This window comes from Dendrobates tinctorius, unplaced genomic scaffold (assembly GCF_039654945.1).
Source record: "Dendrobates tinctorius isolate UK_male_01 unplaced genomic scaffold, ASM3965494v1 ptg000030l, whole genome shotgun sequence".
Lineage (NCBI taxonomy): Eukaryota > Metazoa > Chordata > Amphibia > Anura > Dendrobatidae > Dendrobates > Dendrobates tinctorius.
In genome coordinates, this window is record NW_027361698.1 from 61,178,640 (window position 1) to 61,755,355 (window position 576,716).

The following is a 576,716-nucleotide window of genomic DNA, read 5'->3' on the forward strand; positions in this document are numbered from 1 at the left end:
TAGGGTTCTGGGATAGGGAAGATACAAGGGATGTAAAGAAGGCCTGTTTAGCAGAGGTGAGAGCTGATTTGAATGCAAGTTTTGCTTGTTTGAGTGCAGTGAAGTCGTCTTGTGAGTGCGTCTTCTTCCAGCACCGTTCAGCAATTCTGGATGCTTGCTGAAGCTTTTTAGTCGTGTTATTGGGCCAGGGTTGTCTATTGATTCGTCGCACTCTATTATGCACGACAGTGGCGACTAAGTCGATGGCTGATGCATGAGTGGCATTGTAGAAACTAGTGGCAGTGTCTGTGCCGTGGAGTGAAGATATGGAGGACAGTGGTAGAATAGAGTCAGAGAGAGTGCGAATGTCTAGGTGTGCGAGGTTTCTGTAGGGGTGCGCGACTGCGCGTGTTGCTGAACATGGGTGACAGTTGAGGAGGACAAGGATGAGAAAGAGAGTAGATGGTGGTCAGATAGAGGGAGCGGGGAGGTTGTGAAGTTAGATAGGGAGCAGAGACAGATGAAGACCAGGTCTAATGTGTGTCCCTCTGTGTGGGTAGGTTGAGGAGGACCACTGAGTAAGTCCATAGGATGATGTAAGGGACAGGAGTTTGGAAGCTGCCGACTGGTGGGTGTCAATGGGGATGTTGAAGTCACTCATGATGATGATAGGAAAGTCAGCAGAGAGAAAGTGAAGGAGCCAGGTAGAGAACTGGTCAAAGAAGGTGGTCGGGCCTGGAGGTCGGTATATGATGGCCACTTGGAGGCTGGCGGGAGAGTAGATGCGGACAGAGTGGACTTCAATAGAGGGGAGGATTAGGGAGGGAAGAGGTGGGATTGGGTTACAGGTGCAGTTGGAAGAAAGGAGTAGACCCACTCTTCCACCATGTCTATTGCCAGGGTGAGAAGTGTGGGTGAAGTGGAGGCCGCCATAGCATAGCGCAGCAGGGGAGGCGGTGTTGGAGGGTGTCAGCCATGTTTCAGTGAGGCCAAGGAAGGAAAAATTGCGAGAGGTAAAGAGGTCGTGAATCACATGGAGTTTATTGCAGACGGAGCGGGCATTCCAGAGTGATCCAGAGAGAGGGAGCAGGGTGCTGGGTGTGAAGGGCACAGATTTGAGGCTGGAAAGATTTTGAGTGTTTATATTGGGTTGGGAGCGATAGAAGAGAGAAATAATGAAAGGTATGAAGTGTGGAGTCTAGGATTGGGAGATATGTCACCAGCAGTGAGGAGAGGCAGAGCAGGTGGGAGAAGGAGACTGGATGACTTGTTTTGTGGTTTATTAGGAGAGATCTGAGGTTGAGGAGCAGGTCAACGGAGGAGGTCAGGTGGGGAGACAAGATGGAAGGAGAGATTATTACTTGGTTAGAGGGTGCTGGGGTTTGTGGCTAGTGAAGGAGAGTGAGGATTAATGGAGCCCAAACTGTTAGAGCGTATCTCAGCATGATGAGAGTAAGTGTGGAGGAAAGAAAGAAATTTAGTATATTTAAACACAGTGGGTAGTCATACCTTCTGTTCACTTCTGGCTCATTTCTGGCATATTTCTGTTGTTATCCTAAAAGAGACATCCTTACAGAGACAAACCGAGAGTATGTCAACGTCCCTGCTCAGAGGAGGAAGAGGGACCATGCAGGGCGCCGACATTGGCCTTACAGTAATCAGAATGTGATTTGCATAATTGACTCAATTCTCTCTGATTAGAGAATATAAGATCATGTGACCCTTGCCTTAGGCTATTATTCCTAGCACTGTTAACCAAAAATAGAAAAAAGCCAGCTCACCACTGTCACGAGAAGTCCAGTGTGCAGCGATCAACGTCAGGCCTAACGTGAAATAATGAACAAAGAAAAAAAATACTTGTTCTAGCTCATGAATATGAAGTAAAAATGTTGGTACCTTATGAAATTTTAAATATAGTATTAAAAACGCTATAGTGGGAGAAAAAGAAAGCGACAGATTTCGATCACTATCCAGCGTTGTAACAGCTAATGTGAACGGTTTCCCAGCAGCCTTAAGTATTCCAACTGACCAATGAAAGCTTCATAAAAACATGTGATGAAATAAGAATTAATTCAAACAAATCATCAACATATGAGAAAACCCCCCCGAAATGAATGCTAAAAACAATTAAACATAATTAAAAAAAAAAGAAATAGAAAAGCACACTTCGCCAAATAGAAAAATGTTTATATAAATATACATTAATACTAGTAATGGTACATAATCTCTCTGCCTAATTTCAGACCATCAAGGAATCTGGAACCCAAATTTTAAAATCCAAGAAGCCTCTCTAGTTAGTTGACATCTGATATTGCCATCTCATGCCATCCTGTTAACCTTCTCAATGCCAAATGCTTGAACGAGAAGGACTGTCTTTGATGGTTTTAAATAAAATGTTTGGCAGTGGCAGAAGCATTGCTATTTTAATTGCCAGTATTGGATATATCATTAAGGTGTTCATTAATAGAGATGAGCGAGCTTCTTCAGAAAGCGTTCGCCATTCTGATTCGTGTTCGGTTTCACAAGCATTTTTACTCAAAGTCAGCAACATTTTTTCACATTTTGGTAAATCACATTCCGTTTCCACTAATGCTTTTGTTATCACTTTGGCTAGGATAGTGGTGCTGTGTGATGAGTGTAGGGGATGGGGGGACTTGTTTGATGAGGGAAGGGGATGTGGAGAAGTTAGCTAGATAGGATCCTGTCATGTGTGAAATTGATCCTCCCCATCTAACTAGATTTTTCAAAAAGTGTGTTGCAGTCTCAAGAGGCCTAATTAGCTAATCCAAATTGTGTGTGATAAAACTGTGTTTCAGTGAGAAATCAGAAGGCAAGTTTTCCACTTAAAAATCTTTAGGCCTAGTATTGGGGTACAGCCAGGAGGCTCAATTAGCTAATCCGAATCGTCTGTGATAAAACTGTGCTTCAGGGACAATTTAGAATACCAGATTTAAACTTAAAAATCATTAGTAGAGTTGAGCGATACCAGCCGATACTTGAAAATATCGGATCGGAATGGATCGGCCGATCTTAAAAAAAAGTATCGGTATCGCCGATTCCGATACCGGGAACCAATGCAAGTCAATGGGGCCAAAATATCGGAATTAAAAAAAAACCTTTCTTTCCTTGTAGGTTAATTCTACATGAAGAAAAACAACTAAGAATAATGTAGAATGTATTGTGGGAGGTGGAGGAGACATTAAAGCCATAGAGGTTTAGCCCAATCAAATGGAATAGCAGGAATTAAACTTTTTTTTTTAAAGATGTTAGGAGTTACAAAGATATTGACTATGTTAGCCTCATTTATATTTTGCCAGACATGTATGTCTTCTTCTTCTACTTCCTTTTTTTACATTCTTCTTCTTCTTCTTCTACTTCCTTTTTTTACATTCTTCTTCTTCTTCTTCTACTTCCTTTTTTTACATTCTTCTTCTTATTCCTTTTTTTACATTCTTCTTCTTCTTCTTCTACTTCCTTTTTTTACATTCTTCTTCTTCTTCTTCTTCTTCTTCTTCTTCTTCTTCTTCTTCTTCTTCTTCTTCTTCCTTTTCTTACATTCTTCATATTCTTCTTATTCAACAATTATTATTCTACATATTCAGCTTCTTCATCTTCTTCCTATTCTTCTTCATCATATTCTTGTTTGTGTCAGGCATTCCTGTAGTTGTTATCTAGAAAAGTTAGAAGTTTACACCTTCCGTTCTGCCTGTCACAAAAGATTTACAACAGGATTTGTCCGCGTTCAGTTTGGCCTGCAGAAGCAGGCCTTTTCCAGGGGCACCACGAGGAGGAACGGACTCACCCCCATACACTGCTTAGTCTTCTTCTGCTTATAAATAAGATAATATCATTTGCTCAGAGTATTAGTCTTATGCTTAATGTTCTTCTGCTTTGTTTTTTTTATGCTTCTTTGTCTTCTCTCTCTTGTTGTTCTGCATCTTGGTGGTTGTCTTCCTGTTCTTTGTCCTCTTGAACCAGCTGACGGTACTGGCACCCGGAGGGGCAGCAGAAGGAACAAGAGCCAATGGCACTACCGAGGACCAGCTGACGGTGCTGGAACCCGGTTACTAAGCAGGAGGTACCTGTGCTACAAAGCACTACCAAGGACCAGCAGACGTTGCCGGAACTCGGATACCGAGATGGAGGCACCTAGGCCAAACGCTCTGACGAGAACCAGCTGACGGTGCTGGAACCCGGAGGGGTAGCATAAGCTGCAAGAGCAAATGGAAATAGCGAGGACCAGCTGACAGTGCTGGCACCCGGAGGGGCAGCAGAAGGAATAAGAGCCAATGGCACAACCGAGGACCAGCTGACGGTGCTGGAACCCGGTTACTAAGCAGGAGGTACCTGTGCTACAAAGCACTACCAAGGACCAGCAGACGTTGCCGGAACTCGGATACCGAGATGGAGGCACCTAGGCCAAAGGCTCTGACGAGAACCAGCTGACGGTGCTGGAACCCGGAGGGGTAGCATAAGCTGCAAGAGCAAATGGAAATAGCGAGGACCAGCTGACAGTGCTGGCACCCGGAGGGGCAGCAGAAGGAATAAGAGCCAATGGCACAACCGAGGACCAGCTGACGGTGCTGGAACCCGGTTACTAAGCAGGAGGTACCTGTGCTACAAAGCACTACCAAGGACCAGCAGACGTTGCTGGAACTCGGATACCGAGATGGAGGCACCTAGGCCAAAGGCTCTGATGAGAACCAGCTGACGGTGCTGGAACCCGGAGGGGTATCAGAAGTTACCCCTGAAAAGCAAAGTTGGCATGCCGCAAGCTGGCCGCAGTTACCGAATCACACAGTCCTACAGGGGGTGCTTGTCCTACTGGCACTATGGAACAAACCTTTCTTACCAGAACCCGCAGTCCACATAGGAAGCACCTAAACTGCTGGCACCCTAGCCTCGGCTAACCCAACCGCAACACGACATGGCAACTTGGGGTGGCAAACTGACATTGACACTTCCCGGAAACAGCAGGCAGGGCTGGAACCAAGCTGGGCAGGAGGGAGTACCCGTGCCAAAGTCAGTTATGAGCAGCAACTGGCGATGTTGGAGCCCAGGACAAGCACTTAGCAGGCTGAGGCCTGATGTGCTGTCAATTGGGAGGCAGCAGGACAGATTGCCATCAAAACAGCAGGGGAACAGCTGACGTTACTGAACCCCACAAACACAGGAGCTAGTGTTTTACTCTGTGAAGACGGCACTTCCGAGCAACAACTGGCTGTGTTGAAGCCCAGGGACAAGCACGGAGCAGGCTTAGGCTGCATTGAAGAAATTTTAAGATCGGTTGTAGACTACTAATTTGAACCAAGCTCCACTTAGGCCTGTGGATTCACTGATTTTCGTATTTCCCCTGTCCTTCAACCCCGCCAGTTACAGCTCCGAAGTGGCGTCTGCACAATCCACACTTGTTCCTGTGTTACAGGTGTTCAGTCCGGTCAGTTAATCCCCTGATGTGTGTCCGGCAATGTCGCCTGCTCTGTCCACATTCCGATAATGGGAATGTGGACAGAGCAGGCGACATTGCCGGACACACATCAGGGGATTAACTGATCGGACTGAACACCTGTAACACAGGAACAAGTGTGGATTGTGCAGACGCCACTTCGGAGCTGTAACTGGCAGGGTTGGAGGACAGGGGAAATACGAGAGACAGTGGAGCCACAGGCCTAATTGGAGCACGGTTAAAAATCAGTAGTGGTACGACTGTGTAGGCAGCAGGAGACTTTGCCATCCACACAGCAGGGGATCAGCTGACATTACTGAACCCCACTGAGACACGGGAGCAAGTATCTCTTTCCGTGTGGACGGCACTTCCGAACTACAACTGGCTGTGTTGAAGCCCAGGAAATAGGAGGGTGTAGGCAGAGGTCTACTGTATTTTGAATGAGTTTACAGCAGGAGAGACTGCCATCCACAAAGCAGGGGATCAGCTGACGTTACTGAACCCCACTGAGACACGGGAGCAAGTATCTCTTTCCGTGTGGACGGCACTTCCGAACTACAACTGGCTGTGTTGAAGCCCAGGAAATAGGAGGGTGTAGGCAGAGGCCTACTGTATTTTGAATGAGTTTACAGCAGGAGAGACTGCCATCCACACAGCAGGGGATCAGCTGACGTTACTGAACCCCACTGAGACACGGGAGCAAGTATCTCTTTCCGTGTGGACGGCACTTCCGAACTACAACTGGCTGTGTTGAAGCCCAGGAAATAGGAGGGTGTAGGCAGAGGCCTACTGAATTTTGAATGAGGTGACAGCAGGAGAGACTGCCATCCACACAGCAGGGGATCAGCTGACGTTACTGAACCCCACTGAGACACGGGAGCAAGTGTCTCTTTCCGTGTGGACGGCACTTCCGAACTACAACTGGCTGTGTTGAAGCCCAGGAAATAGGAGGGTGTAGGCAGAGGCCTACTGAATTTTGAATGAGGTGACAGCAGGAGAGACTGCCATCCACACAGCAGGGGATCAGCTGACGTTACTGAACCCCACTGAGACACGGGAGCAAGTATCTCTTTCCGTGTGGACGGCACTTCCGAACTACAACTGGCTGTGTTGAAGCCCAGGAAATAGGAGGGTGTAGGCAGAGGCCTACTGAATTTTGAATGAGGTGACAGCAGGAGAGACTGCCATCCACACAGCAGGGGATCAGCTGACGTTACTGAACCCCACTGAGACACGGGAGCAAGTATCTCTTTCCGTGTGGACGGCACTTCCGAACTACAACTGGCTGTGTTGAAGCCCAGGAAATAGGAGGGTGTAGGCAGAGGCCTACTGTATTTTGAATGAGTTTACAGCAGGAGAGACTGCCATCCACACAGCAGGGGATCAGCTGACGTTACTGAACCCCACTGAGACACGGGAGCAAGTGTCTCTTTCCGTGTGGACGGCACTTCCGAACTACAACTGGCTGTGTTGAAGCCCAGGAAATAGGAGGGTGTAGGCAGAGGCCTACTGTATTTTGAATGAGTTTACAGCAGGAGAGACTGCCATCCACACAGCAGGGGATCAGCTGACGTTACTGAACCCCACTGAGACACGGGAGCAAGTATCTCTTTCCGTGTGGACGGCACTTCCGAACTACAACTGGCTGTGTTGAAGCCCAGGAAATAGGAGGGTGTAGGCAGAGGCCTACTGAATTTTGAATGAGGTGACAGCAGGAGAGACTGCCATCCACACAGCAGGGGATCAGCTGACGTTACTGAACCCCACTGAGACACGGGAGCAAGTATCTCTTTCCGTGTGGACGGCACTTCCGAACTACAACTGGCTGTGTTGAAGCCCAGGAAATAGGAGGGTGTAGGCAGAGGCCTACTGTATTTTGAATGAGTTTACAGCAGGAGAGACTGCCATCCACACAGCAGGGGATCAGCTGACGTTACTGAACCCCACTGAGACACGGGAGCAAGTATCTCTTTCCGTGTGGACGGCACTTCCGAACTACAACTGGCTGTGTTGAAGCCCAGGAAATAGGAGGGTGTAGGCAGAGGCCTACTGAATTTTGAATGAGGTGACAGCAGGAGAGACTGCCATCCACACAGCAGGGGATCAGCTGACGTTACTGAACCCCACTGAGACACGGGAGCAAGTGTCTCTTTCCGTGTGGACGGCACTTCCGAACTACAACTGGCTGTGTTGAAGCCCAGGAAATAGGAGGGTGTAGGCAGAGGCCTACTGAATTTTGAATGAGGTGACAGCAGGAGAGACTGCCATCCACACAGCAGGGGATCAGCTGACGTTACTGAACCCCACTGAGACACGGGAGCAAGTATCTCTTTCCGTGTGGACGGCACTTCCGAACTACAACTGGCTGTGTTGAAGCCCAGGAAATAGGAGGGTGTAGGCAGAGGCCTACTGAATTTTGAATGAGGTGACAGCAGGAGAGACTGCCATCCACACAGCAGGGGATCAGCTGACGTTACTGAACCCCACTGAGACACGGGAGCAAGTGTCTCTTTCCGTGTGGACGGCACTTCCGAACTACAACTGGCTGTGTTGAAGCCCAGGAAATAGGAGGGTGTAGGCAGAGGCCTACTGTATTTTGAATGAGTTTACAGCAGGAGAGACTGCCATCCACACAGCAGGGGATCAGCTGACGTTACTGAACCCCACTGAGACACGGGAGCAAGTATCTCTTTCCGTGTGGACGGCACTTCCGAACTACAACTGGCTGTGTTGAAGCCCAGGAAATAGGAGGGTGTAGGCAGAGGCCTACTGAATTTTGAATGAGGTGACAGCAGGAGAGACTGCCATCCACACAGCAGGGGATCAGCTGACGTTACTGAACCCCACTGAGACACGGGAGCAAGTGTCTCTTTCCGTGTGGACGGCACTTCCGAACTACAACTGGCTGTGTTGAAGCCCAGGAAATAGGAGGGTGTAGGCAGAGGCCTACTGTATTTTGAATGAGTTTACAGCAGGAGAGACTGCCATCCACACAGCAGGGGATCAGCTGACGTTACTGAACCCCACTGAGACACGGGAGCAAGTGTCTCTTTCCGTGTGGACGGCACTTCCGAACTACAACTGGCTGTGTTGAAGCCCAGGAAATAGGAGGGTGTAGGCAGAGGCCTACTGTATTTTGAATGAGTTTACAGCAGGAGAGACTGCCATCCACACAGCAGGGGATCAGCTGACGTTACTGAACCCCACTGAGACACGGGAGCAAGTGTCTCTTTCCGTGTGGACGGCACTTCCGAACTACAACTGGCTGTGTTGAAGCCCAGGAAATAGGAGGGTGTAGGCAGAGGCCTACTGTATTTTGAATGAGTTTACAGCAGGAGAGACTGCCATCCACACAGCAGGGGATCAGCTGACGTTACTGAACCCCACTGAGACACGGGAGCAAGTATCTCTTTCCGTGTGGACGGCACTTCCGAACTACAACTGGCTGTGTTGAAGCCCAGGAAATAGGAGGGTGTAGGCAGAGGCCTACTGTCTTTGTAATGCGGAGACAGCAGGAGAGACTGCCATCTCCACAGCAGGGGAACAGCTGGCAGTGCTGAACCCCACTAACACTTGAACGAATGTGTTTGGCTCTGTGGAGACGACACTTCTGAACACCAACTGACGCTGTTGGAGCCCAGGATTAGGCGAGGAGCAGGCTGGGGCCTACTGGATTTTGGCAGGTGAAGGCAGCAGGAGACTTGCCATCTCCACAGCAGGGGAACAGCTGGCAGTGCTGAACCCCACTAACACTTGAACGAATGTGTTTGGTTCTGTGGAGACGACACTTCTGAACACCAACTGACGCTGTTGGAGCCCAGGATTAGGCGAGGAGCAGGCTGGGGCCTACTGGATTTTGGCAGGTGAATGCAGCAGGAGACTTGCCATCTCCACAGCAGGGGAACAGCTGGCAGTGCTGAACCCCACTAACACTTGAACGAACGTGTTTGGCTCTGTGGAGACGACACTTCTGAACACCAACTGACGCTGTTGGAGCCCAGGATTAGGCGAGGAGCAGGCTGGGGCCTACTGGATTTTGGCAGGTGAAGGCAGCAGGAGACTTGCCATCTCCACAGCAGGGGAACAGCTGGCAGTGCTGAACCCCACTAACACTTGAACGAATGTGTTTGGCTCTGTGGAGACGACACTTCTGAACACCAACTGACGCTGTTGGAGCCCAGGATTAGGCGAGGAGCAGGCTGGGGCCTACTGGATTTTGGCAGGTGAAGGCAGCAGGAGACTTGCCATCTCCACAGCAGGGGAACAGCTGGCAGTGCTGAACCCCACTAACACTTGAACGAATGTGTTTGGTTCTGTGGAGACGACACTTCTGAACACCAACTGACGCTGTTGGAGCCCAGGATTAGGCGAGGAGCAGGCTGGGGCCTACTGGATTTTGGCAGGTGAAGGCAGCAGGAGACTTGCCATCTCCACAGCAGGGGAACAGCTGGCAGTGCTGAACCCCACTAACACTTGAACGAATGTGTTTGTCTCTGTGGAGACGACACTTCTGAACACCAACTGACGCTGTTGGAGCCCAGGATTAGGCGAGGAGCAGGCTGGGGCCTACTGGATTTTGGCAGGTGAAGGCAGCAGGAGACTTGCCATCTCCACAGCAGGGGAACAGCTGGCAGTGCTGAACCCCACTAACACTTGAACGAATGTGTTTGGCTCTGTGGAGACGACACTTCTGAACACCAACTGACGCTGTTGGAGCCCAGGATTAGGCGAGGAGCAGGCTGGGGCCTACTGGATTTTGGCAGGTGAAGGCAGCAGGAGACTTGCCATCTCCACAGCAGGGGAACAGCTGGCAGTGCTGAACCCCACTAACACTTGAACGAATGTGTTTGGTTCTGTGGAGACGACACTTCTGAACACCAACTGACGCTGTTGGAGCCCAGGATTAGGCGAGGAGCAGGCTGGGGCCTACTGGATTTTGGCAGGTGAAGGCAGCAGGAGACTTGCCATCTCCACAGCAGGGGAACAGCTGGCAGTGCTGAACCCCACTAACACTTGAACGAATGTGTTTGGTTCTGTGGAGACGACACTTCTGAACACCAACTGACGCTGTTGGAGCCCAGGATTAGGCGAGGAGCAGGCTGGGGCCTACTGGATTTTGGCAGGTGAAGGCAGCAGGAGACTTGCCATCTCCACAGCAGGGGAACAGCTGGCAGTGCTGAACCCCACTAACACTTGAACGAATGTGTTTGGCTCTGTGGAGACGACACTTCTGAACACCAACTGACGCTGTTGGAGCCCAGGATTAGGCGAGGAGCAGGCTGGGGCCTACTGGATTTTGGCAGGTGAATGCAGCAGGAGACTTGCCATCTCCACAGCAGGGGAACAGCTGGCAGTGCTGAACCCCACTAACACTTGAACGAATGTGTTTGGCTCTGTGGAGACGACACTTCTGAACACCAACTGACGCTGTTGGAGCCCAGGATTAGGCGAGGAGCAGGCTGGGGCCTACTGGATTTGGGCAGGTGAAGGCAGCAGGAGACTTGCCATCTCCACAGCAGGGGAACAGCTGGCAGTGCTGAACCCCACTAACACTTGAACGAATGTGTTTGGCTCTGTGGAGACGACACTTCTGAACACCAACTGACGCTGTTGGTGCCCAGGATTACGCATGCCGCATGCAGAGGCCAATGGGCAGCGGTTTTTATGGAGGTTGTGGACTACTACTGATTCTAACCATGCTCCACTTAGGCCTCTGGCTCCACTGTCTCTACTATTTACCCTGGCCTCCAACCCCGCCAGCTACATCTCTGAAGTGGCGTCAGCACAATCTACACTTGTTCCTGTGTTACTGGTGCTCAGTCCCATCAGTTGATCCCCTGATGTTTGTCCGGCAAGTTCGCCAGCTCTGTCCTCATTCCCACTACTGGTTATGGGAATGTGGACAGAGCAGGAGACCTTGCCGGACACACATCAGGGGATAAACTGATGGGACTGAGCCACAGGAACACAGGAACAAGTGTAGATTGTGCTGACGCCACTTCAGAGATGTAGATGGCGGGGTTGGAGGTCAGGGGAAATAGTAGAGACAGTGGAGCCAGAGACCTAAGTTGGGCACGGTTAAAAATCAGTAGTGGTTTGAATGTTGATGGAGCTGGTGACTCTGCCGTCCACACAGCAGGGGATCAGCTGGCATTACTGAACCCCAGTAACACAGGAGCTAGTGTGTTTCTCTGTGCAGACGACACATCTGAGCGACAACTGGCTGTGTTGAAGCACAGGGATTATAGTTCAGGTGGTAGAAAAATGAACACACCAGCAGACCTGGATACAGTTGCCAACCACTAATTTAGTCTGTAAGAGGAATGGCAAAGTCTTTGGAGATCCAGGCCTTGTTCATTTTCAGAAAAGTCAGCCGGTCAACATTATCGGAAGATAGTCGCGTGCGACGGTCTGTTAGTACACCACCTGCGGCACTAAAGACACGTTCCGATAATACACTGGCAGCAGGGCAAGCCAGCACCTCCAATGCATACTGGCTAAGCTCTGGCCATGTATCCAGCTTAGAGACCCAAAACTTGAAGGGGGAAGAGCCATCTGGGAGTACAGCGACAGGGCAAGACATGTAGTCTGACACCATCTGACGGAAGCGTTGCCTCCTGCTGACTCGAGGCGTCGCTGATGGTGTAGACAATTGTGGTGGACACACAAAACTTTGCCACATTTGGGCCATAGTGGTCTTGCCTTGTGCTGCGGCACTGCCTCTGCTCCCTCTTTGTGCAGAGTTTCCTCCACTGCCTCGACGCACAGAGCTGCTTTGTAAAGCACTTGCAACAATGCTGTCGGGTGGAATGGAAAACATTATGGACTGCACCAGTGACTCTTCGTACTCCCGCATTTTACGCTCCCGGTTCAACGTTGGTATGAGCCTTTGTACGCTGTCCCGGTAGCGAGGATCTAGGAGGGTGTACACCCAATAATCAGCCGAGACGAGAATGTGGGCGATGCGGCGGTCGTTTCTCAGGCACTGCAGCATGAAATCAACCATGTGCTGCAGACTCCCAACTGCCAAAGAACCGCTGTCCCCTGTTTGAGGCGTGACCTCGACCTGCTCTGCATCACCCCACCCTCGCTGTACATACTGAGTAGAGGTTTGTGTACCTCCCTCCTCTGGAGAGATGTCTTCCTCCTCCATCGACTCCTCCTCATCCTCCTCACAAAGTGTCCCCTGCCTAGGCCTTTGTGAGGAAACACGTAGCGCAGACTGTCCAGAAGCAGATGGCATTTGGGACTCCTCATCCTCCACCTCTTCTGAAACCTCATCCCTTAGTGCTTGCAGTGTTTGTTGAAGCAGGCAGATAAGGGGGACAGTCATGCTGACTAGTGCATCATCTGCACTCGCCATCCGCGTGGATTCATCGAAGGCACGCAAAACGAGGCAGATGTCCTTCATAGAGGCCCACTCAATGGTGCTGAAGTGTGAACGGCGCACAGTGCGACTTGTTTGCGCCTGATGCAGCTGGTACTCCATGACTGCTGCCTGCTGCTCACACAACCGCTCCAACATATGTAACGTTGAATTCCACCGGGTGGGTAGGTCACATATGATGCGATGTTCTGGAAGGCCAAATCGTCGCTGCAGAGCAGCGAGGCGCGATCTTGCCGTGCTGGAACGTCGCAAGTGAGCGCACTCTATGCGGACCTTGTGCAACAGTGCATCAAGATCCGGATAGTCCCTCAGAAAGCTCTGCACGACCAAGTTAAGAACATGTGCCAGACATGGGATGTGTGTGAGGTTGCCTAGGCCAAGAGCTGCCACCAGATTTCGGCCATTGTCACACACTACCAAGCCCGGCTGGAGATTCGCTGGCCCAAACCACACATCGCTCTCCAGCTTGATAGCATTCCAGAGCTCCTGCGCTGTGTGGCTTCGATTCCCCAAAGAAATTAATTTGAGTACAGCCTGTTGACGTTTGGCCACGGCTGTGCTCATATCGGTCGTAACAGGCTCCTGCTCTGCTGTTTCTGAGGAACTTGAGTAGGAGGAGGAGTCTATGTGTACAGACTGGAGTCCTGCAATCCGTGGCGTTGGAAGAACACGTACAGCGCCACTCTCCAGATCCGTACCCGGCTCCACAACATTGACCCAGTGGGCAGTGAGGGAAAGGTATCGTCCCTGTCCATGGTTACTGGTCCACGCATCGGTGGTCAGGTGGACCTTGCTACTAACGGCGTTTAGTAGCGCATGTTTTATTTTGCCCTCAACATGTTTCTGCAGGGCAGGGACGGCTCGCCTGCTGAAATAAAAGCGGCTGGGCACGTTGTATTGGGGGACTGCCAATGCCATTAAGTCCCGGAAGGTGTCAGTGTCCACCAGCCTGAATGACAGCATTTCAACTGCCAGAAGTTTGGCAATGCCAGCATTCAGAGACTGTGCTCGGGGATGGTTTGCCGAGTAAGGGCGCCTTTTATCCCATGCCTGTGCTACCGATGGCTGTGATGGATGGGAACGTGCTGTTATGGGTGGAATCTGACAGGGTCTCCGGACAACAGTGGCAGAGGTTCTTCCTTGGCGATCCTGTGAGGAAGCCGAACCAGCAGTGTGTGAGCTGGAGGAAGAGGGCCCAACACGAACTGAAGAGGTGGTAGGTGGTGCTGTACGTTGGCCTACGTCTTGAGGGTGTCTATGCAACTCCAACTCGTGCTTGGTGCGCACATGTTTCCACATATTTGTGGTATTGAGGTTGCTGACATTTCTCCCTCTTTTGACTCTCTGATGACACAGCTTGCATTTGACAAAGCAAATGTCATCTGCAACTGTGTCAAAAAAGGACCACGCACTGCAACTCTTGTGAGCGCCCGGTTTGCCTTTGGAAGGAGGAATGCTCCTAACGGGTGCCGAAGTGGAGGGTACAGGCAACCAAGTCTTCCCCCTCCCTCTGCCTCCTGTTTTGGCCGGTAGGGGAATCTCTTCCTCCGAGCTGCTCCCACCACCTTCCTGTTGCTCACGCCATGATGGGTCAAGGACCTCATCATCTTCCCTCCCCTCTTCAAACAGCTGCTTCTCCGGGGTTGTCTCGCCAGCACCGTACGCACCAGAAAGTGGCAACTGAGTCTCGTCATCATCTGATGCGTACTGAGGTGTGCTGACCATAGGCACTGGCCCACTCGCCTCTTCAGATTCAGAGGGACAAAGAAGTTGCGCATCACTGCATACTCCCTCTTCTTCACATTCAGGAATGCTGCTTGGCTGGCCCCCTCTTTCCAAGCCAACAGATTCCGAGAACAGAAGTAGAGATTGTGATGGCTCCTGTCCATGTCTCTCTGACTGCCTGGGCACTTTGGCAGGTGGTGAAGAGACAGATGGTTGCTCTTCGGTGCTCTGACCCTGAGAGGATGCGGAAGTAATTGAAGTCGATGCGTTAGCTGCCATCCATCCGACAACGGCTTCAATTTGTTCCTCCCGCAGCAGTGGGGTACGTTGAGGTCCTACAAAGCTGCGCATAAAGGACTGTTGCCTGCTAAAACTGGGGGATGCTGATCCACTGGTGCCCGCAGCAGGCCCAGAATCCCCACGTCCTCTACCTGTAGAATCCCCACGTCCTCTCCCTGCAGAATCCCCACGTCCTCTCCCTGCTGAAACTCCACGCCCACGCCCCCGCGCCTTACTCCCTGCCTTCTTCATCTTGCAAGACTGCTTAAGATAGGCAAAAAAGGACAAAGGGGGGCCTTAGTGTGCTTATTCCTGAACAGCTGGTTACAGGTACAAGAAACACTAATTTTATGAAGTGTGTGTGTGTGGACTAGACTTTAATAGGAGCTGATGTGGCCTACACAAGTTCAAAATGTAGTGTTTGGTGAACTTTTTATGTGGTTTCTTTGTTTGAAACAAACTCAAAGTATGAGAACAAAGAATTGAAACTGATAGTATCACCAACTTTTTGGAGCTATTACAATGCAGGCAGGTAACCTACAATGCAAAAGATGAGGCTCCAAAAAAATTGGGTAATACTAATCTGGCTGCGCCGGCAGGGCACAAGCCAGAAAAAAAGGCTCCTCTATCTACTCCTATATAGTGTTTGCAACCAACCAATGTTGATGGATACGGATGGATGCACACTAATAGGAGAAGAAAAAATGAGCTGCACTCAGAGACAAATATGTGTGAGGCAGTGACGCACGTTGAGCGTCCTACAACCAGACGTAGCTGCAGGACACTCTACTCAGCGTGAGCTGCACTCACACACAGTCAGAGACCTCTCAGACAGCCGTCAACAGTGCAGCTAAGTGGGCACTGGCACTGACAGGCTGCAGAAAGGCTCCGCTGTGTACTCCTATATAGTGTTTGCAACCACCGTAGATGGAGACGGATGGATGCACACTAATAGAAGAAAAAATGAGCTGCACTCAAATAAAAATATGTGTGAGGCAGTGACGCACGCTGAGCGTCCTACAGCCAGACGTAGCTGCAGGACACACTACTCAGCATGAGCTGCACTCACACACAGTCAGAGACCTCTCAGACAGCCGTGAACAGTGCAGCAAAGTGGACACTAGCACTGAAAGGCTGCAGAAAGGCTCCGCTGTCTACTACTAGTGTTTGCAACCAACGTATATGGATACGGATGGAAGCACACTAGATTGAAATTATTTAAAAAATGCAGCTCAAAAAATAAAAGATGTATGAGGCAGCAGTGATCACACTGGGTGGCCTACAGCCTGACGTGGCTGCAGGACCCACTCCACAGCGTGAGCTGCACTCACACAGCCCTTGCAGACAGCTGTGAAAACAGCGCTGCTAGGGAAAAGCAAGCTACAGTGGTGGTTTATGTAGCCTGGATAAAGCACAATATTGTTTTTAGAATCGCTATTTCTAACTGTCCCTCACAGTCTTCTACAGCAGCCTGTCCCTAACTGAATTCACAGCAGAGTGACCAGAAATGGCAGCTGCGGTGGCTTTTATAGTGCATCATGACATCATTTCGGCAGCCAATCACAGCCATGCCAATAGTTAACATGCCTACATGCCTAACAGGATGTGCCCACACTTCGGAGGATTCCCATTGGCTTAATCAAAGCAAGCAGGCTCATAGCATGATGGGAACTTCCTATTCCGATTCCGATCCCGGAATCCGATATGAAAAAAGTATCGGAATTAAGTATCGGAATTCCGATACCGCTGATATCGGCCGATACCCGATACTTGCGGTATCGGAATGCTCAACACTAATCATTAGGCCTAATATTGGTATGCAGTGAGGAGGCCCAATTAGCTACTCCAAATCATTTGTGATAAAACTGCTTCAGTGACAAATCAGAAGGCCACTTTTCCTCTTAAAAATTGTTAGATATAACAGTGTTGTTCAGGCACAACATCTAAGAAAATAAATAGTGATACCGTATTTTTCGGACCATAAGACGCACTTTTTCCCCAAAAAATTTTGGGGGAAAGTGGGGGGTGCGTCTTATGGTCGCAATATACTTACATCCGTCCATGGCTGGTGGCTGGTGCGGGTCCCCCGAGATCTCTGGGGACGAAATCTCATTGCCGAGATTTGAATCTCGTCTCCCGAGATCTCGGGACGAGATCTGAACCTACGCATGCGCCGTCCCCGGACCGCGGCCATCTTCCCAGCGTCCATGTTCCCGGAGGCCACTGCAACATGGCAGCAGCCAGCAACGGATGTGCGGGGGCCTCCGGGCTTCGAGGAAATGCCGGCGGAGCCGCTGCCCCTGCGCCGGAGCACAGCCCGCCACCACCCTCACCCCACAGAGCCCACCTGCCCCAGCACAGCTGCCCCAACACAACCCACCTGCCCCAGCCCAGCCCACCTGCCCAGCCCAGCACAGCCCACCTGCCCCAGCACAGCCCACCTGCCCCAGCCCAGCACACCTGCCCCAGTCCAGCCCACCTGCCCCAGCACAGCCCACCTGCCCCAGCACAGCCCAGCTGCCTCCAGCAAAGCCCAGCTGCCCCAGCACAGCCCAGCTCAGCTGCCCCAGCACAGAGCCACCACCACCGCACCAGCCTGGACCACTGAATGACCCCTGTGACCACTCCTCCACCTGTGCCGGATCCCTTCCCAGGTAAACTGAATTCGGTCTGTAAGACGGACCCCCATTTGACACATTATTATTTTTTCCTTATTTTCCTTCTGAAAATTGGGGAGTATCTTATGGTCCGGTGCATCTTATAGTCCGAAAAATACGGTAATTTATTTAGTGACAGGTGACTGACAGGTGTGGTCCTAAGGTTGTGAAACAGCAGGTGAAAAGAGAGGATGGGTACATACATCAGTGAGAAAAAGTGAGTATAGGGTGGAAAGGGGAATAGGCTTGGTGTTCAACGTGTACGTGGGTTAGGTTCTAATGTTAATGAAAGTTCAACTTATCAAACACTGTCTTGTCCTATCCAACATCTTTTAGTGGATGGGCCATTCCAGTCCCTTTCTTTGGCAGCCATACAGTGGTATGCCTTGTAGATGAGTCTCAAAGAGCATGTGGCAAGCACTGCAACTGGCCTCTCCTCTTCTTCCTCCACCTTAACATCACACAGTACAATCCTCAAAGGTGGCACCTCAATCACCCTTGTTTTCCCCCTCATCACAAATTTCCAAACAGCAAACTGACTGTGGGGAACCTTCTACAGAACTGTTCACACATCCTCTTCCATGGGCATCAGAGGTCTGCTCTGAAAATTCTTAGAATCCAGAGGAAGTCAGCATCTGCACCGATGCCCAAAACATTTTAATTTAGGATCTGGGCAGGATAAAGAAGGGTCCAAGCAGAATCCAGACCCTCGTCACCAGATGTTAACCACCAGGGGTAGAGGTGATCCTGATGAGATTCAGATACCAGAAGTGCATGAGGACTCTTCTGTGGTGTCAGTGCATGAACAGGAGGAGGGTAACTCTCAAGGTGAGGAGTCTGAGAAAAGAGAGGATGATGATGAGGTTGTAGATCCCACTTGATGTGAACTCAGAGGTACACAGCTGAATAGCTCAGCATAGGTGGTGGAGTAGGAGGAAGACGGGGAGGTTACATTGCACTTCCCACTCAGACACAAAGTGATGCAACCACAACGTGTACTTCATCCTCAACCCCAACTCAAACTGTGGTCAGCAATGATCTTGAGTGTGCAGTTCACAGGGGTAGCAAGATTGCAAGGGTTGCATAGCCTGGGCCTTTTTTGAGACCGCAAAGGTTGATAAAACTCACGTTATCTGCCAAATTTGCAAAAAAATCTCAGAAGTGTCAAAAATTGTAATAAATTAACAACTACATGTATGTATGAACCTGCACAAGCGCAATCAACTTACCTTAGTGTGAGAATCTCACTGCGCTAAAATGGAGACTAGCGGGCCTAACCAACCACCGGCCATCCTATCAACCACATCTGCTGCTTCGTCCTCCTCTGTCACCGGGCCAATTCTTCTCACACAGGTCTCCAGCCACAGAAACTCCACTTGTTTACCCCATACAATCAGGGTGAGTGAGAGCCCATCAGCAGTTACAGAAGTGGATATGACTAATGTTTTTGTGTCACTTAGAGAAACACACCTTTCGCAATCAACCATAACATCTCCGCCTGCACCTCACTCACAGTCCAGCAGTTTGTCCTGTTCTCCATACTCCACCCTCTCACAGCACAACAGCCAGCCCTCGGTCCCACAGGTGTGATCACATAAAAGAATGTTTCCTCCTACACATGCCAAAGCTAAGAGTTTGAACTCCACCACCTCCAATCTGTTGGCCACGGAAATGTTGCCTTTGTGCTTGTGGATACAGACGGTTTCAGAAAGTTGATGGCCGCTGCAGTCCCCCAGTACCAGTTGCCCAGTCACCATTACGTCTCTAAGAAATCTGTGCCTGGGCTACACCAGCTTGCTGCAGACAACATCACCTGTTCCCTGAAAAAATCTATGTCGCCTAGGTGCATTTCACCACTGACACCTGGACGTGCAAACATGGGCAGGGGCGCTACATCTTGCTGACTGGGCACTGGGTGATTCTGGTGGCTATGAGGGCAGGTGTTCAAGGTGCTGCTCCACAACTCTCAGAATCCCCAAGGCTTGCAGGACAAACCTCTGCATCTAACACTTCTTCCACTGCTTTTGGCGCCTCCAGCTCCTCTAGGTCCTCGACGCATGCCCTCACCCTCTCCCTTAATCAGACACGTGTTCCAACAGTGCAGATAGACTTCCCCCACCTCCGTACAGCTCAGTCATGGCTCACCGCAATCAGTTTGTGTTCAAATTAATATGCTTTGGACATCGCAGTCACACAGCTGAAGAGTTGTGGACAAGTATCCAGGCCTAGTCAGAGCAATGGCTGTCTCCACTAAACCTGGAGCAAGGGAAGACCATGTGTGATAACGGTGCAAACCTGGTGGTGGCCCTATGCTGTGGCAACCTCACACACGTGCCTTGCATGGATCACATCCTCAACCTAGTGGGACAGCAATTTCTTCATCACTATCCCGATCTGGATGCACTGCTGCAGAAAGCATGGTCACTGTGTGCTCACTTTCGAAGATCAGGTCATCGACTTGCATCATTACAGAGGTATTTTGGCCTACGGGCTAACCATTTGATTTGCAATGTTTTGACATGATGGAATTCTACTCTGCACAAGGTACAGCAACTATAGCACCAGCGACGAGCCCTGGAGAATTATGTTCTTTTTGCATAGCCTAGGCTAATGCAATATGGACGTGGTGCAAATCACGCTTGCGAAGTAGGTACAGATACCTTCTGCACAGTTTTAAAGTGGCTACTAAAAAGGTTATCACTGACAATGTCCTCATCAGCATCTCTATTTCGGTCATCTACATTCTGGAGAACACTTTGAATAGTCTGCATGAGGAGTTGGCGGTCCCAGGAGAAGAGGTGAAAGCAGAGGAGGATGCAGAAGGCTAATATCTCTAATTTCTGGACTTTCGTTGCACAGGTGGGTGTCTTGGGAGGGTGGATTACAGCGATCGAGGGGGGCTAATGGCGCCAGACAAACTGTTAGTGAAGGTGCAGGAGCCGAGGAACATATGGAGGAGGGCAAGGTAATGGATGTGCAACAGTTAGGAGATGAAGAGGATAATTATCCACTGTCTGTTGTCCGTGGTTGGCAAGAAGGGACAGAGGACGCAACCTTGTGTGTTATCCCACCACCAACACACTGTGGACTTGGACCTCATGGAAGCAACGAACACATGAGCGCCTTCTCTCTGCACTATCTTTAACATGATGCCCATATTCTTGGGGCTAGAAATAGTGCTGACTTCTGGGTTGCCATTCTGTTAGATTCACTGTACTGAATGCTTCACTCAGAAAGGGATGCGCATATACTTGAGTATCGAAACATACTTTTAGACAATCTTAGGAGTGGTTTCCCCAAAACAGCAGTGTTGCAAACAGTGTGCATCTTAGTTCTAGACAACAAACCCCAGGAAAGTCAAAGCGTCATTGAAAAAACAGCAGTAACAGCAGTGTAAGTGGCATAAGCAATTTCTGTAAGTCATTTCACACATGTTCTAAAACAGCCTGTGCACCAGCAGAACAGAGTACAAGTCTGACACGTTGTGAACGACTGGAGAGATGGTACAGGAGTATCTGGGGCTCAATATCAATACCATCAGGGTGAATTTGGATCCTTTTGTATTTTGGACTTTAAAAATGAAAGAGTGACCTTAGTTTGCCTGTTACGCCTTTGAGGTTTTGTCATGCCTAGCAACCAGCATTCCCTCAGAATGTGTCTTCAGCCCTGCTGGTGGTGTTCTGATGGATAAATCTGTCTGTCTCCTAAAAGTGTAGACCACCTAACTTTCATCAAAATGAGCAAGTTATGGATCTCCAATGACTTAGCACCCCTGTCGCAGACTGGGCAGACTAGGCAATGATGTAGTTTTAAGTGTCATGCATTGATGTCACATTATTGCAGTCTGTGCCACCTTTGTGGTGACTTCTGTGCCTGCTGCTACTGCTGCTGACATTACAAAAAATTTTTGAATTGTGGAGACTCCAATTTGGGTCTCTACCTCGTGGGTTGCTTGTAGTGGAAAGTGTATCAGAGGCCTATTATACTGTTTCTACTCTGTGGAAATTGATGCCATTTTAGTGGTGTGTGACAATAATGTTTTGAAATGTGGAGACTCTAAGTTTGGTCTCCATCTGTTAAGTTGCTTGGGTTAGTAGGGCTCCCAAACAGGCAGGTCTAACTACCTGTGTTACTTTCTTTTCATTTTTCTACAAATAGAACTTTATGAAACTAATGTTTGTGCCATCTGAGTATGGCTGCAAAAAAAATGAGATGTTGAGTGAGGTATCAGGGCTCCCAGCTAAGAAGGCTTTACACCACTTCCTTAACCAGTACACCGCTCTCTTAACCACCGGGTGCTCATTGAAACTTAAATTCAAAGCTGTAAATGCTGGCCCTGAACCTGATACCTTGTGCATAGCTTATAGCTGACTGCTGCTGGGCCATTTGCAAATTTTTACTGTGGGTCAATTGATGCTTCTTTTCATGCTGTTTGCCCCTAATTTTAGCTGTTTGGAAAGCTTTTTGTGACCCCATAAGGTGTTATGTATACGTTTGGCTTGGCCTCACATTGAATTTAATGAGTTTTGGGTATGTTCAGCAAACTACTTGGCGAACGTCTAAAGGTTCGGCGAATCAAACCGGAACGAAACTTGGAAGATTTGCTCAACTCTATTTATTTACGCGAACCTTCAATATGCGTATCATGCAACCTACATTATGTTTCTGACAAAGGGAACATTTGATTATGTAAACTACATTTTGAGAGTTGAATTTTATATATTGCTTGATATTAAAAGATTGCAGGTTTGCGGTGTCAGTGAATTGAGTGATTTGAAATGCATACCTACAAGTTTTTCATTTAATTGGACCACATTGTAGAATACTTTAGATTTTAACCAGCAATCGCTATTAGTGCGGGCACCAGGGAAAAAACTGTGTAAAATTATATTTCCCAATGAGGAAGCTTTTGTGGCTACAATGTAGCAAACAACCTTCATGCAATATGCAATAATGAACATAGACCTTGGTCTTCAAATAATGCTGGAAGATATTTGTTAATAATATTTTTTCTGGAAGTAAATTGAGAGCTACTGTATATTGGAGAGACAGAATAGGTTTAGATAATTGGAAGTTGTTACTATAAGTTTGGAATCTACTATTTTGGATCAAACCTGATCTTATTTTTGCTTTCACAATAGCTTTACCTCTATACATCATCACTTGGGGTAACCTCGATCACGTAATCTGTGATAAGATTTATTAATTTCTGCATTGCATTTGAAGCGTCATTACAATTCCTGACAATCCTTGCAAATTCACAAACTGGAATAGCTTTAGTTACATGTCTAGGATGACAGCTTGCTGCATGCAAGGTGATATTTCCAGAGGGGGGCTTGCAGTACAATGAAGTACAATTGGTTCATAAGGACTCCTGTTAATTGTAAATCCAAGAAAGTAATACCAGATAAATGATAAGAAAACATGAACTGCTGGTTGTTACCTACACCTCTACGTCTTCAGTGTTTTTCCAATTTTCTCCTAACTGACTTTATCTCCCTGGTTCTCTTCTCCATGTTGCTGCTAAATCCACACAAATCTTTCCCAATAATACATGGTAACTTTAAAAATCTCTCCACCCCTGCCACGTGCTGAAATATTTCACTGCCATCCCTGCTGAAAATTTTTATCAGAAATTTCTGCCACCTTACATCTCTTTTCCAGTGCTAGTGATAACCTTCTGTTCTTAGGGTGAGTGCACACAGTGCGGATTGAGCTGTAGATTTTTCCGTGCGGATTTGCATGTAAAACCGAGGGTAAAGTGACCTGCGTTTTACCTGCGGTTTTGCCAGTGGTTTTCACCTGGACAATGGAACAGGTGTCAAACCGCTGCGGAATCCACCGAAAGAATTGTCATGCTGCGGATTTAAAACTGCAACAAATCCGCACCGAAAAATCCACAGCATCGGCACTGCGGTTTTGAAATCCCATTGGCTAACATGGTACTATACATTGCTTGCGGATCTGCCACGGATCCGCAGGGCAAAATCCACTGCGGATCCGCAGCAGAATCTGTAACGTGTGCAAGTACCCTCATGGTTTGACTTTCTGCCCCTTTACACCCTCCATCTGAGAATAGCAATAAGCAAGTCCACATAGTTTTGTGAGTTAATGGTGCCTTGAAGTCAAAGATATAGCGTTACATTGATTTTAGTATACGCCCCTATTACAAAGCTGATCATTACCCTCTATTCCTTATGGAGCAGGTTTTTCAGTATACTAACATAAACCAGCCATAGGACTCTCTTATCCTTAGGGTACCGTTACACATAGCGATGCACCAGCGATCCCAACAACGATATGGATTGCTGGTGCATCGCTAAGTGGTCGCTAGTGAGCTGCCACACAGGCAGATCCCACCAGCGTCATCGCTGGGGTCGGGGGGTCGCTACTTACCTGTCAGACGCGGCGATCCTGACGTCCTCCCGCCCGCGTCCACGCGTCGCTCGTCGGCACAGCAGGAAGCGCCGCAGGAAGCTGACGACAAGAAATGATCTAGGACCTTCTCGCGCGACCAGCGATAATCAGTGGGGGAGCCGGTCAGAGGTAAGTATCACATGTAGCGATATCGCTAGCAATATCACTGCTATGTCACAAAATCGGTGACTTTACAGCGATATTGCTAGCGATATCGCAGTGTGTAACGGGGGCTTTAGTTTCTCAATGAAAGCCAGTTGACGGTGTTTCTCATGTATGCAGGAGTTTTCCCAGTGTATATGCTTGACGAAGAAGAAAAGCATGTTGTGAACAGAGTCTAAGATAGTTTCTAAACATCATTTATTAGAATACTTCATAACCATCAAGTGATTGTTATCCGAAATGTATTGCAATCTTATTTAGAACCTAGGACAGCACCAACCATAAATGGCAAACTGTAGCTTTAATCTCAACATCAAAACACCTTTTTCATAAAAATTGTCACAAATTTGATAATTATAGCATCAGTGAGCATTATACACATTACATGTAATAACCTTAATGTAGCAAGTACACTTCAAAAATATTTGCTCTCACACAGTCTTCTAATGTATTTTAAATGGTTATATTCGCACTGGGAAATAACATGCCCAATTTGAAGTGCTCTAAAATATAATAATTAAAACAGTAATTTTCTGGTCCCTGTACACTTGCTATCCTTCTCCTTCAGACATTAGAATTCTTCATGTATTTTTCTGTTACTAGAATTCTGTTTCATAGGAAACACAAAATAAATCTGTCAAGTTACAGATCTCATTCGGAAGCGCACAGAGTTTTATAGGCAGGGTCAGTGCAATCGATATGAGGCTGGATGGCAATAATGAGGCATCTACCAGCCGCCTATTCCATGCAGTATTACCCTTGTTGCAGGCCTCCTCTTACCAATTTAGCAAAACAATTGCTTCTTAATCCTAGACTCCTCTGCTGTAGAAAATATGTCCCTGCAGCTTAGGTATTTACATTTGTATAGGTTGGATATGATGACAGATACTGCGAATTTCTTACTGTGAAACAAGAAATCTGACTGCCAGGCAGGTTTTTCATGACCTTGGGCCAGTCACCTCATCTCCCTGCGCTACAGGTGGCAAATTAAATTCTAAAATCTCAGCAGCCATGGTTTATGCTACCGGTGGGATCCTATTTTGCAAAAACCTATGTGCATTAACAACACAATTTACAAAATCACATTATGAAATGAATCTGTGTTTTATGCTATTACAAGAAAAGCTCTGTGCAAGTTATATCCTGCTCTCCAGCACTGGAATGATTTCTGTCCGTTTTTCATTATACGTACTGATTATGGGATAAAAAATGCTGTTTTACAATTTCTAAATCAATTTCTCAATGCGTTTAGATGTGTTGTTATAATGAAGGGTAATGCGCAATGCGACTGTGATTCTAGTTTTATGTTTAAATGGAATTCATATAAAAGTCACTCAGCATTTCACACCTATGTCATGTCTCGCACTATACTCTATATAATTAACATGGTAAGGTGTTAATGACCCTTTTAATAGTGACAGGGCTTCTCATGGAAATATCAATAATCTAATCACATGCACTGAGGTTATATATATATTTATGCAGATGGTGAAGCAAAGAAAGACATAAACCTGACAACTTTTGTATTAATAGATCTTCAACAAGTGGAGATAAAATTGAGTTTGATAGGTTGTACTGATGATAAAACATGCATGCATGGGTATGGAGATTGTATGGACAATATGTTAATGGTATTGGCGCTCTCCAGAATATACTTTAAGCAGAAGGAAGATATTGTTTGAGAAATCACTAGAGATGAGATAATCAATCCACTGCAAATAAACTTTAAGTTGATTTACATTAAAGAGTTTGTCCACTACTTTAGCATTGATGACCTATCTTTAGGATAGGTCATTAATGTCTGATCGGTCAGGGTCTGACACCCGATATCCTTGCCGATCAACTGTTATCGGTGTCGGCGGTTGGTGTCCCTAGATACTCATTTTCAGAATTAGCCATCATCTGAAAGTGGCCGAGGTAGGGTACTGCACATCCGCCATTAGGGTAATTAGCAAGGTGGAAGGACATGGAGCACTGGACTTTTTCCACATAGAGTCAACTGTCAGCCGAGTCAGGGGTGAAGTGCAGATGATGATGGTGATTCTTTGGTGGAAAAGACCTATGGATTAGATAGGTGTGCAGAGGAAATGATGCTATTAAATGATGAAAGTGTAGGTAGGCGCTGGAGGTTCACAGCAAAAGCGATATGTAGCCAATAGATCCTCTGGGGCAAATCCCACTTTTTCTGTGGTCAGGGTGGAGGGGGTAATGCCACTGTTGGTGGAAGAGGCTCAATATTACCTTAAACCTCTGGTCGTGGTGGTGGCAAGTTGCATGTGCGAACATCTCGGTGAGGGTGTTTTTTTTAAATACTGCTAACAGACAAATTCTTGGCAGACTGTACACATAACATGGGGAAAATAAACCATGGACATTCAGACTCAAACAGATGAGAAACTGTGACTCTTCATCAATAAATTTGGGAAAAGCAAGCTTCCCAGCAAGAAGAGCAATCCTCAAATTGTACTCTCACATCTTTTCCTAAAGCTCATTTTTCTGTCACCCTGGTTATATTTGGTCAGTTTCATCATTGCCATCATCAACGTCCACCACTACTGTTTGTCATACTCCAAATTGTCCTCTTCCATTGAAGTTGCACTGCTAGATATCCATCCCTGTTTGTGTGTTGAGGAGTCAGGCATATGCTGCAAATCAATTGCTTGTGTACCAACTGAACGCACACCTGATCATGTTGCTGGTGATGCAGTTGCTGTCTCAACAAGTAATAGAGTCGCCACCTATAGAGATGTGATAGTGTGTGCTCAGCCACCCCACAAGAATCCCAGCTGCCATTATTTCTTTCAGAACGAGTATAATGCTTTGTGCTACTATGTACAGGAGAACATGAGCCATTCTCTTGACTTGCTCCAAAGTGCACTGCACCATAGACACATGTAGCAGCAACTATGAGTAGGGAAAACACATGAGTTTCACAGCCCCCTGGGTTAATGTTGTGAGTAGCAGCGATGCACTACACCAGAATATGTGGTGAGGAGCTACTTCTGTCTCATCCTACACCTTGTACATATTGTTTCATCCTCCTCAACAAATCTCACCACAGCAACAAAAAACACAGCAATGATTTAACCCCTTCATTAATTTTTTTCATTCAAGATAAGGCACTGCCAAATGTTTGTACAGATAGAGTATGGGTGAAAAAAGCCATACAGTGGACAATTTGCTCACGTGCATTGTGCAGCAAATTTCATGACTCACCTTCAGCTGCAACTGGGCATAGTTGTGAGCATCTACGCCCAAAACACTATGAATGCCTTACATTTGGGCAAAGTAACACACAATCCCTGAATGGCACACATGCTGAATTTATTCTGACAAAATTTATCAAATAAATATACCTACTTGAGGAAAGTGGCAGCTGTGGGCAGGCAAGTCATTTCAGTCGTTCTTATATGTCAAAGTGAGCTCTCCAGACTTTCCAAAAACATAATGGTCTGCAACTTAATTTGCCACACTGCAACCCATTGGAATTCAATGCTGCATATGGTGTTTAATCTGTATGAGAAGTGTAATGCGTTGATGGACTACATCACGCAGCAGTGAAGCTGGAGTATAGGTCATGTAAGATCTGCTATTGCCAGTTGGTTAAATTGCCATGACTAAAATTTTAAACAATCTATTGTTTGCGAAAGCCAACAGATGATAATCTGTACTCCTTCCCCTAGACCTGTTATCTGCATTTGTTACAGTTGACCACTACCTCCTACTATATACCTGAGGAAGGCTCAATCAGAGCAGAAACATCCGTTTTTTAAAAAGTTTTTTAAAAGTTTTTGATGTTGTTAGTGCATGAGCACTTGAAAAATATTTTTAGAATAAATTTAATTGTAAATACGCAAGTGTAATATTGTTACTCTGGAACACCACCTGGAGCTTGCTCCAGAATCAAGATCTTTTTGGGATTGCAGCTACTAGAGGGAAGCGCCTCCAAAAAAGCTTTTTCCACTATATTTCCATTTGGAGCAGTGAATGGAACAGGACTAACACTTCTCCACCCTATTCGGATGGGCAGCAAGCCGCAAAGTTGGAATCCAATGCCTAACAAAATCATTCATAGATTTGTGCTTAGTCTGCACAACCCCTACAGGTGAGCATATACAAATGCACCACCATTATTATTTTAGTTTTTTACTGTGCTTAGGTAGCGCTCTCTTGTTTTCTCTCTCTACCTCTTCAGCTTCCTGCTTTCATACATTTTAAGCATGTCAGAGAATGAGTTAATACTCTCCACAGACCTATTCACATATTGGAACATGATTATTGCCACGCTAAGGCCTTTACCTGATCTCTGTAGCACTTCATGTCACCTGAATAATACATTCCACAGACCTCTTCACTCTCTGGGACATATCCTGTAATTACTTCATTGTTGCTCAAAACCTTGCAAAAGATACATTCTGCCTGGTTGGGTAGATTCCAGAAGATATGCGCAGACTTGTGCAGATTGGTCAATGGCACTCCTGTCTCTTTCCCTTGAGGAGGCTGCTTCCAAGTAAAATGAGGCTTGTTCATGTTCCGGACATGGGTTTCAGGCATGACAGACTGACCACGATACAGGCCCTCGCTTGCATACTCTCTATTCAGAATTTAACTCCAATACTTTCAGTGTCTGGTAGAATTCAATTTCCTGACATTGAACATGTAGCTCCCCCAACTCCTGTATTATATTCTCCCACTATGACAGTTGTTCCATTGGGATCCGGTGGCCAAAATGAACTGTGGAGCTCACAAAACTCAGGTTTCACTGCACCTGCTGGCCTTCTGAAAATGTGAAGCCGGGGCCACATAATGGCATGGAGGTGGACATGGTGGTGGTGGCGAGCAAAGCCCAAAATTCAAATGGGCATGTTTTAGCTGGCAATGTAAAGGTATGGGGAATATGTATTACACTATCTAGAATTTTGAATGAGGGAGGGACCTCATGAATGTATGATACAGGGCCACATGAGGGTCCTTTCCAAACTCAGGTTTCACCGCACCTGATGGCCCTGTGAAAATGTCAAGCAGGGGCCGCATAATGACATGGCAGTGCACGTGGTGGTGGTGGTGGCGGGCGAAGCCCAGAATTCAAATGAGCATGTTTTAGCTGGCATTGTAAAATGATGGGGAATATGTAACCGCTATCTAGCTAACAATTTTGAATGAGGGAGGGACCTCCCAAATGTAGGAGTGAGAGCCCTCACAAATGAAAAAGGAAAAACTAGGATTTCTGTGGTCTCAGCAATGGTAAAATTCCCAATGATTTGGTATTCTGTTGATCACCATTTTATTGCCATTTCTAACTGTCTGCAAAAAATTAAAGTACTGCAACTATATTTTTAGATATAATAACATTATAATAAAACAATAAGTATTATAAATATTAGTAAAATTTGCAGTATAATAACTGCAACATGCAGTATATGTTTCACCAGCCAGTCATCATACAATTAGTTTGAGTATTAACCTGAATCAGTTATCATACCCATAATGCACAATGTAAGGACAATGCATATACAGTAGATTATGGGAAAAATTACAATACTCTTGTGATCTGTCACAAGGATGTAAGCCATATATCATTGTCATTAATACAGATGGATACGTCTCAGAAATCTACAATCAACAGCTGTGACTTCTTGCAGTGGCAAATTCCTTCGTTTTACTCCTATATTCTTCTGCGTGCATCTCAATGTAATTTTTGTGTAACTTTCTTTCTATGCTATTTAAAAGTGTACGAGGTGTCTTCTTCTCCCCATTGTGATGCTGATAAAATAATTTGCAATTTAATGTACAATAGTCTGTGCAGTAAGGCTTTTCCGAGTTGCAAGGCTGCGCTTATGGTGCTTTTTTATATATATATTTAGAACAATTTATTTTGTATCCTGCCATATTTTTGCTGCTTGCTGCACATTTAATATGTACAAGATTACTTCCCCAGCAACATAAGAAAAGACATTATGGTCAGGGCTACACAGATGAAGAGTCAGAGCCACTCTGTCCTCAGATTTATTATATGTAGTTATTTGCTGTGTTAGCTTATCAGAAGGGCTATGTGACAGAACAGTAAAATTGTTGGATAGAGTCAAGCTCTCGCAAGCCCAAAAATGGCCAGACCACAGTTTTTGGTTGAGAAATGAATAAAGTCAAATGATTGTTTGAATCCAGCACATGGTGGTTTAAAATCCAATAATCTTTGCTGTAAATCCATTTTAAGTATAGAAGGTACAGAAGGGTTTTTCTAATGCATTTTGAGTCCAGAAAAATGTTTTTGTACCTTTGACATTTTAAAGGATTTAGAAAAAATTATTGGATTTTGAAACACTGTGTGCTGGACTTTAAGTCATCATTGGACTTTATGAAGTATGTCTGGAGCCTCAACAGCTTTGTCTGTGCACCGGCACTTTTCACCTATAGGCTGGATCAACAAATGCACATCAAGCAAGTGTGAGCTCTATCTAATATTAATATTCATCCAAACGCTATGTCTGAGAAATGGATACATGTGCGTTCAAGGACAGAGCAGCTGCAGAGCGCCATCGAAAAATGCGGCTCTTCTATACTAACCATTTAGTGAGCAGAACCTGACTAAAACCATTTTAGTTCCAAGGTCTTAAAGAGTAAAGTCTACAGTTATTTTTTGTTTTTCAGCATAAGTAAGGCATTGAGCTTTATGTAACAAATGGTGACCAAATTGCTTAATCAGGACCTGCTCACTATTCTAAAGGCCCCCAAACACATTAGATGCTAGCCAGCCAAACCAAACAATTTTAGTTGAATTGGCCAACACAACCATCTGATGTGTATGGGGTACTGACTTTCTCCTATAGATGATGAGGAGAGAATAAAATGGCTGTAATAATTAAAGCTGCGTAACTTTTTGCTTTATGGGGACATAAGCCACTGTCTAAGGTGACTTGCTAAGGTTTTCTCCTCAATCCCTATTGAAAACACATTAACATTTGGTCAAACTGAGTCCTCATGCATGATAAGTAGGGAGAGATATCTGTTGGATGTGTATGGCTAGCTTCACTGTCAGGGCTAGAAATAGTCACCTTTCCACCTCTAGAACTCAATTTAAATAAAAAGGGGAGTTACCAGTGTGAGACATGAACTAACACAGAACAGGGGAAATTAACATTGTCTTCTTGCAAAGTAAAGTTTTGAAATTTTGGGTTTTTTTTGCAGCTCTTGAGCTCTGCTGCATTGCAGCAGTATTGCAACCATGTCTGCCTGTGAGATGGAAGCTGAGAGGAACCTGCAGATGTGTCAAGTATATTGAGAAACAGCCGCGCAGTGACATAAGGAGAGAAGAGAGTGGCCATTACATATCGCATTGGCAACACTTGTAACCATTACACATCACATTGGGAACGCCTCCTTTCATTTAAATTAAACTCTAGAGGCAGACTTATCTTCCCGCCAACATTATCCCCATAACCTGAAATAGGTCATTTATATAAAGTGATAAAAGAAGATTTCTCAACAAGGAATGATATGAAATGAGGCATGCAGGTCTTTTTTTCAACAGTCTATAACCTGTAGGCCCATATTGATAAGTTAGATAAGTCAAATGTGGTGACAGATTCTCTTTAAGCGATAGCTTTCTTATAAAACATCCATGAGCTAGGTCTGGTATTGGAACTCAGTCCTACTCAATGGAATAGATTGACTTTGACAATGGGCAGAGAGTGCCACAGTTTATACAAAAAAAACATTCATAGTTTTCATATTTCCTATGATCCCTTTTTGACCATTTTAAGTCCATGAAATGTTATAATAACATGATTCCAAAACAACATTGTGTGTATGGGGTTCAGTTAATGAACACAGTGTGCATTTTTAGAATATAGAGCTCTACCAGAGAACTGTTTGCAAGGTAGAGTCATGTCAAGTAGAAAATGCATTTGCTGGTGACGTGAATTAAGCTTCGGCCATGAAACTCGTATGAAATAAAGTAGAAGACCATTATTAGAATGATGCGTTTAAAAAGCCCTTTGTAATAAATCAGTCCTTTAAAAATGAAAGGAGCAGAAATTAACTTTGTAAGATGTATGAATTATTGCCTCCGGAACGCTGAGCAATTCTCGTCAGGGTCATCCAGCAACAAAGAAGTTAACCTAATGTCATAATGTCACTTCCACCATTTGGTTCTAAAACATACCCTGTCAGGAAGGATTCCTAATGCCATATTACTGCTGATAAGTTACGCTGGAATCACCTGCATGACCTTGAGCAGACAATAATTCTCTACACGCTCCTGACATCTTTGATTCAACTCTTACTTGCGATGTTTTTCTTTTTGTTATTTTCATTTTGCTTTCTTTCCTTTATATATATATTTTTTTAGAATTCCCTTGTTAGCGAAAAACAACGTTTGGCATCATTACAGATATTAACATGTGGGTCAGCACAAATCAAGTAGCAGCAAATTAAATGTTGTGTATTACAAAATCAGAAAACATGGTGATAATTAAACCATAGCACTGAGCTGAAAACACTTTTGCCAAAAAAATAAATGCTAAAATGTCGATAGGTATGGGGAAAAACAGTCATTCCAAAACACACTAGTAGCTGGCTCCATAGCGGCTTCGGAAATGTATCACAGCACATAATAAGCATGCCATTCGTCTTGATTATTTCAATCTTCCTATTTAAAGCTTCATCATGGTGGCAGCTGGTTTAAACAGAGCTGCTCATTTAACAAGTCACTGCAGGAGCCAGACAAGTTAAATAAGTGCCCTTCCATATTACAACAAGCATTTCTCTTGCAGCTCTTCTTGGATCACAGGGCTGGCGGACAATCTGTGGAAATCTGCTCATGAGATATAAAGGCCCAAAATCGCAAAATGGGAAAGTGTTTCAGGTTCCAGGATATATATATATATATATATATATATATATATAAATCCAACAATGTAGACCAGCTCACTCCTGTGAACCACCTGGTACCTCAGCTGACCTGGTTAACTCCGTTGTGCCCGGATCTGGATGTAGGAGTCCATCCATACAAATGTGAACAACGACAAAGCAAAGTCCAGCAATAACGTGAGCAATCCAGGATGTCACAGGACTCTGGGGACTAAGGCCTGTTTCACACTACCGTTTTCAGGCATCAGTCACAATCTGTCAAAGTGTTAAAAAAACGGATCCATTGCAGATTGCAAACAACTGATGCACCGGATCCATTTTTTGACGAATCCGTTGAAGCAGTAGTTGGTGGAATTTTAAAGGGACAGATTCTGGAGAGAGAGAGAGTTTTTGTGCCAGAACGGGTTTTGGGGTTAAATTTTATGATAGAAAATTCTTCCAGGCATGCTCAGTTGAAAGAAGCAGAATCCGTCAACTGATTCCATCATGTGATGGATGGGGACGGATCTGTCGCCCATAGGCGTCCATTCTACCAGACAACGGACGCCGATAGATGCGTCACTGTCCACCTTTTTGCCGCAGACAATAAACGTTCCTATGGACGTTTTTTTTCCAGATGGACTCCAAATTTATGATGAATCCGCCGCACAACGGACTCAACAAAAGGCAATCCGTCACAATCCGCCGCCAATACAAGTCTATGGGGAAAAAAACGGATCCGCCAGGCAAATCCATCAGATCCGTTTTTTCCCCAAACGGCGGATTGTGACTGACTCCTGCAAACGGAAGTGTGAAACAGGCCTAAGAAAGATATTTCGTACCTACAACTCCTTCTTATTGATACTGTATATTGGAGGAGTTTAACAGTCAGCATTTGTACTCAGATGACATGTGGCTGGAGAAGGTTATCATTCAAACACGTACCTGTGTTGCTGGCTTTGTCAGCCAGGTTGGTATGGACACTGCCAGTGGTTGCGGCAGTTCTAGTCAGTGCAGATCTAAAGGTGAGAATCAGGTGTGGTGTCTAGGAGCTCAGGACATTTCATAGTGGTGGTGGCATGTCCTATGTGTGGGCATCTCTGGTGTGGTAATTGTATTCTATGTTGCAGGAGGACCAATCTATTGCAGTGTGCAGGCTCTGAAGCAGGAAATCCCAGCACAAATCAACTAGAAAGTATGGTTCTTTGTCATCACATTTTGTGGCATGACTGCCTCTTATGGGATATCAAAACCAGCACTGTAAGCATAGCTCAAGTTGCCTTCTTGCTTCTTCTCTTCATCTTTCTCAAAACTAGGCCACATCCTCAATGCCATTTTTTTGTTATAATCACCATAATCATCCCCATCTACTGTTTTTTGTTATTTTCCCGCATTGCATTGTCAGTTAGACACATGTGCTTGTGAGTAACCTCAACTCCCATATGTCTAAGTTCTCCCCAGTGGATACCATGCCACCTGGATTATAATGACTTCTGCAAAATGACAATGTGAACTCAGCCTCAATGGAAGATACTTAGCCTTCATTATTTCTTGAATAAATTTTCTCCATTTTTTGTGAAAATTCACATTTTTGGGCATCAAGTGAGGTGAATTTCACTAGACATATTCTGCGCAGGCTTGGACCACAGTGCAGGGATGGACACAAAGGGCAAACTTTCTCATTAAAAAAATTGATGGACTTCTATGACTCCAATTTATTTTACATCTAACCTTGTTCCCTATTTTTTGCAAAATTAAGATTTTGGATTATCAACTGGGGAGAATTTCCACAGGTAAGACCATGCATAGGATTGTGTCTAGAGATGAGCGACTTTGCCTTTTTTCGGGTCGAGTCGGGTTTCATGAAACCCGACTTTCTTAAAAGTCGTGTCGAACGAAATCGGCCGACTATAGGGAAAAGTCGGGGTCCGACTGAAACACGAAACCCAATGCAAGTCAATGAGGAAGCAAAGTCGGCAGGGAGTGGAGGACAGTAAACACACCTACAGTGCCTATTTCAATGCCAACGACATCAATTCTTATTATTTAAGCTTGTCAACCTTAATTTACTTTATAATAATAGTTACACATTGAAAACTGGGGCTTATTTGGCTAAAGTTGTGGGGGGTAGGGCTGGCGCCAGGTTTTCGTGTGCCCTGGGCCAAAGAGTGTCAGTGCGCCCTTTTAACACATACCACAATTCATAATGCTCTGATATGGCACAGAAATATAGGTATAGTACAGTGAAAAATACTTCACTGCTTACATGACATGACTGATATCTATTTTAAATTCTACAATAGCTCAAAAAATGGACAATATATTACTGCATACAGTATTATGGCCACCACCTAGTGCGCCATACAGAATAATGAGCCCCAAATATTTTTCCATATAGAATAATTGGTCCCATATAATGTTCCATACAGTATATGATGAGCTCCACATAATGCTACAGTATATGTTGGTCCCCATGGATGATGCTCCACTGTCTTATGGGCCCAAATAATGCTCCATAGAGTCCATATATAATGGGCCCAATTTCTAATGCTCCAGTGTATAATGTGCCCCGTAAATGCTGCTCCAGTGTCTGATGTCCCCCATTTAGAATGCTCCAGTATATGATGGGCCAAATGGATGATGCTCCAGTGTATGATGGGCCAAATGGATGATGCTCCAGTGTATGATGGGCCCCATATATCATTCTCCAGTGTATATTGCTCCCAAAAAAATCCTCCCAACATTTAAAAAAATTAAATAGCTTTCCTCGCTGGGCACTGCTCTACTCTGGACTCCTCAGCATTGCCATCTTCAAGCTCTCTGCACTTGTACTGTTTAGGCAGTCTCTGTGCTCTCTAACCTGAATGTCACTGTCAGGAAAGGCAGAAGACGTCACGGCGGTGGAGCAGGGAAAGGTAAGTATTGCAAGTGCTTTAGCCCTGAGCAAGCATGGGGGGCCCACTCGTGGGCGACGGCACTGGCACAGGGCCCCTCATAGTATGATGGTATGTCTGACGGCGAGTGGGCCCTCCCACCAGCAGAGACACTTTATTGTACTATGAGGGGCCCTGTGCCACTGCCGTCGCCCACGAGTTGGACCCCCGCACCTGCTCCAGGAACCGGCACTTCCATCTGCACCTTCCTCTGTGTCACTGTGTAAGGTGGTATAGTTTGCGGGAAGGGGCACCTGAGTTTCATCAGTGTCACATTCTGGCTCTGTAGAGTGCAAGGGGAATGTAGTGCTGTGGGTCAATGTACCAGCAGAGTCATCTAGCAGTGGCTGTGCATCAGTGCACTCCATCTCCAATTCATGTTGGGCTGGGGAATTCAGAATTTCATTTGATAACACAGGCATGGCATGTGAAAAGAGCTCCATGGAGTAATCTGAAGTGTGGGCTGCTGCATCCTTCACTTTTAGTGGGGGTGAAGGAGACAAGGAAAGGGGTGGTTCCTGACCAGAAGCCTGCACTGACGACTCAGTGCTTGCATTTTTTTAAACTTCAGATGAGCAGGAGGCTGTTTCGGCAATGTAAGTCAAAACCAGTTCCTGATGCTCCAGCTTTAAAAGCAGTTTACCTACTCCCAGAAAAGGGAGCCATAAAGGCCTTCTTGTGCCAGACGATGACGCAGGCTCAACACCTGCAGCCTTAGCTGCTATTGTGCTTTTGGCAGTACCAGCAGATGCACCACCATCACCATCATTACCAGCTGGCCCCCCCACACCCACATCCACGGCCTCTTCCACCATACTTAATAATTTTTGTGAAAGTGGACTCAAAATGCCAACAGATAAATGGTACTGTTTCAGAAGTGGACAGCTCTATACAGTCTAGGGATAATTGTAAATCTCCGTATATATTTCATGAGTCAGACACAGATGGTGACATGCTCAGTATGAATTAGACAATAATATAAAAATTTGCAAAAGGGTACAGTATCTCTAGATACAAGGTATACATAGCATAGTTTAAACATACTGAATCTCCATATACATTTCAGGAGGCAAACACAGACGCTCTCAGGCCCAGTATGGATCCGACAACAATATAGTTGAGAAAGGGTGCTATGGTGCCCCTGAGGGTACGGTCGCCACAGAGGTACTGCACCTCATCCAAAGTTGTGGTATCCCACCCTCAGGTAAGGAGGGATCACCACTCAGGACTCCTGACCCTGCACTCAACACACACACTAGTTAGTCAGTGCTTTCTGGGTGTACCAGGTGGGGGGATGGACTCATCCCAGACTGACTAGGAAAGGGTGTTGGGGGTTAGTGTGGAAGGTAGGTACAGTGGGAGGAGCTAAGGTAGTGGAGTGATTGTGGGCATCCAATCAGAGAGAGCAAGGTGACAGTTGGTGGGTAGAGCTAGTCTGAGGTAAATGGATCTTTCTAGAGCGTTGTCAGTCAGTGACAGGACAGAGTAAGAGCAGGATTGCTGTGAGAGGGCTGAGGGTCAGAGAATAGAGAAAAATCTTGTCCAAGCTCCTAGACTGGAAGGAATGGGTCCTTGGGGCACGGCAAGTGCAGTAAGCCACCTGTGATGCCCGGTTCTGGAGAATGAAGGACCAGGCCTCATTGGGGAAGGTGGCTCCTGAAGGTAGTGGAGAAATACAGGGTTCAGCTAGAAAGAGGGAGGCTGAGGTAACTTTAAGTGCCTAGGTCACAGCCGCATTCAATACTCAAAAAGGAAGCAGTTGGAATAAAGGACCCAGGAGCCTGACCCACGTTGCCTGGTGTGATCCGTGGCTGCTGGCATGGGACACTGTTTGCGATGGTGCACAGCAGGAAGGAAGGGAGAGATCAGCGCAGAAACATGGCTGTTATGAATGGGTCACCAAGGAGAAAAAAGCAAAACAAGCTAAGTCACAGAAAACCAGAGAGGTTGGTAACTATGTAGATTGCAGATCCCTGAGCAGCCGTGGAGCATACCTACGATGTTCCTAGATGCTTCGTCACAGCCGGAGGACTAAATAAGCCTGAAGCATGAAAAGGTGAAAACTAACTGCCCCAGAGCAGACCCCAAAGGAATAGCTAGCCCCCACACATGTATTGATGGTGAAACAAGATGAAGGCACAAACACAGACAGGAAAATAGGCTGAGCAAACGATGGGGCCCAAACTAACTAGAAAGGAAAGGAAAGACACTGTCTGCAACCTGCAAAAAACCCTACAAAAATAATGTCCAACACTTCTGATAGCAAAATTAACCTTGAAGTCACTAGACTTCTCCCACTATATCAGCACTCTGAAATTTTCTGAGACAGAGCAAAAAGCGACCAAACTAGTAAGGGACAAAAAGCAAATTGGCAAAATACTGATAAATAAGAGTGGAAATTCAGCACAGCCCCCAGCCGGGGCTGGCTGACCACACAAAAAACTGAATAGACCAACAAAATCAAGTGTGAACATTAGCAGAAAAACTTAGCTTTAGATGACTGGAACAGAGCTGAAAACCAAGAGCTGACAAGCCAGAAGGAATCACCAGCAACTGAATAGGGCGTCGGCTGTCTTAAATCCAATCTAAGAATCCTGAGATCCAATCGTCATCCTCATTCTCAGGTGGCAGATCTCCACTGATCAAATCAGCCTCACTCCTTCCTTTTACCACCAGAGGGAGTCTGGAAGGAGAACTCACAACTGGTGAACCAGAGAATGAACTCACAACACATTGCCTAGAAAGGAATAAAAAACAACAAAAAACAAAAAACTGTCCCACAAGGGTTGCCGTGACGTGGCGGGATGGCTTGTACATTATTTTGATCAAAATTATGTTTACTAAATACCCTTATTATTATTATTACCTTTATGCATTATTTGCAGAATATTTTTTACTTTTAGTTCAGGATATTTGTGTTTTTTGCTTTTTATTGCCTAGAAAGGATACAAAAGGAGGAGTCTTGAACAGGTGTTTCTGATCTACCTTGCAGTTTGCCGGACCCCTCCCTTGGATGACACAGTACCAAGCGGGTCATCTTGTGCACAAAACTTTTGAGGAAAACCTCAGAAACTGCACCCAACTGTGTCCTTGGTGTCTTTTACAACTCGCCTGCTACAGACGCTACACTCACCATTCCTGTCAACAGCTCACAAACACCATCTCAACTGCCCTGGGATATAGCTCTGCCCGTGGAGAGCTTCATCATCTTCTCTGCTTTAACACCGGCCCAGAGGATCTGCATTGCAGCGTCAGCTACCCTAGCCGAGTACCACAGGTGGCGGCACGAGCCCCCTTTTCCAAATTAATTATCATACCATCTTCCCCCTCATCTGAACTGTTATCTTCTTTATTGGACACCCAGGGCCACGGACCGGGACCCAATCACCACCATGACATATTTCCCCCTTAAAAGAGCCTGAAAGGCCCGCTACTGAGTAACACCCGGCCCTACGTGGTGTTTCATTTTAACACCAGATAACAGGGATATATTGTATAGTTTCAACATTATAAATCTATGTATATATTTGAGAAGGCAGACACAGATGCTGTCATGGCCAGTATGGATTCGACAACAATCTAAAAAGTAGAAAAAGGGTACAGAATCTCCAGATGCAAGGTATATATAGTATCATTTCAACATTAAAAATCTCTGTATTTTTTTCATGAGGCAGACACAGATGCTCTGAGGCCCAGTATGGATTGCACAACAATATAAAAAGCAGTAAAAGGGGAATGATCCCAAGCGTACAGCTGTATACAGTGTTGGGGTGATTTGCCGATCTACATATATATTTCTAGAGTAACACACAGCCTCTCACTGGCTCAGTATGGATCACACCATAATATAAAAAGAAGATCCGCAAGAAATAATCACACATGTGGGCCAATGTTCCAGGTGTCAATGATGCTCTTTGAGTGGTGAGTGGTGGATGAATTTTGGACACAAAGGGTACTGGATCAACAGATACAAGGTATATATAGTATACTTAAAATACAAAAAATCTATGTATGGCAGACACATATGCTCACAGGCTCAGTATGGATTAGACAATAATCTGAAAAGTTGAAAAAGGGTACAGTATCACCAGATACAAGGTATTTATAGTATAGTTTAAACATTCTAAATCTCCATAGACATTTCAGGAGGCAGACACAGACGCTCTCAGTCCCAGTATGCATTAGCCAAGAATATAAAAAGTATAAAAAGGTTACTGTATCACCAGATACAAGGTACATATAGTATTGTTTCAACATTATAAATCTTATTTTTTTCAGGAGGCAGACACAGACGCTCTCAGGGTCAGTATGGATTACACAATATAAAAAGCAGTAAAAGGGTAATGGATCAGAAGTGTACAGCTGTATACAGTGTAGGAGTCAGAAACAGACTCTCACTGGCTCAGTATGGATTAGACCACTATATAAAAAACTGTAAATGAGTAAGGTATCACAAGTGTACAGCTGTATACGGTGTGGGAAATAATGAATGTTCGTTCACTGTGCAGAAAAAAAGAATAAAAGTGTTAGTGCTGTGTAAAAAGCTGTCTGCACAGCACTGTACACACAGCAATACTGCTATAAGGCAGGCTAATAATCAGCGCTGCTGCACACAAGAAAATCCTCCCCTGTGACTGCAACCTAAATGTACCCAACAATTGCATTCAGCACAAGCACATCAGAACTTCTGTTTACAGGCCTAAGTGTCTCCCGAAAGACAGGGGCCAGAGCGAGCCAAACCCCCCCTCCCCAGAGGCGTAAGTGGAGGCCCACATGACAGTGGGTTGGAGGGAGGGGTTAACTGTCCCTGGGGGTGGAGTAAGGAAATAAGGATGGGTATTTGAAGTCGGCTTATGGGGTGGTTACCTCAGTTCCCGCTACGGATCCGCAGAGACTGCCCCACGCCGAGACGGCATGAAGTCCATATCAGCTGGATTGGAGAGGCTGCGTGCTGCAGCGGAGTTGCAGCCTGCCGGCGTGGATCGAGGAGCATTTTGCAGGGATCATCGGTCGAAGCAGCGGGTCGTCCGGCAATTCGGTGGGAAAAGAAAGACATATGTCTGTGGTTGAAGGTTATGACGCCGACTAAGTTCGGCCATTCCTTTCCCAGGGGTGCCGGTTCGTCAAATGCACAAAGCTGTGGACAAGGGGCAAGGGGGTCAGTCGGGGCAATCAGTCAGTCAGAAGCAGGTTCTCTGCTGGCAAATGAATGATGGCCACTATAAATTTGGGGCTACATTGCTGCAATTTCAAACACCTTTGATCCCATTGCAAAGGAACCTCGCATGGTGCTTCCAGATGCTTTAGGAAGCAGAAAGGAGAAGCAGAGGGAAAATGCTAATTCAAAAGGGGTAGACGCCATTGAAACTGGCCGCAATGGTCCCTTATGTAAGTAGATTTCTTGAGGGGGTTAAGTAGGAATTGTTGTTCGTTTTTAGTGACGGGTTTAAAATTCCTGCTCCTGCTTTTCAGATACCACAGGTGATTAACAATCTGAGGTCAGCTGACCAATATGTTGAGGTGGTGTCATAACAGTTGGGGAAGGAGGTTAAGTTGTGAAGGATGTCTGTGTCAATTAGGGATTCTCATTTGAGGATTTGGTAGTCTCACCCCCGGATGTAGTGGCTAAGAAACAGCAGCATAAGTTCCGGCTCATTCATCATCTGTCTTTCTCTCGTGGTAGGTCGGTGACTGATGGAATTGACCCGGAGCTGTGCTTTTTTTTATAAGTAATTTGAGGAGGCGGCAAAGTTTGTCCAGAAATGTTGGAAGGGGGCACTTTTGCCTAAAACGGATATTGAGTCGGCGTTTATGTTGATCCATGTTCATCCGGCTAGTGTTAAGTTGTTGGTGAGATACTGGGGTTGCGCTTTTTGGGTTGATAGGAGTTTGACAATGGGTTGATCGGTGTCTTGTGCGTTTTTTGAGGCATTCAGTTTTTTTGTCTAATGGGTTATCCGTGAAGTATCGGCTTTTGATTCCTTGCTTCATTACCTGCATGATTGTTTGTGTATCGGTCAGGCTAATTCTGGTTGTTGGGAGTTACTTAAAGCGGTGGAATGGTTGGTGTAGCGTTTCGTTGTACTGCTTGGTCCCGGTAAAACATAGGGGCCTTGTACGTGCCTATCGTTTTTGTGAATCGTGATTGATTCGTTAAAATGTGAGTTCTGTTTGACGGAGGATAAGGTAAAGGTGTTGCGGGATGAGGTGTCTTGGGCAAGACGGTTGAAGAAATTGTTGTTGACATAGGTGCAGTCACTACTTGTGAATATGATTTTTGCTTGTCTCATTATTACAATGGGTCAGGTCTTTTCTCGACGGTTGTCGGGTGGTACGGCGGGAGTGCGGGCCCCGCATCATTTTGTTCAGCTTTACAGTGAACGTAAGGCTGATTTTTAATTGTGGGACTATTTTTTGGAGCAATACAATGGACGTTTTTGGCTCATGGAGGAGGCAGTTGTAAATGATGACTTGGAGCTGTTCACAGATGCATGTGATGGAGTGTGTTTTGGGTCATATTGTAAAAGCCTGTGGTGCGCAGCTGCGTGGCCTGAGGAGTGGTTTCAGCTGGGCCTTGTTAGGAATATTGCTTGGTTGGATATTTTGCCTATACTGGTGGCTGTGAACCTATGGAAGGAGGAGTTACGGGACCAAAGGATCCGTTTTAATTGTGACAACCTGGGAGTTATGTGTTCCATTAACAGCTTGACGGCGTCCTCTCCTCCAGTGATTCGAGCCCTGCGGCACTTAATTTTGACTTGTTTAACGCTTAATGCTCATGTGATGGCTTCTCAGGTGGCAGGTATTTGGAATTCCATTGCTGATTCTTGATCTTGTTCACAGAGGTAGCGTTTTCGGTAATTGTCCCCGGATGCGGAAGAAGCGGGTTTCTTTGAGTCCAGCCGGGCTTTGGAAGGTGGTCTCAGGCCTGCAGAATCTTTCATATGGGCATCTCTGTCTTCTTTTACTTGGTTGATCTATCAGTCAGTATGGATTTAACCGTAATACAAAATGTTGGAAAAGGTACTGTATCAGCAGATCTCTGGTGTTTCCAGTCTAGAGGTAATTGTAAATCTCCATCTATACTTCAGGCTTCAGACAAAGACAATCACAGGCGCAGTATGGATTACACAAGAATATAAAAACTTGAAAAAGGGTAATGTTTTACAAGCGTTCAGCTGCATACAGTGTTGGTGTCATTTTAAATCTCCTTAAATTTAACCAGAGTAAGACACAAACTCTCACAGGCTCAGCATGGATCACACCAGAATATAAAAATGAGAAAAAGGGAAATATATTCGAAACGTACATGAGTATACAGTGTTGGAGTACTTTGAAATCTTCATTTATATTTCAGTGTCAGTCAGCCAGTCCAGACTCTCCGCTAGAGGAAGCTAGATGGATAAAAGTACAGATGTAAAGTCGAGTGATTTCAGAAGTGTTGGAATTACTATTCACTGGAAAACCTCCTGGGAGAATTTGCAGAGGCGATGCTGACCCTCAATAACTTTTACTGTGGATACAGCTAAAACGCAAATTAGTGAAGAAAGGGTTGCTGTATCGCAGTGGCATCGATACCATCACTGTTACTCGTCTCCATCAAATTGTGATCACAGGGAGAGCTGTAGAAATGGTCCTCACTGCCTATCATGATCTGTCTGGTCACTTTGGAGTGCAAAACACAGAAGCCACAGGCCCTAGGGGATTCTATTGGATTGCCATGAGAGGAGACATTGAAAAATGGTGGCAGGAATGTCACACGTCCGTGACTATGAAAAATGTGAAAGGTGATCATAAAGCACCACGGCATCCGATTGGGAGTTGACGTCCATTACAAATGTTAGCCATTGGTAATCTGAAAGTAGAGGCCAGCAGGACAGGGCATAGCTACATCTTAACCATCATCGATCAGTACACCAAATTTGTAGTGGCCGTCCCTGTGAAGGATTTAACTGGCCAGACTACACAGCGGAGGAGCAGGGAGAGGTAAGTATTGCAAGTGCTGTGTCCCTGAGCAAGCAGGGGGGACCCACTCGTGAGCGTCGGTACTGGCACAGGGCCCCTCATAGTACGCCAGTGTGTCTGACGGCGAGTGGGCCCCCCACCATCAGAGACACTTTATTGTACTATGAGAGGCCCTGTGCCAGTGCCATCGCAAAAGGGTGGGGCCACACACCTGTTCAGGGCAACAGCACTTGCCCGGGAGCGGCAAGTGGTGACCACGGTCCTCGGGTGGGGGGGCAGCCCATTTAGGGATGTTTAAAAAATGGCATATGTTGATGTGTAGGCTGGACTTTCAGCTGCTGCAAATGGAGGAATTGGAGAAGTCAGAGGAAGAGGAGGACAAAAGCGAGCCTTTTTTCTGGCAAACTATGTGTTATCAGGGGAGGGTGGGGCAAAATCTTTTGCAACCCATGCATGGTTCATTTTAATGAAGGTCAGATCATCAACATTTTGGGTCAACAGGATTGATCCAGCAGCACTGAAGACTCTTTCAGATAGCACACTACCAGCAGGGCAAGCGAGCTCCTGTAAGACATATTGTGCCAATTCAGGCCATGTGTCCAGTTTTGAGGCCCAATAATCAAAGGGGAATGACCTGTGAGGGAGAACCTCGATATGGGAGGAGAAGTAGTTTGTAACCATAGTTGACAACTGCTGTCTCCTGTCACTTGCAATCGATTCTGTATTAGCTGTCGTGTGCGTGGGACTTGAGAAATCAGACCAGAACATGGTCAGGAAACCCCTGTCTCCAACGCCAGTTCGACTGTGTGCACCACGAACACCTCATCCATTTTGACCACTACGGCTCGTGGGAGAACCAGCTCCACTGCTGTGTGATGGGAATGCCTCAAACAACCGGTTTACCAGAGTTGCTTGTTTGTTAGCCAATATTAGCTCTAGGTTCTCCTGTGGCATGATGTTGTGTAATTTTCCTTTATAGCGTGGATCGAGGATGCTGGCCAACCAATAATCATCATCCCTCATCATTTTGGCAATGTGGGGGTCCCTTTTTAGGATCCGCAAGGCAGAGTCACACATGTGGACCAATGTTCCAGGTGTCAATGCTGCACTGCCAGTGGTGGGTGGAGGAGCACTTTCTGGCAAATCCACATCCCTCCAGTCACGCACAAACCCTGTACCTGACCTTGCCACACCCACATTTTCTCTTGCCCCCTGAGAAGCATCCTCCTCCCCAAAATAATCATCCCCCTCATCCTCCTCCTCATCTTCCTCTTCTTCCTACACCTCGTCCACGCCAGTTCCCTGACCAGACAATGGCTGACTGTCATCAAGGTTTCCCTCCTCCTCCTCCTGTTGCTCCTCAGCTGCAGATGCCTGACCCTTAATGTGTGTCAAAGTTTGCATGAGCAGACGCATAAGTGGTAGGCTCATGCTTATGATGGCATTGTCTGCGCTTACCAGCCGTGTGCATTCCTCAAAACACTGAAGGACTTAACAGAGGTCTTTCAGTGTTGACCAAAGCACACCCGACAATTTCATGTCTGCCCTCAAACTGCCTGCCCATGTATCCTCCCACAAATGCATTACAGCCTGCCTCTGTTCACACAGCCTCTCAACCATGTGCATGGTGGAGTTCCATCTTGTAGCAACGTCTATGATTAGGCGGTGCTTGGGGAGGTTGAGTGATCGCTGCAGCTTCTGCATATGCCTGGAGTGGACGGTTGAGCGATGGATGTGCGAGCACAGTCTTCGCACCTTATGGAGTAGGGCTGTTAACTCCAGATAATTATTTAGGAAGCACTGCATTTCCAGGTTCAAGGTGTGAGCCAGGCAAGGTATGTGTGTGAGTTTTGAAAGGGCTATGGCTGCCACAAAATTCCACCCATTATCACTGACTACCTTGCCAGGCTCAAGATGTAGACTGTCCAGCCATGACTCAGTTTGTCGATGCAAGTAGTCGGCCAGTACCTCCGCGGTGTGTCTGCTGTCACCCAAAGGCATCATTTTTAAAAAAACCTGCTGCCGCTTACCACTAGCTGTTCGATAGTGGGACACGTTGTGTGCAACACTGACAGATGTGGATGGAGCGCTCGTGCGACTGCGCTCGGTCGACGAGCTTTCGCTTCTGGAAGATAAGGAGGAGGAGGGTCGAATGCCTACAGCCAACTGTTTCCTATACCATGGGCTAGGCAGCACTGTTCCACCAACGCTATCCCCTGTGGACCCTGCATCCACCACATTAACCCAGTGCGCAGTGATGGACACTTAACAGCCCTGGCCATGCCTACTGGCCCATGCATCTGTTGTGAGGTGCATCTTTCCACTCACTGATTGTTTTAGTGCATGGACAATGCAGTCTTTCACATGCCGGTGGAGGTCAGGGATGGATTTTCGAGAAAAGAAGTGCCAACTGGGTAGGTCATAGCGTGGGACAGCGTAGGCCATGAGCTCTCAGAGGGCATCATCTCTAATGAGATCAGTTTGGCAACGTAGGCGTTCAAAGCCAGTGTACGCGGATGAGAGGATGAGTACTTTCTTGTCCTACTCAGAGTGTCTGGTAGGGTGAGCTGGACTTGAGAGCTGCATATGGGGGAACTAGCATTGGACATGACAGACTGAGAAGGGGTTGGTGATGGTGAGGGTGTTGATGGCCTAGATTCATTGTTTCCTCGCAAAAATATTGTGATTCCCTGACTGCTTTGGCCTAGCGACGACACCTCAACATTTCTTGATGGTGGTGTGCTTAGCGGTGGCCATACAGTGGGGGAAGCAATGGAGCGTTGCCGGCTAACTTCCTTCGGAGCCGATGCACATGTGCTACCTGAGGTTTTGTAGTCCATCCACGCTTGCAAGTTCATGTTGGTTAAATGTCTAAGCATGCAACTGGTATTCAAATTTCGTAGGTTTTTCCCTCTGATAAAGGTCCTTCGGCACTTCTTACAGATAACCTTTACATCATCAGTAGGATTTTGTTCAAAAAAGTGACACACTGCACTCTTGCTACTATGGTACAAATTTTCAGGGCTTGCACGCTGTGCTAATTTGACTGTCTAGCCAAGCTGTCCTGCAACTCTTTTAGTTTTCTTAACAAGTTTTTTGACAGCTACGGGCCTGCTGGATAACCGCTGCTGCGATGACGATGCCTCCTGTGGATCCTTCTCCTGTTCTGACCTATTGTCACTAGCACCCTCTTCCCCCAATGGATGCCAATCCGTGTCAACAACTGGGTCATCCATGACTTCGTCTTCAATGTCATCTGCACCTTCCACTGTACCTTCCTCTGTGTCACCGTGTAAGGTGGTATAGTATGCGGGAAGGGAAGCCTGAGTTTCATCAGGGTCTGATTCGGGCTCAGTAGACTGCGAGGGCAATGTAGTGCTGTGGGTGAATGTACCAGCAGAATCATCTAACAGTGGCTGTGCATCAGTGCATGTTAGGGCTGGCGGAACGCACAAAATTATAAAACAATAGTAGGTGAATTCGCAGCCCGGGGTCCACCGTGCAGAGGTGGCACAATGCTGCTAGGTAATGGCAGAAGAATAGAGCGGCGTAAAAACAGTCACACGTGGGTTACGTCACCCAATGTGAACAGGAGCGGACTTTGTTAATTCACAGAGCCGCACAGCCACTGAATGTGGATGCCAGAGCCTGTTTAACTCACAGAGCCCGGCCAAAGAGTGCACAGCAAGCGGCCACAGAATGCTACCCCAAGGACACGGGGTTAGAGTACTTCTAGGCCCACTGAGCGCGTGGCGTCGCTGCCACGAGTGCCGCTATAGACGCTGGCTATGGAGTGTGGTGCACGGGGCACGGAGGCATGCCGAGTCACTGATGATGGCTAATGCCTGACTCAAACTCTGATCTACCTACGCCTAAGCCTACATGCGTACCAAGGGTAAGGTTTTCATAATGAGTCAGTCACCAGAGACATTCATACGTGCATACACCACTCACTCCTCATAGTCTGAAAATACAGTCTATCCTAGTGCATGGCCGAGCGGCCATGCGAACCTTTTATAGCCGCGAGCGTCCGGGACCTTCCTGGCTTCTCGGATTGGCCAATCCGAACAGGAGGAGGACCTGAGCACGTGACCTTCGATCTCCAATGGGAGATCACGCCACAGGCATGCTCAGTGACCGGACATGAGGACTTAGTCCCTGGAGAATCTCGCTGCTGAGCAGCTTGCATTGCCAAAGCTGTGCCAGAGGTGGCAGCAGCAAGCAAACCCACAGAGCTGGTCTGGGCACAGTGCCGGGCCCGACGAGTTTGCTGAGCAACCTCCTCTGCAACTGGAGAGGAATGGGAGACCGCTGGAAGCAAGGCTCGGGATTCCCGCTGTGCAGCGACAGGAACCCGACGCCTAACATTACCCCCTCTCCTAGGGCCCCCTCCTCTCTGAGCCTCGCTGCGCTCAAATTCCGCAATGAGAAGAGAAGCATGGATGTTCTCCACCGGCTCCAAGGTCCGAGCCTCAGGACCATGACCCTTCCAATCCACCAAGAAAAACTTTTTGCCCCGCATCACCTTGCATCCCACGATGGCATTGACCTTAAACTCGTCCGACGACAGGTCCGATGTCCCGGCAGATGGCTCAGAAAACTGGGACATGTGAAACGGCTTAAGGAGAGACACATGAAAAGTGTCCGAGATAGCCAAGTGTGGTGGAAGGGGCGGACGGTAGACCACAGGGTTGATCTGCTCGAGGACCTTGAAAGGGCGAACTTAGCGGATTCAACCCGCAGCCTGATGTTTCGGGCAGAAAGCCACACTAAGTCGCCAGAGGCGAAGGTCGGAGCAGGACGCCTGTGTACGTCAGCGGAGACCCTCATTCTCTCCTTGGAGGCTCGGATAGCATCCTGCGTGCGATCCTAAATGTCATTTGCCTCCACCGCCCAGTCTGCCACCCTAGAGTCGGTGGACGACATGGGCATGGGCACGGGGACACGGGAATGCTGGCCGTAATTTAAGAGGAATGGGGTCTGATTGGTGGAATCAGCCACAGCGTTGTTCAAAGCGAACTCCATTCATGGTAGCAAGGATGCCCAATCATCCTGCCTGGCCGAGACAAAATGTTGCAGATATGTCACCAGGGTCTGGTTGGCTTTCTCAACCAACCCGTTCGTCTCGGGATGATAGGCCGAGGAAAGATTTAGCTCAATGCTGAGCAGAGAACAGAGCTCTCTCCAAAACCGAGATGCAAACTGAGGACCCCGGTCGCTGACAATCTTATCCGGCATGCTGTGCAGGTGAAAAACATGTTTAATAAACAACGCTGCCAGGCCCTGTGCAGAGGGTAGCCGCGAGAGTGGTACCAGATGCACCATCTTGGAGAAATGATCGGTGACCACCCAAATGACGGTGCTGCCACTGGACTTGGGCAGACCCACCACAAAGTCCATACCAACCATCTCCCAGGGCCTGTCCGCTACCGGCAGGGGATAGAGTAACCCAGCGGGCCGCTGCCGAGAGGACCGATTCTGGGCACAAGAGACGCACGCCTGAATATAGTCCCTGACGTCACAAGCCATATGCGGCCACCAGTATGTCCTCGCCAGGAGATCAGAGGTTCGTTTGGTCCCAAAATGTCCCCCCACCCTGGACGAATGAGCCCAAGAGAGGACCTCCGGTCGCAGATGGGCAGGGACAAAAGTCTTGCCTGGAGGTACCGACTCGAGAGCAACCGGAGCCAAGGTCCTCAGACTCTCCGATGGAACTATCAGCCGAGTCTCCTCCTTCTCCGATGACACCACGGAGCGAGAAAGAGTGTCGGCCTGGATGTTCTTCTACCCGGAGAGAAAATGCAGGGTGAAGTGGAATCGGGAGAAGAACAATGACCATCTGGCCTGGTGAGAATTCAGCCGCTGGCAGTCTGTAGATTCACCAAATTTTTGTGGTCGGTGAACACCTGGAAAGGATGGTAAGCCCCCTCCAGGAGGTGTCTCCACTCTGAGAAGGCCAGCTTCATTGCTAGCAACTCCCTGTCCCCGATGGAATAATTTCTCTCCGCCGGGGTGAAGGTCTTAGAGAAGAAGAAACATGGGTGCTTCCGACCTTGCAAGTCCTTCTGGAACATGACCGCTCCAGCACCGACGTAAGAGGCATCCACCTCCAGAATGAAGGGCTTATCTAAATTGGGGAGATGTAGAATGGGAGTGCTAGCGAAGTGGGATATAATAGCGGCAAGACCTTGGAGACAGTTTCTGACCTCAGTTTGGGGTTTGCACCCTTCATGGTGAGGGCTACCAAGGACGCTACCAAAGTTGAGAAATGGGGGATGAATTGGCGATAGTAATTTATGAACCCCATAAAGCGCTGCACCGCTTTGAGAGAATGCGGCTCCTGCCAATCCATCACTGTAGCTTGGCAGGATCCATGGCCAACCCCTGTGCCGAGATGATATAGCCCAGGAAAGGCAAGGACTCCTGCTCAAACACACATTTCTTGCTGCTGAGCAGCCTGCATTGCCAAAGCTGTGCCAGAGGTGGCAGCAGCAAGCAAACCCACGGAGCTGGTCTGGGCAGAGCGCCGGGACCGATGAGTTTGCTGAGCAACCTCCTCTGCGGCTGGAGTGGAAAGGGAGACCGCTGGAAGCAAGGCTTGGGATTCCCGCTGTGCAGCGACAGGAACCCGACACCTAACAGTGCACTCCATGTCAGATTCATCTTGGACTGGGGAATTCAGGATATGACTTGATAACCCAGGAATGGTATGTGAAAAGAGCTCCATGGAGTAATCTGAAGTGTGTGCTGCAGCATCCTTCACTTTTGGTGTGGGTGAAGGACACAAGGAAAGGTGTTGTTACTGACCAGAAGCCTGCACTGACGACTCTGTGCTTGCAGTTTTTGTAACTTCAGAAGAGGAGGCAATAGAGCTGGAGGCTGTTTCGGCAATGTAAGCCAAAACCCTGTTCCTGATGCTTTGGCTTTAAAAGCGGTTTGCCTACTCCCAGAAAAGGGAACCCTAAAGGCCTTCTTGTGCCAGATGATGACGCAGGCTCAACACCTCCTCCCTTAGCTGCCATTGAGCTTTTGTCAGAACCAGCCGATGCACCACCACCACCACCATCAGTACCAGCTGCGCCCCCCCCGCCCATGTATGTGGCCTCTTCCACCATACTTCCTCATGTTTGGGAAAATGTACCAAAAATACCAGCAGAGAAATTGTACTGTATGAGTAGCGTACAGCTGTGTAAGGTGTATGTAAAAAGTGAAATCTCCGTATATATTTTTGTGAGTCACAGACGCTCACCAAGTATGTATTTCACCGTAATCCAACAAGCAGATATACGGTACTGTATCAGAAGTGTACAGCAGTATACGTTGTTGGTGAAACTGTCAATCTCTGTATATGTATTTACGGAGTGTCTCACACACACACGCTGATTCTGTATAGAGGTGACCGTAATAAGAACAGCAGATATACAATACTGTTTGAGAATCAGACAGCTCAATACGGTGTATGGAGAAAGGGAAATGTTTGTATATGTATTTACAGAATGTCACACACACGCTGACTCTGTGTAGATGTGACCGTAATAAGAACAGCAGATATCCGATACTGTTTGAGAATCGGACAGCTCAATACGGTGTATGGAGAAATTGGAAATGTCTGTATATGGGTCAGGGTCCTGACAGCGCCGGCGTACAGCCTCCGCTAAGCAGGGACTCACCCGCACTTTAGGGACCCCTGGGGACAAGAACAGCCAGACAATAAAGATGCACGGGACCTGAATGTAGAAGTTTAGGATGCCGGCACATGACCTACGGTCATGTGAACGGTCATGTGACTGCAAGGGGGCGGGGCTTAGCGTCCTTCTTTCAGAGGAGGAAGAAAACTCAGAGTCGGGCAAAGCAGAGGTCAGGCACAATACAGGCAAGCGAGGTACAGGAGGGATAAACAGACGGGCGGTCAGACAAAGCCAAAGGTCATACACAAGATATCAATACAGTACCAGGGATGAGACAGAACGGACAGTCAGGGCCAAGCAGAGATCAAAAACCAAATGGACATAGAAGGTACCAAGCAGAATCCAAAGCGATATCCAGAGAACAGACCGAGTCATACACAGGGAATCAAGCAACCAGAACACAGCACTAACACACTCAGGGGTCACCACACAATGCCAAGGGCGAAAGTATAACTGACGGGGGATGGGAGCTTCCTGAGGATATAAGAAGCCTCCCCAGAACCAATGAGAGGCCACCCTAATAGGTCCCAGGTGTGCAGGTGAGAGTCTGCACTGCAATCAGAACATTAACCCCAGAAGTGCCGGTCACCCAGCACTGATATCATGACAGTACCCCCTCTCAACGGGGGGCCTCTGGACCCCCAGGCTTGCCCGGGTACCTAGCATGGAAAGCCCGAACCAGACGATCCACATGCATCAACCGGGCCGGCAGCCAGGACCTGTCCTCCGGCCCATACCCCTTCCAATGAACTAGGTACTGTACTGACCGCCGTACCAACCTAGAATCTACAATGTGACCAATCTCATATTCCACATGTCCCTCAACCGAAACCAGAGGAGCAGCGGACTCGGATTCTCCCCGGACTGCTTCAAACGGCTTCAGTAGAGATCTATGGAAGACGTTAGGGATCTTGAAAGAGGGTGGAAGGCACAGCCTGTACGCTACCGGGTCGATTTTTTTCCACAATCTTGTACGGGCTAATGAATTTGGGGCCCAACTTGGCTGATGGAACCTTTAACTTAATGTTTCGCGTGGAGAGCCAAACTTTCTCTCCCACCTGAAACATGGGACAAGGTGTTCGTTTCCTGTCCGCAAAAAACTTATACCTGCCTTGAGACCTAGATATACGCCGCTGGACTTCTGCCCATGTATCTTTTAACTGCTGAACAGAGTCCTCAGCCCCGGGGGAACCCTGAATCCAGACGAGAAAACTCACCAAAATGAGGACTGAACCCATAGTTGATGAAGAAAGGGGACATACCAGTGGATTGACTCACCCGACTATTGAAGGCGAATTCAGCCAACGGCAGTATATCACACCAGTCATTCTGTCTAGCAGAAGTCAGACATCTGAGGATCTGTTCCAGAGACTGATTAGTACGTTCCGTCTGACCATTACTCTCAGGATGGTATGCAGACGAAAAGGACAGAGATATCCCTAATTTTTTGCAGAAAGCACGCCAAAACTTAGCCACAAACTGCACACCACGATCAGACACCACATTCAGGGGTGCCCCATGCAAGTGGACCACATGCTGCACAAACAATCTGGATAAGAACTCAGCAGAAGGTAATGCGGACAGGGGTACAAAATGAGCCTGCTTAGAAAATCTGTCCACCACTACCCATACCACCGTATTACCCCTGGAAGAGGGAAGATTGGTAATAAAATCCAAGGACAGATGGGTCCACGGTCTTTCGGGAACTTCCAAGGACGTCAGCTCCCCCGCCGGCCGGCTATGGGAGCTTTTAGAACGAGCGCAGACCCCACAACCAGAAATGAATTTCTTTATATCAGAACCCAGAGTAGGCCACCAGAAGATCCTAGCCACAGCCAGTCGCATGGCTGATATACCAGGGTGAGCACACAACTTGGATTCGTGGAACTCTTGCAAGAGTTTAAGGCGAAGTTGTTCTGGGACAAACAACTTGCCCCCTGGCTTGGCCGCAGGAGCCAGCGACTGGGCCCCCTCAATTTCCCGTTCCAATTCAGATGAGATCCCTGTTAACACCACCCCAGGGTGCAGAATGGAGGACGGTGGCTCAGGGACAGACACAGGGTGAAAACTACGAGATAAGGCGTTAGCCTTGACATTCTTTGACCCTGGAGGGAATGTAATAATAAACTGGAGACGAGAAAAAAAAAGTGACCAACGGGCCTGTCTGGGTGTTAATCTTTTGTCAGTAGATAAACAGTTGCACTCAAGTGTGGATTAATCTTGCCAAAAAATCTTGAAGATTTTGTGAAATTTTTGGATTTACAACACCGCAGGTCCAGGCTGCTCCCATGCCATCAGCCCCTGTTTGGGACTTCTGAAAATGCTCTAATTAATCTTTTCCTTGACACTACTTGAGTATGGTTTGAGAAAGGCCCCTTAGTAGGTCGAAACGTAACCATAGTATACTCATATCCTAGATTACGAAATTATACCCACATTTTGGATACTTCTTTTGTCTGCGGTGTTACACTATTTGATGTATTTGAAATAAAATAAAAATCCAAAAATTTCACAAAATCTTCAAGATTTTTTGGCAAGATTAATCCACACTTGAGTGCGACTGTTTATCTACTGACTATTGTTTGTGGACCCTCCACGTACAGTCAGCACCTATCTCCACAGCAAGAGTGCGTGTCTTTCTTCTTCTGGGAGTTAATCTTTTAGCAGACTCGATGTAAGACAAATTTTTGTGATCAGTGATCACAGTAACCGGGTGACTTGCCCCCTCCAAAAAGTGCCTCCATTCCTCAAACGCCAACTTAACCGCAAGAAGCTCTCTATTGCCTACATCATAATTTCTTTCAGCAGCAGAGAACTTCCTGGAAATGCAGGCACATGGCCTGAGTTTGGTTAGAGTGGCAGGCCCTTGAGACAACACCGCCCCCACCCCCACCTCGGAGGCGTCCACCTCCACCACAAATGGCTTGGAAGGATCTGGCTGTATCAAGACAGGAGCAGACATAAAACATTTTTTCAGCGTCGCAAAGGCCTCTTTTGCGAGTGAGGACCAATTTCTCACATCCGCACCTTTGCATGTTAGATCCGTGAGAGGTTTGACCACTTGCGAAAACCCCCGGATAAATTTGCGGTAATAATTGGCGAACCCCAAGAAGCGCTCAAGACCCTTAAGATCTCAGGGTTGCACCCAATTCGCAATGGCCTGTACCTTCTTGGGGTCCATGCGAAAACCCTCCCCGGATACAATTAACCCCAAAAAAGACAATTCTAACACACAGAATACATATTTCTACAATTTGGCATACAGATGATTTTCTCTCAGTCTTTGGAGAACAGTTCGTACATGTTCCAAATGAGAATGCTTGTCGGTGGAGTATATCAAAATATCATCTAAATAGATAACGACAAAACGACCAATGAGATCTGAGAATACCACGTTGATGAAATTCTGAAATATGGCGGGGGCGTTGGTAAGACCAAACGGCATGAATAAATTTTCAAATAGTCCCTCGGTCGTGAGGAACGCTGTTTTCCATTCATCCCACTCTTGGACCCTTATCAAATTATATGCCCCCCGAAGATCCAGTTTAGAAAACCACTTTGCCCCTGATAGTTGGTTACATAAATCGGGAATCAATGGAAGGGGATACGTATTCCTTACAGTAATCTGATTAAGCTCCTGGAAGTCGAGACAGGGACGTAACCCGCCATCTTTTTTCTTTATAAAAAAGAAACTTGCCGCCACAGGTGAGACTGAAGGACGTACGTGTCCTTTGCGCAGACTTTCAGCAATGTACTCCTTCATAGCCAAGCGCTCAGGACCGGACAAATTAAACAGACGGGCTTTAGGTAATTTAGCCCCCGGGACCAGCTCAATAGCGCAGTCAAAGGGTCTATGTGGCGGTAACGTCTCGGCCTCGCTTTGGGAGAATACATCTTCAAAGTCCTTCAGGCATTCCAGAATACCTTCCAGCTCGACAGATGATACAGACACAGATTTAACAGGTTCAACCAGCAGTGCGGATTTATCACATAACTCAAAATCATTAAACCCCCATTGAACAATCTCCCCCGTTTTCCAGTTAATAACTGGGTTATGGCTTTGTAACCAGGGCATGCCCAACACCAACCCTGCAGGTAGATTGTCCAGCACAAAACAACTTAGGTTTTCCACATGAGTAGCGCCCACTCTGAGCGAAAACAAGTCTGACATAAAGCGAATTCCCTCCTTAGTGAGGGGAGAGGAGTCAATGGCCATCACCTTGATCGGAACCTTGAGCCTAACTGTCCCTATCTTGCAGTGTGTGACCAATTGGGAGTCAATGAGATTAATCGATGACCCGCAGTCCACGAAGGCTGTAGAGGAAAAAGAACTACCGTCCACAAACAGTTCCACAGGCAGTAACACTTTAGAAAACGAGGAAAAGGCTACCTGAGGGTCTGAGTAGTCTCCCCGTTGACTTCCCAGACCTAGTCGTTTCCCGCCGACCGGGTTTGAAGACAGGCAATCAGGACACTCCCTTTTCCAATGTCCCGTTTTACCGCAGTAAAAGCATAACTGCCTGTCCTTCCGGCGTTTCCTCTCCGTATCCTTCAGGGAGCGGGTGCCTACATCTATGAGCTCAGGGGCAGTCTCTTTTCCACTGGGGAACAATAGAGTTTCCACCTGCATAACCCCTCTGGCCCGCAGCCTGCGGTCCATCCGGGCGGCCTGGGTCATGGCGTCCTCGAGAGATTTAGGTGGGGGATGTGACGCCAAGGCATCCTGCAGCCACTCGGACAAGCCTCTGAGAAAGAATCCTCGGAGTGCGGCGTCGTTCCAAGATACCTCTGCGGCCCAGTGGCGGAACTCAGTACAAAACCACTCAGCTGATTGTTTCCCCTGACAGACACTCATCACCATGTCCTCTGCCAATCGCACACGGTCAGGATCATCATAAATGTGCCCAAGGGCCTCAAAAAATGCATTCATGGACACTCTCTCATGGGCAGTGGGAGAAAGGGAGAAAGCCCAAGCTTGTGGGGACCCTCTTAATAGAGACATAACAACCCCGACCTTCTGACTTTCGTCCCCAGAGGAACGTGGTCTCAAACTAAAAAAAAGTTTGCACCCCTCCATTAAGACCCTGAACTCCTTTTGGTTTCCAGAAAAAACGTCAGGCAGTTTAACAGGTGGTTCTGGGGACACCAAAACAACATCACTCGACCCAGCCCCCAGAGACCCAGCAGCTAAAGCCCCCCGCACTGTCTCAGAAACCTGCTGCTGAGAACGAACCAGAGGTTGCTGCTCCAGAGAGAAACCCTGAAACATCTGACTCAGACTTTTCCTCCGGTCAGCCAGAGACTGTATGGAATGCATAACTCTCTGCATAAAAAAAACCAAAAAAACTTAATGGTCAGTTATAATGTCAGGTTCCTGACAGCGCCGGCGTACAGCCTCCGCTAAGCAGGGACTCACCTGCACCGTAGGGACCCCTGGGGACAAAAACAGCCGGACAATAAAGATGCACGGGACCTGAATGTAGAAGTTTAGAAAGCCGGCACAGGACCTACGGTCATGTGAACGGTCATGTGACTGCAAGGGGGCGGGGCTTAGCATCCTGCTTTCAGAGGAGGAAGAAAACTCAGAGTCGGGCAAAGCAGAGATCAGGCACAATACAGGCAAGCGAGGTACAGGAGGGATAAACAGACGGGAGGTCAGACAAAGCCAAAGGTCATACACAAGATATCAACACAGGGGATGAGACAGAACGGACAGTCAGGGCCAAGCAGAGATCAAAAACCAAACGGACATAGAAGGTACCAAGCAGAATCCAAAGCGATATCCAGAGAACAGACCGAGTCATACACAGAGAATCAAGCAACCAGAACACAGCACTAACACACTCAGGGGTCACCACACAATGCCAAGGGCGAAAGTATAACTGACGGGGGATGGGAGCTTCCTGAGGCTATAAGAAGCCTCCCCAGAACCAACGAGAGGCCACCCTAATAGGTCCCAGGTGTGCAGGTGAGAGTCTGCACTGCGATCAGAACGTTAACCCCAGAAGTGCCGGTCACCCAGCACTGATATCATGACAATATGTATTTACAGAATGTCACACACACATGCTGACTCTGTGTAGATGTGACCGTAATAAGAGCAGCAGTTGTCCGTGATACCATCTGGTACACGGTAGTGTGCAAAAATTTACGCTCAGCAACTGCTGTGCAGAGAAAAGGAATAAAAGCTTTTTTGCTTTTAAAAAAGCAGTCTGCACAGCAGTGTGCAAACAGCAATGCAGCTATCAGGGAGCCTTATAAGGCAGCCTTATCACCAACAGACCTGCTGCACACAAATATAGCCTCCCCTGTCACTGCACACTATACAGTTGTGTTGTACAGTGAAAATCACTATCAGCAGAAGCAATTGTTTTTCTTTCCTGCCTGAACACTCTCCCTATTGAGAACGAGCAGCAGCAACCTCTCCCTATGCTTAGATCGGCAGAATTAAGATGGCGGTCGGCGCTCACAGCCTTTTTATAGCCACTGTGACACCACACAAAGCCAGCCAATCACTTGGATGCCCTTCTCTAAGATGGTGGGGGCCGCTGCCTATGTAATCGCGTTGCCCACAGTGTGAGTCCTTGATGATTGGCTGAGAAAAGGTGCAGGAAGCATTAGGGGAAACGCGACTTTGGTGCTCAAGTCGGCGACCTCATGGCCTACCTCACGCTATGGTCGGGTTTCGACCGGCGAAACCCGATTTTAGCAAAAGTCAGCGAATTCTGAATTTGGCCGACCCGTTTAATTCAACTCTAATTGTGTCACTTCCCAGAACTATGAACGCAGAGAAATATGTTTTTTTCTTAAATGCTTCAGTGTTTCAGAGAAATTATAATTTGAAGATCCAGTTGGGGACCTTAGCCGAAGACAAGACTAGTCTTATGCCGACCCCAAACGACTTTTCTCAACACTGCTACAGGTAATTGACAGGTCTTTCGCATAGAAAGAGAGACCAGTCATTCATCTGGAGTGACTCTTTCCATTAGTGCTGTGAAATGCTGGCCCGGGGTGGTCTGGTCTCTGGCTATGGTCGTTGCTGAGACGTCAAGCTATATTTTTTCTAAAGCATTGGAGCATGTGAAAAAAATATACACATGACTGCAATCATGCAGCCAGGTTCTGATTATTGCTGTCCATGATTAAGCAGCATGAATTAAGATACCGAACAGCTTCCCTTTAATAATATTCTGCAGACTCCTTTGTGATGTGCATACACAGATACTGGGCCATTGTTAAAAACAAATACTTATGACACATTTATTTCATCCATTTCCTCATAGGTTGTAGTCTTTTACAAGCAGGGTCCTCAATCCTTTCTTTGAATTATTGATTAGTTTGCTACTATGTAACAACTAATTTTCTTGTACAAGAGCCATCTGAATCATAAAGTGCGTTGGAATAAGCTGACTAGAAAAAAAGATTATTGTTCTTCTTATTACTATTAACAGGTTACGATGCTATTAACAATAATTTTATGGTTTCAAGACTCATCAAAATCAATGTCAAACATTTTATTCTTTATGGCTGATCTTTCCCTGTGCAAATAAAGTTAAAATCCCAGCTCAATTTTAATAAGACTCATCCTATGGATTTACAGTCTTTGTTTTCTGAACAGGAGTAGTAAAACAGTGATGCAAAGCTTACAGTTTGTACGCATTTAGCGGCACTTGATTTCCATGTTATCTGTTACGATGAAGCCATAAAGAGACGTGAATATAATGGGCAATTCATCAACACTTTTACACCACAAAATTCACTTAAAATGCTTTGAAAAGTCACAAAATTGTGTGCAACATGGAGTAATTTAACAGGTTGTTCCATACTTAAGAAAGCTCAAGATGGAAGAGGCCAGGAGCCATTTGGTGAGCTGCATTTCTTGCTACATGTTCACAGATTTACCAGTGGAAAAGCCAAACTTCACATGCCACAAATGCAAGCTTGTGTCCCTGTTGGAGGAAAAGTTGCAAAATCTCGAAGAGAGGTTAGCTACGTTGAAGATCATTAAGGAAGGTGAAGAGTTCTTGGACAGAGCAGAATTATCTCTTCATGCTACAGAAAGAGAAGAAATTCGAAGTGCACCTGAAGAAACAGAGGAATGGAGACATGTGACCCAGAGAAGCAGGAGGATCGGGAGGCAGTCAGCACCCATACTGCTCAGGAACCAGTACCAGGCTCTCACGCAGGAAAACGATGAAGAGATACATCAGGATAAGACTTTGCCAACAAACAGCAACCTTGTACGCCTTCAGAGTCCTCCTGGATGGAGAAAGAAAAATGTTGTGAAGAAGAAACAGAGAGTGGTGGTCATGGGGGATTCCCTGTTGAGAGGAACAGAGGCCGCTATCTGCAGACCGGATATAACTTCAAGAGAAATGTGCTGTCTTCCAGGTGCAAAAATTAAAGATGTGTCTGACAGGATATCAGGACTCTTCAGACCTACAGATGACTACCCATTCCAGCTACTACATGTGGGGACAAATGACACCGCAAGAAACGACCTGGAAACCATCTGCAGAGACTTTGAAGACTTAGGCAAGAAAGTGAAAGAACTGGGAGCGCAGGTGGTCTTCTCTTCCATCCTCCCAGTGGATGGCCATGGAACAAGGAGGTGGAATAAGATTCTGCAGGTGAACAACTGGCTACGTCGATGGTGCCGTCAGCAATGATTTGGATTTCTGGATCACGGAGTGAACTACTTATACGATGGACTACTTGCTAGAGATGGGGTGCACCTTACGAAGACTGGAAAGCATGTATTTGGAAGCCGCCTTGCTACACTTGTAAGGAGAGCTTTAAACTAGAACAACATGGGAAGGGAAGCAAAAGACCAGAAAAAGCCATACACCTGACAAATGCTATTGAGAACTCTGCTATTAGAAGTGGAAAGGAAGAACAAAGACGAAAGAATCTAATTAATAAAAATATTGGAGAAAGAGAAACCAATCACAAACTAAAATGTTTCTATACTAATGCACAAAGCATGGGCAACAAACAAGGAGAATTGGAACTACTAACACAGGAAAAGAAATATGATGTCATTGGAATCACTGAAACTTGGTGGGACAATACACATGATTGGAATACAAGACTAGAAGGATACAACTTATTTACAAGAAACAGACTTGATAAACGAGGAGGGGGTGTCGCATTGTATGTTAGAAACACGTATATCTGCACAGAGATTGACGCTTCAGAGACTGGGAGTTCTGTGGAAACTGTTTGGGTAAGAATACAAGGACAGAACAATGGAAAGGACACCATTGTAGGCATTTACTACAGGCCGCCTGTGCAAGCTGAAGATATGGATGAACTCTTCATGCATCAAATGGCCAAGTTCTCCAAAAAATATGACATAGTTGTCATGGGAGATTTCAACTATCCAGACATTTGTTGGGAATCTCTCTCAGGCAAAACTAACAGGTCAAGGAAATTCTTATCCTCTCTTGCTGACAACTTTATCTTCCAAAAGGTAAGGGAGAAAACAAGGGGAACTGCTACCTTGGATCTAATCCTTATAAACAGGGAGGAAATGGTTGAAGAGGTAAAAGTGGCTGGGACCCTAGGAGGTAGCGACCATGCTATTTTAGAATTTTGGATAACTAGAGGCGGAAGACCTGTGAAGACTCAGACGTCAAGGTTAGATTTCAGAAAGGCAGATTTTAAGGGATTCAGAAAGAGAATTGGAGGGATCCAATGGCTGGATATCCTTAAAGACAAAAATGTCCAGGAAGGATGGGAAATCTTGAAAAATGAAATTCTCAAAGCACAGTTGTTAACAATTCCGAAAAGAGGGAAGAATAGGAAGCATTTAAGGAAACCAGGATGGATGAACACAGAACTTAAGCACATGCTAAAAAGGAAGAAAAAAATGTTTATAAAATGGAAAGAGGGAGGCATATCTAAAGAAGAATATAATGCTGGCTGCAGAACCTGCAGGGCACAAATCAGATTATCTAAAGCTGAAAATGAATTGAGGCTTGCAAGAGATGTCAAAAGCAATAATAAAGGATTTTGGGGATATGTCAAAAGTAAAAGAAAAGTCAAAGATGCTATAGGATTTTTACAGGATGAAAATGATGAAATGGTAAGACAGGATGTTGAGAAGGCTGAACTTTTAAATTCCTATTTTGCATCTGTTTTCTCTCAGAAAGGAAATGTAACATCAACTGTTATTCACTGTCCTATTAAGGGAATAGAAGAATCCAGGATATCTATAAACAGAAAGATAGTGAGGAAACACTTAGCTAACCTAAATGAATTCAAATCTCCAGGTCCAGATGAATTACACCCCAGAGTACTGAAGGAGATAGTAGAAGAAATTTTTGAACCCCTCTCCATAATCTTTGAAAATTCTTGGAGAACAGGAGAAGTGCCAGAAGACTGGAGAAGAGCAAATGTTGTTCCTATCTTCAAAAAGGGGAAGAAGGTGGACCCAGGCAACTATAGGCTGGTGAGTCTGACTTCTATACCAGGAAAGATCTTTGAACAAATTATTAAACAACATGTATGTCAATACCTGGATAAGAATGAAGTGATTAAACAGAGTCAGCATGGGTTTGTAACTAATAAGTCATGTCAGACTAACTTAATTTCCTTCTATGACGGTATCACTGATTGGGTGGATCAAGGAAATGCTGATATAGTATATCTAGACTTCAGCAAAGCATTTGACAAAGTCTCTCATACAATCCTTATTGAAAAAATGACTAAGTATGGAATGGACAAGGCAACTGTTAGGTGGATTCATAACTGGCTTAGTGATCGGACCCAAAGAGTGGTCGTAAATGGCTGCACATCCAGCTGGAAGAATGTCTCAAGTGGGGTACCACAGGGCTCTGTCCTGGGCCCTGTATTGTTCAACATCTTTATCAACGATTTAGATGAAGGAATTGAGGGTAAACTGATTAAATTTGCTGATGACACAAAGCTAGGAGGGATAGCTAATACTAGAGAAGAGAGAGAGAGGATTCAAAAAGATTTAAATAAACTGGAGAAGTGGGCAGCAACTAACAGAATGGTTTTTAACAGGGAGAAATGCAAAGTACTACATCTGGGCAATAAAAATGAAAAAGCATATATGGAATGGGAGGAATAGGGCTAAGTGACAGCACATGTGAAAAAGACTTGGGTATACTAATAGATCACAGACTGAATATGAGTCAACAGTGTGATGCAGCAGCAAAAAAGGCAAATGCAATTCTAGGATGTATTAACAGAAGCATACAGTCTAGATCACGTGAAGTCATTATTTCCCTCTACTCCTCTTTGGTCAGACCTCATCTGGAATATTGTGTCCAGTTTTGGGCACCACATTTTAAAAAAGACATCAACAAACTGGAGCAAGTTCAGAAAAGAGCGACCAAAATTGTGACCGGTCTGCAAACCCTGTCTTATGAGGAAAGGTTGCATGATTTGGGAATGTTTAGTTTGCAAAAGAGAAGACTGAGAGGAGACTTAATAGCTGTCTACAAATATCTAAAGGGCTGTCACATTGTAGAAGGATCAACTTTATTCTCATTTGCACAAGGAAAGACTAGAAGCAATGGGATGAAACTGAATGGGAGGAGACACAGATTAGATATTAGAAAAAACTTCTTGACAGTTGGAGTGATCAATGAGTGGAACAAGCTGCCACGAGAAGTGGTGAGTTCTCCTTCAATGGAAGTATTCAAACAGAGGCTGGACAGACATCTGACTGGGATGATTTAGCGAATCCTGCTTTGAGCAGGGGGTTGTACCAGATGGCCCAGGAGGTCCCTTCCAACTCTACGATTCTATGATTCTATGATTCTATACTTTACAGCTTATACTGACCCAGGATTGTTTCAGAAAAAAAATCTACAATCAGCTTTGTGACCATCTCAAAACCTCAGCATAACACCATGAAGATGCAGTAAGTTGGCCGTACAACACTATCAACCCTCAAATTGCAGCACATGAGCTGGCCGATGGCCATCCTGACCCGAGCATGACAGATGCATAGAAATACATGCTGTCATGCTTGGGTCACGAGAGCCACTAGCCAGTCCGAGCATGTGATCTTCCTCCATGTTGTAAGTGTGAGCGGAGCCAGGGCCATAGTCGTGGCTGACAAAGACTGCTCAATCACGCCCTGGTCTCCCAAAACATGCATACAATGTCCCCTTTGCAGCATACCTTCAGCACCGTCAGGGTCCCATCTGGTCTGCTGAAGTTTTGCTGCTGGTGTTGTTATACAAAAAGAGTCCAGTTACAACTCAACAATAAAGAATTTACTTGCTTCAGTGCGCAGTATGTCCATTTCAAGTTACAGCCATATCATCAGATTCCACACAGTATGCATCCTTCGCTTTCCCTGTGTCTTCCCACATTCCTCCCAGGGTGTCCCCGGGATTAACCGACCTGTTTGGTACTGCAGCCTCACTCTTGTACAGCTTCACTAAATTTAGGAGTTCCCCTGTCCATTTCACCCCAGACATAAGGGCATCTGCCCATGTAGTAAGCTGCGACATCCTGGTGCTGCCCTGCATCGTCTTCCTGCTGTAACCTTTGACCACTATCAGGCCCTGGACAAACTTGGCTCTGAACTTGAATGTTGCAAGGTCACTGTGCTGTCCCATGCTCTAAAGCCCTACAGGATTCTTTGGGCTCCCTAGCCCTACTGACTATTTTCAGGAAGTGCTCCTGGTTTATCCACAGTTGACTCCTCCTAAGTAAACTATGTACACTAATGTACCGCCATCTAGTGTCCACACTGAGGTACTGTACTTACCCTAAACTACAGCATAATATTACAACAATAAGTACAAAACACTATATACAGAGTAAGACATGAACCAACGGTCTACTGGGACGAGTATGGGGAGCCACACCGTCTTTGCAAACCCTTACATAAGGTCTTAGACTGGTGGGGGTGAAGTAGCCATTGTGGAGAAGCAGTACCAGTACAACAGTTAAGTATAGTGGTTGAATTGAGTATACATTGTAAAGTAGGGCAAAACTCATTTAAAAGAGCACAAAGTACGTTTCTCAATATTTAAACTTACCATGGAAAGCTAGATCCAACTGGGGCTGAATGTAACAACCAACATGCATTTTATTAATTGAGAAAAGTGTTTTGTCAATTTTAACATTGTGAGTATATTATATACAAATGTTACTAATGGTGGGTTGTTGCACTATGTCTGCGTCTCTTTGGTCTCAAGATTATAGACATTTCATAGCTGGAGACCATTATCTGCATTATTGGAGAAAAGAGTTGACTATGCAAATAGTTGACATAGCAGGTAGACTATTATTCCTTGCGAATAGTAACAGATCAACAGTGAGTGATCTTCAGATGGACTATAAATAGTTAGAGATGAACAGATAGATAGATAGATAGATAGATAGATAGATAGATAGATAGATAGATAGATAGATAGATAGAGTGAGGAAGCAGCACACCATTGTTTTAGTTAAAAAAGCTCTTTTCATGGCCTGTTTGTGCAATGTTTTGGCTGTATCTGTGAGCCTTCTTCAAGCAGAGTGTAAATGCACATATGGAGTATTTAAGATATACAATAAAGTAGACATAATTTACAACAATTACTCACCTAAGGAAACCATTCCATATTTGATAATTCATATTTATACATAAAGTGCAAAATTATATTGTTTTAAACATTGTAAAGTGAAATTCAAAAGTGCATATATTGCAATCTGATATAAAAATCAATAAAGAAGTCAATTGATTATAATGTAATCAGCCACATGACTCACCCCATTACTAATAGCTCCATTTTCGGCATCCCATAAGTTCAAATAAGACGCACCGGACCATAAGACGCACCCTAAATTTTCAGAATGAAAATAGGGAAAAAAATTAATTTGCCAAATGGGAGTCCGTTTTACAGTCCGAATTCAGTTCCCCGGGGGGATCGGCAGCGCTGGGGAGCATGGTCACAGGGGTGTTTGGTGGTCCGGCGATATGACTCCCATCCCAGACTGGTGCGGCAGTTTCGGAGGAGATAAAAGTTCAGGGGCTCTGCAAACATTTTCTGAAAGCCCGGAGCCCCCACACATCCATTGCTGTGATGCGGTGGTCTTCCAGAAATCCCATCCCAGGTTGATGTTGCAGGTTCGGCGGTGCTCTGCAGTGTGGGGCTGCACCGGCATTTTGTGAAAGCTCGGAGGTTCTGCACATCCATTGCTGCGATGTGGTGGCCTCCGGGAAAATAGTCGCTGGGGGTGGTGCATGCTCAGATTGAGATCTCGGCAACAACCCCTGCACCACAGAGCACAGCCGAACCTGCCACAACAGGCTGGGAAGGGAGTGTGATCATCACCCTGCAGCGTCGGACAGCCGCAGAATCGCTCGACTCTTGCTGCCGCCACATTACTTTTAATTATATTCCAACTGTAAGACACCCCCCCATTTTCCCCAAAAAGTTTTGGGGGAAAAAGTGCGTCTTATAGTCCAAAAAATACAGTCGCATGTCAGGAAGTGAGTAAATACACAAACCTCAGTGACATAATCTAAATGTCAGCAAAAAGGTAGGCTGTACAAACAGCCCCCCTAAGGCGAGAAGCCACAAAGCACCCACTCCAAGAGTAATATGTTCATGCAAGGAGAAAAATGGAGCAAACAGGTGTATATAGTAAAAAAGTAGTCATCTTTATTAAGTAAGTACAAACAAGTATAATGACAAGTGGTAATAGATAAAATAGTGAGAACAACAACACCACAGGATAAAAGGCCAGAAACCCCCTGGCACAGCGACAGCCACCATGCATGTCGTGGCGTACAAATATGTGTAACTCAATAGTAAGTATCACCACGCAGCATACACCTGAACAGTGCTGCACCGCAGAACGTAAGTGTGGAGGTATCCAAAAGGCGCTGAATGCGCCAAGTGTAGAGAGCGGTATCTTACCACTGGTGGAGGCAGAGGCTGAAGGAGTCCGGGGCCAGGTTGGGGGCAAGCCCGACGTGCGTTTCGCGTGTTTAAACACACGCTTTCTCAAGGGAAGTGTCACGGGGAAGGGTGAAGGACCTTCTTATGCACCATGTGGTCAGATCACATGACCGCCGGTAAGCCAATGGGAATGGTATAGAGCGGCGCATGCGCGGTGGGCACAGCAAACGCCGGCAATGCAGGGACAAAGTGTCACACATCGCCGAAGGCCAGGGGGAGGGGGGAATTCCCGGAGGCCTTTTATCCTGCGGTGTTGTTGTTCTCACTATTTTATCTATTACCACTTGTCATTATACTTGTTTGTACTTACTTAATAAAGATGACTACTTTTTTACTATATACACCTGTTTGCTCCATTTTTCTCCTTGCATGAACATGTCAGGAAGTGAATACATTGAAGACAGTAAAACGAAAGTTCACAAAATACACAGTTGCGCTCCGGCGAGTCCAGTGCCATAATAATATTGTTAGGAGAGTAAGGAAATCACTAATATAATTAAACGGCATTGGCCAATGCTAGGAAAATGTCTCCCTGAAATAGAGGAATATGGAAGTCCACTATTGATTTAATACAAACAAGCCAAAAATATAAGGGATAAGATTTTCTGTTCTGATATACAGTAGGTCCTCGTAATTCTAGCATCCAAACATCACTGGTAAAATTAGGACTGGATGTTACTCTTACCTTAGCTGTGTTAGCTGCCTCAATATCATGAAATGTGATTCATTTCATCATCATGTAGCAAAAGAGATTTTTCATATTAACCACTTTCTAACATGTTCATTGAATTTGTCATTTATCTCCTTCAATATCCCTGTGATTTGAGATATGTGCGAGAGACCACCTGAGATTTTAAGACCAGGAAAAATCATCACCGACATACAATATAAAAAAAGAGGTTAGATCCAAGGCTGCCATCAGGGCAGTGTCCTGACTGGTGTATGGGGCCCGATGAGCAGAGGGGGCCCGCATTGGGCCCCGTCTCTTCTGTTTCTGCCTGTGCAGCAACTGAACCCGAGTCCGAGATGCGGGTTTAGTTAAACTCTATTGCCATGCGAGCCCTCATGGCAATTGTTAAAAGCTGCCAGCCAATCGGAGGCTGGCAGCTGACATCAGCGTGCTCGTCATGGGTGTATGATGTCATTGGCATTCGCCAGTCAGTCTGCGCTTGAAATGCCTGAAGGGACATCACCGCAGGAATGCGGCCAGGTAAGAAGAAAGTTTTTGCTTTTATTTTTATTGAAAGCAAAAAACTGCAATATGTTTCGACGGCAGGATGGAGACACATGGACCATGTGTCTCTATCCTGCCCAGGGCAGAATGGAGACATGGGGCAGAATGGAGACACGGGGCAGAATGGAGACACGGGGCAGAATGGAGACATGGGGCAGCATGGAGACACAGGGGCAGAATGAAGACGTGGGACAGGATGGAGACACGGGGGCAGGATGGTGATACGATGGCAGGATCGAAATACAGGACAGGATGGAGACACGGGACAGGATGGAGACATGGGACAGGATGGAGACAGATGGGGCAGGAATATGGGGCAGGATGGAGAGAGATGGGGCAGGGTCATGGGGTAGGATGGAGACAGATGGGGCAGGATCATGGTGCAGGATGGAGACACATAGTGCAGGATCATGGGGCAGGATGGATACGATGGAGACAGATGGGGCAGGATAATGAGACAGATGGGCAGGAACATGGGACAGATGGGGCAGGAAGGAGACAGATGGGGCAGGATGGGGAGATCATATGGGGCAGAATGGGACATAACATGGGGCAGAATGGATTTTTTGAAGATACTGTATTAAATGGGGTGGTGGTCCTGTTACTGTGCAGAGCGACACTATGTCACCTTTTTTTCTTCATCTGGTGTATCGTAGAAGTTGGGAAAAAATTAAGTAATGTGTTCTGCAAGTAGAGCTCCAGAAAACTGCTATTTTCTGCAGAGACGAGACCTGGCTGAAAGAAGTGCTGGCAGACTGTGCTGGATGAAGATGAAAAGCGAAGATAAAGGACTTCACCTAGAGATGTCACTGTTGAGTCAATGTGTTACCTGTACACTGACACTACACACTACATACTATATACAGAGGCCCTTGTGTAGAATGTTACCAGTGATCACTGTATTACCTGTACACTGACACTATATGCAGAGCTCCTGTGTATATTGTCACTGGTGATCACTGTATTACCTTTACGCCATACATTAAATACAGAGCTCCTGTGTATAATGACACTGGTGATCCCTGTATTACCTGTACACTGACAGTCTATACAGAGCTCCTGTGTATCATGTCACTGGTGATCCCTGATATTAGTATTGTGTTTTTTATTAATGATCAGTATTGTAGTATTCAGTCACTATGTGGTGGTAATATGTGGTTTGCTCATGGTGTGCTGGTATTTGTCCCTTGCATGTGCTATTATTTGGTCACTGAGTAGTGGTAAAGTGTGGTCTGGTCATGTTATGTTGGTATTTGTTCCTTGTATGTGGTATTATTGGTCACCATATGGTGGTAATATGTGGTCTGGACATGGTGTGGTGTTATTTGTTCCTTGTATGTAGTATTATATGTCACTATGTGGTGGTAATATATGGTCAGGTAATGGTGCGGTCATATTTGTCCCTTGAATATGATATTATTGTGATTTTAAAAATTGAAAAATAAATAAAAATATACCTAAATTGTATTGCATATTTTAACAAATGTTTAATAGGTTAGAGTAGAGTATGGCCCCGCCAAAAGTGTCTACCTTGTCATGGTGACAGATTAAAAAAATCTTTTGGCCAAAACAAAAGCTGCTGACTATATATATGATCTAGTGATGGGAACTGTTAAAGGGGATCTGTCATCCCATTTTTGGCCTATAAGCTGTGGCCACAGCCATCAGGGGCTTATCTACAGCATTCTGTAATGCTGTAGATAAGCCCCCGATGTAACCACTGACTCCTCCCCTCCTGTGACCTCAGCATATGTCCTGTGCGCACAGAAGAGAGCAGACTAGTGGTGATTGCTGGCTGTGAGGGGCTGCGGTGGGTCGTTCAGGGAGGGTGAGGAGGGGTTGGTGCATGGGGGGCGTGGCGGCGATGGTTGGGAGCTATGTACGGTATCCCAGACAGCATGAGTGGGCCCCCCATCTCTCCAGGGCCCCGGCACTTGCTCAGGTGCGCCGGGTGCTGACGCCGGCCCTGCTTACAGGCATATTTGACCTTCTAGGACGCCGATAACGTCACTATTAGCAATGAGGTGGGTGAGTCATGTGGCATTATAATTCCCTACAGCTGATTACTTTATAATCAATTGACTTCTTTATTGATTTTTATAGCAGATTGCATTATACGCACTTTTGAATTTCACTTTACAATGTTTGAAACAATATTTTTGCACTTTCTGTATAAATATGAATTATCAAATATAGAATGGTGTCCTTATGAGATTAATTGTTGTAAATTAGTCCACTTTATTGTATACCTTAAATACTCCGTAAGTGCATTTACACACTGCTTGAAGAAGGCTCACACATAGAGCCGAAACGTTGCACAAATGGGCCATTAAAACAGCCTTTTTTGCAGTAAAATAATGGTGTTTTGCTTCCTCACTCTCTCTATTATAAGGACTGGTATGTACCTATGAAGCTTTGCACCCAACTGTTACTATAATTTCATGTGCTTTTCTTTCTTTTATTTTTCATAGATAGATAGATAGATAAATAGAGAGATAGAGAGATGTTAATATTTCTATAAATCTGATTACTCCTTAATGCTCTAAATTAGACCCTCGGTATTGTCGACATGTCTCTCATTTCCTGTTCTTAGACTTGTAGAGTCAATGTTGGAATAGATGGCTGCTGCTCCGCTATCACAGATGGCTATTTAGTACAGTTGCAAAAAACGGTGTTAAAACAGATCCGCTATGATCAGATATGACAATATACTTTACTAGAGAGGTTATTTTGCAAGCAATGTCACTTTTTGCTCTGAAGCCATGATTTATGAAATTGCACAGATGTGGCATTACAATGCTACACAATAGGAACTCCTTATCTTTAGGCCTGACGCCCATTCATGTCATGTTGTGTTTATTACTGTCAAGAAGCTTTTTGTACAAGGCTGGTGAGGTGAAATAGAGGCAAATTTACATCTAGATATCTAAAACAAGTCATTATGATGACCTACAGCGCTTTAGTACTGATAGAACTATCGTAGAGGACAATCAGTTCTATAGTTTGACCCGAGGGCTTACAATCTTAAAATAAAGAAAAGAAACACAGAGAAGAACAAAAGTATTCATGTGTATGTAGATATTTGTGCTGTATGTTAGTTATTGACTTGGATATGCATATTTATTACTATGTGATGACTGAACATACTATAAATTATTGTTATCATTCCTATTATTCTCAATATTATCCATATTTTACTATATTTGTCTATCCAATTATTTTGCCTAGAAAGAGCGAAAGCTCTTATTTTCTATCGCTCAGGGGGGCAGTAATTTGTGACTAATAGTCATTCCAAGCATATTGTATAAGGGCATTGTAATGCAAATCACACAAAACAGGTGATGAGAATCCCATATACTGGAATGGAAATCATTATAGTTTTATGATCTAACAAAATGTGCAGACAGCTAACAAAAGAATATCATCAAATTCCACACACGAAGATTTCATTCATAAGAAAAAACACAGCAATCAGCCATTTTCTAAGAAAGAATACACCACATGCTAAAGATTGTTGACTCAGTTTGTTCGTTTTTTCAGAACCTGTACCTATTTTAGTCTAAGAATCAGAAAAAACTTCTTCTGATCTGAATAAGGAGTTGGATTAACTCTGAAACTCGTAAAACAATGAAAACTCTCCTTCTACCTGACTTTGGAGTCCTTCATCCACTGTCAGCACTTGGAATTTCCCTCAAATTTTTTCTGATTCTCAAATTTTCTTTACAGTTCCAGTTGTAGGAATCAGCGGTAGGAGCTGCTGCCGTCTCTATTGGACTCATGCACCCTATTCGCGCCTTCTCTGTTGTTGTACCTGCTATGCACAACCTTCCCAGGTGAGCAGAGCACTGTATGGTTTTGAAGCTAGATTTACACAGGTAGCACGTTTCCTATTTTTGTATCAAATATTTTTGTCTAGGAGCCTTTCGCACACCAGTGGTTAAAAAAATTGGAGACTTGTCCGATTCTGGTCCAATTTGCAGTTAAAACTAGCCCACTCAAGTGAATGGATCTGCTAAAAAGATGGATGGTACACAGTTGCAACATGAATAACGTCAGTCTTTTGTCCAGTTGTCGCTTACTAGTGCCAGGAGAAGTTTGGGAAACCACCATTTTTTCTCATCCAAAAAAAATAAGATGATACACATATGGTAAAAATGGGCACATGGACCAAAATTAGATAATAATCCCATCTACCATCCTGATACTGATCAGTCTGTTTATTAGTGCATAAGAAGAAAAACTGATGACTGAACAAGAAATAAAGGTATGTGCGCAGGATATCTTTTACACGTGGCCAGCCCACCGGGTTTCCCAAGTGGAAGATGCTAATCAGGACATATCATCGCTTTTTGCCCTTAAATGTCTTTTTTGCATCTTTTTGGTGATTTTCTCAGTACTTTTCCATTATCATCCATACCTGCATTTTCCAGTCATTTTTACTTCATCAATGAAGAAACCACTAGCATCTTTTGAGCAGTTTCACTGACTCTTATTGGAATGTATAAAATGTCTTCAGAGAGGAAGCTGCATGAAAAATGGTAAGCTTATTTCATTTAGCCACTTGGCATCTTATATATTATTATTTATTTATCGCCATTACTTCCACAACACTTTACAGACATTGTTGGCACTGTACCGATTGGAGCTCGCAATCTAAATTCCTTATCAGTATGTCTTTGCAGTGTGGATGGAAACCAGCGTACCTGATAGAAACCTACCTAAACATGGAAAGAACATACAAACTCCTTGCAGATTTTGTCCATGGTGGGATTTGAACCCTATGGTGCCCAAAACTCATTTTCACATAAAATTGCATATGTTCATTCTTTTGCATGTTTTCCGAGTACTTCTTTAGATGATTTTTGAAGTGGATGTAAGGTTCGCAGGGCGGTAGTCATGGTCAAGGGGCTGCGTTCCCATGATCTTACACCCACACAAATAACAGTGTCCCAGTCCCTCAGTGTCACACTGTGTATACTGCTGTGTACTCACATTCAGGCTGGAGGCCTCAGCTGTATCCATGTCCCTTGGACCATGAACAGCCGCACACAAATCAGGGGATAATCGCTTCTAATAAAACAGTCCAACTTTACTTAACAGTCTGAGGTCAACTGATGATACAGCACAGTACATTTTCATGCTCTTCATAAGTCCAGATTGAGCTATCTCTTCACTTACAGGCTCATTCAGCTCCTGGGATACTCTGTCCAGCTCCACAGTATTAACAAGACACATCCCGTCTCTCTCATGCTTTCACTTGTTGGAAGGGAATAAGGCACGCTTACCAGTGCCTAGTTCGGGCCTTAGGCCTCAGATGTTACAGGGATGTTCGCTGAAGATCGTTGCTGACGTTCTCATACTGCCAGAACAGTGCATCCTTGAACTCTTAGCAAACAATATCTATCTCCAACTGATCTAAACAGGAAGTGCTCCCCTTTTTATACGACACTGTCACATCCCATGCTGGGCTGGTCCCAAACATATTAATTGTATCTATCCTTGTGCTTCAGTTCCTATAATTAATATGCCTGCCGCTGCATATTTCCCTTTTCTTACTCTAAACTATCAGCCCTATACTGTAACTTATGTCTTCATGTACCTAAAGTCCCTTGCTTTCTGTATTCTATACTTTCCTTATATCTTATACACAAATAACATTGTTCATTAATCACAATACATTAAGGCAATCTCATACGTTAGTACCTATAACACTCTATGCAGTTTCACATATCGCAATAGTCACAACAATGCAATGAATCACATACCGGGAAAAAAAGCACTCTCCATTGCCAATGCTGTTTTAAGGGGTTCCTGTCACACCCTTACATAGACCTGCCTGAAAAAGATGTCATGTGCCCATTCTCTAAGTGTTCCAGGTATTCCAAGGTGGCCAAGCATGCACAGTAAATCTTTATTCTTCGCTCAGCTGTAAAATGATAAAGCAGGAGATAATATATACAGATCCGGCCGGAATGGAGCAATCTAATTTTACTGCTGTGTGAGGCTGTAGTAGAAGAACAAAGATTTGCTGCACATGTTCGTCCACCTAGTGACAGTTATATATAAAGAGCCAGAAGATATGCAGTTTTATTAACTCTATAGAGCCCAATCCTCGTATTAAAACATCTTTTACACCTGCCGTGTTTTTGCGGCATGTCTTTGCGTCCCCAATAGATTTCTATGGGGCCGCAAAAACGGACCGTAAAAAACATAGGAGCACCATACGCCATATGGCCATGAGGGCTGTATTTACAGCCGTGAAAAAATATCAAGCTTGCTCGATATTTTTCACGGCTTACGGACACAGCCCCCATTGAAAACAACGGAAGCTTGCCCAGTGTGTTGTTTTTGTGGTACACAGTGAAGGCCGTATTTGCAGAATGCCGTATTTTTTTTTTTTACTTTTCAAAATCTATTCCAGACCAAAAAAATGGCGATCCGAGAAGATTTTTGCGGCCCGTTTTTGTGGAAATTATGGCAATACGGCCCACAAAAAAGACACGCAAAAACACGGCAATTGTAAAAGAAGCCTTACCATACAACAATTTTAATAGGAGTAAATTGAAAAAAGTAAAAAATGCAATTTTCTTCACAAATAAATATAAATATGATGGTGGCACAACCCCTTTAAAATCAATATGTTTACAAGTCCTGCATGTGAATCTGCGCAGGCTGGTGGTAATTTCCAACTCGATATGTCTTTTCCTAATATTTTCTCAGTATCTTTTTTATTTTCATTATTTTTTTTACCTATCTGATCATTAAACTTTTTTAAGTTCATGTAATAGAATACCATACATTAGAGATGAGCGACTTTGCCTTTTTTCGGGTCGAGTCGGGTTTCATGAAACCCGACTTTCGCAAAAGTCAGGTCGAACGCAATCGGCCGATTATCGTGAAAAGTCGAAGGCCGACTGAAACACGAAACCCAATGCAAGTCAATGAGGAAGAAAAGTCGGCAGTGAGTGGAGGACAGGAAACACACCTACGGCGCCCATTTTAATGCCAAAAACATCAATTCTTATTACTTAAGCTTGCCAACCTTAATTTACTTTATAATAATAGTTAGGCATTGAAAACTGGGGGTTATTTGGGGGGGTAGGGCTGGCTCCAGATTTTCGTGGGCCCAGGGCCAAAGAGTGTCACTGGGCTCCTTTAACACATGCCACAATTCATGATCCTCTGATACAGCAGAGAAATAGCGGTATAGTACAATGAAAAATACGTCACTTCTTACATCACATGACTGATATCCATTTTAAATTCTCCAATAGCTCCAAAAACTGACAGTATATTACTCCATACAGTATTATGGCCACCGCATAGTGCATACAGAGTAATGAGGCCCATATATTTCTCCATACAGAATCATTAGTCCCATATAATGTCCGATACAGTATATGATGAGCTCCACATAATGCTACAGTATATGTTGGTCAGCATGGATGAAGCTCCATTGTCTTATGGGCCCAAATAATGCTCCATATATAATGGGCCCCATTTCTAATGCTCCAGTGTATAATGGGCCCTGTAAATGCTTCTCCTGTATCTGATGTCACCGTTTGGAATGCTCCAGTGTATGGTGGGCCCCATATATCATTCTCCAGAGTATAGCGATCCCCAAAAATTTCTCCCAACCTTTAAAACAATTAAATAAGTCTCCTCGACAGGGAATCCCTGTACTAGTCTGGACTCCTCGTCATCCCCATCTTCCATCTCTCTGCATTTGGACTGTTTAGGCAGAGGGCGTACAGACGTGATGTCATCGTGCTCTCTGACCAGAATGTCACTGTCAGGAAACGCGGAAGACATCAAGTCGGTGGAGCAGGGAGAGGTAAGTATTTCAACTTTGCAAGTGCTGTGATTCTGAGCAAGCAGGGGGGGCCCACTCATTGGCGACGGCACTGGCACAGGGCCCCTCATAGTACGGTGGTGTGTCTGACGGCCCTCCCCCCTCCCACCGGCAGAGACACTTTTGCGTACTATAAGGGGCCCTGTGCCAGTGCCGTCACCAATGAGTATGCCCCCCCCACCTGCTCAAGGAACCTGCACTTTCATCTGCACCTTCCTCTTTGTCACCGTGTAAGGTGGTATAGTATGCGGGAAGGGGAACCTGAGTTTCATCAGGGTCAGATTCTGGCTGTGTAGAGTGCGAGGGGAATGTAGTGGTCTGGGTCAATGTATCAGCAGAATCATCTAGCTGTGGCTGGGCATCAGTGCACTTGTGGCGCCCCCAGGAGTACGATCGCCACAGTGGCATTACCTTCCTCCTAGGGAGTGTGATGTCATGCTTGGGAGCAACGAAGGATCTCTGTAGCAGTTAAACAAACACAAAACACAGTTCCCACTCCAGGCCAGCAGGGAGAGCTCTGAACCTGACTGCTGAGGAGCTGCTCTCTGTGGTCAGGAGGAGGGAAGTTAGGGCAGTCTGTGAAGGGAAGGGGAAGTGTGTGGACGTGAGAAGGGGAGCTGGAGGATGAGCAGATTTAAGGCTCACTTCTAGCTGGAGCGCATGGTCCGGATTCCAGTCTCCGAGTTTGTAGGGACACTGACAGTCCTGCAGCAGAAACTGGAGGAAGTAGCAGCTGTAAATGCTCTGTTCCCAACTAAAGCTCAGAGGCCCCAGCAGCCTCGTGTGTGAGCCAGAAGGAAAAGGTTACGGATGCCTGCCATACAAGAAAGTTCCAAAAAAGAGTCAACAGGGGGAACTTCAGTGAACTCAGTACTGCGAGTACCTCAGATAAGCGCTAGAACGGAGGCCACACTACCTATCTGCAGAGAGAGAATTCCTAATTTGCTTCCAGGCTAACCAACTCCTTCTCCATCTTTACTCTGGGTCCTGGACGGCACTTACCAAGTACAGGCAAAGGAACTGCACGATTGTTTCTGTCATCTTTCTCCTGCGCCTGGCACACGGCTCTGCTACATCCTACACTGCACACCATCTACCAACTCTTTCATCTGCCATGCAACTACGGCCCTACCTGTGCAGGGCTTCTACATCTTAGCTGCACCACAACATCTGTCCCAGAGAAGCGACACTGCAGCGCTGGTCAATCTGATCAGAAACCACAGATGGCATCACGTATCATTCACCTATAAACGTTATTCACCCCTTTGCATGGACGCCCAGGCCCAAGGACCGGGTCACCACCACCATGACACATCCCTCTGAGCCACCGGCCTGGTACCGATTAACCCCACTGCCCTGGCTGGCGACCCACACTCCATGTCAGATTCATCTTGGACTGGGAAATTCACAATTTGACTTGATAACCCAGGCATGGTATGTGAGAAAGAGCTACATGGACTAATGTGAAGTGTGGCCTGCTGCATCATTCACTTTTGGTGGGGGTGAAGGACACAAGGAAAGGGGTTCTTCATGACCAAAATCCAGCACTTGACGTCTCAGTGCTTGCATTTTTTGAAACTTCAGAAGAGGAGGGCATATTAGCTGTAGTCTGTTTCGGCAATGTAAGCCAAAACCAGTTCCTGATACTCCGGCTTTAAAAGCGGTTAACCTACTCCCAGAAAAGGTAGCCTTCCAGGCCTTCGGGAGCCAGACCATGACACAGGCTCAACACCTCCTGCCTTAGCTGCTATTGTGCTTTTGCCACTACCAGCAGATGCACCACCACCATCAGTACCAGCTGGCCCCCCCACGTCCACGTCCGTGGCCTCTTCCACCATACTTCCAAATTTTGGAGAAAATGTACCCAAAATAACATCAGATATATGGTACTGTATCAGAAGTGTACAGCTGTATACAGTCAAAGGATAATTGTAAATCTCCATATATATTTCAGGAGGCAGACACAGACGCTCTCAGGCTCAGTATGGATTACAAAACAATATAAAAAGCCGTAAAACGGTAATGGATCTGAAGCGTACAGCTGTATACAGTGTAGGGGTCTTTGTCAATCTCAGTATTTATTTCCAGAGTCAGAAACAGACTCTCATTTGGTCAGTTTGGATTAGACCTGAATATAAAAACCAGTAAATGGGTAATTGTTATGAATGAGTCACCGAGGAGGAAAAACAAAAACAAGCTAAGCCACAGAGAGGTTGGTAACTAAGCGGATTGCAGACCCCTGATCCTATCCACACAACTAGCAGTAGCCATGGAGCGTACCTACGATGATCCAAGTCGCCTCGTCACAGCCTGAGAACTAAATAAACCTAAAGCAAAAAAAGGGGATATCTAAACTGCCCCAGAGCAGACCCCAAAGCAATAGACAGCCCCCAAACATGTATTGTCGGTGAGACAAGATGAAAACACAAACACAGATAGAAAAATAGGCTGAGCAAATGATGGGGCCCACACTAACTAGAAAGGACAGGAAAGGAAAGATGCTGTCTGCAATCACGCACAAAACCCTGCCAAAAAATGTCCAGCACTTTCTGATAACAAAAACCCTGAAGTCACTAGACTTCAATTCCCTATATCAGCACTCTGGTATATTCTGAAGACAGAGCAAAAAGAGACCAATCTGATCAGGGACAAAAAACAAACTGGCATAAACAGAGACATAAGAATGGAAATTCAGCACAGCCCCAGTAGGGGCTGGCTGACCACAAAAACTGAGTAAACAAGACCAAATCTCATGTGAAAAAATAGCAGAGCGCACTTAGCTTGAGAAGACAGGAACAGAACTGGAAACCAGAACCTCAGGGCAGGAAAAAAATCACCAGCACAAAATTAGGGAGTCGGCTGTCTTAAATCCAGTCAGAGACTCCTGATGTCCACTACAGTCCTCCTCCTCAGGTGGCATGTCTCTGCCATTTAGATCAGCTTCATTACCTATTGTTACCACTAAAGGGAGCCCAGATGGAGAACTCACGACTCCTCTGTCAACACATCCAGCACCACCACCCTCACCAGCAGCCAAAGGTAAACCAGAAAATGAGTTCACAAGAGTACCCCCCCCTTGAGGAGGGGTCACCGAACCCTCATTCACGCTACCGGGCCGATCAGGATGGGCCCGGTGAAAAGCACGAACCAATCTGTCGGCATGAATGTCAGAGGCAGGGACCCAAGAATTGTCCTCCTGGCCATAACCCTTCCACTTGACCAAATACTGGAGTCTCCTTCTAGCCAGACGAGAATCAAGTATTTTCTCTACCTCATATTCCACATTACCTTCAACCAACACAGGGTCAGGAGGTGCCGCCATAGGAACCACTGGCTCAACAAACCTCTTCAACAGAGACTTATGAAACACGTTATGGATCTTAAACGTAACTGGAAGAGCCAATCGAAAAGAAACCGGGTTAAAAATCTCCAAAATCCTATAAGGTCCAATAAATCTTGGCTTGAACTTTGGAGACGAAACCTTCATAGAGATATTTTTTGACGACAACCAAACCATATCACCCACTTTAAACCGGGGACCAATGGTCCTCTGCCGGTTGGAAAACCGCTGGGCCTTTTTCTGAGAGAGGGACAACTTATCCTCCACTTGATCCCAAATCTGCTGCATTCTCTCTACCACAGTGTCAACACCTGGGCAGGCAGAAGATTCCACTTGCCCTGAAGAAAATCGAGGATGAAACCCAAAGTTACAGAAAAAGGCAACATCAATGTGGCAGAATTAGCTCTATTGTTTAGGGCGAATTTGGCCAAGGGCAAAAATGAGACCCAATCATCCTGATCAGCAGATATAAAACATCTCAAATAGGACTCCAAAGTCTGGTTTGTTTTCTCAGTCTGCCCATTGGTCTGTGGGTGAAACGCAGAGGAGAAGGATAATTGAATTCCCAGCTTGGAACAAAAAGCTTTCCAAAATCTGGAGACAAACTGGACTCCTCTGTCCGACACAATGTTCTCAGGAATCCCATGCAACCGAACCACCTGTTGTAAAAACAAGGGCACCAACTCTGAGGAAGATGGCAGCTTTGGGAGTGGTACAAGATGGACCATCTTCAAAAATCTATCACAAATCACCCAGATAACAGTCATTCTCTGAGAGACAGGAAGATCAGAAATAAAATCCATTGTGTTATGGGTTCATGGCCTCTTGGGCACCGGCAAGGGCATCAACAACCCACTAGAACGAGAACAGGGTTTAGACCGGGAACAAGTCCCACAAGACTGCACAAAATTCCTGACATCACGAGATAAGGCGGGCCACCAAAAAGACCAACTCAACAAATCTCTGGTACCAAAAATATCTGGATGACCAGCCAACGCGGAGCAATGAACTTCAGACATCACTCTCTTCCTCCACTTGTCAGGAACATGCAATTTTCCCATAGGACAAAGCTCAGGTTTGTCCTCCTGAAATTCTTCCAGGGCATGTCTCAAATCGGGCGAGATGGCAGAAAGAACCACCCCCTCACCTAGGATGGTAGTAGGTTTGGTCACAATAGGAGAATCAGCAAGGAAACTCCTAGAAAGGACGTCTGCCTTAACATTCTTAGTGCGCGGAAGAAAGGAGACCACAAAATCAAAACGCGTGAAAAACAAGGCCCACCTGGCCTGTCTAGGATTCAAGCATTTGGCCGACTCCAGGTAAATCAAATTCTTGTGTGTCAGGGTCCTGACAGCACCGGCGTACAGCTTGTGCTAAGCAGGGACTCACCTGTACCATAGGGACCCCTGGGGACAAGAACAGCCAGACAATAAAGATGCACGGGACCTGAATGTAGAAGTTTAGAAAGCAGGCACAGGACCTACGGTCAAGTGAACGGTCATGTGACTGCAAGGGGGCGGGGCTTAGCATCCTGCTTTCAGAGGAGGAAGACTACTCAGTCGGGCAAAGCAGAAGTCAGGCACAATACAGGCAAGCGAGGTACAGGAGGGATAAACAGACGGGAGGTCAGACAAAGCCAAAGGTCATACACAAGATATCAATACAGTACCAGGGATGAGACAGAACGGATAGTCAGGGCCAAGCAGAGATCAAAAACCAAATGGACATAGAAGGTACCAGGCAGAATCCAAAGTGATATCCAGAGAACAGACCCAGTCATACACAGAGAATCAAGCAATCAGAACACAGCACTAACACACTCAGGGGTCACCACACAATGCCAAGGGCGAAAGTTTAACTGACGGGGGATGGGAGCTTCCTGAGGCTATAAGAAGCCTCCCCAGAACCAATGAGAGCCCACCATAATAGGTCCCAGGCGTGCAGGTGAGAGTCTGCACTGCGATCAGAACATTAACCCCAGAAGTGCCGGTCACCCAGCACTGGTATCATGACATTACCCCCCTCTCAACGGGCCTCTGTACCCCCAGGCTTGCCCGGGTACCTAGCATGGAAAGTCCGAACCAGACGATCCGCATGCATCAACCGGGCCGGCACCCAGGACCTGTCCTCCGGCCCATACCCCTTCCAATGAACTAGGTACTGTACTGACCGCCGTACCAACCTAGAATCTACAATGTGACCAATCTCATATTCCACATGTCCCTCAACCGAAACCGGGGGAGCAGCGGACTCGGATTCTCCCCGGACTGCTTCAAGCGGCTTCAGTAGAGATCTATGGAAGACGTTAGGGATCTTGAAAGAGGGTGGAAGGCACAGCCTGTACGCTACCGGGTTGATTTTTTCCACAATCTTGTACGGGACAATGAATTTGGGGACCAACTTGGCTGACGGAACCTTTAACTTAATGTTTCGCGTGGAGAGCCAAACTTTCTCTCCCACCTGAAACATGGGACCAGGTGTTCGTTTCCTGTCCGCAAAAAACTTATACCTGCCTTGAGACCTAGATATACACCGCTGGACTTCTGCCCATGTATCTTTTAACCACTGAGCAGAGTCCTCAGTCCCGGGGCACCCCGAATTCAGACGAGAAAACTCTCCAAAATGAGGACTGAACCCATAGTTGATCAAGAAAGGGGACATACCAGTGGATTGACTCACCCGACTATTGAAGGCAAATTCAGCCAACTGCAGTATATCACACCAGTCATTCTGTGTAGCAGAAGTCAGACATCTGAGGATCCGTTCCAGAAACTGATTAGTGCGTTCCGTCTGACCATTACTCTCAGGATGGTATGCAGATGAAAAGGACAGAGATATCCCTAATTTTTTGCAGAAAGCACGCCAAAACTTAGCCACAAACTGCACACCATGATCAGACACCACATTCAGGGGTACCCCATGCAAGCGGACCACATGCTGCACAAACAATCTGGATAAGATCTCAGCAGAAGGTAATGCGGACAGGGGTACAAAATGAGCCTGCTTAGAAAATCTGTCCACCACTACCCATACCACCATATTACCCCTGGAAGAGGGAAGATTGGTAATAAAATCCATGGACAGATAGGTCCACGGTCTTTCGGGAACTTCCAAGGGCATCAGCTCCCCCGCTGGCCGGCTATGGGAGCTTTTAGAACGAGCGCAGACCCCACAACCAGAAATGAATTTCTTAATATCAGAACACAGAGAAGGCCACCAGAAGATCCTAGCCAACGCCAGTTGCGTGGCTGATATACCAGGGTGAGCACACAACTTGGATTCGTGGAACTCTTGCAAGAGTTTAAGGTGTAGCTGCTCTGGGACAAACAACTTGCCCCCTGGCTTGGCCGCAGGAGCCAGCGATTGGGCCCTCTCAATTTCCCATTCCAATTCAGACGAGATCCCTGCTAACACCACCCCAGGGTGCAGAATGGATGACGGTGGCTCAGGGACAGACACAGGGTGAAAACTACGAGATAAGGCGTCAGCCTTGACATTCTTTGACCCTGGACGGAATGTAATCGTAAACTGGAAACGAGAAAAAAAAGTGACCGATGGGCCTGTCTGGGCGTTAATCTTTTAGCAGACTCGATGTAAGACAAATTTTTGTGATCAGTGATCACAGTGACCGGGTGACTGGCCCCCTCCAAAAAGTGCCTCCATTCCTCAAGCGCCAACTTAACCGCAAGAAGCTCTCTATTGCCTACATCATAATTTCTTTCAGCAGCAGAGAACTTCCTGGAAAAGAAGGCACATGGCCTGAGTTTGGTTAGAGTGGCAGGCCCTTGAGACAACACCGCCCCCACCCCCACCTCGGAGGTGTCCACCTCCACCTCAAATGGCTTGGAAGGAACTGGCTGTATCAAGACAGGAGCAGACATAAAACATTTTTTCAGCGTCGCAAAGGCCTCTTTAGCGAGTGAGGACCAATTTCTCACATCCGCACCTTTGCATGTTAGATCCGTGAGAGGTTTGACCACTTGCGAAAACCCCCAGATAAATTTGCGGTAATAATTGGCGAACCCCAAGAAGCGCTGAAGACCCTTAAGATCTCAGGGTTGCACCCAATCCGCAATGGCCTGCACCTTCTTGGGGTCCATGCAAAAACCCTCCCCGGATACAATTAATCCCAAAAAAGACAATTCTTGCACACAGAATACACATTTCTCCAATTTGGCATACAGATGATTTTATCTCAGTATTTGGAGAACAGTTCATACATGTTCCAAATGAGAATGCTTGTCGGTGGAGTATATCAAAATATCATCTAAATAGATAACGACAAAACGACCAATGAGATCTGAGAATACCACGTTGATGAAATTCTGAAATATGGCGGGGGCGTTGGTAAGACCAAACGGCATGACTAAATTTTCAAATAGTCCCTCGGTCGTGAGGAACGCGGTTTTCCATTCATCCCCCTCTCAGACCCTTATCAAATTATATGTCCCCCGAAGATCCAGTTTAGAAAACCACTTTGCCCCTGATAGTTGGTTACATAAATCGGGAATCAACGGAAGGGGGTACGTATTCCGTACAGTAATCTGATTAACCCCTTCATGACCCAGCCTATTTTGACCTTAATGACCTGGCCATTTTTTGCAATTCTGACCAGTGTCCCTTTATGAGGTAATAACTCTGGAACGCTTCAACGCATCCTAGCGATTCTGAGATTGTTTTTTCGTGACATATTGGGCTTCATGTTAGTGGTAAATGTAGATCGATAATTTTTGCGTTTATTTGTGAAAAAATCAGAAATTTGGTGAAAATTGTGAAAATTTCGCAATTTTCAAATTTTGAATTTTTATTCTGTTAAACTAGAGAGTTATGTGACACAAAATAGTTACTAAATAACATTTCCCACATGTCTACTTTACATCAGCACAATTTTGGAAGCAAAATATTTTTTTGTTAAGAAGTTATAAGGATTAAAAGTTGACCAGCGATTTCTCATTTTTACAACAAAATTTACAAAACCATTTTTTTTAGGGACCACCTCACATTTGAAGTTACTTTGAGGGGTCTATATGGTAGAAAATACCCAAAAATGACACCATTCTAAAAACTGCACCCCTCAAGCTACTCAAAACTACATTCAAGAAGATTATTAACCCTTTAGGTGTTTCACAGGAACTAAAGCAACATGGAAGGAAAAAAAGGACATTTTAATTTTTCCAACAAAAATTTTATTTCAGCATCAATTTTTTCATTTTTCACATGGGCAACAGGATAAAATGGATCCTAAAATTTGTTGGGCAATTTCCCCTGAGTACACCGATACCTCATATGTGGTCAAAAACCACTGTTTGGGCGCACGGCAGGGCTCAGAAGGGAAGGAGCGCCATTTGACTTTTTGAATGGAAAATATGCTGGAATATTTAGCGCTTGCCATGTCGCGTTTGGAGAGTCGCTGTGTGCCTAAACACTGGAGCTCCCCCACAAGTGACCCCATTTTGAAAACTAGACCCCCCAAGGAACTTATCTAGATGCATAGTGATCACTTTGAACCCCCAGGTGCTTCTCAAATTGATCCGTAAAAAAAAAAAGTACTTTTTTTCACAAAAATTATCTTTTAGCCTCAGTTTTTTCATTTTCACATGGGCAACAGGATAAAATGGATCTTAAAATTTGTTGGGCAATTTCTCCTGAGTACACCGATACCTCATATGTGGTCATAAACCACTGTTTGGGTGCACGGCAGGGCCCGGAAGGGAAGGAGCGCCATTTGACTTTTTGAATGGAAAATTAGCTCCAATCGTTATCGGACACCATGTCGCGTTTGGAGAGCCCCTGTGTACCTAAACATTGGAGCTCCCCCACAAGTGACACAATTTTGGAACCTAGACCCCTTAAGGAACTTATCTAGATGTGTAGTGAGCACTTTGAACCCCCAAGTGCTTCACAAAAGTTTATAACATAGAGCAGTGAAAATAAAAAATCATTTTTTTTCCTCAAAAATGATTTTTTAGCACGCTATTTTTTATTTTCACAAGGGTAACAGGAGAAATTGAACCAAAAAAGTTGTTGTCCAGATTGTCCTGAGTACGCTGGTACCCCATATGTGGGGGGGTGCCACTGTTTGGGTGCACGGCAGGGCGCAGAAGGGAATGAGCGCCATTTGACTTTTTGAAATGAAAATTAGCTCCAATCGTTAGCGGACACCATGTCGTGTTTGGAGAGCCCCTGTGTGCCTAAACTTTGGAGCTCCCCCACAAATGACCCCATTTTGGAAACTAGACCCCCTAAGGAACTTATCTAGATGCATAGTGAGCACTTTGAACCCCAGATGATTCACAGAAGTTTATAATGCAGAGCAGTGAAAATAAAAAATCTTTTTTTTTCCTAAAAAAAATTTTTTTAGTTGGCAATTTTTTATTTTCACAAGGGTACTAGGATAAATTGGACCCCAAAAGTTGTTGTCCAGTTTGTCCTGAGTACGCTGGTACCCCATATGTGGGGGGAACCACTGTTTGAGCACACGTTGGGGCTCAGCAGGGAAGTAGTGACATTTTGAAATGCTGACTTTGATGGAATGGTCTGCGGGCGTCATGTTACATTTGCTGAGCCCCTGTGTGCCTAAACAGTAGAAAAACCCCACAAGTGACCCCATTTTGGAAACTAGACCCCCCAAGGAACTTATATAGATGTGTGGTGAGCACCTTGAACCCCCAAGTGCTTCACAGAAGTTTATAATGCAGAGCCGTGAAAATAAAAAATCATTTTTTTTCCCTCAAAAAAAATGAATTTTAGCACGCAATTTTTTTTTCACAAGGGTAACAGGAGAAATTGGACCCCAAAAGTTGTTGTCCAGTTTGTCCTGAGTACGCTGATACCCCATATGTTGGGGATGACCACTGTATGGGCACACGTCAGGGCTCGGAAGGGAAGTAGTGACGTTTTGGTATGCAGACTTTGATGGAATGGTCTGCGGGCATCATGTTACATTTGCAGAGCCCTTGATGTACCTAAACTGTGGAAACCCCCCACAAGTGACCCCATTTTGGAAACTAGACCCCCCAAGGAACTTATCTAGATGTGTGGTGAACACCTTGAACCCCGAAGAGCTTCACAGAAGATTGTAACGCAGAGCCATGAAAATAAAAAATCTTTTTTTTTCCTCAAAAAATGAATTTTTAGCTCGCAATTTTTTATTTTCACAAGGGTAACAGGAGAAATTGGACCCCAAAAGTTGTTGTCCAGTTTGCCCTGAGTATGATGATACCCCATATGTGGGGAGGGACCATTGTTTGGGCACACGTCGGGGCTCGGAAGGGAAGTAGTGACGTTTTGAAATACCGACTTGATCGAATGGTCTGCGGGCATCATGTTACGTTTGCAGAGCCTCTGATGTGCCTAAACAGTGGAAACCCCCCACAAGTGACCCCATTTTGGAAACTAGACCACCAAGGAACTTATCTAGATGTGTGGTGAGCAGCACTTTGAACCCCCAAGTGCTTCACAGAAGTTTATAATGCAGAACCGTGAAAATAAAAAATCTTTTTTTTACTCAAAAAATGATTTTTTAGCCCGCAATTTTTTATTTTCACAAGGGTAACAGGAGAAATTGGACCCCAAAAGCTGTTGTCCAGTTTGTCCTGAGTACGCTGGTACCCCATATGTGGGGGGCAACCATTGTTTGGGCACACGTCAAGGCTCGGAATGGAAGTAGTGACGTTTTGAAATGCAGACTTTGATGGAATAGTCTGCGGTCGTCATTATGTTTGCAGAGCCCCTGATGTGCCTAAACAGTGGAAACCCCCCACAAGTGACCCCATTTTGGAAACTAGACCTTCCAAGGAATGTATGTAAGATGTGTTGTGAGCACTTTGAACCCCCAAGTGCTTCACAGAAGTTTATAATGCAGAGACGTGAAAATGAAAAAATCATTTTTTTCCACAAAAATAATTTTTTAGCCCCCAATTTTTTATTTTCCCAAGGGTAACACGAGAAATTAGTCACCAAAAGTTGTTGTGCAATTTTTCCTGAGTACGCTGATACCTCATATGTTGGGGTAAACCACTGTTTGGGCACACGTCAGGGCTTGGAAGGGAGGGAGCACCGTTTGACTTTTTGAACGCAAAATTGGCTGGAATCAATGGTTGCACCATGTCGCGTTTGGCGACCCCCTGATGTGCCTAAACAGTGGAAACCCCTCAATTCTAACTCCAACCCTAACCCCAACACACCCCTAACCACAGCCCTAACCCTAACACATCCCTAACCACAAGCCTAACCCTAATTCCAACGCTAACCCTAATTCCAACCCTAACCCTCTTTCCAACCCTAACCCTCTTTCCAATCCTAACCCTAACCCTCTTTCCAACCCTAACCCTCTTTCCAACCCTAACCCTCTTTCCAACCCTAACCCTCTTTCCAACCCTAACCCTAACCCTCTTTCCAACCCTAACCCTCTTTCCAACCCTAACCCTAACCCTCTTTCCAACCCTAACCCTAACCCTCTTTCCAACCCTAACCCTAACCCTCTTTTCAACCCTAACCCTAACCCTCTTTTCAACCCTAACCCTAACCCTCTTTTCAACCCTAACCCTAACCCTAATGGAAAAATAAAAATAAAAATATTTTCTTTATTTTATTAGTTGTGCCTACCTATGGGGGTGATAATCGGGGGGTTTATTTACTTTTTCTTTCATTTTGATCACTGTGAGAGTGATCAAAATGAAAGAATTGAATCTGCAGCCGGCAGATTCGGGCGGGCGCACTGCGCATGCGCCCGCCATTTTCTAAGATGGCGGCGCCCATGAACCGGACCCGCCGGACACCGGGAGCGACACGGGGACTTAGAAGGTGCCGGGGGAGGTGAGATGGGGTGAGGGGGTTATCGGAAGCTGGCGGGGAGCAGAGGGAATGGGAGGGGGGGAGATCATGACAGCGGCGGCAGATCGCCGCTGTCATTCAGTTGCGGGGGGGGCGATCGCCGGTGGGGGGGTGGAATCGGTGTCTCCAGCCATGTCCGATGCTACAGCAGCATCGGCCATGGCTGGATTGTAATATTTCATCAATTCTCATTGATGAAATATTACTATCGCTCTGATTGGCTGTTTCACTTTTAACAGCCAATCAGAGCGATCGTAGCCACGTGGGGGCGAAGCCACGCCCCCTGTGGCGAAGAACAAAGCCCCCTGTATCTGCGGGTCGGGTGACCTTTCAGTGACCTAGGTCACCCGACCCACAGGGGGGCTTTAAAGTCATGATGCCACATAGGCGTCATGGGTCGTTCTGGCACGACTTTTCATGACGCCTACGTGGCGTCAAAGGTCGTGAAGGGGTTAAGCTCCCGGAAGTTGAGACAGGGACGTAACCCACCATCTTTTTTCTTTACAGAAAAGAAACCTGCCGCCACAGGTGAGACTGAAGGAAGTATGTGTCCTTTGCGCAGACTTTCAGCAATGTACTCCTTCATAGCCAAGCGCTCAGGACCGGACAAATTAAACAGACGGGCTTTAGGTAATTTAGCCCCCGGGATCAGCTCAATAGCGCAGTCAAAGGGTCTATGTGGTGGTAACGTCTCGGCCTCGCTTTCGGAGAATACATCTTCGAAGTCCTTCAAGCATTCCGGAATACCTTCCAGCTCGACAGATGATACAGACACAGATTTAACAGGTTCAACCAGCAGTGCGGATTTATCACATAACTCAAAATCATTAAACCCCCATTGAACAATCTCCCCCGTTTTCCAGTTAATAACTGGGTTATGGCGTGGTAACCAGGGCATGGCCAACACCAACCCTGCAGGTAGATTGTCCAGCACAAAACAACTTAGGTTTTCCACATGAGTAGCACCCACTCTGAGCGAAAACAAGTAAGACATAAAGCGAATTCCCTCCTTAGTGAGGGGAGAGGAGTCAATGGCCATCACCTTGATCGGAACCTTGAGCCTAACTGTCCCTATCTTGCAGTGTGTGACCAATTGGGAGTCAATGAGATTAATCGATGACCCGCAGTCCACGAATGCTGTAGAGGAAAAAAAACTACCATCCACAAACAGTTCCACAGGCAGTAACACTTTAGAAAACGAGGAAAAGGGTACCTGAGGGTCTGAGTAGTCTCCCCGCTGACTACCCAGACCTAGTCAATTCCCACCGACCGGGTTTGAAGATGGGTAATCAGTACACTCCCTTTTCCAATGTCCCGTTTTACCGCAGTAAAAGCATAACTGCTTGTCCTTCCGGCGTTTCCTCTCCGTATCCTTCAGGGAGAGGGCGCCTACGTCCATGAGCTCAGGGGCAGTCTCTTTTCCACTGGGGAACAATGGAGTTTCCACCTGCATCACCCCTCTGGCCCGCAGCCTGCGGTCCATCCGGACGGCCTGGGTCATGGCGTCCTCGAGAGAGTTAGGTGGGGGATGTAACGCCAAGGCATCCTGCAGCCGCTCGGACAAGCCTCTGCGAAAGAGTCCTCGGAGTGCGGCGTCATTCCAAGAGACCTCTGCGGCCCAGCGGCGGAACTCAGTACAAAACCACTCGGCTGAGTGTTTCCCCTGACAGACACTCATCACCATGTCCTCTGCCACTCGCACTCGGTCAGGCTCATCATAAATGTGCCCGAGGGCCTCAAAAAATGCATTCACCGACACTCTCTCAGGGGCAGCGGGAGGAAGGGAGAAAGCCCAAGCTTGAGGGGACCCTCTTAATAGAGACATAACGACCCCAACCTTCTCACTTTCCTTCCCAGAGGAACGTGGTCTCAATCTAAAAAAAAGTTTGCACCCCTCCATGAAGACTCTGAACTCTTTTTTGTTTCCAGAAAAAAAGTCAGGCAGTTTAACAGGTGGTTCTGGGGACACCAAAGCAACATCACTCGCCCCTGCCCCCAGAGACCCAGCAGCTAAAGCCCCCCGCACTGTCTCAGAAGCCTGCTGCTGAGAACAAGCCAGAGCTTGCTGCTCCAGAGATAAACCCTGAAACATCTGACTCAGACTTTTCATCCGGTCAGCCAAAGACTGTATGGGATCCATAACTCTCTGCATAAAAAACCCCCAAAAAACTTAATGGTCAGTTATAATGTCAGGGTCCTGACAGTGCTGGCGTACAGCCTGTGCTAAGCAGGGACTCACCCACACCGTAGGGACCCTTGGGGACAAAAACAGCCGGACAATAACGATGCACGGGACCTGAATGTAGAAGTTTAGAAAGCAGGCACAGGTCCTACGGTCATGTGAACGATCATGTGACTGCAAGGGGGCGGGGCTTAGCATCCTGCTTTCAGAGGAGGAAGACTACTCAGAGTCGGGCAAAGCAGAAGTCAGGCACAATACAGGCAAGCGAGGTACAGGAGGGATAAACAGACGGGAGATCAGACAAAGCCAAAGGTCATACACAAGATATCAATACAGTACCAGGGATGAGACAGAATGGAAAGCCAGGGCCAAGCAGAGATCAAAAACCAAACGGACATAGAAGGTATCAGGCAGAATCCAAAGCGATATCCAGAGAACAGACCGAGTCATACACAGAGAATCAAGCAACCAGAACACAGCACTAACACACTCAGGGGTCACCACACAATGCCAAGGGCGAAAGTATAACTGATGGGGGATGGGAGCTTCCTGAGGCTATAAGAAGCCTCCCCAGAACCAATGAGAGCCCACCATAATAGGTCCCAGGTGTGCAGGTGAGAGTCTGCACTGCGATCAGAACATTAACCCCAGAAGTGCCGGTCACCCAGCACTGGTATCATGACATTGTGGTCAGTAAGGACCACAACTTGATGTCTAGCTCCCTCCAACCAATGTCTCCACTCCTCGAATGCCCACTTCATGGCCAACAATTCCCCACATCATAGTTGCGTTCAGATGGGGAGAACTTTCGGGAAAAGAAGGCACAGGGATTCATTTTAGAAGTCACTGGATCTTTTTGGGACAAAACAACTCCTGCCCCAATCTCCGAAGCATCTACCTCTACCTGAAATGGAAGTGAGACATCAGGTTGCCGTAAAACCGGAGCAGAAGTGAACCTCCGCTTCAGCTCCTGAAATGCCAAAACAGCCTCTGGAGACCAATTCAGCACATCAGCGCCCTTCTTGGTCAGATCAGTCAGAGGTTTCGCAATACCAGAAAAATTAGCTAAAAATTTATGATAAAAATTAGCAAAACCCAAAAACTTCTGGAGAGCCTTCAAAGAAGTGGGCTGAATCCAATCATAAATGGCCTGTACCTTGGCCGGGTCCATTTCAATAGTTGACGGAGACAAAATAAATCCTAAAAATGAAATCCTCTGTACACCAAAAAGGCATTTCGATCCCTTAACATACAGGGAATTCTCCCTCAAAATCCGGAACACAGTCCGAACATGTTCCACATGAGAATCCCAATCACTAGAAAAGATCAAAATATCATCCAAATAGATGATCAAAAACGTATCCACAAAGTCTCGGAAAATATCATTCATGAAGGATTGGAAGACAGAAGGGGCATTAGTGAGCCCAAAAGGCATCACCAGGTACTCAAAATGTCTCTCCGGAGTATTAAACGCCGTCTTCCATTCATCCCCATGCTTGATGCGAATAAGATTATACGCCCCCTTGAGGTCAAGCTTAGTAAACCAGCAGGCACCTTTAACTCTGGAGAATAATTCAGAAATCAGGGGTAACGGATACTGATATTTAACCGTAATCTTGTTAAGGGAACGATAGTCAATACAAGGCCTTAAAGAACCATCTTTCTTCGCCACAAAAAAAACCCAGCACCTAAGGGTGAAGAGTATGGTCTAATATGACCCTTCTCCGACGACTCCTTAATATAAGATCGCATAGCCTCATATTCAGGTACAGATAAGTTGAAAAGCCGACCCTTGGGAAATTTACACCCAGGCCTCAACTCAATTGCACATGAGGAGGCAGGGACGCAGAATTACTCTCACTAAATACATCTTAAAAATCAGCCAAATAGTCAGGAACATCATGAGACTGGGGAGAGGTTGAGAAAACAGGAGTGTCACCAAGAGCACACCGACAGCCCCAACTCACCACAGACACAGATTTCCAATCCAAAACTGGATTATGGATTTTCAACCAGGGAAAACCCAGAACAATAGTATCATGCAAATCATGCAGTACCAAAAATCTACAATTTTCTTGGTGGTCTGGGGCGACCCGCATTATCACCTGGGTCCAAAACTGAGGTTTATTCTCCGCCAAAGGAGTAGCATCAATACCCCTCAAAGGAATAGGCGTCCACAGAGGTATCATGGGAAAACCACAACGTTTAGCAAAATCAAAATCCATCAGATTCAAAGCCGCTCCTGAATCCACAAAAGCCTTGGCGTAAAATGTGGATAAGGAGCAGATCAGAGTAACTGCCAAAAGAAACTTAGGTTGTATGCCACCCACAGCAAATGTGTGTGCAAAACGTTTCTCTCGTTTAGGGCAGACAGAAATAATTTGAGAGGCATCTCCACAGAAAAAACACAGCTTATTACGCCTTCTAAACTCCCGACATTGCTCCCTAGACAAAACCCCATCACATTGCATAGGTTCAGACATTTGTTCAAAAGGTGGCAGCGCCTCCCGTGTAGTTTTACGTTCACGTAAACGCTGATCAACTTGAGTGGCTAATGACATAGAGTCATCCAGACCAGAGGGAACAGGAAATCCCACCATAACATCTTTTACGGTTTCTGCCAAACCCTTCCGAAAGAGAGCTGCTAAAGCACCGTCATTCCATGTAGTAAGGACCACCCACTTTCGGAATTTTTGACATTATAACGCTGCAGAATCCTGACCCTGGTTCAATGCCAATAGGGCTTTCTCAGCTTGATCAATAGCATTAGGTTCATCATACAACAACCCCAAGGCCTGAAAAAATGCATCCACATTAGTCAGAATAGGATTTTCAGGTGTCAAAGAAAACGCCCAATCCTGGGGATTGCCGCGCAGCAAGGAGATGACAATTTTAACCTGCTGCGCAAAGCTCCCCGATGAGTTAGGCTTCAATGCAAGAAATCATTTACAATTATTCTTAAAATTCAAAAATTTAGACCGATCCCCAGAAGACACATCAGGAGTAGGGATTTTGGGTTCAACAGCATGTGATTGAGTGAGATAGGCAGAAATTCCCCGCACTTTAGCAGCGAGCTGCTCCACATGATCAGACAATTGCTTAATCTCCATTAAGGAAAAAATCCCCCTACGGCCCCAGAGAAAAAGAGGAAAAAATGCATATAAAGAAAAAAAAAATTTTGACACTCTTTCCTTTTCTTTTTTTTTTTTTTCCTGCTTTTGAGTACCCTAGAATCTGCGGTATGGCTGGTGATTCTGTTATGAATGAGTCACCAAGGAGGAAAAATAAAAACAAGCCAAGCCACAGAAAACCAGAGAGGTTGGTAACTAAGCGGATTGCAGACCCCTGATCCTATCCACACAACTAGCAGTAGCCGTGGAGCGTATCTACGATGATCCTAGATGCCTCGTCACAGCCGGAGAACTAAATAAACCTAAAGCAAGAAAAGGGGAAATCTAAACTGCCCCAGAGCAGACCCCAAAGCTATAGACAGCCCCAAACATGTATTGTCGGTGAGACAAGATGAAAACACAAACACAGATAGAAAAATAGGCTGAGCAAACGATGGGGCCCACACTAACTTGAAAGGACAGGAAAGGAAAGATGCTGTCTGCAATAACGCACAAAACCCTGCCCAAAAATGTCCAACACTTTCTGATAGCAAAAACCCTGAAGTCACTAGACTTCAATTCCCTATATCAGCACTCTGGTATATTCTGAAGACAGAGCAAAAAGAGACCAATCTGATCAGGGACAAAAAGCAAACTGGCATAAACAGAGACATAAGAATGGAAATTCAGCACAGCCCCAGCAGGGGCTGGCTGACCACAAAAACTGAGTAAACAAGACCAAATCTCATGTGAAAAAATAGCAGAGCACACTTAGCTTGAGAAGGCAGGAACAGAACTGAAAACTAGAACCTCAGGGCAGGAAAAAATCACCAGCACAAAATTAGGGAGTCGGCTGTCTTAAATCCAGTCAGAGACTCCTGATGTCCACTCACAGTCCTCCTCCTCAGGTGGCAGGTCTCTGCCATTTAGATCAGCTTCATTACCACTAGAGGGAGCCTGGATGGAGAACTCACAACTCCTCTGTCAACACATACAGCTCCACCACCCTCACCAGAAGCCAGAGGTAAACCAGAAAATGAGTTCACAACAGGTAATGTATCACAAGCGTAGAGCTGTATACAGTGTTGGGGTAATTTTTAAATCTACATCTAAAATGCATGAGTAACCCACAGACTCTCACACGCTCAGGATGGATCACACCACAATATAAAAAGAAGATCCATAAGAAATAATCACACATATGGGCCAATGTTCCAGGTGTCAATGATACACTTAGAGTGGTGGGTGGAGGAGGACTTTCTGGCAGAAAGGGTACATTATCACCAGATACCAGGTATATATAGCATAGTTTAAACATTAAAAATGTACGTCTATATATCAGGAGTAGTGTTCAGCCACCCTGCTACTGTACGAGTTCGATTCGGTTCATCGAACAGGAGGCAAGTTCGTCGAATGTTCGTCGAACCCCATTGAAAACAATGGCAGGCAAACACAAAAACATACAAACACATACAAAACACCTTAAATGGTGTCCCAAAGCAGACAAAATGCTCAGAAGACACAAATAACATATGGAAAAGGTCAAATACATATAGAAAAAAGGTGGAGGAGTAAATGGAGGAGGAGGAGACACAGATATAGGCATGTCATGCCCTTATAAAGTCAAGAAAGACTGGAATAAATATCTAAAATACAAAAAAAATCCTAAAATTCTAAAATCGAAGACGATCATATACCGTTGGACTTCCCACCATAAATTATGCCAACTGCCGATCGGGCGGCGTTATTCCCATGACCTTCCGAACAGCGTCCATGAAGGCAAAATGTTTGGTTTAAAGGGGGCAGTATGGTTGCAAAGCTGAACCTTAAAGGAATGTCCAGAAAGGCACCACCACAAGGAGTGGAGCCTGCGGCTTAATTGGACTCCACACGAGCAACCTCAACCATGCCAGCCACGGAAAGGATGGACAGATTGCAAGCTTTCTCGATTCTGTGGGTGGTGGTGCATGGTCGTTTTTAGTTGTGCTAGCAATTTGTCAGCTTAATTCCGATAACGAACGAGACTCTGGCATGCCCCCGTGGTCCGCGTCCAGCTTACTAGAGGGACACGCGAGGCTCTGGCATGCGAGATCGAGCAATAACAGGTCTGTCATGCCCTTACATGTCCGGGGCTGCACGCGCGCTACACTGAAAGGACCAGCGTGTGTCGCTTACAGGTGCAGATAACCCGCTGCTCCCCGTTAATGATGGGGATCTGGGATTCCAATTCTTCCCCGCGAACGAGGATTTCCCATCAAGTGCAGGTCAACCGGAATTCCGGAATTAGGCCTAACTGGCATTCCAGAAAGAATGTGCAATATTAAGTGTCCAAAATACAGGTGCTGTAGCTTGCTTAACAGCTGGGCTCCTCTGCTGAGTAGCACACAGTTCTTACATAAACAGGCGGCATAGCTTGGTTCACGGGTGGGCAACTCTGCTGAGTAGCAGACAGTGCTTACATAAACAGGCGGCATAGCTAGGTTCCCAGGTGGGCTCCTCTGCTGAGCAGTAGACACAGGTACTAGGCCCAAAGTATTGACTGGGCTAAATGGAGTTAAAAAATGGTTCTAACATAAACAGGCGACACAGCTTGGTTCATGGGTGGGCTCCTCTGCGGAGTAGCAGACACAGTTACTAGGCCCAAAGTATTAACTGGGCTAAATGCAGTCAAAAACTGGTTCTTTCATAGACAGGTGGCACAGCTAGGTTCACGGGTGGGCTCCTCTGCTGAGTAGCAGAAAGTGCTACAAGGCCCAAAAGGATTTTCTGGGCAAGATGCGGTAAAAAATAATTAGAAACACACACGGTGTAGCTCCTTGACAGGTGTACTACACCGCTTGCTACCAGACACCACTACTATGCCATGAAACTGTCTATTAACATTGAAAACCAATATTAATGTGAAAATAAAGTTACTCTTTTGGTGAAGAAACCGTTCTCGAATGGAACCTCGAACAGCCTAATTTTAAGCAAAGTGTTCGAGTTCGACAAACGGCTCGAACACCGCCCAAAACAGCTCGAATTTGAACTTGGCAAACAGTTCGACTCCAACACCGCTCATCTCTAATCAGGGGGCATACTCAGACGGTCTCAGGCCCAGTATGGATTCGACAAGATTGTAGAAAGTAGAGAAAGGGTACAGTATCACCGGATAACAGGTAGTTTATCATACATCTCTAATCAGGGGGCATACTCAGACGGTCTCAGGCCCAGTATGGATTCGACAAGATTGTAGAAAGTAGAGAAAGGGTACAGTATCACCGGATAACAGGTAGTTTATCATATCATAGTTTACATAGTTTAAACATTAAAAATCTCTGTGTATATTTCCGGAGTCCGACAAAGACACTCACAGCCTCAGTATGGATTAGACAAGAATCTAAAAAGTAGAAAAAGGGTAATGTATTCGAAGCGTACACCAATATACACTGGGTAAGAAAGTCCAGACTCTCCGCAAGAGGAAGCGAGATGGATACAAGTACAGACGGAAAGTCGAGTGATTGCAGAAATTTTGGAATTACTAATCATCATGGGAAAAACTCCCCGGAGAATTCTCAGAGGCGATGCTGACCCTCAATTACTTTTTCTGTGGAGACAGCGAAAACAGTTCTTTGTGAAGAAAGGGTTGCTGTATCGCAGTACCATGGATCCCAGCACCGTTACTCATCTCCATCAAATTGTGATCACAGGGAGAGATGTAGACATTGTCCTCATTGCCTATCATGATCTGTCAGGTAACTTTGGAGTGCAAAAGACAGAAGCCACAGGCCATAGGCGATTCTATTGGATTGGCATGAGAGGACTAGTGTTGAGCATTCCGATACCGCAAGTATCGGGTATCGGCCGATACTTGCTGTATCGGAATTCCGATACCGACTTCCGATATTTTTTCAATATCGGAATTCGGCATCGGAATCGGAAGTTCAGTTGATTGACGGCCTGACGTCATCATGATGCGCGGTGTGTGCGCATCATGATGCGCCGTCATTTCGGGCCTTCCGGGGGTCTCTGCCGGCCTGCCGGGGGGCTGTGCCGGCCTGCCGGGGGGCTGTGTGGACTGCCCGGGGTCTCTGCCGGCCTGCCGGGGGGCTGTGCCGGCCTGCCGGGGGGCTGTGCACCCTGTGGGGGTCTGTACCGGCCTGCCGGGGGGCTGTGCCGGCCTGCCGGGGGGCTGTGCTGATGTCCGGAGGTCTGTGCAAGCATCGTCCGATGGGACTACAAGTCCCATCGGGCGATGCCTGCTACCATGACAGTGATTGACACATTAGCCAATGATGGGACAGTAGTAGTCCCATCATCCGGCTAATGTGTTAAATGTTAAAAAAAAAAAAAAAAAAAATACTACATACATACTACATGCTACATACATACTACATATATACTACATACATACTACATACATACTACATACATACTACATGCATGCTACATACATACTACATATATACTACATACATACTACATACATACTGCATGCTACATACATACTACATACATACTACATACATACTACATGCATGCTACATATATACTACATATATACTACATGCATGCTACATACATACTACATGCTACATGCATGCTACATACATACTACATACATGCTACATATATACTACATACATACTACATATATACTACATGCATGCTACATATATACTACATACATACTACATATATACTACATGCATGCTACATATATACTACATACATACTACATATATACTACATACATGCTACATATATACTACATACATACTACATATATACTACATACATGCTACATACATACTACATACATACTACATATATACTACATGCATGCTACATATATACTACATGCTACATACATACCACATACATGCTACATATATACTACATGCATGCTACATACATACTACATATATACTACATGCATGCTACATACATACTACATGCTACATGCATGCTACATACATACTACATGCTACATACATACCACATATATACTACATACATACAATACATTCATACAATACATACATAGACATACAGTACATATAACATAGAGTAACATACTTACCAATACTTGTCACATTGTTCCCCGAAGCCATTGTCTTTCCGGAATAAATATTAACATAACAAACCACAAAAATACTCACCCACGATCCGAAGCAGTCCACGAGTGTGTCCCACGACGATCTTGGGTAGAGAACTGCAGCATCAGATGATGCTGCCGTTCTCTACGGGCTGCAGGAATCCAATGACGGAAGGTAGGTATCCTTCCGCACTGTATTCCTCCGCCACTTAAAAAAAAAAAAGTCCCTAGTCTCACTTTATGCCATTGCTGTGTGGGAAATTCCCACACAGCAATGGCATAAAGTGAGACTAGGGACTTTTTTTTTTTTTAAGTGGCGGAGGAATACAGTGCGGAAGGATACCTACCTTCCGTCATTGGATTCCTGCAGCCCGTAGAGAACGGCAGCATCAGCTGATGCTGCAGTTCTCTACCCAAGATCGTCGTGGGACACACTCGTGGACTGCTTCGGATCGTGGGTGAGTATTTTTGTGGTTTGTTATGTTAATATTTATTCCGTAGACGACAATGGCTTCGGGGAACAATGTGACAAGTATTGGTAAGTATGTTACTCTATGTTATATGTACTGTATGTCTATGTATGTATTGTATGAATGTATTGTATGTATGTAGTATATATGTGGTATGTATGTAGCATGTAGTATGTATGTAGCATGCATGTAGCATGTAGTATGTATGTAGCATGCATGTAGTATATATGTAGTATGTATGTAGCATGCATGTAGTATATATGTAGCATGCATGTAGTATGTATGTGGTATGTATGTAGTATATATGTAGTATGTATGTAGTATATATGTAGCATGTATGTAGTATGTATGTAGCATGCATGTAGCATGTAGTATGTATGTAGCATGCATGTAGTATATATGTAGTATGTATGTAGCATGCATGTAGTATATATGTAGTATGTATGTAGTATATATGTAGCATGTATGTAGTATATATGTAGCATGCATGTAGCATGTAGTATGTATGTAGCATGCATGTAGTATATATGTAGTATGTATGTAGCATGCATGTAGTATATATGTAGTATGTATGTAGTATATATGTAGCATGTATGTAGTATGTATGTAGCATGCATGTAGCATGTAGTATGTATGTAGCATGCATGTAGCATGTAGTATGTATGTAGCATGCATGTAGTATATATGTAGTATGTATGTAGCATGCATGTAGTATATATGTAGTATGTATCATGTAGTATGTATGTAGCATGCATGTAGTATATATGTAGCATGGATGTAGTATATATGTAGTATGTATGTTGCATGTAGTATGAATGTAGCATGTATGTAGTATGTAGTATGAATGTAGCATGTAATTTTTTTTTTTTTTTTTTTTTACATTTAACACATTAGCCGGATGATGGGACTACTACTGTCCCATCATTGGCTAATGTGTCAATCACTGTCATGGTAGCAGGCATCGCCAGATGGGACTTGTAGTCCCATCGGACGATGCCTGCACAGACCCCCGGAGCCTGCACAGACCACCGGCAGGCCGGCACAGCCCCCCGGCAGGCCGGCACAGCCCCCCGGCAGGCCGGCACAGCCCCCCGGAGCCTGCACAGACCACCGGCAGGCCGGCACAGACCACCGGAGCCTGCACAGACCCCCTGGCAGGCCGGCACAGCCCCCCGGCAGGCCGGCACAGCCCCCCGGCAGGCCGGCACAGCCCCCCTGAGCCTGCACAGACCACCGGCAGGCCGGCACAGACCACCGGAGCCTGCACAGACCCCCTGGCAGGCCGGCACAGCCCCCCGAAAGGCCCGTACAGACCCCAGAGAGGCTGTACAAGGGCAGGAAAGGGTTTTTCTTATTCCGATACCGGAAGTCCCATAGACTTGAATGGGACTTCCGGTATCGGAATCGGCGATACCGATACTTTTTTTAAAGATCGGCCGATACCATCCGATACGATACTTTGAAGTATCGGATGGTATCGCTCAACTCTAGAGAGGACACATTTAAAAATGTGGGCAGGAATGTCACACGTCTGTGAGTAGGAAAACTGTGAAAGCTGATGATAAACCACCACTGCATCTCATTGTGAGTTGACGTCCATAACAAATGGAAGCCATTGATCATCTGAAGATAGAGCCCAGCAGGACAGGGCATAGCTACGCCTTAACCATCATCTATCATTTCACCAAATTTGTAGTGGCAGTCCCAGTGAATGATTTAACAGCCCAGACTACACAGCGGTGGAGCAGGGAGAGGTAAGTATTGCAAGTGCTGGTGTCCTGAGCAAGCAGGGGGGCCCACTCATGGGCGGCGGTATGGGCACAGGGCCCCTCATAGCACACCGCTGTGTCTGAGTGTCAGAGACACTTGATTGTACTATGAGGGACCCTGTGCCAGTGCCGTCGCCCAAGAGTGGGCCCACCCACCTGTCCAGGGCAACGGCACTCGCACGGGTGCGTGCGCCAGGTGGTGACCCCGGCCCTGGGGGAGGAGGCAGCCCAGTTAGGGAGGTTGAAAAAATGGCATATGCTGATGTTGGACATTCCGCAGCTGCAAATGGAGGAATTGGAGAAGTCCGAGGAAGAGGAGGACAAAAGCGAGCCATTTTTCTGGCAACCTATGTGTCAGCAGGGGAGGGTGGGACAAAATCCTTTGAAACCCATGCATGGTTCATTTTAATGAAAGTTAGATCATTAACATTTTGGGTCGACAGACAGGTCCTTTTTTCTGTCAGGATTGATCCAGCAGCACTGAAGACTCTTTCTGATAGCACGCTAGCAGCAGGGCAAGCGAGCTCCTGTAAGGCATATTGTGCCAATTCAGGCCAGGTGTCCAGTTTACTGGCCCAATTGTCAAAGGGGAATGACCTGTGAGGGAGAACATCGATACGGGAGAAGTAGTTTGTAACCATAGTTGACAACTGCTGTCTCCTGTCACTTTCAATCGATGCAGTATTACCAGTCGTGTGAGCGGTACCTGAAAAATCAGTCCACAACATGGTCATGAAACCCCTGTCTCCAATGCGACTTCGGATGTGTGCAACATGAACACCTCTTCTATGTTGCTCCCTACGGCTCGTGTGAGAGCCATCACCGCTGCTGTGTGCTGGGAATGCCTCAAACAAACGGTTTACCAGAGTTGCTTGTTTGTTAGCCAATGTTAACTCTAGGTTCTCCTGTGGTATGATGTTTTGGAATTTGCCTTTATAGCGTGGATCGAGGATGCTGGCCAACCAGTAGTCGTCATTTTGGCAACGCGGGAGTCCCTTTTTAGGATCTGCAAGGCATAATCTGACATGTGGGCCAATGTTCCAGGTGTCAATGATGCACTGCAAGTGCTGGGTGGAGGAGCACTTTCTGGCAAATCCACATCCCTCCAGTCACGCACAAACCCTGTACCTGACCTTGCCATACCAAGATTTTCTCTTGCCCCATGAGAAGCATCCTCCTCCCGTAAATAATCATCCCCATCATCTTCCTCCTCCTCCTCTTCCTCTTCTTCCTCCACCTCATGCAGGAGAGTTCCCTGAGCAGACAATGGCTGACTGTCATCAAGGCTTCCCTCCTCCTCTTCCACTTCCTTCTCGGCTGCAGACGCCTGCTCCTTAATGTGCGTCAAAGTTTGCATGAGCAGACGCATAAGTGGGATGCTCATGCTTATGATGGCGTCATCTGCGCTTACCAGCCGTGTGCATTCCTCAAAACACTGAAGGACTTTACAGAGGTCTTTCAGCTTCGACCACTGCACACAAGACAACTCCATGTCTGCCCTCAAACTGCCTGCCTGTGTATCCTCCCACAAATGCATTACAGCCTGCCTCTGTTCGCACAGCCTCTCAACCATGTGCAGGGTGGAGTTCCACCTTGTTGCAACGTCGATAATTAGGCGGTGCTTGGGAAGGTGTAGCAAGAGCTGCAGCTTCAGCATACGACTGGAGTGTACGGGCGACTGGCGGATGTGCGAGCACAGTCTTCCCACCTTATGGAGACGGGCTGTTAACTCCGGATAATTATTGAGGAAGCACTGCACCACCAGGTTCAAGGTGTGAGCCAGGCAAGGTATGTGTCTGAGTTTTGAAAGGGCTATGGCTGCCACAAAATTCCGGTCGTTATCACTAACTACCTTGCCTGCCTCAAGATGTAGACTGCCCAGCCATGACTCAGTTTATCGCTGCAAGTAGTCAGCCAGTACCTCTGCGGTGTGTCTGTTGTCGCCCAAACACATCATCTTCAACACAGCCTGCTTACGCTTACCACTAGCTGTTCGATAGTGGGACACCTCGTGTGCAACACAGGCAGCTGCGGATGGAGTGGTCGTGCGACTGCGCTCTGTGGAAGAGCTTTCGCTTCTGGAGGAGGAGGAGGGTCGAACGCCTACAGCCAACTGTTTCCTATACCGTGGGCTAGGCAGCACTGTCCCACCGCCGTTGTCCCCTGTGGACCCTGCATCCACTACATTAACCCAGTGCTAAGTGATGGACACATAACGGCCCTGTCCATGCCTACTGGACCATGCATCTGTTGTGAGGTGCACCTTTCCACTCACTGATTGCTTGAGTGCATGGACAATGCGGTCTTTCACATGCAGGTGGAGGGCTGGGATGACTTTTTGAGAAAAGAAGTGCCGACTGGGTAGGTCATAGCGTAGTTCTGCGTAGGCTATGAGCTCTCGGAAAGCTTCGCTTTCAACCAACCGGTAGGGCATCATCTCTAACGAGATTAGTTTGGCAATGTGGGCGTTCAAACACAGTGTACTAGGATGAGAGGATGAGTACTTTCTTGTCCTACTCAGAGTCTCTGGTAGGGTGAGCTGGACTTGAGAGCTGCATATGGTGGAACTAGCGGTGGACATGGCGGACTGAGAGAGGGTTGGTGATGGTGATGGTGTTGGTGGTCTTGCTGATGGCCTAGATTCAGTCTTTTGTAGCAATAACATTGTGATTCCCTGACTGCTTTGGCCTTACGACGACACCTCAACATTTGCTGCTGGTGGTGTGCTAACCGGTGGGCTTACAGTGGGGGAAGCGATGTAGCGTTGCTGACTACCTTCATTCGGAGCAGGTGCACATGTGGTACGTGAGGTTTGGTAGTCCATCCATGCTTGCAAGTGCATGGTGGTTAAATGTCTAAGCATGCAACTGGTATTCAAATTTCTCAGATTTTTCCCTCGGCTAAAGGTCTTTGCGCACTTCTTACAGATAACCTTTGCCTGATCATTAGGATTTTGTTCAAAAAAGTGCCACACTGCACTCTTCCTACTATGGAAGACATTTTGAGGTCTTGCACGCTGTGCTAATTTGACCATCTGGCCAAGCTGTCCTGCAACTCTTTTGGTTTTTGTAACCCGTTTTTGGACTGCTACGGGTCTGCCAGCTAACAGCTGTTGCGATGTAGATGCCTGCTGCGGATCCTCCTCCTCCTCTTCTGAGCTATTGGCAGCGGCACCCTCTTCCCCCAATGGATGCCAGTCTGGGTCAACAACTGGGTCATCCATTACCTCCTCTTCAATTTCATGTGCACCTTCCTCTGTGTCACCGTGTAAGGTGGTATAATATGCGGGAAGGGGCACCTGAGTTTCATCAGGATCAGATTCTGGCTCAGTACACTGCGAGGACAATGTAGTGCTCTGAGTGAATGTACCAGCAGAAAAATCTAGCAGTGGCTGTGCATCAGTGCACTCCATGTCAGATTCATCATGGACTGGGGAATTCAGGATTTGACTGGACAACCCAGGCATGGTATGTGAAAAGAGCTCCATGGAGTAATCTGTAGTGTGGCCTGCCGCATCCTTCACTTTTGGTAGGGGTGAAGGACACAAGCAAAGGTGTTGCTCCTGACCAGGAGCCTCCACTGACGACTCAGTGCTTTCATTTTTTGAAACTTCAGAAGAGGAGGCGATAGAACTGGAGGCTGTGTCAGCAATGTAAGCCAAAACTTGTTCCTGAAGCTCCGACATTAAAAGCGGTTTACCTACTCCCAGAAAAGGGAGCCTTCGAGGCCTTGTGGAGCAGACGATAAGGCAGGCTCAACACCTCCTGCCTTAGGTGCTATTGTGCTTTTGCCACTACCAGGAGATTCACCACCACCACCATCAGTACCAGCTGGCAACCCCCACCCACGTTCACGGCCTCTTCCACCATACTTCCTCATTTTTGGGAAAATGTACCCAAAATACCACCAGCTATATGGAAATGTAAAACAAGGTACAAGGTGTATACAGTATTAGGGAGAATTTGAATCGCCCTAGACATTTTAGGAGGCTGAACAATTATCTCAGGCCCACTATAGGTTACACCTCAATTTAACAGGCTAAAATTGGCTGGTGTATGACAAAGTACAAGGTGTATATAGTATTGGGGAGAATTTTAATCTACCTAGAGATTTTAGGAGGTTGAACTATTACCTCAGGCCCACTATAGATTGCACCTCAATTTAACAGGCTGAAATTGGCTGGTGTATGACAAAGTACAAGGTGTATATAGTATTGGGGAGAATTTGAATCTCCCTAGAGATTTTAGGAGGCTGAACTATTATCTCCGGACCACTATAGATTACACCTCAATTTAACAGGCTGAAATTGGCTGGTGTATGACAAAGTGCAAGGTGTATATAGTATTGGGGAGAATTTGAATCTCCCTAGAGAACTATTATCTCAGGCCCACTATAGATTACACCTCAATTTAACAGGCTGAAATTGGCTGGTGTATGACAAAGTGCAAGGTGTATATAGTATTGGGGAGAATTTGAATCTCCCTAGAGAACTATTATCTCATGCCCACTATAGATTACACCTCAATTTAACAGGCTGAAATTGGCTGGTGTATGACAAAGTACAAGGTGTGTATAGTATTGGGGAGAATTTGAATATCCCTAGAGATTTTAGGAGGCTGACAATGATGCTCTTAGTCCAAGTATGGCAGCAGGCAACCTAATAAGCAGGACTGCTGCACACAAAAGTGTGGAAAAATGAACACTTAGTAACTGCAGAAAAGAGGAAGAAAAGTATTTTTGATTTTAAAAAAGCAGTTTGCATAGCAGTGTGCAAACAGTAATGCAGCTATCAGGGAGCCTTATAAGGCAGCCTAATAACCAACAGAGCTGATGCACAAAAATAGAGCTTCCCCTGTCACTGCACACAAAGTGTTGTGTTGTACAGTGAAAATCGCTACCAGCAGAAGCAGTTTTTTTGTTCTTCTTCCCTGCCTAACGCTCTACCTTATTCAGAATCAGCAGCAGCAACCTCTCCCTATGCTAAGATCGGCAGAAGTAAGATGACGGTCGGCATGCACGCCCTTTTATAGCCCCTGTGACGTCACACAAAGCAAGCCAATCACTTACATGCCCTTCTCAAAGATGGTGGTGACCGCTGCCCATGTCATCGCGTTGCCCACAGTGGGCGTCCTCCATCATTGGCTGAAAAAAGGCGCTGGAAGCATCATTTGAAACGCAACTTTGCCGCTCTGGTCGCCGACCTCATGGCCGACCTCACGCTATGGTCGGGTTTCGTTTCATGAAACCCGACTTTAGCGAAAGTCGGTGACTTATGAATTTGACCGACCCGTTTCGCTCAACTCTACCATGCACCACTGCATTGGGTACGTGATGTCTTGGGGCAACTCTACATGATTTTGCTAACTAATCCAAAACTTAAATATACAAAGCACCAGACATCCTTCTCAACTGATTTCATTATTGGTTACAGCATACAAAATTATGACACGAATTTTCGATAACAAACGGTCTTTATCATGCCATGTGATAGCTAGAAAACAAACATATGGTAATGCTCAATTGATATTAGAGATGAGCAAATGGATCTGTAGTGGATTGAGTTTGAGTCAACATTCCTGAAAAAAAATTCATGCAAATTCAAACTCTCTGAAATTATAATTCAAGTTCCCCCCAAAAAAAACTTGCTCAGCACCATTTCCCACACTGCTTAAGCATCAGAGATCGGGCTGATGTATTCTTGCGCTGTAGCACAGGCTTGCCATATTGCCCTGCCGCTATGACATTTAGCACATTGCCATACCTTGTACAGTAGCAGTCAGTATCTGGTCATGACAGATCAGTGGCTCCCAGTGGATCACAGTTTGTACAATGGAGTTGCTTTCATTCCCTTGAGTCACTGGGTAAGTCTACAGTGGGTACGGAAAGTATTCATACCCCTTTAAATTTTTCACTCTTTATTTCATTGCAGCCATTTGGTAAATTCAAAGAAGTTCATTTTTTTCTCATTAATATACACTCTGCAATTTATTAAAAAAGAAAAACTGAAGTACCACATGGTCATAAGTATTCAGACTCTTTGCTCATACACTCATATTTAAGTCACATGCCGTCCATTTCCTTGTGATCCTCCTTGAGATGGTTCCACTCTTTCATTGGAGTCCAGCTGTGTTTAATTAAACTGTTAGGACTTGATTTGTAAAGGCACACACACCTGTCTATATAAGACCTCACAGTTCACAGTGCATGTCAGACCAAATGAGAATCATAAGGTTAAAGGAACTGGCCAAGGAGCTCAGAGACAGAAATGTGGCAAGGCACAGATCTGGCTAAGGTTACAAAAGAATTTCTTCAGTACTCAAGGTTCCTAAGAGCACAGTGGCCTCCATGATCCTTAAATGGAAGAAGTTTGAGACCACCATAAGTCTTCCTAGACCTGGCCGTCCATCCAAACTGAGCAATCGTGGGAGAAGAGCCTTGGTGAGAGAGGTAAAGAAGAACCCCAAGATCACTGTGGCTGATCTCCACAGATGCAGTAGGGAGATGGTAGAAAGTTCCACAAAGTCAACTAACACTGCAGCCCTCCACCAGTCGGGTCTTTATGGCAGAGTGGCCCAATGGAAGCTTCTCCTCAGTGTAAGACATATGAAACATATGAAAGCCAGCATAAAGTTTGCTAAAAAACACATGAAGGACTCTTAGACTATGAGAAATAAGATTCTGTAGTCTGATGAGGAGAAGATAGAACTTTTTGGTGATAATTCTAAGCGGTATGTGTGGAGAAAATAAGGCACTGCTCATCACCTGCCCAATACAATCCCAACAGTGAAAAATGATGGTGGCAGCATCATGCTTTGGAGGTGTTTTGCAGGGACAGGAAGACTTGTTGCAATAAGAAGGAAACATGAATGTGGCCAAGTACAGAGATGCTCTGGAACCTCTGACTTGGCCGAAGGTTCACCTTCAAACAAGACAATGACTCTAAGCACACAGCTAAAATAAAAATGTGGCTTCAGAACAACTCTGTGACCATTCTGTACTGGCCCAGCCAGAGCCCTGACCTAAATCCAATTGAGCATCTCTGGAGAGACTTGAAAATGGCTGTCCACCAGCGTTCACCATCCAACCTGATGGAACTGGAGAGGATCTGCAAGGAAGAATGGCAGAGGATCTCCAAATCCAGGTGTGGAAAACTTGCTCCATCATTCCAAAGAAGACTCATGGCTTTATTAGCTCAAAAGGGTTCTTCTACTCAATACTGAGCAAAGGGTCTGAATACTTATGACAATGTGATATTTCAGTTTTTCTTTTTTAATAAATTTGAAAAAAAATCTAAATTTCTGTTTTTTTCAGTCAAGATGGGGTGCAGAGTGTACATAATGAGAAAAAAATGGCTGCAATGAAACAAAGAGTGAAAAATTAAAAGGGGTCTGAATACTTTCCGTGTCCACTGTATATCTCCTGTAGAATGTAAGCTCCTTTGGTCAGCAGAGTCCTCTCTCTATCTAGCTTTCTCCTGTAGAGTGTAAGCTTTTATAGTCAGTGGGATCCTCTTTCTAATCCTCTTTCTCCTGTAGAGTGTAAGCTCTTATGGTCAGGAATGTAGGTCTGTATTGTCCAGTTTTCAGTCTCTCTTTTCTTTTGAATGCAAGGATATCCGATGATTGGTTAGGAGACCAAGTGGACAGCACCATGAACAGGCCTTCATGAGTGACCATCCTACTGGTCCTATTCCCTGAATTATGGTGTTGAAATGTACCCATCAAGCCATCATTTCAGGTACGCTCCTATCTTGGCATTACTTTTATTTCGCTATGGAGCCAGTGGTATGGACATTTTTTTCTATGTGTTCAAGAAGCCAGGTTTCAACACATCCACACCAGGCTACAAGTTTCTTGTGCTACTGTGAGCAACCTGCTTGACCTAAATGTGCTGCCATGCCCTACAGTTTCTCTCTACCATCAAGCACATCTGGGACGTCATTGGTCAGCAATTTCAATAGGAGATTCCAGCAGCAGATCTTGATGGTTTGTGCCCAAATGTATTCAGCATGGCAGAACGTGCCTCAGACAACCATTAATAACCTCATTGATAGCATGCCAAGGTATGAAAAGAAATGTATTTTTCATACTTAATAATGAATAAATTAAGATGTTTCAGTTTTCTCTTCATTTGCACGTTGTCAATTCTTCTACTGACCCTGTAATATTCATAATGCCATGACTTTTCTTACTTGGTGTTGCAATCGCAATGTTTAGGATTTTATAAATGATTTCTCATTCCAACATGCTTGTGCTACACGAGAATACAATACACATGTCTGGAGAATACTGCATTAATTGTGACATGGATGAAAAAAATACATTATTTTTATGCCTTGGGCAAGTCCTGTTATCTCCTGGACCCATAGGTTTCAATTAATTGCTAAGCTTTTCAACGCAATGAATCATCGTTTCTGCATGGCTGTGCTATAAGGGAATGGGAAAACTGGAGCATTATAGTAATATGAAAAGACAGAAGTCAAGTAATAGCACTGGATACTTCTTGAACACAAACAGAAAATTGAAGAAAGAAACTTAAATATACAAACAGGAAGACCAGCAGCAAGAAATAAATTACAGAAGATTTGTCATTATAGAACTAATACAAAAGTTAATTCAAAAACTCCTAAAGCTATATTTGTGGCATACATTTCTATCATGATTATTGTACCCTCTGTGTCCTCCAAAATAGGTTTATAACCAGAAAAGCCCTCCTCGTGATTTCATGATAGTATTGCATAGAAACTACTGCATATTTGCGATAATGAGTGAGTGTGAGCCTAATGGAGAAAGCACAAGCCGAATCAGCAGATACAACTAATTCTGGATCATCTGATTATTTAGACAAGATATACTGTGTAAGAAGATATGTTTAGTGATATGCAGGCAATTTTCTATTCTTTTAATGGAACGGGTTCACAGTCTTGCCTGGTACTAATAAAAATCTTAAGATCTCTCTGATCAAAGCTTATTGGGAGATGATAAGAGCATGGGCTGGAGATGAGAAACTCTCCCACTAATCTTATGCTGCTGACATTACTCTTACTGTATATAACTATTTGTTTGCTTTGCTTTGAGTTAACTGATACCACTATTTAACCTGTATTTTAGCATGCTTTACATTTTTGTTTTATTTATTTTTTTCTGAAACAACCTGCAGTGATAACACTGGAGATAGAGCGAGGGGTCCCAATTATTGCGCAGTATAAGCAGTTCAGCCATTGCACGATCACTGAGAATTGGCTCATTTGTCACTGAACAAATCTTTTATAATGATCCAAAAATATGGTTAGTTGGTCTCATAATCCCTTGCACTAACAAGTCTTTTCTAGGCATTAGCAGCATAGAAAGAAAAAAGAGAAGGAAAGAAACGTGACTACTGACTAGAGAGGAGCAAATCTATTTAATGCGAAAAGGGCATGAAAATAGATTACAAATATTGATATCTCTCTGCTCACCTGTTCCTCCGCTGTCGCAGCTCCACACCTTGTCTCCTACAAAGTAATGTGTAGGTTTTTCTATCCTTTGGCAAATAATGTCCTTTTTGTGCATCTTGACTCTGGCGAGAACTTCTGGCAGTGAAGAAGCCTTTGTCGTCACAACGCTCATAGTGACACCATGATGTACAGCGTCTAAGACACTGACTACATCTAGGGCAATGTACAGTTTCAAAGGTCTACTTAAGTGTCGGAAACCTAGAAAGTGCTCAAAGAGAACATTGAGTGCCAAAAAAAAGAGGAGGCTAGATTTACAGTTGGTACGGAAAGTATTCAGACCCATTTAAAATTTTTATTTCATTGCAACCATTTGGTAAATTCAAAAAAGTTCATTTTTTCTCATTAATGTACACGCTGCACCCCATGTTGACAGAAAAAAAACAGAAATGTAGACATTTTTACAAATTTATTATAAGAGAAAAATTGAAATATCACATGGTGATAAGTATTCAGACCCTTTGCTCAGACACTCATATTTAAGTTACATGCTGTTCATTTCCTTGAGATGGTTCTACTCCTTCATTAGTCCAGCTATGTTTAATTAAACTGTTAGGACCTGATTTGTAAAGGCACACAACTGTCTATGTAAGACCTCACAGCTCACAGTGCATGTCAGACCAAATGAGAATCATGAGGTCAAAGGAACTGGCCAAGGAGCTCAGAGACAGAATTGTAGCAAGGCACAGATCTGGCCAAGGTTACAAAAGAATTTCTGCAGTACTCAAGGTTCCTAAGAGCACAGTGGCCTCCATAATTCTTAAATGGAAGAGGTTTGGGACCACCAGAAGTCTTCTAGGAGCTGGAAGTCCAGCCAAACTGAGAAATCGTGGGAGAAGGGTCTTTGTGAGAGAGATAAAGAAGAACCCCAAGATCACTGTGGCTGAGCTCCGCAGATGCAGTAGGGAGATGGGTGAAAGTTCCACAAAGTCAACTATCACTGCATCCCTCCACCAGTCAGACCTTTATGGCAGAGTGGCCAGACAGAAGCCTCTCCTTAGTGCAAGACATATGAAAGCCCACATATAGTTTGCTAAAAAACACATGAAGGACTCGCAGACTATGAGAAATAAGATTCTCTGGTCTGATGAGACTAAGATAGAACTTTTTGGTGATAATTCTAAGTGGTATGTGTGGAGAAAACCAGGCACTGCTCATCACCTGTCCAATACAATCCCAACAGTGAAACATAGTGGTGACAGCATCATGCAATGGGGGTGTTTTTCAGCTACAGGGACAGGATGACTGGTTGCAATTGAAGGAAACATGAATGCGGCCAAGTACAGATATATCCTGGATGAAAACTCTGCTCTGAACCTCAAACTTTGGCAAAGGTTCACCTTCCAACAAGACAATGACCCTAAGCACACAGCTAAAATAACAAAGGAGTGATTTCAGAACAACTCTGTGACCAATCTTGACTGGTCCAGCCAGAGCCCTGATCTAAACCCAATTGAGCATCTCTGGAGAGACCTGAAAATGGCTGTCCACCAACGTTCACCATCCCACCTGACAGAACTGGAGAGGATCTGCAAGGAACAATGGCAGAGGATCTCCAAATCCAGCGGTGAAAAACTTTTTGCATCCTTCCCAATAAGACTAATGGCTGTACTAGCTCAAAATGGGTGCTTCTACTCAATACTGAGCAAAGAGATTGAATACTTATGAGTAGAGTTGAGCGAAATGGGTCGAAAAATTTCAAAAGTCCCCGACTTTTGGCAAAGTCGGGTTTCATGAAATGAAACCCGACCCTAGGATGAGGTCGGCCACGAGGTCGGCGACTTACGCGCCAAAGTCGCGTTTCAAAAGTTTGTTTTGCGCTCTTTTTCAGCCAATCAGGATCCATGGACACTGTGGGCAACGTGATGACATAGGCACGGGTCACCACCATTTTTCAGAAGGGCATGCAAGTGATTGGCTTGCTTTGGTGGGCGTCACAGGGGGTATAAAAGGGCGTGCACGCCGACCGCCATCTTACTTCTGCCGATCTTAGCATAGGGAGAGGTTGCTGCTGATTCTGTAGGGAGAGTGTTAGGCAGGGAAGAAGAAAAAAAAACTGCTTCTGCTGCTAGTGATTGTGCCTGTACAACACACCAGTCACTGTGTGTGCAGTGCAAGGGGAGGCTATATTGTGGTGTATCAGTGGTGTTGGTTGTTGGGCTGCCTTCTAAGGCTTCCTGACAGCTGAATTGCTGTTTACCCACTGCTCTGCAAACTGCTTTTTTAAAAGCAATCCTAATTTTTTTTTTGTCCTGCTGAGGTACTGAGCTGCAAACTGCTTTTTTAAAAGCAATCCCAATTTTTTTTTTTGTCCTGCTGAGGTACTGAGCGTGCATTTTTTCACACCATACAGCGGTGTACGCTCCTCACACAGTACCGTGTAATGGCTGTTATCACAGCCACAGTGAAGCTATCTGTGTCACTCTGTGAGAATAAGTCGAGGACATGTTCCGTTCTTACAGACCTGCACTCTAGGGAGATTCCTACTCTGCCCAATTCTACATACACCTTGTAGTTTGTGATACAGTAGCCAATTTCTGCCTGTGACATAGCGCTGTGATATTCAGTGGGCCTCACACAATCCAAAAGTGTCCAGTGTCCACAAGTGTCTGCAGAAATTCAAAATCTCCCTTATCCTCTAGTCACTTTGGTCACAGCTGTGCCATCGAGCCTGTGACATAGCGCTCAGATATTCAGTGGGCCTCACACAATCCAAAAGTGTCCAGTGTCTGCAGAAATTCAAAATTTCACTTATCCTCTAGTCACTTTGGTCACAGCTGTGCCATCGAGCCTGTGACATAGCGCTCAGATATTCAGTGGGCCTCACACAGTCCAAAAGTGTCCAGTGTCCACAAGTGTCTGCAGAAATTCAAAATCTCACTTATCTTCTAGTCACTTTGGTCACAGCTGTGCCATCGAGCCTGTGACATAGCGCTCAGATATTCAGTGGGCCTCACACAATCCAAAAGTGTCCAGTGTCCACTAGTGTGAGCAGAAATTCAAAGTCTCACTTATCCTCTAGTCACTTTGGTCACACCTGTGCCATCGAGCCTGTGACATAGCGCTCAGATATTCAGTGGGCCTCACACAATCCAAAAGTGTCCAGTGTCCACAAGTGTCTGCAGAAATTCAAAATCTCACTTATCCTCTAGTCACTTTGGTCACAGCTGTGCCATCGAGCCTGTGACATAGCGCTCAAATATTCAGTGGGCCTCACACAATCCAAAAGTGTCCAGTGTCCACAAGTGTCTGCAGAAATTCAAAATCTCACTTATCCTCTAGTCACTTTGGTCACAGCTGTGCCATCGAGCATGTGACATAGCGCTCAGATATTCAGTGGGCCTCACACAATCCAAAAGTGTCCAGTGTCCACAAGTGTCTGCAGAAATTCAAAATCTCACTTATCCTCTAGTCACTTTGTTCACAGCTGTGCCATCGAGCCTGTGACATAGCGCTCAGATATTCAGTGGGCCTCACACAGTCCAAAAGTGTCCAGTGTCCACAAGTGTCTGCAGAAATTCAAAATCTCACTTATCCTCTAGTCACTTTGGTCACAGCTGTGCCATCGAGCCTGTGACATAGCGCTCAGATATTCAGTGGGCCTCACACAATCCAAAAGTGTCCAGTGTCCACTAGTGTGAGCAGAAATTCAAAGTCTCACTTATCCTCTAGTCACTTTGGTCACACCTGTGCCATCGAGCCTGTGACATAGCGCTCAGATATTCAGTGGGCCTCACACAATCCAAAAGTGTCCAGTGTCCACAAGTGTCTGCAGAAATTCAAAATCTCACTTATCCTCTAGTCACTTTGGTCACAGCTGTGCCATCGAGCCTGTGACATAGCGCTCAGATATTCAGTGGGCCTCACACAATCCAAAAGTGTCCAGTGTCCACAAGTGTCTGCAGAAATTCAAAATCTCACTTATCCTCTAGTCACTTTTGTCACAGCTGTGCCATCGAGCCTGTGACATAGCGCTCAGATATTAAGTGGACCTCACACAATCCAAAAGTGTCCAGTGTCCACTAGTGTGAGCAGAAATTCAAAGTCTCACTTATCCTCTAGTCACTTTGGTCACAGCTGTGCCATCGAGCCTGTGACATAGCGCTCAGATATTCAGTGAGCCTCACACAATCCAAAAGTGTCCAGTGTCCACTAGTGTGAGCAGAAATTCAAAATCTCACTTATCCTCTAGTCACTTTGGTCACAGCTGTGCCATCGAGCCTGTGACATAGCGCTCAGATATTCAGTGGGCCTCACACAATCCAAAAGTGTCCAGTGTCCACAAGTGTCTGCAGAAATTCAAAATCTCACTTATCCTCTAGTCACTTTGGTCACAGCTGTGCCATCGAGCCTGTGACATAGCGCTCAGATATTCAGTGGGCCTCACACAATCCAAAAGTGTCCAGTGTCCACAAGTGTCTGCAGAAATTCAAAATCTCACTTATCCTCTAGTCACTTTGGTCACAGCTGTGCCATCGAGCCTGTGACATAGCGCTCAGATATTCAGTGGGCCTCACACAATCCAACAGTGTCCAGTGTCCACAAGTGTCTGCAGAAATTCAAAATCTCCCTTATCCTCTAGTCACTTTGGTCACAGCTGTGCCATTGAGCCTGTGACATAGCGCTCAGATATTCAGTGGGCCTCACACAATCCAAAAGTGTCCAGTGTCTGCAGAAATTCAAAATCTCACTTATCCTCTAGTCACTTTGGTCACAGCTGTGCCATCGAGCCTGTGACATAGCGTTCAGATATTCAGTGGGCCTCACACAATTCAAAAGTGTCCAGTGTCCACTAGTGTGAGCAGAAATTCAAAATCTCACTTATCCTCTAGTCACTTTGGTCACAGCTGTGCCATCGAGCCTGTGACATAGCGCTCAGATATTCAGTGGGCCTCACACAATCCAAAATTGTCCAGTGTCCACAAGTGTCTGCAGAAATTCAAAATCTCACTTATCCTCTAGTCACTTTGGTCACAGCTGTGCCATCGAGCCTGTGACAGAGTGCTCAGATATTCAGTGGGCCTCACACAATCCAAAAGTGTCCAGTGTCCACAAGTGTCTGCAGAAATTCAAAATCTCCCTTATCCTCTAGTCACTTTGGTCACAGCTGTGCCATCGAGCCTGTGACATAGTGCTCAGATATTCAGTGGGCCTCACACAATCCAAAAGTGTCCAGTGTCCACTAGTGTGAGCAGAAATTCAAAATCTCACTTATCCTCTAGTCACTTTGGTCACAGCTGTGCCATCGAGCCTGTGACATAGCGCTCAGATATTCAGTGGGCCTCACACAATCCAAAAGTGTCCAGTGTCCACAAGTGTCTGCAGAAATTCAAAATCTCACTTATCCACTAGTCACTTTGGTCACAGATGTGCCATCGAGCCTGTGACATAGCGCTCAGATATTCAGTGGGCCTCACACAATCCAAAAGTGTCCAGTGTCCACTAGTGTGAGCAGAAATTCAAAGTCTCACTTATCCTCTAGTCACTTTGGTCACAGCTGTGCCATCGAGCCTGTGACATAGCGCTCAGATATTCAGTGGGCCTCACACAATTCAAAAGTGTCCAGTGTCCACTAGTGTGAGCAGAAATTCAAAATCTCACTTATCCTCTAGTCACTTTGGTCACAGCTGTGCCATCGAGCCTGTGACATAGCGCTCAGATATTCAGTGGGCCTCACACAATCCAAAATTGTCCAGTGTCCACAAGTGTCTGCAGAAATTCAAAATCTCACTTATCCTCTAGTCACTTTGGTCACAGCTGTGCCATCGAGCCTGTGACAGAGTGCTCAGATATTCAGTGGGCCTCACACAATCCAAAAGTGTCCAGTGTCCACAAGTGTCTGCAGAAATTCAAAATCTCCCTTATCCTCTAGTCACTTTGGTCACAGCTGTGCCATCGAGCCTGTGACATAGTGCTCAGATATTCAGTGGGCCTCACACAATCCAAAAGTGTCCAGTGTCCACTAGTGTGAGCAGAAATTCAAAATCTCACTTATCCTCTAGTCACTTTGGTCACAGCTGTGCCATCGAGCCTGTGACATAGCGCTCAGATATTCAGTGGGCCTCACACAATCCAAAAGTGTCCAGTGTCCACAAGTGTCTGCAGAAATTCAAAATCTCACTTATCCTCTAGTCACTTTGGTCACAGCTGTGCCATCGAGCCTGTGACATAGCGCTCAGATATTCAGTGGGCCTCACACAATCCAAAAGTGTCCAGTGTCCACTAGTGTGAGCAGAAATTCAAAGTCTCACTTATCCTCTAGTCACTTTGGTCACAGCTGTGCCATCGAGCCTGTGACATAGCGCTCAGATATTCAGTGGGCCTCACACAATCCAAAAGTGTCCAGTGTCCACAAGTGTCTGCAGAAATTCAAAATCTCACTTATCCTCTAGTCAATTTGGTCACAGCTGTGCCATCGAGCCAGTGACATAGCGCTCAGATATTCAGTGGGCCTCACACAATCCAAAAGTGTCCAGTGTCCACAAGTGTCTGCAGAAATTCAAAATCTCACTTATCCTCTAGTCACTTTGGTCACAGCTGTGCCATCGAGCCTGTGACATAGCGCTCAGATATTCAGTGGGCCTCACACAATCCAAAAGTGTCCAGTGTCCACTAGTGTGAGCAGAAATTCAAAATCTCCCCTGTCCTATAGACACCTTGTACCTTGTTTTACATTACTATATAGTTTGTTGGATTTTGTCTACATTTCTACCAAAAATGAGGAAGGCTGGTGGAAGAGGCCGTGGAATTGGGCGGGGGTTGGCAGCTGGTAATGATGGTGTTGGTGGTGGATCTGATGGTAGTGGCAAGAGCAAAATAGGACCGAATGCAGGAGGTGTTGAGCCTGCGTCATCGTCTGGCTCCATAAGGCTTCGAAGGCTTAGTTTTCTAGGAGTTGGCAAACCGCTTCTAAAGCCAGAGAATCAGGAAAAAGTTTTGTCTTACATTGCTGACTCAGCCTCCAGCTCTATCGCCTCCTCTTCTTCAGTTGTAAAAAGTAAAAGCACTGAGTCATCATTGGAGGCTCATGTTCATGAACCACACCTTTCCTTGTGTCCTTCACCCCAACCAAGATTGAAGGATGACGCAGGCCATACTACTGATTACTCCATGGAGCTGTTTTCACATACCATGCCTGGATTATCAAGTCAAATGGTGAATTACCCAGGCCAAGATGAATCTGACATGGAGTGCACTGATGCACAGCCGCTGATGGATGATTCTGCTGGTACATTCACTCAGAGCACTACATTATCCTCGCAGTGTACAGAGCCAGATTCTGACCCTGATGAGACTCAGGTGCCCCTTACCGCACACTATACCACCATACACGGTGACACAGAGGAAGGTGCACATGACATTGAAGAGGAGGTGATGGATGACCCAGTTGTTGACCCAGATTGGCATCCATTGGGGGAAGAGGGTGCTGCTTCCAATAGCTCAGATGAGGAGCATCCACAGCAGACATCGACATCGCAACAGCTGTTATCTGGCAGGCCCGGAGCACTCCAAAGACAGGTTCCAAACATCAAAAGAGTTGCTGGACAGCTTGTCCAGAGGGTCAAAACATCACAGCGTGCTAGGCCGCAAAATGTCTGCCAAAGTAGGAAGAGTGCAGTGTGGCACTTTTTTGAACAAAATCCTCATGATCAGGCCAAGGTTATCTGTAAGAAGTGCGCAAAGACCTTTAGCCGAGGGAAAAATCTGAAAAATTTGAATACCAGTTGCATGCTTAGACATTTAACCAGCATGCACTTGCAAGCGTGGACACAACACCAAACCTCAAGTGCCACATGTGCAACTGATCACAACGAAGGTAGTCAGCAACGCTGCATTGTTTCCCCCACTGTAAGCCCACCGGTTAGCACAGCAGCAAATGTTGAGGTGTCATTGCAAGGCCACAGCAGTCAGGGAATCCCACTGTTATATCAACGAAAGACTGATTCTAGGCCATCAGAAAGAACACCAACTTCATCACCATCATCAACCCTCTCTCAGTCCGCCCTGTCCACCGCTACTTCCACCATATGCAGCTCTCAAGTCCAGCTCACCCTCCCAGACACTATGAGTAGGTCAAGAAAGTACTCAGTCTCTCATCCGCGTACACTGGGTTTGAACGCCCACATTGCCAAACTAATCTCGTTTGAGATGATGCCCTTTCGGTTGGTGGAAAGCGCAGCTTTCCGCGAACTCATGGCCTATGTAGTACCACGCTATGACCTACCCAGTCACCACTTCTTCTCTCGCAAAGCCATCCCAGCCCTCCACCATCATGTGAAAGACCGCATTGTCCATGCACTCAAGCAGTCAGTGAGCGGAAAGGTGCACCTCACAACTGATGCATGGTCCAGTCGGCATGGCCAGGGCCGTTACGTGTCCATCACTGCGCACTGGGTTAATGTGGTGGATGCAGGGTCCACAGGGGACAGCGGTGGTGGGACAGTGCTGCCTAGCCCACGGTATAGGAAACAGTTGGCTGTAGCCGTTCGACCCTCCTCCTCCTCCTCCAGAAGCGAAAGCTCATCCACAGAGCGCAGTCGTACGAGCACTCCATCTGCAGCTGCCACTGTTGCACACGAGGTGTCCCCCTATCGAGCAGCTAGTGGAAAGCGTCAGCAGGCTGTGTTGCAGATGATGTGTTTGGGCGACAGACACACCGCCGAGGTGCTGGCCGAGTACTTGAAGCGACAAACTGAGTCATGGCTGGGCAGTGTACATCTTGAGGCAGGCAAGGTAGTTAGTGATAATGGCCGTAATTTTGTGGCAGCCATAGCCCTTTCAAAACTCAGCCACATACCTTGCTTGGCTCACACCTTGAACCTGGTGGTGCAGTGCTTCCTCAAAAATTATCCGGAGTTAACAGCCCTGCTCCAGAAGGTGCGAAGACTGTGCGCGCACATCCGCCGGTCGCCTGTACACTCCGTTCGTATGCAGAAGCTGCAGCGATTGCTCCACCTTCCCAACCACCGCCTCATTATCGACATTGCAACAAGGTGGAACTCCACCCTGCACATGGTGGAGCGGCTGTGCGAGCAGAGGCAGGCCATAATGCATTTGTGGGAGGATACACGGCCAGGCACTTTGAGAGCAGACATGGAGTTGACAGGTGTGCAGTGGTCGAAGCTGAAAGACCTCTGTAAAGTCCTTCAGTGTTTTGAGGAATACACACGGCTGGTAAGTGCAGACGATGCCATCCTAAGCATGAGCATCCCACTTATGCGTCTGCTCATGCAAACTTTGACGCACCTTAAGGAGCAGGCTTCTGCAGCCAATGTTGATGAGGAGGAAGAGGAGGAGGGAATCCTTGATGACATTCAGCCATTGTCTGCTCAGGGACCTCTCCTGGACGAGGTGGAGGAAGAAGAGGAGGAGGAGGAGGATGATGGGGATGATTACTTAGGGGAGGAGGATGCATCTCGTGGGGCAAGTGAAAATGTTGGCGTGGCAAGGTCTGGTACAGGGTTTGTGCGTGACTGGAGGGATGTGGATTTGCCAGAAAGTGCTCCTCCAACCAGCACTCGCAGTGCATCATTGACACCGGGAACATTGGCCCACATGTCAGATTATGCCTTGCAGATCCTAAAAAGGGACCCCCGCATTGCCAAAATGATGAACGATGACGACTACTGGTTGGCCAGCATCCTGGATCCACTCTATAAAGGCAAATTACAAAACATCATGCCACAGGAGAACCTTGACCTAATATTGGCTAATAAACAAGCAACTCTAGTAAATCGGTTGCTTGAGGCATTCCCAGCACACAGCAGCGGTGATGGTTCTCACACGAGCCGTACGGGCCGGGGTCAGCTTGGCAGAGGTGTTCGTGGTGCACACAGCAGAAGTGGCGTTGGATACAGGGGTTTCATGACAATGTTGTGGACTGATTTTTCAAGTACCGCTCACACAACTGGTAATACTGCATCGATGGAAAGTGACAGGAGACAGCAGTTGTCAACTATGGTTACAAACTACTTTTCCTCCCATATCAATGTTCTCCCACACAGGTCATTCCCCTTTGACTATTGGGCCGCTAAACTGGCCTGAATTGGCACAATATGCCTTACAGGAGCTCGCTTGTCCAGCTGCAAGTGTGCTATCGGAAAGAGTCTTCAGTGCAGCTGGATCAATCCTGACAGAAAAAAGGACCCGTCTGTCAACCCAAAATGTGGATGATCTAACCTTCATTAAAATGAACCACGCATGGGTTTCCAAGGATTTTGTCCCACCTTCCCCTGATGACACATAGGGTGACAGAAAAATGGCTTGCTTTGGTCCACCTCTTCCTGGGACTTGACCTATTTCACCTTTTGCATCAGCTGAATGTCCAACATCAACATATGCCACTTTCTAAAACTCCCTAACTGTGCTGTCTCCCCCCCATGGCCGGGGTCACCACCTAGCGCACGACACCGTGCGAGTGTGTTGCCCTGGACAGGTGGGTAGGCCGACTCTTGGGCGCGGGCACTGGAACAGGGTCCCTCATAGTGCAATCAAGTGTCTCTGACGGTGGTGGTGCACACCCGCCGTCAGACACACCGCCGTACTATGAGGGGCCCAGTGCCAGTACCGACACCCACGAGTGGGCCCCCTTGCTTGGGAAGGGCCCCAGCATTTGCAATCTTTACCTCTCCCTGCTCCTCCGCTGTGTAGTCTGGGCCGTCAAATCCGTACTGTGCCTGACACCGTTTCAGCCTGCCTCCTGATGTATAGACATATATTTTGAATGTGTACGCTATCCATACATGTTATCTGGGGATACGGTACCCTTTCTAACCTTTGTGCAGTCACGTGCAATCCATACTGGGCCTAACACCGTCTGAGCCTGCCTCCTGATGTATAGACATATATTTTGAATGTGTACACTATCCATACATGTTATCTGGGGATACGGTACCCTTTCTAACCTTTGTGCAATCACGTGCAATCCATACTGGGCCTAACACCGTCTGAGCCTGCCTCCTGATGTATAGACATATATTTTGTATGTGTACGCTATCCATACATGTTATCTGGGGATACGGTACCCTTTCTAACCTTTGTGCAATCACGTGCAATCCATACTGGGCCTAACACCGTCTGAGCCTGCCTCCTGATGTATAGACATATATTTTGAATGTGTACGCTATCCATACATGTTATCTGGAGATACGGTACCCTTTCTAACCTTTGTGCAATCACGTGCAATCCATACTGGGCCTAACACCGTCTGAGCCTGCCTCCTGATGTATAGACATATATTTTGAATGTGTACGCTATCCATACATGTTATCTGGGGATACGGTACCCTTTCTAACCTTTGTGCAATCACGTGCAATCCATACTGGGCCTAACACCGTCTGAGCCTGCCTCCTGATGTATAGACATATATTTTGAATGTGTACGCTATCCATGCATGTTATCTGGGGATACGGTACCCTTTCTCACCTTTGTGCAATCACGTGTAATCCATACTGGGCGTGAGAACGGCTGGCGAGCTGTTAAGCAAGCTACAGCACCTGTGGTTTGCACACGTAAGTTTCTCATTTTTTTCAGGAATGACGGTTAGGCCTAATTCCGGAACTGCGGTTGACCTGCACTTACTGGGAAATCATTGTTCGCGGGTAATAATTGTAATCAGTGATCCCCATCACTAACGTTGTTCAGCGGGTTATCTGCACCTGTAAGCGACAAACGCTGGCCTTTTCAGTGTAGCGCACATGCAGCCACGGACATGTAAGGGCATGACACACCAGTTATTGGCCAATCTCATGTGCCAGAGCCTCACGTGTCCCTCTAGTAAGCCGGACTCGGACCGCGGGGCATGACGGAGTCTCGTTCGTTAACGGAATTAAGCTTGCAATGTGTGCATCTGTTCTGTAGCTGGCATGGTTGAGGTTTCCCAGGTGGAGTCGAATTTAACCGTAGGCTCCACTCCTGGTGGTGCCCTTCTGGACATTCCTTTAAGGTTCAGCTTTGCAACCATACTGCCCACGTAAAACAAACACTTTGCCTTCATGAACGCTGTTTGGAGGGTCATGACTCGTGGGAATAACGCCGCCCAATCAGTTAACCTGCTAGAGAGATCCTTCGTTGCTCCCAAGCATGACATCACACTCCCTAGGAAGAAGGTAATGCCACTGTGGCGACCGTACTCCTGGGGGCGACACAAGTGCACTGATACCCAGCCACTGCTCGATGAATCTGCTGGTACATTGACCCAGACCACTACATTCCCCTCGCACACTACACGGCCTGAATCTGACCCTGATGAACCTCAGGTTACCCTTCCCATATACAGTTCCATCTTACACGGTGACAAAGAGGAAGCTGCAGATGAAAGTGCAGGTTCGGCCCACCCGCCATCAGACACACCACCGTACTATCAGGGGCCCTGTGCCAGTGCCGTCGCCAACGAGTGGGCCCCCCCTGCTTGCTCAGGATCACAGCACTTGCAAAGTTGAAATACTGTGCAGTGAGATGGAAGATGGGGATGACGAGGAGTCCAGACAAGTACAGGGATTCCCTAGCGAGGAGACTTATTTGATTGTTTTCAATGTTGGGACAGCAATTTTTGGGGAGCACTATACTCTGGAGAATGATAGATGGGGCCCACCATACACTGGAACATTCCAAAGGTGGACATCAGACACTGGAGCAGCATTTACAGGGCCCATTATACACTAGAGCATTAGAAATGGGGCCCATTATGTTTGGAGCATTATTTGGGCCCATAAGACAGTGGAGCTTCATCCATGGGGACCAACATATACTGTAGCATTATGTGGAGCTCATCATATACTGTTTCAAACATTATATGGGACCAATGATTCTATATGGAGAAATAGATGGGCCTCGTCATGAGATGTAAAAAGTGAAGTATTTTTCATTGTACTATACCGCTATTTCTCTGCCGTATCGGAGCATGATGAGTTGTGGTATGTGTTAAAGGGGCGCTCTTTCGCCCAGGGCACATGAAAACCTGGAGCCAGCCCTCCCCCCCCACAGTCTGTAGCCAAATAACCCCCATTTTTCAGTGCGTAACTTGTATTATGAAGTTAATTAAGGTTGACAAGCTTAAGTAAGAAGAATTGATGCTTTTGGCATTCAAATGGGCACTGTTGGTGTGTTTCCTGTCCTCCTCTCACTGCCAACTTTTATTCCCCATTGACTTACATTGGGTTTCGTGTTTCGGGACGACCCCGACTTTTCCCTATAATCGGACGATCTTGCTCGACCCGACTTTTGGAAAAGTCGGGTTTCACGAAACGAAACGCGACCCTAAAAAACCAAAAGTCGCTCAACTCTACTAATGAGCATGTGATTTTTCAGTTTTTCTTTTTTAATAAATTTGCAAAAATATCTACATTTCTGTTTTTTTCTATCAAGATGGGGTGCAGAGTGTACATTAATGAGAAAAAAAATTAACTTTTTTGAATTTACCAAATGGCTGCAATGAAACAAAGAGTGAAAAATGTAAAGGAGTCTGAATACTTTCCGTACCCACTGTAGCTTCACAGAAGACTAGATGTGGAGCAGATGAGCGGTGAGGTGACTATTATTATTACAATTTTTTTATTGTGCTCTGGGATAAGGAAAGACCTAACAGCATAATAGGGAACATTCAAATTCCCTGCCCAAATTCGAATGAACTGTTAAATTCAAATTTTGGCAAGTCCAGTCGTCACTAAAAGTGACAGTTAGATTGCACACAGGTGGACTTCCTTTCACTAAGCATGTAACTTATGAAGGTAATAGCTTGCCCCAGAAATTTTTAGGTGATTTATAGCAAAGGGGTAAATACATATGCACGTGCCAATTTGTAGTTACCGTATATGATCCCATAAATTTAATTTATGCCTATATTTTTTTCACTTCACTTCAAAAACTTAGACTATTTAGTGCTGATGTGTCATACAAATTGGATTACAAAAAATTTTAACACAAGTTGCAATGTAACAAAATAGATAAAAAGCCAAAAGGGTGAATACTTTTGCAATCCATAGGAAATATTGTCAACCTTTGGGCAGAAAGAGCTTTCTTAATGCTCTGGCATCAATCATATCTATTTCTAATTAGAATGTATTATTACACATTAAGTCATGTAGCAACCAATATACAACTCTGGCAAAAATTAAGCGACCACGCCACAGTTGTATAAAATCAGCTTCTCTACATGTCTGAAAGCCATTCCATTCCAGTGTCAGTTGAATCCAACCAGAGTACACCACATTCTACTTAATGTGCTACTGATTAGGTGATCACCTAAACCAAATCTTATTTAACAAAGTATAAAAAACCCTGCTGTTGTGTTCACAATCCTGTTGCAATAGGACAAGGTGGATGGCAAAACAAGTGCCAGTAATATCCCAAAAGTAATAGGAATGAAAAAATTACTTTTAACCATGCACAAGGAGTTGAAAAGAAAAGTCTTGAGTAAGAAAAAGAAGGGCTCAATTCTGGCTTTAGTAGCAGAGTGATACAGTGAGCGTCATGTTGTCTTCATTCTTAAAATTTCTAGGACGGCTGTCCATTACAACAAGGTCAAGCTGCATACACTGGGGACAACAAAGCTACAGACCAGCAGAGGGCGAAAACGGCTGTCCACTGACCGGGATGACCGTCATCTTATTCGAATGTCACTCAGTATCAGCAGGATGAGATCAAGTGACCTACAAAAGGAATGGCAAATGGCAGCTGGGGTGAAGTGTACGTAAAGTACGTAACAGGCTCCTTGAGGCAGGGCTCAACTCAAGTTAAGCTAGAAAAAAGCCTTTCATCAATGAGAAGCAAATGATAGTCAGGCTGAAGTTTGCCAAAGACCATAAGGATTGGACCATAGAGGACTGGAGTAAGGTAATCTTCTCTGATGAGTCTAATTTTCAGCTTTACCCAACACCTGGTTGTCTAGTGGTTAGACAGAGACCTGGAGAGGTGTACAAACCACAGTGTCTTGCACCCACTGTGGAATTTGGCAGAGGATTGGTGATGATTTGGAGATGCTTCAGCATAGCTGGAATTGGGCAGGTTAATCTTTGCGAAGGACGTATGAATGAAGCCGCTGTAAGGGGAGGCCAGGACTGTAGCCGTGACCAGAAACACTGAAGCATCTGTGTCCCAACCTTCCCTCACAGAAAACTGTGTTACTCTTCTTAGCGTACCTGCAACTCCAAGTTCAGGTTCCCCGGGGCACTTCCCAGGCATCGACGGTCCCTCTTCCAGGTGACCCCCAGTAATAGATACACAGTCCAGGATAACATAAAAAAACATTCTCTTTACTTAATATTTCACACGTTACGTCCACAGTTGGCACATCATGGAATTCACTTGTTTCCTCATCTTTTTGCTTTGCTGTCGCTTCTGTGCAGCACACACCCAGACTGGACCCTCCTAGACTGCTCCTCAGTTCCTTCCTGGCCTAACCTCGCCATGATGGCAATTTCTTCTGACTGTTTCACCGCATACTCGAAATCATCAGTCACCTCGTTTGGTTGCCTGTGGTAAAGCATCCAGCCCATCTGTACCATTCTCGTCGAAGCTCCAACTTCCTTCATCTCCTCAGTCCAACCGAATCCTGCCCTAAAGGCTTCCCCCAGGTGATGAGTCGCCATATCTTTCCTTTCCTGTTCTGGCCCACTGCTATGATGCACCGTGGCCGTGAATAATATAGGCTGCAGTGATTTAACAGTACATGGCTGCCAAGCTGTCCGGACCCAAAGCCCATGTGGACACTTCAGGCACCCTGGCCCGGTCTGAACTATCTTCCTAAAAACTCCTGTCTTACCACCTGGCAGCCCATCCTACACTTAACCATCTATAACCATACTATGAAATATACCTACAGTGCACACTAGTATGCCCCCATCTAGTGGCCCACACAGAAACTACACCTACCCTTATCTAACCTTATCTATAAGAACTATAATACTAAGGTGCCCTCCTCTAATGTCCCAAAAAGATGCACTTTACCTTCCTTAAACTGTACATGAGCATCAGTAACCCTTATCACATTAAATTTTATACAGTATTACACTAAAGGAACACAACATAATACAGTATAGTTTTACAAAGAATGGTAACATACGTATGAATGTGGCAGAACCATAAATGTGAGTGGTAATACATATTACTATCTAGCAGTACCACAAATATTAACATAAACATTACAAACATTAGTTTATGTAAACATCAACACATGGAAAACAATTAGAGGAAGGGAAGCAAGGAAGTAGTTCTATCTAATCCCCTTTCACTGCATACAAGGTTATCCTGGAAAAACAGTTGATTCCTTCTGCTCAGGCAACGTTCCCCAACTTTGAGGACTGGTTTTTCCAGCAGGACAATGCACCATGCCACACAGCTAATTCAGTCAATGTGTGGATGAAGGACCACCACACCAAATCCCTGTCATGGCCAGCCCAATCCCCAGACCTGAAGACCATTGAAAACCTCTGGAATGTAATCAAGAGGAAGATGGATTGTCACAAGCCATCAAACAAAGAAGAACTGCTTAAAGTTTTGTACCAGGAGTGGCATAAGGTCACCCAAAAGCAGTGTGAAAGACTGTGTGAAGCATGCCAAGACGCATGAAAGCTGTGATTAACCCCTTCACCCCCAAGGGTGATTTGCACGTTCATGACCGGGCCAATTTTTACAATTCTGACCACTGTACCTTTATGAGGTCATAACTCTGGAACGCTTCCATGGATCCCGGTGATTCTGACATTGTTTTCTCTTGACATATTGTACTTCATGTTCGTGGTAAAATTTCATTCAAATAACTTGCGTTTATTTGTGAGAAAAACGGAAATTTGGCGAAAATTTTGAACTTTTTCCAACTTTGAATTTTTATGCCCTTAAATCACAGAGATACGGCACACAAAAAACTTGATATCTAACACTTCCCACATGTTTACTTTACATCAGCACAATTTTGGAACCAAAATTTTTTTTTGTTAGGAAGTTATAAGGGTTAAAAGTTGACCAGCAATTTCTCATTTTTACAACACCATTTTATTTTTAGGACCACATCACATTTGAAGCCACTTTGAGGGGTCTATATGATAGAAAATACCCAAAAGTGATACCATTCTAAAAACTGCACCCTTTAAAGTGCTCAAAACCACATTCAAGAAGTTTATTAACCCTTTAGGTGCGTAACAGGAATTTTTTTGAATATTTAAAAAAAAATGAACATCTAACTTTTTTTCATAAAAAAAATACTTCAGGTTCAATTTTTTTTATTTTACCAAGGGTAACAGGAGAAATTGGACTGCAAAAGTTATTGTGCAATTTGTCCTGAGTACGCAGATACCTGATATGTGGGGGGGAACCACTGTTTCGGTTCATGGCAGAGCTCAGAATGGAAGGAGCGCCGTTTGACTTTTTCAATGCAAAATTGGCTGGAATTCAGATTGGACGCCATGTCACATTTGGAGAGTCCCTGATGTACCTAAACAGTGGAAACCCCCTACAAGTGACCCCATTTTGGAAACTAGACCCCCCAAGGAACTTATCTAGATATGTGGTGAGAACTTTGAACCCACAAGGGCTTTACAGAAGTTTATAACGTACAGCGGTACAATTAAAAAATCATATTTTTTCCACAAAAATGATCTTTTCACCCCAATTTTTATTTTCCCAAGGGTAACAGGACCCTAAAAGTTATTGTGCAATTTGTCCTGAGTACGCTGATACCCCACATGTGGGGGTAAACCACTATTTGGGCGCATGGCAGAGCTCGGAAGGGAAGCAGCGCCATTTGACGTTTTTGGCTGGAATTGAGATCGGACACCATGTCGCGTTTGGAAAACCCCTGATGTACCAAAACAGTGGAAACCCCCCACAAATGACACCATTTTGGAAACTAGACCCCTAAGGAACTTATCTAGATGTGTGGTGAGAACTTTGAACCCCCATGGGCTTCACAGAAGTTTATAACATAAAGCCATATAATTAAAAAATCATATTTTTTCCACAAAAATGATCTTTTCACCCTCAATTCTTATTTTTCCAAGGGTAACAGGACCGTAAAAGTTATTGTGCAATTTGTCCTGAGTACGCTGATACCCCACATGTGGGGGTAAACCACTATTTGGGCGCATGGCAGAGCTCGGAAGGGAAGCAGCGCCATTTGACGTTTTTGGCTGGAATTGAGATCGGACACCATGTCGCGTTTGGAAAACTCCTGATGTACCAAAACAGTGGAAACCCCCCCACAAATGACACCATTTTGGAAACTAGACCCCCTAAGGAACTTATCTAGATGTGTGGTGAGCACTTTGACCCCCCCAGTGCTTCACAGAAGTTTATAATGCCCGGGCATGAAAATAAAAAATTCGTATTTTTTCCACAAACATGATCTTTTAGTCACCATTTTTTTATTTTCCCAAGGGTACCGGGAGAAATTGGACCCCAAAAGTTGTTGTCCAATTTGTCCTGAGTATGCTGATACCCCATATGTGGGAGAAAACTACTGTATGGGCACACGTCAGGACTCGGAAGGGAAGTAGTGACGTTTTGGAATGCAGACTTTGATGGAATGGTCTGCGGGTGTCATGTTGCCTTTGGAGAGCCCCTAATGTACCTAAACAGTGGAAACCCCCCACAAGTGACACCATTTTGTAAACTAGACCCCCCAAGGAACTTATCTAGATGTGTGGTGAGCACTTTGAACCCCCCAGTGCTTCACAGAAGTTTATAACACTCGGACGTGAAAATAAAAAAATCATTTTTTTCCACAAAAATGATATTTTTGCCCCCAATTTTTTATTTTCCTAAGGGTAACAGGAGAAATTGGACCCCAAAAATTGTTTTGCAATTTGTCCTGAGTAGGCTGATACCCTACATGTGGGGGTAAAACACTGTTTGGGCGCATGGCAGAGCTTGGAAGGGAAGGAGCACCATTTGACTTTTTCAACTCAGAACTGGCTGGAATTGAGATCAGACGCCATGTTGCATTTGGAGAGCCCCTGATGTGCCCAAACAGTGGAAACCCCAAATTCTAACTCCAACCCTAACCCCAACACACCCCTAACCCTAATCTGAGCCCTAACCCTAGCCCTAACCCTAGCCCTAACCCTAGCCCTAACCCTAACCCTAGCCCTAACCCTAGCCCTAACCCTAAGGCTGTGTGCACACGCTGCGGATTTTGCTGCGGTTCTGCAGCGGTTTTGGCCGCTGCGGACCCGCAGCAGTTTCTGCTGTGGTGTACAGTACCATGATTCCCTATGGGAATCAAAAACCGCAGTGCAGACGGTGCGGAATTTTCCGCGCGGATTATCTGCGGTTTTCAATCCGCAGAAAGAATTGACATGTCAATTCTTTCTGCGGATTCTCCTGCGGTTTGCCATCTCCTCTATTGAGGAGATGAAAAACCGCAGGACAAAACCGCAGAGCAATCCGCAGGTAAAACCGCAGGTCTTTTGACCTGCGGTTTCACCTGCGGATTTTACAAAATCCGCGCGGATGAATCCGCACCTAATCCGCAGCGTGTGCACACAGCCTTACCCTAACCCTAATGGGAAAATGGAGATAAATACTTTTTTTTAAATTTTATTATTTTTCCCTAACTAAGGGGGTGATATCGGGGGGTTTAATTTACTATTTATGGCGGTTTTTATGTTTGGCAGCTGTCGCACGCTAAAAGATGCTTTTTATTGTAAAAATAGTTTTTGCATCACCACATATTGAGAGCTATAATTTTTCCGTATTTTGACCCACCGAGTCATGTGAGGTCTTATTTTTTGCGGGACGAGTTGACGTTTTTATTGGTACCATTTTCGGGCATGTGACATTTTTTGATCGCTTTTTATTCCTATTTTTGGGACGCAGAATGAACAAAAACCAGCGTTTCATGAATTTCTTTTGGGGGGGTGCGTTTACACCGTTCCGCGTGCGGTAAAATTGATAAAGCAGTTTTATTCTTCAGGTCAGTACGGTTACAGCGATACCTCATTTAGGTCTTTTTTTATGTTTTTGTCGGTTTTATGCAATGAAAACTATTTTATATAAAAAATAATTATTTTTGCATTGCTTTATTCTGTGAGCTATAACTTTTTTATTTTTTCGCTGATGATGCTGTGTGGTGGCTCGTTTTTTGCGGGACAAGATGACGTTTTCAGCGGTACCATGGATATTTATATGCGTCTTTTTGATCGCGCGTTATTACACTTTTTGTTTGGCGGTATGATAATAAATCATTATTTTTTGCTTCGTTTTTTATTTTTATTTTTTAAGGGGTTCGCTAAAGGGGTTAACTAATGGGACAGTTTTATAGGGCGGGTCATTACGGATGCGGCGATACCTAATATGTGTACTTTTATTGTTTTGTTTTTTTATTATTTCCAAAAAATGGATTTATTGGGGGAATATTTTTTTTTTTTTCTAATTTATTTGGCGATTTTTTTTAAATTATTTTAACACTTTTTTTTATTTTTTTTTTTACTTTATTAAATAGTCCCAGGTGGGACATCACTGTCCTGTGACAGATCGCTGATCTGTCACATCACAGATCACTGTGACAGATCAGCGATCTGACACAGGCACTGCAGAAGGCTTCCTCATGCCTGCGCTTTGCAGGCACTGAGGAAGTCAGCTTCCTCAGGCCCCCGAAGGCCCCCATCGCCATCTTGGATTCGGGGGCCTGGAGGAAAGGAGCCCCCCGAAAGGAAAGGAAAGGAAAGGAGCTGCCGTGGGGGGCTCAGGGAAGCACGGAGGGAGCCCCCCCTGTGATAATCAGCTGACACCCGGCCGCGATCAGCGGCGCTCACCACGTGGGCGCCGCTGATCGCGCCGACGTACTATCCCGTCCATGGGCATAGGGGCCCAGGTCCCATGGACGGGATAGTACGTCGGATGGCAGAAAGGGGTTAAAAATCATGATTACTCCACAAAATATTGATTTCTGAACTCTTCCTGAGTTAAAACATTAGTATTGTTTTTTCTAAATGACTATGAACTTGATTTCTTAGCATTATTTGAGGTCTGAAAGCACTGTATTTTTTTGTTATTTTGACTATTTCTCATTTTTTGAAAATAAATACAAAATTTAGTGCCTGAAAATTCGAAGACATGCTGTCAGTAGTTTATAGAATAAAAGAGCAATATACATTTTACTAAAAAATATATCTATAAAGAGAAAAATCAAACAAACTGAAAATTTTGCAGTGGTCTTTTTACCAGAGCTTCATGTATAAAACTCAAGCACTGCATTTACTTAGAGTGCTTGCATTTTTACATGCAGGTCAAGCAGCAGATAATTATTTCTCCAGTTAAAAGCCAGTAGGCTTTATACCAATGTGTGACAGCCATTAGTAATTATTACTAGGGAGTTTTGTCACATCAATCCCTATCACTAAGATCTAGTGACAATGAAAAACCCACTGGGATTATAGAATGTAATGAACGCAAGGAAACACTGAATGCCAGCACAAGAGGGAAAAATATCGCAAATTACATAGGATTATTCTAACCCTCGCGTCATGGAAGCAATGGCTTTTCTTGTAAAGTGTTTTTGGAAATTTGTGCTGCGCATTACAGACTTTACTATGTTTTGTAACAGAACCTATACAGTTCTAAGAGATGACTCTAACAATACACCTGCAAATGTATAGTATGAAAGGCACAGAAATGTGCACTATAAAATGTTTTCATATATGGAAGAATCCAGCATAATAGGGTTTTATTATTTTTCTTAAATGTCTTCCATACATTTACCCCTGTACACTAATACAATGTGTTTTAGCTATGTTTGGGAGAATATTCTTTCAACTGCTTTAGAAAAAAAATGTTTTATTGTCTTCCCAGTTCTTCTGCAACCCACATATATCTGCACAGTTAGAAGGAATGGGGAGAAAGAAGAAAGAGACAGCTAAGGAATGCTAACTGGAAGTAGCTGTCAACCAATTTCCAGTCTCAGTAACAAGGTAGAAGAAGTTTGTCTAAAAAAATTGAGTTATATATTGTACAGTCTATACCGGGGCAAAAATCAGGCACCACTTTGGAATGTAAAATAGACACACATGCTCCTTCTTAGAGAAGAAAATTGCTGTTAGGAATTGAAGGTGGACTGATCAATTCAAAGGTCAATCTGCCAACACAAAAAGACTGTTCTAACCAGCATAGCACATTGTCAGGCATGGTAGGCATGTCATGTATACAGATCCCCATGGACAGGTGGCTGAACAGTTGGGCCCTGTCCTTGTCTGCCCTTATTCACATTGAGGCTGACTGACACAAGCTAAGGTTTAAATACTAGAGTACATGGAAAATAAAGCCAGCTCACCAACAGAGGCAGCAGGTGCACAGACCTCCATCCAGTCTTGACATGAATAGCAATGAAAAACTTTGAATGTTCCAACGCCTTCAATAAAATCCAAGATTTATTCAGTTCATGTTAAAACACTTTTGATAATCCTGAACTTAACTCATACTGATGAAGTACAGTGATGCATTTCGATCGCTAGTTCATCTTTATGAATTTGGTTCAGGAACATCGAATATGTTTTAACATGAATTGAATAAATCTTGGATTTTATTGAAGGAGCTGGAACATTCAAAGTTTTTCATTTTAAATACTAGAGAGAGGATACGACCGTCCCATCTGGGTACATCTTGTTGCCGTGGTATGGCTTTTATGTTTTTTGATCAAAAAAGTATTAACCAACTATCCTATGTTATTTACATGTACTACTACTATCTACTTATTTACTTAAGGGCCTGTCACACTAAGCGATATCGCTAGCAATATCGCTATAACTTGTGATGTTATAGCAATATTGCTAGCGATATCGCTGTGTCTGATACTCACCTACGACCTGCTCCCCGCTGGTTATCGCTGATCGCACAAGAATGTCCTGGACCGCTTCTCGTCATCAGCTTCCTGCGGCGCTTCCTGTGGAGAGACGAGCGACGAGTGTGGAGCCGGGCGGAAGGACGCCAGGATCGCCTAGTGTGACAGGTAAGTAGCGACCTCCGCCCCAACGATGTCGCTGGTGAGATCTGCCTGTGTGGCAGCTCACTAGCGACCACTTAGCGATGCACCAGCGATCCTGACCGCTTCATATCGCTGGTCGGGATCGTTGGTGCATTGCTAAGTGTGACAGTACCTTTACTATAGGGTATATGCTCATTTTGTTTTTCTATTGGGTTTTGTTTAGGAATTGTAGGCGAGCTGATCAAATTAAAGGTCAATCTATCAACACAAAAAGACTGTTCTAATCAGCGCATCACATTGTAAGAGCATAAAGGCCCCATCACACACGCTAGCGAGATCGCTGATTTTGTGACGCCACAGCGATCTCGCCAGCGAGATCGCTGTGTGTGACAGGGATCAGCGACCGGCCCCCCTGCCGGGTATCGCTGATCGTGCTCGATCAGCCTGGGCCATTTTTTGATAACTGGTCTCCCGCTGGCCAGCACGCATCGCTGCGTGTGGCAGCGAGAGACCAGCGATCAGCGATGCTGGACGCTGGTTTCTAATGTGAACATCGGGTATCCAGGAGCCACGGCTCCTGGATACTCGCTGTTTACCTTGGAAACTGGCATACAGGCTGGTTTCCAAGGTAAACAGCGGGTATCCAGGAGCCACGTGGCTCTTAGATACCCGTTGTTTACCTTGGAAACCAGCGTGTACGCTGGTTTCCAAGGTAAACATCGGGTATCCAAGAGCCGCGGCTCCTGGATACCCGCTGTTTACATTAGAAACCAGCTTGCTCGCTGGTCCTGATCGCTGGAGGGGTTGTCTGTGTGACAGCTCACCAGCGATCAGCCTAACGATGTCCCAGTGATCCCATCCATGTCGGATCGCTGGTGGGATTGCTGGGACATCGTTATGTGTAACTGGGGCTTTAGCCCTCATAAAAACTGTTTGCAAAAATCATTCTTTAATCTCTCAACACTCGTGAGGCCCAGCAGTTCAATGCACCATCCCACCATGTTTTCCATTTATATCGTCCCTTATTTTCAATTTTTGACAGCTCTGGCTTTATATGAGGTAAACAAGGCCGGACAGGAGATAGATGGAAAACAAGTAGGTGGGGGGGTGCGCCAAACTGATCGGCCACTCCAAGGATCCTCCAAGATCCTCCTATTTGAACAAAAAATATCATCTTTGACAAATGCAGCACTAGATTTGGACTCTAAAGATGTCATTTTTATTAGGCCTATGTCCCATACATAACAAACTCAATTAAAAAAAAAATTGCTGTTATTAGAGGAACACATTTACAGAAACACCTCAGGAGATTTTAGAAGCTAAATTTTTGGTCATAGGAAGAATTGTTTTTCTGGACATCCTGCCAGTAATCATTCAGGAGTCCACCGAGTCTTAAGTGAGAGATACAAGGGAACATTAAACTAATGTATTTTCAGTTAGCACATCAGTTGGAGTTAAGACAGATAAAGTTTAGCATTTATTTTCTTACTTTGCCTAAGCAACATAAAGAAAAGTTAGATGAAATAGTCTATAAGGCAAAAACAATAAATATAGAATGATGCCTTTGTCGACCCATGTTCTCTGTTGCTCTAGGCATTTGCCTCTGTTGCCTATATGGTAAAGACAGGCTACATAACAAGAACATTCAGTTTTCGAGGGCGTTTTCTAATTCAAGACTTTAAAATTCTCCAGACCAATGAGTCAGACGAAGAAGATAGGTTAGACAATAATCCTAGAAGGTCACATTTTGACTAACACAGCTCACTGCTGTTAATTATTGCTGGCCTATAGCAATTTAACAAAGCTGCTTCTGGCTGAAAATGATTTATATTCGTCTAGTATATTAACTTTTGCTCTGAAAGTTGAAAGTATTGGATTCTCGGCTGCTATGTCCTAAGGGTACATCAATATGGCTCAGCTGTCCAAGGTGAGCCATTTACCTCATTGTAATGCTGGGGAGAAAGTGAGCTACATTACATTCATTTTCTGTAACACCTATTCATTTTCTCAAAATCTAGTGAAGCTCATGTAATAAAGCACAATTCCAGCTTCAGACATGTTTCTTAGGCAAAAAGCCCCTCCTCAGCTATTCTGCGCTATTAATGTCTTTCAGGCCAGAAAATGCCAAGACGGGGGGAAATGTTTTGAAATGTTATCATTGAGATTGTCCCATCCCCATACTCCAAATATAAGATAATAAAAATAAAGCATGAAATGTAGAACAGAAAAGCCACATATTTCTTGAGGGAAATAACAGCACAGGTTAAAATCATAAATTGCCATGGCAGCTTGTGGATATTAAAGGTGTGTACAGAACATGACAGTTATAAATGTACATTCTCTAGAAAAACACTTCATTTACAAACTGGATTTGACAGCAGAAGTTTGTTTATGGCGCGGTGGTGGACCGCTTGCGCCCTATACAACGCACAGAAGCTAGATTAATACTTTGATGCTAGATAATCTATAGAGACCACTGAAAGAGAAGATGGATGAAGTCATGCCAGACCTCATTCCCAGAGAGGCCTTGAGTCTATCTACTTATCTGTCACCCAGGCGGTGCTGTCAGGGGGAGGACAATGAGCACAGCTGTAGATAACCTTATTCAAATCATCGACTGAGATGAGAGTGCACCCTATACAGGTTAATTGGAAGCCCTCGGTTATATTTTCTCTGCTTACATGACAATTCATGTCATCGCTAACCAGCTTTATCTACATACACTATGACTTGTAGAAGAAACTCCTTCACCCTAATCTAGAGCTCCGATAATAACACAAAAAGCAATGCATCTCTTTAAGGCTTGAAGGCTCGGAATAATACACAATAGTCATTTTAAAGTATATACTTAATGCATAAGTTGTTTCTCCCTTGCCGGCACATCATGCAATTCATTGAGAGCATTTATTCCTTGCTATAAATACTACTTGGGAAATATGTGATGTATCATTCAAGAGATACATTCACTTTGGGAAAAGAGTAAACAAAATATTTTAGAAACAATTCTAGTGAGATGCATTGCTTGATCCAAAGAAGATTAAGGTTACATCATATGAGAGATATGCGATTGCCCGTGCGTGGGCCTGTATATACATAAATGAGTACACTTCCTTTGATAAGTGAGATTTTAATCAATATCCCACTGAATACAAAAACCTTCCAAAGAAAAAACACAAATATTGAGCTTGGTTTGAGTTGGTACACATGCAGCATATAAATGCATGTTCACATGGCCAAAAAGCATACAAAACCTACAAAATGTTGACAAGACTCGGTCTCATAAAACATTTTTTTAAACAATAACATGAAAGTAAGGTTAATAATATAACTTTCATTACAAAATCTTCAGTTTTACTCAAATTAGTTGATGCAAAAAATGAATACAACCCACATCCAAAAAGTTACTACATCTAGTATTTTGTATGACCTCCATGACTTGTAAGCACAGCGCCAAGACTTTCAAGTAGGGAATTAACAAGTTGGTGACATACAGTCATGGACAAAAGTTTCGGCACCCTTGAAATTGTTCCAGAAGATGAAGTATTTCTCATAGAACATTTTTGCAATTGCAATTGTTTTGTTATTATATTTATTTTCTTTGTGTTTATTAGAACAACACAAAAAAAACAGAGAAAAAAGGTATATTGGACATAATTTCAAGCAAGAACCCCAAAATCCGAGGGACAAAATGTTTGGCACCCTCAAATTAATATTTGGTTGCACACCCTTTGGAATAAATAGCTGCAAACAATTGCTTGTTATAAACATTAACAATTTTGGACCACTCTTCTTTTGCAAACTTCTCCAGATCTCTCATATTTGAAGGGTGCTTTCTTGCAACAGCAATTTTAAGATCTCTCCACCGGTGTTCCATAGGATTTAGATCCAAATTCAGCGCTGGCCACTTTGGAACTCTCCAGCACTTTGTTTCATTCCATTTCTGGGTGCATCTTGAAGTAAATTTGGGTTCATTGTCCTGCTGGAAAACAGATGACCTAGGACACAAACCCATCTTTCTCACACTGGGCACTACATTGCAGCCTAAAATCCTTTTGTAATCTTTAGATTTTATGATGCCTTTCGTACAGTCAAGGCACCCAGTGCCAGAGGCATCAAAACAACCCCAAATAATCTTTGAACTTCCACCAGATTTGATTTAAGGTACTGTGTTCTTTTCTTTGTAGGCCTCATTCCACTTTAGGTTAGTAGCAGAATGATGTGCTTTACCATAAAGCTCTTAGTCTCATATGTTGACAAGATGCTTTCCCCCAAAAATTATGAATTTATCATGTACATTTTGGCAAACTGCAGTCTAGCTTTATTATGCTTCTGCTTCACTTTGTTTCTATTTCATTATTTATTAATTTATCCTGGTGTTGATCAGCCCTGGTTCGGTGATTTGCCAAGGATTTTAAAACAGGGCAGTATTAAACATCTATATACAGTCATATGTAAAAGTTTGGGCACCCCTATTAATGTTAACCTTTTTTCTTTATAGCAATTTTGGTTTTTGCAACAGCTATTTCAGTCTCATATATCTAATAACTGATGGACTCAGTTATATTTCTGGATTCAAATGAGGTTTATTGTACTAACAGAAAATGTGCAATCTGCATTTAAACAAAATTTGACCGGTGCAAAATTATGGGCACCCTTATCATTTTCTTGATTTGAACACTCCTAACTACTTTTTACTGACTTCCTGAAGCACTAAATTGGTTTTGTAACCTCATTGAGCTTTGAACTTCATAGCCAGGTGTATCAAATCATGAGAAAAGGTATTTAAGGTGGCCACTTGCAAGAAGTTCTCCTATTTGATTCTCCTATGAAGAGTGGCATCATGGGCTCCTCAAAACAACTCTCAAATGATCTGAAAACAAAGATTATTCAACATAGCTTTTCAGGGGAAGGATACAAAAAGTTGTCTCAGAGATTTAACCTGTCAGTTTCCACTGTGAGGAACATAGTAAGGAAATGGAAGAACACAGGTACAGTTCTTGTTAAGCCCAGAAGTGGCAGGCAAAGAAAAATATCAGAAAGGCAGAGAAGAATGGTGAGAACAGTCAAGGACAATCCACAGACCACCTCCAAAGACCTGCAGCATCATCTTGCTGCAGATGGTGTCACTGTGCATCGGTTAACAATACAGCGCACTTTGCACAAGGAGAAGCTGTATGGGAGAGTGATGCGAAAGAAGCAGTTTCTGCAAGAACGCCACAAATAGAGTCGCCTGAGGTATGCAAAAGCACATATGGACAAGCCAGTTACATTTTTGAAGAAGGTACTGTGGACTGATGAAACAAAGATTAAGTTGTTTGGTCATACAAAAAGGCGTTATGCATGGAAGCTAAAAAACAAAGCATTCCAAGAAAAACACTTGCTACCCACAGTAAAATTTGGTGGAGGTTCCTTCATGCTTTGAGGCTGTGTGGCCAATGCCGGCACCGGGAATCTTGTTAAAGTTGAGGGTCGCATGGATTCAACTCAGTATCAGCAAATTCTTGACAATAATGTGCAAGAATCAGTGACGACGTTGAAGTTACGCAGGGGATGGATAATTCAGGAAGACAATGATCCAAAACACCGCTCCAAATCTACTCAGGCATTCATGCAGAGGAACAATTACAATGTTCTGGAATGGCCATCCCAGTCCCCAGACCTGAATATCATTGAACATCTGTGGGATGATTTGAAGCGGGCTGTCCATGTTCGGCAACCATCAAACTTGTCTGAACTGGAATTGTTTTGTAAACAGGAATGGTCACAAATACCTTCATCCAGGATCCAGGAACTCATTAATAGCTACAGGAAGTGACTAGAGGCTGTTATTTTTACAAAACGAGGATCTACGAAATATTAATGTCACTTTTATATTGAGGTGCCCATACTTTTGCACCGGTCAAATTTTGTTAAAATGCAGATTGCACATTTATCTGTTAGTACAATATACCTCATTTGAATCCAGAAATATAACTGAGTCCATCAGTTATTAGATATATGAAACTGAAATAGCTGTTTCAAAAACCCAAATTGTTATAAAGAAAAAAGGTTAACATTAATAGGGGTGCCCAAACTTTTACATATGACTGTATATAAAGCTGAGTGTATGTATGAAATTCTCAAAGCACAGTTGTTAACAATTCTGAAAAGAGGGAAGAATAGGAAGCATTTAAGGAAACCAGGATGGATGAACACAGAACTTAAGCACATGCTAAAAAGGAAGAAAAAAATGTTTATAAAATGGAAAGAGGGAGGCATATCTAAAGAAGAATATAATGCTGTCTGCAGAACCTGCAGGGCACAAATCAGATTTTCTAAAGCTGAAAATGAACTGAGGCTTGCAAGAGATGTCAAAAGCAATAATAAAGGATTTTGGGGATATGTCAAAAGTAAAAGAAAAGTCAAAGATGCTATAGGATTTTTACAGGATGAAAATGATGAAATGGTAAGACAGGATGTTGAGAAGGCTGAACTTTTAAATTCCTATTTTGCATCTGTTTTCTCTCAGAAAGGAAATGCAACATCAACTGTTATTCACTGTCCTTTTAAGGGAATAGAAGAATCCAGGATATCTATAAACAGAAAGATAGTGAGGAAACACTTAGCTAACCTAAATGAATTCAAGTCTCCAGGTCCAGATGAATTACACCCCAGAGTACTGAAGGAGATAGCAGAAGAAATTTTTGAACCCCTCTCCATAATCTTTGAAAATTCTTGGAGAACAGGAGAAGTGCCAGAAGACTGGAGAAGAGCAAATGTTGTTCCTATCTTCAAAAAGGGGAAGAAGGTGGACCCAGGCAACTATAGGCCAGTGAGTCTGACTTCTATACCAGGAAAGATCTTTGAACAAATTATTAAACAACATGTATGTCAATACCTGGATAAGAATGAAGTGATTAAACAGAGTCAGCATGGGTTTGTAACTAATAAGTCATGTCAGACTAACTTAATTTCCTTCTATGACGGTATCACTGATTGGGTGGATCAAGGAAATGCTGTAGATATAGTATATCTTGACTTCAGCAAAGCATTTGACAAAGTCTCTCATACAATCCTTATTGAAAAAATGACTAAGTATGGAATGGACAAGGCAACTGTTAGGTGGATTCATAACTGGCTTAGTGATCGGACCCAAAGAGTGGTCGTAAATGGCTGCACATCCAGTTGGAAGAATGTCTCAAGTGGGGTACCACAGGGCTCTGTCCTGGGCCCTGTATTGTTCAACATCTTTATCAACGATTTAGATGAAGGAATTGAGGGTAAACTGATTAAATTTGCTGATGACACAAAGCTAGGAGGAATAGCTAATACTAGAGAAGAGAGAGAGAGGATTCAAAAAGATTTAAATAAACTGGAGAAGTGGGCAGCAACTAACAGAATGGTTTTTAACAGGGAGAAATGCAAAGTACTACATCTGGGCAATAAAAATGAAAAAAGCATATATAGAATGGGAGGAATAGGGCTAAGTGACAGCACATGTGAAAAAGACTTGGGTATACTAATAGATCACAGACTGAATATGAGTCAACAGTGTGATGCAGCAGCAAAAAAGGCAAATGCAATTCTAGGATGTATTAACAGAAGCATACAGTCTAGATCACGTGAAGTCATTATTTCCCTCTACTCCTCTTTGGTCAGACCTCATCTGGAATATTGTGTCCAGTTTTGGGCACCACATTTTAAAAAAGACATCAACAAACTGGAGCAAGTTCAGAAAAGAGCGACCAGAATGGTGACCGGTCTGCAAACCCTGTCTTATGAGGAAAGGTTGCAGGATTTGGGAATGTTTAGTTTGCAAAAGAGAAGACTGAGAGGAGACTTAATAGCTGTCTACAAATATCTAAAGGGCTGTCACATTGTAGAAGGATCAACTTTATTCTCATTTGCACAAGGAAAGACTAGAAGCAATGGGATGAAACTGAATGGGAAGAGACACAGATTAGATATTAGAAAAAACTTTTTGACAGTTAGAGTGATCAATGAGTGGAACAGGCTGCCACGAGAAGTGGTGAGTTCTCCTTCAATGGAAGTCTTCAAACAGAGGCTGGACAGACATCTGACTGGGATGATTTAGTGAATCCTGCTTTGAGCAAGGGGTTGGACCAGATGGCCCAGGAGGTCCCTTCCAACTCTACGATTCTATGATTCTATGTGTATGTATCAAGCCATGCCCACTCCACATAGCCCCGCCCACTGGCAGGTGGAGAGCCGGGTTGCAGAGGGAAAGTGCGGGACTCAGATGGAAAGTGGGACTGCGGAGGAATAGAGCGGGACGGCGCGTAGAGAGCGGGGCTGTGGAGGGAGAGATCGGGGCTGCGGAAGGATAGAATGGGACAGCGCATGGAGAGCAGGGCTGCAAGGGGAGAGAGCAGGAGGGAGAGGTGGAGAACGGGGCTGTGAAAGGAGAGAGGTGATGGTGGGTGGAGAGCGGGGCTTTTAAGGGATAGAGCAGGACCCACAGTTAATTACTATGCCCGGGCAACGCCAGGCTCTTCAGCTAGTTTTAAATAAAGTGAAATTTTAGATCATGGGAATTTTTTTGCTGGACTATACTGTATCTGTTTATTTACCTAGATTACTCGAGGCTCTGAACAGTCCTTGCAATGCCTTCAACAATAGGAAAGCATATACACTAAGCATGGTGAGTTCACCCTCCCTTTTCTGCAATGTATTGGTTTTGATTTCTAAATGGTGATGTTGTGTCAGTTATAGTACATAAGGTGGTACAGTATGGCGATTATAATTGATAAAGGGGAACAGTGTTGCAGATATAGTTCCTAAGGGTGGATGGTGTGACAGCTACAGTTTATAAGGAGACAATGTGGATGCAATGTTTTATAGAAGACAGTTATAAGGCTTTAATCTTTAGGAGAGAATAATCAGAAGGCCATGATCCAAAAGAACAGTATGGGGATCGTATTTTATGCAGAGAACACAAAGAGGGGAAATTACTTATTATTAAAACAGCATAGGCAGACATTTTTATTCATGAGTCAGTATAGTAACACTTTTATTTTTAAAGGGCACTGTCTCAATGTGCTGCAAAAGGCCAGCGAACAAGAAAGTCTGCTGATATGAAATGTGGATGTGAAGAGCCATCATGCCATCTGAATTAGATGGAGAAGAAAGAGAAAAGACAACTCAAAACAGAGAAGATGTTAACTATAAGTTAAGTATATGAATAAGGTCATAATGGGAGTTAAAGGTTCATGCCGTTATTATTATTATTATTATTACTATTATTATGCATTTATATAGTGCCATTTATTCCATGGCGCTTTACATGTGAAAAGGGGAAATATAGACAAGTATAATAAACATGTGTAAGACAAGGGACACACAAGTACATACGGAGAGGGGACCCTGCCCGCAAGGGCTTACAGTCTACAGGGATGGGTGAGGATACAGTAGGAGAGGGTATGCCATAAAGATATTACTGTATATCTACTGTGATATAGGTACTGATGGAGTTTCTGGTGTATTATTCATGTATAATTGGTGGTTCTCACGCTGTATTGCTCCACTAATGGTTGTTCACTGCTTTGTTCATGTACTTATAGTGGTTCTGATGACTCAAGTACTAATGATTGTTCTGGTGCTGAATTCATTCAATGATGAATTGAATTACACCCAGAGGGTCCAGATGAATTACACCCCAGAGTACTGAAGGAGATAGCAGAAGAAATTTTTGAACCCCTCTCCATAATCTTTGAAAATTCTTGGAGAACAGGAGAAGTGCCAGAAGACTGGAGAAGAGCAAATGTTGTTCCTATCTTCAAAAAGGGGAAGAAGGTGGACCCAGGCAACTATAGGCCGGTGAGTCTGACTTCTATACCAGGAAAGATCTTTGAACAAATTATTAAACAACATGTATGTCAATACCTGGATAAGAATGCAGTGATTAAACAGAGTCAGCATGGGTTTGTAACTAATAAGTCATGTCAGACTAATTTAATTTCCTTCTATGATGGTATTACTGATTGGGTGGATCAAGGAAATGCTGTAGATATAGTATATCTTGACTTCAGCAAAGCATTTGACAAAGTCTCTCATACAATCCTTATTGAAAAAATGACTAAGTATGGAATGGACAAGGCAACTGTTAGGTGGATTCATAACTGGCTTAGTGATCGGACCCAAAGAGTGGTCGTAAATGGCTGCACATCCAGTTGGAAGAATGTCTCAAGTGGGGTACCACAGGGCTCTGTCCTGGGCCCTGTATTGTTCAACATCTTTATCAACGATTTAGATGAAGGAATTGAGGGTAAACTGATTAAATTTGCTGATGACACAAAGCTAGGAGGGATAGCTAATACTAGAGAAGAGAGAGAGAGGATTCAAAAAGATTTAAATAAACTGGAGAAGTGGGCAGCAACTAACAGAATGGTTTTTAACAGGGAGAAATGCAAAGTACTACATCTGGGCAATAAAAATGAAAAAAGCATATATAGAATGGGAGGAATAGGGCTAAGTGACAGCACATGTGAAAAAGACTTGGGTATACTAATAGATCAGAGACTGAATATGAGTCAACAGTGTGATGCAGCAGCAAAAAAGGCAAATGCAATTCTAGGATGTATTAACAGAAGCATACAGTCTAGATCACGTGAAGTAATTATTTCCCTCTACTCCTCTTTGGTCAGACCTCATCTGGAATATTGTGTCCAATTTTGGGCACCACATTTTAAAAAAGACATCAACAAACTGGAGCAAGTTCAGAAAAGAGCGACCAGAATGGTGACCGGTCTGCAAACCCTGTCTTATGAGGAAAGGTTGCAGGATTTGGGAATGTTTAGTTTGCAAAAGAGAAGACTGAGAGGAGACTTAATAGCTGTCTACAAATATCTAAAGGGCTGTCACATTGTAGAAGGATCAACTTTATTCTCATTTGCACAAGGAAAGACTAGAAGCAATGGGATGAAGCTGAATGGGAGGAGACACAGATTAGATATTAGAAAAAACTTTTTGACAGTTAGAGTGATCAATGAGTGGAACAGGCTGCCACGAGAAGTGGTGAGTTCTCCTTCAATGGAAGTCTTCAAACAGAGGCTGGACAGACATCTAACTGGGATGATTTAGCGAATCCTGCTTTGAGCAGGGGGTTGGACCAGATGGCCCAGGAGGTCCCTTCCAACTCTACGATTCTATGATTCTATGATTACTTTGGTGCTGTATTCCTCTCCTCTTGGAGATTCTACTGCTATATTCATGTATTGTTGTTGGTTTATTTGATGTATTCATGCACTGATGTTTGGTATGTTACTGAATTCATTTGCTTATGATGGTTTAATGCTATATGTATGTGCTGATCTGATGGTAGTTCTAGTGCTGTTTTCCTGTGTTGATGGCATTAGTGCTGTATTAATGAACTTATAATGGATATGGTGCTGTAATCATATACTGATCATAGTCCGTTTTGTTCTTGCACTAGTGGTGGTTCTCGTGCTGTGTTCATGTACTCATGATGTTCTGGTACTGTATTCTTGGATTGATGACAGTTCTAATTCTTTATTACTGTATGCATGGTGCTTTATTTGGTGTTTCTATTACTATACTCATGTAATATTAGAAGGTCTGGTGCAGTATTCATGCATTGATGGTGCTTTTGGTACTGTATTTATGCACTCATGTTGTTTCTGGCACATACTTTATTTCTTTACTGTTGGTGGTTCTTGAGTAATACTTCTTTAATTTTGGAGATTTTGGTGCTGTATTCCATTACCAAAGATGGTTATGTTATTATATTCCTGTTATGATGGTATTTATGTTGCTGTATTCATTTTCATGTACTGATGATGGTTCTGGAATTATATTCCTTTACTGATTTTGGTTCTGGTGCTATACTATTTGTTGGTGGTTCTGGTGCTGTATTATTTTACTGATAGTGGTTCTGTTGTCCTAATCATTTATTGATTGTGGCTCCAATGCTGTATTCCTGTTAAGGGACCTACGGTGACCTCATGTTCACGAGCCCAAGATGTCATTAGAGGTTTTTCAGCAGGCTTAACCTTGGAATAGAAACAAAGGGGACCCTGAGAAATTGCTCTTTTTGAAATCCCCTAACGCCTGCCCTGCTTACCACCCGGTCTCCAGTTCAGTACCTCTAGACTCCTGCACTTAAAAGACCTTTGATGACATCACGCTCATATGAGTGTGGAGTCATCAAAGGTCTTTAAGCAGTCTTAACTTCAGAATAATAATGTTGGGGGTCCCAAAGAAAGTGGGGCGATTTAATTTGGAGCCTTTCAAACTGCCCATTTTGACTGCCTCTAACGCTGACCCTGATTGTAACTAGGACTTAATTTTACAATAGGGCTTATAATTCAAGCATAGTCTGAAAATCCTGTAAAATCATGCTAGTGCTTATTTTTGGGGTAGATCTTTTTTGGGGGGAAGCATGGTATTGTGACAAAAGTTAACCTGTCCAGTGACACTGTTTTGGCAGCATAAATCGACTGACAGGTCCTCTTTAAAAATACTATACGTCTATCAGTCATCTCAGAAAACGTCTCTTAGGTCTTCACATGATGCTCTAGGAAAGATTACTGATGGCAATTCCAATTTTTATAACCTGTCCTCCAGTAAGAGGATCTTAGTGCTTTTGTTGATTTAGAAAAAAAAGTGAAGCTCTAAAGCATAAGATATAAATTTTATTAATCATATCTTCTTTAAGTTATGGAACCTGATATTACATTCATTTAATCATGTTCTAGCTGGGTTTGCTGCTAATTCCAGTCATTAAATGTTTCAGTCACTGTCACAAACCTTCAAAATCATAATCAGTGCTTCCCTATGCTGTCTTCGCCTCTGATTTATTCACAGGTCACTATGGTAGGAAAGGCCAAGCCTGTTGTACATTTTATATATCAGATGTCTAACTGCATGTCCACAGAATCTGATATGTTTACCTTACGCTTATTTCTGGTTATATACAGCATGTCCAATCCCACAAGTGTATTGGTTATTTACAATGATTTTCAATAGATTATACATGTCTAAAATCACAAAAAATGAGCTTGGTTTGAGTTGGTACACATGCAGCAGATAAACACAGGTTCACATTGGCCATAAAACATAAAAAACCTACAAGAGACAGAAAGTGCAAAAACCCTGCTGTAACTAAATAAGTAAAAAGCAAAAGTGCATTTACATAACACAGGGTTCTTAGTAATATTGTTTTTGATCAAAAATAGCATAAATGCATGTTCACATGGCCTTAAAACATACAAAACGATATTACTAAGAACTCTGTGTTATTTCTTTTTTATTTATTTAGTTATAGCAGGGTTTTGCTCATTTTGTCTCTTGTAGGTTTTGTAGATTATACATGTGTATTTTTTTAGATAGATAACGAAATAGTTTCACTATATTTATCCATTACATACATTTTAAGTCACGCAATATTCAATAATTTCATATTCATCTCTTGAAAAATTAGATAGCATCGCATTAACAAAAATGAATCTGCTACAAGCTCATCAGAAGGGAAACATATCTCCTTGTAGCTTCTATTTTCTAATTTATAAAATGTAGCATTAGCACTTTTGCTACAGAAAGTATATTGGAGAATTGTGCACATTACAAAGATATCAATATTACAATATTAATAGTATATTAATTAACATGACAAAAAACAGAATAATACACACAAGGTTAGAAAGTCAAAAACCATATAAAATATTGTACATAATTGTGGAAGCTGTATTCATGCTGTGTTTGCAGATTATGTTCCATAGTTGCATCTCAACCATTGATTCGATGTCATGGTAAAATGACATATTTTGCACGGTATGCAGCTCATATTTCCTGTAAGAAAGAATGCTTTCTATACAGTGCCAATGATATACTGGCACAGGCAAGCCAGACATACAGCTTACCAAAAGGACAATTTTTGGAATATATAGGTTTTGAGGAAGTTAATGCTTATGTTAAGTATATACAGCTTAGTTTGGCTGAAAAGAAATATGTGACTAAAATATGCACCTAAATTTAAAGGGGTTCTCCGGTCTAAAATGAAAAGTCTGCAGTCACTCTGTGTAACTGCAGACTTGTGAATCCTGCCAGTGCACGCGATTCGCAGTTGTCTCCCCCGGAAACAGTGGTTAAGTATGCGATGTGTATACTATCGCGCAGAACCCGTCTAGTGGGCAAGTGTATTGAGTGAGACCAGATGGATTCTGCCCTGGAGTATGCATATGTGGGAAGAAGGACCGGAACAATAAAGGCCACTGTGTCTCTGGGCCGGAACCAATGGGACTGCCACTAGTGTTGCAGGGGGACAGAGAACCTGACTGGGGCAGACCTGTGACCCCTGCTGCCAAGGGTGGGTCTGTTGGCGGGAAGACAGGAGGTGCGGCAGGTGAAGGTTTGCTCCCTCCCTGCGGGTAACCCAACAGACAGCAGACTATGCTTGAGTGTGTACTTCCCAGCATCCAGCAACAGCACCAGTGACCGCTTACTGCTGCCGGATGCCGATCCTACGTGACTGCAGGCAGGATACGCTGACCGTACTGCCCAACGCTTGACCACTGACAGAGTAGGGTGCACTGCCCTCGTCAGAGACTTCATCTCTACAGCCGCGCCTGCGGCCTTGATACCGGATCCCTCTGCCTCATTTGCTGGAACAACTGCCACTGGTACAGCGGCCCACCAAGAGTTCACGGACTCTTCGCCGCCGCTAAGAGACAGTGCTTCCGGTATATCCAGGACCGCTTCCTCAATTTGATGCGCCATCTGCGGCGCCATCGTAGGATCTTCCAAACACCTCCCTCTGGACTACAGAATCTGATAAGTTGAACCCTACGTTTTTCCTTTCCCGCCGTTAGCCACTCTGTTTTTCTTTTACCGTGGCTAACAGCTGAAGTCAGGCTGTCACCGCATTATTCTGTACTTTCCCATATCTGCTCGCGCAATACTTTTGTGCCTCTTGTATATATCAACTCCCTGCATGGAGAAGCATTGTCATTTTTTTCTTGTTATATAAAAACACCTGTTAACACTTGCTCTGCCTCCTGCTTGTCACTGCATCCTACACACCTGCTAGTAAAGTATACAAATCAAATATTTCACCGCCATTCCTGGGCAGACAATGGTGAATCTTCTCAGCACACAGTACGTGCGCAGGATTCACAAGTCTGCAGTCAGACAACAGAGAATAGGAAAAAATATTCCAGGAAATGGAGAAGTTACTAGGATGTCTACCGTATCCTCCCACGCAGTGTGACTGCACCCTACTATCTTCAACTTATTGTGTTCTTTATTTGACATTCTTGAAAATTCTTGGAGAACAGGAGAAGTCCCAGAAGACTGGAGAAGAGCAAATATTGTTCCTATCTTCAAAAAGGGGAAGAAGGTGGACCCAGGCAACTATAGGCCGGTAAGTCTGACTTCTATACCATGAAAGATCTTTGAACAAATTATTAAACAACATGTATGTCAGTACCTGGATAAGAATGAAGTGATTAAACAGAGTCAGCATGGGTTTGTAACTAATAAGTCATGTCAGACTAACTTAATTTCCTTCTATGACGGAATCACTGATTGGGTGGATCAAGGAAATGCTGTAGATATAGTATATCTTGACTTCAGCAAAGCATTTGACAAAGTATCTCATACAATCCTTATTGAAAAAATGACTAAGTATGGAATGGACAAGGCAACTGTTAGGAGGATTCATAACTGGCTTAGTGATCGGACCCAAAGAGTGGTCGTAAATGGCTGCACATCCAGTTGGAAGAATGTCTCAAGTGGGGTACCACAGGGCTCTGTCCTGGGCCCTGTATTGTTCAATATCTTTATCAACGATTTAGATGAAGGAATTGAGGGTAAACTGATTAAATTTGCTGATGACACAAAGCTAGGAGGAATAGCTAATACTAGAGAAGAGAGAGAGAGGATTCAAAAAGATATAAATAAACTGGAGAAGTGGGCAGCAACTAACAGAATGGTTTTTAATAGGGAAAAATGCAAAGTACTACATCTGGGCAATAAAAATGAAAAAAGCATATACAGAATGGGAGGAATAGGGCTAAGCAACAGCACATGTGAAAAAGACTTGGGTATTCTAATAGATCACAGACTGAATATGAGTCAACAGTGTGATGCAGCAGCAAAAAAGGCAAATGCAATTCTAGGATGTATTATCAGAAGCATACAGTCTAGATCACGTGAAGTCATTATTTCCCTCTACTCCTCTTTGGTCAGACCTCATCTGGAATATTGTGTCCAGTTTTGGGCACCACATTTTAAAAAAGACATCAACAAACTGGAGCAAGTTCAGAAAAGAGCGACCAGAATGGTGACCGGTCTGCAAACCCTGTCTTATGAGGAAAGGTTGCAGGATTTGGGAATGTTTAGTTTGCAAAAGAGAAGACTGAGAGGAGACTTAATAGCTGTCTACAAATATCTCAAGGGCTGTCACATTGTAGAAGGATCAACTTTATTCTCATTTGCACAAGGAAAGACTAGAAGCAATGGGATGAAACTGAATGGGAGGAGACACAGATTAGATATTAGAAAAAACTTTTTGACAGTTAGAGTGATCAATGAGTGGAACAGGCTGCCACGAGAAGTGGTGAGTTCTCCTTCAATGGAAGTCTTCAAACAGAGGCTGGACAGACATCTGACTGGGATGATTTAGCGAATCCTGCTTTGAGCAGGTGGTTGGACCAGATGGCCCAGGAGGTCCCTTCCAACTCTACGATTCTAAGAGTTGTTATTCTAAGAGTTTTTGACCTTAAAGGGTTCCCATCTTGGAGGTTTGTGGGATAATGGTAGGACTGTTACAGATGTCAGCTTGCAGCAGTATCATCAGCAATTATACAATGTGGGAGAATGAACTGTTTTACTGTTACTGTCTAGATTCAGCAAACACATTACTTGCATCATCATGACATGGAGGATTACAGAACGGAAACAATGACAAAGCAAATTTGATTGAGAGGTCATACAATTTAGCTCTGAAGCACAACACCATCTGTTTAGTGATGGGCGAGCACTAAAATGCTCGGGTGCTCGTTGCTCGGGTCGAGCAAATTGGAATGCTCAGGTGCTTGACCCGAGCAATGAGCTCAATGTAAGTCTATGGGAAACTCGAACATTTTTCCGGTGGCACCCCCCCGGTCGTCTGCAGAGGGACTAGAGATGGCAGAAATCGATGGGAACAGTGCTCAAATGACATAGAAAAACGTTGGGAAGACTCCTGGAAGCAACTCACTGCTGTGAACAATGTTGTCAGAGTCTTACACCACTTTTACAGACTCACATTAAAACATGCAAAAACACAATCAAAATGGATTTTCCTATGAAATATGTTAAGGAATATCCTTTCCAGGGTAGTGTCTTGTGTATAAGGCAAAAAAAATAACCAAAAACAAAAAACCAAACTTCTCTGCACCTTGGGCTATGTTCACACGTAGCGTTTTTGATGCGTCTTTGAACTTTAGCATTGCTTTCAACCAAGAAAAATGCATACACTGGGAAATGTCATTTTAACATTTTACAATCTTATCTGGCCATGTGGTGTGTGACAAATCAATGTATATAAACTATAGGAACACAGAAAAGCGCAATAGGGTCTTATCTGGGTAAAACTGAGAGAGAATAAAAGAAATACACTCACCCTTTCCAGGAGAGATTAAAGCATGTAGGATCCGTAGTCAGCTTGCTGCAAGTCCAAAGGTCAACTTCGTGACCGCCAAGGCTATCAGACTTTTCATGGAACTAATTGATGGACTTTTAGTGCGCTGCTTGACAAAACATCGAATCTAGGTTAAGCTGAAAGATTAACCCTTTATTTCCCAACGCGTTTCGAAGTGTACAGCACTTCTTCCTCAGGGGATGACATACATCAAATGTATGTCATCCCCTGAGGAAGAAGTGCTGTACACTTCGAAACGCGTTGGGAAATAAAGGGTTAATCTTTCAACATAACCTAGATTCGATGTTTTGTCAAGCAGCGCACTAAAAGTCCATCAATTAGTTCCATGAAAAGTGTGTGACAAATCGTCAGACACATCCTGTTTCATTTATGAAGGAGGGATTCTGAAAGTCACAAAGCCTATTTTTATAGGGCCATCAGGCGTCCTTTACTGTTCTTAAAGGGCCAGTAGTCGGCCCTCACTATTCTTTGAGAGCCATCACCTGGCGATGTTTTGTTGTTCCCATTATTAAACAGTGGGTCTCTTATACTCTTATTGCATTTGCAGTGAGTGGCAGGGCTTCCCAGAATTTGGACGCACCCAAATACCCCTTTGAACAGATATAAAGGAGGGCCTCCTGAAAACAATGTTCCCATTATTAGGTAGTGGGTCTCTCATAGGGCGAAAGGCCCGAATCAATAAATTTAAAAGTGAACAGCTCTTTAGAGTGTCCAAGTGTGGGTTCAGTTGTCTCTAGGCACTCAGGTGTTATGAATGGGTCACCGAGGAGAAAAAAAGCAAAACAAGCTAAGTCACAGAAAACCAGAGAGGTTGGTAACTATGCAGATTCCAGATCCCTGATCCTACCACACAACTAGCAGCAGCCGTGGAGGGTACCTACGATGTTCCTAGACGCTTTGTCACAGCCGGAGGACTAAATAAGCCTGAGGCATGAAAAGGGGAAAACTAACTGCCCCAGAGCAGACCCCAAAGGAATAGATAGCCCCCACACAAGTATTGGTGGTGAAACAAGATGAAGGCACAAACACAGGCAGAAAAATAGGCTGAGCAAACGATGGGGCCCAAACTAACTAGAAAGGAAAGGAAAGACACTGTCTGCAACCTGCAAAAAACCCTACAAAAAATGTCCAACACTTCTGATAGCAAAATTAACCCTGAAGTCACTAGACTTCTCCCACTATATCAGCACTCTGAAATATTCTGAAACAGAGCAAAAAGAGACCAAACTAGTAAGGGACAAAAAGCAAATTGGCAAAATACTGATAAATAAGAGTGGAAATTCAGCACAGCCCCCAGCCGGGGTTGGCTGACCACACAAAAAACTGAATAGACCAACAAAATCAAGTGTGAACATTAGCAGAAAAACTTAGCTTTAGATGACTGGAACAGAGCTGAAAACCAAGAGCTGACAAGCCAGAAGGAATCACCAGCAACTGAATAGGGCATCGGCTGTCTTAAATCCAATCTGAGACTCCTGAGGTCCAATCGTCATCCTCATTCTCAGGTGGCAGATCTCCACCGATCAAATCAGCCTCACTACCTCCTGTTACCACCAGAGGAAGTCTGGAAGGAGAACTCACAACTGGTGAACCAGAGAATGAACTCACAACAGTACCCCCCCTTGAGGAGGGGTCACCGAACCTTCATCCACACCACCAGGCCGATCAGGATGGGCCCGGTGAAAAGCACGAAACAATCTATTGCCATGAATATCGAAGGCAGAAACTCAAGAATTATCCTCCTGACCATAACCCTTCCATTTGACCAAATACTGGAGTCTCCGTCTAACCTAACGAGAATCCAATATTTTCTCTACCTCATATTCCACATTGCCTTCAACCAACACAGGGTCAGGAGGTGCTGCCTTAGGAACCACTGGCTCAACACACCTCTTCAACAGAGATTTGTGAAATACGTTATGGATCTTGAACGTAACTGGAAGAGCCAATCGAAACGAAACAGGATTAAGAATTTCCAAAATCTTATAAGGACCAATAAATCTTGGCTTAAATTTAGGAGATGCAACCTTCATAGGAATATTCTTAGACGACAATCAAACCATATCACCCACTTTAAACCGGGGACCAATGGTCCTATGCCGGTTGGAAAATCGCTGGGCCTTTTCCTGAGAGAGTGACAACTTATCCACCACTTGGTCCCATATCTGCTGCATTCTCTTATCCACAGTGTCCACACCTGGGCAGGATGAAGATTCCACTTGCCCTGAAGAGAATCGAGGATGAAACCCAAAATTACAGAAAAAGGGTGACATCAAAGTGGCAGAACTAGCTCTATTGTTCAGTGCGAATTCGGCCAAGGGCAAAAATGAGACCCAATCATCCTGATCAGCAGATATAAAACATCTCAAATAAGACTCCAAGGTCTGGTTTGTTCTCTCAGTCTGTCCATTGGTCTGGGGATGAAATGCGGAGGAGAAGGATAAATGAATTCCCAGATTGGACCAAAAGGCTTTCCAGAATCTGGAAACAAACTGGACTCCTCTGTCGGACACAATGTTCTCAGGAATCCCATGTAACCGAGCCACCTGTTGTAAAAACAAGGGCACCAACTCAGCGGAAGATGGCAACTTTGGGAGTGGTACAAGATGGACCATCTTCGAAAATCTATCACAAATCACCCAGATAACAGTCATTCTCTGAGAGACAGGAAGATCAGAAATAAAATCCATTGAGATATGGGTCCATGGCCTCTTGGGCACCGGCAAGGGCATCAGCAACCCACTAGAACGAGAACAGGGTTTAGACCGAGAACAAGTCCCACAGGACTGTACAAAATTCCTGACGTCACGAGATAAGGCAGGCCACCAAAAGGACTGACTCACCAAATCTCTGGTACCAAAAATACCTGGATGACCAGCCAATGCGGAGCAATGAATTTCAGACATCACTCTCTTTCTCCACTGGTCAGGAACATACAATTTTCCCATAGGGCAACGCTCAGGTTTATCCTCCTGAAATTCCTCCAGGGCGCATCTCAAATCGGGCAAAATGGCAGAAAGAACTACCCCCTCACCTAGTATGGTAGTAGGCTCGGTCACACTAAGAGAATCGGCAAAGAAACTCCTAGAAAGGGCGTCTGCCTTAACATTCTTAGTGCCCGGAAGAAAAGAGACCACAAAATTAAAACGTGTAAAAAACAAGGCCCATCTAGCCTGTCTAGGATTCAAGTGTTTGGCCGACTCCAGATAAATCAAATTCTTGTGATCGGTGAGGACCACAACTTGATGTCTAGCTCCCTCCAACCAATGTCTCCACTCCTCAAATGCCCACTTCATGGCCAACAATTCCCGATTCCCCACGTCATAGTTGCGTTCAGATGGGGAGAACTTTCGAGAAAAGAAGGCACAGGGATTCATCTTAGAAGTCACAGGGTCTTTTTGGGACAATACAGCTCCTGCACCAATCTCAGAAGCATCTACCTCCACCTGAAATGGAAGTGAGACATCAGGTTGCCGTAAAACTGGAGCTGAAGTAAATCTCTGCTTAAGCTCCTGAAATGCTGAGATAGCCTCAGGAGTCCAATTCAGCACATCAGCGCCCTTCTTGGTCAGATCAGTCAGTGGTTTGACAATACCAGAAAAATTACCTATAAATTTATGATAGAAATTAGCAAAACCCAAAAACTTCTGGAGGGCCTTCAAAGAAGTAGGCTGAACCCAATCATAAATGGCCTGTACCTTGGCCTGGTCCATTTCAATAGTCGATGGAGTTAAGATAAATCCCAAAAATGAAATCCTCTGTACACCAAAGAGGCATTTTGATCCCTTAACAAACAGGGAATTCTCCCTCAAAATCCGGAACGCAGTCCGGACGTGTTCCACATGAGAATCCCAATCACTAGAAAAGATCAAAATATCATCCAGATAGATGATCAAAAACTTATCCACAAAGTCACGGAAAATATCATTCATAAAGGACTGGAAGACAGAAGGGGCATTAGTGAGCCCAAAAGGCATCACCAGGTACTCAAAATGTCCCTCCGGAGTATTAAACGCCGTCTTCCATTCATCCCCGTGCTTGATGCGAATAAGATTATACGCCCCCTTGAGGTCAAGCAGTAAACCAGCAGGCACTCTTAACTCTGGAGAATAAATCAGACATCAGAGGTAACGGGTACTGATATTTAGCCGTCATCTTGTTAAGGGAACGATAATCAATACACGGTCTTAATGAGCCATCTTTCTTGGCCACAAAAAAAGCCCAGCACCTAAAGGTGACGAGGATTGGTCTAATATGACCCTTCTCCAATGACTCCTTAATATAGGATCGCATAGCATCATGTTCGGGTACTGATAAGTTGAAAAGCCGACTCAATTGCACAGTCATAACTCCTATGAGGAGGCAAAGACGCAGACTTGCTCTCACTAAATACATCAGAAAAATCGGCTAGATAATCAGGAATATCATGAGACTGAGGAGAGGTGGCGAAAACAGGAGCATCCCTAAGAACACACTGACAACCCCAACTCACCACAGACCCAGACTTCCAATCCAAAACTGGATTATGAGTTTGCAACCAAGGAAAACCCAGAACAAAAGTATCATGCAAATTATGCAGCACCAAAATTTTACAATTTTCTTGGTGGTCTGGGGCAACTCGCATTGTCACCTGGATCCAAAACTGAGGTTTATTCTCCACCAAAGGAGTAGCATCAATACCCCTCAAAGGAATAGGCGTCCGCAGAGGCGTCATAGAAAAACCACAAGGTTTAGCAAAGTCCAAATCCATCAGATTCAACGCTGCTCCTGAATACACAAAAGCCTTCGTGGAAAACGTGGATAAGGAGCAGATCAGAGTAATTGCCAAAAGAAACTTGTGTGTGCAAAACGTTTCTCTCATTTTGGGCAGACAGAAATAGTATGAGAGACGTCTCCACAGAAAAAACACAGCTTATTATGCCTTCTAAACTCCTGACGTTGCGTCCTAGACAAAGCCCCATCACATTGCATAGGTTCAGACGTTTGTTCAAAAGGTGGCAGCGTCTCCCGTGTAGTTTTACGTTCACATAAACGCCAATTAACTTGAATGGCTAATGACATAGAATCATCCAGACCAGAGGGAACAGGAAATCCCACCATAACATCTTTTACGGTCTCTGTTAAACCCTTCCGAAAGAGAGCTGCCAATGCACTATCATTCCATGTAGTAAGGACCACCCATTTTCAGAATTTTTGACAGTATAATTCTGCAGAATCCTGTCCCTGGTTTAATGCCAACAGGGTTCTCTCAGCTTGATCAACAGCATTAGGTTCATCATACAACAACCCCAAGGCTTGAAAAAATGCATCCACATTAGTCAGAATAGGATTTTCAGGTGTTAGAGAAAAAGCACAATCCTGGAGATCGCCGCGCAGGAAGGAGATGACAATTTTAACCTGCTGCACAGAGCTCCCCGATGAGCTAGGCTTCAAGGCCAGAAATAATTTACAATTATTCTTAAAATTCAGAAATTTAGACCGATCCCCAGAAAACACATCAGGAGTAGGGATCTTAGGTTCAGCAGCATATGACTGAATGAGGTAGGTGGAAATTCCCTGCACTTCAGCAGGCAGCTGCTCCACACGATCAGACAATTGCTTAATCTCCATTAGGAAAAAGAAAAAAAAATCCTCCTACGGCCCCAGAGAAAAAAGAGGAAAATATATAAATAAAAAAATAAATTCTGACACTTTTCTTTTCTTTTTTTTTTTTAACAACTTTTTCCTGCTTTTGAGTACCCTAGAATCTGCGGTATGGCTGGTGATTCTGTTATGAATGGGTCACTGAGGAGAAAGAAAGCAAAACAAGCTAAGTCACAGAAAACCAGAGGGGTTGGTAACTATGCAGATTGCAGATCCCTGATCCTACCACACAACTAGCAGCAGCTGTGGAGCGTACCTACGATGTTCCTAGACGCTTCGTCACAGCCGGAGGGCTAAATAAGCCTGAAGCATGAAAAGGGGAAAAGTAACTGCCCCAGAGCAGACCCCAAAGGAATACATAGCCCCCACACATATATTGATGGTGAAACAAGATGAAGGCACAAACACAGGCAGGAAAATAGGCTGAGCAAACGATGGGGCCCAAACTAATTAGAAAGGAAAGGAAAGACAATGTCTGCAACCTGCAAAAAACCCTACAAAAAAAATGTCCAACACTTCTGATAGCAAAATTAACCTTGAAGTCACTAGACTTCTCCCACTATATCAGCACTCTGAAATATTCTGAGACAGAGCAAAAAGAGACCAAACTAGTAAGGGACAAAAAGCAAATTGGCAAAATACTGATAAGTAAGAGTGGAAATTCAGCACAGCCCCCAGCCGGGGCTGGCTGACCACACAAAAAACTGAATAGACCAACAAAATCAAGTGTGAACATTAGCAGAAAAACTTAGCTTTAGATGACTGGAACAGAGCTGAAAAATAGGAGCTGACAAGCCAGAAGGAATCACCAGCAACTGAATAGGGCATCGGCTGTCTTAAATCCAATCTGAGACTCCTGAGGTCCAATCGTCATCCTCATTCTCAGGTGGCAGATCTCCACCGATCAAATCAGCCTCACTACCTCCTGTTACCACCAGAGGGAGTCTGGAAGGAGAAATCACAACTGGTGAACCAGAGAATGAACTCACAACACTCAGGCATGGTGGGAGGAAGGAAGATCAGGGTGAGGAATATGTGGTCCAGACTCACAGCTACTCAAGCTTAACCGTGTGGAAGATAGGGTGGTGGTGATGGTGGCAAAGTGACTGGAATCATTTTCCGCTATCCAACCAACAAACTTTTGATACTGCTCTGGGTTCAATAGTGGTGTGCTGAGGTCCCCTAGGAATTGGGACAGGAAGGTCGGGCGAGAAGATGTGGGTGTTTGTTGTGGCACAATTTCAGCTTTCCCAAGGCCTCGGCCTCTGCATGCACCATTACCATCACGTCCAGTTCCCCGTACCGTGCCACGCACTTTGCCCATTTTAAATGGAGGACAATATTTTTCACGTTCACAACAAATGGCTGACTTTGGAGCGAACTTATATGTGATCCGTGTGATGGACAAACCACAGTTTTAAATATCTGTCCTGTAGGTAACTATTTTTACCAGCAAACTGGTGTCAATAACTTTACTAACACACTGCAACAAAATTTAAATGGAGGCCAGAAATGGCAGAATTTTGAGCGAACTTTTTATCTGTGATCCATGTGACAGACAAACCACAGTTTTAAATAGATGGATTTTTAGCGCTGTAATATGGAAAGGATCTGGCTGTATTCTGCAGTGCAACAAGCAAATGGAGCAGAAAAACGGTGTTCTCTGGATTGCTTTTTAAGCAAATAATCAGGATTAAGTTCCAAACAGGATTATTCCTGGCCCCTGATACCTGGGGATATGTCTAGAAATATCTGTAAAAACAGCAGTAGCAGACAGAACTGGAATGGAGCCTCTTGCTATATGCACTGCAGTCTGCCACATACAATATATATGTGTGTCTCACTGACATCTATATATCTATGTATTCTATACAGTATGTATATATTCTATCTATTCTATTCTAACCTGTCAGTGTGATTTTATTGTATGTGGCACATGAATTGCTGGCTTTTCAAAGGACCCTGGGGCATAATAATAGGTCTGAGTGCTGTGCGATTTTTTTTCTCGCACCCATAGGCTTGCATTGGCGATTCTCGGATGAGTCTCAGTGACAATCGCAGCATGCTGTGATTTTACACACATGTTGAATACGCCCGAGAAAATAAATGGTGATGTGAGCTGCCCCATATATTAACACGGGTCCGAATGCTATGCTGTTACTTAGAAGCCATCCTGACCCCTGTCCTGCTCCTCCTCCTTCCTGGAGGGAAGAAACAGGGTCCTGTGTCCTGACGTCTCTTCAGCAAACACCACACAGCATGCAATGTGAGCATGTCTGCTGTATGCCGGAGGCAGCAAACAGGTACAGCATCCTAGAGGGTACAAGCCCCTCTACAGAAAAGACAGCAGTAGTGCAGGGAGATTGTCTCCCTGCTCTACCCGAGAGCTTAACTATATTGGCGTGCACAGCAGGCCAATATAGTTAAGGGTAGCTTAGCTCCGGGTAGGCCCCTCAGAGCACGGGGCCCAGGGCAACTGCACCCTCTGCCACACTGGTAGCTACACTATTGTTGAGTGTGATTGATTGAGTGTGTGGACAGGTGTCTTTCATACAGGCAACATGTTCAAACAGATACAATTAATGCAGGTAATGAGTGCAGTGTAAAACTAAAGAGAAGATAAACTAACATATCTGTGAAAGACAGAATTCTTGCTGGTTGGTAGGTGATCAAATACTTATTTAATTCAATAAAATGCAATTTCATTATGTAAAAATCATACAGTGTGATTTTCTGGTTTTTATTTTTTGATTCTGTCTCTCTTGAAATGTACCTATAATAAAAATTACAGACCTCTCCATTCTTTTTAGGTGGGAGAACTTGAAAATCAGCAGTATATCAAATAGTTATTTTCCCCACTGTACTAGTAGGGAATTTAGATTGTGAGAACCTATGCGGACAGTGATGATGATGTCTGTAAAGCGCTGTGGAATTAGCGGTGCTATATCAGCAAACAAATAATAAATGTCCATCTTTATGACACATGCTCTAGTTTTCTCTTAATCAACTAGCCCAGTCTTTTCTAATTCCAGTGTGAGGTCTGTCTTCAGCCTTGTTTCTAATGCTTTAATCACTGGACTGTACAGTTGTGGCCAAAAGTATTGACACCCCTGCAATTCTGTAAGATAATACTCCGTTTCTTCCTGAAAATGATTGCAATCACAAATTCTTTGGTATTATTATCTTCATTTAATTTGTCTTAAATGAAAAAACACAAAAGAGAATGAAGCAAAAAGCAAAACATTGATCATTTCACACAAAACTCCAAAAATGGGCCAGACAAAAGTATTGGCACCCTCAGCCTAATACTTGGTTGCACAACCTTTAGCCAAAATAACTGTGACCAACCGCTTCCGGTAACCATCAATGAGTTTCTTACAATGCTCTGCTGGAATTTTAGACCATTCTTCTTTGGCAAACTGCTCCAGGTCCCTGATATTTGAAAGGTGCCTTCTCCAAACTGCCATTTTTAGATCTCTCCACAGGTGTTCTATGGGATTCAAGTCTGGACTCATTGCTGGCCACCTTAGAAGTCTCCAGTGCTTTCTTTCAAACCATTTTCTAGTGCTTTTTGAAGAGTTTTTTGGGTCATTGTCCTGCTGGAAGACCCATGACCTCTGAGGGAGACCCAGCTTTCTCACACTGGGCCCTACATTATGCTGCAAAATTTGTTGGTAGTCTTCAGACTTCATAATGCCATGCACACGGTCAAGCTGTCCAGTGCCAGAGGCAGCAAAACAACCCCAAAACATCAGGGAACCTCCGCCATGTTTGACTGTAGGGACCGTGTTCTTTTCTTTGAACGCCTCTTTTTTTCTCCTGTAAACTCTATGTTGATGCCTTTGCCCAAAAAGTTCTACTTTTGTCTCTTCTGACCAGAGAACATTCTTCCAAAACGTTTTAGTCTTTTTCAGGTAAGTTTTGGCAAACTCCAGCCTGGCTTTTTTATGTCTCGGGGTATGAAGTGGGGTCTTCCTGGGTCTCCTACCATACAGTCCCTTTTCATTCAGATGCTGACGGATAGTATAGGTTGACACTGTTGTACCCTCGGACTGCAGGGCAGCTTGAACTTGTTTGGATGTTAGTCGAGGTTCTTTATCCAACATTCGCACAATCTTGTGTTGAAATCTCTTGTCAATTTTTCTTTTCCGTCCACATCTAGGGAGGTTAGCCACAGTGCCCTGGGCTTTAAACTTCTTGATGACACTGCGCACGGTAGACAGAGGAACATTCTGGTCTTTGGAGATGGACTTGTAGCCTTGAGATTGCTCAGGCTTCCTCACAATTTGGTTTCTCAAGTCCTCAGACAGTTCTTTGGTCTTCTTTCTTTTCTCCATGCTCAATGTGGTACACACAAGGACACAGGACAGTGGTTGAGTCACTTGAGTCCATATCAACTGGCTGCAAGTGTGATTTAGTTATTGCCAACACCTGTTAGGTGCCACAGGTAAGTTACAGGTGCTGTTAATTACACAAATTAGAGAAACATCACATGATTTTTCGAACAGTGCCAATACTTTTGTCCACCCTCTTTTTTATGTTTGGTGTGGAATTATATCCAATTTGGCTTTAGGACAATTCTTTTTGTGTTTTTTCATTTAAGACAAATTAAATGAAGATAATAATACCAAAGAATTTGTGTTTGCAATCATTTTCAGGAAGAAACTGAGTATTATCTGACAGAATTGCAGGGGTGTCAATACTTTTGGCCACAACTGTATGTGTCAGGTAAACTGCAGTGCAATATGATTGTATTTTATATCCTCGTCCAATGATCTCAGTGGTGCAGATCGTTCCAGCATTGCACTTCTGTGCTCCTGTATAAGGGTATGTGCACATGCAACAAGGTGGCACGGGGTGGTAGTTATGGGCGAGTCCACTAAGCATCAATCAGTGAGCACCCCGGCACCTTGCACATGAAAAGACAAGTGAAGTCCCAGTCCTTCAGTGCAGTCAATTACCTTTATCACAAGTTCACTTCGGTTGAAGGGGACGAAATTTCAGGAAACACTACAAGCCACAGTTCTGTTCCAATGGTAAAACTTTACTGAACATGGTGCAAACGAGACAATGTTTCCTGTAGTCTCCCTGCAGCCTCTGTATGTTGCATGCCACCAGCTTCCATCCTGGTCCCGAACCCCGTATTTCTTCTGTGGCTGTCTCGCGGAGCCAGTGTCTGTCCACACTGCCCGTCAAGCTAGGGCAGCTTTTATCACCAATGACCAGGGAATCCTCTGTTCTTGCAATGACGCAGGTCTCGCCCTGGGTAAGCCTGCCCTCCTCTGTTCTAAGAGCAGGAAGTCCCTTCCCTAAGTCCATGAGGTTTTGCGCCATCCCCCTTTTAACTCCTCCCAACTGCTTAACCCTTAGTACTCTGTCCCTAAGCTAAAGAATACATTTTATATTTCAATATTAAGCATCACATGCAAGAACATTGGAAAACCGCACATTACTTCAATAAAACTTTAGGAAGCCGCACGTAACACATGTGCTCATTATTCAGGAGAGAGAAGGCAATTGAGGGTCCCAGCCACCTCTTTACACTCCTTCCTCCTAAAACATGGTCATCCCCCACCATGATGGCTCCTATGATTAAAGAAAATGCTCAACACTTATAAAACATTAAGAAAGTTAATAGTTTTTTTTTAAAAAAAACACTTTTTGTGGGTCAACCGTGACCCAGAACCAAAAAGTTCAAGTTCCTTTTAAAGTAAGTCTAACTGACTCCGGTCCTGTGGCTTCTAGGACCTGTCCTCATAAGGTACCAAATATCAACAGTTCAGAGGTACCACATAACATCAGTATGGGCCCATAATCCAATCCTTTCCTGCACCGGGTATTCGAACATGGGAGACCGATAAGAACACACACCCTGGCTCGGTGGACAACTTAGTAGCAGTCCATATATTCCTGACCCGGCTCACTCCTCGTTCCTCATATGGCCTCTGAGGTACCTGCTTCTAGATAAATGACACCTGGTCCCATTCCTGTATGGGGCCGTCACAGCGAATAGACCCGGCGTAGACATAGATCTTTTCTCGGGTTTCAGGCTCATAAATGAAGCCATATCCTTGGGTGGGATGGAAATACTTAATGTAGCCATGGTTTATCCGGTCTGACATGGCTCCCCCGCAGGGGCATTGTAACTCCCTCACAATTCAGCGTTCTTGTCACTTCTGCTCGCTAGTCAACCCCTGAATCCACTGGTCCTCCTTTGGAGAACGCACTCTGGACTCCTCCAGGTATGCGCCGGGAGAGGCAGCAGGAGTTGGTGAAGATGGCAGGGCTGTGGGAGATGAGGAGGTAGGAGTCGATGTGGCAGTCTGGTCAGATGCGGGTTCTCTACTCACCGCCACTGTGCTCAGTGATGATCTTTTCATGTGACCGCGTGAACCGGGAGCTACGGTCATGAAGATTTCTCTCAGAAACAGCCTCCAAGGTCTTTCAGGCAGTTTTTGGCTCTGATCCTGCCAGTCCCGCGATGTCCTTGACAGCCTGCTTATCTGACCTTCGAAAAGGGCGCCACTCCTCCCACTCTCTCATCCACCAGGTCCCGAAGTGCAGGCCTGTCTTCGCCCACGCCGCAGATTGCTTTCAGTCCTGGCATCCAATGCCACTGCGGAAGGACATGCTTCGCCTCTGCATGTTGTCAGGCAATGTCGTCTCCTCTCCCAACACGCTGGCTCATTCATTTGGGCTCTTCCCATTCATGGGCGGAGTCTATTCTGGCTGCTCCACCCATTTCCTCACACTCTGTTGTAAAAGCTGAAGCTTCTTCTTTGCTCGCACCCATTTTGGGCGGGCACTAGTCACAGTGGGCCGTGGCCTCGACTCAGGCCATGGCCTCCTTCCTTTTGGAGTCAGGTTCTTTCTAGGATGCCCATGAAGGATGGCACCACCCTCCATTTTTGCACCTCTATCTGTCTTCGTCTCGACAGTATTTGGCGCTATCTTGGACCACAACTCAGTTATCAGTTCACAAGTCCCGGGAATCTTTTCCACCAGTCCTGTAGCTCCAGTGACTCTCGATTTGATCCTGCCAACTATGCCAAATGTAACAAGGTAGCATGTGGTGGTAATCGTGTGCGAGTCCACTAAGCATCAGTCAGTGAGGACCCTGGCACTTTGCACCTGAAAAGACAAGTGAATTTCCAGTCCTGCAGTGCAGTCAGTTACCTTTATCACATGTTCACTTCTGTTGCAGGGGACGAGATCGCAGGAAATACCACAAGCCACAGATCTGTTCCAACTGTAAAACTTTAGTTAACATAGTGCAAACAAGACAATGTTTCCTGTACTTTCCCTGCAGCCTCTATATGTTGCATGCGCCTATCCTGGCCTCGAACCTTGTATTTCATCTGGGGCTGATCCTGCGGAGCCAGTGTCCGTCCACACTGCCCGTCAAGCTAGGACACCTTTTATCCCCCATGACCAGGGAAGCCTCTGTCCTCGCTATGGTGCAGGTCTTGCCCTGGGCAAGCCTGCCCATGCTCTGCTCTAAGAGCAAGAAGTCCCTTCCCTAAGTCCCTGAAGCTTTGCACAGTCCCTCTTTTAACTCCTCCCAACTGTTTAACCATTAGCACTCTATCCCTAAGTTAAAGAATACATTTTAGATTGCAGTATTAAATATCACATACATGAACATTGGAAAACCGCACATTACTCCAATAAAATGTTAGGAAGCCACATGTAACACATGTGCATGTTATTCAGGAGAGAGAAGGAAATTGAGGGTCTCTGCCACCTCCTTACACACACATTAAATATTTGGTGCGGAAAGTTCTGCCACATTCCCTCATCTCTTGGCAGGAAAAGCAGGAATATGTCATGCAGCTTTTGCAAATCATGCCAATGTCTTTAGCAGGGCTCTCGTATGTTATGTGGATTATTTGTTCAACCTTTACTAACATAACATTTAGTCAAAATTTCTAGCAAAAGCTAGAATGAGCTTTGCATTAATTGGACATAGTATAGTGAAAATTTCTACATTAAAAGGGTTATATAGAGGGATGAATGGACCTGTGGAAGTTCTGGTTCTGGTACCCGACCCAAACTTTATTCTAAGCTTCAGTTTGACTACCAGAACTGTACCCGAACTTGAACCACATTGAAAACAATGACATGGGCATTTGAGCTGGAAAGTTCTCTTTTTTTATTTCGTTGTCTTTTGAATAGAAAATCATACAATTTTCTGACACATGTATTTAACATTTTGTTCAGTTGACCCCTGTCTGCTCTTCAATCATTCTTGTGTAACACAATATGGGATAACTTTTAGGATATCTAGCATTTACTTAGCAGTGGGATTAACTGACATACTGTAAATGTGCTTGGTCAGCATATGTGACACATGTATGAGAGGGCTAAACAGGACTAATAATGGAAGAAAAACTACTTTATTGGCTATGTAGTATACCAGTGTAGCTCACGGAAACCTGCGTAATCATCTGATATTATAGTTCGGAAAACTTGTGTCTTAACATGTATTCATACATGGCAACCATTCACATTGTACAGTGGGAAAAATAAGGATTTGATGCAGTTTTTGCACGTTTTCCCACTTGTCAAGAATGGAGAGGTATGTAATTTTAATTATAGGTATACTTCACGTGTGAGAGACAGAATCTAAAAAAAAAAAAAACAGAAAATCACATTGTATGATTTTTGCATAATTAATTAGCATTTTATTGCATGAAAAGGGTATTTCATACAATAGAAAAATATGTACCAAATATTAAGTTCTAATCTTTTGTTTGCAATTACAGAGGTCAGATGTTTCCTGTAGTTCTTGACCAAGTTTGCACACACTGCAGCAGAGATATTGTCCTACTCCTCCATACAGATCTTCTCCAGATCTTTCAGGTTTCGGGGCTGTTGCTGGGCAACATTGAGTTTCAGCTCTCTCCAAAGATTTTCTATTGGATTCAGGTCTTGAGACTGACTACACCACTCCAGGAGCTTAAAATGCTTCTTATGGAGCCACTCCTTAGTTGCCCTGGCTGTGTTTTTTGGGTCATTGTCATACTGGAAGACCAAGCCACAACCCATCTTCAATGTTCTTACTGAAGGAAGAAGGTTGTTTGCCAAAATCTTGTGATACATTACCCATCCATCCTCCCTTCAATACGGTGCGGTTGTCCTGTCCCCTTTGCAGAAAAGCACCCCCAAAGTATGATGTTTCCCCACCATACTTCAAGGTTGAGATGGTGTACTTGGGGTTGTACTCATCCTTCTTCTTCCTCCAAACACATTGACATGATTTTTTCCCATGCTTCCTCTGGATCAACTAGATGGTCATTGGAAAACTTCAAATGGGCCTGGACATGTGCTGGCATGAGCATGGGGACCTTGCAAGCCCTGAAGGATTTTAATCCATGATGGCGTAGTGTGTTACTATTGGTAATATTTGAAACTGTGGTCCCAGTTCTCTTCAGGTCATTGACCAGGTCATCACATGTAGTTTTGGGCTGATTCCTGACCTGTCTCAGAATCAACCTTAAACCTCAAGGTGAAATTTTGCATATAGCCTTAGACAGAGGAATATTGACAGTCATCTTTGTTTCTTCCATTTTCTATTAATCAGTTGTTGTTTCATTCTCACCAAGTTGCTTGCCTATTGTCCTGTAGCCTATCCCAGCCTTGTGCAGCTCTACAATTTTATCCCTTGTGTCCTTAGACAGATCTTTGATCTTGGCCATGGTGAAGAGGTTGGAGTGTGATTGATTGAGTGTGTGTACAGGTATCTTTTATACAGGTATGTTCAAACAGGTACAATAAATACAGGTGTGTCATAAGATTAGGCCATTGCAGTAATAAGACATTTTACAAAAGTATAAATAAATTCACTACTACTGATTTAGTCAAAATAAATATAAAGTTAGGTGCACTTTAAGTGAGAAATATTAGTGAGAGTAGGAGGACTTCTTAAAGAAAAACTAGCAGATCTGTGAGAGCTAGCGCTGTTGCTGGTTGGTAGGTGATTGATCAAATACTGTACGTAGTTCACGGAATAAAATACAATTTAAGTATTTAAAAATTATGCAATGTGATTATCTGCTTTTTATTTTTAGATTCTGTCTCTCACAGTTGAAGTGTACCTATAATAAAAATTACCGTCCTCTACATTACTTGTATGTGGGAAAACTTGCAAAATCGGCAGTGTATCAAATACTTATTTCCCCACTGTAGAGCATCTATGTAATAAATGCACAACTCTTCCCTCATAGAGTGGAAGTTCAGTCACATCTTGCTGTGGCTTCTGAATAATCAGATGTCTACAGTACTTTCTGCCCCTCAACTAACAGAACATGATATACATTTCAGACACTCACTGAGGGACAGATACTGCAGCTTCACCTCCTCTTCCCTTCTCATTCGCTATTTTCAAGCTTCTTTCTTTTATGCTACATTGGAATGGACTTTGGAGGTTTTTGAACCACAGTTTGTCGCAAGATTAGGCTATTGCTGTAATAAGATATTTTATAAAATTATAAACAAATTCACTGCTACTGATTTAGTTAAACTAAATATAAAGTTACGGTAAGTGCACTAAAACTGAAATTTTGTAATTCATACTATTTAAAAAGTGAATGTGGTAGAAGTTTTCTGAGCTTGGGCAGTGAAAATCCAGATTTAGCATTCCACCGACTCTGCACATAGGGGTTTTATTTATTTATTTTGTAGATGAAAAATTAATTTCAGATCTCTATGTAGTGAGTATGATCAATCTGTTCTATAAGTACTAACATATTACATGCATTTTTTATGGAGAACTTTGTTTTTAACTGTTAGAAGAGAAGAATTTATGCATGCATCAACTTTTATCATCATCAATTAAAAGCATCACTACAGCGTGTTTTTTTATTTCACCGCCAATATTGGAGTGACCAGGCAGATAGCAACCTGCAAAAGACCAATTGGAGTGGCGTAGGGAATAAATGAAGATGGTGGCTGGAGAGTATAATATTAGGGGCAGGCAACTTACAATAATAACACGACTCCAGCAGTAAAATTTAAAAAAAACACTGGAGTGGTTCCAAAGCCAGTAAAAAAATATAAGCAGGCTCAGCCTTAGACTCTTGCAGGTAACAACTGAAAGGAATCATTAAAATATTAAGAAAGTGTAGTTGATGTGCTCTTACACTCATAAATAGAGATGAGCGACTTTGACTTTTTTAGGGTCGAGTCGGGTTTCATGAACCCGACTTTCGCAAAAGTCGTGTCAGTGCGCCCCTTTAACACATACCACAACTCATGATGCTCCGATACGGCACAGAAATATATGTATAGTACAATGACAAATACTTCACTGCTTACATAACATGACTGATCTATTTTAAATTGTACAATAGCTCAAAAAAAGGACAGTATATTACTCCATACAGTATTATGGCCACCACATTGTGCGTCATACAGAATAATGAACCCCATATATTTCTCCATACAGAATAATTGGTCCCATATAATGTTCGATACAGTATATGATGAGCTCCACATAATGCTCCAGTATATGATGGGCCTCAAGGATGATGCTCCAGTGTATGATGGGTCCAAATAATGCTCCATATATAATGGGCCCCATTTCTAATGCTCCAGTGTATAATGGGCCCCGTAAATGCTGCTCCAGTGTCTGATGTCCCCCATTTGGAATGCTCCAGTATATCATGGGCCTCATGGATGATGCTCCAGTGTATGATGGGTCCAAATAACGCTCCATATTTAATGGGCCCCATTTCTAACGCTCCAGTGTATAATGTGCCACATAGATGCTGCTCCTGTGTCTGATCTGCCCCATTTATAATGCTCCAGTACATGATGGGCCTCATGGATGATGCTCCAGTGTATGATGGGCCCTAATAATGCTCCATATATAATGGGCTCCATTTCTAATGCTCCACTGTATAATGGGCCCCGTTAATGCTGCTCCAGTGTCTGAAGTCCCCAATCTGGAATGCTCCAGTTTATGATGGGCCTCATGGATGATGCTCCAGTGTATGATGGGCCCAAATAATGCTCCATATATAATGGGCCCCATTTCTAATGCTCCAGTGTATAATGGGCCCCATAAATGCTGCTCCAGTGTCTGATGTCCCCCATTTGGAATGCTCCAGTATATGATGGGACCCATTTTTAATTAATCCAGGCATGGTATGTGAAAAGAGCTCCATGGAGTAATCTGAAGTGTGTGCTGCCGCATCCTTAACTTTTGGTGTGGGTGGAGGACACAAGGAAAGGGCTTGCTCCTGACCAGAAGCCTGCACTGATGACTCAGTGCTTGCATTTTTTAAACTTCAGAAGAGGAGGCAATAGAGCTGGAGGCTGTTTCAGCAATGTAAGCCAAAAACAGTTCCTGATGCTCTGGCTTTAAAAGCAGTCTACCTACTCCCAGAAAAGGGAGCCTTACAGGCCTTCCAGAGCTACACCATGACGCAGGCTCAACACCTCCTGCCTTAGCTGCTTTTGTGCTTTTGGCACTACCAGCAGATGCACCACCACCACCACCATCAGTACCAGGTGGCCCCCCCATGCCCACGTCCGCATCCTCTTCCACCATACTTCCTCATGTTTTGGAAAATGGACCCAAAATACCAGCAGATGTATGGTACTGTATCAGAAGCGTACAGCTCTATACAGTCTAGGGATAACAGTAAATCTCCATATATATTTCATGAGTCATACATAGACGCTCACAGGCTCAGTATGGATTAAACAATAAAATAAAAAGTTGAAAAAGGGTACAGTATCACCAGATACAAGGTATATATAGTATAATGTAAACATTATGAATCTCCGTATATATTTCAGGAGGCAGACACAAATGCTCTCAGGCCCAGTATGGATTACACAAGAATATGAAAAGCTGTAAATGGGTAATGTAACACAAGCATACAGCTGTATACAGTGTTGGGGTAATCTTAAAGCTCCAAATATATTTCTGGAGTAACAGACGTTCACAGGCTCATTATGGATTACACCAGAATCTAAATAGCAGAAAAGGTTACTGTATCAGAAGCATACAGCTGTATACAGTGTTGGCCAAATTGGAAATCTCGGTATATATTTCCCCAGTCACCCTCAGGCGCTCACTCAGTCTGGATTTGACCATAATAAAAAATGTTGTAAAAAAGGTACTGTATAACAAGATAGCAAGTATATACATTATAGGGCACAATTGAAATCTCCATATACATAGTCCCGTAGTCACTCTCAGATGCTTACTCAGTATGGATTTGACCATAATACTAAATGTCGAACAAAGGTACTGTATAACAAGATACAAGCTGTATCGAGTATAGGGTAAAAATTGGTATCTCCGATTCACCGTATATATAGAAGGCGTAAACCACACACGCTCACTCACTATGGATGATACCGTAATAAAAAATTTTGAACAAAGGCACTGCATCAGCACATACCAGGTGTATCCAGTCTAGGGGTAATTGTAAATTTCTGTCTATAGACACAGACTCTCACAGGCTCACTATGTATTACACAAGAATTTAAAAAGTAAAAAAAAGGGAAAGGTATTCGAAGCGTACAACAGTATACAGTGTTGTGGTATTTTTAAATCTTCATATATATTTCAATCTCATTAAGCCAGTCCAGACACTTCAGTTCTGTAAACTACATGGATACAAGTACAGACTGAAAGTCGAGTGTTAGCCGAAATTTGGAAATTACTCATCGCGGGAAACCCTCCCGGTAGATGTTGCAGAGGCGATGCAGACTCTAAATTACTGTGTCTGTGGAGACAGCGAAAATGGTTCTTTGTGAAGAAAGGATTGCTTTATCGCAATAGCGTGGATCACATCACAGTTATTTGTCTCCATCAAATTGTGATCACAGGGAGAGATGTAGACATGGTCCTCACTGCCTATCATGATGTGTCTGGCCATTTTGGAGTGCAAAAGACAGAAGCCACAGGCCGTTGGTGTTTCTATTGGATTGGCATGAGAGGAGACATTGAAAAATGGTGGCAGGAATATCACACGTCTGTAACTATCACAACTGTGAAAGGTGATCATAAAGCACCACTGCATCCGCTTGTAAGTTGACATCCATTACAAATGGTAGCCATTGATCATCTGAAGGTAGAGGCCAGCAGGACAGGCCATAGCTACATCTTAACCATCATTGATCAATACACCAAATTTCTAGTGGCCGGATTTCCAGTGAAGGATTTAACTGGCCAGACTACACAGCGGTGGAGCAGGGAGAGGTAAGTATTGCAACTTGCAAGTGCTGTGGCCATGACCAAGCAGGGGCGGCACACTCATGGGCAATGGTACTGGCACAGGGCTCCTCATAGTACGCTGGTGTGTCTGATGGCGAGTGGTTCCCCCACCGTCAGAGACTGTATTGTACTATGAGGGGCCCTGTGCCAGTGCCGTCGGCCATCAGTGGGCCCATCCACCTGTTCAGAGCAACGGCACTTGCCCAGATGCGCCAGGTGTTGACCCCATCCCTTTGGCAGGGGTGGCAGCCCAGTTAGGGAGGTTTAAAAAATGGCATATGTTGTTGTGTAGGCTGGACATTCAGCTGCTGCAAATGGCGGAATTGGGCAAGTCCGAGGAAGAGGAGGACAAAAGCAAGGCATTTTTCTGGCATCCTATGTGTCATCAGGGGAAGGTGGGACAAAATCTTTTAAAACCCATGCATGATTCATTTTAATGAAGGTTAGATCATCAACATTTTGATTCGACAGACGGGTCCTTTTTTCTGTCAGGATTGATCCAGCAGCACTGAAGACTCTTTCAGATAACAAACTAGCAGCAGGGCAAGTGAGCTCCTGTAAGGCATAGTGTGCCAATTCAGGCCAGGTGTCCAGTTTAGAGGTCCAATAGTCAAAGGGGAATGAACTGTGAGGGAGAACATTGATATGGGAGAAGTCGTTTGTAACCATAGTTGACAACTGCGGTCTCCTGTCACTTTTAATCACTGCAGTATTCACTGTCGTGTGAGCGGTACTTGAAAAATCATTCCACAACATAGTCATTAAACCCCTGTCTCCAATGCCACTTTGGCTGTGTGCACCACGAACACCTCTTCCATTGTGCCCAATACGGCTCGTGGGAGAACCAACACCGCTGCTGTGTGCTGGGAAAGCCTCAAACAAATGGTTTACCAGAGTTGCTTGTTTGTTAGCCAATATTATCTCTAGGTTCTCCTGTGGCATGATGTTGTGTAATTTGCCTTTGTAGCGTGGATCGAGGATGCTGGCCAGCCAGTAGTCGTCATCCTTCATCATTTTGGCAATGCGGGGGTCCCTTTTTAGGATCTGCAAGGAATAATCACACATGTGGGCCAATGTTCCAGGTGCCAATGATGCACTGCCAGTGGTGGGTGGAGGAGCACTTTCTGGCAAATCCACATCCCTACAGTCACGCACAAACACTGTACCTGACCTTGGAACGCCAACATTTTCTCTTGCCCCTGAGAAGCATCCTCCTTCCCAAAATAATCATCCCCCTCCTCCTCCTCTTCCTCTTCTTCCTCCACCTTGTCCAGGACAGTTCCCTGACTAATCAATGGCTGACTGTCAGCAAGGCTTCCCTCTTCCTCCTCCTGTTCCTCCTGTTCCTCCTCCGCTGCAGACGCCAGATCCTTAATGTGCGTCAAACTTTGCATGAGCAGACGCATAAGTGGGATGCTCATCCTTTTGATGCCGTCGTCTGTGCTTACCAGCCATGTGCATTCCTCAAAACACTGAAGGACTTTACAGAGGTCTTCCAGCTTTGACCACTGCACACCCGACAACTCCATGTCTGCCCTCAAACTGCCTGCCCTTGTATCCTCCCACAAATGCATTACAGCCTGCCTCTGTTCACACAGCCTCTCGACCTTGTTGCAACGTCTATGATTAGGCGGTGCTTGGGGAGGAGGAGCTATCGCTGCAGCTTCTGCATACGACTTGAGTGGACGTTTGAGCGACGGATGTGTGAGCACAGTCTTCGCACCTTATGGAGCAGGGATTTTAACTCTGGATAATTATTAAGGAAGCACTGCACCACCAAGTTCAAAGTGTGAACCAGACAAGGTATGTGTGTGAGTTTTGCACTGGCTATGGCTGTGACAAAATTACGGCCGTTATCACTGACTACCTTGCCTGGTTCAAGATGTAGACTGCCCAGCCATTACTCAGTTTGTCGCTGCAAGTAGTCGGCCAGTACCTCCGCGGTGTGTCTGTTGTCACCAAAAGACATCATCTTTAGCACAGGCTGCTGACGCTTACCACTAGCTGTTCGATAGTGGGACACCTCATGTGCAACACTGACAGCTGCGGATGGAGCGCTCGTGCGACTGCGCTCTGTGGACGAGCTTTCATTTATGGAAGAAGAGGAGGAGGAGGGTCGAAAGCCTACAGCCAACTGTTTCCTATACCGTGGGTTAGGCAGCACTGTTCCACCGACGCTGAACCCTGTGGAGCCTGCATCCACCACATTAACCCAGTGCGCAGTGATGGACACGTAACAGCCCTGGCCATGCCTACTGGACCATGCATCTGTTGTGAGGTGCACCTTTCCACTCACGGATTGCTTGAGTGCATGGACAATGCGGTCTTTCACATGCAGGTGGAGGGCTGGGATGGCTTTTTGAGAAAAGACGTGCCGACTGGGTAGGTCATAGCGTGGGACTGCGTAGGCCGTGACCTCGCGGAAAGCTTCGCTTTCAACCAAATCTCTGAGATTAGTTTGGCAATGTAGGCGTTCAAACACAGTGTACATGGATGTGAGGATGATTACTTTCTTGTCCTACTCAGAGTGTCTGGTAGGGTGAGCTGGACTGGAGAGCTGCATATGGGGGAAGTAGCAGTGGACCGGATGGAGTGAGAGGGGGTTGTTGATGGTATTGATGGTGATGGCCTAGATTCAGTGTTGTGTTGCAAAACCATTGTGATTCCCTGAGTGCTTTGGCCTTGCGATGACACCTCAACATTTAGTGCTGGTGGTGTGCTTAACGGTGACGGTGGTCTTACAGTGGGGGAGGTGATGGAGCGTTGCTGGCTACCTTCAGTCGGAGGAGGTGCACATGTGCTACCTGAGGTTTTGTAGTCCGTCCATGCTTGCAAGTGAATGTTGATTAAATGTCTAAGCATGCAACTGGTATTCAAATTCCTGAGTTGTTTACCTCGGCTAAAGGTCCTTCTGTATTTCTTACAGGTAACCTTTGCCTCATCAGTAGGATTTTGGACAAAGAAGTGCCACACTGCACTCTTCCTACTATGGTATACATTTTCTGGCCTTGCACGCTGTGCTAAGTTGACCGTCTGGCCAAGCTGTCCTGCAACTCTTTCAGTTTTTGGTCCACGTTTTTGGACAGCTACGGGCCTGCCAGATAACCGCTGCTGCGATGTCAATGCCTGCTGAGGATCCTTCTCCTTATCTGAGCTATTGCCAGCGCCACCCTCCTCCCCCAATGGATGCCAATTTGGGTCAAGAACTGGGTCATCCATCACCCCCTCTTCAAAGTCATCTGCACCTTCCTCTTTACCTTCCTCTGTGTCACTGTGTAAGGTGGTATAGTATGCGGAAAGGGGCACCTGCGTTTCATCAGGGTCAGATTCTGGCTCAGTAGACTGCGAGGGCAATGTACCAGCAGAATCATCTAGCAGTGGCTGTGCATCAATGCACTCCATGTCAGATTCATCTTGGACTGGGGAATTCAGGATTTGACTGGATAACCCAGGCATGGTATGTGAAAAGAGCTCCATAGAGTAATCTGAAATGTGGGCTGCTGCATCCTTAACTTTTGGTGGGGGTGAAGAACACAAGGAAAGGAAAGGTGTTTTTCCTGACCAGAACCCTGCACTGACGACTCCATGCTTGCAGCTTTCGAACGTTCAGAAGAGGAGGCAATAGAGCTGGTGGCTGTTTCGGCAATGTACACCAAAACCTGTTCCTGATGCTCCAGCTATAAAAGCGGTTTTCCTACTCCAAGAAAAGGGAACCTTACTGGCCTTCTTGGGCCAGACGATGACGCAGGCTCCACACCTCCTGCCTCTGCTGCTATTGTGCTTTTGCCAGAACTAGCCGATGTACCACCACTATCAGTACCAGCTGCGCCCCCCTGCCCACATCCGTGGCCTCTTCCACCATACTTCCTCATGTTTGGGAAAATGTACCAAAAATACCAGCAGAGAGATGGTACTGTATGAGGAGCGTCCAGCTGTGTAAGGTGTATTAAAAAAATTAAATCTACGTATATATTTTGCTAGTCACTGACACTCTCCCAGTATGTATTTGACCGTAATCCAACAAGCAGATATACGGAACTGTATCAGAAGTGTACAGCTGTATACATTTTTTGTGCAACTAACAATCTCCGAATATGTATTTATGGAGTGTCACACACAGACACTGACTCTGTATAGATGTGACTGTAATGCGAACGGCAGATATACAATACTGTTTGAGAATCGGACATCTCTATATGGCGTCTGTATGGAAAATTGTCAGTCTCCATCTATTTTTATACGGAGTGACACACGCTGTCTCTGTATAGTTTTGAGCGTAATCAAACAGCAGATATACGAAACTGTTTGAAAAGCGGACAGCTCTATAAGGTGTAGGTCTGGAAAAATGGAAAATCTCCTTGGTTTGTTTTTCCAGAGTCACACACAGATAGCTTGTGTTTGTCCATGATACCAGCCGATACACGGTAGTGTGTGAGGAGCGTACACCGCTATACGGTGTCTTTATGGAAAATTGTCAATCACCGTCTATTTTTATACGGAGTGACACACGCTGTCTCATAGAATCATAGAATCATAGAATCGTAGAGTTGGAAGGGACCTCCTGGGCCATCTGGTCCAACCCCCTGCTCAAAGCAGGATTCGCTAAATCATCCCAGTCAGATGTCTGTCCAGCCTCTGTTTGAAGACTTCCATTGAAGGAGAACTCACCACTTCTCGTGGCAGCGTGTTCCACTCATTGATCACTCTAACTGTCAAAAAGTTTTTTCTAATATCTAATCTGTGTCTCCTCCCATTCAGTTTCATCCCATTGCTTCTAGTCTTTCCTTGTGCAAATGAGAATAAAGTTCATCCTTCTACAATGTGACAGCTCTTTAGATATTTGTAGACAGCTATTAAGTCTCCTCTCAGTCTTCGCTTTTGCAAACTAAACAATCCCAAATCCTGCAACCTTTCCTCATAAGACAGGGTTTGCAGATCGGTCACCATTCTGGTTGCTCTTTTCTGAACTTGCTCCAGTTTGTTGATGTCTTTTTTAAAATGTGGTGCCCAAAACTGGACACAATATTCCAGATGAGGTCTGACCAAAGAGGAGTAGAGGGAAATAATGACTTCACGTAATCTAGACTGTATGCTTCTGTTAAAACATCCTAGAATTGCATTTGCCTTTTTTGCTGCTGTATCACACTGTTGACTCATATTCAGTCTGTGATCTATTAGTATACCCAATTTTTTTCACATGTGCTGTTGCTTAGGCCTATTCCTCCCATTCTGTATATGTTTTTTTCATTTTTATTGCCCAGACCACTCTTTGGGTCCGATCACTAAGCCAGTTTTGAATCCACCTAACAGTTGCCTTATCCATTCCATACTTAGTCATTTTTTCAATAAGGATAGTATGAGATACTTTGTCAAATGCTTTGCTGAATTCAAGATATACTATATCTACAGCATTTCCTTGATCCACCCAATCAGTGAATCCGTCATAGATGGAAATTAAGTTAGTCTGACATGACTTATTAGTTACAAACCCATGCTGACTCTGTTTAATCACTTCATTCTTATCCAGGTACTGACATACATGTTGTTTAATAATTTGTTCAAAGATCTTTCCTGGTATAGAAGTCAGACTCACCGGCCTATAGTTGCCTGGGTCCACCTTCTTCCCCTTTTTGAAGGTAGGAACAACATTTGCTCTTCTCCAGTCTTCTGGGACTTCTCCTGTTCTCCAAGAATTTTCAAAGATTATGGAGAGGGGTTCAAAAATTTCTTCTGCTATCTCCTTCAGTACTCAGGGGTGTAATTCATCTGGACCTGGAGACTTGAATTCATTTAGGTCAGCTAAGTGTTTCCTCACTATCTTTCTGTTTATAGATATCCTGGATTCTTCTATTCCCTTAATATGACAGTGAAGAACAGTTGATGTTACATTTACTTTCTGAGAGAAAACAGATGCAAAATAGGAATTTAAAAGTTCAGCCTTCTCAACATCCTGTCTTAACATTTCATCATTTTCATCCTGCAAAAATCCTATAGCATCGTTGACTTTTCTTTTACTTTTGACATATCCCCAAAATCCTTTATTATTGCTTTTGACATCTCTTGCAAGCCTCAATTCATTGTCAGCTTTAGATAATCTGATTTGTGCCCTGCAGGTTCTGCAGACAGCATTATATTCTTCTTTAGATATGCCTCCCTCTTTCCATTTTATAAACATTTTTTCTTCCTTTTTAGCTTGTGCTTAAGTTCTGTGTTCATCCATCCTGGCTTCCTTAAATGTTTCCTATTCTTCCCTTTTTTCAGAATTGTTAACAATTGTGCTTTGAGAATTTCATTTTTCAATATTTTCCATCCTTCCTGGAAATTTTTGTCTTTAAGGATATCCAGCCATTGGATCCCTCCAATTCTCTTTCTGAATCCCTTAAAATCTGCCTTTCTGAAATATAACCTTGACGTCTGAGTCTTCACAGGTCTTCCTCCTCTAGTTATCCAAAATTCTAAAATAGCATGGTCGCTACCTCCTAGGGTCCCAGCCACTTTTACCTCCTCAACCATTTCCTCCTTGTTTATAAGGATTAGATCCAAGGTAGCAGTTCCCCTTGTTTTCTCCCCTACCTTTTGGAAGATAAAGTTGTCAGCAAGAGAGGATAAGAATTTCCTTGACCTGTTAGTTTTGCCTGAGAGAGATTCCCAACAAATGTCTGGATAGTTGAAATCTCCCATGACAACTATGTCATATTTTTTGGAGAACTTGGCCATTTGATGCATAAAGAGTTCATCCATATCTTCAGCTTGCACAGGCAGCCTGTAGTAAATGCCTCCAATGGTTTCCTTTCCATTGTTCTGTCCTTGTATTATTACGCAAACAGTTTCCACAGAACTCCCAGTCTCTGAAGCTTCAATCTCTGCGCAGATATACGCGTTTCTAACATACAATGCGACACCTCCTCCTCGTTTATCAAGTCTGTTTCTTGCAAATAAGTTGTATCCTTCTAGTCTTGTATTCCAATCATGTGTATCGTCCCACCAAGTTTCAGTGATTCCAATGACATCATATTTCTTTTCCTGTGTTAGTAGTTCCAATTCTCCTTGTTTGTTGCCCATGCTTTGTGCATTAGTATAGAAACATTTTAGTTTTTGATTGGTTTCTCTTTCTCCAATATTTTTATTAATTAGATTCTTTTATCTTTGTTCCTCCTTTCCACTTCTAATAGCAGAGTTCTCAATAGCATTTGTCAGGTGTATGGCTTTTTCTGGTCTTTTGCTTCCCTTCCCATGTTGTTCTAGTTTAAAGCTCTCCTTACAAGTGTAGCAAGGCGACTTCCAAATACATGTTTTCCAGTCTTCGTAAGGTGCACCCCGTCTCTGTATAGTTTTGAGTGTAATAAAACAGCAGATATGCGAAACTGTTTGGAAAGCGGACAGCTCGAGAAGGTGTAGGTCTGGAAAAATGGAAAATCTCCTCTGCTTGTTTTTCCAGAGTCACACACAGATAGCTTCTATTTGTCCGTGATACCAGCCGGTACACGATAGTGTGTGAGGAGCGTACACCGCTATATGGTGTCTGTATGGAAAACTGTCAATCTCCGTCTATTTTTATACAGAGTGACACACGCTGTCTCTGTATAGTTTTGAGCGTAATCAAACAGCGGATATACGAAACTGTTTGAAAAGCGGACAGCTCTATAAGGTGTAGGTCTGGAAAAATGGAAAATCTCCTCGGCTTGCTTTTCCAGAGTCACACACAGATAGCTTCTTTTCGTCCGTGATACCAGCCAGTACACAGTAGTGTGTAAGGAGCGTACACCGCTATACGGTGTCTGTATGGAAAATTGTCAATCTCCGTCTATTTTTATACAGAGTGATACACACTGTCTCTGTATAGTTTTGAGCATAATCAAACAGCAGATATACGAAACTGTTTGAAAAGCGGACAGCTCGAGAAGGTGTATGTCTGGAAAAATGTAAAATCTCCTCAGCTTGTTTTTCCAGAGTCACACACAGATAGCTTGTATTTGTCTGTGATACCAGTCGGTACACGGTAGTGTGTGAGGAGCGTACACCGCTATACGGTGGGTGAAAAAATGAACGCTCGGTAACTCACCAGAACAAAATAATTAAAGTTGGAGTGCTTTGAAAAAAGCAGTTTGAACAGCAGTGGGCACACAGCAATGCTATCAGGTAGCAAAGGCAGCCTAATCACCACCAGCGCTGCTGCATACAAAATAAATCCTCCCCTTTCACTGCACACTAACTGTACAGTGAAAAGCGCTATCAGCAGAAGCAATTTTTTTTTCTTCTTCCCTGCCTAACGTTCTCCCTTATTCAGAATCAGCAGCAGCACCTCTCCCTATTCTAAGATCGGCAAAGTAAGTTGGCGGTAGGCGGTCATGGCCTTTTATAGCCACTGTGATGCCACACAAAGCCAGCCAACCACTTCAGTGCCCTTCTCTAAGATGATGGTGGCCGCTGCCCATGTCATCGCATTGCCCACAGAGTGCGTCCTCCATCATTGGCTGAGAAAAGGCACTGGAAGCATTATTTAATTTAATTGATGTAATCCTTCACTCATAAAGGCAAAGCCTGATAAAAAAAATAAGTAGGCTCATTCCGTCATCCATAGACACTTGAAAGCAATAACTGGTGGGCCTCATCCCACCAGTTGAAGATTAAAAACGAACCAAATTTGTACACCTGTAGCAGGCCAATTTAGTTTTTTATTTCCAACTAATGAAATTTCACACAAAGCAGGTTCTACAGTATATGTGACAATAGTCAATTTTTTTAACAAAAATATTTTGTGAACTGTACCAGGCCAAAAATTTGAACACACCATAATTTTATACAAAGCACCTTAAACTGTGTGGATGACTAATTGAATCAATAAACAATTTTTGAAGGTTTTTTTTATGTTACACCGTAATGTAACAAGAACCAATGTTAAACTGTATGGATGACTGACTAACCATGAAAAATTTTGGAACGTTTTTGTGGAGTATTGTATATCACTGAAATTTAACACAAAGCACACAGTACTGTATGAATGAGTAATTAAATCCATAAAAAAATTTTGCAAGGTTTTATGGGAGTTTCATATACTACTGTAATGCAGCAATAACCGCGTAAAACTGTATGGATGAATAATTGAAAGCATAAAAAATTTTTGAAGTGTTTTTGAGAGTTTTATATACTATCATAATGTAACAAGAATCATGTTAAACTGCATAGATGAATCCATAAAAAATTTTGGAACCTTTTTTGGAGTGGTATATACAACCACAATTTAGCCCAAAGTACGTAATACTGTATGGATGACTAATTGAATCCAGATAAATTTTTCAAAGCTTTTTTGGAGTGTTATATAACACCACAATGTACCACAGAGCATGCAATACTTTATAGGTGAGTAATTGAATTCAGAAAAAAATGTCAATGCTTTTTTGGAGTGTTATATACCACCAAAATAAATGTACCACAAAGAATGTAATACACCTTGGATGAGTAACAGAATCCAGAGAAACTCATTGCAAATTTCCCCAAGTCAGCTACTGCTCTCACCACTCTGGCAGTGCTGCAGCAGCGCATTCAAGTGCCACCTCACCAACTGTGTGGCATCACCATGCACTGGAACTTCACATTACACATGCTGTCAAGGTATTGTGAGCAGCAGAGGCCAGTTGTTGTATATCAGCTCCAACAAGCATGTTGGTATTCTAGTCAGCCTCTGCACATAACAACTGAAGAGTGAGCATAGAGGTCTGACATTTGTGTGGTTCTCCAAGACTTTGAGGACTCCACAAAGATGGTGAACAGGGTTGATGCCATCATCAGTGCAACAATACCACTTCTGTGCCTACTTAAACAGTCACTGCTGACAATAAAACATCAAAGTTTGCATGCGAACCAGGTGGAGATGGAGGAAGACATTAGACAGGGAGATACTACCCAGCTTCATCTCATCTGCTCAGCATGGATTAGGTAACAATGAGGAGGTGGAGGCTATGGAAGAAGAGGAGGAACATTTTATACGGAGTGACACACGCTGTCTCTGTATAGTTTTGACCGTGATCAAACAGCAGATATACGAAACTGTTTGAAAAGCGAACAGCTCTATAAGGTGTAGGTCAGGAAAAATGGAAAATCTCCTCAGCTTGTTTTTCCAGAGTCACACACAGATAGCTTGTATTTGTCCGTGATACCAGCCAGTATGCGGTAGTGTGTGAGGAGTGTACACCGCTATACGGTGGGTGAAAAAATGAATGCTCGGTAACTCACCAGAACAAAATAATAAAAGTTGGAGTGCTTTGAAAAAAGCAGTTTGAACAGCAGTGTGAACACAGCAATGCAGCTATCAGGTAGCCTTAAAAGGCAGCCTAATCACCACCAGCGCTGCTGCACACAACAAAAATCCTCCCCTTTCACTGCACCCTAACTATACAGTGAAAAGCACTATCAGCAGAAGCAATTTTTTTTTTCTTCTTCCCTGCCGAACGCTCTCCCTTATTCAGAATCAGCAGCAGCACCTCTCCCTATTCTAAGATCGGCAGAAGTAAGATGGCGGTCACAGCCTTTTATAGCCACTGTGACGCCACACAAAGCCAGCCAACCACTTCAATTACTCTTTCAAAATATTGTAATGATGCCTTCCAGCTGTTGCCTTCAAGGGTCTATGGATTTTTTCATTGCTTAGCACTTTGTTAAGGGCCTTTATGAGTAGAGTTGAGCGAAATGAGTCGGTCAAATTTAAAAATCGCCGACTTTAGCTAAAGTCGGGTTTCGCCGATCGAAACCCGACCATAGCTTGAGGTCAGCCATGAGGTCGCTGAGCTGAGCGCCAAAGCCGCTTCATTAATCTTCATAATTTGAATTAGGCCTGTCAGTTTTTGCTTTCAAGGGTCTATGGATAACTGGATGACCCTCTTTATAATTTTTTTCTTTATGAGTGTAGAAGTGCCACAACTATACTTTCTTACTATTGTACGAGGTACTACAGTTGCTGCTTTGAAAGCTGTATGGATGATCTTGCTTGTAATTTTTGGCAGACTTTGCACTGTGTGCAGAGCACTTATGAGAGTAGAAGTACAGCTAACTACACTTTGTTCACAATATTTGAATGAGGCACTACATTTCGTGCCTTCAAGGGTGTATGGATGACAGTATTTGTAATCTTTGACAGGCTTTGCACTTAGTGCATAGCCTTTATGAGTCTAAGAGTACCACTACATCACAATTTGAACAGAATGTATGAGGCCCCCTTTTCTAAAAATAAAAATAATAATAATTTTATTCTATAGCACCAACATATTCCACAACACTACATTTTAGAGGGGACTTGTACAGATAACAAAACACATTACAGAATAACAATACATAAATCAACAGATACCAAGAGGAGTGAGGGCCCTGCTCACAAGCTTACAATCTATGAGGAAATAGGAGAGTCACGAAAGGTGGATAGTAACAATGCTTACATTGTACGGTCCAGACATCAATATAATAAAGAGAGTGTACACATAATGCTGCATGAACCGGTCATAAACCAGTATGTGTACTGACACAGAGGGCTATTAAGTGCAAACAGGGTGTGTGAACAGATGATATGAGGGTTTTGGTTTTGAAGAAAATTTTGTATGGGCAAAACAGGCACTGTTAGGCCTCTTTCACACATCAGGTTTTCGCAGTCAGGCGCGATCCGGCACTTTTGACAAAAACCGGATCCGGCGAAATGCAATGCCGGATCCGGTTTCCCCCCATTGACTTGCATTAGAGCCAGATCGAGCCGGATGGCCATGCGTTTCATCCGGTTTTCGCCGGATCCGGCAATGTGTCGCGATCCGGCGTCTGGAAAAAACGGCTACTGTAACGTTTTTGTCTCTGGCGAAAAAGCCGGACACGCCGGATCCGGCATGTCCGGCTTTTTCACACAATGAAAGCCTATGAGCGCCGCAATGCGCCGGATCCGGCGACAGCCAGATCCGGTGGCCGGATCCGTTTTTTTTGGTCTGAGCATGCTCAGTAGCTCTACCCAAAAGACACATATATATAAAAGCATGACAGTGGGACCCTCAGCCACACCCAACATGCCACCCAAGACAGCAACCAGGCGCAGGAGAAGGCAGGAGACCACTGCAGCAGCACCATCAGCACCACCACCACCCCAAATGGAGCAGCATGCTGAACAACGGGAGGGGAGTCCAGCAGCAGATGAGAGACGGTAATTATCAAATCCCCCATTCCTCCAAACTAGGGCCATGGAATATCAAGATATTCATTGGCCCTTTGTTTCTCTTTATTCAACAGCCGCTCAAGAGATGCAGCAGCAGCAGCAACAGTGGCAGCACTGGCAGCACTGGCAGCAGCAGTAACACCTCCCACAGGCATGGAGTCTGGCCAGCAGGAAGACAGCACATCTTCTTCTGGGAGCCCTCCCTCGCATCGTCAGCGTTTGACGGTAAGTTTTTATTTCCAAAATCCATCATCTCTGTAATATACAGTATGTCTATTCATTGCCTTTTATTTCAAAACAGGAATCACAAGCTGAAGAGGAGCTCCCAGAAGAAGAAGGAAGGGGTGGACAGACACCTGGAGTGGGCTCACAATTGGCAAGTTTTTTGCATCAAACGCAGAAACACAACATCACACTACACACCACACATAGAAAACAATGTTCTGCAGACCACACAAAGCAAACAAATGCCTACATCCAAACATAAATTTTTTTCTTTTCTTCTCTAGTCTTCCCAATCTGGTGCTCGGCCAAGAGGTCCTCGCAGTGCCTCCCAGGGTCGTCGGCGACAGCAACGCGGCGGTCACCAGCGTGTAAGTATAATATTTAAGTGAAATTTTGGTACACTTTTTATTTCATGTCTTAAGTGTGGTGACTAATTTTGCTATTTTTCTCTTTTACTTTAACAGCCTTCACAGCGTGCTCCCGACTCAGACGGTGAGGATGGAGGAATTGATGTGGACCACCTCATCGATCTCGTCAGAGAAAGGGAGCCGCTATGGGATATGGCTGACCGCCGCCATGCTGACCTGATCGTTACCCGACGACTCTGGGAGGAAATCTGTTCGCTCCTTGTGGACCACTGGGAGGACCTCGATGCTCGGACCCAGATTAAAGAGCGTAAGTATATACAGTACCGGTTGCTTGATGTAAACCAGTGTTTCCCGAACTCCAGTCCTCGTGGTCCCTACGGATCATGTGTTCAGGATTTCTATTAACTATGGAAATCCTGAAAACATGACCCTTGGGGACCATGAGGACTGAAGTTTGGGAAACACTGATGTTGTATACTAACCACTTTGTCCTTTCTCATTTCAGGGGACAGAATTGTGAAGCGGTGGCGGTCTGTGAGGGATCGTTTCAAGAAGGAGTTCAATAAAGAGATGCGGGCCCCGAGTGGATCTGGAGGTCGCAGGAGCAAGTACAAGTACGCATGAGCCCTGTCGTTCCTCCAAGATACAATGGTCACCAGAAGATAAATATTACACACCACATGTGAAAAAAAATGTTTAGATGTAACAATTTTTTTTCAGCCAGGGCCATGCCATGTCACTATTTTAATTGTTTTTTTTTCTCTTTATTCCACAGCACGGTGAGCAGCACTCGGGAGCCTGCATGATTGGACCCTTCTGAGGCGATCCCTGAGGAGACCGGCACCGAGGGACACTTCGACCGTCCCGGTACATCTGCACCTTCCCAGCCTTCCCACACATTCGACCCATCTGTCCCATCCACCAGCACAGGAGCATCGTGGCCGCCTACATTACATGAAGCTGCTGGTGAGGAGATCGCTTTCCCTTTACCCCACCCTTCTGCCCCTGCCACCTCTAGTACACCTGCGGGTACTGGGCGGCAGCGGCAGAGGGGTCAGGAAAAGACTTATGCGCCAGAGTTCTTGCATCTGAATGCATCTTTCCAGCACTGTCTAAAAGTCTTGTCAGAGCAAATCTCCGCAGGCTTTCAGCAGATCAACTCCAGCATTCTGGAGGTGAAGACACTTCTGCAAACCATGCATTCAGAAGCAAGATCTTCGCCAAACCACACCTTTTTCAGGTCTGTTGTGGAGCGCATGGAAACGCTCTCTCCTACCCAGCAGATGCATGTAATGCATTCATGCCATGGTGCTCTCCAGCACGTTACCTCCCAACCTCCTCCTCCCACCCCAGTAGTTCCTCCACCTGCACCCCCTCCAGCCACTTTCCATCCTCCCCCTTCTACTACATACCATCCACCTCCCCAGCACCAGCCACCTCCCCAGTACCAGCAACCTCCCCAGTACCAGCAACCTCCCCAGTACCAGCAACCTCCCCAGTACCAGACATCTCCCCACTTCCAGCTACCTGCCCCTTACCAAACTCCTTCCCCGTACCAATCTCCTTCCCCATACAACTTGCCATCAACATCATCTGCTCCTACAGTCCCTGCCCAACCCTCCACTCCACCGCCCACCACCTCTTCTGCCTCCCATATGTCCACCCATTCTGTTGCTTTTTCCACACCTTCACCTCTAACTGTTCCTTCCCCACCACGATCCCAGTCCTCTCTCCACACTCCCAGTGTCGAAGTGTCCCGCAGCCCCTCCAGCAGTATTTCCACCCCACACTACACAGATTTATAATGTGTTTTTTAATAAAAATGCCCATTGGGTTTAAAACCTTTATTAAAAAAGTTTTTTGCACTTTAAAAACATTTTACAAAAAAAAAAATATTTTAAATAAAAGTTAAATTATCGTTTCACAATGGTTGTCTGTCATTTATTTCTGCGGCGAACTATGTTTAAAAAAAAGGTTAAATACAGGGTATTTCAAAGTTAAAAAGGTATTCAAAACCAGGTATATAACTGTGGGTAAATGTTAGCTTTTTTCCACAGTTGTGTTCCTGGTTGTGTTTGAAGCAAAGTATTTCACCTAAAAAGTTGTGTTTATTGTTGGTGATTTCCTAACAATGTACACAACTTTTGTTAAAAGGTGAAATACTTTGCATAAAACACAACCAGGTACACACCTGTGGCCTAAAGGTAAAAATAGTAAGACCATGACAAGATAGCCAACTTTGGTTGGCAAAGGTATATACTGTTGGTACAGAAGGTACACAAGTTTGGTTAAGGGCACAAATCTTTCACACTCTGTCATCCTGCCAGTGTACTCTGCCTTGAGGTGACATAAAGTATAGTGCAAAATTGCCCCTCATTACTGAAACCGTCACAGAACTTCTAGTGGTAATGTCATGGTAATCTTGCAAGGTGGTTTCTTCAGAGGTGTCCTCAATGGAAATGGGTTCCTTGCAGATAACAAAATTGTCGAGTACCACGCAAGCTTTGATCACCTCGTCAACAGTTTCTGTCTTGAGGTTGATCGCAGTCAATAGGACCCGCCATTTGGCTGTCAGAATACCAAAGGTACATTCAACCATTCTTCTTGCTCTTGTGAGGCGGTAATTAAAAATGTGTTTTGTTCTTGACAAACGTCTGCTACCATACGGTTTCAAAAGGTGTTCTGACAGCTGGAAGGCTTCATCCCCTATACAGACAAATGGCATAGGTGGACCAGATGTTTGTGGCAGCGGTCTAGGGGGTGGGAACTGGAAGGTGTTTCCATACAGTTTATGCCCCATGGCAGACAGTTTGAAAACTTGAGAGTCATTGGAGCGGCCATAGGCCCCAATATCAACAGCAATAAATTTGTATTCTGCGTCAGCGATGGCCATGAGGACAATTGAAAAATATTTCTTGTAATTGAAATATTCCTCTCTGTTGTGGGCTCTGGTAAAAACTCTTCAGCTAAGGAGTCCCACAGTGCACGGCATGTGTACTTCACTATTCCAGATATGGTGGAAATCCCGAGTCTTTACTGGAAATGCAGTGACGAAAGGGATTCTCCAGTTGCAAGAAATCTGTGGGGAATTAAAAAACAATGAATTAGTTTAAAATCACAGCATTACATACCAAAACTCAGCTATAACACTTGGAGATACAAACTACCACCAACAAGATTGCAGTGAAAGTGTGCTCTGATGCGAGCATATCCAATAAATGTGGCTTACCTTAAAGTCACCATCAGACGCTCTGCGGGTGAAACAGAGAAGCGGCAATAGGTGTCCGCTTTTCTTATGAGGTGTGCAATACGCTCCACCAAGTAATCAAAATTCTCCATTTTCATCCGAACATATCCAAAAAATGTATCCGGGTTTCGTCTAAGGTCCATGCAGAGTATAGAATAGACCCCACGCGTCATTCTCTTGGCTGTGATGGGGTGGATCCACAAACGTCGTCTACGATGCCTGATGCGCTGCTGTCTCGCTCTCTCCTTCTCCAGAACAATCACCCTCAAACGATTCGCCTCCGCTGTAAAATCCACCAAATTCTTCAAAATATTTCCAATCACAACATCCATCTTCACCAGTAACTTGCTCTTCTCTCCAACCTGCACTTTCTCCTCTACAACCTGTCAAAGAAGGGCTGTAGGAACACGCTATATATAGTTTTTCAGTAGCCAATCCCGTTCGGAAGGCCACAAGGGGCGATTTTAAAAACTGGATCCGGCGTAATCCGTCGAAAAACGGAACAAAAACCGGATGAACCAGATGAGACGGATCCGGTTTTGTCTGTCAAGAACAAGACGGATCCGGCAGAAAAACGGATCCGTCACATCCGATTTTACGAAATATTTGCCGGATCCGGCGCTCCGGCACGATGCCGGATCACGCCTGACGCCGAAAACCTGATGTGTGAAAGTAGCCTTAGATACATATGTTGAAGCGATAGGCCAGTCTTTAAATACAGGGTGTATCTGAGTCCATAATTTTTGGTACGTTTTGCTTCCTTAAAAAAATAGAAATTTCAGTGTAATTTATGAATAGAAAATTCAATTTTGGTTTATTTAAATTTTTTTTAATCATTTTTAAAAGTTGTCTTATATACCAGTCATTATACAGGAAAAAAAAGTTTTTTTTTCTGTAAACTCCAAGTTCTCTTTGATTTTGAATGTTTAATTGTCTTCCCCATGCTGTTCTCCTTCCATTCTGCACTTTTTCCATGCAATTCAACATTTTCACTGTTTCCTAGACCTCCTTGTAGGGTCTGAAAGAAAAATGCTCCATTTTCCTATTGACTCACATTATACTCGTTACTCGAAATGAGCTTCCGAGCATTAGTAACTGCTCTGTTCGTTTAATGAGCATCAGAGCATTTTAGTGTTTGCTCATCCCTAGAGAATCATAAACCGAGAGATAACAAGGACCAGACAATGGGCCTATGGGTATATCAGAACAGGTCAGTAAGGTGAGGACTAATTTTTTTTATTTTTTTTCTGTTTGTCTGGCCAAAATGTCAGTTGCAATATGGCAGCTGTATCTGCTTGCCATTTTGCTGAATTTAAAGATGCAATTTTCAAAAAATGTATTCAGTGAAATAAAGATTTTTGTAAAGTTCTAAAAGACCTTAATTCAACTTGAAAATATTTGATAATTTCTAAAATCTACATACCTTTTCTAAAAAAAAAAAAGTTTTCTTTAAAGGCTATTTATCCCTGGCATGTCAATTCACTAAAAAAAGTAAAACAACTCTAGGATTGTCACTGCATTATACAAGTCAGAGAAACATATTAATGCCGTATTCTTGAAGACTATTCCTGTTCAAGAACGTCTCTAACATTTTTTTTTTTTAAACTTCAATATTGATCAGGCGTTTAGAATTCAGTTCATAAAGACTTGCATCACTCACTCATAAATTAAGCTTTAACAGGAGGTACAGTATTACTGCCACTGCTATTTTGAGCCACTTAAGTCACCAGATTTATAGCAGGTGAGGTGACCATTTGGTGCGGACATCTGCTAAGTTATTCAGAAATCACCTAGAAAGATGAATAGAATTTTCAGGGTGAAAAAGTTTCTCAGCCGAGAGATGGCTTAGCCAAGCACAGAACCTAGAAATATTGCTTTTGCTCTTAGCCCTTTATTCTTACCACCAAAATATAAATTTCTTTAGCTGTTGTGGGACTAGCTCATCAATTCATGTCATCCTCCAATGATTGCAGTCATCACGGGGGATTTTCAAGGAGTGAACACTTACATCCATTCATGCACAGCAATGATTTAAAACAAAATGCCTTTAACAGGTATTTTCCCATGGGCACCAAAGTAGAAAAATGTAATTCTGTCAAGATCTTTTGTATTATTGTTATTTACGTCTATTACTTGCGGAGCAAATAGTAAAAGGTCATATAAACTGGAAGTAACGGTATTGATATTATCTCACACATAATCATGTGGTGACGTGGAATTTAGTATGTTGTATTACAGCAAAGCCTTCTTTTGCAAAAGTACCATTTTAGGATGTAATTGATCAAACTGCACTAATATTGTCTAATTTGATAAAGTATCTAAGAAATGCATCACGCTGTAAATATAGATATATTGATGGCTGAATTTCCCTCATCCGTCAAGCTATTTTCTATCCATCTATCCATGTCTTGTAAAGCACCTGAACAATAAATATAAAAGACATTAAAAATTGAAATTGTCACTCAACTTTCCTAGAATCTTAAACAGCACATGTGCCTGATTCTGCATAGATTGGCAGCTGGCTATGACCATATGGAGCACATGATGATTTTTTAGGAGCCTGAGAAAATTGAGCAGCAACTCCTGTAAACGTTATTGTATTGGCCACATTGGTTCACACAAATTTTTCAGAAACTAATGTATAAGGGGCACTGCAATAAATTTTATTTGGGGGGAAAGTCCAGTGCCATGAATGAGGATTGTGACCAGCAATGTGTGTAATGCAAAGCATCAGGTTGGTTTAGCATGCAAATAAAAAAACAAGCACAAATCAAACACCTAGACATCAGTCACTGTATATAATAAGGGAGCACACCACATATAGTGAGGCACAATACTATGCATAATAATGGAAAACAATGTATGTAATAATGGACAGCTCTATACTTAAAAAACAGGAGGGAACCAAAACACATTTGAGTGGCCCACCAACCTAGGTTTGAAAAGACCTGTATGTATACAGTATCTGCCATCTAAGTTTGTATCCTGTGAAACTTTCCATCCCAGTATAGCCTAAACAAAGGTAAGAGTATGCCGTGTTTCACAAACAAGACCACCCTTTTCTATGCATTACCACCCACCATAATCCTGCAGACCTAATAACGACTGCAGTACTGATTAGTTGTAGTTGGAAGAAGAATAAAAATCAATGTGTTTCTATAGATGCATTTTTACTGTTGATACTCCATATTGGAGTCATCTCACCAAACTTTGTTTCAACTTTGATATCCGGAAACGTATTATGTTAGTCAATTTTGTTCGTAAATATCAGACAGTTCACCAATGCTTGCTTCATTCTTAATCTCATCTGATGTGATTCATGGTCTACACTGTCTGCTTTTGTGTTTTGACTATTGTCAATTGTTATATCCTTCTTTTAAAAATCAATAAAATAATTTAAAAAGAAAAGAATATACATTCACATCTAGTGACTTCTACTCTGATTGGAGTCAATCTTTTTCTTTTCTTCTCCACCAGCTGCAGGCTTTATTCATTACTTCTCCCGGCCATGACTTCTCTCTGCAGTTTGCTGCACAAATGTCTTCCACTTTTTACTATTGAAGTAGAACCACACATCACCCCCTGAAAATAATAATTTGATATACGTTATATTCCCCTTTAATTAAATACCCCATTTAGTATACTTGGAATAAAAAACAAGCCTCTCTCTTGGACCTCATGAATAAAGGGTGTCCCACAATGTGCCACCTCAATACTTATTAGCCATTGTGCTCCCAAACCTGTACTTAAACATCGTGCCCCTCCATAACCTATAATAAGCCACTGCATCCACTCTAAGTTAATCAATAGTCACTCACTACACTATTACCCACTAAATTGGGTACAAGTCTCCCTGGATCTATAATTAGCCCCTGTACTCCCTTGAACCTATAATTTTTGGCCACCAATGTCCCCCCCAAGGTAAAATGATCATTTTCCCTTCAATTTTAATTGTACTTCCCTGCATCTTTTAGATCAACAGTTTTCCACAAAAAATACATCAACTACGTCTGTGCCGCCTGAATATACTATTGGCCATTATTTTTTATTTTGGCCATTGTGTCTATTATTCATAATTTGATATACTTACATTTATTGTACCTGTCTTATCTTGCTAGATCCACTGATTGGTTGACAATGTTCTGGATAATGTTGTATTTAATGTTTCTTTGATTATTAATTAACTTTCTACATATACAATTTTAGTAAAAAAATATTTTTTAGCTAAAAACTTCTTTCTTTGTTATTGTATAAAATTTATCTGGAGTAGCTAACAGTTACTATTGTAACGGTTATGCGTCTTTCATTGGATTAAATGGCCAAACTTCTAAATTAAGTATGCACCCAGTGGATTTATTGTTTCTAAATATACACTACCGTTCAAAAAGTTTGAAGTCATCCAGACAATTTTGTGTTTTCCATGAAAACTCATACTTTTATTAATCAAATGAGTTGCCAAATGAATTGATAATCTAGTCCAGACGTTGACAAGGTTCGAAAAAAAGATTTTTATTTGAAATAATAATTTTCTTTTTCAAACTTTGCTTTCGTCAAAGAGTGATCCCTTTGCAGCAATTACAGCATTGCAGACCTTTGGCATTCTAGCAGTTAATTTGCTGAGGTAATCTGTAGAAATTTCACCCCATGCTTCCAGAAGCCCCTCCCACAAGTTGGTTTGGCTTGATGGGCACTTTTTGCGTACCATACGGTCAAGCTGCTCCCACAACAGCTCAATGGGGTTGAGATCTGGTGACTGCGCTGGCCATTCCATTACAGATAGAATACCAGCTGCCTGCTTCTTCCCTAAATAGTTGTTGCATAATTTGGAGGTATGCTTTGGGTCATTGTCCTGTTGTAGGATGAAATTGGCTCCAATCAAGCGCTGTCCACAGGGTATATGGCATGGCGTTGCAATATGGAGTGATAGCCTTCCTTATTCAAAATCCCTTTTACCTTGTACAAATCTCCCACTTTACCAGCACCAAAGCAACCCCAGACCATCACATTACCTCCACCATGCTTGACAGATGGCGTCAGACACGCTTCCAGCATCTTTTCAATTGTTGTTGTGTCTCACAAATGTTCTTCTGTGTCATCCAAACACCTCAAACTTGGATTCATCTATCCATAACACTTTTTACCAATCTTTCTCTGTCTAATGTCTGTGTTCTTTTGCCCATAATAATCTTTTTCTTTTATTATCCAGTCTCAGATATGGCTTTTTTTGCCACTCTGCCCTGAAGGCCAGCATCCCGGAGTCGCCTCTTCACTGTAGATGTTGACACTGGCGTTTTGCGAGTACTATTTAATGAAACTGTCACGCCGTCACTCTCCTCACTCGCTCCTGCTGTGCCACCGCCTCCTGTACCCCGTCTGACTCACCGGCCTGCAGCGTCCCGGCGCGTCCCCGTCTCTGCTCCTGCTCCCATGACTGCGCATGCCACCTTCCGGGCGCGCGCTCCCCGCGCCCGGGCACTTCCTCCTCTTTGAGCCGGTCCCTCCTCCTGGCCCTCTCTATGGTCAGGAGGACCCTGACCCGAAGGCTCCTCCCCACTCTCCTATATCAGGCCGTCGCTCCCTAGTGACGTTGCCTGATTGCCACTTGCATTCCCTAGTGATTCTGGCCCCACTCCTGCTGGCGGTCGCCGCTGCGTCCTCCGCTACGCTCTTCGTGTCGGGTCCTTCCATTCTTGTTACCTGTGCCCTCCTGTCTTCCAGTGTTCCTGACGTTCTACCCTGGTCCAGCCACCTGTGTTCCTGACGTTCTACCCTGGTCCAGCATCCTGTGTTCCTGACGTTCTACCCCGGTCCAGCCACCTGTGTTCCTGACGTTCTACCCTGGTCCAGCCTCCTGTGTTCCTGATGTTCTACCCTGGTCCAGCCTCCTGTGATCCTGACGTTCTACCCCGGTCCAGCCACCCGAGTTCCTGACGTTCTACCCTGGTCCAGCCACCTGTGTTCCTGACGTTCTACCCCGGTCCAGTCTCCTGTGTTCCAGCCGTTCTCCCCGGGTCCAGTCCTCCGGCTTCTCTGGCTTCCACCTGTTTGATCTCCCCCGTCTGGCCTGGGTACCAGCTGCCGCGGTAATAGTCTTCCCTGGGCCTGCCCCTAACGCTCCCTGTATAGGGGGTGGTTCCACCTGGCCCGCTCGCCCAGGGAGGGTTCGTTGCCGTGGTCCAGTGGGTTCACCCTCAGGGATCCTAGCAGAAACTGCCGGTTAAGGACCTGTGATGCATCGATTTCTCAAACTACAGACTCTAATGTACTTGTCTTGTTGCTCAGTTGTGCAGAGGGGCCTCCCACTTCTCTTTCTACTTTGGTTAGAGCCTGTTTGTGCTCTCCTCTAAAGGGAGCAAACCCTAGAAATGCAGGAGTTCAGAATAAAAATACAAAATCTTTATTACCATGTATAAATAGTTAAAATTATTCACATATTAGACAATACATTACAATAAACACCAAAAAACCAAGAACCGTCATGCCAAGCATTTAGTAATTCATCAAAAACTGTTATTATCATAATAGGTTTTCCCTAGATAGTAACCCTCCATACAGTCATGAATTCCCCCACAAATCTCCAGGGAATGGCTCATTGCAATTTAATTGGACCTGTATAACCATTTATAATCCATAGTGTCTCACATCTTATGCTGTGCAGTAAATATCATAGGACCAATCCTGAGGATAAGGGAAGGGAAATACTTACACCTAAACACTTGGCAGCCACGTCCTGGGACACCTCGACGCACGTTTCACTACTCTCCTTTCACTTTATCGAGGGCAAGTGTGTGGTGACTGGCAGCATAGGACCTTATGTATCCATAGTAATTGGTCAAGTGACCACCAGCTGACCTGCTCAACAAGCGCTGTGTATAAGCAGCACATGCGCCTATCGCCGACACACACGAGCCCTGAACACCCGGCGGTGCCCAGCCAGTGAGCGAGCGGGGACCAATGAGGACCCCGATCACACACCGCCACAAGCTGTGCCGGATGCCCAGGGCCACGAGATATCAGGCAAGCCGTGCAGGCGCACTGCAGTGGCACTAGGTCCTGAACAATCACAACATGGGATGAAAGACAACGATCTAAAGGCAATAATGCCGGTTGAACCCATCCAAATCAGAGTCGTCTGGTTATGTTGTAATATTATTTCCATAAATCTCCAATCATCTTCCTTAGTTCCATGGGGATTCAATCACAAATTCATTATTAATTTCCTTTCATTTACGGATATGATGTAACACTATTGGTAAATGACTGAATGAAGAACACATATAATTAAAAACAAATAAAACACACCACAATAAAAAATACACAGTGGGCGACATATATCAATGTACTAGGTGGCATTGTAAGAAAGGGCCAAAATTTAGGGAATCATTCAGGCCAGCAGGCTTCATAGTGCCTAGCGTCACTATCCATTTTAATTCTCGCTGGGCGAGCAATTTTTTCACATTGCCCCACCTTATCCCTGTGTGTACAATTTCAATCCCTCTGAAATTGGCTGGTGTATGACAAGGTACAAGGTGTATATAGTATTGGGGAGAATTTGAATCTCCCTAGAGATTTTAGGAGGCTGAACAATTATCTCAGGCCCACTATAGATTACACCTCAATTTAACAGGCTGAAATAGGCTGGTGTATGACAAGGTGCAAGGTGTATATAGTATTGGGGAGAATTTGAATCTCCCTAGAGATTTTAGGAGGCTGAACTATTATCTCAAGCCCACTATAGATTACACCTCAATTGAACAGGCTGAAATAGGCTGGTATATGACAAGGTGCAAGGTGTATATAGTATTGGGGAGAATTTGAATCTCCCTAGAGATTTTAGGAGGCTGACAATGATGCTCTCAGTCCAAGTATGGCAGCAGGCAGCCTAATAAGCACACAAAAGTGTGGAAAAATGAACGCTTGGTAACTGTGCAGAAAAGAGGAAGAAAAGTATTTTTGCTTTTATAAAAGCAGTTTGCACAGCAGTGTGCAAACAGCAATGCAGCTATCAGGGAGCCTTATAAGGCAGCCTAATAACCAACAGAGCTAATGCACAAAAATATATCCTCCCCTGTCACTGCACACAAACTGTTGTGTTGTACAGTGAAAATTGCTACCAGCAGAAGCACTTTTTTTCCATCTTCCCTGCCTAACGCTCTCCTTATTCAGAATCAGCAGCAGCAACCTCTCCCTATGCTAAGATCGGCAGAAGTAAGATGATGATCGGCGTGCACACCCTTTTATAGCCCCTGTGATGCCACACAAAGCAAGCCAATCACTTGCATGCCCTTCTCAAAGATGGTGGTGACCACAGCCCATGTCATCACGTTGCCCACAGTGTGCGTCCTCCATCATTGGCTGAAAAAGGGCGCTGGAAGCATCATTTGAAACGCGACTTTGGCACTCTGGTCGCCGACCTCATGGCCGACCTCATGCTATGGTCGGGTTTCGTTTCATGAAACCCGACTTTAGCAAAAGTCGGCGATTTATGAATTTGACCGACCCGTTTCGCTCAACTCTAATAATAAGAGTTTTTGATGAATTACTAAATGCTTGGTGTGACGGTTCTCGTTTTTTGGTGTCTATTGTAATGCATTGTCTAATATGTGAATAATTTTAACTATTTGTACATGGTAATAAAGATTTTGTATTTTTATTCTAAACTCCTGCGTTTCTCTGGTTTGCTATCATTTAGGCAGTTGAGTACTTTGGTGCAGTTACAGGGTGTTTTTACACCCGGGGCAATTGATTATGAGTCTGGTGTTTGATATTGTAAGCACTACGCTGGACAAGGTGGAATCCCGGAGTGGACCCTCTGGACCGTGGCACCGAGGGACCCTGGACGAGCAACCCGATGGACCCGACCCCTATACAGGGACCGTTAGGAGCAAGTCCAGGGGTTCGAATGCCACGGCAGCCAGAACCAAGAGGGGCGGCTCAGAATGGAGTACTGAAATGAACACAGGAAGGCAGGACTGGAGTCAGATAGCAGGTGCGGACACAGGAGGACTGAACCGGAGTCAGACAGCTGGTACGGACACAGGTAGGCAGGGCTGGAGTCGGGTAGCAGGTACGGACACAGGCAGGCAGGGCTGGAGTCGGGTAGCAGGTACGGACACAGGCAGGCAGGGCTGGAGTCGGGTAGCAGGTACGGACACAGGCAGGCAGGACTGGAGTCAGGTAGCAGGTGCGGACACAGGAGGCTAGGCTGGAGTCAGACAACAGGTCTGCAAGGGAACACAGAGCAGTCAGTGTAAGGCAGCCTAATGCAAGGCAAGAACACAGGACCTAGAATTGCTGTACTACAACAACTATCAGGCTCCTCCATTATGGGAGGGCGGTCTGATATACACGTAGCTGTGCCCCCATTGGTCTGGCGGTGCTTCCGGGTCAGAGCACCGCCGGATATGAGATCAGAGACGGAGGGCCGGGCACGACCTACTGCGCAGGCGCAGGGCCCGTAATGACGTCACCGGCCGTGAGCCGGTCAGAGGAGGACGCCGGTGCCGGAGCAGAAGGGAGTGAGGCTGCAGTGCGAGGTCAGTGTGAGCGCATGCGACAGAAGGCCTGGGAAGGTGAGCGTCTGGAGGCACGGGAACCATGACAGATATACTCCTCTAAAGGGAGTAGTACACACTGTTGTAGGAAATCTTCAGCTTCTTGGCAATTTCTCACATGGAATAGCCTTCATTTCTAAGAACAAGAATAGACTGTCGAGTTTCATATGAAAGTACTTTTTTTCTGGCCATTTGACAGTTTAATGGAACCAACAAATGTAAAACTCCAGATTCTCAACTAGCTCAAAGAAAAGTTAGGATTATAGCTTTTCTAATCAGCCAAACTGTTTTCAGCTGTGCTAACATACTTGCACAAAGGTTTTCAAGGTTATTCTAACCATCCGCTAGCCTTCTTATACAATTAGCAAACACAAAGTACCATAAGAACACTGGAGTGATGGTTGTTCGAAATGGGCCTCTATACACCTATGAATATATTGCATTACAAACCAGATGTTTGCAGCTAGAATAGTCATTTACCGCATTAACAATGTATAGAGTGTATATCTGAATCATTTAATGTTAGCTTCATTGGAAAAAAACTGTGCTTTTATTTCAAAAATAAGGAAATTTCTAAGTGACCCTAGACTTTAGAATGGTAGTGTATAATTGGCTGCTGTGCCTTCATGCTTTACTATAGCATTAGCAACTGTGCCTCCACATGTAAATATACAATTGGCCTTTGTGCCTTAAATTGCCTGGCTGCATTTCCACTTTGCAATGAAACATGATCACCCCAAGACTGATGTTCCCATGTTGTGTAAATGAAGCTGACAACCAAAGACAACTTCTCATCACCTGTATCACACATCAGAAGGTGCAAGATGAAAAGTCCGAGATCCATTATATTCAGTATAAACTTATTACCCTCACTCACAAAGCCCTCCATGGCTCAGCACCACCCTACATCTCCTCCCTTGTTTCAGTATACCACCCTACCCGCGCCCTCCGTTCTGCTGATGACCTGAGATTAGCATCCTCAATAGTCAGAACCTCCCACTCCCGTCTCCAAGACTTTACACGTGCCGCGCCAATTCTTTGGAATGCACTTCCCAGGTCAATACGATTAGTCCCCAATACCCACAATTTTAAGCGTGTCCTGAAAACGCATTTATTCAGACTGGCCTACCACCCCAACACATTAACCTAATCTATCCCTGTGTGGCAGAGCCAAAAGTTTTACCATAACCAGGTTCCCCGCATCATGTTCCCACATGCTTTATGCCTCCATTAGCCCTCTGTGTCTGTACTGTTACACACTTAACATTATGACTGGTCCATACAATCAGGGTAACTGTTACCACCCACCTTTCGTGTCTCCCTCTTTCCTCATAGACTGTAAGCTTGCGAGCAGGGCCCTCACTCCTCTTGGTATTTGTTATAATCTACTGTATGTGATTATTGTTATGCTGTAATGTCTATTGTCTGTACAAATCCCCTCTGAAATGTAAAGTGCTGCGGAATATGTCGGCGCTATAAAAATAAAATTTATTATTATTATTATTATCCATGTATGGATTACTACAATTCTTTTGAAAAAAAAAATAAAGATATTTGGAAAAGGTAGGGGAGTAGAAGCATCAAGCCCTCCATGTGGGTGCCCGTTGCAGCTATATGGTTACAGAAGTAGCAGTCCCACCCAGACCTGAGTGCCTGAGTAGCTTAAAGGTCCCAAAGCCACATAATAAAACACCAGAATTATAGACTGCATATGGGACAGTTGGTCGGAGGCCTGCATCAGATTTTCATTTGGTATGTTACATATAATATCAAATTGTCACATGACAAGTAATATCTCTAAATACTGGACTGTGTTAATAATTAACTTCTACTTAACCACGAACACTGTTTTCACCTTTCTGTCCAGGCCAAATTTTCCAATTTTGACCAGTGTTAATTTATGGGGTAATAACTTGGAGCGCCTCAATGTATCCCAGTGATTTTTGCAATGTTTTTTCATGACATATTGTACTTTATAGCACTGGTAAATTTTGGTCGATATATTTTGCGTTCATTTGTGAAAATGTCAGAAATTTGGTGAAAATTTAGCAATTTTCAAACTTTTAATTTTCATGCTCTTAAATCAGAGAGTTATATCTCACACTTTTTTTTAGGAAATTAGAAGTGTTGAAAGTTTATGATCAGTTTCTCATTTTTCCAACACAATTTACAAAACCATTTTTATTTGGGACCACATAACGTTTGAAGTGACTTTTAGGGACCTATGTAACAGAAAATACAAAAAGTTACACCATTTTTAAAAACTGCACCCCTCAAAGTGCTCAAAGCCACATTCAAGAAGTTTATTAACCTTTTAGGTGCTTCACAAGAATTAATGCAATGTAGCCTCAAAATGTTCAATTTTGCAAGGGTAACAGGTAGAAATTGGACATAAAAATTTGTTGTACAATTTCTCCTGAGTATGTCGATATCCCATATGTGGTAGAAAACTACTGTTTGGGCACATGGCAGGACTCAGAAACGAAGGTGCACCATTTGACTTTTGGGACTCAAAATTGGCTGGAACAGATAGCTGATACCATATCGTGTCTGCAGAGCCCCTGCTGTGCTTTACCAGTGAAAACCCGCCACAAGAGACCTCATTTTGGAAGATACAACCTTCAAGGAATTTATCCAGAGGTGTGGTGATCACCTTAAACCCACATGTGCATCACAGAATTTTATAATATTGAGCTGTGAAAATAGAATAAATACATTTTCCCACAAAGGTGTTGCTTTAGCCCCAAATTTTGCATTTTACAAGGGTAACAGGAGAAAATGGACTCCAAAATTTGTGGTGTAATTTTTCCTGAGTATGCGGATCACCCATATGTGGAGGAAAACTACTGTTTGGGTACACGGCAGGGCTTTGAAGAGCATGAACACCATTTGACTTTTGGAATGCAAAATTGGCAGGATAGAGAGCAGATGCCATGTCTCATTTGCATAGCCACTGAGGTGCCTTAAAAGTGGAAAACACCCACAAGTGATGCCATTTTGGAAACTACTCACCTCAATGAATTCATCTAGGGGTGTGGTGAGCCGTGTAAATGAAAATTTTGCCCCAAAAATGTTGCTTTAGCTCCAAATTTTGTATTTTCAAGGGTAATAGGATAAAATGGTCCATCAATTTTGTTGTGCAATTTCTTCTGAGTATGTTGATGTCCCACATGTGATGAAAAGCTACTGTTTGGGTACGCGACAGGGCTCAGAAGGGAAGAAGTAGCATTTGACGTTTGGAGCTCTAAATTTGATGCAAAAGATAGTGGACGCCATGTCGTGTTTGTAGAGCTCCAGATGTGTCTAACTATTGGAAACCTCCATTTTGGAAACTACACCCTTCAAGGAATTTATTTAGAGATGTGGTTAATATTTTGAACCTACAGGTGCTTCACAGAATTTCATAATGTTGAGCAGTGAAAATGAAATTTAAGATTTTTCCACCAAAAATGTTGCTTATATCCCCAAATTTTCATTTTCACAAGAAGAAAATGGACCCTTTAAATTTTTTGTACAATTTCTCCTGAGTACACTGATGCCATAAGTATGGTTTGAAACTACTGTTTGAGAACACTGCCAAGCTCTGAAAAGCAGGAGCAATGTTTTTGAGCACAGACTTAGATGGATTGGTCTATTTGTGCCATGCTGCCTTTTGGAAAGCCCTTGATGAGCCTAAACACTGGAAACATTTCACAATGAACCCCATTTTGGAAACTACACCCCTTAAAGAACTTATCTAGAGGTGTGGTGAGCACCTTGAACCCGCAATGTTCAACCTTAAAAATAAAAACAAAAATCCCCCAAAATGTTGCTTTAGACCCAAATTTCTCATTTTCGCAAGGGTAAACAGGAGAAAACAAATTATACAATTTATTGTGCAATTTTTCCCGAGTATGCCAATACCCCACATATAGTCAAAAACTTATTTTGAAGCACAGTACAAAGCTCAGAAGGGAAGGAATGCCATATTATGATGCAGATTTTGCTGATATAGTTTGTGAATGCCATGTCACATTGACAGAGCACCTGAGATGTCATAACAGCAGAAGCCTCCCATAAGTGACTCCATTTTACAAAGTATACCCCTCAATGAATTCATCTAAGGGTGCAGTGATTGTATTGACACTACAAATGTGCCATAGAACCTTATACCATTGGGCAGTGAAGAAAAAAATAATTATTACGGCAAAAAATGTGTTTTAGCACCATATTTTACATTTATACATGGGAAAATAGGTAAAATCTCACCAAAATTTGTCACATATTTTCTGTTCAATGTGGTAATGCCCCATATTTGTCTGTATAGTCCTGCTTACTGACATGGCGAGACTCTGAATGCAAGGTCCGCTATTTGACTCTTGGAGCACAGATTTTTCAAGAATAATTTGCGAACTCTAAAACCAGAGCCTCTAAGTGCCAGAAAAGCAGAATTCCCCCTGAAATGACCCCATTTTGGAAATTACACCCCTTTGTCAATTTATCCACAGATGCATTGATGATTTTGACTCTATGGGTGTTTTCCAGAAACAAACAATAGATGTTGCTTAGTGAAAATGGCAAATCTGCCATTGTAGTGCCCAGTATATTGTAGTGCCCAGTACATTGTAATGCATGTAAATTGTTGTACCAGTACATTGTGTAGGGTAGTCGCGTTATAATGATCAGAGCAGAGAGAGGGAGCTCCCTTCTTCTGCTATGCCAATCGATGTTGTGATCATTGCGCTGTACATGTACGGAGATTTGCGGGAATGTACCTCCTGCAGCACCGTACATGCACCGCAGATGTTGTGAAGCAGTTAATAATAACTAATGAGCTAAATTCACTCCTATATACAGGTCACTGCAAATATTAAAAACCTTATACTGGGGTTGCCCTTTCACGATATGTTAAAACTCTGCTTCATCCGTTTCATAACAGATCATCCTGAAATCTGAATTCTCTTATTAGCTAATACTCTAACAGATGCACTTTTGCATAAAGGGGTGCAAAGCTACCATTCTCTTTTGGGGCCCAGGAGCTTCAACCACCACTATTCACGTGTGATTTATTATGATTATTTACCGTAATTGGTAATGTAATTTACAGGTTAAATTGGTTTCCCCCTACTTTTGATTTATTTTTTAGTTTAATTTTTTTAACACTTATTTCATAGGACACTACAGTATTGCCTAGGGCAGCAGCAAGTGTGAGTCTCAGAGGTGTGTTGTAATGAGTTCGACTAAGGCAGCTGTTTCAGACAACAGTTTTAAATAGAGGGCAGCCACCACGGGGAATAGGTTTAACAATGCTAATGTTGATGCTGCTGCTACAGTTTAGCGTACGGTTGGTATGATTCCTCATAATTGAAATTGCAACATTATTATTTTTTACATAACTTTTGTTATATTTAAACATTTATGATACCAAGATGTCTGTATCCGCATGTGTAAATTGTCTGCTGGCAGTGCTGATCTTGTGATTATTACAATGTATAATCTATGATAATAAAGCATAGGTCACGTAATGGTAAAAACGGCACAGATCTATAAAACAGAATGCTATTGTCAAATAGTTAAAACACTGTTAACACTTATTTTTTTATTTTCTGTCAAAGATATACATCTAGTTCTGACTGAAGGCTGTACTGCATAGCTATAGAGTCTCAGATTCAGCTTTAAGCTATTTCATAACCAGGAACCCAACCGTTTTTCTTATAAATTTTTCCGTTGATGATTTTTGCTCTGTTTTGCTCTATTCTCAGGGGAATGTCTGGCAAGGTAGAAGAAAACAAGAACTTGGTCATCGACTTCCATAAACAGAGAAGGCATAGCCCGAGTCCATGGTTAGTTTGTCTACATTCTCACTTGGTGGGTAGGTGTATCAGCAGTGCATTATCATCCCCATCAGTGTTACAAAAGTGAATTGTTTCATATAAACAACTTAATCTAGATTGCAAGTACAGTTGTAATGGAACTGGTATTGACACACATATGAATGTTTGAAAGCAAATATGTAAAATATTATTTCAATTGTACTAGTCAAAAAATGCATGTCCAGATTGAGATACGGTGAAATGATATTATCAACAGGAAAAATAAATCTCCCCTCTCCGATACATCAATCTGATTATCATTCTAAAGAGTTAGAATAAAAGGCCAAACCAGAACTATTGCTACCCCAATATCCCAATAGGTAATATTAGAGTTCAAGTCTTCTTCCTCTCTGAGGGGAGACTATTTTCATATTTAAATTCCCAGAGGAGCATTGCACACACGTCCTATTAGTCCCCTTACACTGGCATGACACTCTCTGCAAGAAGAAATATTCCTTCTTATGACCATTGTTAGAGGCTTCTCACCTCACCAAAGCAAACCTCCTGAATTGCACTGGTGAAGAGCAAACAACCTGAAACATGTGTCTGCAAATGTAGACTCTGCTTCGGCTTTGAATCCTAAGTTTTATGGTAAGGCTCATTAAAGAATGTTGCGCATGCAGGATACGCATATGGTTAGTAGACCCACTGTGCTGTGGACCGTGGAGAGACTGGATGAACATGGCTAAGGCCTGTTTCACATTTCCATTTGTTTCCATCAGTCAAAATCCGTCGTTTTGCAAAAAAAACGGATCCACCATTTTTTTTGGCGGATCCGTTTTTTTTCCCATTGATTTGCATTAGCAGCGGATTTTGACGGATGATCATCCATTGGATCTGTTTTTTGACAGATCCGTCAAAATTTTGGCGTCCACTGACTTGAGTGGATGGGCAATGAAACTTTTTTTGTCTGCACGGATACACTTTTTACACTGAGCATGCCCGGAAGAATTTGCTTGCCAGAAATTTAACCCCAAATCCCGTTCTGGCGGCAGAAAAAAATTCTCTCTCTCTCCTTTTCCAGGCTGAGCTTCCTTTAAATGTGGCATACGTTGGTGTCACAACGGAAATTGATCCGTCTTTTGCATTTTTTCACGGATTGCAACTGACCAAAAAAACGGAAGTGTGAAAGAGGCCTAAGCAAACACCCAATTCTTCACTAGAGCCCCTGATGGTGGAGTTAGATATGGGTCCGGATGGATGTCAGGTGCTACGCCACGACAGACCTCGGATGCATGGCAGCTGACCCCCAAAGGGACAGGACACTGTAATGGCAGGTACTGTAGGTATATTGTCTGTGTCAGCCAGTTCACAGTCTAGAAGGTATTGGCAGCAAAGGCTGGTATACTGATTGGCGCTGGCAGGTGCGGGTGATTTAAAGACAGGCGGGTACAGGCCAGCATGACTGGTATACAGGCAAGTCGATGCAGGCGGGCATGACAGATATACTGGAATGTGCAGGTGTACACAGGTAATGTACTGGCAAGCATAGGCGGGCACGGCTGATATACTGGCAGGCAGACGGGCACGGCTTATATACAGGCAAGTGCTGGCGGGCACATCTGATATACTGGCAAGCGTGTGCTGGTGGGCATGGCTAAAATGCAGGCAGAGGTAGAACTTAGTTCAGACTGGATGGATAGGAACAGCTTCTGGAATAAATGGGTCACAGACTGGAAGCTGGGAACCGCTGGTGCAAGCAGCCATGGAACTGTAGATGCGGACAGGTACAAAACCACAGGTGCGGACAGGGACTGCATCGCAGGTGCGGACAAACATTGAACCGAAGGTGAGGACAGGGTCGGAAGCACAGATGAGGACAGAGACAGAACCGCAGGTGTGGACAGGGACCTCAGGTGCAGACAGACAGAGAACTGCTGATGTGGACAGGCAGGGAACCGTGGATGCTGACAAGCAGAGAACCTCAGATTCCCACAGGACAGAAAAGAGCAGGGTCACATAGAACACACAGGGCCAGGTTCACACAGGACACATACAAGGATAGGTACAGATAGATCCAGGTTCACACAGGATGGACATAAGAAAAAGTACACACAGCACAAACAGCATCAGATTCACGCAAGACAAATACAAGGACAAGCACACACAGGTCAGAGAAAGCTAGATTCACACAGGGTATTTACAATGAAGTAGCAAGTCTACACACTAATTACTGATGTTACAAAGCAACAACAGATTAGAGATAGGTACTGGTTCAGACAATGCAGGTTTTATTGATAGGTTAGTATTTCAGACACTGCAGGTTTAGAGATAGGTATTGGTTCAGAAACTGCGGAGTAAGAGATAGGTACTGGTTCAGAAACTGCAGTTTTAAAGATAGGTATTGGTTCAGACATTGCAGGTTTTTGAGAAAGGCACTGGTTCAGACACTGCAGTTTTAAAGTTAGGTATTGGTTCAGACACTGCAGGTTTTTGAGAAAGGTACTGGTTCAGATACTGCAAATTTAGAGATAGATCCAGACTTAGACACAGACAGGTTCAGGGATATATTCTAGTTCAGACAAGAACAGACACAGTGACAGGTTCAGGCCTGGGCATACAGACTCAGGGATAAAGAAACAGACAAAATCAGATACAGGTACAGGTTCAGGATTCAGGCCTGGGCATACAAAACCCAGGGAAACACATTCAGAATTCAGAGACAAGAACAGGACAGGACCTGGCAACTCAGTGGTTGCACACACTGTAAGAGAATGTTGCTCAAAGCATTTCCGAACAGGAGGAGGTACCTTAAGTACTAAGTGCTTCCCCGAAATTGGCTGAGGGCACATTAGGAGTGCAGGCACTATGTCTTTAAGAACCAGGAATTTCCCACTCGTGCACCCTAAGCATGCTAATAGGAAACATGCACAGCAAGCAGAGGACAAAGAGCTTACAGCACAACCAGGATTGGGGAGAAAGTTGATGTTCCTGCATGGTGGAGGATGGCAAGCCATGCAGGGACTCAGGCAGTGGTTTTACAAAGGGGTGATATTGATTTTATGGTTTCCTCACCCTCATTAACCACTTAAGGGGAGTTTGTCTGTAGGATCAACCCTTCTAAGATGCCTATATGGGCATGTAGGTCATAGGAAGCTGAATAAAGTGATACCCTGATATCTGTGATCCGATGTCTTATTACAGAGAAATCTATTGTTTTTCTTAAATGTAAATGAGTTGTTCAGGGCCAGATACTGATTTATATGAGAATCTGCCTCCACATCTTATTTTAAATGAAAGGCATTGTTACTAATGTAAGACAAGTAACTAACACAGGACAGTACAACAGAACTTTGTCTCCTTACAAACATATTTGCTGCAGCTCTCACAGCTCTGCTATATTATAACACTGGCTGCCTGTGAGATGGAAGCTAAAGGAACCTGCTGATGTGTCAGTTAGGCCAGACTCACACTCGCAGCTGCAATGCGAGAAACTCTTGCAAGTCTCTCACCTCGATACCGGCACTGCCACCGGCACTCGGGACCTGAGTGTGCAGCTGTATGTATTTCTATGCAGCTGAACGCTCTGGTCTCAAATGTCAGCGGCAGTGCCGGGTATTGTGTTTCTCGCATTGCAGTTGCAAGTGTGACCCTGACCTTTTAGTCATACACAGCTCTGCAGTGAGATCAAGAGAGTAGAGGGCAACCATTACGTATCACACTGGTAACTCACCTTTTTATACACAGTGCCTACAATGCTCTGCTTATGTGGTCCTGCACGAGTGCTCCTGGTGTCGGGGAGCTATATTTCACTGATGGTATCATGAATTCACAGATGTCCTGCTCTATATTGAAAGAGAAGATGTTATCATCACTCTGTGTCCTTGTTTACATTTCTGAAGAACTGGGTGAAAGTAATTCAGTGGCTAAATTTACTGATCTGAACACAATCAAACACCTATGGGAAATTCTGAAAAGACTAGTTGGGCATCACTTTCCATCCAGCTTCCAAGCTCTAAAAGAGGTCATTCTGGAAAAATGTAAAAAAGATAAATGTAGCAATATATTGTCAACTTGTTCATTCCAAGCCAGAAGGCTTGGCATTGTCTTAGAAATCATTGAGGTGATACAAAATACTAAATATAGTAGTTTTTCATGTTTTTATCAACTAATTTGAGTAAAACTGAGGATTTTGTATTGAAAGTTATGTTATTAACCTTACTTTCATGATATGGATTGCTAAAATGTTCTTAAAACTCATTCTTGTAAAAATTTTGGAATCTGTTCTTTTGCGTAGTGTGCTATTGATTTAAATCTTACTTTTCAAAGATAGTATATTTATTTACACAGACCACAGTTTTTAGGGTAAAAATTATGCTCTATGGAACCATTCGACATACAGTATGTGCAAAGAGTTCCACAGACTTCACAAAATGTAGAGTAAAAACTAAATGGAAATAAAGATTAACATTTTTCACACTTTTGTGGTATAGGTTTTGCAATCTTTACATAGATGTGGACAGAAATTGTTTTAAACAAAATGTGGCCCTTGGTAAAATTTAAAATGAAATATTGTATCAACAGTACAGTCACATTGAGTTAATTCAATAAATTTTCCATAGTTTCTGTGTTCTATTTGTTCTCATGATTTCCTCCCACGCTCGAAAAATATATACATAGGTTAATTGGCATCCTATTAAAGTAATGACCCTGGTACTTGTGTGTCTGAAATACAGAATTAGAATGCAAGCCCTGCTCGCTAGGTATAGCGGCTGATGTGAGTGATTTACTTCTCTGTACAATGCTGCAGCACTATAAAATAATTTTCAAAATGTTATATATTTTAATACTTCCATATATATGGTTCACAGTCGAACTAAGACTCTTAATACCAAGACACAAGTATCAGCAAAAGCAGCAGTACAGGGGCAGCGATGGACCTGTGGGAGGGTGAGAATAGCTGGAAAAACTCTTTGGAAAATTAATTTAAAGCAATGTAGAAGCAACAAAAACATATTTATTCACTAATTATTCACACACACCTACCCACTAATAGATAGCCATAGCATACACTAGCGACTAGAGACACACTAGAGATTTTAAAATCGGTCCTTATGAGATTCATGCAAGTGCCATGTGTTTTTCATGCGAGTACAATCCAATTTTTAACACCTAGCATCCAATTTACATCCAAATACGGTGCAATTATTATCCGATTGCAATGGGATTTTAACTTGAGTTTTTACATAAAGCAATTCTCTGTCATTTGCACAGGGTTTTCAAAGGAAATATTCTTCAAAACATATAAATAGATAGATGAAAAGCCGACAATTCATCTGTCGCGTACAGTAAGATCACAGCGGGCCCCGACAAGACGGAATAGGTTATGTACAGTATATACACATAGAAGAGATACATATAAAGATATCAGTGAAATATACAATTACTACAGTGCGTGTAGATTATTGTTCTGAAAAAAATGCCATGGGCTCCCCCGTAATTTTCTTAACTAGCAGAGGGAAAGCCAACGGCTGGAGGCATATGTTTATAGCCTCGGAAGAGGGTAATATCCATGGAGGGTCCAAGGCTATTAATATCAGGTCATAGCTATATACTTGAACTTTACTTTCTATTAGAATGGCGGACACCCCCAAAAAAATGACGAGGCAGATATACAGTGTCATGCCGGTAACTCTCATGCTTTAACAACGCTGCTCTACTCACTGCACATACTGCTCTGCTCTTCTTAGTCTCATGCCTTCACACTGAACCATTTCTTTTGGAAATTCCAGTACTGCTGCATCCTCTTCTTGCTGAGAATGTCCACTTGGCTATAGGGAGATGTGGCCTGTCTCTGCAGGAATATAACCCCTGTGTGTCCTGCAGAGTTTAACTTCCCTGACCTATACACAGTTGCCTATACACTGGCGTGCTAAACAGGGTAGTTTGTCTCCTAGTACCCTTTTTAACACGTTTGTATTGATTCTCCTGTTACTTCCCCGGCTTGTATACCTATTCTGTCCTGACTTCAGTTTTGTATTTTGATCCTGTGCTGCACACCCCAACCTCGAACTGTCTGACGATGTCTCTGCATGTGCCCTCTGTACCACATATCCCTACCTTGACCCATTGGTCAGCTGCTGCAGGTCTAGGCAATACCCTAGAGTGGCAACTGGTTGCTACCCTATAGCCCAAGCCTATTCTCACCATCAGAGGCTCTAGGGAAGACCAGGTAGCCACAGAATCATGCCCTTTCAGGGTAAGCTCTGTAAGTGGCGCAGTGGGTCCACGCCCACCACCATCACTGTACAATTTTGCTGAAAAGTTTACATACTTCAGCAGAATTTTTGCTTTCTAGGCCTTTTTCAGGGAATATGAATGATAATAACACTAAAACTTTTTCTCCACTCATGGTCAGTGGTTGGATGAAGCCATTTACAGTCAAACTACTGTGTTTTCGCTTTTTAAATCATAATGACAACCCAAAACATTCAAATGACCCTGATCTAAAGTTCACATACCCTAGTGATTTTGGCCTGATTACATGCACAGAAATTGATACAAATGGGTTTGAATGGCTACTAAAGGTAACATTCTAACTTGTGACCTGTTTGCTTATAATTAGTGTGTGCATGCATAAAAGAGTGAGTTTTTGGGATCCAGACAGACTCTTGCATCTATCATCCAGCCACTGACGTTTCCCAATTATGAGTCATGGGGAAAGCAAAAGAATTGTCAATGGATCTACGGAAAAAGGAAGTTGAACTGTATAAAACAGGAAAGGGATTTAAAAAGATATCCATGGAATTGATAATGCCAGTCAGCAGCATTCAAACTGTAATTAACAAATGGAAAATCAGGGCCTCTGTAAAAACAAAACCACGGTCAGGTAGAAAATTTTGTCCACAACTGCCAGGAAAATTGTTTGGAATGCAAAGAAAAACCCACAAATAACATCCGCTGAAATACTGGACTCTCTGAAAACTAGCGGTGTGGCTGTTTCAAGATGCACAAGTCATTTTTCTTTGTACTCCCCACCATTGCGGCTCTATACAGTTTTGAAGCTGTCAGTTCCAAAAACATTAACCTTGGTCTCATCACTCATCATATTTTTCAGCATTGTCCCTTGCATATTATAGCCTGGGCTTTTTGTGCATGGGCTTTAGGAAATATTTCCTTAGTAAACCCATGCATGCTCTTCCTCTGCAGTGTACGCTGTATTTTGTCATGGGAAAGACTAAGCCAAGTGGGCTTTCTACTCCTTTAAGCTAACTGCAGTGAACTTGCATGTCAATTTTCTTCATGCCTTCTCCTCAGAAAACGCTCCTGTTTAGCTGATAACTTCCGTAGTTGACCTGGACATCTGTGTGAGATGGGTGCAGTTCCATATCAGTTAAATGTTTGTATCATTTTTGCTACAGTATTCTATGTAATAAGTAAGTAATGTTTTGATGATCTTATGGTAGCCTTCACCTTTCTTGTGTAAAGAAATTATTTTCTTTTTTGGGCCTTGTGACATTTCGCTTTCATTTGTTGCCATTACTGACTGCATGACATAAGAAGGTGTTTTCTTTAAGTTATTATCTATTAAAGTCACCTGTATGATGGACAGACACTTGTTTGGTGAATAATTAGACTTACCTGTGGTAGAATTCCTGTTAATTAGAATTTTGCAGTCTAAACTCTACTTTGGCTCCTAGGATTTTCACTGGGGTGGTGTCACGACACAGCTGTCGAGTGACCTGGGACCAGGGGCTCCTTCCCTGTCCTTAACACTAGGGGGAACCCTTGCTTGTCCTACTTTCTGGGATATTTCTGAAGGTGAAAATTCCGGAGCCTCCACCCTTGCCTTAACTCCTGAGTTAGCCCTCCGTTAGTTCTCATCCCCTACCAAACAACAGTCACAGATAACTCCTCCAACTCTCCTTCTCATATGAACTCCTCTCCCTCCGTTAACCATGCAGCAAATGCTAGCTCTGACAAGGATTTGTAAAAGAGACCAGATTACAAAGAGGAAAGCAATGGCTAACCGAGCTCAGCTGTGAGCACAGGGATTTCCAACATGATCGAGTAACCCCTGTTTTGCCAGAAGAAATAAACACATTTAAAATGAAGGAGAACTGCTTGTTCTCAGCTCCGGAGTAGGAGCAATCAGATGCTGCGGTTTTCTGGATCCATACTGTCGCTGCAAACCCGTGACAGGTGTACTTATTTTTGCAACATGGTCTTCAATGAATCTGTTATGAAAATTTATTTTTTAAGTGTACAAAATATCAACTCTTGTTTGCAATGAATGGTAAACATTTCTAAGATAATTATTTGTAAAGTATAGCAAAGAAAAGGTTGAATCTGTTGGAGTGTACTCATTTATGCTGAGCAATGTACATGTATGCGATTAAAGTGCTGTTTGTCTTTCCTTTCTTTAATGTACAGTATTTACATGTCAGTGTGTCATGTTGGTAATAATTAATCATGTTATGGTACTGTTATTTCTATTAGTAGGACCACGTTCACACATTCAGTATTTGGTCAGTATTTTTACCTCAGTATTTGTAAGCTAAAACCAGGAGAGGAACAGTCTGAGGAAAAGTATAATAGAAACACGTCACCACTTCTGTATTTATCACTCACTCCTTGTTTTGGTTTACAAATACTGAGGTAAAAAAAAGACCAAATACTGAACATGTGAACGTGGCGTTATAGTTAGAGGTATACTATATGTATTCAAAATGGGGAAATTTATTTAGAGTATGCTAAACCAGTTGACATGTTTTTGGTAAAACATGCTACAGGGTGGGAAACTGAAATATATATGAACTTGCAAATATTTTTACACATAGCATTCCAAATTGTATTATTATCAGTTGCCTTTGTACACAGTATTACATTTGATATGATGTTATTCATCATTATATTAACTTGGATTGCACATAATATAATAGAAATCTCGTTGCTCATAACCAATGAATAAAGGTAACAGTGTTGAAACAGTGGTCCTCACTGCATCTGATTTTGTTATCTTGGATTATTTCAGATAATTTAAATGAATTGTGCCAGGGAGGAAATGAATCATAGCTCTACACGCTACTGTCCTTAATATTTGGTAAATTGAAATGAGTATATCCATGACACTAGCAGAATAAAACAAAACCAGGGTGACACACAACTTTTGCTTGTTATGTTTGAACATATGATAATCAATATGCAAAAACTTTTTTCTTTGGATTTTTAAAGACATATTCAAAAGTACAAATAAAAATACTTAGAATTTGCCCTGCAGACAAAGTAATAAAAACTGAAAGGCATAAAAGAGAAAACAAATAAATTGCACTAAATTGTAGTGTTTAACTTTTGTATACCCTGACAGTGCACCACAAATGGTGGTTTCGCTTTACCCTTAGTCTGTCAACAAGTCATGATTTCTTGTGGATGGATCTGAGTAATCATATTCCTACATCTATAATGATTACATAGAAGATGTCTATGGTATGCTATAGATATAACTTTATCTACAGATTCTTGCAATATTGGTTAGACCTGACAACAAATATGTCTATTTCTTCATTTAGTGCAATTAAACTCCCTATGTATATACTGTATATCAACTGGTTGACATCTATGTTTCTCTGTGGATGCCATCATACCATGTAAGGTACTGTGGAGGTCATGATGCTATGCGAGGGCTTTGGGGGCCATCTTACTGTGCTGGTTGATCAAACCGTATTGGGGGCAGTCATACTGTTTGATGGGGACTGCATTGCGTATATGAGAGCCATCTTACTTTGTAGGAATGCTGTGGGGAGCCATCATACTGTGTGGGGGCCATGAAAATGTGAGAATAGCCATAGGGCCTAACATGCTTGTGGAGACACGAGGGTCAGTGGGTGTTCTTGTCTGCTGGCCCAGCTGTCTTTAGAAAGACTGCATGGGCCAGAGCTCATCCCACTGGACATCTGCGCTTCTTCCCTGTGGGCAGAATACTACTCTGACAACACAGGGTAAGGGTAAAACAGTGTGGAAATACTTTACTGAACCACCAACAGACAAAAACATACAGAACAATCCCAGCAAAATACAAAAGATGGTGAAAATTCTTTTGCTGGCTCGCTGGGATTAGAGCAGCTGGTCTTTGAGGCTTTCAGGGCCGACTACGCTAACCCACTTTAAGTGGCCTCCCACAGAGAGGAGCTAACGGCAAGCTTAGGAAGCTGACAGTCCATTGATGTACATGGCTAGGTGATCTGATTGTTCCAACCTGGCTTCTCTGAATGTCTTCATAGGGCCAGGGGAACTGATTGTGCCAACCTGGCTTCTCTGAACATCTTCATAGGGCCAGGTGACCCAATTGTCCCAACTTGGAATCTCCACACATCTTTGAGGATTCAGTAATGGTTAATGGAGCAGATCTGTATTCTTCCAGCTAGGGCCATAGTCCCTTAAGCTGGCATCCTGTAGAATATCTCTGGGAAAAGAGGCAGACCCCTTTTATAGTTCACCAATGTCCTTCAGGCCATCATCCACAGGTCAGGGGGAAGGTAGAACGAGGCTAACTCTCATTGTTTGAGTATTCAATCAATTTTCATAGCTTATCCTTCAATATTTGCAGGGGTCAACAAGCTGCATGGACTGGTATAAGAGGTAATCAACATATTAGCAAATATAAATTGTTCAATGACCTTGTATCCCTGTCCTCCAAGGATAGCAACACAGTAAGAGCAAATGTTCAGGCACATATGAACAATGGCCTATGTGTCCTGACCTACTGAGAAATATGTCGGGCCTAAATAAGAATAAATGCTGTGTTGTCACAATACTGTGTGAGTGCTATGGGGGCCATTATACTGGGGTACTGAGGTACTGGGGATCATATTGTGTGGAAGTTGTGGAGCCATCATACTGTATTGGCCATCTGAGGGCCATCATATTATGTGGGAACAATGCTATGTTGAGGCCATCATTTTGTGGGGATTGTGGGTGCAGTTATCTTGTATGAGGCTATCATATTGATTGAGTTGATCATACTGTGTTGGTCATCATACTGTGTAAGGGAGTCATACATCACACTGCATGGAAGGCTACAAGTCCATTATAATACTTGGAGCCATCATGTTGAGTGTGTGGTTCATAATATATGAGAAGCTGTCGAATCCATCATACTGTGTGAGAGATCATAAATCACACTGTGTGGGGGGCTGCTAGTCCATTATACTGTGCAGGGGCCATAATACTGTTATGGTGGGCTGTGAGGGCCATCATAGTGTGTGATGGGCTCATACTATAAGGGCCATCATACTCTATATGGGCAGGACTGTGATAGCATCAAACTGTGGGGATTGCGTGGCCATTCTACTGTGTGGGAAGCTGTGGGAGCCATCAAAATGTGTTGGGGCCATGGGTGTCATCATAATTTTGCAATTGAGAGGTACTATGGGGAAAATCACTGTGGAGGAATTATTTTGCTTGTGGGGCATATTTTGGGGGCATCATACAATATTGGAGCAATGAAAGTGTGAGAAAACTAAGGGGCATCAATAGGGGCAAAATTAATTTGTAAGTGCTGCAATGAATGCTATTTTCTCTGTAATTAAAGGTCTGCAGGTGTGCCATTCTGTGACTGTGCTTATCCTGCACAATATATTTTTTGGAAAGGGAGTGGTGGGGAATGTGCAAACTTGGAATTTTGCTATGGAGCCCCATTATATCTGCATATGTTTTTGTGTGGAAGGATGGGCTTAATAATCTAGTAGAGGAAAACCATTATAGGAAAAGTTGAGGGAAAGAGCATAAAATGGTATTTTATTTGTTTGCAAATATAACCCATACTTATATAGTTTTATTATGAATGCTGATTTTTTTTACATTTGTGAAGATTGTGAGGACCTAAATAGAATATAACACGGCCCACTAGCAACACAGCCCACTAATGCTATCACAGGCAAGTAGCAAAAAGAAAAATACTCACTGGTTTGTCAACCTCAACATGTTTACTATAGGGAGAGACTTTTTCGGTGTTGCAGTTTCCAAAAACAGACTACATCAATTAATGTTTCAACTACTTACAGTGACAGTCAAATGCTTTTTCTCCCAGGATGCTACATGGTTCTCATCATGAAACATTTGGCTCTCCCTGGTGTTCTAGAATAATGTCCTTATGGTTACCCACTTTTACATGGCATAGTATCATAATTCCTTAATTTCCAGGATGGTATCCAATGTCACCACTTCTGGCTTAACCCCTGGCAGTGTTCCCCTAACTAGGACTCTCTAGAACAACACTTCTTTGGTAGGAAGTTACCAAGTGCCTGTTGAGTCAGCATAACACAAGAAAACCATCCGGAAGCCATTGTAAACCAAAATATTAGTAATCTGTTTCATTCAGGAAAAAAAAAGTTTTTAATATTTTGATGGTTTTTTTTAAGATGAAATTGTTATACTTCAACTGCATCATTAAAAGTCCAGTATGGTTTTAACTGGAGGCTTGTAGAGCCACAACTGTCATTAAACCACAAAGAACAGGATGAATCAGCACTATGACATACACATAGCATATACAGTACACAACAGCAATATTAAACATGCTAAATAATAAAGAACCTGCTGGAGTGAACGAGGAAGTCCTCCTCCACATCTTACATGATGTCATGATTTCTGCACCCACGCTGGGGTTCAGGAAGCTTCATTTCATGTGTTATTCCCCCTTCTATGGCAATCCATTGCTTTCTGATGAAGGTCTGGAATCTAGGACCAAAACATCAAATATATTGTGCATTTGAATTGTCTAATTAATAGATTTTCACTATTCTACTGCTCAACCCATGGATGCCGAGTTTTTCTCTATTTATTACCAGGAAACTGTTAACAGCATAGCAATGTGGTCTGCAGTCAGGCTGGCCATTCTGGCTTTTGCCAGAATTGCCAGATGACCAGTCAGGCCCTGAGGAGCCAGATGCTACTGACAACCCCCTTTCATGCTCATCACTGTCCAAGAGCAGGGAACTCAGTCCAATATGGAATCTTCATGCACCATTGATAAGAATGCGCTACTCAGCAGGACCTCCCACAAGGTCCAGAAGCAATAGAAAATCCAAAGATATCCAGAACACCAAAAAAGGATTGTTACAAAAATCAAATCTTTATTCCAAAATATCAAAAACATCAGAACAGCGAGGAGTCAAAATAAGACGTTTTGGCTATGTGGCCTTTCTCAAGCCTAAAATACAGTTGTAGGTGTGACTGCATTCTAGGCTTGAAAAAGACCACATGGCCAAAAGGTTGCCTCATTCTGTCTCCTCACTGTTGTGATGTTTAAACTATTTTGGAGTGAAGACTGGATTTTTATAAGGATATGTTAAGGTGCCTTGGATATCTTTAGATTTTCAAGAGCAGGAAACTCATATTAATAAAAGCAAAAGTGATGCTTTCTAGACCCTAAATCAGCGCATAAATTATTCATGACCTCGGAAAGTACGCCTTTAAACTAAATTAGTATATATGTTGTACAGGTATTGAATTGACAATAGCAGCTTGGCGACTTGGATCTAATCTAATATTTCCTTTTTCCACAAAAAAAGAAAGTGAACACTGCCTATACTAATATTGCATTACTTAACTTAGTCTCAGTGAAGAGAAAAAAAATCCAGATAAGAAGCAGTTAAACATAATAAGAGCTGGTTTTCAGATTCCTGAAAACATTGTTGAATTATAATACTTTATCACAGAGGAAATATTCACTATCTGAAGTCCCGATTCTTTCTAATTGGTCAGGATTTCCTTCATGTAGATCTCTGGAGATCTCCTTACCAGCAGAAGTGTTCAATGAGGGAAAATAATGTTTCTGCTTTACCTCCACTACATCAGTCAATAAAATCATTTTAACTCTCCAGACCACTTTAGGGATTCTGACTATAACATATCAATATTATGGACTGTTATGGTTTGACTTGACTTTTATACTCGCTGTGAAGCTATATTGATACATTTTTTACTTTGGGAATTTCTTATGTTCTTGTTAGATTTACAACACTATAGTGCTAGCAGTTACAGGTAATAGAGTTTTGCATGGAAGGAAAATGGTTTCTAAGCAAAGTGAAATGATTGTCTTACTTTTGATACTTTTATTCATTATTGTGTATAACTGTGGTTAATTTTGATGTGACATTACTCTTTTATGCTGCTGTAAGCAGGTTGTGGGATGCGGTGACAGACAGGAGACAGAGCAAGGGTTAACAATTTTAACAGTTTTAATTAAACAGGGGGTTAACTCCTCGCAGGGATATGAATGTTAAACAAGGGTTCAGGTGTAAATAATATTGAGATTTAATGGTAACAGCAGTTCTTTTGTTCACTTATTGTGTCAGGAGTTTCTCCAACTGTAGATGCTGCTTGAAAGTCAGTAGCGCCGATAACAGCTGGCGCGGTGCTTGTCCAAGAATGTCCTGCAGGTAACGGTGGTCTGTCTTCTGGCGGTAGTTGTCGGTGTCCGGTACCTTCCACTAGGCCCCTAGTCCATATACTGATGTGGCTAGAGAAACGTGGGCCACTGCACTGTCTGAGCCCGATGTGGCCCGGCAGATATACCCTGGAGAATTGGGGTGCAGATGGCAGTCCTGCACCCGATCTCTCTTTGGAAGCAAGCATGCAATACTCACTAGCCCAGAACGTTCAGCACCTCGCTCCGTGGTGACCAACGGGCACACTGTACGTCTCCCCTCACCATCTCTGTCAGCGGTGATAGGGAAGGTCAAGTGCAGGTCTGCGCTATATTGATGCTCGAGGGCCGGAGCACTCATGTCCTCCTGCTGCGTGCTGTCTCTTCCCATCGAGTCTCTCTCTCTAGGCCACCGGGTCTGTCTGCTGCAGTCAGTCGCAGTGTCAGCGAGTCGGGTGCGGAGCGCGCTGCCTGCCCTACTGTTCGCATGCTGACGGCGGAGGCCTCTCTACAGCTTTGCACGCTTTCTCCCTCAGCTTCCAGCCGGGTTCTCTCTTTAAACACGCCCCCTCTTCTTGGCTCATGGGGGCCTGTCCGGTCTCCTATTCCTTCCCCCAGGAAACAGGGGATGCAGCCTCAATCATTCCGGACCCGGCTCAATACAGTTACTTGCAGCAAACAGGCTTACAATATAAGGCAAATATACATTAAATATCATGCAAAACTATTGTTTTTTTATGTAATACACATAGTTTTCTCAATTTTAAAATTTTTACGACTACATCTGGATCTTGAATTTCCAGACCCAAAGGAATATGTTCCATAAAGGCAGACATTTAGCTGTTATAGGGCCTTGGAAAGAGTGCATACAGGCATATCTAGGAGCTCTCCAGCACTCCCCTATCCACAAGCCAAGGGTCTAGGATTCATAAAATTGCCAAGTAGAAAAAAACGCACAATTGGTCCTTCTGTCCTGAGAGTACATAGTCTTATAATGAGAGTCCATTTTTGCTATGGAACACCTTGTTTTTCTATGACAGTAGATCTTGCTTGATGATGAATTTGACTCACCTTTAGACATATTTTGTAATGCAACTGTACTGGGTATCGCGGGCTCTGCTTCCTTCTCCTTGGTCCGCTGCTCTCTGTTGTGCTTTACGTTGGGTTTTGCAGGTTGCTTGGCGTGGCTCAGTGACGTAATTTCCCTAATATTATTTAAGGCCCACTAAGACACACACCTGAGTTTTAGGATTAAACCCCAAAATCCTATGTTAGTGTGCTCTACAAACTTTGTTTGCTGTCTGTACAAGTCTTCATGGTTCCATGTGTTCTTGAAGAAGCTGCACCAATGCCCAGTGTTTGTATGCCCAAAGGCTTAGCAAAACCACCTCACCATGGGGGCCTTACACATTTGTCTAGTTTTGGAACACCTTTTGATTTGCTTACTCTTAGGCTATGTGCACACGTAGCGTTTTAAAACGCTCACTAAAAACCGGACTCCTTCCCAGAAATCGCGCGTTTTTTTCCCGCGCGATTTCACCGCGATTTTACCGCGATTATGATCGCGATTTTGCCGCGGTTTTCGCGTGCGTTATTCAAGCACTTTCCAAGCGATTTGAAGCATCACTTGGAAAGTGATTGACAGGTTGGTCACACTCGTCAAACATAGTGTTTGACAAGTGTGACCAGGTTTTTACTATTGAGGCCGCCTATGCGGTATCAATAGTAAAAGATAGGATGTTAAAATGCTAAAAAAAAAAAAAAAAAAATCGGGGTATATTTACCTTCCGGCATCCCGCGCTGCATTCCCGGGCCACAGCGTTCCCAGTAATGCCTTGCGAGACCTGTGATGATGTAGTCTCGCGTTGCTATAGTGATCTTGCGAGACCGCTAGAGTCACGTGAAACTACGTCATCACAGGGCCTTGCCGCAAGGCATTACTGGGAACGCTAGGCCGGGAATGCAGCGCGGGACACCGGAAGGTAAATATACCCCGATTTTTTATTTTTTAGTCTTTTTTTTACAGGGGTATGGTACCCAGGGCCTGGAGGACAGTCTCCTCTCCTCCACACCGTGGGTACCAACCGCACATGAGACGCTAACTTCCCGCATGGTGGGCATAGCCACATGTGGGAAGTAAGCGATTCTCATGCATTCCTATGGGTGCGGAATCGCGGCAATTCTTTGCGATTCCGCACAAAAAAATGAGCATGCTGCGCTTTTTTCTGCGATGCGATTCCGCCGCGGAAAAAAGCGCAGCATTAGCACAGCATGTGCGGAATACCATAGGAATGCATGGGAGGCGTTCTGTACACGATTTTTAAGCGTTTTCGCGCCGAAAATTGCGGCAAAAACGATTAAAAATCGCTACATGTGCACACAGCCTTAGACCAATTTTTGGCACTCATGGCCACATCTGAAGCCATAGAATCATAGAATTGTAGAGTTGGAAGGGACCTCCTGGGCCATCTGGTCCAACCCCCTGCTCAAAGCAGGATTCCCTAAATCATCCCAGACAGATATCTGTCCAGCCTCTGTTTGAAGACTTCTATTGAAGGAGAACTCACCACCTCTTGTGGCAGCCTGTTCCACTCATTGATCACTCTGTCAAAAAGTTTTTTCTAATATCTAATCTGTGTCTCCTCCCATTCAGTTTCATCTCATTGCTTCTAGTCTTTCCTTGTGCAAATGAGAATAAAGATGAGCCAGTCCTCTGTCCATCCAAGATATGCTCTGCCTCTTTTTTGAGTGCGTGTCATCAGTGTTTTAGATGTATAATAAATAGGTCTAAAAAGTAGAGGTTACAATTTATATGAAGATATATCAAAATATTCCCCCCCACACATGGCGCACTCGCAATAGTAAATGTTACCCATTAATTTTTCCTTATGTGTTTTCATTTTCCAGCTGTACATTTATTCTACTGCATTTTCTAAACACAATTATGTAAGTAGCCATATTCTCTGAGCTGCTGCTAACATTTAGATGTATGCTGTACACCAGTCACATCTACCATAAACAGTAATTGTCTGGAGGTGTTCGGTGACTTTTATGTTCAAGTTTTGTAGGTGTGCTCTGTGATTTGTGCAAAGGTTATTGTGCAGGGGGGAGAAAAAGTGAGCTGTGACCATTACCTAGTGTGAATGTTGGATCTTGTGTTATCCACAGTACATTGGAGAAAGGGCTCATACCCATCTGCGAGAAAAAAAATGGTCCGATTTACGGACTGAAAAATACAGATGAGTGCCATGCGATTGTCATGCGATTGTCATGCGAGTGCTGTGTGATTTTTTTTCTCACACCCATTTACTTGTATTGGTGAGTTTTGTCCGAGATACGCAGCAATGCGCAGCATTCTGTGATTTTTTTCTCAGTCCGATTTCAGCTGAGAAAAAATTGCAGATGAGATGTAAACCATTGAATAACATTGGTCCAAGTGCAATCCGATTTTTTATTGGATTGCACTCGTCCGTATTTCTCGCAAGTGAGTATGAGCCCAAATACTGATGCTGTAAAATGATCTCTATAGAACAAGAAGCATTAGTCTAATATTAGGCTTAGTGATCATATTGAAAAAGTCACTCATTTTCTGTTTACTGTGTTCTCCATTGTGTTTCATTTCTTCTTAAGGCTGGAATACATAGAAGATAATTAAAAATGTATAGATGTAATTAAGTCATTACACGCCGATCCCCATACACTTTCTAAAGACAGATTTGTGGCTAGGCTTTCGCTGTGCGTTGGTGTTCGAGAATATGATAGAAATCATACCTAATTGGTTTACTGGGAAATGTACATGAGAAATGTACACAGCAGATTAAAAAGGGAAATAGCACATCCAACAGTATCTGTTGCTTAAATATTTCAGCATTTTTACTTTCTTCTAATATCTAGTGACCTTAGCACACTGCATTGATATAGTGATAATCACGTTCTAGCTTAATGATCCCTAGGCTTCTTGTTACAATTTGCTACTTCCCATGACCTCTAAATATGCCGTGTTTTATATTTGTAATGCAATTGCTTCACTTTATAATACATATTGGATACTGCTGTTGAACTGAGGCCCTGGCATCTTTTTCCTTGTCACCTTTGGGGTTTTGGGATTTTTCAGAATAACATTAAGTTTTAGCACACTTTGCATTATGCATTAATTACAGAAGCTTTCATATCTCACCCTTTGTCCTAATAACCAATAATATAGCTATGAGGTCATAATGCTATGGGCCAAGCGTAAAGCTAAATGAAACTTCTGATAAAAAAAAACTGCAGAAAGTTTGCAAGTATCAGTTTAACCCTTTGGAGAAGCAGCCATTATTTTGTTTTTTCACAACTTTTATTTCCGGGCTCACCTTTTTTCTTCCATCAACATAGCCATAATAGAGCTTGCTTAGGCTAGTTTCACATTAGCGCTTTTGAGCGCAGCGACGGCCGCCGCTAAGCCCCGCCCCCTGCCGTGCCTCCAATGGTAGCTCCGCCTACCGGAGCATGACGCTGTATGCGTCCTGAGTCCCCTATCTTTATCACTGGGGGCGCAGGCCGTGCGCAGTATGCGTTTGGCGGCGCATGCGTCCTTTTGACGGTGCGCCGACCTGCGCCAAACGCAATCTGCTGCAGTTTGGTTGCGCTCGGCGCACCATCAAATAGGCGCATGCGCTGCCAAACGCATACTGCGCACGGCTTGCGCCCCCAGTGATAAAGATAGGGGACGCAGGACGCATGCAGCATCATGCGCCGGCAGGCCGTCGCTGCGCTCAAAAGCGCTAATGTGAAACTAGCCTTAGTGTAATGAGTTGTAGTTTTAATTTGCACCATTTAATTTACTTTATTTACTTTAGTGAAAAAGTTCCAAGTTGATATTTCTATTTTACTAAGTACACGTAAAATTTTACCTGTCAACTTAGCTCTTTGGTCAAAACAGTTATAGTGGTCTCAGATTTATATACGCTTTATGATTTACTACTTAAAAAAGAATAAGAACTTACAGTTTACAACAAAATGGTTTGTACTGTTATACTCTGAAAACCATATATATATATATATATATATATATATATATATATTAAACATTTTGGTCACGTTGTGTGTGGTTTCTATACGTCTTTCTGATCTATTTTTATTCCACTTTGGGGGGAAGCAAAGAAGCCAAAACATCAATTCTGCCATTTTTCTTTTTGGCATTCACCATACAAAAAATATTGTGATTCAATATGATTTTGGGGGGTTGGTTATATTTGTTTTCCAAACAAATATTATTAACATTTTCAAAGACGTAAATGAGATATACATGACATTTATATGTATAGAGAAATACATAACCATACATACTGTATATAGGAAACACAAAACAGAAAAAATAAATTATTACAGTAAATAAACTAAAACAATAAAGTAAAGTAACACATACCCTTATGTAAACAGTTCCAGCCAGCGATACCATTTTTTAGCATATTTTGGAAAACAATTGTTCATTAGTGCCAACTTACTTTCATAGAAGTTATGTAATGACTTATTTTGTATAATATCTTGAATGGAAGGGATCTTTGAAGATTTCCAAAACAACGCAATGTTTATCTTAGATACCAAAAGAATATGTAGGGTAAGTAGTCTCAAGGATGGCCCTATTTAGTCCGAATTTAACGATAGAAGGGCTAACTGGGGAGACAGGGAAAAACATGCCTTGGGGTGAAGTTTTGCAATCAAGAAAGAAACCTCTGCCCAAAATGGACTGACTTTCGGACAAAACCAAAAAATGTGTGAAAGATTGCCATACTGCCCACAATCTCTCCAACGTAGAGGTGAATTACTGGAATTAATTAATGCCAGTCTGGAAGGGGTATAATACCATCGAGAGATCGTTTTATAATTAGTCTCCTGAAGAGCCATGGAAATAGTGGAAGAATATGAAAGAGAGTTGGCATGTTCCTAATCCTCTGAGCTGACCGAAAGCCGACGATCAATCTCCTATCTATGCATATATGGAGACCTAACAAAGTCAGCATCATGAATGAACCACTTGTAAGATTATTGAATGGACCAGAATATACTATTACCTGAATTACACAATATAATCAGTGCAGGTTCCAAGAGGGGCGGATTTTTTTGACATAAGCATCTATGTGATTTTTTAACATCATAAATTTCATGAAAGCAGATGAAGGGAGACCAAATTTATTTTTTAGGTAAGAAAACGGGAATATTTTAGTACCATCATGAATATGCTGGATCTTAGAAATGCCCCAAACAGCCCATAGAGGATCCAAATCAAAGTTATCAAAAAACCCCACACAAGAAAGAGGGAGGTTCTTAAGAAGATCTAACCTGGATCTTTTACTTTTAAGTTTCATGAGTTTTTTCCATGAAGTAATAATAGCTAAGAAAATAGGGTGATCATAATGAGTTTCTTTTTTGCCCACTCTAAGAGAAAATACCATGCCATTCAATGGAGTTTCCTTGTTAAAGAAACGTTGGGGAGTCCTATGCCACCATGCAATTTAGATTTATATAGTTGGTTAGTAGCAATCCTGTCTTTTTTATTTTTCCAAACAAAAAGATTGATGTGGGTTTGAATACTGGTGAGATAAGAGGTAGAGATAATCAAAGGGAGGGATCTAAATACATACAATAATTTTGGTAGAATAATGGATTTAATAATTAAATTTCTCCCCCACCAAGACAATTCCTTATCTTCATAAAATTTGAGATCTTTGGTGATAGTGGGAATAAAGGAGTCCACATTAGTGGGAATCAGGGAATCCAAGTTTCTGGGAAACCTCAAACCCAAATTAGAAATATCTCTCTCTGCCGAACCCCAAGGAGAGACCTCCTTTATTTAATTAACCTGAGATGTAGTGAGATGAAAATGAAGGATTTTGGATTTTATATACAGTACAGACCAAAAGTTTGGACACACCTTCTCATTCAAAGAGTTTTCTTTATTTTCATGACTATGAAAATTGTAGATTCACTCTGAAGGCATCAAAACTATGAATTTACACATGGGGAATTATATAATTAACAAAAAAGTGTGAAACAACTGAAAATATGTCTTATATTCTAGGTTCTTCAAAGTAGCCACCTTTTGCTTTGATTACTGCTTTGCACACTCTTGGCATTCTCTTGATGAGCTTCAAGAGGTAGTCACCGGAAATGGTTTTCACTTCACAGGTGTACCCTGTCAGGTTTAATAAGTGGGATTTCTTGCCTTATAAATGGGGTTGGGACCATCAGTTGTGTTGTGCAGAAGTCTGGTGGATACACAGCTGATAGTCCTACTGAATAGACTGTTAGAATTTGTATTATGGCAAGAAAAAAGCAGCTAAGAAAAACGAGTGGCCATCATTACTTTAAGAAATGAAGGTCAGTCAGTCTAAAAAATTGGGAAAACTTGGAAAGTGTTGTGGCAAAAATCATCAAGTGCTACAAAGAAACTGGCTCACATGAGGACCGCTGTTGTGAATTTTCTCTCTGGCTTCCCTCTGGTGATTACTGAAGGTAGTGGAGCTGGTCAGATTGACAGAGGGGTTGTGAGTTCTCTTTCTGTGCTCCCTCTGGTGGTTACTGGAGGTAGTGGAGCTGATCTGATGGACAGAGGCTTGCCACCTGATAGTGAGGAAGACGATTGTAGATCTGGGGTTTCTGATAGGGATTTAAGACAGTGGACTCCTTCTATCCCTGCTTGTGATTTTCTTCCTGTGCCTCCTGAGGTCTGATGTCTCCTGCTCTTTCCCTGCATGGTTCAGCTAAGTGGTTCATTTGCTATTCTGTTTGCACTTGATCTGGTTTTGTATATCTCTGCTTTGTGTGGGTCAGCTAGCTCTGGCTGGGGCTGTGCTGAATCACCGCCCATATGTTTCTGCTTGTGACAGCTTGTTTTGTCCCCTGTTATATTGATCTCTTTTTGCTTTGCTTTCAGAATATACTAGAGTGCTGATATAGTGGGGGCGAAGTCATGCGACTTCAGTGTTTTTTGAGCAAAAAAGGAAGCACACTGTAGCACCAAACCATGCAAACATGAAAAATGAATAATGAATTGCATTACTGCATTAGAAGTATGAAAAATTGAGCCTAGAAGGCTCCCATTCAGATGGAGACTACAGTCTTAGTGAGGATTGGCATAGAATAGGGACCTGGAAAACGAGAAATGCCTTAACGTGGCTTCCAGGTACACATAACTTGGCCATTTTATGCGCTAAACTTTCTCAACTTTTCATACTTCTAATGCAGTAATGCAATTCATTATTCATTTTTCATGTTTGCATGGTTTGGCGCTACAGTGTGCTTCCTTTTTTGCTTGAATGTATATGAGTTGGTGACTCTAGGTTAAGCACCTGTTCACACTATGCTTATGCTTGGATGTGACAGTTTTTGAAATTTGTATTCAGTGTTTTTTGTGCATCAGACGTGTTGGACTTTTAGCAGGGTTTTTGCGTGATTGCAGACAGTGTCTTTCCTTTCCTGTCCTTTCTAGTTAGTGAGGGCCCCATCCTTTGCTCAGCCTATCTTTCTATCTGTGTCTGTGTTTTCATCTTGTTTCACCGACAATACATGTTGGGGGCTGTCAGTGTGGGCCCCATCGTTTGCTCAGTCTATTTTTCTGCCTGCATTTGTGTTTTCATCTTGTCTCACCGACAATATATGTTTGGGGGCTATCTATTCCTTTGGGGTCTGCTCCGGGGCAGTTTAGATTTCCCCTTTCTTGCTTTAGGCTTAGTTAGCTCTCTGGCTGTGCCGAGGCGTCTAGGATCATCGTAGGCACACTCCACAGCTACTGCTAGTTGTGTGGACAGGATCAGGGGTCTGCAATCCGCTTAGTTACCAACCTCTCTGGTTTTCTGTGGCTTAGCCTGGGCCTGCTATCCTCCTCGGTGACCCATTCATAACAGACCGTCCCAGGAAAGGAAAACCAAGAGTCACCTCTGCTGCGGAGAATAAGTTCATCCGAGCCACCAGCCTCAGAAATCGCAGGTTAACAGCAGCTCAGATTAGAGACCAGGTCAATGCCACACAGAGTTCTAGCAGCAGACACATCTCTACAACAACTGTTAAGAGGAGACTTTGTGCAGCAGGCCTTCATGGTGAAATAGCTGCTAGGAAACCACTGCTAAGGACAGGCAACAAGCAGAAGAGATTTGTTTGGGCTAAATAACACAAGGAATGAACATTAGACCAGTGGAAATCTTTGTTTTGGTCTGATGAGTCAAAATGTGAGATCTTTAGTTCCAACCACCGTGTCTTTGTGCGACACAGAAAAGGTGGACGGATGGACTCTACATGCCTGGTTCCCACTTGAAGCATGGAGGAGGTGTGATGGTGTGGTGGTGCTTTGCTGGTGACACTGTTGGGGATTTATTCAAAATTGAAGGCATACTGAACCAGCATGGCTACCACAGCATCTTGCAGCAGCATGCTATTCCATCCAGTTTGCGTTTAGGTGGACCATCATTTATTTTTCAACAGGACAATGACCCCAAACACACCTCCAAGCTGTGTAAGGGCTATTTGACCAAAAAGGAGAGTGATGGGGTGCTACGCAAGATGACCTAGCCTCCACAGTCACCAGACCTGAACCCAATCAAGATGGTTTGGGGTGAGCTGAACCGCAGAGTGAAGGCAAAAGGGCCAACAAGTGCTACGCATCTCTGGGAACTCCTTCAAGACTGTTGGAAGACAATTTCCGGTGACTACCTCTTGAAGCTCATCAAGAGAATGCCAAGAGTGTGCAAAGCTGTAATCAAACCAAAAGGTGGCTACTTTGAAGAACCTAGAATATAAGACATATTTTCAGTTGTTTCACACTTTTTTATATTATATAATTCCACATGTGTTAATTCATAGTTTTGATGCCTTCAGAGTGAATCTAAAATTTTCACAGTCATGAAAATAAAGAAAACTCTTTTAATGAGAAGGTGTGTCCAAACTTTTTGTTTGTACTGTAATTTATTTTGAAATATGAGAAAAATTATAATTTGGGAAGAAGGGATTGAATACGCATAATAGAATTAAGTGGGTCTGTGAATCAATAGGGTCAATAGAATGTAGTCCGCATATAAACCAATTTTAAATTCTTTATATTTAGTTTTAAAACCCTTAATGTCGGGTTCATCTCTAATTAATTGGACCAATGGTTCAATGGCAAGGGCAAAGAGTAATGGGGAAAGGGGGCATCCCTGTCTAGTACCATTTTAAATTTCATAAGGGGAAGATAAATGGTTGTTTGCATAAACTTTAGCCTAAGGGATAGAATATTGGGCCATAATTTTAGTTATATTAGTAATACCAAAACCAAATTTTTGAAGAGTACATTTTAGAAAAGTCCAATTTAATCAATGGAAAGATTTTTCTGCATCTAAGCAGATCAGGGTGGAATTAATTTTTTGTGAATTAATTAATTTAATTATATTTAATTAACCTTCTGGTGCCTTCAATAGATTGCCTGTTTTTAATTAAGCCAATATGGTCATTAGAAATTAATTTGGGTAAAATAAAATGGTCTGTTGGCTATGGCTTTAGAATATATTTTGAGATCTGTATTAATTAGGGAAATGGGTCTGTAATTTATTAATTGGTCTGGGTTCAAATTAGGCTTGGGAATGAGAGTGATTGTGGCTTCCAAATTTTCTTGAGGGAATCAGCCAATAGATGCAGCAGCATTAAAAATTTGAGTAAACGTGGGACCAGGATTTCAGTAAATGATTTATAATAATTATTACTATAGCCATCTGGGCCAGGGGCTTTTTATGACTGCAATTGTTTTATTGTTTTAGTAATTTCATCTTCAGTAAACGGAGCAGCCAGAAGGTCTGATTCTATGGGATCAATTTTTGGGAGATTAATAGAGGATAGGAAATTGTTGATTGATTGATCATTGGGAATGGGAAGAGAGGGATCCGAGTTTAAATTATATAATTTTTTTAAATAATGTGCAAATTCATTAGCAATATCTTGTGGATGGGTCAGAGAGATTCCCCTTGTGGTAGTAATTTTATCAATTTTATTGCACGTTCTGAGTTTTTTAATTCTACTAAACATAAATTTGGTTGGCTTGCTAAGAGACATATAATGTTTGAATTTAGAATTCTTAACTGCAGAATCATAAAATGAGAAAATAGTTGCTCTTAGTTCATTTTTCAGTTTTTATAATTCAGAAAGAGTCTGCGGGCAAGGGGTTGGATTATAGGGTGAAATCAAATCCTTTTCTTTTCCTTTAATTAAAGACTGTAGGTTTCTGATTTTGTTTCTTTTGAAGTTCTTAATTTTTGAAGAAATTTGTATGAGTGTGCCTCTAAGAACCGCTATATGTGCATTCCATTGAAGGAATGGCTTTAACGGATCACATTGATTTTCATTAAAATAATTCTTCAGGGCCCGGGAAATTTCTTCATGATGCTTTGGGTTTTGAAAAATTGAGGAGTTGCACTTCCACAAGAATTGATTATTCACAGAATGACCTTCTTCTAATTTGGCTATTATTGGGGCGTGAGATGGATTTATTACCTAGAGAAATAGAGGAGAATCGGGGAGAGAAAAAACATTCAATAAAATCAAATCTATTCTAGAAGCTGAAAGGTGGGATTCTGAATAAAAGGAATATTCACGTGAAGTGGAATGAAAACACCTCATTGCCAGAGAAAGTAAAAACAATCGCAAAATATTCTTTAACTACATAAATAGTAAGAAGCTAAAAAATGATAGTGTTGGCCCCCTTAAAAATAGTCTGGGTGAAATGGTGGCTGAGGATGAGGAAAAAAGCCAATATGCTAAATGACTTTTTTCAACAGTATTTGCACAAGAAAATCCCATGACGGATAACATGATCAGGGATAAAAATTCTCCATTAAATGTCACCTGCTTAACCCAGCAGGAAGTACGGTGGCGTCTAAAAATCACTAAAATTGACAAATCCCCGGGCCCGGATGGGATACACCCCCGAGTACTGCAGGAATTAAGCACAGTCATAGATAGACCATTATTTTTAATCTTTAAAGATTCCATAATAACAGGGTCTGTACCACAGGATTGGCGTATAGCAAATGTGGTGCCAATATTCAAAAAGGGGACAAAAACTGAACTTGGAAATTATAGGCCAGTAAGTTTAACCTCAACTGTGGGTAAAATCCTGGAGGGTTTTCTAAGAGATACTATACTGAAGTATCTGGAGAAGAAAAACCTCATGACCCAATATCAACATGGGTTTACAAGGGACCTTTCCTGTCAGACTGATCTGATAAGATTTTATGAAGAGGTAAGTTCAGGACTGGACCAAGGGAACACAGTGGACGTGGTGTACATGGACTTTTCAAAAGCTTTTGATACGAGCCACACAAAAGGTTGATACATAAAATGAGAACAATGGGGATAGGGGAAAATATGTGTAGGTGAGTTAAGAGCTGGCTCAGGGATAGGAAACAAAGGGTGGTTATTAATGGAGCACACTCGGACTGGGTCACGGTTTGCAGTGGGGTACCACAGGGGTCAGTTTTGGGCCAGCTTCTTTTTAACATATTTATTAATGACCTTGTAGGGGGCATAGAGAGTAGAATTTCAATATTTGCAGATGACACTAAACTCTGCAGGGTAATCAATACAGTGGAGGACAATTTTATATTACAGGAGAATTTATGTAAACTAGAAGCTTGGGCTGATAAATGGCAAATGAGCTTTAATGAGAATAAATGTAAGGTCATGCACTTAGGTAGAACGAACAAGATGTATAATTATGTGTTGTAAAGCACTGGGCAAAACTGTCACTGAAAAAGACCTGGGTGTATGGGTGGACGACAAACTCACATTTAGTGGCCAGTGTCCTGCAGCTGCTGCAAAGGCAAATAAAATAATGGGATGCATTAAAAGAGGCATAGATGCTCATGAGGAGAACATAATTTTAACTCTATATAAGTCACTAGTGCAACCACACTTACAATACTGTGTACTGTTCTGGTCTCCAGTGTATAAGAAAGCATAGTTGAACTGGAGCAGGTGCAGAGAAGAGCGACCAAGGTTATTAGGGAACTAGGGGGTCTGCAATACCAAGACAGGTTATTACATTTGGGCTAATTTAGTTTGGAAAATCGAAGGCTTAGGGGTGATCTTATTACAATGTATAAATATATGCGGGGACAGTGCAAAGACCTTTCTAATGATCTTTTTACTCTTAGACCTGTGACGGGGACAAGGGGGCATCCTCTACGTCTGGAGGAAAGAAGGTTTAAGCATACTCACAGACGCAGATTCTTTACTGTAGGAGCAGTGAGACTATGGAACTCTCTGCCATATGATGTTGTAATGAGTGATTCCCTAATGAAATTTAAGAAGGGACTGGATGCCTTTCTTGAAAAGTATAATATTACAGGGTATATACACTAGTTTCCATAATATTGTGTTGATCCAGGGAGCTAGTCTGATTGCCGTATGTGGAGTCGGGAAGGAATTTTTTTCCCCAATGTGAAGCTTACTGTTTGCCACATTGGTTTTTTTTGCCTTCCTCTGGATCAACATGTTAGGGCAAGTTAGGATAGGATATGGGTTGAACTAGATGGACTTAAAGTCTTCCTTCAACCTTAATAACTATGTTACTATGTTACTATATCCAAGAAGTATCATTTCTCCTTGCGGAGAATGACATGCTAAGCATGTCGAGGTGAGGAGACTTAAAGCCGCAATGCTCCTCTGGGAAATATGCTAATTATGCAAATTGTCTCTTCAGAGAGGAAGACGACTAGAACTCTAGTGCCACCTATTGGAGGTAGCAATCCTAAAAGTCAATGTTGACCCTTTAACGAGCCTAGTTACATGACTTAGGATAAAAGCCAAGCCAGAATCTCCATTTGCAGACACTGTGTTTCGGGGTACTGCCCCTCATCAGTGCAAAGTGGGAGATCTGGTTTGGCTGTGAGAGAGGCGTCTGACCGATATCCAAGAAGTATCATTTCTAAAAACATCATACAATTTGTTTTGAAAGATCCAATTGTTAAGTGAGGGGGATTTAAGCCTAGATATGGAAGAGGAATCCATAAAGTTATCAGGGACCATGTTATAATCCCACCAAATCACCAAAATCCCATTTTTAACTAAATCAGTTTTGTTAATTAACTTACCTAAAAAGTGAAGTTGACCCTTATTGGGAACATATACATTTACTATAGTATAGATTTGGGAATTTAGTTTACAAAGTAAAATGTGGAAATGGCCATTTTTATTCTGGGTTCCTGGGAGAGATTCATTTTTGGCATTGGGGGCATCGGCCGCCTCCCATGTGCTGTGCTGGCACCGCTATTTCTGATGTTCTATTCTTTTGGGATGGGATGGTGCAGCAGCTTGGGGATTTTATGGCGTGGCTCAATGTAAATACTTATAACATCAGACTTACTTTTAAGTATGACTTTAGAAGTATCGATTTTCTGGACGTCACTCTGGAGATAGATGAACATCGTCGTATCCAGACTGACGTATGCAGAAAACCCACCTCTGTAAATTCTCGACTCCACGCCGGCTCTTCGCACAACATTTCTACCATCCAGGCCGTCCCAGTCGGCCAATTTCTCAGGATGAGGCGGATCTGCTCCACTGATGACAGATTTGAAAGATGTGCCGGGGATTTGAATGCACGCTTCCATTATTGAGGATATAGCAACAGGTGTATAGGGAGGGGTTACGACAGAGCCAGAGCTACTGCTTGTAAGGATCTGCTGTACCCAAGGATTGGTGCCGCAAGCAGAGGTAGAGGGAGGGATGGGTCTAATCCCATCCGTTTTATCTCGACCTTCAATCATGAGTGGGACCATATGAGGAGGATACTTTCCAAACATTGGGCGGTTTTGAGCGCCGAACCTTCCTTGAGCACTGCTATTGGCGATCATCCAAAGATGACTTCAAGGAGATCTAAGAATCTCAGGGACCTCCTAGTGAAGAGCCATTACGCCCCTGTAGTTGCCAACCCTTTTGGATCGAGAGGTCCATTATTGGGATCTTTCCCGTGTGGCCACTGTGTTGCCTGCTCGAATGTCCTGCGTTGCTCTACGTTTCATTCCTCTGACGGACTAAAAAACTTCCAGATCAAGCAGCATATATCGTGTGGTAGTACCAATGTTATTTACTATGCGACATGTGGATGTCCCATGATATATGTTGGCTTGACATCTTAAGAACTGCGTATGAGGGTGCATGAGCACGTGAGGGACATTCGAGCGGCCAAGACAGTGGCTGATCTTTCTACTCTTAAAACCATCCCCCGCCATTTTAGGGTTTTTCACAATTGTGATCCACAAACCTTTATGGTAAGGGGCATTGATTGTATCCATTTGGGTATTCGAGCTGGCAACTACAAAAAAACATTGGCCCAAAGAGAGGCCAAATGGATTGTTACCTTGGACACAGTGGCCCCCAAGGGTCTTAACGAGTCCCTGAGCTTCGCTTCTTTCATGTAGCCCATGCTCTCTCTGTTGCATTCATCAGTGTATATATTCCAGTTCTTGTCGGCAATTTTTTATGGTTTTTAACCTTTTTTGTTTGTTTTTTCTATTTTTAGCTATTTTTCTATTATTAGTGTTGGTTGTTTGTGGACAGTATGGACCTTCTTTGGATCTATGATGCTCATACATCCCGTATCTGCCTCCGACTGAGAGATGAGGAACTCCTGTCATCTACATGGTGGGAGATTGTTTACCTGCTGTGGCTACATAGGAGGATTTTCGTTATCTCCATTCTGGGACTCGTTATTTCTTATGGAGAATTACGGATAATTTTTTCGACATGGTGCACATATATAGGCTCTATGATCTTGATATTGTGCCATCGATATTTTTGGTATTGTGTGCTGGCTTTTTGTGTATTGTTTCCGTATATGACTTAATTATATTTATTGTATATTTGCCATATACGTACCCTTACCTAGTAGTTAACCATACAGTTAATTTGGTATATTTATCTGCACTGTATATGCGGTTCATGTATTAAGCTGCACTATATATGTGGTCTATGTTGTTTTGATACTATTGTGCCCATATACAGTACATTAGTTTACACATATTCCCATTTCTGAGATAACAACATTGGTAAATAGCAGTAAATACCGCAGTGCGCATGCAGTCTATGTCTCCCTGGTAACCCCTTCATGAGGGTGGGTGACATTTGTGCCTCGGGCGCAGGCACGGGTACTTTTCCCCGGCGTGTACGCTCTGACGCCTGACTCCCGTCTCACTGTCAGAGGACCCGGCTGTTACATGGCGCATGCGCCGCTATCACGGCTCTGATTCATCCCCCCACACCATGTGATCACACATGTGATCACGTTGCTATGATACAAAAAGGTCCTTTTTCCCATTCAGCCTTCATCCCCTTGAGAAAGCGCCCTTGGTGGGCGCGAAACGTGCGTCGGGGGTCGTCGTCCAGACCTACCCACCTGTGCACCTCTTGATAAGCAACCCACCTTCATCCCAATGCATTCATTATGGGCTTAGGGACTACTTCAGCAGGCACTACTTACCACTATCGCTGTTAGCACTTCACTACACTGAGGCAGGATAATCCTCTCTTTTTTTGGTTATGGGCATATTTTTGGCCGCAATATTTACTAGTTTTGGATAATCCTGCATGATATCTCCCAGACTCATTGTATTATTTGTGCTGCTGTGATTTTTTGGAGCGCAGGTTGTCATTCTGTTTCCCCTGTCCGGGCCTGTCTGTCTGCGTCATATGATTTTTGTAATTTTGGTGTCTGAATTATCACCTGTCTGTGCATGCGTCAATTAATAAATTTTGTACTTTTATATTTACTTCTGAATCCATTACTCCTTATTTCTCCTTTGTTGGTGTTAATGGTTTAAGCAGTATTAGTTAGGAGTGTGCTTGCTGCGATTAAAAGGGGAAGTATCATCTCAATGTTTCAGGGTAACTGCAAAGCCTTATATTGCTTGTGTGTACTTGTAGATTGTGTAATACTTTTTGTTTATTGTTGCTTGCTATTCTTCTTACCATATTTACCGTTTACCCACTTAATAAATAAACCTGATAATTGTTCCAACCTCATCTCTTGTGAGTGGGTACGGAGCATGGACAAGAGTTTCCCAAGTTGACCCATGACAGAAGAGGAAGACCCGCCTGCATCACACTACAAGATTTGGGTGGAGGCACTTTGCTATATTGGGGTGTCAACTACCAAACACTCTGCCCACAGGAGCGGCCTAAAGTGGTGTTACACATTTAAAAAAATATTTTTTTTACTACTAGGGAACTTAAGCCAATGATCGCTTAATAAAAATATACAGCATGTCTATCCGGCTCAGCTGAGTTGGTGCTCCTGCAAACCTGAAGTATGCCAATTCTTGAGTTGGTTTGTGCGGCTAATAGCATTGTACACATCCTATGCAACTACACTGGACAGGACTGTTGTGCTGAATTCATCTCTCTCTTGTAAACTGGGAGAAGCACAAATTCATATCCCAATGAATTTCCTTGTATTTAAATTTGGAACCTTTATTCAGGAATATAGAACAGTATAGAAATTGTAGCAGATACAGGCTACACTATGCTGTGAAGAAAATTTTCTCTGCCTAAAGTGCTAAATGGTATTCTTTCTCTATACAGTAATGATGCTACATCTCTGTATATCAGTACATTAGGAGTAAAAAAAAAAAAAGAAAACTGAAAAGTTAAAAGTCTGAGATTTTTGTTTTATAAAGCCACTGAACAATAATGATGTAAAAAGCAATTATAATGATCACATTTTTATACAATTTAAAAAAAATCATAAACAAACAAGCAAATAACATAAGCACATTTGATATTCTTGTAACTATAACAACCTGCACAATACAGAAAATATATTGTTTCTAGTGATTATAAAAATGGAACATTTGTTTTCTGTGTTATTTAGTCAAATTAATTAATAATAAAAGTTAATATATCTGTAAAGATTATATTTCCGCATATTAAAAAAACCCTTTTTTTTTGCTAAGTGAACCTGTCCACTGGTTACTACAGCCAAGCCACTGTTGTATCCCAGTCAGAGGCGTAGCTAGGGTTTCGGTTCACGGGGGGCGAAACTTCTGAGTGGGCCCCTAACTAGGTAACTTTGATTACAACTCGGTGACGCACAATAATAGTGGATGTAGGAGATGACTGCTCTGTTACTGAAAATAATCCCTATATAAAGACCAACATGGATAATACCGCAGTATGGTCAGTGGTAAATACCAGTCCTACAAAACATATGTGATTACTGCACAGGTATAGTTGGTGTCTTACCGCTGACGTTCTTTCTGATGGAATCGGTCACTTTTCACGTCTTTTTCATCTGGCCCAGACCGATATGACAACTCCTCCAGCCAGGACTCGGCTACAGAGAATACAACAGCGACACGTTTCACTTCTCATATTCCAGCCCCATCACCATGTATCCCCAACCTGCACAAACCACTCATCCTGCTGATACCCCAATGCTGAGCCGCTGCTGCCGTATGTGTACAGCACCTGATACCCCAATGCTGAGCCGCTGCAGCCGTATGTGTCCCATTACTGCACCTGATACCCCAATACTGAGACGCTGCTGCCGTATGTGTCCCTATTGCTGCACCTGATACCCCAATACTGAGCCACTGCTGCCGTATGTGTCCCTATTACTGCACCTGATACCCCCTATACACACACGGCTCTGCTCCACACCCCCTATACACACATGGCTCTGCTCCGTACATGCTGTACACATGCGGCTCTGCTCCGTACACCTTGTACACAGCTGGCTCTGCTCTGTACACCTTGTACACACACAGCTCTGCTCCGCACACCCCGTACACACACGGCTCCGCACCATACACCTCGTACACATACGGCTCAAATCCGTACACCTTGCACACATAGCTCCACTCTGTACACACCGCACACACACGGCTCTGCTCTGTACACCCTGTACACACTTGGCTCCACTCCATACACAAACAGCTCTGCTCACCCCATACACACACGGCTCCGCTCCTCTGTACACCCCATACATGCATATCTCTGCTCCGTACACCTTCTACACACACGGCTCCACTCTGTACACCTCATACACACACAGCTCTGCTACATCCACCCTGTAAACCAACCCTGACCCCACACAGAAACTTACTTCATCTCATCCAGCACCATGACAACCAGCACAGCAGAGCCCTGTGCTGAAGCCCTGATCTTGTGACCCCCTGACTCCGCCTCTCCTGTGACCTCTTCACAGGTCCTGTGCGCACAGAAAAGCTTATAAGACGACGTTGCTGGCTGTAAGGTGGGGGGCCCACTGCTGGCATTGGGGCCATCCACCGCCTTCTCAGGGGCCCATAGCAGCTGGGCGACAGAGTAGGGAAATCGATTCTCCATGCTCTGCCGCAGAATGTAACTGTATGAGCGTGCTGTGCACGCCGATACAGTTACAGTAGCATAGCTCAGTGGGCCCCTCAGAGCTCGGGGCCCGGGGCGACCGCCTCCTCTGCCCCCCCGGTAGCTACGTTACTGATCCCAGTCATATGTGTTAGTCACTAAAACACTGAGCAGCATGTCCCACCAGGTATGAACATACCCTAAAAAGGAGACAGGATGCTGTATGCTGCAATGTTTATTAATAGAAATGTAAGATTTTGTTCAGAAGACCAAAAAATATGATATTCCTTCTCTTCTACATCTATAGCTATAACAGGGCTTAATTGTTTTCTAGTTTCCATAATCTTTGGCATATGAGATCCTGTTTTTTCAAAAAAAACTATAATTGGTAGTATTTTAAAGGAAACTTGTCAGCTTATATATGCTGCTCAAACCATATGATGTATCATCCACTGCCTGTTTTATCTCAGCCATGTATTGAATGTTTGTCTGTGAAATGTTGCAACGTTTCAGAGGAAAACATGGTTTTAATAGCTGCCGCGGTTTATTGGTGTCATCATACTGCTTATGATGATATGCTGCTCATGACATATAACCATTGCAGTCAATCACAGGCTGCAGTGATCCAGCTGGTGGAACAGTGACCTCAATGTTTCCTGTCTCTCTGCAGATCATGGAGTTGCTTGCACTAGATTCCGGTGGGTGCCGGTAGGAGAGTATGGCTAAGTCTATTATTTTTTAAATGTCTAGTCCCCTAAGCAAAGTTAAAATTTGCCTGGATAATCCCTTTAAAAATGTTATATGAAAGCCAAACTGGGTTTCTTACATGCACAAACATGGCAGACAAGGAGTGCTTTAGTAGACTTATCCAACAGCATCCAACAATTGAAAACTCAGCACATGGGAAGAATAATAGCAGCACTCTGTAAACTTGTGCACAAATAGGATCCCAAACCATATAGTATAATGAAGGACCTGGCACTCAGCTAAGTAGAAATATAAAGGTTTATTTACAGTATAGTAGTACAGTGTGATGTTTCAGTCGACAAGGACCTTCATCAGAGTACTAAAAAAAATAATATATACCAAAAAAATCAGAGAATCACATGCATGATATTCATATAAGGTTACAAATAGTGATGAGCGAGCATGCTCAGTAATGCTCTGTGCTCGCCCGAGCATCGCAGTGGTCGTCGTGCTCGGTGAGCGAGTAGCATTTCCGGGGTTGCTCGAAGGAAGCTTAGGTCCCCGCCCTGCATGTTTGGCACTTTTTAGAGTACCAATCAACATGCAGCGATTGTCTGCCACACGCTGTAATGCCACAGCCATTTTGGTTGTGGCATTAAAGTGATTGGCTGGGTGCAGAGCGTCATCTCAACTGGTCTATATCATAGCTGGCGTCACCCTGCTCAACACAGTCTGCTCTGGAATCACCAATGTATGGAGAGTTTCTGCAGAGATAGGGACAGAATAGGTGGTTTGTAAGTCAGTGTGGGTATACTATTACTGAATACACAAATCCAGCTAAACCAAAAGTCCTTCTAAGGACTAATTACGGGGTATATAGATATCAGCACTAGGTAGGCAGAGGCAGTGTATGTGGCTATATAGGTACATCAGTGCTAGGCACCAGGCAGTGTATTTGGGTTTATAGATATCAGTGTTAGGCATGCAGGCAGTCTATGTGGGTATATAGATATCAGTGCTAGGCAGGCAGTGTTCGTGGCATACTTCATTGCACACAGCAAGAGGGTCAATTTCATTACTGTCTGCTGTTGCTGCCTCTTACAGATATTGACAGTATATACAGGATGGGCTATTTATATGAATACACCTAAATAAAGTTGGAAAGGTTTGTGATATCAACTTCCTGTTTGTTGCACATTAATATATGGGATGGACGAAACTTTTCAAGATGGGTGGTGACCATGGTGGCCATTTTTAAGTTGGCCATTTTGGATCCCACTTTTTTTTTCCAATGGAAAGGGGGTCATGTGTAGCAATTTCAGATATCCAGTGGCATTGAGGTTTCCACTGATGAAGACTGGCTCCACTATCTTTGTACCCCATAAACCACACCATACCATCAATTATGGATGTCAGGTCCGAGCATTCCTACATGAACAGTTTCCTGGAAAATGGATTGGTCGTCGTGGGCCAGTTGAATGGCCACCGACGTCTCCCAATCTGACTTTTATCTTTGGGGTCATCTGAAGGCAATTGTCTATGCTGTGAAGATACAAGATGTGAAGCATCTGAAACAACGGACACTGGAAGCCTGTGCTAGCATTTCTTCTGCAGTGTTGCAATCAGTGTGTCAAGAGTGCACTTGAACACATTTTATAAGTGGCCATAAACTTGTAAATAACTCATGAAAGAATAAAGTTAAGTTAAAACCAAGTACGCCATTGTTTTTCTTCTGAAATTCCCAATAAGTTTTATGTGTCACATGACCCTATTCCCATTGAAAAAAATAACATTGAATCCAAAATGGCCGACTTCAAAATGGCCGCCGTGGTCACCACCCATCTTAAAAAGTTTGCCCCTCCCATATACTAATGTGCCACAAACAGGAAGTTGATGTTACCAGCCATTCCCATTTTATTTAAGTGTATCCATATAAATGGCCTACCCTGTATATAGCCCCAGGTATCAGTGGCCAGGAAAACATTTTTTGCATCTTAATCCAGATTATTTTATTCAAAAGCAATCAAGAGAACACTTTTTTTCTCCATTTGCTTGTTGGCACTGCAGAATACAGCTAAATCCTTTCCATAGTACAGCGTGAAAATTCAGCCATTTTAAACAGGGGTTTGGCCGTCACTCCGATCACAACGGAGTGCGCAGAAAGTTTTGCCATTTTTGTTGTATTATAAAATTTTGTTGGAGTGTCTTATACAAGTTCTTGACACCAGTTTGCTGAAAAAAAAACATTACCTACAGGGCAGATATTTTACACTGGGTTTTGTCCGCCACATGGATCACATATCATTGTGGTCAAAATTGTGGCATTTCAGGCCTCCATTGAATGTTTTGTTGTTGTGTGTTATCCTAGTTATTGAGACCATTTTGCCACAAAAAAAACACAGGCTAGATATTTTAAGGAGGCGTATATGCATCACAGGCATCACATATCATTGCGTTCAAAATAATGCCATTTCAGCCCTCCGTTGAAATTTTATTTGCTGTGTCATAGCCTAGTTATTGACACTATTTTGCTTTGAAAGAAAATACAGGTCAGATATTAAAAAGTGGGGGATCTCCGTCACACGCCTCACCTATCTGTGGGCTAAAAATTGTGGCATTTTTTGGGCTCCAATTGAACTGTTTTTGCTGTGTCTTAGGGTACAGTTATACATAGCGATGCACCAGCGATCACGACAACGATATGGATCGCTGGTGCATCGCTAAGTGGTCGCGAGTGAGCTGCCAAACAGGCAGATCTCACCAGCAACATCGCAGGGGTCGGACGCGGCGATCCTGACGTCCTCCCGCCCGCGTCCACGCGTCGGTCGTCGTCACAGCAGGAAGCCCAGCAGGAAGCTGATGACGAGAAATGGTCCTGGACCTTCTCGCGCGACCAGCGATAACCAGCGGGGGAGCCGGTCGGAGGTAAGTATCACATGTAGCGATATCGCTAGCGATATCGCTGCTACGTCACAAAATCAGTGACTTTACAGCGATATTGCTAGCGATATCGCTATGTGTAACGGGGGCTTTAGCCTAGTTATTTACACTATTTTGCCGTGAAAAAAAAATACAGGCCAGATGTTAAAAAGAGGGGATCTCTGTCACAAGTCTCACCTATCTGTGGGCTAAAATTTGAGGATTTTTTTGGCTCCATTGAACTGTTTTTGCTGTTTCTTAGACTACCTGTTGACACCAGTTTGCTTCCAAAAAACAATTGTTAGTTATAGGTCAGGTATTTTAAACTGTGGTTTTCCCATGCATGGATCACCTATAAGTTTGCTCCAAATTCAGTCATTTATGCTGAATGTGTAAAATATTGTTCTCCATTTAAAATGGGCAAGGTGCGTGGCAAGGGACGGGAAAGTGGCCGTGATGGTGATGGTGAATCCAGAGGATGAGGCTGTGGGCTAGCTGAACCTGGGCCACAACAAACACCCACATCTTCTCACCTGACCACCCAGTCCCAATTACTAGGGGACCGCAGAAGCACAGCACTATTGAACCTAAAGCAGTTTCAAAAGGTTGTTGGTTGGATAGCGGATAATGCTTACAGTCACGTTGCCGCCACCAGCACCTCGTCTTCCAGACGGTCAAGTCTCAGTAGCCGTGAGACTGGACCGCATGTTCCTCACCCTGTTCCTCCTTCCTACCACCATGGGGAGAGCCCAGAGACAACAGATCCCACACTTTTTACACTCTGAAGAGCTGTTCACTTTTTCATTTATAGATTCTGGCCTCACGCCTGGTCTACTTGAAGCTGGGCAAGAGGAGATTGCATGCAGCCATGCCCAAATATTTGAGCAGCCACGGTCACATGAAGGCGACGGTGGGAATGTGTCACAAGAGGTGAACGATGATGAGACATAATTGCCAGAAATTCAGGAAGAGGACCAGGGTGTGGAAGTGGAGGACGAGGTTGTGGATGATGTGGATGATATAGTAACTGACCCAAGCTGGCAAGAGGACATGCAGAGCGAAGACAGCAGCACACAGGGTGAGGGAGGCATAGCACCCCAACAGGCAGGAAGAAGCAGTGTGGTGGCTGCAGACAGAAGGCGGCAAACCGTTAACCGTAACACCAACACGACAGAAGTTGCCAGCCCAACTGTTAGGTGTTCCCAAGTCAGGATGCTTTTTAAAGATTCTGCCAATAACCCCAAAAAGACCATTTTCACAACCTGCCATGCCATCTTCAGCAGGGGTAGAAAAACTACCAACCTCACCACCACCAGCATGACCAGGCACATGGCAGCAAAGCCCAAGACTTTGTGGGCCGAACCCCAGGGTCCATGAACAGTGTCTGCGAGTGACATCTTCTTCTTCAATCATCAAGCACGTCCACATCCTTGTCCTAGCACAGCCTTCAGTTGTCCATACCCCAGTCCTTGGAACACAAGCGCAAATATGCAGCCAACGCCCCACAGGCCAAACAACTAAATTCACACATTTCTCAGCTGCTTGCGCTTGAAATGTTGCCTTTTAGGCTCGTGGAGATGGAAGCTTTCCGCTACCTGATGGTGGCGGCCGTCCCTCGGTACTTGGTCTCTAGCTGCCACTATTTCTCTCAGTGTGCCCTCCCCACATTACACAAGCACGTGTCCCACAACATTAGCCATGCCCGCAACAATGCAGTTACTGGGAAAGTCCACCTAGCCATGAACACGTGGACAGGTGCTTGAGGGCAGGGACAGTACATCTCGCTGATGGCACACTGGGTTAACATAGTGGAAGTCGGGACCCAGTCAGACCTTGGGATGGAACACGTCCTCTCAACGCCGAGGATTGCGGGTCCTACGTCAATCAGGGTTGTCCCCCACAGTCTACAGCTCCTGCACCTCCTCATTCTCCCTCTCCTCTTCAGTCTCCATCTCCAAAATGACCACATTGGTCACAAACTGGAAGAACTGCAGCACTGCCTCAACCATGTGGCAACAGGCTGTGCTGAAGCTAATATGCTTGGTGACAAATGTACAATGCTGAAGAGTTGAGGACAGCTCTGAAAGAGCAGACAGATCTGTGGCTGACACGACTGAACCTACAGCCTGGCATGGTCGTGTGTGACAATGGCCAGAACCTGGTGGTGGCTTTGAGGCGAGCTCACACACGTACCATGCCTGGCCCATGTGCTTATCCTCATTATTCAACGGTTTCTCAAAAGCTACCCAGAACTGCCGGACATGCTTGTGAAAGTAAGCCACCTCTGTGCCTATCTTAGAAAGTCAGCTACAGCTTCAGCCGCCCTTGCTGTGCTTCAGCAGCGTATGCAGCTTCTGGCTCACCAACTGTTGTGTGATGTCACCTTGCGTTGGAATTCTACACTGCAGATGTTGGAAAAGATTTGTGAGCAGAAGAGGGCAGTTGTTGACTACCAACATCAAAAAGGCTATCGGTATTCAGTTCAGACTCCACACATAAGACCTCAGGAGTGGACATAGATGTCAGACATATGTACCACCCTCCAAAACTTTGAGGACTCCACCAAAATGGTGAGCAGCGATGATGCCATAATTAGCATCACCATCCCGCTTCTCTGTGTTCTGAAATGCTGTCTACTCACAATCAAAGAGGATGCATTGCAGGCAGAGCACGATGAGAAGAACCATTCAGGGTGATTACACACAGCCCAGCCTCATCTCATCCCAACATGGATTGAATGACAATGAGGAAGAGGAGAAAGACGAGGAAGAACAGTAGCTAATTTCATGCACTATAGACAGTACTACAAGCACAACTGTCATACCGTCAGCATGGATGGCCTGAGAACAGGGAGGAGGAAGAGGAGGAGAAAGAGGAGGAGGAGAGCATGGTCAGTCATCCTCTTGATGAGGACACGGAAGTCTTTCCTGTTAGCAGTCTGGCACGCATGGCTGAGTGTATGTTACGCTGCCTTGACCGTGACCCTCGCTTTCGGAAAATTTTGGGTGACAGTCATTACTGGTTGGTGACACTTCTAGTCCCACACTACAAGGAATACTTTCAATCTCAGGTGTACTAAAATGGTGCAGTACCAGAAGGCCCTTGCTGTGGATTATTAAAAAAATTCCCATCTGAAAACACTGGCGGCAGAGGTCAAAGTTCATTGCAAAACCAAGGAGTACAGGCAAGAGAGACACAACTCCAATCCAGCAGAGGCAGGGGAACACTGGCAAAGTTCTGGGAGAGTTTTCTCAGACCCTCTCATCGTACAGGCCCTGAGGCATGGGGTACTCTCACAAGGAGTACAAAGTTTTGGAAAATGCTGAGGGAGTACCTTGCTGACCGTACCAACATCCTCCGTGATTCCTCTGTGCCTTATAATTATTGGGTATCCAAGCTGGACACGTGGCATGAACTGGCTCTCTATGCCTTGGAGGTCCTGGCCTGCCCTGCCACTAGCGTTTTGTCAGAGCGGGTATTTAGTGCCGCTGGTGGAATTATAACTGTTAAGCACATCCGCCTGTCAGCTGAAAATGCTGAAAGGCTGACTCTTCTAAAAATGAACTTTGGATGGATGGGCCAGACTTCTCTACACCACCAAATGATCGCTGCATAACAAACTCAAATCCAGTGACTTTTTTTGGGAGGTCTATTCCCATGCACGTCTTCACACCCACACAGGGGTATACACTTCCTGATTTGGCCTATTTGCTGCTGTCCTCCTCCTTCTTCATATCCTCATCATCCACCACCACTATACCATCAAGGTGACTGTGATCCGTGATACAACACCAACATTATTGTTGTAAAGGGTGCTTATGATGCCCGTAAACAAAATTTTTAGACGGTATCTTCTTGCATACCCCCCAGGGGGAAATGTTTGTCAGTCCATACACTTACTGCAAGAGCATTACAAGTAAAGGAGACCTGCTCCTTTGTAATGGGAACAGATTTTTAAGAGGCCCTCCTCCACGTCAGTTCAAAGGGTTTTTTGGGTGCGTCCAAATTTGGAGTAGGCCTTGCATTCACTTCATGGGCAAACATTATGGGAATACCAAATGAATAATGGGAACTTTGGTTTCATGTGGCCATCCAGGACATTGGTTCAAAGGGTTATTGGGGGCGTGTAACTTTGGAGCAGGGCAGGACTTGCATTCAATGCATAGGCAAACAGTATGGGAGTACCAACGAATAATGGGAACTTTGTTTTCATGTGGCCATCCAGTATGTCAGTTCAAAGGGTTATTGGTATGCGCCCAAATTTGGAGCAGGCCTTGCATTTACTTCATGGGCAAACATTATGGGAGTACCAAATGAATAATGGGAACGTTGGTTTCATGCGGCGATCCAGGACGTCAGTTCAAAGGGTTATTGGGGTGCGTCCAAATTTTGGGCAGCTTTGCCACTCACTGCATACGCAATAACAGTATAAGAGACCCACTGTTTAATAATGGGAACAACAAAGCATAGCCGGTTGATGGCTCTCTAAGAATAGTGAGGGCCGACTGCTGTCCCTTTAAGATTAGTAAAGGCCGCCTGATGGCCCTATAAAAATAGGCTTTGTGATTTTCATAGTCCCTCCTTCATAAATGAAACAGGATGTGTCTGATGATGTTTCACACACCACATGGCCAGCTAAGGTTGTAAAATGTTAAAAATTACATTTCCCAGTGAATGCATTTGTCTTGGTTGAAAGCAATGCTAAAGTTGAAAAACGCATCAACGCTACGTGTGAACAAAGCCCAAGTGGTGCAGGAACATTTTTGCTTTGGGTTATTTATTTTGCCTTGCATACAAATCATTACCCTGGAAAGGATGTTCCTTAACATATTTCCCAGGAAAATCCAATTTTTTTTTGTTTCTGTATGTTTTTTGCGCTCCTGTAAAAGTGGTGTAAGACTCTGACAGCATCGTTCACAGCTATGACCTTTGAGTCCGAAATGCTTCCAGGGGTCTTCCCCATGAAGTTCCCATGTAATTTGAGCACTGTTCCCATCAATTTCAGATGATTTTAGACCCTTAACCCCTTTCTGCCATATGACATACTATCCCGTCCATGCGCCCTGGGACTTAATTCCCAGGGACGGGATAGTACGTCATAGCGATCAGCGGCGCCCACGTGGTGAGCGCAGCTGATCGAGGCCGGGTGTCAGCTGATTATCACAGCTGACACCCGGCACAATGTGTCAGGGGCGGTCACGGACCGCCCCCGACACGTTAACCCCTTGTACACCGCGATCAAACAAGATCGCGGTGTACCGGGGATTAAAGGGAAGCATCGGCAAGGAGGGGGCTCCCTCCGTGCTTCCCTGAGCCCCCCACGGCAGCGCAATGTGCAGCGCTGCTGCAGGGGGCTCTTTTCCTACAGGCCCCCGGATCCAAGATGGCAACGGGGACCTTCGGGGGCCTGTAGGGAGCTGGCTTCCTCAGTGCCTGCAAAGCGCAGGCATGAGGAAGCCTGCGTCTATGCCTGTGACAGATCGCTGATCTGTCACAGTGATCTGTGATGTGACAGATCAGCGATCTGTCACAGGACAGTGATGTCCCAACTGGGACAATGTAATAAAGTTAAAAAAAAAAGTGTAAAAATAATTTTAAAAAAATCGCCAAATAAATTAGTAAAAAAAAAAAATATTCTCCAATAAATTCATTTTTTAAAAATAAAAAAAACAATAAAAGTACACATATTTGGTATCGCCGAGTCCGTAACGACCCGCCCTATAAAACTGTCCCATTAGTTAACCCTTTTAGCGAACCCCTTAAAAAATAAAAAACGAAGCAAAAAATAATGATTTATTATCATACCACCAAACAAAAAGTGCAATAACGCGCGATCAAGCAGACGCATATAAATATCCATGGTATCGCTGAAAACGTCAGCTTGTCCCACAAAAAACAAGCTGCCACACAGCGTCATCTGCAAAAAAATAAAAAAGTCATAGCTCGTAGAATAAAGCGATGCAAAAATAATTATTTTTTATATAAAATAGTTTTCATTGCATAAAACCGCCAAAACATAAAAAAGACATAAATGAGGTATCGCTGTAACTGTACTGACTTGAAGAATAAAACCGCTTTATCAATTTTACCGCACGCGGAACGGTGTAAACGCACCCCCCCAAAAGAAATTCATGAAACGCTGGTTTTTGTTCATTCTGCGTCCCAAAAATCGGAATAAAAAGCGATCAAAAAAGTCACATGCCCAAAAATGGTACCAATAAAAACGCCAACTCGCCCCGCAAAGAATAAGACCTCACATGACTCGGTGGGTCAAAATACGGAAAAATTATAGCTCTCAATATGTGGTGATGCAAAAACTATTTTTACAATAAAAAGCGTCTTTTAGCGTGTGACAGCTGTCAAACATAAAAACCGCCATAAATAGTAAATCAAACCCCCTGTTATCATCCCCTTAGTTAGGGAAAAATAAAAAAATAAAAAAAATGTAATTATTTCCATTTTCCCATTAGGGTTAGGGTTAGGGCTAGGGTTAGGGCCAAGGCTAGGGATAGAGCTAGGGTTAGGGCTAGGGTTAGAGCTAGGGTTAGGGCTAGGGTTAGGGTTAGGGCTAGGGTTAGGGCTGAGATTAGGGTTAGGGGTGTGTTGGGGTTAGGGTTGGAGTTATAATTGGGGGGTTTCCACTGTTTGGGCACATCAGGGGCTCTCCAAATGCAACATGGCGTCTGATCTCAATACCAGCCAATTCTGCGTTGAAAAAGTCAAATGGTGCTCCTTCCCTTCCAAGCTCTGCCATGCGCCCAAACAGTGTTTTACCCCCACATATAGGGTATCAGCATACTCAGGACAAATTGTAAAACAACTTTTAGGGTCCAATTTCTCCTGTTACCCTTAGGAAAATAAAAAATTGGGGGCAAAAATATCATTTTTGTGGAAAAAAATGATTTTTTTATTTTCACGCCCAGGCGTTATAAACTTCTGTGAAGCACTTGGGGGTTCAAAGTGCTCACCACACATCGAGATAAGTTCCGTGGGGGTCTAGTTTCCAAAATGGGATCACTTGTGGGGAGTTTCAATAGTTTAGGTACATCAGGGGGATCACCGGGATTCATGAAAGCGCTTCAGAGTTATAACCTCATAAAGGGACAGTGGTCAGAATTGTAAAAATTGGCCCGGTCATGAAAGTGCAAACCAACCTTCGGGCTTAAGGGGTTAAAGACCCCTGGTGGGGTGGCAGCAGAAATGCCCGGGTTTCCTATAGACTTACATTGGGCTTGTTGCTCGAGTCAAGAACGTGAGCATTTAAATATGCTCGACCCGAGCAATGAGCACCCGAGCATTTTAGTGCTCGCCCATCACTAGTTACAAAGCATTTAATAAAAGGGAACATGAAACCATGGATCAAAATTACATATTCACCAAAGAAAATAAAAGGAAAGGGAGAGGGGGTATCATACGACACTGGAAAATTGTAAGTAGAAAAGACACAATGTCTGGTGGTATGGTCTCTGAAAAGGAGATCATATAGGACATAGATTGAAAAGACCGAATTTACATGCTAAAAAGAAGGCAAGTTTTTTGGATCCACAAGTTAAATTCTCTGGCTCCAAAGGGATTGAATAGAGATTATGATCTCCATGCTTTCATATGATGACATACATGATGAACTATACATATCCAGCATAATTACATATGCACTTTATAAGGTTTGTTTGACCTCCAGGCTTTCATAAGACTAAATGTATTATAACTTAGCTACAAACATTATAATTTCATTCATTCTTTTGATAATGTCAGTGTAAAATTCCCTTCTTCTCAGGTGTCCAATTGTTATGTTAGATGTCTCTAATGGTATTCTTATTCCCTATTTCAGAGCCACACTTAGCTCTTCACTCTTAGATTAATAGATTTCCATCTAAAGTGCCAGCAGTTATATTTTTTATATTGTACCACTTCACTTGGCCATATTGTCCACCTCTTATCTACTATCAACCCTGCTGTGGAACGCTACTTCCTGCTGCTGGCACGCAGTGGACGCTGCATTCATGCCGCCACAACGATGCTGAATTCACTAAGGACCCTTGGTTTGCTTTAGCTATTACCAGTTTTGCTTGCACTTTCACTATTAGGTATATTTAGAGTGTCCTTTATAAACTCTCCAAAATTCATAAGAACCTTGAACACCCGCCAGGCCGTTCAATCGTTGCATCAACCGATTCCTTGCTCTCACCCCTCTCCATTTTTCTTGAGAAAATCCTGAATCCTTGGATTTAAAATAGCTATTCCTTTATATTGGACAGGGAGTTTCTTAAAAGAAATTAGGGATTTGAATCAAATACATCCTGATGCAATCCTGACACTTTTGATGTAAATAATCTATATACATCCATCCAACATGAACAGGGTATCAAGTCTGTCCAAGATCTCATGTTACAATCAAATTTTCATTCCAAATTCTCTGGGTTTTGTATTGAACTTCTTACAATTGTTCTTAAGAAAAATTATTTTCTTTTTTGGGATGCATTTTACCTTCAAGTCAAAGGTACTGGTATGGGCTCCAATGTGGCCCCCACATATGCCATTTGTTACATGTCTGCTTTTGAAGACTCTATTGTATATACTAACGTTCTATACCAAAACCATTCTTTACAGAGGAGATGAAATAGTGATGATATTTTTTGAATATGGGGAGGCCCACTGGAGTCCCTGAAAACTTTCTTTGAATTCCTCTTGGATCAGTTTAACCTTTACCATGACTAGCAACCCTCATCAAATCAATTTTCTAGATACAATGATTCTTAAGGATACACATGGTAATTTGACATCTAACTATTACACCAAACCTACTGACCGTAACGGTCTATTACATATCCAAAGAATCCTCCTTCCATGATTCGGTCAATCCCAAAATCACAATTTCACAGTGTAAGACGAATTGTTAGCGACCTCCCATGACGTAATTAAAGGTTGGAAGAAATGAGTAAAAAATTCTCAGAGAGAGGCTATCCCTCCAGTCTCCTTAATGAAACTTCCATGGTCGCCAGATACTCTGCACACACACATCTGTCCATTGACAACCTCATTCCATTTGTCCATATGCACCATCCTTTTGCCAAAATTCTACACAAAACTATCCGTAAACAGTAGCACATCCTACAAATGGCTTATCCAACTGTTAAAGCATGGTAAGAAAGATGTTTGAAATTCTTTTTTGTGAGCACCAAATATTAGGGATACATTAGTTCATGACAACCTAGGCACAACTCACGGCCTCACTACACAGAGACTTTTACAAACATCTAATACTGGGACGTTCCCTTATTTACAGTGCAACCAATGCAACAATGTATTACACGGAAATTCACTATATCACCCCCACACAGGCAAGGAGTACACCATCAAGGATTATACTACATGTGACACACCATATGTCATTTATCTCATAAAATGCCCATGTGGAAAGATACATATTGGTGAAACAACACAAGCCTTAAAAGATAGGCTATCAAAGCAGAAATTTACAATCCGATGCAAAAATCTCCTATTAACCCTACCATTCCACTTCATCTTGGCAAGACATAAACTCGCACAATTAAAGGTCCAAATTATCGAGCACATACCTCCCCTGCGACGAGGGGGTGACCGAATTTGCATGCTGAAAAGAAGGGAAGCCTTTTGGATCCACGAGTTAAATTCTCTGTCTCCAAAGGGACTGAATAGAGATTATGATTTCCAGGCTTTCATATGATGACATACATTATGAGCTATACATATCCAGCATAATTACATATGCACTTTATAAGGTCTATTTGACCTCCAGGCTTTCGTATGACTAAATGTATTATAAGCTGCAAACATTATAATTGCATTGGTTCTTTTGATAATGTCATTGTAAATTTTCCTTCTTCTCAGGTGTCCATTTGTTACGTTTGATGTCTCTAATGGTGTTCTTATTCCCTATTTCAGAGAAACACTTAGATCTTCACTCACAGATTAATAGATTTCCATCTAAAGTGCTAGCAATTATATTCCTTTATTGTACCACTTCACTTGGCCATATTGTCCACCACTTATCTCCTTTCAAACCTGCTATGGAACTCTATTTCCTGCTGCTTGCACGCAAGCTATACAGGTTTTCACTGCATGACCAAATAGGACCATCACGTGATGTCATTTCTGGTCACGTGCCTGTCCTCCATTTGGTCAGAATCACGGTTAATCCCGCCCCTGGTCCTTTTAGTCTGATGCATCACATTCGCTACTAGCATGCACATGAACAAGCAGTGGTCACATCAATGCTGAATTCATTAAGGACCCTTAGTATGCTTTATCTATTACCTGTTTTGCTTTCACTTTCACTATTGGGCATATTTTCAATTCATGTCCTATGTGAAATCCTTTTCAGAGGCCATACCACCAGACATTGTGTCTTTTCTAATCATAATTTACCAGTGTGGTATGATACCCATTCTCACGTTTCTCTTATTTTCTTTGGTGAGCATGTCACTTTGATCCGTGGTTTCAAGTTTCCTTTTATTATATGCTTTGTAACCTGATATGACTATCATGCATGGGATTCTCTAATTTTTTTTGCTGTATATTATGTTATTTCACTACTCTGATGATGGTCCTTGCCAACCGAAACGTTACACTGTACTACTTTATATTTCTACTATTTTGAGTGCCAAGTCCTTCATAGTTCAATGATAAGAGGCTTATGAGAAGTTCTGGTTATATGCTCCTTTCACAAGCAGCCATCATAAGAAAACTAGAATGGTAATTCTATTGGGGAGGCTGATTGGGAAGGCTGTTTAAATAAGGAGAAGAGGAGAATCTGTAACTTTTAAATTACTAGATGCCGAAAAAAATCATGCCCACTACACATTTAAATAAAATAAAGAAAAAGCGGCCAACCCCTTTAAGGAACATTTTTATTATTATTATTAATATTAATAATAATAATAATAATAATATATATTATATATATATATAATTATATATTTATAATTACTATGATAATTATACCAATTTTTTTAAAAAAATTGTGAATAAATTAAGAAGTAATATTCCAGAGGCTCACTCTCATACACACTGCAATGTCTAGCTTCAGAACTTACAGCCCATTGATTGTATTACACCATTTGTCTTATACATTTAATTAATAGCCCTATATGAGAATACACATATACCATCCTCATGAGGAATGGTTTAGCTTATACTCTGTATACAATTTCATTGGGAATTCACATCCCACTTTCATTTATTTGTGGCATTGGATGCAACAGATAATGCTGGAAGGCAATGTAATAGTTTTATTCCTTGTTTAGTTAATGCATTTTAAGCATTTCCTAAGGAAATTGATGAATATTTGTGCCGGTCTTTTAATGATTTTCCTTTATGACTTAGTACCATTACTTAAAGTAATATGACTTTTACATGCATTTTCAAGCCTAACATTTAAGATTGGCTTGCCGGCAAATCCAATCCAATCCTATTTGTAATCTCGACTGATACTTTCATGTGTTCAATAAAATGCACAGGGATCAGAGGTCAAATTATATTGCAGCGACATTATACAGCAATGTCAGGAGGCACAGCTCAGCCAGCAAGTGAAAAAAGAGGACTCTTGGAATTAAGTTCTGTACATGGGCTTTAAATTGAACAAGGACGTCGTGTGTTGAGGCAAAGAGCATTCAAATCTTCCTCGATTCTTGAAGAAAAGCTCATAATTTAAATCTAAGTGGACAAAGAGAAGGACATTTTGCTTAGGGCAAAGGGGTGAGAGTCATGCTAATTGTCAATCAACATTCATACTTTTCTGGTAATGAGGTTGTTGCACACCAGGATTCTGTCTAGCAAATAGTATTGTTGCTTAAGTAATGGGCTAGTTAAAAATAATTCTCTCCTTTGAACTTTAATAGGCTGTGAAAAACAGATTTACATCGGGATGTCTGGACCAAGCCGATATTGCTGAAGCTTCCTGGGATAAATAATTTTAAATTGCCTATTACCAGATAGGAGCATTAGAAACTGAATTCATAAGGATTTTTACATTGAGTGATGGTCGAAAAGGAAAAAAAAAAAAGTAAAATCTTCAGCTTTCAATTTCTATGATAAACCAAAAAGATATAGTTGAGTGAAATTTTCCGTACAAAGAAAAAGCCATTTCCTCTATTCCTCTACATAGAATATGACAGATCAGCCTGAGCCGCTTCTCAAAGGTTTTGTGAGGAAAAAAAAATTGTGTTTGATTTGTAGAAAATGTATTGCCTGGTCAATTGGATATTGTGACAGCTCCGTGTTAAAAGTATCTGGTGTAATCTACAAATGGCACAAGTGTTCCAATATTTTTTAGTGTTTTATATAAAGAGCAGCAACAAACTAATTTCTGGCGATAAACTCCATTCAGCAGCTGTACACAGCCATCCTACACAACAGAAGGTGCAGACTCCATGCTGACTGCAAATTCACACGAGAAATGGCAGGAAACTGGAAATAACAAAGACTCGGAGCGGACATCTAGCACTCAGCGTACAACGACTTTATTGGTGACAGCTACAGAAATGGGCATAAAGAGAAAATATAGCATTTGTCATATCAAGATTATAGCCTTCTCCAAACTTAGGAACAGTAATTTGGCCTATTGGTCTGTAGATAAAGAAAATAGCAACATTTAGTGTAGTTGCAAAAAAATTGCAAGAATCCAATTTAGATATCTATTGGGTATAGATCCATTTGGTTAAGTAAAAGAATAAGCAAAAATGTAAAAATTGTTATTCACATGGACAATTATACTTAAGGGGTAACTTTTAAAAACGTATATGTTGTTAGAACGCACCAGGGGCACTGTTTTTTGGAGAGAATGAAAGGTAACTGCTCAAGAAAATTTAATTTCTTTAGCCCCCGCAAACAACTCTCAGTCAATTCCAACAGCAAAAGTAATACATGCAATATCAAATAGGGCCCTGTTCACACGTTCAGTATTTGGTGAGTTTTTACCTCAGTATTTGTAAGTTAAAACCAGGAGAGGAACAATCAGAGGAAAGTATAATAGAAACTCATCACTAATTCTGTATTTTTCACCCACCACTGGTTTTGGCTTACAAATACTGAGGTAAAAAAAAGTCCCCAAATACGTGGCCATACTCACCAAAAACTCATCGTTTGAAAATAAGCTAAAGCTATGTTCCTATAATGATCTTATGTTGAAGTTTTGATGTTGCATATTTTCTGCACTCATTAAGAAAATAGGTTACGTGAATTTTTTCAAAAAATACGCAAAGTAAAAAACTCATCGTAGTAATGTAGCCTTAACAGGGATTTCCCCGTTAAAACTGTAGTTTGTTTAAAAATGTGTGCCCATGATGAGTTTTTGGTGAGAATTTGATGCAACATATTTTTTGAAAAAATACAAGTAGCTGTATAGTTCTATCAAAGTAGACAGGATTTACAGAAATCTCACGCCCACTGTGCTTTTTTTTTATTCGTCGTACATTGACCTGCAGAGGGTATTTCAAATCCACAACATGAAAATTTCTCTTGCGGGTACGCTGTGTATTTTTTGAAGATTTTTGCGAATGGGCATGAGAAAATAATCGCAGCTCTGTAGTATGTCATACGCTCGTGTGAGTGAGCCCATATATGAATGATGGCCCCTCACACCACTGTCACACCTACAGACTTTGGTGGAATTTGAGAAGGGGTCCCTTAGGCTACATTCACAAGTTGCAATGTGTAAATGAAGCCTTATGCAGTTATGGCCTTATTGATAATCTAAAAAGAAAGCTTTTGCTTCAGGGCGAATTCAGATGTCTGTGAAACACAAACCAAGTATATGACCACAGGCTTACTGATCTGAACTTTACAGCCTTAGGGCAGAGTCACACTGCCGTATTTTTCATCCGAGAATCACATTGTAAAACTCGCACTGGCTGTCTGCTCTCCTGACCTGAGCTTGACAGCTGCATAGTAATTCATCATGCTGTCATGCTCAGGTCAGGAGAGGTGCCGGTCAGTCCGTTCAGTGCGATGCGATTATCGCACAAGAAATATGCCAGTGTATCTCTGCCCTTATGGTCATAAATGAGGCTGTTGAACTAAGGTCAGGAGACCCACGGCCAGTTCGAGCATCATGGTCTGTTTGAATTTTTCTTAAAAGTATATGAGGAGGGTGGCATGGGTAGCAAAACTTTTTATATAACCAGTAAAGCTGTAATTGATTGAGGGCACCCCTCTTAACCCCCACTTCTGTCCGTAAAAATAAAATCATGCTCACATATCAGATATACTGCAGATTTTTTTGCAGAATATCTGCAGCAAAATCGGAAATGAATTCTGCACAAGTTACTGAAGTTTTTTCTCGAGTCACTTAAATAGGTAAGAACTACAATACCAAATGCATTTTATCGAGTAAAGCAGTATTGTTTCTAGAAATAATAAAGCAGACTATTTTATTTAATCCTGGAAATTTGCTTCAGCAACTTTGGCTGTGAATCTTCAGAAGCCAAAAATTGCTTTATGCTGCTGACCATCTGTCAGAGCTGAATGTTGCTCTCTAGGTCAGAAAGGTTGGGGACCACTGAAATAATATATAATAAAAACAGGATCTACAATGAAATCCAGCCTGTGGGCTTCACAGGAGCACCAAGATGGCGGCAAAGGGTCCTTCATCATGACAAAACATCGGCAACCTGGAATCAAGTTGGGTCCTCTGCAAGGATTTCATCATTTAAATACGTTGTGGAGCAGCAAGCGGTTAAAGGGTAATCCCTAGCTTATAAATTGATGACTTAGCACTATGATACTGTGTGCCCACAATACTATTGCTGGGCAAAGGGAAAACAACAAATGTTTTGCCCAACCATGATACAGCCAGTGATAGGGTGGAAAAAAACATCAGAGGAGACACCAGAAGCTAAATGCCATAAAAGAAATGAATTATATTGTAACACATATGTAATAAAAATCTTTAAAAGAAGATACACATCCAAAGACTGCCTACCAGGTCTATATGTCAAAATTAGCACCTAATGTGCAAAAATAATGAGACAATGAAGTAAAGTGTTATGGAGTGGACTACAATGCCTTCTACTCTTAGTCAAGTAACATAAAGAACCAGTATGCCATATAGTGATATCTGACCATATTCCCAAATGTAAGATCTGTGGCCTAAATCCACATGCTGCCATGGAACAATTGCTTAAGAGTATATGCCCATATGTAAGTGGAGCGTAAGTAGTGGTACCGCAAAGTCCAAAGGTGCATTAAATAAGCTATTCACACAGAGGTCTGAGATGCAGACAAGTAGATACTAGATGGATGCCTGTTAAGGTGCAATAATGCTGACTGCAAGGATATTTGGTGCAAAAGTGCATATATCAATTAAATAATGCCAATCTCCATAAAATCACCGCTGGAGCACCAAGTTCAACCTATTTCTACCTATTGTTTTTGAGCAATAACAATAGGTAGAAATAGAAAAAGGCATATGACCTGATAAGGGCAGTTCAGATCCCGGATGCACGTTTCGCATGAGCTTCTTCCAAGGTGGGTTGTGTTGGTGCTCCAGCAGTGATTCTATGGAAATTGGGATTATTTAATTAACCCCTTCACCCCCAAGGGTGGTTTGCACGTTCATGACCGGGCCAATTTTTACAATTCTGACCACTGTACCTTTATGAGGTCATAACTCTGGAACGCTTCCATTGATCCCGGTGATTGTTTTCTCGTGACATATTGTACTTCATGTTAGTGGTAAAATTTCATTCAAATAACTTGCATTTATTTGTGAAAAAAATGGAAATTTGGCAAAAATTTTGAAAATTTTGCAATTTTCCAACTTTGAATTTTTATGCCCTTAAATCACAGAGATACGGCACACAAAAAACTTGATAAGTAACATTTCCCACATGTTTACTTTACATCAGCGCAATTTTGGAACCAAAATTTTTTTTTGTTAGGAAGTTATAAGGGTTAAAAGTTGACCAGCGATTTCTCATTTTTACAACACCATTTTATTTTTAGGACCACATCACATTTGAAGCCACTTTGAGGGGTCTATATGATAGAAAATACCCAAAAGTGACACCATTCTAAAAACTGAACCCCTTAAGGTGCTCAAAACCACATTCAAGAAGTTTATTAACCCATTAGGTGCGTCACAGGAATTTTTTTGAATATTTAAAAAGAAATGAACATCTAACTTTTTTTCACAAAAAAATACTTCAGGTTCAATTTTTTTTATTTTACCAAGGGTAACAGGAGAAATTGGACTGCAAAAGTTATTGTGCAATTTGTCCTGAGTACGCTGATACCTGATTTGTGGGGGGGAACGACTGTTTCGGCACATGGCAGAGCTCAGAATGGAAGGAGCGCCGTTTGACTTTTTCAATGCAAAATTGGCTGGAATTCAGATCGGATGCCATGTCACGTTTGGAGAGTCCCTGATGTACCTAAACAGTGGAAACCCCCTACAAGTGACCCCATTTTGGAAACTAGACCCCCCAAGGAACTTATCTAGATATGTGGTGAGAACTTTGAACCCACAAGGGCTTTACAGAAGTTTATAACGTACAGCGGTACAATTAAAAAATCATATTTTTTCCACAAAAATGATCTTTTCACCCCAATTTTTATTTTCCCAAGGGTAACAGGACCCTAAAAGTTATTGTGCAATTTGTCCTGAGTACGCTGATACCCCACATGTGGAGGTAAACCACTATTTGGGCGCATGGCAGAGCTCGGAAGGGAAGCAGTGCCATTTGACGTTTTTGGCTGGAATTGAGATCGGACACCATGTCGCGTTTGGAAAACCCCTGATGTACCAAAACAGTGGAAACCCCCCACAAATGACACCATTTTGGAAACTAGACCCCCTAAGGAACTTATCTAGATGTGTGGTGAGAACTTTGAACCCCCATGGGCTTCACAGAAGTTTATAACATAAAGCCATACAATTAAAAAATCATATTTTTTCCACAAAAATGATCTTTTCACCCTCAATTCTTATTTTTCCAAGGGTAACAGGACCCTAAAAGTTATTGTGCAATTTTTCCTGAGTACGCTGATACCCCACATGTGGGGGTAAACCACTATTTGGGCGCATGGCAGAGCTCGGAAGGGAAGCAGCACCATTTGACGTTTTTGGCTGGAATTGAGATCAGACACCATGTCGCGTTTGGAAAACCCCTGATGTACCAAAACAGTGGAAACCCCCCACAAATGACACCATTTTGGAAACTAGACCCCCTAAGGAACTTATCTAGATGTGTGGTGAGAACTTTGAACCCCCATGGGCTTCACAGAAGTTTATAACATAAAGCCATACAATTAAAAAATCATATTTTTTCCATAAAAATGATCTTTTCACCCTCAATTCTTATTTTTCCAAGGGTAACAGGACCCTAAAAGTTATTGTGCAATTTGTCCTGAGTATGCTGATACCCCACATGTGGGGGTAAACCACTATTTGGGCGCATGGCAGAGCTCGGAAGGGAAGCAGCGCCATTTGACGTTTTTGGCTGGAATTGAGATCGGACACCATGTCGCGTTTGGAAAACCCCTGATGTACCAAAACAGTGGAAATCCCCCACAAATGACACCATTTTGGAAACTAGACCCCCTAAGGAACTTATCTAGATGTGTGGTGAGAACTTTGAACCCCCATGGGCTTCACAGAAGTTTATAACATAAAGCCATACAATTAAAAAATCATATTTTTTCCACAAAAATGATCTTTTCACCCTCAATTCTTATTTTTCCAAGGGTAACAGGACCATAAAAGTTATTGTGCAATTTGTTCTGAGTACGCTGATACCCCACATGTGGGGGTAAACCACTATTTGGGTGCATGGCAGAGCTCGGAAGGGAAGCAGCGCCATTTGACGTTTTTGGCTGGAATTGAGATCGGACACCATGTCGCGTTTGGAAAACTCCTGATGTACCAAAACAGTGGAAACCCCCACAAATGACACCATTTTGGAAACTAGACCCCCTAAGGAACTAATCTAGATGTGTGGTAAGCACTTTGACCCCCCCAGTGCTTCACAGAAGTTTATAATGCCCGGGCGTGAAAATAAATAATCCGTATTTTTTCCACAAACATGATCTTTTAGTCACCATTTTTTTATTTTCCCAAGGGTACCAGGAGAAATTGGACCCCAAAAGTTGTTGTCCAATTTGTCCTGAGTATGCTGATACCCCATATGTGGGAGAAAACTACTGTATGGGCACACGTAGGGGCTCGGAAGGGAAGTAGTGATGTTTTGGAATGCAGACTTTGATGGAATGGTCTGCGGGTGTCATGTTGCCTTTGGAGAGCCCCTAATGTACCTAAACAGTGGAAACCCCCCACAAATGACACCATTTTGTAAACTAGACCCCCCAAGGAACTTATCTAGATGTGTGGTTAGCACTTTGAACCCCCCAGTGCTTCACAGAAGTTTATAACGCCCGGGCGTGAAAATAAAAAATTCGTATTTTTTCCACAAACATGATCTTTTAGTCACCATTTTTTTATTTTCCCAAGGGTACCAGGAGAAGCTGGACCCCAAAAGTTGTTGTCCAATTTGTCCTGAGTATGCTGATACCCCATATGTGGGAGAAAACTACTGTATGGGCACACGTCGGGGCTCGGAAGGGAAGTAGTGACGTTTTGGAATGCAGACTTTGATGGAATGGTCTGCGGGTGTCATGTTGCCTTTGGAGAGCCCCTAATGTACCTAAACAGTGGAAACCCCCCACAAATGACCCCATTTTGAAAACTAGACCCACTAAGGAACTTATCTAGATGTGAGGTGAGCACTTTGAACCCCCAAGGGCTTCACTGAAGTTTATAATGCCAGGGCATGAAAATAAAAAAATCGTATTTTTTCCAGAAACATGATCAATTAGTCCCCAATTTTTTCATTTTCCCAAGGGTAACAGGAGAAATTGGACCCCCAAAAGTTGTTGTCCAATTTGGCCTGAGTACGCTGACACCCCATATGTGGGAGAAAACTACTGTATGGACACACGTCGGGGCTCGGAAGGGAAGCAGTGACGTTTTGGAATGCAGACTTTGATGGAATGGTCTGTGGGTGTCATGTGCGTTTGGAGAGCCCCTGATGTACCTAAACTATTGAAACTCCCCACAAGTGACCCCATTTTGGACACTAGACCCCCCACGGAACTTATCTAGATGTGTGGTGAGCACTTTGAACCCCCAAGTGCTTCACAGAAGTTTATAACACTCGGACGTGAAAATAAAAAAATCATTTTTTTCCACAAAAATGATATTTTTGCCCCCAATTTTTTATTTTCCTAAGGGTAACAGAAGAAATTGGACCCCAAAAATTGTTTTGCAATTTGTCCTGAGTAGGCTGATACCCTACATGTGGGGGTAAAACACTGTTTGGGCGCATGGCAGAGCTTGGAAGGGAAGGAGCACCATTTGACTTTTTCAACTCAGAATTGGCTGGAATTGAGATCAGACGCCATGTTGCATTTGGAGAGCCCCTGATGTGCCCAAACAGTGGAAACCCCCAATTATAACTCCAACCCTAACCCCAACACACCCCTTACCCTAATCTGAGCCCTAACCCTAGCCCTAACCCTAGCCCTAACCCTAGCCCTAGCCCTAACCCTAGCCCTAACCCTAGCCCTAACCCTAAGGCTGTGTGCACACCCTGCGGATTTTGCTGCGGTTCCGCAGCGGTTTTGGCTGCTGCGGACCCGCAGCAGTTTCTGCTGCGGTGTACAGTACCATGATTCCCTATGGGAATCAAAAACCGCAGTGCAGACGGTGCAGAATTTTCCGCGCAGATTATCTGCGGTTTTCAATCCGCAGAAAGAATTGACATGTCAATTCTTTCTGCGGATTCTCCTGCGGTTTGCCATCTCCTCTATTGAGGAGATGAAAAACCGCAGGACAAAACCGCAGAGCAATCCGCAGGTAAAACCGCAGGTCTTTTGACCTGCGGTTTCACCTGCGGATTTTACAAAATCCGCGCGGATGAATCCGCACCTAATCCGCAGCGTGTGCACACAGCCTTACCCTAACGGGAAAATGGAGATAAATACTTTTTTTTTAGTTTTATTATTTTTCCCTAACTAAGGGGGTGATAACGGGGGGTTTGACTTACTATTTATGGCGGTTTTTATGTTTGGCGGCTGTCACACGCTAAAAGACGCTTTTTATTGTAAAATAGTTTTTGCATCACCACATTTTGAGAGCTATAATTTTTCCGTATTTTGACCCACTGAGTCATGTGAGGTCTTATTTTTTGCGGGACGAGTTGACATTTTTATTGGTACCATTTTCGGGCACGTGACATTTTTTGATCGCTTTTTATTCCTATTTTTGGGACGCAGAATGAACAAAAACCAGCGTTTCATGAATTTCTTTTGGGGGGGTGCGTTTACACCGTTCCGCGTGCGGTAAAATTGATAAAGCAGTTTTATTCTTCGGGTCAGTACGGTTACAGCGATACCTCATTTAGGTCGTTTTTTTATGTTTTTGTCGGTTTTATGCAATGAAAACTATTTTATATAAAAAATAATTATTTTTGCATCGCTTTATTCTGTGAGCTATAACTTTTTTATTTTTTCTCTGATGATGCTGTGTGGCAGCTCGTTTTTTGTGGGACAAGATGACGTTTTCAGCGGTACCATGTATATTTATATGTGTCTTTTTGATCGCGCGTTATTACACTTTTTGTTTGGCGGTATGATAATAAATCATTATTTTTTGCTTCGTTTTTTATTTTTATTTTTTAAGGGGTTCGCTAAAAGGGTTAACTAATGGGACAGTTTTATAGGGCGGGTCATTACGGACGCAGCGATACCTAATATGTGTACTTTTATTGTTTTTTTTTTATTATTTCCAAAAAATGGATTTATTGGGGGAATATTTTTATTTTTTTTTCTAATTTATTTGGCGATTTTTTTTAATTATTTTAACACTTTTTTTATTTTTTTTTTACTTTATTAAATAGTCCCAGGTGGGACATCACTGTCCTGTGACAGATCGCTGATCTGTCACATCACAGATCACTGTGACAGATCAGCAATCTGTCACAGGCATTGAAGAAGACTTCCTCTTGCCTGCGCTTTGCAGGCACTGAGGAAGCCAGCTTCCTCAGGTCCCCGAAGGCCCCCGTCGCCATCTTGGATTCGGGGGCCTGGAGGATAGGAGACCCCCGCAGCAGCGCTGCACATTGCGCTGCCGTGGGGGGCTCAGGGAAGCACGGAGGGAGCCCCCTCCCTGCCAATGCTTCCCTTTAACTCCCGGTACACCGCGATCATGTTTGATCGCGGTGTGCAAGGGGTTAACGTGTCGGGGGCGGTCCGTGACCGCCCCTGACACATAGTGCCGGGTGTCAGCTGTGATAATCAGCTGACACCCGGCCGCGATCAGCGGCGCTCACCACGTGGGCGCCGCTGATCGCGGTAGACGTACTATCTCGTCCACGGTCATACGGTCCCGGGTACCGTGGACGGGATAGTACGTCGGATGTCAGGAAGGGGTTAATACATGCACTTTTTCTCTTTGCAGTCAGCATTATTGCACTGTAACAGGCACACATCTATTATCTACTAGTCTGCATCTCAGACCTCTGTGTGAATAGCATGCTTTAATGCACCTTTGGACTGTGCATTAAGATGACCCACGGCAACCATCGGGAGATCAGCGGCTAGCGCCGCTGATCTCCCGACGATAGTGGTGGCATGCGTCCTTCGAATTCCGGACTGCGCCTGCGCACTGCGCCTGTCGCTGATTAGTCAAGGCCTGGCAGCCGCGACCAATCAGCGACGCAGGATTTCGTTTACAGACAGACAGACAGAATAAGACGATTATATATATAGATTTGTTACAATAATTTACTTCTTTTATGGCATATAGCTTCTGGTGTCTCCTCTGATGTTGTTATAGCTAAGAAGTTGCCCCTTTTTTTCTAGGCTGAATATAATTTGATTAGTCAGTGATAGGGTGGAGCAGGGACGTAACTACAATTGGTGCAAGGGTGGCAGTTGCCCTGCTATTAAAAACTTGCAATAATTGGGGGTCCTGTTGGAGCTTTTCCATTGGGGTACATGAGTATCAAGTTACACTAATGGGGTGGAGTATGTGTGGTGAGACACCCACTGATTACTGGAACACAAGGTTGCACTGCCCACAGTGAAAGCAATCATATGCTGATAGGGATTATCACTGTTTTGGGTTATTATGCTAATATTCCAAAAGCTTTCAACACCAAGGCCTCATTAAGATGTCAATGATTTTTTTTCATTTGTAAAAAAAGTTTACCAGTGTTTTGGATCGGATTTTCATCAGTATTTGGTCCCTGTGTCAGTTTTTTCTTTGAGATATTTATCTTCCTTTTGCTTTGTGTATGAGATGATTTCTCAAACTTCTACTATTAAATAAAAATATGCATCAGACAGTGCACAGATGGCATACGAATGCTGTAAGATTTTTTTCAATGCTCCGTGACTAGGATCAAAATTGAAAATGTCCTTAAGTTTTAGGTTGGACCACTTGATCTGCAAAATTGCAGCTCCATAGATTATCATCGTTACATCCATGGAAAACACAAGGCTAGGCCTCCTTCATATGTCACTGTCTCCAATACATGTGGTGACAGTTTTCACACGTGCCGGAAACACTTACACACATAGACACATTCAAATGAAGGGGTCTGCGCACATGTCAGTGTGTTTCTATGGACCATGTCAGTGGGCAAAACATGGTGACATGTCTGCTTTTAACAGCAGCACGGGCTGAAAAATGTACCACACATGTGCATACTGATGACACACGGAAAAGCAGTACAGTTTGTGCTTTTACCTGAGATCAGCGGGACCAGGTTACAATGATGGGAGTTGTATTCAGCACCGACTATGTACACCGTATAATAAATAAAAATGTATTTTTTAAAAATGGCGTGGGCTCCCACATAGTTTTCATGACCAGTAGAGGGAAAGCCGACCTCTGGGGGCTGATGTTAATAATCTGGGAAAGGGGCCAATATCCCAAAAGGTTCTCAGGCTATTAATATCAGCTCACAGCTGTTTGCTAAGCCTTTACTGGTTAGTCTACAGGGGCCCCCAGAAAAAAAATTACGTAGTGTGCCCTTATAATTTCTGGCCAGCAAATTCTAAACAGACAGCTGTAGGCTGATATTATTAGCCTGGGAAGGGACCATGGATATTGGCCTCCCTCCCAGGCTAAGAACTTCAGCGCTCAGTCGACCCAGAAATGGCGCATCCATAAAATGAGCCAAATATGGGGCTTAGCTTCTGCTCTTCCCACTTCCCTGGTGTGGTGGCACATGGGTTAATAGAGTTGGGGTTGATGTCAGCTGTTTCATGGTTGCTGACATCAAGGGTTTACTATTGGAGAGTCATCTATAAGACAACCCCATTATTACCCTCTTAGTCAAATATAAAAAAAGACACAGACAGAGTAAAGTTCTTTAATTGAGGCATGGTGGCTCAGTGTTTAGCACTGCAGCCTTGCAGTCCTGGGTTCAAATCTCGCCAAGGACAAATTCTGCAAGGAGTTTGTATGTTCTCTCTGTGTTTGCGTGGGTTTCCTCCGGGTACTTCGGTTTCCTCCCACATTCCAAAGACATACTGACAGGGAATTTAGATTGTGAGCCCCATTGGGGACAGTGCCAATAATGTCTGTAAAGGGCTGTGGAATTAATGGCGCTATATAAATGAGTAAAATAAATAAATACATAAAGACACAGACTCCTCTATTTTAAATTAACACTTCCCACCCTTATTTACACATTTATTACTGTAAAATAAAAAGTAATAAAACACCATATTTCTCACCTGTCCGACGACAATGTGTTTGTCTTACAAAGAGCCCAACTGTGCTTCATCTGGATTGTATAACTGAGTGGTGGCATGATGTGATCATTCAGCAGTAAATCCAGGAGATGCCGAGCTGAGCTTGGATCACAGCAACAGTGACAAGCGGTAATGGAATTGATGTTACCGCAGGTCATAGACAGCTATTTTTATGGTCAGTTTAGTGTGAGCCGATCAATGAACTGTGGTAACCTTCATGACATCATCGATAGCACCTCGAGAAACAAATGGACACATGGACATGGATAGAACTGATACTGTTTTTTATGTTTTTTCCTGTAAAAGTAAAATCAGGACATGCGAAGGGTATGTGCACACGTTGCGGATTAGCCTGCGGAATTTTCCGCACAGAATCCGCACCTCTTGGCAGAAAATGCAGGTAAAAATCAGCGCGTTTTTCTTGTGTTTTTCATGCATTTTTGATAGCTAAATAAAGATATGTTATTTAACAAAAAAATTTGTGATGTCATTTCTTTGCCCAACCTCCTCTTTTACATTTGTCCAACCCACACTCCATTTCACACACAGATAGATAGATCGATAGATAGACAGATCTACAGATAGATAGATAGATATATCAATAGATAAATAGATATATCTATAGATAGATAGATAATAGATACAGTGCGTTGAAAAAGTATTTGGCTCCCTGGAACTTTTCAACCTTTTCCCACATATCATTATTCAAGCATAACGATACCAAATGTAAATTTTTGGTGAAGAATCAACAAGTGGAACACAATTGGGAAGTTGAGCGAAATTTATTGGTTATTTTAAATGTTTGTGGAAATTCAAAAACTGAAAAGTGGGGCGTGCAATATTATTCAGCCCATTTAAATTAATACTTTGTTGCGCCACCTTTTGCTGAGATTACAGCTGCAAGTCGCTTGGGGTATGTCTTTATCAGTTTTGTACATCGAGATACTGACATTTTTGCCCACTCTTCCTTGGCAAAAGGCTTGCGCTTAGTGAGGTTTGATGGAGATTGCGAACAGCAGTTTTCAGCTCTTTCCGCAGATTTTCGATTGGATTCAGGTCTGGACTTTGACTTGGCCATCCTAACACCTGAATACGTTTATTTGTGAACCATTCCATTGTAGATTTTTCTTCATGTTTGGGATCATTGTCTTGTTGGAAGACAAATCTTCGTCCCAGTCTCAGGTCTTCTGCAGACACTGTTAGGGACAGCGGAACGCACTAAATATTAAATAATAGAAAGTGCGTTCACCGCCCGGGGTCCACCGTGCAGTAGGTGTTTAAACCGCTGCTAGACAATGGCAGACGCGCTATATGGTGGTATAGCACATGCGGGTTATAACGTCACCCGATGTGCACTGGGCGTACTCTGTTGATTCACAGAGTCGCTAAAGGCATGAACATAAATGCTGAGCCTGATGACCTCACAGGACTCACAGGAGTGCACGCAAGGTATGTGGTCACAGGACTAAACCCAAGACTCAGGGCGATGTCCGTCTAGAACTACCGTGCGTGCGGCGTCGGTACCGCGGATGCCAACTAGTGCTGCTACAACAGCGCAGCGACTGAGCCAGCTGCAATGTGACAGTGCCCAAGAGGGGCGCACTGTCAGACGCTAGTACTGTGGAGGATGTGCCGTGTGTCCAGTAACTTGCCACTGACTGGCGCTGACTCTATAACTAGATTCCTATACGCACTCATAATATCAGAGGGAGGGGAATCTTAATGATTCATTTGCAGTCCATACATCCATCACCATTCACACAGTAGCAATTAGAGCCTATACTAGCGCATGGCCGAGCGGCCATGCGGACCTTTTATAGCCGTACGCTTCTGGGACCTTCCTGATCTCTGAGATGGACCAATCAGATCAGGAGAAGGACCTGAGCACGTGACTCCCGATCTCCAATGGGAGATCGTCTCGTGAGCATGCCCAGTAGTGTGATGAGAGGACTTAGCCTCTGGGGTGTCTTGCTGCAGGACAGCCTGCACTGCTATTGCTGACCCAGAGGTAGCAGCAACAACCAGTCCTACAGAGCTGGTCTGAGCAGAGCGTCTGGGATGCTGATATTGCTGTGCAGGCTCCTGAGCGGTCGGTGGAGAATGGGAGACCGCTGGATGCAAGGCTCTGGATTCCTGCTGTGCAGCTGCAGGAACCCAACGCCTAACAGACACCACCAAGTTTTCTTCAATAATGGTCCAGTATTTGGCTCCATCCATCTTCCCATCAATTTTAACCATCTTCCCTGTCCCTGCTGAAGAAAAGCAACCCCAAACCATGATGCTGCCATCACCATGTTTGACAGTGGGGATGGTGTGTTCAGGATGATGAGCTGTGTTGCCTTTACGCCAAACATTTTTTATGCCAAAAAGTTCGATTTTGGTTTCTTCTGACCAGAGCATCTTCTTCCACATGTTTGGTGTGTCTCCCAAGTGGCTTGTTGCAAACTTTAAACAACACTTTTTATGGATATCTTTGAGAAATGGCTTTCTTCTTGCCTCTCTTCCATAAAGGCCAGTTTTGTGCAGTGTATGACTGATTGTTGTCCTATGGACAGACTGTCCCACCTCAGCTGTAGATCTCTACAGTTCATCCAGAGTGATCATAGGCCTCTGGGCTGCATCTCTGATCAGTCTTCTCCTTGCTTGAGATGAAAGTTTAGAGGGACGGCCGGGTCTTGGTAGATTTGCAGTGGTATGATACTCCTTCCATTTCAATATGATCGCTTGCACAGTGCTCCTTAGGATGTTTAAAGTTTTGGAAATCATTTTGTATCCAAATTTGGCTTTAAACTTCTCCAAAACAGTATCACGGACCTGCCTGTTGTGTTCCTTGGGCTTCATGATGCTCTCTGTGCTTCAAACAGAACCCTGAGACTATCACAGACCAGATGCATTTATAAAGAGACTTGATTACACACAGGTGGATTATACTTATCATCATTAGTCATTTAGGACAACATTGGATCATTCAGAGATCCACAATGAACTTCTGGAGTGAGTTTGCTGCACTGAAAGTAAAGGGGCTGAATAATATTGCACACGCCACTTTTCGGTTTTTGAATTTCCACAAACATTTAAAATAACCAATAAATTTCGTTCAACTTCACAATTGTGTTCCACTTGTTGATTCTTCACCAAAAATTTACATTTAGTATCTTTATGTTTGAAGCATGATATGTGGGAAAAGGTTGAAAAGTTCCAGGGAGCCAAATACTTTTGCAAGGCACTGTAGATAGAAGGAATGAGATAAGTAGATATATCTATAGATAGATAGATAGATCTATCTATAGATAGAAAAAATCTGTGTTAGGCCGGGGTCACACTTGCACAAGTTTAGCACCTTAATACCTGGCACTGCCGCCGGCACACGGACCAGAGTGTTCAGCTGTATAGAAATACATGCAGCCACACACTCCAGTCTCGAGTGCCAGCAGCAGTGCCGGGTATTGATGTGTTAAACTCATGCGAGTTTCTCGCAAGTGTGACCTGGCCTTAAACGCAATATCTGTTTAATTTTAAAAAATTGGAAAAAAACTTGAGTGTGCTCCCACGCAATTTTCTAGTCCAGAGTGGGAAAGCCGGCGACTTGGGGCTGGTGTTTATAGCCTGGGAAGCGGGTAATACCTATGGATCTTCCCAGACTATGAATATTAGCCCGCAGCTGTCTGCGTAGCCTTTACTGGCTATTAAAATAAGGGGGCCCCCCAAAAAAAATGATCTGGGGTCTCCCTATAATTAATAGCCAGAAAGGCTATGCAGACAGCTGCGGGCTGATATTTATAGCCTAGGAAGGGGCCTTGGATATTGGCCCCCCGGCTACAAACACCAGCCCACAGCTGCCCCAGAAATGGCGCATCTCTAACAAGCGTCATTTCCGGCACTTGGCCTCTCTCTTCCCACTGCCGTGCAGCAGTGGCATATGGGGTAATAAGGGGTTAATGTCACCTTTGTATTGTAAGGTGACATTAAGCCTGGGTAATAATGGAGAGGCATCAATAAGACACCTATCCATTATTAATCTTATAGTATCAAAGGGTTAATAAAACACACACACACATAAGAATAAAGTATTTCCATGACATAAAACACAACACGGTTTTCAATCTTTATTGCACGCCAAAAATCCATGCCACACCCTCGATCTCCTGCAAAAAATTTAAAATAATAAACCAATCGTATACTCCCTGTCCGATGCAGTCCAATTAATAACGAGTGTCCCACGACGATCTCCCCTATAGAACAGTGACATCAGGTGATGTCACTGCTCTATAGGGCCTCCAGTGACACACTGACAGGAGGCAATGGCTCCTGCAGTGCATCACTGAAGAGGTCAAGTGAGTTCATTCTCTCACTTTACAGCAATGCTGTTGGGATTTTTTTCACCCAGCATTGTTGGTGAGAGAATGAACTGAAGTCATCTCTCTCCTGGCAGCGGCAGAGGGATATACACAGCGGAGGGTTACCTCCTCTGTCAGTGCATGCCGGAGGCCGTGTAGAGCACTGACATGACCCGATGTCAGTGTTCTACAATGGAGATTATCGTGGGACACTTGTTAATAACTGGACTGTGGCGGAAAGGTAAGTATGGGTTGGCTTTTTATTTTATTTTTATTAAAGGAGACAAGGGTTTCAGGGACTATGTGGTTGGTAAGTATGTAATCTATGTATGTATCTGTATGTTATATGTATGTCATGTATGTTCTGTATGTTTTTTTTTCTACTACAGATCACAGCCTTTGTCTGATGGGACTACTTTCCCATCATCGGCAATGCTGTCACTGTGAGCATTCATTGCCGGATGGGAGCAGTAGTCCTATCAGACAATGGATGCCTACACAGACCCACACACAGGGACACACACACACATGCACACACACATAGACACACACATAGACACACACAGACCCGCACACACACAGCCCCGCAGATCAGGCCCGCACACAGTCACCGCCCACACTCCGCCCACATACTTCCCTCCTCCCGGTCCGCAGCATTTCTTTCACACACAGCTGCAGCAAAACCGCAGATCTTTTTTACATCTGCGGTTTTGCTGCGGATGTACCTGACTCAATGCAAGTCACTGGGTGCAGAAACGCTGCAGTTCTGCATAAGGAATTGGCATGCTACAGAGAATAAAATGCTGCAAATCTGCGCATTTTTTTCTGCAGCATGTGCACAGCGCTTTTGGATTTCCCATTGATTAACATTGTGTGCACTCTACACTAAGGATTTGATGCAATTCCGCACATCCAAAAATGCTACGGAAACGCATCAAAATCCACAACGTGTGCACAAACCCTAACTCTGATTTTTAACAAAATGTTATTCAAAATTTGAATTATTTAAGCCCTTAACCACCGAAGCTTTTTTTGGTTTTGCATTTTCGTTTTTTGCTCCCCTTCTTCCCAGAGCCATAACTTTTTTTATTTTTCCGTAAATATGGCCATATGAGGGCTTGTTTTTTGTGTGATGAGTAGTGTTGAGCATTCCGATACCGCAAGTATCGTGTATCGGCCGATACTTGCTGTATCGGAATTCCGATACCGACTTCCGATATTTTTTCAATATCGGAATTCGGCATCGGAATCGGAAGTTCAGTTGATTGACGGCCTGACGTCATCATGATGCGCGGTGTGTGCGCATCATGATGCGCCGTCATTTCGGGCCTTCCGGGGGTCTCTGCCGGCCTGCCGGGGGGCTGTGCCGGCCTGCCGGGGGGCTGTGTGGACTGCCCGGGGTCTGTACCGGCCTGCCGGGGGGCTGTGCCGGCCTGCCGGTGGTCTGTGCACCCTGTGGGGGTCTGTACCGGCCTGCCGGGGGGCTGTGCCGGCCTGCCGGGGGGCTGTGCTGATGTCCGGGGGTCTGTGCAAGCATCGTCCGATGGGACTACAAGTCCCATCGGGCGATGCCTGCTACCATGACAGTGATTGACACATTAGCCAATGATGGGACAGTAGTAGTCCCATCATCCGGCTAATGTGTTAAATGTTAAAAAAAAAAAAAAAAAAAAAATACTACATACATACTACATGCATGCTACATACATACTACATGCATGCTACATACATACTACATATATACTACATACATACTACATACATGCTACATACATACTGCATGCTACATACATACTACATACATACTACATGCATGCTACATACATACTACATATATACTACATGCATGCTACATACATACTGCATGCTACATACATACCACATATATACTACATATATACTACATGCATGCTACATGCATGCTACATGCTACATACATAACACATATATACTACATACATACTACATGCTACATACATACTACATACATACTACATACATACTGCATGCTACATACATACTACATACATACTACATGCATGCTACATACATACTACATATATACTACATGCATGCTACATACATACTGCATGCTACATACATACCACATATATACTACATATATACTACATGCATGCTACATGCATGCTACATGCTACATACATAACACATATATACTACATACATGCTACATGCTACATACATACTACATACATACTACATACATACTGCATGCTACATACATACTACATACATACTACATACATACTACATGCATGCTACATACATACTACATATATACTACATGCATGCTACATACATACTACATGCTACATACATACTACATATATACTACATACATACTACATACATGCTACATACATACTACATGCATGCTACATACATACTACATGCATGCTACATACATACTACATATATACTACATGCATGCTACATACATACTACATGCTACATACATACTACATATATACTACATACATACTACATACATGCTACATACATACTGCATGCTACATACATACTACATATATACTACATACATACTACATACATGCTACATACATACTGCATGCTACATACATACTACATACATACTACATACATACTACATGCATGCTACATGCATGCTACATGCATGCTACATACATACTACATGCATGCTACATGCATGCTACATGCATGCTACATGCATGCTACATACATACTACATGCTACATACATACCACATATATACTACATACATACAATACATTCATACAATACATACATAGACATACAGTACATATAACATAGAGTAACATACTTACCAATACTTGTCACATTGTTCCCCGAAGCCATTGTCTTTTCCGGGATAAATATTAACATAACAAACCACAAAAATACTCACCCACGATCCGAAGCAGTCCACGAGTGTGTCCCACGACGATCTTGGGTAGAGAACGGCAGCATCAGATGATGCTGCCGTTCTCTACGGGCTGCAGGAATCCAATGACGGAAGGTAGGTATCCTTCCGCACTGTATTCCTCCGCCACTTAAAAAAAAAAAAGTCCCTAGTCTCACTTTATGCCATTGCTGTGTGGGAATTTCCCACACAGCAATGGCATAAAGTGAGACTAGGGACTTTTTTTTTTTTAAGTGGCGGAGGAATACAGTGCGGAAGGATACCTACCTTCCGTCATTGGATTCCTGCAGCCCGTAGAGAAAGGCAGCATCATCTGATGCTGCAGTTCTCTACCCAAGATCGTCGTGGGACACACTCGTGGACTGCTTCGGATCGTGGGTGAGTATTTTTGTGGTTTGTTATGTTAATATTTATCCCGGAAAAGACAATGGCTTCGGGGAACAATGTGACAAGTATTGGTAAGTATGTTACTCTATGTTATATGTACTGTATGTCTATGTATGTATTGTATGAATGTATTGTATGTATGTAGTATATATGTGGTATGTATGTAGCATGTAGTATGTATGTAGCATGCATGTAGCATGCATGTAGTATGTATGTAGCATGCATGTAGCATGCATGTAGCATGCATGTAGTATGTATGTAGTATGTATGTAGTATGTATGTAGCATGCAGTATGTATGTAGCATGTATGTAGTATGTATGTAGTATATATGTAGTATGTATGTAGCATGCAGTATGTATGTAGCATGTATGTAGTATGTATGTAGTATATATGTAGTATGTATGTAGCATGTAGTATGTATGTAGCATGCATGTAGTATATATGTAGTATGTATGTAGCATGCATGTAGTATGTATGTAGCATGCATGTAGTATGTATGTAGCATGTATGTAGTATGTATGTAGTATATATGTAGTATGTATGTAGCATGTAGTATGTATGTAGCATGCATGTAGTATATATGTAGTATGTATGTAGCATGCATGTAGTATGTATGTAGTATGTATGTAGCATGCAGTATGTATGTAGTATGTATGTAGTATGTATGTAGCATGCATGTAGTATGTATGTAGTATATATGTGTTATGTATGTAGCATGTAGCATGCATGTAGCATGCATGTAGTATATATGTAGTATATATGTGGTATGTATGTAGCATGCAGTATGTATGTAGCATGCATGTAGTATATATGTAGTATGTATGTTGCATGTAGTATATATGTAGTATGAATGTAGCATGTATGTAGTATGTAGTATGAATGTAGCATGTATGTAGTATGCATGTTGTATGTATGTAGCATGTAATTTTTTTTTTTTTTTTTTTACATTTAACACATTAGCCGGATGATGGGACTACTACTGTCCCATCATTGGCTAATGTGTCAATCACTGTCATGGTAGCAGGCATCGCCCGATGGGACTTGTAGTCCCATCGGACGATGCCTGCACAGACCCCCGGAGCCTGCACAGTCCCCCGGCAGGCCGGCACAGCCCCCCGGCAGGCCGGCACAGCCCCCCGGCAGGCCGGCACAGCCCCCCGGAGCCTGCACAGCCCCCCGGCAGGCCGGCACAGCCCCCCGGCAGGCCGGCACAGCCCCCCGGCAGGCCGGCACAGCCCCCCGGAGCCTGCACAGACCACCGGCAGGCCGGCACAGACCACCGGAGCCTGCACAGACCCCCTGGCAGGCCGGCACAGCCCCCCGAAAGGCCCGTACAGACCCCAGAGAGGCTGTACAAGGGCAGGAAAGGGTTTTTCTTATTCCGATACCGGAAGTCCCATAGACTTGAATGGGACTTCCGGTATCGGAATCGGCGATACCGATACTTTTTTTAAAGATCGGCCGATACCATCCGATACGATACTTTGAAGTATCGGACGGTATCGCTCAACTCTAGTGATGAGATGTACTTTTGAATGAAAAAGTAAAGGGGTACTCACTTCTAGAAATACTGAGAATATTGGTGCTCTGAAAAAAAGTATCTCAAAAATTATCAGAAAAACTTTGGCACTCAAAAAATGTTTTTTATTTTATACATCAGGCAGAGGCTTGTACAAAAACAACACAGAAAAAAGAAGACACAACCCTTCTTGAAAAAAATGCTCAAAGACCCTTGATGACTCAGATACAACGTTTCGGCTAAATTAAGCCTTTATCAAGCATAGATCTGCGTAAAAACATAAAATAGTCAATTCAAACTGCTTACATAATATCTCATTACACACACTAGCTGAAGAGCCCGGCGCTGCCCGGGCATAGTAACTAACTGTGGTTAGTTATAGCAAATTATAATTATCCTCCATCCCATAGTCCCGTGCCCATATACCCATCATACATATCCAAGATCCCATAGGCCTGTGCCCATATACCCATCATACATATCCTCCATCCCATAGTCGAGTGCCCATATACCCATCACACATCCTCCATCCCATTGTCCTGTGCCCATATACCCATCACACATCCTTCATCCCATAGTCCCATGCCCATATACCCATCATACATATTCGTCATCCCATAGTCAAGTGCCCATATACCCATCACACATCCTTCATCTCATAATCCCATGCCCATATATCCATCATACATATTCGCCATCCCATAGTCGAGTGCCCATATACCCATCATACATATCTGCCATCCCATAGTCCCATGCCCATATACCCATCATACATATCCGCCATCCCATAGTCCGTGCCCATATACCTGTCATACATATCCTACATCCCATAGTCCAGTGCCCATATACCCATCACACATCCTCCATTCCATAGTTCCATGCCCATATACCCATCATACATATCCGCCATCCCATAGTCCCGTGCCCATATACCCGTCATACATATCCTCCATCCCATAGTCCAGTGCCCATATACCCATCACACATCCTCCATTCCATAGTCAACCATTATGACATCATAATGAGCGGCGGGGCTTGCAACCTATGATGACATCAGCGTCGCCATGGCAACCATTGTGACATCATAATGAGGGGCGGGGCTTGATACGCACACATTGTTTCCCCATTATGTAGATAGGGGCATTATGACATCTTAATGAGGGGCGGGGCTTGACACGCACACACTTTTTCCCCATTATGTAGATAGGAGCAAAATTGTTTGGTGAATTGGAATGTGCGGGGGTTAAAATTTCGCCTCTCAACAAAGCTTAGGACGCTCTCGGGGTCCAGATGTGTGACTGTGCCAAATTTTGTGGATGTAGCTGCGACGGTGCGGATGCCAATCCCGGACATACACACACACACACACATACATACATACATATGGGTCGCCCTCGCACACCCAGGGCAGCGGGGGTACTCGGTACCGGGCCGGTGTCAAGGCGGGAATGTGTCAAAGCAGCGGTGACCCGGTCCGTGGCCCTGGGCACCCAATATCAATGGCGGTGATGTTAATGGTGTTAAAGTTTATTAGAATAGTTCGCGACGCCACCCGTGGTGTTTGACAAGTAAGAAGGTAAGCCAACGCTGCATACAGATCCGCTGGGACTGATGGTGTGGTGCAGCAGAGATGGTATAGCTCCCCACAGGTGGAGCTGGAGTCCCAGGGCAGTGTAGGTGCAATGGACGAGGAGAGGCGCAGACTGGTATGGAGGCTGGTACCCAGGTGTAATGGTGCGGGAATAACTGGAGGACACCAGAGTGTGCGGTTCCAAAGCTTTACTCACTGTTTGCAGTTCACACAACTGCCTGCCTCCGTGCCATGTTCTCCAGGTCAGGGCTCCAGCCAACCTCCAGGCAGGATAGGATTCTCCCTTCCACACTCCGCCAACATGTACCTTACTGAACGACTCCTCCAATGCGCCTTTAGGTGCGAAGCACTCCAGTACTTAGTTACCCTGGAATGCCTCTCTCTAGATGTTCCTAGTCTTTACTTGTATGACAGACAGCTGTAGCCTGCTTCGGGGACTCCTCACTGCATCCCGGCTCTCTATTCAGTTGCTGTTGTGTCCCAAGTCTATGATAGGAGCAAGGCGTTAGCAGCTCACTACTCCTCCGATGTCTGTTGCCGGACATAAAGATCCAATCAACCTCGGGGACCGGGCCTGGCCTTTTCGCTCTCTGGACTGGAAGGGTTCTCGCTCTTTCTCAACATGCTTCCCACCATCCTTCTATTCTCCTTCGTTCCGATCTGTTCTCTCTCTCTCTTATGGAAGGTTAGGTTATCAATCTTATCAGTCTCTTTCTCTGGTCTTTCTCGTGCCAGAAGCCCAGATCACTGGGACCTGCTGCAGCACATCCCTCAGACACCCATCTTCTCTCTTCTCTCTCCTCTAACCAACTAACCACCAACTTTCACTCTTCCCACTCTTTTGTATCATCTCTCTCCACCCACCTCCCAGCACATCTCGTGTTACGAAGTAGGGTTCCACGAGGGGTGCTCTGCTGACCCCCAGCATGAAGCTGTTAGGTGGCCCCACTGAACTGTCCTGTGTGTGGAATGCAGGTGTGGAGCGTGGTCAGGAGTTCCCACCTTACCTGGATGGTGGGGCACTACACCTTAGGAGAAGGTGCAGTACCTCTGTAGCGACTGAAGCCTCAGGGGCGCCACACATACATACATACATACACACACTTTGAGCTTTATACATTAGATATCCAGTAAATAATTACCAGAAAGGCGCCTGTGCAATCCAATGTACAGTACTTAAGTGTGATAACTAGTTTACCCATCCTCGTTCTGGCCGACGTTTTCCTATTAGAGGAGTTTTTAGTTGTGAGTCCTCATTTGTGGTGTATTTGATAAAATGTTGATGCGGTCTCGGATATGTTGGAGAGACAACCCAACATACCCGGGACCGAATCTCACAACATAAGTCCACTATTACGGGCCTACTTTATTGCCTATACCATCTCATTTTATTTCCATGAGACATCAAATATCACAACTGAGCATTTTTTTTCAAGAAGGGTTGTGGCTTTTTTCTATGTTGTTTTTGTACAAGCCTCTGTCTGATATATAAAATAAAAACCATTTTTTGAGTGCTGAAGTTTTTCTGATAATTTTTGTACTTTTGAATGTCATCATTAGTTTTACCATGTCATGTACTAGAAAACGGGAAAAAAATTACAAGTGTGGAGCATTTGCAAAAAAAGTGCCATCCCACACTTGTTTTTTGTTTGGCTTTTTTATTAGGTTCACTAAATGCTACAACTGACCTGTCATTATGATTCTACAGGTCAACATGTTTAGGTTCTTTTTCTAAGTGGTGAAAAAAATTCCAAACTTTCTTACAAAAAAATATAAAAAATTGTAAAAAATTGTGCCATTTTCCGAAACCCGTAGCATCTCCATTTTTCATGATCTCGGGTTCGGTGAGGGCTTATTTTTTGTGCGCCGAGCTGATGTTTTTCATAATACCATTTTAGTGCAGATACGATCTTTTGATTGTCAGTTATTGCATTTTAATGCAATGTTGCGGCGACCAAAAAAATGTAATTCTGGCATTTTGACTTTTTTTCTCTCTATGCCGTTTAGCGATCAGGTAAATCCTTGTTTTATTGATAGATTGGGTGATTCTGAGTGCGGCAAAACCAAATACAGTATGTGTATGTTTGATATTTTTTATTGTTTTATTTTGAATGGGGCGAAAGGGGGGTGATTTGAACCATTATATTTTTTATATATATATTTTTAAAAACATTTTTTTTACATTCGGCATGCTTCAATAGTCTCCATGGGAGACTAGAAGCTGCCACATCCCGATTGACTCTGCTACATAGAGGAGATGATCAGTTCGCCTCTATGTAGTAGAATTACTCATTTGCTATGAGCGCCGACCACTGGGTGGCATTCACAGCAAGCCGGCATTGCCAACCATAGAGGTCTCCAGGAGACCTCCGGATGTCATGTCAACACACTGGTGACCTGCAATCACGTGACGCGGGTAACCGGTGAGTGGATTTTCAGCACAATTACCGGAAGCGCTTGTTAAATGCCGCTGTCAGCAGCATTTAACGGGTTAATAGCCTCGGGTGGATCATGATTCCACACACGGCTATTGTGTGCACATGTCAGCTGTTCAGAACAATTAAAGAACTTTTTTCTGGGTGTCTGTGTTTTCTGTCAATGTGACTATGGGGTAAGTAATGGGGACAACAACCCCCCAACAATTACCCCAGTTGCCACAGCTACACGGCAAGTGGGAAAAGTGAGGCTAAGTGCGAGAATTGGCGCATCTTAGAGATGCGCCTTTTCTGAAATGGCTGAGCGCTGATGTTTTTAGCTGGGGGGCAGTATCCATGGCCCCTTCCTAGGCCATTAACCCCTTCACTACCAAAGGTGGCTTGCACATGAACTCCCGGGCCAATTTTTACAATTCTGACCACTGTCAATTTATGAGGTAATAACTCTGAAACGCTTCCATGGATCCCGGTGATTCTGACATTGTTTTCTCGTGACATATTGTACTTCATGTAAGTGGTAAAATTTCATTCAAATAGCTTGTGTTTATTTGTGAAAAAAACAGAAATTTGGCAAAAATTTTGAAAATTTTGCAATTTTGCAACTTTGAATTTTTATGCCCTTAAATCACAGAGATATGGCACACAAAAAAAACTTAATAATGCACATTTCCCACATATTTACTTTACATCAGCACAATTTTGGAACCAAAATTTTTTTGTTAGGAAGTTATAAGGGTTAAAAGTTGACCAGCGATTTCTCATTTTTGCAACACCATTTTATTTTTACGGACCACATCACATTTGAAGCCACTTTGATGGGTCTATATGATAGAAAATACCCAAAACTGACACCATTCTAAAAACCACACCCCTTAAGGTGCTCAAAACCACATTCAAGAAGTTTATTAACCCTTCAGGTGCTTCACAGGAATTTTTTGAATATTTAAAAAAAAGGAACATTTAACTTTTTTTCATAAAAAAAATACTTCAGGTTAAAACATTTTTATTTTACCAAGGGTAACAGGAAATTGAACTGCAAAAGTTATTGTGCAATTTGTCCTGAGTACGCTGATACCTGATATGTGGTGGGAACCACTGTTTCGGTGCATGGCAGAGCTCAGAAGGGAAGGAGCGCCGTTTGACTTTTTCAATGCAAAATTGGCTCGAATTCAGATCGGACGCCATGTCACGTTTGGAGAGCCCCTGATGTACCTATACAGTGGAAACCCCCCACAAGTGACCCCATTTTGAAAACTAGACCCCCCAAGGAACTTATCTAGATATGTGGTGAGAACTTTGAACCAACAAGGGCTTCACAGAAGTTTATAACGTACAGCAGTACAATTAAAAAATCATATTTTTTCCACAAAAATGTTCTTTTCACCCCCAATTTTTATTTTCCCCAAGGTAACAGGACCCTAAAAGTTATTGTGCAATTTGTCCTGAGTACGCTGATACCCCATATATGGGTGTAAACTACTATTTGGGCACACGGCAGAGCTCTGAAGGACAGCAGCGCCATTTGATGTTTTTGGCTGGCATTGAGATCGGACACCATGTCGCGTTTGGAAAGCCCCTGATGTACCAAAACAGTGGAAACCCCCCACAATTGATACCATTTTGGAAACTAGACCCCCCAAGGAACTTATCTAGATGTGTGGTGAGCACTTTGAACCCCCTAGTTCTTCACAGATGTTTATAATGCCCGAGCGTGAAAATAAAAAAATCGTATTTTTTCCACAAACATGATAATTTAGTCCCCAATTTTTTATTTTCCCAAGGGTACAAGGAGAAATTGGACCCCAAAGGTTGTTGTCCAATTTGTCCTGAGTATGCTGATACCTCATATGTGGGAGAAAACTACTGTATGGGCACACGTCAGGGCTCGGAAGGGAAGTAGTGATGTTTTGGAATGCAGACTTTGATGGAATGGTCTGCGGGTGTCATGTTGCCTTTGGAGAGCCCCTGATGTACCTAAACAGTGGAAACCCCCCACAAATGACACCATTTTGGAAACTAGACCCCCTAAGGAACTTATCTAGATGTGTGGTGAGCACTTTGAACCCCCAAGGGCTTCACAGAAGTTTATAATGCCCGGGCGTGAAAATAAAAAAAATCGTATTTTTTCCACAAACATGATCATTTAGTCCCGAATATTTTATTTTCCCAAGGGTACAGGAGAAATTGGACCCCAAAAGTTGTTGTCCAATTTGTCCTGAGTACGCTGATACATCATATGTGGGAGAAAACTACTGTATGGGCACACGTCGGGGCTCGGAAGGGAAGTAGTGACGTTTTGGAATGCAGACTTTGATGGAAAGGTCTGCGGGTGTCATCTGCATTTGGAGAGCCTCTGATGTGCCTAATCTATTCAAACTTCCCACAAGTGACCCCATTTGGGAAACTAGACCCCCCAAGGAACTTATCTTGATGTGTGGTGAGAACTTTGAACTCTTAAGGGCTTCACAGAAGTTTATAACGTACAGCCGTATAATTAAAAAATCATATTTATTCCACAAAAATGATCTTTTCACCCTCAATTCTTAATTTTGCAAGGGTAGCATGACCCTAAAAGTTATTGTGCAATTTGTCCTGAGTACGTTGATACCCCATATGTGGGTGTAAACGACTATTTGGGCGCATGGCAGAGCTCGGAAGGGAAGCAGCGCCATTTGACGATTTTGGCTGGAATTGAGATCGGACACCATGTCGCGTTTGGAAAGTCCCTGATGTACTAAAACAGTGGAAACCCCCTACAAATGACACCATTTTGGAAACTATACCCCAAGGAACTTATCTAGATGTGTGGTGAGAACTTTGAACCCCCAAGGGCTTCACAGTTTATAACATACAGCAGTACAATTAAAAAATCATATTTTTTCCACAAAAATGATCTTTTCACCCTCAATTATTATTTTTCCAAGGGTAACAGGACCCTAAAAGTTATTGTGCAATTTGTCCTGAGTATGCTCATACCCCATATGTGGGTGTAAACGACTATTTGGGCGCATGGCAGAGCTCGGAAGGGAAGCAGCGCCATTTGACGGTTTTGGCTGGAATTGAGATCGGACACCATGTCACGTTTGGAAAGCCCCTGATGTACCAAAACAGAGGAAACCCCCCACAAATTACACCATCTTGGAAACTAGACCCCCCCAAGGAACTTATCGAGATGTGTGGTGAGCACTTTGAACCCCCTAGTTCTTCACAGAAGTTTATAATGCCCGGGTGTGAAAATAAAAAAATCGTATTTTTTCAACAAACATGATCATTTAGTCCCCAATTTTTTTATTTTCCCAAGGGCACCAGGAGAATTTGGACCCCAAAAGTTGTTGTCCAATTTGTCCTGAGTACGCTGATACCTCATATGTGGGAGAAAACTACTGTATGGGCACACGTCGGGGCTCGGAAGGGAAGTAGTGACATTCTGGAATGCAGCCTTTGATGGAATGGTCTGCGGGTGTCATGTGCGTTTGGAGAGCCTCTGATGTGCCTAAACTATTCAAACTCCCCACAAGTGACCCCATTTTGGAAACTAGACCCCCCACGGAACTTATCTAGATATGTGGTGAGCACTTTGAACCCCCAAGTGCTTCACAGAAGTTTATAACGCCCGGGCGTGAAAATAAAAAATAATATTTTTTTCCACAAAAATAATATTTTTGCCCCCAATTTTTTACTTTCCTAAGGGTATCAGGAGAAATTGGACCCCAAAAGTTGTTTTGCAATTTGTCCTGAGTAGACTGATACCCCATATGTGGGGGTAAAACACTGTTTGGGCGCATGGCAGAGCTTGGAAGGGAAGGAGCACCATTTGACTTTTTCAATGCAGAATTGACTGGAATTGAGCTCAGATGCCATGTTGCGTTTGGAGAGCACCTGATGTGCCCAAACAGTGGAAACCCCCCAATTCTAACTCCAACCCTAACCCCAACACACCCCTAACCCTAATCTCAGCCCTAACCCTAGCCCTAGCCCTAACCCTGACTCTAACCCTAACCCTAGCCCTATCCCTAACCCTAATGGGAAAATGGAAATAAATACATTTTTTTAATTTTATTATTTTTCCCTAACTAAGGCTAGTTTCACACTTGCTTTTTTTTGCAGCGCGTTTTTCCCGCAAAAAAACGCATTGAAAAAACGCATACATAAGCATACAACTGCTGCGTTTTTTTCAAGCATTTTTATGAGCATGCATGAAAAAAACGCAGCGTTTTTATGCTTTTGTATGCGTTTTTAGTGCGTTTTTACCGCGTTTGCGTTTTTTTCCAACATTTTTAGGTGGCCCCTCACACTACCCAAACCATGACTTTACTAACCCTAACCCTGACCCTAACCCTAACCCTAACCCTGACCCTAACCCTAACCCAAACCCTGACCCTAACCCTTAACCAAATCATACTTAACCCTAACCCAAACCCTAAACCCTAACTAACCCTAACCCTAACCCTAACCCTGACCCTAAACCTAACCCTAACCCTGACCCTAACCCTAACCCTAACCCTAACCCTGACCCTAACCCTAACCCTAACCCTGACCCTAACCCTTAACAAAACCATACTTAACCCTAACCCTGACCCTAACCCTAACCCTAACCCTAACCCTAACCCTGACCCTAACCCTAACCCTAACCCTAACCCTAACCCTAACCCTAACCCTGACCCTAACCCTAACCCTAACCCTAACCCTGACCCTAACCCTTAACAAAACCATACTTAACCCTAATTCTGACCCTAACCCTGACCCTAATCCTTAACAAAACCATACTTAACCCTAACCCTGACCCTAACCCTAACCCTGACCCTAACCCTAACCCTAACCCTGACCCTAACCCTAACCCTAACCCTAACCCTGACCCTAACCCTTAACAAAACCATACTTAACCCTAACCCTGACCCTAACCCTAACCCTGACCCCAACCCTAACCCTAACCCTGACCCTAACCCTAACCCTAACCCTGACCCTAACCCTTAACAAAACCATACTTAACCCTAATCCTGACCCTAACCCTGACCCTAACCCTTAACCAAACCATACTTAACCCTAACCCTGACCCAAACCCCAACCCTAACCCTGACCCTGACCCTAACCCTAACCCTAAACCCCCTTAACTAACCCTAACTCTAACCCAAACCCCTAAATTCCATGGTTAAAAAAAAAAAAACGCATATGCAAAAAAACGCATACATGAGCATGCCAGTGCGCACATATGCGCATCCATAGGCTATAATGGCCATTTTTAGCGCAAAACGTGCGCATATGTGCGCATGCACTTTTTTGCAGGGCCAAAAAATGCAACATGCTGCATCTGGAAAATACCAACGCACACCCCAAAAAAACGCAGCGCATGAAAATCGCATACATGCGCTTACAAGCGCGCAGGTATGCGCACCCATGTTAAATATAGGGGAAAAAACGCATGCGCAGGTATGCGTTTTTTTCCAGCGCTAAAAAATGCAAATGTGAAACCAGCCTAAGGGGGTGATAACGGGGGGTTTGATTTACTATTTATGGTGGTTTTTACATTTGGCAGCTGTCACATGCTAAAAGACGCTTTTTAGTGTAAAAATAGTTTTTGCATCACCACATATTGAGAGCTATAATTTTTACATATTTTGACCCACTGAGTCATGTGAGGTCTTATTTTTTGCGGGACGAGTTGACGTTTTTATTGGTATCATTTTCGGGCATGTGACATCTTTTGATCGGTTTTTATTCCGATTTTTGGGACGCAGAATGAACAAAAACCAGCGTTTCATGAATTTCTTTTGGGGGGTGCGTTTACACCGTTCCGCGTGTGGTAAAATTGATAAAGCGGTTTTATTCTTCGGGTCAGTATGGTTACAGAGATTCCTCATTTATGTCTTTTTTTATGTTTTAGTGCTTTTATGCAATGAAAACAATTTTATATAAAGAATAATTATTTTTGCATCACTTTATTCTGCGAGCTATAACTTTTTTATTTTTTCGCGGATGACGCTGTGTGGTGGTTTGTTTTTTGCGGGACAAGATGACGTATTCAGCGGTACCATGGATATTTATTTATAAATCATTATTTTTTGCTTCATTTTTTATTTTTATTTTTTAAGGGGTTTGCTAAAGGGGTTAACTAATGGGACAGTTTCATAGGTGGGTCGTTACGGACGCGGCGATACCAAATATGTGTACTTTTATTGTTTTGTTTTTTTTATTTCCAAAAAATGAATTTATTAGGGAATTTTTTTTTTTTTTTAATTAATTTAGCGATTTTTTTAAAATTATTTTTACACTTTTTTTTTACTTTATTACATTGTCCCAGGTGGGACATCGCTGTCCTTTGACAGATCACTGATCTGTCACATCACAGATCACTGTGACAGATCAGCAATCTGTCACAGGCACTACACAGGCTTCCTCCTTGCCTGCTCTTTGCAGGCACTGAGGAAGCCAGCTCCCTGCAGGCCCCCGAAGGTCCCCGTCACCATATTGGATCCGGTGACCTGCAGGGAAGGAGCCCCCCACAGCAGCGCTGCACATTGCGCTGCCATTGGGGGCTCAGGGAAGCACGGAGGGAGCCCCCTCCCTGCCGATGCTTCCCTTTAACCCCTGGTACACCGCGATCGTGTTTGATCGCGGTGTGCCAGGGGTTAACGTGTCAGGGCAGTACGTGACCACCCCTGACACATTGTGCCAGGTGTCAGCTGATCGCTATGACGTAATATTCCGTCCATGGGAATTAGGTCACAGGTCACATGGACGGAATATTATGTCCATTGTAGGAAAGAGGTTAATATCAGCCCACAGCTGTCTGCATAGTCTTTGCTGTTTATTAATTATAGGGGGACCCCATGTCAGTTTTGAGGGTCCCCCATTTTAATAGCCAGTAAAGGCTAAGTATACAGTTGTGAGCTGATATTAATAGCCTGGGAAGCTCCATGGATATTACCATGGATATTACCCCCTTCCCAGGCTATAAACATTTGCCCCCAGTCATCGGCTTTCCCTCTGCTGATTACAAAAATTGCGCGGGAGCCCACGCTTTTTTTTCTGAAAAATAATCTTTCGTTAATTAAATACACGTACAGTAATTTGCAATTTGCACACGCACTGTACTAATTGTGTTTGTCACAGACATCTACTGTATATATCTAACTATTCTATTTGTATTTACTGTATGTAGTCCATCTCTTCTATCCTGTTGGCTCCTGCAGTGATTTTACATAACACGGCAGATGAATGGCCGGTCTTAATTCTCTCTTTTATTCTACATTCTATGCAATATAAATACAGTACATATATATATATGTGTGTGTGTGTGTCACTGCCATATATATATATATATACACATATATTCTATTTGTATATATCTACGCTATCTGTTCTATTTTAACTTGTCACTCTGTGTTTATATTGTACGCGGCAGATAATTTGATCGGCTTTTAATCTATCTATTGTATATATATATGTATGTGTGTGTTTTGAAGAATGTTTCGTTCGAAAACGATGTGTAAATGACTGAGAATTGCTCTATGTAAAAACTCATGTTAAATTGCAATCGGACAGCAATCACACTGCATTCGGATGTAAATCGGATGCTAGGTGTGAGAAATCAGATTGTTCTCGCATGACACTCGCATTACACTCCTGCGACTCTGGGCAGGGAGACTCGGACCGATTTTTCATACGTTAAGTGTGACTCCAGCCTTAGAATGAGACAGAAAACAAAGTTTCTCTCACACTTAATGAGTATACGTTTAAACAAATGATCAACAAGACAGTTGCCCCAAATCTAAGTGCCATTTTAAAGGAAAATCGTCACCTAGTTTTTGTCATCTAACTTGAGAGAAGAACAATGAAGAGGCAGAGACCTTGTTTCCAGCTAAATCACTTTTTTATAAGCAGGAGATTATCACTTGAGGACTAGTAAACCTGCTGCCATGTAGTCCTCCATATTCCTGAACTCTGTATATCCCTGTCACCCACACTGATGGGCATTTTTCTGCCAGTGCACATTTTACACAAAAAGCTATCAATTCACTGTTGTGGGCAGGGTTAAACAGGGCTCAGCATCCAGAGAATTGCTAGATCTGTAGCAAATAAAAGTGATTTTATCAAAATTTCGGCGCACAGCCCACTAACTAATACATGGAAACACGTTTTCTGCCCCTACGTCATGCTTTAGTCAGATGGGATAGCAAAAACCTGATGCTATACTCCATTTTAGGTCTCATTTAGACATCAGGGTATTGGTATATGTGAAAACTGTCACAAGTGACTGGGTCTGTGCACATGTCAGTGTGTTTCCACAGACCATTTGTCTGTGGGCAAAATACGCTGCCATGACTGTTTTTTAATAGCGGCATGGGCCGCAAAACATGTCGCACACGTGCACACTGATGATACACAGATGACATCCGTGTGTCATCAGTGTGACACGTATCGGTGGCTGGGAAGCAGTGGTACAGTTAGCGCTGTTCCCCAGTGCCGGGTGCTGAAGACCACTCTCATCATTCTCCCTTGCTTGTGATGTGATCAGCACAAGCAGAGGAGAATGTTGAGATTTATAATGAACGGATAAAAGTGAGAGTAGGAAGCCACAGGTAGGAAGCCACTACTACTCCCATCAGCCTACACCTGCTGCCACTAATAATAGTGAGAGCAGGCGGCGGCTGATGGGCGTATAGCCTGTTTGCTATAAATAAATAAGTTAAAAAAATGGAGTGTGTTCCCCTGTATTTTTTATAACAAGCCAGGCAAAACTGTCAACTGTGGGCTGCAAACCTCAGCTGTCAGCTTCAGCAAGGCTGGATATCAAGAATAGAGAGGTCTCCACCTTGTTTTTTCATTGGGCTGACCTGCTTGAATTTTTTGATTGCATTTTCTGTTGTTTTTTCCTTCCCTAGACATTTTTAGTTATTCATTTAGGAGGAAGCGATATAGGTAAAATTCCTTCATGGGTTTTTATTGTCTCTATTGAAAAGAGACATTGCTTGGATCCAGTGTCAATTTCCGTCTTGCTGCTTGGTCTTTTCCAAAATGGTCCTAAGGTTGCTTTGGCATGCTTCCGGATTATGTTTTTTGGAGGGGACCGGAAGCGTTTTAATAAATATATGTGCAAGTTTATGTTAGTTATTAAGGGGAATTACATAGGTACGTTGTCTTGGAGGGCTTCATGTTGGGTCTTTATCGGACAGATTTGATTTGTCTGTCCGATGTGGATCTCTATATATTTAATGTCGGACTCCAGGTCATTTGGGAAAATTGACTGGGGTGTTTGTTGGGGGGGAGTTATTCAATTCTTGAATCCCCCCCTTGTGGCGGATTGGTTATGGTATTTTATTAAATTGATTATTTAATTATTATTTATTCTCTTTATGCATTTATGAATTCAAACTCATACTAATATTTTCAGGTAGTCTCTTAATAAAGGCACCTCAGCCAATTTTTGACACCACAGCAGTTGTCGCGTGTCTTATTTCCCAGTAGAGTTAAATGGGGTTGGTGCAATGGGTCTTGTGTCATCATGGAGACATTCAGTTTCCGCAAGATAAATTTCACCTGTACAATGTATTCCACTCCGTGAATCCACACGGTTCAATGAACACATGCTGAATCACCTGCGTTTAATAGTCTTCATCGCTTTGGACACAGCAGACATGTGTAGCGTCCAAAGCGCTGCCAATTACTGACCTTGTGCACATACCCAAAAGCTGCGGCGTGTAAGAGAAAAACATACTAATAACTGCTGGGGAGTGAGCGGCACTGTGCACTAGTCCTACAGACAGGACCCCGGTAGCTTCTCCCCACCCACTGACAGTGCGGTGCTGTGCACTAGTCCTACAGACAAGTCCCCGTCAGCTTCTCCCACCCACTGACAGTGACTGACAAGTCTCTGCTATACGCACACGTAGGATGATACTTGTCAGTCACTGCTAGTAGGCAGGAGAAGCTGCCGGGGTCCTGTCTGTAGGACTAGTGCACAGCGCTACTTGCTCCCCAGCAGCTATTAGGTATTAGCCAAAGCTTTACAGAGACAAACATACCTGGTGAGACACTACAGCGGGTGCTGAAACATGCTGCACATAGTTTTAGCAGCCTGTATCACCTGTCAGGCTCCCTGTAAAGGTGTAGTCCAGACTTGGGATAAAAGTCTGCAGTCAATCTATGTGACTGCAGACTGCCATATCATGACAAGGTGCAGTGTGCCTGCTGCCATGAGTCCGATCAGGTGCAATTGGGCTGTCATACAAGCTCATGTTTGCTATTTTCACGTGCCGCCTAGATAAGTTTGGCATCTTTCAATAAAAAAAGGATTAAGAGAAGCAAAAAGAGTGTAGTCGACACATGACTGCAAGTTGTATACCTGCGGTCACATGACCAACTGCTCACATCACCGATACTGGGGTCATTATTACTGTACATGGGGGTACTCAGCGGACATTAATACTGTACATGGGGGGACTTATGGACCATTGTTACTGTAAATGGTGGGGACTCATAGACCATTATTAAATGTTAATATAAGTAGAACTCAGCACTCAAGAGAGGAATGCAACAAGAATTACATTATATTCACAATCCAATTATTCCAATGTGAATAAAATTTCAGGGAGCCCTCATATAGTGTGGGAGCCAAGTGTGAGGACTACTGTGGGGCCATTATACGGTGTGAGAGCTACAGTTTAGGGGCCATCATATAGTGTAAAGACTACTGTAGAGGCTAATATAAAATGTGAGGGCCAATTTATAGTATTGGGGCTAATGTGGGAGCAATTAGACAGTGTGGAGGCCATTATATAGCGTGGGTGTTACTGTGGGGGTCATTATGTTGTGTTTGAGGGAGCAGTGGGCCCATCATACTGTGTATAGGGCAGCTGTGGATCCACTCTGCTATGTATAGAGCAGCTGTAGGCCCATCATTCTGTGCATAGAGGAGCTGTGGACCCATCATACTGTGTATAGGGAACATGTAGGCCCATAATCATAGAATCGTAGAGTTGGAAGGGACCTCCTGGGCCATCTGGTCCAACCCCCTGCTCAAAGCAGGATTCATTAAATCATCCCAGACAGATGTCTGTCCAGCCTCTGTTTGAAGACTTCTATTGAAGGAGAACTCACCACCTCTGGTGGTAATACTGTATATATGGATGCTGTGGGCCACTCATACTGTATTTAGGGGAATTGTAGGGGAAATATACTGTGTATAGTGGAGCTGTGGGTCCCTCATACTATGTATAGGGGAGTTGTACATTTTGGGGACTCGGGTCCTTATTAAATGTTAAGCGGGCACCAAAGAAGCACTATTGTTATAGGGGCAGTCAGAGTTTTGTGACTGTCAAAGGTGGGCATGGAATAGATGGGAACAGTGCTGGAAAAGTGAGAAATCATATGTGTCTTTGTTGTAATCTCTGCCACTGAGTCCTGGCTGGAAGAAGTTGTGTTGGTCTGGGCCAGATGGAAAAGACAGGAAAAGTGAACGACTCCATCAGAAAGAATGTTGGCGGTAAGTCACTATTTATAACTGTAGAGTAATCTCCTGTATGTCCTGCAGTAGTGGGATCTAGCACCATATGGCGGTAATAACAGTGTTTTTTAACCCCTTCCTGACATCCGACGTACTATCCCGTCCATGAGACCCGGGCCCCTATGCCCATGGACGGGATAGTACGTCTACCGCGATCAGCGGCGCCCACGTGGTGAGCGCCGCTGATCGCGGCCGGGTGTCAGCTGATTATCACAGCTGACACCCGGCACTATGTGTCAGGGGTGGTCACAGACCGCCCCCGACACATTAACCCCTTGCACACCGCGATCAAACATGATTGCGGTGTATCGGGAGTTAAAGGGAAGCATCGGCAGGGAGGGGGTTCCCTCCGTGCTTCCCTGAGCCCCCCACGGCAGCGCAATGTGCAGCGCTGCTGCGCGGGACTCCTTTCCTCCAGGCCCCCGAATCCAAGATGGCGACGGGGGCCTTCGGGGGCCTGAAGGAAGCTGGCTTCCTCAGTGCCTGCAAAGCGCAGGCAAGAGGAAGTCTTCCTCAATGCCTGTGACAGATTGCTGATCTGTCACAGTGATCTGTGATGTGACAGATCAGCGATCTGTCACAGGACAGTGATGTCCCACCTGGGACTATGTAATAAAGTAAAAAAAAAATAAAAAAAAAGTGTAAAAATAATTTTAAAAAAATCGCCAAATAAATTAGTAAGAAAAAAAAAAAAATATTCCCCAATAAATTCATTTTTTGAAAATAAAAAAAAACTAAAACAATAAAAGTACACATATTAGGTATCGCCGCGTCCGTAACGACCCGCCCTATAAAACTGTCCCATTAGTTAACCCCTTTAGCGAACCCCTTAAAAAATAAAAATAAAAAACGTAGCAAAAAATAATGATTTATTATCATACCGCCAAACAAAAAGTGTAATAACGCGCGATCAAAAAGACGCATATAAATATCCATGGTACCGCTGAAAACGGCATCTTGTCCCGCAAAAAATGAGCCACCACACAGCATCATCAGTGAAAAAATTAAAAAGTTATAGCTCGCAGAATAAAGCAATGCAAAAATAATTATTTTTTATATAAAATAGTTTTCATTGCATAAAACCGACAAAACATAAAAAAACGACCTAAATGAGGTATCGCTGTAACCGTACTGACCCGAAGAATAAAACCGCTTTATCAATTTTACCGCACGCGGAACGGTGTAAACGCACTCCCCCAAAAGAAATTCATGAAACGCTGGTTTTTGTTCATTCTGCGTCCCAAAAATTGGAATAAAAAGCGATCAAAAAATGTCACGCGCCCGAAAATGGTACCAATAAAAACGACAACTCGTCCCGCAAAAAATAAGACCTCACATGACTCGGTGGGTCAAAATACGGAAAAATTATAGCTCTCAATATGTGGTGATGCAAAAACTATTTTTACAATAAAAAGCGTCTTTTAGCGTGCGACAGCTGCCAAAAATAAAAACTGCCATAAATAGTAAATCAAACCCCCCATTATCACCCCCTTAGTTAGGGAAAAATAATAAAATAAAAAAAAAATGTATTTATTTCCATTTTTCCATTAGGGCTAGGGTTAGGGCTAGGGTTAGGGTTAGGGCTAGGGTTAGGGTTAGGGTTAGGGCTAGGGCTAGGGTTAGGGCTAGGGTTAGGGCTGAGATTAGGGTTAGGGGTGTGTTGGGGTTCGGGTTGGAGTTAGAATTGGGGGTTTCCACTGTTTGGGCACATCAGGGGCTCTCCAAATGCAACATTGCGTCTGATCTCAATTCCAGCCAATTCTGAGTTGAAAAAGTCATATGGTGCTCCTTCCCTTCCAAGCTCTGCCATGCGCCCAAACAGTGTTTTACCCCCACATGTAGGGTATCAGCCTACTCAGGACAAATTGCAAAACAATTTTTGGGGTCCAATTTCTCCTGTTACCCTTAGGAAAATAAAAAATTGGGGGCAAAAATATCATTTTTGTGGAAAAAAATGATTTTTTTATTTTCACGTCCGAGCGTTATAAACTTCTGTGAAGCACTTGGGGGTTCAAAGTGCTCACCACACATCTAGATAAGTTCCGTGGGGGGGTCTAGTGTCCAAAATGGGGTCACTTGTAGGGAGTTTCAATAGTTTAGGTACATCAGGGGCTCTCCAAACGCACATGACACCCGCAGACCATTCCATCAAAGTCTGCATTCCAAAATGGCACTGCTTCCCTTCCGAGCCCCGACGTGTGTCCATACAGTAGTTTTCTCCCACATATGGGGTGTCAGCGTACTCATGACAAATTGGACAACAACTTTTGTGGTCCAATTTCTCCTGTTACCCTTGGGAAAATGAAAAAATTGGGGACTAATTGATCATGTTTGTGGAAAAAATACGATTTTTTTATTTTCATGCCCTGGCATTATAAACTTCTGTGAAGCCCTTGGGGGTTCAAAGTGCTCACCTCACATCTAGATAAGTTCCTTAGGGGGTCTAGTTTTCAAAATGGGGTCATTTGTGGGGGGTTTCCACTGTTTAGGTACATTAGGGGCTCTCCAAAGGCAACATGACACCCGCAGACCATTCCATCAATGTCTGCATTCCAAAACGTCACTACTTCCCTTCCGAGCCCTGACGTGTATCCATACAGTAGTTTTCTCCCACATATGGGGTGTCAGCTTACTCAGGACAAATTGGACAACAACTTTTGGGGTTCAATTTCTCCTGTTACCCTTGGGAAAATAAAAAAATTGGGGAATAATTAATCATGTTTGTGGAAAAAATACGATTTTTTTTATTTTCATGCCCTGGCATTATAAACTTCTGTGAAGCCCTTGGGGGTTCAAAGTGCTCACCTCACATCTAGATAAGTTCCTTAGGGGGTCTAGTTTTCAAAATGGGGTCATTTGTGGGGGGTTTCCACTGTTTAGGTACATTAGGGGCTCTCCAAAGGCAACATGACACCCGCAGACCATTCCATCAATGTCTGCATTCCAAAACGTCACTACTTCCCTTCCGATCCCCGACGTGTGCCCATACAGTAGTTTTCTCCCACATATGGGGTATCAGCATACTCAGGACAAATTGGACAACAACTTTTGGGGTCCAATTTCTCCTGTTACCCTTGGGAAAATAAAAAAATGGTGACTAAAAGATCATGTTTATGGAAAAAATACGAATTTTTTATTTTCACGCCCGGGCGTTATAAACTTCTGTGAAGCACTAGGGGGTTCAAAGTGCTCACCACACATCTAGATAAGTTCCTTGGGGGGTCTAGTTTACAAAATGGTGTCATTTGTGGGGGGTTTCCACTGTTTAGGTACATCAGGGGTTTTCCAATCGCGACATGGTGTCCGATCTCAATTCCAGCCAAAAACGTCAAATGGCGCTGCTTCCCTTCCGAGCTCTGCCATGCGCCCAAATAGTGGTTTATCCCCACATGTGGGGTATCAGCGTACTCATGACAAATTGCACAATAACTTTTAGGGTGCTGTTACCCTTGGAAAAATAAGAATTGAGGGTGAAAAGATCATTTTTGTGGAAAAAATATGATTTTTTAATTGTACGGCTTTATGTTATAAACTTCTGTGAAGCCCTTGGGGGTTCAAAGTTCTCACCACACATCTAGATAAGTTCCTTAGGGGGTCTAGTTTCCAAAATGGTGTCATTTGTGGGGGGTTTCCACTGTTTAGGTACATCAGCGGTTTTCCAATCGCGACATGGTGTCCGATCTCAATTCCAGCCAAAAACGTCAAATGGCGCTGCTTCCCTTCCGAGCTCTGCCATGCGCCCAAATAGTGGTTTACCCCCACATGTGGGGTATCAGCATACTCAGGACAAATTGCACAATAACTTTTAGGGTGCTGTTACCCTTGGAAAAATAAGAATTGAGGGTGAAAAGATCATTTTTGTGGAAAAAATATGATTTTTTAATTGTACGGCTTTATGTTATAAACTTCTGTGAAGCCCTTGGGGATTCAAAGTTCTCACCACACATCTAGATAAGTTCCTTAGTGGGTCTTGTTTCCAAAATGGTGTCATTTGTTGGGGGTCTCCACTGTTTTGGTACATCAGGGGTTTTCCAATTGCGACATGATGTCCGATCTCAATTCCAGCCAAAAACGTCAAATGGCGCTGCTTCCCTTCCGAGCTCTGCCATGCGCCCAAATAGTGGTTTACCCCCACATGTGAGGTATCAGCATACTCAGGACAAATTGCACAATAACTTTTAGGGTCCTCTTACCCTTGAGAAAATAAAAATTGGGGTGAAAAGATCATTTTTGTGGAAAAAATATGATTTTTTAATTGTACCGCTGTACGTTATAAACTTCTGTAAAGCCCTTGTGGGTTCAAAGTTCTCACCACATATCTAGATAAGTTCCTTGGGGGGTTTAGTTTCCAAAATGGGGTCACTTGTAGGGGGTTTCCACTGTTTAGGTACATCAGGGACTCTCCAAACGTGACATGGCGTCCGATCTGAATTCCAGCCAATTTTGCATTGAAAAAGTCAAACGGCGCTGCTTCCATTCTGCGCTCTGCCATGCGCTGAAACAGTCGTTCCCCCCCACAAATCAGGTATCAGCGTACTCAGGACAAATTGCACAATAACTTTTGCAGTCCAATTTCTCCTGTTATCCTTGGTAAAATAAAAAAAATTGAACCTGAAGTATTTTTTTTGTGAAAAAAAGTTAGATGTTCATTTTTTTTTAAATATTCAAAAAAATTCCTGTGATGCACCTAAAGGGTTAATAAACTTCTTGAATGTGGTTTTGAGCACCTTAAGGGGTGCAGTTTTTAGAATGGTGTCACTTTTGGGTATTTTCTATCATATAGACCCCTCAAAGTGGCTTCAAATGTGATGTGGTCCTAAAAATAAAATGGTGTTGTAAAAATGAGAAATCGCTGGTCAACTTTTAACCCTTATAACTTCCTAACAAAAAAAAATTTTGGTTCCAAAATTGTGCTGATGTAAAGTAAACATGTGGGAAATGTTAGTTATCAAGTTTTTTGTGTGTCGTATCTCTGTGATTTAAGGGCATAAAAATTCAAAGTTGGAAAATTGCGAAATTTTCAAAATTTTTGCCAAATTTCCGTTTTTTTCACAAATAAACGCAAGTTATTTGAATGAAATTTTACCACTAACATGAAGTACAATATGTCACGAGAAAACAATGTCAGAATCACCGGGATTCATAGAAGCGTTCCAGAGTTATGACCTCATAAAGGTACAGTGGTCAGAATTGTAAAAATTGGCCCGGTCATGAACGTGCAAACCACCCTTGGGGGTGAAGGGGTTAATAGAGATTTATTTTCAATAATACCATGGTCATCAGCAGAGGTTCCCTTATGCCAACAATTAGGTGTGCACTATTATAGTTGTAATCAGGGTTACCTGATTAGGGGCACACTCAGATGTTTTGCCCCCCCCTGAGCTAAACCGCCTATGCCTCTGCCTGGAATGATATCACTCAGCAGGAAGATTAACACAGTGTACCAATGGTGTAATCAGTGTACTACAGGTATGACAAACTCTTCTGTTCTGAGCCCCTATTAGGGTTTTTTCCAGGCTTTAAAGCAACCAGGCCTTCATGCTTTGCTAAACTTATTTTGGGGACTGTACAATGCTCAAGGAACAATGCATAGTAATTGGCTCTCCTGCAGCAGACTTCTCAGCCTCTGTGGCTCTCTTTCTTTTGTAAGTGACCCCTGTGGTCGCTTCCAGTTTCAGACCATCTTACCACCTCTTTCTTTCACTATCCTCACACTCAGACTTTGGCTACTCTGTTTCTCACATCCACCTGACATCCCCCATGCTTTTGTTCAGTTGCACAGCAATTCTACTTCACAGCAGCTCTTTCTGCAGCCTCCTTTTCCTGCAAGATGACATCTAGGAATACAAATTTTTGTGTCATCAACACAAGTGACACCATTTCTACTGTCATCAACACAAGGGTGACACCAGTGAGACAGCACTTCACAAACTACATTGTATGCATTACAGGTGTCACGTGGTGACAAGAGACTATGGAGACCTACCCGATCCTTTGAACTAGGGGCACCCTAGGCTATCCCTGTCCCCCCAGAATACCTCGGATGGTGGAGACGCCAAGGTCTTGTATCTTGCTATGCTCCTATGCTAGCTCTTATCTATTCTTTCCCCCACCCAGGGAGGTGTGAGGCTGAAGTGTATTGGAAAACACTTGCAAGAAAGATAGGGGTAAACAGACAGTGATAAAAGAAAACTACAATCATACAAATACACAACAAAACAACAGAGTGGGAAACAGGGGAGGAATAGGAGGCACAGACCAAATGGTAGCGAGTGATGAGCGCGCATGCTCGGATAACGTGTTTTCCGAGCATGCTCGAGTGCTAAAAGAGTATCTTTGGGGTGCTCGAATGCTGTATTTGAATCGCCATGGCTGCATGTCTCGCGGTTGTTCAACAGTCACAACACATGCAGGGATTACCTACAGTTGTGGCCAAAAGTATTGACACCCCTGCAATTCTGTCAGATAATACTCAGTTTCTTCCTGAAAATGATTGCAAACACAAATTCTTTGGTATTATTATCTTCATTTAATTTGTCTTAAATGAAAAAACACGAAAGAGAATGAAGCAAAAAGCAAAACATTGATCATTTCACACAAAACTCCAAAAATGGGCCAGACAAAATTATAGGCACCCTCGGCCTAATACTTGGTTGCACAACCTTTAGCCAAAATAACTGCGACCAACCGCTTCCGGTAACCATCAATGAGTCTCTTACAATGCTCTGCTGGAATTTTAGACCATTCTTCTTTGGCAAACTGCTCCAGGTCCCTGATATTAGAAGGGTGCCTTCTCCAAACTGCCATTTTTAGATCTCTCCACAGGTGTTCTATGGGATTCAGGTCTGGACTCATTGCTGGCCACCTTAGAAGTCTACAGTGCTTTCTCTCAAACCATTTTCTAGTGCTTTTTGAAGTGTTTTGGGTCATTGTCCTGCTGGAAGACCCATGACCTCTGAGGGAGACCCAGCTTTCTCTCACATGGCCCTACATTATGCTGCAAAATTTGTTGGTAGTCTTCAGACTTCATAATGCCATGCACACGGTCAAGCAGTCCAGTGCCAGAGGCAGCAAAGCAACCCCAAAACATCAGGGAACCTACACCATGTTTGACTGTAGGGACCGTGTTTTTTTCTTTCAATGCCTCTTTTTTTCTCCTGTAAACTCTATGTTGATGCCTTTGCCCAAAAAGCTCTACTTTTGTCTCATCTGACCAGAGAACATTCTTCCAAAACGTTTTAGGCTTTTTCAGGTAAGTTTTGGCAAACTCCAGCCTGGTTTTTTTTATGTCTCGGGGTAAGAAGTGGGGTCTTCCTGGGTCTCCTACCATACAGTCCCTTTTCATTCAGACGCAGACGGATAGTATGGGTTGACACTGTTGTACCCTCGGACTGCAGGGCAGCTTGAACTTGTTTGGATGTTAGTCGAGGTTCTTTATCCAACATCCGCACAATCTTGCGTTGAAATCTCTTGTCAATTTTTCTTTTCCGTCCACATCTAGGGAGGGTAGCCACAGTTTCATGGGCTTTAAACTTCTTGATGACACTGCGCACGGTAGACACAGGAACATTCAGATCTTTGGAGATGGACTTGTAGCCTTGAGATTGCTCATGCTTCCTCATAATTTAGTTTCTCAAGTCCTCAGAGAGTTCTTTGGTCTTCTTTCTTTTCTCCATGCTCAATGTGGTACACACAAGGACACAGGACAGAGGTTGAGTCAACTTTAATCCATGTCAACTGGCTGCAAGTGTGATTTAGTTATTGCCAACACCTGTTAGGTGCCACAGGTAAGTTACAGGTGCTGTTAATTACACAAATTAGAGAAGCATCACATGATTTTTCGAACAGTGCCAATACTTTTGTCCACCCTCTTTTTTATGTTTGGTGTGGAATTATATCCAATTTGGCTTTAGGACAATTCTTTTTGTGTTTTTTCATTTAAGACAAATTAAATGAAGATAATAATACCAAAGAATTTGTGTTTGCAATCATTTTCAGGAAGAAACTGAGTATTATCTGACAAAATTGCAGGGGTGTCAATACTTTTGGCCACAACTGTACCAAACAGGCAATCCCCACATGTGTTGCTGCTGTCGAACAGCCTCGAGTCATGTAGCCACGGTGACTCGAACATAGTATTCGAACACGACAAAGATACTCTATTAGCACTCGAGATCGCTAGGAAAACACCTTATCCAAGCATGATGGCTCACCACTAGAGAGGATAAGCACAATTTTTCAAATCTTCAATCATTCTTCAGTGGTTAAAAATATATCACTGTTTAGATTAACTTTTTGGGCGTACTTACAGCAGAAATAACTTCAGTTCTAAAAAGCTTCTGAAATTCACATATGGTGTTGTGCATTTTATTATGAGCTCTTTTATCTGATCCTATCATGATGTTTTGTTTTATTATACTTTAACATTATAATCTTTCTTTTTAGTTCAGCATACCAGTTTAGATCATACATATTTATGAGCATAAATACTTAAACTAATGAAATTAAGACATATAAATAAAACAAGCACAGCTCTCTTGAATATGGATATCGTACGACCAGCATATGGCAAAACAACAGGCATCAATCTAGCAGGTGTATATACTATCAGCTTGATTGAAGGAGGGTATGTTGGGTCAAAGTCATTGTCAAACATGGGCATATTTTTCCAGTGGGAAGAATTATTTCTTGCCCACTAATCTGGAGCCATACTATACCGTGCTGCTAAATCCAATTTTTCTAGTGCCAGAACCCACATCCCTAACAGATGGAAATCTAATGGAAATTTGAAATGTCATCCATAGTGAATAGAACTAACAAGATCTGCTTGATTGAATATTTAGTGACTCTTGCACATCTAGTTAAAGAAAATCTGGGATGCAGAACTTGAAATCTGTTTCCTTAGTTTCACAGGTTGCATAAATCATTATCATACATTAAGATTACGACAAAATATCTGAACTGTATACTTACAAGAAATATAGATAAAAACTTAATATTATAACATCTGACTGCTGTGCATTGTATCTAGCTCACACATTCTGTTCTGGAAATTATACTATATAAAGTACATTTTCTCATTAATAAGTTCTATACTATGCAAGTGGATTTATTTTTCTCAAAATATATACTTTGTCACAGTCATACATGTGTGGCACCCTGCGTCTTTATCGCCACAAAACGGTTAAATATGCACTGTTTTGTATGTGTTTTGTGAGCAATGGGAGTTATGCTTTCTCTGCTAGAGACCACAACACACACACAATTTACCTCACTCCCTTACTTGTCTGAAGCTTAGCAGACATACCCTAACTGGTAGGGGAGGAGTTGAGTTGTTGTTTCAGGAAGAAGAAGGTGGAGGAAGATGGAGAACACTCCTGGAAGCCATGACATGTGCTCCCCCCAGGAGTAAAGCTAAGAAGAATCAGGGAGTAAGCCCCTAGGCCATCCATGCTTTTAGAGCAGGGTGGTAAGCTGAGAGACTGTGTAGGTTTATACAACCAGAAGCAGAGTGTTTTCCCCCAGGAAGACTGCAGAAAACTAGGATCAGTGAAGGATTGTGCAAGAAGGAACTTGATCTTCATACAGGATCCAAGCTGCAAGTTGCCAGAGGAGGAAAACACAGTGAGTTGTGGCTATACTGTAAGTTCCAAGCTCCAGGAAGCCTTGGTCCCAGAAGGAATTAGAATAGCAGGAAGCTTACACCGAGTCACAGCAGAGAGAAGGATAACTCCCATTTTGCAAAGCAGACTGTAAACCTGGTGAGAGTTGTAATATCTCCTCTGAACTGCACCTGAACTACAGTAAATGATAAAGTGACTTTCCTTGTCTCCTGCCTTATTACTCTGTGCCATCTACTTCCATCACAATCTCTGGGGGTCAGCCCTGGTTGGAGGGGGTTAAACATCTGCACTGCCATCACCATCTACTCCCCTAGGGATCATCTGCAGTGCCGTCTATACTACAGTCGAGCACTCCAACTGGTGTCACGTATTCTTTTTCAAACTTCTTTTATTTTTACTTTATTTTTCAACCCCCATTTCACTGTCCCTGGAGCACAGGCACCGGGCACAGTCGCCACCCCCATGACCTCCTGAATCCAATGCTGCCCGGTGACTTGAGTACCCCATTCTGGGCGAGACACATGTAAAACTAGTACTTTAAGCAAACAGCAAAATATTAAGCGTGCGTTATATTGTGAAAAGAGTTAGTACCGTATGTGCAAACTGTTAGGGTATGTGCACACGTTCAGGAATGGCTCAGTATTTGCACAGGATATGACACAGGTGAAATCTGCACCAAATTAGCACATGAGGTCACTGACAGCTCACCTGCATTTTTGATGCGTTTTTTACATGCGCTTTTTCCGCATGCAGTTTTGTATTGTCACTTTAAATAAAGCTAATTGAAAGATGGCTTCTGGGAAAAAAAAAAGTGATTTCCTGTTTGCAGATATATTGGGGTATGTCACCACGGTCAGTAAACACTGCGGGTCGGATGCTGCGTACATCAGCAATGTCCAAACTGCAACATCCAGCTATTACAGCATAGTGGATGGAATTTCAAGAAATCCCATGCCCACTATGTGTGCAACGATGTCCGCGGCTCACCCGCAGAGACGAACATGCGGTGCGTCTTTCCAGACTGCAGCATGTCAATTTAAGTAGCTGCATAAACTACCCATTCACTATAATTAGATGCTGTAAAACCGCATTATATTCCTAGTCACATGTATATTAAGTGCGGGAACGCAGCTTACTACACATGTATACTAATTTAAAAAATGATGAATATTGTGACACAGCCGGAAGTACACGACACAGGAAGTGGAGGAAAGCACAGAGAGAGGTCCCTTCCTTTTTAATAAATAAATAATAATTTTTAAAAAATGGTGTAGGGTCCCCCTATATTTTTAAACCAGCCAGAGTAAAGCAGGCTACTGGGACTGGTATTTCAGGCTGGTAAGGATCCAATATCCATGAACCTTACCAGCCTTATAATACCAGGCCACAGCAGTCTGCTTACCTTGGATGGTTACCAAAAATAGTGGGACCCCTCCAAAAAAAATAGTGTGGGGTCCCCCTATTTTTGTTAACCAGCCAAGGAAAAAGCATGCAGCTGTGGCCCAGTATTCTCAGGCTGACAAGGTCTATGGATTTTGGCCATTGTATTGTCCAGTGACATCATGCCTACGGCTTAGTAAAGAAGAAGCATATATAAGACACCTAATCATTACTAATCCTATACTTACATGGTAAATAATGACACAGCCAGAATAAAGTCCTTTATTTGAAATAGCGACACAGACTCCTTTAATAGATCTTAATTAAACCATACTTACTGCATCGCCTAATTCTGAGGCCCTCATTCTCCTGTAAGAGAAATAAAATAGAAAAGCAATAGTATACCATACCTGTCCACCAAGAAGATATACATACTGTCCCTTGACTAGTCCAGCTCTGCTACATCTGGATGTTTTTGGCTGAACGGAGGCATTATGCCACCATTCAGCATGATATCCAGACACAGCGGAGCTTGAAGCTGAAGCTGATGACTACTGATGACCGGAGATAAATCGGTCACCAGTGGTCACAGACACTTCAGTTCTTATGGTCAGCTGACTGTGAGAACTTGGCTAGTGACCGGAGATAACCCCGTCCCCGTCGGTCACGTGCACGGCGTTCTCGCGGTCAGCTCAGCTCATTGCGAAAACTGCAGTGTACACGAACTTCTGGCTGAAACAAGGTATGACATTATTTAAATAAGTACACATGCATAGTAAGCTGCGTTCCCTCACTTAATACGTATGTGACTAAGAAAATAATGTGGTGCATGTAATGATAGTCTCCACTACATAAATTGACTTGCTGCAGTTTGGAAAGACGCGCCACATGTGCGTCTCCGTACGGGAGCCAGAGGCGTCTCAGGACGTATAGTGGAGATGAGATTTCATGAAATCCTATCCACTATACTGTAACATCTTGCCACTGGGTGTTTGACGCTGCGGATGTTCGCAGCGTTCAACCCGCAGCATTTATTGACCGTGGGAATATACCCTTAAAGGTATAATTGATACCAGATTCATTGTAAAATTCACAGTGTTAGTATCTGAATGGAGGGACAGATTTAAAGAGGTTGTACACTACTTTGGATAATGCCCCCACTGATTTAAATCCTTGTAAAGAAGTATTTTTAGAAATACCTCTCGTCATTTGCGCCCGTGGGCAACGCTATCACTGACCGCTCACTTTGCATAACGCAACCCCTGATAGAGCTACTGTTGACATCCGCTGATGTCATGTCCAGTTCCAGATCTCCTGCAACTAGCTTGCGCTTGCAGCTAATGAAAGCAGATTGAGGGAAAGTGGATACTGAGCTGTGATGCGAGGTGAAAGTCCGCTCCGAGCCCAGTCAATCAGGAAGGGTGGGTGTGACTGGGTCACTCCTGGGGAATGCAGGAGATCTATAGTGTGACCCTGGCTGTAGCTGGGGTCACGTGATGCCAAGTAGAGTGGTCAGCGATAGCGCCACTCACAGGCACAGATGGCAACGAGAGGTTTTTACAAAAATACTTCTTTACAAGGTTTAAATCGGTGGGGACATTATCCAATGTAGTGGACATCACAATAAATCTGCATATGTTGCATTTCTACTTTACGTAAGAACATTTTTTGGATTAATTATCCTGAGGTAGGGTCAGAGGTACTTCTAGGCTTTTTTGACTTGCTGATCAAGAATAAAAATGGCACAAACACTCCCTCCTATCTAAGTTAAATTGGGACGTAAACATCAGATTTATGCCATCTGATCTTCCAACTTTGATGGGGCCAGCTCATCATCTAAAGTGTATAGTGAGTTCCTGAGTCCTTCCTAAGAGCAAATGTCTTTCAACTATTTCCTGGTGAAATAAGCACCAGAGGTGTCTGGCATTGGCTGATTTCCCCCTCTTCTCTTTGACAAAATGTGTACGTGTTGTAAACCTCCTAGCTTGTAGCCAGTGCAGGCCTCAAATGGGTGCAACCACAGGTATGAGGAGCTTCAGGTGATTGAAAAGCAATATTATTGAGGACCGATGTGAGCTTGGTGAGAAATATCTGACTGGATTTGAGAACTTGATCTGAAAGTCAACAGAGACAATCCAACAGTTCAGAGAGGAACAGTATAGTAGAGGAAAGTAAGGAAGTTTGTGACCAGGTTTTTTCTACACGATCTGAGAGTGGGATGACTTGGGGGCAGAGACACTGATTCCAACGATATGTCAATTACTTTGCTGCTTGCTGCAGTTTAGATAAAAAAAATGCTGAGCCCTGTATAACTCCAACCACTTCACTAATTGACATCATTCTGTGTACACTATGCATAGGTAGAAAGCTGCTAAACAGTGGCTGAGACAGCATTATAAAAAGCTTATGAATATGGAGCAGGTTTCCTAGCCCTTAAGTGATAATATCCTGATGATAAAACAAAGATCTTATTGAAACTGCGATAAGCAGCCCAGTATGTGCCTGTAACGCTGGTGGGTGTGGACCCACTGCGCCACTGCCTTGGCTTACCCAGGAGGGGCTTGAATAAGTGGCTATCTGGTCTTCACCAGTACCTCTGATAGGCTTGGGCCACAACATAGCCACCAGGTGCCACTCAAGGGCATTATCCAGAGCTGCAGCAGCTGGCCCACGGGTCAGAGCAGGTAAACAAGGTACAATAGGGTGAAACAGAAGTATAGTAAGATGGTCTGAGATTGGGGCCGACAGCACAGGTTCAGGATATGCAGCCAAGGTCAAGAGCGGAGGAATCAGACAGGACGAGAAGACAAGTCAGGTCAGTAATAGGAGGGATAAACAACAAAACACCTTGACTTTGAATTAGATGTTAGCAGCAAACTGAAGCCTAAGCTCAGACAAAGGTGTAGAAGGCTGTGCTGCCTAAAATAACACCTGCTGGTTGGTGATTGACTGGGAAATTCAAATCCTGCAGGACACAGCAGGGTTAAGTTCATGTAGGATCTGGTCACACCCCCAATAGCCATATGGACACAGCAGGCTTCTTTCTGGAGGACTTATTTATGCCCAGTGGCCAACCAGCTTGGATTTGTGTCCCTAGGACACACTTCTCCTCCTAGCTGAAGGCACAAGGGTTTTACTGGGAGGAATGTCCTTTGAAGGACAGGAGCAGCTTTCTCACCCTAGCCTGGGTAAGAGATGTGCTGTGGTTCCTCCTCTGGATCAATCATATCAAAGGGTCAAGACAAGACACAAATTCCAGACAGAGGAAACACTCTACCACAGGGTGGAGAGGAGAGATCCGAAGGCACAGAAGACAGAATCTAGGGCATGATGTTAGCAAGGCAGTTAATAGCACAATATGATCCCCGTTGAAGCACCTGGTCGATGGACCAGTCAAGAAATGGCGAATGTTGACGCAACCATGGGAGACTTAGAAAAAACAAGTTTACAGGGTTAGCATGTAAAACGGAATTGTTTTGGAATGCTGAGTTCCAGTCTGCAGAGTGACTGGCAGTGTGAAATAATGAATAGTTGTTCTTCAATGAAAGCAATAGACCGGGGTTGTGTATGGAGCTAAAGTTGATGGATCAGATCCAGATGGATGAAGCTGCCTGTGGAGCTGAAATCCAGATGAGCAGCCGTGGAGAGAGACCTCTCTTGCCAGGACAGAGTAACTTTAGTCACCAGTTTTGGAGAGCAATCTCTCTTACCTAGAATCACCTCTCTAGCTAACTGTAGAAGCGGGGGTTCTCCGGACTTTACTGGACACTGACGAACATAATGGACATTGACACCAAAATAAATGCAAGGGTTGTCGCTCTTGCACAGAGAGTTTAACTCGGCTCTATAGCAGGATGTGGAGCTGCAGCAGCAAGGGGTATTGAAAAGCTGGAAACTACTTAGGAGGTTACCCAAAAAGAGAAGATACTTAAGTAGGGATGAGAGTATCTGTAGATGTTCAGGTACATTGGGTCCAACCAATCTGTAGTCCAAAGTTTTGCTTGGATACCAGAATTCTACTCGAACTTGAATCCGAACCCCATAGACGTCAAAGGGGACCCAAACTTTTGTGCTGTAAAATGGTCGTAGTAAGGGCTATGGGGTTGCAAAAGGAATCAAAATGGAGGTAACAGCAGGACAATTGCCCTGCAAACAAAGGTGAAAAGGTAAATTACTTAAAATAACATAATAAAAAAAATTAGAATCTTGAACAAGGAGGCGTAGGTCAAAGTGGAGGAGGAGGCTGATGAAAAGCTGGATGTGGTGGTGTAAGTGGAAGAGGAAGAAGAGAAAGAAGCCAACAATGGTTATGTGTTTTTTTCTGGGGGGGGAGGTACGCTGCAAAACAGCCTTGTTGGAGGTAATCTGCAAAACAGCTTCTGTGGGGGTGCTCTAAAAACAGACTCTGTGGGGATATTCGGAAAACATCATCCAATGGGGGAACTCTGCAAAACTGTCTCTGTGGGTGTAAACTGCAAAAGAGCCTCTGTGGGGGGACTCTGCAACACAGAATCTGTGTGTCTACACTACAAAACAACCTTTGCGGGGGTACTGTGCAAAACAGCTTCTGTTGGTATACTCTTGAAAACAGCCCTAGTTTAGGCTAGGTAGAGTTAACTGTAATAGCAAGGCCAGTAGAGACAGAGAGAGAAAGGGTGTCAGGGGCAAGTCCAGGAAGTGACAACAAATGAGTTGTAAGCAGTGACAAGCAGTAAGCTCAGGTCGGGGGTTGCTAGGGACAGAGAGAGCCTAGAACCTCAGGGCAGTGGATTGCCAGAGAACCCCTCCACCTGAGTCCCCATTTTTGCCAGCCAGAGAACCTCAAGATAGATGTCAGGGTACATTCTGCCCAGGGGCAGAGACTGACAGCTTGGGGCCCCTGTGCAAGAAATGTGTCTAGGCCCCCTTCCTTTTATGGCGACAAAGCTACATATATATATATATATATATATATATATATATATATATATATACATATAGCCACACACACATACATGTATATATATTACATAGTCTCCTTTATTATGTATATTGCTGTCCCTTACACAGTGCCCTCTCTTGTAACATAGTAACATACAGTCATGGCCAAAAGTATTGACACCCCTGCAATTCTGTCAGATAATATTCAGTTTCTTCCTGAAAATGATTGCAAACACAAATTCTTTGGTATTATTATCTTCATTTAATTTGTCTTAAATGAAAAAACATAAAAGAGAATGAAGCAAAAAGCAAAACATTGATCATTTCACACAAAACTTCAAAAATGGGCCGGACAAAAGTATTGGCACCCTCAGCCTAATACTTGGTTGCACAACCTTTAGCCAAAATAACTGCAACCAACTGCTTCCGGTAACCATCAATGAGTTTCTTACAATGCTCTGCTGGAATTTTAGACCATTCTTCTTTGGCAAACTACTCCAGGTCCCTGATATTAGAAGGGTGCCTTCTCCAAACTGCTATTTTTAGATCTCTCCACAGGTGTTCTATGGGATTCAGGTCTGGACTCATTGCTGGCTACCTTAGAAGTCTCCAGTGCTTTCTCTCAAACCATTTTCTAGTGCTTTTTGAAGTGTGTTTTGGGTCATTGTCCTGCTGGAAGACCCATGACCTCTGAGGTAGACCCAGCTTTCTCAAACTGGGCCCTATATTATGCTGCAAAATTTGTTGGTAGTCTTCTGACTTCATAATGCCAAGCACACGGTCAAGCAGTCCAGTGCCAGAGGCAGCAAAGCAACCCCAAAACATCAGGGAACCTCCGCCATGTTTGACTGTAGGGACCGTGTACTTTTCTTTGAATGCCTCTTTTTTCTCCTGTAAACTCTATGTTGATGCTTTTGCCCTAAAAGCTCTACTTTTGTCTCATCTGACCAGAGAACATTCTTCCAAAATGTTTTAGGCTTTTTCAGGTAAGTTTTGGCAAACTCCAGCTTGGCTTTTTTATGTCTCGGGGTAAGAAGTGGAGTCTTCCTGGGTCTCCTACCATACAGTCCCTTTTCATTCAGATGCCGACGGATAGTACGGGTTGACACCGTTGTACCCTCGGACTGCAGGGCAGCTTGAACTTGTTTGGATGTTAGTGGAGGTTCTTTATCCAACATCCGCACAATCTTGCATTGAAATCTCTTGTCAATTTTTCTTTTCCGGCCACATCTAGAGAGGTTAGCCACAGTGCCATGGGCTTTAACCTTCTTGATGACACTGCGCACGGTAGACACAGGAACATTCTGGTCTTTGGAGATGGACTTGTAGCCTTGAGATTGCTCATGCTTCCTCACAATTTGGTTTCTCAAGTCCTCAGACAGTTCTTTGGTCTTCTTTCTTTTCTCCATGCTCAATGTGGTACACACAAGGACACAGGACAGAGGTTGAGTCAACTTTAATCCATGTCAACTGGCTGCAAGTGTGATTTAGTTATTGCCAACACCTGTTAGGTGCCACAGGTAAGTTATAGGTGCTGTTAATTACACAAATTAGAGAAGCATCACATGATTTTTCGAACAGTGCCAATACTTTTGTCCACCCTCTTTGTTATGTTTGGTGTGGAATTATATCCAATTTGGCTTTAGGACAATTCTTTTTGTGTTTTTTCATTTAAGACAAATTAAATGAAGATAATAATACCAAAGAATTTGTGTTTGCAATCATTTTCAGGAAGAAACTGAGTATTATCTGACAGAATTGCAGGGGTGTCAATACTTTTGGCCATGACTGTACATAGTAACATAGTTTTGAAGGCTGAAGGAAGACCTTATGTCCATCTAGTTCAGCCTATTTTTAGTGCAGCTGTTCTGCATTGTTGATCCTGGGGAAGGCAAAAAACCCACAGAGTAGAAGCCAATTTTCTCCATAGGGAAAAAAATTCCTTCCCCTAAGCTGGGTCAACCATCTACCTATAATATTCTGTTATTCGTAACCTTCTATACTGTTACTCGCAAGAAAAGCATCCATTCCTTTCTTAAACTCATTCAGTGAGTTGGCCATCACCACTTCCTCAGGAAGAGAATTCCAGAGCCTCACTGCTCTTACCGTGAAGAACCCTCTTCTATGCTGGTGCAGAAATTGTCTTTCCTCCAAATGAAGGGAATGCCCCCTTGTTCTTGTCACAGTCCTTGGTACAAACAGTTCATTGGAGAGATCTCTGTATTGCCCTCTGATATACTTGTACATACATATTAAGTCTCCCCTAAGTCTTCTCTTTTCTAGAGTAAATAGACCTAATTTTGATAACCTTTCTGGGTATTGTAGTGAACCAACTCCATTTATCATTTTAGTAGCCCACCTTTGAACCCTTTCAAGTTCAGTAATGTCTTTCTTTAGCACCGGCGTCCAAAATTGCACACAATACTCCAAGTGTGGTCTGACGAGTGATTTGTACAGAGGGAGAATTATGTTTTCATCTCATGTCCCCAGACCTCTTCTAATGCATCCCATGACCCTATTTGCTTTGGTGGCAGCTGCCTGACACTGGGCACTCCAATTTAGCTTCTTATTGACTAAAATGCCTAAGTCTTTTTCCATGTCTGATTTCCCCAGCAGTTTCCCATTTAGTAAGTAATTGTAGCATCTGTTTTTCCTTCCAATGTGCATAACCTTACACTTATCTGTGTTAAACCTCATTTGCCATTTTTCAGCCCAATTCTCCAATTTACTCAAATCTGTCTGTAGTTGCAAACTGTCCTCCTTTGTGTTAACTACCTTACATAGTTTTGTATCATCTGCAAATACTGATATTTTACTGTGTAAGCCATCCACTAGATCATTAATAAATATATTAAATAGTAGGGGGCCCAATACAGAACCCTGTGGTACCCCACTAGTAACCCTGGCCCAATCTGAGTATGCACCATTAATAACCACTCTTTGTTTTCTATCACTAAGCCAGCTACCTACCCATCTACACACATTTTCCCCTAGTCCAAGCTTTCTCATCTTACTTACCAATCTTGTATGTGGGACAGTGTCAAATGCTTTAGAGAAGTCAAGATAAATGACATCCAATGATTCTCCTTGGTCCATTTGAGAGCTTACATCCTCATAGAAGCTGATCAGGTTAGTTTGACAGGATTGATCCTTCATAAATCCATGTTGATATGGAATTAAACATTTATTAACATTGAGATATTCCATAATGGTATCCCTTAGAAACCCTTCAAAAATTTTACCCACAACAGATGTTAAGCTTACCGGCCTATAGTTTCCAGGTTACCTTTTACACCCCTTTTTGAATATTGGTACCACATTTGCATGCCGCCAATCAAAAGGAACAGACCCTGTTTCTATAGAGTCTTTAAATATAAGGAATAGAGGCCTGTCTATCACATTACTTAACTCCCTTAATACCCGAGGGTGAATGCCATCAGGGTCTGGTGATTTGTCAATTTTAATCTTACTAAGGTGGTTCTGCACTTCTTCCTGGGTTAGGCAGGTAATACTTAATGGGGAGTTTACATTATCACTCTGCATTTCCCCTGGCAAATCCTTTTCCTGTGTGAACACTGTTGAGAAAAAAGTATTTAAAACATTTGCTTTTCCCACATCGCTCTCTATGATTTCACCCTCATTGTTCTTTAATGGGCCGACACCATCAATTTTAATCATTTTACTGTTTATATAATTAAAGAATAGTTTGGGGTTTGTTTTACTTTCCTTAGCAATGAGTCTCTCACTTTCCACTTTTGCTAATTGTATTTGTTTCTTACACATTTTATTTTTTTCTCTATAACTTTTTAATGCTTCTTCATTGCCTTCTTGTTTTAGCTTCTTAAATGCCTTGTTCTTGTTATTTATTGCCCTTTTTACATCCTTATTTAGCCACATTGGTGTTCTCCTGTTCCTAGCCCTCTTATTTCTGTACAGTATGGTTTGCTCGCAGTGGGTGTGTAAAACTGATTTAAATATTTCCCATTTATTTTCTGTGCTCCTATTTTTGAGGACATTGTCCCAAACAATTCGGCGAAGGTCCTCTCTAAGCTGATCAAACTTTGCTTTCTGGAAATTTAGCATTTTCGTAACCCCCTTCCAGGGCACCTTACTGAAGGACAAGTGGAATTGTATTATATTGTGGTCACTGTTCCCTAGGTGCCCATCGACTCGTACTTCTGTTATTCTATCTGGCCTGTTGCTTAAAATTAAGCCAAGAAGGGCTGTCCCTCTAGTTGGGCCCTGCACAAGTTGTGACAGATAATTATCCTTGGTTACTGACAAAAATTGGTTTCCTTCCTGAGATACGCAGGTTTCAGTTTCCCAGTCTATGTCGGGGTAGTTGAAGTCCCCCATAATAATCACCTCATTGTGATTTGCTGCTTTGTTTATTTGTTTCAATAATACATTCTCAGTAGTTTCTGTTATATTTGGTGGCTTATAACAAACCCCTATGAGGATTTTATTACTTTTCTCTCCTTGTATCTCCACCCATAGAGACTCCACCTCTTCATTTCCCTCTTGTATATCTTCTCTTAGTGTGGGCTTTAAAGTGGACTTTATATATAGACAGACTCCACCCCCTTTCCTTTTTTTACGATCCCTCCTAAACAAATCATATCCTTGCAAGCTAGCCGCCCAGTCATAGCTGTCGTCTAAACATGTCTCAGTTATTCCTACTATGTCGTATTTTTCCTCATACATTACCAACTCCAGATCTTCAATCTTATTGGTCAGGCTTCTTGCGTTGGTCAGCATGCAGGAAAGAAGTTTTGCTTCATTTTTCTTAGCTCCCTTCTGAGTACCCTGTCTTGGGTCCTCTTTACCACATCTAGTATCCTTGATTAGTTTGTCCTTCTGCTGCATGTTCTTGTCTGCTGTTTTTCCTCCCATCCCCTCTTCTTCTAGCTTACAGTACCGTCCCTTACATATTGGATTATATGGAGCCCTGTTTTTTATTACATACCGTCCTGTCTTGTTATCTGTATAATGCAATGATGGCTTATGGAGCATGGGAAAGCTACCTTTCTAATGGAGGAGCTGATGGACTGGTAGTCTGGTCACCGGCTCCTCAATCAGCAGTCATTTTATATCTAAAAAGAGAAGGGACTATGAAATAAAATAGGGTGCTGTGAATAACAAACTTATCAAGAATACACTATGTAAGAGACAGCACTATACATAACAGCAGAGGAAGCTATATAATAAGGGACAGCACCATATATAACTAGAGAGGATGGTACATAATATGAGACGGTGTTATACATAATAAAAGAGGAAACTATGTAACTAAGGATGGTGTTATACAGAATTAGTGAGTACACTATATGCTAAGAGACTGTGCTATACATAATAAGCACGTATACTATATGCTAAGGGACTATGTTATACATAATAAGTACGTACACTATATGCTAAGGGACTGTACTATACATAATAAGTGTTAGGAATGGTGGAAGGCACTAAATAAAAATATAATTAAAGTGCCTTCACCACTCGGGGTCCACCGTGTGGCAGCTGGAAAAACCGCAGCTAAGTGAAGGCAGAGCAATCTGGCGGCAGTGTGCAAAGGGTTAAACTGCACCCAATTACAATAAGCAAGCTCTGTTACAATCACAGAGGCTGCAAGCAAAAAACAAACACCAAAACGCTGAGTCTGTTTAAGGTCACAGACCCTCAGCGATGCACATGCGGTATTTATGGTCACAGGAGTAGCCTTAGACAGCAGGACTACTCCGTCTAGACCTATGGTAGAGACACGTGTGCGTGGCGTTGCAACTGCGAACGCCCGGCAGGACTGCAAACGCAGTGCGGCGATAATTGCGCCGCTGGCAAAACGCCGCTATCACGCTGGCGCAATGCAGACGCTAAGCTGCTGAGATAGATGGAGCAAATGCGCGCTGGCGCTAGCGCTGCTACTGGCAGAACTCAAACACTCACACAGACGTAGTATAAGAGGGATGGGGGTTTCAAATGAGTCATTCACCAGTCCAAGCATCCATCAACAAGCATACAGCAGCAAGAGCCAATGGGATTCGACACAGGACCTGAGCACCTGACTCCCGAACTCCAATGGGAGTTCGTCCCATGAGCATGCTCAGATGAGGGAACAAAGGACTTAGCCTCTGGTGAGAGTTGCCGCAGGGCAATCTCCTCTGCAATCTCCTCTGCAGCAGGAAAAGTGCAGTAGACTGCAGAATGTGAGGATCTAGATTTCAGCAAAGGAGAGGCAGAAATCTGACTCCTAACATTACCCCCCCTCCTAGGGCCCCCTCCTCCCTGAGCCCTCCGGACCATCAACCTGTGCCCTGTGGTGACATAGGGTACAAACTCGTCCGAAAGCGAGCTTGGTGTCCTGGTAGGTGAGATGGTAAACCGGGACACCTGTACGGCATCAGTGGAGGCAAGGTCACCAGGTTTCAGAAGAGACACCTGGGAAATGGCGGGAGCGGCCGATGCAACAGAGCGTCGCCGTGAGTCGGCGGCTGTCGCCACCCTGCCTAGGAATGCTATTCTGAGCACATGAGGTGCATGCCTGAATAAATCTTTTGATGTCCCGAGCCCTGTGTGGCTACCAATACGCACCGGCCAATAGCTTTGTGGTTTGCATATAGCCCCGATGGTTGTGCATATTGGATGCGTGTGCCCAGGCGAGAACCTGAGTCCTAAGAAGAGGAGGGACAAAGGTCTTGACGACCGGTTCAGATTCCGAGCATTGCGGGGAGCTGGCTTCTTGAGAAGCAGCACACACATGGTAACAACCGCAAAAGGACTCTTGGGTCGGACCTGTATCAAAACCAGTGCGAGACACCTCCATGGGCTCTGGGGGTAGAACCTCTGGCTCAGGCAGCTCAAAAGGTTCAAAAAATTTGGGAGCCGCGCTAGCTCTCCGCTTGGAGTGAGCGCGCTCCAGACCGCGCTCCGAAAAACGGAGGTCTATACGCGAGGAGACAAATTAGCTCCTCCAGGCTGGTGGGGATCACTCTAGTTGAGAGAGCATCCTTGACATGCTCCGCTAGCCCACGCCAAAAAATGGGGATAAGGGCCTTGTCGGACCACTCCAGCTCGGACGCCAGTGTCCGAAAATGGACGGCATACTGGTTAACTGAGAGCGACCCCTGAGTCAGTGCGAGTAACTGCAGAGACGTGTCATGCGTGACCCGTGGGCCGAGGAAAACCTGCTTGATGGCCATTAACAGGTGCCCTGCGGTCCGTATCTCAGGATCACCGCGCTCCCACAAAGGCGTAGCCCATTCCTGAGCCTTGCCCGACAGTAGGGATATAACAAATGCCACGTTGGCCCATTCTGTGGGGAATTGAGCAGCAAGCAGCTCCAGGTGGATTGAGCACTGGCTGATGAAACCCTTACAGGAGGCGCCATCCCCGAAGAACTTATCGGGTAACGGGAGGTGGGTGACTGTCGGTGCAAGGGTGGACACGGACATATGGCCTACCGCATCAGTTAGAACCTGTACAGCAGCATCCGTAGCCTGTGCAGCGGCGAGAGCCTTCTCGAGGGTGAGTAACCGGTTCTCAAACTGCCATATGCACTGCATAAGTTGCTGCTGATCTGCCATCACTAGCCAGACCCTGGCGCTAGTATAATGTTAGGAGTGGCAGAAGGCACTAAATAAAAATATAATTAAAGTGCCTTCGCCACTCGGGGTCCACCGTGTGGCAGCTGGAAAAACCGCAGCTAAGTGAAGGCAGAGCCATCTGGCGGCAGTGTGCAAAGGGTTAAACTGCACCTAATTGCACTAAGCAAGCTCTGTTACAATCACAGAGGCTGCAAGCAAAAAGCAAACACAGAAACGCTGAGTCTGTTTAAGGTCACAGACCCTCAGCGATGCACACGCGGTATTTATGGTCACAGGAGTAGCCTTAGACAGCAGGACTACTCCGTCTAGACCTACGGTAGAGACACGTGTGCGTGGCGTTGCAACTGTGAATGCCCGGCAGGACTGCAAACGCAGTGCGGCGATAATTGCGCCGCTGGCAAAACGCCGCTATCACGCTGGCACAATGCAGACGCTAAGCTGCTGAGATAGATGGAGCAAATGCGCGCTGGCGCTAGCGCTGCTACTGGCAGAACTCAAACACTCACACAGACATAGTATCAGAGGGATGGGGGTATCAAATGAGTCATTCACCAGTCCAAGCATCCACCAACAAGCATACAGCAGCAAGTAAGAATATACTAGCGCATGGCGGAACAGCCATGCGCGCTTTTTATACCAAACGGGACCTTCCGGAAATCTCCAAGGCTCCAGGAAGAGCCAAGGGGATTCGACACAGGACCTGAGCACCTGACTCCCGAACTCCAATGAGAGTTCATCCCATGAGCATGCTCAGATGAGGGAACAAAGGACTTAGCCTCTGGAGAGAGTTGCCGCAGGGCAATCTCCTCTGCAATCTCCTCTGCAGCAGGAAAAGCGCAGTAGACTGCAGAATGTGAGGATCTAGATTTCAGCAAAGGAGAGGCAGAAATCTGACTCCTAACAATAAGTATGTACACTATATACTAAGGGACTGTGTTAAACATAGTAAGTGAGTACACTATATACTAAGGGACTATGTTAGACATAGTGAGTCCACTATATACTAAGGGACTGTGTTAGACATAATAACTTGTGAGTACACTATATACTAAGGGACTGTGTTAGACATAATAAACAATAATGTCTTCCTCCACCTTCCCCTGTTCCTAAGGCCATTATAAGTCCCCCTTCCTCCCATCCCAATCACCCACACCCCTCATTGTCCTTCTCCCCCTGCATCCCATTATTGTCCTCTCCCCCACTTCATCATTGCCCTCTTCACCATCTCCATCATTTTCTTCTCCCCCACCACTCTTTGCTTTTTCCCCCACCACTCCCATCACTGCCCATTCCACCACCTCCATCATTTCCTCCTCCTCCACCACCGTTATTGCCCTTTCCACCACCACCATTATTGCTTTCTCCCCCACTACCCACATCAATATTTCTTTTTCCCCCACCATCCCATCATTGCCCTTTCCACCACCCCCATCATTGCCTTCTCCCCTACCACCCCATCATTGCCCTCTCCATCACCCCATCATTGCCTTCTTCCCATCACCCTCATCATTGCCTTCTCCATCACCCCATCATTGCCTTCTCCCCATCACCACCAATATTGTCTCCTCCCCCATCACCCATATCATTGCCTTCTCCCCATCACCCCATCATTACATTCTCCCCATCACTCTCATCATTGCCTTCTCCCCATCCCTCCCATCATTGCCTTCTGCATCACTCCCATCATTGCCTTCTCCCCATCACTGCCTTCTCCCCATCACTCCCATCATTGCCTTCTCCATCACCCCATTATTGCCTTATCCCCATCACCTCATTATTGCCTTATCCCCATCACCCCATCATGGCCTTCTCCCCATCACCCCATCATTGCCTTCTTCCCATCACCCCCATCATTGCCTTCTCCCCATCACCCCATCATTGCCTTCTCCCCATCACCCCATCATTGCATTCTCCCCATCACCCCCATAATGGCCTTCTCCCCATCACTTCATCATGGCCTTCTCGCCATCACCCCATCATGGCCTTCTCCTCCACCTAAACACACACACACACTTACATACATACACACATATACACACACTCATACACAAATACATACATACACACACATAGATATACACACGTACATATATACACTCACCCACACAGCACCTCTCACCTGTCAGCAGCACCACTGGTGCTCGTGCTTCCTTGCTCTGGCACAGCAGCTCCTGAATGATGATGTCATCCAGCGGCGCTGCTCTCTGTGTCAGATACAGGAAACGTTGGTGTCGGGCAGGACGGATCCTTTTAGCTCAGCTCCTGCTATTTTTTGCTGGGATCACTCCCTACCTGCCGCACATGAGGGCAATCTGGCCAGGGGCCCCCCGGAGCCTCGAGCATGGAGAAACCGGCCAGATTGTCCTCATCATTAGCAGCCCTGCAGGACTCCCCTGGAGCCTCTGGGCCCCGGTGAACCAACACCGGTTGAATCGGTGGTATGTCCACCTGTTATGAATGGGAGCGAGGAGGAAAACTAAACAAGCTAAGTCACAGAAAACCAGAGAGGTTGGTAACTATGCAGATTGCAGACCCCTGATCCTATCCACACAACTAGCAGTAGCCGTGGAGCGTTCCTACGATGAATCTAGACGCCTCGTCACAGCCGGAGGACTAAATAAGCCTAAAGAAAGAAAAGGGGAAAACTAACTGCCCCAGAGCAGACCCCAAAGGAATAGACAGCCCCCACACATGTATTGATGGTGAAACAAGATGAAAACACAAACACAGGCAGGAAAATAGGCTGAGCAAACGATGGGGCACAAACTAACTAGAAAGGACAGGAAAGGATAGACACTGTCTGCAATCTGCCCCAAAAACCCTACAAAAATAATGTCCAACACGTCTGATAACAAAATAAACCCTGAAGTCACTAGACTTCTCCCACTATATCAGCACTCTGAAATATTATGAGACAGAGCAAAAAAGAGGCCAATCTAATAAGGGACAAAAATCAAATTGGCAAATACAGATAAATAAGGCTGGTTTCACATTAGCGCTTTTTAAGCGCACGCACAGCCGGGGGTAGCTCCGCCCCCGAGCCGGCTCTCTGCCCGGCGTGCCCGCCCCTTGCTTGTAGCGCCGCCTCCTCGCGCACAGCGGCGCCTGCGATCGGCGCACCCTATCTTTAGCATAGGGTGCGCAGATCGTGCGCAGGCCGTGCGCTAGTTGTGCTTTGACCTGCGCTGCGCACTTTTGACGGTGCGCCGTGCGCGCCAAAATCAAACTTTTCGGATTTTGGTGTGCACGGCGCACCATCAAAAGTGTGCAGCGCAGGTCAAAGCGCAACTAGCGCATGGCCTGCGCACGATCTGAGCACCCTATGCTAAAGATAGGGTGCGCCGATCGCAGGCGCCGCTGTGTGCTAGGAGGCGGCGCTACAAGCAAGGGGCGGGCACGCCGGGCAGAGAGCCGGCTCAGGGGCGGAGCTACCCCCGGCCGTGCGTGCGCTTAAAAAGCGCTAATGTGAAACCACCCTAAGAGTGGAAATTCAGCACAGCCCCAGCCTGGGCTGGCTGACCACACAAAAAACTGAATAGACCAACAAAATCAAGTGTGAACATTAGCAGAAACACATAGCTTGAGATGACTGGCACAGAGCTGAAAACTAAGACCTGAAAAGCCAGAAGGAATCACCAGCACCAGAATAGGGCGTTGGCTGTCTTAAATCCAGTCTGCGATTCCAGAGATCCAATCGTTATCCTTATCATCAGGTGGCAGATCTCTACTAATTAAATCAACCTCACTACCTCCTGTTACCACCAGAGGGAGCCCGGAAGGAGAACTCACAACTGGTAGACAAGAAAATGAGTTCACAACATCCACCCATGATTCTGCCTGTGAAGCTGCAGGAGAAATTTGACTCAAGCTCTAAGAGGCTGAGTTAGAGGGCATCCAGATATACTGCTAGAAAGGGAGAAGATTCAATATAGCTAAAGAAGAAAGTAACAGCGATGTCCTACCTATACCAAGAACCAGGGCTGAAGTTGTGTATGGTACCTGTGGAGAAGATGACAACCTGTTGGGCCTTATCCTCTACACCTGCCTGTAAATACTGCAAATACTGCCAGTCACCAAGTAAAGGTTTAGTTGTTTTTATGAAGCCGTGTCTTTGGGATTGATTGCTGCCTGCCCAGGTGCCAGAAGAGGGATTAATAGAGGCAGAAGTGGCCTGTGGCTCTGAAGTAAGTGTGATGCACCCCACACACAACAGTACTGGGACACATGTTGTCCGTAGGATGCCAAAGTGAGTGGGATCAGAAGCTTCCCCATGACTACCATACTTGGGCATCTCACAGATGTGCCTGTCTGTGATCACACCACCGGTTGTGCTAAACACATATTTTGACAGTACACTTGCAGCAAAGTGGGCCAGGACCTCCAAGGCGTAATGGTCAAGCTCAAGTGATGTGTCCAGTTTGGAGATCCAGGAGCTAAATGGGGCAGACCCTTCACTCAGTACATGGAGATGTGTGGACACATATTCTTCCACCGTGTTGTTGAAACACTGCCCTTTACTAATATGGACCGTATCCGATAGTGGTGCTGGTGCCCCAGCCGTGCTAACCCTCCCTTCCGAGGTGGTGATGATGCCCCAGCTGCATTTCTCCTCCTCTGTCTTGTGCTTCCACTCAGCCCTGCTGTCAGGCAGTGAGGCTGTCAGCAGTGGATCCATCAGTGTGCACTTGTATTCCCGCATTTTCCAATCATGCTCCAGTGATGAAAATACATAGTCCTTGTAGCGGGATCCAGCTGGGTGGCTACCCAGTAATCAGCTCTTGTAACAATCTGGGCAACTCGGCCCAGAGGCATTGACAAGCTGTTCTCAGTGGGAGGTGTATCGTCTGTGTCTTCTGTATCCTCAAAGCCATGCTCCCGTGATGCCTATGAGCTGTTTTGAGTGCCACCCTGCTGTGAATGCGGTTCCCCCTCCTACAAAAGTGCCCCATGGCTGGACAGTTCTGTACCTGGCTGCTGTTGGTACAGGAACCCACCCTCCAAGACATGTGAGGATGACTGGCCTAATAATGGTGTGAATGGTCCCTATTCCCCCTCCTCCTCATCCTCCTGTGCCACCACCTCATCCATCATCGTCTGAAGTATTTTTTCAAGGGGACATAGAAGTGGGATAGTAATGCTGATGATTGCGTCATCACCACTGGCCATACTCATAGAGTACTCGAAGCAGCACAACATGGCATACATGTCCCGCATGGAGGTCCATTCGTAAGTGGTGAAGTGGTGTTGTTCCATGGAGCGACTCACCTGTTTGTGCTGCAGCTGAAACTCCATTACCGCCTGCTGCTCACACAGTCTCTCCATATGCAAGGTGGAGTTCCACCTTGTGGGTACATCGCATATGAGGTGATGAGCTGGAAGGCAGAAGTGATGCTGCAGTTCAGACAGGCGAACCGCCATAGAGTGAGAATGCTGAGAGCGCGCACAGACGGCCTGCAATTTCTGCAGCAACTCTGACATCTCGGGGTAATTTTTCAGGAAGCGCTGCACCACCGAATTGAGCACATGCACCAGGCAAAGGATGTGCGCAAAACTGGTTAGGCCCAGAGATGCTATGAGATTTCACCCATTATCACGCACCACCAGGCTGGGCTTGAGGTTTCGCACCACCAACCATTCATTGGTCTGTTGTTTGTTCCTCGTTCACAGTTCCTGCATGGTATGGGAATTTCCCCCCAAACAGATGAATTTCAGAACAGCCTGCTTTTGTTTGCTCCTGGCTGTACTGAAGTTTGTCATGCAGGTGTTACGCTGACCAGATGAGGATTCGTTGGAGGAAGCAGAGGAGGAGGATGCAACATCTACAGTTAAACATCCTGAAATCCTCAGTGGTGGTAGGACATGTGCCAAAACACTTTTAATTCATGCCCAACCACCACGACATGTACCCAGTGGACAGTTGGGGGTGATACTGTATAATATCCTTGGCTGTGCTTACTGTTCTATATAATGGTGATTATGTGGACCTTGCCACTGATGGCGTTGCACAGTGCACACTTGATTTTGTCAGCAGCATGTTCATGCAGGGCAGTGATGGCCCACCTGGAAAAGTAATGGTGGCTGGAAACCACTTACCATGAGACAGCCACCGCCATCAGCTTTTCAGAAGTGTCGGTCTCCAACAGGCATGGCTGCATTTCAAAGGCCAGGAATTTTAAAATGCTGGCATTCAGGACCAGGTCTCATGGGTGGGTAGGGTTTACTTCCTCTTACTTTCCAGTGTTTGAGGGATGGACAGCGGAACGCTTCCATGGGACATTGTGGACAGGGGCGCGACTACCACGGTCGCAGGGGTCGCAGCTGCGACGGGGCCTGGAGTGTTAGGGGCCTGATCGTGGAGCTGCAGCCGCTAATTGGCTGTGCAGCTCCTTGCTTTGAGTAGCGATGGCTGCACACAGGACCTGTGATGAGGTCACAGGAAGGGAGGAGTCAGGGGTCACATGATCAGGAACTTCATGCATGCAGGACTCTGCCGACCTGGTTGTCATGGTGCTGGCTGGATGAGGGTAAGTTTATGTGTGGGGTAAGGAGGAGTTTACAGGGTGGATGTAGCAGAGCGGTGTGTGTATGAGGTGTGCGGAGCAGAGCTGTTTGTGTACAAGGTGTACGGATCGGAGTTGTGTGTGTACGAGGTGTACGGAACAGAGCCATGTGTGTACGAGGTGTACGGAGCGGAGCCGCATGTGTATGAGGTGTACGGAGCAGAGCCGTGTGTGTATGAGGTGTACGAAGTGGAGCCATGTGTGTGTGAGGTGTACGGAGCGGAGCCATGTGTATGAAGTGTACGGAGCGGAGCTGCGTGTGTACGAGGTGAGCGGAGCCATGCATGTACGAGGAGTATGGAGCGGAGCCGTGTGTGTACAAGGTATACAGAGAGGAGCCGTGTGTGTATGAGGTGTACGGAGTGGAGCCGTGTGTGTACAAGGTGTACGGAGAGGAGCCATGTGTGTATGAGATGTACGGAGCGGAGCCGTGTGTGTACGAGGTGTACGGAGCAGAGATGTGCGTGTATTTTGGCATTGAGGGGCCCCATTTGAAAGTTCGCACCGGGGCCTATTACTTTGTAGTTACGCCACTGATTGTGGATATGCTTGGTGACACTGCTTTGGCTGTGCTGTCACCTCCTCACTTTGTCGGGAGCCAAGTGGCCCTGTTGCTTGAAAGCGAGAGGAAGAGGCCGAGACCGCAACAGTAGAAGGAGCAGTAAGAGCCTCAGATCTTTCCTGATTTTTCAGGTGTGTACTCCACTGCTCCGGTTAATAACATTTATGCCTCTCCTCAGCATCTAATGGCACTGTGTGCAAACCACATTTTATCACACTTTTTATTTATTTGTTGCCAGCACATTTCCTGAAGAAATGCCATGCCAGGGAGCTCCTTTGAGTTGGCTTTGGCGTACTCAGTTCATTGGTGTGGTGGGCAGTAGTAGGACGGAAACTGTGCTTTTGCACCCTACTCCATCTTTTGCTGTTCACCTGGGGCAGCATGACCACCACCTCTTCCACCAAACTGCCCACTTCACTCGGATGGCCTTGACTCCTACTGGGGCCTACTGGGGCTAGGATCTCCTCATCCACCACATCATCTTCCACCCAGTCCTAAGCTCTGCCTTCCCTGCTGGTCTGGACACTGCAGAAAAACACACCAGATAGCACCAGTGTTTAATAATCATCATCATTATCATCAGAGATGTGCTGCAGTGGTCCCCTGACCGTTTGTGCTACCCCTCCCATGCACTCATCCTCAAACAAAACAAGTGGTTGGGCATCAGTGCACGCAAATTCTTCCAATTGTGGGACAGGGCCAGGTCGCTGGTCCATGGAACCACAGACAGCGGAGTCATCAAAAAGCAGAAGTGACTCTTCATTTTCAGCAGGGGACCGGGTGGAAGAAAAAGAAAAGGAACTAGAGGTACTCTCAGCCATCCAGTTTAAAACCACTTCTATTTGTTCTGGCCTCACCATTAATCCAGCGTTACTCAGGTGAAATAACACATAACGCATACCTCCCAACTTTTGAAGAAGGGAAAGAGGGACAAAGGCTGCATGCGGCAAATTTTAGGCCACGCCCCCAACCACACTCATTTCACAACTAGTCACACCAATGTCCAAGCCCCAAACACACCCATTTAGCACTGCTGATCACACTGACTGGTACTGAGAGCACAGTCGCTGGTACTGTGGCCACGCTGACTGGTACTGAGGAAAAGAAAGAACAGAGAGAGAAAAAAGAAAACAGAGAGAGAAAGAAAGGAGAGAGAGACGGGAAAGAGAGAAAGAAAGAGAACAGAGAGAGAGAAAGAGAGGAAATAACAGAGAGAGAGAAATGAAGAACAGAGAGAGAGAAAGAAAACATAGAGAGAGAAATGAAGTACAGAGAGAGAGAGAAAGAAAGAACAGAGAGAGAGAAAGAATGAACAGAGAGAGAGAAAGAATGAACAGAGAGAGAGAAAGAACAGAGAGAGAGAAAGAACGAACAGAGAGAGAAAGAAAGAACAGAGGGAGAAAGAAAGAACAGAGGGAGAAAGAAAGAGGGGAAAGAAAGAACAGAGAAAGAAAGCAGGGAAAGAAAGAACATAGCAAAAGAAAGAACAGAGAGAGAGAGAAAGGAAGAGGGGAAAGAAAGAACAGAGAGAAAGAAAGATTAGAGAGAGAAAGAAAGATGGGAAAGAAAGAACAGAGCGAGAAAGAAAGGAAGAGGGGAAAGAAAGAAAGAACGGAGAGAAAGAAAGAGAGGAAAGAAAGAAAGATTAGAGAGAGAAAGAAAGAAACAGAGAGAGAAAGATTCTATAAAGATACTATAGCAGCCCGGCTCCCATTGTAATGCCCACCTGAGCCTCCCAGTGCAGGACATATCATGATGCACTCACATAGCCGGCATCCCCGAGTCCAAAGCAATCCCTCTGTCCGCACTATCAGAGGAGGACACAGTGATGGATCTGAAGCATTCCCTTATGTGCCTTCATGGGTCCATTACAATCTCCTCCCAAAATTACCTAATTTCCGGTCAGCTTCTAGCACGTCTCTTCCGGTGGAACGTCACGTGTGAATTTTAAAGTGCTCTTTGGGGCTCCACCATGTACTCCTGTATCCACGGGAAAAGTAAGCTCCCGACCGGGGCAGACTATCAAAATCGGGACTGTCCTGCTGGATCCGGGATACCTCATACACACACGGTTCCAGTTTGTATGCCTCGTACACACGTTTCTGCTGTGTACACCTAGCACACACAGGGTTCCACTCCGCAAACCTCGTACACATGTGGCTCTGCTCCGTACACCTTAGACACACGCGACCACGCTCTGTAAACCTTGCACACGCATTTGTTGTGAGTTCATTTTCCCCTTCACCGTCGATGTCTGATGAACTCCCTCTTCTGGTGAAGGAAGGTAGTGAGGCTGATTACCAAACACCTGATCTGGTAGATGATGACTGGGTAACAGGAAATTCTGACTGGATATAAGGCAGCCGACGCCCTTCTGAGTCGCTGGTGATTTCTCTGCTGGATTCTTGGAGACCAGTCTGATTCCTGCTTCCCAAAGATAAGTTTTTGCTCTGCTATTGAACTTATTAGTTTTGTTTTGTTTAGGCTAGTTTCACACTAGCGTTTATGAGCGCAGCGACGGCCTGCGCACGGCCACTGCTAAGCCCCGCCCCCTGCCGCGCCTCCGCCGGTAGCTCCGCCCACCGGCGCATGACCCTGCATGCGCCCTGTGCCCCCTATCTTTATCACTGGGGGCGCAGGCCGTGCGCAGTATGCGTTTGGCGGCGCATGCGTCCTTTTGACGGTGCGCCGACCTGCGGTTGGGACATTTTTTGGTAGGGTTTTTTACAGATTGCAGACAGCAGCTTTTCTATCCTGTCCTTTTTAGTTAGCTTGGGCCCCATCGTTTGCTCAACCTATCTTTCTATCTGTGTTAGTGTTTTCATCTTACTTCACCGTCATTATATGTTGGGGGCTGCCTATTGCTTTGGGGTCTGCTCTGGGGCAGTTTAGATTTCCCTTCTTTCTTTAGGCCTATTTAGTTCTCCGGCTGTGATCGAGGGGTCTAGGGCATCGTAGGAACCCCCCACGGCTACTGTTAGTTGTTGTGGATAGGATCAGGGGTCTGCAATCCGATAGCTACCAACCTCTCCGGTTTTCTGGACTTAGCTTGTATTTTTGTTTTTTCCTCCTTCGGTGACTCATTCATAACAGAATCACCAGCCATACCGCATATCCTAGGGTACTTAATATCAGGAAAGAATTGTAAAAAAAAAAAAGAGTTTGTCAGAATTTTTTTTTGTGTATATTTTTTCCTCTATGTCTCTGAGGCCGTAGGGGGAATTTTTTTTTTTTCTTTCTCAATGGAGATGAAGCAATTGTCTGATCGTGTGGAGCAGCTCACTGCTGAAGTGCGGGGAATTTCCGCCTATCTTGCTCATTCACATGCTGCTAAACCAAAGATCCCTACTCCTGATGTGTTTTTTGGGGATCGGTCTAAATTTTTGAATTTTAAGAATAATTGTAAATTATTTTTTGCCTTGAAGCCTAACTCGTCGGGGAGCTCCGTGCAGCAGGTTAAAATTGTCATCTCTTTGCTGCACGGCGATCCCCAGGATTGGGCGTTTTCTTTGAAACCTGATGATCCTATTCTTACTAATGTGAATGCATTTTTTCAAGCCTTGGGGTTGTTGTATGATGAACCTAATGCTATTGATCAGGCTGAAAAGGCCCTGTTGGCATTGAGCCAGGGTCAGGATTCTGCAGAGTTGTACTGTCAAAAATTCTGAAGGTGGGCGGTCCTTACTACCTGGAATGATGGTGCCTTGGCAGCTTTCTTTCGGAAGGGTTTGTCAGAAACCGTAAAAGATACTATGGTGGGATTTCCTGTTCCCTCTGGTCTTGACGATTCTATGTCAATAGCCATTCAGGTTGATCGGCATTTGCGTGAACGCAAAACTGCACGAGAGGTGTTGCCACCTGTTGAACAAATGTCTGAACCTATGCAATGCAATAGTTTTGCCTAGGGCGCAACGTCAGGAGTTCAGAAGGTGTAATAAGCTGTGTTTCTTCTGTGGTGATGCCTCGCATATTATTTCTGTCTGCCCTAAAAGAGAGAAACGTTTTGCACACTCATTTGCTGTGGGTGGTGTTCAACCTAAGTTTCTTCTGGCAATTACTCTGATCTGCTCCCTGTCCACATTTTCCGCTAAAGCTTTTGTGGATTCGGGAGCAGCTCTGAACCTGATGGACTTGGATTTTGCTAAACGTTGTGGATTTCTTATGACACCTCTGCGGACGCCTATCCCTTTGAGGGGTATTGATGCTACTCCTTTGGCGAAGAATAAACCTCAGTTTTGGACCCAGGTGATAATGTGGGTCGCCCCAGACCATCAAGAGAACTGCAGATTTTTGGTGTTGCATAATTTGCATGATACCATTGTTCTGGGGTTTCCCTGGTTGCAAATCCATAATCCAGTTTTGGATTGGAAATCTGTGTCTGTGGTGAGTTGGGGTTGTCAGTGTGCCCTTAGTGATGCTCCTGTTTTCTCCACCTCTCCCCAGTTGCATGATGTTCCTGACTATTTGGCTGATTATTATGATGTATTTAGTGAGAATGAGTCTGCGTCTTTGCCTCCTCATAGGAGTTATGACTGTGCAATTGAGCTGAGCCCTGGGTGTAAATTTCCCAAGGGTCGACTTTTCAATTTATCTGTACCCGAGCACGAGGCTATGCGATCCTATATTAAGGAGTCGTTGGAGAAGGGTCATATTAGACCATCCTCTTCACCCTTAGGTGCTGGGTTTTTTTTCGTGGCTAAGAAAGATGGGTCATTAAGGCCTTGTATTGACTATCGTTCCCTCAACAAAATTACTGTTAAATATCAGTATCCATTACCCCTGATTTCTGATCTATTCTCCAGAGTTAAAGGTGCTTGCTGGTTTACAAAGCTTGACCTCAGGGGGGCGTATAATCTTATTCGCATTAAGCATGGGGATGAATGGAAGACGGCGTTTAATACTCTGGAGGGACATTTTGAGTACCTGGTGATGCCTTTTGGGCTCACTAATGCCCCTTCTGACTTCCAGTGCTTCATGAATGATATTTTCCGAGACTTGGTGGATAAATTTTTGATCATCTATCTGGATGATATTTTGATCTTTTCCAAGGATTGGGACTCTCATGTGGAACATGTTCGGACTGTGTTCCGGATTTTGAGGGAGAATTCCCTGTATGTCAAGGGATCGAAATGCCTCCTTTTTGGTGTACAGAGGATTTCATTTTTGGGATTTATTTTGTCTCTGTCAACTATTGAAATGGACCCGGCCAAGGTACAGGCCATTTATGATTGGGTTCAGCCCACTTCTTTGAAGGCCCTCCAGAAATTTTTGGGTTTTGCTAATTTTTATCGTAAATTTATAGCTAATTTTTCTGGTATTGCCAAACCATTGACTGATTTGACTAAGAAGGGTGCTGATGTGCTGAATTGGTCTCCGGAGGCTGTTTTTTCCTTTCAGGAGCTGAAGTGAAGGTTCACTTCTGCTCCGGTTTTGCGGCAACCTGATGTCTCACTCCCGTTTCAGGTAGAGGTGGACGCTTCTGAGATTGGTGCAGGAGCTGTTTTGTCCCAAAAAGATCCTGTAACATCTAAAATGAATCCCTGTGCTTTCTTTTCCCGAAAGTTCTCCCCATCCGAGCGTAACTATGATGTGGGGAATCGGGAACTGTTAGCCATGAAATGGGCATTTGAGGAGTGGAGACATTGGTTGGAGGGAGCTAAACATCAAGTCGTCGTCCTTACTGACCACAAGAATTTGATTTACCTGGAGTCGGCCAAACGCTTGAATCCTAGACAGGCTAGGTGGGCCTTGTTTTTCACACGTTTTTATTTTGTGGTCTCTTTTCTTCCGGGCACTAAGAATGTCAAGGCAGATGCCCTCTCTAGGAGTTTCTTTGCTGATTCTCCTGTTGTGACCAAGCCTGCTACCATCTTAGGTGAGGGGGTAGTTCTTTCTGCCATCTCGCCCGATTTGAGACGTGCTCTGGAAGAGTTTCAGGAGGACGAACCTGAGTGTTGTCCCATTGGAAAATTGTATGTTCCTGACCAGTGGAGGAAGAGAGTGATGTCTGAAGTTCATTTCTCTGCATTGGCTGGTCATCCAGGTATTTTTGGTACTAGAGATGGCCCGCCTTGTCTCGTGATGTCAGGAATTTTGTGCAGTCCTGTGGAACTTGCTCTCGGTCTAAACCTTGTTCTCGCTCTAGTGGGTTGTTGATGCCTTTGCCGGTGCCCAGGAGGCCATGGACCCATATTTCAATGGATTTTTTCTCTGATATGCCTGTCTCTCAGAGAATGACTGTTATTTGGTTGATTTGTGATAGATTCTCTAAGATGGTCCATCTTGTACCACTCCCTAATTTGCCATCTTCCTCAGAGTTGGTGCCCTTGTTTTTGCAACAGGTGGTTCGCTTGCACGGGATTCCTTAGAACATTGTATCTGACAGAGGAGTTCAGTTTGTGTCTAGATTTTGGAGGACTTTCTGTTCCAAGCTGGGAATTCAGTTGTCCTTCTCCTCTGCGTTTCACCCTCAGACCAATGGGCAGACGGAGAGAACAAACCAGACTTTGGAGTCGTATTTGAGATATTTTATTTCTGCTGATCAGGATGATTGGGCTTCATTTTTGCCCTTGGCTGAATTTGCTTTAAATAATAGAGCTAGTTCTGTCACTTTGATGTCACCTTTTTTTTGTAACTTTGGGTTTCATCCTCGATTCTCTTCAGGGCAGGTGGAGCCTTCTGCCTGCCCAGGTGTTGACTCTGTGGTGGAGAGAATGCACCAGATCTGGGATCAAGTGGTGGATAAGTTGTCTCTCTCCCAGGAAAAGGCCCAGTGGTTTTCCAACCGGCATAGGACCATTGGTCCCCAGTTTAAGGTGGGTGATATGGTTTGGTTGTCATCAAAGAATATCGCTATGAAGGTGGCTTCTCCAAAGTTTAAGCCTAGATTTATTGGACCTTACAAGATTTTGGAGATTCTTAATCCAGTCTCTTTTCGATTGGCTCTTCCTGTTACATTTAAAATCCATAACGTGTTTCATAAGTCTCTGTTAAAGAGGTTTGTTGAGCCAGTAGTTCCTGTGGTGGCACCTCCTGACCCGGTATCGGTTGAAGGTAATGTGGAATATGAGGTTGAGAAGATACTGGATTCTCACCTGGCTAGACGGACACTCCAGTATTTGGTTAAATGGAATGGTTATGGCCAGGAGGATAATTCTTGGGTCCCTGCATCCGATATTCATGCCGAAAGATTGGTTTGTGCCTTTCATCGGGCCCATCCTGATCGCCCTGGTGGCGTGGATGAGGGTTCAGTGACCCCTCCTCAAGGGGGAGGTACTGTTGTGAGTTCATTTTCCCCTTCACCGTCGATGTCTGATTAACTCCCTCTTCTGGTGAAGGAAGGTAGTGAGGCTGATTACCAAACACCTGATCTGGTAGATGATGACTGGGTAACAGGAAATTCTGACTGGATATAAGGCAGCCGACGCCCTTCTGAGTCGCTGGTGATTTCTCTGCTGGATTCTTGGAGACCAGTCTGATTCCTGCTTCCCAAAGATAAGTTTTTGCTCTGCTATTGAACTTATTAGTTTTGTTTTCTTTACCTTGTTTTTTGGAGTTCAGCCATCCCCGGTCGGGGGTGTGCTGAGTTCCATTTTTGTCTCTTATCAGTTTGTCTCTTTGCTCTGTCTTCAGAATTTACCTGAGTGCTGATATAGTCTTTTTGAAGTCCTAGCGACTTCAGGGCCTGTTTTTCCTATCAGACGGTTGGGACATTTTTTGGTAGGGTTTTTTACAGATTGCAGACAGCAGCTTTTCTATCCTGTCCTTTTTAGTTAGCTTGGGCCCCATCGTTTGCTCAACCTATCTTTCTATCTGTGTTAGTGTTTTCATCTTGCTTCACCGTCATTATATGTTGGGGGCTGCTAATTGCTTTGGGGTCTGCTCTGGGGCAGTTTAGATTTCCCCTTTCTTTCTTTAGGCCTATTTAGTTCTCCGGCTGTGATCGAGGGGTCTAGGGCACCGTAGGAACCCCCCACGGCTACTGTTAGTTGTTGTGGATAGGATCAGGGGTCTGCAATTCGATAGCTACCAACCTCTCCGGTTTTCTGGACTTAGCTTGCATTTTTGTTTTTTCCTCCTTCGGTGACTCATTCATAACATGCATGGCTTCACTCCGCAAACCTTGTAAACATGCGGCTTTGCGCCGTATACTTCGTACACATGCGGTTCTGCTCCATACACCTCGTACACACACGGCTCTGCTCCATAAACACACGACTTAGCTCCGTACACTTTGTACACACAGGGCTCCATTCCGTACACCTCGTACAAACATAGCTCCGCTCCGTACACCTCCTACACACGCGGCTCTGCTCCGTACACCTCGAATACATGCTGCTCTGCTCTGTACACACGCGAATCTGCTCCGTACACCTTGTACACATGTGGCTCCGCTCTGCAGACTTCGTACATGTGCGGCTATGCTCCGTACACCTCATACACGTGAGGCTCTGCTCCGTACACCTCGTACACACGTGGCTCCGCTTTGCACACCTCGTACACATGCGGCTCTGCTCCGTACACCTCATACACACGTGACTCCTCTCCGCACACATCGCACACGTGCGGCTCTGCTCCGTGCACCTCGTACACGTGCGGCTATGCTCCATACACGTTCGGCTCTGCTCCGTACACCTCGTACACACGTGGCTCTGCTCTGCACACCTCGTACACATGCAGCTCTGCTCCGTACACCTTGTACACATGTGACTCCACTCCTTACACCTCGTACACATGCGGCTCTGCTCCTTACACCTCGTACACGTGCGGCTCTGCTCCATACGCCTCGTACACATTCAGCTCTGCTCCGTACACCTCGTACACACGTGGCTCCACTCCGTACACCTTGTACACTTGCGGCTCTGCTTCGTACACCTTGTACACATGCGGTTACGCTCCGCACACCTCGTACACGTGCGGCTCCGCTCCGTACACCTCGTACACGTGCGGCTCCGCTCCGTACACCTCGTACACACGTGGCTCCGCTCCGTACACCTCGTACACATGCAGCACCGCTACGTACACCTTGTACACATGCGGCTCTGCTCCGTACACCTCGTACACACGTGGCTCCACTCCGTACATCTTGTACACTTGTGGCTCTGCTTCGTACACCTTGTACACGTGCGGTTACGCTCCGCACACCTCGTACACGTGCGGCTCCGCTCCGTACACCTCGTACACGTGCGGCTCCGCTCCGTACACCTCGTACACATGTGGCTCCGCTCCGTACACCTCGTACACATGCAGCACCGCTACGTACACCTCGTACACACGTGGCTCCGCTCCGTACACCTTGTACACATGCAGCACCGCTACGTACACCTTGTAGACGTGCGGCTCCACTCCGTACACCTCGTACACGTGCGGCTCCGCTCCGCACACCTCGTACAGGTGCGGCTCCGCTCCGCAAACCTCGTACACGTGCGGCTCTGCTCCGTACACCTCATACATGTGTGACTCCACTCCGTACACCTCGTACACATGCGGCTCTATCCGTACATCTTGTACACGTGCAGCTCTGTCCGTACACTTCGCACACGTGTGGCTCCACTCCGCACACCTCGTACACACGTGGCTCTGCTCCATACACCTCGTACACACGGCTCCGCTCCGTACATGTGCGACTCTGCTCCATACACCTCGTACATGTGCGACTCTGCTCTGTACACCTCGTATACGTGTGGCTCTGCTTCGCACACCACATACATGTGCGGCTCCACTCTGTTCACCTCGTACACATGTGACTCTGCTCCGTACACCTCTTACATGTGCGGCTCCGCTCCGTACACCTCGTACACAAGTGGCTCTGCTCCGTACACCTTGTACTTGCGCTGCTCTGCTCTGTACACCTTGTACACACATGGCTCTGCTACATCCACACTGAAAACCCCTCCTGACCCCACACATAAACTTCCCCTCATTCAGCACCATGACAACCAGCACAGCAGAGTCCTTCAGACACTGAGGGCTGTGCGCACAGGACCTGTGATGAGGTCACATGAGGGGAGGAGTCAGGGGTCACATGATCAGGGGCTTCGAACTCCCCTGATCATGTGACTCCTGACTCCTTCCCTCCTGTGAACTCATCACAGGTCCTGTGCGCACTCAACAGCCCAGCGATCGGCGATGTCATTGCTGGGGATCATCACTGTGGGGCTGCGGTGGCCGATGGGTCTGTTTGGGAGGGCGTGCGGCTCTGTGAAATGCGGGAAAAATAACGTCCCACCTGGGACAGCGGGACAAGCAATCGTAAACGGGAATGTCCAACCACATCCGGGACGGTTGGGAGCTTTGCATAGCGTCCTGTGGCCTGTGTGCACCAGAAGACGTTTCATTTGAGCGCGCAGCAGGCAAAGGTCAACCACATCCTCTGCCTGAAGCAGCTACACCACCACCAGTGGCACCGCGGCCACATCCCCTATTTGCTGCTCTGCTAATTCCTTGCACCCCAAAAAAGGAGTATTTCAAGGCATATATACAAAGAGACACTGGCCAGCAGATTATCACACTGCCTGTATAAAAAGTGTCCCCAGAGAACCTGTTTTCAGAATACCGTCAAAGAAGCTGCTTTGGAGTACCCCCACAGAGACTGTTTTTAGAGTACTCCCACAAAGGCTGTTTTGCAGAGTAACCCCACAGAGACTGTTTTGCAGTGTACACCTACAGAGGCTGATTTGCAGAATCCCCCCACAGAGGCTGTTTTGCAGAGCTGTGTCCTGTCCCTTGTGAGGCAGCAACACCTCTTACAGCTAGGGGGCGCTGTGTGTTCTCTCCAGGGTATGCACGGAGGCCTATTGAGGCTATGGGAATGCATTGCAGTCACAGGCGTATGGTGAAGCAGTGACCGATGTCACAGATAGGGGTCGCTGTGTAGTCTCTTCAGGATATGCACGGAGGTGTATGAAGGCCATAGGTGTGCATGGCAGTCACGGACGTAGCTGTGACTGCAATGCAGACTGATAACAAAAGTAAGTGTTAGTGTCCAAGACAGGTTATGGAAAATCTGCTCTGGATGTTGTGTTTGAAGCAGACTGCAGGATAGTAGTTTGTGCAGTCTGTTCCTTTCTGGACCCAGGTTTTCCATGCGGCTGCAAGCCACAGGTTTCTGTGATAAAAGCCCTGAAGGAAAGGGTTAGTCAGACCTGAGGAGTACTGAGTGAGTCTCAGGGCCAGAGTGAGTTGGTGCTTGTTGCTGTGCAAAGCAGTTGGTGTGCAGAGCACAGGACAGAGCGGAGCCAATAGGCCTGGCACTGACAGCGTACACAGTGATGCAAGTCGTCCACGGTAACTGGTCTCGGATGTGGACAGTCATGTGCCCGGAGGTGGATGTCCTGTGCCCGAAAGAGGACTGGCGTGTAACGATTGCAAAACAGGTGAATATGGTGCCCGACTACGATCCGGAGGATATCCTGGACTGTGTATGGCTGTGTGAGTAAAGAGACTGTGATGCAGCGGTGCAAGACACCCACAGGAACTAGTCAGAGGAGGCCTAGCATGTGTAGTGCCTGTAACATGTAATGCTATGTGAATAGAGTCTTGGATACGGCGCATAGACACCCACAGGAACTAGTCAGAGGAAAACTGGTGTGTTTTGTGTCTGTAAAATGAAGTTTGCCATATAATGTATATTCTGCAAATGGTTAAATGGATACTAATTACAGTATATGCACTGAAGTTATATGCACTATGCACTGAAGTTATATGCACTTGTGTGAATTGGAATTTAATTTTGTGAGGAAATACATTAAAGGGGATCTATCACCCCATTTTAGCCCTATCAGCTGCTGGCACCGCCATCAGGGGCTTATCTACAGCATTCTGTAATGCTGTAGATAAGCCCCCGATGTAACCTGAAAGATAAGAAAAAAGAGTTAGATTATACTCACCCCGGCGTTCGGTCCGGTCCGATGGGTGTCGCCATCCCGTCCGGCGCCCCCCATCTTCATACGATGATGTCCTCCTCCTTGCTTCTCCCTCGGCTCCTGCGCATGCATACTTTATCTGCCCTGTTGAGGGCAGAGTAGAGTACTGCAATGCGCAGGCGCTGGACCTCTCTGACCTTTCCCCGCACCTGCGCACTGCAGTTCTTTAATCTGCCCTCAATAACGCGTAGATAAGCTCCCGATGAAACCTGAAAGATAAGAAAAACACGTTAGATTATACTCACCGGGGGGCTGAGTCGGGTGCGGTGGGTGTCGTGGTCCAGTCCGGCGCCTCCCATCTTCATACGATGATGTCCTCCTCCTTGCTTCTCCCTTGGCTCCTGCCCAGGGGTACTTTCTCTGCCCTATACTGCAATGCGCAGGCGCTGGACCTCTCTGACCTTTCCCTGCACTTGCGCACTGCAGTACTTTACTCTGCCCTCAATAGGGCAGAGAAAGTACCCCTGGGCAGGAGCCAAGGGAGAAGCAAGGAGGAGGACATCATCGTATGAAGATGGGAGGCGCCGGACTGGACCGCGACACCCACCGCACCCGACTCTGGCCCCCGGTGAGTATAATCTAACGTGTTTTTCTTATCTTTCAGGTTTCATCGGGGGCTTATCTACGCGTTATTGAGGGCAGAGTAAAGAACTACATTGCGCAGGTGCGGGGAAAGGTCAGAGAGGTCCAGCGCCTGCGCATTGCAGTACTCTACTCCTCCCTCAACAGGGCAGATAAAGTATGTGTGCGCAGGAGCCGAGGGAGAAGCAAGGAGGAGGACATCATCGTATGAAGATGGGGGGCGCCGGACGGGACGGCGACACCCATCGGACCGGACCGAATGCCGGGGTGAGTATAATCTAACTCTTTTTTCTTATCTTTCAGGTTTCATCGGAGTCTTATCTACAGCATTACAGAATTGCTCTAGATAAGCCCCTGATGGCGGTGGCCACAGCTTATAGCGCTAAAACTGGGGTGACAGATTCCCTTTAAAGGGACTTTTGTGTTTGAACTTTGTGGGTCACTGCCTCTTCTCTACGTAAGGTGCTACCTCTGCCTTACACCCTACACTAGTCAGAGCAGAATGATGGCACCACCCGTTATCCGGCCATTATACAGGCTGGATCACATGGTGCGCCGGCCAATCATAGCCATGGCAATATTCACAGGTGAAATGCTTGTTGATTGTCTGTGCTGCAATCTTTTAACAAGCTTTATTGGGCATCTTATCTTTGAACATTAAAAGCGACTTCCGTGAAAAGTCCATGTTCAGAGTTTAGCACCAGACATTAGGTTTCTGGTACAAACCCCAAACTTTAAAGTTTAAGTTCGCTCATCTCTACCCTTGAGCTTGTTCCAGAGATACCTCATAAACATGGAGATCATTCCTAGTAGTGAGATGTATAAAGGCATCCAGAGAGGATGGTAGATCTCTACCTGCCTACTCATCCTTAATTTGACTGGACAGATGCTGACAGAAGGCCAGCTCCACCCCCAAGATGCGGAAGTATAATGTATACTGAGCCATGTTATCTGTGCCCTGTCTTAAAGTCATCAAGGACAGTGCAGAAGACAAGGTTCGGCCAGGTTCTTCAAATATGCGCAGCCTCACTGACGTCACTGGCTGACCTGAGGTGAACTGATGAGCGTGGGAAAAAATTAAGAAACTTTCCCACGCTCAATAGTTCATCTCCGGGCAGCTGTGGAGGCTGCACAGAGAGGAACTAATTCATTCTGGCAGTGGTTTAGAGTGGGCTGGTCACATTAGCACCGGTCCCATTCTAAACCACTCAACCCCTTCTGATGGATTGCAGTGGGGGACCTGACTGAGCAGCGGAGAGGTAAGGATATTTTTGCTTTTTGTTTTATTTTTGTTACAGGTCAATGGTTTATTTTTGGATTAGCAGAGGAATAAATCTTGTAAAAAACTTGGTGTCTTTATTTCATTAAAAGAATTTTTAATTAATGTCTGTGTTTTTTTTTAACCATTTAATAGTCTAGGGTTAATAATGGATTGGTGTCGTATTGACACCTCTCCATTATTAATCGGCTTAATGTCACCTTCCAATTGCAAGGTGACATTAACCCATTAATATTACCCCATATCCCACCGCTACATGGGAGTGTGATGAGAGAGGATAAGTGCCGGAAAAGGCGCATCTTATAGATGCGCCTTTTCTGGGGTGTCTGGGGCAGATTTTTATAGCCGGGGAGGCCAAAAACAATGGTCCCTCTCAAGGCTATTAAAATATGCCCCACTCACTGGTTGGTTTTACCTCTCTTGGTGAAAAATTGCCACGGGAGCTGACGCAATTTTTTTCAACGAATTAACCCCTTAATTTAACACCTACATGTCCCAAATTTTGCGCACATAACCTAATCCAATGATTAGTCAGGGACATATAAAAAATACATGCTGCGATTGTCTCTGCCCGATTAAAACGGCCAAGGAAAAATCGGATGATGGGAGCTGCCCCATAGGTTAACATTGGGACGATTGCAATGCAATTTTTGTTATCATATTGCAATTGTCTGTCGCCAGTGTGACTCCGGCCTAAGGGTTTGGTTGGCAGCTTTTCGAATACAAAGAATTTGGGAAAGGCTGCAAGCTTAGGTAAGTCAGAGATTGGTCTAATCTGAGATCAATGAGGAGATACAAAGCAAATTCTTCACAGATTACCCTTCTGTTTAATATATAGCACTGTGGTCAGTATATCATGCTCAGAGTTGGTCTATGGAATTATTGTTTCTCCTTGTGGTGACCACCAGAGAGTGAAGTGAGGGTACCTTTAGGGTACCGTTACACTTAGCAATGCACCAGCGATCCCAACAACGATATGGATCGCTGGTGCATCGCTAAGTGGTCGCTAGTGAGCTGCCAAACAGGCAGATCTCACCAGCGACATAGCAGCGGTCGGGGGTCACTACTTACCTGTCAGATGCGGCGATCCTGACGTCCTCCTGCCCACGTCCACGCATCGCTCGTCGGCGCCACAGGAAGCCCAGCAGGAAGCGCCCGACGAGAAATGGTCCAGGACGTTCTCACGCGATCAGCGATAACCAGCGGGGGAGCCGGTCAGAGATAAGTATCACATGTAGCGATATCACTAGCAATATCGCTGCTACGTCACAAAATCGGTGACTTTACAGCGATATTGCTAGCGATATCGCTATGTGTAATGGGCGCTTTACACTTAGCGATGCACCAGCGATCCCGACAACGATATGGATCACTGGTGCATCGCTAAGTGGTCGCTAGTGACCTGCCACACAGGCAGATCTCACCAGCGACATAGCAGCGGTTGTGGGTCGCTACTTACCTGTCAGACGCAGCGATCCCGATGTCCTCCCGCCCGCGTCCACGCGTCGCTCGTCGGTGCCACAGGAAGCAAACGACGAGAAACAGTCCAGGACGTTCTCGCGCGATCAGCGATAATCAGCTGGGGGAGCCGGTTGGAGGTAAGTATCACATGTAGCGATATCGCTAGTGATATCGCTGCTGCGTCACAAAACCAGTGACGTTACAGCGATATTGCTAGCGATATCGCTATGTGTAACGGTCCCTTGAGTCTTCAAGCACTTCTGCTTGGGGAAAAAAGAATGCTAATTATTTCTCTTATGAAGAGTTGTAAATACTTTTCAGCTGCAAATGAGAATACTCTTTCATTAACACCTTTACCCCCAAGGGTTGTTTGCACGTTAATGACCAGGCCAATTTTTACAATTGTGACCACTGTCCCTTTATGAGGTAATAACTCTGGAAGGCTTCCATGGATCCTGGTGATTCTGACATTGTTTTCTTGTGACATATTATACTTCATGACAGGGGTAAAATTTCTTTGGTATGACTTGCGTTTATTTGTGAAAAAAATGGAAATTTGGCAAAAAAAAATTTAAGTTTTGCAATTTTCCAAACTTTGAATTTTCATGCCCTTAAATTACAGAGATATGTCACATAAAATACTTAATAAGTAACATTTCCCACATGTTTATTTTACATCAGCACAATTTTGGAACCAACATTTTTTTTGTTAGGAAGTTATAAGGGTTAAAATTTGACCAGCGATTTCTCATTTTTACAACACCATTCTTTTTTAGGAATCAAGTCACATTTGAAGTCACTTTGAGGGGTCTATATGATAGAAAATACCCAAAAGTGACACCATTGCAAAAACTGCACCCCTCAAGGTGCTCAAAACCACATTCAGGTACTTCACAGAAATTTTTGGACAGTTTAAAAATAAATGAACATTTAACTTTTTCATGAAAAAATTACTTCAGGTCCAATTTTTTTTATTTTCCCAAGGGAAAACAGGAGAAATTGGACCACAAAAGTTATTGTGCAATTTGTCCTGACTCTGAGTACACTGATACCCCATATGTGGGGGGAACCACTGTTTGGGCGCATGGCAGAGCTCGGAAGGGAAGGAGCGCCGTTTGACTTTTTCAATGCAAAATTGGCTGGAATTGAGATTGGACGCCATGTTGCCTTTGGAGAGCTCCTGATGTGCCTAAACAGTGGAATCCACCCACAAATTACCCCATTTTGGAAAATAGACCCCCCAAGAAACTTATCTAGATGTGTGGTGAGAACTTTGAACCCCCAAGTGCTTCACAGAAGCTTATAACGTAGAGCCATAAAAATAAAAAATATTTTTTCCCACAAAAATGATATATTCGCCCCCAATTTTTTATTTTCCCCACTGTAACAGAAGAAATTGGATCCCAGGAGTTATTGTGTAATTTGTATTGAGTATGCTGATACCCCATATGTGAGGGTAAACCACTGTTTTGGTGCATGGCAGAGCTTGGAAGGGAAGGAGCACCGTTTGACTTTTTCTACGCAGAATTGTCTGGAATTGAGATCAGACGCCATTTCCCATTTGGAGAGCCCCTGATGTGCCTGAACAGTGGAAATCACCCTATTCTAACTCCAACTCTAACCCAACACACCCCTAACCCTAATCCCCACCCTAACTATAGCCCTAAGAACAAACCTAACCCTAACACACCCCTAACCCCAACCCTAACCCTAGCCCTAACCCTAATGGGAAAATGGAAATAAATACATTTTTTTATTTTATTATTTTTCCCTAACAAAGGGGGTGATAAAAGGGAGTTTGATTTGCTAGTTATAGCGGGTTTTTATGTTTGGCTGCTGTCACACTCTAAAGCTATGTGCACACGTAGTTTTTGGTGCTGCAGATTTATCCACACGGATTTGGAAAAATTTGCAAGCAAATTCTCAGGTCAAAAGACCTGCGATTTACCTGCGAATTAGCCTGCGGTATAGCCCTGCGGTTTCACACCTCTACAATGGAGAAGGTGTGAAACCGCTGCAGATTCCGCACAAAGAATTGACATGCTGCGGATTTGAACCCGCAGCAAATCCGCACGGAAAAATCCGCAGCATGTGCACAGCGTTTTTCAGTTTACCATTGAAAACAATGGTACTGTACAACGCAGCTAAATCCGCTGCGGATCCGCAGCAGAATCCGCAACGTGTGCACATGGCTTAAAAGATGTTTTCTATTGCAAAAAATAGTTTTTGCATCACCACATTTTGAGAGCTGTAATTTTTTCATATTTTGCCCACAGAGTCATGTGAGGTCTTATTTTTTGAGGGACGAGTTGACGTTTTTATTGGTACTATTTTCAGGCACATGACATTTTTAATTGCTTTTTATTACGAATTTTGGGAGGCAGAATGAGCAAAAAACACCAATTCATGAATTTCTTTTTGGCGGGGGAGTTTATACTGTTCCGCATGTGGTAAAATTGATAAAGCAGTTTTATTCTTCTGGTCAGTACGATTACAGCGATACCTCATTTATATATTTTTTATGTCTGGGGCTTTCATACAATAAAAACTATTTTATATAAAAAATAATTATTTTTGCATCGCTTTATTCTGCGAGCTATAATTGTATCGCAGCTCGTTTTTTGCGGGACAAGATGACGTTTTCAGCGGTATCATGTTTATTTATGTCAGTCTTTTTGATTGCGTGCTATTCTACTTTTTGTTCGGCGGTATGATGATAAATCATTTTTTTTTGCCTTTTTTTTAAGGAGTTCACTAAAGAGGTTAACTAGTGGGACAGTTTTATAGAGCGGGTTGTTACGGATGTGGCAATACTAAATATGTGTACTTTAATTGTTTTATTTTTACATAAAGAAATGTATTTATTGGTGCATTTTTTTTCTTTATTTAGGAATTTTTTAAAATATTTTTACACATTTTTTTCCAATTTTTTTTTTACTTTGTCCCAAGGTGGGACATCAATGTATTATATCAGATTGCTGATCTGACACTTTGCAAAGCACTGTGTCAGATCAGCGATCTGACAGGCAGTGCAGGAGGCTTCTCAGCACCTGCTCTCAGCAGGCACTGACAAGCTGCAGGACCCGGAAGAACCCAACGGCCATCTTGGATCTGAGGTCCTGCAGGAAGGAGGCCCTCGGAACAATGCAATCACATTGCGTTGTTCTGAGGGTCTCAGGGAAGCACGCAGGGAGCCCCCTCCCTACCCGATGTTTCCCTATGCCACCAGAACACTGCGATCATGTTTTATTGCAGTGTGCCAGGGGTTAAAGTGCTAGGAGTGGTCCCTGACCACTCCTGGCACATGGTGCCAGGTGTCTGCTGTGATAATCAGCTGACACCCGGCCGCGATCAGCTGCGCTCCCTCAGTGAGTGAAGCTGATCGCGATGACGTACTATCCCATCCACAGTCATATGGGCCCGGGTCACCTGGATGGAATAGTATGTCATATGTCATAAAGGGGTTAAAAGAGTGAATGCACTGTAATACACAATCTAAAGCTACCACTATTTGCTTTCATGGTGCTCTTTTGAATACTCCTTCATGTAAACACTTTAAGGTATAATACTGAATAGTAACATCATATGTGACAAAAAATAATGTCTTTCTCTCTTAGAATCGCAGACACTTACAGACACTTATTCTCTGTACTCGGCTATTAGTACAAGGATCACTCATAGTACTCATTGTGCCTCTAGCCAACATTTTTCAATTACAAGATAATTTGTGCCTCATAACTTAAAAATTGTTGAAGTGACCTTTGAATTGTATTTTTTTTATCCATCAGTTACTGGGGAAGTGTTTTATAAAAAATCATGACAAAAAAATATGAAGCGGCATTACTGATAAATTAGAACAATTTTCTTACCTATTATGTTATAAATTATTTATGCTGCATAATTAATCACAAGCTGCAGTCTGCAGAGCTGTACTTTTGTTTTCACAGCACACGTCTGGAATACATGAAAGGAATGTCTAATCAGCATCTGGGTTACATGTATTAAATATTAGAAGTTTGAAGGAACTTTTTAGAAAGCTCTTTTCTTTGCACCTGTAGAATAAATATAGGAATCCCAAATGTAATCAGGCATTTACTGGATGTATTATATTTAGCAGAGTGTATCTTCTGATAATGATCACTGGTACACAGGAGAACTTTAAGCCCCCGTTACACACTGTGATATCGCTAGCAATATCGCTGTAAAGTCACCGATTTTGTGACGTTGCAGCGATATTGCTAGCGATATCGCTGCATGTGATACTTACCTCCGACTGGCTCCCCCGCTGATTATCGCTGATTGCGCGAGAAGCTCCTGGACCATTCCTCGTCGGTCACTTCCTGCGGCTCTTCCTGCTGTGACGACGAGCGACGAGTGGAGCCGGGCGGGAGGACGCAGGATCGCCGCGTCTGACAGGTAAGTAGCGATCCCTGTCCCCAGCGATGTCGCTGGTGAGATCTGCCTGTGTGGCAGCTCTCTAGCGACTACCTAGCGATGCACCAGCGATCATGACCGCATCATATCGCTAGTCGGGATCGCTGGTGCATCGCTAGGTGTAACTGTACCCTCACTGAGCAAGTTATCTTCAGTAAACAGTATTTACTTCATATGGATAAACATGAGATAAGAGAATTCAGAAGCACACACCCCATGCTGCTGGCATAATACACTCAAAAGCGAAAGTAAAAGTAACAACAACAAGAGAGATTCCCTCCCCACAATGCAGCAAACATATAACTTCACACCATCACCATCTGCTGTCAGGCTAGTGTAAAGTCCTCCTTTACATAAACAATAAGTCCATTTCTGTTGCATATGCCAACATTATATACTGAATGTCTTAAGATGAGCATTTGAGAAGTTTCACTGCTTAAGGCTAAGGTCATACTACTGCATTTTCTCTCATCCAAGAGAATTGCGCAGATGAGTGTGAGCATAGTGAGATACGATTTTCTCAGAAGTGGAGAAGATGGAAACAAAAAAAATCTCCATAGCCTCCATTTTGTCAGTCCGTGATGTTTTCCACAACTGACTAACTTGCATCATTTGAATATCAGATGCAAATTGTGCATGCTGCAATTTTTTTCCTTCGATAGACTTGGTGCAAGGAAAAAATAACACATGTTCATGGCCCCATTGAGCAACATTTGTCCGAGTGCGATTCAATGTTTTGTCAGACACACTAGGACCGAAAATACGGTGGTCTGTACGAGCCCTAAAGGGAATCTGTCAGCACAATCCACTCACTCAAACTGCTAAGTTGTTGACAAAATTAACTAATATAGACAAAAACCCTTAAAAAGATATCGTTATTGTATATGCATTAAAAAATATGTCACATAAAAGTACACATAAATGGCCCAGAGCAGGGGCGTACCGTCAATAGTAGCAGACCATGCAGCTGCTATGGGGCCCAGAGAGGTGAGGGGGCCTGGATGGGTGAGGGGGCCCGCGACGGCCGCTGCGATTTGGCAGCTGTGCTGTGCTGACACAGTACTATCTCCTTTAATTAAATGTAAGCGATGGCCGCTGCCGGCTGTATACCCCCTGGCTGGGCCCCTTGAAGCTTTCCTTGTTTCCTGTTCAGCAGTTGGCTGAAGTCTCTGGCTGGATTTGCATAAGAACGCCATGCCTCCTAGCAGCCAGAGAGGTAGCAGCACACCTGCATTGCAGGAAGCAGAAGGCAAAATCGCGCGGTTAAAACCGCCGCGGAAACGAGAAAAAAACGCCACTTGTGAACTCAGCCTAAATGTTAACGGGGACTAGCAGCAAATCGCTTAAACTCTGACCCTTGAGTTAAGTGTCATCACTTATGTTGGAGACTCAGTGAGGCCACTTCCAGTTTAAGTGAAACTGTATCTTATAATCTACCATAAGGTGCAGATATTAGTTAGGGTGTGTGCACAAACTGCGGATTCTGCTGCGGATCCGCAGCGGATTTGGCCCTGCGGATCCACAGCAGTTTTTGCTGCGGTGTACAGTACCATTATAACCTATGGAAATCAAAAACCACTGTGCAGATGGTGCGGATTTTTCCGCGCGGATTTGCTGCGGTTTCTAAACCGCAGAAAGAATTGACATGTCAATTCTTTCTGCGGATTCCGCAGCGGTTTACCATCTCCTCCATTGTAGAGGTGATAAACCGCAGGGCAAAACCGCAGCCTAATCCGCAGATAAACCGCAGGTCTTTTGACCAGCAGATTTTGCAAAATCCACGCGGATCAATCCGCAGCAGAATCCCCAGCGTGTGCACACACCCTAAGGTTATTTAAGCTGCATTTAAAATGCATTGATGACCTGTTTCTGCTGTTGGACAAGCTCCTTAGGCATATCACAGGGTTTGGACAAGTGTTGGCAGATCATGCATCCACATTTTCTAGGTTTAAAAATTAGGCTTTCTTTTCTGGATGGGGTGCTGACTTTTTGAGCATAAGCTGAGGCACCTAATTTTGCTACAAAAACTGTGAAAACGTATTGACTCGAGTATAAGCCGGGTATGCATTGTCCCCACATCACTGTTCTGGTATGCATGGCTCCTCATCCCTATCCTTGTATCCATGGTTCTTCATTCCTACCCTTGTATGCATGGCCCCCCATGAGAAAGCATTAAAAAATCCTACTTACCTTCCCTGCACGCCCTCACAGCATGTTGTTCTGGCTTCCAGCAGCTCCAGCGGCCGAGCGATCACATGTCCCCGCTCATTAAGGTAATGAATATTCACCTCTCTACACTCAGCAGGACACGTGATTGCTTGGTCGCAGGAGCTGCTGGAAGCCAGAACAACATGTTGAGAGGGCGTGCAGAGAAGGTAAGTAGGAGGGTTTTTTTTATACAGCTGCTGGAAGCCGGCTGCTCCAGTTGTAACTGTGAGTGCTATAAGAGAAATGGATATTCATTGCAAGTGCAGTGAATATTAATTTCTCTTTAGCAGTGGGCACAGTTACAGCCGCAACCGCCGGCTCTGCCTCCTGTGACCCGCTGCTCTGTCACTCCCCCTCCCCCGCCGCCTTCTGGGGCAATGACTCATGTATAAGCTGAGGAGGGTGTTTTCTGCACAAAAAAATGTGCTGAAAACTCGGCTTATACACAAGTATATACAGTAGGTAATTTTCTTTGATTTTTAAAAAAAATTAGAATTTAGACGTGCTCACTTGGAGATTGGGCAGATGCCTACTTGCCAAATTTCTCCTTTAAAGGGAATCTGTCACCCTTTTTTGAGATATCATATAATGATATAATTCATTTGTGTGTCACATAAGGATTCTCTTAGTGCTTTTGCTTCCCCCTGACAACGCACCTTTCATGCATAAATACCTTTTTTATATCGAGTCAGATGTATGTAAACTGCCATGGTCCGGTCCAATGGGCGGGGCTTATTCAACTGCTCCCCCCTCCCTGTCTTGCTCTATACAAGAAGAAATGCGTAGAGCAAGACAGGGAGGTGAAGAGCAGGTGAATAAGCCCCGCCCATGGACCGGACCGTGACAGTTTACATACATCTGAATCGATATAAAAAAGGTATTTATGCATGAAAGGTGCGGGGTCAGGGGGAAGCAAAAATACTAAGAGAATCCTTATGTGACACACAATTGAATGATATCATTATATGATATCTCAAAAAAGGGGTGACAGATTCCCTTTAAGGCCTAAAATACTTGATTACATGTAGAACAGCTGAAATTTGTGATTTTACTTTTAGAAGTCTATCAGCCACTTAAAAAGTCAATTGTTTTGCAATTTAGGATGAAATCAAGTCTTTCAGGTCCATTGTCAAATAAAGGTAAGTAAAATTGTGCTACCTTCAAGAAAAAGCCTGGATAGTGCTGAACTTTCAAAGTGATGTTGAATAAATGAATGATTTAATCTGCATATAAGTGTAGTCATAAATATTGATGACTTGAGAATGGAAAATTGTTGGAGGTATTTGCTCAAGAGTCATTTTTAAAGCATAAATTCAAAACAGAATAGTACATATCATATATTATATATAGAACTATTTCTTCTCAGTGCTGCAAGACATTCTCTAGTTTGATCCAGGTATTCTTGTTTGTACATGCTTCAGCATTTTAATGTGTTCATTACCACAAACCAGCTCATAATCATAGGCAAGCTGTATTATCAAACAGCGGAAGTAGCCAGCATTATTATCGCAATCTCCTCTTTCATATACATTTCATATACATTCAGTGTCTTTCTTCGTTTTTCTTTTATTGGGTGTAAATTGGCACTTGATCTGTCCCAATTGTTCCAGCTTGGCCGTTGAAGGCTAGATATTGAAAAAAAAAAATTATTATGCAGTATTATTGGGAAAGAAAATATAACATACATGAAGAGCAAGATATAAAGGTTGGAAAGTAATGGATAGTGTGGTATGGCATGGGAGGTATGGCAATCAGATGAGATGTGCAGAATATTGATGTTATTTAATGTTTTTCTTAAGAAGGTGACATCAATGGCCGTCTCTTGCAAGTACCTTTGGGGGTTCTTAGTTCTGGAAGCATTGATAGAATTTTAAATCTAATGAATATTAGTGGATTGCTCCTTGTGAGGATCAGCAGCTCATTTGTATTCATGAATGGGAGAGTGTAAATAAGCAAGCAAATACCAAAAGATTACTGTTGATGACATTTCTGCTAGAGAAACATAATAATCATCCAGAAAAATAGACACTAGTCTTCAATATCTTAGTAGACCTATTTTACATCAAAGCAGATATTCACAATTTACTTTTTACTTTTTTAACTTTTGCAAGTGCAATAGCAATTCTCTTCTTTCTTATGAAATATTAGCCATGTCTCCTTTTAACATAAAGCTATGTCTGGTTAGGAATCAAATACATACTATAAAGGTAGATCATGTGACCGCAATGGTGCCCCTGGAGAATGAGCCCAGCCCCACAATAATAAATATTTCTGTATAGTGCATACATCGCAGAATGTTTCCTATGGTTCCTTATATCCTACAGATGCTCTTCCTGCTTTCTCATGATACAGTCTGCTCACTATAGTACCTGATACGGGAAAGATGTATATCTTTGTACCGTGTTAGCCAGTAGATAGAGAAAAATATTCAGAATTGAGAGTCCTCAGTGGTTGATACCTTTTAATGGCTAACTGAAAAGATGGTAACACATTGCAAGCTTTCGAGACTACTCAGGTCTCTTCATCAGGCATAGACTAATACAAAATCTGAAGGGTCACATATTTATGCACAATACAGCACAGAAAAAATGCAATAGATGAGACAAGTGACATGAAGCAGAATTATGATTATGGGAGAGGGAGAAGCATAAATATTGCTCCAGTTCACAGATAAGGAGTCCGGATGTTTTATTGTCCTCTGATTGGGGTCTCCTAATGTGTTGTGATACCCCCACAAGGTCTTAGGAGCAAATTCCTTAATTGATGTAAAAAGACATAAATCCATGCGACACATTCATTCCAGCATTGAGAGTGTTAAAGGTCGTCATAAATTTATACTCAGACTCTTCTCTCTCTCTGAGATTTTAAAATCTCTGTGCAAAGTTTTGATTCCCGAGATCTTTGTGCTATTCCTGATTAGTTGGGCCAGAGGTTCAATAGCTAATGCAAAAAGCAATGGTGACAATGGGCAACCCTGTCTGGTCCCATTAGCTACAGTTGTGGCCAAAAGTATTGGCACCCCTGCAATTTTGTCTGATAATACTCAGTTTCTTCCTGAAAATGATTGCAACCACAGATTCTTTGGTATTATTATCTTCATTTAATTTGTCTTAAATGAAAAAACACAAAAGAGAATGAAGCAAAAAGCAAAACATTGATCATTTCACACAAAACTCCAAAAATGGGCCAGACAAAAGTATTGGCACCCTCAGCCTAAAACTTGGTTGCACAACCTTTAGCCAAAATAACTGCGACCAACCGCTTCTGGTAACCATCTATGAGTTTCTTAAAATGCTCTGCTGGAATTTTAGACCATTCTTCTTTGGCAAACTGCTCCAGGTCCCTGATATTTGAAGGGGGCCTTCTCCAAACTGCCATTTTTAGATCTCTCCACAGGTGTTCTATGGGATTCAGGTCTGGACTCATTGCTGGCCACCTTAGAAGTCTCCAGTGCTTTCTCTCAAACCATTTTCTAGTGCTTTTTGAAGTGTGTTTTGGGTCATTGTCCTGCTGGAAGACCCATGACCTCTGAGGGAGACCCAGCTTTCTCACACTGGGCCCTACATTATGCTGCAAAATTTGTTGGTAGTCTTCAGACTTCATAAAGCCATGCACACGGTCAAGCAGTCCAGTGCCAGAGGCAGCAAAGCAACCCCAAAACATCAGGGAACCTCCGCCATGTTTGACTGTAGGGACCATGTTTTTTTCTTTGAATGCCTCTTTTTTTTCTCCTGTAAACTCTATGTTGATGCCTTTGCCCAAAAAGCTCTACTTTTGTCTCATCTGACCAGAGAACATTCTTCCAAAACGTTTTAGGCTTTTTCAGGTAAGTTTTGGCAAACTCCAGCCTGGCTTTTTTATGTCTCGAGGTAAGAAGTGGGGTCTTCCTGGGTCTCCTACCATACAGTCCCTTTTCATTCAGACGCTGACGGATAGTACGGGTTGACACTGTTGTACCCTCGGACTGCAGGGCAGCTTGAACGTGTTTGGATGTTAGTCGAGGTTCTTTATCCAATATCCGCACAATCTTGCATTGAAATCTCTTGTCAATTTTTCTTTTGCGTCCACATCTAGGGAGGTTAGCCACAGTGCCATGGGCTTTAAACTTCTTGATGACACTGCGCACGGTAGACACAGGAACATTCAGGTCTTTGGAGATGGACTTGTAGCCTTGAGATTGCTCATGCTTCCTCACAATTTGGTTTCTCAAGTCGTCAGACAGTTCTTTGGTCTTCTTTCTTTTCTCCATGCTCAATGTGGTACCCACAAGGACACAGGACAGAGGTTGAGTCATCTTTAATCCATGTCAACTGGCTGCAAGTGTGATTTAGTTATTGCCAACACCTGTTAGGTGCCACAGGTAAGTTACAGGTGCTGTTAATTACACAAATTAGAGAATCATCACATGATTTTTCGAACAGTGCCAATACTTTTGTCCACCCTCTTTTTTATGTTTGGTGTGTAATTATATCCAATTTGGCTTTAGGACAATTCTTTTTGTGTTTTTTCATTTAAGACAAATTAAATGAAGATAATAATAATATCAAAGAATTTGTGTTTGCAATCATTTTCAGGAAGAAACTGAGTATTTTCTGACCAAATTGCAGGGGTGTCAATACTTTTGGCCACAACTGTATATTAAACATAGAGGAAAGATGATTGTTGGAATAAACCCTCACACCAGGGCCGGAGTACAAAGCCATAATACCTCTCGTGATCTGAGAAGCCATTCCAAATTTTTTGAGAGTTGCTTCGAGATATGACCAATTAAGGCGGTCTAACGCTTTCTCAGCATCAAGAGATATAACAATGGCATGGCCCTGAGTTTGTTCGAGGAAATAAGCTTAATTATGTTAATGAGTCTTCTCGTACTATCTATGGATTGTCTTCCTTTGATGAAGCCTATCTGATCATTGGAAATTAAACTCGGGAGGAAATGATTTAGTCTATTGGCCAGGATCTTTGCATAAATTGTTGCGTCTGTATTGATGAGTGATATAGGTCTATAATTAAAAATTTGGCTAGTGTCAGAATTTGGATTTGGGATTACGATAATTGTCGCTTCCAGCATTTCTTTAGGAAATCGACCTGTTTGGAAAGCTGAGTTAAATACTTTGACAAGGTGGGGGGTTAATATATTACTGAAAGACTTGAAATAATCATTACTAAACCCGTCTGGGCCGGGTGATTTGAATGTTTTAAGTTTGTTTATAGTATCTAGGACTTCTTGTTCATTGAAGGGAGAAGACAAAAATGATAAGTCTTCAGGGTTAAGCTTTGGAAGGTTCATGCTGGAAATAAATAAACCAGTCTCTGAGGTAGATGGCTGCATATTGTGGTTGTCCTGGTTGATATTGTACAGATTTTTGTAATAATCGGCAAAAGCTCCAACAATATCTTTAGGGTGGACCAGGGATGTACCAATAGAAGAAGTTATACTGTCAATTCTATTCTGTTTCTGTATATTCTTAATTCTGTTTGACATGTATTTTGAAGGGCGATTTATAGATAAGTAATGTTTGCATTTTGCTGATCTAATAGCTGACTCGTAAAAATTGAATATGATTTTCCTTAACTGCAACCTGAGATCAGTAAGTTCTGATAATACAGCTTGTTTGTTAGAGAAAACAGAGGATTAACTTAGTTCCTCTTCTTTAGATTTAATAGACTGTTGTAGGGTAAGGATTTTATCACTATTAATTTTTTTTTGTCTGGAGGAAATTTGAATCAAGACTCCCCTCAACACCACCTTGTGAGCATTCCAATAGGTAAACGGATTGAGGAGGTTTGATTTGTTTTCACTAAAATAATTTTGTAAGGCTGAGCTGATTTCAGATTTGATGGTGGGGTTATGAAGCAGAGAGGAATTGAATTTCCACATGAATTGGGGATGAATTGGGGACCCTATTATCAGTTCTGCAGTTACGGGGAATGATCTGAAATAGATTTATTAAGTATGGAGCTGGAGGAGAACCTTGGCAAGGAGAAGACATCTGTGAGTATCAGATCTATTCTAGATGCCGACTGATGGCCATCAGAAAAATGAGTAAATTCTCTAGATGTGGTGTTCAAACAGCGGAATGAGTCGAATAGCTCATGATTATAAATCCAGCTGTTCAAGGATTGCGTTTTTTGTCTGCTGGGAGAGGTGGAGTCTAGTGCACCATATTAAAGACCCGTAACAAAAGTAGGGTTCCTGATCGTAAGGTGTCTAATTTTTTCATTAACTTATTCAGGAAGCTAATTTGTCTGTTGGTGGGAACATAAGTATTAACTATTGTGAAGGTTTGGCCGTTCAATTTGCACAGGAGAATATGATAATGTCCTTTTTCGTCTTTTACTTCAGAAAGCAATTCAAAGGAAATTGAGTTACTAGTCAGGGTTAAAACCCCAGCTTTCTTTCGTGGGCCGCAAGATTCAAATACAAATGGGACATTTTTGAGATTTATAGAAGGGTGGTTGTCTTTTTTGAACTTGGTTTCTTGAAGGCATACAACCTCAGGATGCATCCCGTTAATCTCCCTACCAATGGAAAATCTCTTCCAAGGGCTATTTAGCCCCATGACCTTGTATGATACAAATTTTATTTTCATGTTACAAGAATGGCTGGGTTCGTATGACGTGGGGTAGAGGAAATGCAGAAACCAGAGTGCACCTACCTTTTTGTCCAAAAACCTCAAACTATATACCTATTTGAAACCAAAAACAAAAGAGACACAAAAACAATAAGAACAAAATTGTCCTTCAGGAAGAGGCGATCCAGAAGGCTCTAGTTCCTTAGTGGGGAAAGTTTATGTATGGATCCCATTGGAGGCATCCCTTGGCATAACAACACTATTTCCAGAAGGAAAATAATCTCATGTGATATATGAGTCCATAAATTAGTAGAGAAGTGAGAAAACCTGTGGAAAGAAGAATAATAAGCAGTACAGTACAATACATTGACCAAATAATCAAGAAGTGTAGAGAGGCCTTATAACAAGGTGAGTGAATATATTGGCCAGGTCTCTCTGTTGGATCATTCCTTCTCTGACGAGCACCCAGGGTCTTGAGAGTTGGAGATTCTATGGCGGTCAGGTATCCTGTAGTAGGACAGGAAATCTCTTCCTTCTTTAGGTGAGAATAGGACGGTCGTCTTTCCTTTTTAGATTATCAAAAGTTTAAGTGGGAAGCCCCATTTATGGGGGATATTATTTTCCCTCAAGGTGGAAGTGACTGGCTTAAAAGACTTTCTTCCTTCAATCGTTTCCTTTGAAAGATCCGTAAATAGCTGAAGGTGAGCATAGGGTTCTGGAAAACCTCCTAGATCTTTAACCGATTGTTGAATTTTTTCCTTAATCTTGAAGAAGTGTACCCTTAAGATGGTATCTCTAGGTAGATCTTTATCGATATTCCATGGTTTGGGAAGTCTGTGGATCCTATTTATGATGAGATCTTGGTCTGTAAGTGTTGGTAGTAATTTTTTGAAAATTGTCTTGACGAAGTCTTCTAGTTTATCTGGGGAGATAGATTCTTGTATTCCTCTTATTTTCAAGTTGTTTCGTGTGTTCCTGTCTTCTATATCCGCAACTTTAATTTTAAGTCTGTGAAATTCAGATTTGAGGTCATGGGTGTCTTTTGATAAATCATCAGTGTGTTCTTCCACTACAGTTAGCCGTTTTTCGTGGTTGTCTAACCTGCTGCTAAATTTATCCAAATTGGACTGTAAAATTTTATTTTGGTTTTCAAATGATTGAGACATACTGGACGTGATTTTCTGGGCGAGAGTATCCATGTAAGAGTGTATGGCTATAACATCCAGATTTTGGGAAGGAGAAGGATTTGTGTTATCCATCTTAAATTTTGACCTTTCCGGTGAAAAGTTTGGAGAATTATCTCCAGACTCAGGACTTGAAGCGTTGGCTGGCGATGTCAATTTTTCAGAAGTTTTACCATGATTTTTCCCTTTTGATGAGAGAAATGTATCCATGACCTCTTTATGAGGAGATCTGGCCTTAAATGGGTTAACGATATCCACTTGATCTTTAAAGTGAGGATTGTAAGAATCCTGAAATTTTTGTGCTTTTTGAGGAGTCGTATTAGACACTTTCGTTGATTTGGACACTGGAGTAGCCTTGTGACTCATCTTGTGCCCTTTTTTGAATCCTGCCTTGCAGGGATTATATTAGAGAGAATTGATATTATTGGTGATGTTTATACTGAATAAACGTTAAAAATATAGAAAATTCTTGTGTCTTCCTATGCCTTTTTATAAAAGGGACCATGAGGAATGAGATACACCACAGAATCAGATGGCACTTTTAACATTGTATGATGCATACAGTAAAATCCTTTATTAACTGCGTGCCGATATAGACGCTCTCCCTGTGACCTTAAATTCAGTCGTGACAGGTGGCTAGTCTTCACACAGGGCTCAGTGACGTCAGTCTCCGCTCATAAAATATGCAACAGGGAAGCCAGCAGCTAATACACAGCACCACTGAAGAAAGATAGATCACCCCAGTGGAGCCGCACAGGAGCGGTGGGGAGCGGAGGTAACATAGAAATAGGCACAAATCACGGACTATTTTGTGTCCTTCCGCCTCACAGATCTGTTATGACAGGAAAATGGCGTACTTGAGATAGGACATTGAGATGAAAGCGATCCCTCCGCAGCCGTTATAGCTAAATTAGGACACCCTGGGACTTCCAAAGGGTCTAAAACAGACAGGAGATTCCCCCAAAAAAAGGTCAATGTCTTTTAATTATGCAACGAGAGAAATCCTGTCAGATTAGGCACAGGGTGGGGACTATTTTGTATCCTTCCGCCAATCAGCTGGTATATGACAGGATTTTTGTAAAAAAATATCTCCAAAAGACAATAAAAATCTTTAAAATGTGGTAGACAAGCGTGGAGATACTTTTTCTGAGGACAAGGACAGCCGGTGGGTAATGGAGGGAGCAGGGAAAGGATTTTTTCACTCACGGTTTAAAATGGTGTCACCTTGCAGTAAAATTGCAGGAAAAGGCCTCAGAATTCAAAAATGTCTTTTTTAATGTCCAAAGTTCAGACAAGGGTTATCAGATGTACCTCTGAGTAACGAGAAAACAATCCTTCCGTGGGTTATCGAAGAGAGCGATTTTGTTTTGCTTTATTTGTCGCTTTAGGAGATACCTCCTCAGAGATCCTGAGCCGTGTGTGTTACACTATCGCCAGCTCAGGCCACGCCCCCGATAAATATATATATATACAGTGCCTACAAGTAGTATTCAACCCCCTGCAGATTTAGCAGGTTTGATAAGATGCAAATAGGTTAGAGCCTTCAAACTTCACACAAGAGCAGGATTTATTAACAGATGCATAAATCTTACAAACCAAAAAGTTATGTTGCTCAGTTAAATTTTAATAAATTTTAAACATAAAAGTGTGGGTCAATTATTATTCAACCCCTAGGTTTAATATTTTGTGGAATAACCCTTGTTTGCAATTACAGCTAATAATCGTCTTTTATAAGACCTTATCAGGCCGGCACAGGTCTCTGGAGTTATCTTGGCCCACTCCTCCATGCAGATCTTCTCCAAGTTATCTAGGTTCTTTGGGTGTCTCATGTGGACTTTAATCTTGAGCTCCTTCCACAAGTTTTCAATTGGGTTAAGGTCAGGAGACTGACTAGGCCACTCCAACACCTTGATTTTTTCCCTCCTGAACTAGGCCTTGGTTTTCTTGGCTGTGTGCTTTGGGTCGTTGTCTTGTTGGAAGATGAAATGACGACCCATCTTAAGATCCTTGATGGAGGAGCGGAGGTTCTTGGCCAAAATCTCCAGGTAGGCCGTGCTATCCATCTTCCCATGGATGCGGACCAGTAGTTCCATAAGCCTTCCACTTCCGGATGATGCTCCCAACAGTGGAGACAGGTAGGCCCAACTCCTTGGAAAGGGTTTTGTACCCCTTGCCAGCCTTGTGACCCTCCACGATCTTGTCTCTGATGGCCTTGGAATGCTCCTTTGTCTTTCCCATGTTGACCATGTATGAGTGCTGTTCACAAGTTTGGGGAGGGTCTTAAATAGTCAGAAAAGGCTGGAAAAAGAGATAATTAATCCAAACATGTGAAGCTCATTGTTCTTTGTGCCTGAAATACTTCTTAATACTTTAGGGGAACCAAACAGAATTCTGGTGGTTTGAGGGGTTGAATAATAAATGACCCTCTGAATAAACTTTTCACAATTTAAAAAAAAATTAAACAAAGAAATAACATTCTTTTTTGCTGCAGTGCATTTCACACTTCCAGGCTGATCTACAGTCCAAATGTCACAATGCCAAGTTAATTCCGAATGTGTAAACCTGCTAAATCTGCAGGGGGTTGAATACTACTTGTAGGCACTGTATATATATATATATATATATATATATATATATATATATGTGGACAATACAAATATCTCTCCGAGGATCTGTTTATACCAAGGAAGGAGATGGTCACAAGGGGGCATTCTCTGAATCTGGAGGAGAGAAGGTTTTTCCACCAACATAGAAGAGGATTCTTTACTGTTAGGGCAGTGAGAATCTGGATTAAATGGTGACAGAGAGGACTATACATCTACTGAAACTTTACATAGTTCTTCCAATAGTTGGATAGAACTTCATGAGTGATGTGCCCACTTAGTCAGAGAGGAATTGTGTGTGCAGATTTTAACTTGAGCAGGAGGAGGATTTAAGTTGTGTGGGACACACTGACATGCAGCTAAAAGAACGCAGTGGTCAGAAGGACTGTTAGCAGTAACTGTCACTACTGTCCACTATTTATGAAATTCTCTTCAAAGATTGTCATTGTTTACATAGAGAGCTTTGCAAAAGTATTCACCTCATTTGCTTTTTACCTGTGTTTAAATATTTTTGCAATCGAATTTCTGTGTGATACATCAGCACTAAATAGTCTAAGATGTTGAAGTGAGAAAACATAGGCATAAATTAAATTTATGGGATCAGATAACTAAAAATTGGCAGGTGCATATGTATTCACCCCTTTTGCTATGAAGTCCTTAAAAATTTCTGGTGCAAGCAATTATATTCATAAGTCACATTCTTAGTGAAAGAAAGTCCCACTGTGTGCAATCCAAGTGTACGTACAACACCATGAAGACCAAGGATATATCCAAACAAATCAGGGACAAAGTTGTTAAGAAGTACAAGTCAGGGTTGGGTTATAAAAAATATCCCAATCTCTGATGATCGCCCGGAGCACCATCAAATCCATTATCATCAAATGGTACCCCAACAAAGCTGCAAAGAGAGAGCCGCCCACTAAATGTCTGAGCCCAGGCAAGGAGGGTATCAGAGGGGCAGCACAGAGACTAAGTTAATACTGAAGGAGCTGCAGAGTTCCCAATCAGAGACTTGAGTGTATGTCCATACTACCAAAATAAGCCGTACACTAAATAAACATGGTCTTTATGTAAGAGTGGGCAAAAAAAATTTTGCTTACACACAAAAAAATGTAAGGCTCATTTTGAGTTTGCCAAAAGTAATGTGGAAGACTCCCCAAAAACATGGAGGAAGATGTTGTGGTCAGATGAGACCAAAATTGAAGTTTTTGGCTATCAAGGTAAACACTATGTCTCCCCAAACCAACACAGCTCATAACCCCAAGAGCACATCCCCAAAGTGAAACATAGTGGTGGCAACTAGGGATGGGCGAATCCTGAAATACTCGGAATCGCTAGACTGTAACGAGTCCGACTCGGAAACTCGCTATTCGTTGCAAGTCTAGCGAGTCCAATGTTAATGAATGGGGATGCGAGTATTGTAGCGATTCCTGGGGAGAGAGAGAGAGAGAGAGAGACCGGAGGAGGAACAGTAGGCCTAAGACTCCTATTTTTTTTATGAGTTTAATAAAAGGAATCCTAGTTTCTTAGTGATTTTGTGTCAGCAGGGGGACACAAAATCGCTAAGAAACTAGGATTGCTTGTATTAAACTCTGAAAAACCTAGGATTGCCAATGATTTGCATTGGACTCGTTACTGTGCGAGTAATCGCTTGGAAACTCGCAGAGTACCGACTCCTGCGAGTCCCCTACTACTCACAGAGTAACGAGTCCTAACGAGTAGATTCGCCCATCCCTAGTGGCAACATCATGCTGTGAGGATGTTTTTTTGCCAGCGGGGACAGGGAAAAAATTCTGCTGTTCACCAGAGGAAACAATCTAACTTGAAGGAACTGGAGCAGTTTTGCATTGAGAAATTGACAAAAATCCCAGTGGAAAGCTCATAGAGACTTATCCAAACAAATTTGCAGCTGTAATTGTCATAAAAGGAGGCTCTATAAAGTACTGACTTTAGGGGGGTTAAGTGGCCATGCATACTGAAGTTTTCAGTTATTTTGTCCTATTTGTTGTTTGTTCCACAATAAAAGGAAAACCAAATGTTCACATTCAGAGGCATGTTCTTTACATGAACTGATGCAAACTCTCTCTCAAAAAAAATACAGAAATTTTAAATTGTAAGGCAGAAAACACGGAAAATGCCAGGGAGTGAACACTTTCGCAAACCACTGTAAATACCTGTCCTCACTAGGGATCTAATCTCCTAATTTGAGTCCCACACACTGGGGACATTTTCTTTGGAATCATATTAACCACAGAAAAATTCTGAAGTATGGAAAGAATTCAGATAACCATAAGAACTCATAAAAGCATCAAGAATCTATGAAGATGCTCTCTGTATCAAATTTGAACTCAATACCCCAGTGCTGCAACAACACAGTGCTAACCACTGAGATACTCGTACTGTTCCACCCATAACCTTGTTTGTTCTAAGCAGATAGAGTAACTAAACTTTTTATTATTTAATTATTCTCCAAAACTGCAAAGTAATTAATTTTTGAAGTATACATCATTACTTACTTTGCTTTCTTCTCTTTCAAACACTATGAAGGTGGGTTATTTCAAATCATAGTTTTCAATTACTGAACAGCAATTTTTGAAACACTGTAATCAAACAGCCTAGAGTGGCATGTAAAAGTTTGAGCACCCCTTGTCAAAATTATTGTTATTGTGAACAGTTAAGCAATTTGAAGATGAAATGATATCCAAAAGGTCTAAAGTTAAAGATGACACATTTACTTTGCAAATACATATTTACATTTGTAAAATACAATTTTCTTAGAACCTTCTCCTGCTTTGGGGTCTCCACCATTTTCATTTTCAGAGTGCTAGGCAGCTGCTTAGAAGAACCCATGACTGCTGTTTTTTGGCTCAAGGTTAGGTTGAGGAGGCTGGGTTTTTATAATGCTGGGAAATTTGCATCACCCAGCCTTTACTAACGATGATAGTGAACAAGCCACAACCCTAGCAGGTTAATTAAGGTCTTAAACCTTGGTCAAAGTTATCTGAGCACACAAATCTGCTAGGTATCCCAAACTTTTAGATCAGCCCATTTTCTTTTTTCCAATTTTTAAAATGTAAAAAATGACTATTTTTTTTGCCTAAAAAACAAAATTTGCCGTTCCCCACCGTCATCTTCTTGTGACCATGGCTTCTCTAAGTTTTGTGTATCACAAAACAGCATGTCCTCCAGTCCCTTTTGGAATTTGCAAAGTGAAAGGCCTCAATCAAGAAATGATGATGTAAAGAGCTCCTCAGAGTGTTAGAGTGTGGGATCATAGGTCTTCCGAGACTTGACATGGTGGGAGGAAAGAGGATCAGGGTGAGGATTAAGGGATCCAGACTCTTGGGAGCTGAGACTTTACCATGTGGAAGACTGGGTGGTGCTAGCAATCAAGCTGGAAGCATTTTCTGCTAACCATCTGAAAACCTGTTTGCACTGATGTGACTTCAAAAGCGGTGTCCCGTGCCTCCCTGCAAAATGGGACAGGAAGCTACATATCGTGGATGGCCATGTTACTTGTGCTTCAGCAATAGGAGCAGTGAGATCTGCCCCAATGCCTTGCTGTATGCATTCACCATAATCAGCACTTTGCGTTCCCCATCTCTTACTGCAAGCCTTATGCATTTTCTAATTGCTAGGTCTCTTGAAACCAAGTTCCTTGATAAACTGAAACAAATTTTTTTTTAATAAAAAAAAATGTTGTCACCTATAGCAGGTCAAGTGTTTTTTTTTTTTCAATTACAAACCACCGTAATTTCAAACCAAGCATGTTTAAATGTATGGATGATAATAGTCAATTTTTGAAACAAAAAATGTTGTGAACTGTAGCAGGACAAGCGGTTTTACATATTTTGTACCACTGTAATTTTACACAAAGCACGTTAAACTATATGGTGACAATAGTCAATTTTTGTAACAAAATAATTGTGAACTGTAGGAGGTCCAGCGGGTTTTACAAATTTTAAACCACCAGAATTTTACACAAAGCACATTAAACTGTATGGAAGACAATAGTCAATATTTTCACCCAAAAAATAAAAAGGTGGTCATGCAGCAGCTATATATTTAGCACTGCAAAGCCCTGATCCCTGCCTAGAGGCTGTATTCCGCTACTCCCTTTTCTCCATTAGTTGTCCTAGACTAAATGCAGAATATACTGCATAGAAAGAGAAAAAGAAGATTAGCCCTTAGAAGGACTTTTAGTATGATGCTTCAGCATCAGCACCAGTAACACCACTAGAGGATTAATGAAACTGTGCACACACAGGCCTGGACAACTACTCCAATAAGAATCATCCCCAAGCTGTGACATGGCATCAGTGAGCCGAGCATTTTTATTAGCTATGTAACAGGAGCCAAACATACGGGGCAAGGATGTAAGCATTTAAGCCGAGCAGCAGCAAATGTTCGACAAGTGCCAAACACAACTGAGCACGCAGAGACTCGAGTGATATCCGAGTATCACTGAGCATGTTCTCTCATCACTAGTTTTAAAGCTACTGTACTGTGTTGAAATAAATGCTTAGGGTAATTGTATATTTTGTGTATCCTGGTATAGGATAAGAAGCTCCTATATGCAATGTTTTTAATTATTTGAATGTCTGCCAAACTGTAGTCATGTGTCAACAAATATAAACCAATATGTATCTTTCAACATTAATGATAATGATAACCTTCTTTGGTGCTTTTAAATACTGTATGTTCATTTCTGAATGCAAACATGAAAAACTGAAAATTTATGTGTGCTTATTATTGCAAATTAAAATCTTTCAGTAGCTTTACATGTCTACTGGATATACTGTACACATAATGCTTTGTTTTTTTCAATTCTCTTCCATACCTGTCAGTCTTGGGTTCTTTTGACACAATACTGGAGAGTATATTCACAGCGGTACCACCTTTCATCGCTATAGAGAAAGAGCATGTTCACTTTTATATGGTACTATCTAACCTTGGATGATCACCTTTGCTTTGTGAGCCCCAGGAGTAGTAAGGTCTAACAACTTATGGAAAAAAAAAGGTTAAAAGTTGAACCAAAGCAGAAAATTGCTCACTGCAGCTAAAGTTGCTAAAGAAATATGCTCAATCAAACATGGCAAAAATAAAAATGTGATATCAGAATATAGGATCGGCAACATTGTGTTCCAAGGAGCTAATTTTTGAAGCCTGGAAAAATCTATCCAGTCTACCCTGCACTCCGCCTCTCAGAAGTCTTGAGAAATTTTCAGTATAGAGTCTAAACTTTGAGCATATGTGGCGGTGAACAAACCAGTTAAAGATTTCTTGAAATTCTGGTGTTGTTACTTTGCTTGTTTTTATCTGTTTGTACATTCTTAATACATTATAGAAAATAAAAGTGGAAATACTGTAAAATATGAATGAAATCTTTAAAATTAATAAATTGAAAAAATGAAAAGATTTATATCTTAATTTGAACAGCATGTATTCTTGGTTTGCCTGTCTTATGATGACTACACAATCAGCTTGTAGCCTAGAACATTGCATGGTGTGTTTTATGAAAAGAAATGGAAAGGCTTTATCCTATCAGAGACATTTATTTCATAATGACAGGATATTACATAAATGTATTATAGATCCCTCCATGCATTGCCAGGAATGGAGAAAGTTTCTGCATGAACAGTTCTCTATTTGAACTCCGAAAATACCTTAACCAGAAAGGGGACAAGCCCTCTACAAATTTTTTGTTAATACTACAGAAATTCATGTAACAAAAATCTTCAAATCTATTAAATCCACTGGAATTATCTTATTCAGTAAGAAATAGAACTTTATACTCCATAAACTAACTTTAAGAACCAATTGCCACAAAATGGGCCGATTCTGGCGTATCACTGCTTGAAACGTCTCAAATATTTTTTTTGTGCAGGTCAATAGTTTGTGAGTTTTGGTATTTTTATGCCTGTCTCAGTCAGCTCCATCAATATTTTGAAACATGGGTTGTTCTTGGGCAGATTGGGCATTGGCCAAATGCACTTGATATATTTATCATAACTTCTGCCACAGGAATGGCATAAATTACCCCCTGACTGATGAAAATTTCTGGCAGCGTCATATGGCAGTTGTAAGTTGTGCCAAATTTATTAAGTGGTGCATCTTATTCCAGCGCTCTTTCTTTGGTGCATCCTACTCCAGTGCTCTCTTCATATCAAATACCAGTCTTAATGAATCGGTGTCTAAATTAGTGTCTATGTATATTTTACCCTCACAGCAGAGAAAGGAATAAGAGTGCCTGTATTTTGAGGACTATTAGTTGAATGACTTTGTATTGACCTTGCTTTTTTCTGTAACGCTTAACGCCTATGATGAAAAAGTATGGCTTATCTGTAATGCAAATTTAACTCCCTTTACATCTACTTCTCATCATTCCCTTTAATTTTAATTACATCTCATGGTTTATACATGCTGTTATTGTGTAACTTTAAATGAATTGTTTCTGGCCATCAATAAACAGAAGCAGCAAATTAGATACTGAGTGTACATGGGACTGGACATCCTCTAGGCCAGGTAATATCAATACTGGAAGCTGTATCAATAAGTCACCAAGCGTGGACGTGTTGGGGAACTTTGCTATCTAAAGGTCATGTAACACAAATCTTGTGAACCAAGGTAATGTTTTTTAACTATTGCTATTTCTTGCTGCCTAAAATATGACTTGTTGTACTACAAAAATGCTATGTTGTGCATTAAATGGGCCAGAGAAAAAATATGAGATTAGCATTGCTAATTAAAAGGTATGTCGTAGTCCACTACTGGACAACACTATAGAAATGCCTCCAATGTGCTGAATAAAATAACAAAAAAATAAGCCAAAAGTATGCATACCTTCTGGCCCCACACTCCTGCTCTGCTCCGAGCATTGTGTCCCTATTATTTGTGTCACGTGATAACTGCGGCTGCTGCATCGCTCTTGTGGTCTTCATTGTATTTAAAAGTGAACATGTCAGCAGGATTTTGCTCAGTAAACTACAGACACTGTCAGGTTGGTGCTGTTATACTGATTAAAATGATACCTGGGTTGATGAAATCCATCTTGTGGGTGTTGTTTAATCTATATTTGTAGTTTTCAATTAATGGGATTCTCGTGCTCTGGGACGGCCTGTGGGAGGGGCTTTGGGCAAGGCTTTAAGTGGTGCTTTGCTTACATATTCACCCTTATGGCTTTATGACAGGTCACTGATCCTTCACTGACCTGACTCCTACTTTACATTATGCATATAATATTGTTGATATTACTGTTGATAATATTCTTGATATGTAAGGTAAGAATGCCATAGGTGGCGGCAGCTGCACAGTAGCACCTATCTCTTACCAATAGATGCTACTGCGAAAGTTAAAGGGAAAAAAAATTTGGCTGCAGCAAATTGGTGGCAGTGCTTGCACAGTAGCATCTATCAGTAAGCAATAGAAGCTACTGCGCATGTGCTGCAGGCAGTGCCATTTTATTGAAGGGGAAAAAAAATTTGGCTGCTACAAAATGGCTACTGTGCATACACTGCCGCTGGTGCCATTTTACTGGAGGAAAAAGTTTTTGTCTGCAGCAAAATGGCACCAGGGGTGCATGTGCAGTAGCATCTATCTATCTTGCCGATAGATGCTACAGTTTAAATGCCGCCACCATTTTGCTGCAGCCTAATTTTGTTTTCCGTCAACAAAATGGCACCTGTGCTTGCGCAGTAGCATCTATTAGTAAGAGATAGATGCTACTACATAGGCACCACCGGCGTTGCCATTTTTCAGGATTTACATTTTTTTCTAAGCCTCAAAATTGCCCCAATATTATAGGTATTATTAACCCCTTAATGTCTATGGACGTGCAGAGTCCGTCATGGCAGGAGGTAACTTCCTGCACAAACGTCAGCTCTTCCCGCAAAAATCAAGCCCGCACATGACTCTGTCGGACGAAATATGGAAAAATTATAGCTCATTAAAGATCATTTTTGTGGAAAAAAATATGATTTTTTAATTTTCACAGCTCTGCGTTATAAACTTCTGTGAAGCATTTGGGGGTTCAAAGTGCTCACCACACTTCTAGATAAGCTCCATGGGGTGTCTAGTTTCCAAAATGGGGTCACTTGTGTGGAGTTCTACTGTTTTGGCACATCAGGGGCTCTGCAAACGCAACATGACGCCCGCAGAACATTCCATAAAAGTCTGCATTCCAAAACGGCGCTCCTTCCCTTCTGAGCTCTGCCATGCACCCAAACAGTGGATCCACCCCACATATGGAGTATCAGTGTACTCGGGACAAATTGCACAACAACGATTGGGGTTCTATTTCTCCCGGTACCCTTGTGAAAATAAAAATTTGGGAGCAAAAAAATCATTTTTGTGTAAAAAAATGTTTTTTTTTATTTTTATGGCTCTACGTTATAAACTTCTGTGAAGCACTTGGGGGTTCAAAGTGCTCACCACACATCTAGATAAGCACCTTGGGGGGTCTAGTTTCCAAAATGGGGTCACTTGTGGGGGTGTTTCCACTGTTTAGGCACATCAGGGGCTCGCCAAATGCAACATGGCATCCGATCTCAATTCCAGCCAAAAAAGTCAAATGGCGCTCGTTCCCTTCCGAGCTCTGCCATGCACCCAAATAGTAATTTACTCCCACATATGGGGTATCACCGTACTCAGGACAAATTGCACAGTAACTTTTGGGGCCCTGTTACCCTTGGGAAAATAAAAATTGGGGGTGAAAAGATCATTTTTGTGGAAAAAATATGATTTTTTTAGTTTTATGGCTCTACGTTATAACCTTCTGTGAAGCCCTTGGGGGTTCAAAGTGCTCAACACACATTTAGATAAGTTCCTTGGGGGGTCAAGTTTTCAAAATGGGGTAACTTATGGGGGGTTTCCACTGTTTAGGTACATCAGGGGCTCTCCAAACGCGACATGGCGTCCGCTCTCGATTCCAGCCAATTTGACATTCAAAATCTCAAATGATGCTCCAAAAGACACATTTCAGCAACTCAGGTATCATTTTAATCAGTATAATGGCCCCAGCAATTTTCATAACATCCAAAGAAATGAATTGAGAAAGCAGTTTATACATGACCACCCCTCCATTTCTGACAGCTGATCCCTGTGCCAAGATAAATGCCGTTTCCTCGACTGCTTCTATCAGACATTTAGGGCATGTCCTATCCTATCAAATGTAAATGTACCAGATGTGAACACCCCATTCATATACTAATATACACTGCTCAAAAAAATAAAGGGAACATTTAAACAACAGAATATAACTCCCAAGTAAATCAAACTGTCCACTTAGGAAGTAACACTGATTGACAATCAATTTCACATGCTGTTGTGCAAATGGAATAGACAACAGATGGAAATTATTGGCAATTATCAAGACACCCTCAATAAAGGAGTGGTTCTGCAGATGGGGATCACAGACCACATGTCAGTACCAATGCTTTATGGCTGATGTTTTGGTCACTTTTGAATGTTGGTTGTGCTTTCACACTCGTAGCAAGAGACGGACTCTACAACCTACACAAGTGGCTCAGGTAGTGCAGCACATCCAGGATGGCACATCAATGCGAGTTGTGGCAAGAAGGTTTGCCGTGTCTGTCAGCGTAGTGTCCAGAGGCTGGAGGCGCTACCAGGTGACAGGCCAGTACACCAGGAGATGTGGAGGGGGCTGTAGGAGGGCAACAACCCAGCAGCAGGACCGCTACCTCTGCCTTTGTGCAAGGAGGAACAGGAAGAGCACTGCCAGAGCCCTGCAAAATGACCTCCAGCAGGCCACAAATGTGGATGTGTCTGCTCAAATGGTTAGAAACCGACTCCATGAGGATGGTCTGAGGGCCCGACATCCACAGATGGGGGTTGTGCTCACTGCCTAACTACCAAGGTAATGCTTCTCTTTTCCATTAAGTTTATGACATTGTGTGAATAAAAATAGACTAGCTGAGTCCTTCTATGTAATTTGCAGAAACAGGAAGTCTCTTTTCTCTGCATCAGTCATCATTATAACTACAGTTCTACCTCACTGAAGTGTCCCTGTCAGGGAGGAGGAGCAGAACAGCTGAGTCAGGAATTGAGAGTGTGGAACTGGGCTTCCAGGGACTTTGCAATGATACAGAGTTGTAGTTCTAATGATGACTCACATAGGGAAAAGAGACTTACTGTTTCTACATAGAGCTTAAAACTATTCAGCCGGTCTGTTTTTAATCACATGATGTCATAGACCTAATGGAAAAGAGATTTAACTGGGTAGAAAGGCAAAATGAGCAATCGTAATTACAGAGTTCTATATTATATGATTAAACTATAGTAAGAGGATTCAAACTTTGATGGGAATGGTTCTTTAAATAACCATAGAAACATATATCTACAGTATGAGTCCGTGGAGCACAATTAGGCTGTGGTATTCCTTTAGGCTGTCCATAAATGCAATATGCATAAATGCAATATGCAGATGACCAAAAGGCTGCTCTGTGTATTATTATTATAATTATTATTGTTATTATATAGTAACATAACATCGTAACATAGTTAGTAAGGCCGAAAAAAGACATTAGTCCATCCAGTTCAGCCTATAAAATTCTGTCAGAATAAATCCCCAGATCTACGTTCTTATAAAGAACCTAACAATAACTGTATGATCAAAAAAATCTAAAAAAAATAATACCAGCATAATGCTGTTGTGTATGCCCTGATCTACACTGCCATGTAAAGCTGAATGGTTTGTAACAACTACTAATAATATGTTTTTTTCTCTTGGTATTCTCCTTAATGAATCAATGCACTCTCTGTCAGTATTGTGATTTTCTTGGAGGCCATCCCAATGAAACAACACAAAGCATCTCGTTACTTTACTCTGTCAGATCAATTTATAACACACTGACCAGGAATCCCAAGACAAGGCTCCAACAACAAATATTGGGATTAAGTGTCAACATCTGTAAAAAGCAGCCCATGGGGCCTCATAGTATCCAATCTTATCATTTGTTTGAAATGTCATGTAAATCTTGGCAATAACTCCTGCGAGGGTTTTATAAAGCAGTGTTTATTTTCCTTCTGCATTTTCCCCATGTTACATATAGGGATACTACTAAAGGTATATAATGTGTTTCTCAGATTGCAAGAGAGCAGGTAGCAAAATTGCATGTGACTTAAATTCCCGCAGGGTGGAAGAGATGATTTGCCTGACCCTGCTGAGGACCGTTGTTCAATCACAGTTAAGATTAAAAAAAATTCTCATAATACCCAACAGACATGTCATTAAAGATTGTATCATGGCGGTACCAAAAGAGACTAAAAAGCTCGAATCATTAAATATGCAGATTACTTTTACACACAGGAGAATCGCTCACATATCCTCCAGAAAGCCTGTCATGACATGTGAAATAATTAAGGAAAGAAAGGGCTACCATGACAGTCAGCTAGTCTGAAGCAGCAAAAAATACACACAGAACTAAGTAATAGCCATATAGTGACAATCTTGCCTTAAGAAAATAATTTGTAGAGCAAAATCTTTTTAAAATGATTTGGTTTTCCTAAGCTGATGGCAAATCCAATCACATGGACCGCTATCAATGACCTTGGCCTTCTCTGGAGTTTCATGGTCCTTCATCCAAATTCTGTGATTGCAGCAAAGCCCCAAATTAAAAATCCCTATACTCACTATACCTTAAAATGTTTATAAAGGTCCCAAAATAACAAAACAACCATCAATCTAGGCCTCCAAGAAGCTACATGGTCTGCATTTCACTGAACAAGACAGCGGTCATAGGGTTAATTTCCACTCCTATCTCAGAATTGGTAGGGTTGATTTTCAGGAATCAAGTCCTTGCCCCAAGCAGCATACCCCAAACAGTTACATTAAGCACTAATAGGCAGGTAGTTGCTACCTACCTGCTTGTTGTGCCCAGTGCCGTTCATCGCCGGCACAGAGCGGTCACAGACCACTCCTGCCAGGGATTCAGCTTCCTCTGCTGCATTTTGATTGACAGTCGGCTCCCCCAGTTGAAGTCCCACCCCATCAATGAAGCGGAAAGGAAGCTGCCGCTCTGTTCACATGACATTAGCACAGGCACCTGCATCGTTAGCAGGGAGTAGTCATTGACAGTTCTGTGCCAGCAATGAATGGCACCATAGGTTGTTAGCAACTAGGTATGAGCAGACCAATGGATATTTGGGTTTGTTGGATTCGACGGAACTTTAGTCCAAAGTTCGGTTCATGTACCAGAACTCTACATGAACTTGAACCCGAATCACACAGAAGTCAATTGGGACCCAAACTTTGGTGCTCTAAAAGGTCTCTATCTCTCTCTCTCTCTCTCTCTCTCCATCTGAACTCTGAATGCTAAAACAGACTTCCAGGAGAAGTACATGTTCGTAATTAAGCACCGGATACTAGATGTCAGATACAAACTCCGAGCTTAGCAGTTTGGGTTCACTCATCTCTAGTAGCAACTACCTTCCTATTAGTGCTTGGACACAGTTTTTGTTTTTCGCAAAGTCCCAGATATCCCCTATAAGATATACAGTGGTTTCTGCCACTTACTGTGTAGGAGGAAGGGCCCCTGCCGCGTGTCCGGGCCAGAACCAAGGGGACCATGAAAAAGGAGGATGATTGACCTCATGGAGATCAACATCCGACACTGCGGAGACACCATCACGTGTTTCTCAACGCAGTGATTCTAGAGCACTGCCCCCATCCCTTATGGGAAATATGTAAAACATGCAAAAACAGAAGCCGCGGAGACACCATCACATGTTTCTCAACGCAAGCAATGACTAGCCAGGTCTTTCACCGGGAAGGAACAACCACGGGAAGGGCAGTCTCCAATGAAGGAAACCACCTATGCCAAAACATGGTATCCATCCACAGACAGCTGTTTCGGGGTATTGCCCCTCATCAGTGTGGAGTAGGAAACTGGCTAGTAGGAGCAATGCCTAGTAATAAGACTATGAAAAAGGAGGATGATTGACCTCATGGAGATCAACATCCGACACTGCGGAGACACCATCACGTGTTTCTCAAAGCAGTGATTCTAGAGCACTGCCCCCATCCCTTATGGGAAATATGTAAAACATGCAAAAACAGAAGCCGCGGAGACACCATTACATGTTTCTCAACGCAAGCAATGACTAGCCAGGTCTTTCACCAAGGGGACCGTCACTAAGGTTCCTAGGGGGTCTGTTTCCAGGGGACAGAATTAGAGGACGGACGGCAGAGACTTCCAGAACAGTTGGGGGAGGAGCTAATATAAAAGGGGCGGAGGACGCAAGCGAGGGTGAGTCAGCAGTTCAGCAAAGGAGGAGCAGGAGACCTCAAGCGCGCCAGAGAGCAAGAGCCTCCAGCAGCCACCAGAGAGGAAGACAGCGGCAGGAGAGACGGGAGGGAGACTCGCTGTGGACCACAGGGAGATGGCACCGAGCTGACCGACCAAAGAACACGGCTCCACTTCAGCTCGCGGCTGCGGCCTGCCCGCTACAGCCCGCGGCCATTGCTGCTTCACTCCAGCCCATGGCTGTGGCCTGCCCGCTGCTGCCCGTGGCCTTTGCCGCTCCACTCCAGCTCGTGGCTGCGGCCTGCCTGCTGCCGCCCGCAGCCGTTGCCGCTTCACTCCAGCCCGCGGCTGCGGCCTGCCTGCTGCCGCCTGCGGTCGCCTCATCCCAGCTCGCGGCTGCGGCCTGTCCATTGCCGCCCACAGCTGCCACCGCCCCGCTTCAGCCTGCAGCTGGGGCCTGCCCCTTGCCATCCGTGGGAAGCCCAGTACAGCCCCAGGTTGTGCCAGCAGCCTACCAGCCACCACTCCTCATCACTGCGGCTTGTCCCTGCCCAGGGGCTGCGGCCTCCATCCTCCCACTAACAGGCGGTATCCTGCTGCCTCCGTGGGGGGTTACCCTGCTAAAGGACTCTTCTAGGGCCTGTTGTGCCCCCGCCTTGCCTGGGTGTAGGAACGCCCGAAGCCTCCCCCAGATCCGCAGCAGCTGTGCCCAGCGGCTGTGACGCCGAAGCGTCATCGGGCAGCACGCCGTTGGATGTCAGGATGGCTAAGTGACACATAGTAACTAAGGACCCGTAGTCGGCTATACCGTGGCCCTATAGTGACCGGCCTTCGCCGGGTTAGTCGTGTTCTCATTACCCGTGTTTCTTTGTGTTTGGTCCCTGCGAGGACAATTGTTGTTATCTTTTTCGGTTGCTCAGGATAGCCCCGTCGGCATCCATATATATAAAAGCCACCTCCAAAAGTTACATCCGTCTTGTGTCTCGCCACTGCATTCTGCGTACCTGCTGTACCTACAACTGTGCAACAAAAGGGATGTTTTCATCTTGTACTTTTACTTCCAGATTATGGACCAAAATGGCCAATGGTAACCACAAGCTAAGACCTTCACCACTCTGTAAGGACAGCCATGTGGAACTAATTTTCACCTCCTTCCAATGATGGGAGACTTAGTCTGGTCCAAGTGAGCACACATAGTCATGTTGTGGCACAATAGAGGTCAGAGGCCAAATGAAGCATCACAGCATTAGATGTACCCCATGTATTTTGTGTACATCTGTTGATGGCCTATCCTTACAATAGGTCATCTATATCTGATTAGTGGGTGGGTAACAGCTGACACCCTTAGTGATTAGCTATTGCATAGATGGCCAATGTGCACTGCCCGAACCATGGCATGATACTGTTGACGGAGATGTGATGTGCAGCTGAGCAAATGACCACTTCTTGTCACCGATAACCCAGGAACAGCTGATCGGTCAGAGTGCAGGGTGCCACACCCTCCATCTATCAGATATTGATGACCTATTCTAAGGACAGGTCATTAATGTAAAAGTCCTGGACAACTTTAATGAAATTTTAAAATGTTCTCAACCTTTGATGTGTATTTACATAATAGGTTGTTTCTCTGCCTTTGACATGGGCTTTCATGATGAGCCCACATCTTTCCTTCCACATGATGACTGATTTAACCAGTCATCTTGTACCTTTAACAGTCGGTGGAGCGGTGCTCCACTTGTGGCTGTTAAACAGTTAAATCCCACTGTGAATCACTGACAGCGGGATTTAACGAGCATCTGTAGAAAGGGCGTCATAAATCCAACTCAACTACACCCCTGTCACATGATCGCGGGGTGCCAATGGGTTGTCATAACATCCTGGGGTCTACTGATGAACCGCACGCCTATCATTACGAACCTCCTGTGGGTGACGGCATGTGGCCGGAGTTCATAGGAGATTGTGATTTCAGCTATAGACAAGACCATCACAGCTTCAAGTCTCCTGAGGAGACTATCAAAATGAGTAAATAGTGAAAAAAAAGTTTTTAAAATATGAACAAAGAAACAGAAGTTCAAATCTCACTAACTTTGCCCCATCAAAAATAAAACAATTTAAAAATAAATAAATGCACATTTTTGGTATTGCTGTGTTCGTAAATGTCGGATCTAAATGACCGATATATCAAAAACTAAAATGAAATTAATCTGATCAGTAAACGGTGTAACAAAAAGGAAAAAAATAGTCAGAATTATGTTTTTTGGCCTCGGCAACATTGCAATAAAATGCAATAAGAGGCAATCAAAACATCTTATATACCCCATAATGGTCGAGAACCAAAGAAAACATGGTAGGGTCTTGGTAAATTAAGAACCGAATATGCAACAACAAAAAACCTTTAAAAAATAACTTTTAATCAATACTTCTAAAAGTCCAATACCACAATTATTCCTCAAAAAAGGATTTGGTACAGGGTCTTATAATGATGGTCCATGTAATTTATCAACTAAGATAGAGAAACATATGATTAGTGCATCTAATAGATAAATAAAAATATCGGATGAGTCTATGGAAGATAGACTGTGCATCACCCTATAAATACCCCTTCCTAGCAGTGGAGGTTGGCACCCTGGGTAGCGAATTGGCGCCCCCGCTCCACATGGACTGTCCCTCCCTGGCCCTTACCAGGACTCCTTAAAAAAACCACCACCAAATAAAGTGCTTATAGTGCGAAAAATTAGGTCTGGTCTTTGGTGTCTCAACTGTACTGAGCCGTGCAGAAGGTAAGCAATATTGCATAGCAGTGATACTGATCAAACAAGTATATCCCTCATAGGTCTTTATATCCAGGTAATAATAACACTCATATAGGTATATCTTTCATGAGCCTGTATATGTATACTCATATCAGTGTGATAAAGAGAGGGAATAACCAGACTCTTATCCCTAAGCACTTTATTTGGTGTTTGGTGGTGGCTTTTGTTAAGGAGTCCTGGTAAGGGCCAGGGAGGGTTCGTCGATGTGGAGCAGGGGCGCTAATTCGCTACCCAGGGTGCCAACCTCTGCTGCTAAGAAGAGATATATATAGAGGTATGCACAATCTATCTTCCCTAGACTCTTCCAATATTTTTATTTATCTATTAGATGCGCTAATCATATGTTTCTCTATCTTAGTGGATAAATTACATGGACCATCATAATAGGACCATGTACCAACTCCTTTTTTAAGAAATAATAGTGGTATTGGACTTTAAGAAGTATTGATTAAAAGTTATTTTTTAAATTGTTTTTTGTTGCATATTCGGTTCCTAATACCCCCAAATGGTATCAGTAAAAATGTCATCTTAGGGCACAATAAATAAGCCCACATACTTCCCCATATCGTGAAAAATGAAAGCGCTACTGGTATCGGAAAAGGTTAACACAGGCAAAATTTTTATTTCTTTCAAATTGTTTTTCACCACTTTAAATAAATATAGACCTGTAGATATTTGGAATCTGCATACTCATACTGACCTGGAGAATCATATTGCCAGGTCAATTTTACCATATCGCGAACATAGTAAATAAAAAAACCCAAAAAACAATTGTGGAATTGTCATTTTTTACAATTTCAATGCATTTGGATTTCTTTTTTCTTGTTTTCAGTGCATTACGTGATAAAATGAATGGGGTCACTCAAAAGGACAACTCGTCCTGCAAAAAAATAAGCCTTCATATGGCTATGGGGATGGAAAAATAAAATACTTATGTCTCTTGAAATATGGGGAGGAAAAAACGAAAGCGCAAAAAAGCGAAAATTGCAAGGTCATGAAGGGGTTAAATATAGCAATGTTCATAACTATTACTAAATTATTTACCAGTAGGAAGTTTTCTTGAACTTCGTTAATCAAAAATATTTCCTCTTTATGGGATAAATATTTGGCAATGTTATGAATGCAGTTTTTAGTGGCTAAAGCTGATATGCAGGTAAATAATGCAGAGAGATAATTGTAATTTAGTTAATTCAACCTTGTGCAGGTATCAGCATCCATAGACTGGTAAATTTATGAAGCAGCGGGGCGAAAAGTCGAGCAAGTTCGGGATTATAATATATATCTTTTACTTGCACCTGGCAGTTGCATTTTCTTTTCATTTCATCAATGCAATGTGTTTGGTCTTAATTAGCCTTATTTAGATTGCTCTAGGGATGAGTTTTATCTGTAGGTGACTCAAATAATGCTAAATACCAGTGGCAGGTAATGAAAATTAAATGATTTTGCTCCTAGCACAAAGCTATGTGGATTTAAGCAATGCTCCAGACACAAGCTCAAATGTCCTGTTTTAAAATTCTAGCTTTCTCTTTGAAAAACTAAAACCAGTGTAAAGTAACAAAAGAAGTGGAAATGCTTTCTTCATATCACATTTGAGCCTTCCATATGGAGTATATGTCCGGTGGATTCTTACTGTATGCTTCTAATTGGGGCATACAAAAAGTTGCTTCAAACACAAGAAAAAACTGTTGGATCCCCAATTTTTCAGCCCATGGTTTGGCCAATAGCCATCTCTCTGGACTCTACTCAGGAGTACTCACTCTTCTTAGCGCTTCTGGGTGCAAGAGAGCTCCTTCCAGACTTGTAGAGAACAAAAAGATCTGTAGTTGAAATAAAGCATGCCAGATCCGTATCTCTCATGACATCACCTGTCAGTACGAGTACGGAGGCTCACATACACACTAGACTGCCAGCCAAGCCTGCCAATATTGGTTCAGCCAATGGTACAAAAAAAAGGGTATACCAACATAAACCAGCCTGATGACACAAAATATAATACATGTAGACTTGAATGTCCTGTACACAGAGCATTAATATGTTCTCTGTTTCTCATTTTGCTGCAAACGAATCCCAACTTTGGTTTCATGATATGCCAATGAAACATATTTTAAAACACTGAATGATTGGGGTTAAACTGTCGTAACCCCAGTGATCTTGAAACTGGTATTGGTGCAGTTATTCTTCATTTCAAACATTGGAAGTATTGGGAGTAATATTGGTGGAATATCATGACACTCAGTCTTCAGGGCATTGCAGCCACTGATTGACAATGGATAAAAGATGGGGAGTTAAGACATCTTTAAAAACATACCGGAAAACTTTAAGACTGTCATTGCTACCTTGCCTGTTAGCTGGTGGAAATCTTAAAGAGGTTGTCCACTACTTTTTCATTGATGAATTATGCTGAGGATAGGTTATCAATGTTTGATCAGTCGGGGTCCGACACCCAGCACCCAGCTAATTAGCTGTTCTTGGTGTTGGTGGTGGCAGCCGTGGGCTAGAACTTCGCGATTGCGGAGTTGCTCCATTTTTTGATTGGCTTTGCCAGGGTACTACACATCCGCCTCCTATTGATTTGAATAGGCATTGGATGTATAGTATCCTGCTGCAGCCAGTATCAGAAGACAGAGAAACTCTGCAATCGAGTAATTTCGGCCGGTGACCCGACACCACCAAGAATGGCTATTAGGCATTGGACTACGGTCTGTCAGACATTGATAACCTACCTTAAGGTCAGTTCATCATAGTGGACAACCTCATTAATTTTAGGATTAGTTTGAGTCGCCAGCTATTAGAGTTCAATAACATGCTGTAAAACAATATGATAGAAAATAATCACTTATTTTTGGGCTGATATGTCATGTTTATCTTGTAGCACATTCTATATTAGGCCTCATTCAGATGTCTGTGATTTTTCTGTTATGCAAAAAATGTTTGAGTCTCATCAGTGCTTGCTCACTGTGTCAGTTTTTACCATCAGTATTTCAATAGTGATTTTTATGTATGAAAAACACTAAATATGGTAAATACATTACTAAGCTTCTTCTATACATTACAATGTTAATCATATGGATTCATAGCCTTGGTTGGGCAATTTTCACCTGTAATACTGATTAAAATGGACACATCTCTGTGGTTTTATTTTTACGAACACACAATCCACAAATAAGCATGCACATGTGAACAGATCTTAGAATTCATACTGTACGTGAATTACAGATGTCGGAATAAGGTCTTAGGCTGGTTTCACAATTGCGCCTTTGTGCACAGCGTTTCATCCGCATGCGTCTTGCATACATATATTTAACATGGTGTACGCAGGGACATGTGTTTCCATCAGATTACATGTGTTTGCATAAGCATGCGTCTTTTCGCAGTGTGCGGAAGTGTCCGGCGAACACAACATGTTGCGTTTTTGGAAGCGTCAATTATGCGCCGCCATACGCATGCGGATGATTGTGGATGGAGTGTGTCAAAACAACGCATTACTGTCTATGGGAACGCAAGAGTATGCAAGGACATGCGTACGCTTGCGTTCGATACGCATGCATACTTTTAATGGGTTTGGCCTGGAAGTGATACACCACATGCTAATTGCCAGTCCTATAAGGCAGAATCCGCAGGTCAAGATCAGAGCGTTTTTCCTGCAGATTTCCTGCGGATTTATAGCTGATTTTGTGCAGATTTGGCCTGCATTTTTACACCTGTGGATTCCTATAATGGAATGGGTGTAAAAATGCTGCGGAATCCAGGCAAAGAATTGACATGCTGCGGAAAATAAACCACTGTGTTTCTGCGTGGATTTTTCCGCAGCATGTGCACAGCGTTTTTTTTTCCATAGGATAACATTGTACTGTATTCTCTTGCGGATCTGCAGAAGATCTGCAGGGCTAAATCCGCTGCGTATCCACATAGCAATCCGCAATGTGTGCACATACCCTCAAAGGAAGTGTGGACACTGCAAGGCCATTATTCTCTGGCCTCTGTGGATGTGAGCATCAGCCTGATATGTAAGCATGAAAGCTTTGAAAATATCTGTCTGTCTCTTCAGTCTTTACTCTGTACTAATTTTTTTTTCTATTCCTTGTAGACTGTCTGCTGCTCCAGTCCTTCTGCTCTGGTCCTGCTCATCCAGCCCTGGTGTTCCGGTCCTGCTGGTGCCATCCTGGTGCTGCCATTGGACTACAGGCTGTAAGTATTGGTGTCAATTTTTTTTTTTTTTTTTTGTTTTGCTCTTGACAAGTTTAATTTTTCTTCTCTGTTTTCTGTAGTGTTTCACTTGTGTTGCCATCCCTGGTGCTTCGGTCCTGGTGCTGCCATCCTTGTTGCTGTGCTGCCTGACTGCTGCACTGTTGGACTACTGCCTGTAATGTAAGTATTGTTGTCTTTTTTTTTGGCTCTTAACAAGTTTAATTTTTCTTCTGTTTTTTTCTGTAGTATTTTTCTTGACTGCTGCCTGCGACTACTACATGTCCTCAAGTAAATCATCCCAGGGTTGACATGACAGTGATTATGTCAGCACATTTGATATACTGTTTGGTATATATGGACTGTCAATACTATACATGTGAATCATATATTTTCTTTACAGGTATCTGATGGTGGGGAACAGCAGCAGTCAAGTGGAAGTGAATCTTCCCAGAGTCATCGGCCTCAAGCTTCTGAGAAGGAAAGACGTGGTGTAAGTATTCTTCTCATTATCAGAGTTGTAATTGAATTTTTTGTCAGTTTTACTTACCAATTTTTTTTCTATTTTTTCTATAGGTTCCACAACATGATCGCAAACCAGAGATCGATAATGACACTCTTATTCAATCAGTGAAAGAGCGAGCAGCGTTGTGGGACCCCCGTGATCAGAACCATTCTGACGCAGTCTTGATTTTACGACTCTGGGAAGAAGTGGCAAGATCGCTGCTGGATGATTGGGATTATGCCACGCCTCATTCCAAAAAGTATTGTAAGTATTTCAATGTGGTCTGATGCGGCAGTAAATCTGAAAATGTACAGTTGTGGCCAAAAGTATTGACACCCCTGCAATTTTGTCAGATAGTACTCAGTTTCTTCCTGAAAATTATTGCAAACACAAATTCTTTGTTATTATTATCTTCATTTAATTTGTCTTAAATGAAAAAACACAAAAAGAATTGTCCTAAAGCCAAATTGGATATAATTCCACACCAAACATAAAAGAGGGTGGACAAAAGTATTCTCACTGTTCGAAAAATCATGTGATGCTTCTCTATTTGTGTAATTAACAGCACCTGTAACTTACCTGTGGCACCTAACAGGTGTTGGCAATAACTAAATCACACTTGCAGCCAGTTGACATGGATTAAAGTTGACTCAACCTCTGTCCTGTGTCCTTGTGTGTACCACATTGAGCATGGAGAAAAGAAAGAAGACCAAAGAACTGTCTGAGGACTTGAGAAACCAAATTGTGAGGAAGCATGAGCAATCTCAAGGCTACAAGTCCATCTCCAAAGACCTGAATGTTCCTGTGTCTACTGTGCGCAGTGTCATCAAGAAGTTTAAAGCCCATGGCACTGTGGCTAATCTCCTTAGATGTGGACGGAAAAGAAAAATTGACAAGAGATTTCAACGCCAGATTGTGTGGATGTTGGATAAAGAACCTCAACTAACATCCAAACAAGTTCAAGCTGCCCTGCAGTCCGAGGGTACAACAGTGTCAACCCGTACTATCCGTCGGCATCTGAATGAAAAGGGACTGTATGGTAGGAGACCCAGGAAGACCCCACTTCTTACCCCGAGACATAAAAAAGCCAGGCTGGAGTTTGCCAAAACTTACCTGAAAAAGCCTAAAACGTTTTGGAAGAATGTTCTCTGGTCAGATGAGACAAAAGTAGAGCTTTTTGGACAAAGGCATCAACATAGAGTTTACAGGAGAAAAAAAGAGGCATTCAAAGAAAAATCACGGTCCCTACAGTCAAACATGGTGGAGGTTCCCTGATGTTTTGGGGTTGCTTTGCTGCCTCTGGCACTGGACTGCTTGACCGTGTGCATGGCATTATGAAGTCTGAAGACTACCAACAAATTTTGCAGTATAATGTAGGGCCCAATGTGAGAAAGCTGGGTCTCCCTCAGAGGCCATGGGTCTTCCAGCAGGACAATGACCCAAAACACACTTCAAAAAGCACTAGAAAATGGTTTGAGAGAAAGCACTGGAGACTTCTAAGGTGGCCAGCAATGAGTCCAGACCAGAATCCCATAGAACACCTGTGGAGAGATCTAAAAATGGCAGTTTGGAGAAGGCACCCTTCTAATATCAGGGACCTGGAGCAGTTTGCCAAAGAAGAATGGTCTAAAATTCCAGCAGAGCATTGTAAGAAACTCATTGATGGTTACCGGAAGCGGTAGGTCGCAGTTATTTTGGCTAAAGGTTGTACAACCAAGTATTAGGCTGAGGGTGCCAATACTTTTGTCTGGCCCATTTTTGGAGTTTTGTGTGAAATGATCAATGTTTTGCTTTTTGCTTCATTCTCTTTTGTGTTTTTTCATTTAAGACAAATTAAATGAAAATAATAATACCAAAGAATTTGTGATTGCTATCATTTTCAGGAAGAAACTGAGTATTATCTGACAAAATTGCTGGGGTGTCAATACTTTTGGCCACAACTGTATGTGCATTGTTTAACAATTTTTTCTTTTTTTTTCCCCTTCACATTGAAGAGTATAAAAGTCCATTGGCGTTCGATGAAGGATTGCTTCAACAAGGACTTGAGAGAGGAGATTCGGGTTCGAAGTGATGCTACTCAAAGGCTGAGAAAATGCAAATATCACCGACAGCTTGAGTTTCTGAGGTCTGCACTTGCTCAGTGAATGTATCTTTTGTGTTTTCTTATACAAACTGTCTACATTTTTTACTAATGTTTTTCATTTATTTTACAAACAGAACCTGGAGCAGCCCTGCAGGACCATCTTCTGTTGGAGCGGACCTTCGTCGACCAGCCAACGAACCGGCCCAATCCCAGTCATCCACCAGTGATGGAGCAACCAGGCAGGCTTCACAGGCTGGGGATCAGGCAGTCCATCTAGTTTTAAACTCTCCCAGCCCTCTGCCACTGCTTTTTTTGGGTCTGCTTGTCGGCGGCAGAGGGCCTGGGAGAGGCAAGTCTTGCCTGAGTTTGAGTACTTAGGGTCGATCTTCCGGGATGGGAACAAGGCAATTGTAGACAGAATGGATAGTGGGTTCACTCTGTTGCACACAGTATTCCAGGACTTCAAAAAAGCCTTGACCGCCTGGAAGCCAACCATGAGTGAACGGTGCAACATTTTTTTCCTCTATGGAATGCTGCGTGACAGAAAACCTACTGCCTGATCTCCAGCTGAATGTGTTGCAGGCCTACCAAGTTGCTTACAACCAGGCATTACAGCACCTGACCCGATATCAGCAGCAGGTACCACTTTCCTTTCATACAGGTCAACAAGGCCCAACAAAGCAGCAGTGCCAGAATCCCCCATGCAAAGGCATGCAAAAATGCATACTAACGCATGCACACCCAGCATTTTTTGGCGTCTTGTGTAATGATGCAGATAAAAGGTGCTGCATTTGCATGCGTTTGTACATGCAGATGATACGCTGCGCACAGAAAAGCAAATGTGAAACTAGCCTTAGGGCCCCATCACACATAACGATCTCGCTAGTGAGATTGCTGCTGAATCACAAGTTTTGTGATGTAACAGCGAGATCGCTGTTTGACAGCGATCAGCGACCGGCCCCCCTGCCGGTATCGCTGATCGCTGTAGGAAACCCCTGGACATTTTTTTGGTTGCTGGTCTCCCACTGGCCAGCATGCATCGCTGCGTGTGACAGGCGGGAGACAAGCGATCAGCTGATAATTAAGGTAAACGCAGGGTTTCTAAGCACTGCACTGTGCTTAGAAACCCTCTGTGTAAATTAGTTACCAGCGTGCTGATGTAGGGAGCTGGTAACTAAGGTACACATCGGGTTTCTAAGTGACGCACGTCACTTAGAAACCCGATGTGTACCTTAGTTACCAGCTCTCTGCATCACCGCGCTGGTAGCTAAAGTACACAGCAACGCCGCGCGCTCGGCGTCGCTGGTCCTGATCGCTCGTGAAGCTGTCTGATGGACAGCTCACCAACGATCATGTAGCGACTCTCCAGCGATCCTGACACATTGATATCGTTGTCGGGATCGCTGGTGAGTCGCTATATGTGACGGGGCCCTTAGAGAGCTTTGTAACAAAGAATAAAGGTTGTGAGAAAGAGCGGTACTCCCTCTTATAATACAGTCCAGTTTATTCCATGAATTAATGATATAAGGCCACAGATAGACATAAATGTGCAGACACTGACGCGTTTCAGTGATTACATCTCCTTATTCGTAGCTATCAATAAGAAGATTCATGAAATAAACAGGATGGTTTTCCAAGCCAAGACAGAGTGCCGATCTCTTTTTCACAGTGAATTTATTGCCTTTGCCCTTTGCGTTCACCTCCGAACACTGGAGATGAAGACTTGCGGCTGTGGTGGGCTGTAATTCATTTCTGCACACAAACATTACAGTTATTCTTAATAGATACAATATTACCTAGTAGTAGAGGATTTAGAGTAATTATACACTAGGCTTCATGTCTTGTCAATCTGTAACAACGGGCATGTGCGGCAGTCATGGGCATATGAGACTGTGGCAATGATTGGGGATATGTGACTGTTATAAGAGGGCAAACCTTTATCCTTATAAGAGAGCAATCTATGATTTTCTTATTGTGTTTTGAATGCAAAAAATGCTATATTATTTAATATTTTTGAATTTCCTTCTTTTTCTGTGTTTGCTTACCATACAGTTTGTAAAACGTAGGCTACCTTCTTCTAAGAGCAAATATAATTTATTTAATATAAAATACATTTCATTTGAAGAGAAAGGTCATGTGAAGATTTACGTGGGCTTAAGATCTGCTTTGCATTATGTCAAAATGATGTAAAAATGGCAATCGAAATTAGAAATGTTACAAGAAGTGCTGGCCTAACTGTACTCATTTGGCGTTTAATCTAACAAGAACTACATTGCTGATTTATGACATAATTTGATCTTTTTAATATTGTAATATAAGGAAACCATCTAGATTTTGTAATTAACTATTTTGAGTTGTGTGTGGCAATTTGCATGGGAATTTTCATATGTCATTGATGCCAACCATCTCTTATAGTTGTTTTATGATCAATCTTCAAATCAAGTATTTAACAATTACTCTATGTTCTTACCCATGAAAAATTACACTAGGTAGTAGAGACACTCTGACAGATTACAGTAAGTGGGGGAGGGTATTTTTGCTTTTGCATTTCAGTCTGTTAAACTGCATACAGGACTAGTAGAGAGGAGGATTTTTTGAGTTTGGTGAAGGCATATCACTAGACAATTAGAGCTGCAAGTGAAAGAGAGGATGTTCTGGAACATGTAGAGCTAGCAGAATGCCGTTGAAGGAAGTACTCAAAACTCAAAACAAAGAAATGGCAAGCTACAGAGATTTGGAAATAGATTGGTTGTTTTACATATTAGACTGATATGTGCTCATAAAGGAGTTTTAACTTGTGGTGAAATGGTCACAGAAAAAATATGCTTTTTACAGATTATGTGTAAAAAATACCAGTAAAATAATAAAAACATATTCTCAAGTTTGGAAGATATAACTTTCTGATCACTGGGACCTGCACTGATCCCACGAACCGATGCTCCAAGGAGTCACATGTGAATGGAACTTGGTTGATCATGAGCATTGTCACTCCATTCATTCTTAATAGGACTACCAAAGACAACCAAGCACAGGTCACAGCTGTTCTTCAGCACTCCTGTAATGGAGCAGCAGTGCTTAGATGAGGATCTTCAGAGTCTTGGTTCAGGGGATAGGTGGGGACACAACTGTCAGTCTCCCAGCAATTGAGAAGTTATCCCTTATCCCATGGATAGAGGATAACTTCCTTACATTAGAATACCTATTTAAGGCTGGTTTCACATTTGCGCATTTTACATGCAGCGCACGGCGCCGCTAAGCCCCGCCCCCTGCCCGCCCCATCCGGTCGTCGCCTCTTACTATCGCACACGGCTGCATGTGATCTGCACACCCTATCTTTAGCATAGAGTGCGCAGACCGTGCACTGGCCGTGCGCTAGTAGGATTTTCGTGTGCGCTGCGCACTTTTGAAGGTGCGCCGAGCGCGCCAAAATGCAACATGGTGCGTTCGGCGCACACCAGCGCACCTTCAAAAGTGCGCAGCATACGCTAAAATCCTACTAGCGCACGGACAGCGCACGGTCTGCACACCCTATGCTAAAGATAGGGTGCGCAGATTGCATGCAGCCGTGTGCGATAGTAGGAGGCGATGACCGGATGGGCGGACAGGGGGCGGGGCTTAGTGGCGCTGTGCGCTGCATGTAAAATGCGCGAATGTGAAACCAGCCTAAGACTAGTTTCACATGAGAGTTTTGATGAAAATATAAGGAGATGAACATACTGTCCAAGTTCCCCTTGCAGACATGAGTATCGTTGTAATGTATAATGTGTATTGTGACATGCGTTATTAGTGACGGAGTTCTAGTTTGACCTACAGTAGGGAGAGTTAGGGTTAATGTTTCAGACTAAAAGCATAGCATACACCCTAAAAATAAACTTTATTATATGTCATAAAAAACGTACATGCATATATCAACCCAAGTGAGAACAAACTAGTCACACATCTATAGATACATATCCACTCAGGCTAATGGGTTTTTAATGAGATTTAATAAAGTTTGTTATTTTAGGGTGCATGTTATACTTCTGTTATTCCCTAATTGGTCTATAGAACTGTAATTAATGTTTGAGACTATCTCAGAGTGGAAGGGATCAAAGTGAAGGGAGACCGTTTCCTGTCAGACTGTAAGATAGGACTCAGCCTGCAATGAAAGAAGACCTAAGGTCTGACTGGTCAGCAGAGCCACGTGATGTCACTGTTCCTAACAAGAATGGAGACCAAGGCAGTGGAAACTAAGATCCGGAGTAGGGAAGAGGAAAAGCAACAGAAAGACAGAGTGATGCACTGGAGACAGGTCCTGGGACAGTAGGCTTAGCAGTATGGCCACCGAGATTGCAAGTCGGAAAGGTAACATGTCAGGATGTAACAAGGAACGTGAGACGAAGAGAGTACCCCGAGAGGGAGTTCCAAGGCATTAAAAAGCAAAGAAGTTAAGTAATGGCCATATTGGCCAAGTAGCTCACTTAAGGAGAAAAGGACACGTAACCATGCATTGAAGTACAGAAATCACACTTACTGGACTGTAGTACTGTTATTGTACTGTGCTTAGTGGTGGTGAAGGTAGAAATGCAATCTGAGGGATAGGTAAGTGAGCCTAGAGAAGGAAAGCAGAAAATGTGTGTGAAAAGGCTCCATGTTCTAAAAGAAACATTTGTGAAGTTATTCACCAGCTATCTATTGTGCATAATCCCCACCATGTTACCGGTCAATAAAAACTGTTTATTGTTGGCTGAAATCTCCCTAATTGAACCTTTCAATAGCTGGTCCTGGCCAGCAGAAGTCACTGGCATCAAGCGGCGCCCCCATAGACGAAGCCCACACACCCAGCCAGTACTTCGCCTACAGCTACCACCTCACTCCATGTTACAAAAACAGCACTAATAAGAGAAACTTGCTTGTTACAGGACCATATTTATGTCTAAGGGGGATAAGGAAAAAAAGATTTGTGTGTTTAGCCAGCTGCTATCTTAAGTGAATGGCCAGATATTATTTTATTTTTATATGCATTAGTTAACATTACATAGTAAATGTGTAATACAGTGGTCACAAAACTGTACTATCTTGCCTTATCTGGCCCTATCTTGGATCTTGTCATACCTAACAGATCAGACATTCAGCATCTCCCACCTGCACGCCATCTCCTCACCTCACCCCCTATCTGTCGGAGTCCCACAAGGTTCAGTCCTAGGGCCCCTGTTCTTCTCCATTTACACCTTTGGCCTGGGACAACTCATAGAATCTCACAGCTTTCAGTATCACCTCTATGCTGTTGACACACAGATCTACATCACTTGACCAGACATCACCTCCCTACTAACCAGAATCCCACAATGTCTGTCCACTATTTCATCCTTCTTCTCTAGATTTCTAAAACTTAATATGGACAAAACAGAATTCATCATCTTTCCCCCAACACATTCAACACCCTCAAACGGACCTATCCATTAAAGTAAATGGCTGCTCACTTACCCCAGTCCCACAAGCTCGCTGCCTTTGTTAATACTTGACCCTGATCTCTTCTTCAAATCAGATATCCAAGCACTTTTCACTTCCTGCTTACTTCATCTCAAATATATTTCCCAGTTCTGTACATTCCTCAACCAAGAATCTGCAAAAACCCTAGTCCATGCCCTCATTGTCTCCCACCTTGACTACTGCAATCTCCTGCTCTGTGGCCTCTCCTCCAACACTCTCGCACCCCTCCAATCTATTCTAAACTCTGCTGCGTGACTATTTCACCTGTCCTCCCGCTTTTCCCTGGCCTCTCCCCTCTGTCAATCCCTGCACTGGCTCACTATTACCCAAAGACTCCAGTTCAAAATCCTAGCCCAGACATACAAAGCCATCCACAACCTGTGTCCTCCGTACATCTGTGACCTAGTCTCCTGGTACTTACCTATACACAACCTCCGATCCTCACAAGATCTCCTTTTCTACTCCCCTCTTATCTCCTCTTCCCACAATTACATACAAGATTTCTCCCATGCATCCCCCCTACTCTGGAACTCTCTACCACAACATATCAGACTCTTGCCTACCATGGAAACCTTCAAAAGGAACCTGAAGACCTACCTCTTCCGACAAGCCTACAACCTGCAGTAACCACTGATCCACCAAACCACTGCACAACAAGCTCTACCCTCACCTAATTGCTGTTTGCTAGACCTGGTGTTAATGCACCAAGCTGGCAGACAGCCGCTAGCCACACATGGCTGGGAGTCACATTTGGCTCCCGAGCTACAGGTTGGGGACCCCTGGTCAAAAACATTTCTTTGCTACTATACCTGATGTGCAATCTTGTTTAGCAGCACTGAGTCCTTCCTACAATTAGCAGATGTGATGAGATTGCAGAATAATAAAATGGATAACATACTTAATTTGAACATTTTCCTTCCAATTCTCTATGACATGTATTGAATTTGACAGTGTTTTAGGGTTTTTTTTTTACATTAAGTTCCTGACTCTAACTATACTTCACCGACTGTCAATCACATTTGAGTCAGATTAAGAAATTGTTCTGCCAGTGACACAAGACTCTTCAGGAGCTTCTGACATTATCTTTTTAATATGAATTTTGACTTTAAAATCCTGAACATCGGCATTAATCCCCAGGACACATTTATACATCAGCGAGCCAGCAGACATAAGGAGCACTAACAAATTAAACTATGTGCATGCTTAATCTTAGGTATGAATGTGGACATCTCTGTGTGTTAGGCCCTGGGTAATGACATGCTTTTTACATCCACAGATTCATTAGTCTTCTGAAATGAATTCCCAGAACCTGCTGTGTGGTGCGTTTTAATAGGGTTCATCCTGGCTCGGCAATACATCTTAAGAACACATTTGTGAAGCATCGAGAACTACAACTACATATTTCTATTACTTTCACGGCTAATCTATTAGATTATCTCAACCTGCAACAAACCTATGCTCATCCGGTTCTAACAAAGGCATTGGCATTCCATGTCGGTCTGGAGAAGAAATACAGATGTATGCTTTATCCTCGGCTATTAATGCTGAAATATCCTTTTTTAAAATGAAAAAAAAATCCTGCTTTAATGGATGAGGGAGCAAGACGCTTGCTGCAAGGCTGTAGTTAACTACATCTCCTACAAAAAAAATAACAATTTCCTAACTATTGTAGATAATTAGCCTGTCTGCTGCTTATTCGGTTTTGTTCAGGGGGCACCCGATGTCTGCCCAATCTCGGCGGCAAAACGTATGATTGTTTAATAGGCAGCTTGCTGGAAAGCCGCAGTTAATTGTAAGAGAAGGTAAGAGTCTGCAAAGTTTGTCCTTTAAAAAGCATTTCGAGGCTCAGCACGTTACATTACAGTCAATAGTTGTATTGGACAATTACTGAGTGAGAAGTGCATAATTAATGGACAGTCATCATGCATGTTTGAGAATCTGTGACCCAATCATTGAATAGATAGTTTGGGCACTAAAATAAATGGCTTGCTCAACTTATTACCTGATCAGCATTTGTTTAGAAGCTCTCCGACTCCCTATCAAAATTCTAATCAGTCCCATTTAAATTACTTTTTTTCCCTCAGCATTGTTACGAATGCTAATGTATGCCTAGCAAGTAGCAGCTCCATTTCTTACCTCATGGGGAAAGGAATAAAAACATACAGTAGCTCCACAGGGCATAAAACATTATCAAAATTTCAATGACTACTGCATTTTAGATTTCGCAGCTTTTGAAACAGCACACAAAGCGTTAGGTGACTGCAAGGGGAATTCAGAGTCTGTACAATCCCTTAAAGTAAAAGTCTCATACAGTCTGACAACTGGTCTATTTAAAGTCCAGAGGACATTTCTGCCGATACTCCAGTACAAATACTTCTACAATTTTTAAAGGGAACCTGTCACCAGTTTCTTTCGATATAACCTACGGCCTCCACCTTTCAGCCCCATGTGCATTCTGTAATGCTGCACATTTGACTCCAATTCACCCTGCAAGGCAAAAAAAGGCCTTTATACTCACCTCTGGAGCCATCTGGTCCGATGGACGTCATTGGTCTTAGTTCGGTGCCTCCTGTCTTCTTGCGAGCCGCCATCCTTCTGTGCTTCGCATGCATGACGCGTCCTACGTCATCCACACAGTGTTCCCCTTAGCGCTTCTGCGCAGGTGTACTTCTCTCTGTCCTGCCGAGGGCAGAGCAAAGTACTGTTCAATGCATGCGCAGAGAAAGGTCTAAAGAGCGCCGGCGCATGCTCACTGTGATACCTTGCTTTGCTCTTGGCAGGGCAGAAAGAAGTACAGAAAAAAGTGAAAGAAGTTCCAGCTTCTGGTAAAATATCAAATAGTATCTTTTTTCCCTGAAAGTTTAAAAAAATCAAAGACAGGATGATCAGCAAGAAACGTGTTTCGAACATGGTTGTTCTTTGTCAAGCTTGCCTTTATTTTTTTTATACATTTCCAACACGAGTGGTCGGCTTGTGGTTCCGTACATACTGGATCCTCATGAATTTCAATGGTGAGCTGACATTACCTTTCTCTTTTTTTGCAGAGAGAAGTACACCTGTGTAGAAGCGTGAAAAGAACATAGTGTGGATGACATATGACACGTCATCCATATGAAGCACAGAAGGAGGATAGCATCGCAAGAAGATAGAAGGCGCCTGACCAAAACAAGCTAGGCCCATCAGGCCGGTCCACCCCATAGGTGAGTATAATAAAAACTCTTTTTTCTGCATTGGAGGGTGAATTTGAGTCATATGTGCATGGTATAAAATGCTGCAACACCGGTCTGAAAAGTGGTGGTCGTAGGTTATATCGGAAAAAACAGGCGACAGGTTTAAGGAAAAGAAGAAGATGTCATCTAATTTAAATAGGACATATATCAAGCATGCATTGCACATAGTCAGATTAGAAATATTTTAATGAAGGATATAGGATAGTAAAAAAAGATGAATTTCAACTATTCAAAAATCTTTATCAGTATTATCACTAGAGCTTCTTAAAGTCCATAAAGACATATTGAGTAGGCATGATGGTGCTTCGTGGGATTTGTTTCCTTAGTTATAGAGATGAGCGAACACGATCTACAAAGTTCGGGGTTTGTACCAGACACTTCTCCCGAAAGTCCATTTTGCAGTTTGGCGTTCTGGGAGGAGAGAGAATGAGAGACCTTGCTTCAACCATTTTATAACACCAATGCTCAGGGAACCATTGACTTCAATGGGGTGCGGATTTTGGTTAAAGTTTGGGTAGACACCGGTCTACTCATCCCTACTTAGTTTACATTAAAGGAGTTGGCCATCTTTGAGGACACTATATGCATGTTTATGTCTGCGGCCATAAATCAGTTCAGAGGAGTTCAGGAAAAGACAGATGGAAAAAAGTTACAATCTTCTTCGACGTGACTCGTGATCGTCCTGTCAAGGTCCGGATCTGAGTCTACTGCAGGGCATACCCGCAGACTAGCATGGCATGGCCGCAGACAAGCAGAACTTGCAGCACGTGACCGCCGGGGGGGAGCCGTAGATCCCGGGTAATCAGTGGACTGCCAACGGCTAGACAGATGGGAGCAGACAGGGAGGCAGACTAACAGATGGAGAAACCGGGTATGGGCGGAAAGTCAGGGAACAGAGTAGGCACTAACAGAACTGAGGGTACAAGCGAGAGAATAGTCAGGGGACAAGCCGAGGTCAGTACTAGAAATACCAAGGCAGAACCTAATCGTAGACAAGCGCGAGGTGAGGGGCAGGCAGGGTCAAGAACAGAGTACAGACAAACAAGGCAGTCACAAAGCACAAACACAAGTGTACGGGGGTCACTTAACTCAGGCCGAGGGCAGGAGTATAACTGATGAAATTCCCAGCCATCTGAGGCTATAAAAAGCCCTCCCCCAACCAGAGCGAGGCTACCAGGATTAACCCCTGACACCCAGATCCACCATGGGTTCATGACACTTTTCTACTAGACTGTCGAAATTAGCTCAGTGACTATTCTTAGGTAAAGAGGCCAGCCATTTTCTCCTCTTAATGCAGCTCTCCTCATAAACTGACCAAAGTATCTATCCATGCAATGGCTGCTGGCAGAGGAGCATGTGACCAGAGCATCAGCCTCATCCAATAGAAAAACATTTCACATGGGAATTTCTATTGGAGGAATCTGATGAACTGGTCTGGTGATCCTCCGTCAGCAGCCATTTTAAGGACAGAAGTGCTGGATTAACAATAGAAAGTGGCACAATGCTTACCTGAGAATTTGTCAGTGAGCATGTTCTATTAGGGAAGAAAGGAAAAGACTGCAGTGTGACATAAGTAAAGGTCATAGGTATGTAGAGAAATTCAGGAGGGAGATGGCCCCTAAAAACTTAGTGACAGCGGTGGATCCTGTGTTTTCTGACACAGGCTTTATAATAGAGCTGTAATCCTTTTGTGATGAGCGTCAGCTTACGCTGAGTCATTTTTCTTGAATCAGTGGACCCTCTGGGCCGTGTCACCCACCCATCTAGGGCGAGCTGACCTAGTGAAGAGCCACCCCCTATACAGGGAGTGTCAGGGGCAAGACCAAGGGGGTGAGCCACCACGGCAGCTGGACCAGACGGCCGACTCAGGGAAACAAGACAAGGCGAGACAAGACGTTAATTCAAACTAACTTCATTAAGGAACACTTCAGGGTAATAACAGGTGCCAAACATAAATACACAGGGAACACATAGCAAAGTGCGTGCAAGGGCACGCCAAGGTCCAAAGCATTGTAAGTGCAAGATGGTAGGCAGAAGCACGATGACGTCAGACTCCGGACGGCAAGCAACGATCAACCGGGACATCAGGTTCTGTAGCTCTGATGGCGATCGGCAGGATCCGGATCCGGCAGGCATCCGGTAAGCAGACCAGGCTTCCATGCAAGAAGACAAGAAAAAGTTAGCAACAGGATGCGTATCAAGGAACACGCCGGAGTCCAAGGCAGAGTGCGTTCCCGAAGACACGCCAGGATCCAAGATAGGGTACGGTGGCATCGGAATCCGGGGGGCTGGCATCGACCGACAGGATCCAGGAATCAGACTGCGGAAATCAGCTCCGGACATCAGGCTGCAGTCATCAGGGTCCGGACCTCTGGCAGCGGTTGGCAGGTTGCGAAATCCGGCAGGCAAGACAGGGTAAAAAGCAGAGCAAAGTAAGCAAAATACTTTGTCTTTGTGCAAGAGTAGCACGAAAAGGCACAGTGTGAAAACCAGCATGCGTGCAAGGGAGCACAGAAACCACGGCTGGGGCACTGGCAGGCGGTACCGACGGTGGCATAAGCAGGCGGGCACGACTTAGAGGCGGCACTGCTGCGGCTCATACAGCCGGTAACCATTATAGCACTGGATGGCGGGCACGACTGAGACACACAGGTGAGCACGACTAGAGGCGGCACGGCTGAGGCACAATAGGCAGGCACAGGGCGACCAGGTGCGTGCATGAGGGCATGGAGCCACAAGGCAGGGCTAGGCAAAGGTACAGGACAGAGACGCGTGCGAAACAGCATGGCAAAGTCTAGTACGAAAAGTGCAAGGGCGCACGAAACATCAGAGACAAGGCATAGCGTAAGAGGCAGAGTCCTGCGCATGCAGAGGACATGCCAGGGGCAAAGTACAAGATGAGGCCTGCGCATGTGGAGAGACACGCCAGGGACAGGGACAGAGTCTAGCAGCGGAGCATAGGCCAAAGCCCAGAGCCGGGCCAAGGGAGAGCCTTGGGACTAGACAGATTACAGAGCGGAGGCCTGCATGTGCAGAGAGGCACGCCAGGGACAGGGTACAGAACGGAGGCCAGCACGTGTAGAGAGACACGTCAGGGACAGGGTACAGAACGGTGACCTGCACATGTAGAGAGACACGTCAGGGACAGGGTACAGAGCGGAGGCCTGCCCGTGTAGAGAGACACGTCAGGGACAGGGTACGGAACATAGCATAACAAGGAAGCATAGTGAGGACAAACAAAGCACGAAGGACAACACGAGACAAAGCACGAGACAAGAGACAGAATACGAGCACGGAGCGTGTGCAGAGACGCACGACAGAGCAAAGTGCAAGGGCACAGAATAGAGGGAGCAACCCAGCAGACCAAGCAGCCATGCAGGGAAGCAACACAATACTCAGGCCCTGAGCATAGGAAGGGGCGGTCTGATATAGGGCATAGCACCTCCACTTCCGGGTCAGGACCAGGGAAGAACTTCCAGTTCAGGACCAGGGAAGAACTTCCAGTTCAGATCCTCCAGGATCACAGGGAGCAGTCACATGATCAGGATTCCAGACATGCAGGGATGATTGCAGAACCAGTGCTGAAACCTAGGCAGGTCACATGATCAGAATTCTAGACATGCAGAGATGATAGCAGCGGAGCATAGGCCAAAGCCCAGAGCCGGGCCAAGGGAGAGCCTTGGGACTAGACAAATAACAGAGCGGAGGTCTGCATGTGCAGAGAGGCACGCCAGGGACAGGGTACAGAACGGAGGCCAGCACGTGTAGAGAGACACGTCAGGGACAGGGTACAGAACGGTGACCTGCACGTGTAGAGAGACATGTCAGGGACAGGGTACAGAGCGGAGGCCTGCCCGTGTAGAGAGACACGTCAGGGACAGGGTACAGAGCAGAGGCCTGCACATGTAGAGAGACACGTCAGGGACAGGGTACGGAACATAGCATAACAAGGAAGCATAGTGAGGACAAACAAAGCACGAAGGACAACACGAGACAAAGCACGAGACAAGAGACAGAATACGAGCACGGAGCGTGTGCAGAGACGCACGACAGAGCAAAGTGCAAGGGCACAGAATAGAGGGAGCAACCCAGCAGACCAAGCAGCCATGCAGGGAAGCAACACAATACTCAGGCCCTGAGCATAGGAAGGGGCGGTCTGATATAGGGCATAGCACCTCCACTTCCGGGTCAGGACCAGGGAAGAACTTCCAGTTCAGGACCAGGGAAGAACTTCCAGTTCAGATCCTCCAGGATCACAGGGAGCAGTCACATGATCAGGATTCCAGACATGCAGGGATGATTGCAGAACCAGTGCTGAAACCTAGGCAGGTCACATGATCAGAATTCTAGACATGCAGAGATGATAGCAGAACCAGTGCTGAAACCTAAGCAGGTCACATGATCAGAGTTCCAGACATGCAGAGATGAATGCAGAACCAACCTCTGCTGGAACATAGGAAGGACACATGATCAGTGGTTCTAGACATGACGAGACGATCACAGAAGTCAGAGCAGAAACGCAGGCATACCGCAGCTCAACAGTCATGAGGTGAGTGTGCACAATGCTCTAGGGAACATGCAGGATAGCAGACATGAGATGCGCGTGCACACCGCTCCAGGGGTCATGAGGCAAAACAGACATGGCGGACATGACAGACATGCTGAGCATGACACCTTTATTTTAATTCTGCCTGGGATGATGAGATGATGGCTGAAAAGTGATTCCTACAAAACAAGGGGTTTCAGCCTAATCTGAAGCTCTGTGACCAGAGTGAATTTTTTTATATGCATAATGACATCAAAGTAAAAATAAAAATCCAGTGTGTAATTTTCTGACATTAAATTCCCTTTAAGGCTATGGGCCCACGTAGCGTTTTATTCCGGACACTATAAACCGGACTCCTTCCCAGAAATTGCGCTGTTTTTCCGTGTGATTTCACCGCGATTTTACCGCGATTATGTTCGCGATTTTGCCGCGATTTTCACGTGCGATATTCAAGCACTCTCCAAGCGATTTGAAGCATCGCTTGGAAAGTGATTGATAGGTTGTCACACTCATCAAACATAGTGTTTGACAAGTGTGAGCAGCTTTTTACTATTGAGGCCGCCTATGCGGCATCAATAGTGAAAGATAGAATGTTAAAATGCTAAAAAAAATAAAAAAATCGGGGTATATTTACCTTCCGGCGTCCCGCTCTGCATTCCCGAGCCTCAGCGTTCCCAGTAATGCCTTGCGAGACCTGTGATAACGTTGGTCTCGCGTTGCTATAGCGATCTCGCGAGACCGCTAGAGTCACGCAAGACTACGTCATCACAGGACCTTGCCGCAAGGCATTACTGGGAACGCTGAGGCCGGGAATGCAGCGCGGGACGCCGGAAGGTAAATATACCCCGATTTTTTTTTTTTTTTTTTTTTTTACAAGGGTATGGTACCCAGGGCCTGGAGGACAGTCTCCTCTCCTCCACACCATGGGTACCAACCGCACATGAGACGCTTAACTTTGCGCATGGTGGGCATAGCCACATGCGGGAAGTAAGCGGTTCTCATGCATTCCTATGGGTACGGAATCGCGGCAATTCTTTGCGATTCCGCACAAAAGAATGACCATGCTGCGATTTTTTCCACGATGCGATTCCGCCGCAGAAAAAAGCGCAGCATTAGCACAGCATATGCGGAATGCCAGAAGAATGCATGGGGGGCGTTCTGTACACGATTTTTAAACGTTTTTGCAGCGTTTTCACGCCGAAAATCGCACACAGCCTAAATCTATTTTTATCTGCATCAGGACAAATTGCAAAGTATATACAGTATCTATATGAATTCCCAATATGACAGCAATTACTATATTCATAGTATTTAAAAGGGAATCTGTCAGCAGAATTTCACTCCCAAACTAAATATATGCACATGTAGCTCGTTCGAAGAAAAACTCAGCAGTACCTTTTACATTGCCAGTCCGACGCTCTGTGGAATCAGAGTATGAACTGATATGCAAGTGAGGCTGAAGAGCTGAAACATCTGTCACTCCAGCTCTATTCCCTGACCAGCACCATCTCCTCCCTTGAAGACTGCCATTGTTCATGCTTGTCTTTATGATGGGGGGTGCTGGAGTCAGATGCTCTCCTGATTCATAAAGAGGGGCATGCCTTCTGGCATATGGAACATCACAGCTCATCATGAAATAGACAAGCTGCGACGTCATGCCCCGTCTGCAGTCCAATCCCACCCCAACTTCACCCATTTCTTTGAAGACACCAAAATTTGCTAAATTATGGCACAATTCTGATTTGAACCTAAATTTTGCAGCTTCTAAAAGGTTTTATGCCAGAATTCTGGAGTGAAAGCTTTGATGAATTAGACCATATGTGTTAGGTTGTAAATAAGTCATTGCGCCTTCCCATCCTAGAATGTTTTGCCCAGTAAAAAAAAAAGTATCTAAAAGTGTATTTTTTAGCATACATTTAAAGGTAACTTGTCACGTTAAAAGTAGAGTTGAGCGAAACGGGTCGAAAAATTTCAAAAGTCGCCGACTTTTGGCAAAGTCGGGTTTCATGAAACGAAACCCGACCCTAGGATGAGGTCGGCCACGAGGTCGGCGACTTACGCGCCAAAGTCGCGTTTCAAAAGTTTGTTTTGCGCTCTTTTTCAGCCAATCAGGATCCACGGACACTGTGGGCAACGTGATGACATAGGCACGGGTCACCACCATCTTTCAGAAGGGCATGCAAGTGATTGGCTTGCTTTGGTGGGCGTCACAGGGGGTATAAAAGGGCGTGCACGCCGACCGCCATCTTACTTCTGCCGATCTTAGCATAGGGAGAGGTTGCTGCTGATTCTGTAGGGAGAGTGTTAGGCAGGGAAGAAAAAAAAAAACTGCTTCTGCTGCTAGCGATTGTGCCTGTACAACACACCAGTCACTGTGTGTGCAGTGCAAGGGGAGGCTATATCAGTGGTGTTGGTTGTTGGGCTGCCTTCTAAGGCTTCCTGACAGCTGCATTGCTGTTTACCCACTGCTCTGCAAACTGCTTTTTTAAAAGCAATCCCAATTTTTTTTTTGTCCTGCTGAGGTACTGAGCTGCAAACTGCTTTTTTTAAAAGCAATCCCAATTTTTTTTTTTTGTCCTGCTGAGGTACTGAGCGTGCATTTTTTCACTCCATACAGCGGTGTATGCTCCTCACACAGTACCGTGTAACGGCTGTTATCACAGCCACAGTGAAGCTATCTGTGTCACTCTGTGAGAATAAGTCGAGGACATGTTCCGTTCTTACAGACCTGCACTCTAGGGAGATTCCTACTCTGCCCAATTCTACATACACCTTGTAGTTTGTGATACACTAGCCAATTTCTGCCTGTGACATAGCGCTGTGATATTCAGTGGGCCTCACACAATCCAAAAGTGTCCAGTGTCCACAAGTGTCTGCAGAAATTAAAAATCTCCCTTATCCTCTAGTCACTTTGGTCACAGCTGTGCCATCGAGCCTGTGACATAGCGCTCAGATATTCAGTGGGCCTCACACAATCCAAAAGTGTCCAGTGTCTGCAGAAATTCAAAATCTCACTTATCCTCTAGTCACTTTGGTCACAGCTGTGCCATCGAGCCTGTGACATAGCGCTCAGATATTCAGTGGGCCTCACACAATCCAAAAGTGTCCAGTGTCCACAAGTGTCTGCAGAAATTCAAAATCTCACTTATCCTCTAGTCACTTTGGTCACAGCTGTGCCATCGAGCCTGTGACATAGCGCTCAGATATTCAGTGGGCCTCACACAATCCAAAAGTGTCCAGTGTCCACAAGTGTCTGCAGAAATTCAAAATATCACTTATCCTCTAGTCACTTTGGTCACAGCTGTGCCATCGAGCCTGTGACATAGCGCTCAGATATTCAGTGGGCCTCACACAATCCAAAAGTGTCCAGTGTCTGCAGAAATTCAAAATCTCACTTATCCTCTAGTCACTTTGGTCACAGCTGTGCCATCGAGCCTGTGACATAGCGCTCAGATATTCAGTGGGCCTCACACAATCCAAAAGTGTCCAGTGTCCACAAGTGTCTGCAGAAATTCAAAATCTCACTTATCCTCTAGTCACTTTGGTCACAGCTGTGCCATCGAGCCTGTGACATAGCGCTCAGATATTCAGTGGGCCTCACACAATCCAAAAGTGTCCAGTGTCCACAAGTGTCTGCAGAAATTCAAAATCTCACTTATCCTCTAGTCACTTTGGTCACAGCTGTGCCATCGAGCCTGTGACATAGTGCTCAGATATTCAGTGGGCCTCACACAATCCAAAAGTGTCCAGTGTCCACTAGTGTGAGCAGAAATTCAAAATCTCACTTATCAACAAGTCACTTTGGTCACAGCTGTGCCATCGAGCCTGTGACATAGCGCTCAGATATTCAGTGGGCCTCACACAATCCAAAAGTGTCCAGTGTCCACTAGTGTGAGCAGAAATTCAAAATCTCCCCTGTCCTATAGACAGCTTGTACCTTGTTTTACATTACTATATAGTTTGTTGGATTTTGTCTACATTTCTACCAAAAATGAGGAAGGCTGGTGGAAGAGGCCGTGGAATTGGGCGGGGGTTGGCAGCTGGTAATGATGGTGTTGGTGGTGGATCTGATGGTAGTCGCAAGAGCAAAATAGGACCGAATGCAGGAGGTGTTGAGCCTGCGTCATCGTCTGGCTCTATAAGGCTTCAAAGGCTTAGTTTTCTAGGAGTTGGCAAACCGCTTTTAAAGCCAGAGCATCAGGAAAAAGTTTTGTCTTACATTGCTGACTCAGCCTCCAGCTCTATCGCCTCCTCTTCTTCAGTTGTAAAAAGTAAAAGCACTGAGTCGTCATTGGAGGCTCATGTTCATGAACCACACCTTTCCTTGTGTCCTTCACCCCAACCAAGATTGAAGGATGACGCAGGCCATACTACTGATTACTCCATGGAGCTGTTTTCACATACCATGCCTGGATTATCAAGTCAAATGGTGAATTACCCAGGCCAAGATGAATCTGACATGGAGTGCACTGATGCACAGCCGCTGATGGATGATTCTGCTGGTACATTCACTCAGAGCACTACATTGTCCTCGCAGTGTACAGAGCCAGATTCTGACCCTGATGAGACACAGGTGCCCCTTCCCGCACACTATACCACCATACATGGTGACACAGAGGAAGGTGCACATGACATTGAAGAGGAGGTGATGGATGACCCAGTTGTTGACCCAGATTGGCATCCATTGGGGGAAGAGGGTGCTGCTTCCAATAGCTCAGATGAGGAGCATCCACAGCAGACATCGACATCGCAACAGCTGTTATCTGGCATGCCCGGAGCACTCCAAAGACAGGTTCCAAAAATCAAAAGAGTTGCTGGACAGCTTGTCCAGACGGTCAAAAGATCACAGCGTGCTAGGCCGCAAAATGTCTGCCAAAGTAGGAAGAGTGCAGTGTGGCACAGCTTTCCGCGAACTCATGGCCTATGCAGTACCACGCTATGACCTACCCAGTCGCCACTTCTTCTCTCGCAAAGCCATCCCAGCCCTCCACCATCATGTGAAAGACCGCATTGTCCATGCACTCGAGCAGTCAGTGAGCGGAAAGGTGCACCTCACAACTGATGCATGGTCCAGTCGGCATGGCCAGGGCCGTTACGTGTCCATCACTGCGCACTGGGTTAATGTGGTGGATGCAGGGTCCACAGGGGACAGCGGTGGTGGGACAGTGCTGCCTAGCCCACGGTATAGGAAACAGTTGGCTGTAGGCGTTCGACCCTCCTCCTCCTCCAGAAGCGAAAGCTCGTCCACAGAGCGCAGTCGTACGAGCACTCCATCTGCAGCTGCCACTGTTGCACACGAGGTGTCCCCCTATCGAGCAGCTAGTGGAAAGCATCAGCAGGCTGTGTTGCAGATGATGTGTTTGGGCGACAGACACACCGCCGAGGTGCTGGCCGAGTACTTGAAGCGACAAACTGAGTCATGGCTGGGCAGTGTACATCTTGAGGCAGGCAAGGTAGTTAGTGATAACAGCCGTAATTTTGTGGCAGCCATAGCCCTTTCAAAACTCAGCCACATACCTTGCTTGGCTCACACCTTGAACCTGGTGGTGCAGTGCTTCCTCAAAAATTATCCGGAGTTAACAGCCCTGCTCCAGAAGGTGCGAAGACTGTGCACGCACATCCGCCGGTCGCCTGTTCACTCCGTTCGTATGCAGAAGCTGCAGCGATTGCTCCACCTTCCCAACCACCGCCTCATTATCGACATTGCAACAAGGTGGAACTCCACCCTGCACATGGTGGAGCGGCTGTGCGAGCAGAGGCAGGCCATAATGCATTTGTGGGAGGATACACGGCCAGGCACTTTGAGAGCAGACATGGAGTTGACAGGTGTGCAGTGGTCGAAGCTGAAAGACCTCTGTAAAGTCCTTCAGTGTTTTGAGGAATGCACACGGCTGGTAAGCGCAGACGACGCCATCCTAAGCATGAGCATCCCACTTATGCGTCTGCTCATGCAAACTTTGACGCACCTTAAGGAGCAGACTTCTGCAGCCAATGTTGATGAGGAGGAAGAGGAGTAGGGAATCCTTGATGACATTCAGCCATTGTCTGCTCAGGAACCTCTCCTGGACGAGGTGGAGGAAGAAGAGGAGGAGGAGGAGGAGGAGGATGATGGGGATGATTACTTAGGGGAGGAGGATGCATCTCATGGGGCAAGTGAAAATGTTGGCGTGGCAAGGTCTGGTACAGGGTTTGTGCGTGACTGGAGGGATGTGGATTTGCCAGAAAGTGCTCCTCCAACCAGCACTCGCAGTGCATCATTGACACCGGGAACATTGGCCCACATGTCAGATTATGCCTTGCAGATCCTAAAAAGGGACCCCTGCATTGCCAAAATGATGAACGATGACGACTACTGGTTGGCCAGCATCCTGGATCCACGCTATAAAGGCAAATTACAAAACATCATGCCACAGGAGAACCTTGACCTAATATTGGCTAATAAACAAGCAACTCTGGTAAATCGGTTGCTTGAGGCATTCCCAGCACACAGCAGCGTTGATGGTTCTCACACGAGCCGTACGGGCCGGGGTCAGCTTGGCAGAGGTGTTCGTGGTGCACACAGCAGAAGTGGCATTGGAGACAGGGGTTTCATGACAATGTTGTGGACTGATTTTTCAAGTACCGCTCACACAACTGGTAATACTGCATCGATGGAAAGTGACAGGAGACAGCAGTTGTCAACTATGGTTACAAACTACTTTTCCTCCCATATCGATGTTCTCCCACACAGGTCATTCCCCTTTGACTATTGGGCCGCTAAACTGGACACCTGGCCTGAATTGGCACAATATGCCTTACAGGAGCTCGCTTGCCCAGCTGCAAGTGTGCTATCGGAAAGAGTCTTCAGTGCAGCTGGATCAATCCTGACAGCAAAAAGGACCCGTCTGTCAACCCAAAATGTGGATGATCTAACCTTCATTAAAATGAACCACGCATGGGTTTCCAAGGATTTTGTCCCACCTTCCCCTGATGACACATAGGGTGACAGAAAAATGGCTTGCTTTGGTCCACCTCTTCCTGGGACTTGACCTATTTCACCTTTTGCATCAGCTGAATGTCCAACATCAACATATGCCACTTTCTAAAACTCCCTAACTGTGCTGCCTCCCCCCCTATGGCCGGGGTCACCACCTAGCGCACGACACCGTGCGAGTGCCGTTGCCCTGGACAGGTGGGTAGGCCGACTCTTGGGCGCGGGCACTGGCACAGGGTCCCTCATAGTGAAATCAAGTGTCTCTGACGGTGGTGGTGCACACCCGCTGTCAGACACACCGCCGTACTATGAGGGGCCCAGTGCCAGTACCGACGCCCACGAGTGGGCCCCCCTTGCTTGGGCAGGGCCCCAGCATTTGCAATCTTTACCTCTCCCTGCTCCTCCGCTGTGTAGTTTGGGCCGTCAAATCCATACTGTGCCTGACACCGTTTGAGCCTGCCTCCTGATGTATAGACATATATTTTGAATGTGTACGCTATCCATACATGTTATCTGGGAATACGGTACCCTTTCTCACCTTTGTGCAATCACGTGCAATCCATACTGGGCCTAACACCATCTGAGCCTGCCTCCTGATGTATAGACATATATATTGAATGTGTACGCTATCCATACATGTTATCTGGGGATACGGTACCCTTTCTAACCTTTGTGCAATCACGTGCAATCCATACTGGGCCTAACACCGTCTGAGCCTGCCTCCTGATGTATAGACATATATTTTGAATGTGTACGCTATCCATACATGTTATCTGGGGATACGGTACCCTTTCTAACCTTTGTGCAATCACGTGCAATCCATACTGGGCCTAACACCGTCTGAGCCTGCCTCCTGATGTATAGACATATATTTTGAATGTGTATGCTATCCATACATGTTATCTGGGGATACGGTACCCTTTCTAACATTTGTGCAATCACGTGCAATCCATACTGGGCCTAACACCGTCTGAGCCTGCCTCCTGATGTATAGACATATATTTTGAATGTGTACGCTATCCATACATGTTATCTGGGGATACGGTACCCTTTCTCACCTTTGTGCAATCACGTTTAATCCATACTGGGCGTGAGAACGACTGGCGAGCTGTTAAGCAAGCTACAGCACCTGTGGTTTGCATACGTAAGTTTTTCATTTTTTCAGGAATGACGGTTAGGCCTAATTCCGGAACTGCGGTTGACCTGCACTTACTGGGAAATCATTGTTCGCGGGTAATAATTGTAATCAGTGATCCCCATCACTAACGTTGTTCAGCGGGTTATCTGCACCTGTAAGCGACAAACGCTGGCCTTTTCAGTGTAGCGCACATGCAGCCACGGACATGTAAGGGCATGACACACCAGTTATTGGCCAATCTCATGTGCCAGAGCCTCACGTGTCCCTCTAGTAAGCCGGATTCATACCGCGGGGCATGACGGAGTCTCGTTCGTTAACGGAATTAAGCTTGCAATGTGTGCATCTGTTCTGTAGCTGGCATGGTTGAGGTTTCCCAGGTGGAGTCGAATTTAACCGTAGGCTCCACTCCTGGTGGTGCCCTTCTGGACATTCCTTTAAGGTTCAGCTTTGCAACCATACTGCCCACGTAAAACAAACACTTTGCCTTCATGAACGCTGTTTGGAGGGTCATGACTCGTGGGAATAACACCACCCAATCAGTTAACCTGCTAGAGAGATCGTTCGTTGCTCCCAAGCATGACATCACACTCCCTAGGAAGAAGGTAATGCCACTGTGGCGACCGTACTCCTGGGGGCGACACAAGTGCACTGATGCCCAGCCACTGCTCGATGAATCTGCTGGTACATTGACCCAGACCACTACATTCCCCTCGCACGCTACACGGCCTGAATCTGACCCTGATGAAACTCAGGTTACCCTTCCCATATACAGTTCCATCTTACACTGTGACAAAGAGGAAGCTGCAGATGAAAGTGCAGGTTCGGCCCACCCGCCATCAGACACACCACCGTACTATCAGGGGCCCTGTGCCAGTGCCGTCGCCAACGAGTGGGCCCCCCCTGCTTGCTCAGGATCACAGCACTTGCAAAGTTGAAATACTGTGTGTGCAGTGAGATGGAAGATGGGGACGACGAGGAGTCCAGACAAGTACAGGGATTCCCTAGCGAGGAGACTTATTTGATTGTTTTCAATGTTGGGACAGCAATTTTTGGGGAGCACTATACTCTGGAGAATGATAGATGGGGCCCACCATACACTGGAACATTCCAAAGGTGGACATCAGACACTGGAGCAGCATTTACAGGGCCCATTATACACTAGAGCTATTAGAAATGGGGCCCATTATGTTTGGAGCATTATTTGGGCCCATAAGAGAGTGGAGCTTCATCCATGGGGACCAACATATACTGTAGCATTATGTGGAGCTCATCATATACTGTTTCAAACATTATATGGGACCAATGATTCTGTATGGAGAAATAGATGGGCCTCGTCATGAGATGTAAAAAGTGAAGTATTTTTCATTGTACTATACCGCTATTTCTCTGCCGTATCGGAGCATGATGAGTTGTGGGATGTGTTAAAGGGGCGCTCTTTTGCCCAGGGCACATGAAAACCTGAAGCCAGCCCTCCCCCCCACAACTGTAGCCAAATAACCCCCATTTTTCAGTGCGTAACTTGTATTATGAAGTTAATTAAGGTTGACAAGCTTAAGTAAGAAGAATTGATGCTTTTGGCATTCAAATGGGCACTGTTGGTGTGTTTCCTGTCCTCCTCTCACTGCCGACTTTTATTCCCCATTGATTTACATTGGGTTTTGTGTTTCGGGACGACCTCGACTTTTCCCTATAATCGGACGATCTTGCTCGACCCGACTTTTGGAAAAGTCGGGTTTCACAAAACGAAACGCGACCCTAAAAAACCAAAAGTCGCTCAACTCTAGTTAAAAGTACTAATAACCTGCAGATGTTTGGTTAATCTGCAGGTTAATAGTGTTCTGATCCTGCCTGGTGCTGGCACTTAGAGCTCTGTTTCCAGGAGGAAATTAACTTTATTCCCTCCCGCAGCCTCACTCTTTCAGTCAGGAGGGTAGCACTGGTGCGGGTTCAATCACAGCTCTGTGTATAGAGCATGGCAGCTGTAACCACACCCCCGGCATTGACTGATAGATTGCTCATCATTAAGTCTCAATATAAGAGAAAGCCGGCAGCACCGCTGTTACCGTGCTTATACTGGCGGTATATGGCTGGCAGAAGGAATGCACCAAAGCTCCCGGGTGCACGCTATTAAAGCGCTTCTATAGGTCCACTACGTTGTCAGCCTATTCACACTCTTTTTGTCACGATCCCGACTTGACATGTATTTTATGTGTCAGTAAAGCAGCAAAAACTCATCCCGACGAGTGCGACCCTTTTCTTCTTCATGGAATTCAAGATTTGATCACTACGAGGTCAAGCACCCGGGAGCTTTGGTGCATTCCTTCTGCCAGCCATATACCGCCAGTATAAGCACGGTAACAGCGGTGTTGCCCGCTTTCTCTTATATTGAGTAGTTTGCATTGAATTTGTTTCTGGACTGAGCACGCTTGTTTTCCAGACTGGTTGGGAGACATATATATGGCTGTTGGAAATCATATGTAGCCATGTCGATGAACATGGAAGCAGAAGCAGTTACACCTGGTAATAGCCTACAGGCAGGTCGGGAAAATGTGGAAAATTATTTTAAAGAGTGCGAAACGTGTGATGAGGTGCACACACTGAGCACAAAAGCTTTGGAATTTAAAATAATGAATCTGGCTGAAAGAGAGATTAAACTGTTCTGGACTAATAATTGATTGAAGTCCTACAGTGATTGTGGACGTGTACCCCGAGGACTGAGGGTGTGGAAAGATATTTCTAACTTCAATGATAATGTTTCTTTTCATCTAGAGTGGGAGAAGATTCTCCTTAAATGCTCACAGGATTTGTTGCAACTAGTTTTGGCTACTAATTTGAGTAATTATGATACAGTCAAAGACGAGTTGGTTAAGTCACAAGAAGAATTAAAATCCAGGTTGACGGAGAACCAATGGCTTACATTCAATAAAAGGATGGACAGTAAACTGTTACCAATACAGGCAGAAATTAAAGCAAGGAAACGCGATAAATTTTTGCGGGATAAAAATGATTTCGCCAGTGGGCAAATATTTAATTGGAATAAACAGCGTTTCAATGCCAATACTGGACAGTCAGGTAAAGGAAAGTATAAGTATTTTCATCAGACGAAAAAACAAACTTCAGCCAGGAAAGATTATTTGACCACAGACTCTGATTCAAGTGTGGGAGAGGGAAGTAATCAGTCCACAGCTCCACAGGATCAGCAATTACTCCATGACGTAATATCACCTGGGCCAAGTTTCCCTTTAGGCGGAGAATCAGAAGAGGAAGGAAGAAGACAATTTGGGCGAAATCGCAAGAGAAAACAGGTCTCGTGGAGACCGAGGCATTAACAGACATTCAATCTTTTACTGTGATTAATCTTACTGAACATGTCCTTAAATATTCACACAACACATAACTAGCGAAAGGTCTCAATTATTGTATGCCAGATACTTTTGATTTGACAGAGTTTAAAATTGATTTATTTAAATCTATTATAAAGATTCATTTGTATAAACATTTTCTAACTAAACCCTCTAATGACACAGTTTTGACAGGTGAAGTAAAGTGTAAGGTAGGTCCCCTTGGGTTCATGCCTGGAGTAGGGACATTAGCAGATGTCCATAAAGATGCTGCTCTTTTATTGAGTATTACAGAATCTGATAGGATTAGAAGTTATATTTCACAGGAGACATATGGTCCTTTTACAGGGGGGGTGTCTTCGCAGTACATGCCTCCAATTTCCCCTGGTAATCTCATTGATGTATTTGAGATGCAAGTTATAAAAGATGTCGAATCGGTAGTATATCCGGAGGTTCCTTCAAATTTGACGGTGACAGAAAGACAACCTATGTGAGAAATTAGAGAATGGTCAGATATGGTAGTGAGACCATCAGACAAAGGAGGAAATACGGTTTTAATACCTAGGGAGATGTATTTTTCAGAAGCATACCGACAGTTATCTGATAGTATAACATATACAAAATTGAAGGCGGATCCCACTTCTAAATATATTACAGAATTGAGATCTTTACTTAGGAGATATGTCATGAATAATGTTATTTCTGAGAAGAAAGCAGAAAAATTGTTACCAGAATTTCCCACGCTTCCCCATTGGTACCATGTCCCTAAGATACACAAATCTTTGTCCTGTCCTCAGGGACGCCCTATTGTATCAGGGATAGGATCAGTTACAGAGCCACTTTCACAGTATGTGGACTGGCTATTACGACCCATATTAAACCAAATCCCTTCATACATAAAAGATACCAATTCCTTTTTACAAGTGATACAGGATTTTAGTTGGCAATCGGGCTTCATGTTAACATATATAGATGTAGAGAGTCTCTACACGAGAATTCCCCAACAATTGGGCGTAGACACATTTAGGGAGATACTTCATACTGCAGGAAAGGAAAGGGGTTTTGTTGATTTTGTGTGTTAAGCCATGAGCTTCATATTAACCCATAGTGCTTTTACATTTGATGCGACATGGTACCGTCAAAATGTAGGCACAGCGATGGGTACTCCAGTATCATGTACATTTGCGAATCTGTTCTTCGGAGCCTTTGAAGAAAAATATGTTTACAATGCAAATGATTATTTTAGACATATCAGATTATACCTTAGATATGTGGACGATGTGTTCATAATCTGGGAAGGTACAAAGGAAATTTTTGAGGAGTTTGTCACATACTCGTATCTTAAAGAAGTGAACCAAATGAATATGGCCTTTACACATAAGTTTGGAGGTAGGAGTTTAGAGTTTCTCGATGTACTATTGGAAATTAAAGATGACAGCATTTGTACATCAGTGTACAGGAAACCGTTAGCAACTAATTCCATATTACGATATGATAGCTTTCACCCTCCACACACAGTTAATTCGTTACCATATAGTCAGTTTTTGAGAGTACAGCATTTGAATAATACCAAAGAGGGTTTTGAAAAACAATCTAGAGAATTGTATGATAGATTAACACAACGGGGATACCCAAAAAGGTTGCTGGATACTACACTCAAAAAAGTTGAATCACAAATTGAGGAGAAAAATGGTAGGATAATGTTACAACAACACAGACAGAATAAGAAAGAAAAAAGATTTACTTTTTGCTTTCGTTATGGTCCGATGGATCGGCAAATAAAATCAGCAATTAGAAAAAACTGGCATATCATAGAACAGGATAGGGACCTGGATGATATAGTATCAAGAGGACCTCTCATTTCGTGCAAACGCAGCACTAGGCTAAGGGACATCTTGGTACAGAATAGACTCATGACAAAACGAGATACGTGGCTCAGTAGACGAACCCCTAAGGGAAATTATAGGTGTGAACATTGTCAGTACTGTAAATACCATTGCACTGACCGGACACTACAAATAGGGGCGGTCAAACACACAGTGATGGATTTGATCACATGCAAAACGGATAATGTCGTATATGTGATTTTTTGCACATGCCGTTTTTTCTATATAGGTAAAACAATACTCCTCTGCACGTTAGATTTCGGGAACATTTTAAATCAATAAAAACAGGAAAAGGAGTTCCACATCTAATTAGCCATGTTAGGAATGTTCATGGAATGGACCCTGGTGTTCTTTCCTTTGCAGGAATTGAAAAGGTAGTGTTACCCCTTCAAGGGGGGAACCTCAATAACATTTTTGTTGAGACGAGAATCTAAATGGATTCTGAACACACAAGCGACTGGTCCGTTAGGTTTCAATGACAGGGTCGATATGGCAATTTTTTTATAATGACCCCCTTTTTTATAATGATTTTTTAGATACAATGTCATTGGAGTGTTCCTTTTCTAAGATATTATACACATAGTTGTATCATCTATTAGTGTGTCTTTTATAGAGATTTTTTTGGTGATTCACAGGCATAATAAAAATAATACTAGAGATTTATACACATATTGCAGTGTTCTCTACACATTTTTGGAAGCGTTCCTTAATAACAGTTTGATAGATGTTGAATAAACAACTTTTAGTCCAAAATTATAAAGAAAATTTGATATTGAACAAGCTTTTATGAGATTCTAAGGTAATATTTACTCGAATTTAGTAGGTCAGATCTAATTGGTGTTATGCTAATGTTTTTCCAGACCTACACCTTAGAGTGCTGTTAGCTTTTCAAAAGGTGTCGTATATCTGCTGTTTGATAACGGTCAAAACTAGACATAGACAGCGTGTGTCAGTCCCTATACAAATAGACAGAGATTGACAATTTTCCATACAGACACCGTATAGCGGTGTACGCTCCTCACACACTACCATGTACCGCCTCGTATCACGGACAAATAGAAGCTGTGTGTGACTCTGGAAAAAAAAGCTGAGGAGTTTTTCGATTTTTCCAGACCTACACCTTAGAGTGCTGTCCGCTATTCAAACAGTTTTGTATATCTGCTGTTTGATGACGGTCAAAACTAGACATAGACAGCGTGTGTCAGTCTCTATACAAATAGACGGAGATAGACAATTTTCCATACAGACACCATATAGCGGTGTACGCTCCTCACACACTACCGTGTACTGCCTTGTATCACGGACAAATAGAAGCTATATGTGTGTGACTCTGGAAAAAAAAGCTGAGGAGTTTATCCATTTTTCCAGAACTACACCTTAGAGTGCTGTCCGCTTTTCAAACAGTTTCGAATATCTGCTGTTTGATAACGGTCAAAACAAGACAGAGACAGTGTGTGTCAGTCCCCATACAAATAGACGGAGATTGACAATTTTCCATACACACACCGTATAGAGCGTCCATTTCTCAAACAGTATTGTATATCTGCCGTTTGCATTACAGTCACATCTATACAGAGTCAGCGTGTGTGTGTGACACTCCGTAAATACATATACGGAGATTGTTAGTTACACAAATAACGTATATAGCTGTACACTTCTATTACAGTTCTGTATATCTGCTTGTTGGATTACGGTCCAATACATATGGTGACAGCATCTGTGACTAGCAAAATATATACGTAGATTTAATTTTTTTAATACACCTTACACAGCTGGATGCTCCTCATACAGTACCATCTCTCTGCTGGTATTTTTGGTACATTTTCCCAAACATGAGGAAGTATGGTGGAAGGCGTCGCGGACGTGGGCAGGGGGGCGCAGCTGGTACTGATGATGGTGGTGCATAGGCTGATTCTGGCAAAAGCACAATAGCAGCTAAGGCAGGAGGTGTTGAGCCTGCGTCATCGTCTGGCCCAAGAAGGCCTATAAGGTTGCTTTTCTTGGAGTAGGAAAACCGCTTTTAAAGCCGGAGCATCAGGAACAGGTTTTGGCGTACATTGCCGAAACAGCCACCAGCTCTATTGCCTCCTCTTCTGAACGTTCGAAACCTGCAAGCACGGAGTCGTCAGTGCAGGGTTCTGGTCAGGAAAAACACCTTTGCTTGTGTCCTTCACCCCCCCCAAAGTTAAGGATGCGGCAGCCCACACTTCAGATTACTCTATGGAGCTCTTTTCACATACCATCCAGTCAAATCCAGAATTCCCCAGTCCAAGATGAATCTGACAAGGAGTGCACTGATGCACAGCCACTGCTAGATGATTCTGCTGGTACATCGACCCAGAGCACTACATTGCCATCGCAGTCTTTTGAGCCAGAATCTGACCCTGATGAAACTCAGGTGCCCCTTGCCGCATACTATACCACCTTACACGGTGACACAGAGGAATGTAAAGAGGAAGGTGCAGATGACTATGAAGAGGAGGTGATGGATGACCCAGTTCTTGACCCGGATTGGCATCCATCCCAAAATAATCATCCCCCTCATTCTCCTCCTCCTCCTCTTCCTCTTCTTCCTCCATCTTGTCCAGGACAGTTCCCTAACCAGACAATGGCTGACTGTCATCAAGGCTTCCCTCCTTCGCTGCAGGCGCTTGATCCTTAATGTGCATCAAACTTTGCATGAGCAGAGGCATAAGTGGGATGCTCATGCTTATGATGGCGTCGTCTGCACTTACCAGCCGTGTGCATTCCTCAAAACAATGAAGGACTTTACAGAGGTCTTTCAGCTTTGACCACTGCACACCTGTCAACTCCATTTCTGCCCTCAAAGTGCTTTCCTGTGTATCCTCCCACAAATGCATTACGGCCTGCCTCTGTTTGCACAACCGCTCAGCCATGTGCAGGGTGGAGTTCCACCTTGTTGCTACGTCGATAATTAGGCGGTGCTTGGGAAGGTGGAGCAATCGCTGCAGCTTCTGCATACGACAGGAGTGTACCGGCGATGGCGGATGTGCGAGCACAGTCTTCGGACCTTCTGGAGCAGGCCTGTTAACTCTGGATAATTATTGAGGAAGCACTGCACCACCAGGTTCAAGGTGTGAGCCAAGCAAGGTATGTGTCTGAGTTTTGAAAGGGCTATGGCTGCCACAAAATTCCAGCTGTTATCACTAATTACCTTGCCTGCCTCAAGATGTAGACTGCCCAGCCATGACTCAGTTTGTCGCTGAAAGTAGTCGGCCAGTACCTCCTCGATGTGTCTGTCACCTAAACACATCATCTTCAACACAGCCTGCTGACGCTTTCCACTAGCTGATCGATAGGGGGACATCTCGTGTGCAACACTGGCAGCTGCGGATGGAGTGCTCGTGCGACTGCGTTCTGTGGACGAGCTTTCACTTCTGGAGGAGTAGGAGGAGGAGGGTCGAACGCCTACAGCCAACTGTTTCCTATACCGTGGGCTAGGCAGCACTGTCCCACCACCGCTGTCCCCTGTGGACCCTGCATCCACCACATTAACCCAGTGCGCAGTGATGGACACGTAATGGCCCTGGCCATGCCTACTGGACCATGCATCAGTTGTGAGGTGCACCTTTCCACTCACTGATTGCTTGAGTGCATGTACAATGCGGTCTTTCACATGAAGGTGGAGGGCTGGGATGGCTTTGCGAGAAAAGAAGTGGCGACTGGGTAGGTCATAGCGTGGTACTGCGTAGGCCATGAGTTCGCAGAAAGCTGCGCTTTCAACCAACCGGCAGGGCATCATCTCTAATGAGATTAGTTTGGCAATGTGGGCGTTCAAACCCAGTGTACGCAGATGAGAGGATGAGTACTTTCTTGTCCTACTCAGAGTCTCTGGTAGGGTGAGCTGGACTTGAGAGCTGCATATGGTCGAACTAGTGGTGGACATGGCGGACTGAGAGAGGGTTGATGATGGTGATGGAGTTGGTGGTCTTTCTGATGGCCTAGATTCAGTCTTTCCTTGCAATAACAGTGTGATTCCCTGACTGATTTGCCCTTGCGACGACAACTCAACGTTTGCTGCTGGTCATGTGCTAACCGCTGGGCTTACAGTGGGGGAAACAATGTAGTGTTGCTGACTACCTTCTTTGGGAGCAGTGTACATGTGGTACGTGAGTTTTGGTAGTCCGTCCACGCTTGCAAGTGGTCGGCTAAAGGTCTTTGCGCACTTCTTATATATAACCTTTGCCTGATCATTAGGATTTTGCTCAAAAAAGTGCCACACTGCACTCTTCCTACTATGGAAGACATTTTGAGGCCTTGCACGCTGTGCTATTTTGACCATCTGGACAAGCTGTCCTGCAACTCTTTTGGTTTTTGTAACCTGTTTTTGGACTGCTCCGGGCCTGCCAGATAACAGCTGTTGTGATGTCGATGCCCACTGCGGATGCTCCTCCTCCTCTTCTGAGCTATTGGCAGCGGACCCTCTTCCCCCAATGGATGCCAATCTGGGTCAACAACTGGGTCATCCTTCACCTCCTCTTCAATGTCATGTGTACCTTCCTCTGTGTTACTGTGTATGGTGGTATAGTATGCGGAAAGGGGCACCTGAGTTTCATCAGGGTCAGATTCTGCCTCAGTACACTGCGAGGACAATGTAGTGCTCTGAGTGAATGTACCAGCAGAATCATCTATCAGTAATCTGAACTGTGTGCTGCTGCATCCTTCACTTTTGGTGTGGGTGAAGGACACAAGGAAAGTGGTTGCTCCTGACCAGAAGCCTGCGCTTACACTCAGTGCTTGCATTTTTTTAAACTTCAGAAGAGGAGACGATAGAGCTGGAGGCTGTTTCAGCAACGTAAGCCAAAAACAGTTCCTGATGCTCCGGCTTTAAAAGCAGTCTACCAACTCCCAGAAAATGGAGCCTTACAGGCCTTCCAGAGCTACACCATGATACAGGCTCAACACCTCCTGCCTTAGCTGCCATTGTGTTTTTGGCACTACCAGTAGATGCACCACCACCACCATCAGTACCAGGTGACCCCCCACGCCCACGTCCGCGTCCTCTTCCACCATACTTCCTCATGTTTTAGAAAATTGACCCAAAATAGCAGCAGATATATGGTACTGTATCAGAAGGGTACAGCGCTATACAGTCTAGCGATAACAATAAATCTCTGTATATATTTCATGAGTCATACACAGACGCTCCTAGGCTCAGTATGGATTACCCAATAAAATAAAAAGGTGAAAAAGGGTACAGTATCACCAGATACAAGGTATATATAGTATAGAAACTGTACACACTGGATATGGTGGAAAAAACTGGCAAGGTAACAAATAAATATAAATAAAATATATGCAACAACACGCAAGATAATTAAAATACCCTTTATTAAAATATGGGTGTACACATTAAACAATTAAAAAGAAAGGCGTCCTAAATGTATACATGGTATAATAATTTAATACGCTTTAACATAGAGCTTTATAAATAACCATGTAAGGCAGGCTCAATAATGAACAGGTAAGTGAATAATAATGATTGTATATTTATTAAGACCCAAAAAAAAAAAAAAAAAAAAATTAAATATGGTGATGTGCAACATAAAGCGAAAAAAGAGAGGAATGTTGGCAAAAGCCAAACAGAAAAAATAAATAAAGTACACAAATAATGTAACAGAAAATATCAGTGCGTGAACAAAAATAAGGTGCACAAATAATGTGGACAAAAAATGCCAGTGCGTGTCCAAAAAAACGCCACTAAATGTGTGAAAACCACAGAAAGTGAGGATCAGGGAATGAAGCAATTACCTGGTTAGCCCTTAATGGTGCCTGTAACGCACCCCGACACGCGTTTCGGAGTAGGTCTCCTTCGTCATAGTATAGTGTAAACATTCTGAATCTCCGTATACATTTCAGGAGGCAGACACAAATGCTCTCAGGCCCAGTATGGATTACACAAGAATATGAAAAGCTGTAAATGGGTAATGTAACACAAGTGTACAGCTGTATACAGTGTTGGCCAAATTTGAAATCTTGGTATATATTTCCGGAGTCACCCTCAGACGCTCACTCAGTCTGGGTTTGACCATAATAAAAAATGTTGTAAAAAAGGTACTGGATAACAAGATAGCAAGTATATATATTATAGGGTACAATTGAAATCTCCGTATACATAGTCCCTTAGTCAGTCTCAGACACTTACTCAGTATGGATTTGACCTTAATACTAAATGTCCAGCAAAGGTACTGTATAACAAGATACAAGCTGTTTCAAGTACAGGGTAAAAATTATTATCTAAGATTCACCGTATATATAGAAGGCGTAAACCACACATGCTCACTCACTATGGATGATACCGTAATACAAAATTTTGAACAAAGATACTGTATCAGCACATACCAGGTGTATCAAGTCTAGGGGTAATTGTAGATTTCCGTCTATACTTCCAGAGTCAGACACAGACACTCACAGGCTCAGTATTAGAGTTGAGCGAAACGAGTCAAAAAAATTCAAAAGTTGCCGACTTTCGCCAAAGTCGGGTTTCATGAAACGAAACCCGAGGTCGGCGACCATCGCGCCAAAGTCGCATTTCAAAAGATGCTTTTGCGTCCTTTTTCAGCCAATGAGGAAGAACGGACACTGCGGGCAATGTCATGACATAGGCAGCGGTCACCACCATCTTGGAGAAGGGCATGCAAGTGATTGGCTTGCTTTGTGTGGCATCACAGGGGGTATAAAAGGGCGGGGACGCCGACCGCCATGTTACTCACGCTTATCTCAGAATAGGGAGAGCTGCTGCAGCTGCTGATTCTGTAGGGAGAGCGTTAGGAAGGCAAAAAGAAAAAAAAAACTGCTTCTGCTGCTAGCGCTTTTCACTGTAGTTACTGTGCAGTGAAAGGTGAAGATTTTTGCTTTTGTGCAGCAGCGCTGGTGGTGATTAGCCTGCCTTTTAAGGCTAGCTGCACTGCTGTGTGCACACTGGTGTTCAAACTGCTTTTTTAAAAGCAATCCAAATTGTATTGTTTTGTCCTGGTGAGGTAGTGAGCGTTCATTTTTTCACACACCGTACAGCGGTGTACGCTCCTCACACCGTACCGTGTAACCGCTGTTATCACGGCCAAATTGCAGCTATCTACGTGTGTGACTCTGTAAGGAAAAGTCGAGGAGTTTGTCCGTTCTTACAAACCTACACCTTATAGTTTTGTCCGTTTTTCAAACATTTTAGTATATTTGCTGTTTGATTACATTCAAAACTAGAGAGAGACAGCGTGTGTCAGTCCGTATACAAAAACACGGAGCTTGACAATTTTACATACATCGTACAGCGGTGTACGTGCACACTCCTCTCTCAGTATTGTGTAACGGCTGTTATCATGGCCAAGTTGAAGCTATCTAAGTGTGCGACTCTGTAAGGAAAAGTCGAGGAGTTAGTACGTTCTTACAGACCTACACTCTAGGGAGATTCCAATTCTGCCCAATTCTATATACACCTTGTAGTTTGTCATACACTAGGCAATTTCTGTCTGTCACATTGCGGTGTAATATAAACAGGGCCTGACAGAATCCAACTGTGTCCTGAAGTCTAGAGAGATTCAAGTTCTCCACAGTCCTCTATACACCTTTCTTACACCATCCAGAATCTGCCTGTCACATTGCGGTGTAATATAAACAAGGCCTGACAAAATCCAACTGTGTCCTGAAGCCTAGAGAGATTCAAATTCTCCACAATCCTCTATACACCTTTCTTACACCATCCAGAATCTGCCTGTCACATTGCGGTGTAATATAAACAGAGCCTGACAGAATCCAACTGTGTCCTGAAGTCTAGAGAGATTCAAATTCTCCACAGTCCTCTATACACCTTTCTTACACCATCCAGAATCTGCCTGTCACATTGCGGTGTAATATAAACAGGGCCTGACAAAATCCAACTGTGTCCTGAAGTCTAGAGAGATTCAAATTCTCCACAGTCCTCTATACACCTTTCCTACACCATCCAGAATCTGCCTGTCACATTGCGGTGTAATATAAACAGAGCCTGACAGAATCCAACTGTGTCCTGAAGTCTAGAGAGATTCAAATTCTCCCGACTCCTATATACACCTTGTACCTTGTTTTACAGTACCATATAGTTGGTGGTTTTTTGGGTACATTTTCTCCAAAAATGAGGACCTGTGGTGGAAGAGTCCGTGGAAGTGGGCAGGGGTTGGCAGCTGGTAATGATGGTGTTGGTGTTGGATCTGCTGGTAGTGCCAAAACCAAAATAGCACCTAATGCAGGAGGTGTTGAACCTGCGTCATCGTCTGGCTCCACAAGGCCTCGAAGGCTCCCTTTTCTGGGAGTAGGTAAACCGCTTTTAAAGCCGGAGCTTCACGAACAAGTTTTGGCTTACATTGCTGACTCAGCCTCCAGCTCTATTGCCTCCTCTTCTGAAGTTTTAAAAAATAAAAGCACTGAGTCATCATCGGAGGCTCATTGTCATGAACCACACCTTTCCTTGTGTCCTTCACCCGAACCAAAATTGAAGGATGCGGCAGGCCACACTACTGATTACTCCATGGAGCTGTTTTCACATACCATGCCTGGTATTCAAAGTCAAATCGTGAATTACCCAGGCCAAGATGAATCTGACATGGAGTGCACTGATGCACACACTTCAGATTACTCCATGGATCTCTTTTCACATACCATGCCTGGGTTAATTAAAAATGGGGCCCATCATATACTGGAGCATTCAAAATGGGGGACATCTGACACTGGAGCATCATCCATGAGGCCCATCATATACTGGAGCATTCAAAATGGGGTAGATCAGACACTGGAGCAGTATCTATGGGGCACATGATACACTGGAGCATTAGAAATGGGGCCCATTATATATGGAGCATTATTAGGGCCCATAAGACACTGGAGCCTCATCCATGGGGACCATCATATACTGTAGCATTATGTGTAGCTTATCATATACTGTATGGAACATTATATGTGGTCAATTATTCTGTATGGAGAAATATATGGGGCTCATTATTCTGTATGGTGCACAGTGTGGTGGCCATAATACTGTATGGAGTAATATACTGTCCTTTTTTTGAGCTATTGTACAATTTAAAATTGATCAATCATGTCATGTAAGTAGTGAAGTATTTGTCAATGTACTATACCTATATTTCTGTGTCGTATCGGAGCATCATGAGTTGTGGTATGTGTTAAAGGAGCGCACTGACACTCTTTGGTCCAGGGCACACGAAAACCTGGATCCAGCCCTACCCCCCTAACAACTTTAGCCAAATAACCCCCTGTTTTCAATGTGTAACTATTATTATGAAGTAAATTAAGGTTGACAAGCTTCTGTAATAAGAATTGATGTTTTTGGCATTGAAATGGGCACTGTAGGTGAATTTACTGTCCTCCACTCCCTGCCGACTTTGCCTCCCCATTGACTTGCATTGGGTTTCGTGTTTCAGTCGGCCTCCGACTTTTCCTTATAGTCGGCCGATTTCGTTAGACCCGACTTTTGAGAAAGTCGGGTTTCATGAAACCTGCCTCGACCCTAAAAAAGTCAAAGTCGCTCATCTCTACTCCGTATAAATGCACCTGCTCTGTGATAGTCTCAGGGTTCTGTTTGAAGCACAGAGAGCATCATGAAGACCAAGGAACACAACAGGCAGGTCCGTGATACTGTTGGGGAGCCATTTAAAGCCGGATTTGGATACAAAATTATTTCCAAAACTTTAAACATCCCAAGGATCATTGTGCAAGTGATCATATTGAAATGAAAGGAGTATCATCCCACTGCAAATCTACCAAGACCTGGCCGTCCCTCTAAACTTTCATCTCAAACAAGGAGAAGACTGATCAGAGATGCAGCCAAGAGGCCCATGGTCACTCTGGATGAACTGCAGAGATATACAGCTGAGGTGGGACAGTCTGTCCATAGAATAACAATCAGTCATACACTGCACAAATCTGGCCCTTACGGAAGAGTGGCAAGAAGAAAGCCTTTTCTCAAAGATATCCATAAAAAGTGTTGTTTACATTTTGCAACAAGCCACCTAGGGGAGACACACCAAACATGTGGAAGAAGGTGCTCTGGTCAGATGAAACCAAAATCGAACTTTTTGCAACAATGCCAAATGATATGTTTGGCGTAAAGGCAACACAGCTCATCGCCCTGAACACACCATCCCCACTGTCAAACATGATGGTGGCAGCATCATGGTTTGGGCCTGCTTTTCTTCAGCAGGGACAGGGAAGATGGTTAAAATTGATGAGAAGATGGATGGAGCCAAACACAGGACCATTCTTGAAGAAAAATTGTTGGAGTCTGCAAAAGACCTGAGACTGAGACGGAGATTTGTCTTCCAACAAGACAATGATCCCAAACATAAAGCTAAATCTGCAATGGAATGGTTCACAAATAAACATATCTAGGTGATAGAATGGCCATGTCAAAGTCCAGACCTGAATCCAATCGAGAATCTGTGGAAAGAGCTGAAAACTGCTGTTCACAAACGATCTCCATCAAACCTCACTGAGCTCGAGCTGCTTGCCAAGGAAGAATGGGTAAGAATTTCAGTCACTCCATGTACAAAACTGATAGAGACATACCCCAAGCGACTTGCAGCTGTAATCGCAGCAAAAGGTGGCGCAACAAACTATTAACTTAAAGGGGCCGAATAATATTCCACTTTTCAGTTTTTGAATTTCCACAAAAGTTAAAATAACCAATAAATTTCGTTCAACTTCACAATTGTGTCCCACTTGTTGATTCTTCACCAAAAATTTACATTTGGTATGTTTATGTTTGAAGCATGATATGTGGGAAAAGGTTGAAAAGTTCCAGGGTGCCGAATACTTTCGCAAGTCACTGTAAATGTCAAGATGGCATGTTTTTGTTCCAGACATGTAATGCCAACTGAATAGCTACACATTTGTGTAATCCATAAAGTGTACAACTTATTAGAAAGAACACAGCATGGAAGTTCTTGCATAACAGATGTAATAATAAATATCCGTCAAGTTACTGCAGCTAAACATAGGCTGCAAATGCAGCTTTAAGAATTACAGTTCACTGGATAAAAATTACATTTAATTCTTCATCAATACCCTGCAAATGTTACAAAAGCAAGGAATAAATAAAAGGATGCCATATTAGTAACTAACATGTATGTAGCATTAATGCTTTACGCGGGGTTTCTTATCAGAAAAGACACATAGTAGAAAGTCAATCTATAGATCTAAATGGAGTTGTTTCCACAGCCGATGCATAGCATTCTTACAATCTGCCACATGTGAACATAGCATTTTATCCCTTTTGGTTAATATTAAGTTACTAGCTGAAGAGCCTGGCGCTGCCCGGGCATAGTAACTAACTATGGTTAGTTATAACAAATTATAATGATTATATATGTGTATATATATATGTTAGGCGTCGGGTTCCTGCAGCTGCACAGCAGGAATCCAGAGCCATGCAGCCAGCGGTCTCCCATTCCCCTCCAACCTCTCAGGGACCTGCACAGAAATCTCGGTGATCCAGACACCCTGCTCAGATCAGTTCTCTGGGTCTGGTTGTTGCTGCCACCTCTGGACCAGCAATAGTAGCACAGCCTGCTCTGCAGCAAACCACTTCAGAGGCTAAGTCCTCTCGCCGCGCTACTGGGCATGCTCACGAGACGATCTCCCAGTGGAGATCGGGAGTCACGTGCTCAGGTCCTTCTCCTCATATGATTGGTCCATCTCAGAGATCTGGAAGCGCACGGCTATAAAAAGCCCGCATGGCCGCTCGGCCATGCGCTAGTATAGACTCTACTTGCTACCTGTGTGAATGATGACGGATGCATGTGCCTGCAAATGACTCATTAAGACTCCCCTCCCTCTGATATTACGTGTGTGGATAGGGACTTAGTATTAGAGTCAGCGCCAGTCAGTGGCATGATACAGGCCTCAGTGCATATCTTCACCTATCTAGCATCCGACAGTGCGCCTCCTTTAGGCACTGACGTATAGCGGCTGAGTCAGTCGCCGCGCTGCAATCAGCAGCATCTGTGGGTCTCCGCGGTAGCGACACCGCACACACGGTAGGTCTAGACAGACCCTGACCCTCTGCCTTGGGTTCAGCTCCTGTGACCATTTACCATGTGTGCAGTTCTCTGAGACCTGTGAGTCGAACAGGCTCAGTATTTACGTTTAAGTTCTAAGCCTCTCTGTGGAGATAACAGAGTAGGCTCAATGCACACCGGGTGACGTTCAACCTGTGTGCGATATACCGCCATATTGTGTGTCTGCCATAATCTAGCAGCAGTGTAACACCTACTGCACGGTGGACCCCGGGCGGCGAACGCACTTATTATTATTTATTTATTAGTGCGCTCCGCCGTCCCTAACATATATATATAAAGCTGAGTGTAGAGCCATGCCCATTCCGCATAGCCACATTCACTATAATATCCCACATCATCCTGTCAGCCAGAGCTACCGGACTACTACCCATAATATCCCACATCATCCCGTCAGCCAGAGCCACCGGACAACTACCACTAATATCCCACATCATCCCATCAGCCAGAGCTACCGGACTACTACCTATAATATCCCACATCATCTCGTCAGCCAGAGCCACTGGACTACTACTCCTAATATCCCACATCATCCCGTCAGCCAGAGCCACCGGACAACTACCACTAATATCCCAAATCATCCCGTCAGCCTGGAGTCAGAACCAGAGCGCTGAGTGGAATGGTCCTAACTTCCATACTAGGGATCCCTTTAAGAGAGGCCTAGTGTCATAACCAGAGTGCTGAGTGGATTTTCTCTGACTTCCATACCAATGATCCCTTTAATAGAAGCCTGGGGCGAGTATCAGAGCCCTGAGGGATTTACCATAACTTCCGTACTGGAGATCCCTTTAAGAGAGGCCTGGGGTCAGTACCAATGCGTAGAGTGGATTTTCCCTCACTTCCGTACCGAGGATCCCTTTAAGAGGGGACTTGGGTCAGAACCAGAGCGCTGAGTGGATTTGCCCTAACTTCCATACCAGGGATCCCTTTAATAGAGCCTGGGATCAGAACCAGAGCGCTGAGCGGATTTGCCCTGACTTGCATAACAATGATCCCTTTAATAGAACCCTGGGGTGAGAATCAGAGCGCTGAGGGATTTGTCCTAACTTCCATACAGGAGATTCCTTTAAGAGAGCATGGGGTCATTACCAGATCATTTGAAGGCAATTGCCCTGACTTCCATACCTGAGATCCCTTTAAGAAGGGCCTGGGGTCAGTACCAAAGCGCAGAGTGGATTTGCCCTAAATTCCATACCAATGATCCCTTTAAGAGACCCTGGGGTCAGAACCACAGAGCTGAGAGGAACTGTCCTAACTTCCATACCGGGGATCCATTTAAGAGAGGCCTGGGGTCAAAACCATAGCGCTGGATGGATTTGCTCTGACTTCCATACCAATGATCCCTTTAAGAGGGAAGATGTGCCTACGGGATGGAGGCTGTGTGATGGGTATATGTGTAGGGAGGGGGGATACATTTCTGTCATGTGCTCTCTGCTCCTTTCAGGGGGGCAGACAATGGGTGGGAGCTTATGTTCCCAGGGATGCTATATTTCTCCCACCATGTCAGTGTCTGCTGAGGTGTTATCAAGTGGGAAAACTGTTGCTCATAGCAACCAATCACAGCTCAGCTTCTTTTGAAAGATGCTTCGTGATTGGTTGGTGATACACACACACACACACACACATACATTTTTATATTTAGAGATTACTTGTTCACTTATATTCAATTAAATATATTTGTATCGTACGACCTGGAAGTATATGCATAAGTACAATAGATGGCTTTAACATTATATGCTTTACACAGTATGGAATCAATTTCTCATCCCAAAATTGTGGTATAGACAAAAAGTTTTTTTTTCCATCATTAAAAGGTTGGTGATTTATATTGTAAATTAATCAGGATTCTAAGCCAGACAGAAGTAACGTAATAAAGAACCCAGATATACAATGACTTCTCCTGCAGCGTTCACACAACAGGATCTGACACTCCAGACAATCCATTAATATAATCTAGAGGGTGAAGAGCTGCGGAGACCCGTTAATTAAACTTAGAGCCAGACAGTCCCAAATTGCATAAAATTACTTTTAATCATATCATGTATTAGCTTGATTTTCTTAAAACAATGTGCAAAATTATTTTTTAATAGTTAGATGGAGGTTACGAGCAGAACAGATCCCCTGCTTCTGTTACAAACTAAACAATAAATAAAAAAGTGAAGTTCATAAAAATATTGGACAGCATTACACGTGAATAAACCATAACCCTTTGTTCATTTGGAGTGCTGGATACATTTGTCTTTGCCTATGCTACATGGCATCATGAGGAAGCCTGCGTTGCCGCTCCTGATGCTATCAGCCCAATGTTCAAATCTTAAAGTCAGGTTTTTTTTGGGGGGTCAACCCTCATGGATTGAAACGACGAGTTTTGAATTTGATCTGCGAATTTCAGGAAACTTTACTCGAGGTGGAACCACCACAGATGAATTAATGCTCATCTCCAATACTACTTTAATAAAACTTTAGAAAATGAAATCCATGTAACGCTGATAACAGTGGCATGTTTAGAAAGACAAATAAATTACAGCTGGTAGTAATCGCTTTAAGGCATAGAACTAATAATAGGTCCTGGAAGCTGTTTGCCCTTTTGGCACTGAACGAGTTAATCAGCTTTGTGAGTTTTCATTACACCTAAAATATAATTTAACAAATAGAAAGAAAAGGGAAAACACAGAAGTCTGTAATGTCAACAACAATGTTTTCAACCCACCATCTAATTATAAAAATGCCTTCTGGAAGAAATAACAGCACGGTAGCTTTCAGTGTAAGACTGAATGGTGGCACTGTGTTATTGCAATCATTTCAGTTGCACCCCAGGTCAATGAAAAGCAAAACAATTGTTAAAATGAGTGTTTTTAATCATTGTATTCCACCAAGACGACATCTTGGTTGCTTTAACCTTCCAAAATAGCTAGAGAAAAAATAAAGAATTCGGTACTCTATGGACCTAAGCTTACTAAGAGAAAATGTGTGGAATTAGACATGAATCTTTTTACTGAAAGTTTGTGTAAATTGATGGCTCAAATACTAATTTGTGGTAAGGCGACATGAAAACGGTTCTGACATGCAGTGTTACTGCAAATCTGTACCGTATTCAAAATGACTGTTAACGGCAGAACCATCTTGCCGGTAAACAGCAATTATACACAACTTAAAAAGTGGCAGATTAGTGTTTGCTTTATGGCAAGTTTTTGGTTGCAAGTTTTTAATCAATACCCCTATAGGGGATGGTCCCTTCTTATCTATTTTCCATAAAGTGAACCTGACAGTGGATACATGCTGCACAATCGCACCATCTGTGGGCATCATGTATCAGACACCGACCGTATGATATCAGTTAGGTATGCTTTTACTTAAATGCCAAGCCACGCTGTAAACTAGTTGGACAGGTGGGTTCCCGGTGGCTTCTCCCCTTCCGCTGCCCTGAATTGATGGGTCTCTGCATATATATGCATGCAGGGAGAAACCTGTCAATGCTGGGCAATGGGTGGAGAGAAGCCACCAGGTACCCACATGTCCAATAAGTCTCCAGTGTGGTCTCAGCAGCATTAAAAGTATGTTTCTAAAATGCTACAGTATTTTTTGGGTCAAACATACATGGATACATGGCTGGAATAATACAGTCAGAGCCTGATACATGCCACCCATGGATTTTAAAGCATGTGCTAGCTGTCAGGATCATTTTCAGAATTTGCTGATTGTCTGATTGTACAGTAGTTCATTTCCATTAGGAATAAGCTGTGATCTGTGTGCATCTGTGTCAATTCAATATGGTCTTCTCCTGTTAGGAACGGCGGAACGCACTAAATAAAAATAATAATAAATTGCGTTCGCCGCTCGGGGTCCACTGTGCAGCAGATGATATGACTGCTGCTAGGTAATGACAGAGGAGCAATATGGCGGTATAATGTGCACGGGTTCAACTTCACCCAAAGTGCGCAGAGCGGGCTCTGTTCACACACAGAGACACCGCAACAAAAACATACAAAAGCACTGAGCCTGTTAGTGACGCAGACCTCAGGTAAATGCACTCACGGTATCTGGTCACAGGAGCAGGACCTAAGATAGAGGAGCTGCATCCGTCTAGACCTACCATGTGTGCGGCGTCACTACTGCGAGTGCCAAGAAGGGCTGCAACTGCAGCGCGGCGTAGGACACTGCCGCTCGACGACAAAGCTAGAAAGCAAGCGCAATGTCGGACGCTACCGTAGCGGTGCGGTGTGCACAGTGGCCTAAGACTTGCCACTGACTGGCGCTGACTGCTAAACTAATTCCCTATCCACATGCGTAATATCAAAGGGAAGGGGTTTTATAATGAGTCAGTCACCAGAAACATACATCCATCACCATTCACTCATAGCAAATATAGTCTATACTAGCGCATGGCGGAACGGCCATGCGCGCTTTATATAGCCATGTGGGACCTTCCAGATCTCCGAGATGGACCAATGAGATCTGGAACAGGACCTGGGCACATGACTCCCGATCTCCAATGGGAGATCGTCTCGTGAGCATGCCCAGTAAGAATACAGAGGGACTTAGTCTCTGGAATGGTCTGCTGCAAAGTAATCTCCTCTGCATTAGAAAGACAGCAGGAGACCACAGAATGTGAGGCCCTGGATTCCTGTAGAGCAGATGCAGAAACCTGATGCCTAACATCTCCAGCCACACTTGGGACTAGACACTCCACTTAGGTCTAAAACACACTATTCACTTTTTTACCCCTAAAAAAAGGCTCTGACTTTGCATCCCCACAAATGCTGGCAGCTGTAGAGACTTGAGGATGGAATGTCCAGAAAGTCAGGGAAATGCCATAAAGATGAAGACAATAACATAATCAGTGGCTAGAGGTTACAAAAAAGTTATCCATCGTCATGTACAGATGGTGAAGCAGAAGCCTTGTCAAACAGTCCATGGTTCAACACAACATGGCATTCAAGCGGTAATCATCATCAGAGAAGGAGTAGAACTAGGTCAGAACACAATAGGTGAATCCAATCTAAAGAGCACCAACAGCACAGAATCTATATGTATAATTGCCTTAAATTGTCTGTCATCCTCTTCCGTCTGGATGTCCCCGAGTCCCACAATCCACTGCACCGTACCGGAAGAACGCCGACTGCCATTTTGGAACACCCAAGTGATGCCGCTTGGATCCTGAACGCTGCTGCGATCCCGACCGCCGCTGGGATCTCAGCTGCCACTGCGATCCCGAACGCAGCTGCGATCCCAGCTTCCGCTCAGATCCAGGCTGCTGCTGCGATCCCAAACGCTGCTGCGATCTCGACCACCGCTGGGATTCCGGCCGCTGCTTGGATCCCAGCCGCTGCTCGGATCCCAGTTGCCGCTCAGATCCAGGCCACTGCTGTGATCACAAGGCTGTGAAAGGGGTGTAAAGAGGGGGTATAACGAGAGGGATGTAATGAAGGAGGTATAATGAGAGGGAGTAATGAGGGGGTGTATTGAGAGGGATGCCGCCGGACCCCCGCCAGGACCCACCGCCTGACTACACGCGCCAAATCGTGCCACTGCCTGCCCACCCACCTCCATGCAGTCACAGCTGGCAGGAAAGACCGCGGCTTGAGGCCTGTGCTGGAGATTGGATGTGGCCACCCTCTGCTGGCACCGCACACCATCTCCAGCACAGGCTGCAAAGCACCGTATTTCCTGCCATCTGTGAGAGGGGTGTAACGAGAGGGTGTAATGAGGGGGGAGTAATGAGAGGGATGCCACCGCCGGACCCCCGCTAGGACCCACTACCTGACTACATGCGCCAGATCCTGACGCTGCCTGCCCACCCACCTCCATGCAGTCACAGCCGGCAGGAAAGACCGTGGCTTGAGGCCTGTGCTGAAGATTGGGTGCGGACACCCTCTGGTGGCGCCGCACACTATCTCCAGCACAGGCCGCAAAACACCGTCTTTCCTGTCGGATGTGACAGCACGGAAGTGGGTGGGCTGCCACCCCCAGCACCACAAAGCTGCCCCCATCGTGATGTTACTGCCCTCCCTATGTGATAGCATCGGGCACACATCTAGTATAATATAACAACTGTGAAGGAACAGGTGTTATACAAGGATTTAAAGGCATTGTCCACTAAGAGGACAACCCCTTCTCATTCCCCATGTTTGGGCCCATTAAAATAAAAAAGCTTATACTCACCATTTGTGCCGGCACAGTTCCAGCAGTGATGGCACTCATATTCCCTGAGCTCACGACATGTTATTATGACATGTGAGCTCGACACCTAATCACTGCTGGCATCACTGTCCCTGACATCAGATGTATAAGTAATCAAGAGGAAGTGAGCAGCCAACAGCAGCTCTAACTCACTCTTGATTACTTATACGTCTGAAGGTGGGGACAGTGATGCCAGCGGTGATTAGGTGCTGAGCTCAATGTCATAACAACCTGTCATGACCTCATGGAATGTGTATGTCAACACCGATGGTGACGGCACAGGAGGTTAGTATAACATTTTTCATTTTAACAGAGGAAGACATGGGGAATGAGAAGGGGTTGTCTTAGTGGTGGACAACCACTTTAATAGGACAGCATGCAACCCCATTGACTACCTGAAGCTGCTCAGCTATTAAATCTCAGATCAGCCACAATGGGGTGGGTCAGTCAACAAGACCTTCATTAAAGTTATTAGAATCATTATTATGCATAGCCAGAAGGCCATCACGCTGAACAGCATGGGGGATTGCTTTAAATGCTCATGCAGAAATCTACGGTGTATTTTCCACAATCAGTATTGTGAACAATATACATGACATAAGAGTATTAAGTAATAAATATTATAAATCCCTTATTATCTCTAATAGGAAATCAATATACCTAATATTTCTAAAGCTGTAAAAATATACATGGGAAACAACAAGGTCTCTTTCACCCCTTAACCAGATGCCTGTTTTTCAGTCTTTCTTTTCCTTTCCAATCAGTAAGAATATGTAAATTCCCAAATGTAAACCTAGCAAGCTTCTCTGGCTGCTTTTATCTCTCAACACGTCACCCCTCGTATTGACATCTTTAATCAGCCATTCTGTTTCTGTGCCTTGACCTTTAAACTGCCAGGATTGCTGCATCTTAATGTCTGATGAAACTTCTCAGCAGTAAATAAATGTAAGACTTCTCGAAAACCATGCCGCTGTCGTTTTACTTTACGGTGCCAATTAACATAAAAAGATTACAGTACAATATTCATGTTTCTATTAATGTGCCCATATGCCTTAGGGATCGTGCACATGATGTATTATCGGTCCTATCGCAATCCAACAAAACATTGGATCGCACCTGATTTCCACAGAGTGACAGAATAAAGAAGATGGAAAAATTATTTTCTCCATCTTTTCCGCATCTGAGAAAATCGGATCACACTATGATCTTACTCTGATCAAACTCTGACTGGAGTCCATGTGATTTGCATAATTGAGACAATTCTCTAGTATGGGAAAATATACGCTCGTGTCACCCTTGCCTTACTGTTGGCCAAACAGCTGCCAAGCGTTCAGCCCACAATCACCTCTCCCAGCTCATTGATACACAATAATGCTTATTTTTCAATGGGTAAAGTGGAGACAGTCATTTCCAAACATCTCTAGGATGGCTTATGTCTTAGGGCCCCGTCACACATAGCGATCTTGCTAGCGAGATCGCTGCTGAGTCACAAGTTTTGACAAGTGGTGTTTACCCACGTCCAGGAGGACCAGGCTGCGCTATTTTCAACTATTAAGATTATCCTGCGTTACAGCAGCATTCTGACCATTTGATTACAGCCGCTATCAGTGAATAACATAAAAAGCGCCCTCCTTCAAGCTACTTTCAAACATACTAGCACGTAACTGATGAAGGTCTATATTGACCGAAACGTTTTCTGGTACTACAATAAACTGCATCACCAAGCATTAAGTTGAGTGCCAGGTTTTCACTTTATCATATATGGTTTGGGAACCTAACTTGGCACCACTACAGTAGTGCACATGGTGTTTTCTACTATACTGTGACAGCGATCAGCGACCGGCCCCCCTGCCGGTATTGCTGATCGCTGTAGGAAGCCCTGGACATTTTTTTGGTCACTGGTCTCCCGCTGGCCAGCACGCATCGCTGCGTGTGACAGCCGGGAGACCAGCGATCAGCTGGTAACTAAGGTAAATGCAGGGATTCTAAGCACTGCGCTGTGCTTAGAAACCCTCTGTGTACATTAGTTACCAGCGCGCTGATGCAGGGAGCTGGTAACTAAGGTACACATCGGGTTTCTAAGTGACGCACGTCCCTTAGAAACCCAATGTGTACCTTAGTTATCAGCTCCCTGCATCAGCGCGCTGGTAACTAATGAACACAGCAACGCCGCGCGCTCGGCGTCGCTAGTCCTGATCGCTGGTGAAGCTGTCTGTTTGACAGCTCACCAGTGATCATGTAGCAACTCACCAGAGATCCTGACACGTTGATATCGTTGTCGGGATCGCTGGTGAGTCGTTATGTGTGACGGGGCCTTTAGGAGAGCAACAGTTGCACTGAAACCACCCAATGCTTAATTCCCTTGACATCATCTGTTAGGGGAGGGGAGGCCTCCATACACATTAGCAAGAGTTCTGGTCTTGCAGAAAATGGCAAGTATAGATAACTTTAACTTCTATGAGTCCTTTAGTTTAGGTATGCACAGTGACATAATGCTGCACAAATTAGTACTAGCATCTTTTGCATCACACCTTAAATTCTTCACTATGGATAAAAAATGTGCCATGGAAGCCATTAAAAACAAGGCAATAAAGTAAGTAAGGGCTTGTTCTAGCATCAGTCTAGTGCCACATGTTTAAAGGAGATATCTGGTCCAAATCGATATGTCTGCAGTCACTCTATGTGACTACCGATTTATGAATCCCCCCAGAGTATACACTGTGCACTGCGGGGATTCGCCGGTTTCAGACCCGAGACTGGAGGGAATATATGCGTTATACAAACTCCAGCTGTCAGGAGTGCGTGCGCTGCAAAGAACACATCCCCATGTCCAAGTATTCATACCTATCCTAGACTGAGCTGAGTATAGAAGAAACAGCAATGCACATCTTCTACAGCAAAGGCAAGGGTTAGGAGCAGCCACTGAGGAGCAGAATACATCATGATAGTGACTTGAGTGCCAATGATATATTAATATGACACTAGGGGGCTGTAATAAAATTTAAACTGCTTTGAGTAGAAAAATATGACAATGGGGCCCCAAGCCAAAAAAAGGTTATGCACCGCTGCCCTAAAGAGACTAATAAATAATGTAAAAAAAATAAACATTTTGGTAAAAGTCTTCTCAATTAACATATTGAATTAATTCATTAACCTGGTCAACGGCAGAAAGAGAAAAAAAAAACAAGAGAGCAGAATCGTGGGTTTTTTTCACTTCACCTCCCTTAAAAATGTAATAATATGGAATCAAAGTATCTTATGTGCACAAAATTGATATCAATAAAAATATAAGCTAGCCTTACAAAAAGTAAGCTCTCAATTAGCCTTATCAGCAAAAAAATGTTATAGATCTTAAATAAAATAGGTCTAAAGATAGAACTAAAAAGAAAAATGTTATACAGGGTGGGCCATTTATATGGATACACCTAATTAAAATGGGAATGGTTGGTGATATCAACTTCCTGTTGAAGAAGAAATGCTAGCACAGGCTTCCAGTATCTGTTGTTTCAGACGCTGCACATCTCGTATCTTCACAGCAGACAATTGCCTTCAGATGACCCCAAAGATAAAAGTCTAAGGGGTCAGATCGGGAGACCTTGGTGGTCATTCAACTGGCCCACAATGACCAATCAACTTTCCAGGAAACTGTTCATGTAGGAATGCTCGGACCTGACACCCATAATTGATGGTATTGTGTGGAATATGGGGGACAAAGATAGTGGGGCCATTCTTCATCAATGGAAACCTCAATGCCACTGGATATCTGAAATTGCTACATGATGATGTGTTGCCCTCTTTATGCACTGAAGATGGCACGTTCCCTGAGTTTTTCCAGCAAGATGGTGCACCACCACATTATGAGTGTCAGGTATGAGCATTCCTTCAAGGAATCTTACCCCCTTAGACTAGTATTTCTTCTCCGGTGTTGCTATCAGTGTGTCAAGAAGGGGAAAAGAGCAAAACTGAAAAGTTATCTTGTCCTTAAAGGGTTACACAAGTCAGCTTCATCAAATATAAGTCATAGGTATAGAAGGCTTCCCGTGCAGTTTTTATATGAAAATCTGTATTGATATCAATTTTATTCATCAGAGAACATTTACCAGTATTTATTTGTGTGCTTAGAATTTTTTTTAATGATTTTTCTCTCTATTAGACTGAAATGTCAGATGTGGGTGAAACAGTATGTGAACAAATCATGAACAAATTACTTGATTAGCACGTAATACATTTGCAGGTAGAAAACAGCGAGCAAAATAATACACTGTAATAATCAAAAAAGAGATTACTATTCCCACAGCGCACAAAGTCCACTATATTCATTTATTTGCTTACAAACCTATTCAGGCAGTGCCTTCATTTTACACTAGTTGTTATTTTTACTATTTTATCTTTCTGTATTGAAAAGGAGGAACTAAACTACAGTATGGTGATGGCACATTATTGATAATGTATGAGATCTGCAATACTCGTGCTCCAGATTATAGAAGATATCAGTGGACAATTTCATTTCACTTTCTCCTGATAATAAACCTTTTAGTATTGAACTGATTATTATTGAGTGGTGGAATTGTGGCTTCATATCACTTTAATCTGCTTATGTGGTGATTAGGCATAATTTGATACGCTGCGATTGCAAGACCTGCTGAAAGTAATAATCTGCTGCGTTTTCCTGTGCTGGCACAATGCATGAGATTGTCAGACATCTCATTCCCAGGTGTGAAATATATCTACATTGTAAAATAACAGGAGGTGTGGGTTTGAGATATGTAGTAGGTAATTTATTCTGTAGCAGGTTCACATGAGCATAATTTCGGTTCAAGAGCTGTCCATGAAAAAGCGGACAGCACACTGTCCAATGTTACTTCATGGAGCAGTGCAGATGAGCTAGTTTCTTTCACTGATCGAAAAAAAATTTGCAGCATGAAGTAGTTTCTTCTGTGTGTCAGAAGACACTCGCTCCATCCAAGTCTGTGTGCAAAAACTAAATTGGACTTCACTTTATACCAGCCTTTTTTATCAATACATTGCAATTCTGTAACATAGCAAACTGTAAATGGTCCTGTAAATTATTAATAGCTGCTGTAAAAAAGTGGATTCTATACAGACAGCACACAGATGACAAGTGACAAAAACATTGTCCCATTTTTCTGAATTAAACTCTGATGACTTTTTATATGGTTGTTTGAAACCAACCTGTGAAAAAGTTTTGGCTTTCCTTTGGTTGGGGCTAAAGTGTCCCGAATTTGAAATACTTAATGTTGGTAAGCATCTGTAGCATTACTGTTGGTGCATTAGGAAAGGCAGAAGATTGCAGCATAATTGATTTAACTGTTAAAGCATATGATCCATAAAGGAACTGTAACTTTTTAACCTTTTTTTCATAGGAGTTAAGATTTTATCCCTGTGACAGGGTCGCTGGCGCCGTATGTGAAAGGAGATATTTGTCACAAAGGTTGTTATCCTGTGTGACGTGAAACTCAGAGTTTTCCTCCAGCATGATATTTGCTGAGAGTTAATCATCAGTGACCAGGGTCTGAGTTTTGCTGTGAAAAGGTGTAAGAAATGGGCAGGATGCCTACTCATGATATCTTCACCTCTAGGGTGTGGTTGGAGGGAGTTAAATGTCCAGCTACTGTTTTTTTTTTCTGTCTGGTCTGTTTGTTTTCAAACCAGTTTTATTGAGAGTTTTTACAATAATGAGGGGAAGAGCTCAGGGGGAGGGTGGGAGGAATGGGGAGGGAATGGAAGAAAGGGGGGGAAGGACCGGTTGGTCCAAACAAGTTTTCATTCATAAAACAATATTTGAGAGATATAATTGACTGGGTTATTTTATAACCAGAACCATGCTATAATATTATGTTTAATACAAACCAGATTGACTCTGGAGCAAAGAACAAACAACAAAATATCAGTGCAGCAATTGCTATAGGGTTAGCTTGTAGGAAATAATGTAATCCATCTGAGCCATTTATGATTGAAGAGGCCAATATTATTATTAATAGTGGCTAGTTTTAGTTCGAAAGATTTGTGTAAGGAGATTTTTTCCTTTATATCTTCAATTGTTGGAATATCCTGTCTTTTCCAATTAAAAGCTATGGAGCTTTTGGTAATAAGGAGGATGAGAATTATTAGAGGTGGTAATGTTTGGTTTGATTCTTGTGAGGTAATAGATAACAAGGCCAATTGGGGAGAGAGGGTGATGGGTTTTTGAAGAAGGGAGTTTATTAGGAGAGAAATATTTCTCCAGAGAGGTTTGATCACTGGGCAGTGCCAAAATATGTGAAAAAGATTCCCGTGATGTCCACATCCTCTCCAGCATAATGGGGAAATCTCAGGGTATATCTTGGCTAGTCTGGCTGGGGTGTGATACCAACGCGAGATAATTTTCTGATGGGTTTCCAAGAGAGACATAGATAACGTGGTGGATATGGAGGAGGAACATGCCTGCTCCCAGTCCTCTATTCCTGGATTTATCCCAAGTTCCGTCTCCCACTTAATTATATTGTTTGTTTTGGTAAATTCGTGGCACTTATTGAGCCACATATAAATATAGGAAACCTTCCAGAAAAGGCAGTGGTTTATGTTGTTAATGAGATTGAAGAAAGGCTCAGAGGGTTTTGCGTTTTTCTTTCTAAGTTTGGTTGCTAGTTCTTTTAGTTGAATATAGTCATAAAATGATGATGATGGAATACTGAACTTGTGTTTCAAATCGCTAAAGGAATAGATGTGGTTGTGTCCGCAAATGTCTCTGAATTTTTTGACACCGTGGTCAGACCAGATCGAGGGTAGATCTGACTCAAAAAGAGACGCTATAACGTCGAGAGATAGAGGACCTAACGGGGCAGTATTCGTGATGCTTCTTTTTTGTTTAGCTAAGAGTCTCCAAGCTTCCAGGGTTGCTTGAAAGATTGGATGAGTAGTGGAGAGAACCTTTTTGAGAAGGATGGATTCCAGGACGAGAAAAGAAGGAGACCTGTTGTTGTTTAATGCCTTTTCAATGTCGGCCCATGCCGGAGGGTCTACGGTTGACCACCAGTGGAGGCTGTTTTTGACAAGGAATGCGGAGTAGTAAGCCGAGATATTTGGAAGGCCAGCTCCTCCAAATCTCCTGTTGCCATATAAAACATTTTTCGCAATTCTGGCTTTTTTCCGGTTCCAAACGAAATTGTTGGTCATGAGTTGAAGATTGGTAAGGGCAGGGGTGGAAATGGGTAGAGGGAGAGATCTAAAGAAATAGATTATTTTGGGGAGGATATAGGCTTTAAAAATTATAATTTTACCCCACCAAGAGAGGTTTTTCTCCCCGTATGTGTTTAGGTCTTTTGAAATGGTCTCTGTGAGGGATTTTAAATTTAGAGGTATGAGGGAAGGGACTTTATTTGTGAATTTGATTCCCAAATATGTGATGTAATCTGTAGTCCAGCTCCATGGGCATGAGCGACTGATAGAGTTGGTTTGAGTGTTGTCCAGATTAAGTGCTAGCATCTTGGATTTTGTTATGTTGATTTTGAAATGGGAGATGTCCGAAAACTTCTGCAGAAGTTCTTGGACTCTGACAATTGATTTGATTGGGTTTGATAAAGTGAGAATAACGTCGTCAGCGAAGAGGCATATTTTATATTCTTTATCCCCTACTTTGATGCCTTGGATATCCGGGTTGTCTCTAATAGATTGAGCTAGGGGTTCAATTGCTAGGGCAAAGAGAAGAGGGGAAAGTGGGCAGCCCTGTCTGGTGCCGTTGGATATTTGGAAAACTTTTGAAAGGTGGTTATTAACATATACTTTGGCAGTTGGGTCGGTGTATAATGCTCTAATGCTTGTAATTAGTTCGTGGTGAAAGCCGAATTTATGTAGGGTCGCGAAGAGGTAATCCCAATTTAATCTGTCGAAAGCCTTTTCGGCGTCAAGAGAAGCTATGACGGATTTGGTTTTGTGTGTATTGATGAGTTTTATAAGATTGATCAATCTTCTGGTGCCGTCTGTAGATTGTCTATTGATTATGAACCCGATTTGGTCTTTATTGATCAGTTTGGGGAGTATGGAATTCAGTCTGTTTGATAGTAGTTTTGCATAAAGTTTGATATCTGTATTTATTAGCGAAATTGGCCTAAAATTTTTCATAAGAGTAGTATCTGAATTGGGTTTGGGAATAAGGATTAGGGTGGCCTCAAGCATTTCCTTGGGGAAGTAGCCCAAAGTAGAGACTGTGTTAAAGATTTTCGTCAAGTGAGGAGTGAGGATTTCGGCAAAAGTTTTATACTAATTATTCGTAAATCCATCAGGGCCAGGGGCCTTGAAGGGTTTGAGGTGTTTTATAGCTTCTAGAGTTTCTTTTTCGGAAAAGGGGGATGACAGAAAAGATTTGTCATCCTCATCTAGTTTCGGGAGGTTAATTTTGGCCAGAAAAGAAGTGATATCTGAAGGATTAGGATGGGGGAGGGGTAAGTTTTGATTGATATTGTAGAGATTTTCGTAAAATGTGGCAAAGGAGTTAGCAATATCCTGTGGGTGGGACAGAGGGATAGCTTTAGGGGAAAGAATGGTGTCGATCCTGTTTTTCCGTCTATGGTTTTTCAAGATGTTAGTCATGTAACGCGATGGGCGATTTAGATTTTGATATAGTCTAAAGCGGTTGTTTTTAACTGCTGAGTCATGAAACGAGAATATCAAGGCTCTAAGCTCTTGTCGTAATTTGAGGAGTTCCGAGCGTGTAACTGAACCCGAATTTGTATTGTCAGTTATCATTGTTTCTTTAGTTTTGATTTGATTCTGGAGATCTGTTATTTTCTCTCTGTTTGCCCTTTTGTGTCTCGAGGATATTCTAATTAGGATGCCTCTTAGAACAGCTTTGTGGGCATTCCAAAGGGTAAAAGGGTTAGAAAGTTCAGTATTGTTCTCTTTGAAGTAATTTAGGAGGGCTGTAGTAATCTCTGCATTATAATGTGGGATATTAATTAAAGAAGAGTTGCACTTCCATAAAAATTGTTGGTTGGTAGCAGGGCCGAGAGTGAATGTAGCTACTACTGGAGCGTGATCAGAGATCGTTTTGGGGAGGATAGAAATGGAAGTAAATTTGGGGAGAGAAAAGACATCAGTTAAAATTAGGTCAATACGAGAAGCAGTGTGATGGACATCCGAAAAGTGAGTGTACTCAATTGAAGTCGTGTTTATGGAACGAAATGTGTCAAAGAATTCATTGTAATATATCCAGTTGTTTAGTGTTCCTGCCTTGTGTCTATTGGGGGCTGAGGAGTCCAATTTTCCGTTTGGGACCATGTTAAAATCTCCCGCGAATATTAAAGAACCCTTTTTTATTAGGTTGATTTTCTTTAGAAGTTTGTTTAAGAATCTGATTTGACCTGTGGTAGGGACATAGACGTTCACAATAGTGACAGTTGAGTTATTGATATTGCAAACTAGAATGTGGTAGTGGCCTTTCTCGTCTCTTAGTTCTACTATGAATTTAAAGTTGATGGAATTTTTTATCATAGTAAGGACTCCTGCCTTTTTCTTCACTCCCGATGATTCATATATATGGGGAAAGTTTTTGTGAGAAAAGTTGGGGTGGGCCTCTCTTTTAAATTTCGTTTCCTGAAGACATACAACATCGGAGCCCAGCCTGTTGGCCTCGCAATGTATTACATGGCGCTTCCTAGGGCTGTTCAGACCCCTGACGTTGTACGTGGCCAGGTTTATTTTCATTGTCAGAGTGGTGTTTTGTGGTTGTGGAGGTACCTGTGATGTTGTTGAACTCGGTTGGGTTGTGGCTGATGAAGAAGTTTAGGCACAGATGGATAAGGTTGAGGTTGTATAGGCTGCAACTGAAACACAATATAATGGAAAAAACAAGACAAATTAGACAAATTTGTAGCAAATTTGGTCAGAATAATCTTACATGGACCAACAGGAGCAGATTTCTACGATGAACTCTGCTCAACTCAGGGGGGACCACCAGGAGAAGGTTGCCTAGGCAAACTCTTCTCTAACTCGGTGGAAAGTCCGTGGGAGAATATCCCGAAAACAACCTCTGAGAGGAATAAACCAACATCCCAGCCAAGTAGGGCACTTGACAGGAAAAAAGAATCTGCAGTCCATCTTTGCAATTTTAACGATGGTGACAAAATTAACGGCCCAAAAGGGAAATGCTGCGTGGCCTGCTAAATAAAAGGAAGAAAGGAAAGAGACTTGTGGTGGTTAAGACCGCTCGGGTGATCAGGTCGGAGTCTTGGAGTCTTGGGATGAAGCCGGCCTGTTCCTGGGCTTGATGTTCATTGACTTCAAAAATCTGTGGCCTTCTTCTATGGAGGAAAGGACTGTGGTTTTGCCATTGTGGAGGACCAGGAGTTTTAGGGGAAAGCCCCATTTGTATTGAATATTATTGTCTCTCAAGGGGATGGTGATATCTTGGAAAGCTTTCTTCCTTCTATGGTATGTTTTGAGAGGTCTGTGAAGATCTTGAGGTGGGAATATGGGTCTGGGAAGCCTCCATTATCTCTGATGTTATTTTGGATCCGTTCTTTGGTGTGGAAAAAATGGATTCGAAGGATTGTGTCTCTGGGGGTGTCTTTAGGTAGGTGAGCCGGTTTTGGTAGTCTGTGTATTCTGTCAATGATAGTATCATGGGCTGAGAGAGTCGGTTCGATTTTTTGAAGACTTTTTGGACATAGTCTTCTAGTTTGGTAGAGGTAACGGATTCTGGAATCCCTCTGATTTTTATATTGTTTCTTCTGCTGCTATCTTCTAGGTCTGCCAGCTTGTGTTTCAACTGGGTGATCTCTGTTCTGATTTGGTGACTCTCATTAGTTGACTCCTCGGATTTCTTTTCTACTGTGACAATCCTGGATAAGAGGGTTTCTAATTTTTTGTTAAAAGATTCAAATGTTGATTGGAAGATTTTCATTTGAGATTCGAGGGTGGCTTCCAGGGTGATTTTGAGATTATTATTTATTTTTTCCGCCAAAGAGGTCATATATAGTTCAATAGAGTCAAGGTTTGTTTTGTCACGGGAGTCCAGTTTTGGTTTGGATTTTGCTGGGCTGGAATTCGGAGTTGAGGCCCATGAATCATTATCGGAGTCTTCTTTATGGTCGATTAGAGGAGCGAATCTCTCGTTTCGGGCTCCTGGGTTCCTTCTTTTTGTGGAGACAGAAGTGTCCATATTGGGAGCGATTTTATGTGGGGTCCTGGACCTAGTGGGGCTGATTGTGTTGACTTTGTCCGAGGGCGGGTGAGATTTGCCCCCCTTGTCTCCACCCCCTTTAGGGGATAAGGAGGCAGAGGAGGTCGGTGTTTTGGTTTGTTTAGCAATATTTGATTTATTCTGGCTCATTTTGCCAAACTGTGTAGAGCACTCCTGTAGGATGGGAATTAAAGAACGCTTGTAGGGCGAATTCTAGTAATTTAAGGGAGAAGGCGGTTTATATTTGAATATGGTGCCCTGGTCGGAGTTAATCAACCCCTTTGTGTTAATGTTTGGTGTGACAATGATATTGTGGTTGCCACTTTTATGCTGGGTAGCCTTGGGTTGTTAATTTTTATTAAAACAGACAGGCTCAGCAGCACTGTTTTTTTTTTTTTTTTTTCCTTAGGCTACGTTTTTTGCGTAGCCGGGGAACGTAAGCTACGCAATTGGCGTAAGGAGTGTGCGCGCCTGCGCACTGAAGCACCTCTTTGTCAGCGGTGAACTCCGCTCTGATGTCGGGACATTGAAGGCTGTAGACAACCCGGGTGGCTCCCCACTGATGTCCAGCGAGGAGGGAAGGACCCCTCGGGATCCGAAGGAGTTGGGGGCGGTAATGTTTTAGACTCCTTTTTATTACAATTATCCGCGGCAGACGGGGATGACAGGCGGGGTTGCGGCTAATGCGCCTGTGCGCCGGCTTGTATAACTAGCCGCCCAGCCGCGGCAGCAGATCCTCCCCACCTCCTCCTCACTCCCGATGGCCGTTGGGGGGTCCCGGTCAGTGGGAGGAGATGTTTTTGAATGCGGGCAGGGGCCACGGGATTCCCCGAAGTCAGCGGAGGTTGTGGAGGAGTTATTCACAGTACTCCGGTTGCCGCTATTGTCCCTGTCGCCTCGGAGTTATCAGCCCGGGTGTGGGGCTGTTGCACATGCGCAGTAGGAAGGAAACTCGTCGGGGCCGAGGCGGCAGTGTAATAAAAGAAACGGCCGCGGCTGTTCTTACCGGGGATAGTAGTAGGAGTAAATTTAAGTACCGAGCACCTCCTCGGGGAGCACCGGGGGCCCCTCTTTCGCTGTTCTTTGCTGCAGTGGATCTTGAAGGAGCCGCGGTGCGGGCCGGAGAGGTGGGCCGACAGTCACAGGGAGACAGGGGCTACAATTGTTTTTTCCTGGGCCAGATGAGTCCTTCCGAGGATGGGCACCCGTCAGGAATTCTGTGGGGATAGATTAGTCCACGGACAGTCTTGGCGGGGACAGTCTTGGTAGGGATAGGACCGGTAGGCCTAGTAGGCCTCAGTAGGCCTCAGAAATGAGGTCAGGCTTTGCAGTTCTGATTTTTCCTGGATGACAGTCAATGGTGGTTTCAAAGTAGGTCTGTGATAGCCGTTGAGTATTCTTTCAATAAAGAATTGGTCAGGATGGGTCTTTCCTGGTTGATGGATGTTGATTTAGATAGGCTGTATCAGGAGCTCTCGGGCTGCACCTCTTACTCCATTGCAGTCCAGGCCACGCCCCCCCTGTCTGGTCTGTTTGGAGGAAGAAAGCCTCCAGGCTGAAACTATGGTGAGAGTTGCCATGTGTTTTTGTCCCAGAAGGCTGGAGCCATACTGGGGAGGCCTTTTGTATGGACTTTTTATTTTCATTTGTGCCAGAAAGGCTATATTTGTGTTACTATTTTAGTGTTTATGAAGCAATATAAACCACCCAGAGACTTGAATCTAAAGTGTTCCTCTGTCTACCTCGGGAAGCAGCTGAATGAGCCGACCTTCCACAATTGGTGGAGAAGGCGGGCTACGTTTCGGAAACATTGGTAGCATTTGTCGACAAATCATATGTCCTGGGTGATGGAACAACAGTTGGACAAAATGGAGGCGATGATCAAGCATCTGATCCTGAGCCAATAGCAGCAACATCAACAGCATCGAGAGCAGCAGCAGCGCCAAGAGCAACAGTAACATGTGCAGCAGCAGATACAGCAGGAAATGAATAAACTCCTGATGCAACGGATTCAACAGCAGCAAAAGCAGATGGAACTCCTGGTGGGAGATGTCTGCAGCAGAGAAATCACCCATCCCCCACATCAAGGTGATAACACGCACATTTGGAAACCTGTAAGATGAGCCATGCAAAAGATGAGACCAGGGGATGATATAGAGGTGGTGTTGACTGTTTTCGAGGAAGATGCAGCAGAAGAGGCTGCCCCCGAAGCAGAGGGTGGAGGTGCTGGCTCCCAGTCTGACTGGTGATCCTCAGAAAGCTTATTTTGACTTGACCTTACAGGATGTCCAGGAGTATGCCAAGTTTAGAACAGAGATATTGGCTTTCTCAGAGGTCACTATAACTGTCAGAGCCAAAAGGGTTCATCACTGGGTGTATTGTGGTGACAAAGCTCCCCATTCTTAGATGTTTAACCTGTTGCATTTGGTCCAGAAATGGTTGCAGCCGGAGTCTTCCAATCCAGCCTAGATGGTTAAGTGGGTGGTCATGGACAGATTTACTCACTACCTCACCGAGGCTGATGCAGACCTAGGTTGCACAAGGAAACCCCGTAATGCTGATGACCTGGTGGGCCTCATAGAAAGTTACTAGGTGGTCAAGACGTTCCTAAGGAAGCCGGGAGGTGAGGCATCTACATACTGGGATGTTCACCTGGAGCCGAGTCCCAAAAGAGGGATAGTAAAGCCACCACTGGGGGTGTTTGAAATCTCCAGAAGTCACTGAGGGGTTGCCAAAGGCTGCTGATAAAACCTGATCTGCTGGAGATGCCACAGGCCTGGACACATAGCCGCCCATTGACCTTTGTCCTCTCAGCAGATGGATTGCAGCCTAGCGAGACACACTTTGTACTATGCCTATCCCGCCTGTGGTGTGGACTATCAGCCAGGGGAGGGGCCACAGTCATGTCCTGTGACAATAAATGGGGTACTGGTGTCAAGACTCTTGGACTCAGGGAGTTTGGTGACCCTGATCAGGGCCACACTCCCCCACCAGTTGATCCCAGGGAAACATGTGGGTGTCTGCTGTACACCAAGGATTACCCTATTGCCAGAGTGCTGATAAAAATGAGCCAGGGTATGGAATCCCATGAGGTCGGGGTAGTCAGAGACATGCTACATGCCATGTTAATCGGGCAGGACTTCAGCTTGTTCTGGGAATTGTGGGGAAAAGCAGGGCTGCCAAGTAACTCAGACAGGAGCCAGCTCAAGCCTGATGAATTCCCTATCACAGTCAGAGGTGGAGGAGTTCCCCTTGTATGGCCTAGCTGGTGATGAGGTCAAAATGGTGACCAATGAGATCGAAGTTCCTGAACTGGTGGTTTCAGGGGAAAATTTTGTGTTTGCTCAAATGCAGGATCTTACCCTAAAAGGTGCATTTGAAAATGTGTCTGTTATCGATGTGGCTGCTCAAGATCCAGGGGCTGACACCAGGTACCCACACTTTGCAGTCAATGGCAAGTGATTGTATCAGGTGACCACACTAAGGGAAGGTGAGATAGTGGAGCAACTGTTGGTTCCAGGACACTACCAGCGGAATGTTTTATACATGGCCTGCTCGCATGTTTTGGGGGGACATCTGGGGGTAGAGAAAATGCAGAAGAGAATAATGCAGAGGTTCTATTGGTGGAGATGTTACCGGGAGATCCTGAATTATTATAGGTCCTGCCCCGCCTGCCAGATAACCACTCCCTCTACTCACTTGCTAAGTCACCTAGTTCCGTTACCTGCAATAGAGGTACTATTTGAGAGAATTGTCATGGACCTAGTGGGTCCTCTAGTTAAGTCTGCAAGAGGGCACCAATAAGTCCTAGTGGTCATGGACTATGGAAACTGATACCCTGCAGCAGTACTACTAAGGAACTCTTCGGCCAAGAGTATCGCCCAGGAACTTGTCTATATTTTTGCTAGGACGGGCCTACCGAAAGAAATTTTTACAGACCAGGAAACCCCCTTCATAAGCAAGGTAATTAAAGAGCTGTGTAGGTTCCTCCAGATTGCCCAGTTGCGAACCTCAGTTTACCATCTGCAGACAGACGTCCTAGTAGAGTGCTTCAATAAAACCTTAACAGCCATGCTCAAGAAAGTCATTGAAAAGGACGATCGAGACTGGGGACTATCTACTTCCATTTCTGCTTTTCTCCTTCAGAGAAGTTCGTCAATCCTTCCCTGGCTTATTGCCATTGCTTATTGCCATTTGAGCTCCTGCATGGTTGACATCCACAAGGGTTCCTGGACATCGCCAAGTAAACCTGGGAAGCTGAGGTCACGCCACACCGGAGCATCAAAGAGCATGTCGCCCAGCTGCAGGAGAGGATGGTGAAAGTAATGCCTATCACAAAGGAGCATCTTCTCCAAGCACAGGCAAGGGTATATAACGTGGCTGAGGCAATTACAGCCCACGGAACATGTGCTAGTGCTTAGCCTCATGGTGAAGAGCAAATTCCTAACTAAATGGCAAGGCTCATATGAGATGGTGAAAAAGCTGGGTGAGGTGAGTAACAAGGTACACCTGCCATGTCAAAGGAAGCCGCATCAAATATATCATGTGAACTTGCTCAAACCCTGGCGAGATTGGGAATCACTGGAAACCCATTGCCTGGGAGCCAGTCCCAAAGTCACAGTGGACAATGTCACCATTGCAGAGACTCTAACACTGGCCCAAAGGCAACAATAGTCTATAAGGGTGAAAAAAAGGGTGGGAATGAATATGATCCCCTTTCTAAAAATGCCCTAGAATGAACCTAACTATTGAGCTGGCCCCACATGACCACAGGGGTTGGTACCCTAGAATATCTGCTCAAATGGTGCCCCCCCTCATCACCTTTGATAAATATCCCTGTTAAACCCTGATTACAAAAACCTGCTGCATTTCAATTGTTCGTTAAGACTCTCTGGTGATATTGACTTTAACGTGTTTTGCATTGTAAGATGGACCTATCTCAATTTTATTATTGACATTTGTCCTGAATGTTCCTGGTTTACATGTCTGGCCAAAGATGTATCCCTCTTTTTTCTGATGTCACGAAGATGTACTTCTACCCTTCTCCTAAACTTTCTCTTTGTTTTGCGTACATAGTCAATGCCACATACACATGTGGCCTATTACGGTTTCACCCCTCAGTGTGTCTGGGATGCACTTACTGACAGCTCAGTTGTCCTATATGGTAAAGGGGTTTGGTGAAGCTGCAAGTGCTTTGATTGGCAGCTTCTGAGAATGGGAGGTGCTGGCTGTAACCAGGTGTTAATGTTATCAGATGATAGCCAGGTTACTTAACTGAACTGTTTCTCCCAGACCTCTGCCAGAAGTACATCCAACTACTGTGTGGTTTGTATCTCTGTGCCTTGCATTCTGTTAATGGATCTTTTATTGCCTGACTGTGAGGGACAAAGTACAAGTCTCTCTTCTCCTGAAATGTGCCCCCTTCCTTGGCATTCTCCAAGGTCATAAAAAGCCAAGCAGTGTTTCTCTTTAATTAAAAATCTAGAAACAAACCCTTTGGTGCTCTTGACACAATGATGTGAAATCTTCTGCAGCTGCAGCCAGCTCTCATTTGTCTGACTGAAACACATGGAAACCCCATGGTACAACAAGTCACAGCTTTGAGGTATTGAATCTGGAAAACGACCAATAATAACAGATTGCAATATCTCTGAGACTAGCTGAGCAAGTAATCCGAATCGACGTTCCTTTCCCCACGCACTCATATTATTTAGCCACCTGTACCACTCTGGACTATGGAGTTATAAAGCATGGCTAATAGTAATTACATACAGTTAGCATATTTGGCCTCTATGCACAGATAAAATCCAGTGGAATCCAGTGGCGGTACAACCAACCCATTCAGAGCTTTGGGCGCATAGTAATGGGCCAGTCACAGTTCTGAACAGAAAATCTTATACTCATACTCGAGAGGAGGGAGGCAGCCCAGCCCAGGGGAGGCAGCAGAGTGTGGGAGTGGACAGCTTAGGAGATAAGAGACAGCTGAGTTTTCTGATGGCCGGATGATACGTTAGCTGACGCAGTCAGGAAAGCCTGTAACTAAGATGTGGACCTGTTATACATCAGCGCCTCCCTGTGGTTACATGCTACATAACACAGTAATTGCAACCTATCTATACCCTATCCTTGTGCTACACTTGTGTCTGTATACCTGTATATTGTTCTTGTAAATATATACCTGTATATCTCTAGTGCGCCTTTTTGGCGATTAAATATAAAATTAATCTTGGGCTGCTCTTTTATCTCGATTCACGAATCCCCATGTCCGCACGCTCGATTGGTCAATTGTAAGCTACCCGGGTTGGTTTCTGACCTGATATAAGCCTGTTGTCGGACGGGGCTTTTGTCGAACAAGGAACTGGTGGAAGAATACCGTATTGTTTTAGTGAGGAACTCTGGCAGTGACGGCCAGGAGGTTTATATATATCCCCAGCCTGGGATAGTGATATACACCCCCCTCACTCGGAGCACCTCACCAACTTGTACCTATAAGGGAAGCCTTTACAGCGACTATTTGCATTCAGGCCTTGTAGATTACCCCTTCACTACAACAGTTTATGAAAGATCTGATCTTGTACTATTTCCTTGTTATTGTACTAAGAAAACATTTGCCACATCGATTGCCTTACAGCTATGTGTTGTGTTATGGCTATGTACTAATCAGTCTTTCAGATGTCTTCTTTTTTATACGTGATTTGGGGGTAGCTGAGCTTAATCCCCAATATCATTATCCAGTTTATGTACTGCCCAATGTTTCTGTAAAATAGATCTTGCTTCTCAGGCTCCATTATCAAAAGTTGTGATGAAACGAAGGTCCCCAGGATCTTTTGAAACATCCGGAATCAGGGTAAGGCTGGAGTCACACACAACGAATAAATAATCGGTCCCATTTTAACGGTCCGAAATCGCACAAAAGTATCTTAACCAGTGATCCGTTTTTGATGCGATTTTTCTTCATTGATGCGATTTTAATCGCATGTAAGGATCCTTTTGACATCCTTCTTGCGAGATTTTCTCGCAGGGTAGCTAAATGGACATATAATGGAGCCCAATGACAGGTTTCCACACACAAACGAATTAATAGATCTAGACACATTAAATAAAGAAATATATATATATATATATTTTAGACATGTCATAGAGACACATTTATATATATATATTTCTAATTCATACAGTTCTTAATTGCAGAATAGCCGCTGAAACATTAGCCGGCTTTTGTATAACATTCTCCTGCCCGACATGAAATGACACATGGTTTACATATAGTTAACCATTTCATTTCATGGTTTTTTTTTATGTCTATCACTATTAATTATATGAGGGCTTGTGGGTAAAATTTTGGAGTTGTAGGGGTTCATTTAAGGGGTTAATTCGTTGTATTAAATAGCGGGGACTCCCTGCAGCCTCAGTGACGTCAGCGGGAGTCCCCGCAATTTAATGCAACGAATTAACCCCTTAAATGAACCCCTACAACTCCAAAATTTTACCCACAAGCCCTCATATAATTAATAGTGATAGACATAAAAAAAAACATGAAATGAAATGGTTAACTATATGTAAACCATGTGTCATTTCATGTCGGGCAGGAGAATGTTATGCAAAAGCCGGCTAATGTTTCAGCGGCTATTCTGCAATTAAGAACTGTATGAATTAGAAATATATATATAAATGTGTCTCTATGACATGTATGATATATATATAAATATGTATATATATATATTTATTTAATGTGTCAAGATCTATTAATTCATTTCTTTATTTAACCGGACACTGTGATTTTACTGTATTTTGGAAAAAAAAAACGCCGGCTTTTGGTGCGATTTTATCGCAACTCACACATCGGGTCCGTTTGCAATCCAATTTTTTCACGCCCCCATAGACTTGCATTGTCGAATCCGATCCGAAAATCGGTGACAATCGCATCATGCTGCGATTGTCTCGGTCCGAGGATCGGATCCGATCAAAAATCGCATGATGTGAGCTGCCCCATAAAATAACATTGGGACGAATGCAATGCGATTTTTTTTATCGCATTGCATTCGTCCGTTTTAATCGCCAGTGTGACCCCGGCCTTAGTAGTTCTGTCCTGTCTCCTTTTATCACCTCCCTGTATGCTTCACCTACAATATTTTAGGGGTAGCCCCTATCTAAGAATATGCTCCTTAGGTCCTACTTGTTGTTTAAAGGTGTCCGAACAATTTTTCTGAATCTTTAAAAACTGATCTTTAAGCCATAGTACAATGTTCTCACTTCCAGTGTAGGTTAATCACCAAAAACTACAGCGTCCTCGCACCAGGAGCAGATTAGCATACGATGGGCCAACTGGACTCACTATCGCGGTGACCCTGAGCTGATGGATGTATTTACTGTCAAACACGTTCCTAGTCAGACAGCACTCCAGTGCTTCCAGGACAAAAAGATTGTGTCTCTGATACTGGCAACCTCTACTTTTAAGGAACTACTTCATGGCATCTAAACCTTCGTATGTGGGATGGAGGAATAGAGACCCTCTACATCGAAACTGGCTAGAATTGTGTCAGGTTCCAAGACCAATCCTTCAATTTTACTGAAAAGGTCGGTAATGTCATGAGTTAAGTGCTGTGACAAAAAGTTTGAGGATTCTATCTAGATAAATTCCTAGATTCTTGGTAAGATTATCTACTCCAGATACGATTGGTTTGCTTTTTAAGGTCAAGTAGAGATGAGCGACTTAACCTTTTTTAGTGTCGACTTGGTTTTCATGAAACCCGACTTTCTCAAAAGTCGAGTTGAATGAAATCGGCCGACTATAGTGAAAAGTCAGGGGTCCGACTGAAACACGAAACCCAATGCAAGTCAATGGGGAAGCAAAGTCGGCAGGAAGTGGAGGACAGTAAACACACCTACAGTGCCCATTTCAATGTCAACAACATCAATTCTTATTACTTAAGCTTGTCAACCTTAATTTACTTTATAATAATAGTTACGCATTGAAAACTGGGGGTTATTTGGCTAAAGTTGTGGGGGGGTAGGACTGGCTCCAGGTTTTCGTGTGCCCCGGGCCAAAGAGTGTCAGTGCGCCCCTTTAACACATACCACAATTCATGATGCTCCGATACGGCACAGAAATATAGGTATAGTACAATGAAAAATACTTCAATTCTTACAGTACATGACTGATATGTATTTTAAATTCTACAATAGCTCAAAAAAGGGACAGTATATAACTCCATACAGTATTATGGCCACCACATGGTGCGCCATACGGAATAATGAGCCCCATATATTTCTCCTTACAGAATAATTGGTCCCATATAATGTTCCACACAGTATATGATGAGCTCCACATAATGCTACACTATATGTTGGTCTCCATGGATGATGCTACAGGGTGTTATGGGCCCAAATAATGCTCTATATATAATGGGCCCCATTTCTAATGCTCCAGTGTATAATGGGCCCCGTAAATGCTGCTCCAGTGTCTGATGTCCCCCATTTGGAATGCTCCAATATATGATGGGCCTCATGGATGATGTTCCAATGTATGATGGGCCCAAATAATGCTCCATATATAATTTGCCCCATTTAGAATGAACCCAGGCATGGTATGTGAAAAGAGCTCCATGGAGTAATCTGAAGTGTGGGCTGCCGCATCCTTCACTTTTGGTGTGGGTGAAGGACCCAAGGAAAGTGGTTGCTCCTGACCAGAAGCCTGCATTGACGACTCAGTGCTTGCATTTTTTTTGAAACTTCAGAAGAGGAGGCGATAGAGCTGGAGGCTGTTTCAGCAATGTAAGGCAAAACCAGTTCCTGATGCTCCGGCTTTAAAAGCGGTTTACCTACTCCCAGAAAAGGGAACCTTACAGGCCTTCCGAAGCCAGACCATGATGCAGGCTCAACACCTCCTGCCTTAGCTGCTATTGTGCTTTTGGCACTACCAGCAGATGCACCACCACCACCATCAGTACCAGCTGGCCCCCCACGCCCACGTCCACGGCCTCTTCCACCAAACTTACTAATTTTGGTGAAAATGTACCCAAAATTCCAGCAGATATATGGTACTGTATCAGATGCGTACAGCTCTATACAGTCTAGGAATAATTGTAAATCTCCATATATATTTCATGAGTCATACACAGACGCTCACAGGCTCAGTATGGATTACACAACAATTTAAAAAGTTGAAAAAGGTACAGTATCACCAGATACAAGGTGTATATATAGTATAGTTTTAACATTCTGAATCTCCGTATATATTTCAGGAGGCACAAACGCTCTCAGGCCCAGTATAGATTAGACAAGAATATGAAAAGCAGTAAATGGGTAATGTATCACAAGCGTACAGCTGTATACAGTGTTGGTGTAATCTTAAATCTCCAACTATATTTCCGGAGTAACAGACACACGTTCACAGGCTCATTATGGATTACACCAGACTCAAAATAGCAAAAAAGGGTACTGTATCCGAAGCGCAGAGCTGTATACAGTGTTGGGCAAATGTGAAATCTCGGTATATATTTCTGGAGTCACCCTCAGACGCTCACTCAGTCTGGATTTGACCATAATACAAAATGTTGAAAAAAGGTACTGGATAACAAGATAGCAAGTATATATATTATAGGGTACAATTTAAATCTCCGTATAGATATTCCCATAGTCACCCTCAGACGCTCACTCAGTATGGATTTGACCATAATATTAAATGTCGAACAAAGATACTGTATAACAAGATAGAAGCTGTGTATAGTATAGTGTAAAATTTTTATCTCTGTATATATAAAAGGAGGAAACCACACACGCTCACTCAGTATGGATTATACCGTAATAAAAAATTTAGAGCAAAGGTACTGTACCAGCAGATACCTGGTGTATCCAGTCTAGGGGTAATTGTAAATTTCCGTCTATATTTCCGGAGTCAGACACAGACACTCACAGGCTCAGTATGGATTACACCAGAGTATAAAAAATTGAAAAAGGGAAATGTATTCGAAGCATACACCAGTATACATTGTTGGGGTACTTTTAAATCTTCGTATATATTTCAGTCTCAGTAAGCCAGTCCAGACTCTCTGCTACTGGAAACTAGATGGATACAAGTACAGACGGAAAGTCGAGTGTTTGCAGAAATGTGGGAATAACTGATCACGGGAAAACCTCACTGTAGATTTTGCAGAGGTGATGCTGACCCTCAACTACATTGTCTGTGGAAACAGCGAAAACAGTTATTTGTGAAGAAAGGATTGCTGTATCGCAGTAGCGTGGATCCCATCACCGTTACTCGTCTCCATCAAATTTTGATCATAGGGAGAGATGTAGACATGGTCCTCACTGCCTATCATGATGTGTCTGGTCACTTTGGAGTGCAAAAGACAGAAGCCACAGGCCGTAGGCGATTATATTGGATTGGTATGAGAGGAGACATTGAAAAATAGTGGCAGGAATGTCACACGTCTGTGACTGGGAAAACTGTGAAAGCTGTTCATAAAGCACCACTGCATCCGATTGTGAGTTGACGTCCATTACAAATGGTAGCCATTGATCATCTGAAGGTAGAGGCCAGCAGGACAGGCCATAGCTACATCTTAACCATCATCGATCAGTTCTCCAAATTTGTAGTGGCTGTCCCTGTGAAGGATTTAACTGCCCAGATTACACAGCGGTGGAGCAGGGAGATGTAAGTATTGCAACTTGCAAGTGCTGTGGCCATGATTAAGCAGGGGGGGCCCACTTGTGGGCGATGGTACTGGCACAGGGCTCCTCATAGTACGCCGGTGTGTCTGACAGCGAGTGGGCTCCCTCACAATCAGAGACACTGTATTGTACTATGACGGGCCCTGTGCCAGTGCCGTCGGCCAAGAGTGGGCCCACCCACCTGCTCAGAGCAACGGCACTTGCCCGGGTGCGCCAGGTGGTGACCCCAGCCCTTGGGGGGGGCAGCCCAGTTAGGGAGGTTTAAGAAATGGCATATGTTGATGTGTAGGCTGTACATTCAGCAGCTGCAAATGGAGGAATTTGGCAAGTCTGAGGAAGAGGAGGACAAAAGCAAGCCAAATTTCTGGCAACCTATATGTCATCAGGGCAGGGTGGGACAAAATCCTTTGAAACCCATGCATGGTTCATTTTAATGAAGGTTAGATTATCAACATTTTAGGTTAACAGACGGGTCCTTTTTTCTGTCAGGATTGATCCAGCAGCACTGAAGACTCTTTCAGATAGCACACTAGCAGCAGGGCAAGCGAGCTCCTGTAAGGCATATTGTGCCATTTCAGGCCAGGCGTCCAGTTTAGAGGCTCAATAGTCAAAGGGGAATGACCTGTGAGGGAGAACATCAATATGGGAGGAGAAGTAGTTTGTAACCATAGCTGACAACTGCTGTCTCCTGTCACTTTCAATCGATGCAGTATTACCAGTCGTGTGAGCAGTACTTGAGAAATCAGTCCAAAACATGGTCATGAAACCCCTGTCTCCAATGACACTTTGGCTGTGTGCACCCCGAACACCTCTACCATTGTGCCCATTACGGCTCGTGGGAGAACCAGCACCGCTGCTGTGTGCTGGGAATGCCTCAAACAAATGGTTCACCAGAGTTGTTTGTTTGTTTGTTAGCCAATATTATCTCTAGGTTCTCCTGTGGCATGATGTTGTGTAATTTGCCTTTATAGCATGGATCGAGGATGCTTACTCCACCTTGTCCAGGACAGTTCCCTGACCAGACAATGGCTGACTGTCATCAAGGCTTCCCTCCTCCTCCTCCTCCTGTTCCTCCTCCACTGCAGATGCCTGATCCTTAATGTGCATCAAACTTTGCATGAGCAGACGCATAAATGGGATGCTCATGCTTTTGATGGCGTCATCTGCGCTTAAAAGCTGCCTGGCTCAAGATGTAGACTGCCCAGCCATGACTCAGTTTGTCTCTGCAAGTAGTCAGCCAGTACCTCCGCTGTGTGTCTCTTGTCGCCCAAAGACATCATCTTTAAAACAGCCTGCTGCCGCTTACCACTAGCTGTTTGATAGTGGGACACCTCGTGTGCAACACTGGCAGCTCTGGATGGAGTGCTCATGCGACTGCGCTCTGTCGACGAGCTTTCGCATCTGGAGGAGGAGCAGGGTCGAATGCCTACAGAGAACTGTTTCCTATACCATGGGCTAGGCAACACTGTTCCACCGCTGATGTCCCCTGTGGAGCCTGCATCCACCACATTAACCCAGTGCGCAGTGATGGACACGTAACAGCCCTGGCCATGCCTACTGGACCATGCATCTGTTGTGAGGTGCACCTTTCCACTCATTGATTGTTTGAGTGCATGGACAATGCGGTCTTTCACATGCAGGTGGAGGGCAGGGATGGCTTTTCGAGAAAAGAAGTGCTGACTGGGTATGTCATAGTGTGGGACAGCATAGGCCATGAGCTCTCGGAAAGCTTCGCTTTCAACCAAATGGAAGGGCATCATCTCTAATGAGATCAGTTTGGCAATGTAGGGTTCAAAGCCAGTGTACGTGGATGAGAGGAGTACTTTCTTGTCCTACTCAGAGTGTCTGGTGGGGTGAGCTGGACTTGAGAGCTGCATATGGGGGAATTAGCGGTGGACCGGACGAACTGAGAGGGGGTTGATGATGGTGATAGTGTTGTTGGTGATGGCCTAGATTCAGTGTTTCATTGCAAAACCATTGTGATTCCTTGACTACTTTGGCCTTGCGACGACACCTCAACATTTATTGCTGGTGGTGTGCTTACCGGTGGCGGTGGTCTTACAGTGGGGGAAGCGATGGAGCGTTGCTGGCTACCTTCAGTCGGAGCAAGTGCACATGTGGTACCTGAGGTTTTGTAGTCCGTCCACGCTTGCAAGTGCATGGTGGTTAAATGTCTAAGCATTAGTGTTGAGCATTCGAATACTGCAAATATCGGGTATCGGACGATATTCGCTGTATCGGAATTCCGATACCGAGTACCGATATTTTTTCTTTATCGGATACCGGAATCGGATGTCCCCATAATGCAATGAGCCACTGTTGTGGCTGTGATTGGCTGCTGAAATGATGTCATCATGATGCGCGGTCTGTGCCGACTGCGGGGGGTCTGTGCCGACTGTCGGGGGTCTGTACGGGCCTCTCGGGGGTCTGTACAGGCCTGTCAGGGGCCTGTGCCAGCTGCCGGTGGTCTGTACGGGCCTCTCGGGGGAGACTAGGGACTATTTTTTTACAGTGGCGGAGGAATACAGTGCGGAAGGATACCTACCTCCCGTCACTGGATTCCTGGAGCCCCGTAGAGAGCGGTCGCATCAGCTGATGCTGCTGTTCTCCACGGGAGATCGGCGTGGGACACACACGCGTTGATTTCTGAGGAACAGGGAGTATATTGTTTGTTTGTTATTTTCATATTTTTTACAGTGAGAATGACACTGGCTTCGGGGAACAAAGGGACAAGTGATGGTGAGTATGTTCTCTGTTATATGTACTGTATGTCTATGTATGTATTGTATGAATGTATGAATGTATTGTATGTAGTATGTATGTATGTTGTATGTCTGTAGCATGTTGTATGTATGTAGTATGTAGTATGTATGTTGTATGAATGTAGTATACATGTAGTATGTAATCTGTATGTATGTTGTATGAATGTAGTATGTATGTAGTATGTATTATGTATGTATGTTGTATGAATGTAGTATATATGTAGCATGTATGTATGTATGTTGTATGAATGTAGCATATATGTAGTATGTATGTATGTTGTATGAATGTAGTATATATGTAGTATGTATGTATATTGTATGAATGTAGTATATATGTAGTATGTATGTATGTTGTATGATTGTAGCATATATGTAGTATGTATGTTGTATGAATGTAGTATATATGTAGTATGTATGTAGTATGTATGTATGTTGTATGAATGTAGTATATATGTAGTATGTATGTTGTATGAATGTAGTATATATGTAGCATGTATGTAGTATGTAGTATATATGTATGCTGTATGATTGTAGAATACATGTAGTATGTATTTATGCTGTATGAATGTAGTATATATGTAGTATGTATGTAGTATGTTTTGTTTTTTTTTTACATTCAACACATTAGCCGGATGATGGGACTACTACTGTCCCATCATTGGCAAATGTGTCAATCACTGTCAGTGTAGCAGGCATCGCCCGATGGGACTTGTAGTCCCATCGGACGATGCCTGCACACACACAAGACCCCCGGCAGGCCCACACAGACCACCGGCAGCCGGCACAGACCACCGAGAGGCCCGTACAGACCACCGGCAGCCGGCACAGACCCCCGACAGGCCTGTACAGACCCCCGAGAGCCCCGTACAGAACACCGGCAGCCGGCACAGGCCCCCGAGAGGCCCGTACAGACCACCGGCAGCCGGCACAGGCCCCCGACAGGCCTGTACAGACCCCCGAGAGGCCCGCACAAGCCCCGGCCGCAGACACAGACACGCGCAGTGTCCGCCCACGCACCGCCCACACTCTTCCCCCCCTCCCGAACAGGATGTACAAGGAAAGAAAGGGTTTTTTTAATTCTGATATTTCTGTTCCATTGACTTGAATGGCACTTCCGGGATCGGAATCGGTGATACCCGATACTTTTTTTGTATTGGGCCGATCCAATCCGATCCGATATTTCTGAATATCGGATGGTATCGCTCAACACTACTAAGCATGCAACTGGTATTCAAATTTCTGAGATTTTTCCCTCGGCTAAAGGTCCCTCCGCACTGCACTGCACTACACTGCACTCTCCCTACTATGGTATAAATTTTCAGGGCTTGCACGGAGTGCTAAGTTGACCGTCTGGCCAAGCTGTCCTGCAACTCTTTTGGATTTTGTTCCATATTTTTGACAGCTGCGGGCCTGCCAGATAGCCGCTGCTGCGATGTCAATACCTGCTGCGGATCCTTCTCCTTATCTGAGCTATTGCCAGCGGCACCCTCTTCCCCTAATGGATGCCAATCTGGGTCAACAACTGGGTCATCCATCACCTCCTCTTCAATTATATCTGCACCTTCCTCTGTGTCACTGTGTAAGGTGGTATAGTATGCGGGAAGGGGCACCTGAGCTTCATCAGTGTCAGGTTCTGGCTCAGTAGACTGCGAGGGCAATGTAGTGATGTGGGTCAATATACCAGCAGAATCATATAGCAGTGGCTGTGCTTCAGTGCACTCCATGTCAGATTCATCTTGGACTGGGAAATTCAGGATTTGACTGGATAACCCAGGCATGGTATGTGAAAAAAGCTCAATGGAGTAATCTGAAGTGTGGGCTGCCGCATTCTTCACTTTTGGTGGGGGTTAAGGACACAAGGAAAGGTGTTTTTCCTGACCAGAACCCTGCACTGACGACTCAGTGCTTGCAGGTTTTGAAAGTTCAGAAGAGGAGGCAATGTAACAGCTGGTGGCTGTTTCGGCAATGTAAGCCAAAACCTGTTCCTGATGCTTCGGCTTTAAAAGCGGTTTTCCTACTCCCAGAAAAGGGAACCTTACAGACCTTCTTGTGCCAGACGATGACGCAGGCTCAACACCTCCTGCCTTAGCTGCTATTATGCTTTTGTTATAACCAGCAGATGCACCACCACCATCAGTACCAGATGCCCCCCTGCCCATGTTTGCGGCCTCTTCCACCATACTTCCTCATGTTTGTGAAAATGTAACAAAAATACCAGCAGGTATATGGTACTGTATGAGGAGCATACAGCTGTATAAGGTGTAGGTAAAAATTTAAATCTCCATATATATTTCCTTCATCACAGACACTCTCCCAGTATGTATTTGACCGTATTCCAACCAGCAGATATACGGTACTATATCAGAAGCGGACAGCTCTATATGTTGTATGTATGGAAAAATGAAAATCTCCATCTATTTTTTTACAAGGTCAACAGCAGATATATGATACTGTTAGAGAAGCGGACAGCTCTATACGGTGTATGTAAAAATGAAAATGTCCGTCTATGTATTTACGCACTCACACAAGCGCTGTCTCTGTCTAGATTGCACCGTAATCCAAACAGCAGATATACGATACTGTTTGAGAAGCGTACAGCTGTATATGGTGTATGTATGGAAAATTTTAAATCTCCATCCGTTTTTTTACGGAGTCACACACACACGCTGTCTCTGTATAGATTTGACCATAATCAAATAGCAAATATACAATAATGTTTGACAAGGGGACCGCTCTATACGGTGTATGTATGGAAATTTTTAAATCTCCGTCTATTTCTTCACAGGGTCACACACAGATAGCATGTATTTGTCCATGATACCAGCCGGTACATGGTAGTGTGTGAGGAGCGTACAGCTCTATACGGTGTATGTATGGAAAATTTTAAATCTCCATCTATTTTTTTACGGAGTCACCCACACGCTGTCTCTGTATAGATTTGACCATAATCAAACAGCAGATATAAGATACTGTTTGACAAGCGGACAGCTCTATACGGTGTATGTATGGAAATTTTTAAATCTCTGTCTATTTTTTTACGGAGTCACACACATATAGCATGTATTTGTCCATGATAACAGCCGGTACACAGTAGTGTGTGAGGAGCGTACAGCTCTATACTATGTATGTATGGAAAATTTTAAATCTGTCTATTTTTTACGGAGTCACACACACACACTGTCTCTGTATAGATTTGACCATAATAAAACAGCAGATATATGATACTGTTTGACAAGCAGACAGCTCTATACGGTGTATGCATGGACATTTTTAAATCTCTGTCTATTTTTTTACAGAGTCACACACAGATAGCATGTATTAGTCCGTGATACCAGCCGGTACACAGTAGTGTGTGAGGAGCGTACAGCTCTATACGGTGTATGTATGGAAAATTTTAAATCTCCATCTATTTTTTTACAGAGTCACACACACACACGCTGTCTCTGTATAGATTTGACCATAATCAAACAGCAGATATAAGATACTGTTTGACAAGCGGACAGCTCTATACGGTGTATGTATGGAAATTTTTAGATCTCTCTATTTTTTTACGCAGTCACACACAGATAGCATGTATTTGTCCATGATAACAGCCGGTACACAGTAGTGTGGGAGGAGCGTACAGCTCTATACGGTGTATGTATGGAAAATTTTAAATCTCCGTCTATTTTTTTGCGGAGTCACACACACACGCAGTCTCTGTATAGATTTGACCTTAATTAAACTGCAGATATACGATACTGTTTGACAAGAGGACAGCTCTATACGGTGTATGGAAAAACTGAAATGTCCGTATATGTATTTACAGAGTCTCACACACACATGCTGTCTCTGTATAGATTTGACCACAATACAAACAGCAGATATATGATACTGTTTGCCAAGCGGACAGCTCTATACGGTGTATGTATGGAAAATGTAAAATCTCCATCTATTTTTTTACGGAGTCACACATAGATAGCATGTATATGTCCGTGATACCAGCCGGTACACGGTAGTGTGTGAGGAGCGTATGCCTCTATACGGTGTGTGAAAAAATGAACGCTCTGTAACTGTGCAGAAAATCAGAATAAAAGTTTTTTTGCTTTTAAAAAAGCAGTCTGCACAGGAGTGTGCACACAGCAATGCAGCTATCAGGTAGCCTTATAAGGCAGCCTAATAACCACTAGCGCTGCTGCACACACAAAAATCCTCCCCTGTCACTGCACACTAACTGTACAGTTGAAATCGCTATCAGAAGAAGCACAGTTTTTTTCTTTGTTGCCTAACGCTCTCCCTATTGAGAATCAGCAGCAGCAACCTCTCCCTATGCTAAGATCGGCAGAAGTAACATGGCGGTCAGCGGTTAGGGCTTTTATAGCCACTGTGACACCACAGAAAGCAAGCCAATCACACGAATGCCCTTCTCTAAGATGGTGGTGGCCGCTGCCGATGTCATCGCGTTGCCCACAGTGTGCGTCCTTGATGATTGGCTGAGAAAAGGCGCTGGAAGCATCATGGGAAACGCGACTTTGGCGCGCGGGTTGGCGACCTCATGGCCGACCTCACGCTATGGTTCGGGTTTCGATTGGCAAAACCCGACTTTAGCAAAAGTCGGCGACTTATCAATTTGACCGACCCATTTCGCTCAACTCTAGTGTCAAGCCCTTATGAATCTTAACAAGGCAGTATAACTTAACCATTACTGGATGCTTGGCTAAAAGGAAATCAAATTCCTTTTCATGAATCATAGACATAGTAAGTCCCTTCTTGAGTAATGATTCTGTGGCGCCCTGCGTCTTTACCGCCACAAAAGGGTTAAATATGTACTGATTTGTATGTGTTTTGTGAGCAATAGGAGTCATGCTTTCTCTGCTAATGACCACACACACACAATTTGCCTCACTCCCTCACTTGTCTGGAGCTTAGAGCTTTGCAGACATGCCCCAACTGGGAGGAGGAGGAGCAAAGTTGTTGTTTCAGTGAAGAAGAACGAGGAAGGACGCTCTTGGAAGCCATGTTAAGACATGTGCTTGATACAGGAGTACAGCTAATAAGAAGCATCAGGGAACCAGCCCCTAGACCATCCATGCTTTCAGAGCAGGGTGGTAAGCTAAGAGATTATGTGGGATTATACAACCAGCAGAAAAGTGTTTTCCCTCAGAAATACTGCAACAACCTAGGATCAGTGAAGGATAGTGCAAATGGGAACTTGAGCTGTTTCACAAAGGATTCAAGCTGCAAGTTGCTGAAGGCAAAATACACAGTGAGTAGAGGCAATATTGGAAGTTCTAAACTCCAGGAAGCCTTGGTCCCAGAAGGGATTAGAATAGCAGGAAGCTTACATTAAGTCACAAGCAGATTGAAGGATAACTCACATTCTCTAGAACAGACTGTAACCTGGAGAGAGTTGTAATATCTCCCTTGAACTGCACCTGAACTACAGTAAATGATAAAGTGACTTTCCTTGTCTCCTGCCTTATAACTCCGTACCTTCTACATGCATCACAATCTCTGGGGGTTGGCCCTAGTTGGAGAGGGTTTAATATCTGCACTGCCATCACTTTCTACTCCCCCAGGGATCTTCTGCAGTGCTGGCTATACTGCAGTCGAACACTCCAACTGGCGTCACAAATCAATGCATAAACTTTATCCCCATCCAATTCTACCCCTTTTACATGACTGCCCGGGGCCACGGACCGGGTCACCACCACTGTGCCATCTCCCATTGAAGTTAACGGGCTCGGTACCGAGTATCCCACGGCCCCTCGGGCGCATCAATTCTAGCTCCCTTAATAATTAATGGACGGGGTTGACAGATAATATACTGTAATTGATATTGTTTTTCATCAAATCAAGACACATCCGATAGTAGTCATCTGTGCTCATGACCACTATGTTACTTCCCTTGTCTGAGGGTTTAATGATAACCTGGTAGTTATTCTAAAGCTTTCGGAGACATATCATTTCTGATATGGTTAGGTTGTATCTAGTTTTATTGATGCTCATATTGATATTCTCCAGATCTTTAGAAACCAAGTGAATGAAAACATCAATTTGTCACAATTCAACCTGAGCAGGTGACATACCAGTACTTTTATTTTTCAGATCCGTGAACCATCCTTCACACATCATGTTTCGATTAACCTCAGACAGATCATACAATAGTTTGAAATCCAGTAATATGGAATCATGGACTTCCAGTTTGGCACTGATCTTTCTATCCTCCTGTACAAATTGTTTTCACCATTTTAATTTTCGAACTAAGAGATGCATGTTCTTGATGCATTCAAATTTACCAAACTCCGTTATTGGGACGAATCTAAGTCCCTTACTCAGGATACACATCTTTGCCTCATTTAGGGCTCTAGATAATCAATTCAAGAACTGTAAGGCTCCATTGGTAATGTGATACTCTATATAAATTGGGTGTTCAGACGTATTAATTTGTGTGTCTTGGAGGTTGTATTGTATTTATATATTATTCCTTTTGAATGTTAAGTTTCAGGTCCCATTTATTTCTATAATTATATAAGATTAATTAACCTCATCAGCAAAGGATTTAAAGAGGGAAAAAAAATCTAACTTCCAGAACTGCATTTTTTTAGTTGCCCCAATACCACAAAAATTGCAATATAGAGAGATTAAAACATAATATGTAGCCAAAAATTGTATTAATAAAAACACCATCTTGCCATGCATAAACAAGCCCTCACACAGCTCCAATGATGGAAAAATAAAAAAGTTAAAGGTTTCGGAAAATGATTTATTTTTTCACCAATTTGTTGTACTTTAATTTTATTGCCATTTTCCTTTACTTTATATGCTAAAATGAAGTGTTGATCAAAACTACAACTGGTCCTACAAAAAAACAAGTTGTATGTCTATATTGACAGAAGAATACAAGAGTCATGGCTGGCTAACTCCAAAAAGGAATGAAAAGAATAAAAATGAAAATTAATTTCATCATTAAGGTAATCTGCATGCAGGTTGTATGATATAGAGGCAGAGAGCCTGATTCCAGCAATGTATGACTTACTGGACTGCTTGATGCAGTTTTGATACCACTCATTTTCTTTGCTGTAGATATAGAAGTAGTCAGAACGCTGAGCTTTGTATAACTCTGCCCCCAACACTGGTTGGCATCTTTTTGTGTACAATTTACATTGTCTGCAATGTGCCAATCAGTGGTGGAGGCAGGGTTACACATATTAACCTGATTGGCCTGCATGTGAGAACTATTCGTCTAGTGATAATATCCTGCTGATAAAACATTGATTGTATTGAAACTACAACACATAGTCTAATAAGTGACACATCACTGGGATCAGGCTCTCAGCTCCTATATTATGATCCTCTCAGATTAAATAGCAAAAACCTGGAGACAAAATCTCTATAAATGGAATCTTGATAAACTTCTAGAAAGTTTAGAGCATTTGTCAGATTGTCTAGATTGGGCACGATTGGATCATCTGGAAAGACCGCAAAGTGTCAAAGTGATTGGAAACATAATCCATGCCCTAGCTCAATAAAAATAAAGTCCTTTTATATTTTATCAACAATCTATATAATACGCCACAAAGAAACAAAGATTTCTATTGTCTCAATGCATAAAATCTGCTTTGCTATTTTTTTTGCTTTTAGACTTATTAGCTTTATTCTAAGACTAGACATGTAGCTCCGAAGTGTGTTACGTAACCCTTGTCGGCCCTGAGATATGGTTCACGGTACATATAGGGAAGGGGTATCAGTGGCAAGCGGTTTTTGTACACTAGCCCAATACTTTAGCGCTTGGTAAGTGTTAAAGGTACGGTATGTTAGAGCATGTATAACAGTAAGAAGTTTCCTTTAAGAGTAAGTCATTTTTCCGAGAGTACATTCTCTTTCTATGAAATGCTGAGACAATGATAGAAACAGCGCTAAAATCCTGTTTTATCCATTCAGGCTTTCTCAGACCTTGGAAAACAGGCTCCCTGAATTAATACCCAGAAAGAACTAGGAAGCTTTATGTGCCAGGAGTGATGTCTAACCACATGATAAATCTAGGCTTTAGCAGTGATTCTGATAACAAGGGATTGTTGCATCATGCTTCCATCTAGGTAGCCCTAGCTGTAATGCCGGCATGCCCAGACTTCCTATTATTTGCTTCATGTGGTTTCTTATTATTCTTTGTAATCATTTAAAATAAAATCTCAGAAGCAGATCAGCATGTCGACAAATCACGGAGTTGCTAAAAAGCAAACATTGCGCTAGTGACAATTATACAGATTCAGAAAATGCTAAATCCTTTATTATCCTAAATTATCCTTTATATATTTATTATTGTAGACCGTGCAATGGCTGTATTACTATACACACCTAGTATATGGTGTATATACTGTAGGTATACTATGTGTACATAGCTTATTTACATTGTCTTTAACCCCTTAACGACCGCCGATAGGCCTTTTTAACGGCGGTAATTAAGGGTACTAAAACCACAGCGCCGTTAATTCACGGTGTGGTGGAGAAAGTACATCGCGCCCCCCAGTGTCGGATTTTCTCCGGGGTCTCGGCTGGCAGAGAACATAATTTGGTTGGTTTTTACCGACCCCGCTTTTGCGATCGCCGTTATTAAACCTATAACGGCGACTGCAGAAAAAAAAAGCCGCGATTATGCATTAAATTTCTCTTTCCTCTGATGTGATCGCACATCAGAGGAGAGAGAAATAGGGTCCCCGATCCCCCCGATCCCCCCCGGTACCTCTCCGTGGTCCTCACTTCCCTCCCAGTGGTCCCGCGTCCCACCAGTGTCCTCCGATGGGCGCCGCCATCTTGAAAATGGCGGGCGCATGCGCAGTGCGCCCGCCAGGAATTTGCCGGCTCCGGCTGGCAGATTCCATTCATTATTTTGATCACTATGATAAAAGATCATAGTGATCAAAATAAAAAAATAGTACATAACCCCCCGTTTATCACCCCCTTATATAGGCAAACATAATGAAATAAAGAAAATATTTTTTTTTTCAGTTTTCCATTAGGGTTAGGATTAGGGCTAAGGCTAGAGTTAGGGTTATGGATGGGCTAGGATTAGGGTTGGGCTAGAGTTAGGGTTGGGCTAGGGTTAGGGCTAGGGTTAGGGTTAGGGTTGGGCTAGGGTTAGGGTTGGGCTAGGGTTAGGGTTAGGGCTAGGGCTAGAGTTAGGGTTAAGGTTAGGGTTAGGGCTAGGGTTAGGGCTAGGGTTAGAATTAGGGTTAGGGCGAACTAGTATTAGGGTTAGAATTAGGATTAGGGATTAGGGTTGGGATTAGGGTTAGGGTTGGGATTAGGGTTAGGGGTGTGTTGGGGTTAGGGTTGGAGCAAGAATTGAGGGGTTTCCACTATTTACCACCTTTGGGGGTCTAAAAATTGGGGTCTAAAAAAATCACTTTTGTGGAAATAAAAAAGACTTTTTATTTTCACGGCTCTGCGTTTATAAACTTCTGTGAAGCGCTTGGGGGTTCAAAGTGCTCACCACACATCTAGATAAGTTCCTTAGGGGGTCTAATTTCCAAAATGGGGTCACTTGTGGGGGGTTTCCACTGTTTAGGCCCATCAAGGGCTCTGCAAACGCAACATGACACCTGCAGACCATACCATCAAAGTCTGAATTCCAAAATGGCACTCCTTCCCTTCCAAGCTCTCCCATGCGCCCAAACAGTGGTTCCTCCCCACATATGGGGTATCCGCATACTCAGGATAAATCGCACAATAACTGTGGGGGTATGATTTCTCCTGTTAGCCTTGTAAAAATAAAAATTTGGGGGCGAAAAGATCATTTTTGTGGAAAAAAAATGGATTTCTTATTTTCACGGCTCTACGTTATAAACTTCTGTGAAGCACTTGAAGGTTGAAAGTGCTCACCACACATCTAGATAAGTTCCTTAATGGGTCTAGTTTCCAAAATGGGGTCACTTGTTGGAGTTTTCCACTGTTTAGGAACATCAGGGGCTCTCCGAACGCAACATGGCATCCGATCTCAATTCCAGCCCATTCTGCGTTGAAAAAGTCAAACGGCGCTCCATCCCTTGCGAGCTCTGCCGTGTGCTGAAAAAGTGGTTTACTCCCACATATGGGGCATCGGCATATTCAGGAGAAATTGTACAACAAATTTTGTAGTTGATTTTCTCTTTTAACACTTGTGAAAATAAAAAAAATTGGTTCTGAAGTAAATTTTTTGCCAAAAAATGTTAAATGTTAATTTTTTCCTTCCACATTGCTTTAGTTCCTGTGAAGCACTTAAAGGGTTAATAAACTTCTTGAATGTGGTTTTGAGCACCTTGAGGGTTCTAGTTTTTAGAATGGTGCCACTTTTGGGTATTTTCTGTCATGTACACCCCTCAAAATTACTTTAAATATGATGTGGTCCCTAAAAAAAATGGTTTTGTAAATTTTGTTGTAAAAATGAGAAATCACAGGTCAAATTTTAACCCTTATAACTTCCTAACAAAAAAAAAAATTGCTTCCAAAATTGTGCTGATGTAAAGTAGACTTGTGGGAAATGTTATTTATTAAGACATTTGTTTGACACATCTCTCTGATTTAAGGGCATAAAAATTTAAAGTTTTAAAATTGCAAAATTTTCAAAATTTTCGCCATATTTTTGTTTTTTTCATAAATAAACACAAGACTTATCGAAGAAATTTTATCACTGACATGAAGTACAATATGTCACGAAAAAACAGTCTCAGAATCAGCGGGATCCATTAAAGCGTTCCAGAGTTATAACCTCATAAAGAGACAGTGGTCAGAATTGTAAAAATTGGCCTGGTCATTAAGCTGCAAACTGGCTCTGTCGCTAAGGGGTTAAAGGTATACACAGGTAAAGCAGTTGTATTAAACCTTCATTTTCCCTCCATCACAGATAATAATGACCAAAGTCATGAAAACTAATGGGATAGAAAGCAAATGCATGTAGAGGTTAACCTTTATACTTGCATTTTATAGTAACAGATTTTGCTTTTTTTTCTTAAAGCAAAACCTCTATCAAAACCTATGATTTGAAGCATTGGACTAACCATAATGCTACTGCAAGTCTGTCATGCTATTGACCTATAGATATAGGGTTAATATGTAGGTTAAGGGCTCGCTCACACTGGCGCATTAATCAAATGAGTGCAATTCATTAAAAAATCAACTGTATTCAGCTTGAGAAAAAAAAATTGCAGCATGCTACGATTACACTCTGAAATCGGTACTGTGCGAGAAAAAAATCCCATGCCATATGGACCATCAGTATGGCATTCGATTTATAGGGACACGTTACAAATCTGTAGCATAGGAAAGGGCCCACTCACACTGGCGCATAATACGAAGGAGTGCAATGTGAGACGATATCGCATTGCAATCTGACCCATATTATTCAATGAGCTAGTGCTCATCTGTGTATTTGGTCTTGAGTCTAATCAGCATCAGGAAAAAAATCTCAGCATGCTGCGACTGACTGCTTATATCAGATGATACTTGCCAATGCAAGTCATTAGGTGCGAGAAAAAAATCGGACTGCACATGGACCATCCGTCTGCCATTTGATTTTGACACACATATCTCAAAGGAACCACATTGACACTTTGCGGTCTTTCCAGATGATACAATATTGCCCAATCTAGAAAATCAGACAAATGCCCCAAACTTTATAGAAATTTATCAAGATTTCCATTAAAGGGATTTGATTGACTCAGCCATCATACATGGGGAAAGATGCAGGCTCTGTGTGTGAGCCCGTATTAAAGTTTGTGACACAAATTTTGACATACATGTGTGTTAAAAAGACATGAAGAGGCTAAATGGAGTCTGCCAACACAAAATAAGTGATCAAACCAAGTGCAGGCGCCCAGTGCACCCTTGAAGTGGCTAAACAGTTCATTGCACCCTCTCTTCTTACTGTTTCCCACCTTTTGGAGCAGCACTCTTGCTCCCGTAAAGTCAGAGCTGGAAATCAAGGAAGAGGAAGCCGGAAACAGAGAGAAAACAAGCAGGAGGAAGGAGCACTGTATCGGCAACTCCAAGGGTGCACTGAGCGCCAGTGCTTGGTTTGATCGAGTCGTCTCATGCTGACAGACTCCCTTTAATATACAGCCAGCTTTACATTGTGTGAAATTGATGAAAAGCATGTCACTAATACACAGTGTAAATCTAAAAGAAAATGTAGCTTCTTTCCTTTCATCTAAACTTGAGCGTCTTGCGCTGTCCATTGTAGTTTACAGAGTAGACAGCACAGTATGATCTTTCTTTAGCAGTTATAGAAGCCCTCCATGAAAGTTTTATTGCCTAAATCTGTGTAAATGTGTATGTAATGTAGTGTAAGTGCAGTAATATACTCACCAATCAATGGATGGTCAGAACCAGGCTCCATAGACATACATTCTAAAACTGACATCCGGCTCATACAGAAACCCCAATATGACCTGGCAAGTCGGAAAATAAGTCATTACAGCTGGTGAGGCATTGCTATGTGTAACATATATTCAAATTAGACAGACACCTAGAGGAGCTCTGCTCGAGAGGCAGCAGAGAAATTGTTTATATTGATTTATATGTGGGGATTAATTTAGTTTAGGTATTAGTCAAACAGCCTAAAGCAACTTAAATAACTAACCAAAGATTGAATGACTTACAGATGGATGGATTAGTCAATGGATGGAAGGAAGGATGGATGGACGGATGGGCGGATACTATAAAAAACAAACAACTAACCAGCTGCTCCCAACAGAATAAAGCAAGTGTTGTTGCTGTATAATATACAAACAAATCTACCCTTTAAATCTGTAGACATTTAGCCTAGGGAGACATGTTTGATAAATATTAGGTTTAGGGGAGTCACCAAAGAAGGGTACAACTTATCATGGCTAGTGGGCTCTCATGCATTGGCAATTTCTTTGCTAAATACTTTTTAAAAAGTAAGTATATTCTATATAACAGTAATGCAGTCCATATTTCATATATTCAGTGTTTGCATATATCTTAGCACTCATTTTGTTCTTGCAAAAATGAAGGTTCTTAGCCCATAAATTAGCTGCTTCATGTGTGCCCATCAACCTTGGCAAGGTGACCTCCCTCTGATGAGTCCTATTCTACTGTACATGTCACTCTTGGGCTATCAACCTACAGTTAAATGGACAAGCATGTCTCTACCAGGCTATGAGCCTACAATTCAAATGGGGAAGTAGAATTGATTAAAATCACCAGCAGGGCAATGGGAGGAGTGCAGAATCAGGCTGAGGCAGCCCAACCTCTAAATATACAGAAAAACCTGACCAGCACCTCTTACGATTTAACAGGTGCAAGCTGTTTGTCCATTTAACTATACACTGATAGCCCAAGAGTGGCATGTACAGTAGGATAGAATCTATCAGAGGGAGGACACCTTGCCGTGGTTGATGGACACACATGAATTGGCCAATTCACGCACTAAAAACCTTCATTTTTGTAAGTACAACTTTCTGAGTAGTAACATAGTCTAGAATTAATGTTTTCAGTGTTTTCACACAGCTTGGCCCATGCAGATTGTTGATGTGTTTTCTTTTTCTATATAATGCAGTCATCGCAGCCTGTACTTGTTCACACTTAGGAGGTGCTGGTCAGGTTTTTCTTAGATAGATTGATAGATAGATGTGAGATAGATAGATATGAGAGATAGATATGATAGATAGACATGAGAGATAGATAGATATTAGATAGATAGATAGATAGATAGATAGATAGATAGATAGATAGGTAGATCACATTACAAATTATTATGCAAATTGGATTTAAGTGGAATAAATTTTAGAATTAATAAACTCATGGATGTTAATGTGTCTCAGGGCTCTTTGGATCACTGAAATCAATCTCAAACATCTGTGATAATTATGCATGCAAGAGGAAATCTGAGTCAACAGGTGAATAAGATAAAAAATCTTATAATCTTTATTGAAATACATAAAGTAACATCATATCAAAAAATATGGTAAATAAAATGACAACACCACAGGGTAGAAACAGCTCACCCAGGGTAATACCCACTACATCATGCCTTATAGAATAAAATGTACATGCGGTGTATATATATAGAAAAATAAGCAGCAAGTGCAATTATAAACCAACATGTCAAGCAGTAATGTCCAGAAAGACACCATAAAGTGCAGGTAGATATCGATCGCCTAAACATGGCATAGGTAGCGCGATATCTTACCCAGGTATAGGCGGGAGCGGGATGACCCCAGGGCCAGGTGAGAGAGAACCCGACGCGTGTTTCGCGTGGAGAGACCACGCTTTCTCAAGGGAAGTCTGTGTGTGGTGGAGCGCAGGACCTTCTTATATGCCATGTGACTCAGTCACATGGGAATCAGTGAGCCAATCAACGTGGTTCTAAACGGCGCGTGCGCGCTGGAGACCAGAGGCGTCAGCAGATGCAGGGGAAGGTGTCACACGTTACCCCGGGCGACAGGAGGAAGAACCCTCCCAGAGCCCGGGGGAAGGCAAGGAGACGCCGCCCCCGATTGCCAACACCAAGGAAAACAGAGCGCACGCGCACAACCACTTAATCACCACCAGAAAGTAATATCTTAGTAGAAAAAAGGGGGGAAAGAGCCTCCACATTAAAATAATATAATATAGATCAGAAGTGCACCAAAATTGTGCACTCATACAGTCACAAATATGCAAGTATATAATCATGTATAGAACATCCTATATCAGGAATATAATTTCAGACGTGCATACAGGCACAATACAAAAGATCATATAGGCATATAGTGGAGGAACTTGATAGTACAGTAGATGACCAAAGGTGATGAAGATATATTTTCACTTCCAGATGCATCAGAAGGTCCCATAACAAACTAGAAAAATTGATTAAAAAAGAAAAAAGAAAAAATTAAAAACACATAATAAAAACACAAGAAACCCCTCATCCTGAGAGATGGGGGGGACAGGGAAAAGTGAAAGGGAAAGCTAGTGAGATCAGAAGATATTGTAATGGAATAATGAGAATATCTAACCACTAGAGTTGAGCGACTTTTGGTTTTTTAGGGTCGCGTTTCGTTTCGTGAAACCCGACTTTTCCAAAAGTCGGGTCGAGCAAGATCGTCCGATTATAGGGAAAAGTCGGGGTTGTCCCGAAACACGAAACCCAATGTAAGTCAATGGGGAATAAAAGTCGGCAGTGAGAGGAGGACAGGAAACACACCTACAGTGCCCATTTGAATGCCAAAAGCATCAATTCTTCTTACTTAAGCTTGTCAACCTTAATTAACTTCATAATACAAGTTACGCACTGAAAAATGGGGGTTATTTGGCTAAATTTGTGGGGGGGGAGGGCTGGCTGCAGGTTTTCATGTGCCCTGGGTGAAAGAGCGCCCCTTTAACACATACCACAACTCATCATGCTCCGATACGGCAGAGAAATAGCGGTATAGTACAATGAAAAATACCTCACTTTTTACATCTCATGACGAGGCCCATCTATTTCTCCATACAAAATCATTGGTCCCATATAATGTTTGAAACAGTATATGATGAGCTCCACATAATGCTACAGTATGTGTTGGTCCCCATGGATGAAGCTTCACTGTCTTATGGGCCCAAATAATGCTCCAAACATAATGGGCCCCATTTCTAATGCTCTAGTGTATAATGGGCCCTGTAAATGCTGCTCCAGTGTCTGATGTCCACCTTTGGAATGTTCCAGTGTATGGTGGGCCCCATCTATCATTCTCCAGAGTATAGTGCTCCCCAAAAATTGCTGTCCCAACATTGAAAACAATCAAATAAGTCTCCTCGCTAGGGAATCCCTGTACTTGTCTGGACAGGTGCTGTAGCTTGCTTAACAGCTCGCCAGCCGTTCTCACGCCCAGTATGGATTGCACGTGATTGCACAAAGGTTAGAAAGGGTACCGTATCCCTGGATAACATGTATGGATAGCGTACACATTCAAAATATATGTCTATACAGCATGAGGCAGGCTCAGACGGTGTTAGGCCCAGTATGGATTGCACGTCATTGCACAAAGGTTAGAAAGGGTACCGTATCCCCGGATAACATGTATGGATAGCGTACACATTCAAAATATATGTCTATACAGCATGAGGCAGGCTCAGATGGTGTTAGGCCCAGTATGGATTGCACGTCATTGCACAAAGGTTAGAGGGGGTACCGTATCCCCGGATAACATGTATGGATAGCGTACACATTCAAAATATATGTCTATACAGCATGAGGCAGGCTCAGACGGTGTTAGGCCCAGTATGGATTGCACGTCATTGCACAAAGGTTAGAAAGGGTACTGTATCCCCGGATAACATGTATGGATAGCGTACACATTCAAAATATATGTCTATACAGCATGAGGCAGGCTCAGACGGTGTTAGGCCCAGTATGGATTGCACGTCATTGCACAAAGGTTAGAAAGGGTACCGTATCCCCGGATAACATGTATGGATAGCGTACACATTCAAAATATATGTCTATACAGCATGAGGCAGGCTCAGACGGTGTTAGGCCCAGTATGGATTGCACGTCATTGCACAAAGGTTAGAAAGGGTACCGTATCCCCAGATAACATGTATGGATAGCGTACACATTCAAAATATATGTCTATACAGCATGAGGCAGGCTCAGACGGTGTTAGGCCCAGTATGGATTGCACGTCATTGCACAAAGGTTAGAAGGGGTACCGTATCCCCGGATAACATGTATGGATAGCGTACACATTCAAAATATATGTCTATACAGCATGAGGCAGGCTCAGACGGTGTTAGGCCCAGTATGGATTGCACGTCATTGCACAAAGGTTAGAAAGGGTACCGTATGCCAGGATAACATGTATGGATAGCGTACACATTCAAAATATATGTCTATACAGCATGAGGCAGGCTCAGACGGTGTTAGGCCCAGTATGGATTGCACGTCATTGCACAAAGGTTAGAAAGGGTACCGTATCCCCGGATAACATGTATGGATAGCGTACACATTCAAAATATATGTCTATACAGCATGAGGCAGGCTCAGACGGTGTTAGGCCCAGTATGGATTGCACGTCATTGCACAAAGGTTAGAAGGGGTACCGTATCCCCGGATAACATGTATGGATAGCGTACACATTCAAAATATATGTCTATACAGCATGAGGCAGGCTCAAACGGTGTTAGGCCCAGTATGGATTGCACGTCATTGCCCAAAGGTTAGAAAGGGTACCGTATCCCTGGATAACATGTGTGGATAGCGTACACATTCAAAATATATGTCTATACAGCATGAGGCAGGCTCAGACGGTGTTAGGCCCAGTATGGATTGCACGTCATTGCACAAAGGTTAGAAGGGGTACCGTATCCCCGGATAACATGTATGGATAGCGTACACATTCAAAATATATGTCTATACAGCATGAGGCAGGCTCAGACGGTGTTAGGCCCAGTATGGATTGCACGTCATTGCACAAAGGTTAGAAAGGGTACCGTATCCCTGGATAACATGTATGGATAGCGTACACATTCAAAATATATGTCTCAGGAGGCAGGCTCAGACGGTGTCAGGCACAGTATGGATTTGACGGCCCAGATTACACAGCGGAGGAGCAGGGAGAGGTAAAGATTGCAAATGCTGGGGCCCTGGCCAAGCAAGGGGGGCCCACTCGTGGGCGTCGGTACTGGCACTGGGCCCCTCATAGTACAGCGGTGTGTCTGACGGCGGGTGTGCACCACCACCGTCAGAGACACTTGATTGCACTATGAGGGACCCTGTGCCAGTGCCCGCGCCCAAGAGTCGGCCTACCCACCTGTCCAGGGCAACGGCACTCGCACGCTGTCGTGCGGTAGGTGGTGACCCCGGCCATGGGGGGGGAGGCAGCACAGTTATGGAGTTTTAGAAAGTGGCATATGTTGATGTTGGACATTCAGCTGATGCAAAAGGCGAAATAGGTGAAGTACCAGGAAGAGGTGGACCAAAGCAAGCCATTTTTCTGTCACCCTATGTGTCATCAGGGGAAGGTGGGACAAAATCCTTGGAAACCCATGCGTGGTTCATTTTAATGAAGGTTAGATCATCCACATTTTGGGTTGACAGACGGGTCCTTTTTTCTGTCAGGATTGATCCAGCTGCACTGAAGACTCTTTCCGATAGCACACTTGCAGCTGGGCAAGCGAGCTCCTGTAAGGCATATTGGGCCAATTCAGGCCAGGTGTCCAGTTTAGCGGCCCAATAGTCAAAGGGGAATGACCTGTGTGGGAGAACATCGATATGGGAGGAAAAGTAGTTTGTAACCATAGTTGACAACTGCTGTCTCCTGTCACTTTCCATCGATGCAGTATTACCAGTTGTGTGAGCGGTATTTGAAAAATCAGTCCACAACATTGTCATGAAACCCCTGTCTCCAACGCCACTTCTGCTGTGTGCACCACGAACACCTCTGCCAAGCTGCCCCCGGCCCGTACGGCTCTTGTGAGAACCATCACCGCTGCTGTGTGCTGGGAATGCCTCAAGCAACCGATTTACCAGAGTTGCTTGTTTATTAGCCAATATTAGGTCAAGGTTCTCCTGTGGCATGATGTTTTGTAATTTGCCTTTATAGCGTGGATCCAGGATGCTGGCCAACCAGTAGTCGTCATCGTTCATCATTTTGGCAATGCGGGGGTCCCTTTTTAGGATCCGCAAGGCATAATCTGACATGTGGGCCAATGTTCCCGGTGTCAATGATGCACTGCGAGTGCTGGGTGGAGGAGCACTTTCTGGCAAATCCACATCCCTCCAGTCACGCACAAACCCTGTACCAGACCTTGCCACGCCAACATTTTCACTTGCCCCACGAGATGCATCCTCCTCCCCTAAGTAATCATCCCCATCATCCTCCTCCTCCTCCTCCTCTTCTTCCTCCACCTCGTCCAGGAGAGGTCCCTGAGCAGACAATGGCTGAATGTCATCAAGGATTCCCTCCTCCTCTTCCTCCTCATCAACATTGGCTGCAGACGCCTGCTCCTTAAGGTGCGTCAAAGTTTGCATGAGCAGACGCATAAGTGGGATGCTCATGCTTAGGATGGCGTCGTCTGCGCTTACCAGCCGTGTGCATTCCTCAAAACACTGAAGGACTTTACAAAGGTCTTTCAGCTTCGACCACTGCACGCCTGTCCACTCCATGTCTGCTCTCAAAGTGCCTGGCCGTGTATCCTCCCACAAATGCATTATGGCCTGCCTCTGCTCGCACAGCGGCTCCACCATGTGCAGGGTGGAGTTCCACCTTGTTGCAATGTCGATAATGAGGCGGTGGTTGGGAAGGTGGAGCAATCGCTGCAGCTTCTGCATACGAACGGAGTGTACAGGCGACCGGCGGATGTGCGCGCACAGTCTTCGCACCTTCTGGAGCAGGGCTGTTAACTCCGGATAATTTTTGAGGAAGCACTGCACCACCAGGTTCAAGGTGTGAGCCAAGAAAGGTATGTGGCTGAGTTTTGAAAGGGCTATGGCTGCCACAAAATTACGGCCGTTATCACTAACTACCTTGCCTGCCTCAAGATGTACACTGCCCAGCCATGACTCAGTTTGTCGCTTCAAGTACTCGGCCAGCACCTCGGCGGTGTGTCTGTCGCCCAAACACATCATCTGCAACACAGCCTGCTGACGCTTTCTACTAGCTGCTCGATAGGGGGACACATCGTGTGCAACAGTGGCAGCTGCAGATGGAGTGCTCGTACGACTGCGCTCTGTGGACGAGCTTTCGCTTCTGGAGGAGGAGGAGGAGGGTCGAACGCCTACAGCCAACTGTTTCCTATACCGTGGGCTAGGCAGCACTGTCCCACCACCGATGTCCCCTGTGGACCCTGCATCCACCACATTAACCCAGTGCGCAGTGATGGACACGTAACGGCCCTGGCCATGCCGACTGGACCATGCATCAGTTGTGAGGTGCACCTTTCCGCTCACTGACTGCTTGAGTGCATGGACAATGCGGTCTTTCACATGATGGTGGAGGGCTGGGATGGCTTTGTGAGAGAAGAAGTGGCGACTGGGTAGGTCATAGCGTGGTACTGCATAGGCCATGAGTTCGCGGAAAGCTGTGCTTTCCACCAACCGAAAGGGCATCATCTCAAACGAGATTAGTTTGGCAATGTGGGCGTTCAAACCCAGTGTACGCGGATGAGAGACTGAGTACTTTCTTGACCTACTCATAGTGTCTGGGAGGGTGAGCTGGACTTGAGAGCTGCATATGGTGGAAGTAGCGGTGGACAGGGCGGACTGAGAGAGGGTTGATGATGGTGATGGAGTTGGTGTTCTTTCTGATGGCCTAGAATCAGTCTTTCGTTGATATAACAGTGGGATTCCCTGACTGCTGTGGCCTTGCAACGACACCTCAACATTTGCTGCTGTGCTAACCGGTGGGCTTACAGTGGGGGAAACAATGTAGCGTTGCTGACTACCTTCGTTGTGATCAGTTGCACATGTGGCACTTGAGGTTTGGTGTTGTGTCCACGCTTGCAAGTGCATGATGGTTAAATGTCTAAGCATGCAACTGGTATTCAAATTTTTCAGATTTTTCCCTCGGCTAAAGGTCTTTGCGCACTTCTTACAGATAACCTTGGCCTGATCATGAGGATTTTGTTCAAAAAAGTGCCACACTGCACTCTTCCTACTTTGGCAGACATTTTGCGGCCTAGCACGCTGTGATCTTTTGACCCTCTGGACAAGCTGTCCAGCAACTCTTTTGATGTTTGGAACCTGTCTTTGGAGTGCTCCGGGCCTGCCAGATAACAGCTGTTGCGATGTCGATGTCTGCTGTGGATGCTCCTCATCTGAGCTATTGGAAGCAGCACCCTCTTCCCCCAATGGATGCCAATCTGGGTCAACAACTGGGTCATCCATCACCTCCTCTTCTATGTCATGTGCACCTTCCTCTGTGTCACCGTGTATGGTGGTATAGTGTGCGGGAAGGGGCACCTGAGTCTCATCAGGGTCAGAATCTGGCTCTGTACACTGCGAGGACAATGTAGTGCTCTGAGTGAATGTACCAGCAGAATCATCCATCAGCGGCTGTGCATCAGTGCACTCCATGTCAGATTCATCTTGGCCTGGGTAATTCACCATTTGACTTGATAATCCAGGCATGGTATGTGAAAACAGCTCCATGGAGTAATCAGTAGTATGGCCTGCGTCATCCTTCAATCTTGGTTGGGGTGAAGGACACAAGGAAAGGTGTGGTTCATGAACATGAGCCTCCAATGACGACTCAGTGCTTTTACTTTTTACAACTGAAGAAGAGGAGGCGATAGAGCTGGAGGCTGAGTCAGCAATGTAAGACAAAACTTTTTCCTGATGCTCTGCCTTTAAAAGCGGTTTGCCAACTCCTAGAAAACTAAGCGTTCGAGGCCTTATGTAGCCAGACGATGACGCAGGGTAAGCACCTCCTGCATTCGGTCCTATTTTGCTCTTGCCACTACCATCAGATCCACCACCAACACCATCATTACCAGCTGCCAACCCCCGCCCAATTCCACGGCCTCTTCCACCAGCCTTCCTCATTTTTGGTAGAAATGTAGACAAAATCCAACAAACTATATAGTAATGTAAAACAAGGTACAAGGTGTCTATAGGACAGGGGAATTTTAGAATTTCTGCACACACTTGTGGACAGTGGACACTTGTGGATTGTGTGAGGCCCACTGATATCTGAGCGCTATGTGACACGCTCGATGGCACAGCTGCCTGTGACCAAAGTGACGAGAGGATAATGGAGATTTTGAATCTCTGCGTACACTTTTGGACACTTGTGGATTGTGTGAGGCCCACTGATATCTGAGCGCTATGTGACACGCTCGATGGCACAGCTGCCTGTGACCAAAGTGACGAGAGGATAATGGAGATTTTGAATCTCTGCGTACACTTTTGGACACTGGACACTTGTGGATGGTGTGAGGCCCACTGATATCTGAGCGCTATGTGACACGCTCGATGGCACAGCTGCCTGTGACCAAAGTGACGAGAGGATAATGGAGATTTTGAATCTCTGCGTACACTTTTGGACACTGGACACTTGTGGATTGTGTGAGGCCCACTGATATCTGAGCGCTATGTGACACGCTCGATGGCACTGCTGCCTGTGACCAAAGTGAAGAGAGGATAATGGAGATTTTGAATCTCTGCGTACACTTTTGGACACTGGACACTTGTGGATTGTGTGAGGCCCACTGATATCTGAGCGCTATGTGACACGCTCGATGGCACAGCTGCCTGTGACCAAAGTGACGAGAGGATAATGGAGATTTTGAATCTCTGCGTACACTTTTGGACACTGGACACTTGTGGATGGTGTGAGGCCCACTGATATCTGAGCGCTATGTGACACGCTCGATGGCACAGCTGCCTGTGACCAAAGTGACGAGAGGATAATGGAGATTTTGAATCTCTGCGTACACTTTTGGACACTGGACACTTGTGGATGGTGTGAGGCCCACTGATATCTGAGCGATATGTGACACGCTCGATGGCACAGCTGCCTGAGACCAAAGTGACGAGAGGATAATGGAGATTTTGAATCTCTGCGTACACTTTTGGACACTGGACACTTGTGGATGGTGTGAGGCCCACTGATATCTGAGCGCTATGTGACACGCTCAATGGCACAGCTGCCTGTGACCAAAGTGACGAGAGGATAATGGAGATTTTGAATCTCTGCGTACACTTTTGGACACTGGACACTTGTGGATTGTGTGAGGCCCACTGATATCTGAGCACTATGTGACACGCTCGATGGCACAGCTGCCTGTGACCAAAGTGACGAGAGGATAATGGAGATTTTGAATCTCTGCGTACACTTTTGGACACTGGACACTTGTGGATGGTGTGAGGCCCACTGATATCTGAGCGCTATGTGACACGCTCGATGGCACAGCTGCCTGTGACCAAAGTGACGAGAGGATAATGGAGATTTTGAATCTCTGCGTACACTTTTGGACACTGGACACTTGTGGATGGTGTGAGGCCCACTGATATCTGAGCGCTATGTGACACGCTCGATGGCACAGCTGCCTGTGACCAAAGTGACGAGAGGATAATGGAGATTTTGAATCTCTGCGTACACTTTTGGACACTGGACACTTGTGGATGGTATGAGGCCCACTGATATCTGAGCGCTATGTGACACGCTCGATGGCACAGCTGCCTGTGACCAAAGTGACGAGAGGATAATGGAGATTTTGAATCTCTGCGTAAACTTTTGGACACTGGACACTTGTGGATGGTGTGAGGCCCACTGATATCTGAGCGCTATGTGACACGCTCGATGGCACAGCTGCCTGTGACCAAAGTGATGAGAGGATAATGGAGATTTTGAATCTCTGCGTACACTTTTGGACACTGGACACTTGTGGATGGTGTGAGGCCCACTGATATCTGAGCACTATGTGACACGCTCGATGGCACAGCTGCCTGTGACCAAAGTGACGAGAGGATAATGGAGATTTTGAATCTCTGCGTACACTTTTGGACACTGGACACTTGTGGATGGTGTGAGGCCCACTGATATCTGAGCGCTATGTGACACGCTCGATGGCACAGCTGCCTGTGACCAAAGTGACGAGAGGATAATGGAGATTTTGAATCTCTGCGTACACTTTTGGACACTGGACACTTGTGGATGGTGTGAGGCCCACTGATATCTGAGCGCTATGTGACACGCTCGATGGCACAGCTGCCTGTGACCAAAGTGACGAGAGGATAATGGAGATTTTGAATCTCTGCGTACACTTTTGGACACTGGACACTTGTGGATGGTGTGAGGCCCACTGATATCTGAGCGCTATGTGACACGCTCGATGGCACAGCTGCCTGTGACCAAAGTGACGAGAGGATAATGGAGATTTTGAATCTCTGCGTACACTTTTGGACACTGGACACTTGTGGATGGTGTGAGGCCCACTGATATCTGAGCGCTATGTGACACGCTCGATGGCACAGCTGCCTGTGACCAAAGTGACGAGAGGATAATGGAGATTTTGAATCTCTGCGTACACTTTTGGACGCTGGACACTTGTGGATGGTGTGAGGCCCACTGATATCTGAGCGCTATGTGACACGCTCGATGGCACAGCTGCCTGTGACCAAAGTGACGAGAGGATAAGGGAGATTGGATTGCTTTTAAAAAAGCAGTTTGCGGAGCAGTGGGTAAACAGCAATGCCAGCGTGTCAGGAAGCCTTAAAAGGCAGCCCAACAACCAACACCACTGATACACCACAATATAGCCTCCCCTTGCACTGCACACACAGTGACTTGTGTGTTGTGCAGGCCAAATCGCTAGCAGCAGAAGCAGTTTTTTTGTCTTCTTCCCTGCCTAACGCTCTCCCTACAGAATCAGCAGCAACCTCTCCCTATACTAAGATCGGCAGAAGTAAGATGGCGGTCGGCGTGCACGCCCTTTTATACCCCCTGTGACGCCCACCAAAGCAAGCCAATCACTTGCATGCCCTTCTGAAAGATGGTGGTGACCCGTGCCTATGTCATCACGTTGCCCACAGTGTCCGTGGATCCTGATTGGCTGAAAAAGAGCGCAAAACAAACTTTTGAAACGCGACTTTGGCGCGTAAGTCGCCGACCTCGTGGCCGACCTCATCCTAGGGTCGGGTTTCGTTTCATGAAATCCGACTTTGCCAAAAGTCGGCGACTTTTGAATTTTTTCGACCCGTTTCGCTCAACTCTACTAACCACTAAATAAAGGATCCTACAAAAAAGAGGATAAAGATAGAGATTCATTAAGGCCCCTCGGGGCCAGGGTGTCCAACGTTACTATCCATTTGGCCTCAACTTGGGCCAATCTACGTTTATAGTTACCACCTCTTATGCCAAGATGGACCTGATCAATACCTCTAATCTTAAGCGAAGAAGACTCACTATTATGGTATTGCCGGAAATGGCGGGGTAATGTTTTAAGAAGTGAAGGGTCGGTCACTGTCTTTGACGCACAAATGTCCCGCACATGCTCACGTACCCGTGTTCTTAACTCCCTAGACGTTAAGCCAATATATATCTTGGAACAGCCACATGTGGCATAGTATATGACATTTGTGCTGCTGCATGATATCCGATCCCGGATATCATATTGTTTCTGTCCGTCAGAGGAGGTAAAGGTGGAGCAGCGCAGGACATTTGTGCATGCCAGACAGTGACCGCAAGGTATGGAACCAGCAACAGGGCCCCTCGTACCAAATGGATTGGCCACAGCGGGTACGTAATGGCTATCAACCAGAAGGTCCTTAAGATTTTTAGACCTCCTTGAGGTCATCAAAGGATGCTTACCCAAACATAATCCCAGGGAAGGCTCAGTACTCAAAAAAGACCAATGTTTGGTAAGGGCACGTCTCATGTTGTCCCACTGATTATTATTATCCATCTACAATTAGGGCTGTCCCTGTCGGACAGTTCTTACAGATGAGGCGGATCTGTTCATCGGATATGAAATTTGAAGCCCAATCGGCTGATTTAAAATCACGATTTTCCAGCCGTGGATATTCTAATAGATGCATAAAACATGGCTATCTTAGGGCAAGGGCGACTCCACGGTCTGGTCTCCTCAAATCCCACATTGGGAACTCTCGGACTAGCAATGATGGACCTATCAGGTTCATTTCTACCTTTAATAATCAGTGGGACAACATGAGACGTGCCCTTACCAAACATTGGTCTGTTTTGAGTACTGAGCCTTCCCTGGGATTATGTTTGGGTAAGCATCCTTTGATGACCTCAAGGAGGTCTAAAATCTTAAGAACCTTCTGGTTGATAGCCATTACATACCCGCTGTGGCCAATCCATTTGGTACGAGGGGCCCTGTTGCTGGTTCCATACCTTGCGGTCACTGTCTGGCATGCACAAATGTCCTGCACTGCTCCACCTTTACCTCCTCTGACGGACAGAAACAATATGATATCCGGGATCGGATATCATGCAGCAGCACAAATGTCATATACTATGCCACATGTGGCTGTTCCAAGATATATATTGGCTTAACGTCTAGGGAGTTAAGAACACGGGTACGTGAGCATGTGCGGGACATTTGTGCGTCAAAGACAGTGACCGACCCTTCACTTCTTAAAACATTACCCCGCCATTTCCGGCAATACCATAATAGTGAGTCTTCTTCGCTTAAGATTAGAGGTATTGATCAGGTCCATCTTGGCATAAGAGGTGGTAACTATAAACGTAGATTGGCCCAAGTTGAGGCCAAATGGATAGTAACGTTGGACACCCTGGCCCCGAGGGGCCTTAATGAATCTCTATCTTTTTCCTCTTTTTTGTAGGATCCTTTATTTAGTGGTTAGATATTCTCATTATCCCATTACAATATCTTCTGATCTCACTAGCTTTCCCTTTCACTTTTCCCTGTCCCCCCCGTCTCTCAGGATGAGGGGTTTCTTGTGTTTTTATTATGTGTTTTTAATTTTTAATTTTTTCTTTTTTAATCAATTTTTCTAGTTTGTTATGGGACCTTCTGATGCATCTGGAAGTGAAAATATATCTTCATCACCTTTGGTCATCTACTATCAAGTTCCTCCACTATATGCCTATATGATCTTTTGTATTGTGCCTGTATGGACGTCTGAAATTATATTCCTGATATAGGATGTTCTATACATGATTATATACTTGCATATTTGTGACTGTATGAGTGCACAATTTTGGTGCACTTCTGATCTATATTATATTATTTTAATGTGGAGGCTCTTTCCCCCTTTTTTCTACTAAGATATTACTTTCTGGTGGTGATTTAGTGGTTGTGCGCGTGCGCTCTGTTTTCCTTGGTGTTGGCGATCGGGGGCGGCGTCTCCTTGCCTTCCCCCGGGCTCAGGGAGGGTTCTTCCTCCTGTCGCCCGGGGTAACGTGTGACGCCTTCCCCTGCATCTGCTGACGCCTCTGGTCTCCAGCGCGCACACGCCGTTTAGAACCACGTTGATTGGCTCACTGATTCCCATGTGACTGAGTCACATGGGATATAAGAAGGTCCTGCGCTCCACCACACACAGACTTCCCTTGAGAAAGCGTGGTCTCTCCACGCAAAACGCGCGTCGGGTTCTCTCTCACCTGGCCCTGGGGTCATCCCGCTCCCGCCTATACCTGGGTAAGATATCGCGCTACCTATGCCATGTTTAGGCGATCGATATCTACCTGCACTTTATGGTGTCTTTCTGGACATTACTGCTTGACATGTTGGTTTATAATTGCACTTGCTGCTTATTTTTCTATATATATACCGCATGTACATTTTATTCTATAAGGCATGATGTAGTGGGTATTACCCTCGGTGAGCTGTTTCTACCCTGTGGTGTTGTCATTTTATTTACCATATTTTTTGATATGATGTTACTTTATGTATTTCAATAAAGATTATAAGACTTTTTATCTTATTCACCTGTTGACTCAGATTTCCTCTTGCATGCAAATTTGTTGGAGTGGGTGTCTCTCTCTTTTTTAGGGAGCACAATTTATCTCCCTTTGTTGTGACACGTATGATGTCACTGAGGCATTTGTATCTAATCTGTGATAATTAGTTTGCTCTGTGAGCTCAATTAAAAGAAAACTACTTAAGAAGGATGTTCCACATTTTTAAAGGGGCGGTCCAATCTATGTGACTGCAGACTTGTGAATTCTCACATCGGGTACACTGCTGTGAGGATTATCTGGTGTCAGCACCAGGAATGGCAGTCATATGACCACAAGTATGTAATATGCATAAAGTACTTCTGGTCAGAATCCGACTAGGCTGTTTCTGGTGTGCTCAGTGCAAGTTTAATGTGCGAGGCTGGAAACAGTCTTATCGGATTCTGGGACTATGCATATTACATACTTGAGCTCATATAAGAAAAATGTACGAAAGATTCTGGGAGTAGAAAAATAAAAATAATATTTATTGAATAAATTACTGTATTTTGCAGATTATGAGATTGGTTTATAAGACGCACCCCAAATTTTGGGGCTGAAAAAAGGAAAATAAATGTTTGTTTTTTTTTAAATAAACTGGGCGTGTTATAATCTGCTTTTGCAATAGCTTACCTGGGGGGCAGCGGTGGTGGAGCAGGGTTCCAGGCAGCAGGGTTGCTGCTGGCAGAGGCTGGAGATGCTGCCTCCACTGCCACCAGAAGCTTCTGGCAGCAGTGACCCTGGGACCCAGCTCCACCACAGCTGATAAGCACCACCCAGACCAGCTACAATTCTAATTATAAGATGCACCCCTATTTTGCCCCCAAATTTGGGGAGGAAAAAGTGCGTCTTATAACCCGAAAAATACGGTACATTAAAAATTGTGCAAAGTACTGTAGAGTAAGGTGATGGCAATGAGTGACCAAAAGTTGGCACCGTAATAAAGTACGGCAAAATGTAATAGAAAGTGAAAAAAAACAAAGAATATAACAGAGTACAAAATAGGACATCAGGTAGTTACTGACTGACAGCCGGCGCCAATGCAGAGCAAGTGTAAGTCAGTGAGGGGGGCACAGTTACAGCCATCACTCTGTATTATCAGAGCAGTGACTGAAACCGTGCCAAAGCCGCCCCCGTAACTAAAACCGGAAAACTAACTGCCAGTGCTGGGAAGTTAATAATCTTATTAACCTGCAGATTAACCCCATATCTGCAGGTTAATAGTGTTTTTTATGGCTACAGGTTCCCTTTAACCAGATGTTTTTGATTGAAAAAGCTTTTGATTTGAGTAAATGTGACCTCTTAATGCTGCAAGTTCAACAAATGACCATTTTCAGTTCTTTACCACCTATAAAATGTTTGGAAACACAGCTGTCCATAATATTTTGGAACAGTGCATTTTGAGGGTTTTTTGTTTTGAAAAAATACTGTTATTGAAAGATTTGTCCAATAAAATTTGATGTATAACAGTTCATGAATGTGAACATCTGACTCATTTGCATTGACCATCTAAGAAAATCTGAGAAAATTTGCATTTTCGTAATAATTTCGAACATGGTGCAGATTGATAAATAGATTTCTAGACTTCATAAACAATTACAATCCTAGACAAAGGGTATAAGTTTTAATTAAAACCCAACATGTACAGAATTTTAATGACATTTAATTTATTTTAGAAATTGAAAATAAAAAAATATATGTTTATTGCATACAGCAAAAAGGTGATCCTCTCGATAAGATATATTATAACTAAGGGCAGCACTCTGTACAGTAAGTCCAGGTTAAAAGGGTTATGAGTGGAGTTGAGCGACTTTGGTCGGATCGGGTTTCATGAAGCAAAATTTGAGTCGGATGAAACTGGTCCGACTAGGGCAAAAAAAGTCGGAGTTTTGTCCGAAACACGACCCCAATGCAAGTCAATGGGAAATAAAAGTCGGCATTGAGTGGATGACATTCATCCACTCAATGCCGACTTTTATTCCCCACTGACTTGCATTGGGGTCGGGTTTCGTACGAAACTCCGACACTTTTTTGCCCTAGTCGGACCAGTTTCTTCCGACTCAAATTTTGTTTCATGAAACCCGATCCGACCAAAGTCGCTCAACTCTAGTTACGAGCACAAATTACACGCCTCAAGATCCCCACCCATTTCAGCTACGCGACTGCTTGTGACATAGGACATGCGCTCTGTTTCTATATCTGCCTCATGCTGTAGGGGGCAGCGATACTCACATGTCACCTGATTGATGCTTCAGTGTTAATATTGGCATGTCTCCCAACATTTTTCTGTGGACTTTGTGTAGTTTTCGCCCATTGTCCTGTGTACGTGGTGTACACTCTTTAAACCTTCACATAGTCTGATAAACAGCAGGTCATCCAACTTCTAAGAGATCGCCATGTAATTCTGCATGTTTTTCCTGCTTAACGTTCTAATTTGCATGTGGTTAATGGGCTCTATTACATGTAAGATGTTCTTTTTGATAATATAGGCAGAGATAAACTAATGTGCCAGAGAAATGCTTCTTCCATTAATAGTCTTGTATAATGAATGCGCAAATTTCCCTTCTGGGAATATCGCTCGCAAGTAAAAGATCTTCTCTCCATAATCTTCAAACTGTATGTGAAATAATAGGGCTGCAATCAGTTTCCTTTGTCTGCAGTGCAGTAGCATCCGATAGACTGTAACATGCAACATTACTGTCTATTTCGTGTGTCTGTATCAGTGAAAATGGCAGCTTTCTATTTTATATACAGAACCTAAAATTGCTAATGCAATAATACAACTGTATATATCTATAGGATGTAGGCTTTACAGAAATGCGGGAGAAACACCATGTTTTAATTAACACCAGCCTTGCGTCAATGTCAGATAAGGCATAAACAGGTTTGCAAGCGCCGATGCCACAGCTATATCCATTACTTAAGTGGAGCATACACATATTATGACCATTATGTTTAAAATAGCCCCGAGCCACACAGAACGGAGAGTGGAGTCGGAATTCCATGGTTTATTACAGTAAAAGGGCAATAAGCATCTGTAATATTAGCAGTGGCAGAACACAAAATTGCTTGATAGCATTTGAAAAGAGAAGCAGTCATGTGAATTGAATTTTCAGCTTGGGGCCTAAGAGGCCAAATTTAATCATCCAGCTGAAATTATCACACAAGTCAATATTCCTCCCCCCTTCCCTACAAAATAAAAAGAAAGAGAGCGAGAAATGAATTCTCCATCCTGAAGTTCAGCAGGTGGCCTTGAGGCTGATAACCAACTGGATGAAATCTAAATAACTTTGCCAAAACAAAACCAGCAACAGAATTGATTGCCTTTCAAGTTAAATGAAAGTGGCCCTACCCAGTCAATATGAATACAGAGAGCTCACACTCTACGCACTTCGCTTTGAGATCTAATAAAGAGCAGCCCCTTCAATCCCGAGCTATGATAGGCTGACAACTTCTCTAACTAGTAAAGTCAATTTGATCTATTGATCTGCACCAAGTTAAAAACCCCTTGTATTACAATCTAAATCACTTTTATAAGTGCTCCTGTAAGGCTTCGGCAATCAAAGCCTGCTACATAGAAAAAGTAATTCAAGGATGTGCTGGGTCCACTGCTGCTTGTGTATATCCCAAGGAAGAATGCAGCTAGAGGAGACAAAGAAAAATAAAAGTGAAGGTTTCTTTATGTCAGTTGAGAGAATGAAATTATTCACAATTAAAGACAATTTTTTTTGCTAATTTGTTTGCAAATTTCGAAGCTTGAAAATTGACGTAACAAGAAAATGTAATTTCTTGATCTATTCCATTTTAAAAAACAAGAAAATAATGATTAAAATGAAAAATTCTTAAAGGGGACACCTAGCATTAAAAAAACTACCTTACCTAAAAGCAGACAACATTTGCCTGTCCTGCAATGACAATGTCCACACAACTGCTGCAGCCAATTGTTGTTCTCAGTGGTCTTGCACTATACTATACATGCTAGCATCACCACTGAGACCAGTGATTGGGTAGTAAAATATATCTAGAATAGTGATCATTTTTGGTTGCTGTTGCCTGCTGGTCTGCTACTTTTGAACAACACTTTTAAGACAAAATTTCAAACTTTCTCCATCTAAACCTTGTCGCTTACAGCCATTGACACTTACTGTAAGTTCCAGACCTTGGTACAGATGCTTGGCAGTTACAGTTTGTGGGACTGGTGCTTGGATTTTACTTTCTCTTGCATACAACTGGGTGATTAATCCTTTCGCACCATAGCCTATTTTCACCTTCTTAACCAGGCCATTTTTTCAATTCTAACGAGCATCATTTTATGTGGTAACAACTTGGGAATGCTTTAAGATATACAAGTGATTCTGAGACTGTTTTTGTTTTTTTGGTGACATATTGTACTTCATGTTACTGGTAACTTAGATCAAAATTTTATATGATTTGTGAAAATATCGGAAATTTGGGGAAATCCTTGTAGATTTTGCAATTTTCAAACTTTTAATTTTTATGAACTTAAACATGAAAGTTATGCTACACAAAAAAAGTTAATAAATCAAATTTCCCATATGTATAATTTACATCAGCATCATTTTTGAAACATCATTTTTTTTGTTTAGAAAGATTAAAGCAATTTCTAATTTTTCCAACAAAATTTACAAAACCAATTTTATTAGCGACCACGTCACATTTGAAGTGACTTTAAGGGGCTAATGTGACATAAAATACCCAAAAGATACATCGTTTAAAAACTGCACCCCTCAAAGTGCTCAATACCACATTTAAGAAATTTATTAATTCTTCATGTACTTCACAAGCATTAAAGGAAAAGATTAACATTTTACCTTTTGTCATACAAAAATGTCAATTTTGCTTCAAATTTTGCATTTTTATAAGGGTAACAGGAGAAAATGGACCATATAACTTGTTGTGCAATTTCTCCTGTATATGCCAATATCCCATATGTGATGGAAAACTACTGTTTTGGTGCATGGCAGGGCTCGGAGGGGAAGGAGCACCAAATTGACAGGAATAGATAGCAAATGCCATGTCGCGTTTGCAGAACCTCTATGTACCTATGTAGTGGAGACTCCCCACTATAGACCCCATTTTGGAAAATACATCCCTTAAGGAATTGATCTAGATGTGTGGTAAGCACTTTAACCCCTCTCTTCATCAGATGTGCTATGTCGTCCATGTGACCCGGGCCTGTCTGACCATGTATGGTATAGTATATCAATGTGAACAGCTGCGCACACGGGGAGGTGCACAGTCGAACACCCCCGGGTGTCAGCTGATTCTCGCATCTATCACAGAGCACTAGGTGCTACGAGTAGTCACAGACCGCTCCCGGCACTTTAATCTCCCGAAATGCTGCAATCGAACAAGATTGCCACATTCCGGGAGCAAGCAGAGGTCTGACAGCCCCTCTCCCTTTGGATCGGAGACCTCGCAGTGTGAAGCGGGGTCCCGATCACTGCCATGGTAACCCGATGTCATCATGATGACTTCTGGGTCGCCAGAGCTAAGAAACTTCCTGTCATGTGTAGTGCATGATCAGGAAGTGTCTCAGTGTCAGTGCAGTAAGTGCAGCGCTGACAGTTTTCATAGCATGCAGATACTGCTTCATCTGCATTTATTATTATTATTATGCATTTATATAGCGCCATTTATTCCATGGCGCTTTACATGTGAAAAGGGGAAATATAGACAAGTATAGTAAACATGTGTAAGATAAGGGACACACAAGTACATAAGGAGAGGGGACCCTGCCCGCGAGGGCTCAGTTTACAGGGATGGGTGAGGATACAGTACGAGAGGGTAGAGCAGGTCGTGCTGTGGTTCAGTAGACCGAGGATCATTGCAGGCTGTAGGCTTGTCGGAACAGGTGGGTCTTCAGGTTCTTCTTGAAGGTTTCCGTTGATGGTGAGAGTCTGATGTGTTGCGGCAGGGAGTTCCAGAGTATGGGGGAAGCACGGGAGAAGTCTTGTATGTGGTTGTGGGAAGAAGAGATAAGGGGGAGTAGAGAAGGAGATCTTGAGATGATCGAAGGTTTCGTGCGGGTAGGTACCTAGAGACCATGTCACAGATGTATGGAGGAGACAGGTTGTGGATGGCTTTGTATGTCATGGTTAGGGTTTTGAATTGGAGCCTCTGGGCGATAGGAAGCCAGTGAAGGGCCTAGCATAGGGGGGAGGCTGGGGAATAGAGGGGAGACAGGTGGATTAGTTGGGCAGCAGAGTGTAGGATGGACTGGAGCGGAGCCAGAGTGCTAGAGGGGAGGCCAGAGAGTAGGAGGTTGCAGTAGTCGAGGCGGGAGATAAGAGCATGCACTAGTGTTTTTGTGGTTTCGTGCATGCTATAGAAGCAATCAGCCTGCAAAAAATGATTGTCCCATGAAAAAAAATCTATACAATGAAAGTTCACATATTTATTATCGCCGCGTTCATAACGACCAGACCTATAAAACTGCCCCACTAGTTAACCCCTTTAGTGAACAACATAAAAAAACAAAAAAATGCTTTATCATCATACTGCCGAACAAAAAGTGGAATAACACGCAATCAAAAAGACAGATATTAATAAATATGGTACAGCTGAAAATGTGATCTTGTCCAGCAAAAAACAAGCCCCCACACAGCTCCATCACTCAAAAAATAAAAGTTATAGCTCTCAGAACAAAGCTATGCAAAAAATAATAATTTTTTTATGTAAAATAGTTTTTATTGTATAAAAGTGCCAAGACATAAAAAAAATATATAAATGGAGGTATTGCTATAATTGCTCCAACCCGAAGAATAAAACTGCCTTATCAATTTTACCACATGCGAAACGGTATAAACGCCTCCCCCCAAAAAGAAATTCATGAATTGCTGTCTGGTGACTGCAGCCAAACAAAAAAAAAACACTTTAACGCCTCTTTCACACGTCCTGTTATTTCCGGTACCGGAGATGTCAGTGTCCATGTGTGTAATACTTGTGACACACGTGTGGAGGAGGGGCACCAGGGAAGAAGCGTTACAGGAAACGCTGTTCTCCGGCGCCAGGTGCAGAACACGTCTCTCATCATTCTCCTCTGCTTTGCCGGCGATCGGCACGAGCAGGGGAGAATGATGAGAGTTACATTTAAGTAATAAAAGAGACAGCAGGCAGTGGCTTATAAGACTATTACTCCCATCAGCCTACCCTTGCAGGCTGGTAATTGACCCCCCCAGCCTGCAGCTTCCCAGAAAAGGCACAACTATTAGATGTGCCAATTCTAGTGCTTTGCCTGGATCTTCCCACTTGCCCTATAGCGATGGCAAGTGGGGTTCATATTTGTGGGGTTGATGTCACCTTTGTATTGTCCAGTGATATCAAGCCCACCACCAGCTTACCAGCCTGAGAATACCAGCTCCCAGCTGTGAGTTTTGTCTGGCTGGTTATCAAAAATAGGGGGGAACCCACGCTGTTTATCATTTAATTACCATATTTACAGCGCAGGAGTGGCAGATGAATACTCCCATCCACCGCTCCTGCTGTCACTGTTATTAGCAGCAGCAGGGGAAGGCTGATGGGAGTAATAGTCCCATCAGTCGCCGCCTGTTGTCTCTTGTATGACTTAAATGTAACTCTCATCATTCACCCCTGCTTGCGTCGATTGCCGGCAGAACAGGGGAAAATGATGAGAGCCGTTTTCAGCACCTGGTGCTGGGGAATAGCGCTTACTGTAATGCTTCTTCTCCAGTGCCAATGAGTGTCACATGGATGACATCCATGTGTGTTATGCGTATGCATGTGTGTTGGATGTTTTGTGGCCCGTGTTGACATTAAAAAATGGACATGTCAGCATGTTTTGCCCATGGACACATGGTCCATGGAAACACTGACATGTGCACAGACCCAATCACTTAGGCAAATAGCACTCTGCTCCTCCCAAGTCTCACCACATGGCTAAGTAACACTGTACAGCCACATATGGGATATTGCTACGTTCAGTAGAAATTGTGGGACAAATTTTGTTGCCATTTTTACCCACTTCTTGTGTGAAAATGTAAAATCTTTGACTAAAGCAAAATTTTGATGGTAACAATGTAATTATTTTGTCCTCCTTGCCCAATGGTATAAAATTCTGTGACACACCCATGGTGTCAATATGATCACTGCACCCCTAGATGATTTCATTGAGAGGTTTAGTTTGTAAAATGTGGTCACTTATTGGGGTTCTGTTTTGTCACCTCATGGTCTCTCCCAGTGGGTCATGGCACCTGCAAACCATAACAGTAAAATCTGGCGCTCCTTGCCATGTGCCCAAACAGTGGTTTACCCCCACATATGTGGTATCAGCATACTCAGAACAAATTGCACAATAACTTTTGAGGTTCAATTTCTTCTGTTACCCTTGGGAAAATAAAAAATTGGGGGAGAAGATCATTTTTGTGGAAAAATATGATTTTTTATTTTTACGGCTCTCCGTTATAAACTTCAGTGAAGCACTTGGGGGTTCAAAGTACTCACCACACATCTAGATAAGTTCCTTGGGGAGTCTAGTTACCAAAATGATGTCAATTGTGGGAGGTTTCAACTGCTTAGGCACATCAGGGGCTCTCCAAACGCAACATGGTATCCGATCTTAATTCCAGCCAATTTTGCGTTGAAAAAGTAAAACAGCACTCCTTCCTTTCCAAGCTCTGCCATGCGCTCAAACAGTGGTTTACCCCCACATATAGGGTATCAGCATACTCAGGACAAATTACACAACAACTTTTGGGGTCTAATTTCTCCTGTTACCCTTGGTAAAATAAAAAAATGGATCTGAACTAATTTTTTGTGAAAAAAAGTTAAATGTTCATTATTTTTTAAACATTCCAAAAAATCCTGTAAGGAACCTGAAGGGTTAATAAACATCTTGAATGTGGTTTTGAGCACTGTGAGGTGGGCAGTTTTTAGAATGATGTCACTTTTGGGTATTTTCTATCATATAATCACATCAAAGTGACTTCAGATGTGATGTGGCCCTTAAAAAAATGATGTTGCAAAAATGAAAAATCGCTGTTTAACTTTTAACCCTTATAATTTCCTAACAAAAAAAAAAATTGGTTCCAAAATTGTGCTGATGTAAAGTAAACATGTGGGAAATGTTACTTATTATGTATTTTATGTGACACATCTCTATGATTTAAGGGCATGAAAATGCAAATTTGGAAAATTGCAACATTTCCAAAAATTTCATCAAATTTCCATTTTTTCACAAATAAACGCAAGTCATATCAAAAAATTTTTACCACTATCATGAAGTACAATATGTCATGGTAAAACATTTCCAGAATCACCAGGATCCATGGAAGCGTTCCAGAGTTATTACCTCATAAATGGACAGTGGTCAGAATTGGAAAAATTGGCCTGGTCATTAACATGCAAACCACCCTTGGGGGTAAAGTGGTTAAACCTGCAGATGCTTCTTAGAATGTTATAACTTTGCTGTGAAAATAAAAAAATAACATTTTTCCATCAAAAAAGTTGCCGCAAATGTTGCACTTTCGCAAAGAATAACATTAGAAAATGGACCATAAAATTTCTTGTGCAATCTCTCTTGAGTACGCTGATACCCCATATGTGGTGGAAAAGTACTGTTTGGCTGCATGACAGGGCTTGGAATGGAAGGAGAACCATTTAACTTTTGCAAGGCAAAATTGGATGGAATAGAAAGAGAACGCCATATCACATTTGATGTTCCTAAACAGTCGAAACGCCACCAAAGTGACCCCATTTTGGAAACTAAACCCCTTAAGGAATTTACATAAAAAACTAATGTTTTGCCACAAGACTCAGAAGGGAAGGGATGCCATTTTGGCTGGAATATGTTGCGGATGCCATGTCACTTTTGAAGAACTCCAGACATGCCCAAACAGCAGAAACTCCCACAAGTTACCCCAACTTCTCTAGAAATGTATCTAATGGATTAGTGAGTACTTTTAATCCTCAGGAGATTCACAGAATATTTTAACTTTGGGTTGACTAAATGAAATATTACCTTTTGATCCCATTTTGGAAATTGCATCCCTCTGGGAATTTATCTACACATGTATTGATGATTTTGTGTCCAAAACAAGCAACAATGGATTTTGCTTAGTGAAAATTGCAAATCTGCCATTGTAGTGCCCAGTAAGTTGTAGTGTCCATACACTGTGTCCAACTCTTTCTTCTGGAGATATGAACCCCATAAATTAAGTTGGCTCTCATCCCCATAGAAAAGTCAAACATGTGGACGATAAATATGGTTTAGGCACTCTATGGAGCTCAGAAGACAAAGGAGCATTTGCAGGACTCTATTTTTTTTTTCCATAGCGATTTTCCAGAGCCTTTGTGTTACCAGTAATGTGGATGCCCCCTATATTTCCATTTACAGATGACAGACTTGAGTGGGGACTTGTTTTTTTGTGGATTGAGTTGAAGATTTATTGTGAACATTTTACATAACATTTTGCATCACATTTATCCTGTTCTCTATGCTGAGCACTTACTCTGGGATTGCCATCTAAATCTCTGAATTATGTGATTTAGATCAAACCCCTGAGGGATCTATTCACTATAATGAGGCAGCTGTGTTACTCTGTACTCCATCTGGCCTCTGTTTAGTGATGTTCATATTTTCAGAGGCTTATTTACAAGTTGCCACAAGATAAATAGACCCTAACTTCATTAGGAGAAGCCAGGAATGGTGAAACATGTTGGGGAGGCAGCTGGTTATAAATTGTAAAGGCAGTTGTTCTGTATTGTTACTCATATGCCAAAAATAAAGGTACATGGCCACATAATGCAAATAATTACCTGAATGAAATAATATCAGTTAGTGTCCTAGGATTAATAGACATGATATTTATAGTAGCAGGGGCAATCAGATTAATTGACTTTATTTACTAACAGGAATAATTCCTCATAAGAGAATTGGTGGTCAGTGGACTGACCATTATGCCAGTGTCAAACATGCAAAAATTAGTTAACAGTCTGTTCAGTCCCATAACAGCTACCGAATGGAAATTGATCACTATAACTCCTACATATTGAGAAGGGAAGATCTCAATATCATGGTTCTACAAAGTAAATAATATAATAATAATAATAGTAGTCTAATCAGTAGTCACAACAGACACTGTGGTTTTAAATTTAGTTTTAAAAGTTATATTTAAATATTATAGAATCTTTAGTTAGGGTCCATTTGCCTTGTGATAACTTGTAAATAAGTCTTTAAAACCCTACGCTGATTTTTCTTTGAATAGTTGGGGAGCATATTTTCAGAGGTGCACAAAACTGTGGCCGATCACGATTTTATGCACGCTTAAAAATGTGGACACCACCACATCAATTTTTTGGGCGGCAGAATGAGCAAAAAAATATTTTCCAAGTTTATTCAAATTATTAAACAATCCCTTTTTAAGAGCAGGGGAGCAGTTTGTTGGAAGCCTGTGTGGCGTGCACAGTGGAAGGAGGAGTACAAGGCCAATGCCACACCAGGGTGCTGAGAATGTCAATATTCCCACATGGAGAGCAGGGGAACCATGCCGACAATGGCTGTTACACAGGTAATTGAATATCACAACAAATAGCAAGCTTACTGGCTTCAAAAGTGTCACCCAAGGCAACCTTTAATGGCATTTGCGAAAGTCTTGTGACAAATTTTGTAGCAGAGCATTTTCTACACTGGTACATTCTGAATCATTCCTAATGCAGCACAACACTCACAGAGACTGTGAAAGCCCTAAATATGGTCAGTTCTTTTGGCACTAATCCCAAGCACTTTGTGCATGTGTGGCCTATTCCTCTGAAACAATGTGTTTCAGGAATAACACGGGGAGATCACGCAGATCCTACTGCTTCCATCAGTTTGTCACGGATAACAGCCGGGGAAAGCACACAGATTCCACTGCTGCCACCACTTTGTCAGAGAGGTGAAACTTCACAGCCTCCAATCGCCAGGGCAATTCCATAGTTGACTGACAAGTGATGGACAAGGCCGCACCTATCACCACTACTAGGCTGGTTATTGGGGAACTCACAGGGAAGCACATCAATTAGGAAAAAAGAACACTCTTACAGTGGGCTAAGCCTTCCAGAAATGAACATTGACAGAAACCCAAACTTCCATTTTTATTAACCCACTGTTACGCCCTCATACTTCCACTTGATGAGCTCATATAGGGGCTGGTTGTGGAATGTGCAAGGTCTGCTACAATTTTAGGAGATCTGTAACTTTCAAGATATCTTTGCCCCTGGAGGTCCCAGGCAGTAGATATTGTCATCATGTTTCCTATTGTGATTTCACCTGTCTATAAAAATGAAACATGGCATGGATAGCAAAGGTTTTAAATACTAGAGTAGGGACTGTCCCACAAGGGTTGCCGTGACGTGGCGGGATGGCTTGTACATTATTTTGATCAAAATTATGTTTACTAAATACCCTTATTATTATTATTACCTTTATGCATTATTTGCAGTATATTTTTTACTTTTAGTTCAGGATATTTGTGTTTTTTGCTTTTTGTTTTCTCTGGTTAATGGTCATGTGTTAATATGCACTTACATTGTGCATACACATTAACTTACTTTTCTCAGTTCAGATTTGTTTTTTATTCATTTCATTGTGCATTCAGTGCATATATGGGTGTGACCGCCCTCTTTCTGAGCTGGGAAAGCCATCCAGTCTGGCCTAAGCTGTTACAAGTGGTTCAGCCGCTCGACCCTTATTCACATTCACGCCACTTGGCAAGTGAAAAGGTTTTAAATACTAGAGTAGGGACTGTCCCACAAGGATTGCCGTGATGTGGCGGGATGGCTTGTACATTATTTTGATCAAAATTATGTTTACTAAATACCCTTATTATTATTATTACCTTTATGCATTATTTGCAGTATATTTTTTACTTTTAGTTCAGGATATTTGTGTTTTTTGCTTTTTGTTTTCTATGGATAGCATCATGCAACTCCACAGCCTCCAATCGCCAGGGCAATTACACAATTGACTAAGTGATGGATGAGAGGCTGCACCTGCCTCCACTACTAGGCTGGTTATTGGGGAACTCACAGTGACTGTATGGTATGGAATATACAACTCTGATTCTAACACATGAAATATACAGGGGTTGGACAAAATAATGGAAGCACATAACATTTTGGCATCATAATCTTCGAACATGTTATAAACATGCAAACCATGACAAATGGTAATGTTTTGTAGTTGATTATTTGTGTTATGTGATATGTGTATGTAAATTAACTGTTGTTTTGCAGAATTGTAAGAACATTGATGAGAACCTGATACCAATAGCAGACCTCTTGGATTTTCAAAGAGGCCAAATTGTTGGTGCTCACACGGCAGGCCCTAGTGTAACAGAAAGTGCCCGAATGCTTGGCGTGTCAAGAGGTACTGTCTCCAAAGTAATGACTGCATTTGAAAGAGAAGGAAAAACATCCGCAGCAAAGCACAGGTCCGGCCGAAAGTTGAAGTTGACTGAGAGAGACCTTCGAACTCTAAAGCGAATTGTGAGAGAGGATCGCAAGACCACGGCTCCGAAAATCACTGCTGAGCTCAATGAACACCTACAGAACCCAGTTTCCACGAAAACTGTTAGTCGGGAGCTGCACAAATCTGGATTCCACGGAAAAGCTGCAATTAGAAAACTGCTGCTCTCAATGACAAATGTTTCCAAGCATTTAAAGTAGTGTAGAAACCTCCAGAATTGGTCCCTCGAGCAGTGGAAACATGTGATATTCTCAGACGAATCATCGTTTACCCTATTTCCGACCTCCGGCTGAGTGTACGTTTGGAGACAGCCGAAAGAAGCATTCCATCCAGATTGCCTTCTCCCAACTGTAAAACATGGTGGAGGTTCTGTGATGATCTGGGGTGCTATTTTGTGGAGATCCGCCGGGTCAATGATATCCCTTCATAGAAGAATTAACAGCCGAGATTATTTAGGCATTTTGGGAGGCCAAGTGCATCCTAGGGTTCAAGCACTGTTCCGGGAGGGGAACGCCATCTTTCAGGATGATAATGCACCAATTCATACAGCTAGAATCATTAAAGCATGGCACGAGGACCATTGTAATGAAAAATCTCCAGACCTCAACATTATTAAGCATTTATGGTCGATTTTAGAGATTCAAGTTAGACATCGATTTCCGCCGCCATCGTCGCTCAAAGAACTGGAGGGTGTTTTAGCTGAAGAATGGGCTAAATTGGAAACAATTCACACCTTGTAAGAATCCATGCCTCAGAGAATTGAGGCTGTAATCGCCGCAAAAGGTGGACCTACACCATATTAAACTATTGATGATGTTTCCAGGTGTTTCCATTATTTTGTCCAACCCCTGTGTGTGTGTATATATATATATATTTTTATATATATATACACATCATATTTTTCGGACTATAAGATGTACTTTTTTCCCAAAAAATTTAGGGGGAAAATGGGGCTGCGTCTTATAGTCAGAATATACTTACAAATGCAGTGGCAGCGGTGCTCTGTGCGGCGACATTCTGTGCTGGGGTGGTGGCGCTTTGTGCTGCAGCAGAGGTGCTCTGTGCTGTGATGGCAGCGCTCTGTGCTGGGGCGGCGGCGGCTCGTTGCCAAAATCTGAGTCTGAGCATGCGCTGCCCCCAGCAGTCATTTTCTCGGAGGCCACCACATCGCAGCAATGGAGTTGTGGGGGCCTCCGGGCTTTGACAAAATGCCAGCAAAACCCCCCCACGCAGCACAGAGAGCCGCCGCCGCAGCACAGAGAGCCGCCGTCGCCCCAGCAGAGAGAGCCATGGCCTCAGCACAGGGAGTGGCCATCGCCCCAGCACAGGGAGCTGCCACCGCCTCAGCACAGAGCGCTGCCACTCCAGCAGAATGCTGCCGCCACAGCACAGAGCATCGCCGCCGCAGCACAGAGCAACACTGCTGCACCAGCCTAGGATGGGATTTACCGGAGGCCACTGCACCATCCTGGACCACCGAATAACCCCTGTGACCACTCCTGCACCTATACCGATTCCCCCTGGTAAGCTGAATTTGGACTGTAAGACGGACCCCCATTTGACACATTATCTTTTTTCTCAATTTTCTTTTTGAAAGTTTGGGGTGCGTCTTATGGTCAGATGTGTCTTATAGACCAAAAAATACGGTGTGTGTGTATATATATACTGTATATATATATATATAAATATACTGCTCAAAAAAGGGAACACTTAAGCAGCAGAATATAACTCCAACCAAATCAAACTTCTGTGAAATCAAACTGTCCACTTAGGAAGCAACACTGTTTGACAATCAATTAATTTCACATGCTGTTGTGCAAATGGAATAGACAACAGATGGAAATTATTGGCAAATATCAAGACACACTCAATAAAGGAGTGGTTCCGCAGGTGGGGACCACAGACCACATCTCAGTACCAAAACTTTCTGGCTGATGTTTTGGTCACTTTTGAATGTTGGTTGTGCTTTCACACTCGTGGTAGCATGAGACGGACTCAACAACCCACACAAGTGGCTCAGGTAGTGCAGCTCATCCAGGATGGCACATCAATGCGAGCTGTGGCAAGAAGGCTTGCTGTGTCTGTCAGAGTAGTTTCCAGAGGCTGGACGCGCTACCAGGAGACAGGCCAGGAGACATGGAGGGGGCCATAGGAGGGCAACAACCCAGCAGTAGGACCGTTACCTCAGCCTTTGGGCAAGGAGGAACAGGAGGAGCACTGCCAGAGCCCGGCAAAATGACCAGCCGGCCACAAATGTGCATGTGTCTGCACAAACGGTTAGAAACTGACTCCATGAGGATGGTCTGAGTGCCCGACGTCCACAGATGGGGGGTTGTGCTTACAGCCCAAGATCGTGCAGGATGCTTGCCATTTGCCACAGATAACCAGGATTGGCAAATTCACCATTGGCACCCTGTGCTCTTCACAGATGAATGCAGGTTCAAACTGAGCACATGTGACAGGCATGACAGAGTCTGGAGACACCGTGGAGAGCGATCTACTGCCTGCAACATCCTTCAGCATGACCAGTTTGGCAGTGGGTCAGTAATTGTGTGGGGTGGCATTTATTTGGAGGGCCGCACAGTCCTCCATGTGCTCGTCAGAGGTAGCCTGACTGCCATTAGGTACCGAGATGAGATCCTCAGACCCCTTGTGAGACCATATGCTGGTACAGTTAGCCCTGGGTTTCTCCTAATGCAGGACAATGTCAGACCTCATGTGGCTGGAGTGTGTCAGCAGTTCCCGCAAGATGAAGGTATTGAAGCTATGGACTGGCCCGCCCATTCCCCTGACCTGAATCCGATTGAACACATCTGGTACATCATTTTCTTGACTAGAGGCATTTCCACTGAAGTTGGATCAGTCTTTAATTTGATTTTCCACTTTGATTTTGAGTATCATTCCAAATCCAGACATCAATGGAATATTAAATTGGATTTACATTGATCGTTTTTATTTTGTATTGTTCTCAACTAGAGTTGAGCGATACCGTCCGATACTTCAAAGTATCGGATCGGAATGGATCGGCCGATCTTAAAAAAAAGTATCGGTATCGCCGATTCCGATACCGGAAGTCCCATTCAAGTCTATGGGACTTCCGGTATCGGAATAAGAAAAACCCTGTTTTTGCCTTGTACAGCCTCTCTGGGGTCTGTACGGGCCTTTCGGGGGGCTGTGCTGGCCTGCCGGGGGGGCTGTGCAGGCTCCGGTGGGCTGTGCCGGCCTGCCGGGGGGCTGTGCAGGCTCCGGTGGGCTGTGCCGGCCTGCCGGGGGGCTGTGCCGGCCTGCCGGTGGTCTGTGCAGGCTCCGGTGGGCTGTGCCAGCCTGCCGGGGGGCTGTGCCGGCCTGCCGGGGGGCTGTGCCGGCTTCGGGGGTCTGTGCAGGCATCGTCCGATGGGACTACAAGTCCCATCGGGCGATGCCTGCTACCATGACAGTGATTGACACATTAGCCAATGATGGGACAGTAGTAGTCCCATCATCCGGCTAATGTGTTGAATGTAAAAAAAAAAAAAAAAATTACATGCTACATACATGCTACATTCATACTACATACATGCTACATTCATACTACATATATACTACATGCAACATACATACTACATATATACTACATGCATGCAACATGCATACTACATATATACTACATGCATGCAACATGCATACTACATATATACTACATGCTACATACATACTACATATATGCTACATATATACTACATGCATGCTACATACATACTGCATGCTACATACATACTGCATGCTACATACATACTACATATATACTACATGCATGCTACATACATACTACATATATACTACATACATACTACATGCATGCTACATGCTACATACATACCACATACATACTACATACATACTACATACATACTACATGCTACATACATACTACATATATACTACATGCATGCTACATACATACTACATGCTACATATATACTACATGCTACATACATACTACATGCTACATACATACTACATACATACTACATGCATGCTACATACATACTACATGCTACATACATACTACATATATACTACATGCATGCTACATACATACTACATGCTACATACATACTACATACATACTACATGCATGCTACAAACATACTACATACATACTACATGCATACTACATATATACTACATGCATGCTACATACATACTACATGCTACATATATACTACATGCTACATACATACTACATGCATGCTACATACATACTACATACATACTACATGCATGCTACATACATACTACATGCTACATACATACTACATATATACTACATGCATGCTACATACATACTACATGCTACATACATACCACATACATACTACATATATACTACATGCATGCTACATACTGCATGCTACATGCATGCTACATACATACTACATACATACTACATGCTACATACATACCACATATATACTACATACATACTACATACAATACATTCATACAATACATACATAGACATACAGTACATATAACATAGAGTAACATACTTACCAATACTTGTCACATTGTTCCCCGAAGCCATTGTCTTTTAAAGGAATAAATATTAACATAACAAACCACAAAAATACTCACCCACGATCCGAAGCAGTCCACGAGTGTGTCCCACGACGATCTTGGGTAGAGAACTGCAGCATCAGCTGATGCCGCCGTTCTCTACGGGCTGCAGGAATCCAATGACGGAAGGTAGGTATCCTTCCGCACTGTATTCCTCCGCCACTTAAAAAAAAAAAGTCCCTAGTCTCACTTTATGCCATTGCTGTGTGGGAATTTCCCACGCAGCAATGGCATAAAGTGAGACTAGGGACTTTTTTTTTTTTAAGTGGCGGAGGAATACAGTGCGGAAGGATACCTACCTTCCATCATTGGATTCCTGCAGCCCGTAGAGAACGGCGGCATCAGCTGATGCTGCAGTTCTCTACCCAAGATCGTCGTGGGACACACTCGTGGACTGCTTCGGATCGTGGGTGAGTATTTTTGTGGTTTGTTATGTTAATATTTATTCCTTTAAAAGACAATGGCTTCGGGGAACAATGTGACAAGTATTGGTAAGTATGTTACTCTATGTTATATGTACTGTATGTCTATGTATGTATTGTATGAATGTATTGTATGTAGTATGTATGTAGTATATATGTGGTATGTATGTAGCATGTAGTATGTATGTAGTATGTATGTAGCATGCATGTAGCATGCAGTATGTATGTAGCATGCATGTAGTATATATGTAGTATGTATGTGGTATGTATGTAGCATGTAGTGTGTATGTAGCATGCATGTAGTATATATGTAGTATGTATGTAGCATGTAGTATGTATGTAGCATGCATGTAGTATGTATGTAGTATGTATGTAGCATGCATGTAGTATGTATGTAGCATGTAGTATATATGTAGCATGTAGTATGTATGTAGCATGCATGTAGTATATATGTAGTATGTATGTAGCATGCATGTAGTATGTATGTAGTATGTATGTAGTATGTATGTAGCATGCATGTAGTATGTATGTAGTATGTATGTAGCATGTAGTATGTTTGTAGCATGCATGTAGTATATATGTAGTATGTATGTAGCATGTAGTATGTATGTAGCATGCATGTAGTATGTATGTAGTATGTATGTGGTATGTATGTAGCATGTAGTATGTATGTAGCATGCATGTAGTATATATGTGTTATGTATGTAGCATGCATGTAGTATGTATGTAGTATGTATGTAGCATGCATGTAGTATGTATGTAGTATATATGTGGTATGTATGTAGTATGTATGTAGCATGCAGTATGTCTGTAGCATGCATGTAGTATATATGTAGTATGTATGTAGTATGTATGTAGCATGCATGTAGTATGTATGTAGCATGCAGTATGTATGTAGCATGTAGTATGTATGTAGCATGCATGTAGTATATATGTAGTATGTATGTAGCATGTAGTATGTATGTAGCATGCATGTAGTATGTATGTAGTATGTATGTAGTATGTATGCAGCATGTAGTATGTATGTAGCATGCATGTAGTATATGTTATGTATGTAGCATGCATGTAGTATGTATGTAGCATGCATGTAGTATGTATGTAGTATATATGTGGTATGTATGTAGCATGCATGTAGTATATATGTAGTATGTATGTAGCATGTAGCATGTATGTAGCATGCATGTAGTATGTATGTAGTATGTATGTAGTATTTTTTTTTTTTTTTTTAACATTTAACACATTAGCCGGATGATGGGACTACTACTGTCCCATCATTGGCTAATGTGTCAATCACTGTCATGGTAGCAGGCATCGCCAGATGGGACTTATAGTCCCATCGGACGATGCTTGCACAGACCCCCGGACATCAGCACAGCCCCCCGGCAGGCCGGCACAGCCCCCCGGCAGGCCGGTACAGACCCCCACAGGGTGCACAGACCACCGGCAGGCCGGCACAACCCCCCGGCATGCCGGTTCAGACCCCCACAGGCCGGCACAGCCCCCCGGCAGGCTGGTACAGACCCCGGGCAGTCCACACAGCCCCCGGCAGGCCGGCAGAGACCCCCGGAAGGCCCGAAATGACGGCGCATCATGATGCGCACACACCGCGCATCATGATGACGTCAGGCTGTCAATCAACTTTGAACTTCCGATTCCGATGCCGACTTCCGATATTGAAAAAATATCGGAAGTCTGTATCGGAATTCCGATACAGCAAGTATCGGCCGATACCCAATACTTGCGGTATCGGAATGCTCAACACTATTCTCAACACATTCCACTATGCAATGAATAAAGATTTGCAACTGGAATATTTTATTCAGAGATAGCTAGGATGTGGTATTTTTGTATTCCCTTTATTTTTTGAGCAGTATATATATATATATATATATACATATATATATATATATATATATATATCACTGCCATAGCCACAGTAGGATAAGGAACCATCACCATTCGTTTATACAGTACAGGTTAAATGGTCAACTGTTACAGGTAGCATATGGCTTCAGTGATGCAGTTTACAAAGCAAGAGGAACAGAGCTATTACATTTTATATATTTAATTTGGAAAGGTAGGCAGTGTTTATAAAAAAAATCTGAAAAAAGTTACAAAATAGAAACAAAACAATGTAGTATATACAGTTACATGGTAAAAAAAAAATGGATATCGAATGAAAACTACTAAACCTGATGTTGCAGGAATGACACTTTTCTTTAAGGAGGGAAGCACTTCTTTTCTGAAAAGGGAACACTCTCACAGCAAGCTACATCTTCCAGACATTAACAATGGCAGAAACCAAACTTCAATTTTTATTAGCTCACTGTTATACCCTCACTAGATTATGGCCCGATGCTATCGCATCAGGAGGATGCGATAGCATCACACCTCTTGCCATGTTAACCCTCAACACACACACTCCTCTCACCTTTCACCATCACCACTCACTCTTTCACTCCACATACGACCCCTTCTCTCACTCCGTCTCTCATACTCACACCGTCATCGCCGCTGCTCCAGGATCCCCGACATCTTCCGCCGGCGCCATCCTGGATCCAGACGTTGTCCACGCCGGCGACAAGTTCTTGTGGCGACACCATCTTGAGTATCGTGAAATCCCGCGATACTCAAGATGGCGTCGCCGGAAGAACATGTCGCCGGCGTGGACGACGTCGGGATCCAAAATGGCGTCAGCGAAATCTCGCGAGTTTTCGCCGACGCCATTTTGGATCCCGACGTCATCCTCACCGGCGACATGGAACATGGAAAGAGGTGTGCGGTGACGTCACCGGTTACAACTGGACGGAAGTTGTTACAACCAGAAGCTGCTTAGGGCATTTATTATTATAGATACCTCCCCTTTGTGAACTCATATGTGGGCTGGTTGTGGAATGTGCTAGGTTTGTTAGAATTTTACGACATCCTTATCCCTAACAAACTCAAGTTTGTTGTGCTCCGTGTCGTGTTTTGCAAGTGGCCCGGCGTGCTCCCATGTGATAGTCTGCCTAAGCCGACATAAGGCCCACCAAGTCATACATCTGTATCTTGATATTAAGACTCTTAGTTTCATCTGCGTTTTGCCTGCCTGCAGTCTCATGTGCTTGCAGTAAATGCTCTTTATACGTACCAGCTTTCTGATATCCAGTCTGCCTACGATCCTCAGTACTTCCAGCCCTTGCATCTCGCATGCCTTACCCTTCTGTACCAGTGTCTGTGACCCAAGTGCCCACCCGGACCAGGGTCTTGGAGGATCCACTTCACCAGGTGAGCCAAGACACCATGTAAAGTCTGCAAGGATAAAGGATAACCCATCAGCTTTTTGTAAAGACATAGAGTGGGCAACCTACTGAATGTTAGCCCTGATTAAAGTAGGCAGCTAAACATACTGTATTACTGGATATTGAGTCTGCAAAAAAAGAAAAATCTTGCATAGATTTAATTTTTAATGGTGTTGCCAAAAATAAACATCACGTAATACAATAATAATCAGGTACCCCAGATGAAACAATGCAATATAAAAAAAATTTCTTGTCTATTTTCCATTCAGTTATCATGCTGCCAAATGTAAAATTAGATGATGAATGCATATGTGCACTGATTGTTTTCCTGACAAGCACATAACACAAATAAAGCTCGGAAAAGACTTTCAAATGATAAATCCAGGTGTTGGAACAGGAATAGCCCAGCCGACACATTCTGTATAATCACATCAACCTTTCAGACTCCTTGTCAAGATCCTTGAATATTGATTGCCTTGCAAACACCAGGTAAATCATGTAGGATGCTTAAATTATTCTCTTCAGGCAGTGTAATACTTGTTTGAGAACATGTCGGCAACCTGCCCGTTCCCTCAGTGCGGTCAGTGCTTCTTGTCAGACTCCATAGTCTGCGGTGTAAACCATTGCTTTAGATTTACTGCTGAAGGTGACTAATTGTTAGTCCAACACAGTACACATCATTATTAAGGGATTTGGTCAATAAAAGGTCATAGGAAAACTAGCCAGACCCACTTCAGGGACCCTGGTGCTTAGATGAGCTGAATCGCTGATGTGTATTTAAGAAACCCATAAAAATAGAAGTTTTGAAATGCTGAGAAGTTCAGAAACAAAGATCTGCTGAAAAGTGGAGCTGCTTTAAGGATTCTCAAAGCAAAGTGCTAAATATTACTCTGCTGTATAAATTATTTAGCTTCAAAGACAGGAGACGGGATGCTCTTCAGTTGAAGGCATTAGCTGATTTTAAGCCAATGTTATTCTGAATATGATTTTCAAGTCTAAATCCTTTCTAGCCCAAGAAATTTATATGTATTAAGGACAAAGGCGTGTGCTCTTGTTAAACAATGTTTTATTCCGAATGGTAGGAAATGTAGGTAAATTCACTGCATGTAGATTTAATTCAGAAAAATAATGTGCGATGTTTCCAATTACCGAAGTCTATTGAAATGAGCAGTTGTGATTGTGCTCAATCACTGATCTGACAGATTATACAAAGGGAACTTGATATCCGACTGTCATAAAATATGGATGTACAACGGCTACTTTTTGAATGCCACGGATCCTCTACGCTCAAGGGGATTACATTAAAAAGTTGTTGTTACATTTTACAATCTTTTTTTGAGTTTCTCAATTGGTCCATCGAAACCTCAGCAAACAGCAATAAATTGTGCCACAGACACAGAGGTCTTACACATGTGCTGTAGGCACACATGCACACTGCCGCTCCATTCACAATGGACTTTGCCAACCACAATGCTTTCTGTGGGAGAAAAAGGGCTGAAAGAATTGACATACTACCGTTTTCAAAACAGCAGCAGTTTTCCAGTTCAGTCAGAAAAAAAAGCAAGTGCGTGCATGAGATTTCTGAAAGCTCACAGCGTTTGCTGGTACTGTAAAAAGCAGGTTTAAATTTGCATTAGAAAGTGCAGCAAAAGCGCAATGTGTGAACATAGCCTTACAGTAATGGCTGACATGGATGGTTGTGTGTTGTGAACACTCTTAACCCCTTAGTGACAGCGAGTTTGCAGCTTAATGACCAGGCCAATTTTTACAATTCTGACCACTGTCACTTTATGAGGTTATAACTCTGGAACGCTTTAATGGATCCCGCTGATTCTGAGATTTTTTTTAAGACATATTGTACTTCATGTTAGTGGTAAAATTTCTTCCATATGTCTTGTGTTTATTTATGAAAAAAAACGAAATATGGCGAAAATTTTGAAAATTTTGCAATTTTAAAACTTTAAATTTTTATGCCCTTAAATCAGAGATGTATCGCACAAATTTCTTAATAAATAACATTTCCCACATGTCTACTTTACATCAGCACAATTTTGGAAACAACATTTTTTTTTGTTAGGAAGTTATAAGGGTAAAAGTTGACTAGTGATTTCTCATTTTTACAGCAAAATTTTAAAAAAACATTCTTTTTAGGGACCACATCATATTTAAAGTCATTTTGAGGGGTGTACATAACATAAAATACCAAAAAAGTGACACCATTCTAAAAACTAGACCCCTCAAGGTGCTCAAAACCACATTTAAGAAGTTTATTAACCTTTTACGTACTTCACAGGAACTAAAGCAACGTGGAAGGAGAAAATTAACATTTAACCTTTTTTTGCAAAAAATTTACTTCAGAAGCAATTTTTTTTTATTTTCACATGTATTAAAAGAGAAAATGAACCAGAAAATTTATTGTGCAATTTTTCCTTAATACGCTGATACCCAAAATGTGGGGGTAAACCACTTTTTCAGTGCACGGCAGAGCTCGCAAGGGAGGGAGCACTGTTTGACTTTTTCAACGCAGAATTGGCTGGAATTGAGATCGGATGCCATATTGTGTTCGGAGAGCCCCTGATGTTCCTAAACAGTGGAAACCCCCAAAAAGTGACCCCATTTTGGAAACTAGACCCAATAAGGAACTTTCCTAGATGTGTGGTGAGCACTTTGAACCTTCAAGTTCTTCACAGAAGTTTATAATGTACAGCCGTGAAAATAAAAAATATTTTTATTTTTACAAGGGTAACAGGAGAAATCATACCCCCACAGTTGTTGTGCGATTTGTCCTGAGTATGCTGATACCCCATATGTGGCGGTAAACCACTGTTTGGGTGCACGGCAGGGCTCAGAAGGGAAGGAGTACCGTTTGACTTTTTCAATGCAGAATTGGCTGTAATTGAGATTATACCCATGTCGCTTTTGGAGAGCCCCTGGTGTGCCTAAACAGTGAAAAAAACCCACAAGTGACACTATTTTGGAAATTAGACCCCTTAAGGAACTTATCTAGATGTGTGGTGAGCACTTTGAACCCCCGAGTGCTTCACAGAAGTTTATAACGCAGAGCAGTGAAAATAAAATAATCACTTTTTTTTCCTCAAAAATGATAATTTAGCCCGCTATGTTTTATTTTCTCAAGGGTAACAGGAGAAATTGGACCACAAAAGTTGTTGTGCAATTTGTCCTGAGTACGCTGATACCTCAATATGTGGGGGGACCACTGTTTGGCTGCATGGGAGAGCTCGGAAGGGAAGGAGCGCCATTTTGGAATGCAGACTTTGATGGAATGGACTGCAGGTGTCATGTTGCGTTTGCAGAGCCACTGATGTGCCTAAACAGTATAAACCCCCCACAAGTGACCCCATTTTGAAAACTAGACCCCTGATGGAGCTTATTTAGATATGTGGTGAGCACTTTGAACCCCCAAGTGCTTCACAGAAGTTTATAGACGCAGAGACATTGAAATTAAAAATAATTTTTTTTTCCTCAAAAATGATTTTTAGCCCGTTATTTTTTTATTTTCCTAAAAGTAACAGGAGAAATTGGAGCCCAAAAGTTGTTGTGCAATTTGTCCTGAGTACGCTGATACCCCATATGTGGGGGAACCACTGTTTGGCTGCATGGGAGAGCTTGGAAGGGAAGGAGTGCCATTTTGGAATTCAGACTTTGATGGAATGGTCTGCAGGTGTCATGTTGCGCTTGCAGAGCCCTTGATGTGCCTAAACAGTATAAACCCCCACAAGGGACCCCCATCTTGGAAACTAGACCCCCCAAGGAGCTTATCTAGATGAGTGGTGAGCACTTTGAATCCCCAAGTGCTTCACAGAAGTTTATAACGCAGAGCCGTGAAAATAAAAGTCTTTGCTTTCCACAAAAGTGACTTGCTTAGCCCCAATTATTTTATTTTCCCAAGGGCAACAGCAGAAATTAGACCCCCAAAGTTGGTAAATAGTGGAAACCCCTCAATTCTTGCTCCAACCCTTATCCCAACACACCCCTAACCCTAATCCCTAATCCTAATTCTAACCCTATTCCTAATTCGCCCTAACCCTAATTCTAACCCTAACCCTAATTCTAACCTTAACCCTAGCCCTAACCCTAATTCCAACCCTAACCCTAATTCCAACCTTAACCCTAATTCTTGCCCTAACCCTAGCCTTAACCTTATCCCTAACGCTAATTCCAACCCTAGCCCTAACCCTAGCCCTAGCCCTAACCCTAGCCCTAACCCTAACCCTAGCCCTAACCCTAATGGAAAAATGAAAAAAAAACATATTTTCTTTATTTCATTATGCTTGCCTAACTACTAAGGGGGTGATAAATGGGGGGGTTATTTACTATTTTTTTATTTTGATCACTATGATAGTTTATCATAGTGTTCAAAATGAATGAATGGAATCTCCCAGCCGGCAGATTCACGGCGGGCGCACTGCGCATGCGCCCGCCATTTTCTTCTGGATCCAAGATGGCGGCGCCCACAGGAGGTCACCGGCGGGACAGAGGACCACCGGGAGGGAATCCAGGACCACCGGGAGGTGCAGGGAGGGGATCGGGGACCCTATTTCTCTCTCCTCTATGTGCGATCACATCAGAGAAAAGAGAAATTAAATGCAAAATCGCAACTTTTTTTTTGCGATCGCCGTTATAGGGTTAATAACGGCGATCGCAAAAGCGGGGTCGGTAAAAACCGAACCGATTCATGTTCTCTGGGGTCTCGGCTACCCCTGGCAGTCGAGACACCAGAAAAAATCTGACACTGGGGGCGCTATTTACTCTATTTCAAGTGTTTATTTCTGTTAATAATGATGATTATGGCTTACAGCCAATGAAAACCTAAAAGTCATTATCTCAGTAAATTAGAATACTTTATAACACCAGCTTGAAAAATGATATTGAAATTCGAAATGTTGGCCTACGTAAATGTTTGTTCAGTCAATGCTCTCAATACTTGGTCAGGTCTCCTTTTGCATCAATTACTTAATCAATGCGGCATGACATGGAGATCAGCCTGTGGAACTGCTGAGGTGTTATGGAAGCCAAGGTTGCTGCACTGACTTTGACCTTGATAAAACACAGTGGACCTACACCAACAGATGACATGGCTCCCAAAAACCATCATTGATGTGGATACTTCACACTAGACCTTGGAAATCAAGGTCCAGAGTCTGGAGGAAGAGTGGAGAGTCACGCAATCCAAGCTGCTTGAGGTCTAGTGTGAAGTTTCCACAATCAGTAATGGTTAAAGGGAGCCATGTCATCTGCTAGTATAAGTACACTGTGTTTTATCAACTCCAAAGTCAGCATGGCCGTCTACCAGGAAACTTTAGAGCACTTCATGCTTCCCTCTGTTGACAGGCTTTTTGGAGATGGAAATTTAATTCTCCAGCAGGACATGGCAGCTGTCCACACTGCCAAAAGTACTAATACCTGGTTTATAAACTACAGTATCACTGTGCTTGATTGGCCAGTAAACTCTCCTGACCTTATGGGGTATTGTAAAAAGGAAGATAAGAGACACTAGTCCCCACAATGCAGATGATCTGAATGCCACTATCAAAGCAACCTGGGCTTCCATAACACCTCAGCAGTGCCACAGACTGATCGCCTCCATGCCACGCCGCATTGATGCAAGTATTGAGTGCATTTACTGAATATACATTTCAGTAGGCCAACATTTCAGATTTTTAAATAACTTTTTCAAGCTGGTGTTATACAATAAAGTATTCTAATATACTGAGAAAATGATGTTTGGGTTTTCATTGGCTGTAACCCATAATCATCAACAGTAACAGAAATAAACACTTGAAATACATCACTCTGTTTGTAATTACTCTATATAATATATGAGTTTCACTTTTTGCATTGAAGAACTGAAATAAATTAACTTTTCGATGATATTCTAATTTTGTGAGATGCACCAGTAAGTCCTCTTTTAAAGGATTCATGCACAAGACCAATTATATCGGATGAGTGCTATCTGTAGCACTCATACCCATGATATTCTCTTGGGTTGGTCATATGTCCGATTTTTTTCCTTCAACAACTCGGTGATATGTCTAATTTTGATCCAAACTTCAGATGAAAATCAACAATACATGTTTATAGGTCCAGGAAAAACATTGGACCACACTCTGATGACTTGTTGCATAAATGATGGAATCGGAAAAAGAGGGACCCCCTTTCATTTTTATGGGGTCCACCTGGCTTCCGTGTCATTCTGCAGTACAGAAAAAAAGTTCCATATGATGAGCCTTACCAACTAAATATTACAATTACATGCAATTTATTACTTGTAACTATAAATGTTCGCAGTCAGATTCAGTTTAAAACAGACAAATAAATATATATTCAGCTGTGGCTGCCAATAAAAACTGGTGAAGACTGAAGCAAATGCCTGGTGACGATACAATATAAATATAAGAGTGCGTATTGTGAGTAATCTCTATGATAGCTCTCCCTTAAAGTCTAACCGGTCATCAATATTTGCAGTTGTAAAGTGCTGTATATTATTGCTCATTAATACCCAACCAAGTGAATGTGCTTAATGAGCAATAAGAGCAAGCACACTTTAGTGAACAGGCTGTATAATGGAGTTCTGAAGTATAATAGACTGCACTTCGCACAATTATAAAATGCAATTAAATTATTTTAAATGAGACCGTAATGGGAAATTCATTTTTCATATTGAGCAAGAATGCAAGTGTCCATGAAATGGTAATAACTCAGCCAATAGGTATTCACAGTACTAACCACTATCTAATCAGAGCAATTCACATTCTAGTGTGTGATCATGTTGGTAAAGTATGACATGATCCAATTGACTAGTGGAAGGCTTTAAAACTGGCAAGAGCAAAGATGGCAGTGCTTTTATGAGAATAATTGGAAAATAAGTAAATTAAATGTCTAATTATTAGTATGTTATAAAAGTTACCTGGTCTTCTTACTAAAAATGAGAGGACCAGGCAAAATTCAAATTTGCCTGTTCGTGTGGATTTTCTCAGGAAATTCAATTTGTAGAGAAGTTATTCTGTGCAAATTTGATTTCCCTTAATATGCTTTGAGATCTCTGGTTATAGGAAGTTTTGCCCCCAGCAGTTTGCCCCCAGCAATTTGCCCCCAGCAGTTCGCCCCAGGTACATTTCACCCCGCACATTTCACCCCGCACATTTCGCCCCCTAGGAGGATTCGCACCCGCACATTTCGCCCCTAGCATTTCGCCCCTGGATGTTTCGCACCCCCCAGCAGTTCGCCTCCTGCAGTTCGCCCCCAGCAGTTCGCCCATGGATGTTTCGCCCCCGGCAGTTCGCCTCCGGATGTTTCGCCCCTGGATGTTTCACTCCCAGCAGTTCGCCCCTGGATGTTTTGCCCCAGCAGTTCGCCCCCAGATGTTTCGCCCCCAGCAGTTCGCCCTCAGATGTTTCGCCCCCCGGATTTTTTGCCCCCGGCAGTTCACTCCTGGATGCTTTGCCCCCAGCAGTTCGCTTCCGAATGTTTCTCCCCCGGATGTTTTGCCTCGGCAGTTCACCCCCAGATGTTTCGCCCCCGGATTTTTCGCCCCCGGCAGTTCACCCCTGAATGTTTCGCCCCCAGCAGTTCACCCCCGGATGTTTCGCCCCCGGATTTTTCACCTCCGGATGTTTCGTCCCCAGCAGTTCGCCCACGGTAATTTGCCCCCGGATGTTTGCACCCTGTTTTGCCCCAAGAATTTTGTGCTTGGATGTTTCGCCAGTTTGTCCTTATGGTTCATGAATTCCCGTCCGTCATCAGTCCACATGTCACAAAAGTACTGTACAGAGTGCTGCACTTTTGTGACATTTTAAATCAACTGTTTCCATCTGTAAACCTCACAACTGATTGCATTATAGTGTCAGAGAATTTTGCTCGCAATTTTAACAAGACATTTTCCAAAACGCTTCTAAAACATTTTTGGGTTGCAAAAACATACCATGAAAAAAAAAATGGAATAAAAAAATTAGGTGGGGAATTTAAACCACGCTAAAAACAAAACGTTTTGTGAACTTTTACCTGACCCAGCACTGACCTGCTTTTTTGCAAGTTCTGTTGCAGATGTAACAATTTTCATGTCAGGTGTCCTGCCAGTTACATTAGACTAGCTGTTATTCCATCTTTACATCAGAATATAGCAGTGTCTAAAATCTCTACAAAGAGAGAGGTGTACTAGCACAAAACATCAGTCAGCTTCCACAGCAATTCACTTTCTACAAGTATGAACTCAGTTCTATCCAAACGTGGGAAGAATAAGTTGGTCTACGAGAATCACATTTACGTATTTTCCAACCGAACGGCTGACGATTCCATTCCATCTGGGTCTGTGAAAAACGGTCGACTTGCAAGGGATGTGTTTGGACCAATGAAGCATTGCTTTGATACAGGACCTGGAATGATGCATGTAATCATGTGATCGCTCACGTCTCAGGATCTGCATCAAAGCAGAGTGAGGAAAGCAGCGCAGCATCAGGCGGTGAGTATTAATATATCCTTGCCAGGCTACAGTATGTGACAGGCACCTACAAGAGCATGGTAGATCCAGGGGGCCCGCTGTCCATGGGCGCATTACACCCCTTGGCGGCAGGCCCCCTGACGGCCTGGGGGCAGTGGCATCCCCTGCCTACATGGTAGGTACGCCACTGCTGCACTGCATGTCATTTTTTTAACTGTGCATTTTTTCATGAACATGTGGATGGGATTTAGACATTTACGTTGCATATGACCCCGACCTAATGAACCGTTGAGTTAGTATGCTTTTTTTCACAAATATTTCTTATTAGAGATGAGCAACTTTGCCTTTTTTCGGGTCGAGTCGGGTTTCATGAAACCCAACTTTCTCAAAAGTCGGGTCGAATGCAATCGGCCGATTATCGTGAAAAGTCGAAGGCGACTGAAACACGAAACCCAATGAAAGTCAATGGGGAACCAAGGTTGGCAGGGAGTAGAGGACAGGAAACACACCTACAGTGCCCATTTTAATGCCAAAAACATCAATTCTTATTACTTAAGCTTGTCAACCTTAATTTACTTTATAATAATAGTTAGGCATTGAAAACTGGGGGTTATTTGGCTAAAGTTGTGGGGGGGTAGGGCTGGCTCCAGATTTTCGTGGGCCCTGGGCCAAAGAGTGTCACTGGGCTCCTTTAACAGATGCCACAATTCATGATCCTCTGATACGGCAGAGAAATAGCGGTATAGTACAATGAAAAATACTTCACTTCTTACATCTCATGACTGATATCCATTTTAAATTCTCCAATAGCTCCAAAAGCGGACAGTATATTACTCCATACAGTATTATGGCCACCGCATAGTGCGCTATACAGAGTAATGAGGCCCATATATTTCTCCATACAGAATCATTGGTCCCATATAATGTTTGAAACAGTATATGATGAGCTCCACATAATGCTACTTCATCCATGGGGGCTAGTATTTGTTGGTCCCCATGGATGAAGCTCCACTGTCTTATGGGCCCAAATAATGCTCCATATATAATGGGCCCCATTTCTAATGCTCCAGTGTATAATGGGCCCTGTAAATGCTGATCCAGTGTCTGATGTCCACCTTTGGAATGCTCCAGTGTATGGTGGGCCTCATATATCATTCTCCAGAGTATAGTGCTCCCCAAAAATTGCTGGCCCAACATTGAAAACAATTAAATACGTTTCCTCGCTAGGGAATCCCTGTACTAGTCTGGACTCCTCGTCGTCCCCACCATACATCTCACTGCACTTGGACTGTTCAGACAGAGTGCGTACAGACGTAATGTCATCGCGCTCTCTGACCTGAATGTCACTGTCAGGAAATGCGGAAGACGACACAGTGGTGGAGCAGGGAGAGGTAAGAATTTCAACTTTGCAAGTGATGTGATTCTGAGCAAGCAGGGGGGCCCACTCGTTGGCGACGGCACTGGCACAGGGCCCCTCATAGTAAGGCGGTGTGTCTGATGGTGGGTGGGCCCTCTCACAGGCAGAGACACTTTTGCGCACTATAAGAGGCCCTGTGCCAGTGCCGTTGCCCATGAGTATGCCCCCCACCTGCTCAAGGAACCTGCACTTTCATCTGCATCTTCCTCTTTGTCACCATCTAAGGTGGTATATTATGCGGGAAGGGGAACCTGAGTTTCATCAGGGTCAGATTCTGGCTGTGTAGAGTGCGAGGGGAATGTAGTGGTCTGGGTCAATGTACCAGCAGAATCATCTAGCAGTGACTGGGCATCAGTGCCCTTGTGGCGCCCCCAGGAGTACGGTCGCCACAGTGGAATTACCTTACTCCTAGGGAGTGTGATGTCATGCTTGGAAGCAACGAAGGATCTCTCTAGCAGTTAAACCAACACACAACACAATTCCCACTCCAGGCCAGCAAGGAGACCTCTGAACCTGACTGCTAAGGAGCTGCTCTCTGTGGTCGGGAGGAGGTAAGTTAGGGCAGTCTGTGAAGGGAAGGGGAAGTGTGTGGACATGAGAAGAGGAGCTGGAGGATGAGCAGAGTTAAGGCTCACTCCTAGCTGGAGCGCATGGTCCGGATTCCGGTCTCCGAGATTGTAGGGACACTGACGGTCCTACAGCAGAAACCGGAGGAAGTAGCAGCTGTAAATGCTCTGTTCCCAACTAAGGATCGGAGGCCCCAGCAGCGACGTGTGTTAGCCAGAAGGAAAAGACTATGGCTGCCTGCCATACGAGAAAGTTCCAAAAGAGAGTCAACAGGGGGAACTTCAGTGAACTCTGTACTGTGAGTAAATCAGATAAGCGCTAGAACGGTGGCCACACTACCTGCAGAGAGAGAATTCCAAATTTGCTACCAGGCTGACCAACTCCTTCTCCATCTGTACTCTGGGTCCTGGACGGCACTTACCAAGTACAGGTAAAGGAACTGCACGACTGTCTGTCATCTTTCTCCTGCGCCTGGCACACGGCTCAGCTTCATCCTGCACTGCACACCATCTACCAACTCTTTCATCTGCCCTGTGACTACGGCCCTACCTGAGCAGGGCTTCTACATTTTAGCTGCACCACAACCTCTGTCCAAGAGAAGCGACACTGCAGCGTGCGTCAATCTGATCATAAACCACAGGTGGCGTCACGTATTATTCACCTATAAACGTTATTCACCCCTTTGAATGGACGCCCAGGGCCATGGAACGGGTCATCTCATCACCATCAACGTGACACATCCCTCTGAGACACCGGCCCGGTACCGATTAACCCCACTGCCCTGGCTGGCCACCCACACTCCATGTCAGATTCATCTTGGACTGGGGAATTCACGATTTGACTTGATAACCCAGGCATGGTATGATAGAAAGAGCTACATGGACTAATGTGAAGTGTGGCCTGCTGCATCATTCACTTTTGGTGAGGGTGAAGGACACAAGGAAAGGGGTTCTTCCTGACAAGGAGCCAGCACTTGACGACTCAGTGCTTGCAGTTTTTGAAACTTCAGAAGAGGAGGGCATATTTGCTGGAGTCTCTTTCGGCAATGTAAGCCAAAACCATTTCCTGATGCTCCGGCTTTAAAAGCGGTTAACCTACTCCCAGAAAAGGTAGCCTTCCAGGCGTTCCAGAGCCAGACGATGAGGCAGGCTCAACACCTCCTACCTTAGCTGCTATTGTGCTTTTGCCACTACCAGAAGATGCACCACCACCATCAGCACCAGCTGGCCCCCCAACACCCACATCCACGGCCTCTTCCACCAAACTTCAAAATGTTGCAGAAAATGAACCCAAAATAGCATCAGATATATGGTACTGTATCAGAAGCGTACAGCTCTATACAGTCAAAGGATAATTGTTAATCTCCCTATATATTCTGTAAGTCACACAGAGACGCTCACAAGCTCAGTATGGATTAGACAAGAATATAAAAAGTAGAAAAAGTGTACAGTATCATCAGATAGCAGGTATATATAGTATTGTTTAAACATTCTAAATCTCCGTAGATATTTCAGGAGGCAGACACAGACGCTCTTAGGCACAGTATGGATTACAACACAATATAAAAAGCCATAAAACGGTAATGGATCTGAAGAGTACAGCTGTACACAGTGTAGGGGTCATTGTTGTCAATCTCAGTATTTATTTCCACAGTCAGAAAATAACTCTCACTTGGTCAGTTTGGATTAGACCAGAATATAAAAAGCATGAAATGGGTAATGTATCACAAGCATACAGCTGTATACACTAGTGTTGTGGTAATTTTTATATGTACATCTAAATTGCAGGAGTAACCCACAGACTGTCACACGCTCAGGATGGATCACACCACAATATAACAAGAAGATCCGCAAGAAATAATCACACATGTGGGACAATGTTCCAGGTGTCAATGATACACTTAGAGTGGTGGGTGAAGGAGGACTTCCTGGTAGAAAGGGTACAGTATCATCAGATACCAGGTATATATAGCATAGTTTAAACATTAAAAATGTACGTCTATATATCATGAGTAGTGTTGAGCCACCCCGCTAGTGTTCGAGTTCGTTTTGGTTCGTCGAACAGGAGGCAAGTTTGTCGAACACCATTGAAAACAATGGCAGGCAAACACAAACACATACTAACACATAGAAAACAATTACAAAACACCTTAAAAGGTGTCCCAAAGCAGACAAAATGCTCAGAATACAAAAATAACATATGGAAAAGGGCAACTACATATAGAAAAGAGGTGGAGGAGTAAAAGGAGGAGACACAGATATAGGCATGTCATGCCCTTATGAAGTCAAGAAAGGTTGGAATAAAAATGTAAAATACAAAAAAAAATAAAATCTGAAATCGAAGATGATCATATACCGTCAGACTTCCCACCATAAATTATGCCAACTGCCGATCGGGCGGCGTTATTCCCACGAACCTCCGAACAGCGTCCATGAAGGCAAAGTGTTTGGCTTCCGGGTTCAGTATGGTTGCAAAGCTGAACCTTAAAGGAATGTCTAGAAGGGCACCACCAGGAGTGGAGCCTGCGGCTTAATTCGACTCCACCCAGAAAACCTCAACCATGCCAGCTACAGAAAAGATGGACAGATTGCAAGCTTTGTCTATTCAGTGGGTGGTGGTGGATGTCCATTTTTAGTTGTGCTAGCGATTTGTCAGCTTAATTCCGTTAACGAACGAGACTCCGGCATGCCCCTGCGGTACGCATCAAGTTTACTAGAGGGACACGCAAGGCTCTGGCACACGAGATCGAGCAATAACAGGTCTGTCATGCCCTTACATGTCCGGGGCTGCATGCACGCTACACTGAAAGGACCAGCGTGTGTCACTTACAGGTGCAGATAACCCGCTGAACACCGTTAGTGTTGGGGATCTGGGATTCCAATTCTTCCCCGCGAACGAGGATTTCCCAGTAAGTGCAGGTCAACCGGAATTCCGGAATTAGGCCTAACTGGCATTCCAGAAAGAATGGAAAAATTAAGTGTCCAAACCACAGGTGCTGTAGCTTGCTTAACAGCTGCACTCCTATGCTGAGTAGCATGCAGTTCTTACATAAACAGGCGGCATAGCTTGGTTCACGGGTGGTCAACTCTGCTGAGTAGCAGACAGTGCTTACATAAACAGCCTGCATAGCTAGGTTCACAGGTGGGCTCCTCTGCTGAGCAGTAGACACCAGTACTAGTCCCACTCACTGGGCTAAATGGAGTTTAAAATTGGTTCTTACATAAACAGGCGGCATCGCTTGGTTCACGGGTGGGCTCCTCTGATGAGTAGCAGACACAGTTACTAGACCCAAAGTATTAACTGTGCTAAATGCAGTCAAAAACTGGTTCTTTCATAAACAGGCGGCATGGCTAGGTTCACTGGTGGGCTCCTCTGCTGAGTAGCAGACAGTGCTACAAGGCCCTAAAGGATTTTCTGGCGGTAAAAAATTATTAGAAACACACACGGTGTAGCTCCTTGACAGGTGTACTACACCGCTTGCTACCACACACCGCTACTATGCCATGAAACAGTCTATTAACATTGAAAACCATTATTAATGTGAAAATGAAGTTACGCTTTTGGTGAACGAACCGTTCTCGAACGGAACCTCGAACAGCCGAATTTTAAAGCAAAGTGTTCGAGTTCAGCGAACGGCTCGAACACCGCCCAAAACAGCTGGAATTTTAACTTGGCGAACAGGTCGACTTGAACACCGCTCATCTCTAATCAGGAAACAGACTCAGACGTTCTCAGGCCCAGTATGGATTCTACAAGATTGTAGAAAGTTGAGAAAGGGTACAGTATCACCAGATAACAGGTATATATATATAGCATAGTTTACACATTAAAAACCTATGTCTATATATCAGGAGGCAGACTCAGATGGTCTCAGGCCCAGTATGGATTCGATGTGATTGTAGAAAGTTGAGAAAAGGTGCAGTATCACTGGATAGCAGGTATATATAGCATAGTTTAAACATTAAAAATCTGCGTGTACATTTCCAGAGTCCGACAAAGACACTCACAGCCTCAGTATGGATTAGACAAGAATCTAACAAGTAGAAAAAGGGTTATGTATTCGAAGCGTACACCAGTATACATTGTTTGGGTATTTTTCAATCTTCATATATATTTCAGTCTCAGTAAGACAGTCCAGACTCTCCACAGGAGGAAACAAGATGGATACAAGTACAGACGGAAAGTCGAGTGATTGCCGAAATTTTGGAATTACTAATCACGGTAAAAACTCCCAGGAGAATTCTCAGAGGCGATGCTGACCCTCAATTACTTTGTGTTAGGAATCTGGGTTCTATACTGCCTATGCGGGAATCCAGATTCTCACATTTGTCTCCAGAAGCTAAGTCCTTTTTTCCAACTTCTGAGCATGCCCATGGGATGAGCTCCCATTGGATTTCAGGAGTCAGGTGCTCAGGTCCTGCTCCTGATTCCATTGGCTTAGCTCAGGGCTCTGCAGATTTCTGGCTTGTCCCGTATGCTATAAAAAGTGCTCATGGCCGCTATGCCATGCGCTAGTATTTCATACTGCTGCTGTATGTATGGTGATGGATGCTTGGACTGGTGACTGACTTATTAAGAAACCCCTTCCCTCTGACATTACGATTGTGTGAGTGATTGGGCAGCCGCCAGCGCCAGCGCGCTCCAGCTATTCCTGTCTCAGCAGCTAGCATCCTGCATCGCGCCAGCGATATTGCGGTGTCTCCTCTTTGGCTCCGTTCACACCGCGCTGCGATTGCAGTTTCTCGAGCATTCGCAGTTGCGACGCCTCGCACCTCGTTTCACGGTAGGTCTAGTTCGGAGTAGTTCTAAGAGTTAAGGCTACTCCTGTGACACTGTAATACCGTGTCTTCATCGCTGTTGTTCTGTGACTTAAACAGACACAGCGTTTTTGTGTGCTTTAAGTTTGCAGCTCTGTGTCCTCTACAGAGCTTGCTTCAGTGCACTCTGGGTGCAGTTAACCCCGTGCACATTAATGTCACAGTGCTCTGCCTCTCTAGCAGCGGTTATATCACCTGCCGCACGGTGGACCCCGAGTGGCGAAGGCACTTTACTTATTTATTTTTTTAGTGCCTTCCGCCACTCCTAACACTTTGTCTGTGGAGACAGCGAAAATAGTTATTGTGAAGAAAGGTTTGCTGTATCGCAGTACCATGGAACCCATCACCTTTACTCATCTCCATCAATTTGTGATCACAGGGACAGATGTAGACATTGTCCTCACTGCCTATCATGATCTGTCAGGTAACTTTGGAGTGCAAAAGACACAAGCCACATGCCTTAGGCGATTCTATTGGATTGACATGAGAGGACACATTTAAAAATGTGGCAGGAATGTCACACGTCTGTGAGTCGGAAAACCGTGAAAGCTGATGATAAACCTCCACTGCGTCTCATTGTGAGTCGACGTCCATAACAAATGGAAGCCATTGATCATCTGAAGATAGAGCCCAGCAGGACAGGGCATAGCTACGTCTTAACCATCATCTATAATTTCACCAAATTTGTATTGGCAGTCCCAGTGAAGTATTTAACAGGCCAGACTACGCAGTGGTGGAGCAGGGAGAGGTAAGTATTGCAAGTGCTGGTGCCCTGAGCAATCGGGGGGGGGCACTCGTGGGTGGCGGAACTGGCACAGGGCCCCTCATAGTACGACGGTATGTCTGACGGCGGGTGTGCACCCCCACCGTCAGAGACACTTGATTGTACTATGAGGGACCCTGTGCCAGTGCCGTTGCCCAAGAGTGGGCCACCCACCTGTCCAGGGCAATGGCACTCACATGAGTGCGTGCGCCAGGTGGTGACCCCGGCCCTGTGTGGGGAGGCAGCCCAGTTAGGGAGGTGGAAAAAATGGCATATGTTGATGTTGGACATTCAGCAGCTGCAAATGGAGTAATTGGAGATGTCCATGGAAGAGGAGGACAAAAGTGAGCCATTTTTCTGGCAACCTACGTGTCAGCAGGGGAGAGTGGGACAAAATCCTTTGAAACCCATTCATGGTTCATTTTAATCAAGGTTAGATCATCAACATTTTAGGTCGACAGATGGGTCCTTTTTTCTGTCAGGATTGATCCAGCAGCACTGAAGACTCTTTCAGATAACACACTAGCAGCAGGGCAAGCGAGCTCCTGTAAGGCATATTGTGCCAATTCAGGCCAGGTGTCAAGTTTACTGGCCCAATAGTCAAAGGGGAATGACCGGTGAGGGACAACATCTATATGGGAGGAGAAGTAGTTTGTTACCATAGTTGACAACTGCTGTCTCCTGTCACTTTCAATCGATGCAGTATTACCAGTCGTGTGAGTGGTAATTGAAAAATCAGTCCCCAACATGGTCATGAAACCCCTGTGTCCAACGCCACTTTGACTGTGTGCACCACGAACACCTCTTCCATGCTGCCCCCTACGGCTCGTGGGAGAAACATCACCACCGCTGTGTGCTGGGAATGCCTCAAACAAATGTTTTACCAGAGTTGCTTGTTTGTTAGCCAATATTAGCTCTAGGTTCTCCTGTGGCATGATGTTTTGGAATTTGCCTTTATAGCGTGGATCCAGAATGCTGGCCAACCAGTAGTCGTCATCGTTCATCATTTTGGCAATGCAGGGGTCCCTTTTTAGGATCTGCAAGGCATAATCAGACATGTGGGCCAATGTTCCAGGTGTCAATGATGCACTGCGAGTGCTGGATGGAAGATCACTTTCTGGCAAATCAACATCCCTCCAGTCACGCACAAACCCTGTACCTGACCTTGCCACGCCAACATTTTTTCTTGCCCCCTGAGAAGCATCCTCCTCCCAAAAAAATAATCATCCCCATCATCCTCCTCCTCCTCTTCCTCTTCTTCCTCCACCTCATCCACGAGACTTCCCTGAGCAGACAATGGCTGACTGTCATCAAGGCTTCCCTCCTCCTCTTCCTCCTCGGCTGCAGACGCCTGCTCCTTAATGTGCGTCAAAGTTTGCATGAGCAGACGCATAAGTGGGATGCTCATGCTTATGATGGTGTCGTCTGCGCTTACCAGCCGTGTGCATTCCTCAAAACACTGAAGGACTTTACAGAGGTCTTTCAGCTTTGACCACTGCACACCAGACAACTCTATGTCTGCCTGTAAACTGCCTGACCGTATATCCTCCCACAAATGAATTACAGCCTGCCTCAGGTCGCACAGCCTCTGAACCATGAGCAGGGTGGAGTTCCACCTTGTTGCAGCGTCAATAATTAGGCGGTGCTTGGGAAGGTGTAGCAATCGCTGCAGCTTCTGCATACAACTGGATTGTACGGGCGACCGGCGGATGTGCGAGCACAGTCTTTGCACCTTATGGAGCAGGGCTGTTAACTCCGGATAATTATTGAGGAAGCACTGCACCAACAGGATCAAGGTGTGAGCCAGGCAAGGTATGTGTCTGAGTTTTGAAAGGGCTATGGCTGCCACAAAATTCTGGCCGTTATCACTAACTACCTTGCCTGCCTCAAGATGTAGACTGCCCAGCCATGACTCAGTTTGTCACTGCAAGTAGTCGGCCAGTACCTCCGCGGTGTGTCTGTTGTTGCCCAAACACATCGTCTTCAACACAGCCTGCTGATGCTTACCACTAGCTGTTCGATAGTGGGACACCTCAAGTGCAACACTGACAGCTGCAGATGGAGTGCTCGTGCGACTGCGCTCTGTGGGCGAGCTTTCGCTTCTGGAGGAGGAGAAGGAGGGTCGAACGCCTACAGCCAACTGTTTCCTATACCGTGGGCTAGGCAGCACTGTCCCACCGCCGTTGTCCCCTGTGGACCGTGCATCCCCCACATTAACCCAGTGCGCAGTGATGGACACGTAACGGCCCTAGCCATGCCTACTGGACCATGCATCTGTTGTGAGGTGCACCTTTCTACTCACTGATTGCTTGAGTGCATGGACAATGCGGTCTTTCACATGCACGTGGAGGGCTGGGATGGCTTTTCGTGAAAAGAAGTGCCGACTGAGTAGGTCAAAGCGTGGTACTGCGTAGGCCATGAGCTCGCGGAAAGCTTTGCTTTCAACCAACCGGTAGGGCATCATCTCTAACGATATTAGTTTGGCAATGTGGGCGTTCAAAGCCAGTGTACGCAGATGAGAGGATGAATACATTCTTTTCCTACTCAGAGTCTCTGGTAGGGTGAGATGGACTTAAGACCTGCATATGGTGGAACTAGCAGTGGACATGGCGGACTGAGAGAGGGTTGGTGATGGTGGTGTTGCTGATGGCCTAGATTCAGTCTTTCGTAGCAATAACATTGTGATTCCATGACTGCTTTGCCCTTGCGACGACAGCTCGACATTTGCTGCTGGTGGTGTGTAGAGTTGAGCGACTTTTGGTTTTTTAGGGTCGAGTTTCGTTTCGTGAAACCCGACTTTTCCAAAAGTCGGGTCGAGCAAGATCGTCCGATTATAGGGAAAAGTCGGGGTCGTCCCGAAACACGAAACCCAATGTAAGTCAATGGGGAATAAAAGTCGGCAGTGAGAGGAGGACAGGAAACACACCTACAGTGCCCATTTGAATGCCAAAAGCATCAATTCTTCTTACTTAAGCTTGTCAACCTTAATTAACTTCATAAAACAAGTTACGCACTGAAAAATGGGGGTTATTTGGCTAAAGTTGTGGGGGGGGAGGGCTGGCTGCAGGTTTTCATGTGCCCTGGGCGAAAGAGCGCCCCTTTAACACATACCACAACTCATCATGCTCCGATACGGCAGAGAAATAGCGGTATAGTACAATGAAAAATACTTCACTTTTTACATCTCATGACGAGGCCCATCTATTTCTCCATACAGAATCATTGGTCCCATATAATGTTTGAAACAGTATATGATGAGCTCCACATAATGCTACAGTATATGTTGGTCCCCATGGATGAAGCTCCACTTTCTTATGGGCCCAAATAATGCTCCAAACATAATGGGCCCCATTTCTAATGCTCTAGTGTATAATGGGCCCTGTAAATGCTGCTCCAGTGTCTGATGTCCACCTTTGGAATGTTCCAGTGTATGGTGGGCCCCATCTATCATTCTCCAGAGTATAGTGCTCCCCAAAAATTGCTGTCCCAACATTGAAAACAATCAAATAAGTCTCCTTGCTAGGGAATCCCTGTACTAGTCTGGACTCCTCGTCGTCCCCATCTTCCATCTCACTGCACAGTATTTCAACCTTGCAAGTGCTGTGATCCTGAGCAAGCAGGGGGGGCACGCTCGTTGGCGACGGCACTGGCACAGGGCCTCTGATAGTATGGTGGTGTGTCTGATGGCGGCTGGGCCGAACCTGCACTTTCATCTGCAGCTTCCTCTTTGTCACCGTGTAAGATGGAACTGTATATGGGAAGGGTAACCTGAGTTTCATCAGGGTCAGATTCAGGCCGTGTAGCGTGCGAGGGGAATGTAGTGGTCTGGGTCAATGTACCAGCAGATTCATCGAGCAGTGGCTGGGCATCAGTGCACTTGTGTCGCCCCCAGGAGTACGGTCGCCACAGTGGCATTACCTTCTTCCTAGGGAGTGTGATGTCATGCTTGGGAGCAACGAACGATCTCTCTAGCAGGTTAACTGTTTGGGTGGCGTTATTCCCACGAGTCATGACCCTCCAAACAGCGTTCATGAAGGGAAAGTGTTTGTTTTACGTGGGCAGTATGGTTGCAAAGCTGAACCTTAAAGGAATGTCCAGAAGGGCACCACCAGGAGTGGAGCCTACGGTTAAATTCAACTCCAGCTGGGAAACCTCAACCATGCCAGCTACAGAACAGATGCACACATTGCAAGCTTAATTCCGTTAACGAATGAGACTCCGTCATGCCCCGCGGTCCGAGTCCGGCTTACTAGAGGGACACGTGAGGCTCTGGAACATGAGATTGGCCAATAACTGGTGTGTCATGCCCTTACATGTCCGTGGCTGCATGTGCGCTACACTGAAAAGGCCAGCGTTTATCGCTTACAGGTGCAGATAACCCGCTGAACAACATTAGTGATGGGGATCACTGATTACAATTATTACCCGCGAACAATGATTTCCCAGTAAGTGCAGGTCAACTGCACTTCCGGAAATAGGCCTAACCGTCATTCCTGAAAAAATGAAAAACTTACGTGTGCAAACCACAGGTGCTGTAGCTTGCTTAACAGCTCGCCAGCCGTTCTCACGCCCAGTATGGATTACACGTGATTGCACAAAGGTTAGAAAGGGTACCGTATCCCCGGATAACATGTATGGATAGCGTGCACATTCAAAATATATGTCTCAGGAGGCAGGCTCAGACGGTGTTAGGCCCAGTATGGATTGCACGTGATTGCACAAAGGTTAGAAAGGGTACCGTATCCCCAGATAACATGTATGGATAGCGTACACATTCAAAATATATGTCTCAGGAGGCAGGCTCAGATGGTGTTAGGCCCAGTACGGATTGCACGTGATTGCACAGAGGTAAGAAAGGGTACCGTATCCCTGGATAACATGTATGGATAGCGTACACATTCAAAATATATGTCTCAGGAGGCAGGCTCAGATGGTGTTAGGCCCAGTATGGATTGCACGTGATTGCACAAAGGTTAGAAAGGGTACCGTATCCCTGGATAACATGTATGGATAGCGTACAAATTCAAAATATATGTCTCAGGAGGCAGGCTCAGACGGTGTTAGGCCCAGTATGGATTGCTCGTGATTGCACAAAGGTTAGAAAGGGTACCGTATCCCTGGATAACATGTATGGATAGCGTACACATTCAAAATATATGTCTCAGGAGGCAGGCTCAGACGGTGTTAGGCCCAGTATGGATTGCACGTGATTGCACAAAGGTTAGAAAGGGTACCGTATCCCCAGATAACATGTATGGATAGCGTACACATTCAAAATATATGTCTCAGGAGGCAGGCTCAGACGGTGTTAGGCCCAGTATGGATTGCACGTGATTGCACAAAGGTTAGAAAGGGTACCGTATCCCCAGATAACATGTATGGATAGCGTACACATTCAAAATATATGTCTCAGGAGGCAGGCTCAGACGGTGTTAGGCCCAGTATGGATTGCACGTGATTGCACAAAGGTTAGAAAGGGTACCGTATCCCCAGATAACATGTATGGATAGCGTACACATTCAAAATATATGTCTCAGGAGGCAGGCTCAGACGGTGTTAGGCCCAGTATGGATTGCACGTGATTGCACAAAGGCTAGAAAGGGTACCGCATCCCCGGATAATATGTATGGATAGCGTACACATTCAAAATATATGTCTCAGGAGGCAGGCTCAGACGGTGTTAGGCCCAGTATGGATTGCACGTGATTGCACAAAGGTTAGAAAGGGTACCGTATCCCCGGATAACATGTATGGATAGCGTACACATTCAAAATATATGTCTCAGGAGGCAGGCTCAGACGGTGTTAGGCCCAGTATGGATTGCACGTGATTGCACAAAGGTTAGAAAGGGTACCGTATCCCCGGATAACATGTATGGATACCGTACACATTCAAAATGTATGTCTCAGGAGGCAGGCTCAGACGGTGTTAGGCCCAGTATGGATTGCACGTGATTGCACAAAGGTTAGAAAGGGTACCGTATCCCTGGATAACATGTATGGATAGCGTACACATTCAAAATATATGTCTCAGGAGGCAGGCTCAGACGGTGTTAGGCCCAGTATGGATTGCACGTGATTGCACAAAGGTTAGAAAGGGTACCGTATCCCCGGATAACATATATGGATACCATACACATTCAAAATATATGTCTCAGGAGGCAGGCTCAGACGGTGTTAGGCCCAGTATGGATTGCACGTGATTGCACAAAGGGTAGAAAGGGTACCGTATCCCCAGATAACATGTATGGATAGCGTACACATTCAAAATATATGTCTCAGGAGGCAGGCTCAGACGGTGTTAGGCCCAGTATGGATTGCACGTGATTGCACAAAGGTTAGAAAGGGTACCGTATCCCCAGATAACATGTATGGATAGCGTACACATTCAAAATATATGTCTCAGGAGGCAGGCTCAGACGGTGTTAGGCCCAGTATGGATTGCACGTGATTGCACAAAGGTTAGAAAGGGTACCGTATCCCCAGATAACATGTATGGATAGCGTACACATTCAAAATATATGTCTCAGGAGGCAGGCTCAGACGGTGTTAGGCCCAGTATGGATTGCACGTGATTGCACAAAGGTTAGAAATGGTACAGTATCCCCGGATAATATGTATGGATAGCGTACACATTCAAAATATATGTCTCAGGAGGCAGGCTCAGACGGTGTTAGGCCCAGTATGGATTGCACGTGATTGCACAAAGGTTAGAAAGGGTACCGTATCCCCGGATAACATGTATGGATAGCGTACACATTCAAAATATATGTCTCAGGAGGCAGGCTCAGACGGTGTTAGGCCCAGTATGGATTGCACGTGATTGCACAAAGGTTAGAAAGGGTACCGTATCCCCGGATAACATGTATGGATAGCGTACACATTCAAAATATATGTCTCAGGAGGCAGGCTCAGACGGTGTTAGGCCCAGTATGGATTGCACGTGATTGCACAAAGGTTAGAAAGGGTACCGTATCCCTGGATAACATGTATGGATAGCGTACACATTCAAAATATATGTCTCAGGAGGCAGGCTCAGACAGTGTTAGGCCCAGTATGGATTACACGTGATTGCACAAAGGTTAGAAAGGGTACCGTATCCCCGGATAACATGTATGGATACCGTACACATTCAAAATATATGTCTCAGGAGGCAGGCTCAGATGGTGTTAGGCCCAGTATGGATTGCACGTGATTGCACAAAGGTTAGAAAGGGTACCGTATCCCCGGATAACAAGTATGGATAGCGTACACATTCAAAATATATGTCTCAGGAGGCAGGCTCAGATGGTGTTAGGCCCAGTATGGATTGCACGTGATTGCACAAAGGTTAGAAAGGGTACCGTATCCCTGGATAACATGTATGGATATCGTACACATTCAAAATATATGTCTCAGGAGGCAGGCTCAGACGGTGTTAGGCCCAGTATGGATTGCATGTGATTGCACAAAGGTTAGAAAGGGTACCGTATCCCCGGATAACATGTATGGATAGCGTACACATTCAAAATATATGTCTCAGGAGGCAGGCTCAGACGGTGTTAGGCCCAGTATGGATTGCACGTGATTGCACAAAGGTTAGAAAGGGTACTGTATCCCCAGATAACATGTATGGATAGCGTACACATTCAAAATATATGTCTCAGGAGGCAGGCTCAGACGGTGTTAGGCCCAGTATGGATTGCACGTGATTGCACAAAGGTTAAAAAGGGTACCGTATCCCCGGATAACATGTATGGATAGCGTACACATTCAAAATATATGTCTCAGGAGGCAGGCTCAGACGGTGTTAGGCCCAGTATGGATTGCACGTGATTGCACAAAGGTTAGAAAGGGTACCGTATCCCCGGATAACATGTATGGATACCGTACACATTCAAAATATATGTCTCAGGAGGCAGGCTCAGATGGTGTTAGTCCCAGTATGGATTGCACGTGATTGCACAAAGGTTAGAAAGGGTACCGTATCCCCGGATAACATGTATGGATAGCGTACACATTCAAAATATATGTCTCAGGAGGCAGACTCAGACGGTGTTAGGCCCAGTATGGATTGCACGTGATTGCACAAAGGTTAGAAAGGGTACCGTATCTCTGGATAACATGTATGGATAGCGTACACATTCAAAATATATGTCTCAGGAGGCAGGCTCAGACGGTGTTAGGCCCAGTATGGATTGCACGTGATTGCACAAAGGTTAGAAAGGGTACCGTATCCCCGGATAACATGTATGGATAGCGTACACATTCAAAATATATGTCTCAGGAGGCAGGCTCAGACGGTGTTAGGCCCAGTATGGATTGCACGTGATTGCACAAAGGTTAGAAAGGGTACCGTATCCCTGGATAACATGTATGGATAGCGTACACATTCAAAATATATGTCTCAGGAGGCAGGCTCAGACGGTGTTAGGCCCAGTATGGATTGCACGTGATTGCACAAAGGTTAGAAAGGGTACCGTATCCCCAGATAACATGTATGGATAGCGTACACATTCAAAATATATGTCTCAGGAGGCAGGCTCAGACGGTGTTAGGCCCAGTATGGATTGCACGTGATTGCACAAAGGTTAGAAAGGGTACCGTATCCCCAGATAACATGTATGGATAGCGTACACATTCAAAATATATGTCTCAGGAGGCAGGCTCAGACGGTGTTAGGCCCAGTATGGATTGCACGTGATTGCACAAAGGTTAGAAAGGGTACCGTATCCCCAGATAACATGTATGGATAGCGTACACATTCAAAATATATGTCTCAGGAGGCAGGCTCAGACGGTGTTAGGCCCAGTATGGATTGCACGTGATTGCACAAAGGTTAGAAAGGGTACCGTATCCCCGGATAACATATATGGATACCGTACACATTCAAAATATATGTCTCAGGAGGCAGGCTCAGATGGTGTTAGGCCCAGTATGGATTGCACGTGATTGCACAAAGGTTAGAAAGGGTACCGTATCCCCGGATAACATGTATGGATAGCGTACACATTCAAAATATATGTCTCAGGAGGCAGACTCAGACGGTGTTAGGCCCAGTATGGATTGCACGTGATTGCACAAAGGTTAGAAAGGGTACCGTATCTCTGGATAACATGTATGGATAGCGTACACATTCAAAATATATGTCTCAGGAGGCAGGCTCAGACGGTGTTAGGCCCAGTATGGATTGCACGTGATTGCACAAAGGTTAGAAAGGGTACCGTATCCCCGGATAACATGTATGGATAGCGTACACATTCAAAATATATGTCTCAGGAGGCAGGCTCAGACGGTGTTAGGCCCAGTATGGATTGCACGTGATTGCACAAAGGTTAGAAAGGGTACCGTATCCCTGGATAACATGTATGGATAGCGTACACATTCAAAATATATGTCTCAGGAGGCAGGCTCAGACGGTGTTAGGCCCAGTATGGATTGCACGTGATTGCACAAAGGTTAGAAAGGGTACCGTATCCCCAGATAACATGTATGGATAGCGTACACATTCAAAATATATGTCTCAGGAGGCAGGCTCAGACGGTGTTAGGCCCAGTATGGATTGCACGTGATTGCACAAAGGTTAGAAAGGGTACCGTATCCCCAGATAACATGTATGGATAGCGTACACATTCAAAATATATGTTTCAGGAGGCAGGCTCAGACGGTGTTAGGCCCAGTATGGATTGCACGTGATTGCACAAAGGTTAGAAAGGGTACTGTATCCCCGGATAACATGTATGGATAGCGTACACATTCAAAATATATGTCTCAGGAGGCAGGCTCAGACGGTGTTAGGCCCAGTATGGATTGCACGTGATTGCACAAAGGTTAGAAAGGGTACCGTATCCCTGGATAACATGTATGGATAGCGTACACATTCAAAATATATGTCTCAGGAGGCAGGCTCAGACGGTGTTAGGCCCAGTATGGATTGCACGTGATTGCACAAAGGTTAGAATGGGTACCGTATCCCCAGATAACATGTATGGATATCGTACACATTCAAAATATATGTCTCAGGAGGCAGGCTCAGACGGTGTCAGGCCCAGTATGGATTGCACGTGATTTCACAAAGGTTAGAAAGGGTACCGTATCCCTGGATAACATGTATGGATAGCGTACACATTCAAAATATATGTCTCAGGAGGCAGGCTCAGACGGTGTTAGGCCCAGTATGGATTGCACGTGATTGCACAAAGGTTAGAAAGGGTACCGTATCCCTGGATAACATGTATGGATAGCGTACACATTCAAAATATATGTCTCAGGAGGCAGGCTCAGACGGTGTTAGGCCCAGTATGGATTGCACGTGATTGCACAAAGGTTAGAAAGGGTACCGTATCCCCAGATAACATGTATGGATAGCGTACACATTCAAAATATATGTCTCAGGAGGTAGGCTCAGACGTTGTTAGGCCCAGTATGGATTGCACGTGATTGCACAAAGGTTAGAAAGGGTACCGTATCCCCAGATAACATGTATGGATAGCGTACACATTCAAAATATATGTATCAGGAGGCAGGCTCAAACGGTGTTAGGCCCCGTATGGATTGCACGTGATTGCACAAAGGTTAGAAAGGGTACCGTATCCCCGGATAACATGTATGGATAGCGTACACATTCAAAATATATGTCTCAGGAGGCAGGCTCAGACGGTGTTAGGCCCAGTATGGATTGCACGTGATTGCACAAAGGTTAGAAAGGGTACCGTATCCCCGGATAACATGTATGGATAGCGTACACATTCAAAATATATGTCTCAGGAGGCAGGCTCAGACGGTGTTAGGCCCAGTATGGATTGCACGTGATTGCACAAAGGTTAGAAAGGGTACCGTATCCCCGGATAACATGTATGGATAGCGTACACATTCAAAATATATGTCTCAGGAGGCAGGCTCAGACGGTGTTAGGCCCAGTATGGATTGCACGTGATTGCACAAAGGTTATAAAGGGTACCGTATCACCGGATAACATGTATGGATAGCGTACACATTCAAAATATATGTCTCAGGAGGCAGGCTCAGACGGTGTAAGGCCCAGTATGGATGGCACGTGATTGCACAAAGGTTAGAAAGGGTACCGTATCCCCAGATAACATGTATGGATAGCGTACACATTCAAAATACAGTATATGTCTCAGGAGGCAGGCTCAGACGGTGTTAGGCCCAGCATGGATTGCACGTGATTGCACAAAGGCTAGAAAGGGTACCGTATCCCCAGATAACATGTATGGATAGCGTACACATTCAAAATATATGTCTCAGGAGGCAGGCTCAGACGGTGTTAGGCCCAGTATGGATTGCACGTGATTGCACAAAGGTTAGAAAGGGTACCGTATCCCTGGATAACATTTATGGATAGCGTACACATTCAAAACATATGTCTCAGGAGGCAGGCTCAGACGGTGTTAGGCCCAGTATGGATTGCACGTGATTGCACAAAGGTTAGAAAGGGTACCGTATCCCCAGATAACATGTATGGATAGCGTATACATTCAAAATATATGTCTCAGGAGGCAGGCTCAGACGGTGTTAGGCCCAGTATGGATTGCACGTGATTGCACAAAGGTTAGAAAGGGTACCGTATCCCCGGATAACATGTATGGATAGCGTACACATTCAAAATATATGTCTCAGGAGGCAGGCTCAGACGGTGTTAGGCCCAGTATGTATTGCACGTGATTGCACAAAGGTTAGAAAGGGTACCGTATCCCCGGATAACATGTATGGATAGCGTACACATTCAAAATATATGTCTCAGGAGGCAGGCTCAGACGGTGTTAGGCCCAGTATGGATTGCACGTGATTGCACAAAGGTTAGAAAGAGTACCGTATCCCTGGATAACATGTATGGATAGCGTACACATTCAAAATATATGTCTCAGGAGGCAGGCTCAGACGGTGTTAGGCCCAGTATGGATTGCACGTGATTGCACAAAGGTTAGAATGGGTACCGTATCCCCAGATAACATGTATGGATAGCGTACACATTCAAAATATATGTCTCAGGAGGCAGGCTCAGACGGTGTCAGGCCCAGTATGGATTGCACGTGATTTCACAAAGGTTAGAAAGGGTACCGTATCCCTGGATAACATGTATGGATAGCGTACACATTCAAAATATATGTCTCAGGAAGCAGGCTCAGACGGTGTTAGGCCCAGTATGGATTACACGTGATTGCACAAAGGTTAGAAAGGGTACCGTATCCCTGGATAACATGTATGGATAGCGTACACATTCAAAATATATGTCTCAGGAGGCAGGCTCAGACGGTGTTAGGCCCAGTATGGATTGCACGTGATTGCACAAAGGTTAGAAAGAGTACCGTATCCCCAGATAACATGTATGGATAGCGTACACATTCAAAATATATGTCTCAGGAGGTAGGCTCAGACGGTGTTAGGCCCAGTATGGATTGCACGTGATTGCACAAAGGTTAGAAAGGGTACCGTATCCCCAGATAACATGTATGGATAGCGTACACATTCAAAATATATGTCTCAGGAGGCAGGCTCAGACGGTGTTAGGCCCCGTATGGATTGCACGTGATTGCACAAAGGTTAGAAAGGGTACCGTATCCCCGGATAACATGTATGGATAGCGTACACATTCAAAATATATGTCTCAGGAGGCAGGCTCAGACGGTGTTTGGCCCAGTATGGATTGCACGTGATTGCACAAAGGTTAGAAAGGGTACCGTATCCCCGGATAACATGTATGGATAGCGTACACATTCAAAATATATGTCTCAGGAGGCAGGCTCAGACGGTGTTAGGCCCAGTATGGATTGCACGTGATTGCACAAAGGTTAGAAAGGGTACCGTATCCCCGGATAACATGTATGGATAGCGTACACATTCAAAATATATGTCTCAGGAGGTAGGCTCAGACGGTGTTAGGCCCAGTATGGATTGCACGTGATTGCACAAAGGTTAGAAAGGGTACCGTATCACCGGATAACATGTATGGATAGCGTACACATTCAAAATATATGTCTCAGGAGGCAGGCTCAGACGGTGTAAGGCCCAGTATGGATTGCACGTGATTGCACAAAGGTTAGAAAGGGTACCGTATCCCCAGATAACATGTATGGATAGCGTACACATTCAAAATACAGTATATGTCTCAGGAGGCAGGCTCAGACGGTGTTAGGCCCAGCATGGATTGCACGTGATTGCACAAAGGCTAGAAAGGGTACCGTATCCCCAGATAACATGTATGGATAGCGTACACATTCAAAATATATGTCTCAGGAGGCAGGCTCAGACGGTGTTAGGCCCAGTATGGATTGCACTTGATTGCACAAAGGTTAGAAAGGGTACCGTATCCCTGGATAACATGTATGGATAGCGTACACATTCAAAATATATGTCTCAGGAGGCAGGCTCAGACGGTGTTAGGCCCAGTATGGATTGCACGTGATTGCACAAAGGTTAGAAAGGGTACCGTATCCCTGGATAACATTTATGGATAGCGTACACATTCAAAACATATGTCTCAGGAGGCAGGCTCAGACGGTGTTAGGCCCAGTATGGATTGCACGTGATTGCACAAAGGTTTGAAAGGGTACCGTATCCCCGGATAACATGTATGGATAGCGTATACATTCAAAATATATGTCTCAGGAGGCAGGCTCAGACGGTGTTAGGCCCAGTATGGATTGCACGTGATTGCACAAAGGTTAGAAAGGGTACCGTATCCCCGGATAACATGTATGGATAGCGTACACATTCAAAATATATGTCTCAGGAGGCAGGCTCAGACGGTGTTAGGCCCAGTATGGATTGCACGTGATTGCACAAAGGTTAGAAAGAGTACCGTATCCCTGGATAACATGTATGGATAGCGTACACATTCAAAATATATGTCTCAGGAGGCAGGCTCAGACGGTGTTAGGCCCAGTATGGATTGCACGTGATTGCACAAAGGTTAGAAAGGGTACCGTATCCCCAGATAACATGTATGGATAGCGTACATATTCAAAATATATGTCTCAGGAGGCAGGCTCAGACGGTGTTAGGCCCAGTATGGATTGCACGTGATTGCACAAAGGTTAGAAAGGGTACCGTATCCCCGGATAACATGTATGGATAGCGTACACATTCAAAATATATGTCTCAGGAGGCAGGCTCAGACGGTGTTAGGCCCAGTATGGATTGCACGTGATTGCACAAAGGTTAGAAAGGGTACCGTATCCCCGGATAACATGTATGGATACCGTACACATTCAAAATGTATGTCTCAGGAGGCAGGCTCAGACGGTGTTAGGCCCAGTATGGATTGCACGTGATTGCACAAAGGTTAGAAAGGGTACCGTATCCCTGGATAACATGTATGGATAGCGTACACATTCAAAATATATGTCTCAGGAGGCAGGCTCAGACGGTGTTAGGCCCAGTATGGATTGCACGTGATTGCACAAAGGTTAGAAAGGGTACCGTATCCCCGGATAACATATATGGATACCATACACATTCAAAATATATGTCTCAGGAGGCAGGCTCAGACGGTGTTAGGCCCAGTATGGATTGCACGTGATTGCACAAAGGGTAGAAAGGGTACCGTATCCCCAGATAACATGTATGGATAGCGTACACATTCAAAATATATGTCTCAGGAGGCAGGCTCAGACGGTGTTAGGCCCAGTATGGATTGCACGTGATTGCACAAAGGTTAGAAAGGGTACCGTATCCCCAGATAACATGTATGGATAGCGTACACATTCAAAATATATGTCTCAGGAGGCAGGCTCAGACGGTGTTAGGCCCAGTATGGATTGCACGTGATTGCACAAAGGTTAGAAAGGGTACCGTATCCCCAGATAACATGTATGGATAGCGTACACATTCAAAATATATGTCTCAGGAGGCAGGCTCAGACGGTGTTAGGCCCAGTATGGATTGCACGTGATTGCACAAAGGTTAGAAATGGTACAGTATCCCCGGATAATATGTATGGATAGCGTACACATTCAAAATATATGTCTCAGGAGGCAGGCTCAGACGGTGTTAGGCCCAGTATGGATTGCACGTGATTGCACAAAGGTTAGAAAGGGTACCGTATCCCCGGATAACATGTATGGATAGCGTACACATTCAAAATATATGTCTCAGGAGGCAGGCTCAGACGGTGTTAGGCCCAGTATGGATTGCACGTGATTGCACAAAGGTTAGAAAGGGTACCGTATCCCTGGATAACATGTATGGATAGCGTACACATTCAAAATATATGTCTCAGGAGGCAGGCTCAGACAGTGTTAGGCCCAGTATGGATTACACGTGATTGCACAAAGGTTAGAAAGGGTACCGTATCCCCGGATAACATGTATGGATACCGTACACATTCAAAATATATGTCTCAGGAGGCAGGCTCAGATGGTGTTAGGCCCAGTATGGATTGCACGTGATTGCACAAAGGTTAGAAAGGGTACCGTATCCCCGGATAACAAGTATGGATAGCGTACACATTCAAAATATATGTCTCAGGAGGCAGGCTCAGATGGTGTTAGGCCCAGTATGGATTGCACGTGATTGCACAAAGGTTAGAAAGGATACCGTATCCCTGGATAACATGTATGGATATCGTACACATTCAAAATATATGTCTCAGGAGGCAGGCTCAGACGGTGTTAGGCCCAGTATGGATTGCATGTGATTGCACAAAGGTTAGAAAGGGTACCGTATCCCCGGATAACATGTATGGATAGCGTACACATTCAAAATATATGTCTCAGGAGGCAGGCTCAGACGGTGTTAGGCCCAGTATGGATTGCACGTGATTGCACAAAGGTTAGAAAGGGTACTGTATCCCCAGATAACATGTATGGATAGCGTACACATTCAAAATATATGTCTCAGGAGGCAGGCTCAGACGGTGTTAGGCCCAGTATGGATTGCACGTGATTGCACAAAGGTTAGAAAGGGTACCGTATCCCCGGATAACATGTATGGATAGCGTACACATTCAAAATATATGTCTCAGGAGGCAGGCTCAGACGGTGTTAGGCCCAGTATGGATTGCACGTGATTGCACAAAGGTTAGAAAGGGTACCGTATCCCTGGATAACATGTATGGATAGCGTACACATTCAAAATATATGTCTCAGGAGGCAGGCTCAGACGGTGTTAGGCCCAGTATGGATTGCACGTGATTGCACAAAGGTTAGAAAGGGTACCGTATCCCCGGATAACATGTATGGATACCGTACACATTCAAAATATATGTCTCAGGAGGCAGGCTCAGATGGTGTTAGTCCCAGTATGGATTGCACGTGATTGCACATAGGTTAGAAAGGGTACCGTATCCCCGGATAACATGTATGGATAGCGTACACATTCAAAATATATGTCTCAGGAGGCAGACTCAGATGGTGTTAGGCCCAGTATGGATTGCACGTGATTGCACAAAGGTTAGAAAGGGTACCGTATCTCTGGATAACATGTATGGATAGCGTACACATTCAAAATATATGTCTCAGGAGGCAGGCTCAGACGGTGTTAGGCCCAGTATGGATTGCACGTGATTGCACAAAGGTTAGAAAGGGTACCGTATCCCCGGATAACATGTATGGATAGCGTACACATTCAAAATATATGTCTCAGGAGGCAGGCTCAGACGGTGTTAGGCCCAGTATGGATTGCACGTGATTGCACAAAGGTTAGAAAGGGTACCGTATCCCTGGATAACATGTATGGATAGCGTACACATTCAAAATATATGTCTCAGGAGGCAGGCTCAGACGGTGTTAGGCCCAGTATGGATTGCACGTGATTGCACAAAGGTTAGAAAGGGTACCGTATCCCCAGATAACATGTATGGATAGCGTACACATTCAAAATATATGTCTCAGGAGGCAGGCTCAGACGGTGTTAGGCCCAGTATGGATTGCACGTGATTGCACAAAGGTTAGAAAGGGTACCGTATCCCCAGATAACATGTATGGATAGCGTACACATTCAAAATATATGTCTCAGGAGGCAGGCTCAGACGGTGTTAGGCCCAGTATGGATTGCACGTGATTGCACAAAGGTTAGAAAGGGTACCGTATCCCCAGATAACATGTATGGATAGCGTACACATTCAAAATATATGTCTCAGGAGGCAGGCTCAGACGGTGTTAGGCCCAGTATGGATTGCACGTGATTGCACAAAGGTTAGAAAGGGTACCGTATCCCCGGATAACATGTATGGATACCGTACACATTCAAAATATATGTCTCAGGAGGCAGGCTCAGATGGTGTTAGGCCCAGTATGGATTGCACGTGATTGCACATAGGTTAGAAAGGGTACCGTATCCCCGGATAACATGTATGGATAGCGTACACATTCAAAATATATGTCTCAGGAGGCAGACTCAGACGGTGTTAGGCCCAGTATGGATTGCACGTGATTGCACAAAGGTTAGAAAGGGTACCGTATCTCTGGATAACATGTATGGATAGCGTACACATTCAAAATATATGTCTCAGGAGGCAGGCTCAGACGGTGTTAGGCTCAGTATGGATTGCACGTGATTGCACAAAGGTTAGAAAGGGTACCGTATCCCCGGATAACATGTATGGATAGCGTACACATTCAAAATATATGTCTCAGGAGGCAGGCTCAGACGGTGTTAGGCCCAGTATGGATTGCACGTGATTGCACAAAGGTTAGAAAGGGTACCGTATCCCTGGATAACATGTATGGATAGCGTACACATTCAAAATATATGTCTCAGGAGGCAGGCTCAGACGGTGTTAGGCCCAGTATGGATTGCACGTGATTGCACAAAGGTTAGAAAGGGTACCGTATCCCCAGATAACATGTATGGATAGCGTACACATTCAAAATATATGTCTCAGGAGGCAGGCTCAGACGGTGTTAGGCCCAGTATGGATTGCACGTGATTGCACAAAGGTTAGAAAGGGTACCGTATCCCCAGATAACATGTATGGATAGCGTACACATTCAAAATATATGTTTCAGGAGGCAGGCTCAGACGGTGTTAGGCCCAGTATGGATTGCACGTGATTGCACAAAGGTTAGAAAGGGTACTGTATCCCCGGATAACATGTATGGATAGCGTACACATTCAAAATATATGTCTCAGGAGGCAGGCTCAGACGGTGTTAGGCCCAGTATGGATTGCACGTGATTGCACAAAGGTTAGAAAGGGTACCGTATCCCTGGATAACATGTATGGATAGCGTACACATTCAAAATATATGTCTCAGGAGGCAGGCTCAGACGGTGTTAGGCCCAGTATGGATTGCACGTGATTGCACAAAGGTTAGAATGGGTACCGTATCCCCAGATAACATGTATGGATATCGTACACATTCAAAATATATGTCTCAGGAGGCAGGCTCAGACGGTGTCAGGCCCAGTATGGATTGCACGTGATTTCACAAAGGTTAGAAAGGGTACCGTATCCCTGGATAACATGTATGGATAGCGTACACATTCAAAATATATGTCTCAGGAGGCAGGCTCAGACGGTGTTAGGCCCAGTATGGATTGCACGTGATTGCACAAAGGTTAGAAAGGGTACCGTATCCCTGGATAACATGTATGGATAGCGTACACATTCAAAATATATGTCTCAGGAGGCAGGCTCAGACGGTGTTAGGCCCAGTATGGATTGCACGTGATTGCACAAAGGTTAGAAAGGGTACCGTATCCCCAGATAACATGTATGGATAGCGTACACATTCAAAATATATGTCTCAGGAGGTAGGCTCAGACGTTGTTAGGCCCAGTATGGATTGCACGTGATTGCACAAAGGTTAGAAAGGGTACCGTATCCCCAGATAACATGTATGGATAGCGTACACATTCAAAATATATGTCTCAGGAGGCAGGCTCAGACGGTGTTAGGCCCCGTATGGATTGCACGTGATTGCACAAAGGTTAGAAAGGGTACCGTATCCCCGGATAACATGTATGGATAGCGTACACATTCAAAATATATGTCTCAGGAGGCAGGCTCAGACGGTGTTAGGCCCAGTATGGATTGCACGTGATTGCACAAAGGTTAGAAAGGGTACCGTATCCCCGGATAACATGTATGGATAGCGTACACATTCAAAATATATGTCTCAGGAGGCAGGCTCAGACGGTGTTAGGCCCAGTATGGATTGCACGTGATTGCACAAAGGTTAGAAAGGGTACCGTATCCCCGGATAACATGTATGGATAGCGTACACATTCAAAATATATGTCTCAGGAGGCAGGCTCAGACGGTGTTAGGCCCAGTATGGATTGCACGTGATTGCACAAAGGTTATAAAGGGTACCGTATCACCGGATAACATGTATGGATAGCGTACACATTCAAAATATATGTCTCAGGAGGCAGGCTCAGACGGTGTAAGGCCCAGTATGGATGGCACGTGATTGCACAAAGGTTAGAAAGGGTACCGTATCCCCAGATAACATGTATGGATAGCGTACACATTCAAAATACAGTATATGTCTCAGGAGGCAGGCTCAGACGGTGTTAGGCCCAGCATGGATTGCAGGTGATTGCACAAAGGCTAGAAAGGGTACCGTATCCCCAGATAACATGTATGGATAGCGTACACATTCAAAATATATGTCTCAGGAGGCAGGCTCAGACGGTGTTAGGCCCAGTATGGATTGCACGTGATTGCACAAAGGTTAGAAAGGGTACCGTATCCCTGGATAACATTTATGGATAGCGTACACATTCAAAACATATGTCTCAGGAGGCAGGCTCAGACGGTGTTAGGCCCAGTATGGATTGCACGTGATTGCACAAAGGTTAGAAAGGGTACCGTATCCCCAGATAACATGTATGGATAGCGTATACATTCAAAATATATGTCTCAGGAGGCAGGCTCAGACGGTGTTAGGCCCAGTATGAATTGCACGTGATTGCACAAAGGTTAGAAAGGGTACCGTATCCCCGGATAACATGTATGGATAGCGTACACATTCAAAATATATGTCTCAGGAGGCAGGCTCAGACGGTGTTAGGCCCAGTATGGATTGCACGTGATTGCACAAAGGTTAGAAAGGGTACCGTATCCCCGGATAACATGTATGGATAGCGTACACATTCAAAATATATGTCTCAGGAGGCAGGCTCAGACGGTGTTAGGCCCAGTATGGATTGCACGTGATTGCACAAAGGTTAGAAAGAGTACCGTATCCCTGGATAACATGTATGGATAGCGTACACATTCAAAATATATGTCTCAGGAGGCAGGCTCAGACGGTGTTAGGCCCAGTATGGATTGCACGTGATTGCACAAAGGTTAGAATGGGTACCGTATCCCCAGATAACATGTATGGATAGCGTACACATTCAAAATATATGTCTCAGGAGGCAGGCTCAGACGGTGTCAGGCCCAGTATGGATTGCACGTGATTTCACAAAGGTTAGAAAGGGTACCGTATCCCTGGATAACATGTATGGATAGCGTACACATTCAAAATATATGTCTCAGGAGGCAGGCTCAGACGGTGTTAGGCCCAGTATGGATTGCACGTGATTGCACAAAGGTTAGAAAGGGTACCGTATCCCTGGATAACATGTATGGATAGCGTACACATTCAAAATATATGTCTCAGGAGGCAGGCTCAGACGGTGTTAGGCCCAGTATGGATTGCACGTGATTGCACAAAGGTTAGAAAGGGTACCGTATCCCCAGATAACATGTATGGATAGCATACACATTCAAAATATATGTCTCAGGAGGTAGGCTCAGACGGTGTTAGGCCCAGTATGGATTGCACGTGATTGCACAAAGGTTAGAAAGGGTACCGTATCCCCAGATAACATGTATGGATAGCGTACACATTCAAAATATATGTCTCAGGAGGCAGGCTCAGACGGTGTTAGGCCCCGTATGGATTGCACGTGATTGCACAAAGGTTAGAAAGGGTACCGTATCCCCGGATAACATGTATGGATAGCGTACACATTCAAAATATATGTCTCAGGAGGCAGGCTCAGACGGTGTTTGGCCCAGTATGGATTGCACGTGATTGCACAAAGGTTAGAAAGGGTACCGTATCCCCGGATAACATGTATGGATAGCGTACACATTCAAAATATATGTCTCAGGAGGCAGGCTCAGACGGTGTTAGGCCCAGTATGGATTGCACGTGATTGCACAAAGGTTAGAAAGGGTACCGTATCCCCGGATAACATGTATGGATAGCGTACACATTCAAAATATATGTCTCAGGAGGTAGGCTCAGACGGTGTTAGGCCCAGTATGGATTGCACGTGATTGCACAAAGGTTAGAAAGGGTACCGTATCACCGGATAACATGTATGGATAGCGTACACATTCAAAATATATGTCTCAGGAGGCAGGCTCAGACGGTGTAAGGCCCAGTATGGATTGCACGTGATTGCACAAAGGTTAGAAAGGGTACCGTATCCCCAGATAACATGTATGGATAGCGTACACATTCAAAATACAGTATATGTCTCAGGAGGCAGGCTCAGACGGTGTTAGGCCCAGCATGGATTGCACGTGATTGCACAAAGGCTAGAAAGGGTACCGTATCCCCAGATAACATGTATGGATAGCGTACACATTCAAAATATATGTCTCAGGAGGCAGGCTCAGACGGTGTTAGGCCCAGTATGGATTGCACTTGATTGCACAAAGGTTAGAAAGGGTACCGTATCCCTGGATAACATGTATGGATAGCGTACACATTCAAAATATATGTCTCAGGAGGCAGGCTCAGACGGTGTTAGGCCCAGTATGGATTGCACGTGATTGCACAAAGGTTAGAAAGGGTACCGTATCCCTGGATAACATTTATGGATAGCGTACACATTCAAAACATATGTCTCAGGAGGCAGGCTCAGACGGTGTTAGGCCCAGTATGGATTGCACGTGATTGCACAAAGGTTTGAAAGGGTACCGTATCCCCGGATAACATGTATGGATAGCGTATACATTCAAAATATATGTCTCAGGAGGCAGGCTCAGACGGTGTTAGGCCCAGTATGGATTGCACGTGATTGCACAAAGGTTAGAAAGGGTACCGTATCCCCGGATAACATGTATGGATAGCGTACACATTCAAAATATATGTCTCAGGAGGCAGGCTCAGACGGTGTTAGGCCCAGTATGGATTGCACGTGATTGCGCAAAGGTTAGAAAGAGTACCGTATCCCTGGATAACATGTATGGATAGCGTACACATTCAAAATATATGTCTCAGGAGGCAGGCTCAGACGGTGTTAGGCCCAGTATGGATTGCACGTGATTGCACAAAGGTTAGAAAGGGTACCGTATCCCCAAATAACATGTATGGATAGCGTACATATTCAAAATATATGTCTCAGGAGGCAGGCTCAGACGGTGTTAGGCCCAGTATGGATTTGACGGCCCAGATTACACAGCGAAGGAGCAGGGAGAGGTAAAGATTGCAAATGCTGGGGACCTGCCCAAGCAAGGGGGGCCCACTAGTGGGCGTCGGTACTGGCACTGGGCCCCTCATAGTACGGCGGTGTTTCTGACGGCGGGTGTGCACCACCACCGTCAGAGACACTTGATTGCACTATGAGAGACCCTGTGCCAGTGCCCGCGCCCAAGAGTCGGCCTACCCACCTGTCCAGGGCAACGGCACTCGCACGGTGTCATGCGCTAGGTGGTGACCCCGGCCATGGGGGGGGAGGCAGCACAGTTAGGGAGTTTTAGAAAGTGGCATATGTTGATGTTGGACATTCAGCTGATGCAAAAGGCGAAATAGGTCAAGTCCCAGGAAGAGGTGGACCAAAGCAAGCCATTTTTCTGTCACCCTATGTGTCATCAGGGGAAGGTGGGACAAAATCCTTGGAAACCCATGCATGGTTCATTTTAATGAAGGTTAGATCATCCACATTTTGGGTTGACAGACGGGTCCTTTTTTCTGTCAGGATTGATCCAGATGCACTGAAGACTCTTTCCGATAGCACACTTGCAGCTGGTCAAGCGAGCTCCTGTAAGGCATATTGTGCCAATTCAGGCCAGGTGTCCAGTTTAGCGGCCCAATAGTCAAAGGGGAATGACCTGTGTGGGAGAACATCGATATGGGAGGAAAAGTAGTTTGTAACCATGGTTGACAACTGCTGTCTCCTGTCACTTTCCATCGATGCAGTATTACCAGTTGTGTGAGCGGTATTTGAAAAATCAGTCCACAACATTGTCATGAAACCCCTGTCTCCAACGCCACTTCTGCTGTGTGCACCACGAACACCTCTGCCAAGCTGCCCCCGGCCCGTACGGCTCGAGTGAGAACCATCACCGCTGCTGTGTGCTGGGAATGCCTCAAGCAACCGATTTACCAGAGTTGCTTGTTTATTAGCCAATATTAGGTCAAGGTTCTCCTGTGGCATGATGTTTTGTAATTTGCCTTTATAGCGTGGATCCAGGATGCTGGCCAACCAGTAGTCGTCATCGTTCATCATTTTGGCAATGCGGGGGTCCCTTTTTAGGATCCGCAAGGCATAATCTGACATGTGGGCCAATGTTCCCGGTGTCAATGATGCACTGCGAGTGCTGGTTGGAGGAGCACTTTCTGGCAAATCCACATCCCTCCAGTCACGCACAAACCCTGTACCAGACCTTGCCACGCCAACATTTTCACTTGCCCCACGAGATGCATCCTCCTCCCCTAAGTAATCATCCCCATCATCATCCTACTCCTCCTCTTCTTCCTCCACCTCGTCCAGGAGAGGTCCCTGAGCAGACAATGGCTGAATGTCATCAAGGATTCCCTCCTCCTCTTCCTCCTCATCAACATTGGCTGCAGACGCCTGCTCCTTAAGGTGCGTCAAAGTTTGCATGAGCAGACGCATAAGTGGGATGCTCATGCTTAGGATGGCGTCGTCTGCGCTTACCAGCCGTGTGCATTCCTCAAAACACTGAAGGACTTTACTGAGGTCTTTCAGCTTCGACCACTGCACACCTGTCAACTCCATGTCTGCTCTCAAAGTGCCTGGCCGTGTATCCTCCCACAAATGCATTATGGCCTGCCTCTGCTCGCACAGCCGCTCCACCATGTGCAGGGTGGAGTTCCACCTTGTTGCAATGTCGATAATGAGGCGGTGGTTGGGAAGGTGGAGCAATCGCTGCAGCTTCTGCATACGAACGGAGTGTACAGGCGATCGGCGGATGTGCGCGCACAGTCTTCGCACCTTCTGGAGCAGGGCTGTTAACTCCGGATAATTTTTGAGGAAGCACTGCACCACCAGGTTCAAGGTGTGAGCCAAGCAAGGTATGTGGCTGAGTTTTGAAAGGGTTATGGCTGCCACAAAATTACGGCCGTTATCACTAACTACCTTGCCTGCCTCAAGATGTACACTGCCCAGCCATGACTCAGTTTGTCGCTTCAAGTACTCGGCCAGCACCTCGGCGGTATGTCTGTCGCCCAAACACATCATCTGCAACACAGCCTGCTGACGCTTTCCACTAGCTGCTCGATAGGGGGACACATCGTGTGCAACAGTGGCAGCTGCAGATGGAGTGCTCGTACGACTGCGCTCTGTGGACGAGCTTTCGCTTCTGGAGGAGGAGGAGGAGGAGGAGGAGGAGGGTGGAACGCCTACAGCCAACTGTTTCCTATACCGTGGGCTAGGCAGCACTGTCCCACCACCGCTGTCCCCTGTGGACCCTGCATCCACCACATTAACCCAGTGCGCAGTGATGGACACGTAACGGCCCTGGCCATGCCGACTGGACCATGCATCAGTTGTGAGGTGCACCTTTCCGCTCACTGACTGCTTGAGTGCATGGACAATGCGGTCTTTCACATGATGGTGGAGGGCTGGGATGGCTTTGCGAGAGAAGAAGTGGTGACTGGGTAGGTCATAGCGTGGTACTGCATAGGCCATGAGTTCGCGGAAAGCTGTGCTTTCCACCAACCGAAAGGGCATCATCTCAAACGAGATTAGTTTGGCAATGTGGGCTTTCAAACCCAGTGTACGCGGATGAGAGACTGAGTACTTTCTTGACCTACTCATAGTGTCTGGGAGGGTGAGCTGGACTTGAGAGCTGCATATGGTGGAAGTAGCGGTGGACAGGGCGGACTGAGAGAGGGTTGATGATGGTGATGGAGTTGGTGTTCTTTCTGATGGCCTAGAATCAGTCTTTCGTTGATATAACAGTGGGATTCCCTGACTGCTGTGGCCTTGCAACGACACCTCAACATTTGCTGCTGTGCTAACCGGTGGGCTTACAGTGGGGGAAACAATGTAGCGTTGCTGACTACCTTCGTTGTGATCAGTTGCACATGTGGCACTTGAGGTTTGGTGTTGTGTCCACGCTTGCAAGTGCATGCTGGTTAAATGTCTAAGCATGCAACTGGTATTCAAATTTTTCAGATTTTTCCCTCGGCTAAAGGTCTTTGCGCACTTCTTACAGATAACCTTGGCCTGATCATGAGGATTTTGTTCAAAAAAGTGCCACACTGCACTCTTCCTACTTTGGCAGACATTTTGCGGCCTAGCACGCTGTGATCTTTTGACCCTCTGGACAAGCTGTCCAGCAACTCTTTTGATGTTTGGAACCTGTCTTTGGTGTGCTCCGGGCCTGCCAGATAACAGCTGTTGCGATGTCGATGTCTGCTGTGGATGCTCCTCATCTGAGCTATTGGAAGCAGCACCCTCTTCCCCCAATGGATGCCAATCTGGGTCAACAACTGGGTCATCCATCACCTCCTCTTCTATGTCATGTGCACCTTCCTCTGTGTCACCGTGTATGGTGATATAGTGTGCGGGAAGGGGCACCTGAGTCTCATCAGGGTCAGAATCTGGCTCTGTACACTGCGAGGACAATGTAGTGCTCTGAGTGAATGTACCAGCAGAATCATCCATCAGCGGCTGTGCATCAGTGCACTCCATGTCAGATTCATCTTGGCCTGGGTAATTCACCATTTGACTTGATAATCCAGGCATGGTATGTGAAAACAGCTCCATGGAGTATTCAGTAGTATGGCCTGCGTCATCCTTCAATCTTGGTTGGGGTGAAGGACACAAGGAAAGGTGTGGTTCATGAACATGAGCCTCCAATGACGACTCAGTGCTTTTACTTTTTACAACTGAAGAAGAGGAGGCGATAGAGCTGGAGGCTGAGTCAGCAATGTAAGACAAAACTTTTTCCTGATGCTCTGGCTTTAAAAGCGGTTTGCCAACTCCTAGAAAACTAAGCGTTCGAGGCCTTATGTATCCAGACGATGACGCAGGCTCCACACCTCCTGCATTCGGTCCTATTTTGCTCTTGCCACTACCGTCAGATCCACCACCAACACCATCATTACCAGCTGCCAACCCCCGCCCAATTCCACGGCCTCTTCCACCAGCCTTCCTCATTTTTGGTAGAAATGTAGACAAAATCCAATAAACTATATAGTATGTAAAACAAGGTACAAGGTGTCTATAGGACAGGGGAGATTTTGAATTTCTGCACACACTTTTGGACACTGGACACTTTTGGATTGTGTGAGGCCCACTGATATCTGAGCGCTATGTGACAGGCTCGATGGCACAGCTGTGACCTAAGTGACTAGAGGATAAGTGAGATTTTGAATCTCTGCACACACTTTTGGACACTGGACACTTTTGGATTGTGTGAGGCCCACTGATATCTGAGCGCTATGTGACAGGCTTGATGGCACAGCTGTGACCTAAGTGACTAGAGGATAAGTGAGATTTTGAATCTCTGCACACACTTTTGGACACTGGACACTTTTGGATTGTGTGAGGCCCAATGAATATCTGAGCGCTATGTGACAGGCTCGATGGCACAGCTGTGACCTAAGTGACTAGAGGATAAGTGAGATTTTGAATCTCTGCACACACTTTTGGACACTGGACACTTTTGGATTGTGTGAGGCCCACTGATATCTGAGCGCTATGTGACAGGCTCGATGGCACAGCTGTGACCTAAGTGACTAGAGGATAAGTGAGATTTTGAATCTCTGCACACACTTTTGGACACTGGACACTTTTGGATTGTGTGAGGCCAACTGATATCTGAGCGCTATGTGACAGGCTTGATGGCACAGCTGTGACCTAAGTGACTAGAGGATAAGTGAGATTTTGAATCTCTGCACACACTTTTGGACACTGGACACTTTTGAATTGTGTGAGGCCCAATGAATATCTGAGCGCTATGTGACAGGCTCGATGGCACAGCTGTGACCTAAGTGACTAGAGGATAAGTGAGATTTTGAATCTCTGCACACACTTTTGGACACTGGACACTTTTGGATTGTGTGAGGCCCAATGAATATCTGAGCGCTATGTGACAGGCTTGATGGCACAGCTGTGACCTAAGTGACTAGAGGATAAGTGAGATTTTGAATCTCTGCACACACTTTTGGACACTGGACACTTTTGAATTGTGTGAGGCCCAATGAATATCTGAGCGCTATGTGACAGGCTCGATGGCACAGCTGTGACCTAAGTGACTAGAGGATAAGTGAGATTTTGAATCTCTGCACACACTTTTGGACACTGGACACTTTTGGATTGTGTGAGGCCCACTGATATCTGAGCGCTATGTGACAGGCTCGATGGCACAGCTGTGACCTAAGTGACTAGAGGATAAGTGAGATTTTGAATCTCTGCACACACTTTTGGACACTGGACACTTTTGGATTGTGTGAGGCCAACTGATATCTGAGCGCTATGTGACAGGCTTGATGGCACAGCTGTGACCTAAGTGACTAGAGGATAAGTGAGATTTTGAATCTCTGCACACACTTTTGGACACTGGACACTTTTGAATTGTGTGAGGCCCAATGAATATCTGAGCGCTATGTGACAGGCTCGATGGCACAGCTGTGACCTAAGTGACTAGAGGATAAGTGAGATTTTGAATCTCTGCACACACTTTTGGACACTGGACACTTTTGGATTGTGTGAGGCCAACTGATATCTGAGCGCTATGTGACAGGCTTGATGGCACAGCTGTGACCTAAGTGACTAGAGGATAAGTGAGATTTTGAATCTCTGCACACACTTTTGGACACTGGACACTTTTGAATTGTGTGAGGCCCAATGAATATCTGAGCGCTATGTGACAGGCTCGATGGCACAGCTGTGACCTAAGTGACTAGAGGATAAGTGAGATTTTGAATCTCTGCACACACTTTTGGACACTGGACACTTTTGGATTGTGTGAGGCCCAATGAATATCTGAGCGCTATATGACAGGCTCGATGGCACAGCTGTGACCTAAGTGACTAGAGGATAAGTGAGATTTTGAATCTCTGCACACACTTTTGGACACTGGACACTTTTGGATTGTGTGAGGCCCACTGATATCTGAGCGCTATGTGACAGGCTTGATGGCACAGCTGTGACCTAAGTGACTAGAGGATAAGTGAGATTTTGAATCTCTGCACACACTTTTGGACACTGGACACTTTTGGATTGTGTGAGGCCCAATGAATATCTGAGCGCTATGTGACAGGCTCGATGGCACAGCTGTGACCTAAGTGACTAGAGGATAAGTGAGATTTTGAATCTCTGCACACACTTTTGGACACTGGACACTTTTGGATTGTGTGAGGCCCACTGATATCTGAGCGCTATGTGACAGGCTTGATGGCACAGCTGTGACCTAAGTGACTAGAGAATAAGTGAGATTTTGAATCTCTGCACACACTTTTGGACACTGGACACTTTTGGATTGTGTGAGGCCCACTGATATCTGAGCGCTATGTGACAGGCTCGATGGCACAGCTGTGACCTAAGTGACTAGAGGATAAGGGAGATTGGATTGCTTTTAAAAAAGCAGTTTGCGGAGCAGTGGGTAAACAGCAATGCCAGCCTGTCAGGAAGCCTTAAAAGGCAGCCCAACAACCAACACCACTGATACACCACTATATAGCCTCCCCTTGCACTGCACACACAGTGACTGGTGTGTTGTGCAGGCCAAATTGCTATCAGCAGCAGAAGCAGTTTTTTTTTCTTCTCAGCAGGACAAAAAAAAAATTGGGATTGCTTTTAAAAAAGCAGTTTGAGGCCCAATGAATATCTGAGCGCTATGTGACAGGCTCGATGGCACAGCTGTGACCAAAGTGACTAGAGGATAAGGGAGATTGGATTGCTTTTAAAAAAGCAGTTTGCGGAGCAGTGGGTAAACAGCAATGCCAGCCTGTCAGGAAGCCTTAGAAGGCAGCCCAACAACCAACACCACTGATACACCACTATATAGCCTCCCCTTGCACTGCACACACAGTGACTGGTTTGTTGTGCAGGCCAAATCGCTAGCAGCAGAAGCAGTTTTTTGGTCTTCTTCCCTGCCTAACACTCTCCCTACAGAATCAGCAGCAACCTCTCCCTATACTGAGATCGGCAGAAGAAAGATGGCGGTCGGCGTGCACGCCCTTTTATACCCCCTGTGATGCCCACCAAAGCAAGCCAATCACTTGCATGCCCTTCTGAAAGATGGTGGTGACCCGTGCCTATGTCATCACGTTGCCCACAGTGTCCGTGGATCCTGATTGGCTGAAAAAGAGCGCAAAACAAACTTTTGAAACGCGACTTTGGCGCGTAAGTCGCCGACCTCGTGGCCGACCTCATCCTAGGGTCGGGTTTCGTTTCATGAAACCCGACTTTGCCAAAAGTCGGCGACTTTTGAATTTTTTTTCGACCCGTTTCGCTCAACTCTAGTGGTGTGCTAACAGTGGGGGAAGCGATGTAGCATTGCTGACTACCTTCATTCGGAGCAGGTGCACATGTTGTATATGAGGTTTGGTAGTCCATCCACGCTTGCAAGTGCATGGTGGTTAAATGTCTAAGTATGTAACTGGTATTCAAATTTCTCAAATTTTTACCCTCGGGTAAAGGTCTTTGCGCACTTCTTACAGATAACTTTTACCTGATCTTTAGGATTTTGTTCAAAAAAGTGCCACACTGCACTCTTCCTACTATTGAAGACATTTTGAGGCCTTGCATGCTGTGCTAATTTGACCATCTGGCCAAGCTGTCCTGCAACTCTTTTGGTTTCTGTAACACGTTTTTGGACTGCTACGGTCCTGCCAGATAACAGCTGTTGCGATGTCGTTGCCTGCTGCGGATCCTCCTTCTCCTCTTCTGAGCTATTGGCAGCAGCACCCTCTTCCCCCAATGGATGCCATTCTGAGTCAACAACTGGGTCATCCATCACCTCCTCTTCAATTTCATGTGTACCTTCCTCTGTGTCACCGTGTAAGGTGGTATAGTATGTGGGAAGGGGCACCTGAGTTTCATCAGGGTCTGATTCTGCCTCAGTACACTGCGAGGACAATGTAGTGCTCTGAGTGAATGTACCAGCAGAAAAATGTAGCAATGGCTGTGCATCAGTGCACTCCATGTCAGATTCATCTTGTACTGGGGAATTCACAATTTGACTTGACAACCCAGGCATGGTATGTGAAAAGAGCTCCAAGGAGTAATCTGTAGTGTGGCCTGCCGCATCCTTCACTTTTGGTAGGGGTGAAGGACACAAGAAAAAGTGTTGTCCCTGACCAGGAGTCTCAACTGACAACTCAGCGCTTTTATTTTTTGAAACTTCAGAAGAGGAGGCGAGAGAGCTGGAGGCTGTGTCAGCAATGTAAGCCAAAACTTCTTCCTGAAGCTTTGGCTTTAAAAGCAGTTTACCTTTCCCCAGAAAAGGGAACCTTCGAGGCCTTGTGGAGCCAGGCGATGATGCAGGCTCAACACCTCCTGCCTTAGGTGCTATTGTGCTTTTGCCACTACCAACAGATGCACCACCAACACCACCACCATCAGGACCAGCTGGCAACCCCCGCCCACTTCCACGGTCTCTTCCACCATGCTTCCTCATTTTTGTGAAAATGTACCCAAAATACCACCAGCTATATGGTACTGTAAAACAACATAGAAGGTGTATATAGTATTGGTGAGAATTTGAATCTCACTAGAGATTTGAGGACGCTGAACTAGTATCTCAGGCGCAGTCAAGATTACACCTCAATGTTACAGGCTGAAATTGGATGGTGTATGACAAGGTGGAGGGTGTATATTGTATTGGTGAGAATTTGAATCTCACTGAAGATTTGAGGACGCTGATCTAGTATCTCAGGACCAGTAGAGATTACGCCTCAATGTAACAGGCTGAAATTGGATGGTGTATGACAAGGTGGGGGTCTCTACAGGATTGGTGAGAATTTGAATCTCACTAGAGATTTGAGGATGCTGAAATAGTATCTCAGGCCCAGTAGAGATTACACCTCAATGTAACAGGCTGAAATTGGATGGTGTATGACAAGGTGGAGGGTGTCTATAGTATTGGTGAGAATTTGAATCTCACTAGAGATCTGAGGAGGCTGACAATGATGCTCTCAGTCCAAGTATGGACGCAGGCAGCCTAATAAGCAGCACTGCTGCACACCAAAGGGTGGAATAATGAACGCTTGGTAACTGTGCAGAAAAGAGGAAGAAAAGTATTTTTGCTTTTAAAAAAGCAGTTTGCACAGCAGTATGCAAACAGCAATGCAGATATCAGGGAGCCTTATGAGGCAACCTAATAACCAACAGAGCTGATGCACAAAAATAGAGCCTCCCCTGTCACTGCACACAAACTGTTGTGTTGTAAGTGGAAATCGCTAACAGCAGAAGCAGTTTTTTGGTTCTTCTTCCCTGCCTAATGCTCTCCCTTATTCTGAATCAGCAGCAGCAACCTAATGCTAAGATCGTCAGAATTAAGATGGCGGTCGGCGTGCACGCCCTTTTATAGCCCATGTGATGCCACACAAAGCAAGCCAATCACTTGCATGCCCTTCTCAAAGATGGTGGTGACCGATGCCTATGTCATCGCGTTGTGCACAGTGTGCGTCCTCCATCATTGGCTGAAAAAGGGCACTGGAAGCATTATTTGAAACACGACTTTGGCGCTCTGGTCGCCGACCTCTTGGCCGACCTCACGCTATGGTCTGGTTTCGTTTCATGAAACTCGACTTCAGAAAAAAGTCGCCGACTTTTGAATTTGACCGACCCGTTTCATTCAACTCTACTTCTTATATGTTTGCTTGTTTTTCCTGATGTAAACCTTTTATTATGATGGAATTCTGCATTTTGCTAGTTTCTGCTGCCGTTAATCCTTTCACGACTTTGAAAATGTGACATTTTTGAAGCTTGGAAACATTTTTAAACAGGAATATATCATTTTCCACTGGGACAATACATGTCATAGAAAAAACTATTGTTTAGCTCCTTCACACCAGATTTTGCTTCAATTTAATGTTTCTGTAATAAAATCAGAAAATCTGAAGCAAAATGTGAGTTTTTAATGTGAGATATGAACAACGGATGCTTCGGATTAGGAAAATTTATTGTGAATTCATCCTGAAATTCTCTGTCTCCTACTTGTTACTTTTTCTTTTGTCTCTCATTATTTCCTGTACGAATACTTTCACTTAATTAGGAAGTGGACACAGCCGTATCTTGATATTTGGAACAAGAGACAATCTCTATCTACTGGCCCAAAGTAAAGAGTGGTTTGCTGATGGCATGTTTTTCACTACACCATCCCTCTTCAAGCAACTTTATACAATCCATGTGCCAAATAATAAAATTGCAATATTTTATTGAATACATATAAAAGAATAACACTATAAAACATGTACAAAATAGGGACAACAATGTGCAAGAAAAGGCCACATCATTAAGGTAAGCAAAAAGCTATCAAAAAAATCCCATAACAGTATATGGAAAAAGAGTGAAAAAAATCTTATTACATTTGGCAGCAATGAAATCTCAGGAAAATTGAAGAAAGCACCCATGTGTAGTAGAATCAATATAAGTCCTAAATGGTACTAAGGGGTCAAGTATAAGAAGAGGCTCAAATAATTGCCTAAGTGTCCAAGAAAAAATATGCAACTCCAGGTAGAGAAAAGTTAATCCATGTGGCAGAAATGACCAGAGTCTATATTAGAGATTTGAAAGCTAAGGTATAAGGAAGATATATAAAAGAAAAAGTGTTGTTACATTACCTTAAGTAGTAGCGGTACCCCAGCAGGCGTTTCGCATTTCCTTTTTCAAGGGGACTGTGTTTTTTAATATAATAAGGTATAATTACCTTTTAGCATCTTTTATACAGGGTGCCACTACCTCCTGGATTAGCGCGTCCGCCCCGACATGCGTTTCGGCTCCTTTCTCAAGGGGCCTACTACCAACCATGTGTCTCCATTATATATATCTCCCAGCCGCAGCGTGGTATACTGCACGACCGGAAGTGACGCTCATCACCCGGATGTGACGTGTCACATCTGGGTGGTGAGCGTCACTTCCGGTCGCGTGGACCAGAAGTGACCACGGTTATCTGATTATATTTGCGGAGTATTGTTGTAATTATGGGTATGAGGGTTATTGCCAGGCAAGCGGCGTTGTTTTATGGTGGACATCTAGATCATAATCTGTGATGTGGCCTATACTCCTAGTTGCGAAATAATTATGGCTATATTAATATTTGTAGTAGTTTATTATTAGGGCTTTTTCAGTTCTGCCCCTGGTAGCTGCAATATATTGCTGGCAGTCCCTGTGTCTATCCGTTTTCATGGTAGCTGTCTCTTCGTGGATTTGCGCGTTTAATGAGTGACTGTGAGCAATGAGTGTATCTGTACTCTCCTACTTCCCCAGTTTTGGCAGTATGGTTTTAATTAATTTGTTTCAATAAAAATTATATTTTTATACACACAAATAATTGCCTTGTGATCATCCTTTTTCCTATGGTTCTATGAGGTACCGACAGACGCGGAGGGTCCTCTTCAGTTCTCTTCCATGCACTTCCACATTGTGTGAATATATCTTCGTTCCTGAGGGAATCCTTTTCAGGATTCCTAGCTAGGGATTCCCTTGGTCAAGGAGACTCTCCAAACAGGTCGGGACCTCAGCAAAGGGGAAAGAAGCGATTTTTATTTTCTGATGCGCAAATTCCGAACATTGCCTGTTTGGGGTCGGTGTGGTTGAACCCGAGCAGGCAATGTTCGATACGAACCCTAAACTTTCCAGATCTGGTTTGCTCATCACTAGATATTTAATGGATGACAAAAAGAAGCCATTAAGTGTAACACCACTAGTACATGACAGTAAAATGATGGTCACTTGTCTTAGATCAGTGGTGTCAAACTCATATTCACCAAGGGCCACACCAATTTAATGGTTGTCCCGAAAGGGCCGTTTGTTACTGAAAGACCGGATGCACACAACTGAGTCACGTCCAGAATATGCATTTCTCTGCACAGAGCAGTGCATGCCCCTGTATAAGGCATGTCACAGTGGATCAGCTCTTTACCAGGCGCTGTCACATCTTCACTGGATCTCACTGAAATCATGGAGAGCTATGGCTGCAGCTTCCAGTCACTTGTCCGAGGTCGTTGGTGCTGAAAGCTACTGATAAACAGCTGGTTCAATGCAGAATACAACTGGACCCTATTCTTGGCCTAATCTGAGGAATAGGCATCAACAGAAAAAGGGATCCTGAAGTGAGAATACCACTTTTATCTGCTGCTCCATTCTTTGGTATACTGGCAGAGTGTTCTGTGAGGGCTAATCCCAAAACCCCCTTCTGAAGACCTGATAAAGAGGTTCTGTAGAAGCTGGTTAACCACCACTTTAGTTCAGCAAAGCCAATATCTCAGTTCTGCAGAGATGGTTGGTGGGATTAACCCTGTAGTTAGTCAACAGTCCCCCTGCTTCCATACATAGCCTGCATTAAAGGGGTATTCTCATGCCGAACAGCAAAATAAGGCAGCATGCCTTCAGCAATCATCTTGCGGTAAGCATGCTGTCGATCTTCTCCTGCTGGTACTTACCTAGAGGTCTTCTGCTCATCTTTGCCTCATCTTCTCCTGACTGTGTTGGCTAGCGATCGCCACGCTGGATCCAGAGGCCACCACGAGTCCTCTCCTTCTTCCCAGCATCCTCTTCATCTGCCTGATCTCATCGCGGCACTGCGCATGCGCTGCAGTGTTTTGGTGACAGGAGAGGCATCCTGCCCCCTGGATTGACTGATGAATGGGGCAGGAGTGACGTCATGTCAGTGAGCGGCCAGGAGACATTAGGCCTCACTGCCGCGGCATTCATCATGCTTCATGGATCAGTGATCCAGGCAAGATGAAAAGACAACCAGAAGCAGGAGAAGACGTCACGGGGAACCGCTAGAATGCACTCCAGGACCCAAGGAGCTGCAGCTGCGACAGGTAAGTATGTCAGTTTTTTTGTGTTCTAGGGTGATAATACTCCTTTAAGGCCAGCCAGTAGAGCTGCTGAAAAGGCAGCCACAAGAATCCCCAGCAATTGGGATCCTGTATATTTTACCCCCAGGTATGTTCAGGCCTAGATGTTTTGTTCCCTGCATGTTGACCCCAAAAGCTGAGTGAAATATCTGGGGTCAAAATGCTAGGGACAACACATCAGATGATTACACATCCAGAGACAAAATGCTGTAGGTGAAACATCCGGGGGCAAACTGCTGGGGGCGAAACATCTGGGGGCAAATTGCCAGGGGTGAAAAATCTTGAGGGGAAAAACATCCAGGGGTGAACTGCTGGGGGCGAAACATCCATGGGCAACCTGCTGGGGGCAAAACACCGGGGGCAAACTGCCTGGGGTGAACTGCTGGGGGCAAACTGCTGTGGGTGAAACATCCGAGGGCGAAACATCCGGGGGCGAACTGCTGGGGGCGTAACATCCAGGGGCGAATTGCCGGGGGTGAACTGCTGGGGGCGAAACATCCAGGGGCGAACTGCTGGTGACTGCTGAGGGCGAAATGTGCGGGGGTGAAATGTGCAGGGGCGAAACATCCTGGGTGCCAAATGCTGGGGATGAAATGTGCGGGGGCGAAATGTACCTGGGGGCGAAATGTACCCGGGGGCGAACTGCTGGGGGCGAAACATCCAAATCCCGAGATCTCTACAGACGCAAGAACATAAAAAATGTAAGACGTAAAAAATAAATGATATCCTCATACTCATCTCACAGTTCACCTCTCTGGCCCACCTGCTCTTCAACACCACCCATCCAGTCCTCACCATATATTCTTAATATTCTGCTTGCGCTGAAATCCCCAGGATTCTCATGCTAGAACATGACTCTGATGAAGCCCAGGAGAGTTTGCCCTGACCTTAAATGTGCATGTGCACAAAATGTGGTGAGGACCGGATAGGTGATGTTAGGGTGCATAGACTGTAGAGATGAGTGGTGACTGGTGAGGTGAACTTTAAGGATTTTTCTTTTTTCCAGTAGCTGCCATTTCACGGTAGAGCAGGGATCCACATAGTAACTGTTACAAGTGGTTTACTGTGAAAACATGGCAAGTACAGGTGGAGTAAATAATTTTCATACGCTATATTGGTACATGTCACTGCTAGACATAACGTAGCAAAGCTGTGTGAGGTTTTTAGACACTTTTTTTTACTGTAGAGGATAAAAATATAGAAAGCTTTGAGCTACTATGAAATGTCAATTTCTATTTTCTAACAAATATTCTACAGTGTGTATCTGGGTGTGCATACGTGTGTATGGTTGTGTATGCATACGTGTGTAAGTGTGTGTGTGCATACAAGTTTGTATGTGTCTGTGCATACACGTGTTTATGCAGTTGTGTGAAAAAGTGTTAACTCCCTTCCAAATTAATCTTTTGCATGTTTGTCACACTTAAATGTTTCAGATCATCAAGCAAATTTAAATATTAGACAAAGATAACACAAGTAGAGTTGAGCGACTTTGGTCGGATCGGGTTTTATGAAACAAAATTTGTTTCAGATGAAACTCGTCCGACTAGGCCAAAAAAAAGTCGGAGTTTCGTCCGAAACCCGATCCCAATGCAAGTCAATGGGGAATAAAAGTCGGCATTGAGCGGATGAATGTCCAAAGTCGCTCAACTCTAAACACAAGTAAACACAAAATGCAGTTTTTAAATGAAGGTCTTTATTATAAAAGAAATCTAAATCTACAGAGCCCTGTGTCAAAAAATGATTGCCCCCTAAACCTAATAACTGGTTGTGCCACCTTTAGCAGCAACAACTGCAATCAAGCATTTGCGATAACTGGCAATGAGTCTTTTACAACACTCTGGAGGAATTTTGGCCCACTCATCTCTGCAGAATTGTTGTAACTCAGCCACACTGGAGGGTTTCTGAGCATGAACCGCATTTTTAAGGTCATGTCACAGCATCTCAATTTTATTAAGGTCAGGTCTTTTACTAGCTCACTCAAAAGTCTTAATTTTATTTTTCTTAAACCATTCAGATGTGGACTTGCTGGTGTGTTTTGGATCATTGTTCTGCTGCATAACCCAAGTGCATTTCAGCTTGAGGCCACGAACAGTTGGCCAGACATGCTCCTTCAGGATTTTTTGATAGGCAGCAGAATTCATGGTTCCATTTACTACAGCAAGTCTTCCAGGTCCTGAAGTGGCAAAACAGCCCCAGATCATCACACTACCGCACCATATTTTACTATTGGAAAGATGTTCCTTTTCTGAAATGCTGTTTTACTTCTATGCCAGATGTAATGGGACATAAATCTTACAAAAAGTTCAACTTTTGTCTCGTCAATCTACAGAGTATTTTCCAAAAGGCATGGGGATCATCAAGATGTTTTCTGGCAAAACTGAGAAGAGCCTTTTATGTTATTGCTCAGCAGTGGATTTCGCCTTGGAACTCTGCCATGCAGGCCATTTTTGCCCAGTCTCTTTCTAATAGTGGAGTCATGAACACTGATCTTAACTGAGTCAAGTGAGGCCTGCAATTTTTTGGATGTTTTTGTAGGGTCTTTTCTGACCTCTTGGGTGAGTCTTTGCTGCACGCAGGGTAATTTTGGTAGGCCGGCCACTTCTGGAAAGGATCACCACTGTTTCATGTTTTCGCCAATTGTGGATAATTCGCTGGAATCCCCGTCTTTGGAGCGTGGCATGATGTCTAGCTTTTGAGGATTATTTGGTCTATTTTACTTTGTCAGGCAGGTCCTATTTTAGTGATTTCTTGATTGAGAACAGGTGTGGCAGTAACCAGGCCTGGGTGTGGCTAGGTAATTTGAACTCAGCTTCCCAAAGATGTGATAATCCACAGTTAATTTATGTTTTAAGAGGGGGCAATCTCTTTTTCACACAGGGCCCTCTAAGTTTGGATTTCTATTTTCCTAAATAATAAAGACCTTCATTTAAAAACTGCATTTTTTGTTTACTTGTGTTATATTTGTCTAATATTTAAATTTGTTTGATCATATGAAACATTTAAGTGTGACAAACAAGCAAAAGAGTAGGAAATCAGGAAGGGGCAAACACTTTCACACAACTGTATGTGTGTGCATATGTGTGTGTTTATACATATGTGTGTGTCTTTGTGTGCATATGTGTGTGCATAAGTTATTACATGTGTACATACATGTGTTTGTGTGTGAGTGCATATGTGTATGTATACATGTATGTGTGCACGCATGCACGTGTATCTGTGTGTACATGTGTAAATATGTCAGTATGTATGTGTGTGCATACAAGTGTGTGTGTGAATACATGTTTATCTATGTCTGTGCTTAGATGTGTATGTATGTGTTTATATTGAAAATGTGTGTATATACTTGTGTATGCATTTGTGCATGCATGTGTGTGTGTGTGTGTGCGTGTGTCCATGTGTGCATACAGTCATGGCTGAAAGTGTTGGAACACTTGAATTTTTCCAGAAAATAAAGTATTTCTCACAGAAAATTATTACAATTACACGTTTTGCTATGCACATATTTATTTCCATTGTGTGTTGGAACAACACAAAAAGACAAAATTGAACACAATATCACACAAAACTTCAAAAATGTACCAGACAAAATTGTTGGCATCTCTCCAAAATCATAGGTAAACAACTTTGTTTTAGGCATGTGATGCTTGTTCAAAGTCACCTCTGACAAGTAACAGGTGTGGGTAAAATAAAAATCTCACCTGAAACCAGATAAAAAGGGAAGAGGTTGACTCAATCTTTGCATTGTGTTTCTGTGTGTGTCACACTAAGCACGGAGAACAGAAAGAGAAGAGAACTGTTCAGTGGTCTTAAGAGCCAAAATTGTTAAAAAATATCAACAATCTCAAGGTTACAAGTCCATTTCCAGAAATTTTGATGTTCCTTTTTCCACAGTGAGCAACATAATCAAGAAGTTTACAACCCATGACACTGTAGCTGATCTCCCTGGATGTGGACCGCAGAGAAAAATTGATGAAAGGTTGCAATTAGGATAGACCGGATGTGGATAAGAAGCCCCAATCAAGTTCCAAAGAAATTTAAGCTGTCCTGCAGGCTCAGGTTGCATCAGTGTCAGCACAAACTATCTGTCAACATTTGATTGAAATAAATTGCTGTGACAGTAGATGCAGGAGGACCCCACTGCTAACACAGACAAAAAAAAACTGGACTGCAGTTTGACAAAGTGTAGGAGAGAAAGCCAAAATCCTTCTGGGAAAGCATCTTGTGGACAGATGATATCCAGATGCAGCCACCATTCTACTGTTTACTGAAAATGGAATGAGGCCTACAAAGAAAAGAACACACTACCTATAGTCAATATGGTGGAGGTTCAAATATGCTTTGGGGTTGTTTTGCTGCCTCTGGAACTGGATGCCATGACTATGTGCAAGGCATTTTGAAATCTGAAGATTACATAATGAATCTGGGTCACAATGTAATGCCCAGTGTCAGAAAGCTGGGTTTGCTTCCTCGATCATGGGTCTTCCAGCAAGATAATAACTTCAAATACACTTCAAGAAGCACCCAGAAATGGATGGAAACAAAGCACTGGAGAGTTCTGAAGTGGCCAGCAATGAGTTTGGATCTTAATCCCATTGAACGCCTGTGAAGAGATTTTGAAATTACTGTTGGGAGAAGTAACCCATCAAATATGGTTTGCGGTTTGCAAAAGAAGATCACAAATACCAAATGAGATGTGTAAGAAACTTGTTAATGGTTGTAGGAAGCAATTGATTGCAGTTATTTATTTCAAAGGGTGTGTACCAAATATTAAGTTGGGGTGCCAACAATTTTGCCTGGACCAATTTTACGGTTTTGCGTGAAATTATGTCCAATTAGCCTTTTTTCTCAGTTTTTTTGTGTGCCGTTACACACAAACAAAGAGAATGAACATGGGCATATCAAAATATGTGGAATTGCAATAATTTTCCAAGAGAAATACTTCATTTTCTGGAAAAATTTTCAAGGTTCCCAACACTTTCGGCCATGACTGTGTGGACATTGCTTGATGTACCCCAACACTCATCTCGTTCTCTATGTAGGTCACATTTCATGAACCCCTTCAGAAAAAAAAAGCTTTAAAGCCCCTCATGCCTGAGGAGTGCATGTAGAGCATAGGTTAATACATGTTTCACATTTTTACAATGCATTAAATCATAATTAAATTGTGCTCTAAAGTGAGGGGAATAGTTTGATGATGAAGAATGGCTTGTAATTAAATAGTTCTACTTTTGGACTCCAATTTTGAGAACAACCAGACACCTTGCCTTGTTCATTTTCTAAAGAGCCTCTGAAAATTGATAATATGAGAATTTGTAAGAGGGGCTCCCCTTGAAGACCATTGAATGCAGTTGTAAATAAACAAATAACTATTTTTTGCAAAGCACTAACACAACCTCAAGCCTTCTGGTGTCTAATGAAATAAGTAGAGATCAGGCTGTCACAAAGTGCTTGTGAAGGCCCTGTCACACGCAACGAGATCGCTGATTTTGTGATGCATCAGCGATCTCGCCGGGTATCGCTGATCATGCAGGAATGTCTTGGGCCATTTTTTGATCGTTGGTCTCCCGCTGGCCAGCACGCATCGCACCAGGTATCCAAGGTACACAGCGGGTAACTAAGCGACGCGCTCGCTTAGTTACCCGTATTTACCTTGGGTACCAGCGTCCTCGCTGGTCCTGATTGCTGGTGAAATCTACCTGTTTGACAGCTCACCAGCGATCATGTAGCGAGGCACTAGCGATTCTGACAAGGTCGTATCATACATCATACAGTCAGAAATGTCAGCAGGTTATCGTAAGTGACAGCCAAGTGTCGCACAGGTAAACAGTTTGTCTCTATCAACTATCTACTTCTGTTTAAGTCAAACTGTTGCCTAAGACAAGGCAGCCATGTTTACTAGAAAAAAAAGAAGAAATGTCCAGCTCTACTGATTCCGCGAAGATCAAGTTTTATTCACACTAATTATTGCATAGAGGATAAAATCTTCAGCACAATGAGTAACAGAAGTTGATATCGATGCGTTTCTGACTAAGCTCCCTTAATCATGATATTTACAATAGCATATATAATATAAGGCAACGATCCCCTCTATAAATGGTCTACTCCTCACCCTGTTCTGACCTTTTCCTCTCCTTAAAGCTTCGCACTGGTCCCTCACTATGTTACAATTCCACATTGCAACATTCTGCCCCATCACATTGCCTCCACAATGCACTTTCTGTAAGCTGTCCTGAAACTGACCAGCTTTTCTCAACACCCCTGTAGGTGATTGAAAGGTCCCTACATTAGAGAAAGATTTGGGAGCAGTGCTGGGAAAAGTTAGCTGGGGGCAAAGCTAACAAACTAGTCTTGGCTTTGCCTATGTTTTACATTTTTGTCTCTGATCATTTCATAGAGTGCTCTGATTCATGTAATCCCCCTTACTTCTCCTTTCAAAAAGACATTTAAAAAAACTGGAGCAAGTTCAGAGAAGAGCTATCAGAATGGTGAGAGGACTGCAAAGTATGTCATACAAGGAATCATTAAAGAATCTGGGAATGTTTATCTTGCAAAAAAGGAGGCTAAGGCTACTTTCACACTTGACTTTTTTTGCAGCACGTTTTTCCCGCAAAAGAACGCATGGAAAAAAAGCATACAAACGCATACAAATGCTGCGTTTTTTTCAAGCATTTTTATGCGCATGCATGAAAAAAACGCAGTGTTTTATGCATTTGTGTGCGTTTTTAGTGCGTTTTTACCGCGTTTGCGTTTTTTTCCAACATTAGTTGGCCTCACCAAAAAAATCAAGATAGGGTTAGGATTAACACTAACCCAAACCATGACTTTACTAACCCTAACCCTAACCCTTAACTAAACCATACTAACCCTAACCCTAACCCTTAACCAAACCATACTAACCCTAACCCTAACCAAACCATACTAACCCTAACTCTAACCCTAACCCTTAACCAAACCCTACTAACCCTAACCCAAACCCTAAACCCTAACTAACCCTAAACCCTAACCCTTAACCAAACCATACTAACCCAAACCCTAACCCTAACCCTAAACCCCCTTAACTAACCCTAACTCTAACCCAAACCCCTAATTTCCATTGTCTAACCAATGGTCAACAAAAAAACGCAAGCGCAAAAAAAGCATACATGAGCATGCCAATGCGCACGTATGCGCACCCATAGACTTACAATGGGTGTCTTGCTGTAAAAAAAAAACCGCATTGCGCGCGCATGCGTTTCTTTGAGGCAAGTCGGACGCCCAAAAAATGCAACAGGATGCATTTTGTGCGCCCGAGCGCACACCACAAAAAACTCATGCGCGTAAAAACGCATACAAACGCATGTGTATGCGCACATAAGCGCATCCCATGCAAAATATAGGGAAAAAAAGCGCATGCGTTTTTTAGCGCTAAAATACAGTGCAAAAAAACGCAAGTGTGAAACCAGCCTAAGGGACTTAATAGTTGCCTACAAATATCTAAAGGGATGTCACAGTGTAGAGAGATCACCCTTAAATTTGCACATGGAAAAACGAGAAACAGTGGAATGAATTGAAACTAAGAAGACACAGATTAGATATTTGAAAAAAACTTTTTGACAGTGAGGGTGATGAATGAGTGCAACAGGCTGCCATGAGAGGTGGTGAGTTCTCCTTCATTGGAAGTCTTCAACCAGAGGCTAGGCAGACATCTATCTGAGATGGTTTAGTGAATCCTGCATTGAGCAGGGGGTTGGATGCAATGACTCTGGAGGTCTAATGTTCTATGATTCTATGACTCTGATTGTTGTCTGTTGTTTTCGTTTGAGCAGTGTGAATCGCATGACAGGTTCCTTTAAGTCTCCTTGTGACTATAAAGACTATCAGGTTGTAGTGGTAACTAGAGTTGAGCGAAACGGGTCGGTCAAATTAAAAAAACGCTGACTTTAGCTAAAGTCGGGTTTCTCCAATCGAAACCCGACCATAGCGTGAGGTCGGCCATAAGGTCGGCGAGCGCCAAAGTCGCATTTCAAATAATGCTTCCAGCGCCTATTCTCTGCCAATGAAGGTGGACGCACACTGTGGGCAACGCGATGACATGGGCAGCGGCCACCACCATCTTAGAGAAGGGCATTGAAGTGATTGGCTGGCTTTGTGTGGCGTCACAGTGGGTATAAAAGGCCGTGACCGCTGACCGCCATCTTACTTCTGCCGATCTTAGAATAGTGAGAGGTGCTGCTGCTGCTGATTCTGAATAGGAGGAGCGTTAGGCAGGGAAGAAGAAAAAAAATTGCTTCTGCTGATAACGCTTTTCACTGTACAGTTAGTGTGCAGTGAAAGGGGAGGATTTCTTTTGTATGCAGCAGCGCTGATGGTGATTAGGCTGCCTTTGCTACCTGATAGCTGCATTACTGTGTGCTCACTGCTGTTCAAACTGCTTTTTTCAAAGCACTCCAACTATTATTATTTTGTTCTGGTGAGTTACCGAGCGTTCTTTTTTTCACACACCGTATAGCGGTGTACGCTCCTCACGCACTACCGTGTACCGGCTGGTATCACGGACAAATAGAAGCTATCTGGGTGTGACTCTGGAAAAACAAGTCGAGTAGATTTTCCATTTTTCCAGACCTACACCTTAGAGAGCTGTCCGCTTTTCAAACAGTTTTGTATATCTGCTGTGTGATAACGGTCAAAACTAGACAGAGGCAGCGTGTGTCAGTCTGTATACAAATAGACGGAGATTGACAAATTTCCATACAGACACCGTATAGCGGTGTACGCTCCTCACACACTACCATGTACCGGCTGGTATCACGGATAAATACAAGCTATCTGTGTGTGACTCTGGAAAAACTAGCCGAGGAGATTTTCCATTTTTCCAGACCTACACCTTAGAGAGCTGTCCGCTTTTCAAACAGTTTCGTATATCTGCTGTTTGATAACGGTCAAAACTAGACAGAGACAGCGTGTGTCACTCCGTATACAAATAGATGGAGATTGACAATTTTCCATACAGACACCGTATAGAGCTGTCCGATTCTCAAACAGTATTGTATATCTGTCGTTCGCATTACAGTCACATCTATACAGAGTCAGCGTGTGTGTGTGACACTCCGTAAAAACATATACGGAGATTGTTAGTTACACAAAAAATGCATACAGCTGTACACTTCTGATACAGTTCCGCATATCTGCTTGTTGGATTACGGTCAAATACATACTGGGAGAGCGTCTGTGACTAACTATATATACGTAGATTTAATTTTTTTAATACACCTTACACAGCTGGACTCTCCTCATACAGTACCATCTCTCTGCTGGTATTTTTGGTACATTTTCCCAAACATGAGGAAGTATGATGGAAGAGGCCGCGGACATGGGCAGGGGGGCGCAGCTGGTACTGATGGTGGTGGTGCATCGGCTGCTTCTGGCAAAATCACAATAGCAGCTAAAGCAGGAGGTGTTGAGCCTGCATCATCGTCTGACCCAAGAAGGCCTGTAAGGTTCCCTTTTCTTGGAGTAGGAAAATCGCTTTTAAAGCCGGAGCATCAGGAACAGGTTTTGGCGTACATTGCCGAAACAGCCACCAACTGTATTGCCTCCTCTTCTGAACATTCAAAACCTGAAAGCACAGAGTCGTCTGTGCAGGTTTCTGGTCAGGAAAACACCTTTCCTTGTGTCCTTCACCCCCACCAAAAGTTAAGGATGTGGCAGCCCACACTTCAGATTACTCTATGGAGCTCTTTTCATATACCATGCCTGGGTTATCCAGTCAAATCCTGAATTCCCCAGTCCAAGATGAATCTGACATGGAGTGCACTGATGCACAGCCACTGCTAGATGATTCTGCTGGTACATTGACCCAGAGCACTACATTGCCCTCGCAGTCTACTGAGCCAGAATCTGACCCTGATGAAACTCAGGTGCCCTTTCCTGCTTACTATACCACCTTACACGGTGACACAGAGGAAGGTAAAGAGGAAAGTGCAGATGACTTTGAAGAGGAGGTGATGGATGACCCAGTTCTTGACCCGGATTGGCATCCATTGGGGGAGGAGGGTGGCGCTGGCAATAGTTCAGATAAGGAGAAGGATCCGCAGCAGGCATTGACATTGCAGCAGCGGTTATCTGGCAGGCCCGTAGCTGTCCAAAAACGTGGACCAAAAACTAAAAGAGTTGCAGGACAGCTTGGCCAGGCGGTCAACTTAGCACAGCGTGCAAGGCCAGAAAATGTATACCATAGTAGAAAGAGTGCAGTGTGGCACTTCTTTGTCCAAAATCATACTGATAAGGCAAAGGTTACCTGTAAGAAGTGCGGAAGGACCTTTAGCCGAGATAAACTCAGAAATTTGAATACCAGTTGCATGCTTAGACATTTAATCAACATGCACTTGCAAGCGTGGACGGACTACAAAACCTCAGGTACCACATGTGCACCTGCTGAGACTGAAGGTAGCCAGCAATGCTACATCGCTTCCCCCACTGTAAGACCACCGCCACTGTTAAGCACACCACCAGCACTAACTGTTGAGGTGTGGTCGCAAGGCCAAAGCACTCAGGGAATCACAATGGTTTTGCAACACAACACTGAATCTAGGCTATCACCACCAATACCATCACCAACCCCCTCTCACTCCGTCCGGTCCACCGCTACTTCCCCCATATGCAGCTCTCCAGTCCAGCTCAGCCTACCAGACACTCTGAGTAGGACAAAAAAGAACTCATCCTCTCATCCGCGTACAGTTTGTTTGAACGCCTACATTGCCAAACTAATCTCATTAGAGATGATGCCCTACCATTTGGTTGAAAGCGAAGATTTCCGCGAGCTCATGGCCTACACTGTCCGACGCTATGACCTACCCAGTTGGCACTTCTTTTCTCGAAAAGCCATCCCTGCTCTCCACCGGCATGTGAAAGACCGCATTGTCCATGCACTCAAACAGTCAGTGAATGGAAAGGTGCACCTCACAACAGGTGCATGGACCAGTAGGCATGGTCAGGGCCATTACATTTCCATCACTGCACACTAGGTTAATGTGGTGGATGCAGGCTCCACAGGGGACAGCGGCGGTGGAACAGTGCTGCCTAGTCCACGGTATCGGAAACAGTTTGCTGTAGGCTTTCAACCCTCCTCCTCCTCCTCCATAAGCGAAAGCCCGTCCATAGAGCACAGTCGCACGAGCACTCCATTTGCAGCTGGCAGTGTTGCACACGAGGTGTCCCACTATCGAACAGCTAGTGGTAAGCGTCAGCAGGCTGTGTTAAAGATGATGTCTTTGGGCGACAACAGACACACCACGGAGTTACTGGCCGACTACTTGCAGCGACAAACTGAGTCATGGCTAGGCAGTCTACATCTTGAGGCAGGCAAGGTAGTCAGTGATAACGGCCGTAATTTTGTGGCAGTCATAGCCCATGCAAAACTCACACACATACCATGTCTGGCTCACGCTTTGAACCTGGTGGTGCAGTGCTTCCTTAATAATTATCTGGAGTTTAAATCACTGCTCCATAAGGTGCGAAGACTGTGCTCGCACATCCGTCGCTCGGCCGTATACTCCAGTCGTATGCAGAAGTTGCAGCGATTGCTTCACCTCCCCAAGCACTGCCTAATCATAGACATTGCATCAAGGAACTCCACCCTGCACATAATTGAGAGGCTGTGCGAACAGAGGCAGGCTGTAATGCATTTATGGGAGGATACACGGGCAGGCAGTTTGAGGGCAGACATGTAGTTGTCGGGTGTGCAGTGGTCAAAGCTGAAAGACCTCTGTAAAGTCCTTCAGTGTTTTGAAGAATGCACACGGCTGGTAAGCACAGACGACGCCATCATAAGCATGAGCATCCCACTTATGCATCTGCTCATGCAAATTTTGACACATTAAGGATCTGGCGTCTGCAGCAGAGGAGGAGGAACAGGAGGAGGAGGAGGGAAGCCTTGCTGACAGTCAGCCATTGTCTGGTCAGGGAACTGTCCTGGACAAGGTGGAGGAAGAAGAGGAAGAGGAGGAGGATGAGGGGGATGATTATTTTGGGTAGGAGGATGCTTCTCAGTGGGCAAGAGCAAAAATTGGCATTCCAAGTACAGGTACAGTGTTTGTGCGTGGACTGTAGGGATGTGGATTTGCCAGAAAGTGCTCCTCCACCCAGCAATGGCAGAGCATTATTGACACCTGGAACATTGGCCCACATGTGCGATTATGCCTTGCGGATCCTAAAAAGGGACCCCCGCTGTTAGGAGTGGCGAAATGCACTAAATAAAAAATATAAATAAAGTGCGTTCGCCACTCGGGGTCCACCGTGCAGTAGATGTTTAAACCGCTACTAGGTGGTGGCAGAGCAATCAGGCAGTAGTGTGCACAGGGCTAGATATCACCCAGGTGCACAAAAGCAATCTCTGTTGTACTCACAGAGCTGCTAATACAAATAATAAATATAACTGCGCTGAGCCTGTTAGAGGCACAGAGACTCAGCGGCACATAAGCGGTAAATGGTCACCAGAGTAGTTCAAGATGACGTCACTACATCCGCCAAGACCTACCGTAAACACTCGCGTGCACAGTGTTGCAACTGCGAACGCACACTAAAGCTGCTACAGCAGCGCGGCGTGGGACTTGAAACAAGATAATACCGCAGTAACACAGGCGCGATGTTGGACGCTAGCAGGTGTGCTTGTGGAGCAATGGCGCGCTGGCACTAATACTGGCTATAATTCATTCCCTCACACAGACGTAATATCATAGGAATGGGGTTTCAAATTAGTCATTCACCAGATCATGCATCCATCAACATACACATAGCAGCAAGTATGACTATACTAGCGCATGGCGGAACAGCCATGCGCACTTTTTATAGCAAACGGGACCTTCCAGAAGTCTCCAGAACTCTGAGCTGAACCAATGGGATTAGGAGCAGGACCTGAGCACCTGACTCCCGAACACCAATGGGGGCTCGCTCGTTCCACGAGCATGCTCAGAAGATGGAAAAAAGGACTTAGCCTCTGGAGAGAGTTGTTGCAAGGCAATCTCCTCTGCACTATCTTCTACAGTAGACAATGAGCAGGAGACTGCAGAATGTGAGGGTCTAGATTCCTGCATAGTACGGGCAGAAATCTGACTCCTAACATTACCCCCCCTCCTAGGGCCCCCTCCTCCCTAAGCCTTCTGACCCACCAACCTATGTCCAACTGTGGCATAGGCCTCAGACTCGTCCGAAGATGAGCCTGGTGTCCTGGTAGGTGACACAGACAACCGGGACACACAGAAGGCGTTAGGGGAAGCAAGATCACCAGGTTTCAAAAGGGTCACCCGAGAGACGATGGGAGCGGGAGTTACAGTGGAACGCCGCCGTGTGTCGGCGGCCGTCGCCACACTCCATCTGGGAAGGCTATCCCGAGCACATGAGGTGCATGCCCGAATAAATTTTTTTACATCCCGAGCCCTGTGCAGCCACCAATATGACCCAGCCAGAAGTTTCGTGGTCTTCATATTGCCACGATGGCCATCCACACCGGACGTGTGTGCCCAGGCGAGAATCTTAGGCCTAAGGTGAGGAGGACCAAAGGTCTCGCCGACCGGCACAGACTCTGACCATTGCGGAACGCTGTCATCCTGAGAAGCAGCGTGTAAACGGTGACAACCGCAAATGGAATCTTGAGCCGGGCGTGTCTCAAAAATGGCGAGAGAAACCTCCATGGGCTCTGGGGATAGAACCTCTGGCTTGGGCAGCTCAAGAGGCTCGAAGAAATTGGGAGCCAGAGTAACTCTCCGTTTGGAGTGAGCACGCTCCATACCGCGCTCCGAAAAACGGAGGTCAATGCGGGTAGAAATGGAAATGAACTCCTCCAAACTGGCAGGAATCTCTCTAGTAGAGAGAGCATCCTTTACGTGCTCGGCTAAACCTCTCCAAAAAACAGGGATAAGGGCCTTATCGGACCACTCCAGCTCGGACGCAAGTGTCCGAAAATGGACGGCGTACTGGCTAACCGAGAGAGATCCCTGGGTTAGAGCAAGCAGCTGCAGAGAGGTGTCGTGTGTGTGACCCGTGGACCAAGGAAGACCTGCTTGATGGCTGTTAGCAGGTGAGCTGCGGTCTGAATCTCGGGGTCACCACGCTCCCATAAAGGTGTAGCCCATTCCAACGCCTTGCCCGACAGTAGGGAAACAATAAATGCCACCTTGGCCCGTTCCCTAAGGAACTGCTCAGCCAGCAGCTCCAGCTGGATTGAGCACTGGCTGATGAAACCTCTACAGGAGGCACCATCACCGGAAAATTTATCGGGCAATGGGAGGCGGGTAACTGTCAGCGCGAGGGAGGACATGGACATGCGAGCAACCGCATCTGTGAGAGCATTTACAGCAGCTTCAGTGGACTGCGCAGCAGAGAGTGCCCTCTCAAGAGTGGCCATGCGACCCTCTAGCTGGCGAATGCACTGTAAGAGTTGCTGCTGTTCTGCCATCACTAGCAAGACCCTGGCGCTAGTATAATGTTAGGTGTGGCGGAATGCACTAAATAAAATATATAAATAAAGTGCGTTCGCCACTCGGGGTCCACCGTGCAGTAGATGTTTAAACCGCTACTAGGTGGTGGCAGAGCAATCAGGGCTAGATATCACCCAGGTGCACAAAAGCAATCTCTGTTGTACTCACAGAGCTGCTAATACAAATAATAAATATAACTGCGCTGAGCCTGTTAGAGGCACAGAGACTCAGCGGCACATAAGCGGTAAATGGTCACCAGAGTAGTTCAAGATGACGTCACTGCATCCGCCAAGACCTACCGTAAACACTCGCGTGCACAGTGTTGCAACTGCGAACGCACACTAAAGCTGCTACAGCAGCGCGGCGTGGGACTTGAAACAAGATAATACCGCAGTAACACAGGCGCGATGTTGGACGCTAGCAGGTGTGCTTGTGGAGCAATGGCGCGCTGGCACTAATACTGGCTATAATTCATTCCCTCACACAGACGTAATATCATAGGAATGGGGTTTCAAATTAGTCATTCACCAGATCATGCATCCATCAACATACACATAGCAGCAAGTATGACTATACTAGCGCATGGCGGAACAGCCATGCGCACTTTTTATAGCAAACGGGACCTTCCAGAAGTCTCCAGAACTCTGAGCTGAACCAATGGGATTAGGAGCAGGACCTGAGCACCTGACTCCCGAACACCAATGGGGGCTCGCTCATTCCACGAGCATGCTCAGAAGATGGAAAAAAGGACTTAGCCTCTGGAGAGAGTTGTTGCAAGGCAATCTCCTCTGCACTATCTTCTACAGTAGACAATGAGCAGGAGACTGCAGAATGTGAGGGTCTAGATTCCTGCATAGTACGGGCAGAAATCTGACTCCTAACATTACCCCCCCTCCTAGGGCCCCCTCCTCCCTAAGCCTTCTGACCCACCAACCTATGTCCAACTGTGGCATAGGCCTCAGACTCGTCCGAAGATGAGCCTGGTGTCCTGGTAGGTGACACAGACAACCGGGACACACAGAAGGCGTTAGGGGAAGCAAGATCACCAGGTTTCAAAAGGGTCACCCGAGAGACGATGGGAGCGGGAGTTACAGTGGAACGCCGCCGTGTGTCGGCGGCCGTCGCCACACTCCATCTGGGAAGGCTATCCCGAGCACATGAGGTGCATGCCCGAATAAATTTTTTTACATCCCGAGCCCTGTGCAGCCACCAATATGACCCAGCCAGAAGTTTCGTGGTCTTCATATTGCCACGATGGCCGTCCACACCGGACGTGTGTGCCCAGGCGAGAATCTTAGGCCTAAGGTGAGGAGGACCAAAGGTCTCGCCGACCGGCACAGACTCTGACCATTGCGGAACGCTGTCATCCTGAGAAGCAGCGTGTAAACGGTGACAACCGCAAATGGAATCTTGAGCCGGGTGTGTCTCAAAAATGGCGAGAGAAACCTCCATGGGCTCTGGGGATAGAACCTCTGGCTTGGGCAGCTCAAGAGGCTCGAAGAAATTGGGAGCCAGAGTAACTCTCCGTTTGGAGTGAGCACGCTCCATACCGCGCTCCGAAAAACGGAGGTCAATGCGGGTAGAAATGGAAATGAACTCCTCCAAACTGGCAGGAATCTCTCTAGTAGAGAGAGCATCCTTTACGTGCTCGGCTAAACCTCTCCAAAAAACAGGGATAAGGGCCTTATCGGACCACTCCAGCTCGGACGCAAGTGTCCGAAAATGGACGGCGTACTGGCTAACCGAGAGGGATCCCTGGGTTAGAGCAAGCAGCTGCAGAGAGGTGTCGTGTGTGTGACCCGTGGACCAAGGAAGACCTGCTTGATGGCTGTTAGCAGGTGAGCTGCGGTCTGAATCTCGGGGTCACCACGCTCCCATAAAGGTGTAGCCCATTCCAACGCCTTGCCCGACAGTGGGGAAACAATAAATGCCACCTTGGCCCGTTCCCTAAGGAACTGCTCAGCCAGCAGCTCCAGCTGGATTGAGCACTGGCTGATGAAACCTCTACAGGAGGCACCATCACCGGAAAATTTATCGGGCAATGGGAGGCGGGTAACTGTCAGCGCGAGGGAGGACATGGACATGCGAGCAACCGCATCTGTGAGAGCATTTACAGCAGCTTCAGTGGACTGCGCAGCAGAGAGTGCCCTCTCAAGAGTGGCCATGCGACCCTCTAGCTGGCGAATGCACTGTAAGAGTTGCTGCTGTTCTGCCATCACTAGCAAGACCCTGGCGCTAGTATAATGTTAGGTGTGGCGGAATGCACTAAATAAAATATATAAATAAAGTGCGTTCGCCACTCGGGGTCCACCGTGCAGTAGATGTTTAAACCGCTACTAGGTGGTGGCAGAGCAATCAGGGCTAGATATCACCCAGGTGCACAAAAGCAATCTCTGTTGTACTCACAGAGCTGCTAATACAAATAATAAATATAACTGCGCTGAGCCTGTTAGAGGCACAGAGACTCAGCGGCACATAAGCGGTAAATGGTCACCAGAGTAGTTCAAGATGACGTCACTACATCCGCCAAGACCTACCGTAAACACTCGCGTGCACAGTGTTGCAACTGCGAACGCACACTAAAGCTGCTACAGCAGCGCGGCGTGGGACTTGCCGCAAGATAACACCGCAGTAACGCAGGCGCGATGTTGGACGCTAGCAGGTGTGCTTGTAGAGCAATGGCACGCTGGCGCTAATACTGGCTATAACTCATTCCCTCACACAGACGTAATATCATAGGAATGGGGTTTCAAATGAGTCATTCACCAGATCATGCATCCATCAACATACACACAGCAGCAAGTATGACTATACTAGCGCATGGCGGAACAGCCATGCGCACTTTTTAAAGCGAACGGGACCTTCCGGAAGTCTCCAGAACTCTGAACTGAACCAATGGGATTAGGAGCAGGACCTGAGCACCTGACTCCCGAGCACCAATGGGGGCTCATTCCACGAGCATGCTCAGAAGATGGAAAGAAGGACTTAGCCTCTGGAGAGAGTTGCTGCAAGGCAATCTCCTCTGCAATATCTTCTGCAGTAGACAATGAGCAGGAGACTGCAGAATGTGAGGGTCTAGATTCCTGCATAGTATGGGCAGAAATCTGACTCCTAACACCCACATTGCCAAAATGATGATGGATGACGACTACTGGCTGGCCAGTATCCTCGATCCACGCTACAAAGGCAAATTACACAACATCATGCCACAGGAGAACCTAGAGATAATATTGGCTAACAAACAAGCAACTCTGGTAAACCGTTTGTTTGAGGCTTTCCCAGCACACAGCAGCAGTGCTGGTTCTCCCATGAGCCATAGTGGGCACAATGGAAGAGGTGTTCGTGGTGCACACAGCCAAAGTGGCGTTGGAGACATGGGTTTAATGACCATCTTGTGAAATGATTTCTCAAGTAACGCTCACACGACTGCTAATACTGCATCGATTAAAAGTGACAGGAGACAGCAGTTGTCAACTATGGTTACAAACTACTTCTCCCATATCGATGTTCTCCCTCACCGATGTTCTCCCTCACAGGTCATTCCCCTTTGACTATTGGGCCTCTAAACTGGACACCTGGCCTGAATTGGCACACTATGCCTTACAGGAGCCCGCTTGCCCTGCTGCTAGTGTGTTATCTGAAAGAGTCTTCAGTGCTGCTGGATCAATCCTGACAGAAAAAATGACCCGTCTGTCAACCCAAAATGTTGATGATCTAACCTTCATTAAAATGAACCATGCATAGGTTTCAAAGGATTTTGTCCCACCTTCCCCTGATGACACATAGTTTTCCAGAAAACTGCCTCACTTTTGTCCTCCTCTTCCTCGGACTTACCCAATTCCGCCATTTGCAGCAGCTGAATGTCCAGCCTACACATCAACATATGCCATTTTTTAAACCTTCCTAACTGGGCTGCCCACCCCCCTCCCCCCCCGCCAAGGGCTGGGTTCAGCACCTGGCGCACCCGTTCAAGTGCCATTGCTCTGAACAGGTGGATGGGCCCACTGATGGCCGACGGCACTGGCACAGGGCCCCTCATAGTACAATACAGTGTCTCTGATGGTGGGGGGCCCACTCGCTGTCAGACACACCAGCGTACTTACCTCTCCCTGCTCCACCGCTGTGTAGTCTGGGCAGTTAAATACTTCACAGTGACGGCCACTAGAAATTTGGTGTATTGATCGATGATGGTTAAGTTGTAGCTATGGCCTGTCCTGCTGGCCTCTACCTTCAGATGATCAATGGTTACCATTTGTAATGGACGTCAACTTACAAGCGGATGCAGTGGTGCTTTATGATCACCTTTCACAGTTGTGATAGTCACAGACGTGTGACATTCCTGCCAGCATTTTTCAATGTCTCCTCTCATGCCAATCCAATAGAATCGCCTACGGCCTGTGGCTTCTGTCTTTTGCACTCCAAATTGACCAGACACATCATGATAGGCAGTGAGGACCATGTCTACATCTCTCCCTGTGATCACAATTTGATGGAGATGAGTAACGTTGATGTGATCCATGCTACTGCGATAAAGCAATCCTTTCTTCACAAAGAACCATTTTCGCTGTCTCCACAGACACAGTAATTGAGGGTCTGCATCGCCTTTGCAACATCTACCAGGAGGTTTTCCTGCGATGAGTAATTCCCAAATTTCTGCTAACACTCAACTTTCCATCTGTACTTGCATTCATGTAGCTTCCAGTAGCGGAGAGTCTGGACTGGCTTACTGAGATTCAAATATAAACGAAGATTTAAAAGTACCACAACACTGTATACTGTTGTATGCTTCGAATACCTTTCCCTTTTTCTACTTTTTAAATTCTGGTGTAATACATAGTGAGCCTGTGAGTGTCTGTGTCTGACTCCGGAAGTATAGACGGAAATTTACAATTACACCTAGACTGGATACACCTGGTATGTGCTGATACAGTACCTTTGTTAAAAATTTGTTATTACGGTATCATCCATTGGGAGTGAGCGTGTGTGGTTTACGCCTTCAATATATACGGTGAATCGGAGATACCAATTTTTACCCTATACTCGATACAGCTTGTATCTTGTTATACAGTACCTTTGTTCGACATTTAGTATTACAGTCAAATCCATACTGAGTGAGCGTCTTAGAGTGACTACGGGACTATGTATACGGAGATTTCAATTGTACCCTATAATATATATACTTGCTATCTTGTTATCCAGTACCTTTTTTACAACATTTTTTATTATGGTCAAACCCAGACTGAGTTAGCGTCTGAGGGTGACTCCGGAAATATATGCTGAGATTTCTAATTTGGCCAACACTGTATACAGCTGTACGCTTCTGATACAGCAACCTTTTTTTGCTATTTAGATTCTGGTATAATCCATAATGTGCCTGTGAACTTCTGTCTGTTACTCCGGAAATATATTTGAAGATTTAATATTACTCCAACACTGTATACAGCTGTATGCTTGTGTTACATTACCCATTTAGAGCTTTTCATATTCTTGTGTAATCCATACTGGGCCTGAGAGCGTTTGGGTCTGCCTCCTGAAATATATACGTAGATTCCTAATGTTTACACTATACTATATATACCTTGTATCTGGTGATACTGTACCCTTTTTCAACTTTTTATTTTATTGTGTACTCCATACTGAGCCTGTGAGCATCTGTGTATGACTCATGAAATATATACGGAAATTTACTGTTATCCCTAGACTGTATAGAGCTGTATGCTTCTGATACAGTACCATATATCTGCTGGTGTTTTGGGTCCATTTTCCAAAACATGAGGAAGTATGGTGGAAGAGGACGCGGACGTGGGCGTGGGGGGCCACCTGGTACTGATGGTGGTGTTGGTGCATCTACTGATAGTGCCAAAAACACAATAGCAGCTAAGGCAGGAGGTGTTGAGCCTGCGTCATGGTGTAGGTCAGGAAGGCCTGTAAGGCTCCATTTTCTGGGAGTAGGTAGACTGCTTTTAAAGCCGAAGCATCAGGAACTGTTTTTGGCTTACATTGCTGAAATAGCCTCCAGCTCTGTCGCCCCCTCTTCTGAAGTTTAAAAAAATGCAAGCACTGAGTCGTCAGTGCAGGCTTCTGGTCAGGAGCAACCCCTTTCCTTGTGTCCTTCACCCACACCAAAAGTCAAGGATGCGGCAGCACACACTTCAGATTTCTACATGGAGCTCTTTTCACATACCATGCCTGGGTTAATTAAAAATGGGGCCCATCATATACTGGAGCATTCCAAATGGGGGACATCAGACACTGGAGCAACATTTACGGGGCTCATTATACACTGGAGCATTAGAAATGGAGCCCATTATATATTGAGCATTATTTGGGCCCATAAGACACTGGAGCATCATCCATGGGGCCCATCATATACTGGAGCATTCTAAATGGGGCAGATCAGACACTGGAGCAGCATCTATGGGGCACATTATACACTGGAGCATTACAAATGGGGCCCATTATATATGGAGCATTATTTGGGCCCATAAGACACTGGAGCATCATCAATGGGGCCCATCATATACTGGAGCATTCTAAATGGGGCAGATCAGACACTGGAGCAGCATCTATGGGGCACATTATACACTGGAGCATTACAAATGGGGCCCATTATATATGGAGCATTATTTGGGCCCATAACACACTGGAGCATCGTCCATGGGGACCATCATATAATGTAGCATTATGTGGAGCTTGTCATATACTGTATGGAACATTATATGTGACCAATTAGTCTGTATAGAGATATATATGGGGCTCATTATTCTGTATGGCGCACAATGTGGTGGCCATAATACTGTATGGAGTAATATACTGTCCTTTTTTGAGCTATTGTACAATATAAAATAGATCAGTCATGTCATGTAAGCAGTGAAGTATTTGTCATTGTACTATACCTATATTTCTGTGCCATATCAGAGCATCATGAGTTGTGGTATGTGTTAAAGGGGCGCACTGACACTCTTTGGCCCAGGGCACATGAAAACCTGGCACCAGCCCTACCCCCCCACAACTTTAGCCAAATAACTCCCAGTTTTCAATGCATAACTATTATTAGAAAGTAAATTAAGGTTGACAAGCTTCAGTATTAAGAATTTATGTTTTTGGCATTGAAATGGGCACTGTAGGTGTGTTTACTGTCCTCCACTCCCTGCTGACTTTGCTTCCCCATTGACTTGCATTCGGCTTCGTGTTTCAGTCGGCCTCCGACTTTTCGCTATTGTCGGCCGATTTTGTTCGACCCTATTTTTGCGAAAGTCGGGTTTCATGAAACCCGATTCGACCCTAAAAAAGGCAAAATCGCTCATCTCTAGTGGAAACACCTAGTATAGCAGCCTTACAGGCGCTAACTAAACAAGTGCAGTTCTGCCATAATGGTCCTTGGTACCCCTGTAGTTCTCCACTTGGGTTAAGCTCTAGCAAAAGCAAACTGCATTGAAAAATAAGACGATGTGTAGCCTGTCTGCTCCAGTCCTTAAAATATTTATTCATTCATTCATTCATTCTCTCTCTCTCTCTCTCTCTCTCTCCTCTTCCTTCCCGGCCAGCGGTTCCTTTAAATTTCCTCATTTTCAGGATCCGTCTAAAAACGGATCCTGTGCCATCCGTTCACATCAGTTGAGAACGGATCCGCTTGTCTGCCTGTTTTGGCGGATTATAACTGATGCAAATAACTGAAGTGTGAAAGAGGCCTTAGGCATACCCGAATCTATTAAACAGAGATGATTAAGGGGAATCTAAATACATAGGTTCATTTACAAACATAAAGCTCTGCAGTCACTGAACAGCATAAACACTTAGATAATATTTATCCTTTAATAAACTAAAATAATCTTGCAAAGAATGAACTTGATAGAGGAAACCACATAGCGGAACAATACAATGCAGTTAATAAAAGCACTAATGAAAATACTGGCTCATTATTTGTAAGGTGACAAAATGAGATCAAAAGATACATATTTCTGTGCTGCAGTAATAATGGAAATACAATTTTACTTGGCGAAGGTCATATAACTTTACCATTGAAAACAGCCTAAAGGATGATCATTAATTATCGCAGTCATTACTTATTGGTGTGATTTTTTTCCTTTATAGAAGAATTAACTTGTTGATCGAATTGTTGCCTCTCTGCAACGAGTAGTTGAATTATGCCCAGCTTATGTCACACAACCGAATAACCTAGGGGCAGTATTGGCTTTCCTTAAAGAGATCAGATGCATATGAAGTCTTACAGAGAATGCTCTGTTAGATAAAAGTAGGCAGAACAAAATAAATTATCTTGATAGTATAAACTAGGAAAAGTATTTACCTTCTAAGTCAACCTTTGACCTTTTAATGAGTCATTCAACATAACCAGGAATAAATGAATAAATCACAAGCCAGAAACTCATCTATGGACAGCATTAACTACCTTTCATGTAGAAACGAATTTCAAAGTACAAGAGTGCAAGTCATCGCCGTGCAAGATATCCTAAGCTTAGGTTTGGAGGCCCCCCACATTTTGGATCAGTGTAGCATGGATTTTTAAGAAGGTGACCGCGTAATTTCTTTTAGGAACATAGCTGTACCATTTTGAAAAACACACAAAGTGATTTTTCTCATGGCTCTCCATGCATGTCATATTATAAAGGTATTTCCTCTTGAAAGCAGCGCTTCATGGGAAAAATATGGTACCATATGGGTCTGCATAGACCATTTTACTAATTTATATACAGTATATAGACATAAAGCTACATCTACTGTATATCTTCCTCTGTCCTCTAATACCTGTCTGGTTAAAATTTATCATGGACACACATTTTGAGGAATCTGCTGATAATTTCAAGCCTATGCTTCTCCTGAGAACACCCATACCATGAGAAACAGAGATACGTGATTTCACCACATATTCTTTTAAAGATGACAAGCAGACTGAAACCAATATTCCCCCATCGGTATTTCTGAAATGGGAATAACTGTTCCCAAGAGCCACAGGACCTGAAACAACAACAAAAAAAAGCTAATCGTAGCTGAACTACACTGCCGTTTCCAATATTCCCAGAGTAAGTAATGCTTTTATCTAATGTGAGCAGGGTTGTGCTGACCCTCCCATGAAGACAGGGAAAAAAATGATTGGCCTTGTTGGATTTAAATGTGCTCAACTCTTTGTTCCCAGAGGAGACAAGCCACTGCCAAAAATATCCGTATTATTCACATGTCTAGACAACAGCACAAAGGCCTTCTCATTTCTCCTATGGCTGTCTCCCTTTTCTGTAATCCAACTCAGTTTTTTAAATAACCCAGCAAATTCATTTTCCTTCATCACCCAAGGCCTTTGGGCCGACCCAGATAGAAATATGCTGTGTAAGTATTCAGTATTCTTTGCATTATTACCTTGCCTCGCCATCCATTTCTCTCAACTGGTTTATCATCTCTTCGGCAAACACCTGCTTGCTTATCAACAATCTGCATTTACTTCCTGATTCAGACCTGCAGATAACCATTTGCTTGATGTAACTTTTTTTTGCTATGCTAGTGCTGTTCCTACATCAACACTCCTATGACAGTGCATACTGTTGCAACCAAGTAATCAGTTCATTGTTCCTGACCTGCAGTTAAACATGTGTTTGCTGTAAGCATGATGAACTCTTCTCTGGTGCTATTCACACTACAACACTGCTGCAATAGTAAGCAAACTTTTCTACCAGCTAGTATCCAGTTTACCTGTGCCAACATGAGTCATACCAAAAAGCATGCCAATGCCAGTGAAAGGAAAGCAGCTTTAGCACTACGTCAAAAACAACGCCGTGCTAATGAGACTCCTGTGGAAAAACACCATCGCCTTGACAAGATTAAGGCTTATAAACACCGTCGTCTCACACACGAATCCCCTAACTCTAAATCCATTAGATTGATTGAAGAAGCCTCTGCACGCCATCACCAGACGGCTTCTTCCTCATCATTATTGTTAGACTCACAACAGGATGCTTCCATATCAGCATGTGGAACAAGTTACTTCCACACTTCATCCTATATGCCATTCGCTGACATAACTAATTAGCAATCTGTTTCTGCCCTATCAATACCACCATTAGTCAATACCGACGCACAGTATGGCAATGCCAGTGAAAGGAAAGCCGCTTTAGCACTACGTCAAAAACAACGCCGTGCTAATGAGACTCCTGAGGAAAAACAGCATCACCTTGACAAGATTAAGGCTTATAAACGCCGTTGTCTCACACACGAATCCCCTAACTCTAAATCCATTAGATTGGATGAAGAAGCCTCTGCACGCCGTCACCGCCGACAACAGATGGCTTCTTCCTCATCATTATTAGTAGACTCACAACAGGATGCTTCCACATCAGCATGTGGAACAAGTTACTACCACACTTCATCCTATATGCCGTTCACTGACATAACTAATCAGCAATCTGTTTCTGCCCTATCAATACCACCATTAGTCAATACCGACGCACAGTTTCTTCACATACAAGCTGCAACAGTTAGCCCGCAGAAAGTGCAACCAAGAAAAATATACGTTGGTCTCAAAACTAGGCGCAACCCCCCGTTTGGACATGCACTTCTACTACAACCTCACATTTTCACTAATGATGAAAATAGTATTACTGAACACAGCTGTGGTGACATGACCCATGTATGTGAGCATTGCCAAGCTTTGCATTTTGTAGCAGAGATACCTTCTGATAACAACTTTACGCTCTGCTGTCAGAAGGGTAAAGTCCATATTTGACCACCTCCTGGATATGGCCCATACTGTTTCCGCATGCATGGCCAGATCTATCATAGAACTGGAGCACTATATCCCTCAGATGACCAACAATGCGCATTTGCCCAACTTTACATTCTTTCCTCTTTTAACAGGGCTGGGTTTTTGTGAACAGCTAAAGAGATAGGCAGGATGGCTGTTCACCACATCTCCTTCTCAAGGTGTGCTGCTCACAGTGCCGCACAACACATGGTCAACGCTACATCACTATCCTCCCAATGCGATAGCATCGGGTCTTAATCTAGCGCCTACGCCATCTTGAGTATCGTGGGATTTCGCCGATCCAAGATGGCATCACCGCAAGAACATGTCGCCGGCATGGACAACGTCTGGATCCAGGATGGCGCCGGCGGAAGAAGTTGTCGGGGATCGTGCCAATGCCGACGGCGATCATGGAGCAGCGGCGATGACGGCGTGAGTATGAGAGATGGAGTGAAAGGGTCGTATGTGGAGTGAAAGGGGGGGACGTGAGTGGAGATGGTGAAAGGTGAGAGGAGTGTGTGTTGAGGAGGTGTGTGTGTTGAGGAGGAGTGTGTGTTGAGGGTTAACATGGCAAGAGGTGTGTGGTGACGGCTCGCATGGTGAGGAAGGTGTGTGTTAGGAAGGTATATGGTGTCGGGGAGTGTGCGGGGGGCAGAAGAGGCACAGTGCTACCGCCAAAGGCAGCTTCTGTCTGGATGTGACGTCACCAAGTTACAAACGGACAGAAGCTGCGTTACAACCGGACGGAAGCTGCTTAGCGCATTTATTATTATAGATCAATTCTGCCTGTGGACAAGCACTTATTTGCTGATTCCCTTTGTCTCTTTGTCTCTATCATTGATATTCAGTTTCCTGATAGCATGCAACAATGCCATTAATCATTTGATTGCTCCAAGTACTGAACTGACTATATTTCAATTCTTGTCTACTGCCACACTCCTGGCTTTGTGTGTTTTGGTGTTACCTAGTCAGTTTAGTTGTCTGACTACCAACATGCATTCCTTGCTGTCTACATGCCATCTGGCAAGTCTTTCCCATTTGTCCTAACATTTGGTCTGTGTTATTCATCTTGACCTACAGCTTTGAGATGCATCTCACTAACTCAGACCATAAAGAGGGTTTTACACATAGCGATATCACTGGTTTTGTGATGTTATAGCGATATCGCTAGCGATATCGCTATGTGTGATACTTACCTCCGACCGGCTCCCCCGCTGTCCATCGCTGATCGCGCGAGATTGGGCGGCTCCATTTCTCGTCGTCTGCTTCCTGCTGGGCTTCCTGCTGTGTGAGACGAGCGACGCTGGACGCGAGCGGGAGGACGTCTTCATCGCTGTATGTGAAAGGTGAGTATCGTGCGCTGCGTCGCTGCTGCATCGCTGTGAGATCTTTCTGTATGAAAGCTCACTAGCGATCAATTAGCGATGCACCAGCGATCCTGACCGCGTCATATCGCTGGTCGGATCTCTGGTGCATCGCTAAGGCTAAGTGCACACGTACCGGAACTCTCGCGGAAATTACCGCGAGAATTCCGAAATTCCAGTCCGCGGGAAAATCGCATTTTAAATTCCCGCGATTTTCCTGCGTAAAAACTAGCATTTTGCAAGCGGAATTAGCTTGCAAAATGCTAGCGTTCTCCAAGCGATCTGTAGCATCGCTTGAAGAACTGATTGACAGGTTGGTCACACTCGTCAAACATAGTGTTTGACGAGTGTGACCAACTTTTTACTACTGAGGCTGCCTATGCAGCATCAGTAGTAAAGGATAGAATGTAAAAAAAAAATAAAAAACGGTGTTATTCTCACCCTCCGACGTCCCGCGCATCCGTTCCCAGTAATCCTTTGCGAAAATGCCCGCGATGACGTCAGTTCTCGCGGGATCGCGACGTCTCGCGGTCATTCGCGATGACGTCGCGAGAATGACCGCGAGACATCGCGATCCAGCGAGAAGGGACGTCATTGCGAGCATTTTCGCAAAGGACTACTGGGAACGAGAGCGTGAAGAGAAGCGGGAAGGCTGCGCGGGACGTCGGAGGGTGAGAATAACAATATTTTTTATTTTAAATTCTATTTTTTACAGGGATATGGTACCCAAAGCCCGGAGGACAGTCTCCTCTCCTCCGGACCGTGGGTACCATCCGCAATTGTTCTGCTTACTTTCCGCATGGTGTGCACAGCCACATGCGGGAAATAAGCGGAACAATGCATTCCTATGGGTGCGGGATCGCCGCGATTCCGCAAATTAATGAGCATGCTGCGGTTTTTACTGGGAAGCGATTCCGCCGCGGTAGAACCCGCAGCATTAGCACAGCATTGCGGAATCCCATAGGAATGCATGGGATGCTTATTTTTCACGTTTTCGCCGCAAAATCGCGCGGTTAAAACCGCCGCGGAAACGCGAAAAAAACGCCACGTGTGAACTCAGCCTAAATGTAAAAGGGCCTTAACAGTCTGGCATTAGTTTATTCTTCTGATCCCATGATAAGCACGTGTTTACTTGGCCAAGATGAACATGCTTGTATAAAGGGGAACAAAGAAAAATAGTTGTTAGCTGACAGCTATTAATAGCGTATGTGAAAATATTTCCTCTCTGCTCTCAACAATTGAAAAAAAAAATATTGTATAGTTTACTGCTCTTTGCCAAGGTTACCAGGCATGTCTGTAGTCTAAAGCCCCATCACACATAGTGATCTCGCTAGCAAGATCGCTGCTGAGTCATAAGTTTTGTGACGCAACAGCAATCTCACCAGCGAGATCGCTGTGTGTGACACTGACCAGTGACCGGCCCCCCTGCCGGTTATCGCTGATCGTCCTGGAATGGCCAGGACATTTTTTTGATCACTGGTCTCCCACTGGCCAGCACACATCGCTGCGTTTGACAGGCGGGAGACCAGCGATCAGCACACTGGTAACTAAGGTAAACGTCGGGTTTCTAAGCGGCGCGCAGCGCTTAGAAACTCAATGTGTACCTTAGTTACCAGCGCGCTGGTGCAGGGAGCTGGTAACCAAGGTACACATCGGGTTTCTAAGTGCCGAGCGCTGCTAAGAAACCCGATGTGTACCTTGGTTACCAGCTCCCTGCACCCTGGTAACTAAGGTACACAGTGGGTAACTAAGCGACATGCGTCGCTTGGTACCCTCCTGTCGCTGGTGCTGATCGCTGGTGAAGCTGCCTGTTTGGCAGCTTACCAGCGATCATTTAGCCACACACCAGCGATCCTGACAAGGTAATATCGTTGTCGGGATCGCTGATGCGTTGCTATGTGTGAAGGGGCCCCTAAGAGAGTGGCCAGTTTCCTAGACAAGCAGTGTGCAAGTGGTTTGCTACACAACTTACAAGAACTGCTGCTAGGATCGCCGGAATACCTGAGAGAGCACAATTTAGGCTACTGGCATGTGGCTAGTCCAAACTGTCAATCTTCAGGAGCGCATTGCCTCCTGGAAAGCAAGAAGCCAGGAGGCAGGGGTGTGACTTGCTCCTGGAGAAAGGAGATAGTACAATCCTTTAATATAGTTAGCAAAACAAAAACGGATGTAGCTCACCAGTATAATTCCTTAGGCATTATACTCATTCACAGTGCAACGATCCTGCCGGCTCACTGGTGATACTAGAAAGAGAGAAGAAGCATCCAGAATCATGGGAGACTTCAAAACACAATTCTGCCATGATTAAGGATTATATTGTTCGAACGCATAGGTTTCAACTTTTGCTGAATTTGTCACTGTATTCCATGACTTCTTTTCCTATATTAACCAATAAATAAGGAATTTCTCTCACATGTCATAGATTGCATTTTGGAGTCTCTCACAATCCTGGATCCTTCCTCCTTCTTTCTTTATATACTTACCTGAGGCTTATCCTTAGGGTCTGTTTATGCTGATAAAAGCACCTAGGGATTGCATTATTTGCATACTATTACCCTAATATAGTAGTGTAGCCTTTGACTAACCAAGGAAAATATTTTAACCAGGGTTATGACTCATTTTGTGGGAACAGAAAGAGCAAAGGAGACAGACGATAAGCCATAATGAATAGTAAAATGACCCTTGTTAATGAATATTTGCTTGCACAATGGGTAAACACTGTGGTAGCTTATGATTGTAAGTGAATGATTCAGACTTTTTGTTGGGACACCAGAACATCAATCTTCATAAACGCCTGTTACCATATGCTCTCATCACTAACATTACAGACCCTCACAATGAATTATAGAGGAGACATATGTAACCACGAGCAGGTCATCCACCACAATGGTTTACACACCACTTCAGCAAAATATTTATAGCCCAGGCTATGTGCAATGTCAACACTATATCTGCCAATAATCGGAATGATTTTAATTTAATTGTTACAATGGTAGGCTACCAATCTTAATTACATGAGACATCAAGGTCAAACTCAAGGATTCATCGTAAGTGGTACTATATTTACTAGTTCACATAAAACATGCAATCAGGTGATGACTTTGAAGATTTTCCAGATTTATTGTATACAGGGTGATCTATTTGCTCAAAATTAATTCTTCACATACTTTATCACTGTGAAGTATGAGATTATTATTTCTAAATAAAATTACAAAGTTCAGGGTAAAAGTACTATATTATTAAATGGAAAATTGGAACAGTGTCAATCCAGAGGGAACGGGGAACTTAATGAGTAGGGAACTTAATGTGCCCCCTATACCTAGTTCTTGACCTGAGAGTCAAGAACTAGGTATAGGGGGCATCTAAATAATGTCCCTTTAAGGTGGCCATACACACTAGGCTAAAGATGGTCAAACCTTCCAATGTCAATCAAATGCTTGATGATTGACATTCGTGGAGAAAAAGGTTCAGGCATGTTGATATTACACACTTGTATCGGATCTGCACCCCTCACCCCAGTCCACTCAACTCTGTTATGTTCCTTGTCAGACTTTGCAGGTGGTCCAGAGTGCTCCCATGTGATCATCTGCCTGCGCTTACATACAATGGCATGTACAATTTTGGGCACGCATAGTCAAAATTACTGTTATTGTGAACAGTTAAGCAAGTTGAAGATGAAATGATCTCTAAAAGGCCTAATGATAAAGATGATGTAGTGCTGGCATCTCTGCCTTCTGCCCCTCTGTCGTCAGAGATGCCAACTTACCTCCACAGCCTCCATCCCATACTTCCTGCACCTGATGCTGATGCCCAGGGTGTGTGCATTGTGTGCAGATCCCCACGCACTGTGCTTAGGGCATGAACAGTCCCATCCTCTTAAAGGTACAGAACGCATCATCCTAAAGTGTCCCCAGTTATTATTTCTCATGTTTCAGTGTTTGTATTCTTGTATAGCTGCCTGTCTATCATCCATGCCCACCTGCCTGTCTTTCAGCCATGCTGCCTGCCTATCAGCCTGTCCAGTTTGCAACTGTCAGTACTCATCTGTACATCAGTCAGTCCTGTCCACGCCTGCCAGTGCTCATCTGTACATCAGCCAATCCAGTTTGCACCTGACAAGTCTCATCTGAACATCATCCGGTCCAGTCCAAACCTGCCAGTACCCTTCTGAACATCAGCGGGTCCAGTACGCACCTGCCAGTGCTCATCTGTACATCAAAGAGGCTAAACCGTACCTGTCAGGGCCCTCCTGTACATCAACCGGTCCAGTCCGTACCTGCCAGGGCTCAACTGTACATCAGCTGGTTCAGTTTGCACCTGCCAGTACACATCTGTACCTTAGCTGGTCCAGTCTGAATCTGTGGTTCCCATGTTCCTACAGTGCCTACCTGTATCTACTATTCCTTTCTTTGGGTCGCAAGTGCTACTCCTCCCATGGGAGTTAGCTGCCATCTATCCGATGTCAGTTCTGGAGTAGCACCTGATCCACCTCCTTTGTCTCTCCTCGGATCACGGTATTATGAGCCGCTATTCCTAAACACTTTTGTTAGCACTCAGGTCTCACTGCTCGTATTCCTTTATAGCTGCCTATCAGCCATGACTGCCTGACTGTCTATCAGCCATGCTCACTTGCCTGTCTTTCAGCTGTAACCACCTGCCTATCTATCAGCCTGTCCAGTCTGCTCATGTGTTCCTCAGCCAATCCAGTCCGCACCTGCCAGTGCCCTTCTGTACATCAGCCGGTCCAATACGCACCTGCCAGCACTCATTTGTACATAAGTCAGTCCAGTCTGCACTTACCATTGCTCATATGTACGTCAGCCAGTCCAATTCAAACCTGCCAGTGGTCATCTTTACAACAGCCAGTCCAGTCGGAATCTGTGGTTTCTGTGTTACTACAGTGCCTGCCTGCATCTACTATTCCTTCCTTTGGGCTGCAACTGCTACCCGTCCCTAGGGGATCAGCTGCCATCTACCTGGAGTAGCACCTTGTCCCACCTCATTTGTCTCTCCTTGGATCACGGTATCATCTGCCACTGTGTATCCAAGGTTTGCTTTGGTTAGGCACTTAGTCACGACCCTCCAGGCCTTCCTTGGATCTCGGCACAGTGGTTCCACCATCCAGCCTGGTACAGTTGCACAGGCCATGGAATTCACTGGCTCCCAGGCCTCTCCTCTCTCAGACCAGTACCTGGAGGTCTACCACCAGAAGGAGCAGCAGGATAAAATGTTCTCCTAACTAAAGACAGTAACTACCCATCTTTATTCACTGTCAAATCCAGGCATTGTGCTTAGAGCATGTGTGGGCGCCACCTCTTAAAGGATAGTGTGCAACATCCTAAAGTTTCCCCAGCCAATGGTTGGGAGATGTTCATTTGTTAAGGCACCTCCCCCTGAAGGGAGGTGCCTGAACAACATTGTAAGTTTTTTCCTAAATACTCTTGCTAGTTTTCAGGTCTCAGTGCTCATATTCCTGTATAGCTGACTGTCTATCAGATATGCCTGCCTTGTCTTTCAGCAGTGCCCACCTGCCTATCAGCCAGTCCAGTACGTACCTGCCAGTGCTCACCTGCACATCAGTCGGTCGAGTCCACACCCGCCAGTGCTCATCTGTACATCAGCTGGTACAGTCTGAATCTGTTGTTCCCATGTTCCTATAGTGCCTGCCTGCATCTACTGTTCCTTCCTTTGGGCCACAACTGCTACCCTTTGCTAGGGGGTTAGCTGCCATCTATACGAGGTCAGTCCTGGAGTAGCACCTTGTCCCACCTCTTTTATCTCTCCTCAGATCACAATATCATGAACCACTGTGTATCCAAGGTCAGACTTGGTGAGGCACCTAGTTATGCCCCTCCAGGCTTTCCTTGGGTCTTGGCACAGTGGTTCCACCTCCCAGCCCATTACAGTTGCACAGGCCATGGAGCCGCTGGCTCCCAGGCCTCTCCTCTCTCAGACCTGTACCTGTAGGTCTCCCGCCTGAAGGAACAGCAGGATAAAATGCTTTCCTACCTATGGATAGTAACCACCCATCTTGATTCACTGACAACTCTAGTGGCATTCACTTCAACTCAAGCTTACGCCACCTCAGCCATGACCCAACAGCCTACTAGTTA